At 45.4% G+C, this 543,487-nt stretch overlaps 1 protein-coding gene across 2 annotated transcripts; it reads right to left on the bottom strand.

Moving 5' to 3' along the window:
* Positions 1–149,841: 149,841 nt before the first annotated feature.
* DCP2 (decapping mRNA 2) lies at positions 149,842–480,074 on the bottom strand. Of its 2 annotated transcripts, XM_085632614.1 has the most exons (11): positions 479,877–480,074; positions 459,024–459,175; positions 440,658–440,785; positions 415,603–415,701; positions 378,136–378,288; positions 353,808–353,920; positions 353,559–353,666; positions 309,631–309,757; positions 276,864–276,986; positions 231,454–231,505; positions 149,842–151,197 (listed from the first exon to the last, which is right to left on the bottom strand). In XM_085632614.1, the coding sequence occupies exons 1-11, from the start codon at positions 479,930–479,932 to the stop codon at positions 151,034–151,036; spliced, it is 1,275 nt and encodes a 424-aa protein (XP_085488740.1). In that variant the 5' UTR covers positions 479,933–480,074; the 3' UTR covers positions 149,842–151,033. The 2 variants fall into 2 exon arrangements, with proteins under 2 accessions (XP_085488740.1, XP_085488741.1); XM_085632615.1 differs by lacking the exon at positions 276,864–276,986 and having other exon boundaries at positions 479,877–480,049.
* Between the last annotated feature and the right edge of the window lie 63,413 nt (positions 480,075–543,487).

The raw sequence follows: 543,487 nt of genomic DNA, 5'->3' as shown, positions 1-543,487 counted from the left end.
CCTTACATGAAGCAGTTTCGGTTGGAGGGGTCGTGGAGCTGTGTTCAGTTGATTGCAAGGACCGAATGAGAAGCCTGTAGCCCCCCGGCACACTAGAGCGTGAGCTGTGCAGTGGTGCTGCTGAGGGCCGCGGACGGGCCCGCTGTGGCTTAAGAAACACCGGGCTACCTGTACAGATGCTAAGGAGGAGTCAGGCGAACATTTAGTGTGAAGGTTCAGGTTCACAAGGAAGATGGTATAAATAGCTTCCCAACTTACAAATGATAAAAAAACTAATTGTGAAACATGTTCTTCTCTGTTAGTTGTATGTCCAGTAAAATCAGTTTGGAGGGCACTGAATTAATCCCATCCAGTCTTTATTTGACTGATAGAGCCTCAATGCCACACCTAAGTTTTTAAAAGTTTCTTCCAATAATACATCTGAAATTAGCTATTTTTTCAGCAGCAAAAAGTTGAATGGAAGGGTAAGTATTTGTTTTTATCGACTCGGGCTCAAAAGCATACAATCTAGCATAAAAATACATTTGCATTAATTTGTTCGTTTTGTAAGCCTGGCCCACTGTTGAAAACTATAATACTACAGTAAACAAAAATTATTTTGAAAGCTGAATCTTTCTGTTGGGTGACGTTTTGTTGAATCTAACAACCTTAACCAACTGTTAGGTGCATAACACATTATTTAATGCTACTCGTGGCTTGAACACTGCAATAAAAATGGAGTCCTTGCCATTCCAGAAAATTGAAATCAAAACATTTAATGTTTCTGCTGTTCAATCACTGTGGAAAATCAATGAATTAATGTCAACTGAGGTCTAAACTGTTCTGAAACGTTACACTGCTCTAGGTCTCACAAGGATTTGTTTATAGATCTCATACCAGGTCCCTGTATGAATTTGTCTCATGTCTGTACATTTGACATCTAGATCTGCGGTCTGACATGGACTAAAATGTCTTCAACTTGTGATCAGTTTAGGAGAGCTGTGAGGCACTGCCTGCCCTTCAGTCACCGGTGTATGTCAGTCTTAGATGAGCTACTTCTTGTGTGCTTGAATTCCCACTGATTTTGCAGTCTTTATACCGGGTCAAAAGTTGTCACTGTTTGAACTGAAAACACACTGAGCATGTTCCATTGGTTTGCCACATTTTTCAGCGGTGGTCTCTCAACGCGTATGATTTATCCACAGAACATTCTAATTTGAACCCTCAAACCATGGGACCTAATATTAACTTAATGAGAGACAAATATATTGCATCCGCACTGTTGGTTTGTTATTTTAGATCCAAAGAGGAGATGAGTATTGTTTACCATGTTTTAAAGATTTGTGTGGTACTTTTCTAAGGAGTCGGCCATTGTAGCTCCTCGTCGCGGTTGGAGGCTAGTGATATGCTTATTAGGAAGAAAATAGTCCAACCAAGGAAACCCTGCAAAGGTTGCTCAGTTCTGTTGTTTTTTCAACCACCTGAGGTCTTGTTCCTCAAACACCTTTGAGAGTAACCTGCTTAAGTAATTTAATTAGGCTCCTCAGAATATGCCAGAATCAATAAACAATCACTGTCATTTATTCTTCTGTTCGCTTGTAGTGGCATGGCTGCTGACGTACAGAAACGTCAGTGGCTTCCTCTTCTGCTGTCTTTTTTTAACTTGGAAAAATCCATTCTTCGTAATGGAAATATTTTACTTTGGTACTGTAGTCAGTGCCGGTGTGTTAATCGGGCAAGGTGCAGCTCCAGTAGCAGGGGGCACCATATTGCACATGAGAGATGCAAAAACTGCCATATTACGTGAGGCTTGGGAGGTGGGGGATGTGCAAAATCGGAAAAATTGCCTTTTGCCTCAGTCACCGAAATTTTTAACCATAGATTTTTTTTTTACTGAACTTATTCTAAACGTGTTCAGCAGGTTGAAAATGAGAAGTTTTTGGCTAGCTTCTCAAAAGACCACAACACATTGTATTAACAAAGAAAGCCACCCCAAAACAGTTTCCTACATGGTTCTGTTCTCCTAAGATGGCGGATTTCAGCCCTGAAATATGATTACATCAGATTTAAAATCGTGCACTTCCCCTTCACAGTACAGTTTAACTTCCTGCACACCACCTCTACACTTCTTGTACCTGACAAGATGCACAGGCAATCGGAGGCTATGTTTCTGTCACTGTTCTCAATAGAATTGTAACAGTGGCTGTAACCACCCAAGTCTTTCTCAAAAATTGTCTCCAGCTCAACCTTTTTAGCTTTCCCTAGATCCACAAATGCTGAAGGAGATATGTTGACTCATTAATAGGAACTGAACTTACCTATAACTGATTTCGAATAGATGATCCAGGCTGTGGATACTTAATACATGTAGGCCCAGATTTACAAACATTTTGCACTTTGTTTTCATCACAAAAGTGATGCAAACCAGTGCAAAATGTATTTTTTATTTACTTTGTAGCACAAAACTTGTTTTGCACTGGAAAGTTGCAGCACGTTACTTAGCGTCAGGGGGCGTTACGTGGATATTACATGCAACCACCCATGCCTTTTGACGCAAAACTTCAGTTACTGACAGTAGTAGACAGGGTTTCGCGCCAAAAAATAACACCGCTTTGAAGCAGGCGTTTAAACTGAGAAATGCTTTTATTTCTCCTAACACTTCCCACTTTGCATTTGTGCTGTACCGTACAGTACTAATCCAACGTGGGAAACTTTTTAAAGTTAGTCTATGCATAGTATTTTGTACTGGAAGGATACCATTCCAGTACAAAACCTATGCTAGACTCCTGCACACACGCTTACACATTGGTACTAAGGTGTGTGTGGTGCTCGGCAGCCTGAATGTGCACCGGTGCTAGGGAGAAGGGAGGAGAGTGCCATAGCTCTGTAAATATGGTGCTGTCCTCGCTCCCTCTCACACAACAGAGCGCTGCATTTTTGGATGCTGTGCAGCGTTGTGTGTACGTTTTGCGAATCTGGGCCGCAGTCAAGGGTGGTGTTTGCTACAGTCTGATGCAGCGAGAGTCTTGCAACCTTCTTGGACTCTGTTGAGTGACTCTTCACGCTAACAGTGTAAGATGCTGGCAGACCTGTGATGAGCCTCAATCTGATTGTTTTTCTGGATTAAAATTGGTGAATAGCCTTGTAAAACATGATTACATAACTCTAAATTGTTGGGTCCCACTCCAACACGGTGCTGAGATTTGTATTCCTATACTGTACTCCGAGGAGACACAAACCTCCAAATGAGAGGCCGGTGTGTGGTAGAAAGTTCGAAAATTGAGCCTCTGCCTCCCAAGTTACATTTTGGTAGTCCTGGAACATTTATCTCCATTTGGAGTCTATTTAACTATACTAAACAAAGGTCCTGGCATGAACGTTTACTCTTTATTTCCGGGGATTATCAATAAACTGGCACATGCATCAACCAAAAATCAACTCGCAAAAATACCGAATCGCAAAAATCACCCGTTAGCGAATGGCAAAAACCGATTCCCAATGCATCAACACCAATAGCGAAAAAACTAAGAATCGCTAAATATTTCCCCGCTAAAATAAAGAATCGCAAAATAATTGCCCGGTAAAATATAGAATCGCAAAATAAAAAATCAGTAATACCGAATTCACTAATAGCGCCTGGCATTAGCCAATCGCAAATAACGAATCGCAAATGAATGCATCAAAAGTCGCAAATACCGATTTCGGTAATACCGAACTCGCTAATTGCTAATCGGTATTTACGGGACTCGCTATTGTGGAATCGGTAATTATTAGCGATTTTTAAGGAATCGCTGAAAATTACCGATTCTGTTAATGCATTCCGAAAAGCGAATCCTTATTGCCGAATCGTTATTTTTCGCTATTAAGGATTCGCTTTTCGGAATGTTGATGCATGTGCACCAAAGTCCCCAATTTACAGCTTTTATGTTAAAACTGTGCAGACTTCAAATGGCCTTACTCAAGTAATTATTCGAATTATTAGAACATATGTCTATGTAAGCTATGGAATACATCCCTACAAGCCTGGGACAAAAAGACAGCAGGCTTCTGCTCATGTTATCACTTCTTTACTACAGTTTCAAGACGGCCACCGTTGTGCAAGCCCTCACCTCCCTCCGGGTAGGAAGAATTATCTGCCAGGTAGATTTTTAGAGAATACGTTTTCAAAGTCAAATGCTCCAAGCCCATTACTAATGTCTCAACATTACAGTAGAAGCAAAAACTACCAATTCAAGGCCCTCTCCGCCTTAGTGTGTTCGAGGGTGTTCACCAAAGCCATAGCAGTCACAACTGCTCACCAAAGGCATGTAGCTTTACACAATTAGCTTATACCTGCTCAGTCTCTGCGGATGGCGCTCTGGTGTCAGCAGGTAGTTGTTAACACCCTGTCAAGTAGACAACTAATATCCCATTTTCATCTTAACTGAGATGCTCCCAGTTTTTGAAGCACATGAGTACACATTTCTGTGACTACTTTCTCCTCCAGATCTGTATGAAATAACCTCACAGTTTCCTAGAGGGTTTCACAATCAGAAAGGCAATTGGTCTTATGATGTGTGCTATTAAGTTGCTTCTTTCAAGGAAGGGCAAAAGTGCAGATCCTTCATTACAGAGGAATAGTCAATCAGTCAGCCAAGTGATAGTGTCTGCTGATAGGGTCCATCATCCCACATGCCTAGATGTAAGTGTAAAGCGTCAGTGGTTGAGTGATCTCTTTAGAAGTGTGGCATGTGTAACGCACTAGCCGGGGAAGTTGTTCAACAACTCCTTTTGCTTCCTAATATGCTCAAGAAACTATAGATACCAAAGACAACGTAAACAAACATTGCTCCCGTAGTGGCCTTTCTGCGCATATAAGAGGACCCAAGCAGCTTCAGGCCATGAATAGGTAAATCAGTCATGGCCTCAAAAATCAACATCCTGCCCTTTCAAGAGCAGGAGCGATACATTCATCTTTAGTCTATCTTACATACTCTGCTACTCAACCTTCATTTTTACTTTGTCTCTATGCTCCTGAAGGCACTTTGAAGGAACAATTGAGCATTATAAATATTTCCACTTTGCTTTGGAACATTGCGCTATCCAATTCATTCTAAACCAAGAAGATGCATGCCGTCACCTGATGTGCCGGGAAGTAATAGTCCTTTAGAGCAGGCACCTGATTCCATCTTTGTCTATCAATCTAGAGAGAGAGAGAGAGATGTAAAAGCAACTTGGTGTAATTGTGGAGTTTTCCACACGGGTGGCTTCGTATCTACCTTTCCACTGGACTCCAATTCAATCTCTATTCAACTACAATGACTTCAAACTTTCTTCAGCATCTCTTTTGGGAAAAGAAAATGAAGAATCTGTGTTTGCGTCTTACATTTGCACACCATTGGTGCACAGTCAGTATCAAGTTCATTTTCCAGAATGAAATTAGGATCCTCATAGCCTTATCACATCCCCCGGATGTGGTTCTCAGTGTTTTTTCCAGCTCAAAACCATGAGTCTTGCTTTTTCTTTGTGCATATTTCAGGTGATGGGGAAGATACATTACTATAGTATACAATCCTTAGCATAGCAGAGCAAAATCTAGTACCAAAAGTATGTTAACGTTCAAATATGAAAGGGGCACCTTCTGCGGCATGGCAACATTACCTCAACTAATTGGAAGTCTTAGAACGCAGATATTAGCATCTGGGGTTTGCCTACTTACTATGTTCATTAAATGTGTTGAGTATTTGAGAATAAGGACACTTTGGCCTAGATTTACAAAAGCTTTGTTCAACCACAAAGTCACAAATATTGTGCAAAGCAACACAGTTTCGCAAGGGGATTTACTTTCCAGTGCAAAACGTATTTTGCACGTGGCGCTAGACCGCCTATAGTGTGTCAGCTTTCTTCCCTTTGCACAGTTTTGGTCGCTGCTCTGCGTTGTAATAAAAATATTAAATCTGACACTTCGAGCGTGTGTCTGTGTGTAAGGACGTGAGACTGAGAACAAGCGCTACTAATCATATTTCCCACATCCTCTTCGGCTATAAAGGCTGTTAATTGATTGTTAGATTGTTGTCATGTTCACTAAGCTGTTAATAAACTTAGCTAATCACAATCAAGGATAACTAACCTGATTAATAACATTGTCATTCTTAATCATAACTAAATTAGTGATGTCTACAAGCAAAAACGACATTCCTTCCTTTTGAGATGAGTTCAGCTGGCTATCTTTGACAACTATTCAGACGTAAATTATAATGAAAAGGGCTAATTTTATTGTAAGGGTTCCCTTAATCTCTCAATTTCTTTTCTGATTCTTTTGTAAACTTAGCAGTAATAGTCATTATAAAAAAAAACAATACTTTGGAGATTGCAGTGGCTGCTGTCTGCTAGAAGAACTGTGCTGAAGGATGGTCATGCACGGGGCGACATCACAAATGTCATGTTCATTTCCAGAAGGGTTAAAATGTCTTTATTAAAAGAAAAAAACCTTTACTATTCCCACCATCTCTTGCAAAGCTTCCATTTGAAAAGGTCTCCTCTGACACAATGAAATGTTTACTTTGAACTCAGGTTTTCTGCAAGTCTGGTTCCTCAATGGATATCAAACGAGCATACTATTGATGGGGACCTGTACTCACAGTTATCCCAACGCTTTTGAGTGGTTGACATACTGATCCCTGTTATTTTCAAGATAAGGAGCCAGCACTGCCCTCCCTTCTGTACCCTTTGTTCATGTTTATCGAGCGCTTAGCTTTGCCTTGGCTGCAGCTGGAGAAGGACGCTTGCTCTCAAGTTGTCACGCTTTTGGGTCAAAGGCTTCCATTGGGTAATATCTCAGACGGTTTACTGCTCATGAAAGTCCCGAGTGCTCTTGATGTAAAATTTCCCAATAGCACAGTTCTCCGAAGGATGCAGTTGGGGTAAGAGACGGGAATAGAACAGTTTATCCTCACTGTCCTTGGTAGTCTTTGAAAACATGGATGCGCAACATTGGCACCTTCTAATGACCTATAATTGATGACCCTTAAAAGCCATACAAGCTCAGAACATTGTAACAAGAATGCTCCCCATTTATGATGCATTTGCAAGGAGCCAGACCTACCATTGTTGGAGCATTACACCTCCTGAACGGCGTCTCGGAGGAGAAACTAGAGGCGTGCTGGCAGCGTGGTCAGAAGCTATGCTTAAAAATAGGGAAATTGCTTCTAATCTGCACATTTTGAATCTACTGTGCATAGTCACACCTGTCTCAATGACATCCAATTAAAATCACCGACAACAAGCGAATCCCAGAGAGATCCTGCATGCGTGGAGGGTGCCACAGCTGTCTGTGAAGCATCTGCACCCTTATCCACATGCCCGTCTCTGTAGCTGCAAGGGAAACGCAGGGGCAAAATGGCACCCACTCGTGGCCCAGGAAATCTAGATGATTGGATGGGATTCACAAGCCTATTTTTCACAAACCAGTTTGGTGAATTTCGAAGATACTAAGACTTGGTCTTTCAGTCAGCTGCCATGAAGCATAACATGAATCTGGAATGACTAACTGAATACCCCACTCAATACCTCCAAGAGATTACAGCTGACGAAAAGCAAGACTTGATCTCACTCACACAAATAGATGGTAATGATGCTGTAACATGCACAGGCAATGGCAGCAGCACTGCAGGTACCAGTAGCGTCCTTAGAAGCAGGATGCATTGGTACACGTCCAGTCTCTTAGCTGGTCCACAGAATGGCTCAGTGCACCGTCTGGGTTTCACACAGGAACAGGTTTTCTCATTATATTCCAGAATCCACTCAAAGTTCATTACAAAATCCACACCTTGGTGTATCTGTCTTGTCCCGTGGAAGTTTGGTCAGGTGTCTGGCATCGCATTTGTGGACCCCTCTGAATGGGAGTCCTTTCCTATTGCCTTTGTCCGATTTTAACACTGTGATGGCGAACCCTACCGGAAGTTCCCCTCAGATCTGTATTTTGTTCCCCCACTCGCCTCAGATTTGTGTTTCGCTCCTTTGAATTTTATTTACACTGCATGGATTTTTCAGTTTCACATTACGCTTTAAAACTCTGTCGTTATTATTGGAAAAGTATGAACCTGAGTCAAGTGGAATGTAATGTTGAAATTGCTGCAAAGTGCTCACACATTTGTTTTCTGTGTCTCTGTACGGGAAGTTTAATTTCTTGCTAAGAGTTGCAGCCTGACGCTGTAACATTCTTCTAGTTTGAGACACTCTTTTCATTGATTTGTTCCGTGTTTTCAGATACATTTGTTAGTTCTTTGGCTACTGTAAAATGAATGTTTTGTGTCCATTTGATATGGAACTGTAAAATAGACCCCCTTCATTTATTTATACAGAGACATTTATAATACTTTTATTTTGCAAATGTGCTTATATTCTGAATAAAAATGTTTAATGCCAAAACATCTTGAGTAGTGTAGTTATTACAGACTTTAAGACTCTTCCATTGCTTGAAAAAGTTCATATCAAAACTGTTCTTCAATGTAAAACCATAAAAAAACACGAGTGTTTGTTCTAATTTTTAAGGATTTAGGGCCTGGTTACAAGAGCAGGTCTAAATTCGGATCTCTGTACAAGCACCTGTTTTCACAGGGATCAGAATCACTAGTAGTTTGACTATTCTCCCACCCTTGAAGTTTTCTACTGATAAAGTCCAGCAGGTCAAACGTGACGAAATTTATCGGTAGAAAAGGCCAGTAAAACAGGCAAAACATGGGAATTCGGTATGTTAAATAGAGATTCCACATGTTATGCCTAATTCAAAGTTAAAAAGTCGGAATAGGAGGTATTTACCACACACGGTAAATTCCTTACTCTGAGGTCATGATGTGGTAAATACCTCCCCTATTCTGCCTATTGGAAGGTGGGATGTTATGTGGTAGGGCTGGGAAACCTTACCATGAAATATTCTCACAATACACGGAGATGAGCCTTGGATTCAACAACGATAATCCTTAGCCTAGTCCTGGTAGTGTGGCAAAGAGCAGTCGAGCATTCCTGGAGGAACATAAAGCATTTAACAGTACTATTATGGTGCATAAGTAATTGAGACGACTTGAAAGAAATCCAACACAAATCTATACAAAATAGAGTATATTTTTATATAAATATAGACACTATATATTTTTTTGATCATACATACAACCGGAGTATTTTTAAAGTGTTCAAAAATAAATACAGTAAAACTGTCAAACTGGTCCCATTGAAATGAATGGGGTAAAACACAGGTAAACACTTGGTCGCTTTCTGGGTGGGTTCAAACAAACCCTCTTGTGGAGAAGGTCATGCGGGTACCTAGACCTAGTTCCAACAGTTGTTACTTTGTTACCTTGCCCAGAGAGTATGGGTGCCGAGGTGACTTGGCTGTCATCGGTACCGAACGGGATCCGCAGGAGCTGTCAAATTTGCAGCACTTGACAAAACCACACATGGAGATGTAGTTCCACTCTTGTCACGGAGAATAGAGGACTCTGGGGTCCTAGGACTCGGGTTAAACAGCTGGATTTCTTCTACCTTGCTCGGCGGCTCTGGATGCAGAGGTACCTGGCGGCTGTCAATCAGCGGGGCAGGTCTCGCCAAAGATGCTTTACCAAACACTCGACGACTCCAACTTCAGGATGCAGGAACATAGCAGCGGGGTTGTTGCAGATGCCAATTGCTGTCGCTGTGAGTTGCTTTTAGGCTGGAGATGTCACTCAAGGGGTCGATCACCCGACTGGTGATCACCAAGCCTTGGCTGCGGCAAATGTACTCCATGGTTACTTCGGTGGTTGAAGGCCGACAGAGCGAAGTAGCGCCTTGCTCTTTGTGAAAGCTTAGCTACCACTCTGGGCTTGCAGGACACCACTTCTTTTTGGGCTCACTCTCGATAGGCCTAGCGGGTTGCAATTCTTGTCACACAGCACATCAATTTTCCTGCAGCTTGCAGGGGACTGATCCCACCAATCCAAGAGAGCCTTCTTCCGTTCCTGGTGTCCACTGGATTTCCTTTTGCTGGGAGCAGTGAGCTTTTGCCATTGACACACGTCGAACACACGGTTCCATTGTATGGTCTCTTCAAGGCACTTAAATGTCCTCTCTTTGCGCTGTAGCAGTGTCCAAAGTCCTGTTGTCAGTGACGACATCTCCTTTGTGCCTCTTCTCAAATTCAAAGTCAGAACTGAAGTTCTGGTGTCGGGGTGGGGCTTAAATCCTAGTTTAGGGGGCGTTAAGGGCATGAGGGACAGTAGCCAACGGGCTACTGGTCCCTGCGGCTAACCCATCCCTAAGGTGACAACACCCTGTGGGTATACATTACCTTTCTACCCAGTGTCCTCTAATGTAGGGTCTTCCAACATGGCAGAACCCTTCCTTGGCTGTACAGGCCTCTTAGCCCTCCCAAAGGTGTGGCTAGCCTTTTGGAGGTGTATGCCTCCTGAATAACAAATGTTCCCGCCTGTCAGGCTGGACAGGGTGTGAGGGCTTTGTCCTTGAGTGTGGGACAACTAATTACACATCAAGGCGGTGAAAGCCTTTTAGGCACCATGATGACTAACCACCAGCTGTCCCCGGAGGGAGGAGGTGTGACCTTCTTCCTGCCCAGGCCTTTGTCTCCATCCTGGGGAAGTACTAGCACATCCTCCCAGGAGAGCAGACTCATGTCTTGGCGGCAAACGACTAGGGTAAGCCCACCAAGGCACTGGGTCACTGTATGCTAGGGCGTCACCCACTCAGGGTGGCACCCTTGTGCATGCCAGGTCACCCTCGACACGAGAATTGTATTGGGGTTGAAAAAGCACAGCGTTTGGCACCAAACACGACACAATTTGGTCATTCCATAATGGAGCTGGCTATCCCGAGTTTTCTCAGTAGCCAGCCCATGTTACTCTATGGACCGCCTGTCACTTACAGTAAAACCTTGCTTTATAGGGTTACTGTGGGGATATATATGTATAAACACATATAGCCACACCTTTAATATAATGCACTCTACCTCCTGGGCTTATATGGAGAACCTTAAGAGTGACTTACTTGCATTAAGGCAGTGGTGTGGCTCTGCTGCTCATGGGGTGTGCAGAGTCACTCTCGAGCAGACAGGCAGCTTGTGCAGGGCTGCAATAGCAGACCTGCAGACACACTTTTACTTGGGTCACTCAGGGTAGCACCACTAGTGCTACAACCCTGGTGATCCCTGCACCACCCTTGCCCTGGGTACTACTAGTACCATATACTAGTGACTTATCAGGGGGAAAAGTACCTTGCCAATTGGTGTACCAATTCACATCTTTTTTAGGAGGAAAGCATGGCACTAGGGCCTAGTTAGCAGGTCCCAGTACACTATCAGAGTCAAAAACCAGCATCTAGCGGTCTAAAATGAGGCAACAAGTGGGGGACATCTGCAAAGAAACCTAGTTTCCAGCACGACCCCCTCCCAGCCAACACACCCAGGTGACTCAACCCACCCCTGGGAGAGTATACCTGGCTTGTTAGGTGCGGAAGCAGGATGGAAACTGGCTATTTTATTGCAGGGGCTTCTCTACCTCACATTCTCTCTGTAAGGTCGCTCCATCTGGGATGCTCACCCATCTCAACAGTGATAGGACCCATTTTAAAACTAACCTTTGCTATAGCTGTTATATTTTCCTTCTGCTTTTTTGCGTTGAATAGTGAGTTGCCCACCTCACTTATCCTTACCTTAGCTAAGGCGACACCTAGCCATTCTGTGCCTTGACTGAGGAGTCAACAAAGTTCACCCAAGTTTGGCCTGCTTCTTTTTGGTCTCTCTGAACTTTATTCTGCACTCCTCTGTGGTGAGTACAAACACCTCAATCAGTGTCTCCTTCATGTGTGAATAGGACTCAGCCACACTCTCATCAAGGGTCAGACGTCTACCCCTGCCCTTCACTGAGAATAACTCCCAAATTAGAGAGCCCCAGTGTTGGTGACCTAACTTCCCCATGCTGCAAGCTATCTTAAAAGCTGCAAACCCCTTGGTTATGTCATCTCCATCACTAAACTTTGGGACCATTCTTTTGGGGATATTGGGATCAAAAGACTCCTCTTTATCTGTGTTGCTGCCACCGTCCTTGGGTACTAGTCTCTACTAGGCCCTATCTAACCCTCTTTTGCTCCTGGGCTAGTCTCCTGCCTTCCAGTGTTTTTCTCCTCAAAGTAGAATTTATCAAGCTGGTCATGGAAGTTTCCTACCACCCTATCAGTGGGGGGGATTCTAGAGTGACCTCTGTCTCTTTCCACTGGTGAAGGGGGTCTGGGGAAGTCCTGTGATTAAGGATTATCAGCAGCTTGTCCTTCATCAACTTGGGCTGTGACCAACTCCTCATCCTCTTCTGCTTTGTGACCAACAGAGGAGCGGTCATCCCTATCTAGGTTTTCTACCTCATAGCTTGAGAGCCTTTTCGAGGTCTTCTCTCTAGTGGTTGCTCTAAAGCTAATGCCTCTGAGCTTGCATAATACCCTCAGATCATTGATCTTCAGGATGGCGAGAATGGGCTGATCGAGGCTCAGGACATGCTCCATTAGGCACTACTTGTTTAGAAGTTGTAGAAACTTGTTAAATGATTAAACAGCTTTTAAAACCTTTAGCCTAACCTACTAAACCACCTTTAATGTAATTTAAACAGGAATGTAACGCTGGGCCCTAACAAATCACAATTAAATCCTGTTATCATTACCGAATACTGATGCTAAAGTCAATTGAGGATTTCTCATGCACAATTAACCTATTACCAAGGTTCAGGATCTACACCACTGGGCGCCAATGTTACAAGGTGGAATATTATGTGGAATGGCTGGAAGCCCATACCATGAAATATTCTCACAATACACAGAGATGATCCTTGGATTCAACAACAATCCTTGGCTCAGTCCTGGTAGTGTGCCAAAGAGCAGTCAGGCATTACCTTTAGGAACATGTGTAAAGCATTTTACAGTACCATAATGGTGCATGATTAACTCAGTCACGTTCAGGGTGAGTTCAAACGAACCCTCTTGTGGAGGAGGTCATGCGGGTGCTTAGACCAAGTTCCAACAGTCATTACTTCATTACCTTGCCCAGGGAGTCCGGGTGCAGAGGTGACTTGGCTGTCGTTGTAACTGAACGGGGTCCACGGGAGCTGTCAAACTTGCAGCACTTGACAAAACCACACTTGGAGATGGAGTTCCACTCTACCCATGGAGAGTAGAGGCCTTCGGGGTCCTAGGACCCAGGTTCAACAGCTGGATTTCTTCTACCTTGCTTGGCGGCTCCAGATGCAGCGATAGCTTGCAGCTGTCAATCACCGGAGCAGGTCGTGCCAAAGATCCTTTACCACACACTCAATGGATGACTCCAACTTTAGGATGCAGGAGCACAGCAGTGGGGTCGTTGCCGATGTCAGTCGCTGGGTTCCTTTGGGCTTGAGATGTCACTCAAGGGATCGATCACCCGACTGGCGATCACCACGCCTTGGCTGCAGCAAATGTAGTCCACAGTTATTTTGGCGTCTTTAGGTCAACAGGAATGGAGTAGGGGCTTGAAACGTGGTAAAAGCTTAGCTACCACTCTGGGCTCGCAATTCTTGCCACGCAGCACGTTGATTTTACTGCAGCTTGCAGGGGACTGGTCCCTCCAATCCAAGGGAATCTGCTTCAATTTCTGACATCCATTGGAGTCCTTCTTTCTGGGAGCAACAAGCTTTTGCCACAAACACTTGTCAAACACATCGTTTGAGTATATGGTCTCTTCAGGGCACTTAAGTGTCCTCTCTTTGCACTGTGGCAGAGTCCAATGTTCTATTGTCTTTGATGGGGTCATCTTTGTGCCTCTTCTCAGATTCGAAGTCAAAACTGAGGTTCTGGTGTCAGGGCCCCCCTTAAATCCTAATTTAAGGGGTGTTAAGGTTGTCCGGGGCAGTGGCCAATGGGTTACTGGTCCCTTGGCTAACCCGCCCCTGAGGTGAAAACATCCTGTAGATTTACGTCACCTTTTTGCCCAGAGTAAACACTAGCCATCCTGGGAGGGAGTAGGTGTGACCTCCATCCTGCCCAGCGCTTTGTCTCTGTCCTGGGGAAGTTCTAGCACATGCCACCTGCAGTGCAGACTATTGTCTTGGTGGCAAAAGGCATGGGAAAGCCCACCAAGGCACTGGGTCACTAAATCCTAGGAGGGCACCCACTCAGGGTGGTACCCCTATGCTTGCCAGCTCACCCTCGACACGAGAATCATGTTGAAGGTGAAAAAGCACTGTGTTTGACACCAAATACTGCACAAGTTTGTCGTTCCAGAATGTAGCTGGCTGTATCGAATTTTCTTGGCAGCCAGCCTATGTTACTCTATCGACCGATGGTCACTTACAGTAAAACCTTGCTTTACAGGGTTACTGTAGGGAGATGTATATATATATTATATACTGGCGGTCGCCAGTAGATAGTTATAGTTAGGACCGAGTTCCCATAGGAAATCTGAAAATGCTATTTTTAATAACTTTGGTGCCGGTTGACGAATCCTCGCGAAATTTTCAAAACTAATGGGGCGCTCCGCTCAGCTCCTACCATGAAAGTTTCGGGGTGATTCGTCAAGCGGGGGCTGAGAAAAAAGGGGGTCCCAAAACGCGTTTTCCCCATGCATTTTCCCAAAGGACCTTTAGTCGAAGGTACAGCCCGAACGGCTGAACAGAATTACTTGAAATTTGGCAAAGAGGTAGTCCACAGGTCAGGCATGTGCCTTTTTCATATATGGTGTCAATCTGTTCAGTAGTTCCTGAGAAAATTGCAGTTAAAAGTACATAAATATCAATAGGCGCGCACCGTGCGCGCACGGTGCGCGCACGGAGCGCGCACCTTAACGTGCGCGAGCGTAATTCTGATTGGTGGTTACATGTCAGTCAACATTCGAATCGGTCGAAATCAGGAAGTGTCGGCCGCCATTTTCTGTGTGACAGTGAAAAAGAAAGGTGGAGAACGTGAAAAGGGGGCAGGGTAGAGAGTTCCTGACCCCCTAGCCTTTGTCAGGGGGTCCCTGAAGGACCCCGAAGGGTGAAAAAAACATTTTAGTTTTTTTTTCAAAAAATCGCGGGGTGCGCGCACCGTGAAAAAAACTTTAAAAAAAACCAAAAAACATTTTAAACTGTTTATAAGTCTATAGAAGATATTAACTATGCTGTTCAACTTTCTCCAAATTCAAAAAAAAGAGCAGAGCCATTCCATATTACAGGATACAGTCAACCTATAACTATATACATAGATAGTTTATTGTAAAATAAATATATAAAAAATATAATAATACATACATAAATTTGCATTTAAAAAACCTTACAAATTCACTTAAAAAACCATAGGTTTCACACACGTTATAGTTAGGAATTAGCATTTAAAAACCTTGCAAATTCACTTAAAAAACCATTGGTTTCACACATGTTATAGTTAGCTGGACATTTCACTCGTAAAAAAAACATTGAAATTCCCCCGTTATAGTTAGTTCAGATAACTATAACTTGCGCGACCGCCACTCTATCACAAGGATGATGTCATCAGTGATGTCATGAGTGATGTCACTGACCATGTCATGAGTGATGTAATATGTGACGTCATCAGCAGTGGATTGCGGTCGCGCAAGTTATAGTTATCTGAACTAACTATAACGGGGAATTTCAATGGTTTTTTACGAGTGAAATGTCCAGCTAACTATAACATGTGTGAAACCTATGGTTTTTTAAAGTGAATTATATATATATATATATATATATATATATATATATATATATATATATATATATATACACACACACACACACCATCAATTTTATCCACTCTGCCTCCATGGTGTGTGCAGTCTCTCTCAAGCAGACAGGCTTCTCATGCAGGGCTGCATTGGCAGACCTGCAGACACACTTTTACTTAGGTCCCACAGGTCGGCACAATCAGTGCTGCAGCCCTGGTGACCCCTTCACAACCCTTGCCCTGGGTACCACTGGTACTTAATGCAGGGGACTTATAAGGGGGAAAAGTACCTTGCCAATTGGGTGTACCAATACACATCACTTTTAGGGGAAAGAGCACTGGCACTGGGGCCTGCTAAGCAGGCCCCAGTGCACTATCAGAGTCAAAAGCCAGAATATAGCAGTCTAAAATGGGGCAAAACGTGTGGGGGCATCTGCAAAGAAGCTCAGTTTCCAACTCCTTCTACGTTGTGATGAGGGTCTAAGGAGTCTGAAATTAAACCAATGTTATTTAAGCTCAATTGTTGGCTACTTGTTCTCACACAGTCTTTTGATGTCTGCCGATCTTTTAACACTACTACTCTTGGGGAAGGGTACTCAAGAGCTCTAATCTTTTTAGCAAATGGTGGTTTTACAGTGCAGTAAGTTTCCATAGATTGCCATTCACACCCCTGCCATATGGCAGCCTTAATGCATGCATTCTGACGTTCCTCAGCCTCTACTCCACATTCCTGGAGTCTTTCAATAGCCACAGTCCCTCCTGTCCCAAGTGGAGTTTCTATCATCTCGTGTAATCCATCTAAATTTCAAAGAGTTTTTCTTACTGCATCTCTGATCAACACAACCATCTTCACAATCTGACTGTTAAGCATGTCCTGAAAGTGATGGCTGTGACTAACACTTGCCCGGAAGAGGATTCTGACTTGGCAAATACTCTTTAATTGAATTTACTGTGCTCCTTTCAGTTACTGCAACACACTGCTAGCTCAGCAACAAGCAGCTGCCCTACTGCTACCTGTACAACGATGATGAATATTGGCAGATGATTTGTCCTCTGATGTATGATTCTGGAAAAGATCTGAACTGGCCGGCACAGGTCAACGAGTACTTTATCTTGAGCTAAATCTAAGGAAAACAAAGATTATGCACTTTTGGTATAGCTGATATAATTTGAATGACAAAGAGTTGCTATGTCCTGGAAGTCACCCCTGACTCCCAAAATTAAGGACCGGTTGACATGGTACAGAAATAAACCAAAGCAGAAACTAAGGCACTAAAATCTCAGCAAAAGAGGGCCAGAAACAATGGTTGTTCAGATGCCTGGGATGTCTTAGACTCTCACTCTGAAGGTTAATGGTTCAAGTGCTGGTTTTGAAATGATTGTGTATTTTTTGATTTACTAGGATTTCACTTGTTAAACATTCATAGTAAAAGATCATTTAATTCTTTATAACATTAAAATGTTTGGGTCGGATGTCATAGATAGATCTTGACTCAACACTGTAAGTCACTTGTGGCAAAATGGTTAAGGTCTCAATCTCTCTCTCTGAATATTAAGGGTTCAGGTCTAGGAGGTTCAGTGGTCATGTTGTGACTCTAATATCTTTTAATTGTCAAACACATTTTTCTTTTCAATTTGTCCCAAAAAATCTCGTTTTAAGTATATCCATTCATCAAAGCCTAAAAAACCTTCTACCCCTCTCTCTCTTCACTCTCTCTCTTTAAACTTTTAATCCCTCTATCTCTCTCTCCATCCCATAATCGGATGGAAAAATTGCTAATGCAATGGTGTCTCCATATATGGACTTCAAATGTAAAAATAGCAAAATGTTTGGTTTGAATATTGTAGTTATATTTTGACATGGAGCTGTAATGAGTCACCTCTGGCCTAGTGGGTTACATTTTAGATTCTCACTCTGAAGGTTAATGGTCCAGTCACAGGTTTCTAAGTAAATGTGTATCTTTTTATTTACTAGGATTTCACTTATTAAACATTCACTAGTGAAAGACCATTTAATTCTTTATAACATCAAAATGTTTCGTTGGAATCTCATAGTTAGGTCCTTACTCACAGGGATAAGGAGGCGCTTCTGGCCCAGTTGTTGAGGTTTCAAGCTCTCGTTCCAGGGATTAAGAGTTCAAGTCTGGGAGTTTCAATGGTCATGGTGTGGCTCTAATTTCTTGACACCCTCAAATGTTTAAGTTACATAGTGAAAGGTGATCTCACACTTTTTATTTGGCAAAAACATTTTTTGTTTCATGTGGCCAAAAATATCTCATTTTAAGTATATCATTTATCAAAGCCCAAAAAAATTCTCTCTCTCTCGTTTCTCTCTTTTTGTCTATCTTTCTTAATCTCTCACTCTCTCTCTCCCATTCCATAATGAGATGGAAGAGAGAGAGAGAGAGAGAGAGATTGCTAATTCAATAGCCTCTCTATGTATGGACTTTAAAATGTGAAAATAGCAAGATGTTTTGTTTAGAATGTTATAGTTATGTTTTGACACACAGCTGTAAAGAGTCACCTCTGACCTACTGAGTTAGGTCTCAGAATCTCACTATGAAGGTTAATGGTTCAAATCCTGGTTTTTAAATGATTGTGTGTTTTGATTTATTAGGATTTCACTTGTTAAGTCTTCATAGTGAAAGATTATTTAATTCTTTATAACATCAAAATGTTTTGGTCGAATGTCATTGTTAGGTCTTGACTCATCAGAGTAAGGAGTCACTCGTGCCCTAGTGGTTAACTTCTCAGACTCTTACTGTAGAGACGGAGGGTTCAAGTCAAGGTGTCTCAGTGGTAATTTCTCTGCTCCAATGTCATCTTAACTTCAAATGTTTAAGTTACATACTGATAGGTGATCTCATTCTTTTTAATTGATAAATACGCTTATCTTTTAAATTTTTCCAAAAATATCTCATTTTGAATATATAATTTTTCAAAGCCTAAAAATCTTTCCTCTCTGTCTCTCTTTTTCTTTTTCTTTCACTTTCTACCCCCTCTTGCTATTTCTCTCAATCTCCTACTCTTCCATCCTCAAATGGGATAGAAGAGAGAGACCGACAGAGAGAGAGAGATTGATACTTCAGCCACTACGATGAGTGTATTCTAATTCTTGTCAGTCCCAACTTATGACTCTATCCTCAGTGGATTGGCATTGTAATTTCACTCCCAGTGTGGGTAGTTGTCATTGATACCCAAACCAGGTTTATGTTTTTTTTGTTGTATTTTTGCATCAAAGAGGGGGTAAAAAGCATCTGCCAATAGTTGTGTAAATATTTGTATATTGTGTATTATTGCATATGCATTTTACTTACACCTTTTTATCAACTTTTAACTATGTTTTTAATAGGATGTATTTTTAAACATTATGAACTCCCTCATTCACTTTTTGTATTGTGTCTTTAATGATTATGACAATCGAAATAAAGACTATATTGACTTGACTTGAGAGAGATTGATAATGCAATGGCCTCTCCATATATTGACTTCAAAATGTCAAAATAGCAAAACGATTTTTTTTCATGTTGTAGTTATGTTTTGACACAGAGCTGTAAAGAGTCCCTTCTGGCTCTAGTGGGTTAGGTCTTAGAATCTCCCTCTGAAAGGTAATAGTTCAAGTCCAGGCTTTTAAATGATTGTTTGTCTTTTGATTTACTATGATTTCACTTGTAAATCTTCATAGTAAAAGGGCATTTAATTATTTTTAACATCAAAACGTTTTGGTTGAATGTCATAGTTAGGACCCGACCCAACGGAGTAAGAAGTCACTTATGGCATAGTGGTTAAGTTCTCAGACTCTTACTGTAAAGACTGAGGGTTCCCTTCGATGGAAGTCAAGAGAAACATCTTGACAGAGGCCCTGCAGCCGGGTGTCTCCTCCTCGGAACCCCTCCTGCCGTTCAATGAGGAATTGACTGATGTCCTTCTGGGAAGCTGATCCAGGCCCAGAACAAGGGCTTCTGTGAATAGGACAATCGCCCGCTGCCAGCTGGATATCATGGCAACAAAATGTTTTCTTCCGTCAGCCTTGCGTTACGGTATGTGAGCAACACAAGCCTTTTGGGCATTACTTCCGCTCCATGTGGGAACCGGTTGCGCAAGTGCTGCCACATTTACCGGAGGAAGCCCGGGCCAGTCTCTCCCAGGCAGTATCATAGGGGAGAGATGCGGCAAAGTTCACCATTCGTTGTGGGCTTGACATGTCTGACTCACTTAGTAGAGCAATGTCATTGACGGTGGCTGTTCGACGCTACGTCTGGCTGAGAACTTCTGGCTTTTCTGGGGATGTCCAGGCTTCCCTTATGGACATTCCTTTTGATGGCACCCGTCTCTTCGGACACAAGGCAGACATGGCCCTGGAGCGCTATGATTCAAGGGCTATGGCCAAGTCCTTGGGTCTCTCAGTGGCCACCCGTTCACCATCTGCCTTTTGTGGCCACGGAAGGGGCTTTCAGCCCCGCCAGCCATTTCCCAGTAACAAGACCGTGCAAGTTCAGCAAGCTCTACGCAGCCATGGGCACGGCTCCTTTCACCCCCTGTGGGTCAGGCAGCCAGAGGTCGGGTCAGTCCACTCTACCTGCAGCCTCCAAACCTTCCTAGTCCGGCTCTTCAAAATCATGGGTGGCCAATTGGTGGCAGAATCAGCTATCACTTCCACCACTTGCAAAACATCATGTTGGACAAGTGGGTTCTTCAGATAGTCTGAAGGGGCTACTACCTTCCCTTTGCGACTACTCCTCCCTCATTACCTCCAACTTACGAAAGGCTGACGGAGGACCACCTGAACTTGCTTCAGGACGAAGTTAGGACTCTCTTGGCCAAGAGAGCCATAGAGAGGGTTCCGGCACCAGAAGTAAGCTGTGGTTGCTATTCCCGCTACTTTCTGGTCCCAAAAAAGGACAAGAGCATTCATCTTATCCTAGATCTGCCATCCCTCAATTACTTCCTCAAAACGGAAAAGTTGAAGATACTCACTCTGGCTTAGGTCTTGTCTGCCCTAGACCCCGGAGACTGGATGGTAGCGTTGGACTGCAGGACTCCTATTTTCACATTCCCGTCCTGCCTGCTCATTGGTGTACTTTCAGTTCACAGTGCCCCTCTTTGGCCTTACCAGTGCCCCTCGGGTGTTCACCAAGGTGATGATGGTGGTCACAGCTCATTTGCGCAGATCAGGGGTGGCAGTCTACTCTTATCTCGACGACTGGCTGTGGAAGGTGAGCTGCCCCAGGCTGTCCTCTCCCACCTCCAGACTACGTCGAACCAACGTCTTTCTCTTGGGTTCGCTATCAACGTGCCAAAGTCACATCTGACTCCTTCTCAGACGCTCCTTTTCATCTGAGCTGTTCTGGACACTGCAGTTTTGGGCCTAGCCTCCTGAGAGGCAAGTCAAGGATATTCAGACTATGGTACTGATGTTTCAGCCTCGATCCTGGATTTCGGTGAGTCTGACTCTGAGGCTGCTGGGTGTCATGGTCTCCAGCATCCTGCTAATGTCACATGCCAGATGGAATATGCGGGCTCTGCAGTGGGACCTGAAGTTCCAGTGAGCGCGGCATCAGGGAAATCTTTCCAACATGGTCTAGATCTCAGAGGGAACTGCACAGGACCTGCAGTGGTGGCTGACCAACTCCTCTCCCTTCCCAGACCAGATCACTAGTGACAGATGCGTCACTCCTGGGATGGGTTGGCTATATGGGAGAGGTGGAGATCAGAGGACTCTGGTCTTCAGTGGAATCTGGACTCCACATCAACTTGCTGGAGCTCAGAGCGATTCGCTTGGCGTTGAGAGCTTTTCTCCTTCCATCAACGGAAGGCTGGTTCAGGTGTTCATGGACAACACCACTGTCATGAGGTACTGCAACAAACAGACTTAGGTGGGGTCTTGGACCCTTTGTCAAGGGGCCCTGTGTCCTGGACATGGCTAGAACAGCAGGGCATATCCCTGGTGATTCAACACCTGGCAGGGTCCCTGAATGCCAGGGTAGATGAACTCTGCTGTCGATGCCTAGTGGATCACAAGTGGCATCTCTATCCGGAGGTGGAGTAAGGTCTCTTTCAGCGGTGGGGAGAACCTGGGTTAGATCTGTTTGCCTCTACTGAGAACATACAATATCAGCAGTTTTGCGCATTGGAGTTTCCAGGCAGCTGATGCTCGGAGATGCTTTTCATCTCGAGTGGAGCTCAGGCCTGCTATACACCTTTCCGCCCATCCCACTCCTGCCCAAAGTGCCCAAGAAGATCAGGAGTGCCTGAGCACAAATCATCCTTGTGTCTCCGAACTGGCCATGGAGAGTCTAGTATCCCTAACTTTTCCAATTGAGTATCGACATAGGTGATGCAGGTGTCACTTCTGGTGCGGACTATGCCGACGACGTCACACGGAGCCGAACGATGCCACTTACCGGCTTGCAAGGGTATTGCTCAAGGAAAGGTCTTCTGGAACCAGCCTGATGCCTGGGAAATTCAATGGTAAGGAATCTGCAGCTTGATCATGTTTCTACCAGATAAGGCATTATGGAAGGTAAGTAACTTGTCCATTTGTTCAAATGTCATAGTTATGTCTTGACTTAACAGAGTAAGAAGTCATATGTGGCCTAGTGGTTAAGTTCTCAAACTCTTATTGTAAAGATTGAGGGTTCAAGTCAAGGTGTCTCAGTGGTAATTTCTCTGCTCTAATTAGTTCTTAACTTGAAACGTTTATGTTATAATCTTATATGTATACTGTAGTTGGTATCTCCCGACACCCCTCCCCCAACCAGGAAGTGGTATGTTCCGAGGGAGCTCACCTTAGAATGTTCAGGTGAGCTCCAGTCAGTTTGAGAGCGGATGGTCACTAATAAAGACTACAAACTTCCACTGGTGTGAAGTAACTTTATTACAACACTGGCGACGAGCGACGGACTGCGAAGGGGGCAGGTGGCCATCTCCCCTCTGTTTCATTCTCTCAAGGAAGAAGAATTACGGAAAGTGCTCGAGTAGGAAGCATTCGGAGTGGTAGTGGTCAAGCTCCGCTTGGAAAGCGTGCCATCTTCCAACTCGCTGTTTCCCACATGTTGGTTGGAATTACAGCGACAGCTATCCTGTGGTGATTGGGCTAAGGAGCCGACTGCTCTGTACATTACGTGTTGTGGACCTTACTTCACCAGTGTCATTGGATGTCCGAGGTGCAGGGAATTATCGCAGTAGGCACTTACCTGATCTCGTGGATCCGCTCCAGGGTGTCGGTGTGGAGTCAGACACTTTTCTTCGTGAACGCTTCGTCGTGAAGGTTGCTGCAGGACCAGCGGTTTCAGCTGTCTGGTACCGGGAAGCGTGCTGTGTTTCCATATCACGGACAACTGGAGGTGTGGTGAGTTTATGAGGAGTCTCCCCGATCGGACGGACCTGGTGTGTGGTGGGCTCAGCGGGCGCTGTGTGTCAGCCTCGGGTTGCGGTTGTGCCCTGTATGCCTGCTTTCATCAGCTGGAGGTGGAGTGCGAGGTGGAACAGGCGTCTGACAACCTTTCGGTGACGACGTGTGGAGCGCAAGGCAGGGTGCTCGTCCTGGGTATCAGCGAGCGGACGTCCTGTGAAGCAAGATCCGCCCTCAGGAGCCGGCGCGCCAGCCGCATAGGACCGGTCCCTGTCAGTTTCAGTCAGCGCTGCCTGTGAAGCAAGATCCGCCCTCAGGAGCCGGCGCGCCAGCCGCATAGGACCGGTCCCTGTCAGTTTCAGTCAGCGCTGCCGGGATCCAGCCGCGTCAGTATCTAATTCCTCTATTTTGGGGGCAGGAAGCTGGCGGTAAGCGGCGCAAATTGTCCATTCTGTTCCTCTTCGAGACTGTCGTGAGTGCACCAAATTTTGTGGCATATGGGCATATCCTGTCCCTGTTTAACTATCAGGTACCCTGTACAGGGAGCCAGTGGCTCTTAAGCTGTAAGGGGTATCTCAGGCATCTTTTGTGAAAGAAGATTTTCCCGCATTTTACCCGGGTTTGATTGTTTATATTGGGGGGTTCAGTCAGCGTAGTCACAATGGGAACACCTGGCATGAGTCAACCCCCGTCCTTTTTGAACGACTGTGGGGACCCGGATATACACTGGAAAGATTGGGCCAAACTGTTTGAGTCATACCTCATTGCCATGGGAGGTGAAAGGTTTTCAGCTCTGAGGAAACAGCATATTTTACTGCACAATCTGGGTGTACATGGTCGGAAAGTTTACGAGACTCTTCCGGAACCTGAGCTGGAGGATGATGAGGGCATTGATGTTTTTGATGTGACACTGATGAAGCTGGAGTCACATTTTGGGGATAAAGTCAATGTTGTGTTGGAAAGACACAAGTTTTTCACCAGAGTTCAAGGGAAGTGTGAGTCGATCAGTAACTACATTGCAGCATTAAGGGGTCTAACGCAGTTGTGCGATTTTGGGGATCTCAATGATTCTCTCATACGCGACCAACTGGTCAGGTGCACAAACAATAGCAGGATTCAGGAGAAACTGTTAGCTAAAAATCCCACTTTGAAGGATGCGGTGGCCATTGCGCAATCTGTGGAACATACGGCGAAATGCGTAAAAGAAATGAAAGTCAAAGAAGAGGTTGTGGCACAAGTACAAGTGGATGAGCAAAGTGAAGGTGTTTGTAAAGTGTCTGACAAATGGAACACGAAGGAAACTCAAGCCACTAAAGCTAGTAGAGAAGGGCATAGTGCAAAATGTTATAGATGTGGTAGCAGTAACCATCTTGCAAATAACCCTATGTGCACGGCCAGAAGTGTCATGTGTAAAAAATGTAACAGGAGGGGACACCTAGCTAGAGTGTGCAGAGAAGGGTTCAATAACATGGTGAATGTGGTTAGTGGTAGTGAGGAAACTCATGCAAAATATGTATTCCAAGTGAGGAGCATGGCAGTGGGGGGAAAACAAAATTACCCTAAATGCATTGTGATGTTCAATAACAAACCCCTGGAAGTGTATGCAGATTCCTGTTCCCCCTTCACGTTAGTGAATGTGCATGATTTTGAAGAGTCATTGGCGGGGTCAAGAGAGAGTTTAGAGACTCCTGACATCAAACCTGAAGGGTACACGAGGGACCCCATACCCCTGGTGGGCATGCTGTTTAGCAACATTGATTTCAAAGGGAGGTCCACGAAGGGGACTGTGTACATAGTAGAGCATGGGGCTAATCTTCTGGGGTGGCAGCACCAAAGAGAATTGGGGATCAGGTTAGATCCCAATGGTGAGAATCAGGTGATTATGGTTGACAGAGGTAGTAACGAAGGGAGTCTACAGACGAAGTTCCCCAAACTTTTCACCGAGAAATTGGGTAAACTACGTGAGTTTCAGCATAGAATAAAACTCAGACTTGGAGCCAAACCTGTGGTACACAAGACTAGGTCAGTTCCTTTCCATTTGAGAGAAACACTTAAGGAGGAGTTAGATAAACTCTGTGAAATAGGGGTCATACAACCCGTTGAGGCCACCGAATGGCTTGCGCCCCTAGTTCTAGCATCCAAGGGTAATGGGAAAGGTATTCGCCTATGTGTGGACTTACGCTCGTTGAATGAAAACATTTGGGTGGAGAGATTCCCTCTTCCCAACATAAATGAGATGTTGAGCACCATGGGCAAGGCATGTTATTTTTCAGTTATCGATCTGTCCAGGGCTTATCACCAAGTAGAGCTGCATCCCGAGTCAAGACCATTGACGGCATTCACGTCACCGTTCGGGGCGTTTATGTTTGTGAGAATGCCTTTTGGTCTTGCCTCTGCAGCCTCAGTATTTCAGAAAATAATGCAGCAGGTACTGAGAGGGGTAAAGAACACCCTTTGTTTCCAAGACGACATTCTGATGTATGGGGACACTGAGGAAGCTCATGACGCCACCCTTCATGCAGTGTGTCACAGACTAAGTGAGGCAGGGTTAACTGTACAACTGGACAAGTGCAAGATAAAAGTAACATCTGTAGACTACCTGGGGCATACTATCAACAAAGAGGGGTTTAGGCCCAAGCATAGTTTAATCCAAGCTGTCAGTGAGGCCCCACACCCAACCAATAAGGAGGAGCTCAAATCCTTTTTGGGATTAGTGGAGTACATGTCCAAATTTGTCAGGAACTTTGCAGATTTGTGTGTGGGCCTTCGCGAGCTCCTGAAAAAAAATACGGCTTTTGTGTGGGAAGAAGAACACAGTAGGATGTTTGAAGTGATAAAAAGGTGCATTTTGGAATCTCCAGCATTGGGGTCTTTTGATCCAAACAAAAGAACCATTTTGACCACTGATGCCTCCAACAAAGGTTTGGGTGCCATGTTATCCCAAAAAAGTGATGGGGAGGAAAGAGTGATAGCGTTTGCCTCCCGCACCTTGTGTGATGCAGAACGCAATTACTCGGTCATCGAGAGGGAGGCATTAGCATGTTTCTGGGCAGTACATCACTTCAAATTCTTTTTGTGGGGTAACAAGTTCACCATTCACACAGACCACAAACCACTCACATTCATGTTTTCCCCCAAACAAGCACAAAGTATGTCACCTAGGATAAGCAAGTGGGTGCTGGGGCTGGAAAACTTTAGTTTCAAAATGGAGTACTTACCGGGGCAGAAGAATGTGATTGCAGATTGTTTGTCTAGGTTACCCGTAAAAGGTAATTACAGTGAGGAAGTGTTAGATGTCCCCATTTGCGCGGTGCATCTCCCCTCGCTGACTGATGCGGAGTGGAATAAGGGCATGGAGGAAGATAAGGCCATGGGTATGTTGAGAGAACTTATCGTCAAGGGTTGGCCTGACAAGTTATCGGAGGTCCCTGACATAGTTAAAGATTTCTGGGAAGTCAGATTTGAACTGTCCATCATAGCTGGCCGCCTGCAAAGGGGGGAGAAGATTGTCCCTCCAGAAGGGCTGAGAAAAAGGGTCATAGATCTGGCCCATGAAGGGCATCTGGGCAGGAGCCTTACTAAGAACAAAGTGAGGAGTTGCTTTTGGTTTCCTAGAATGGATTCGGAGGTGGAGAGAGCAGTAAAGGAGTGTGTTAGTTGTGCTAGAAGTGACAAAAGCAAAGTCATCCACTGTGCTCCTCTGGCTCCCATAAATGTACCCATATCTCCATGGACTAAACTAGCTATGGACATTGTGGGTCCTATGGACATACTGGGGACACAGAAAAGATTCATGTTTGTGTTGGTGGATTACACTTCCCATTGGGTGAATTGTAAATTTACAGCGTCCACCACAACTTCCAATCTCATTGCGTTTCTAAAAAACATCTTCGTGTATGAAGGAATCCCCCCGACCCTTGTAACGGACAATGGTGTGCAGTTCGTCTCTGATAACATGAGAGAGTTTTTGGAAGAACTCAACATAAAGCATGAGAGGACTGCTCTCTATTGTCCGAAAGCCAATGGGTTAGTGGAGAGGGTGAATCGGATGATTAAAGAGCAAATACAACTGGCCATCACCAATGGGTTGAATGTGGAAGAAGAGTTGAGAGAAGCTTTATGGGCATATCACACCACGCCCAATGGGGTAACAGGAATATCCCCGTTTGTGTTTCTCAGAGGAAGGGAACCCAGCACCAAGATGAACCCAAGGTGGTTGGGGGGAGGAAGAAGAGTTGTACCAGACTTAGGTTGTGTTGAGAAGCGTCTAGAGTCTCATCAACAGAAGTACAAAGATTGGTACGATGGGAAACATGGAGCTAAAGAGGTAGAGATAAAACCCAACTCCCAAGTATGGGTCAGGAAACCGGGTAGGGTGCAACCGGGAACGAGCAAATTCGGAGCACCTCAAACTGTGGTAAGCACAAGTAAGAGTGTAGTTCGCCTGGACAACGGACAAACATGGAGCAAAGACAGAGTTGTAAACACTGAATGAATTCTTGTTCAAAGGTTTTGTAATCCCTGCAAGGGGAGATGTGTTATAATCTTATATGTATATTGTAGTTGGTATCTCCCGACACCCCTCCCCCAACCAGGAAGTGGTATGTTCCGAGGGAGCTCACCTTAGAATGTTCAGGTGAGCTCCAGTCAGTTTGAGAGCGGATGGTCACTAATAAAGACTACAAACTTCCACTGGTGTGAAGTAACTTTATTACAACAGTTTATGTTACATACTGAGAGGTGAGGTCACTCTTTAATTGGCAAATACATTTTTCTTTTCAATTTGTCCTAAAATATCTCCTTTTGAGTATATCATTCTTCAAAGCCTAAAACCCCCTCCCTCTCGTTCTCTCCTCTCTCTCTTTTCTCCTTCTTGATTTAAACCTCTCTCACGCTTCCAATCTCCCTCTCTCTCTCTTTTCCATCCCATAATGGGATGGAAGAGAGGGATTGGGATAGAAGAAAGACGGAGAGATTACTAATGTAATGGTCTCTCCATATATGAAATTAAAATGTAAAAAAAGCTAAATGTTTTGTTTCGAATGTGGGAGTTTTGTTTTGACACAAAGCTGTGAAGGGTCTGATCCAGCAGATTCAACTCTGCGTTCTGGGCCTACTGGATGCTGAGGATTTACCTCCTTTACTGGATCCTTTACTCACACTTACTCACTTGCTAACTTGGTCCTCCAATGAACCTTTCTTTGTCGCACTGAGGAGAGTTAGCATTTCCTGTCTGATCAATAACCTTTATTTAGCAGTACAACCAACTGGCTTCACAATTAGGACCAGGAATCGTTAGCCAGTTTCATGGGTGTTTATTACAAGTTAACTATCAAGTTAAGGTATATCGCTCCTAAGACCATACTGTATAGGTAGAGGCTGGAAACAGGAAGGCCAAGCCTCCTAAAAAAGTTAAAACGGACAAGAAATGCAAAACAAAAACATTAATGTCTGATGCTCTGAATAGTCTCAAATTTTCCTTTCTATACATTAGCAATTTAAATAGTATAAGCTCAAACTCCGGTACAAGAATGCTTAGAGGCCAGAGTTCAAGCAAGTCGATAGAAAACAATAGAGATAAGGTACAGAAGTGTGAGCATCAACCACAGAAGCCTTTTAGAAGCTTGGTCAATAGTCTTCAATAGCAAAAAAGTCAATAGCTCACTGATATCCCTTCAGAGGCTGCAACGGGGATGTTTGAGGGCAAATTGGCAGTCCCGACCTCTAAACATACTACTGAGCTGCCCAATTGATGGTGGTGAATGAATGGGTATTTGGAGACCGGTAGGAACCAGCATATAGTGTCGATTGTGAGACCATGGGCGACTGGGGGTATCCCTCCATCGTGTATATAAGAGGAGCCCAGCGAGTACATTGCTGACCAATACACAAACAGTCGTCAAGATTTGGCATGAAGCCAACAGGCACCTGGGGTGGGAGAGTAAACTGACTGCCACGACTCCACTGTGAGCCAGCGAATACCTTGGGGAGGTTAAAAAACTGAGCGGCCTTATTGGATGGGGTTGTATAGGCATGGCCTCATTGGGGGATATCTGGAGGGGGGAGCAATTATGTTCTTTATGGACCTCCAAACGGAATATGACATGGAGGCAGGGGAGCAATTTAAATATTTACAATTGAGACATGCACTGCTGCCTCGTCTACCGGAGTCCCCGCCCCTGGAGGACAAGTTGCTACTGGACCCAATGCCTGGTAAGGCAGTCTCTTTAGTGTACCGGAAAATAATGAATAACTCGCCGGACCTGCTCCATTCCCTAAGGGAGGCATCGGAAGGGTTATATTGGGCTTATTGAAGACGATGAGTGGGCGGAGGCCATCTAAAGTCCCAGGGGAATAGCAGTTTCCATCTTATACAATTGTGCATACTGCATAGATCCTTTTACTCTAGATCCGTCCTACACGGCATGGGTCGATAAGACTCAGTCCTCTGTACCCAGAGGCTCAGTGCAGTCAGCTCCTCCTTTCATATCCTTTGGGAATGCCCCAAGATTCAGCACTATTGAAGGGAGGTCGCACTGGTTATGAATGCTGTCATGGGCCTCGAGGTACCACTGGATGCTAGATGGCTGGCACTGGCCATCTCTGGGGAAGAGGCCTGGCCCCGGTATCTCAAAATATGTCTGATGTTGCCGTCAGGGGTCGTTAAACGAAACACCATGAAAATGTGAGGGACAGGCAGTCCTTCGGAGATACAAGACTGTATGGACAACTTAGATTTGTCTCAACTGGCAGAAAGTGTTGTATAAATAAATGGCAGGTCTGGCGAACCGGTCCCCGATTGATGTGTGCACTATTCACATTGAAACGAATAAAATTTCTGTTCAAAAAGTTCCTACACCATAACCTTTCTTTAAATGAATGAATCAAAAGTTTCTGTTTTGATTAAATCGTGTATTTATTATCTTCTTTGATTTGTTTTTTACTGCATACATTCCATAGTTCATCGTAATTTCATCATTACCAATTTTTTAACCTGGCCCAATGCATTTCGGGTCTATGTTGACCCTTCGTCTGGAGTCTACAAATGATAAAAGACAAGAAACCAAATCAGTTCTTCTTTTGTTTAAACATATTTACACAACTGATAATGTACGATAATTTGGTTATCAAACCATTGGTACACGATGTTCTATTCATCTTCCTGTAACTATTGTCATTAACATGCATCCTGCATTTTTATCCGTTACCCATGAATAACACTAGTATCTCAAACATTACACTGCGATATGCCTTGCGCTGAAAAACAATGGTGTACCCACATAGACTTACTTGTTTAAATCCAAGAATACGCTTAAACCGATATCTGTGTGCTAATCGCGCCGCGCGCGCTTACACTTCCTGGTTGTGCATCGAGCGAAATGACGTATCGTCATGTGACTCTCAATTTAAAGGTATCTTGTGTGCGCTTGAGATTTAAGAAGACGCATTTGTGTCATGGATTCATTACGACCTGAAAACGTAGCAGGATTACAAAATTGCTCAATAAAGTTAAAAAAACGTATGCAATGACTGGGTTTAAAAAACGTAGATGCTAAGAAAAATAATATTAATCATGATAATCCCAGTCTTTTGTGTGTAATATGAACTAACTTCTAAGAAAGAGATTCTAGGGAAGCTATTACAAGGCGCAACGAACACCTGTGTGCTTTTATATTTAAGGTTCTAAAAATCCTTTTCATAGCGCAACTAAATGTTTTTTCATAAACAACATTGTAAAGAAATGTCTGAATAAAATAAAGCCAGGTCTAAAGTGAAAATTAGTATGTATTAACCTTGTCACGATCCCCTATGTGTAATGTGAAACAACAAATTAATAAGACTGATGATTACTCTCCTCCATTCAGACCAATTGTATCTACTTGTGGATCAATATCAGAACCAATAGGTCAATATTTGGATCATTTTTTTCAACCCATGGTACAAAAATGGGAGACGTACATTAAGGATACAACCTCGTTTTAGAACATGCTGAGATCTATAAAACAACAAGATATGACATGATGGTTGTGTACAATAGATGCCACTGCCCTATATACCTCTATCCCACACAACGAAGGATTGGAAGTGATTGAATGGTTTCTTTTAAACAATGAACGTGAAGGAGCCAATAAAATCTTTCTGTTGGAACTAATGCATTTTGCTTCATACCATAGTTATTTTCAGTGGCATGAAAGATTTTACTCTCAAAGCAATGGAACATCAATGAGATTTGCTGGGGCACCGTCATATGCGAATATATTCATGTCAAAATTTGAATATGATTACATCTTGAAAGATCCCACATGGAATGAGAACATAGACATCTTTAAGAGATACATAGATGATATATTCATCATATGGAAGGGAAATTTGAAAGTTTTACAAGAAAATATTCACAGATTAAATCAGTACCATGAGCAGATAGAATTCACGCATCATATTGAAAAAGAAAAAATTGAATTCCATGATGTTCTGGTACAGATTGTTGGAAATTAGATTAAGACTAATGTATACACTAAAACAGCGGACCGCAACAATTGCTTACATTTTAAAAGCTTTCATCAAGAATCATTAAAAAGACACCTTCCATGTTCACAATTCATTAGGTTAAAAAGAATAACATGCCACCCGCAGGAAACTGAATAAACTATCAAAAAATACGCCATAAATACATAAGAGGAAACCCGAAATCTTTAATTGATGAATCCATGAACAGAGTTAACACTATCAACAGACAAACCTTGTTGACACCTAAGGAATCTGTAAAGAGGCACCAATAGTATGTGTTTTAAAATATTCAACACAAGCGATGAGAATAAAAAATATCATCAATAAACATTGGATGATGATAAAAACAGAACCTGATTTAAAGTGTATATCTGGAGAAAAAAAGTGTTTTTTGCATATCAAGGATCCCGCAATTTGAGAGAACTATTATCCAACAAAAAGTCAGAGAGCAGAATGAAAACTTTGAAGGGCATGCAAAAGTGTGAAAACTGCATACACCGCAATAATGTCATCGTAGGGAATCAATTCACCCATCCATCACAAGGCACGAAGATAGCACTTCAACACTCAAGCACATATGATACTATGAATGCAGTGTACGTCATAAAATGCCCTTGTGGGAAAATATATGTGGGCATTACGGAGAGAAAAATCAAAGTGAGAATCTCTGAACATAAAAGCAGTATTTGATTAAAGAATGTGAAATCTACTGTAGCCATGCATTGGCTTGAAGCTGGACATAATATCTAACAACTTAGATTTACCATTCTTGAAGTGTTAAAACTAGACCGGACATTGATCCACATAAACAATTGCTTAGATCTGAATTTTATTGGATAAGAAGACTTAATTCTTTACAACCGAATGGGATGAATGATCGTATTGAGATGTCATGTTTTCTCTAGAATTGTCTAATTTTCAGGAATCATGTCAATGATCATGATGATAGATATCAATCATGAGGTAAGGTTATGAACGTGCAATCCTATGGTACACATAGATTCATCACGATAGAGTTTTCCTGATTAGTGCCTGGAATCACATAGGTTCATCTACTAGGAGGAGAGTAATCATCAGTCTTATTCATTTTTTCTTTCACATTACACATAAGAGATCGTGACAAGGTTAATACATACTAATTTTCATTTTAGACCTGTCTTTATTTTATTCAGACATTACTTTACAATGTTGTTTATGAAAAAACATTTAGTTGCGCAATGAACAGGTTTTTTAGAACCTTAAATATAAAAGCACACAGGTGTTTGTTGCGCCTTGTAATAGCTTCCCTAGAATCTCTTTCTTAGAAGTTATTTCATATTACACACAAAAGACTGGGAGTATCATGATTATTATTATTTTTCTTAGCATTTACGCTTTTTAAACCCAGTCATTGTATACGTTTTTTAAACTTTATTGAGCAATTTTGTAATCCTGCTATGTTTTTAGGTCGTTATGATTCCATGACGCAAATGCGTCTTCTTAAATCTCAAGCGCACACAAGATACCTTTAAATTGAGAGTCACATGACGATACTTCATTACGCTCGACGCACAACCAGGAAGTGTAAGCGATTAACACACAGATATCGGTTTAATTGTATTCTTGGATTTAAACAAGTAAGTCTATGTGGTTACACATTGTTTTTCAGCGCAAGGAATATTACAGTGTAATGTTTGAGATACTAGTGTAATTCATGGTTAACGGATAAAAATGCAGGATGCATGTTAATGACAATAGTTACAGGAAGATGAATAGAACATCGTGTACCAATGGTTTAATATCCAAATTATCGTACATTATTAGTTGTGTAAATATGTTTAAACAAAAGAAGGACTGATTTGGTTTCTTGTCTTTTATCATTTGTAGACCCCAGATGAAGGGTCAACATAGACCCGAAATGCATTGGGCCATGTTAAATAATTGGTAATGATGAAATTACGATGAACTATGGAATGTTTCCAGTAAAAAACGAATCAAAGATAATAAATACACGATTTAATCAAAACAGAAACTTTTGATTCATTCATTTAAAGAAAGATTATGGTGTAAGGAACTTTTTGAACAGAAACTTTATTATTTTCAATGTAAATAGTGCACACATCCATCGGGGACCGGTTCGCCAGACCTGACATTTATTTATTTTTGTATGAGGCACTGTTAGACACAGTGCAACGGATGGAGCAGCACAATATATAATTCAATTGAATGTTATTGAAAATTTGTGTTACTGAGTCCACTGAGAAACCTTATTGATTTCATTTAAGAGTGTCTACACCCCTCAAGGTGCACCAAACAGAATGTTGTTTGAAGATATTGCGTAAATTACAACAAATAAAGCAGAAACTTTAGTATACACTGCAGAAGCTGCAAGTGAAATATACGATTTAATTCAAGAAGCGAGATCATTCAGTCCACAAGTGAATACGGTCACACAACTTATAAAACAACTTGAATATATAAGTAATAAATAAATAAATCAAAGATTGCACGCCACATCTCTTATCCATTATCATAAGACTAAACGTATTCCAAGAGGTTTACGAATAGCATTAAAACCTATGCTATATGGAAATAACAAAGTTTTCGTGGCGAAATGGTATCAGATTTTGAATAAATGTTCCCTAGATCTAATTTTATAAATAGTGGAAGAATTATCAAACATTCTTAAAACTTTGGAAGAAGAGTTGTCAGGGATTAAAGAGGAACTGAGTAAACATGAAAATCTTCAAGAGACACTGGATGACATCAACCAAAAATTGAAAAGATAGGCGCAAGAAATTAATGATCGAAAAATCAATACGTATCGCAGAGATACAATTGATGATAAGCTGGAAGAAGTATATACATGGGCAGAAGTGTATAACCAAAGAAAATGGCAACAAAAAAACAATATTAGCTCGTCTCAAGAAAGCATGGTATCAGATTCAGATATTTCCCAAAACAGAACACCTGGGGGGGGCGTGGCCTGAGACCGGAGAAAATAGCTGCAGCCTAAGAGGGCTCCTGCGACTGTCGAGCTTGCCCCGATAATCCTGGCATATATCCTGACGTCTACGAGACACATTTGAAGGCGGAGGCGCCGTACTACCTTCGGCGGCCACTGCCGAAATCTGGGGGGAAAATAAGCTGTCGGAGCCGCCGGGGGCGGAGCAGCGGCCTGAACCCTGCGGCAAAGCCGGGGAACACAGTGATTGCCACAGCCACAAGCGGGAACGACGAGTACAGCGGCCGGCGCGGAGACCGTGAGCAGTGCCGCTCGCATTCTTCAGACGGCGATAATTCTGCAAGTGAGACCGACCAAACCACCACCACAGTGACGGTGTGACGCAAACTGGGATCCGGGCGGCTGCGGGCCCGTAGGCACACAGCGCTGCAGCACAGCAACGAGAGTGCCCTGAGAGAACCTCTAGCCCGGTCTCATAGAGCATAACGGATTTTGGCTGGCTGGGGCGGCCCTCCGCGATCTCCACCCCGTGAAGAGGAGGCGATCAGGGGAAAGAGCGCTGCCCCCAATATACTGATGCCTGGCACTATGTGGGCGTAACAGTGGAGGAGAAGGCAGAGTGGGATGCACGAGGAATACAGCATCAGCACTCCGACGGCTTGACAGGTTCCTGCTGAAGCGGTGGTAAGGCCTCCCGGCCCAGAGACTGAACACTTGCGATAAGGGATAACCGTCTGGTCGGGGGGAAGCAGGAGGCGCGGTCGCAGCTGCGCCGGGATACCACACTGAATAGCGCTAATCTGTCTGAGGCCCATAACCTTCTCTACGCACAGAGGATTGCGCCCTAACTAAAAAGACACAAACGCTAGATCGTGCAATACCACATTATACAGCCGTAAGGTAGCATCCCATCGATCCAGGACTGCAGCCAGATATCCGCAGTAAGAGTATACTGGCACCCGCCCCCCCCCCTGCTGATCTAGAGCTGCCTGTGGGTTGCTGACGCCACCTGCCCTGCGCCGGTTACACGGTGGTCACTCTCCTCAACACCTACAGCGCCATGAGTGGCAGGGGCCCAAGATCGGTACAAAGCAACCGCATAGATAAATATGCAGTCACTAATGACCAACAGGACGCGTCCAACACGGCTTCAAAGCACTCCAGCTGGTCAGCAAGCCGAACAGCACAATGAGATCACTCTCCATGATGTGATGGCTACTCTTCAACAAATGCAAGCTTCCATCGGTACCATATCTTGTGACGTGACGCTGCTTAGGGCTGATATCTCCAAAATGGGTACGAGGATGGTGGAGGTCGAGGCCGCAACGGCAGCCCTCTTAACAGACATGAAGACCCTGCAGCGGCAGGTACGCCATCTTGAACTAGCAAACAAGCAGATGGTGGAGAAACTTGACAACCAAGAAGGGCGCGCGAGGCGCAATAACGTTCGCTTGGTGGGTGTGCCGGAGAGTATTAAGGGGCCGGCGCTGGATCTTTTTGTGGAAGAGCTGATCTGAGAACAATTGCAGCCCTCAGACTCTCTAAATTCTTTTCAGTGGAGAGAGCCCACCGAGTACCGGGCGGGCGACCCAAACCAGGAGCTCCCCCACGGCCTATCCACGGCCTATTCTGGCGCGAATATTTAACTTCAGGGACAGAGACGCGATCCTACAAGCGGCTCGTGTGGGGTCACCTCTCTGGGTCGACAACAGTGTGATAACCCTTTACCCGGACTACACAGCCGAAGTCACTAAACAACGGTGCAATTTTATAGAAGTTAAGCGAGAACTCCGCAACAGAGAACAAACATATTTCATGCTCTATCCAGCAAAGCTAAGAGTTGAAGCAGAAGGCAAAAGTTGGTTCTTTGCGACTCCGGAAGAGGCACAGGACTGGCTGGAGGGCTGGCGACCAGCTAAAGGGAGTAATGAACAGGAGACGAGATGGCGGCGGCAACCCAAGCAAACAGCCCAACATGCAGGGAGAGAAGGAACGCCAGGACCGAACGCTGGGACGGAGACTGGAAGTGACGTGGAGTAACAATTTAAAAGTACCGCCTCAAGGCCCAGTGACATGGCATGAGCAATGTTGACTCGATGAGACCCGCCCCTACTCCATGTCAGAGCCAAGATATTGGTCCACATAGATGCTGCCGATCGGCGGACTAGGTACCTCGCCTGCAGATTATCGAGGCAGAGACTAAGATTGCCTCCACGAGGTGACGTATAAATACTACACCCCAGGTGAGAAAGACACTTTGTACAGTTCACACATCGTAGACTCAAAGAACCTTTATTGGGGATGCTCGATGGGTCGTGGGGAGACTCTCCCCCCTCACGCAAGTACACAGTTATGGGACTTAAGCACTCTGCTGAGTTGGGGAGGCGGGTAGTTTTACATCCGCTAGGCAGGGAGGCAGGGAGGGGGAAGGAGGAATGGGATCAGTTAATGTTAGGTTTCTTAGTTTTGGTAGAGACCTTTCTTTGCAAAGATGCGGCGAAGATTGTTAGAGACTGTAGCATGACAGACAGGTTTGGAGTTGCTCGAGACAGAGTTCTCGTTACAGATCATAATGGCAGGCACAAACCAGGACGAAAGAGATAACGTCTCGCGTACCCAAGACGGTCAACTGCAGGGACCCCACTGACTGTGATATCATGGAACGTGAATGGATTAGGAGACAAAATTAAAGGGGGACTGGTGTTACAGTATCTTCGACGGAAGAACCCAGCAGTGGCGCTCCTTCAGGAGTCGCACCTACAGGGGACGACAGTTAAAGCCCTGAATCGATGGGGCTTTCGAATGGCAGTACACTCCGAATTCACCTCTGGGTCTAGAGGGGTGGGGGTCCTTCTAAACAAACGCTTCCCTTTGGTTGTAACTACGACACACAGAAGATGATCAGGGCCGTTTTGCGGCAATCACGGGCCAATGGGATGGCAGAATATACAATATCGTGTCAGTATACATACCCCGTTGCTACACTGGACTGCCTTTTCAGATCTTGGGAAATTCCTACTCGCACTTCCCTGCGGAGAGCTCATTCTTGGTGGCGACTTTAATGCCGTCATGGATGCAGCTATAGATCGGCAGCCCCCCAGAGATTCATGTGGTACAACCTATAGACTACAGGAATTTGTAGATGCGCTCGGACTATTAGATATGTGGAGGACTAGACACCCAGAGTAAAAACAATACACATTCCACTCTGGGGTGCATCACAGTCTCTCCAGGCTAGACTACATCTTTACCTTCGCTACAGGGAAACTAGGTATGACGGGCATTAGACATTTGCCTAGAGGTATTTTGGACCACTCCCCGATTCTCATCACTTATGCCCCATTTACCCCGCAAACTCATAGACTGTTCTCCATCAGGCCAGGGTACCTTAAGAACCGTAAAATTAGGAAAGACCTCCTTAAGATGACGAAATGTTATTTTGAAGAAAATCTACGTTCAGTACCCTCTTCGATCACCATATGGGAGGCATACAAGACAGTGCTCCGAAGGAAATGCCATTTCGTTGATTGTGGGACAAAAGAAAGACCACCAGAAACACACTGACGACCTAGACTTGGAGATCACACTGGCGGAGGCGGCCCAGGTAGCAGACACTACAGACGAGACGACACATAAATTGCACTTGGCACAGCAGGAATATAGGGCATACTCGCGCGAAGAGGCCTCAGATAGACTGACTAAGAATCTACGAACATGGAGATAAAGCAGGCCGACTACTGGCCTGGTTGGGAAAGAAAGAAAGAGCGAGTAACTGGATAACTCAGATAAGGACAAAAGACGGAGATTTAGTGACAACACCGCAGCAAATTACTGAAGCACTGGCGCAACACTACAGGACAATCTATACACCAGTAGCCACTGCGACGGGGGAAGAGCACTTCGCATTCCTGCGCAATATACGCATTCCCTCACTTGACGGCGACGCCATAGCAGCACTCGAGGAGGACATTACACCAGAGGAACTCACATAAGCCATCAGGGCACTACACACGGGAAAGGCGTTAGGGCCCAATGGGATACCGGTAGAATTCTTCAAAATGGCTGCCCCTCAGCTGGTGTCCCACCTCCTGGCCATGTACACCGAGAGCTTAGACAAAGGGATCCTACCCAAAGATCAACGACTCGCCACCATAGTTGCAATATATAAGACCGGAAAGCCGGTGCACGAATATACATCTTACAGACCAATCTCCCTCCTTAATGCAGAGGCAAAAATACTTGCGAAGACACTGGCAACTAGGCTACAGCCACATCTCGCAACAATAATTCATCCAGACCAGTCTAGATTTATGCCCCACCGAAACACAGCGCTCAATATTAGAAGGTTGCACGGTGTAATAGAGCGCAGATCGACTATAGAAGAGGATGCAGCCATACTCTCACTAGATGCGAGAATGGCTTTTGACCTCGTGAAGTGGCCATTTCTCTTCGCAGTCCTTAAGCGTATGGGATTTGGACCAAAATCCTGTACATGGATCCGCCTACTATATACACAGCCAATGGCACAGGTTGTAGTTAATGGCCATTTATCGGCTGAGTTTCCGCTGGGCAGAGGGACATGGCAGGGTTGTCCGCTGTCGCCACTCCTCTTCGCAATAGTACTGGAGCCACTGGCGGCATGGATTAGACAAATTCTCACAATACAGGGGATGAGATGGGCCAGCGGCTGCGAGGATCGTATTTCGCTTTATGCGGATGATATTTTATTATATTTAACGTCCCCAGCATGATCCATCAACTGTCTTTTGGATATATGTTCAGCGTACGGGCGAATGTCACAGTACACTATCAAATGGGAAAAGTCACTGCTATATATCCTACACGGCCCCCCACCGCGGCTCCCAAGAGGGTGCGCACTTCAAATAGTCACGGACGGGTTTAAGTACCTAGGAATCTTCGTTACACACGACCACGCGCACTTCACGGAAAAAAACATGACCCAACCCCTGGCACGATTTAAAAAAGATGTAAAACATTGGCGCACACTACCTTTGACGCTCCTGGGACGAGCAGTCCTATTTAAAATAATGGCGCTCCCCCGGTTTCTGTACGCACTGCAGAAAATACCGTTCCCTGTCCCAGCTGCTTATTTCACAGCAGTCAATGCGGAGGTGACGACGTTGCTTTGGGATGGAAAAACACCCCGCATAGCACTACATACACTTACCAGAAGCTGGTATGATGGCGGGATCGCTCTTCCTGACATCAAAGTCTACTACTGGGCTTCCCAATTAGTCGCAATCAACCAATGGCTTCATGTCCCCCAAGAGGACCCTGCATTCAGATTAGATAGACACCACCTAGAGCCATTGGGGATCATAGGTGAACTATACAATAAAAGGAAACAACACAATATTACAGGGCCGACACTACACATGCTACGCATATGGTTTGCGGCACAACGAACACTGGGATGGGATGGTGTTGTCACACAGGCAACGCCATTGTGGGATACAAATCATCTTGGAATGCTGGGCAGGACCAAGGGGTTTCATAGTTGGGACCTAATAGGCATATCGAATGTTGGAGACTTATGGCAGAGGGGTGAAGTGGTTGCCTTTGCCCATCTCCAGGCCACTTATGGCATGGCCCAGACAGGATTCTTTCGATACATGCAGGTCAGGCATGCACTACAGTCCCTAATACCACCAGATACGAGGCCTGAAGAGTCCTCCCCGTTGGAGGATAGGCTCCTAACGGACCACCTCCACAAAAAGGCAATCTCACTGACATACAGGAAAATAGTCAATAATCGTAAACACCCCACGGTAACGCTGAAGGCTACGTGGGAGCGCGAACTGGGAGATATTGACGAGGCAGACTGGCAGGAGGCGTTAGCATCCCCCAGAGAAGCTGCAATCCCATCACGACTACGGCTAGTCCAATTAAAAATTCTACACTGCACATACTACACTAGGACACTCCTGCACAAGATACATCGGGCGGACACACCGCTCTGTCTTCGACAGTGCGGAGAGGATGGCACGTTCTATCACACTATCTGGCTCTGCCCCAAAATAGTGGATTACTGGATGGCGGTAATGCGGACGCTTTCCAGGTCACACATATTACCACACTCCCAAGCCCGAGGTGTTGCCTTCTCAATATCTGGGAACCAACAGATCTCAACACGGTTGCTCAGGATTGGGTAACTTTGGGCATGACAATAGCAAAATGCAACATTGCACAGCGCTGGGGATCCAGAACTAGCCCCACACTTGATCAATGGTGTTAAGACATTGACATGGCGATGATGGCGGAAAAGTGAGTGTATGTCCATCGGGGATGTCTGAAAAAATGGGAGAAGGTCTGGGGAGGTTGGAACACCTACCGGGGCAATATATGTGAACCCCCCCACTGGACGAATCGGAGTCTGATGTCAGTATATAAGCAGTCTAAGGTGGGCGCTCACTTAGTATGTATATCCAGTGGAGATATGTGGATGCTGGAAATGAAACTGGGGGGTATGTACTATGAGACATACGTGAATGATGATATGTATACAGAGGGAATAATGTCCTCATGTCATGCGAAGAGAATACCAATGTCAAGCTTTGCAAAATGTTTAATAAAAATTGTTTTTTTTAAAAAAACAGAACACCTGTGGTGAGTGTTGCAAGTACATCGTCACAACCATCGAGTGCTCCAACAAAACCAACTAAAGTGGCTTTTTTATCCACAAATCCGGCAGCAAACAACGCTCCCAGCTCAGAATAACCCGCAAGAGCAAAAGAAACAGATTCAGAAAAAGACAAGAGAACCTTGAGGAGCATGACAAAGATAACTTAGTCATCAATATATCAGACGTGAATTTGACAAAAGACCAATTGAGACTCTTAAACAAAGGGACTTCTTTCGTACCTGTGCAGCACAGTAATGCAGCAGAGACAGAAATCACCATTTTTAAATTTTTGCGATCATTGAGATTGAAATACTTTTTCAGCACCATACCAACGTCTATGGATACTCTAGAAGAATCAGAATACAAAGAATTTAAAGCTAAAAGCTCTTTTTGTTCACCGATCTCTCATAAAACTATTGATACTTTTGAACTCTTAGTAAAGTTGGAAGTCAATAAAATAATTTTCACCAACATCACTAACCAGAATTTTTCTAAGAAATAATGGAGCGTTTTACAAAGTCTATGTGAAGATCAACGTATCACAATTCAAAAAGCGGATAAGGATGGAGCATTAGTCGTGATGAATTTTGAGTTTTATGAGAATAGCGTTGAAGAGCACATACTGGATAGAAACGTGTATTTACAACTTGATAATGATCCCACCAATGAATTTCAAAAGACACTAAGATTAATCTTGGATACAGCCATAGATATGAAATGGATAAATGCAAGAACGTATCGTTTTCTAGACGGTGAATATCCTCGTCGTCCAGAATTTAATGTTATAAAAGGTACATAAGAACCTCAAAAAACCTCCATTCAGACCAATTGTATCTGCTTGTGGATCAATATCAGAACCAATAGGTCAATATTTGGATCAATTTTTTCAACCCATGGTACAAAAATGGGAGACGTACATTAAGGATACAACATCGTTTTTGAACATGCTGAGATCTATAAAACAACAAGATATGACATCATGGTGGTTGTGTACAATAGATGTCACTGCCCTATATACCTCAATCCCACACAACGAAGGATTGGAAGTGATTGAATGTTTTTTTTAAACAATGAATGTGAAGGAGCCAATAAAATCTTTCTGTTGGAACTAATGCATTTTGCTTTATACCATAGTTATTTTCAGTGGCATGAAAGATTTTACTCTCAAAGAAATGGAACATCAATGGGATTTGCTGGGGCACCGTCATATGCAAATATGTTCATGTCAAAATTTGAATATGATCACATCTTGAAAGACCCCACTTGGAATGAGAACATAGTCATCTTTTAGAGATACATAGATGATATATTCATCATATGGAAGGGAAGTTTGAAAGTGTTACAAGAAAATATTCACAGATTAAATCAGTAACATGAGCAGATAAAATTCAAGCAACAGATTGAAAAAGAAAAAATTGCATTCCTTGATGTTCTGGTACAGATTGTTGGAAATGAGATTAAGACTAATGTATACACTAAAACAACGGACCGCAACAATTGTTTAAATTTTAAAAGCTTTCATCAAGAATCATTAAAAAGATACCTTCCATTTTCACAATTCATTAGGTTAAAAAGAACACCATACCACCCGCAAGAAACTGAATAAACTATAAAAAAATACGCCATAAATAAATAAGAGGAAACACGAAATCTTTAATTGATGAATCCATTAACAGAGTTAACACTATCAACAGAAAAACCTTGTTGACACCAAAGGAATCTGTAAAAGAGGCACCAATAGTATGTGTTTTAAAATATTCAACACAAAAGATGAGAATAAAAAATATCATCAATAAACATTGGATGATGATAAAAACAGAACCTGATTTAAAGTCTATATCTGATTAAAAAAAAGTGTTTTTTGCATATCAATGATCCCGCAATTTGAGAGAACTATTATCCAACAAAAATCAGAGAGCAGAATGAAAACTTTTAAAGGCATGCAAAAGTGTGAAAACTGCATACACTGCAATAATGTCATCGTAGGAAATCAATTCACCCATCCATCACAAGGCACGAAGATAGCACTTCAACACTCAAGTACATGTGATACTATGAATGCAGTGTACGTCATAAAATGCCCTTATGGGAAAACATATGTGGGCATTACGGAGAGAAAAATCAAAGTGAGAATCACTAAACATAAAAGCAGTATTCGATTAGAGAATGTAAAATCTACTATAGCTATGCATTGGCTTGAAGCTGGACATAATATCTCACAACTTAGATTTACCATTCTTGAAGTGTTAAAAACTAGACCGGACATTGATCCACATAAACAATTGCTTGGATCTGAATGTTACTGGATAAGAAGACTTAATTCTTTGCAACCGAATGGGATGAATGATCGTGTTGAGATGTCATGTTTTCTCTAGAATTGTCTAATTTTCAGAAATCATGTCAATGATCATTATGATAGATATCAATCATGTGGTAAGGTTATTAACGTGCAATCATATGGTACACATAGATTCATCACAATATAGTTTTCCTGATTAATGCCTGGAATCACATAGGTTCATCTACTAGGAGGAGAGTAATCATCAGTCTTATTAATTTTTTCTTTCACATTACACATAAGAGATCGTGACAAGGTTAATACATACTAATTTTCATTTTAGACCTGTCTTTATTTTATTCAGACATTACTTTACAATGTTGTTTATGAAAAAACATTTAGTTGCGCAATGAACAGGTTTTTTAGAACCTTCAATATAAAAGCACACAGGTGTTCGTTGCGCCTTGTAATAGCTTCCCTAGAATCTCTTTCTTGGAAGTTATTTCATATTACACACAAAAGACTGGGATTATCATGATTATTATTATTTCTTTTTAGCATTTACGTTTTTTAAACCCAGTCATTATATACGTTTTATAAACTTTATTGAGCAATTTTGTAATCCTGCTACGTTTTCAGGTTGTAATGATTCCATGACGCAAATGCGTCTTGAAACCTTAAAACGAGATACCTTTAAATTGAGAATCACACGGCGATACATAATTTCGCTCGACGCACAACCAGGAAGTGTAAGCGCGCGCAGTGCGATTAACACATAGATATCGGTTTAAGTGTATTCTTGGATTTAAACAAGTAAGTCTATGTGGTTACACCGTTGTTTTTCAGCGCAAGGTATATCACAGTGTAATGTTTGAGATACTAGTGTTATTCATGGTTAACGGATAAAAATGCAGGATGCATGTTAATGACAATAGTTACAGGAAGATGAATAGAACATCGTGTACCAATGGTTTAATAACCAAATTATCGTGCATTATTAGTTGTGTAAATATGTTTAAACAAAGGAAGGACTGATTTGGTTTCTTGTCTTTTATCATTTGTAGACCCCAGATGAAGGGTCAACATAGACCCGAAATGCATTGGGCCATGTTAAAAAATTGGTAATGATGAAATTACAATGAACTATGGAATGTTTGCAGTAAAAAAAGAATCAAAGAAGATAATAAATACACGATTTGTTCAAAACAGAACCTTTTGATTCATTCATTTAAAGAAAGATTATGGTGTATGGAACTTTTTGAACAGAAACTTTATTAGTTTCAATGTGAATAGTGCACACATCCATCGGGGACCGGTTCGCCAGACCTGGCATTTATTTATTTAGTATGAGGCACTGCTAGACACAGTGCAATGGATGGAGCAGCACAATATATAATTCAGTTGAATGTTATTGAAAACTTGGGTTACTGAGTGCACTGAGAAACCTTATTGATTTCATTTAGAAAGTGTTGTATACCAGAGCCGGGCTGCCACTGTAAGTACGAGAAAATGTGGGGTAACTGTGTCCAATATAGAGGAGCTTGAGGTTGTTCAGGATGGATTGGGGAGCGGGAATTAGATGATTAATGACAGAAGTGTTAATTGTGGAATGACCTGTATCTTAACTGTTGAAACTGGGGCAGTCTACGCCATAAGTGTTTTCAATCCTGTACACGCTGATGTCTATTGTGAAACTGTTTAATGAAAAGGATAATTAAAAAAAGAGTCTTCAATAGTTCAGAATTAAGTATCAGTCCAAAGAGTTCATCAGGGGAAAGAATAGGGCATAAGGGAATGTCCTAAAAGTCTCACTAAAGGGTAATCGGATTAAGGAAAATTGTTTAGGTCGGAGTCCAAGGAAGGTTTTGTATAAGTTGCAGAAACGAATTTAGCACAGAAGTTCTGCAACAAAGTCTGAAATCGTCTTTCCCAGCGGTCTGAGACAACTGCCCCCTCTCTCCCTAGGAAACGATTAGTTATGATCGATAGAGTCCGTTGGCAACTCCCTTTTCGTTGCGTCATCTATAAGAGAGCATTGTATTTGTTGCGAACCTTTGCATAATTTCACATAGAGCACGTTGATATAGTCAGAAAAGATATTACACTGAGCATGGGAACTCCATCTTGGTCAGATACTCATATCAGAGCACAATGCTTTTTTCTTTGCCCACAGGTTTCCCATGTGCTTGCCGTTAACATTCCAATCCCAGGCACTGTATCTAACACTGTTACAAGAAAGTATAATTTCTAACTCTAAAAAGCATGAGAATCACCTGCAAAGAATCAAGTCAGCAGAAATAGCAATGCAACAAATTTTATGAAAATGCAGTAAATGGAAGTGTACGCCTTTAGAGCAACGGCTTACTTAAGACTTTAAATTCAATGATACAACTCAATATACATGTGTTTATTCAAACATGTATATGAATATAACATACTTTAATAATTTTAGTACATTTGGTACTAATACACATTAAGTAATCAAATTTCACAATGTTAGGTATGACTGTATACATGCTATAACTTATAGGCATACATTGGAGTAGTAATATCGTTTGACTTGCATTACAATGATACACCGAGATTACTAAAAACTAGTGAAGACATCTCTACAAGTTACACAGACTAATTTGCACACGGTTTTCATTTAATGATTCAGTGTTCATTAATAATGTGAAAAGGATAGTTGGAATAAACTACGGATCTCTAATATTCATCCTTGGAAAATAGCATGTTATAAAATTAAAATCTGTTAGTTGCAATGAAGCTTATATGTTTGTTTTTACATGTTGATCACTACAGTAGTCCATAGCACTTTATTATATCTAGACCATTCATATTAATACGTTTCTCTAGTTGAGGAGGGTTTTATGAAATAACATTCAAAAGCATTTCCTTTCAACTTTTAGTGAGCATTCTATGAGAAAAACCATACATTCAAAAGTAAAGACACTCTATATCGCTCAGTGTCGGGTGCAATATGTGCATCAATCATAGTGTCATGTAAAATCATGTGCAAGGTAAGCGTGTACTTTTATATGTCAGCTCACATTCTAGTAAGGCTTTATGTGAAGTGTAAAGAGTGGGCAACTTTTGTGCTGCACCAATTCTCCCTCTGATGTCGAATAAAGCGATCATATCAGATGTTCAGATTACAGTTTTGCTGTCTTCATCATTTTCCTTCTAGAATCCTCCAAAATGTTCATGTCCTCATAGAGCTGACTTTTTCTCTCTTCTATTTCTACATCTGCTCTATTTCTCTTCACTCCCCTTTTCACTTGTGCACGTCTGTACACCTTAATAATCACAAACAAGAGTAATCCACAAAGAGCAATTATCACCAGGGCTCTCAAGATGGTTCCAACAATTCCACTCCCTAAGTTTCCAAACCATTTGCCAATAGCAAACAATCCTCTCCCTATTGCTTCCCAGGCACCGGTTGTCTTTAATCTTTTCAAATCTTTCTTTAGGTCAGTAATATTGCTAATGTATTTCTTCAGGTTCTTACATCCCTCTGTGATGCAAGTATAACATTATTGGGCCTTTAACATCTGGTAGACTTCACCCTCTTTTACGAGAAGGACGTCTAGAGCAAATTGATTTTGTAGAGCCATCGATCTGATGGCACCCATTTCCGTGTCTACAACTAGAAATCCTCCAGCTGTACTAATGGCCAGAGTAGCAACTACAGTAGAAAGCTTTCTAATCTTCTGTGAGTTGAGTATCACTCATAACAGTTGGAATCAATACACCAAAAATATCACCTACTATTTCACTGGCACTACCTCTTCTCTTCGTTCTCACATGTTTCTTTCTGGTTGAGTCATCAATCTGATCCACATGGGAAATGTTTGGAAAAACGATTCCTAGGCAACATATGCCATGCCATCTCTTGGGTGACCTATCAAATGCATTATTTCCACAAATGTAATAAACTCCAGGAAACACAGGATCTCCTCCATCCAGGTATAATCCATCATTTTCTCAAACTAAAATGTGTGGTCACATTCACTCAAAATTTGTGTCAGTTGTGGTTTTTCTAATAGCAATACAGAATTTCCCTTTACAAAATTATGCTGTGATCAAGCTGGAGGCTTTAGCTGCAGTATGGGGAGCTCAGTATTTTCTTACATATCTGTATGGGTCATATTTTAAATTAAAAACCGCTAGTTAAAATGTTGAGTCCTGGAGGGTCAGACAAAGGTTCTTTACGCTTAATGCGTTTTGCCGCAAAGTTAAAAGATTACAAGTATAAAATTCAATATGTGCAAGCCGACTGTTTGTCCAGGTTGCCAATAAAGTAGAAGATCAAGAATTTGAAGTACAGGATGTGGTATGTATGGTTGGTAATGTTGAAGATGCACTGGAAGAGGGATTTTCTTTAGTTACTAAAGATGAATGGCAACTAGTGGCAGATGAAGATGATGTCGTCAAAGATCTAGTTAACATCGTGAGAGTGGTTGGAGACTAGAAGGTGATGTGAGACCTGCTTTAAGAAGTTATGTCAAATTACAAGATGAACTTTGCATTGGATCTACAGATGATTTAGGGTTGAGGGGTGAAAGATATGTTGCTCCAGTAGGTGTTAGGAAGAAACTGTTTTTGTTGGCGCATAAAGGCCACCTAGGACAGACTCTCACTAAAAAGAGTCTTAAGGACCAGTATTGGTGGCCTGGAATGGACAGCGGCGTTAAAGTATGGGCGGAGAAATGTTCATTATGTAGAGAAAGTGAGAAAAAGACTGAAGATTGGAGCACAAAGTATGGGTTCTTAAAGTGGAAGTGAAAATTGTAGCCCTTAGGAGAAGGTTTGTTTGGATTTTATTGATCCCATGGATTATTTGAGCAAGAATAAATGGTTTGCCATGGTGTGGGTAACTGTAGAGATTTAATTTTTTTATTTTTTATTAAACTTTTTATTACATTTTCACACCAACCAAAGACTGGTACATACAAAATCGAGTCACAGTAGGAAAAAGAAATCCCCTCCAATACATGCATACATTTGACATAGTGCCATTCACCCCATGGTGGAATGGGGGCCCCGTTAAGAAGTACTCGTTATACATTGCTAGGCAGTGAGGAGAGACCAAGTACCACATCAGGTACGAACAGACTGCAACTGGGAGCGGGGGATGGAGAGATATAGAAAGTCACCCCTAAGGGGGAGAAGCCAACACCTCCGCCGTCAGCTGGGCCATCAGCGCCCGTCCGTCCCTCCGGAGTTCCACCGTTGGGGAGATGCAGATGTCCCCTCTGTATCTATTCCATTTCCCCCACTTCTGGTCCCATTTTTTGGGGCAACCTCGACCTTTAAATACTGACTTTTCAGCCACCATGGCTGTATCCATGTCCTTTGCCCAGTCAACCATGCGTGGGACCGGAGCCACCCCCCAGTGTCGGGCAATATTTCGCATTGCTATAATGAAGCCCATAGAGGACCATGTCTGTTCAGCCTGTGTGAGGTCAGACGCCCCCAAATGTTAAGTAAGCATAATTGGGGAGACAGCTCAAGGGATCTACCTCCCGCCCTCTCAAGTTGGCAGGCGATGCTCGCCCAGTAGTCCTGAATATGTGGGCAGTCCCATAAAATGTGAAAAAAGGTACCCTCTTGAGTGCAGTGTCGGAGGCAGAGTGGGTCGGGGTGCCTACCTAGTCAGAACAGGAGTTTGGCATCGAAATATGCTCGGTGGAGGATCTTGAGCTGGAGCAGTCGCAGGCGCATAGGGATGGCTATTTCTCGGCGCGAAGCTAGAGCGTTCCGCCACATGTCTTCCTCCATATCTCCCAAATCTCTCTCCCACCCCACTCTAAGTTTCAACATCGGGTCGGGCGATTGTTAACCAGCTTCTTGTAGGTGAGCGAGATGGCTTTACGGTCCATGGGATCCAACAACAGGCGGTCCTCCAGAGGGGACGAGTCGGGGAGAGGACTATCTCTAGGTAGGGCTGAGGACACCGCGTGAGTGATCTGTAAGTACCTGAACGTCTCTGACGGAGCCAGGTGATACTTAGCTTGGAGTTCCGGGAATGATGCTAGCCTCCCCTTAACCGATATATCTCTGACTGTGGAGATTCCAATCAAATCCCACTTGTCGAACCTTGGACAAGCGCTGAGATGACCTAAAACATCGGGCTCCCACAGGGGAGTTGCCTTCGTCAGCCACCCCAATCGTCTGGTGACTTCATGCCAAATCTCGACCGTGCGTGCCGTGGGGCCTGTTAAATTAAGATTGCGGGGGTTGGTGTAAAGTGCCCTGTTGTAGCCACCTTGTCCCAGAAGCCAGTGATCCATGCGGAAATTAGGCTCGTCGTGAGGTTCAAACACCCAGCAATTGACTACCGCCAGCTGAGATGCCTGGTAATAGAGTCTGAGATCCGGTAAAGCGATGCCCCCGTCATACCAACCCATGGTAAGTGTGTTCATGGCGATGCGAGGCGTATGGCCCTCCCATAGCAGTCCCTGCAATAGTCCCTCGATCTGGGAAAAGTAAGAATCCGGGATCTGGATAGGGGTATTCTGTAGTGCATAGAGAAAGCGCTGGAGTGCTAACAATTTGAAAAGGGACGCACGTCAGAACTGTAGAGTTTTTGAAGAACATCACTATGGAGAATATTGTAATGAATTTGAGATGTATTTTCATGATAGAAGGTTGTCAAGGTGTATTAATATCTGACAATGGTACATAATCAACATCTTACATTATGCAGAATTTCTTGATGGGAAACAGTATAAAACATGTACGCATTTCTCTATACAATCGCCAGGGAAATGGAATGGTTGAATGCCTGAATAAAGGGTACTATACAAATGGGAGTACAAGGTAGACAAGATGTTAAGAAGAGTGTGGATAATGTTGTGGGGGGCGTACATCACTGCTGTAAATGGAGCTACAGGTGAGACTCCGTTCAAAAGGGTGGGAGGGAGAGAAGCAAAAATTAAGTTGTTAACAGAAAGTCAGAAGAACAGAGAGTCAGACATTAGTGGAAGTATGGGAAAGATAGAGGTGTGAGACTTAGTTGAGATTAAATTTGGAAGGAGAGAAGATGGTGTGAATACATTTTCCAGCCCTATGGAGGTGAAAGAAGTGCATGAGTGGTATGTTGTTTTGACAAATTGGCAGAAATGGAACAGAAGGAGGCTAGCACTATATTGTAAAAAAACAAAAAAAGGGAGTGAAGAAGTGGAATTTGGAAAGGAAGATGCAGAAGAGCGAGGGGACATGTTGATGGAAGATGTGGTTTTAATGGTAGGGAAGGTGATACAGGTAGAGTTTCAAGTAGAGTGAGGAGCTTGAGTGGTTAAAGGGAAGATGATGAGGAAATGAATGAAGATGAACGTTGTGTAAGATTTTCTGGCAAACAATATCAATGTCGTTTGACAGTTAAATTTGCTGACTATGTATTGAAATAGATGATATCTGGCAAACAACTTTGTCAATATCGTTTGCCTGTTAAATTTGCATACTGTGTAATGAGATAGATGTTATCTATGCAGTCATATCCTGTATCTTTGGTATAATATTTAGCACTGCATTGATGAGTATATCATACCTGCATTCTTCTATGCATAACGTTTTGTTTTATTTTATTTCTTGTTTTAGTTTTAGTTTATTGTTTGTGTAAAGAAAGAGGATATGTTGTGATATGTATTTTTATTGTGGTTGCTATGTTTGTACTGTGCCCTGCTCGTGGCTTTGACGCCGTGTGACATCCATGGAATGACACCAGTTTTTTCTGTGGTAGTTGGACGACAGTTGAATGCTTGGAGTTGGAAGACAAAGCAGGCAATACTTCTACTTCTTCTTTTTCCTGTTCCCCTTCCCCAAGTGTCCCGAGGGCCTCAAGTGGGAAGAGATCTCCGTGGAGTCTCGTTGGATGGTGTCGAATGCCAGACCGCAAGGATCTTCATAGCTCGATCCTGCAAGGCCATGGCCCAACAGTCTGAGCACGACTTCGAGTCGTGGTCATGCTCGAAACACCAAAGGAAGACGACGTGGGGATGGGTATTCGACATGGTGCGGTGACAGGCGCCACATGGTTTAAAACCTGTCTTCCTTGAAGACATCCCTCGACACATGATGCAAAAAGTCTTGAAGCCGACAAGCAGTCGAAAAAATCTGTCAAAAAAGTGACAGAGGGGTAGCTTTTCCCGGATCAGTGCTTAACTGGCGCGGAAAGAAAAGAACTGACGTCCGCACGCCCTGGTGGCACCTAAATTGGTGACCACAATGTCATAACCGATGCTAACAACATCATGGGGAGCCGAATGGAGCCACCTGATGGCACGCAGGGGTATTGCTCGAGCAAATGTTTCCGGATCCAGCCTGACGCCTTGGAAATTCTAAGGTAAGGAATCTGCAGCTAGAAGTCTCTATCAGATTTGTCTGATCACCAGTTGGCAACCCTACACCATCTTCCAGAGTATCAGTGATGACTGCCATGTTCAATGGCAGTGCAGTTTGGGGGGTCCGGAATAGGGGGAGAGCGCAAAGAAATATAATAAAACACTTACCTTGAGGCGCGATGTCCTCCTCCTCCAATCGTCTCTCTTCCAGGCAGGGAACTGCACTAACCAATCCTGGCGCTGCTCTCACCAGCAAGAGAGTAGCACCAGGATTGGAGGGAGCAGCCTCACTCAGCGCTCTCAAGAGCACTGGAGGCCTGCGCTTTCTCTAACCCAGCTGTCTAAGACAGCTAGGTTAGAGAAGTTTAAAATACACACGTCTTGCTGGCCACTACAAGACAGCTGGCCAAAGAGACGTGCACATTTTAAAGTGCACATTTCCCTACTGCCACTTCGCAACACTGGCCCGCCCCTTCCAGTCACAGTTCAGGACAGGTTGGTTGCTGCAAAATAAAATGGTAATAAAAAAACTTTATTACCATTTTATTTTTCAGCTCTGTCCTCTGGGGCGATACTCCACCGCTCAAATGTAGGAGCCACCCCTGCAGAGATACCATTTATGGAATGTATGCGGGAACTTAGGATAACATCCACCTCTTCAGGAGTCAGAGAAAAAGCATTCAGGTGACCATGCTCACTCTCCAGACATGAATGTGGGACTCTGGGGTGCAGCACCTTCCCCTCAAATTGTGAGATGAGGTCTACCTTGTTTGGAAGACAGAGCGAGGGGCACAAGGAAAAGTGCATCTGTTCCGCATACCATACGTGTTTCAGCAGTCCAATGTTATCAAGATGATTTGGGCCAGTCTAGGCTAATCCTCCTCAGTGCCTGAGAAATCAAGGGTATGGGACGAACTGCATAGTGAAGTGGAAAGACTCCACCTCAACTGAAACGCATCCTCCAAGGCTCCATGCAACAGATACTAGAGGACAAAGAATTCAGAGCAATGGGCATTGTTGGAAGTGAAAAAAGATAAGCCTCAGGTGTGTCCCAAAGGGAAAGATGTACTCAGCCACCTCTGAGTGGAGAAGCCACTTGTGGTCGGGAAGATGTTGCGGACTCAGGCTGTCAGCCTTGGCATGCAGAACATCAGCTAGATGGTTGCCATCCAACCAGTTCTGATTATAGTGCGCCCAGAACTAGAGTTGTATTGCTTCTTGACAGAGAAGATGTGACCTCACGTCTCCCTGTGATTTGACACACCACATCACCTTTGTGTTTGTCAAAAAATGGACGGACTCACCACAAAGGAATGCCAGGAAGGCCTGAGCACCAGTGGTATCATCACTCGCAGTTCCAGCAGATTGATGTACATTGATCTGCATTTCCTTCACATGTGATCCCCACCCTTGAGTGGAAGCATCCATTACCACAGTGGTCTCTGCAGGAGGAGGGTGGAAGGACATTCCTTAAACCAGGTTCTCCTCCACACTTAATGTCAAATCCGCTGCAGTATCCCTTGAGATCAAGACAGAATGTGACAGATATCCACTTTGTTGCAACCACTGTCTGTGAAGGTACCACTGGAGGGCCATCATGTGCCAGGATGCATGAATGAATATGAGGATAAAGGAAGCAAGCAGACTAGCAGGCATTGGACCATCAGGAATGGAACATGGGCTCCATTCTGAAACATTGGAATCATATTCTGAATATCCTCACACTCTGAGGAGGAGGAAAGGTTCAACTTGATGCATTGTCCAGGTGAGACTTGGGCCTTTTGAAGAAAAAACCTACTTCAAACACCAAAGACGACATCCTCTGCAGTTGGTGCAACACTATTTCTGGAGACTTGGCCTTGAGGGGCTAGTCATTCAAGTACAGAAATACTGAGATTCCCAAATGCCTGAGTGGGCTGCAAACACTGCCTTCATCTTCGTGTGACTCAAGAAGCTGATGTTAAGCTGGATGGAAGGACTGTGAATTGGTAGTATATAAAAATACACATCCTGCCAATCGATAGACACCATCCAGTCTTCTATTGCAAGCCACACCTAAGCCAGCTGCCGCACCTTGAACTTTGCATATTCTGGAACCAATTCAAGACCCTGAGGTCTAGGATCAGACGAAGAACACTGTCATTTTTTGGGACCAGGAAGTACTAGAAGTAGCATCCTTGGCTCAATTCCCAATCTGGCACCAATGCCACCACCCCTTTCAGAAGATCTCCACCCCCTGCTGAAGGACACATATGTGGTCTGTGGAAGGGAGGAAATGAGTGGTAGGGTGGGTGGGGGAACGTGTTAATAGGGTAGAACATACCACCTTTCCACGATTTGCAAAACCCCAATGGTCTGAAGCTTTGGCTTGTGGAAAAGAGGAAACCAGTAGTCCAACACGTGCCATTTGTTCTGACAACAAGGAACAAAAAACAAGGCCCCGCTTTTAGCTTTGCCACAGCCCCAGTATTGCTTGAACAATGGGTTTTGCTGTTGAGGCCGTTGTCTCGGTTGTCTGCCCTGAAAGGAAAAGCCTAACCTAAAGCCCCGAAATTTTCAGAACAGCCACTGCTGTGTTTGGAGACCTAGAAATGCATTGGCTTTCTTTATACCTCTCCAAGGCCCAATCTGCTTCATCACCAAACAGGGAGAAGTGATTACATGTAAGTTTCATTAAGGTAGTCTGGACATCTGTGGAAAATCCAGAGTTCCACAATCAGACATGAAGTTGAAGAGCAATAGATGTCCCTAGAGTCTACTATAGAATCCGTTGTGTGCAGGCCTAACTGGTTAACCTGCCTGCAGCATGTCTGTCTCTCACCAGCTCTGTGAAATGGATCCGTAGATATTCTGGCAAGTTTGGAATGAGTGCAACATGTCCCAAAGGGCATGGCAGCATTGACCAATCAGGCATTTGACTATGAATTAATTCAGTGGCATGCTGCTAGCCAAGAAGGACTTTTTGGCAAATTGTTCGATCTTTTGTCTCCCTATCAGATGGAGTGGTATGGAATAATTTTGATGAGAAAGATGCCTGAACGATCAGACTCACTTGTGAAGAATATGTTGACAAGAAGACTGGGTCACCTGGGGATGGTCTATACCTCCTGACAACTATGCGGCAAACAGTGAGGCAGATGTCGGTTTCTCCCAAGCTGCAATGACTGGTTCTGTCACAGCCATGTTGAAAGGAATCACATTTTCTAAGGAATGAGAAGCTGGATGTAAGAACTCTGTTATGTTATACTTCGTCTCTACAAAAGGGGAGTTAGATCTAGGATTCTGTACCTTTGCATATCAAGACATCATAGGAAGTGACCTCTGGAGGTGAAAGACCAATGAGAGAATATAATTCTCACTCAGGAGGTGTCAAGCTCACTAACATCTCATAGAGTGGTGAAGTCAAGGTCCATAGTGACAGATTGGCCATCTCTGTCATCAATGTCTGGGCTGGACTCCTCTGGAGGATCAGTCTCACCCAAAAATAGAACCTTCTTTTGTCCACTAGTCCCTGGGATTCTTACCTGGACCTATGCACCGGGGTGGGCAGATCCATTAAGGGTAATGGATCTGGCGCCTGTGTCGGTGCCAGCGGACTCAGGAGTGAAGTGGGACTGGTGAAGGACGGTCCAGCAACGATGAAGACCCGTCTGAATGTAGAAGTGACCGCAATTATCAATCTTTCCCTGCAGGAAGCGGTGGTTCCCCTGTCCTGGAAGGAGGCTAAGATTCGGCCTCTTCTTAAAAGCAATCATTAGACCCCCTTTGCCCAGGGAACTATAGGCCTATCTCCCTCCTCCCTGCATTAGCAAAGGTATGTGAAAAGGTTGTAAATAAACAGCTGACCGACTTTTTGGAGAAGGAGGCTCTTTTACATCCAGCGCAGTCTGGGTTCCGGTTGTCACATAGCACTGAAACAGTGCTGGTTGAGGTGGCAGTGGCTATACGGGACTGTCTAGACGCGGGCGGAAGGGCGTCGCTTATCTTGCTCGATCTCTCGGCCGCATTCGATACGGTCCCGCATCCATTGCTTCTGTCTTGTCTGGCCAGGATTGGGCTGTTAGGTGCTGTGTGGGAATGGCTCCACTCCTTTTTGGAAGCTCGGACCGAGCAGATCTGGATTTCACCCTTTTCCTCCTCCCCTCAGGGGGTTTCAACGGGTGTCCCACAGGGGTCTGCCCTTAGCCCCCTTCTATTCAACATCTATATGACTCCTCTGATATATTTAGCAGAGGAGTTGGGGGCTAAGGTGATGGCATATGCAGATGACACCCAGTTGCTCTTCACCTGGGATAAAGGGGCGGGCTCTGTATCTCAGGCCCCACATTGCCTAGTCTCAGTTTTTAACTGGATGGCGGATGCACAGCTCAAATGCAATGAAGGGAAATCGGAGATTCTGCTATTTGGCACTTTTCCTCCAAATTTGCAAGAGCAGCTCTGGCCTCCCAACTACCCATGTCCGACCTCCTTGGGGAAACCGGCAAAAAACCTTGGGGTCTGGTTTGATGAACAGCTTTCTTTTGCGGCACACTTTAAGAAGCTGGCTGGTGGCTGCTTCGGCCTGCTTAAATCCTTTAGAAGCTTTTTTCCCCTTCTGCCAGCAGCGGCGAGACAAACAATTACATGCGCGCTGATTATATCTTGGCTGGATTATACCAATGCCCTCTTTGCTGGCATCCCGGGCTATCTATTGCAGAAGCTACAGGTGGTTCAGAACACCGCAGCCAGACTGCTGTCGGGGCTGTCAGCCAGGGACAGTGTACAGAACCAGCTGCGTCTATATCACTGGCTGCCGTTAGCAGCCAGAGTGAAATTTAAATTATTGATTATGGCCCATCGCGCTCTTCACAGATGCGGGCCTCTTTACCTACAGAGGCGGGTATCTTTTTATGCCTCTGCGCGCTCTTTATCTCTATACCTTGCCCGAGTCCCACGCTTTAAGCGGCAGAGGATAGGGGGTGGCTCCTTTTCAGTGAAGGCAACTACTGCTTGGAATGCTCTCCCGCTGGCTCTGCGTACTATTCAGGATCCAGTGGCTTTTAAAAAAAAAAACCTGAAAACTCATCTTTTTATCTGAAGTCCACTATGGCACCCCACTAGACTCCCGCCGGGACACTCTTGAGTAGCTGTGCGTGTAATAAATTCCTGTAACATAACATAACATAACATGAAGGGTAAAAGAAGGCTGAATTGACCGTGGACACAGAGCCATTCAGAACTGATGCTCGAGTCGGAGCTGGAGAAATAGCAGGTAAGGAAAGGAAGTGGTAAAATGGGCTGGGGCATAACTGACAGGCACCAGTTCCACTTGAGGAAGGACAATACTTACTCTGAGGAAGAGTCCTGAGGCGTAGGACAGACCTTGGTTATTTAGCTTTCAACGATGGGCGTCAGTCAGAGTATTGATGCTGCTTTTTCTTGTGATTTCACTGGGAGGAAATAGGCGGCTCTGGCGACTTCGTCCTGGAAAGTGATTTCTTCTGGCCCTTTCAATGTCCTAAGCCCGGGCCATGGAGAGCTTGGCCACCCTTTCTTTATTGGTCTTGAGGTGCATGCCTCTGCATGAATCTCACAATTCTTAGCCATGTTCAGACTCGATGCACCACAAACAGATGTTATAAGGTTCTTCTGTGAAGGACATCTGCCCTTGAAGGGTATAAAACTTGTCAATTTGAGGTGTGGGGCATCCCTAAATCGCACTGAATATTTTTTTTAAAGAAGAGATTAGCAAATAAAAAGGGTGTGAAAATCTGAGATGAGCAATCCTTCAGAACCACGTCAACGCCTTGGAGAAAAGGAAACTGATGTCTGAGCAACGCACTTTATGGTTGCAATGATGTCAACGTGGTGATACTTCAAGCGCTGAGATAACGCCAGAACCCCCTGCAGAGAGCTACTTAAAGGTTTCTGGATCCAATTTAACACCTGGGATAGTAAAAGGCGAGGAATCCATCAGTATGTGTAGGATTGCGTTTTCCGTGCACCAATCTCGCCTGAAGCTAGACTGGTGGTCTGAGAGAAGTTGTTTTATTTCTAGGTAGTTTGTCAGCTGGTTGGATGCAATAGCTGTGATCATTTTGACCATGTACTGTTATGTAGGGAGGAAATGGGTCAGTAGTGTGCAGATATAGTAGTACCTGAACCAGTTGTTATCAAGTAAGGGGATATGTTTGTGAAGATATTTTTTCAAAATGCATCCCTCGCTGAAACGAGGCATTAATGAGCTGAGGAATGTCTTCTATTAGGTCGGTCCAAAATAAAAAACAATTTTTAGGTAAGGGGTCATAAAGTGAGCCCAAGAGGCAGAGCCAACGGTTGAGATGTATGTCAGTGGCTGATCTGAGATCAAAGTGATTGAGAGTAGGGAGTATATGCTTTGTTAGTTTGCAAGCTTGGTTGTTTCGTGATTGAAGTGGTGGCTAGCAGCTGTTGTTGATGTTTATGCTAGTATGTCATTTTTGGGGGAGTGAAGTACGAGAGGAAGTTATTGCATAACTCCTGGGATGGTGTAAACTGAATTTTTATTTGCAGTGCCACAAGTTCTTTTGACATTTGGAAACGTTATTTTGTAGAGCTCCTTGAGCTCTAGGTGCGCCCTTTTAGCTGGACAAATTTCCTTTTTAGGTCTCGCCTGGCGAACGCAGCGCGAAGCGCTGTCGCCAGCGAGATCTATTGTTGCTGACTTGCCTCGGAAGTGGGACAGGAGATGGGCACGCGCAGGCTTTTGTCGGATTTGAGTTGGTGTACGCGCTTACAGCCACGCGGCGTGCACATCTCCTGTCCCCCTTCCCTTGCAAGCCAGCATGCAGTTTCACTTTCGTCCTCACCAGCCTCCTGTAATTTTTTTTTTTAATGCGCTCGCGCGCTCCAAGCGCGGCGCGTCGCGCTTTAAATGTACAACATGCAATTTATCTGAAAGCTTCCATGTCAATTGCAAGCATAACAAAGCCGTGGCTGGTAACACGCTATCCTTTAAACTGCAATTGATTTAATTACAAGTGAGAGAATGACGCACGAAGGGAAAAAAAACGCGTGCAAATACTGAAAAGCAGCATACTCACTTTATAGTGCACCATACCACCCCCTGAGCTGCCAGACGCCACCTCGGCTACTACTGCTTTCGCCACCGCGCTCGTATGTTCAGTGTTTGTTGCCAGTCATCGCCTCAGCTACCGCTTTGCCAGCGTTCGCGCATGCGTAAGCCACTGCCTCACTCACACGTGCGGCTCTAAAGAGAAGGCGGAGGAGTAAATTGACAAACTAGACCACATACTACTAAATAGCCAAACAGGTGTGACGGCCATATTGGATGTAGCTTTACTTGTTTACGTTTCCAGCTGGAATATTTTCTGCGCACAAGCCATGAATTCCTCGGCTCCGCGGAGTTTGAAGCTTTGTGCTGAATTAGTAATGTTTTTTTTATAGCTTTTTCAAGAACAAAAATGTGTAGTGTGTTGTGTCGACATTTATCTCTGTGAATTGTCATGTGTACAATTACACAGGATGCATACGGGATGCGAGGTCCAGGTTGTGTGTTTGCTCTGGCAGGTATCGGGGATTTATAAATAGAGGGTGGTGAAATTACACAACACGCTGCCTTTTTGCAAACTGAAGAGGCCTTCGAATACTTTAAAATATGCGCCCACTGAGTCAGCCTTTCTCCTCTAAATGTGAAAGTCTCGGGGTTCACTGCAGCCAGTCGAAACTCCACCATTTTTAAATAAATCACACATGGAGATTGGAAACCGTTTTTTTTTTCAGCTCAACACACACATACGCACGGACACGCACACAATGGTGCAAACACGCGCGCACAGACACATACAGAGAAACACACTTGCACGCATATAGACACACACACATGCACACAATAGCATGCACACTCACATAAACGCAGGCATGTGCGAGCACACACACACACACGAACATACATGTTTTGCAAAAACACTCCCACAGAAAATGATAAACACCCACAGGCACCCATTCACACGGAAACAGTAACAAACACACACACGCACGCACCCACAGATTCACACAAACACTTCAACAAACATATGTCCCTTCAACATTTTCTAACAAAGACTGACTGAGACACACTGACCTTCCCAGAAGAAATGCACGTGAAAACGGATAGGCACGCACAAGGACACAACACACAGAGACACACTGCCAGGCACATAGGCTCAAGCGCACACGCACACACGCACACATGCCCAGCTGCCTCACCCCCGACTCCAGGAACAACTTATCCCTGGCTGTCATGTTTCCGACCCATCCTCTTGTTACTAGGAAGTGCATTTCTATCTACAACACATCCTGAAAGGTCCCTGTGACATGATGCAGCTGGCGTCACTGTTAGCATGTGTGGGTGTGTGTCAATGTCCTACCACTCATGCCTCCAGGGTCACCAGGTCATGTGTATGTTACCCACCTGTGAGCCACTGCTCTTATGTAATTAATGTCCAGCTCTGCTGGTACAAGGCTTCTAGACAATATACACAACCAAACACAAGGCACACACCACACCCCGGCCAGCTCTAGGCCAAACCGTGACATTGTGAACACACAGCTCTAAACCTCTCATTTCAAAGTGCTGCAGAACAGCACCACATATCTCTTTGTAGCGCCAAATGAACGTCCTCCGTTTAGTGAGCTGTTTGATCTGACGTGATTTATATATTTATATGTGTTTGTATTATTACACAGCTGCCCTCTCACCTTGCACCACACTTACAGTGCACGCTAACCTGTCACAGAGAAGAACGTGAAAGACCCTATTAATGATAGACTGGAAGATAATAGGATGAGCTGGGGGTGAGGAGTTCTGCAGTTACCTGCTCCCAAAGGAGAGCATAAAAGCCCCCCCACTAACACTACAAACCAGGACGCCGCTGGCGTAACGGACCTTGAGGGGGGGCCTCCCTGCAAGGCACCTGGGGGGGCTCCGGGCTCAACCAGGAGCCCTGCAGCCAGAGTGCTGTGCTGAGGGGGCCCCCCTGGAGCTTGGGGCCCCCCCGCACCGCGGGGGCTGCGGGGGCCTGTGTTACGCCCCTGCAGGACGCCCCTCCACACCCAATCTCGCAGAGTCTGGGTAGAAAGGGTCGCAGCCACTCGTGTAAAGGGGACATCACTTTAGCCCCCCTCGTCCTCAGAGCCATGTTTCTTCTGAGCTTTGAGTCCTTGAAAGTAGGAGAGACTGCAGTCTTCACTTGGATAACAAGTAGTTGCAATGCAATAGGTCTCGCATTTACGCGAGTTTGAGCTATTGACGTTGCAAATAACAATGCCTTTCATTTTTGTTTTCGTTTTTAAAACATAAATAAAACCCATTGTCATTTACAATGCCAAAAGCTTAAACTTGCGTAAATGCGAGACCTATTGCATTGCAAATGCTTGTTTTAGATGTAGCAGTGAAGTTTGCACAGTTGTTTATCAGCGGGTTGGATTTCTGTCATTCATGTTCTATGGCTTGACCTGCTAGTTTCAATGGCCGCAGTTTGTGAACCATGTGCTGTACTGGATTTTGTGTTGTGATAGTTTTCTGCTTTTCATTTTGGCAACGATGTTTAGGGTACATTTGGATTGGTTCACAGATCTTTACTTGGTTACACAAGTTGCCATAAAAGTACATACATACATAAAATAGTTAAAATGATTCAAACACATGTATACTCTAGATCATATCCATGCCGAGATAATAAAATCAGGCAATCTCTGTATCAAAATGCCACTGAAACTGAGCGCTAAAAAGCAGTAATTGTTTGTCGGGACCTCCCCACAGTTTTCAGAAACAGTCTGACATGAAAAATACATTTCCCGTTATTCAGCTGGAGTAAGATGTCATATGCTACTCTAAAATCTGTATTACAATGCCTACTAATTAATGCTAATAAAATGCTTTTAGTGTACAGTAAGTAAAAATCACAGAACAATGAAAAATGTAACATTGATTGGCCCGGCCTCCCGTTACACGGACGCGGGTGGGGGGGGGAGGGGGGGGGGGGAGGGAGTCTCAATTTGCTTAAAAGCCTCAGGGGAAGCTTAACAGATATTTGGCTGTACCTTCCCTAAAACGATACAGCAGACCATGCTCCCACTGCCCAATCGGTCTTGTCAGGTACCTTTGAATTGGGGCGCACCAATCAGGGATCATATTCAAATAAGCTACTTCTTCATTCTCTCCGTATGTGTAAATTCAAACGAGGCAGTACACAGCTGTCTTTTACTGATGGAGTGAGGGCCATCCGGATTCTCAAACAGCTGTTGATACCCTAGATTATGCATACGGGATTCCACACGCGCCAGCCACGGAATGTTTCTTCCTTTATCACAAGAGAGGCAGTCTATTATCATGTCTCTAGTGAGACCTACCTGCGTATTGTTCCAAATCGCTAACCATAGGAGCAGTGGGCGAGCACTAATGTAATCCTCGACATAGGGAATATTCAATTCACTGTGGTTTACAAGATTTGAGCTCGAAACAGTGCCCCCAAACTTTTTCTACTGAATCTATTCTCTTCCGATTGGATTTGGGGGCATTTATCATTACCCCAGACTTCAGCCACATATGGGCCTATAACACCTAGGCAGAGAGCGGTCCTCTTTTTAGGTCTCGGCTAGCGAAGGCTGCGCTTGCGCAGTCTCGCTCGCGAGATTTAATGACTTGGAGAAGAGGGGCTTGCACCCGCCCCTCTTCTCCCCTGTTCTCCGTTGGCAGGCCTCTTGAATGCTGGCCAGCCATTGGAGAAGAGGTCAGTCATTCCGATTAGGCCCCGTCCTTTTCGGATCGGGGGGCGTGTTTTTTGCAGAAAGTCTAATTATCTCCTCCAGCCAATGGCAAGAGGAGATAACAGCAAAACACGCCCCCGAATCCGAAAAGGACACTGCGTTTCTCCGAGGCATTTCTGCTCTGCCTCGGAGAAAGGCAGTGGTGTGCTTGTTCCCTCTTGTTTTTATTGCGTGAACTCGGGGGAAAAGCACTGGAGCGCTTTACATGAGAACCAGATTACGTTACACAAGGGCAGACACTTTTTGGACCCGGCGAGATTATGTGTTTTGCCCAGAATCACAGGATGTCGAAGCGATGGCCGATTTGGAACCTGGCGTTTTATTTTTGCAGTTTTATAAAGCACGAATTCGACCCGAAGGTAGTGGAGCTCTTTACATGAGCACCAGGACACGTTCATTGTTGCCATGAACCACACAGCTGTTGAGCCGACGTCCGAAACTCGAACCTGATTTCACGGTTCCAAAGTCACATTCCCTTTAATGCTGTGCTTTGGCTGTAATTGTTTGTATTCTGCTTCAAAAATTTCGTCGCTTCTGGTATTATTCCTGTCCGTCTATAACGTAAGTCCTTCATCTCTGTTTACTTTACGATTGAGTGTACTAGTCTTTCTTCGGATTTGTCCTGTGCTTTCTATGGAGTAGGACGTCATCCATGCGCCCAATGCAGTTGTTTACAAAAGTCTATCTTCTGTTTCAGCAGCAACGGTCTGTAAAATATAGTCCCTCTTCGATCGCAAGGTCCCCAGAATGGCCCCTGTGGTGCGCATGCGCGGGTCCCTGGCTGTAGTAGCTGTATCCCTGAGAACTGGGGGTCTGCTGCAGCCAAAGGCTGAGTCTGAGCAGGAAAGGGGGAGGGGGCAGCAGGGAGCAGGGGAGACGGACAGAACAGCAGCAGCTGCAGGAGCAATCCAGCACTCACACAAGTGCCCTATCACTTAGGGTATATGGGATGGAAGCAGGACCCTCCACAGCAGGTAAGGGTGTATATGTTTCCCTGAGAGCTACTCATCTCAAAGGTCCGTGGGGCACAGTCTGCAAGCGTGGGTGCCAGGGGCATCCAAAGGGCAGGGGAAACAGCCAACATTTCAATTTCCGGGCTTCGGGGGGTAGACTTAGGCTATGGGCCACAGACTCAGTGCTCTGGAGAGGCAGAAGGGGGGGGGGATCGCTGCTCTACCCCTGCCGTGAAGTGTGGAGTCACCGATGCAAACTAATTTCCTGTGAGTAAAATGCCGGTGTGCTTGCCAGCAAGACATTACATCCCTGATGCAACTCCAAACAAGCATTTACAATGCAACGGGCTTGGCATTGTTAAAGTTAGAGCTATTGGCATTGCTCATGACAATGCCGTTTCTTTAAAAGTTTTAAAAACAAAAACATAAATAAAAATAATGTCATGAGCAATGCCAATAGCTCTAACTTTAACAATGCCGAGACCATTGCATTGTAAATGCTTGTTAAAGATAGGCACAGTTATGGAGTTTGATCATGTATGAGGTGTGGGGGCAAGACTGTTAAAAACATTTAGTAATAAAGGTGCCCAGAAACCGGGGTTATGTTTTAAAAGATGTACGGGGACCCAGTCAGGGCCAGGAGCCTTGCCCCAGTGCTCTAATCAAATGCCACCTCAACTTCTTCTGTGGTTATTTGTATTAAGGCAAAGTTAGGCTCAGGTAACGTATCTGCATCCTGCTGACCCAGGGCATATACACGAGTGAAGTGTGCCTCCCAGTACTTGCTGGTAATGTTGCAGCTAACCTCTGTCTCTGTTATGCTCGATTGCTTCATTTCTTTAACTGCAATCCAGAAGAGTTTGCTGTTCTTATTGTTGGCTTCTGTAGCCAAGGAATCCCAGCTGATGGAACTAACGAATCCCGGATTGATGTTGCAGTAGTAGTATACTTGGGTTTTCAGAGAGCGATCTAGGTTTGCACGTCACTACTGTAGGTGGAATGTTTCCTTGTTTATATGTCTTTGTCAAGACTGGCCAGTAAACGTGGGTTTGTTTAGAGGGGGATGTTGAGTTTTCCCCGGTTTGTTGTTTGGACTTTGATCAGGGAGTGGCATCGCCAGGATATAGATGTGCTGTTGGTGTTGGAGTCTGAGAAGGTCAAAGTGAGGTTCGATGTAGCTTGCGTCCACATAGCTGGTTTGTATGGTGGGAAAAACTAAGGGCGTTTATGAGGTCACACTGATTATGTGTGAGGACCATATTTACATCATTGTGAATGATGAAACCTCCAAGAATCATGATGCTGTTGCAAGTTTTTGGAGGCCTTGCAATGTTCCTGAAATTCCTTTAGGTAGTTATTTTTTATATATATAAATGGCCAATATGATGTGTGAGTGATAGTATGTCATACATTGGACTATGAGATAATAAAAAAGGCACGATTTGACTGCTGGCGGTGGGCATTTGATACTATTTGAATGCAAGATAGCAACACCACTTCCTTTATCTGAGCAGCAGGCTCTGAGAATGAGAATGAGTGTGGAATGCTTTGGTTTAGAATCATGCCTGGCTGTTATTGAGCCATGCTTCAGTGATGGCAAAGAGGTGTACGTTATTTAGATGGTGTGTGTGTTTCTTTCTGCAGAGTGGGCATTGGGTAGCACAGTGTGCATGGAAGGTCCCTGGACTTAGGAGGGACTGAGAAGAAAAGTGAGCAGGAGTACAAGCAGGGCCGCAGCCAAGAATATTTATTTAGTGGGTCATGGCCCCCAGTATTGGCATCAAGTGAAGGTTCAATCTGAGTACACAAGGAAGTGAGGGTTTTGTTGCCTGACAGGTTTTGAAAACATGCTGCAGGTAACCTTACAATGCTAAAGTGCTCATTACATATTTGGTGGAAATCTTGATTCGGGCAAGAAAGGGAGGTTTTTCCCAAACTGGGATTAGGAGTTGCTTTATCTGTGCAGATATTTCAAGTAAAATAAATATTGTCTGTCAGTCTTTTGTATTTGTCACTGAATGTTTTGTCATATTTTTGCCAAACGTCATTAAAGGTAAAGCTACTTGGCCCACATCTATGTATACAAAAAATGATTGGCTGTAAAGAAAAATATTCTTTGGTAAAAAAAAAATCACACATTACCATAGTAGTCTCTGGTATTGAAGGGAACTACTGTTTGTGTGCAGATGGTCCCTGTGAAAAGTTGTGAAACTACAAGGGCAGTATGCAAGCATTTATCTTCTATAGGAAGCTAGTGGAACTCATCGAAGATTACCAGCGCAGCGTGATAGCCATGCCTATTGACTGAGCAACAGTACAGAGTCCAGGCTGCATGTCAAGATCTGTGGTCGGGCAAAATTATCACCATAAGGCTTGCCAATTCCACAAGGCATGAACATATCATTCAAAGACGCAGGTGGCATTAGCACTAGGGCTGCCCATACTGCTTGTAGCAATTTTTGGTCCACATAGTAAAGTTTCTTCAACTCTCTATTGGGAGGCACCATGGGAAAATATTCAGGTTTTGCTTGAACAAGAAAGTCTGGACAGACTTTGAGGTGATGGATGAGAGCACGTGTGGATGTGGAGCCCTTCTCCAGGTGGTCGGTTTCTGGAATGCTGGCATGATGGGGCAGATTTACAAGCCCCATACGCCACATTTGTGTCGCCGTTGCGTCACTTTTGTGATGTAGCGGCGGCGCAAAGCCAGCGCCATGCTGCGGGGTATATACAACGTGACGCATCTAGGGAGATGTGTCACGTTGTAAAGCTCTGCGCCACATGTGGGCGGTCTGGCGCAGGAACGCCTCGCCTCCTAAAAGTGGCTGAGTGAAATCTACAAGATTTCAATCAGTCACTTTTATGGCCATGCTGCGTCAAAACCCTGCGCCTGCTTGAAGCAGGCATAAGGCTTGACGCAGCATGTTAGGCATAGGGGCACCCCGAGCCTTGCTGGAGCTGCGATGCGCTTGCGACACGACTCCAGCAATGCGTCACCTTTACGGCAGCAGATGCATCACGCATCTGTCTATTCTTGCCCCATGGTGCGCCGCATTGTAAATGCGGCACATCCATGGTGGTGCAAGAGGTGTCTGACGTGACGCAAAATAACTGGCGCATCCCTACTGATATGCAGGGATGCGCCAGTTATTGTAAATCTGCCCCAATATATGCTTCTCTCGTGCAGCCATGACAGAATCCAAGGGGGCCTCACTAAATGAAAGCAAGGGCTCCACCACTGAGGAGTAGGGCTGTAAGGTGAACTCCAAGGCTTCAGCTGTTTCTCCTACCACAGTCATTAATGAAGAACCTTCCTCTGAATCACAGACAGTTAGGAAAGAGATGCCCCTCTCTGGCGAAAAGAGCCAGTATCATTATTATAGTGGGAAAGTAAGTTATCAGCCTCCGAATCATGATCCTTAGTCCGCCATATACTTGATAATGCACAGCGAAGCCATCCGAGCTGAAACTTTCCTCCACCTGGGCCAATCTTTGGGCGCTAGGGAGGTTGCTCCTCGTCATACAGATGTATTCTGTGAGTGGCGGTTTCCAGAGCTGCCTTTAGTCATGGTGTAGAGCACTTTGGCAGGCTGCGGGTTCATTTACGGTGCCAGGGCCAGAAACCATGCCGAAGCTTCAGGATGCATCATGGCCAGAGTTGCCAAGTCTGCACAAACTTTCTCCCCATTGGGGGTGCACCAAAGAATGCATAAGCTGACATGGTCAGATCCTGCATACCAAGCTGAAAGGCCTCAACCTGTGTCAGAATCTTCTCTGTTAACAAGGAAGATTTCGGTGACAGGGAGCATCATTGAGACCCCTAATGACCTTGGGGCGGGAACATTGTCTCGAGGAAGAAGAGGACTCCCCCTTTCCTTAGCACTCCTTGCCATTTTTGTGGAAAGTTCTTTTGGTAGATCGCTGCCTTACAAAAAATTTGCCAATGAATGAAGAATGCTTAGGCTTTAAAGTGAACCAAACCAGCTTAGACTGCAGTGTCGTCTTCCAATCTGAGGCACCACATGCAGTTTCTGTGTGGATTCAAAAGGGGCAACATGCAGCATCTCAACAAGGCTTGGGACCTGTGAATTTTGGAGGAGACAACTGACTTAATCACTGTTGAGGAAGTTTAATAAGGCACGAAAAAACAGAAACTGATGTTGGAACACTAATTGACACCCAATATACCTGGGTATCATCATATCCATGGGCGAGGTCAGAGCTGGAGCTGTAGTACAATACCTGGCAGTGTTGCAGAGCCACTACTGGGAGGAATGATTTCCAAACCAGTCTTAAACCTGCACAGATAATTGTTAAGGTGAAGAATCTGCAGGAGGAAGAGGTGTCATAATAAGCTGCTTGATTTCCAGGGGAGCTTTACCCAATAGCAGAGAAGCATTCAGCACCCTTTATAAATTCGGAGATCAAGTTAGAAATATTTGCCTCAATAAGAAGCTTTTCTCAAGCTTCATCAAATAAAGAAGACTTAAGACTCTTAACACCAGATCAAATCTAAACAGCATAAATAAGTGAACGACGTATGCTTTGATACTTTTGGATAGAAATAACCAGAGACTCCAAGGCAGTGATTATTCCTCAATAGGATTTATAGTTTTAAAGATTGAAAATGAAAAACATAGTGAGGGAGTCAAGGTAGACGCTTAGTACAGTCTCAGGAACAATCCCATTAACCCCTTCCGATCCATCCACATGTCCAAAGGCCAATAACAGAAGAAGACAGATGCTATTTAAAAATCACACTGCTTATTTTGAGGAGATTATGAAAGAAATCAGTAACCCATTTCAACATTGGGTTATCACAACCTGCCATGATAGGGTCCATGTCATCCTGGTTAAGGTAATACAATGCATTCTAGTACATTTTCATCCTCATTTAATTAAAAAACAAAGCCTCTTTATCTAGGGTACAGCAGTAGAAAATGATGGGTTAGTTCCTGCTCTGAAGAATAGGTTCCTGCTGGAGTTTGATAAGCAGCACAGATTATCCCCTATGGTGCTCTGTATTAAGCGTCCATCCTTCTTACCAGTTGAAGAATGTGGAATTGTAGTGATACCTATGTAATATCTACTAAGAGGAGCTTTGTAATTGTAAATTGAATTTCCATAGTGCTTAGTATACCTGACATGGTGTTGAACCACTACTCCGAAACCCAAGATTAGACGTAATTTTAGGAGTACTGTTTCCATCACCACATTTTTGTGTCCTTAGGGGCGTGGCTTGGATGGCAAGGAGGATGCTAGCCTGAGTTTGCTGCTCCGTCGGATCGGGGAGACAATCACTCATCCCAAGAGTTACAACAAGCATATACGGCGCAAAAAAACATATATGCGCATCGGAATGTTAGCTACAGCCATCGACACCGGCGCTGAGACTCCTGCACCCAGAAAAAGGACAGGAAGGTTGTGAAGAGCCCAGGACAGCGAGCACAGAGGAAGGGGGAGATGGCGGCCAAAACAAAACCGAAACCTGGAACCTAGTAAGCTCCGCTGCCGCCACCTCCCCAGCCTGCCCGCCTGCCTGCTGCCAGCACTGTGAAAGCCGTGAAAGCCAGGGACTGGTTTCATTGAACTAGATGGAGAGGGTGTGAGGGGTCCGGTAGAAGAAGACGCTAGGCGGTGGGACCGGCGTGAGGAGCATAAGAGTGGAAAAGTGAAAGAGAAAAAGGAGACTCGGTCATACGGGGGGAGAGCGCAACTGGCAAGTGGAGAAGCAGCGACCACAACAAGGCACTGCCGAGGCCGAACAAAAGTCTATGCGTGGTCCACAAGGACGAGGTCAGCAAGACGTAAACAGAGGGTGTACGCCAGTAAGCGGAACCCCCGGAAGGGTAAAACTGCCGCTATCCCGAACCAACACCGGCAGGCATTTGGGGAGGCTGCTATCAATGCTGCGGTGACACCAGGAAAAATAAGGGCAAGTACCGATGTGAGATCAACAAGACAAAGGGAAATGGTGGTCACAGCTAAACGGAAACCGAGCTCCAGATGACCAGCTAGGAAATAAACACCGCAGCTATCTTAGCCAGGGAGCCGAGAGCAGAGATCGGAGGGAGTGAGAAGGGTTACAGTCCAAGGGTGTGGAACCCGGTTAATTTAAATTTTAAATCAGGAAGGCAAAGAAACTAGTAGGCCCTCTCGCAGCCCAGCCAATTACCGAGAGCTCAAGCGTAGATGTACGCGGTAGTGAGAACAAAAGGCGATCTGCTGCAGTCGCATTGGGGGTGAGACGACAGCGCGAAGTGGTGCTTAGAGGTACACCGGAGCTCATAAACCACATGCTGGTCGAAAAGATCTGCCACAGAGCAAAGAGTGATGCTGAAAAATCCCGAAAAATCCCGGTAAGGAGAGAGGGATGAGAGGGATGAGAAGGGACTGATAACAAGAAGAAGAAGGGCCAAAAAGTTAAGCACCATGCACAGACCACAGTGCAAGATCCCACACAACCATTGCAAAGACACCACCAGCACAAGCACAGCAGGGGGTATAAAGTACGGACCCCGGAAGTTCCATAGCGCTGTAAGGAGCCCTACCAGAAGTGAGTGGTTCAGAAATCCCCATAGCGAAACCAGAGCCATGAGCACTACAAGAAGACAGACCGTGTACAACAGTGGAGCCCAAACATCCCCGGCAGGCCGAGAAACCAACACTAAACCACAGTGGCCCAGGCGCACGGAGAATTGGGTGAATTAGGCTAAACCAAGAAAACCGGATACTCACAAACATGGCGGGGAGTGAGGCAAGACTCCAGCAGCAGCTTAACAAGAACAAGGGTGAACCCGCAATATCTGATTCACCACTCAAACAGAAACCAGACCTCAATGGCACCCAAGAGATGATCCTAAAAAAGCTGGCGGATGTCCATGACCTGGCCAAGACAACAAAGCAAACCTCAGACACGATACAGTTAGAGATAGCAGCGGTCAGGGCGGACATGCATACAGTTAATAAAAGACTAACCGCAGCAGAACAAAGAATAAATGATATCAAAGACGCAGACCTAAACGTAAACAAAGAGCTGAAGTCTCTAACAAAAATCACAGTGACACTCCAGAAACAAACAGCGGAATTGGAAGACCGTAACCGGGGGGGAGCATCCAAATTCTAGGAGTCCAGGAGGGGGTAGAAGACGCGGTGGGCTCATGCCTGGCCTTCCTCGAAGATATGGTCCCCAAAATTACAAACCTAAAATTCAACCGTCAGTTTGAGCTTGATAGAGTCCCCACCTTCAGATCCACAAGAAGGAGTGCGGCCCGACCAATAATCTGCAAGCCTCTGAGGTCACAGCACACGGAAGCCATCTTCAACTTTGCACGTAAAAACCACCAGATCACATGGAATGTCCAGAAGATCATATTCACACAGGACTACTCTAAACCCACGGTGGACACTAGAAAGGGGTTCCTTGCCTTACGAGATAAAATGAGGAAGAAAAACATACAATTTTCTTTTATTGGCCCTGCCAAATTCAGGATAAGTGACAGCGGACGTTCCCACCTTTTCGATGACTCTAAGGAACTAGCCAAAGACCTGGACGGCCCGACAGCCCAAGAGATGGAGACCTCTCAAACCGGGTCCAGCAAAAGGAGAGCCTCGCCTGAGCTGGGGAACAAATGACTCAAAGCCTACACAAGAGACTCTCAACCAACACCTACCGCAACAACATCATCTACCTCTTTAGTTACCTCAGCAACTACCTCATTAACTAACTACCTCAAAGTACCTCAATGCACCTCAAGTACCTCAAGGCACACATGTAGTCTTGCCAAAGGACCTTTAGACCAAGTGAAATCAGCGTTGGTGGCAACTCGACCTCGACATCTGATGAAGGCTCCCAACCTAAGAGACAATCGGCATATCCTGTATCCCGTACAGAAGCCTGGACAATCTTCATAACCTTTTTTCCTATAATTACACAAGGGCAAGGGATAGGGTCGGGGGACCACTAACACAGAAATAGCACAACTAAAAAAAATAGATAATGGGGACGTGGAGACACAGAACTACAAACCAACTGCTGCCCGTGAGATGGGACGGCGACCCTGTCGTCGCACGTCCAGCATACAATCTTTCTATGATGGGGGAGGGGGGGTAGAGGGGTGGGGTCGCTAAGCTCTTTGCTTTCTTTTTTCTCTATCTTCCTTTCCACTTTCACCTCTTTTTTCTCGACAAGAAGGTTCAGCCAGGTACTGTTAACCGATATAAGAGTGAGACCTAGCACAGTTGCTAATACAAAGAAGACACCCGGTCCACAAGCCGTTCACAAGAGACCTGTAGCCGTACCGCGCAGGGGGAGAAGGGGAAGGGAGAGGAATGCACCACCCTCCAGACCATGGCCAGGCGATAATACAAGCGCGAGTTGGGGGCATAGAGTGGGATTACCAGACATGCCTCACCATAGATAATGGCCCTTAGTAATAGTCTAAACTTGGCTTCTGACCTAAATATAGTATCCCTCAATGTCAAAGGGCTCAACCACCCCATTAAACGCAGAAAGATCTTAGCGTACCTTGCTAAAACTAAAGGAGATGTGATCCTTTTACAAGAAGCCAAACTATCCCTGGAGGATGCTAGGCTAGTGAAAGGTAACTGGATCTCACAGATGGCTTGCTCACCTGCCGAAAGGAAGAAGCGAGGGGTCATTACACTGCTATCTAAAAGATCCACTCTAACTCTAGAATCGCAATACCATGATGAAGAAGGTAGACTCCTGATCACATATCTGAGATGGGGAGAGGAACTTATTCACGTAGCTAACATATACGGCCCAAACACAAACAACCCAACCTTTTGGGAGGGGTTGTCTCACAAGCTAGATAGCCTCCCACAGAACGACCTTATGGTGCTGGCAGGGGACTTTAATATTCCTCTTGATCAATATAATGGATAGGCAGTCATCCCAAAAGAGGGTAAGGACCTTTTGTCCCCCAAGAACTACAGACCCATATCCCTTATTAATGTGGATTGCAAAATATACGCAAAAATCTTAGCAGCCAGACTAAATTCCATCCTACCCAAACTAATAAGCAACTCCCAGGTGGGTTTCCTAAGTACCCGTATGTCTAACGACAACACCAGACTTCTCTGCCACATACTGGAGCATACGGCCACAAAAGCAGAGCCAGCAGTAGCTATTACCCTTGATGCCGAGAAGGCCTTTGAAAGAGTCGCATGGACCTTCCTAGAGCAATGCATGCAATCCTTCAATTTAGGAGAAGGATACATATGGAAGGTGATGGCCCTGTATGGGGACCCAAAAGCCCGTATTGTCATTAACAGGTCACTCTCTGAACCACTTACGCTACAACGCGGTACAAGACAGGGTTGCCCACTGTCCCCCTCGCTAATTTTGCTGGCATTGGAACCCCTGATTCGTGACATCAAGGTAAACACGAAAATAAATGGGTCGATATTAATGGCGTTGAAATAAAACTTGCCGCATACGCGGATGACATTCTAATTGTAACGGAGCAACCGAAGACCTCAATTGAGGCCCTGATGGTTTTTTAATTTATTCAGCGCACAGCTACTCGGAAGTGTCCCGGCGCTATAGACCGCTGGGGAACCCGTCCTGGCTATCCCTGTGAGATGGTCCCTTTCTGGGTATCTCCAAGGTGAAACCAGGCATCCCCGGCGTCTGTGGGGGGCCGTTGTAGAGATGAGGCAAGCTTAATGCCCAGAGTTGCCGAGTGTGTTCCTGGTTAGAGTAGGTACCGAGGCGAGAATTATCGAGTCCGTTTTGACCCTGGTCCACGACCCTGCCGCGTCGGGAATTGAACCCTGGTCCCTGGCCGATTCTCTGCTTACGCGTGTGCCGCCTCTAACCAGTGAGACACCATAGGGGAATACTCCGGACACTCAGGATACAAGCTCAACAGGGATAAATCGGAATGCAAGCCTTTGAACATCCACTGCACTAGGGACATCCTAGGGGGATCAGGCCTAACCTGGCAAACAGGGTTTATCAAAGGTATACATTTTGGGAGCGACCTTATGATCACACTAGGCCACAACGAGAAACTATTGCTAGAAAAGATGAAGAAACTCTTGGAGGCCTGGTCCCCAAAATTCATAACGTGGTGGGGCAGAATTGAAACTCTCAAAATTATGATCACCCCAATGATTAACTACCTGATCAGCATGCTCCCACTCCTACTCACAGATGACTTCCACCGGAAAGTAGACATCCTGATCACTAAATTCCTATCGCGAGGGAAGAAGGCACGAATAAGCATAAAAAACTAAGATTGGAGAAAAAACTTGGAGGGGTAAACCTAGCAGACTTCAGAATATTCCAAACAGCATTTCTGGCAAAGCAAGGGTCTTACTGGATATCACCTCCTAATGGATACACATCGGTATGGCTACAAGTCAAGAGAGCCATACTGAACAACCTAAAGCCAATGGCGCTGTTAACATCTAATAAGCATCTTCACGCCTCCAGGTCCATTTTTAAAAACACAAAAATTGCCTTACTAAGAATAGATAAGAAAATGGAGAGCAGCATAAAGGGCTCTAAGTTGGAGTCACTCTGGGCCAATAGCAAGATCCGTTATAAGGGTAAATGCCTAGCCTTTGACACATGGATAGAGAAAGGCATTTCCCACCCATACCAACTATTAGATGGGGGTAGCCTTCCACGTTTGCAGAATTGAAAGCTAGGCATAACCTAACAGATATTGATTATAACAACTTTTTGAAAATCAAAACGGCCCTATCCAAAACCAACTTCGCCCGCTAAACCGTCAATCTCACAGTACATGGCAAACATCAACAGAGTAGGTCACCAGGTCTCACACCTCTACAAACTCCTATGCCCGAATTCCACCAAACCTAACGATAATGATAGCAAGGAAAAGGGGGACCTAGCACATCATATCTACCAATGCCCAACACTCAAAACATTCTGGGAGAAAATCTTTGGTTTCATAAATAGAACACTGGGCTGCACGCTAACAACAGAATTTTCTTCACTCGCCACCGCATTTATGACCGCAGAACTAAGATCAGAGCACGACAAAGACCTACTAGACCTGCTGCTGACCGCGGTGGTAAAATGGTCCTAGCCAATTGGAAAAACACAAGCAAGACCTCATACAAAGGCTGGTTCAACTGGATTACGCACCTCAGAGGTGCGGATAACATTGCACTCCAGAACTCACCTTGGAGGTCAGCAGCCAGGGGGATGTGGAAGTCACTCAACACGTACCTAGACTTTTACGAACCCCCATGAAACCATTTCCTCGTGGCGACACACACCCTGTCCCCCCCACTTTTGTGCGGTAGGGCGAACGTGACGGAGCGCTACTACAATGGCCCTTCAGGGCGTTGGATGGGCGGACTTGGCTACCATGCTTACCACAAGCAAGCCAGTGGTGTGCGGCTTTGTCACGCGGCTATTAGTGTTATTAGTCTCATTACAACAGAACTTTCTTGTGTCCTCCTTTCACCCCTTTCTCTCCTGCTTCTCTCTATCACCCTTTTCCTAATTTTCAGCAAGTCAAGTCAGATGGGGTTAGCATATATTTCAAAAGTGCCTGTAAACACTGTTTATACAAACTACGTATGGCTAACCTTGTAATAGAATTCAGTGTCCTCAGAATATAATCTAGGTCATCTGAATTAAGTGGCAAATTGGTGCTCTTGCCATCTCAAAGATTTCAGTAATTGGAAGCTGCTGGTTTCAGTGTTCAAACACATTCAGGAGATCTGGTGCTCTCTGTTGATATGAGAAAAAGGATGGATCACACATAGAATCAGTTATAAAAAAGTAATCATATAGTCTATGATAAGCATGTAGTTCAGTGCATCAATTTCAATTTATTTTTTCTTCATCACAGGTGGTCAAATGTATGTTGTGTGAGAACAGTTGATTACATAAAATGATCAGGGCAGCTGACATGTTTCATCCTGTCAGATTCTTTCAAGGCTGAGAACAAACGGTAGTATACTAAGTAAAGTTAAAACAAAAATGTGCATTTTTTCCTGTACTACACAGTTATAGCAGTAGTTCACATATACGGTCCAAAAGTAAATATTTTGGTTGTCAACATTATATTAAATATATTATATTATGTTGCAGGTAGTAGAAGTTGAGAGGAGTATGAGTGAAAGTGATCCACGTTCAAAAGTAATAGGGTCAGTAAATAGCTGTTGATCCATATAGTGTCAGGTCATGATAGGTCATCTGAATATATAAATGTCGCTATACTAAATAAAATATACCTTAAGCAATATCAGGCCGAAAAGAAACAAACAGCCCAGAACAGGGCTGACTCCGACCATGTTTAATAATAAAAAAATAGATGACCCAAATATAGATGCTACCACACTTAAGGAGATTAAAATGCCCAGGAATTAAAGGAGAGTACTTAGAGAAACCCGTCCTCATGGCAAGAAGTTCATAAAGACATTCAAAGCCAAAAATGTAAGGCTGCATTAAAAAAGATCCTCCTTAAAGCCCTTCTGAAATGAACATAAGGGTGCAGTATAGGCAAGCGGACCACAAGGAGAAATACGCACAAACGGAGTTGAACATACTTAACTGTTTCTTTGTCAGCTTTGTCCAAGAGGAAACACACAAAAAGATCCACCACATGAAGTGGTTGACATTGATTCATGCAACCTTAATTTATCAAGGAATCCAGCTAATTGAATAGAAAATAGTTTTGACGTAAGCCAGTCCTATCCTAGATTTTGCCAATCATATTGATAATCACATTCCAAGTGAATGCATAAAATTTGAGTTTTCGTGGTATACTTCAAGAAAGAATGGTTTGGACAAAAAAAAACTATCCCTAAAACAAAAGAGATGTCATCTAACTCATGATGGACTACTACATTAGAGACATTCGTGATGGCAAAGCCTGTAAACTATCACTCCAACAAATTGGATATACAAACAGACCTTCTAAATACATTAGCATTTTTTGTTTCAGGCATGTTACAAAACTTGAACACCTGCATAAAATTACACTAAGGGCCAGGAGTGAGGTTGAAGTAAAATCAACTACTTGTCCTTGATCACCGATAATAGAGAAACTAAGCTCCCTCTCAATTGTATTGCAATCCTCAAATAAAAGAAATAAAGACTATATTAATTAAGGACAGTCACAACACAGCAAAAAACATGTCTGAAATCGAACAAAATTTAATACCCCAGATTATGCCCTACAAAATAAGTTTGAGGAATTAATCATATATTGTCTTATTGTGTCCTCCACCAGTCAATACAAATATACATCTACCAATATTTCTCCACAAAAATTTCTAACTAATTATCAGTTTGAGCTCTACCATGTACCTAACCATGAAGCTATACCCAGTTTGAATTTTCCTTTATGTTCAGAGATAACTCCTAATGATTATGACCAGCGGAAAAATAAAACAAAAACACTGTCAAAGAGAATAGAAAAGATTGAGAAAGTTGAGAAATAAATAAAAAGCTAGCTTATCTAACAAAGTTCAACAAAAACGTTCTCTATATTCCATAAAGACAAGCAACTCTGACTGGGATATCGAAAAAGGAAACCCAAAAATCATCTTACCCGACAAGTTTGGCAAATAAAGGGCAGAAAGAGGAAAGCTCTCTTAAAAAAGTTCCAGAGGCTCCAGCAAGTCCAACTAAATTGAAAATTCTCAGGAGGGTCCCTCAAGAGAACCGGTAGCTCAATGATGCTACAACAAATGAGTAGAATAGATGCAACCCAAAGCGGGTTGATGGTAACTACTAAGTCTAATAAAGTCCTACAGCAACCTGTCTCAAATGATTAATCCGAAGAATTGTAAAACTTCTCTCAAGCTAGGAACATCATATTATTTTCTCAGGCCAACCTCAAAATTATTTAGACAGACAATAATGCCTACGAGTAAAATGGTACAGTAACACGCTCACTTATTTGTAAATATGGGCAACACTCCACAAAATATTCAAACTGTGACATTTAACCATCTCGAGGAAAACATGGAAGATATCACAACAAAGTTGTTGATTATTCCTGAATATCAATCCAGAGGTGTTATGATGTCTTAAATCCTAACACCATTATTAAACTATTGAGAGTCATGGAAGCCTTGGTGCATTTTGATTCAAACCATTTAGTAGGCACCAATTTCTTTGTTTTAATTTTTTTATTTTATTTTAAGAGTTTTCTATTGGGTTGGCTAGACCTGAGGGTATTGAGCTTTACAACAGTCAAGATATCATCAGTCTTAAACAATACAGCATACTTATAGTAAGGAGTGTCAAGGCCAGTATAGAGTCCTTGGACAAAAACAAGGTAGAACAAGATAGTCATTCCAGAGTGAGTTAAATGTTATTTCCTGAATGACACAAAAATCGATTCCACCAGGTGAGATTATTCACACGTTTCTTTATTCTTCATGCTTTTTCTTCACAAGTAGCTACTTGTGAAGAAAAAGCACAAAGAACAAAGAAACGTGAATAATCTTACCTGGTGGAATTGATTTTTGTGTCATTAAATGTGGGCGGATCAAACCAATTTTGCAAATTTTTGATGTGAAATTTATTTTCACATATTGAGAAACTATGGGGTCTTGTTTCTCCTGATCATCGCACCATATGCAAATAACCCCCGAGACAAAAATAAGTGCGGTTTCATATCCAAGACCTCGTTTGTAAATCATTTTTTATTTCCTGGATGGTTGAGGTGCTGAATGAGCAAGAATTCTTTCAGTTGTCTTTTGAAGATCATGAAGGAAGGGTTAGTTCTGATTTGTACTGGGAAAGAGTTCCAGAATTTGGCGGCATTGCCTGAGAAACAGCGAGAGTGGGCTTTTTGTTTGTGTTTTTGGGGGGGGATGAGAAGTGTGTTGGAGCGTCTTAGATTTCTTGTTTGGTCCGCCAGTCTGCAGAACTTTGTGGGTGAGCCAGGCAGTCTTGAAGTAACAGCATGCTTTGATGGAAATGATTGTGCTGGCGAAGTCTAATTCCTTGAATTGGAAGGAAGAGGCGGAGAAAAAAAATTAAAATGTATAGATTAACCCCTCACAGCACTACAGGAAAGTCTCCTTTTGAACTATTAAGGAGAAGGTCTCCAACCACCATGGTAGAGCCCTTATGGGTGAGAAACTTGGAAGGGGTGGTGAAGAAGGATGAGTCTAAAAACAAAGTGCGATGGGTCATCAATAATTACAGGAGACACGTTGCGACCATAAGTATGGTTTATTCCATAGAAAGAGGATCCCATCCATCTCCCAACAGCATCACTGGGCAACTGCTGATTTCCTCTGAATAACAACAATTTATGCACTGTAATGACATAGATGCCATTCCAGCGACTCCCATTCTATTGGCACTTGAGGAATGACATCACTATCTACAGCCCAGATACCACAAAAGACTTCCAGATTTTGCCCTGAGAAACAACGAGAGAGGGCTTTTTGTTTATGTTTTTTTGGGAGTGATGAGAAGTGTGTTAGAACTTAGATTTCTTGTTTGGCCTGCCTTTGCGGGTTTGGACGGGAGGTATTCTGGTTTACCAGTGTGTAGACTTTGTGGGTGAGACATGCAGTCTTGCAGTAACAGCGTGCTTTGATTCGTAGCCACTTTAGACTAATAATTGCAGGGGAAATGTGGTTGTATTTCTTTGCTCCTTTGACCATCCTTGCCATCGCTGCATTAAGAGTGGTTCTAGGAGTGGCTAATTTGGGATGCCTGTGACGGTGGCATTTCCATACTCCAGTCTGGATAGGACCAGAGCTTGCGTGGTAGTTTTTAGGTCATTTGATGGGAGGAAAGGCTTAATCTTGTTAAGGAGTTAAAGGTTGTAAAAGGCGCCCTTTGCTATAGTCTTTCTGTGAGTGCTCATGTTCAGACTTGAGTCCAGGGTGATCCACAGAGATTTTACGGAGTCCCTTCCTGAAACTCGATTAATGTGAATCGAGTAGGTTGTTGGTTTCAATGTGTTGGTCAAGTTGGGAGAGAACCAACATCTCCAAAGTTTTTGCCAGGAAGGGGAGGTTAAAAACGGGCCTGAGGGGGCATGGTCTCGATGCGCATGGAGTGAGACACACGCTGTGGGAGCTCCGGATGACCGCTACTATTATAAGCATTTAACGCGGAGCTGGGGCTTCATCTGTGCTATTTCTTGGGACGCACGGGTGTCGGAGTGGATGGGGCATCCCTAGTCACGCAGGTGCCTGACGTACCCTGTCCGCAGCGGTGAACAAACTGCTTCCTACTCGCCTCCCGGCCTGAACCACTGCGGCCGCCATTTTGCTGCTTCCAGGTCCCGGGACCCCCCAGAAGGCGGACGCTGCTGTGCCTTGCCGCTGATTCGCCCGGCCGCCACGCTGTTCCCTCGGAGGGCACGGAGCTGGGTGCGGGAGAACCTGGTGCCCAGGGCATCAGTGACCGAGGGACAGGCCTTCTGGTCCTGCGGTTGACGGCCGCCATGTTCGGCTTCCTCGCCACCCCCGCAGACCCAGAACACCCGAGCCGGGCCTTTACCTGTGGGCCTACCTAGAGACATCGGACTCCACAGTGCCACCCGGGGCACCTACAGGGCTGATTGCTGACCGGGATCACCAATAGAGCTGCCGAGTGAGTAGGGGGAGCTGGCCTTTGATCGGCCAAGGTCCGGCCTACGCAGGAGGAACTCTCGAGGTTGGTGGGGCTGCGGCCGAGAGGGGGCACGGGGCTCCCGGGCTGGGTCCTCACCGGTGGTTCTGCCCAGCGAAGTCGGCTCCCATAGTGCCGCCCAAGACACAGGCAGGGACTGCGCGTGAAGCCGCCATGTGTGGGAGTAGACGGGACCCTGCTTTGCTGCGGCGTGGCCAACGCCTGGTGATCCCTCACGACTGGTGGGTCCGGGACTGGGCGGAGGCCCACCCCGTGCATCGCCTGCTCTTCCTCTCCACGCACCAGTATCCCTGTGGCGCCACTACCTGCACTTAGTGCCCTCTTGCATCTGGTGGGGCTGCGACTGGGTTTGGACGTAAGGCACCTGGGTCGGGCCTCCTGCCCGGGGTGCCTGCATGACTCGCGGCCTCTACTCACTCTCACATTGGGCCTCAAGGACGATCGCACATGGAGGAACCTTTGCACCCAGACAGCGATCCCTGCGCCCGGCCACACCTTCTGGACGCGTGTAAGGGGCCTGCCGCCACAGACGCCCTTTCCAGCTTGATCTCCGTCAGCCGGTACTCTTGCTCGGGCGCTGAGAGCCCCGTGCGGCCTGCCCTGCCGGCGGATTGACACACATGCCTCCTAGACATGCTTGGCGATTATTGGCCATTGGAAGGGTTGGCTGAGCCCCTGTGGAGCCAGGCCCCTAAGTAGCAGTTTTCCGGCCTGGCGGGCCTGCGGCTGGGCGCTAGCCTGCGTCCCTCCCTGCCGCATATGTGCCGCCTTTTGCTGGACTCCTGAGAAGCTGCCCCCCTGAGCAGGTGAGGTGTGGAGGCAGGAGTTTCCCTACATACTGTGGCCCCGACTGCTTGGCCTGCTGGATCTGGGCCCTGCGTCCCCCTCTCCAGACTGTGGAAATATGGATTTTTCTGGTCAGTTATGTCCCCTATCTTGGACCCCAACGGTTTCATGTATAAATCACAAGTACATGTATGTTTCCTCCAGTTCCAGTTATGAAGACGCAAACACATGTGCGTCCACCGCCAACATGTCCTCTTTCAGATCCGCCATGAATGGGCTGGATATTCCATTCCTAAGTATGAAAGGCCACCGCCTTTATATGGTTCACTTATGCCATTTTTACAGTCCAGGCAAGTAGGCCCTGATTCTGCCATCAAGCTTTTCCTGCCTCCTGCCTCTGAAAACTCCGGTCTGAGCTCGCATCTGTATCCATGAACTTTGTCCTATTCCCTGCGCGGCTAACGGTGCCTGACATCAGCCTGTTGCCTGCCAAAAACTGTATTTCACCTTCGAAATTATCTGCTCCGCTCCCTACCCAATGCATTCCTGTCTAGTAGTTTAAGTAAACATTCTTCCAGCTACCGAGCAAAAGGTCCGGCTTCTCTGTCATTTTGCAAGTGATTCATAGCCCTGTTACTATGGAAGATTTCGGCCCTCGCATCTAGTATAGACACTTAGACGCTTGTACACGCACTAACAGTCAGTATAGTCAGTATAGTCAGTATAGAATAAGATTCTACTCTAAGAGACCTCTCTTTTGGATAACATAGTTCTTTAAACATAGGATGTTAGATATGATTTGGGATTAGGTTGACTTGACCCTCCAGACTTCTGTCGCCACATGTAGAGCTAAATGTCAAGTCCCCTTCTCCCCCTAGTTGCACGTCAATCACACGTCATGCTGCTGCGCGCGCATTTCTGCCAAGTATTTCTGCTGACATTGCGAAATTCTTTCATGGAACCACCCTATTATGACATCATACCTGATGACGTTCTTTAGTTACGCCCAGTTACACCCACTCTAGCTACGCATGTATGTTTTATCTTTACTATCAATTGTTACGCCTCCTGCATTTGCTTCACTGTAATGCCTATTGTATAAAAATGATTACTTGTCAATAAAGTAACGTCTTCACTTCCTGAACCCTCGTGGTGATGGAATATGGAGCGCCAATTTAAATTGATTCTGGAATAAAGCCCGTCCCGAACCTCTAATACCACGGATTCTGCCTCTTATTTTACTGAGCTATTGTTATAGATTTTCCGCATCAAATTAAGTCCCGGTAATTAAATTATTTACCACATAAATGGCGCCCGAACAGGGACACTTTCTCATCTCACGCGCCGGCGGTGCGTTGCAGGCCCGGTCTCCTGTCACAGCTGGACGGACAACAACGCGTACCCACAGGATTTCCTGTATCTCCCTCCTGCCGAGCGGGGGTAACTGAGGCTGCGATCAACACCCAGACGAGGCGGTGAGAAGTGCGAAGTATCCCGACCAGAGCCTAGCTGAGAGAGCAAGATCCGAGGTATACAGAGGCCCACCAGTTTCCGAAGTTTCCGAAGTTCCGAGTCGAGTCCAGTCCGGTTCAAGTTCAGTTCAGTTCCGAGGCCTTCCGTTCCGAGCTACCCGGTGAGTACCATTATCGGGGAGGCGTTCTGACGTGCACATAGGTTGTGCCGGTCAAGACGGGTTTGGGTACACAAATCCGGTCTGCACTGTTTCAGCAGTGTATCTGTACTGTTTAGCAGTATATCAAGTATGTCTAGTATATAATTCAGATTTACCTAGTTAGTATCGAGTATTATGCTTAGTGACTAGTTCCCTAAATGACCATCATTGTTTATTCATTAAATGTTAAATGTTAAAATGTTTTAAATACGTTCTGTATATTGTGGTGTGAATGACTGTTCGTTATTGTGTTTTATGGTATTAAACGTGTTCAAAATTAGGTATCAGATCAGTTCTCAATATGCCGCTCTTTTCGAAATTAAGACAGATCAAAACCAGAAAAGGGGTACTCGAAGAAGCTGTTCCCATTCCTCCTAGGGACACTCCAGGGTACTTCATGTATCATAAACATGGCCTAGACGCCATATTATTTCTTGATCTATGGGTAGACTACACCAAGGAATTACCAGGAAGTCAGAGGTGGCCCGCAGCTGGGACCTGGGATGCAGAGTGCATTATGAAAGTAGAAGAAGAATTGTGGAAAAAGAAAGCTAGACAGTCACAGAAAGATGCCATTGAATTATGGCGTAAAGAATCATATAGACGTACAGAAAAAGCGCTCAGACAGGAAGAGAAAAGTAAGGAAAATTCAAATAAAGTTCGAGAAAGTGTATTAATTGAAGAAGGTACTCGAGTAAAGTCAGAACAAACAGACAGACACAGAAATGCCCTTGTGAATGGTATGTATCCTCTTCTGGCCGAAGGACTACCTAAGGCTACTCCGGAAATACCAAGAGACTTGCCACCCCCATTGTTTCCGATAAAAGCACATCCCAAAGGGCATCCCAGAACCGCAGAAGATGTTTTTCTTTCCTCTTATTTAGACGACGCAGCTCCTGCGTATGCTAATGCTGCGCCACATAGACCGCCTGCCGAGGGGGTTCAACGCCAAGACCCTCCTTCGTCTGTACCTCTGCAACAGCAAACTCCGACACAAGTTCCGGCAAGCACATCTGTTTCTACATCCGCATCCACACCTATGGTTGCTATATCCCGTTCAACGAATCCTTTCACATCCAGCACCCCAGGTGGTGCTACCGGAGGTACATCAAGCATTTTTTCTACGCCACCCAGAACAAATAAACTTTCCTTTCAAGAATTAGCCCACCAACGTACGCCCAAACTAGTAACTCCCAACACGCTCAAGGAACTTCTAATAGACTGTAGATATGACCCCGTGCCCGGAAAAGGGGACGAAATGATGCTGGCATCATTACGTATCCGACGAGCTGCAATATATTTAGGGAAGCTACCAGGAATGACTGCACATTTAGAAAATATATATCATTTTGTTCAATCAGGGCGAGATCCTGAGAGTATTAACAGAGCCATGGAGTACCAAAAGGTGGAAATACAGGGGGAATTGTTACGTTTCCTCATAAACTGTGTGATCAGAAATCAAGATCAACCAGGGGTAAATCCGGAAGAAATGCAGATTCTTACCACATGGGGTAAAAATATATCAGAGGGGAGACATGATAAACGATCATGCATAGTAGCTATGAGCCGAAAGATCCGCAAAGAAATAGAACGAATACACGAGGAAAGATTAGCAATAGACGAACCAGAACAAATCGAGGACGAGGAAGAATTAGAACTGCCCACAGGACAGTTAGAAACCATGGCCTATGTAGGTAGAGGAAGATCTTGCAATAATACTAGATGCTTCACTGATCCGATATGTCCGATACGTCCAGATAATAACAGAAAATTCCAAACTCCTATAATAAATATAAGGTCCCCCGAACATTCATTCCAAGCCGCTGACAAATTACTCCGAGAACGAAGGGGTAATCATATATTCGATTCTATGGACGAACAAGAATTAGCCAGGTCAGCCGTTCACTGGGTTGATAGTCCTGGAAAATATGGTGATGATACACTAGTACATACGTTTTTGAACCTCGCCCCAGATGAACAGCGTTTAGCTGGTATCTATATGATTCAACAACTCCTTATATTATATAAAAGCCAACACTCCGATCCTGGCCCCTTACCTGATATATTGACTGAATTACTCACGAATAAATGGAGAGGTTCCGGTACTAAGTTAATTAGAGAAATACTAGAATCCAGAAAGCAGTACATCCTTTTTGTATGTCCTGAACATGTCTCACTGCCCATCAAGGAAAGAACGACGCATTACATGGATAGACAGAATCCCTTACGCGAAGTGCACCCGATAAAGGGTGATGACAATGAGTTTAAACGTGTGTTTGTATACACACCCATATCTAAAATAGAACTATTAGAAATGAAGAAAGTGGTACCCAGTCATGATAAAGACCCAGCAGGTTTCCATCGTGAAATTAAAGATATGTTACTCATGGGAGAATATACCTACCCCGACATTATGACAATATTGAAGGTATTAATGCCTGCTGGCATTTACGAAAAACTCAAGGAAAAGGATTGGGAAGTGGGAGACCAGAAGATAGATTGGACAGCATTAGAAAACGAAGAAAAAGCTCGAGGTCCAGGTTCAGGGCTCGGGGACAAGATCAAAGCACTACCAGGTCTACTAGTACAGGTACTGCCACGTTTATTAACTACGAAAAAGGAAGACTGGGGTGCAATCTCAGCCTGTAAACAGAAATCAGATGAAGACACTAGTGATTTCTATTCCCGATTTGAGAAATGTTTTGGTATAAATAGTGGAATAAAAGCAAGTAGCGAGTCGTATCCACATCTGTTTGTGACAAAGTTAGTTGAAAATGCCTTGCCCCAAGTTAAGAATAGAGTATTGAAGTTCGAGAGTACCTGGCAAGGTAACACTCCGTCACAAATGTTACAAATGCTACAGTACCATCACAATAGAATTAGAGAAGAACAAGAACATGAACATAGACGCATGAAAGACACGAAAATGAAAATGCTAGTTTCCCAGACAGTGCCAGTTGACGGTCATAAGAAGGGTATAACACAGTCCGGTGTTTCAACAGGTCCTGTTAAAGGGACGTGCAACTATTGTAAACAGCCAGGTCATTATGTACACGATTGTCCCGTTTTAAAACATAATATCGCCATAGGTAACACAAAAGAAAGACCAAGACCACTTAGACAGGATAAGAATGAACAGGGAACTCCGCAGCATGCACAGTCCATGCCAGCTCCGCAACAGTCTATGCCAGCTCCACCACCGCAGCCTATTGCTGCCACACAAACAACGACCCGACAGATGTATCAGACCGCACAGTATGACTATCCTGATTATCAACGATACTCATGAAACAGCCTAGAGAGGGAAGTTGGCTTACCCCTTATTGAGGTCCCTGTAGATCAAGAAGGACCTTATGTACACAGTGAACTGTTAGGTCAAGATAGAAAATTCTTACTCGATACAGGGGCAAGCCGAACAACAATAAAACGTAGTGAAGTTCCAGGGGCACCCCTCTCAGGCACACAGAATATTTCCCTTGGTTTTTCAGGAAAACCTATCATTAACGAAGTAACACAGCCTCTTCCACTTACGATTGGTCCCTTGACACGAACTACAGATTTATTACTTACTAAATCATGTCCAGAAAACTTGTTAGGCATAAAAACTTTGAAAGCTCTAGGAGCTATTATATGTTGTTCTCCGGAAGGAGTAAGATTGTTTTTACGTGATTTCAAAGGGCACTACGTGTCCCGAGACATGGATCACCGACTACAGACTTTACCGACACATTTATGGGCACAAGGCCCTACAGATGTTGGTTGCATGAACATTACACCATATCGAGTCACACTAAAGGCAGGAGTGGTACTTCCACGAATGCGACAATACAAGTTACCCCCAGATGCTGTAGTGGCTTTACTACAAATCATTGACGAGCTTATTACCCAAGGAGTGGTTGTGGTAACTGACTCCAATATATGTAATTCACCGATAATTCCGATTCTTAAACGAACCGATCCAACAGCCCCGCCAGTATATCGATTGGTTATTGATCTGCGCGAATTAAATAAATGCATAGTACCACAATACCCCGTAGTCCCAGACATTTCTTCATTACTGACAGCCATTGATTCCGAAGCAACATTCTTTACTGTAATTGATCTCAAGAATGCCTTCTTCAGCGTCCCAATAGATCCGGAAAGCCAATACTTGTTCGGATTTAGTTTAAATGGACGAAGCTTTAAATTCACACGCGCACCTCAAGGATTTACAGAAAGCCCCAGCATTTATAGCCAAGCACTGAAACGAGAACTCGACAGTATCCACATGCCAGTCAACACTGCCCTGCTTCAATATGTCGATGATCTGCTGATCACCGCTAGAAGCGAACCTGAATGTGAGAAAGCCTCACTGACGGTATTACAATTTTTGGCCGAAAAGGGGCACAAGGTGTCCCCTTCTAAGCTGCAATTCTGTGTCCAGCGAGTTGTTTACCTTGGTCACTCGCTGTCCAAGGAGGGAAGGCAGCTTACACCAGATCGCATCCAGCTAATTGCAAATATGCCGATACCCAAGACACAAAAGGAGGTGCGGGCTTTCATAGGCCTCACTTCATATTGTAGGCAGTGGATCCCTCAGTATGCATTTCTAGCAAAACCCCTCATTCAATTGACAACACAGGAGGCAGCCACATCGACTGTTCTCCCTTGGACTCAGGAACATACACAAGTTTTTGAAAGCCTAAAGGAAGCCTTATGCCAAGCACCTGTTTTAGCAACACCATGTTACAATAAACAGTTTACACTCTTCGTTACAGAACGCGAAGGTACTGCCTTGTCAGTACTCACACAGGAACAAGCAGGATCACACAAACCATGTGCTTATTTTTCTAGTACATTAGATCCCGTAGCTCAGGCTTTGCCTGCGTGCCTGAAATCAGTGGCAGCAACAGCTTTAGCAATCAGACAAAGCGATGCCATAGTATTAGGACATCCATTGACAGTACAAGTACCACATGCAGTAGAGGTTCTCTTGAACCGCACACAAACACAACACTTGACTATAGCACGACTTACTGGTTACGAATTAACATTGTTTCAGCCACATATAGAAATCAGACGTTGTAGTACATTGAATCCTGCCACACTGTTACCTGTAAATGGAACAGACCCACTAGCACATGATTGTATTGAAGTTATCACTATCACGACGAAACCCAGACAAGATTTGACAGACGTCCCATTGTCAGACCCAGACCTGACGTTGTATGTAGATGGTTCATGTATGAGAACAGGTACAGGAGAGCTAGTGGCCGCTTACGCAGTCACAACAGACACTGAAATCATTGAAACAAATTGCATAAATACCTTGTCCGCTCAAGCAGCAGAGCTCATCGCTCTGACACAAGCCTGTATTCAAGCCACAAATAAAAAAGTCAACATATACACTGATTCACGTTATGCATTCGGAGTTGTACATGACTTCGGCGTGCTGTGGCGAGAGAGAGGTTATTTAACTTCTCACGGTGCCCACATTCAGCACGGACCCCTTATTCATGCCTTATTAGATGCAATACATCTACCCACTGCAATATCAATTATGAAATGTAAAGCTCATACGAAAGTTACTGATATCATTTCTCAAGGCAATGATCTAGCTGACAGAACAGCTAAACAGACTGCTCAAACTCAAACATCCGACATAACAAAGACAATAGTCCCGACACCAACACATTGCATGATGGTTAAGGATCCCGCTCTTGACGTAATCGACATACAGACACATGCTACACCAGACGAAATAAAGAAATGGACTGAATTAGGAGGGATCCCAACGGATCAAGGATGGATGACGAAGGAAAAATCTGTGTGGTTCCTTCCTGATTCAATGGTCCAAGTCGTTATTAACACTGTACATAGTCCAGCACATCTAGGAGAAAAAGCTATGCTAGACAGCATCCAACACATTTGGTTCAACAAACATTTACGAGCAGCAGCTAAACAAAAAGTCCGTACCTGTATGATCTGTTGTCAGTTTAACCCAGGTAAAAGCATTCCCGTAGAACAGGGTGGATTTCAGCCTCCTGATTACCCTTTTGAAGTCCTCCAGATGGATTATATCCAGATGGAACGATGTCGAGGATTCAAATATGTTCTCGTAGTTGTCTGTGCTCTTTCCCGTTGGACAGAGGCATACCCGGTTTCAGATTACACTGCCCCGACTACTGCCAAACAGTTAGTTCGAGAATTCTTCCCACGGTACGGTTTACCACGTGTTGTCTACTCAGATAACGGCCAGCCGTTCGCATCCGAATTAATGAAACACGTTTCACTTTTGTTAGGCTATCAGTGGAAATTTCACTGTGTCCGACACCCCGAGGCAGCAGGTCTCGTGGAAAGACATAACCAGACCCTGAAAATTAGATTGTCCAAAATATGCAGAGAGAAAGGTGTCGACTGGGTAGTAGCCTTACCCGTTGCACTTTTTTACATGAGAATGGTAGCACACTCTCGAACAGGGCTATCCCCTTATGAAGTGATCTTCGGTAGACCACCAAATATGTGGGGGACGCCTATACCACGCAAAATAACTGATATTGACTGTAATATGCTGACAGATTACTTGGCTTCCTTGATGTCTGCACTACAATCTTGTCGTTCACAGGTAGCTGCAGCTTTTCCCGATAACACCGAGGTGAAACCCCATGACGTAATTCCAGGGGATTTGGTTTTAGTAAGGAACTTTGACCGGAAGTCTCAGCTGGATCCTAGGTGGAAGTCGCCTCAACTCGTATTGCTAACGACGAGGACAGCCGTAAAGATCGAAGGACGAAAAGGCTGGATACATTCAAGTCATATCAAGAAATTTCATGGACTACCGTCAGACGTAAACGACACACCTTGCGTGTCTTCCCCGAGTGACTCAAAACTTCCTTTGGTTGAATTGAATAACCATGAACAATACAAACTAAAACTTAGGTCTAACAAGTCAGGCAATTTGATTGTTTAAGTCCTCTCCAAGGTGAATCGGTCGAATTTGTCTCTGACATGTATCCCTTAGACCTGTATAGAGAAAGAAACAGAAGGATAAAGTTGAAACGACATGCGTACTGTAAATCACTGCGTAGTCATTGCACAGTGACGTTATTAATTTTGTTTTTCCTAAGTCTTTTAATAATTACTGCAAGTATATTGTTGCACACATATTATCCTATTTCTAGACATGTTTACAATATTACTGTTGAACATTCTTTTAGTGAATTACCTCCGCATGAATTGTCTTATAGATTTGCGCTGCGCAATAACACTTTTATTAGTATGTTACATCATTCCCATCAGGTTAGCAATGCTACAAATTGTTGGATATGTGGTCGACTCCCTCCCTATCAGAACTATAAAGGAATTCTACCTCTCTTTCCATACCCGTTCACACACAACGGCTCCTGTGGAGCATGGTTTAGTTTAATTAATTCCCTAGATTCGAATTCTGCAGTTTACCAGAATAACTGGGTATGGGGAAATCTGAACTTAGTTTTACTCAAAGCCTGCCACCCCAACAAGGAGGGACTTCCCAAAAGAACAGGAACTGATCTAGAAAATGAAGTGTATGGATTAGGTAATTTTACGCTTAATCTCATGATCCTGAATGTCGAATCCGAAGCTACTCCAATTTTGCCCGCCATGTCAGTATTTCCAGTTAAAGGTGAATTATGTGTAAGAAAGAATGGTTCCATACATATGGGCCATAGTAGATGCACCACTGTAATAGAATTTAGTGATCAAGGCAAGTCTACATTTAGAGCTTCCCGCCATTCCTACTTCATATGTGGTCAGACGGCATACATACGTTTGCCACTAGATTGGGATGGTACCTGCTACATCGGATTCCTTTTGCCACCTGTTTTCCTAGCTCCTCCTGATTATCACAGAAATACTCATTTAGTACACAATAGAGAAAGGAGAGATCTCCCAATAGTCGATTACACTGAGACAGCATGGGAAAAATACACAGATTTCAATAAAGGTCTCTTTCCCTATATAGGTACAGTTACCAATAGTAAGCTGATACGTAGATTAACCAGAACCCTTGAAGCAGTAGTGAACGAAACTATTTCCGCCTTAGGCAATTTAACAGAAGAGCAGTCTGCTATGCGGATTGTTGTGCTTCAAAATCGTCTTGTCCTTGACGTCATCCTGGCCGATAGGGGCGGAGCTTGTAGGGTCATCGGATCAAGTTGTTGCATTTTCATACCAGAAAATTCGCCATCTGTATACAAAGCCATAACTCGCCTTCATAAGATTGTAAGCCAGATACACCAGAATCCAGGCACCTGGACTTGGTCCGGTTGGTTTTGGAGTGTATTATCTACCTTTGGATGGAAGGTCCTATCCTTCCTAGGTATTGGCTTCCTCATATTATTCAGTTGCTGTCTATGCCTACAATGTGGACCAGCGATCTGTGGTCTGTGTGCCACATCGTGTATTCCACCACCAAGATTTCATTCATCACGGAAGAAGAAAGAAGAACAAATGATGCTATATGAACAGATCGATGGATTAATGAAGATTGATATCTCTTGACGGGCAAGTAGGGGACAAGGAGGGAATGTGGAAATATGGATTTTTCTGGTCAGTTATGTCCCCTATCTTGGACCCCAACGGTTTCATGTATAAATCACAAGTACATGTATGTTTCCTCCAGTTCCAGTTATGAAGACGCAAACACATGTGCGTCCACCGCCAACATGTCCTCTTTCAGATCGCCATGAATGGGCTGGATATTCCATTCCTAAGTATGAAAGGCCACCGCCTTTATATGGTTCACTTATGCCATTTTTACAGTCCAGGCAAGTAGGCCCTGATTCTGCCATCAAGCTTTTCCTGCCTCCTGCCTCTGAAAACTCCGGTCTGAGCTCGCATCTGTATCCATGAACTTTGTCCTATTCCCTGCGCGGCTAACGGTGCCTGACATCAGCCTGTTGCCTGCCAAAAACTGTATTTCACCTTCGAAATTATCTGCTCCGCTCCCTACCCAATGCATTCCTGTCTAGTAGTTTAAGTAAACATTCTTCCAGCTACCGAGCAAAAGGTCCGGCTTCTCTGTCATTTTGCAAGTGATTCATAGCCCTGTTACTATGGAAGATTTCGGCCCTCGCATCTAGTATAGACACTTAGACGCTTGTACACGCACTAACAGTCAGTATAGTCAGTATAGTCAGTATAGAATAAGATTCTACTCTAAGAGACCTCTCTTTTGGATAACATAGTTCTTTAAACATAGGATGTTAGATATGATTTGGGATTAGGTTGACTTGACCCTCCAGACTTCTGTCGCCACATGTAGAGCTAAATGTCAAGTCCCCTTCTCCCCCTAGTTGCACGTCAATCACACGTCATGCTGCTGCGCGCGCATTTCTGCCAAGTATTTCTGCTGACATTGCGAAATTCTTTCATGGAACCACCCTATTATGACATCATACCTGATGACGTTCTTTAGTTACGCCCAGTTACACCCACTCTAGCTACGCATGTATGTTTTATCTTTACTATCAATTGTTACGCCTCCTGCATTTGCTTCACTGTAATGCCTATTGTATAAAAATGATTACTTGTCAATAAAGTAACGTCTTCACTTCCTGAACCCTCGTGGTGATGGAATATGGAGCGCCAATTTAAATTGATTCTGGAATAAAGCCCGTCCCGAACCTCTAATACCACGGATTCTGCCTCTTATTTTACTGAGCTATTGTTATAGATTTTCCGCATCAAATTAAGTCCCGGTAATTAAATTATTTACCACAAGACCCTGACGCTCTCTAGTTACACACATCGCCAGCGCGGTGGGACTGTCTGAGGCTTATGCAGGCCGTGCCCTGGACTCTCCTGTGGACCACTCTGCGGGCTCCTGTGGCACGACGCACGACAGCTCTGGCCTACATAATGTTAATGTTATGGGGAATTTGTAAAGCGCACGGCTACTCCAAGGAGTGTCCCGGCGCTAAGAGGTCCCCCTTTGAAAAGAGAGACAGTTTGCACTCATAATCCTGCAAAGCTATATTACTGAAGGAACAGCCAGGTCTTAAGTTGGCGTCTGAAGCTAAGAAGCTCTCGCTCTTGTCTGAGGGAGACAGGCAGCGAGTTCCATAGTCTTCCCACTCCCACCCGGAAGGAACGTCCCCACTTTCTGGTCCGGATGAATTTTGGCACCAATAACAGATGTTGAGCAGATGACCTCAACGTCCTGGCTGGAATATAGGGTGTAATTCTCTTTCTGATGTACTGAGCCCCGCTGTTATGGTGAGCCTTAAAGGCCAGCACCAGAGCCTTGAAGTCAATCCTATTTTTCACTGAAAGCCAGTGTAAGGTTTTTAAATGACTCGCCATGTGGGTCCTAGGCCCTACCAAAGACACCGCTCTGGCTGCCGCATTTTGAACAACCTGTAGGCGGCCCAATAAATTTTTTGGGATGCCCAGGTATAATACATTGGTATAATCCAGCCTTGACATAATCAAGGCTTGGACTACTGTCTTCCTATGGGACAATGGCAACAGTGGTAGGAAGTTCCTCATAATTTTTAAAAGTCTGAAGCACGTGCCAGCCACAGATTGAACCTGCGACTTCATGGAAAGATCCGATTCAAGCATGACTTCGAGATTCTTCACAGTGGTGAAAGGACTGGGTGGTGGAGGCTGGTCTTGAGGCCACCAATTCCGCCATTCATCACCAGGGGTGTGTCCGAAAAAGATAATTTCAGTTTTGGCGGAATTGCATGACAGTTGGTTTAGTCGAAACCAATCAAAAACTTTGGTCAGGCATCGATGTATTAAAATTTCATTTAGCGGCTCATCCTTTTCATACGTGAACAACAATTGGGAGTCATCGGCATAGGTTATAACTTTAGCCCCATGTTTCTCCGCTAGGGGTGCAAATGGTGCCATATAAATATTAAAAAGAGTTGGGCTCAAAACTGAGCCCTGAGGCACTCCAACATTCAGCGATGGAATATCCGCTGAGAAAGGTGCTGATGGCCTTCCCAAAAAGAAGAAAACCACCTGAGAACCGTGCCCCCAAAGCCACATAACTGGACCATACAGCGACTGGCCTCCTAGGCGACAGAGTCTCCAAGGTGCCATCAACCTCTGCCACGTGGCTGGTCCCTCCCTCCCCCCTCGCAGCCTTCAGACTGCTGAGTGTGGTGTCTCCTGTGACAACTAACGTATTTTCACTCAGAGTCCCCAGACACTCTTGAACGGTACCCATTTCCCCCTTGCCCGCCCCTACCGCCTTCTTGGGGATTGGAAGGCGTTCGGCCCCGAGGGAAGGTGACGCGCACTAAGGCGGGGAAGGATCCGGCGGCATCCCAGAACGACAACCCGGTTGCTGCACTCTGGAATAAATCGGGCCTAGCTGCTCCTGATGTAACGGCGTTGTCGAATGGGGAAGACTCAACGCTAATTACACAGTCTTTCATGGCAAACTTCATGACGGAGCTCAAGTCCGAAATTGGCTCCTTGCGCTCGGAAGTCCACTCCTGCATCCAGGAGCTTAGAAAAGAGGTCACCGACTTGGGTGAGAGAGTGGATGGCCTCGAAAAGACAGTGGACGCCCGGACGGAAGACCAAGAGCACCTCTGGCAGCGGCTGGCCATCCTAGAAGAGCAGCACATTGACCTGCAACTAAAGCAAGAAGATTTGGAAAACCGGAGCCACCGCAACAATCTCCGCATTAGGGGGATACCGGCTGGGGCTGAGGGGTCAGACATCATGACGTTTGTTACGCAGCTACTACATGAAATCTGGGGCGATGACGACGCCTCCCCTCCGGCTCTAGATCAGGAGCACTGAGTGTCGGGACCTCCCAGTCGAATGGGCCTCATACCAGGCATCCTGACCCGGGTTCACTTTTTTACTGAGAAGAAGGCAATTCTCAAAGCGGTACGCTCTAAGCCGGAACTCGCCTATAAAGGCGCCACCATACAGATCTTCCAGGACCTTGCCCCCACCACATTGCGTAGACCCCGGGACTTTAAACCCATCACGGACAAACTGTGAAGCCTGAACATCCAGTATCAATGGGGCCACCCCTTCATGCTTATTTTTCATTGGGAACATAAACGCCGGATGGTGCGGTCGTTCCAGGAAGCGGCTCATCTCCTACGCCTCTCCATCACACCGCCTCCTAGCCCAAGGCGCCTGCCCTCCCATGCCCGGGAACCTGCAAAGCCATCCTGGTCCAGGATACGCCGCCCCAGGTGGGCCTCACACCTGGGGGAGCAGTCTGCCTCACAAGCTAAACAGGATATTATCCAACATATCCGATCCATGGAAGAGAGTCGTTCACCAACTAGCTCTCTCTCCTCCACACCCTGATGGAACTGAAATGCACCCATGCTTGTCTCATTCTGGCATACAACCTGCACCTATTATTCTGAACTGATGGGTTGGTGCCCCAATCTGTGTATGGCGAATCCCCAGCTCCACCCATGCGGGTCAGGCGACGCGAGGCTGCCCTCCCTTCTGATACGCTCTGCGTTTGGAGGACCCGCCCCTCCCCCCCACTCCTGGAAGAGTTTCTTTTCCGGAATGACCTGTGCCCTTTGGCCGCGCTTGTCCCTGGACTGGAACAGGATACTGTGGCCCTGTTGGCCAATGTTGTATTTTTCATATCTTGACCTCTTATTCTCTTTTCTCTCTTTCCTCTCTCTTTCTTCTCTATCTCTTTCTATGGCGGGTGGGGGTACCCCCCACGACGGTCTCCCCCCCTTAACAGGAACGACATCCCTCGGCCCTTCTCACCTAGTGCACTACACCGCTCCCTACACTGGCATACCGGATTGCTTCTGACCCCGGCACAAACATGACTACTGTCCCCTGCCTGAAGATCCTGTCCCTTAATGTTAAGGGGCTTAACTCCCCCAACAAGCGACGCCCGATTTGGCGCTACCTCCTGCAGCAAAACCCTGACGTCATCCTCCTGGAGGAGACTCACTTGTTGAAGGCTGATGTCCCCCGAATGGCTCACCCACGCTACCCTCTCCAATTTGTGGCTACAGCCCCCACAAAAACGGCTGGAGTGGCGATACTTTGTAGACCTGGCATCAGACAGGGAGAATCCAAGGTAGTTCGAGGTCAGGATGGTCGCTTTATCAAAGTTGGGATCAAGATCGGGCATCGCTCTTTTACATTGTGCAATATCTATGCGCCCAACCAGGCGCAGGACTCATACCTACGGGCACTCTTGTGGGAACACATGCTCCAGGCGGACCCCTCATTGATTCACGTATCGATCATATTTTTATCTCTCATGTTGTGGTAAATATTTAAATTACCTGTACTATTTTTTATGCGGTAAAATCTAGTAAGAATAACTCAGTCAAAATAAGAGGCAGAATCCGTGGTATTAGAGGTTCTGAAAAGGGCTTTATTCCTTACAAAGGAATTATAGTTCGAACTAGGCAATCATATTCCATCACCACGAAGGTTCAGGAAGGGATCAGCCATACATTATTGACAAGTAACAATATTTATATGAAAAGTATTGCATTAAGACAGATGCAGGAGGCGTAACAGCTGATAATACAGATAAGAATACACATACGTAATGAAAAATAGGCGTAAATACAGGCGTATACTAGAAACGTCATTTAAAATGATGTCACAAGTGGGTGGATCCATAAGAGAATCCTGCAGTGTCAGCAGAAATATTTGGCAAAGGTGCGCGCGCAGCCGCATGACGTGTGATTGACGTGCAACTAGAGGGTGAAGGGAACTTGACATTTGGCCCTACATGTGGAGACAGAAGTCTGGGGTGTCAGGACAACCTAGTCCTAAATCATATCTAATATCTTGTGTTTAAGGAACTATATTATCTGGAAGGAAGGGTCTTCTCGGACAGATCCTATTCTATACTGACTGTTAGTGTGTGTACAAGCGTCTATGTGTCTACATGTGATGCGAGGGGGCAGGAATCTTCCATAGTAACAGGGGCTATGAATTACTTGCATAGAGATAGCGAGGCCGAGCCTTTTGCTCGGTAGCTGGAGGGATGTTTACCTAAACTACTAGACAGGAATGCATTGGATGAGGAGCGGAGCAGATAACTTGAAGGCTGAATACAGTTTTTGGCAGGCAACAGGCCGCGTCAGGCACCGTTAGCCGCGCAGGGAGTAAGACAAAGTTCATGGACACGGATGCAGGTCCAAGCTGGAGCATTTCTGAGGCAGAAGCAGAAAAAGGCTTGATGGCAGAATTCAGGGCCTACTCGCCTGAACTACAAAACTAGAAAAGTGAACCACATAAAGTCGGTGGCCTTTCATACTTAGGAATGGAATATTCGACCCATTCATGGCGGATCTGAAAGAGGGCATGTTGACGTTGGATGCACATGTATTTGCGTCTTTATAGCTGGAACTGGAGGGAACATACATGTACTTATAGCATGTACATAGAGCCGTTGGGGTCTAAGATAGGGGACACAATTGACCATAAAAATTCACATTTCCACATTCCCTCCTTGTCCCCTACGGACCCTCATGAAATATCCATCTTCATCAATCCATCAATCTGTTCATATAGCATCATTTGTTCTTCTTTCTTCTTCCGGGATCTCGAATGAAAATTTGAAGGTGGGATACACGATGTGGCACATAGACCACAAATCGCTGGCCCACATTGTAGACACAAGCAGCAACTGAATAGTATGAGAAAGCCAATACCTAGGAAGGATAGGATCCTCCATCCCCAGGCTGACAACACGCTCCAGAACCAACCGGACCAAGTCCAGGTGCCTGGATTCTGGTGTATCTGGCTTACAATCTTATGAAGTCGAGTTATGGCTTTATATACTGACGGCGCGTTTTCTGGTATGAAAACACAGCAACTTGATCCGATGACCCTACAAGCTCCGCCCCTATCGGCCAGAATGACGTCAAGGACAAGACGATTTTGGAGAACAACAATCCGCATCGCAGACTGCTCCTCTGCTAAGTTGCCCAGGGCGGAAGTAGTTTCATTCACTACTGCTTCAAGGGTTCTAGTTAATCTACGTATCAGCTTACTATTAGTGACTGTACCTATGTAGGGAAAGAAACCTTTATTGAAATCTGTGTATTTCTCCCATGCTGTTTCAGTGTAGTCGACAATCGGGAGATCTCTCTGCTGTCTATTGTGTACTAAATGGGTATTCCTATGGTAATCAGGCGGGGCTAGGAAAACAGGTGGCAGAAGGAATGCAATGTAACAGGTACCATCCCAATCTAGGGGTAGGCGTATGTATGCGGTGTGACCACAGATGAAGTAGGAGTGACGAGAAGCTCTAAATGTAGATTTGCCTTTATCACTGAATTCTATTACAGTGGTACATTTACTATGGCCCATGTGTATTGAACCATTCTTTCTTACACATAATTCGCCTCTAACTGGAAATACTGACATAGCGGGCAAGATCGGTGTAGCTTCGGATTCAATATTCAGGATCATAAGATTAAGTGTAAAGTTACCTAATCCATATACTTCATTTTCTAGATCAGTTCCTGTTCTTTTGGGAAGTCCCTCCTTGTTAGGGTAGCAGACTTTAAGTTAAACTAGGTTCAGGTTTCCCCATACCCAATTGTCTTGGTAAACTACTGTATTTGAATCTAGGGAATTAATCAAACTAAACCATGCTCCACAGGAGCCATTGTGTGTGAATGGATACGGAAAGAGGGGCAGAACTCCCTTGTATTTCTGATAGGGAGGGAGTCGGCCACATATCCAACAATTTGTAGCATTGCTGGTCTGATGAGAATGATGTAACATACTAATGAATGTGTTGTTGCGCAGTGCAAATCTATAGGACAACTCATGTGGGGGTAATTCGCTAAAAGAATGTTCGGCAGTAGCATTGAAAGCACGCTTGGAGATAGGGTAATACATGTGTAAAAATATACTGACACTAATAATCAGAAGACTTAGAAAAAACATAATCAATAATGTCACTATGCAGTGACTACGAAGTGATTTACAGTACGCCTGTTTCTTGAGCTGTTCCTGTCTATTTCTCTCTCTATTTCGGTCTAGAGGATACATGTCAGAGACAAATTCAACCGATTCACCTTGGGGAGGACTTAAACAATCAAATTGTCTGACTTGCTAGACCTTAGTTTCAGTTTATAGTTTTCACTCTTGGCCATTTCAACCAGAGGTAGTTTTGAATCAGTCTGTGAGGGAATGCAGGGCTGAGGGTTCACATCGGACGGTAGTCCATGAAATTTTTTGATGTGGCTCGAGTGCAACCACCCTTTACGTCCCTCAATCTTCACGGCTGTCCTTGTGGTCAATAAGACGAGCTTCGGCGACTGCCACCGAGGCTCCAGCTGGCTCCTCCTGTCAAAATTCCTCACAAACACGAGGTCCCCCGGAACCACGTCGTGGGGCTTCACCTCAGTGTTGTCGGGAAAAGCTGCAGCTACCTGTGAACGACAAGATTGTAGTGCAGACATCAAGGAAGCCAGGTAATCTGTCAGCATATTACAGTCAACATCAGTGATTTTACGAGGTATAGGCGTCCCCCACATATTTGGTGGTCTACCGAAGATCACCTCATACGGGGATAGCCCTGTTCGAGAATGTGCTACCATTCTCATGTAAAAGAGCGCAACTGGTAAGGCTACTATCCAGTCGACACCTTTTTCTCTACATACTTTGGACAGTCTAATTTTCAGAGTTTGATTATGTCGTTCTACTAGACCTGCTGCCTCGGGATGTCGGACACAGTGGAATTTCCATTGGTAGCCTAACAGAAGTGAAACATGTTTCATTAGCTCGGATGAGAACGGCTGGCCATTATCTGAGTACACGATGCGGGGCAAACCATACCGTGGGAAGAATTCTCGAACTAACTGTTTGGCAGTAGTCGGGGCAGTGTAATCTGAGACGGGATACGCCTCTGTCCACCGGGAAAGAGCGCATACAACTACGAGGACATATTTGAATCCTCGACAACGTTCCATCTGGATATAATCCATCTGGAGGACTTCAAAAGGGTGTTCAGGGGGTTGAAATCCACCCTGGTCTACAGGTACGCCTTTTCCTGGATTGAACTGACAACAAATCATACAGGTACGTACTTTCTGTTTAGCTGCTGCTCGTAAGTGTTTATTGAACCAAATGCGTTGAATACTGTCTAGCATAGCTTTCTCTCCTAGGTGCGCTGGACTATGTATTGTGTTAATGATGACCTGAACCATTGAGTCGGGGAGAAACCATATAGATTTTCCCTTCGTCATCCATCCTTGATCCGTTTGGATCCCTCCTAATTCAGTCCATCTCTTTATTTCTTCTGGTGTAGCATGTGTCTGTATGTCAATTACATCAAGGGCGGGATCCTTAACTGTCATGCAGTGTGTTGGTGTCGGAACTATTGTCTTTGTCGTGTCAGTTGGATGAGTCTGATTCTGAGCAGTCTGTTTAGCTGTTCTGTCAGCTAGGTCGTTACCCTGAGAAATAATGTCCGTCACTTTCGTATGGGCTTTGCACTTCATGATAGATATTGAAGTAGGCAGATGTATTGCATCTAACAGAGCTTGAATAAGGGGACCGTGCTGGATGTGGGCACCGTGAGACGTTAAATAACCTCTCTCTCGCCACAGCACGCCGAAGTCATGGACGACTCCGAATGCATAACGTGAATCTGTGTATATGTTGACTTTCTTATTTTTGGCTTGAATACAGGCTTGTGTCAGAGCGATGAGCTCTGCTGCTTGAGCTGACAAGGTATCGATACAATTTGTTTCAATAATTTCAGTGTCTGTTGTGACTGCATAAGCGGCCACTAATTCTCCTGTATTTGTTCTCATGCATGAACCATCTACATACAATGTCAGGTCTGGGTCTGATAATGGAATATCTGTCAAGTCTTGTCTGGGTTTCGTCGTAATAGTAATGACTTCAATACAATCATGTGCCAATGGGTCTGTTCCATTTAATGGCAAAAGTGTGGCAGGATTTAATGTACTACAGCGTCTGATTTCTATGTGTGGCTGGAACAATGTTAGTTCATAACCCGTCAGTCTTGCTATAGTCAAGTGTTGTGTTTGGGTCCGGTTCAAGAGAACCTCTACTGCGTGTGGTACTTGTACTGTCAATTGATGTCCTAACACTATGGCGTCGCTTTGTCTGATTGCTAAAGCTGTTGCTGCTACTGATTTCAGGCACGCAGGAAGAGCCTGAGCTACGGGATCTAATGTACTAGAAAAATAAGCACATGGCTTGTGTGATCCTGCTTGTTCCTGCGTGAGTACTGACAAAGCAGTACCTTCACGTTCTGTAACAAAAAGTGTAAAACGTTTGCTGTAACATGGCGTTGCTAAAACAGGTGCTTGGCATAAAGCTTTCTTTAAGCTTTCAAAAGCTTGTGTATGTTCCTGAGTCCAAGGGAGGACAGTCGGTGTCGCTGCCTCCTGTGTTGTTAACTGAATGAGTGGTTTAGCTAAAAATGCATATTGGGGGATCCACTGCCTACAGTACGAAGTGAGGCCTATGAAGGCCCGTACCTCCTTTTGTGTCTTGGGTGGTGGCATGTTTACAATTAACTGGATGCGATCAGGTGTGAGCTGTCTCCCCCATTTGGACAGCAAGTGCCCTAGGTACACAACTTGCTGGACACAGAATTGTAGTTTCGAAGGGGACACTTTGTGCCCCTTGTCGGCTAAGAAATGTAAAACCGTCAGTGATGCTTTTTCACATTCAGGTTCGCTTCGTGCGGTGATCAACAGATCATCGACGTATTGAAGCAGGGCAGTGTTAGCTGGCATGTGAATACTGTCAAGTTCTCTTTTCAGTGCTTGGCTATAGATGCTGGGGCTTTCTGTGAATCCTTGAGGTGCGCGTGTGAATTTAAAACTTCGTCCATTTAAACTGAATCCGAACAAATATTGGCTTTCCGGATCGATTGGGACGCTAAAGAAAGCGTTCTTGAGATCAATTACAGTAAAGAACGTTGCTTCTGAATCTATGGCCGTTAATAATGAAGAGATATCTGGGACCACGGGGTATTGTGGTACAATGCATTTATTTAATTCTCGCAGATCAATAACTAATCGATATACAGGTGGTGCTTTTGGATCGGTTCGTTTAAGAATCGGAATTATCGGGGAATTACATATATTGGTGTCGGTTTCTACAACCACTCCTTGTGCGATGAGCTCGTCAATGATTTGCAGTAAAGCCACAACAGCATCTGGCGGTAATTTGTATTGTCGCATTCGTGGTAGTACCACTCCTGTTTTGAGTGTGACTCGATATGGTGTAATGTGCATACAACCTACATCAGTGGGGCCTTGTGCCCATAAATGTGCAGGTAGATTCTGTAACCGGTGATCCATGTCTCTAGATACGTAGTGACCTTTAAAGTCACGCAAAAATAGTCGTACTCCCTCCGGAGAACAACATATTACAGCTCCTAGAGCCTTCAATGTTTTTATACCTAACAAGTTTTCTGGACATGATTTCGTAAGTAATAGATCTGTAGTCCGTGTTAATGGACCGACTGTAAATGCAAGTGGTTGCGATACTTCGTTAACAGTAGGCTTTCCTGAAAAACCAAGGGAGATATTTTGTGAGCCTGAGAGGGGTACCCCTGGGACTTCGCTGTGACGGATAGTGGTTCTGCTTGCCCCTGTATCGAGTAGAAACTTTCTATCTTTCCCTAATAACTGACTTTGTACATAAGGACCCTCTTGATCTACTGGAACCTCAATAAGGGGTAAGCCAACTTCCCTCTCTAGGCTATTTCATGTGTAGCGCTGATACTCTGGATAGTCATTTTGTGCATACTGGTACATCTGTTGTGTCGTGTTTTGTGTTGCAGCAATAGGCTGTGGCTGTTGTTGTAATTGTTGTTGTGGTTGTGGTGTGGTCTGTTGTACAGCTGGCATAGGCTGTATATTCTGAGGTACTTGTTGTTGGATCTGATCCTGTCTAGGCGGACGTGGTCTCTCTTTTGTTATACCCGTAGAGATATTATGTTTCAGAACTGCGCAATCGTGTATATAATGACCTGGCTGTTTACAATAGTTGCATGTCCCTCTAACGGGACCCGTTGAATCATTGGATTGTGTCGTACCCTTTTTATGACCGTCAGCTGGAACTGACTGAGCCACTAGCATTTTCATTTTCGTGTCTTTCATACGTCTTTGTTCATGTTCTTGTTCTTCTCTGATTCCTGTTCGGGCGCCAATTTATGTGGTAAATATTTAAATTACCTGTACTATTTTTTATGCGGTAAAATCTAGTAAGAATAACTCAGTCAAAATAAGAGGCAGAATCCGTGGTATTAGAGGTTCTGAAAAGGGCTTTATTCCTTACAAAGGAATTATAGTTCGAACTAGGCAATCATATTCCATCACCACGAAGGTTCAGGAAGGGATCAGCCATACATTATTGACAAGTAACAATATTTATATGAAAAGTATTGCATTAAGACAGATGCAGGAGGCGTAACAGCTGATAATACAGATAAGAATACACATACGTAATGAAAAATAGGCGTAAATACAGGCGTATACTAGAAACGTCATTTAAAATGATGTCACAAGTGGGTGGATCCATAAGAGAATCCTGCAGTGTCAGCAGAAATATTTGGCAAAGGTGCGCGCGCAGCCGCATGACGTGTGATTGACGTGCAACTAGAGGGTGAATGGAACTTGACATTTGGCCCTACATGTGGAGACAGAAGTCTGGGGTGTCAGGACAACCTAGTCCTAAATCATATCTAATATCTTGTGTTTAAGGAACTATATTATCTGGAAGGAAGGGTCTTCTCGGACAGATCCTATTCTATACTGACTGTTAGTGCGTGTACAAGCGTCTATGTGTCTACATGTGATGCGAGGGGGCAGGAATCTTCCATAGTAACAGGGGCTATGAATTACTTGCATAGAGATAGCGAGGCCGAGCCTTTTGCTCGGTAGCTGGAGGGATGTTTACCTAAACTACTAGACAGGAATGCATTGGATGAGGAGCGGAGCAGATAACTTGAAGGCTGAATACAGTTTTTGGCAGGCAACAGGCCGCGTCAGGCACCGTTAGCCGCGCAGGGAGTAAGACAAAGTTCATGGACACGGATGCAGGTCCAAGCTGGAGCATTTCTGAGGCAGAAGCAGAAAAAGGCTTGATGGCAGAATTCAGGGCCTACTCGCCTGAACTACAAAACTAGAAAAGTGAACCACATAAAGTCGGTGGCCTTTCATACTTAGGAATGGAATATTCGACCCATTCATGGCGGATCTGAAAGAGGGCATGTTGACGTTGGATGCACATGTATTTGCGTCTTTATAGCTGGAACTGGAGGGAACATACATGTACTTATAGCATGTACATAGAGCCTGATCGAGGAATCGCTCTCGGCCTCCATGTCTGACATATCGGTCACAGATCATGCTCATCTTGAACTTCTCCTGCACGGCCCGACTGCTTGTACCCCTCGGACCCCACTTTGGCGGCTACCCCTGCATATCCCTCGGGATCCAGTGGACATGGAAATCCTGCGAGCTGCCATTGAGTCCTACTTTGCAACCAATGACATCCCCGAAACCTCTTTCCCTATAGTGTGGTATGCATTTAAGGCCACGATCCGAGGCCACATAACATCACTCGCTATTGCACGGACACGAGAAGCGCGCCTCCTGGAAAGCAACCTATCTAGGGACATTAAGGCCCTTGAACGACAAGACCAGGCGCGCCCCTCACTTGCGCTTAAAAGGCGCCTGGCGAACCTTCGAGGCCAACTGCACTCCCTTCGTACTAACAAAGCCGAACGGGCTCTCTTGACGCTGAAGCAACACTATTTTGAAGGCGGAGACAAAGTGGGTACGGTCCTAGCCAGACACCTACGAGCGCGAGCTGCCAAAGCACACATCGCCAATGTTCAGACTGGCGATGGCACGCGGCCTACCACTGAAGCGGCTAAACGCGATCCCTTTTATACGTATTATTCGGCACTGTATGCCAAGGATACGCCACCTCTGGACAGGGTGCAAGCCATTTTGGACAACTGCCCCTGATCACCGATCAGTCGATACCACATTCAGCAGCTGGAAGAGCCCCTTACCCAAGAGGAACTTGCGAGTGCCTTGAAAGACCTACCCCTCGGGAAAACGCCGGGCCCAGACGGTCTTCCCCTGTCTTTCTACCGACTCTTTTTACCGCAGCTCCAGACGCACTTATTGCGTCTTTTTATTTCATTTACTGACACTGAGGGACCGTCCCTCTCCATGGGGCTAGCGTAGATTGCCCTCATCCCCAAACCTGGCAAGGACCCCACACTCCGTTCTTCGTTTCATCCCATAGCACTTCTGAATTCGGATCTTAAAATATACACTAAAATCTTTGCTAAACGTCTCGATCCTCTTTTACCCAGCCTTATTGAACCTGATCAAGTTGGCTTCATCCGACTTTGACAGGGAGCAGATAACGTGGCCGCATTGTGCATATCGTAGGGAAGGCCCATCACTGGAACATACCTGCATGTCTACTATTGCTCGACATGGAAAAGGCGTTCAACCGAGTGGATTGGACCTTCCTTCGAGCGGTGCTGCACAAAATCGGGCTGAGACCGCTCATGATAACCCGGATCATGGCTCCCTACATCTCCCCGCAGGCTCGAGTGCGGGTCAATGGTCAACTTACCAACCCCATATCTATTCACAGAGGCACGCAGCAAGGCTGCCCCCTCTCCCCCCTGTTGTTTGCGCTCGTGGTGGAACCTCTGGCCATGATGATCCGGCAACCCACCGACGTTCATGGCATCTCCCTTGGGGGTCAGCAGCACAAAGTGGCTCTTTTTGCCGACGACCTGATTCTTACGCTGTCTCTCCCGCACACCTCTCTCCCGGCATTACTCTCTTTATTGCGGTCCTTTGAATTGGCATCTGGCCTTAAAATTAACCACCAGAAGTCCTGGGCCCTGAACCGTACGATCCTAGGGGAGGAGATCCCCATGCTTCAATCCCTCGTTCCTTACAAATGGGCTACTAGCTCCATTCGCTACCTAGGACTCCTACTGACCCCCTCACTTGCAATGTGGTCCCAAGTCAATTGGCGGGAATGCAGGCGAGCGGTTTTGGAGGATCTACGCTCTTGGAAGCTTCTCACCCTATGTTGGCTGGGCCTCCTGAATGCCATCAAAATGTCAGTACTCCCGTTTCTCCAACAAAATCCTTATGCTCCCAAGGGATAGGGGCGGGCCTGAGTGTCCCAACTTATTAGAATACACTGGGCTCCCCACCTTCACTTTATCTCTCAGTGGATGGCGAGGGAGAGCGAAAAGGTATGGTTCCATATGGACAGGGCGGTAACTGGACAAACCATCTGGGACCTCCCCTCACGCTCCCCTAGCGCCTATATTGCCCTTCCCACCAGGACGGTACTGGACATCTGGGACAAAGTGGCTGTCACCAAGGGGCTCACTACCTTCCCATCCCCCCATACTCCCATCGCTGGAAATTTGCTTTTCCCGCCGGCTGTCAACTTCCAGGTGTTTTCTGCCTGGTTGGAGGGTGGATGCAGAATGATCCGGGATCTGTTTTTAGGCGACGTCTTCAAAACCTTTGAGCAATGCAAGGAAGAGTTCGGGCTATCGGAAGGAGCAAGACTCCAATACGTGCAACATCGTCACTGGGTACTCACGTCTCCCCTAACACAGGCTGCCACCTGCGCTTTCACTCCCTTTGAGCGCCTAGTGCGCTCCTTTGACGATTCCAAGGGGCTCATCTCTCGGACTTACCAGGTTCTACAACACCCCCCACTCGTGAATATTCACCCATACCAACGTCAATGGCAATCGACAACTCCCTCTGACATCACCCCTGCCCAATGGAACCGCCTGTGGCAGAACATCCTGAAGGTGTACCGCAGCATCTCTCAACGGGAAACTGCATATAAGATAATGACGCACTGGTATTACACTCCCCTTCAACTGCACAAGATGTTTCCCACTTCCTCTCCTCTGTGTTGGAGGTGATCGAGCTCCCCGGGAGATTTTATCCATGTCTGGTGGACCTGCCCGCACCTGACCCTATATTGGAAAGAGGTTCTTAGTCATATTAAGGAGGTGCTTGGTTTCCCCCTGCCTGACACTCCAGTCACAATTCTCCTAGGCCTCAAACCCGACAATCTGCACGTACTCACCCATAGTGATTGGCATATCGTCCTCCACATGCTCGGTGCCGCTAAACAGCTCATAGCCTTGTACTGGAAAAAACCTGAGCCCCCTCCCATTAACATCTGGTTCACGCGTATGTGGCACATAGTAACTATGGAACTACTTACTGCACGCTTGCAATCTCGCGACACACACTTCACCAAAATATGGCAGCCACTGGTCACTTATCTTTATAAAATGGAACACGCATGTCTCTACACCTCTTTGAAGACGCTGTCTACCCACCTGACTGACAGAATCCCTACGTAATCGGTCTGGTCCTGTCCCATGCCCGCCACAGCTTTCCCAGAGGGGCAAGCTTACTGCCCTACGCCTCTGTCCTCTCCCCCTCCCCCCCACCCCGCCGCCTTATCTTTCTTAGGTACTGTCTTGGACCACAACTCTTGGACTTCATGTTCATAATGGTCCCCAATCCTTGTTACCCTCTCTATTAACTCGACTCCCCCACAGTAACTCTCTTTCACTTTCTATTCTACATGTCCCCCCTCATTCCCTTCCCTGCCTATTCTCTCTTTTCTCTCTCTTTCTTCAGGTTTATCTCTCCCCTTTTCTGTCCATGTTGAAGTTGGGTCTTCTTGTTCTCTTTGCCTAGAGGCTTCCTTACATTTGAGCTCCTATGCAATGCCTCATATCATACGCGGCCGGCCCATCATGGGTTGTAGGCGACTTGCTGTGTAACGTCTGCAATAGTAATTAACGTCTGCACTTTATATACCTTCCCTATACTACGCGGCCGGCCCTCCAATGGGTTGTAGGCGTTGAGCTGTGTACAGGTGGACCCTCCCCCTGGTTTTCTCTTCAAAATAAAAACAGATTTAAATCCAAAACAGGGCCTGAAATTGTTGAGGTCATCCAGTATGCCTGGTTTTAAAAATTTTAACAGGGCCCTATTTAAGGCAGTCAGGCATAGTCCCATTAATCAGAGAGCTGTTTATTATCCTGGTTCAGTGAGGGATTATGGCGTGGTTGAGACTTTTAGCCAAGGATGCTGGAAGAAGATCTGCATAGTGCGAGAAGGGTTTGGATTTTGCAGTCACCTTATAGATGTCCTCTTCCATGAGTGGCTAGAAAGCCTTCCAACTCCTGGGTGCTGGAAGGACCTTGTGCTCTGCTTAATGCTGGTGGTCGAAGGTAGAGAAGCCACAGCTGGCGGGATTGAGGGGGAAGTAGAGGAGTTACTAACCTCTGTGGAGGGCTGGGAGGCAGATGGCCAGCAGATGTCCACGTGGGACAGTCTAAGGAAAGTTCAATCTTTGTAATTTTATGGTTGAAGAATTTGGCAAAGTTGTTGCAGCGTTCTTTGCAGACGAAAAAGGGCTTAGTTTGGAAGGTTTGTTGTTTGATGCTGTTATTAAGCTCTTTGGGGCATTTTTCTGCTTTATCAAGCGTACTGTGGTAGAAAGTTGCTTTCTCTTTTATTATGTGATTTATGTATTTCCGGCGTTCCTTTCTGAGCTGGTAGAGGCGGGTTAGCCACAGGTTGGCTCTCCACAGTCTTTATGGAGCTCTTAGTTGTCTTCTTTCCAAGTTGTCTTTGTTGAGCCAGGATCTCAAATGCGTGTCTCTAACCCTTTTTATTGTTTCAGGGGGGAGCTACCTGGTCTAGGACGGTTTTCATTGTCGAATTGTAGTGGGTTGTAAGCTTGTAAGTGGTAAGGTTGTCAGTGGCGGGGGAGAAGAGACATTGAATCTGTATTATTTACCTCCTCAAGGGCATTTCTAAATGAACCAACTATGGTGGCAAAGGCCAACTTAGACATGTCATCCCTGGTCTATTTAAGGAGAACATTCTTTAAAAATGGGAAAGCAAAATTATAAAATATTTGGGAAATGTTTACCCAACTAATATGGCGAACTCAACAGTAAAACATCATCCTCCCCACTGAGCTCTACCTTTGTCAAAGAATAAAAAACACCTCACAAATTAGCCTGAGAAAAGCCATTGGCAAAAATACAGTAGTAAAAAAACTAGGCCAGCAAATGTAATTATTTCTTATTCTTGATCACTTGAAAAGCAATGCACTGAAGACTAACAGGGATTAAATTAAGACTGGAGCTGGTGGTGTGCTAAACTAACAAATTCAAAAGCAATCTGAAAAATAACCCAGTCCCCAAGCTACATAAGCAAGTCTTCAAGTCATTAAATATTTGTGCATGGAACGTGAGCGGCCTAATGAATATAATCTACGACTAAGACACGATTGCATATTGGAAGCAATACCTATAATCGTCATCCAGGACATGTGGAGCCTGCAGTCTATTCTACTAATTGGATAATTTGAATTCCAAAATTGCACAAGAAAAGATAAGAGGTCGGCCAAAGGGGAGGTTTAGTATTATATATTTGCACAGAGTTACAGCTGTATGTTACTCCAATAATAATAAAAGAGCAGTGGGTTTTAGCCATAAACATAGAGAGGTGGCCATTTGATCAGCCAAGGCCCTTGATCATATTGAACATTTATATTAATCCATCCCTAAAAAAAAAACCATAGCATAGTGACCAAACTACATATGTTGGTCATGGACTTAAAAATACCATAACTATACCTTTATGTTACTTACAGGTAATTTTAATTAGAACCTCTTCTTTCTTGGCCAGGAAGATTGAATATTCCAGTTCAGGCGGCCCCAATATTCAAGTGACGTGATTAAGTAGGGGAGAAAATCATGACTCTGTTTAACTCCACCAACTTCCTTAATGGTAGATTTTGTGTAGATCAACCAACCCTCTGCACACGTATATTGACAAAGAATAAAACCATCACAGATTATACTGCGGTAAGCTTACCACTATTTCAGTACATCATTTATTATATAAAAGAGCCGGACAGAGAAAGTGATCACCTTCCACAAATCATAAAACTTTCAAGTAAGATCATTCCTTATCAAAAACCCAATATTTTACTGGTCCATCTACACTCATAAAATCAAAAGAGACTAAAACTAAATGCTTCCTTAGTACAAGACATAGAGTTTTCTGTGTCTTTTTGTTCGAAAATTGGAACAAGAAGGATGAGAATCTTCTACAAGAAAGAGACCAATTCATCAAGAATCTTTACATAAAATTCTCAAGTCCAACTCAAACAAGCATTTGCAATGCAATAGGTCTCGCATTTTTAAAGTTTGAGCTATTGGCATTGCTAATAATAATGCAACACCCTAGAAACCAACACTTCCAAAGTATCCATTACCATTCAAAAGAAAAAGCCCAGACACAACTGCCAGCCAGAAGAAGAAACTACAAACATGCAAAGCTTTGGGACTCAGGATTCTTAATGGCATGACAAGAAGGGGGTCACTCAGACAATACACATACAGCTCTCATTTAGGTAATATATAACAGAGTACAGAAATGATTTAAGATATGGTAGCATTCCGCCAGTCTGTTCTTCATAGTTTTAGTTCCTTACTGCTCTGGTGGAGTATATCAAAGGAAATTATTTCCACTGTAACAGCAGGAGCACCTACGTAAGAAAGCAATGCTGGATCAGCTACCATATCATGGTGGTTCGCTTGCCATTATTTTTGTTTCTCTGTATCAATCATTTTGCGCACAATGTGGGTGGAGGCCATGGAACACTTTTAATGGCGAGGAGTAGCAGGCTTGACATGGTGCTCCTGAGCTGAGAAAAAATCTGCATTTGAAATCCCATCTTAAATAGGGCTGGCCTTCTGAACTACTGATCTGATAGCTCTGTAGTGTCCGCCAGGTCAAACTTTTCTAAAAGCAGAGCCAGCAGAAGCTCCGGCAATAGCAAACCTAGTAGTTCAACCAACTGTAAATAAGGCGTGGAAACAGCAGGTCTAGAAAATCAGGAACCATGCTGATTTTCTGCAGGGCTCCTGCTCCACCACACCGTAATACACCCTCAGATGTGGTTAGTGACTTACCAACATATATCATCCAAGCTTTAACCAGAATCTCACAGACCCACATCTGAAACTACCATATACCATACAATACAGTCACAATGCAGAGAGAATGCTACAGGCCTCAAAGAATGTCACACAGACGACTAATGACAGCTGTCATGTGAGTGAACATGACTACATGAAGAGAGACCAAAAAAAAAGAAAACCCTGGGTCACATGCCTGCAAAAGGTCTCCATGCAGAACTATCACCGATGTGTAACTACAAACACAAAGTGATCCAATGCTAAGTACCAAACTAGTGGTGCTCACAACTGTCTCTACTTACTACTTAACTGTGATAAACAACATGCTAACACAGATTAAGTAAACCTGGGTAACAGAGCTGCAGTAGGTGGAATACATCTTGAAGCAAGGCAGCAGCAGTTATTGACGAGACAAGACTTGTTCTAACTTGTGAAAGAAGTTCTGCATTGATGCAAAGTGTTTTAGTGCTCACATCAGTTTCTTGCTAATATCATAAAACACCATGGCTAAAAAGTGCCCATATTTTCTTCCCTCACAACATGAGAGCTGAAAGAGCGGGAATGTTTTAAAGGGTGACTTAATCTCAACATTTATTTCTTATTCTAGTGTTGTTTAACTTCTCTCATTGAGCATTTTCTTTGCACTGTACAAGAAAGTAAGGGGCATATTATCAAGAAACGGCGTTCAAATTATCGCCGCTTTAGTGGCAGAAAACTGCAGCTAAAGCGGCGATAATGGGCTTGATAATATGCCCTAGAGAATTCCAATAGAAGCCCATGTTCTGGTATGAACATGGGCTTCTATTGGAATTCTCTGCGGCATATTATCAAGCCCATTATCGCCGCTTTAGCGGCAGTTTTCTGCCGCTAAAGCGGCGATATTTTAACGCCGTGCTTGATAATATGCCCCATAATGTGCAAAAAAAATCTAAACCCAACTAAGGGGCCAGCATTATTGATATAATTAAGACTGTCATGAACGTTTCTAACAATTCAGTCCAACTGTACGAGAAAGCAGACTGCACATGCAATACAAGGGAAGCTCACTACAATGCCAATTGCTCTCCACACTCCCCACTTCTACCCCTATGCCCATAAGAGTGGTGAAATAAAAATGTGCAAAGCCACTGCCCTGGTCTTTTTAACTTCTTTGCTAGGGTCCTACCTCCTACAAAAAAGAAGAGCACAGGGGCATAGTAATCCAAATCACAAGTAGTGGCTGATAGTGGAGAAACACAATTCGACATGGTGATTTGATACTTCTTGGGCAATGGAAAGAAAAAAGGCAACAAGGTAAGAAAAAATGAAGCAACTCTGCATCATATGGTTTGTATACAGACGTCAGTGTTGAATGCACAGAGCTTCCGCCAGCAATGTGATAAGAGAATTGTTTGCAGCCACACTGTTCAGAACCTTCATTAAACAAGCATTTGAAAACCCAACTGTTCTCGTCTTTGAGACCTATTTGCTTCTCCGGTACCTTCTAGCTGGGGGGTGGGGGGTGTCAGCAACACGGGGGGCCAGAGACAACACGGAGGGTGCAGGTGGGGGAGAGGGAACCAAGCAGGATAGGAGAGCAATGTAGAACGCAGATGGCAGGTGAGAAAAACAAACTGTTGACAGAAAGGGATCAATGTACAGCTGGGAGAAGGAGAAGCAGAAAAGTGACAAAGCAACGCAGGCGGGAGGGCATCAGAAGGTGAGAGCATGACAAAGGTAGGCAGGGGTAACTACACAGGCGGGAGAGCAGCAGAGAAAGAGGAAGAGAAGTACACTAGGTAGACAGCAGGGAAACAGATGCACGCTCGTGGAGTGCTTAAAAATTAAGAACGAGTTTAAGCTATAGGCTTTGTAAATGACAATGCCTTTTATTTAAGTTTTCAAAACCAATACGTAAATAAAAGGCATTGTCATTTACAATGCCAATGGCTCAAATTCTCACAAATGCGATACCTATTGCATTGTAATTGCTTGTTAGAGTCTTTAAGGCTGGAGACAAAAGAGCATGTGAAAACGGAGCAATACTGTGTCCCATGTGAAAGCTGGGTGAAGAATCAGTATTTTATACACCACTCTTGCCACAATTTTAGCATTAAGGCGCTTTACAGAGAACAATGATGCATATACAGGTATAATAATGCACAGAACATATGTCGCTTGACCAGGAGCAATGAAGAAAAATCACACACATAACAGCATAGTGATGTAACTGGGGAGAAGGGGAGGAAAGAGGAGAAATTGGGGCGTGTGGAGGCAAGAGGGAGAGGGTGCAGTAAGAAGGGGAAACATACTGTTAAATACCATGACTTAAGAGGAGTTCGTATGTAGTCGAAAATCTGCATTGCTTTGTGCAATGTTACTTGCGGGGGGGTAGGTTGAGTGACACCAGCAATACTTGGGGGGTGTTAATTGGATGTTGTGTGACGCCAGCTATACTTGCTGGGAGGGGTGGGGGTGTTGGAGTTTGAGTGGCACCAGCGGTTACTGGTGTGTGTGTGTGTGTGTGTGTGTGTGTGTGTGTGGGGGGGTTGTTGGAGGTTGAGTGACGCCAGCGATACTTGGTGTGGGTGTGTGTGGGGGGGTTTGGAGGTTGAGTGATGCCAGCGGTACTTGCGGGGTAAGGGAGGAGAGGGAAGGTTGGAGGTTTAGTGGCATCCAGGGTACTTGCTGGGTGGGGGGGTTGTTAGTTGAGTGACGCCTGCGGTACTTGCATGAACGGAAGGCATGCAGCAGATTCTCATTACTCTCTGCCCCGCATGACGTACCTGGTGGCTGGCCTGCGTCCCTCGAGCCTGCACCGTTGCCCGCCTGTCGTAGTAGCGAGAGATGGTTGGAAGAGAGGCTTCCTGTCCCCGGTACCGTGCTGACCAAACAGAAAGGACTATCACAGAAAGGACCCCACAATTATATTACACCCGTCACCTACTTCCGGGTAAACACTTGAGAGACGGACTCCAACCCATTCTACTGCGCAAGTCTCTTGAACACGATCATTATGCAGGTTTACTCTAATTTTCCTGAAATGCTGCCCAGTGCTGCTTTTCTACTTACACGCGGATCTGGAACGTAGGCCATAACTCAGAACCAGTGGTCCGCACGCACCACAAAGGAGCTGACGCCGGAATCGGAACCAGTGGTGTGTGTGCGCCACAAAGGAGCCGACGCCAGAATCGAAACCAGTGGTGTGCGCACACCACAGAGGAGCGGGGGCCAGGGAGCCTGTCGTCTGTGCCGCGCTGATGCACGTCCTAGACACCGATGGGAATGGACGGAGCAAAGGCGGGACATGCACCCGCCTTTGCCCAATTCTGTGCCTTTTTTTTTTTTTTTTTAAACGCTAAAGCCAATGGCAGCCCGCAAAAGCAAAACCACACGCACGAGCGTGTGGTCAGCTTCCAGAACCCCCTTCGAAGATGTCTCGCGCTACGCGAGCAGCGCCGCGCACTGCAACGTTAGGCGCGAGACCTAAAAAGCATACCCAATTAGCAACTTTAGCACTTTAAGGATCAAAATTCACGGACACCCTCAAAATATGAAACAGAGACTTAAATCAAAAACTACGAATCTTGCAAAAGAACCCTTCGGATACACTTCAGATTAAGTAAGTAAGGGAGTCAGTGAAAAAATACATAAAATAAGTTTGGGCAGTAAAGAAAAAACAATATCCTTTTTAGAACTCCAAGGAATTCTGAAGGATAGTCAACTAATTAGACAAGGGTAGCCTTTCAGTTAACAATGCTAATATTACGGAATCAATGTAGGTTAGATTCTTACAAGCACAACATAGCAAAAGCAAAACAATTTAACTGTTTCCCACAGGAACACCCAATAACAAATCCACTGTGCTGCATACAGTAGAAGGAAAGCCTGACGATACCTCTCCAGAAATTCTAGAATTAAATGAAAATCATCTAGTTGCCTAAAATGAGACACAGGTAATAACGATAATTACAAAAAGCAAAACAGATAGCGCACCTGGCTCCAATGGTCTTTTGCAAGCCCTATTTAAGATAAGGCCAGAGTTCTGGTCTTGTAAATTGTTTCCCCTTTATAATCATGACTTGCAACATGAGAAAATGTCAGAATTTTTGAGAGGGGCCATTACTAATCCTATTTTTGAAAGAAGTACCACGGAAAATTCAACAAATGATCACCTAATTACTCTGTTAGATTCGTTGGCGCTGGGCAGCTAAATTTAGCGCCAGCGCAGGGGGAAACGCAATGGTGCACCATATTGTTGTAAATATGGTGCAGGCCTGCATTTCAGAAGTGGCGGAGTACAGCATTAAGCCAAGGAGGGTAACGCCGCACTCCGCCACTTCTATTGTAAATATGACCCTCAGTTTGCTAAATATTTGTTACTAACGGAAAAGAAACTAGGAGGCTCCCCTCAAAAATGCTAACCATATTTGGGTATAACTTAGTTGAACCATAAAATGTTGACTATCTCTGTAATCTGTTTTAAATGTCTATTCTTTTTATTTCATGCTATGGTCCTAAAAAGGCTTGAATAACTTATGCACTTTATTTATTTAATTACTTCAAGGTAAATTTGGAATAGCTGGTATTATCCTTGTCTACAGACAGGAAAGCGATTCTAGCAGCTTTTGGTAATTGTTTTTTATTGTTTTACTTTGTAGTGTAATGATTGTTATCAACTTTAAGCAATAAAAAATGGACACATCCCACCACTACTATCTTTTCTATTAAGCGATCCTCACACATGTAAGCGGACTGCTTAAGTAAATGTGGGGTGGACCATGGGGAGTGGCTGGAAAAAGAGACATCCTACTAAATGGGAGGAGGCTATGGAGAAATAAGGAGGTGTTCAGGGAGGGTTAGAGAGAGGCTTATGAAGGAACATGCACCCACCCACAAAAGAGTACGCCCATTGTTATTCACAAGCAGCACTTCTAAAGTTACTACAGTCAAAACGGATTCAAAACAGTAGAGCACCGCACAAACCCGCCCATAGAAAATAACGGCGTGGTTGCTTAACATAAAACCCTATAGGGAATATTGTTATATTACAATACTGATTTAAATAAACTAGTTACCAATATAAATACATTTAATTTAATGTTGAAAATATCTAAGAGTAAAACATGTATTTTAAAATAAGTTAATAACTTTTCAAATTTTAAAATAAATATAACTTTAAAAAAATATTTATTTTTCATTAATTCATTAATAACATTATACTATTTAATACATAAGGCAAAAAGTTTATATTAGGTAATATAAAAAAACCTTACTTTAATATACTTAAATTAATGGGTGGGCGCAACTGCAGTGGCAAGGTCTGCGGGGCCACTAGAGACAGGAGAGGGCGTGCCCTACGTAACGGCGCTGGTACAGAGGCCGCTGGGATCTGGCCGTGGTGATCCGTGATGGTCTGAGGCGGCCCACTGGCCAGACAGTCGGAGGCCCCCTGCTCGGTGCTGCAAGGCATTATGACAACACCGAATGGGCGTGGGATGATGGCTTGCCCTTGGGGGGCTGCGGAGAGCTGCCTGTTCCTTGGGCCAGAGCTGAGGACTGACTATATTCTCGAAACGCGCTCCACTGTCTGGGGTACGCACAGAGATCCCAGAAGACGGACTGTGAGGTGGAAGATAGGCGGTGGAGGCTGGGGTTGCCTGTGCCAGCTCCATGGAGCAATTGGGAGTGTGAGCCTGGATGCAGGTGGCTGCTGCTGATGTGGTGAGGTGGCGGCTCATATGAAGGCTGTTAGGTGCTTCCTGGGTTCGGGTGCGGTGCCCCACCCCCGTACTGTTTTGGAACTGGAAAGCAAAAACTTTAGCCTGCAGTCCACTGTGGTGGCTGACGGAGCTCCAACATTGTGGTGGTTGCTCTGCAGCGGCCCTGGCCTGACTGTGGTTGCCTGAAACACTTGGCAGATAAATGGGATTCCATGCGGGTTTCCATTGCTGATCCACCTGAGGCCTGTGGTGGTGCTTGGAGGGGAGCTGCGAGGCATGGCGACTCATGATTCTGGAGCTGTGCATTTCCTGGGCTGGGGGCGTACTGCTGCTGGCCACCGCTGGACTGCGCTGCATTGGAACTGTTTGGACAGAAAGAGAGCACGAACAGAGGAGACACTGTCCTTGTTGGACATCCACAGTGAACCTGAAGATAAAATCCGCTTGGTAGGGCATGGTGGGTCAGTGATTGTCATCGTGCGTGGAGGGTAAACTTGACTTTACAGCAACGGGCCTTGAACGCGACCGGGGCACCATGGGAAGAGATAAGACTGCCAAGACTACATAATCCAACAAAATCAACAATTATACTCAGGTTGTTGCACCAGCGGAAGCACTGGCAAGGTGCACACCGAATCTGCAGAGCACTCACCTGTGACAGTCCAACCAAAGGAGCCCACATTATTTGACCTCATGGCGGCCATCCAGAGCACACGCAAGGACCTACTTACTAAGATGGACTCTGTGGCCATTGATGTTACCTTGCTGCGGGCGGACCTGTGGGGTGTTGCGGACCAAGTGACCACTGCGGAGGGAGCCGTGACCGACTTGCAGTCAGAGGTTGGGACCCTTCCCGAAACGGTGTCCTGCCTACAAAAGTTGACTATCCGCCTGGAAGACTGACTCGAAGATGTTGAGTGCCAGTCTCTGAGGCACAACCTCCGCTTAGTGGGATTTCCTGAGAAGGCAGAGGGGCAGTTGACGGAACTGTGCTTCAAGGATTGGGTTGGTAAGTTTATGCACCCACAGCTGGCTCAGCCTTCCCGTCCTGGGCCATTATCGCCTGGCTGTTTAATTACAGAGATAGGAATGCAATACTGCAGCATGTGCAGGTGAAGGGATCACCGAACTTTGCAGGCCACCCGATTTCTGTATTCCCAGACTACATCTTGAGCAGCAACAAACTTTTTTAGCAGTTGAAGATAGGCTCTGCGACCATAATTTACGCTAGTTTGATGTTCCCAGCAAAGCTACGGGTGCTATATTAGGGAAAGGTGCACTTCATAAATGCAGCGGCTGAAGCCTCAGACTTGGTGGATACGCTGCAAGAGCCCCATTCCCAGACTTCAGGGAGATAAAGACCACAAAACCTAACGACTAAACGCAAATCGTCACAACAGACAGCAGGCCGTGAAGAATGTGCGAACTGGCTTGCAAATTGGGTAGGTTTCGTATCGAGGTTTGCACAACTCCTGCGGGTCCTTACTAATGGAACCTGCTTTGCTACACCCCCCGACTCGCAGAAATCATTAGTATGCCTCTGTTGTTGCGGAACCCAGGGAGGCAGGTGGTTCTGGATCTGGGCCCTATGTCCTTCAGTTCCAAAGTTTGTATGTACGTTCTAGTAAGTGGAGGAATACATCCAGAAATGTCTTTTAGATAGCACTGTATTGTGGTGCACAGCTTTCAAATGCAGGGACCAGAGGTAGTTTGGCTGCGGCAAGGTAACAGGAGGGAGATTTTTTTTCCTTCTCATCTTTCCTTCCCCTGGTGCCGATTGTGGTGCACTGACCCCCAGCATTGCACAACAGTTATCTCAAGTTTTTGGTTTGATATACTGATAAGTACATAGTTAGGTATGTGGCGGGACCAGCAGTTTCTAGTGTTGCTTGTTGTTAGGTGCGACGGGTTGGTGGTACTGCCCAGGGGGTGGGTGGGGGGAGTTGTGGGTATGGGGAGTTCTTTTCTTGTTTTAAAAAGGTTGAGCGGGGGTAACTCAGGTAGATAGAAGGATAAGGAAGTGAGGAGGCGCTGCCTGGTGCTCTGTCCGAATATGGGCCAGCTCTTGCAGACAAGCTAGAATGGTAGATAAGACCTTTACATTCTTGACGTGGAATGTCAGGTGATTGGTCCATCCCAGGAAACATCAAAGAGTGCATGCATATCTTAAGAGATATCATATCCCAGTTGCCTTTCTACAGGAGATGCATGCCTGGGGGGACTGTCTCCCAGCACTGTGATGGAGGGGTCAATGATACGCAATGTCTTACTCAGGGTTTGCATGGGGTACCTTAATCTGAGTGGCTCCAGGGGTGCCGTTTCAACATAGAGGCCACGTAGTGGACACTGACAACTGTTTTGTGATCCTGTCTGGAGTACTGGATAGGCGGGATCTTTGTCTTATCTCGGTATATGCTCCGAAGGCAGATCACCCACAGTTCTTTGCTGAAGTGGCAACAGCAGTGGCTCCATACCTAACCAATGACATATTGCTTGCAGGCAACTGTGATGGTGTACTTGACCCAATGCTGGACCTCGAGCCGCCCAGAGCACACACAAACCCCTTCATGACATCACGGTTGCAGACAATTGATGCACTATTTGGGGTTAAAAGACATATGTAGGAAAAGGCAATAGTGTGCTAGATTATTATCTTGGTATATGCCGGCAGGAGGTACATATAGTAGACTAAACTACTGTCTCTCGACTCCAAGACTTGCAGCTTTGACTGGCGAGGTGACATATCTCGTGAGGTATCTTTCTGACCATTCCCCCTTGTTAATCTTCCTGGCAAGGGAACAACTGCGACCAGCGGTGCCAAATGGCACCAAGTGTGCGGAAACAACTGATCCGAGACCTGGAGTGAGACGAATACAAATTATTGGAGATTGAACAAATGCTCCCACCACAACCCCTCAAATTAGAAGAGTGGTACCGCTAACATAGCACTGTACTTGAACGGCGCAGAATGGAAAAATACACTTACACGGCCCACAGACAGAGACTCAATGCTGAGGGGGATAAGACGGGGGCTCGATTTGCAAGATTGGTGAGGGAGCAAGACTCCCGAGATCCCATCTTGGAGTTGCAGGACACAGTGGGGACACTAGTTACATGAAAGGAAGCTATGAATAAGCTGCTACAACTTTGTCTCACTGACATATATGCAGCAGAAATGACGCCAGACCCCTGTGGAATGGACTTTTTAACAGAACTAGAACTGCCCTGTCTGAGACCAGATGATAGGTCCACACTTGAGGTGGGCTTGACTAGGGAACAAATTCTTGCCTCGCTGAAAAAACAGCAAAACTGCTGGGGGCCGCGGCCTTCCTGCAGAATTTTATCATAAATTAAAGCTAGGCTGTTGGAGGTTTACGGCAAGGCATACAGATTGGGGGGGCTCCCGGATATTATGCAAGAAGCACTAGTAGTGTTAGTGCCCAAACCAGGCAAGCCGATAGATAAGGTGAAGTCTTACAGCCCTCTCTCGATGCTTAACATAGATGCAAAAATACTGAGTGGGCTACTGGGATCCCGAATGCTTTCCCACCTACCTGCACTTATACACGAAGATCAATGTGGGTTCATCACTAAGAGGAGCACCATGTTAAATCTTCGAAGGCTCTTTCACATCCTCCAGGCTCCAGAAATACAAGACAGCTCATACGCGCTACCATTCCTCGATATAGAACAAGCCTTCGATTTGGTAGTGTAGGCTTACATCTGGCAGGTCATGAGGAAAAGGGGGTTTGAGCCCAAATTTATTGCGTGGTTAAAACTATTGTATACTGCATTGACCACAAGAGACCGAACTGGTGCTTATGCGTTGGAGTCCTTCCCGCTTTGCCACGGCACGACACAAGGCTGTCCTCTATCGCGGCAATTATTTGCAGTGGCAATGGAACCACTCGCGGTGTTGCTACAATGTAGGCTTGTGCAATGGGGAATTAAGGCGGGGAGAACCATTCATATAATATCACTCTAAGCTGATGATGCCCTGGTGTATCTGCGGGAGCTTGCCGAGGCACTTCCAGTACTACTGAAGGCACTCTCTGAGTTTGCATCTGTCTCCGGCCTCTCAGTGAACGCCCAGAAGTCATGTCTCATGCTGCTTGGGATACTGGCTGATATAGACCCTGTGCAGCTCCCACAACTTCCATTGCCGTGGTGCCTGGATGGGGTACGTTACTTTTGTATTAGGATAGCCACAGCGAGGCAGATATTCCTGGATTTGAACATAAGAAGGGTCCTTACAGGACTACTTGGTCGGTCCAACTCTGAAAAGACCTTCCTCTAACACTGATGGGGAAATCAGGCCTAGTCAAGATGGTTGTATTGCCTCGCTGACTATGTCATGAAGGGCTCGTTAAATGAGATCCTTTGGATCTATTATGGTCCACGAAGTGGTAAAGAATTGTATTACGTTTGTTGCAGCAACACTGGGAAAGAGGGGAGCATTGAACTCCCCAAACTAGAGTTCTATTATATGGCAGCAATCCTCCAGCATGCAATCCATTGGTTTGATGAGGGGGACAACTGAGAGGAAAGGCTACTGGATAGCCTAGATGGTCGCTGAGGTCTACCAGAGATCCTCATGTGTGGGGCACATATCCCGGACACTTACCCATACTTGGTCAGACAGATGGGCAGCGTCTGGTAGCGAGGTGTCATGACAGTCCTTCATAGGGCCACATTTGCACGAGATCTGCCGATATGGGCGCTCAAGCCCTTTGTAGACATGGAGAACACCATGTTGATGGGAAATTAGGTGTTCAAGAATTTATACCTGGGGGGTCAATTTATTACCCGGGAGGACGCAATGCACTAATTTGCACTAAGCATGGGACAGTACCTGTAGTATAATAAGATGTCGGCCACTGCCTGTGAGCCATGGCCTGGCTTTCCGGAGGAGCCTGCCCCCTCTCAGACATTGAATAGATTGTTGGACATGGCTGGGGGTCGGAGACTTATTACACACTTATACAGAGCAATATGGGATGATGCACAGTGACCCCAAAAGCACACGCTCGATGAGAGGAGGGATTAGGGGAAGACATCACCCCATGAGATTGGCAGAGGGTCCACGAGGGAACTTGCATGATTAGCTCAAACGTTTGGTTTAAGCTCATACAATACAATTATGTTCAACAATTGTACCTCATCCCCAAGACCTTGCATGTTATCTACCCCGCGAGATCAGACGGGTGCCCGCGTTGCAGAGACACCGCAGCCGACTTTTCCATATGGTATGGTGCTGCACAGACATTGAGCTGTACTGGAGGGAGGTCCTGCTGACACTAAAATAGGCTGCTGTATGGGAGTTTGAAGGTAGTCCTCAAGAATTGTTGCTGGGCCTTTCACCCGGCCCCGGTTAAAAGGAAACTGAGCAGTAAATTCCAGAGTCTGGAACTGGTGCTTGCCAAGCGGCGAATTGCTATTATAGGGCTGAATGCATGCCCACCAAGTCATGGGGAGTAGATACGAGACATGTTGGAGTGGACGACTGAGTAAAAGGTTAGAATGAGGCATGTTAGGTGGGACTGGAAGCTAGTAGATGATCTAGGGGTGTGGAGACAGATAGCAAAGATACATGGCATATGCACTGTTCAGCACTATAATCTTGGGAAGCCTTGAGATGTGATGCCGCCTTGTTACATACAAATGTCTACACCAAAATGTTGCTAACATGTTATCACACCTGAGATCCACCTGGGGGCGAGGGAGGAACGCATTGGTACTGTCTGATCACACTAGATCAGCACATTGGTGCAAGTTGTATGATGTAACTGACCTTTGATGATGTAAAATTAATAAATGTTTATTAAAGAAAAAAGTGCCGGCGGGTTGTGCGTTTGGCAACCTATTTATTAATAATAGATTCATATATTTAATGCAGACTCAAGAATTAATTGGAATTGATGAGGGTCAATTATTGCACTATGTCAAAATAGCACATATGGTTAGCAATGTTTGGGTCACGTTTCCAGGACTGAATATACTACTATGCAGCACACTCTGCAATGGGGGGATATAGAAGACTTACTACCCATCTAGGTGCTGCATTGATATTGGATGGGGTAGAGCAAGCTTATTTTAGATCAGTAGAAGACTGCCCGGAAGAGTTACATGAGCAGAGTGGAAGAAAGCACGTGAACAGGTAATAGGCATTTCCTCGAATGCCTGCTTTAAATTAAATCAGTTTCACGTCCTGCATAGGACATATTTGACTTCAAAGAAATTGGCATGGATTTACTTAGATAGACCTTCGGAGTGTGGCAGGTGTGGTTGGGGTGCAGCAGGGTTCCTACATATGACCTGAGACTGTTGCAAAATAGCAGTCGTTTGGAAGGATGTCACTGAAAGTTCAACCAACATGACTGGGTTGAGGGAGAGTATGTTGGTGAAGCAGTGTTTACTGGGATTTTTTCAAACGATAAAGGGTCAAAAAATGGTTCTTGCAAAAAAGACGCAGCCATTCAATGAGCATCTCCATAAACTGCTAGTTAGCAGACGGACATACTGTAACGGCTATTAGCCGATGAACAAGATATTAAAAATGCACCATGGAATGAGAAACTTACAGAAGAGCTAGTTGAATGGGAGGAGATGTTGAATAGGATATTGGACCCCTAAAATAATAGACCACCTTAAATATTAATTGATTTGAATGATCATTCTGTATCACCAACACGTTTCACAAATATTACAAGACATAAGGTATATAAAGCAGGAGTTTGGAATATTTTTTAATACTTGTCTTGTTACAGTGATATTTAATGTCCTCTAGACAGGAGTAAGAATATGTTTTCGGGGGGGGGGGTAGGGGGGCGATATAGAGCCTACGGCAAAATGGCTGCACACTAGTGCAGCTCTGCCAGCCGAGTGAATTAATCCTTCAATTATCCTGGGCTATAGCTGACATCCCCACTTTACAAGCGAAGTTCCTAGGACCTGAACATATCAGGGGAATGGGCAGCTAAAAAAGAACGAGAAACTGCCCGTAAATAACGGAGTAACACGCCGCCGAAAAAGCGACACAAGATGGCGAATGACTAACCAAGACACCATGGTGACCGTGGCGAGACCGCAGTCCTGCTCGTGAAATAGACTGAAAACGTTGACGGCCGCTCTGGAATCCTCCCGCTGACACGAAGCAGAGAGCGGGGGAGATGGCGAGAGAGAGTCAGGACAAGAGCAGTAAGAACGGGAGCGCCTAAAAGACGCATCAGGGACGAGAAACCTGTGGCGCAAAACGGCGAGTGAGTAAACCAGACACCTCTGGGAAATCGGCGTGAGAGAAGGCTTGCTTGAGAGAGCTGACAACTGGAACCGATTGCAGCTTTGGAGCACGTCTGCAGGTACGCTGCTGTCAGCAGGTAAGGAAAAGGGAGAGAGCGCCGTGCACGTAGAGAACGTGAACGCCTGGGAAACCACACCGCTGGGCCGCACAGAGCGAGAGGAGGCCCAGGCTAGCGAAGGGCGAAGGCAGTGGCAGGGACCAGCTGCCAAAGAATAAGCGACACCGCTGAGCCACGAAAATTTGGCAGCGATCGGCACAGTGCTGGAATAGGTAGCAGGTGAGAGCCGGGAGAGTGAAAGGGAGCTGCTCCAAGAGCTGCTGAACAGCAGCGGTGGCCGGGCGGGGAGGAGGCCCGGCCACGATTGCAATCTAACACGTGGCACCAGGGAAGGCTGGCGACTCGGGCTGGACCAAGGTCAAGACTGATTTGCATATGGCCAGGTCTAAACTGGGGTGGCATGGTGAGCAAAAGAATGATGGATTTAACCCAGATCTCTTGACTGGGGGTGAATGTATTGATTTATTCTTCATTCCGTCCATCAATTGTGTGTCTTTTGCTTTCTAGCTCTAAGTGCGCCAGGTATGCCCAGACGTGGGTCCTGGGCTCACTGTGCCACAGGATTCAAGCTATCCTGGCTGAAGAGGAGTGAAACCCCGAAACCGGTCCTAGGATGCTTGTTTCCGGTCCAGGGAGGACCTGGCTTGGCAGGTCGGGCTGGACTGGGGTGGCATGGTAAGCAAAAGAATGATGGATTAAACCCAGATCTCTTGACTGGGGGTGAAGGTTTTTGATTTGTTCTGCATTCTGTCCATCAATTGTGTCTCTTTTCCTTTCTCGCCCTAAGTGCGCCAGGTATGCCCAGACGTGGGTCCTGAGCTCACTGTGCCACTGGAACCAAGCTATCTTGGCTGAAGAGGGGTGTAACTCCGAAACCGGTCCTAGGATGCTTTTTTTCGGTCCAGGGAGGACCTGGCTTGGCAGTTCGGGCTGGACTGTTCCCATGAGGCACAGAGTCCAGACTGATTTGCATATGGCCAGGTCTAAACTGGGGTGGCATGGTGAGCACAAGAATGATGGATTTAACCCAGATCTCTTGAGTGGGGGTGAATGTTTTGATTTGTTCTGCATTCCGTCCATCAATTGTGTCTCTTTTGCTTTCTCGCCCCCAGATAGAAGGAGAGCGCATGCTTTGGGTCCAGACGGTGGAGCCTCTCTTCTTCCTTTGAAGGATGCGGAGGCGGAAAGAAGGTGGGCAAAGTAATGGTCTGCCCGATGTGGAAGGCAGTGACCACCTTAGAAAGAAAGGATGGACGGGTCCTGAGATCCACCTTGTCCAGATGGACAGACAGGAAAGGAGATTTGGGGGAAAGGGCCTGGAGCTCACTCACCTTTCCAGCAGAAGTGATGGCTACCAGGAAAACAGTCTTGAGAGTCAAGAGACGTAAAGGACAGTTTTGAAGCGGCTCAAAGGGAGCGCACATCAAATAAGTCAGCACAAGATTCAAGTCCCACTGAGGCATAATGAATGGAATTGGAGGAAAAAGATACGTTAAGCCTTTCAAGAAACAGTTAACTACCGGGGACTTGAAAAGAGAAGGCTGAGCTGGCAGCCGAAGGAAAGCAGATATGGCAGAAAGGTAGCCTTGGCATGGTGAGCAAAAAAACGATGGATTTAGGCCCAGATCTCTGTACTGGGGTGAATGTATGACATTGTTCTGCATTCTGTCCATCAACTGTTGTTCTTGCATTAGCCCTTGATAGTGCCCAGAGCAGAGCCCTGCTGGGCTAAAGAGAGAAGGGACAAGAGTACTGTAGAAAGAGGGGCAGAAAGAGGATCCATAGCCTTTGCTGTGCACCATGCTACAAATGTGTTCCACCTGCAGGCGTATACCGTATTTGTGGAGGGACGCCTGGCTCCCAAGATTACATCACAAACTTCAGGAGGCAGGTCGAAAGACGTCAACTGACACTGCTCAATTTCCACGCAAGGAGGTGGAGACTGGAGAGGTTTGGGTGGAGGACCGTCCCCTGCTGCTGCGACAGAAGATCCTTCCGAAGAGGCAGTCTGAACGGAGGATCGATGGCCATGTTGAGCAGCTCGGGATACCAGACTCTTCCTGCCCAATCCGGAGCCACCAGAATGACTTGGGCCCGGTCGCGCCTGATCTTCTTCAGCACTCTGGGCAGAAGTGGTATAGGCGGAAAGGCGTACAACAGACAGCAACTCCACTCGTGACGAAAAGCATCCCCGAGCGAGTGCCGGCTTGGAAATTCCAACATGCAGAATTCGGTGGCGAATAGATCTAATCAAGGTTCTCCCCACTGTTGAAAGAGTGAAGACGCCATTCGTGATCCATCATGCACCTGCGGCTCAGTTCGTCCGCCCTGGCGTTCAGAGAACCTGCCAGGTGTTGAACCACCAAGGAAATGCCTTGATGTTCCAGCCATGTCCAGAGGTGGAGGGCCTCCTGACATAGGGTCCACGACCCCACCCGCCCTGTTTGTTGCAATACCACATGGAGGTGGTGTTGTCCGTGAACACCTGCACTACTCTTCCCTGGATAGAGGGAAGGAATACCTTCAGTGCAAGACGAATCGCCCGGAGCTCCCGAAGATTGATGTGAAGACTGGACTCCGCCGGAGACCAGAGGCCTCTGATCTCCGCCTCTCCCATGTGGCAGCCCATACCAGAAGGGAGGCATCCGTCACCACTGTGTATTCTGGTTGGGGAAGGGAGAGGGACCTGCCACTGACCCAATCTTGGTTTGTGAGCCACCACTGCAGTTGTCGAGCAGTGCCCTTCGAGATCTGGACGTAATCGGACAGATTTCCCTGATGCTGCGCCCACTGGAACTTCAGATCCCACTGCAGAGCCCGCATATGCCACCTGGAAAGATTGATCAGCAGGATGCAGGAGGCCATGAGGCCTAGCAGCCTCAGGGTCATTCTGACCGAAACCCAGGACAAGGGCTGAAAGATCGGAAATCGTAGCCCAAATGTCCCGGACTCGCTGTTCGGGAGGCTAGACCCGAAACTGCGTCGTGTCCAGAACCGCTCTGATAAAGAGGAGCTTCTGAAAGGGAATCAGGTGCGACTTCGGCCCATTGATGGGAAACCCCAGCTGATGCAGGAGGTCGGCCATAGTCTTGAGGTGGAAAATGACTGCCTGGGGAGAGCCCGCCTTCAACAGCCAGTCGTCGAGACAGGGGAAGACTGAAACCCCTGATCTGCGCAAATGAGCTGCAACCACCGCCATCACTTTCATGAACACCCGAGGGGCGCTGGTAAGGCCAAAGGGGAGCACTGTAAACTGAAAGTGCTCGTGGCCTACCGTGAAACGCAGGTATTGCCAGTAGGCCGGCTGGACGGGGATGTGAAAATAAGCATCCTGCAAGTCCAACGCTACCATCCAGTCTTGCGTGTCGAGGGCAGACAAGACCTGAGCAAGCGTCAACATCTTGAACTTCTCCTTCCGGAGGAAGTGATTGACGTCCCTGAGGTCCAAGATAGGACGCAGGCCCTTGTCCTTCTTGGGAACCAGAAAGTAGTAAGAGTAACAATCACTACCTACTTCTGGGACAGGAAAACACTTGATGGCTCCCTTGGCCAAGAGAGCTGTAATTTCCTGCTGGAGAAGAGCCAGATGATCCTCCAACATGCGGTGGTAACGAGGTGTCATAGCTGGAGGGGTAGTCTCGAAGGGGAGGGAGTAGCCCCTTCGAACTATCTGCAAAACCCACCTGTCCGAAGTGATGGTGCGCCAGTGGGGGAGGTGATGGTGAATCCTGCCACCCACTGGCATTTGATGGGCCTGAAAGGTCGGACTAGGAGGGTTTGAAGGCTGCTGCAGTGGACTGGCCCACCCGCTGCCCCCCTGAACCACGACGCTGGTTCCCACGTCCCCAGCTGCGCGATGGTTGAGTAACTTGCTGCGGCCCAGGGTGGGACATAGTTGGGCACCCCTTCCGTAGACATGAAAGGGGCGAAAAGCAGACTGTGCCGGATGGGAGAAGAGGCCCAAGGACTTGGCCATAGCCCATGAGTCCTTGAAGCTCTCTAGGGCGTTGTCTGCTTTGTCGCCAAAAAGGCAACGGCCATCAAAGGGCATGTTCATCAAGGTGTTCTGGACATCCCCCGAAAAGCAAGTAGAGCTCATCCAGGGGTAGCGACGGAGCACTACCGACATTGAAATGGTCCTGCCCAGAGAGTCGGCTGTGTCCAGCCCACAACAGATCGTAAACGTTGCTGCATCTATCACGGCAGTAACAGCCTGTGAGAGCACTGCCCGGGCCTCCTTCGGACACTGAAGCAGCACTTGCGCCACCGTATCCTACATGGAGTTCGAATAACGGCCCAAGAAACATGTGGTGTTTACTGACCGCAGTCCTAAGCTGGCGGAAGAGAAAAGTTTCTTCCCAAGATGGTCGAGCTTCTTGGATTCCCTTTCCGGTGGAGCGGTAGGGAAGGTGCTTTCGGAGGTGGAGGCTTGGACCACCAAGCTCTCCGGGGTGGGGTGTTGGGAGAGGAAAGTGGGGTCACCCGGGCGGTTGCATCAGGCGATCATCCTGTCCACGGGAGCCCCCGTGTTGGGCCTGGACCAGGTGCCTAAAAGGACGTCGGTCCGGGCCTCATTAAACAGAAGCAGGGGCTCCGAAGAGCTTGCCGCCGGTTGAAGCACCTCAGTCAGGAGGTTAGTCCTGACCGCCACCGTAGCTCGAGGTTGAGAGCCTCGGCTGCCCTACGCAACACCACAGCGTATGACGCTCCCTCCTCTGTAGCCACGGTAGGAGGAGACAACATGCCAAGGTCGGGTGAAGTGTCAAGACCACTGGCATCCCCCAGTTCCTCTCTCCAGTCCTGTTCAGACCTAGCTGGTCAGCTAAAGGGTCGCCTGATCCCTCCCAGTCCTCCTCATCATCATCATCCTCTGGGTACCACTGTTGTTGGAAAGGGGCTCCAGGAGTGAACAGGGGCATGAAAACCCCACCCAGCGCCGGATCAGGCGTCAACGCCGGTCCAGCGCCTTGTTCATGTCGGGAAAGAGGCTGGGGTCGACGCCGGCAGGGAAGCCGACCGGCGTCGGCACGGTAGTGGTGCCATTGGAAGCGGCACTGATGGAGGTGTAACGAGATCCGGATCCAGGCCTGGATCCAAGGGGGGCCTGCAGTGCCGGAGCTGCCGGCAGCAAAGACCTAGGCGCCCCAACCGAGTTCGCAGGGCCCGAAGGTGCACCGGCAGGGTCGGTCAGCCCAAAGATGGCATGCATCGCCTCCTAGAACGTACAAAGCTGGGCGGGGGTCGCTCTGGGGCCCGGAAAGGGAGGGAAGCTCGGAGTTGACCCTTCAGGCTCCGCGTGCGGAGCCACGGGAGTGGCACCGTCCGCGAGTCTCGTCGAGTCCGCCGACCGAAGAGGAGAAGGCGAAGAGCGACGATGCTTTGATTTACCCAACCCCGAGTGCGAACACTTCGATGACTTTGAGCCGGACTGATGGTGGCTCCGCGACTGGTCTCTCGACCTCTCGCTCGACATGGACCTTGAACGGTGCGGAGCCAACTGTCTTTGTTCAAACAGCTTTCGTGACCGCTCCCGCGAAACCTTCGGCGTCAACAACTGACAGTCGGAGCACGACTTGAGGTCGTGGTCGCGCTCCAGATAAAAAAGGCACACGCGGTGCGGATCCGTCACCGACATCAATTGGGTACAGGAACCACAGGCCTTAAAACCGGGCATCCCTCGTGCACCTGTTCGTAGCCAGAGACTCGAAACAACGCATCGACAAAAGTCAAGAAAAAACGTAGTCAAAAAATGACTGAGGCACCGCTCTTACCGGATCTGCGCTGGCTGGCGCAGAGAAAGAAAGAACCGATGTCAGCAAATGAGGGCGGCGTCTAAGTAGTTGCCGCGATTTCAATCCGGTGACCACGACGCCGACGATAAACGTGGAGCCGACCAACGCCACCTTCCGACTCTGCTTACTGCTGACGAAAAATATTTCCGGATCCAGTCTGACGCCTGGGGGTAAATTCTAAGTTGAGGAATCTATAACTAACGTGTTTCTTTCAGATACATGTAGACACAAAAATACTGGCAAAAATACTGGTTACGCGATTAAAACCACTTCTGCCCAACTTGGTTCTACCAGATCAGTCGGACTTTGTACCCACTCACTCAACGACCTATAACTTACGACTCCTGTTTTCCATCTTGCACTACCTAGATCTGCAGCTTAAGGTGGCGGCGGTGTTACTCGATGCCACCAAGGCATTCGACTCCATACAATGGGACTATATGTTCACGGTGCTACACCGTATGGGGATGCCGTTGACATTTCTACAGTGGATCTGCCTGTTATATAACAGCCCAGTGGCCCGAATATGCATCAATGGTGAAGTATCAGAACCATTCAGGATTTACAGGGGAACCAGACATGGGTGCCTCCAATCCCAATACTGTTTATGCTCACGCTGGAGCCATTGGCATGTGTGAAACGACAAAAACAAGCAGATGCCGCCCTATGGTTTCGGCTACGCCCTCTAGCCGTATCTATGTATGTGGATGATATGGTCCTGTACGTATGAGATTCGGAAACAAAACTGGAACCAGTGATTTATGAATATGTGCGATTTGAATGGTATGACAGATAGTGCATTAACTGGATTAAATCAGTGGTGCATCCCCTCACGAAAATCACGGCACAATACACCTTAGAATATCCCCTAGAATGGAGTCTTGAGCCCATCAGATATCTAGGAGTATGGGTACATAGAGACCCAGAGCAGGTTGTTAGGCAAAATTGTGGAAAGGCAATGGTCAAGCTGGAGGAACAGGTAGGCAGATGGATACGGCTGCCTCTCTCATTAGCCGATAGAACAGTGGTCATGAAACTTGTAGTGATACCCAGGTTTCTGTATCAACATCCCTGTACCACTGACAACTGTTCTTTTTTAAAACCCTAAAAACAAACATGATGCGATTGGCATGGGCTCGTAATCAACCCAGGTGCAGTTTGTCCATACTGACACGGTTGTACGAGCAGGAGGGAATGGGAGATCCAGATATGTGTATATATTATCTGTGCACAAGCACAATTTGCGCACCACTGGTATTTTCCCACACAATATCTGCCACATTTGGCGGTAGAACATGATGATGCACACCCAACGCCCCTTACGGTGATACTGCGGTGATACCAGATCAGACATCAATACTGTTCATAGCATATCAAAGGCCCGGCGCACGCTTTTCGCCAGGGCTAAGAAGTTGCCGATGTATGCAACAGCACTCCCACTGATGTCCCATCTGGACATATCTGCGACACAAGAACGGAAAGCACAGGAAATATTAGCGAAGGCAGGGCTAACCACAGTAGGAGATCTATACAAGGGTGGGTCATTTCTAACACTGGAGTAATTTGCGACACCACAGCCCCAGTCCCCATTGGTAGTGTTTACATACATTAGAGTCTGCATGGCAGTATGATCGCTCTACCCGCAGTTCCCAGGCAGACCTGACACACTAGATGCATTACAGCTGATGCTGACAAGTAGTTCACACAACCGCCTAGTGACACCTTGATACAATAATTTGCAAAGAGAAAGACTAGGGACAGTGGAGGGGCTACCCTGGCCAGGTGGAATGAGGTACTGGACACACCCTTGACACAGGAGACTTGGGAGATGGGAGACATGTGGCAGGCTTAGTGGGCAGTTCACGGTAAATTGCAATCTGAGGATAATCCATTTCAAATATCTTCAGCAGTTATATTACACACCAATGAAACTGAATAAAATTGGATTATGGACAGAGACCAGATGCAGGGCGGTGAAAGCTGACTTTGTGCACCTGGCCTGGTCCTATATATTTGAGTTTTGGGTACGGGTGGTACAGGTGCTGAGCGAAATGCTATGCATTGGGGGAGAGGGGCGGTTCCTAAGATAGAACTATGGATAAAAGCCATGGTGCATTGTAGAGACCAACTGAATGTGTATGCGGAAGCATCTCGACCAAAGGATGTGTGGGGCCCAGTCGTGGCCTATCTATTAGCAAAACAGGATGAGACTTCACAGCAGTGTTAAGAATGAACTAACTCTGTTCAGGGGGGAGAAGGAATAGATGGGTACACAAGGGAGGAGGGTGGGGGGGGGCGAGAATGAAGAAGGAACTCTAATGCTCAGTAATGAATGATGTACAGTTGATTACCCGCACTGTTCTAGAAGTTGTTCTGTAATGTGAATAAAAGTATAAATAAATTGGAAAAGAAATGCATTCTTTAATTGTCGATATGATGTTGTCACTTACTAGTGATGAAAACCAATACACAGAAGATTATTATTTAATTAATTCTGCTGTAGCATTTTTATTTTATATTTAAAATAAAGATGTAACTTGAATTTACACCAAGCGTGGATTTCCCTACGGTAAACTGTAGGGAAAATAAAAAAAGATTATTAAACTTGAACAATAGTAAAAATATTTTTTGTTAAAAATCAATGTAAATTAATGTTATATGTTTATTTTAAAGGTTTAACAATAGAAAGAGATGTTACACCATTTTCGAATACTTAATTAATTTAAAGATATTAAATTAACATGATATATAAGATTTTTTTTTTAATCCCACCTAAATAAAAATGTTTATATTTAATATGTATTAAAGATTACAAAGTTGAAGGCGTGGTCTGGCAGTGCAAGATAGTGGTCGCCATCTCCTAGTGCTTACACAGCGCACCTACAATCCTTCATCATCTGGGCGTGCTGGGATCCGTTGCCCACAAGTAGCGGTGCGTGGCCTTCGTGAGGGATGGTGGTTGCCGCCTGATGAGCAGCAATCATACAACACAGCCCCTGTGGCCAACAGAGGGTGCGTCCCAGCGGGGCCCACAAAGTCCAATATGGCGGCAGAGGAACTCCCGAGCTGAGATGACCAGCCCGGAGCGAGGCGAGTGTCCTGGGGAACAACCCCGACGCGGAGGCAAATCCAGCAGTAGCAGGCCTTCCTGACAGTGCAGGGGCCCCAGGGGAGTCAGGAAACAAAAGCCTCCACTGGAAGGACAGCCTAGCCTCGGGCTACAGCAGTGAGGCAAGGCGCGGAACCCAAGGCTGCGCAGGGACTGCGAGCAGCAGCTGAGGGAACCGGCTCCCTGTTTTGAAAAGGTTCTGAGGGGAGGTCCCCCTGCCTCACACCAGTGGGATAACTCTGAGGGGGGAGTAAAGAACACCTGTCTGGCTTATCTCCCATTGCTGCTATTGTAACTGTGGCTGCACGTGCTGCACAGGGGCTGGCGTCTTGAAGGTTTCCTGTTGGTGTCCGGTGGTGAAGGCCCCCCTACGCAGGGACTGCAGCGGCCGACTTGAGAGAAGGGCATACCTGGCATTGAGCAAAAACAGAGGTGACTGACTACCCGGTGGTGGGACCCAGCATCCAGAAGCCAATACACAACAGCTTGTGCTGCACAACCTTGAGAGGGCATAGGCGCTCTTCACCACACTGTTCTACGGTCGTACCCATGACACTGGTCACCATGGCCAAAGATAAAACCCCACCCCAAACAAGGGAAGCTCACTAAATTCACCAAGCCATTGGCACAGCCAATGCAGGGAGCCGACGCAGGGAGAGGACGTCGGACCTGCAGCTGTGGCAGCGGAGACATGTGGGAAGGCTCCCCACCTAGGGACAGATACAATACTGTGGGCGGTCGAGTCCTCTCGCCATGTGTTTGAGACCAAAATAGGGGCACTTGGAGCAGATGTGGCCCTACTCCAGCAAGACTTGAGGAAGACTGTGGGATGGGTGGCAGGAGCTGAAACGCGGCTGACAACACTGGAAGACATGGTGCAGGAACTGACCCAAACGCTCCAAAAACGTAGAGATCTCTCCGTGGAGCTGTCAGCCCACATGGAGGACGCCGAAGGATGCTAGAGGTACAATAACATATGATTCTTGGGGTTCCCAGAAGGAGCAGAGGGACTCAGACTGGAGTGGTTCTGTGGAGGCCTGGCTGTGACCTTTCCTCCCAGTGGACCAAATATCCCAATGTTTCCTCATCGAAAGGGGCACATAGAGCGCTGGTAAGGAAAATGCCACCCAGGTCCAACCCGAGACCAATGATAGCACGATTTCTGAACTACAGAGAAAGAGACCTGTTGCTTTGGACGGTCAGAGAACTGTGTGGGGTCAAGTATGAAAGAGGATCCTCATAATTCTAGACGTCATAAAACTGGTACAACAGCAAAGAAAAACATTTGAGTCAGTGAAGGAAAAACTGAGGGCCCTGAACATTAAATATATGATGCTCTACCCAGCTAAACTTAAAGTGCTCTTCCAAGGCAAAGCAGTCCTGTTTGACCATCCAGAGTGCACTTTGGAGTGGCTGGAGAAACAACCGCCCAGACAGCTGAGAGGCGTGACCGCCCACCAAGGAAAGACAGTGAAGAGATATCTGGGTAGGAGGGAAGCAAAAAGATCAGCACCGAACATGGCGAGGACGCCGGAGTCGGATGGCCTTGGAGGGACTGCCGGGAGGCTCCTCCCAACAAGGTGGGTCCTCAGCGGCCCGCTCATTAAACACAGACATTGGGGAAACTGCAAGGAATCCTTGGCTGCGTGCTAGTGGAGGCTTCTGACACAAACAATTTAGCAGCGCCAATCAAAGACCTACTGTATGCGGTGCCTGTGATGTTAGTGAGTGCAGAAGAAGTAGCTGGAAGGCGCGCTGACCCTTAGTTACGCAGGAGTGTTGGATGCGTTGTTGATGGGGAGGGAGGGGCGACAGACATTTTCCGAGCTGGGGAGATGGGTAGTTTTAAGTCCATGTCAGGAAACAAGCGGGATGAGAGACCAATTGGAGTTTACACGTTTAGATGCACAGGGTTAGCTAGCACAGTACACATGACCACATAGACACAATATGGTAAGAGCAACCAACTGCGACCTGGCAGGTAGCACAGCGAGAACCTACAAAATAGCTCAGCAGATGATGGCCCACAGTGACCCTATCACAGTCCGCTTGTGGAATGTGAATGGTATAGGCTGTAAAATAAAAAGAGGGGTCTTCACCCAGTACCTCCGTAGACACTCCCTAGATCTGGTACTCCTGCGGGAGAGACACCTGTCCAGAAATACTTGTAAATGCCTGCAAAGAGGTAAATACTCGGTACGAGCTCACGCTGGTACTCAAAAGTATGCTCCGCCCAAGGCTACAGAACAGAATGCTGGAGAAGCTAGGCCCTATCGTCATAGATACGCTAATCGACTTATATGCTATAGGAGGGGACTTCAACAAGGACTGGGGCTGATAATCAACCCGGCCAACACTCACCACCCCTCTCGCGGAGTTACAGTGCTTCACCCATGCGCTGTGTCTTAGCGATTCCTACACCCATGAGAGTGAATATGCTACTTACCAGTATGCATCTGTTCTTGGCATGTAGGGCTGCTGACATTCATATCTGTACATAGATCGCCGCCTAGTGTTGGGTCCGGATGTTTGCACGTTGTTGTCCTGGAAGAGTCTTCGAGGTATCCTGGGATAGGTGACTCCTCCCCTGGACTACAGTGCGCATGGGCATCCCCTCCATCCTCCGATTGTTTTTCGCCATTGTGGCAGTGATGGAGTAGATACAGAAAAGTGATGACCATGCTTACAGTAATTCTGAGAGCTGCAGCTGCTACAGGCGCCGGGGAGGAGGGAGGGCGATATGAATGTCAGCAGCCCTACATGCCAAGAACAGATGCATACTGGTAAGTAGCATATTCAGTTCGAGGCATGTGGGCTGCTGAATTCATATCTGTGCATAGAATGTATAGCAGTGCCCTCTATTAGCGGCGGCTACCAGTGCCAGCTGCAGCGGTCTGAAAAAGGGTTTTGAGAACAGCCTGTCCTACAGCTGCCTGCTGTTTTGATTGCACATCTACACAATAGTGTTTGGTAAATGTGTGTGTGATGGACCAGGTGGCTGCTCTACATATATCATGCAGGGGAATATTTCCTAGAAAAGCCATGGAGGCCCCTAACTTACGTGTTGAGTGGGCTCGTGGGGGAATAGTTAATGTGCGTTTTGCCTTTTGGAGTGCTCGTTCCGCGACAGTTTGTGGGTTTTGGAAGAAAACGGGCAGTTCAATAGTTTGATTCATGTGGAACTGCGAGATTACCTTGGGCATGAATTTGGGGTTGGTACGTAGTACGACCCTGTTGGCGTGAACCTGTATAAATGGCTCTTGAACTGTTAGTGCCTGGAGTTCACTAACCCTTCTTAAAGAAGTGATTGCTACCAGGAAAGCTACTTTCCAGGTGAGGAATTGAATCTCGCATGAGTGTAGAGGTTCAAAGGGTGGACCCATCAGGCGTGTGAGGACCAGGTTGAGGTTCCACATTGGAGCCGGTGGGTGGCTTGGTGGAATGACTCGTTTGAGTCCTTCCAAGAATGCTTTGATGGCAGGCACTCTGAATAGTGAGAGGTGCTGCCTGGTTTGCAGATAGGCTGATATTGCGGTCAAATGGACACGTATAGAGGTGTACGCCAGATTGCATCGGTATAGGTGTAAGAGGTAACAAATGATGTTTTGGATGGATGCGTCCAGCGGGTTAATGTCATTATTACTGCAATAAATGACGAACCTTTTCCATTTGGCTGCATAGCAAGCTCTTGTAGTGGGTCTCCTGGCCTCCTTGATGATGTCCATACAGTCAGGTGGCAGGTTGAGGTAGCCAAACTCTAGGACTTCAGGAGCCAGATTGCCAGGTTCAGCTGTTGCGGATCTCGGTGCTGAATCTCTCCATGGTTCTGCGTCAAATGCGCGAGTTTGATCCGCAGCCTTTGATGCGGCACCACGGAAAGTTCGAGGAAGGTGGTGTACCATGGCTGGCGTGCCCACGTAGGAGCAACTAGGACGAGTGTCAGGGAGTGTTGTCTGAGTTTGCGAGCCACCAGCGGTATCAACGGTGCTGGGGGAAAAGCGTACGCAAATCTGCCGGACCAGTTCATCCATATCGCATTGCCCTGCGACTGCGGATGTGGGAACCTGGCGGCAAAGCTTTGGCATTTTGCGTTTTCGCTTGTGGCGAAGAGGCCTATCTCTGGATGACCCCACTGCTGGAAGTACGGTTGGAGTACTGATGGGTGTAACTCCCACTCGTGCATCTGGTGGCTGTGTCTGCTGAGCAGATCCGCCATCTGGTTGTCCTTGCCCGGGAGGTGCTCTGCCATGAGGAACATGTTCCTCTGAATGGCCCACTTCCACATGCTCTGAGCCAGATGAGACAACTGTGGAGAGTGTGTTCCTCCCTGCTTCTGTATGTAGTACATGGCAGTCATGTTGTCCGTCCGGATCAACACGACTTTGTTGCACAGATGTACTTTGAATGCCTTCATGGCCAGGAAGATTGCCATCAGTTCCAGAAGGTTGATGTGCATCTTCTTCTGTTGTGTCGTCCATAGTCCCTGCACTGTGTAGTGGAGTACATGAGCTCCCCATCCCTGGAGAGACGCGTCCGCTGTCAGTACTATTTGTGGAACAGGCTCTTGGAACGGTCGGCCCTTGCAAAGGTTTTGAGGATTCCACCAATGCAGAGAGTTGTATGCCCGACCGCTCACCAACACTAGGTCTTTCAACTGTCCTTGAGCCTGATTCCACTGACGTGCTAAGCACTCCTGAAGCGGGCGCATATGTAATCTCGCGTGTGGGACTATGAAAATGCAGGAGGCCATCATGCCTATCAACTGCATGAACACTCGTGCTGGAAGTGAGTGTTGGGGTTTGAACCTGGAGATCAGCATTTGCATGCTGTTGATCCTCACTAAATTTGGCTGAGCTGTGGCCGCCAGAGTGTCTATAGTCGCACCTAGGTACTGTTGTACGTGTGCGGGCTGGAGATGGGATTTTGGGTAATTTAGTGAGAACCCCAGACTGTGAAGGAGGTGAATGGTGCGGGACATGTGGCTGGCACATTGCTGGGCTGACTTCGCTTGAACGAGCCAGTCGTCCAGGTAAGGGTAGACGTGTATGTGCTGCCTCCGTAGATGCGCCGCCACAGTAGCTAGGCACTTTGTAAACACCCTTGGTGCCGTTGTCACGCCGAAGGGAAGGACTCTGAATTGGTAGTGCTGTCCTTGAACAGTGAACCTGAGGTATTTTTTGTGTGATGGGTGAATGGGTATGTGGAAATACGCATCCTTGAGGTCCAGTGTGGCTAGAAAGTCTCCCTGCTTGAGCAGCGGGAGGACTTGCTGGAGAGTGAGCATGTGAAAATGCTCGGAAAGAATGTATCTGTTTAGGGGTCTCAGGTCTAATATAGGTCTGAGTGACCCGTCCTTCTTCGGTATTAAAAAGTACAGGGAGTACACCCCCGTACCTTGCTCGTGGACGGGTACGACCTCTATTGCGCCTTTTAGAAGCATGCTTTGCACCTCCTGCTGTAAGAGCGTTAAGTGCTCTGAGGACATAGGACGGTTTCTTGGAGGAATTGTGGGTGGAGTGGAGGTTAGCTCTAGACAGTAACCGTATTTGACAATATCTTTGACCCACCTGTCCGTGGTGATGGAGTTCCACGTGGACAGGAACCTTTGTAGCCTTCCCCCGACAGGTGTTATGTGGTCGGGAGGAAGGGAGAGGGCGTCACTGCTTGTTCTTGGGGGAGGACCTGGTGTTGCCGTAGCCGCGTCCTCTTTCCTTTGTACTGGAGCCACGATATCCACCCCGGGTGTTTTTATCGTAGGTGGTTTGTGTATTGCCCTTGTTGTATGTCTGCTGTGACCCCTGTCCTCTACCTGCTCCTCTATTTCCGGGGCGACGATAGGAGCTGCTCCGAAAGGACTGAGTCTGGAGAGCCCCCATGGACTTTGCGGTGTCCGTGTCCTTTTTTATTTTCTCAAGGGTGGTGTCAACCTCCGGTCCGAATAAATAGTCGGGGTTGACAGGCTGGTTGAGTATATTATTTTGCACCTCCGGTTTGAATCCGGAGATTCGCAACCAGGCATGTCGTCGCAGCATGACGCTTGTGTTAATGGCCCTGGCAGCCGTGTCTGCGGCATCTAGTGCACACTTGATGGAAGCATTTGTGAGTAGCTGTCCCTCTCTGATAAGAATTTCTGCACCTTCTTTGTACTGGTCAGGGAGATGTTGGAGTAGTTGTTCCAATGTGTCATAGTGCGCTCTATCGTAGCAAGCGAGGAGCGCTTGAGTGTTGGCTATGCGCCATATGTTGGCAGCCTGGGCGGCAACTCGCTTGCCGGAGGTCTCTAGCACCTTGGACTCTTTGTCCGGGGGAGGAGCGTCACCTGTCGTCTGCGAGTGTGCCCTCTTGCGAGCATTCGCCACGACAATGGAGTCTAGTGGTAATTGGCCTCTGATGTAAATAGGGTCCCCAGGCGCCGACCTGTATTTCTTATCGATCCTGGGGTTTATCACTCGTGCCCTGGTGGGTTCTTTGAAGATGTCCTTGGCTGGTCTGAGGACCCCTTTCAACATGGGCAGAGTTTTTACATGTCTTTCTGAGGATGCGAAGGTGTCCATAAGAAAGTCGTCCTCGATGGTGTCAGAGTGAAGCTGCACTCCATGATTATTTGCGGCACGTTCGATAAGAGCGTTGAACGCTGCAGTGTCCTCTGTGGGAGATGTTTTCGCCCCATAGAGTTGTGGGTCCTGTGCATCTAGAGGTGCACCTGGATCTACAGGGTCGCCCCAAGTTTGATCAGGGTCCTGTTGGTAATCAGGGTCCATGTCTCCGTGGTAGGGGACTTGGTCATCCATGTAATCCCCCAACACATCCGTGTCGGAGTGTGTGGGAGAGTATGATTGTGGATCCTGGTAGGGCGAGTGGTAAGATTCGCTTAGGAGAGGTTCTGAGTCCACAGGCAGCTTCCTTTTTAGCGGGATCCGGAAAGGGTCCAAAGGTGGCTCCGAAGTTATCCTCCGTTCGTGGATAACCATCCTGCCGGTGATGGCGTCGATGACATGTGACGGAGACGCCTCAGGAGGTGTAGTTGTGGTGTGGGCGACCCGTGTCCTGAGTTGGAATATTTTTGGGATCGTGGACGGAGGCAGGCCAAAAGTAATGTTGGCTGGCACCGAAGAGGCTGCTGGAGCTTTTATTGGGCCGGAGCCCGACGTGTCCTGGAGGACCGTTTTGGTTTTGCTGCTTTGTGCTGCACCAGGTCGGACTTGGAGCGTCTTTGAGGCTTTCGTGCCGACCAGGTCTGTCGAGGCGGTCGTCGACTTTTTCGGCGCCGGCGGGTCATCGAGTCGAGGGGCGGGAATGGCCGTCGACGTCCTCGATGCATGAGGCTTCGGTGTTGCCGTGGAAGCGATGTGAGACGCAGCCGGCAGTGTGACCTTTGGTGTCGGAGTCGATGGCATCGACGCCGGGAACCGATCAGGTTTGTTGGTACCGAAGGCCTTTTTCCGTATGCCGACTCCGACGTCGGCCGCTTCAAGTTCGGCACCGAAGTCTGGCTTGGTGCGCTCGGTGCCGACGCGCTTCGCTGGCGTCGAAGGTGTGGAAGGCCTCGATCCGACCAGCGCCACTTTTGGTTTCGGTTTCGATTGAACCAGTGCAGCTTTCGGTTTCGGTTTGGAAGAAGGCAAACCAGCCGGTTTAGGTAATAATGGCTGCCGCTGAACGTCCGAGGGCGGGGCCGAAGAACTGCGGGATAGGTCTCGGGTAAGGCCCGAAGGCGATCCCTCGACCGGAGCCATAGACTGTGGCACTGGGCTCTCTTCAGTCTGAACGGGTAGGCCTTGCTCGTCATTGGAGCTACTCTCTTCGGCCCCTAAGGCCTCATCGTAGTCTCCTACCTCGGTGTCGTCTTCATCTCTGCGAAAGAGTGATTCGTCGACGTCGTTCGATCCGGAGTCATGTTCGGAAACGGGACTGGAGGGTAGGATCTCCAATTCTTCGACATCTTCGGTCTCGGCGTTGAAGATGTCTGCCGGGGCCGGTGCCGCGTGCTGCGCTTCGAGTCTTGCCGCTCGTCGATTCCGTAGAGTCTTCTTGGAACGGAACCGGGCACAGGCCATGCATGTCGATTCGTCGTGATCCGGCGAAAGGCATTTGTTGCACACCGGATGGACGTCGATGTGGGGATATTTCGCATTGCATACCGGACATCTTTTGAACGGTGTCCTCGATTCCATCGTCGATGTCGTCGATGGGCAGGTAAGAAGCGAAAAGTCGGTGCTGAAAGTTGTTAAACTAACAAAGGAGTATCGAAACCGATCGAGAAAACAGTACCGACGCGAACTAAAGGCCTTTTGGCCTCGATAAAGTTTTTCCTAACTTGAGCTAAGATAGCACATCCGAACCCAGTGGCGGAAAAAAACAATCTGAGGATGGAGGGGATGCCCATGCGCACTGTAGTCCAGGGGAGGAGTCACCTATCCCAGGATACCTCGAAGACTCTTCCAGGACAACAACGTGCAAACATCCGGACCCAACACTAGGCGGCGATCTATGTACAGATATGAATTCAGCAGCCCACATGCCTCGAACACCGTATTACTTTTTCTCTGGGGCATATAGATCCCTGTCATGGCAGGACAACATCTTCATCTCAATGACAGAGATCCCATATGTGCCCGGGCAGAATATATGGCCAGGGGGATATCGGATCACTCCCCCTTCCTGATCAGCCTAGGTTATTCCCCTTCCCCTATGCACCCACCACTCCTGGAGGGTGCATCCCTGGGTCCTGAAAGATGCAGACAGAAAAGAAACCCTAAAAATTAACACCCAACTGTATTTTGAAGAAAATGATGGCACGGTACCCTAACCAGTGACCCTGTGGGAAGCCTATAAGGCGGTATTTCGAGATGAAGCACAGAATATAATCTGGATAAAGAAACAACACAAGGAGGAGGAGACGCTTTACCTGGAAAGGCGTCTCCTACAGCTGGAGAAAACTTGGGGAGCCACAGGAGACAAAGCCTCCCATATGCACCTGCAGGTGACACAGAACCGATACCACAGCCTTTTGATGCAGGCCGCGTGACAACACTACCTTGGGATCCAAAGACTTCTCTATGACACTGGAGACGAATTGGGTCGCGTTCTCAAATGGTTGGGCAGAAGAGAAGAGGTCAAGACAGACAACACACCTGTGACAATAATGTCACTGGACACGGAAAAAGCAATTGACTCTGTTGACTGGTGTTACCTATTCAAGATTTTGAAGCAATTCAGCTTTGGTCACAAGTTCTGTGACTGGGTGGCGCTCCTGTATAAGGCGCCCACCACAGCAGTGACAGTAAACTGCACGGTTTCCGAGCCATTCGCTATAGGACAGGGAATAAGACAAGGTTGGTTACCCATGGTCACCCCTCCTGTTCGCCCTCTGTCTGGAGCCACGGACATGCTGGGTATGCCACAGAGCAAACATATTGGGCTTTCCTGAGGTTTCAGAGGAACAAGGAGAACATATTCTATATGCGGATGATGCCCTGGTGTACTTGTCCAACCTGGAATTGTCGATCCTGGTGTTACTGTCAGTGTTCTATACAATCAAGACCTATTTGGGGTTCCGCATCAACGGAGACCACTCCATCAACCTTCAGATGGGCTGTTGAGAGGGCCTACACCACGCAGTGAGGGGCATCCATGTGATGAGGGCAGGCTTCAACTATTCAGGTATTTATAATAGCTTGGACCGCGAACAGTTTATGGACCAAACCTTAAAAGGGTTCTGTGCAAACTGCCCCAGGGGATCCTTGGCAGAGCCGCCCTAAACAAGATCATCACTCTGCCTAAGGTGCTCTACGTTCCGCAGAACACCACATACTATATCCCCAACACTTATTTTGACAACATAGACAAGTCACTCCGCATATAGGTTTGGAATGGCAACACTGTGTACAATGGAGGTCTGGCACTCACGGACACCAAAGCATACCACAGAGCTGCAGCAAAACTTGACATACTCAACGACTGGGGCCATAGCCCACACAGCAAACCAGCCTATGTAATAGAACATATGGCTATGGGGAGGGGGGTGTATGTCCACTAGGTCTATGAGGTAGGTCACCCCTGCCTGAACGGACCAAGACCACACTGAAAGCCTGGGACGACACCACAGGAGTACTGGGTTGGAAAGGTAGGATCACCCTGGACACCCTACTTTGGAAGGGTACCACACTGCCTGAAACCGGGTAACTGATCGCCTTCTGTAAAGGAGAACACATCGGGATCGAAACCCTAGGGGACATATTACAGGACGGGGACGTTAAGTCATTCGAGATACTACAGGACGAATATGTCCTCGCTGAAACCCAATAGTTTAAGTACTTGCAGCTTACACATGCCCTTAAAAGAGACAGAGTTCTAGATCTCCCAGAACACTCCCCACTAGAATGCTGGGTACTGGGTGAAGCACTTACCCTCAAGGTGGACTTTTGACTAGATCACACTATACAAAATAACACCCCTGATAATCCAGTGAAACTGCAGGAGAAACAGGAGATGGATATCGGAACCTTGGAGGAGGTGGCCTGGGTGCTGCCCTGATGCACACTAGAGAAGTGGACATTAAAGCCATTCTGCACCTGATCCAGTTCAATATCCTCCACAGGACATTCTACAACAGTTCCCATCATAAAATGGGGAGAGCTGAAACCCCAACATGCCTCCCCTGCCATACTGATAAGAGCACGTTCCACCACATGATCTGGGGCTGGCAGAGGGTGACAAAACTGAGAGGCAATAATTGACAAACTAGAAGCAATTATGGGGACCACTATTCCCAAAACACCCCACCTGATTGTCCTAAGCGTACCCAACGATGTGGATATTCCACGGAAACCACAAATATTTTGCATGTTGGGCTTCGTCATAGCCAAGGAAAATTTGGCCAAATTCTGGGGGGATTGAGGGAAGAACATGCCCACAAGAACCATGTGGCAGAAGGGAATGAACCAAAACATGGAGGCAGAAAGAGTTGCGTATGAAAGCCGGGGATGCCCTAGGAAATTCAAAAAGCATTGGGAGAAATGAAGGGCATACCATGGTCTGATGGAGGACTTTAATGACTTTCCAGGAAAAGAGACTCTACCATATGTGAAGACGGTCACGTAAGGGGGAGATCTGTGCCCGGGACGCCGCTAGGACTTTTCCCGAGATACCAGCCGCTAGGCAAGAGGAGGATGGTCTGCTAGGCATGTCATTTTGGGACCATGTCTGTGTGTGCGGGCTAACCGTGCTTGTGTTTTTCTACAGTTCTGTAAAAACAAAAATATTCAAAAAGATAAAATTACAGTAATGTATCAAACTATTTTAAAATAATTAAATTTTGTAAACATATTAGTTATATTTATTTTTGCTTTAAAAACATTCTTAAAAAAATAAAAAATATTCTATCATAAAGTAAAAAAAGTTACATTTAAAAAATAAATATTAACTTTAAATTAATCTTTATATATAGTTAAGAAGTCACAATCAATTAATTAAATATTTTTTCCCATAGGGGTTGGATGTTAAGTCCCTGCCTCCACTATTTGGAGTTGCAGAATTTGTGGTTGGCCATGTGCGGTGCTGGACTTACTACTGCTGGACTTTCTACTGCTCTTTTTTGGCAGTATTAACTAACATTCCAAAATTCGCCTCCCTTTTTAGATTTCGCCTCGGCAGCGCTTGTGCTGTCTCTTCGAGGCATGCTGTATCTAGAATATGGGCTTGGAAAAATGCCCATCTTTTTTATTGGTTCCGGTCTTTAGAAATGCTGGCTTTTCATTGGTGATCACACTTAGTAGTCCCTCCTTTTGGAATGTTTACATGTGTTCTTACTGTTCAGGTTATTTATACTTGGAGAGAACTCTTTTTTAGCCTGCTTCTGCTCGTTAACTGTTCGGTTTACTTGTGCAATTAAACTTTTGTTGAATCATTTGCTTCCTGTCACTTTATCTCCCTGTGCCTCCCCCTCACCCCTACCTAAACACTGCTTACAGGCCCCTACAATCCCTGGGGCCACTGCTGTTCTGCTTGTTTTTTTATTAGTTTTGTATAATTTGCAATCCAGTGCCCTCATTTAATATCCCTTTACCGTCTACCCCCAACCCCCTGCACGACATTGCTTGCCCACCCCCGAGATCGTTGCATTGAATTCCTTTGGTTATTTTACATTAAACGCCTTTATTCCTACAACGTGCCAAGCCATGGGCTCGAGGACATTAAACAATCAGCCCATTATCACAGGCAGCAGACTCGATCAAGGATTCCCAATTCACCAAGCTCACCAGTCAGCAGGTCTCACTGCTGCATCACATCCTTTGCTTTGCCATGTTTCAGAATGCAGTACCATATGTGGCCATACGAGGTCCCAAGAGACACCTAGTGACAGCCTGTGGTTCTGCACCCTCACAACACTGCTTGTTTTTTTGCAGTTGTAGCGCGAACCTCGAGCTGAAGGTATTGGAGTGCTTTACATAAGCACCAGTTCCTAAGTGGCAGCTCGCTGCGCCAACATTTTGCGACGAAGACATGTATTATAATCAGTGTGCCTGCTCTGTGCACTAATATGAAGCGGTGTTTAAATTCACTTTGTAATTGGGCATGCATGCACAGTTGGGAGCGCTTCGGTATCTACGCTTACTAACGGAGGCACTGCTTTCCTGTTAGTTTTTTTGCAGCTTTAGTGGTAACCCGACCGGACAGTATTTGAATGCTTTGCATGAGCAGCAGTTCTCCAGTTCCAAAGTGGCAGCTTGCCACGCTAACATTTTCCAACGAGGACATCTGATGCCATTAGGTTTGCTCCTTGGCTCACTGGATGAAAACCATGACTTCAACAAACGGTTCGTAACCTCTTTTCTCTCCTAGATTTGTTGCCCTGCGAAATGGATCCAAAAAAAGAAAAACACTGACTGCAAATGTGGTATTTTTCTGACATTTTTCTATTCCAAAGTCCCATCTTGGAATGGAGAAAAACAAAAAAAGGTTAAAAATACGAAAAGTGGCTAGATTGGTTTTATTCACAGCCAAACACATTAGTGCCACTTTACAAAGTTTGCCAGTGAGGCGCTACTTTCCTTTCTCTTCTTTCAACAAGTGTTCACTTCTACTGTTCTGGAGCTGCCCCAGCCCCTCTCTTTCTTCCTCCTATTCCTCCTCTTTCTGTCGGTCTTGCTCCTCCTCACTTGCTGAAAACTATTGCTTCAACAAATGATTCTTACTCTCCCTTTATTCGTTCCCCCGTGACATGGATTCAAAAAACAAAAAAAAAACTTTGGCTGCAAATGTTGTCTTTTGAAGACATTTTTCTATTAAAAAATGCAGCCTAGGGACGGAGAGAAAAATATGTAAAATAAAAAATAACACTAAATGAAGCGAGACAGAGTGGTTGCAAAGTGGCCAGATTGGTTTTTATTCACAACCACACATATTAGCGCCACTTTACAGAGTTTGCCAGTGAAGCGCTACTTTCGTTTCTTGTCTTTCTTTGAACAACATTGTTTTTCCCCGGTGGGGAAGTACACCATTCCTGGAGGTACTGCAATACCTTGTTGATGCATACAGTGGAAAATGTTTAATATGATCCTTATCAACGATTTTCCTTATTTTAGTTTATAAAATGTTTTCCACTGTGTACAGGGATGTGTTCTTTTTAAACCATACGGCTTACATTTTGTAAGGATATAAGAATGGACATTGAAACAGGTCCCTTCTACCCCTACAGTATTGTTCTTTAGCTTTCAGGCAAAAACACTCAATGATTTCCGAAGAAGTGTAAAAGCTTTGAGGTAACTATGTTGTTCCTGCTTACATTTCACATGCTTTATTTAATCTTGCATTCCCTCTGAGCATTTGCTATTTCCAGGTTGTTGTTACTTTGTGTTTTTCAGCCTGCATATTACTCTCATTTCACCTCCCTCATAACCCATTTTCCATTTTCTGGTTCTCCAGTGCAGTGAGGTCATACGAATGGCAATAGCGCTATGCAAATATCATCACTCCATTGCAAGCAAAGAAACAAAAGTAAAAAACATTGTTATTTTCAATGCCAAGAGCTCTAACTTTCACAAATGCGAAACTGATTTGCATTGCAAATGCTTGTTTATACGTACCCTCCACTCCAAACCAAAACACATGGGTAAAAGATATTGTCATTTACAACACCAATAGCTTTAACTCTTACAAATGCAAGACCTATGGCACTGCAAATGCTTGTTTGTTTCAGCCACGGAGACCTGTAAGTCTACCCTTGAGTAACTGTACACTTGTAAATGGTTAACAGCCAAAAGTAGCAAAGTTACTCAAACGTGTAAGAGTATACTTACATGTATAATTTACTCACAAGAGTAAGTTCCCTTTATAAATAGCCCCATTTGGATCTAACAGGCAGGCTGTTTTCGCCATCAGTTTTCGTTCAATTTTTAACAAAAACACTCTCTTCAGGAGTGGAATGACCTGCTTTTCCAAACAAATTAAAGGTGTGAGTTGTAAGATACTTGAAAAAATACAAGTCTTGCACAGATTCTCTCAGAACATCTTCTGGACAATTCATTTCTTTCATAAAACCTCATTTTCATATCATCAGCCACATTAGAAAAATAGGCTAAATGGGTTAAGTCTCAAACGGGCATCGACATTACCACTTTGGGACTCATTCTTCTAGAGGAGCCATGGCACCAAAAGCCTGTTGGGCAGGAACTAGACTAGAAAGAATTTGGAGAGTGGCTGACTGGCCAGCAGCATCTTTTTATTTTTAAAGGCTTTCAATTGTCTTGATATAAAATTGCACAGTATCCAGGTAGTAAAGGTGAAACAATCCACAAGTAGAACAAACAACAATAACCAGCAAGCCCTCAAGCTGGACTATAAATGCGGACTACTCAAGTGCATCATCATAAATATCCCCTTAAGTGTCTATTAGTCTTCCTTTCTGGATGCTGCAGGGTTTGTTCAGTCTATGTAGATCTAGGGAAAAGATGAAGAAAATGCAGACAAGGAACAGAGGAAAGGCTATGATTCTTTATCCGATATACACTGTAACAGTGTTGACTGGTGAACTACTGATGTGGAGCTGTCAACAGAGAATAAATAAATATAATGCAAGAAAAACAGGAAGGAACATATAATACCAATTATTATCATAATCCATTATGATAAAAGTCGAATAATACCTCTTTGTCTTTAATAAAGTTAAGACTTTCCATCGTTAACACTTGGAAAATCTGAATTTTATATCAAGACAATTGAAAGCCTTTAGCAAGAAAAACAGCATTATAATCACTTGTGTGTCTTTAATAAAATGAGGACTTTTCAGCACTAGCACGTGGAAAGTCCACAATGTACCACAAACAATGCCGACACGTCAGGACAACTGTATCTAATTGGATATGCTTACCAGAAGCCCATCACTTGGGTCAAATGGCAACAGCATCCCTGCCTTAAAATGCTGCATAGATTCTGCTCAAGTCACCGTCTGAAATATTGGGTCTAAGTTGACTAGGCTCTTTTGGAATAAATATACATGGAGCTCACTTAAGTGGGTGCTTCGTAAAAAAGAGGGAAACAAAATAGTTGCAACCAAAAGCTAATGAACGCTGCAACACAGGCAGTAACCATCTCACAAATGTCTAACAGAAGGCAGAAAATCTTGAATTAATCCAACTCATCCCATATATATGCCATTAAGTTGACTATGACGACTCCCACAACAGAACTTCAAACCATGGAAGGAAACCTACTAACATCCAACATGACACACTGGACAGAACTATCACGCACCCAACACAGCCCAAATATACCATAATTTTCCTATCACGGTACCCCAACAATACTTACCACACATCTCCATTTGCGAGGAAATGGAGGTCTTCCAATCCCGAAGATGCGTAAACGCCTTCTGGCCTTAACCCTGAAGTAAAAACAGCGGAGGCTCTTACTTTAGAGTGGCACTCTAGAGTGGCATCCACATCAAAATGAATAAAACATAGCCACCCAACTCAGATGAAGACAGCACAAAATACTCCTAACATCATCACAAGCAGAAATAGAATCCGGTTTGTGTTGCTAATCCCGGGAACGTATGGAAGCTTGCTAACTGCGGAAAGTGCTGTTAGGCCATATAAATGGCAGAAACTGTACAATAACATGCAATTCTTTGAATTCAAGCATAGCCCATTGCCAATTCACAGAAAGGCAATCATGCTAATTATGCTATAGTTATGACTAGGCCCCAAAATGGTTAGAAGATTCCTCTTCAAACGACAGCCATATTGACTTCTACATCAATGGTTGTACAAATTAAAAATACCCTAGCTTTTAATCTTGGTCACACATTGTGAACCCCTGAAAGTTCAAGTTTAGCTTCCAAGTGCTATTTTCTAATTTAATTTCTCTCATACCAGTCCCTAAATGCAGCTGACTGCAAATGGGTAGACGGCATTGGCTTCCTATTGGATTTTACAAAGGTTGCTTAAACAGCTGAAAAAGTCTGCAGATTTGGGGTCACAGTTATAGCCAAGTTTTCCAGCTTTCTAATCAGCCTGCACTTGAAAATACAGCCAAGGACAGTAAAAGATAATGGCAAGGTGACAAGACTAGTAATAAAGGTAATATAGTGTTGAAAGGCAAACTGTATTTTTCAATTGCACTACTCTTGAGAATGAGCAGTCTGTAAGGCAGAATACACTTCCATCACATAGAAAACTACTCCACAATCAAAGTGACATGTCACATCGCTTGGTCTGCTTTATTAGTTTATAAACTTAAGAATTCCAAAGGAACTAGGTATAATGGAAGCAATTCTTTCCAATATATATATATATATATATATATATATATATATATATATATATATATATATATATATATATATATATATATATATATATATATATATATATATATATATATATATAATGTTCCCTATTTTATATTAAAAAAAGTAAACTCTACAGAAATACATTCAACTTTCCACCCTGTCTCCTATAAAACATCAAGTGCAGAGTGGCTGTGCATAATTTAGAGGAGACGCATAGAGGGTGTCTCATTTTGTGGATACCACACAATATATTGCATGTATAAACTGAGATAAAGATTAGCATTATTCTCAAACCTGGTAAAAGTCGTCAACTTCAGGAATAACCATTAAAAGGTGCTATAGCATATCATGCCATCCTTCTGGCTAACACGGCACAGCCTCTTCGTTAGGCCTACCAAAAATGTACTTCTGAAACAACGCTAAAAAACGAACACTTTAACAATTATGATGCCAAATTTAAAAAAGGCTGATGTCCATAGAGTTCAATTGTTTACTTGAAATCTTGTTTGCCACTGTTAACAAAAATGAAAAATTAGAATCATCATTGAGAACAGCAACTGTTTTGTACAAGGCTGACAATGTTTTATAGTTCAGCTGCAGATGGAATTTTTCATTTAGACGACGTTCTTCCTTGATTTCCCCAAGAGAGCTTGCTTCCAATCTTTGTATACGATTGTGGGTGCATTGCGTACCAAAAAGCCAACAGGAGAGAAGCTCTACTATAATGAACGATAAAATTCTGCAGATCTTCAGGACACAACAGGAAGAGAAATTGCTAAATTATCATTTTTAAATGTCTATTTTGTACATTGTAACGTCAATTCAACAAAATTGTATTTCTTTACTTGTGTTCTTTTTTTTTTTTAACAGCAGAACGGATGTAAGAGGTGATGTTTTCCTGTTGATACTCACTGCAAATACTTTCTCACAAATGGATTCAAGGTCAGAAAATATGCTAATACACATTAAAAAACAATTAGCGTGCAGACAATACAGTGACTGTATACTGTGAAGGTAAAGGTCTCAAATAACAGCGCTGGCAGAACTTGAAAGACAAACTGTGCAAATTTCAAACTATGTAGGCATAAACAAAGTCCGGTTTCCAAAAGACCAATACAATGTTCAAGATTATATTTCTTTAGGAGACAGCCACAAACCCTACACCTTTTACTCCCATCGACATGTTTCTACAAGATTAGATAACAGAGTGAAAACAAATGTACATGTAGTACACAACAGAGCAAAATGTGGCGCAAATAAAAATATTGTAATTATCACTGTTGTGCCTAAATACTGAAGAAAAAAGCATCATAGTGATGTCTGAATATACATCCAGGGAGTAAACTTTTCATATGAGCGTAAAAAACAACAGTAGAAAAAAAAAAAGTACAAAGTTAAATAATCAAATTCATTGATAAAAAATGAATTGGTTTGTGATGCCTCATAAATAACAATTGAATCAAACACTGAAAGGTATGCATTTACAGTGCAATAAACATAAAAATATGAAGGTTCGCCACTTCTCTTGCATTGAGAGGGAACCCAACAAGAAATGAGGGTCATCCCTGAACATTTTTAAAACACCTGAGAAAGGTAAGGCGCAATTTAAAAACCCATTCTCAACTACTGCCAAAAGTCCTTGATCACTGTCCAGCGTCAAAATTGCTGTCATAGATCAAAACATTTCATAATGGCATCATGATCGAACTTGAAGCTTAAAAATGTTCTGGATGAGAAAGTGAATCGGCAGTGCCCACTGAATGCAACAGAATGTCCTTCAGGCTGGTCCAACACCTGGTCTTCATTGCTGCAGTACAAATCATACATTGTAGCTGGTGAAAAAGAAAAAAAGAAATCACTTAATTTGCACTACAATAAATTAGAAGTAAACAGTACTTAATAAGAAAAGCAAGCCTATTTTAAATATTTCTTGATTTGTACTCTTCTTTGGATGATCAGAAATGGAAGACAGTCTTAGGGGGGGACACACAATGAAACAAGAAACCCTTACCACTAAGGAGAATGAAGAGACATCATCCCCGACAAGAGTGAACAAAGCATAAGCAATTACTCAAGTCTGGGGCAGAAAGTGTATTAGAGCCGAGACTGACCAAAGTGCCCTTGCACGCACTGAAAATTCTTGGTACAGTAGTAAAGACTTTTATATGCAGATGGAAAAAGATATACATGATAGACTTTTGTATGGTGATAGGAAAAATATATAGAGGGCCCACCAGAGGAAAATAAAATCAGTATGACGATAGGAGTATTCTAGTAATTCAGAAATGATCTGTCTTACCTAAATTCAAAGAACATTTTAGATTCTTTTAAAAGGACTGACTTCTCAAGGAAGATGGGCCGCATGGGAATTAAAAAAATATACCAATACTGGAGAGGAAAACATTACTTAACTGTAACAAGTAGTTTACAGCTTGTAGTGCTGTAGATCATATTCTACATATACTTTGCCCTTCTAGTGATGCATTCGGAATTTTATGACTTGTTTATCTTCGAAAAAGGGCTTTTGGTTTCAAAGTGACTAACAATGCCTCCCCGGAAATCCCTAATGCACCAGGACATAGATTCCACCTCATTAGTTTGTGCACTATCCCCACAATAAGCGACTGAATGTATAAAGATGTAAAGCTTTTGAAGTCTGTGTACTAAAATCAATCAATCGGCATTTGTATAACGCAACACTGTCACCCCTAAGCTATCTGGGTGCTTAGGGTGCTGTGTCTCCGTCGAAAAGCCAGGTCTTAAACTTCTTTCTGAAGTCCACCAGGGAGGGTGCTGTGTGGAGGTGGAGGGGCTGGGCATTCCAGGTCTTGGTCGCAATGTAGAGATAGGAGCGGCCGCCGCTGCTGCTTGGAAGGATATGGGTGTGTGTGCGAGGTGTGTGGTACAGAAAAGTGTGTCAATGTTGCATCTGGGGAGGGAAGAAGGGCACATGTGAAACTACAGGCTGCGAAACAATTGTTGCAAGTAATGTTTTGATTTGAAGCATGTGTTGCTGTAGATCACATGCGTGTATAGACTGAAAACAGTCCTCAAAGTGTGAAGCAGTAGTCTAAGAATTACTAAAGAAGATGCCTGTAACATTGTTTTTAGCACTACGTGATCCACCCCCACTTCTTACCAGGCTTGAATATCCACATAACAGTGTTTATTAAAATTATGACATGAGGACCAGTAGCAATCTCACATATGTCTGTTGATGTTTATGTTTCTTAGGAACGCTCATGAGGCTCCCTTCTTGTGAGCACAATATACGCTATGGGTTCTATCCAGTGTGGGGCTTATTCACAAACCACATTTTGTAGTATGTTTAGTAGTGCTACACATGTACTACAAAATATAATTCACAAGGTACATGCAGAGATGTCCACCTCTCATCTTTTTTATGTGGAAAGCTCAGTCACAAATGTCAAGTTCTTAACACGCTTAGGTTTATATTTTGGTAGTAAATGTTAGAGGGACAGCAAGAGGTTTCCTGGAAAATGGGGAATCCTTATACCTAAATGGGAGGGGTTTAGGCAGGGACATGTAAAATCAAATCCTCGATCCACACAGGAGGAAGCTCACTGCTATTTACAAACTGCACTTCCAAAGGTACTATGGCCTAAAAAAGCCCCATAAATGTAGTAAATGTACTCCAGCACAGCCTTGGAGTAAGCCCAGCACCAGACATGACCACTCAAAAGTACTGCTATGGAAAACAATGGTGGCATGGAATGAAAATAACACTCCCTAGGAAATAGTATTTAAATAGATAATGGTGGCATGGACTGAAAATAACACTCCCTTGGAAATAACATTAAAATAAATAAAATGATATTGATTTATAAAATAAATGTATACATATTATTTATTTAAACGAGATAAATACAATTAATAGTTATTATATTTTAAAATAATTGAGTTACCTGAATATTAAAAGTGCACTAAATGTTAAATTATTAGTATTTAAAAAATATACATACCTTTTACTAAATTTTGATAAATATTCAAGCTACAAAAATGAATGAAGGTGGAATTTTGTTTTAATTAATTCTTTAGGGATTTTTTTAAATTAAATAAATATATTTGAAATAATTAATAATTTATTAGGCAATTAGGTTACTTTTCTCTAACATTTCATTTTTATTAATAAATATAAAAGTATTTCCACATAAAGCAGCCTATTACGATGTCAGGCGGACAGTCTTCGGGAACTAGTCTGACCAACCTCCGGGCAGCGGTCCCTACCTCCTCATTATCATGTGACCGCACATGTTGCGATCGCATTCTGACATCTTCCTATGTGAGCATGTGTTAATGCCATAAACTGCTCGTAGTACACGATACCATAGGTAAATAGGAGGTGGTGTTAATCCCTGCACCGTGGCAAGAACCTTAAGGTGCCTGCCACGTGGTGCAGGGATTAACAGGGGGGCACCATAGGTGCTCCCTCGGCCACCAACCGGTGGCTGCTAAGGAAAGGGGGCCCTGCTAGGGGCCCCCAAACACGCTTTCTGACAGGGTTACAATGTCGGAAAATCCAGCATGGAAACCCTGCCGGAAACTGTGCATAGTAATCCGCACTGCATAAATCGCAGTCTATTTGGATTAAGGGCCGGTTACGACTGGCCAACGGGCTCCTTGAGCCCACAGAAGCCAGCTGGAATGACCGGCCAGTTTCAATTCGGACTGGCTGAATCAAAATCAGTCGGTCGGAATTGAAACAGACTATGTCTGTCGTAAGGCCTCTGGCCTGACGCCTTACGACCAACATCCTAATAGGCCCCTAAGTGTACAATAAAAGATTTCTATATTTTTAAAACATAGAGGAAGATCTCTGCCCATGTGGCTGAGGCCCCGCCTCCATGTAGTAACTTCACACTTACAATTCCTGGTGCAGGAGGCTCCACCAGGAGTAGGTGACATGTACTGCACCTAGCAGTAACTTCTAAAAGGTGAATAGCAAAATAGTGTAAAGTTACTAATAAGTGCAGTAGTTCACTTAGGCATGAGTAAATTTACATGTGTAAAATTACCTCTGTGAATAGAGCCGATAGAGTTTACCTTTAGCATAACAGAGTTGAAGTCACCTGACAATCCACCTTGAAATATCCAGCTTTAACACTGGTTGCCAAGATGCAGTGGGGCAAAAGCAACAAATAGTTGCTTTGTTTTTTCGACCGCAAGTGGGTGGCCTACATAAAACATGGGAGTCCTTCTGGCATCTAAAATTTGAAAGACCTTACCTCGATTAAGGCTTTGGAAAAATATCATAAGTCAACAGACTAATTGACATAGAAAGTTGAGACCACCTTTAGTAAAAAAAAAAGAAGAGTGGTGCCTAGTACAACTGTATCCTTTTGAATCTGCAAGAGTGGCCCTTCACCTAACAGAGCCTGAAGTTCACTCATTCCGAGCTGGGAAGTGATGACAACTCTTTCCTTGAGAAGAACTGAAGAAGGAAAGAATGGAGAAGTTCAAATGGCTCACCTATTTATCTAGTAAAGACTACCCTGAAACCCACGTGGGAGCAAGAACTACACGGTTTAACCCTTCTATGAAAGCTTTTATGTCAGAGACTTAAAATAAATGACTGGTGTTCTGTTTTGAACATATGTAGAAATTGCAGATAAATGAACACGTGTGGACATATGCGCCAAACAGGCCGTTTGCAAGTGTAAAGTGCATTTAAGGGGATTGCCATTTTGGGCATTGCAGTAGCTCAAATAGCATTTCCATTTAGCTGTATAACATTCACTAGCATTTAGCAGTCTACTGTCCCTTAAAAGCTCCATACTTTCCTGTGAAGTTGCTTCTCAGGTGCCAGATTGCTAGAGTGAGGGACCTGGCATTTGCATCAAGGAGATGGCCTTGAGGCTGATCGAGCAAATCTGGAAACAAGGGCAGTCTTTAATGTGGATGTAGGGATACCTCCAAAAGTAGGGGTACCATGTTTGACATACCCACACTGCAGCGATGAGAATGAATGAGCTTTTGCCTCCTTTTGCACACCACATAAGGGACTGCAAAACTAGTGGGTGGTAGGCTCATTTTTGGTGGGTTGGCAAAGTCCAAGCAATATAGGTTCCTTTAAATTCTGTGTTTATCTTAACCCATTTGCCAGTGCTTCAAAGAAAGAGGTCACATGCCAACCTGTGTCTTCTGACAAATTGCTGTTCATTATTTTAACTTGGGGGATTGGTGTTTACTTTTCTTTCTCAGAAGGCAAAGTGAGAGGAGTTTTTAAAGTGAATTATGTGACAATGTTGCTGGACTACAGGGAGTATGAAAGGAAAGGTTTTAGGATGTTTGTTGTAACACACGACAAAATGTTAAAACCTGCATGCATTCATCAAGAAAGTTAGGAAAGGAAAAATGAAGCATATTTTTTTTTTGTAATTCTTTAGTGTGCTAGAAACAGATGTTTCCGAAGCAAAAAAAAATCAAGATATCTTATTTAGTGATGCACAAATGAAAATATTCACAAAAACCTGATTTCCACACATTATGATTATAGGTTATGGAAATGTGCTGTGTGTAAATGGCAATGCATCACTACAAGATGCTTTAGTTATATTGAAAAAATTGCTCCTCCTCGTATCCATTAAATGGTAGGTGACTCGGGAACGTTTAGCGTTCTAAAATGTTGGCCATAGTTCTAAAACGTTTGGGACCCACTGCTCTATATGTTTGATAATTGAAGCTATATATTACATAAATACCCTGTTTTACTCCTAAGATACGATCAAGTTCAATACGCTTTAAGAGAGTGGAATTTGGTGGCAACTGTAACTTCCATTTTCTACTTCTATTTGCATCCGAGAATATTGGATTTTCTCTAGGCACATAAAACACCCCGGATAGATACATAAATAATGGCAGTTCTGCCTTGGTAGTTCTTAGATATTGTTGGAGACTTTATATGTTTGATTGGAGGGTGTTAATATATATATATATACACATTTATTTTTTCGCTATACCCTTAAATTGCAATTATTGCGAATACACTTGAAGATGGGGGAATTTCATTGCCATTTCTTAAATCAATTTTCTATTTCCAGCTTTGAACACTAATCTACATTTTTCTGGGTTTAAAAACGCTAGTAGTAGGTATGTAAAAAATGGCTGTTTGAACTTGCTGCAGGATGGAACCTGCGACACCCAAATCTTTGACTCAGTTATGTATAGGTTGTTTGCATAGCAAATGTGCAGGGTGGTTAATTATTGAGGTTATGACTTAAGGAGACTAGGTTTTACTTCTGCATGATGTTACAATTTAAAGTATCCATGTTGAAGCTCTCTGGCGCTAGAGGAGCGTCATGTGACATTACATGATTAAATTAGTAATACAATATGTTTAAAATTCTGATTTTGCTTCAGGTGTTGAGTGGTAGAGATTGTTTACTTTCGGATGCACAGGTTAAGGATTTATACTGGATGTACAAATACGTGTCACTATACTATAGCAACCTCTTTGAACTACCTGTCCCAAGATAGCACTATTACGCCAAGAGCAGTACTTCTGTTTTTAGTGTTACCTTACTAACGATTTAATTTACATGGGTTAACTGTCACAATTTCAACAAGTTCATGGCAGAATATAGCAAAATATTAAGCAATTTATCGATTCACACGCATTGATTTTACCACCATTTATTTTCCAAGATGATACACTCTTTCTGGGTTTTTTTCTCCCATTGATCACAGTATTTCCATCCCTACTGTTAATACAAATCTATGATTGTATAGGAAATCATGGGCAGGACAGGGCCATATCCATTGTTAACCTATAAACGTTTTTGCTGTTATGGGACTGTTATAAACAGGCTTTTTGAGAATATTCATGGTAAGTGGTCAGAATAGGTTGGTTATCTTGGAATACTCCTTGTCAAAAGTACTATCATCAAAGGTGGATTACGAGAGGAGCGCAACAACTATTATGTTTGATTTAGAGGGACACAATACATCAGGATATAATACCAGTGCCAGAAAGGATTTAACTGGTGTTACATTTACATGAATCGTACTACGAGACATTGATGGAAAGAAAAATCATGTCTATTTATTATACTAGTTTTAAGAGCAAATTTACTTAGTCAATGGACTCAGTGATTAGGAGTACAGCAGTCTTCTTGAATTTGAAATGTCGTACAAATTTCAGACCAATAGAGAGTATAGAATCAATCTGCCATCATTTTGGGCCTCTTCAAGTAGGAGATCATATTATGCCTCTGGTGGGAGATACTTTCCTTTTTGAATGAATTATACCATACATAAAATGGTTTTTGAAACCATCTTGCCCGCTCTAGATTCATAGATCCTTATTTATTTGGTGATAAAATAAGAAGAGTTGTGATTACAAAACGAAAATGCTACTTACCAGTATGTATCTGTTCTTGGCATGTAGAGCTGCAGATTCACACACTGTGCATAGATCGCCATCTGGTGTTGGGCCCGGATGTTTGCACTTTGTTGTTGTATTGAAATAAGTCTTTGGAAGTCACAAGATAGGCGACTCCTCCTTTGGACAATAGCGCGCATGGGCATCGACTCCATCTTCAGATTGTGTTTTCGCCAAGAAGGGAAATTATGGAGTTTTGTAAGAAACAGAAATAGATGCCCATGTATGTTGTATCTAATTAAGATAATACTGGAACGGATAAAGGTAGCCGGTGAGGCGGGTGGGCATGTGTGAATCTGCAGCTCTACATGCCAAGAACAGATGCATACTGGTAAGTAGCATTTTCCGTTTGAGGCATATGAGCTGCAGATCACACACTGTGCATAGATTGCATAGCTGTACTCCTCCTTAGCGGCGACCACCAGTATCTGTTGCAGTAGTCTGAAATAGTGTTTTGAGTACAGCCTGGCCCACACTAGCTAGTTGTTTTGCCTGCACATCTACACAATAGCCTCTTTGCAGATATCATCTAAGGTAATATTCCCTAAAAATGCCATTGAAGCCCCTATTTTGTGGGTAGAGTGGGCTTTAGGGGGAATATAGTGCTCGTTTTGCTCTGTTATAGCAAATTTGTATACATTTCATAATCCACCTTGCAATCCCAGACTTTGATATGGGATTGCCTTTATGTGGTGGTGAGAAGGATACAAAAAGTTGTTTTGTTTTGCAAAAAGGTTTTGTTCTGTGAATATAGTAAAGGAGTGCTCTTTTTACGTCTAGTGTATGAAGAGCTCTTTCTGCTACCGTTTGTGGTTGCGAGAAGAACACTGGCAACTCAACAGATTGGTTGAGGTGAAAGGGAGAGAACTTTATGAAGGAATTTGGGATTTGTCCTGAGAACCACTTTGTTATGATGGAGTTGTAAAAATGGTTCTTGAATAGTTAGTGCCTGTAGCTCACTGACTCTTCTAAGAGATGTAATGGCCATAAGGAAAGCGGCTTTCCATGTAAGAAATAGTTGCACGCATTTATGCAGAGGTTTGAATGGAGGACCCATTAGTCTTGTGAGGACGATGTTTAGATTTCACACTGGCGAGGGTGGTACCCTGGGAGGAATTATTCTTTTGAGGCCTTCCATAAATGCTTTAATGGCAAGTACCCTGAACAATGACAGATGTTGTCTGTTTTGTAGGCAAGCTGCTATGGCAGCACAATGTAATCTAATTGATGTGTATGCTAGATTACATCTTTGAAGATGCAGCAGGTAACATATGATGTGTTGAGTGGAGGCATCTAAAGGATTGATGGTGGTGGTGTTACAGTATATAACAAATCTTTTCCACTTGGCTGCATAACAGGCTCCTGTGGTGGGGCGCCTAGCCTCTTTGATAACGTTCATACAATCAGGTGGAAGATTGAGGTAACCAAATTCTAGGACTTCAGGAGCCAGATCGCCAGGTTGAGCTGTGCTGGATCTGGATGTCTGATCTCTCCATGGTCCTGTGTTAAGAGCTGTGGGGAGAGGTGTAGTTTTTGGTGCGGGACTACTGATAGTTCGAGCAATGTTGTGTACCATGGTTGTCTGGCCCATGTTGGAGCAACTAGGATCAGTGTTAGTGACTGTTGTTGCAGCTTGCGCACCACTAATGGAATGAGTGGGAGAGGCGGAGAAGCGTACGCAAATCTGCCTGCCCAATTCATCCATATCGCATTGCCTTTGGACAATAGGTGTGGATATCTGGCGGTGAAGCTTGGGCATTTTGTGTTGTAATGTGTGACGAAGAGATCTATCTCTGGCTGCCCCCACATTTGGAAAAAACGGTTGAAGAACTTGTGGATGAAGTTCCCACTCGTGAATCTATTGTGTCTGATGACTTAACAGATCTGCCATGTGATTTTGAATTCCTGGAAGATGTTGGGCTAAAAGGAATATGTTTTGAGGAATAGCCCACCTCCATATGCTCTGTGCTAGTTGAGAGAGCTGCAGAGAGTGATTCACCAGTTTTTTGTAAATAGTACATTGCTGTCATATTGTCCGTGCGGACTAAAACAGCTTTGCATGATATCTGTTTCTGGAATGATTTTAATGCCAGAAAGATTGCTAGTAACTCCAAATGGTTGATGTGGAGAAGCTTTTGCTGAGGTGTCCATGTGCCCTGGATGGTGTGATGAAGTAGATGAGCTCCCCAGCCGGTGAGCGATGCGTCTGCTGTTAGCACAATCTATGGAACCGGCTCTATGAACGGTCGTGCTTTGGAAAGGTTTTGGGTGTTCCACCACTGCAGAGAGCAATGTGTGCAGCCGTCCACCAACACCAGATCTGTTAGCTGACCTTGAGCTTGGTTCCACTGACGTGCCAAGCATTCCAGTAAGGGGCGCATCTGGAGTTTTGCACGAGGTACTATGAATATACAAGAGGCCATCATCCCTATTAGTTGCATGAACACTCGAGCTGGAAGTAAATGTTGCGGCTGGAATTTTGTTATAAGGGTTTGCAGGCTTGCTATCCTGGCTGGACTGGGATACGCAAGGCCTTTTGAGGTGTCTATTGTGGCACCTAGATATTGTTGGATGTGGGACGGTTGGAGGTGAGACTTTGTGAGGTTTATGGTAAGCCCTAAGTTGTGAAGTAGTTGGATTGTGGTGAGTGTGTGTGATTTACACACTGGGTATGCAACTTGGCTTTTATGAGCCAGTCGTCCAAATATGGGAAGACATGAATTTGTTGTCTTCTTAAGTGGGCTGCTACCACTGCCAGACATTTTGTGGAGACTCTGGGTGCTGTGGTGACTCCAAATGGGAGAACCTTGAAGTGTTAATGCTGACCGTCTATTATAAACCGGAGATATTTCCTGTGAGCAGGGTGAATGGGAATGTGGAAGTAGGCGTCCTTGAGATCTACGGTGGCAAGGAAGTCGCCTAGTTTGAGTAGAGGAAGGACCTGTTGAAGAGTAATCATATGAAAGTGGTCTGATTGTATGTAGAGGTTTAATGGTCCGAGGTCCAAGATGGGTCTCAGGGTTCAGTCCTTCTTTGGAATGAGAAAGTACAGGGAGTAAACCCCTGTGTTTTGGTGATGCAGGGGAACTGGTTCTATTGCATGTTTTTGTAGGAGGGAAAGCACCTCCTGTTTTAAGAGCGTTAAGTGCTCTGTTAAACTTGGGCGCTGTTTGGGTGGTATGTTTGGGGGAGTTGAAGTGAGTTCTAGGCAATAACCGTATTGGATGATTTGTCTCACCCACCTGTCTGTGGTAATGGTGTTCCAGACAGGTAGGAACTGTAGCACTCTTGCCCCGACCGGAGTAGAGTGGCCTGAGGGTAGTGGAGGGAAGTCATTGTTTGGGTGTAGAGGCAGTACGAGTATTGGTAGTTTTGCCTCTACCCTTGATGTTATTGCCCCTGTAGCCTCCTCTGTAATAGCCTCTGGTAGATGAGGTCTGGGTGGGACTCTTGTAGGAAGTGGAGGGGTTGTAGTAATAAAGCCTCTAGAGGCGCCCCTATAAGAGGAGCGACGAAAGGAACTTCTGGGAGCTTGCGACTGTGAAGCTCCCATTGATTTGGCAGTGTCAGTATCTTTTTTTATCGTCTCCGAAGATGAATCTACACTGGGCCCAAATAAGTGTTCCTGGTCAAACGGTTGGTTTAATATGGTAGTTTGAACTTCGGGTCTGAAGCCCGAAATGCGTAGCAACGCATGTTTGCGTAAAAGGACACTGGTATTAATAGCTCGGGATGCTGTGTCTGCAGCATCCAGAGCGCAATGAATGGAGGTATTAGTTATGAGTTTGCCTTCCTGTATGAGATCACTGGCTGTTTTATATTGATCTGGAAGGTGTTGTAGTAGGGTCTCTAGCTTGTCATAGTGTGCCCTATCGTACCCAGCCAGGAAAGCCTGTGTGTTGGCAATTCTCCATATGTTGGCTGCTTGGGACGCTGTTCTTTTACCAGATGCGTTCAACAGTTTTGACTCCTTATCATTAGGTGGAGCATCGCCTGTGGTTTGGGAGTTAGCTCTTTTCGTGGCATTGGAGACTACTAAGGAATCCAAGGGTAGTTGCCATTTAATATAAACCGAGACAGCTGGGGCAGACTTGTACTTCTTTTCCACCCTGGGGTTATTGGCTCTGGCCCTTACAGGATCTTTAAACACTTCAGGAGCTTGATTGATTACCCCTTTTAACATTGGGAGAATGGAAGTGGATCTTTGAGATGGTGCAAAAGTGTCCATGAGGAAATCATCTTCTACAGGGTCTGGGTGCAAATTCACACGTGGTATTCTGCAGCTCTGTGTAGGAGCTGAGTGAACCCTTTTAGTGTCCTTTGGAGGGGATGGTCCAGATGGGTAGATATCATCTTGTGGTACATTAGGAACATAGGGTGTGCCATAATCTTCCCATGGGCCCTCTGGGGTGTTAGGGTGACTAGGTTCCCCTAAAGGGTCATTATCCCCTTTCTCCCCGGAGGTGTCCTCATCATCCTGTGGTGGTGGAGATTGTGAGGGTACTGGAGATGGGATAGGAGAGATGTGGTGTGTAGGAGGAGGTGGCAATGTCTCTCTTCTTTGGGAGTGGAGCTGGTACAGGTTTGTCCATTTACCTTTTCCTGGAAAGACTAAGTATAAGTTGACCTGCCTTTGGGTCTATTTCAAGAGTTTTTTGGGTTGGATCAGGCCGAAAAAGTTCCTCCTCAGGAGTGTGTCGTTTTGGTGCCGATTTATTCTGGTCCGATTGTTTGTGTGGCACAAGTTTTGTTTTGAGTGGTTTTCTGCTCCTTAGGCTTGGAATCGGGAGTTTTCCTAGGTTTTGTTGGGGTCTTCGGAACAGATTGTTTCTTTGGTTCCGTTGATTTTCTCGGATCCGTAGGTTGAGCGCCAGTGGTCTTCTGAGCCGGTTGCTTGTTTGGTTCCGATGTTTTTTTGGGGTAGGGAGATTGAGCATCAGTGGTCTTTGGAACCGGTTTTCTGGCTGGTTCCGACGATTTTTTCGGAGCTGAGACGTCCGAACCAGCGGATTTCGGTGCCGAAGGCGCCGATGTGGAACCAGGTGTCGGTGCGGATGAAGACAGTGGTTTCTTCTTTGGTGCCGGGGATGGGGTTTCGGTACCTACGGTAGGCTGACTCGATCCCGAGTGGCCTGAAGGCTTATGTATCGACTTCTTTGCCGAGCCTGAAGGCAGGGCGTGGGAAGTTTTGTCCCAGTGTGCATCTATGCCCGAAGGTGAAGGAGTGACCGAAGCCTTCTTGTGAATGGGTGTGGGGTAGGGGTCGACGTCAGTACTTACGACCAGCTGCCCTGGAGTGATGTCTTTGACGTCGGAGTCGTCGTCAGAGCTAATGTTGCCCTTTGCTCCGGTACATTGATGCCTTCTTGGAAGATATCGTCCGGTATCGATGTTGAAGATTGAGCCATGCTTCTTGGAACTAGACGATCCCGAATTGTTTTCTTGGAGCGGAAAGAGGCACAAGCTGGACAGTCTTTGCCCTTGTGCTCGGGTGAAAGGCAGAGGTTACACACCTCGTGAAGATCGGCGTGTGGAAACTTGGATCCACATTGAGGACACTTTTTGAAAGGAGACCTTTTCCTGAGCCAAAGGCCTAATGGCGCAGCTAGGCCCGAAGGCCTGCGTCGACGACCGGAATCGAAGAATTCACGTTTGGAGAGATGCGCATCGAATGGGAAACGCAATCAAAACAATACCGAAGAATGGGTGAAGGATTGCGCGTCGAAAGGTAGAACGGTAACGACACCGAACTGGAGTGCGACGAAAACATCCAAGCCCGATGGCGGAAAAAAACAATCTGAAGATGGAGTTGATGCCCATGCAAACTATTGTCCAAAGACTTATTCCAATACAACAACAAAGTGCAAACATCAGGGCCCAACACCAGATGGCGATCTATGCACAGTGTGTGATCTGCAGCTCATAAACCTCGAACAATGAGTATTACTGATTCCATTAATGGGGGTTCTTCAGCTTGGATTGGATAGAGGTAAATACAATTTATTGTCATTGTAAGTGTTGGATTTTCTTCATTCATGCACACTGATTGGGAAGTGTTGATACATAAGGAGTTTATTTACCTGATTTATTTCAAAGAGTATAGTATTTTTTAAAAAAGAGTTCAAACAGAGGGTAAGTGAATTAATGAATTGTTCATAGATTTTTTTTAATTGTTTATTATGATGGCTATATTGCTCAATACATTTGGGTAACTGTCAAATTTGAGATTAATATGCATTATACACAATGTTTTCAATGACGTAATATATTTGTTGATTTTCCTCTGCTGCTTCAGAACCAATGAAAGATGATGATCACATTGTTTTTAATAATGATGAAATACTTCACTTAGATTTCAGAGTGCTATATGTAATTAGCTAATATAAAAATTATTTTTATGTATTTGTGTATGTACATATGTAACATTTATTTTATATGCATTTGTGCAGCCCTGATGAAGTCCCATGTGGGACAAAACGCACTAGTTGGGCTGACTACATTTTTAAGATGCCCATATTTTAGAGTGTTTCATCCACTTCATATTTGACCAACAATATCATACAGGTTTTTTTTTCACCATAAATTTAAACAAGCATTTGCATAGCCAATAGGTCTCGCCTTTGGGACCTTATAAGTGTTTAGCCAGAGATATTGACTTTGCCTATGTCTTTAAGCTGTGCTGTACAGAAGTATGCAGCATGCTGAAAAGATATAGTAAAGAAGTGTCAGAAGCATTTTTGTTACCTTATATATGACCAAGGAAGCATTATGTACAACTGAACGAATATATTAAAAAAAGTATTAACAATAAATAATGTCTTGAGTTTTTTTTGTCCTTTCAATGCTGGCAACTTTTATCTGCCTGAGAAAGGATGTGAGAGGCACTTTTAGGAAGGGAACGATGGAAATGTGAGAGGGAAAGAGTATAAAAGAAAAGTACGTGTGAGGGGAAGGAGAGAAATGTTTTGGGGTTTGGAGAGAAAGCGTGCAAGGGTGTCAGGGGAACTGAATCAGGGAAAAGGTGGGAAGTGCAGGAGGACAAATGTAGCTAAGAGAATGGGGAGCACATGAATGAAAAGGGAGGCTGAGGCTGGAAAGGGAAATGAGGGTAAGTGAGTGAGAAAAAAGAACGAGGAACTTGGCACTGCACTATGGAGCTTGGCACGGCACGCTGCACTGCTGCATTTGGGGGCTGCTGGCCCTGCTGCACGGCTGCTCCGGCGGCACGGAAGGCGAGTGTGAGCCAGAGGGGGTGCATGTCAGTTCAGCCAAGTACTTTGATTTGCAGGGGAGGGATGTGTAGGAGGAGGGACAGGGGCCAGAAGGGTGAAAGGGAGGGATGGGGAAGAGGAGTGTTAGGCAGGAAGTGTGTGTGGGCCAGGGAATGTGGGAGAGTAAGTTTGATGAGTCAAAGGATGAGTATTGGGGCAGAAAAACAAAAGGGAAATAAAGCGGGAGTGAAGTGTGAGTGAAAATGAGAAGGCTGTTAGTGCAAGAAGTGCGCTGCTAGGGTTTGTATGAGAAGCATGTGTGAGAAAAGGTGTGAGGGGGAAAGTGAATGCGTGGGATCTGCGAAGGCTGTGTGTGAAAGGGAACTGATGACATAGGTCACAGGAGGATTTACCAGTGTCTGCTTGGGCAGTGAGTGAGTTAGTGATCTGGTAAGAGGACAGTGGGAATGAGTGTGAAGGATCTGTTATGAACATGAGGGAGAAGTAAGTCTCTAATGATGGGACACTAAATGATGGTACAGTGAGTGATCAGGTACAACGTCAGTAGGAACCTGGTAACCGGACTGCGAGAGTAAATGCGAGGTTCCCAGTGAGAGGAAAGCGAGTTTGAGTGTTTTTTTATGAACGGGTGGAGAGAGGGAGTCATGGTGACGAGACAGGTAGCGAGTGAGGAATCTGGCGATTGGCTGGGAAGATGCGAGGGATCTGGTAAGAGGACAACGAGATCAAGGGGTCTGTTATGAGAGCAGTAAATTAGAGTGATCTTCTATCTTGACATTGAAAGTTCGAGTTCGGGTGAGTGGGCACGAGTGCTTATTGTGATGTAAAAAATACAGTGAAAATGAGGAATCTCAGAGTACACTGAGTGAGAGATGTGGGAGTTGTGACGCGAAAACATTGAGCTATTTGGCAACCACAGTGACAGTGCTGAATTTAAACAAGCCCCGCTAGGGGCACTCAGCATCCTGTGGTTCTGGGCAAATAACTTCATCTGCCCGCGCCTAACAAATATGAATGTTCTCGTGTAAAGCGCTATAAAACCTTCAGGTCGAGCTTGCATTGTATAAATATGCAAAAACACAGAAAAGGTGTAGGCGACTTACATGAGCAGATCTGAGCACGCGCAGAGGAGGCGCATTTGTACAGAAGGGACATATTAATACAGCTGAGCAGAAGCGATGTGTACCAAATCGTGGAACACAGCACGAATCCCCCTGCGCAGGTATACCGAGGTGTCCTTCTAATAATCAGCACTAATAAAGATGATAAGAGAAAAAAGATAGGACTGTAAATCCCGCGAGTGGTGCGCGCACTTGCACTGCAAAGAATTTAAAGAATGCAGCAGCTGTGCTTGTGCTGGAATCCGCCTTGTGGGAGTGAGCAGCGGTGGTGCGAGAGACATATGTTGTCAATTACCACGCCCGCTGCTGCTTGCTCCCGCAAGGTGGATGCCAGCACAAGCACAAGTGTGGGGAAAAGGAGCAGACCGATGGCTAAAGGCCCTCCTAGAGCAGCGCATGCGTGCTGCCTAGGCAAGACCTAAAAAGACCTTGTACCAAAAATTAAGCATAGATAGGTCATGCAACAAAGGTCCTTGGGCAGGACCATCTGTGTAATATCCAACTCCTAACCCAAAATGTCTTCTCTGAGGCAGCCTCGATTTTTTTTTCTTGTTTTTTTTTTTAATGAGGCCCCTGTTCAACTGAGGGCGAGGAATTAAGTATCTAGCTCCTCATCTCATTTTTGGCCAGTTTCTGTTGCACACTGTTAGCAATCTGGGAGTCCCTTGATTATCTTGTGGGCCTTATCATAAAGCAGTTCACAAATAACACCCTAATAACAAATGTTTTTTAAAAAGTGGCATTTTGTTGGTTCAGTGTACCACAGGCTTTACCGTCTCCATAACCTTTTGTGATTTTGTCCTGTATGTTATCTACCTATGGGCCAAACATGTTCACCACCAAACAATAAAATGAGGAGATGCTGTTAAAACTCTGGAAAGTATACCGAAATGAGCCACCACGTGTTAAATGTTGGAAATTATGGTGCACTCCTGGAAAAATCAGGCAGATTGGCATGCTGTTGTTAAGAGGAAGAAGTTGCCTACAATGTCTCAGGCTTCAGCAGGGAAATACCAAATATAGACGCCACAGAGAACATGACTGGAGCTGAGTTACAGTGAATGACATTTCCGCCCATCGACATACTGAAGAGATAGATGTTATGCATGTTGCGTCTTTCTGTGTCCTCATGTAGACTGTCCTTTGGCTCAGCCATGGGGCGCGTTTATCTCACTCTGTCTATTCTACTGCCCACCCATGTCCCTACAGTGACCTTTCTTTCTCATACCAAAGACCAGGCCTTTTCTGTTCCTTTATTTATTGTGAATGTACTGTGTTACTTACCAGTCTCCACATCCCCACATTTCCCAAGGGTGCCGACTAATATGCATGCTTTCTACTTGGGCTTCCCTCCTATTCTCACCCACTTTTGATGGCCTTTACCCAAAATGATTACTCTGTATGCCATTGCTGACCTCCTAGACAGTTATCTTACGAGACTGGCCCACAATCTAGTTTTTTAAAATAGTTCCTGACAATCTGAGAAATGTTACATTCCCCCACAGTTCGCACGTAGGCATATGTGTATAACATCCCTGACCTCTGGTGCATCTCGCCTAGCCTCTAAACGTGTCAGTTATGTAAATCCTAGATTTTGTTGGCTGCTCGCCACAGACTGTGGTTCTTTCTTCACTCCATCAATTCTGTTCCCCCGCACTGACCAATAGTAGTTCTGACACATCCAGTCTGCTGGAGAGACGCTTGTTATACTAACTACCAGAATTCCCTTTTGGCATCCCAAAAGGTAAAAATGTCCCTTAGTGTCCAAGGCTTTGGCCCTTTCAATACCTTTCTTACACCACTACAATGCTTAACCTGCTTATTGACTTTATTTTTGATTGGATCACCTATATGAAACCTTTATTTTTGATTGGATCACCTATATGAAACCTGACGGTTTTACCTTAATTCTCACTGTAAAAAACCATACCCCTTTTAATGGGTATAGATCCAGTAGCGGCTGCTACCAGACGGGAGTGGTGGGCAGAAGAGGGGGTGGATTAATTAAGAAAGAAAAAAAAAAACCTCGGAACGGAAGACCGCCGACTACCATGCGTCCCCTACCTTTCTCCAGTCCGGCCGGAAGCAAGAAGCACCCGGTAAACAAGTTCCCCTGGGCCAATCACAACGCTGCAGTGCAGCGTTGCGATTGGTCTGAGCACCGTGGATTTGCGCTGAGACTGGAACAGGGAGCCTGTGTATGTTCCCCACCAGGCTGTGTAATGCAGCCTGGTAGGAACATGCAAAGAGCGCATGAACGGTTTGGTCGGCCCAACAGGGCCGGTCAAACAGTTCATGCGCACTTAGGGAGTGCACACCATTCCTCCCCTGCTCTAGCCGTCCCCACCCCACATTGAACAATGCCACTGACTGCATGCAATGGGAAAAATCAGACAATATTAACAACAGTTATTGTCCTTTTATTTTTCCTTTTTGCGCAGTGGGACAACACTCCTCAGCCTTGGGAGAGGAGCCGACACTGTATAGATCTTATGTCTGACACACTTAGAGCAGAATGTGTTTCAAGATAATTTCTACTCTACCTGTATGAATTCACCCTCCAATTACAGGCTGGTTATGAATCCTAACAAATCTTGATTGCATTTTTTGTCAGGTCAGTTATTGATAGTCTGAATCAGGAAAAAATATTTTAATATTTGTTTGGCTAAATTCTTGACACTTCAAACCTGAACTATTACCGCTTCTTACCTTCATTTGCACATAAAGAGATGCAAAACTCATTAGCAAACTACTGTATCAGATTGAGGGGGGGGGGGGGGGTTTAGCTGAGAATATCTTTATGAACTTCATATTAATTCAAGGTTGCCTTTTCATCTCCCTGAAGATCTTCTCCATAACCTGCTTCCTCTTTGTATTCTTAACTCCTCTTCTAAGTCAATCGTAACAAGGAGTGTCTGATCATCATTAGGAATTTGTTGAACATTCACCTACTCATCTCCGTGAATCCCTGGAGAAGGCTGCTATTTTCTACAGGTTTGAGCACATTTCACTATAGATTCATAAAACAGTCCTCTTTGTTGAAAAGCATGTATTACAGAGGTTGTCCTAGATAACAGACTAGATGATAGACCACAAGAAGATCGTCTAAAAGGTGCTAAATGGTTCTGTTCAAATGCTATAGCCATTTGTTGGGGATTCATCAATGAAATGATGGCACACGATCACCTTGGTAGGCAAGATCTTTATAGCAGGGGCCTAGAAATGTTACATGCTGTTAACAAACGAGATAACCATGCTCACGTTAATGACATGTTTGATAGTGGGTTTTTATGTTTCTTTTTATTATTTTCAGCTTGTAAAGGTAAACATTAACACGAACACATGGAATTCTCCACACAGCGTACAATATAGCACATGCAAGTAATGGCAGTGTAGTTGTATAAAGCAGGGCTTTGCCAAGTAATGGATACGTCCTTTCTATAACCAGGCGAGAAGAATACTCTGGTCCAAAGTTATGACAGAGACATCCTCATGTCAGTATCCTTGGGTGTCGAGCCAGGGCAGTATTCCCACCATTGTAGGTCTGAACAACCTCATGCAGCGTCTCTAAGTTCTTCCCATTGCCCCCTATCTGGAGAGTATTTTTGGGGGCAGCCCTGTGTCTAGTAGATCACTTCCTATGCGTGCATGTACCAGTCTATACTGCACGCCTTGCGGTTCACCACCGGGGTGGTGGGGTGGGGTAGGGTTGCTGTCCCACTATCCCAAAGAGCTGGACAATATGTCTTTTAGCTACTATCAGTGCAATACTGCAGTATAACGTACCATATTTAAGAAATGTTCGATCTTTCCATAGCCCAAGGACTACCAGTTATGGAGTGAGACTCAGAGACACTCCAAGGGTCTTGGATACCTGTTGGACTCCAGACCAAAGCCTCTTGATCTTCAGACATTCCCAGAGAGCATGGCCCAGGATCAGGGCAAATGTCAGCCTAACACACAGGTGTCTGTAGCCATCTTTTCCACACTGAACAGTTGCGTTCTAGTAAAATAGGCCCTGTATTTCTTTGTTGTATACGTCAAAAGCCCTCTCTAATAACTACCTTCCTGGAGTACTTAAAGGCCTCTTTCCAGTCCTCATTCTCTAGTGTTTTGAGGTCTACTTCCCACTTGCAATTAAGAGTCACCAAAGAGTTGTGGGTGTTCGTGATCAGCGTTCTGTATATTTCAGATATGGTGTGTTTTTTCAGTGGCACTGCCAAAACTCTGCTGTCCAAAGGGGATTCATCTTCAACCAAGTCCAGGAGGGACCTGTACTTAGTCAGTGAGTGTTTAAGTTGTATGTAACTGAAGATCATATTGTCGTTGGAGCTCGTCAAATGTTAATAGCCTCCCTGGGCCCCACACGTTCCCCAGTTTGACTATGCCCACTTCTGAACACCCACTAGAGTCAGTAGGTCTGGCATCAGGGCTGAGTCCTACAGGGTTTTTTTAAATGTGATTTTATCCTGCCACCCTAATGTCCAATAAGCCCCCTCTAGATCTTGATGACTGGCAGTCAGAATTGGCCTCCAACCCAGGACCTCACCACCATTTAGTTCCCAGGGATTCACCTACAGCGTCATGGCTCTCCTGTCCACTTGAACTAAGATTTCCTGCAAGCCAATGAATGCCTATTCATTAATAATGAGGTGAGAGGCTCAGTAATATAGTTCTAAATCTGGTAAGGCTATGCCTCCGTCATATGGGGATCTCGGTAGTGTATGTAGTGCTATTCTAGGGGTGCCTCTATCCCTTAGCAACAACCTTGTGACACTATTGGCTGTTTGGAAATATAAGCTTGGGACCTCATAGGTTGTATTCTGCAACATGTAGAAAAATTTGGGTAGGGAGATCATTTTATTTAGGGCAGCCCAATCCATTAGGAACATCAGGGACAATGTGAGTTACCTCCAGTGATCTATGCCCATGTTAAATTCCTCGAGTATCCTGCCTAGATTCGGATGCATAAAAACAGTTTGGCACCCAGTAACGTAGCCTCCTATGTTGCAGGGATTCTGCTCATGCACAGAACTATGCACAAGAAACCAGGACCTCAGTGAATTGCGGTGTACCAAAAACTCACCTCAGTACCCAGAACCCCTATCCGACTAGCATCAGTGTCTCATTCGCTCTCCCTATCATCTCGAAGCGACCAATGATTAGACAACCCAGAACACGCGACTTAGAGTACTCTCAGGAATGGTGGGAATTAGAAATACCTGTTCGTTATTATTCTCATATCAGTCCACAACAAGAGTAACCAGAGACACAGTAAAGGTTAAAACGTTTATTTTATAAACTACGTGTCCTAAGATGCAGTACTTTGGCTAACATAAGCAGAAAAATGATTAAAAACAAAACCATCAGCATTGTTACAACACCATAGAAAATGAAGGGAGAAATCATATTACAAATGATAGTGGAATACAACCACCCTCCCTTCACTAGTAAGCTAGTATTATTAGACTAATAGAAGGTCTCTAGGTTTGAATGGGGAACCCCATACCGTAAATATCAGCTTAGGTGAATCATATCACAGGATCAGCTTTGCTCTGTGTCTGGAAAAAGTCTTCTCCAAAGTGCTCCTCTCATGCATGCAAACTGCAATATTAAAGGCGCTCGAGTTTCAGATATTTGCAGCTGTGTGTGTGTTATGGCTAGAGCGTGGGCCGTTCAACCTGAATTCAAAAGCATACATTGTTTGTTGGCCCCGACTGTTTCTGCAGACAATGTTCAGACCAAGGTCGCGGTGCACGTCTAGGGATGTGAACAGACCGTTCCCATGTGAAGCAAAGACAAGCAAGCAGTTTTCATATAATAACATCTATTTGCAGTGTCGTGTGCAAAAGCAGCAAAAGTGGCAAGATGGCGTTTTAACTTCTAAGACGCTTATGCTAACATAGCAATGTGTGTACCTGAAACTCAGTCTTCACTACACCCTCCCTTGATCGGACCATGAACAGATAGGGATACAATTGAGGAACGCAGAGTTCAAGTTCGACAGAGACAGAACCAAGGGCCTGTATTGTAAATCCATATAAAGGGGAGTGAAAGTTCGAAAAACCTGCGTAAAAGATGGAGAGAAAAAAAAGGGAAAATATGTAACAACTTGCAAAGGCTCAGCCGAGCCTAAATGGCGAATCAAAAAACAACAAAAAAATGTGTTGTTCGTACATGGAAAGTTGGACGACATCCAAGTTAATCCATCAACGTGTAGGCACAATATGTAGCAACAGCCTCCAAGAGGAAGTCATTAGAATGTTCTGTAAAAGTTTCCGCCATCCAGTCTAGCAAGGTAAACGAACATACATGTTCCTCGATAACTGGAGCCTCTAGCACAATCAGGACAACTGGCGTGTTCTTCAAGATAACTTCTCGCCAAAAAGTCATGCGCTGCCGTACAGATGTCCCAATTCCCTAGGACTCAATGTGCTGCTCCACAGGCCATAATCCTGATACCAGAACAGTCCAACTCATGAGCCACTAAGGGACTCATGAGTCGATCATAATCCGGGGCAGGAGACATCGAGTTCGACAAGCACAAATCCAGAGCCCATTCGAAAGGACAATCAAGGCAATGAAAAACAGGTTGCACGCAAGTAAAGTAGGAAAACCGGAAGGACAATCCATAGGCTATGCTTAAGGTGGCTAGTGGTAACGTCCCATAGTATTCAAGCATCCGGTTACGAAGATGGAGCAGCCGGGACAGGCTGTCGTGAGACACAAATTGTGCAGCCATTGCGCAGTAGGCAGACCAACAGCAACACACCAGCCATGAGGGCGAGAATCAACGGGAGCCCGCCAAAGACGCTGGAAAAAATAGAATGAAAAAATGCCAGTATCACGCCAAAGATAGTTTGGAAGGAGGTCACGAGGCCGGAGCCCACAACTTTGAAAAAATGTGCCAAGCCAGTTGTTGACGAGGCATTAAATATAGTGTGAATCAGAGCACCGGAATGAAGGGGGAGATCAGTATTTAAACGCGCATGCACCTCGGTGCGGGTGTTTGCTACGTGAAGGACAAATGTTTCCCGGGAGGAAGTCAGAGCGACTTCTCTTTGAGACAATAGAGCCCTTATTCTGCTCATCTTGTTGAACTCTGCTTTCAAGGTTGGGATGGAAGGCCAGATGGATACATCCAGTCTCCCATGCGGGGGTGGGAAAAGGACATTTTTACAGCAGACTACTCGTTGTGATACAGTCACAATGTAGGGAATTCCCACTAGCATCCCGCAGCAAGCCTAGTTATTTAAAAGCAAATAACTACCGTTAGCTAACAACGTAAAAGAGGGCGTAATAGTTGGCACTGGAATCCCTTTCAGGACGCAAGCTAAATTCAGTGCTTGAACGTTGCATGCGCCATGCAATTGGATGTGCCTACAAACTACTGAGTGATCAGGTGTGGAAGTGCATTCTTCATCTTTCAAATAAACTTTTTTACCTTCTCTCATGCACCTGTATGTAAATGGGAGTGACCAAACTTCATGCAGGAAAGCAGCACCCAACGGTTCATATCTGCCTAGGGCAAAATGTTTCATGCACGAACTGAACTTAAACAAAGGAAATGGTAATGTGATTAACCCGTGGATAAGCCACACAGCAGAGTTCAATTCGGCCACAGAGAAAGGCAAAGGTTCTAATTTTTCAATATGCAGTAATGAATATGTTGCATCTTTCATGGACATGAACTGTTGTTTCCCAGTCAAATTAAATGGAAGGAATAAAGACGATGTATTCATGTAGTCCCAGGGAACTTTCCCAGCATTCAATGTCTGTAAAGTCCATGCAAACTGCATTATCGAACGCAATTGATTTTGACCATGATATAACACAGACAGATCATCCTGCACAATATCCACAACAGATGAAACAATATTATCTAATGTGTAAATTCTGTAAGAAAGGGTGTTTGTCAAGAATTCCTGTCATACAAGGGAAACACGCCCTTATGTAAACAGGAGAGCTGTTACATAACTCAAGGGAAACACGCCCTTATGTAAACAGGAGAGCTGTTACATAACTCAAGGGAAACACGCCCTTATGTAAACAGGAGAGCTGTTACATAACTCAAGGAAAACACGCCCTATAAAGGGAGGAACCGGGAGGTACAACACTGTCGGATATTGTGTTCACACCGACGTACCTGCTTCGTGAAGAGCAGTGTTCCGGAGTGGTGCTCCAGTAAGGCAAGAACGGAGGTAGGTCGAGTCGTTACTCCCTGGGCCGTGTCTTGCCCCATCGTCACCTGTGAAGGACCCGGAAGCTCTACCGGTCAACCATTGAGCTTCGCTTTTTGACTCGGCTGAGTCCAAGCGCAGTGGCGCTTTTGCTGGTTGGAGTCGTAACTCCCAGCCCGACCAGAGACACAGGGACTGCCAGCTGTAACGCACACCAGGAGGTGTTTGCCGCGTTACAGACTCGGAAGTCCACAGGATCGATCGAGCGGCTGCTCTCGGTTCAGTCTTCTTGCTTGTGATTGGGGTATCGGTGACGCATCACCAGGAGGTGACTCCGCGTCCCGGTGCAGTCTGAGGAAGAGGTTGAGCGGCTGCTCCCTTCAGGTAGAGACCCCGGCTGGGTGTTTCCCTGACTCCTCGATTCTCCCCAACACTCTTCGTGCCCCTCACAGCCTACCGATTGGCATTGTCGGCCATTTCATTTCTGCCCTCTGTTGGCATACGCCAGGATCGGCGTATATGCAGAGGACGGTTAGGACCATCCGTGCTGTGGGCTGGTAACGTACTTAGCCTGGAGGATTCCAGTGACTATAACTTTTGTTTGTTCTTTGTATTTTATTTGCCTTCATTAAAAGAACTAACCCTTCACAAGTGGTTGCGTCCTCATTGTCGTGTCTGTTAAACGATCCTGAGACGTTCAGGGCGTTACAGTGTTAATGCTATTATCGATAACAGCTAGTACTTTTTCCAAATTTGCTTGATCAATGGCTCTCAATCTGGAAGCAGCTTCAATTTGCGATAATTTCCAAACCTCGTTATAAATAGCATCCACCCACCTTTTGGACCTGCCACCCACAGGACCCTTAACAAAATCATTCAAATCTATCTTGTCATGCAATTTTGATAAATGAAGTTTAACAAACGCCAAGGTGGAGTGTTGCAGCCAGTTCTGACATAACTTCCCTACAGAGTAGGTAGAAACTGAATGAGAAGATTCAAAGCGAGGGTCCACTCGAACCTTGGTATACCCATGTTGTAGACCCAGAAACCGATGTTGACAGGAGTCGGAGCTCTTCTGCCATATCGGAAATGTTGAAGGATGTATTAGTAATGTACGACTGCAACAATACAACCCAAAACAGGTGGTTTGAAAAATAGTAGAATTCAAAAATAACATGTGGTTTGGGATAAGGCAAGCACAATGCAGAGCTTCAGTCCCTTGCACCTGCCATTTCTTAGAACCCCAAACAGATTAAGATCAATAGTATCTTTCCACAGCTTATAACCCCCCAATAGCCAATTCATCCATAAAGGACTAAAAATACAATAATTTAGTGTGGGTCAGCCTAACTTTCGAAGCTGACTCTCCCACCACTTTAAAATAAAAGGCCCCAGGCTTAGAAACACTGAAATCAGTAAAATATGTAAATATGTTCACTAATGTGCTGGAGCTACCTTCCATTGGTGCTGGACAATGTTCCCATTGCGTATAATTTACAAAATTTCTAAAGGTATTGGCTTTATGTAGGAAGTGATTGCCATAATGTTGGTAGCAAAATAGTTCCCCATAATTAGCAGTGTCTAAATACAAATCTTCAGCATCAAAGGCAGCATAATATTTTAAATCAGAAAATAGTGCCTCTATGGCGTGAACGTCCCAATCATCAGAGCGGATGTTTTGTTTCACAACATCACCCATAGAGACACACAGTACATTTGGGACATTAATAACCTCAGTGGGTCCATGAATTTGAAATTTTACAGCATCCCACACAATCCCATCCAACACAGGCCAGGCAGTAATATTCACAAAAGTCTGGTCCCTTTTCATGATGTGTGATGAGGAGTGGGAGGCCAAAGTTCCATCAATTAGTCTAATCGTAGATCTTTCGTTGAGATAGTGTCCATTTACAAGACGAAAAAATACCACCACAAATCCAATGGACATGAACAAAAAAATACTTATGAGCATTAGGCAAGCATAAGTCCAAGGGGGAACTAAAAAATGTCTTTTAAACCAGACAGCAAAAATAGAAATTTTCGACGGGGCATTCGAACTCAGAGTTAGTGTCAAATGAAAAACGTGACTGGTCAACTGCAGTTGATTGTAAACCAGGCAACGACACACTCAGTATCTTCAGGTGGCGGATAAGTACACTCAGTATCTTCAGGTGGACCACCCGCTGGTGGAGGCAACAAAGGGTTAGTAACTGTAAGCATCTCAATGTCAATATCAGGGCTGGTGGTAGAAGCCTGAGCCAAAACCGAAATCTCAGCATCGCTGGACAAGAGACCGCTGGAGTCATACGAAGAAGAATCGGCCACTCGCTGTATTTTAACACTGTCAATGGAGATGTACCAGTTATCCTTGCGACCAGGAAGTGGAGGTAAAATGACTGTTCTTGTATCCTGCACGCCAAGCACTGGCACCGGTGCACGATAAGAGGGGCCGAACTCCTTCTTGTTCTCCACCTTCTCACGGACCAGGTCACCAACTCGAGGTAGCCAGCCGACTACCGGGATCTGAAGCGCAGCATCAGTTGTGGAGGGCAAGTGTTCCTTTGCAAGACTGTCTCTGGTCTCTTGTAGATTCTGTAATACAGCACAGTGATCATCTACGTGAAAGGGTGCGGCTGACTCCGCCATGTCTAGACCATCAAGGTCCGGGACAAATTTTTTTATGCCAAACAGCATTTCGTATGGGGTCCGCCCACCCAGAGACCTTCTAGGGAGATTATTAAGTGCACATTGTACGTTATACAGATGGGCTAACCAGTTCCTGCCAGTGCCTAAAACCCTAGCTGTCAGGGATTGCTTTAAGTCACGGTTCATCCGTTCCACAACACTATTGCCCTCAGGCCGGTATGGAGACGAAAATTTTACTTGGACCCCCAAAGATCTCATGGCTTCTTTGTACACCTTAGAGGAGAATGCAGGACCTTGGTCAGAATGAAGGGTTCTTCCCACAAAGACACGCAAATCCCTGATGACAGTTCGAGCATCAGCACTCCTTTGTGGCCATACCCAAAGAAAACGTGTGCACGAATCCACTGCAACTAAGATGTACTTGTACGCAGTATCAAAGGAGAAAGGACCGCAGTGATCTAGATAAACACACCCAAGTGGTTTATTAGATATGTACAAATGAGTTTGTGTTGGGCGCGCAGCAGTCGAAGGTTTAATCTGCTGGCAAATGTCACAATCAAGAACATACGTACGGGTCTGTTTATACAACCCGCGCCACCAGTAACGTTGTTGTAAGAAAGTAACAGTCGCTGAAACGCCGGCATGTGCCGAGGCCATACCTTCGTGAGCCGCTGTTATCAAGGAAGGTCTGCAGTCCGCGTTGGGAATCAATCTGTCACCAACGTCGTTAATTCTCACATAGGGGACTTTATCAGGACTTAAATGATAAGAGTACAGAGAAGGGAAACCTTTAGGGTAATTATCTCCCTTCTCTGTTGCAGCAATAGCTGCCAAAATGTTATCATCAATTTTACTTTTGGATCTTGTAACTGATGCTACTAGATACGTTGCCACTGCTGTTTTTGCTGCTTGGTCAGCTAAGCTGTTCCCGACAGCATGGACACCAACTCGCTGATGCCCAAGAGTGTGAATTACATTCACGAGAGGCAGATTCTGTTTAAGTTCTGCCACCCGAACCCAAAGCATTTTATGCTTGATTGTGCAACCTTTTGAATCGCGATATTCATTCTGAGACCAAAAGAATAAATTGTCATTAAAAGACTGAACACAATAAAACGAGTCACTCACTATAAGAGTAGTAACACGAGGATCAGCAAACTCCAATGCAAGCACTAGAGCACGTAGCTCCGCCAATTGTGCGGTATAATCACCCAATGACTGCGTATGCACGACATCAGACTTGAATTCACCATTCACGAAAGTACCAGCTACAATTGCGCAGGCGGCTGAATAAGCATGCTTCGATCCTGTCGCTGGTTGCGCCGAACCGTCAGTGTAAATGACACAATGGTAATCTTCAAGCGGGCGCAAAGACAGAGGAGCTGGATGAACAAATTCATACTGCAAGTACTCCTGAGTCTGTAATGAAGCATCAAAGATATAGGTCACATCCGGTGATGTCAAGGAAGTGACCCATTGTATCCAACGTGGATGCAAAGCTTTAGAATTAGGTACACTGGCCTTCGTCACTGCCTCTAGAGCAGGATACGGTGTGACAACCAACATGCGTTTCCCTTGTGACAGTGCTCGCTCTTTAAGAATCGCCATTTGCACTGCAGTCAAAACTTTTTCGACCGTGGATAAACGCATTTCAGCCGAAGTGTACAGGTGTGATTTGTAAGCAATGGGGACAGTGTCGCCCTCATTGAACGTTAAGTAACCCACTGCGCCAGGCACAATTCTTTTCCTCAGGTTAGTGTGGTTATCACGTGTCAGTAAGTATTTTGAAGCAAGAAGATCAGCCTGCAAAGATTGCAAGATAGCTGAATGCTCTGGCAGCCAGCTCGTTTTGGAAAAATTAGGTTGTACCAAGGCATATAGCGGCTTGATATGCTGGGCATAATCGGGAATGCAAGTACGCCCGAAATTCAGAAAACCCAGTAAAGACTAATTTTTTCAGTGTTGTTGGAGCACGCAAGCATGCGCACTTCTCCAAGAAGTGAGGGGCTAAACCTCGACCTTCATTGTTGAGCTCGTAGCCCAAAAACAACACTGTATACTCTGCGATGTGTGACTTCGCAAAGTTGAATTTGTAACCGAAGTCCGCAAACATAACAATGATGTGATCAACGCGACACAGATGCGGCCATAATTTGTCTGTGAGATAGATATCGTCAACATACGAGTACGCATCAGGGTCAATGCGTGCGGCAAAGACGCAGGGCTGTTTTTATAGCCCATGGCCAATCTCTTAAACTGTTTTTGTTTGCTGCCAGAAGTAAACGCTGTCCACTGACTACTAAGAGAGGACAGATTATGGCTGAAAAAGCCATTGGATATGTCAAGTGTGGTTTTAAACCGTTTTCTCACAAGCCTATCAACGAAGGCCGAACTGTGGGTATTCTGTACAGCACAAGTCCGACAATGAGAGTTCAAATGCCGGTAATCCAAAACTATGCGGTACGACCCATCAGGTTTGGTTACAGTGAATAGAGGATTATTCATTGGTGACACACAGGTTTCAATAACACCTTGATATTTCAATTGCTCAAGCATTTCTGCGACGTGAGATCTAGCTTTGCGGCGCATGGGATATTGGGGCTGCAGCAGGGGCATAGACCGTAAAGGAATCTCATGGCTTGGCGACAATTTATCCCACCCAACTGGCGTACGGTACAAAGCCGGAGCAAGTACCTGGGCCCACTCTTCTGCAAATCTTTGAGCGTGATCCTTTGGTACTGTGTGCGCGAAGGACGGTAGGATCACCTCCTCCCCTCTAGGAGCAGCCAAAATGAAAGCTGGGGGCCAGTCCGCCTCTGCTAATATAATATCATATGTAGAGGTCAGATTATCCCACAAAAAATCCCTTGTATCGTACGTTGTATGTCACCTTCAGTCAAAAGGACTATGTCATATAGTCTGTCAGGGGGAGCCACTCTAGTATCTGCAGTTTCTACAGTAATGAACGGGTCAGTTGCTGTCGCCTCCAGATATGGACGCAGTGCTTGTCGCACTACTGTAACCTCTGCTGCGCTGTCGAGCAGCGTTAGAGCCCATGTCAGGTTCCGAAGCTGCTTTCTCACTATCTGTGGCATACCTCGCTGTTAGCGCAGCAACCTTCTTCTTTTGAAACGGTGGACGTTGACGTGCAAAGTCGTCCTGCTTGGTCTTACCGTAAGGCTGACTGGGTTGCTCACGTCCTTGTTGGGCATCCCGACCGTTGCCACGTTCTCCGCCACCGGACTGTGAGACCGATGTTTCCTGTGAAGAACGAGGAGAACGTTGTTCAGTAACCTGAAACCGGTCAGGTGAACTAATCCTAGTGAGATCACGCAAATCATATGTGCGTTCACTAGACGCCTGTATCGGTGACGCAGGACGAGACCCCTGTTTCTATTGCTGCTTACCTGGTTTCTTACTTCTCCAAGTTTGTTTAGGAAAAGTTGGACGATCGTCTTTGACAGACGAGCTCGCCTTAGGTTGCTGTTGTACATCTGGATTGACAATCGTAGGCTTAATCCCCAAACTACTGCGGCCAATCGTTCTATAAGCCTCCGCAATAATTTTAGGCAACTCTCGGGGCTTATCGAGTTCGTCAACGAGGGCTAAACCATTCGCCACTTGAAAGTGAACCGCATCTCCCTTGAGGTTACCAAGTATGAGAGTGGCAACGACGTCGAACACACCGACAAGCCTCATTTCCAACTCGACCGCCGCCTCCGGACCGTGTTGATCTTGAACACGTTTGATGATGGAGGAAAGCACGGCCATAGATGGGGTGCCGAAACACTTCAAGTAGACTGCTGCAAAAACTTTACCCCAGTTGTCACAATCGGCCACCTCTGGGACTAAGTCTTTCTGCAAACTAATGGCGAGTATCCTGTGTTTCTCCACAGGAGAAGAGTGCGGAAATACTGCTTCCAGCTGGTCAAATTTCTCAGCAAGCCAATAAGGCAAATCGTCCTTATTCTGGGGGCGCTTGCCCATTACCGAATTAACCATGACGGGACTAATGACAATCCCGGCCGGGCCAGCTGGCTGCCCTGCAACAACAGGCGCCCCCACCTGGACGTTGCGTGAAACGTATTACACTAAAGCCCGATGTACTGTAATCAGGGCTGTATGGAGGACACGTAACTCATCCATCGTAGCATTCAAATAACGAGGATGAGGTGTATATCCGGCCAGTGCCGGCCAAGTAGCCACTGGAATGGACAAAGGGCCCAAACGAACCTTGTGTAACCGTGTGGGGGAGGGCGCCATTAAACCAAATACGATGCTGCCAAGCCGAAATACGAATCTCCTGTGTCCTATATGGCGTATAATTCGCTGGGACCCACGTGATTGTATAGGAGTGAAACGTACTGTTGTCCGCATTCACTGCCGGCTTAGTAACCCAAGAGTAAAACAACTCGTAGGGATATGATGCATCGGCACTCACCACAAAAATAATAGCCATCCCATCGTCCGGTACCCCGAACTGCGTCAAATGACGCCGGAGAGGTGCTTAGCTATGCGCCGCAATATCGACCGCAGCCATAAGGACACAGAGAAGAAAAACAATCTATATTATAGTAGCACAAGAGTTCAAAAATATAAAAACCTTTTTAATTGACAAGCTTGACCAAACCTATTGAATTAACAGGTAGGTTAAAACCGTCACTCCCGCTATCCAGAAACAAGAGTGAGGGCATTGTGGACTAATATAAGCACTACTAAGGCATCTCAAATCGTAAGACCAAACGTTAGGTGCGCCATGTTGCAGGGATTCTGCTCATGCACAGAAATATTCGCAGGAAACCAGGACCTCAGTGAATTGCGGTGTACCAAAAACTCACCTCAGTACCCAGAACCCCTATCCGACTAGCATCAGTGTCTCATTCGCTCTCCCTATCATCTCGAAGCGACCAATGATTAGACAACCCAGAACACGCGACTTAGAGTACTCTCAGGAATGGTGGGAATTAGAAATACCTGTTCGTTATTATTCTCATATCAGTCCACAACAAGAGTATCCAGAGACACAGTAAAGTTTAAAACGTTTATTTTATAAACTACGTGTCCTAAGATGCAGTACTTTGGCTAACAGAAGCAGACAAATGATTAAAAACAAAACCATCAGCATTGTTACAATACCATAGAAAATGAAGGGAGAAATCATATTACAAATGATAGTGGAATACAACCACCCTCCCTTCACTAGTAAGCTAGTATTATTAGACTAATAGAAGGTCTCTAGGTTTGAATGGGGAACCCCATACCGTAAATATCAGCTTAGGTGAATCATATCACAGGATCAGCTTTGCTCTGTGTCTGGAAAAAGTCTTCTCCAAAGTGCTCCTCTCATGCATGCAAACTGCAATATTAAAGGCGCTCGAGTTTCAGATATTTGCAGCTGTGTGTGTGTTATGGCTAGAGCGTGGGCCGTTCAACCTGAATTCAAAAGCATACATTGTTTGTTGGCCCCGACTGTTTCTGCAGACAATGTTCAGACCAAGGTCGCGGTGCACGTCTAGGGATGTGAACAGACCGTTCCCATGTGAAGCAAAGACAAGCAAGCAGTTTTCATATAATAACATCTATTTGCAGTGTCGTGTGCAAAAGCAGCAAAAGTGGCAAGATGGCGTTTTAACTTCTAAGACGCTTATGCTAACATAGCAATGTGTGTACCTGAAACTCAGTCTTCACTACACCCTCCCTTGATCGGACCATGAACAGATAGGGATACAATTGAGGAACGCAGAGTTCAAGTTCGACAGAGACAGAACCAAGGGCCTGTATTGTAAATCCATATAAAGGGGAGTGAAAGTTCGAAAAACCTGCGTAAAAGATGGAGAGAAAAAAAAGGGAAAATATGTAACAACTTGCAAAGGCTCAGCCGAGCCTAAATGGCGAATCAAAAAACAACAAAAAAATGTGTTGTTCGTACATGGAAAGTTGGACGACATCCAAGTTAATCCATCAACGTGTAGGCACAATATGTAGCAACAGCCTCCAAGAGGAAGTCATTAGAATGTTCTGTAAAAGTTTCCGCCATCCAGTCTAGCAAGGTAAACGAACATACATGTTCCTCGATAACTGGAGCCTCTAGCACAATCAGGACAACTGGCGTGTTCTTCAAGATAACTTCTCGCCAAAAAGTCATGCGCTGCCGTACAGATGTCCCAATTCCCTAGGACTCAATGTGCTGCTCCACAGGCCATAATCCTGATACCAGAACAGTCCAACTCATGAGCCACTAAGGGACTCATGAGTCGATCATAATCCGGGGCAGGAGACATCGAGTTCGACAAGCACAAATCCAGAGCCCATTCGAAAGGACAATCAAGGCAATGAAAAACAGGTTGCACGCAAGTAAAGTAGGAAAACCGGAAGGACAATCCATAGGCTATGCTTAAGGTGGCTAGTGGTAACGTCCCATAGTATTCAAGCATCCGGTTACGAAGATGGAGCAGCCGGGACAGGCTGTCGTGAGACACAAATTGTGCAGCCATTGCGCAGTAGGCAGACCAACAGCAACACACCAGCCATGAGGGCGAGAATCAACGGGAGCCCGCCAAAGACGCTGGAAAAAATAGAATGAAAAAATGCCAGTATCACGCCAAAGATAGTTTGGAAGGAGGTCACGAGGCCGGAGCCCACAACTTTGAAAAAATGTGCCAAGCCAGTTGTTGACGAGGCATTAAATATAGTGTGAATCAGAGCACCGGAATGAAGGGGGAGATCAGTATTTAAACGCGCATGCACCTCGGTGCGGGTGTTTGCTACGTGAAGGACAAATGTTTCCCGGGAGGAAGTCAGAGCGACTTCTCTTTGAGACAATAGAGCCCTTATTCTGCTCATCTTGTTGAACTCTGCTTTCAAGGTTGGGATGGAAGGCCAGATGGATACATCCAGTCTCCCATGCGGGGGTGGGAAAAGGACATTTTTACAGCAGACTACTCGTTGTGATACAGTCACAATGTAGGGAATTCCCACTAGCATCCCGCAGCAAGCCTAGTTATTTAAAAGCAAATAACTACCGTTAGCTAACAACGTAAAAGAGGGCGTAATAGTTGGCACTGGAATCCCTTTCAGGACGCAAGCTAAATTCAGTGCTTGAACGTTGCATGCGCCATGCAATTGGATGTGCCTACAAACTACTGAGTGATCAGGTGTGGAAGTGCATTCTTCATCTTTCAAATAAACTTTTTTACCTTCTCTCATGCACCTGTATGTAAATGGGAGTGACCAAACTTCATGCAGGAAAGCAGCACCCAACGGTTCATATCTGCCTAGGGCAAAATGTTTCATGCACGAACTGAACTTAAACAAAGGAAATGGTAATGTGATTAACCCGTGGATAAGCCACACAGCAGAGTTCAATTCGGCCACAGAGAAAGGCAAAGGTTCTAATTTTTCAATATGCAGTAATGAATATGTTGCATCTTTCATGGACATGAACTGTTGTTTCCCAGTCAAATTAAATGGAAGGAATAAAGACGATGTATTCATGTAGTCCCAGGGAACTTTCCCAGCATTCAATGTCTGTAAAGTCCATGCAAACTGCATTATCGAACGCAATTGATTTTGACCATGATATAACACAGACAGATCATCCTGCACAATATCCACAACAGATGAAACAATATTATCTAATGTGTAAATTCTGTAAGAAAGGGTGTTTGTCAAGAATTCCTGTCATACAAGGGAAACACGCCCTTATGTAAACAGGAGAGCTGTTACATAACTCAAGGGAAACACGCCCTTATGTAAACAGGAGAGCTGTTACATAACTCAAGGGAAACACGCCCTTATGTAAACAGGAGAGCTGTTACATAACTCAAGGAAAACACGCCCTATAAAGGGAGGAACCGGGAGGTACAACACTGTCGGATATTGTGTTCACACCGACGTACCTGCTTCGTGAAGAGCAGTGTTCCGGAGTGGTGCTCCAGTAAGGCAAGAACGGAGGTAGGTCGAGTCGTTACTCCCTGGGCCGTGTCTTGCCCCATCGTCACCTGTGAAGGACCCGGAAGCTCTACCGGTCAACCATTGAGCTTCGCTTTTTGACTCGGCTGAGTCCAAGCGCAGTGGCGCTTTTGCTGGTTGGAGTCGTAACTCCCAGCCCGACCAGAGACACAGGGACTGCCAGCTGTAACGCACACCAGGAGGTGTTTGCCGCGTTACAGACTCGGAAGTCCACAGGATCGATCGAGCGGCTGCTCTCGGTTCAGTCTTCTTGCTTGTGATTGGGGTATCGGTGACGCATCACCAGGAGGTGACTCCGCGTCCCGGTGCAGTCTGAGGAAGAGGTTGAGCGGCTGCTCCCTTCAGGTAGAGACCCCGGCTGGGTGTTTCCCTGACTCCTCGATTCTCCCCAACACTCTTCGTGCCCCTCACAGCCTACCGATTGGCATTGTCGGCCATTTCATTTCTGCCCTCTGTTGGCATACGCCAGGATCGGCGTATATGCAGAGGACGGTTAGGACCATCCGTGCTGTGGGCTGGTAACGTACTTAGCCTGGAGGATTCCAGTGACTATAACTTTTGTTTGTTCTTTGTATTTTATTTGCCTTCATTAAAAGAACTAACCCTTCACAAGTGGTTGCGTCCTCATTGTCGTGTCTGTTAAACGATCCTGAGACGTTCAGGGCGTTACAGTGTTAATGCTATTATCGATAACAGCTAGTACTTTTTCCAAATTTGCTTGATCAATGGCTCTCAATCTGGAAGCAGCTTCAATTTGCGATAATTTCCAAACCTCGTTATAAATAGCATCCACCCACCTTTTGGACCTGCCACCCACAGGACCCTTAACAAAATCATTCAAATCTATCTTGTCATGCAATTTTGATAAATGAAGTTTAACAAACGCCAAGGTGGAGTGTTGCAGCCAGTTCTGACATAACTTCCCTACAGAGTAGGTAGAAACTGAATGAGAAGATTCAAAGCGAGGGTCCACTCGAACCTTGGTATACCCATGTTGTAGACCCAGAAACCGATGTTGACAGGAGTCGGAGCTCTTCTGCCATATCGGAAATGTTGAAGGATGTATTAGTAATGTACGACTGCAACAATACAACCCAAAACAGGTGGTTTGAAAAATAGTAGAATTCAAAAATAACATGTGGTTTGGGATAAGGCAAGCACAATGCAGAGCTTCAGTCCCTTGCACCTGCCATTTCTTAGAACCCCAAACAGATTAAGATCAATAGTATCTTTCCACAGCTTATAACCCCCCAATAGCCAATTCATCCATAAAGGACTAAAAATACAATAATTTAGTGTGGGTCAGCCTAACTTTCGAAGCTGACTCTCCCACCACTTTAAAATAAAAGGCCCCAGGCTTAGAAACACTGAAATCAGTAAAATATGTAAATATGTTCACTAATGTGCTGGAGCTACCTTCCATTGGTGCTGGACAATGTTCCCATTGCGTATAATTTACAAAATTTCTAAAGGTATTGGCTTTATGTAGGAAGTGATTGCCATAATGTTGGTAGCAAAATAGTTCCCCATAATTAGCAGTGTCTAAATACAAATCTTCAGCATCAAAGGCAGCATAATATTTTAAATCAGAAAATAGTGCCTCTATGGCGTGAACGTCCCAATCATCAGAGCGGATGTTTTGTTTCACAACATCACCCATAGAGACACACAGTACATTTGGGACATTAATAACCTCAGTGGGTCCATGAATTTGAAATTTTACAGCATCCCACACAATCCCATCCAACACAGGCCAGGCAGTAATATTCACAAAAGTCTGGTCCCTTTTCATGATGTGTGATGAGGAGTGGGAGGCCAAAGTTCCATCAATTAGTCTAATCGTAGATCTTTCGTTGAGATAGTGTCCATTTACAAGACGAAAAAATACCACCACAAATCCAATGGACATGAACAAAAAAATACTTATGAGCATTAGGCAAGCATAAGTCCAAGGGGGAACTAAAAAATGTCTTTTAAACCAGACAGCAAAAATAGAAATTTTCGACGGGGCATTCGAACTCAGAGTTAGTGTCAAATGAAAAACGTGACTGGTCAACTGCAGTTGATTGTAAACCAGGCAACGACACACTCAGTATCTTCAGGTGGCGGATAAGTACACTCAGTATCTTCAGGTGGACCACCCGCTGGTGGAGGCAACAAAGGGTTAGTAACTGTAAGCATCTCAATGTCAATATCAGGGCTGGTGGTAGAAGCCTGAGCCAAAACCGAAATCTCAGCATCGCTGGACAAGAGACCGCTGGAGTCATACGAAGAAGAATCGGCCACTCGCTGTATTTTAACACTGTCAATGGAGATGTACCAGTTATCCTTGCGACCAGGAAGTGGAGGTAAAATGACTGTTCTTGTATCCTGCACGCCAAGCACTGGCACCGGTGCACGATAAGAGGGGCCGAACTCCTTCTTGTTCTCCACCTTCTCACGGACCAGGTCACCAACTCGAGGTAGCCAGCCGACTACCGGGATCTGAAGCGCAGCATCAGTTGTGGAGGGCAAGTGTTCCTTTGCAAGACTGTCTCTGGTCTCTTGTAGATTCTGTAATACAGCACAGTGATCATCTACGTGAAAGGGTGCGGCTGACTCCGCCATGTCTAGACCATCAAGGTCCGGGACAAATTTTTTTATGCCAAACAGCATTTCGTATGGGGTCCGCCCACCCAGAGACCTTCTAGGGAGATTATTAAGTGCACATTGTACGTTATACAGATGGGCTAACCAGTTCCTGCCAGTGCCTAAAACCCTAGCTGTCAGGGATTGCTTTAAGTCACGGTTCATCCGTTCCACAACACTATTGCCCTCAGGCCGGTATGGAGACGAAAATTTTACTTGGACCCCCAAAGATCTCATGGCTTCTTTGTACACCTTAGAGGAGAATGCAGGACCTTGGTCAGAATGAAGGGTTCTTCCCACAAAGACACGCAAATCCCTGATGACAGTTCGAGCATCAGCACTCCTTTGTGGCCATACCCAAAGAAAACGTGTGCACGAATCCACTGCAACTAAGATGTACTTGTACGCAGTATCAAAGGAGAAAGGACCGCAGTGATCTAGATAAACACACCCAAGTGGTTTATTAGATATGTACAAATGAGTTTGTGTTGGGCGCGCAGCAGTCGAAGGTTTAATCTGCTGGCAAATGTCACAATCAAGAACATACGTACGGGTCTGTTTATACAACCCGCGCCACCAGTAACGTTGTTGTAAGAAAGTAACAGTCGCTGAAACGCCGGCATGTGCCGAGGCCATACCTTCGTGAGCCGCTGTTATCAAGGAAGGTCTGCAGTCCGCGTTGGGAATCAATCTGTCACCAACGTCGTTAATTCTCACATAGGGGACTTTATCAGGACTTAAATGATAAGAGTACAGAGAAGGGAAACCTTTAGGGTAATTATCTCCCTTCTCTGTTGCAGCAATAGCTGCCAAAATGTTATCATCAATTTTACTTTTGGATCTTGTAACTGATGCTACTAGATACGTTGCCACTGCTGTTTTTGCTGCTTGGTCAGCTAAGCTGTTCCCGACAGCATGGACACCAACTCGCTGATGCCCAAGAGTGTGAATTACATTCACGAGAGGCAGATTCTGTTTAAGTTCTGCCACCCGAACCCAAAGCATTTTATGCTTGATTGTGCAACCTTTTGAATCGCGATATTCATTCTGAGACCAAAAGAATAAATTGTCATTAAAAGACTGAACACAATAAAACGAGTCACTCACTATAAGAGTAGTAACACGAGGATCAGCAAACTCCAATGCAAGCACTAGAGCACGTAGCTCCGCCAATTGTGCGGTATAATCACCCAATGACTGCGTATGCACGACATCAGACTTGAATTCACCATTCACGAAAGTACCAGCTACAATTGCGCAGGCGGCTGAATAAGCATGCTTCGATCCTGTCGCTGGTTGCGCCGAACCGTCAGTGTAAATGACACAATGGTAATCTTCAAGCGGGCGCAAAGACAGAGGAGCTGGATGAACAAATTCATACTGCAAGTACTCCTGAGTCTGTAATGAAGCATCAAAGATATAGGTCACATCCGGTGATGTCAAGGAAGTGACCCATTGTATCCAACGTGGATGCAAAGCTTTAGAATTAGGTACACTGGCCTTCGTCACTGCCTCTAGAGCAGGATACGGTGTGACAACCAACATGCGTTTCCCTTGTGACAGTGCTCGCTCTTTAAGAATCGCCATTTGCACTGCAGTCAAAACTTTTTCGACCGTGGATAAACGCATTTCAGCCGAAGTGTACAGGTGTGATTTGTAAGCAATGGGGACAGTGTCGCCCTCATTGAACGTTAAGTAACCCACTGCGCCAGGCACAATTCTTTTCCTCAGGTTAGTGTGGTTATCACGTGTCAGTAAGTATTTTGAAGCAAGAAGATCAGCCTGCAAAGATTGCAAGATAGCTGAATGCTCTGGCAGCCAGCTCGTTTTGGAAAAATTAGGTTGTACCAAGGCATATAGCGGCTTGATATGCTGGGCATAATCGGGAATGCAAGTACGCCCGAAATTCAGAAAACCCAGTAAAGACTAATTTTTTCAGTGTTGTTGGAGCACGCAAGCATGCGCACTTCTCCAAGAAGTGAGGGGCTAAACCTCGACCTTCATTGTTGAGCTCGTAGCCCAAAAACAACACTGTATACTCTGCGATGTGTGACTTCGCAAAGTTGAATTTGTAACCGAAGTCCGCAAACATAACAATGATGTGATCAACGCGACACAGATGCGGCCATAATTTGTCTGTGAGATAGATATCGTCAACATACGAGTACGCATCAGGGTCAATGCGTGCGGCAAAGACGCAGGGCTGTTTTTATAGCCCATGGCCAATCTCTTAAACTGTTTTTGTTTGCTGCCAGAAGTAAACGCTGTCCACTGACTACTAAGAGAGGACAGATTATGGCTGAAAAAGCCATTGGATATGTCAAGTGTGGTTTTAAACCGTTTTCTCACAAGCCTATCAACGAAGGCCGAACTGTGGGTATTCTGTACAGCACAAGTCCGACAATGAGAGTTCAAATGCCGGTAATCCAAAACTATGCGGTACGACCCATCAGGTTTGGTTACAGTGAATAGAGGATTATTCATTGGTGACACACAGGTTTCAATAACACCTTGATATTTCAATTGCTCAAGCATTTCTGCGACGTGAGATCTAGCTTTGCGGCGCATGGGATATTGGGGCTGCAGCAGGGGCATAGACCGTAAAGGAATCTCATGGCTTGGCGACAATTTATCCCACCCAACTGGCGTACGGTACAAAGCCGGAGCAAGTACCTGGGCCCACTCTTCTGCAAATCTTTGAGCGTGATCCTTTGGTACTGTGTGCGCGAAGGACGGTAGGATCACCTCCTCCCCTCTAGGAGCAGCCAAAATGAAAGCTGGGGGCCAGTCCGCCTCTGCTAATATAATATCATATGTAGAGGTCAGATTATCCCACAAAAAATCCCTTGTATCGTACGTTGTATGTCACCTTCAGTCAAAAGGACTATGTCATATAGTCTGTCAGGGGGAGCCACTCTAGTATCTGCAGTTTCTACAGTAATGAACGGGTCAGTTGCTGTCGCCTCCAGATATGGACGCAGTGCTTGTCGCACTACTGTAACCTCTGCTGCGCTGTCGAGCAGCGTTAGAGCCCATGTCAGGTTCCGAAGCTGCTTTCTCACTATCTGTGGCATACCTCGCTGTTAGCGCAGCAACCTTCTTCTTTTGAAACGGTGGACGTTGACGTGCAAAGTCGTCCTGCTTGGTCTTACCGTAAGGCTGACTGGGTTGCTCACGTCCTTGTTGGGCATCCCGACCGTTGCCACGTTCTCCGCCACCGGACTGTGAGACCGATGTTTCCTGTGAAGAACGAGGAGAACGTTGTTCAGTAACCTGAAACCGGTCAGGTGAACTAATCCTAGTGAGATCACGCAAATCATATGTGCGTTCACTAGACGCCTGTATCGGTGACGCAGGACGAGACCCCTGTTTCTATTGCTGCTTACCTGGTTTCTTACTTCTCCAAGTTTGTTTAGGAAAAGTTGGACGATCGTCTTTGACAGACGAGCTCGCCTTAGGTTGCTGTTGTACATCTGGATTGACAATCGTAGGCTTAATCCCCAAACTACTGCGGCCAATCGTTCTATAAGCCTCCGCAATAATTTTAGGCAACTCTCGGGGCTTATCGAGTTCGTCAACGAGGGCTAAACCATTCGCCACTTGAAAGTGAACCGCATCTCCCTTGAGGTTACCAAGTATGAGAGTGGCAACGACGTCGAACACACCGACAAGCCTCATTTCCAACTCGACCGCCGCCTCCGGACCGTGTTGATCTTGAACACGTTTGATGATGGAGGAAAGCACGGCCATAGATGGGGTGCCGAAACACTTCAAGTAGACTGCTGCAAAAACTTTACCCCAGTTGTCACAATCGGCCACCTCTGGGACTAAGTCTTTCTGCAAACTAATGGCGAGTATCCTGTGTTTCTCCACAGGAGAAGAGTGCGGAAATACTGCTTCCAGCTGGTCAAATTTCTCAGCAAGCCAATAAGGCAAATCGTCCTTATTCTGGGGGCGCTTGCCCATTACCGAATTAACCATGACGGGACTAATGACAATCCCGGCCGGGCCAGCTGGCTGCCCTGCAACAACAGGCGCCCCCACCTGGACGTTGCGTGAAACGTATTACACTAAAGCCCGATGTACTGTAATCAGGGCTGTATGGAGGACACGTAACTCATCCATCGTAGCATTCAAATAACGAGGATGAGGTGTATATCCGGCCAGTGCCGGCCAAGTAGCCACTGGAATGGACAAAGGGCCCAAACGAACCTTGTGTAACCGTGTGGGGGAGGGCGCCATTAAACCAAATACGATGCTGCCAAGCCGAAATACGAATCTCCTGTGTCCTATATGGCGTATAATTCGCTGGGACCCACGTGATTGTATAGGAGTGAAACGTACTGTTGTCCGCATTCACTGCCGGCTTAGTAACCCAAGAGTAAAACAACTCGTAGGGATATGATGCATCGGCACTCACCACAAAAATAATAGCCATCCCATCGTCCGGTACCCCGAACTGCGTCAAATGACGCCGGAGAGGTGCTTAGCTATGCGCCGCAATATCGACCGCAGCCATAAGGACACAGAGAAGAAAAACAATCTATATTATAGTAGCACAAGAGTTCAAAAATATAAAAACCTTTTTAATTGACAAGCTTGACCAAACCTATTGAATTAACAGGTAGGTTAAAACCGTCACTCCCGCTATCCAGAAACAAGAGTGAGGGCATTGTGGACTAATATAAGCACTACTAAGGCATCTCAAATCGTAAGACCAAACGTTAGGTGCGCCATGTTGCAGGGATTCTGCTCATGCACAGAAATATTCGCAGGAAACCAGGACCTCAGTGAATTGCGGTGTACCAAAAACTCACCTCAGTACCCAGAACCCCTATCCGACTAGCATCAGTGTCTCATTCGCTCTCCCTATCATCTCGAAGCGACCAATGATTAGACAACCCAGAACACGCGACTTAGAGTACTCTCAGGAATGGTGGGAATTAGAAATACCTGTTCGTTATTATTCTCATATCAGTCCACAACAAGAGTATCCAGAGACACAGTAAAGTTTAAAACGTTTATTTTATAAACTACGTGTCCTAAGATGCAGTACTTTGGCTAACAGAAGCAGACAAATGATTAAAAACAAAACCATCAGCATTGTTACAATACCATAGAAAATGAAGGGAGAAATCATATTACAAATGATAGTGGAATACAACCACCCTCCCTTCACTAGTAAGCTAGTATTATTAGACTAATAGAAGGTCTCTAGGTTTGAATGGGGAACCCCATACCGTAAATATCAGTTTAGGTGAATCACATCACAGGATCAGCTTTGCTCTGTGTCTGGAAAAAGTCTTCTCCAAAGTGCGCCTCTCATGCATGCAAACTGCAATATTAAAGTCGCTCGAGTTTCAGATATTTGCAGCTGTGTGCGTGTTATGGCTAGAGCGTGGGCCGATCAACCTGAATTCAAAAGCATACATTGTTTGTTGGCCCTGACTGTTTCTGCACACAATATTCAGACCGAGGTCGCGTGCACGTCTAGGGATGTGAACAACAGATTGTTCCCATGTGAAGCAAAGACAAGCAAGCAGTTTTCATATAATAACATCTATCTGCAGTAAAGATACTCCATAGAGTGTACGTCACTGGTCCCCACCTGATGCGCATGGGTTTCTCCGTGGATGGGATGTATAAGCGTGGCTGTGGTTCGCTGGGTACTTTCCTTCACGTTATATGGGAATGCCCTGAGGTGGCGCTCTTGTGGCGTCGGGTGCATGCGGTAATGGAAGAAGTCACTCACGTTGCTCTGCTTCCAGAAGCTAGGAGATGCCTGCTGAACGTGTGGGAGCCAAACGATTATAATGTGGCACAGACGCGGTGGGCGACTTTGGGAAATATGGTGGCCAAACGTAATATTGCCCAGTTATGGGGTTCCCAGAGGCCGCCCACGGTCTCGGTGTGGAAGGAGAATATGGATTGGTGCATGTTTAGAGAAAAGACGGTGTATGTAGCGAGAGGCAAGCCGCGGAAATGGACTGGGGTGTGGGGTCCGTGGAACGCTTATCGCGGAGACATATGTGCCCCTCCACTGGCTGTTGTATTGGATGCCTCTTCGTCCCCCTAGCCGAGCATTCCTCGTCTGTTAAGTTGCGAGTGTGTTACAGTTTGCTTTTTCCTCTGTTTCCGTGCCCCCCTCCCTTCTCTGCCGCTGATCATTGATTCCCTACCCCGGGGAGCGCGTCCTGTCATTTACAATGCCTATTGCCTTGTTTGTGTGTAATGTTTCTTAGTTTTAAACTGAAAACTGGAATCGTATTTAATATTGTCACTCAACTATTGCTTCTGCCTTCACTGGGTGCGATGATGGACTGACAGGCTCCTCGGATTGACCAATTTGTATAACGGTGAATGATACGTCTCATGCTACTTAGCGGCCGGCCCAAAGGGTTGTGGGCCCATGTCTGTAACTCCGTGAAGTCAAATAAAGGTTTCTTTAAAAAAAAAAATAAAAAAAAACATCTATCTGCAGTGTCGTGTGCAAAAGCAGCAAAAGTGGCAAGATGGCGTTTTAACTTCTAAGACGCGTATGCTAACATAGCAATGTGTGTACATGAAACTCTGTCTTCACTACACCTAAATACGTAAGCCATTTAGTAGTCCATTGTAGGTGGCCACGCAGGAGGCGGCGTCAGTCAGCAGGAATGTCACCAATTTGTGCCAGTTTGTGCGGACTCCTGCATATGCTCCAAAGTTATTGAGCATGTTCAACAGCCTGTGGATGGAGTGTGCTGGATCTGTTACATAGAGAAGCAGGTCATCTGCATACAGGGAGGTGACATCGTCCCAGTCCCCGTCCCATTTGATACCACCCAGTTGGGCATCGCATCGCACCTAATTAGCCATGGGCTCTACAGCCAGGACATATAACGGGGAAAGAGGACATCCCTATCTAGTCCTTTGACGCAAACAGAAGTTGGCGTTGGGAGGTCTTGAACGAAAATCTGCAAATCTGACTGGGCACAACACACTCTGGACCGGTAAAGGCACGCTAAATGAGAGGCAAAGGCTGGGCAATGTCCAATCCTGACTCGTGGAGGTGGCCCTAGGTTGTCTCTATAACTCTGACCCCTGTTGCCCCTTCTCCTGAGTGGAAGACATACCAGCAGCTTGCACGCCTTGATGCCCAACTCATATAGGTTGTTTTGCTTAGCATGAAACAGCGCTTTAGCTTCCTCCTCTACCACATGCCTGTATTCCTCTCTAAGACGTTCTATGCAGTGGGACTGCTCTTTTTGTGGCTTTCAGATGTTGCTTGCCTTCTGTAGGACCAGACGGTGTTCTAGGTCTCTCACCTACCCTTTTTATCGCCACCTACCAGTTTGGATGGCAATAGGTTGTGTTCATGCTACCACTTTATAGGCTTCTCACAGGGCCACTCCAGACACCACCGACCACGAGTTGTCATAGAAGTTGCATTTGGTGGTTTGTCTCATTTGTGTCCTGAAATTCCAGTCCAGCAGAATCCAGGGGTCTAGTCACCATCACTTTTTTTTCTCCCAATAGTTCGTCATGTGCAGCTTGGTCAGGAGCGGGAAATGGTCTGAGATCCCACTGGGTAGAAAGAGTGTATTTCCGTATCTCCCACTCTGTGCAACTTGAGTAAAAAATTAGTAATTTCTAGAAAGGGAGTGCCTATTGGTGGATGCATACAATTATTCTCGTGGAATGGATTGGGTGACTCTCCAGAGATCCAGGAGGCTAAAAGCAGTCTCACCTCAGGGCCAGGTTGATGTGAGATTAATAGGCACTGTGCACAAATGCTTCCATTTTCACATGTTTAAAGTTGACATCATCCCAGAGGACAGGTGTCAAGTTGATGTCACCACCCATAATCGAGAGACCTGTAGGAGGCTGCATCATCCACTTTCTATTCAGTTTAACATGATTGATTGCAAGCCCAGCAGAAAATACAAGGGCACCACCGCCACTGTCTCTCCGTTCCATTCCCCCAGAACTGATGCATAGCAGCCTTTTCTGCCTGTCCAACCTCGATCAACTGAGAGAGGACGAAATCTACGGATAAGGATAACCACCCCTCGCAAGCCATAGGTTAACCCAGAATGAGCCAGGACTTTATACCTTCCTCTACCTATGAATCCAAAATTGTTTCCCACTAGGTGCATCTTTTGTAATAGCATTAGGTCTGGGTCTTGTCTGGTAAGGAGTCCAACAACAGATTCCTTCTTTATGATCTAGCCAGTTAACAATCATGTTTGGATTATACGACCCTGGTAGTACTGCGCCGCCATCTTGGTGCTGCTTCGTATGTTCACGAAGATGCCAACAATAACCCCTCAATCACCCCTCAGCTGTTATCCCCCCCCCATCCTACTACCTCAAGCTACAGGCTCAGAATAGCCTGCCATTCCAATTCACCATATATGCAAGTCGCCCTCACCAGTATAATATTTTACCATGTCAAACCAAAATAGATACAAAAGATAGTACAGCTTCAATCCCCCAAGTCCTCTCAAAACCCAGGAGATGGAGAGAGAAATAAAACTGGGCTCTGGGGGGGATGGCACATCGGGTTTGTGGCTCCACTATACGGGCTCTTCAACGTCTCTAGGGTGTCCTGGCTGTGTAGGAGCTAGCATAAAATATCTGGCTGCTCATGGATCAAGGATCCTCTTTGACCGTTGGTGGGTCCTCCTCCTGTTCTTGAGGTTGCATCGGTTCCTCTCTCAAACATGATTTTGCTGGGGATTCTTCTCTTATATGGTGCCTTGGGGAAGGTCCCCCTTGCTGCTTCTTGTTTTTCACAGGACGCAAGCATTCTAGTCATTCCCAGACCTCCTCCAGAGTGGCAAAGTGCCATGACTTGCCCTCTGAAAGGATATTTAATGTTGATGGGAACAGCATCATGTATTGGATGCTTAGGTATTGCAGTTCAGCTTTTACTATATCAAAGAATCGTTGTTTCGCCTGTACTTCACAGGTGTAGCTGGGAATAGCATAAATGCCCTATATTTGTAATGTAAAGGGCCACTGAGCAGTTCTGCTTTGAGGTTGGCATCACAATCCCTATAGTTAGGTACCATGGGAAAGATCAGCCAGGTCTTGTGAAGCCCCTGGCACCCTGTGTGCCCTTTCAATCACCAAGTGGTTAAACAGGGCGGTGAGGTGGTCCACAGTTCTGACAAAAATTCTCAAAAAAGCGCTTATGGTCTTCGCCTTCACATAACTGAGGAGGTCCATCACTCAGATAATATTGTGTCAGGATCTCCCCTTTGCATCCTCCTCTCTGACATGCAGTCACTGAGTGGTATCTTGCAGCTGCCGGACCTCCCTCTTCAGTGTTGCAATAGAATTAAGTGTTCTCCCACTGTTTGTTCCACGGTGGTGACCCTAGTCCAGAGGTGAATGCAGTCCAATCTGATTAGGTTGATATCATTTGCCACATTATACATTTTGTGTTCTGGTGTGGATTTGATGTCTTTGATTACTTGGAGCAGGTCTTTATGTGACGAATCTGAGCCACCCCTTGGCTCCTGCCCACCTTTCAAATTTGCAGCCTCAAGCCTGAAAGCATTTCTCTCCAGCTTGTTGAACTGTGCGGATTTGTGTCCCTTCTCTCGCCCAATACTGCGCCTGCTCTAGGATCAAGCAGTCTCCCAACAAAATGACACCACACCAGCGTTCAACAGAGATGCAACACTCCCACATGGAGAATTACTGCTCCTCGGGCCCACTGGGCAGTGTCCGTATGTACCTCACAGGTCTCTATGCACCAGGCACCACTAGTAGGTTCCTCTGCTCTAGAGGGATGCGAGAGACGGACACCATGTTACACCACATACAGGGGAGGATGCACTTCTTGGCTGGGCGGGGAATAGTGAACCCACACCCCCTCACCTCCGGGGGTCAGGTTGTAGTAAAGTTAATAGGTATTGTGCACAAACGCTTCAATTTTTACATGTTTACGTTAACGATGACATCTTTTTAGATGATAAATTTTAGCACATATTTACTAGCATGCCTTTTTGAGATAGTGTACACGGAAAAGGTTGCCTTACAAATCATTCGTTCATAGGCACGTTATCATATCATAGAACCTTCTGTCCAAGTCATCGGGTCTGCGCAAACTGCCCTTGTTTGTGGTCTGTTCAGCGACAGCTCTGGGTGGGTAGACTCAACAATGACAACTAGACCAGAGCTCAGGCACAGTACGAATGGGTTCAGTTTTATTATATAAACTGCACTAAACCTGTTAGACAGGAGTATTTTGATGGATTGTTGAGGTCGCCCGTGGCAGAATTCTAGCCCAGCTGAAACTTATCAGTATCCTGAGAGGGACGACGGCCTATTCTACACCAGACTGGCTATCAGATGACACACGCACGCAGGTAAATAAGGAGTTAGACCACTCTAAGCTATATGACAGAACTGCATCAACCCTATGCTCTCTAGGATAAGTAGTGCTAGGTAGGAGAACAATTCTATGTATTCATATAATCAATGCAACAATTATAATGGTTGAATTATTTATCTTCTCTTGTAATGCTGGTTGCATACTTTGTTTTCTTCTACTAATCATTGCAGCACACATCATTTACACAAGAATCTAATTGCTTCAATTAATAGAATCCCTTTGGGCATGCCTGAGTTAACAAAAGGGGGCATCTGTTTCCACTATTACTTTGGAGGAATGAGGGTTGTCATGTTCCGAGGTTGCAGACATCATCCGGTACCCTGAAAGGTTTAGGGGTCCAGATGGCACACTGTTAGCCAGCCAGGAACTAGGTCAACATATTCTGATGGTATAAGAAGACAGTCCACATAGTTTTGACGATAATGTTGCCCAAACGCAATGTCTTACTGAATTAGTAGGAACTGTACGACATGGCGCCACAACATTACAGGTCCTTATTCAATGGGTCTCCTGAGTAGTTTTCTTGTGTGTGCCATAGACCCTACTTACCTTTGAATAGAGACGTCGGGCTGTTAGAGAAAAATCCTCCTCAGGTAAATAAGAAATCCCTAGTTCTGCCTGTAGGTTGTTCAAGCTTGAAAAGTTTGAAAGGATCACCCCACTATAGTTTACCTTCCCTGAATTCCATATATTCAAATGGCTAAATCCAGTACAATTGGTCATACCACTAATATGCAGACATGTAGTAACACAGATGTTACAACACCATGGACTTGCTCTTATGCGAGATGCTACCTTTGTGGTAGAGGTCTATTAAGCACATAAAAACAGAGGTATTCTATTCATGGGTAACGTTTACAGCGGCAGATGCAAACACCGGAACATTTCACACATACACTCAAGCAGCAATTCATAACAATTATAGAGCTCACGAAGATTTAGAAATTGCACTATCAGTTCCGGAACACAAACTGATTCGAAGGCACTCTACCACATTCACAAGCAAAAGTCAGACTGGTACTCCTCAATAACGACGTGGCAACATGGCCAGTCTTAGCCGGCTACACACCATATCCACAAATAGCAGCACTCTCAGCAGCAGAGCTGCGTACACTTTACACAGGTCTAGTTAATTATACATACGTATGACAGTTTGTTATGCGAATAATAACAAACCCAGCGAGGACTGCTCAACGTGTACAATGGCATTTACAAGGCCAGCGATTAGTCCAGTCACCATTAATTCAATTATGGGAAAGGTTCCCACCAGACGAGAGGAGATTCTGTTCTGGATTGCACAAAAAACAAATCAACTTGAAGCAGTGTTTCTCCATACGGGACCTCAAGATAAATATAGAATTCTCACAACGTGCCAACCTTTAGAGATGGTTTCCCCAGTAGAAGAATGAGCCACATGGGACACGGTATTTGCTGCAATCTACACCATCACACAGGATACACCATCCATAACTGTTTTGCCTGATGTGCTTAAACAGATCCAAAATTAATATGGGGCAGCCCCTGCCCTGGACTAGGGGATGAAACTTATTGGCAATTATGCCATAGTATCCTCAATTATTTTAAGCAATATAGAGGGTGGTGCTTCATAGTATCCTCAATTATTTTAAGCAATATAGAGGGTGGTGCTTGCCTGGCCTTAAGATGGTCGCTGCTTAGTTGAGCTCCTGAAGCCGTCATCGCTATCCGGCAGGAATTGCCAACATCCTTGGAGGAAAGAGTCATTATGTAGCGGCGCCCTGCTGTGCTCTTCACCTGCTGTCGGACGAGACCCCCTCCTGAGTGCTTCTGTGGCTGAGTGCTGCATTGCTGGCCTGCGTGGCCTGATGCTTAGTGCGGCCTGGAGATTTGGAGAGACGGTCACTGGTCTTGACCCACGTGGCGAGTGCGGGGTGCAGCTCGCCTCGTCCCTGGGGCCTGGAGTGCGGCGCGGGCTTGGCCACGCGGGCTTTAGAATCATCCAGGTTGCTGCCCCCGCCCCCAAGGGGTGGAGAGGCGGTTGTTAGGTGGATCGTCTACAATCCCGAGAGTGCAGGGGTCGTAGGAGAGGCTCCCCGCCACCTCATTACCAGAGGGTGCGACTGGGTCTACCTATACAGCAGCAGAAAGCTGACTGAAGGAGCAGATACCACCGGCTGTGGCGGACTAGGCCCCATGGCAGTGAATCATCAGTTCCCATTGTAAATTATCTCTGCATGGCTGGGCAAAGCTAAGATAGCTACCCTGCCCAGCATATTGGATGGGCCTAAGTGAGCTACCAACTGCTGCCCATACAAATTTGTGCCCTGGGAGGATGGGGTGTATAGAGACAATTGGCCAGGAGGGGTAAACTGAGAGGCCTGCCGCATAGCACAAGAGAACAACATTGGAAGAAGCACCATCATCAAGATGCAAGACCTACATCGCAATGGGAAAGCCACATGAAAATCAGCCTAAGCTGCAATTTGAACAACACAAATCCGCCAGGACAAGACAGGATGACGTTGAGTCGACTGCAAATAAACAAGTGGCCCAAAGCATGGAATTGGGAGGGGACCTGCGATAAATATTGGTAACGATGCAGCAGAGCCTCACCACCATAGATGGTAAGATAGACTCTCATTCCTATTGCATGGATCTTATGTCAGAAAGCATCGATAAGCATTCAGAAAGGCTGGATATGGTGGAAAGGAGAGTGTCTGAGGCTGAAGATGTGAGGGTAGAGGCCACTGGGGTGCAGAAACAAATGGAGAAACTCATTGCGACCTTGCAGAACAAAGCAGAAGACCTTAAAGCCGGCACAACCTGGGCATAGTGGGTCTACCTGAACCACCACGACTGGGAATATGGAGCCCTTTGTAGAGCAGTACTCACCACCTTACTGGGCTGTAACACCTTCTCATCCGTATTTATAGTGGAATGCGCGCATTGCTCGCTGGCCCCTCCCCTGGCCAGCCCCTGGAGTGCCCACTCATAGCTCCGCTCCTTAACTACACAGACAGGCATTCAGCCCTGCAATGAGCCAGGAAGCTTCAATCACTTTGATACGAGGGCTCCAAACGCTCTCTCTAAACTGACTTTACCCATCAGGTACAAGAGGCGTGGATGCGGTTTGTGCCACTGAAACAGATATTGCGGGAGCTCAACATAGACTATGCCATGCTTTACCCAGCACGCCTAAGAGTGACGGTAGAGGGGATGTCGAAAATCTACATCAATCCCAATAGCTTGCAACAAATGCTCAAGAAATGCGAAAAGACTAAGGACCACAAACCAGCGCAGGGTCTTGCATCAGATGACAATGCTCCTCATAGAGGGCTAGATCAGCAAGACTGATGGGTCGAACACTACCATTGATTTTAACTTATATCTGTGAATATTACAGTCGTCATGCTGTTGGAGATGCTGTATGTGAGGGGCACAACAGGAGTACATATGGCCTACAGAAGCGATGTGGACTGGGCCATAGAACTCTGAAGAGTGACTCGAGGAGGTGGGGAGGATGAAAGGTAACTTGGCAGTTGCAGTCGAAGTCGAAGGCCTTACAGGGGGAAGACTTGTGGTGAAAGAAGCACGGTCCCTTTGCAAGGAGGCTGTTAGTTCGCTGAGGTTCTTTTCCAGTGCTGCAAGGCGATGCAAAATAGGGTCCAATTTGGTGCCCAGGGCTGACAATAGAGCTGCTTGAAGCATGTCTAGCTAGATCGCGTCCAAGTAAGATGATACCAGGTGTGCTGCTGGGGTTGACTGAGGACCAGCTTTCTTACTGGGTTTACATGGCACCCCCACCGAAGAGCGCTTCCTCTTTGCTCCTCCTGCACTCAGGCCATTGCCAGGGGGCTTTCCTGATCCAGACCCGGAAGCTGGGAATAGAACTGGGGAAAGTGCGGTGCGCCGTGTGATGACTATGGGGGAGAGAGGAACAATACCACGCACCTGAGATGGCGACTGCTCTACCCGATCTACCGCAAAAGACTGAGGTTGAGTTAAGGTGTCGGCCTGTAGGGTGGACGGGGAGATCAATGCAGGATGGTGAACAGGTGAACGGTATAAACGTCTGGTAGCCAGTTGAATCTCCTCATCCAGGACCCCGCTGCGTGCTGAAGAAAAGCGTCCATGGTGCTACCAAGGAGTACAGGCTCTTTGCTTGTAGCACCTGTAAGAGCAAGGGTAAAGGCGCTCAAAACGATGCTGCATACGTAGATATCAAATTATCAGTTAGGAAACAGTGAAAGCGGTGAAAGCAGTTCAAACCACAAGGTAAAATCAAATGTCCAGACTAACTTGACCTAAATGCTTCGGGAGACCAACTCCTTAACCAATAACCAGCTAGGAATCCATTCAAATAGTTAATGCATGAATAAGGAGCAATTAGGAATTGTAGTGAAAAAGGGGTTTGCTCCCTACCTGATCGTCCGCAGCTTGCATGAGGAGAGAATCTCTACTTGAGAGAAGTAGGCGGAGGATGATCCTGCTGAGGGAAACTAAGCCAAGAGAGTAGGGCCGGCCTGGCTTCCTCCGGTCTTGGACGGGTGCGCAGGTGCTCTGGCTAATATTTAAGCACCTCCTGGCGCAAGGATTTTTATTTTTTATTTATGCTTTTTTGAGACAGCAAGAACAGACTAATACAAATATAAGATACGAGTTACAGTCAGGTATATGGTCAATACAGTTCACATGGGGCATAGACCTGTGGAAATGTGAATTTTTATGGTCAATTGTGTCCCCTATCTTAGACCCCAACGGCTCTATGTACATGCTATAAGTACATGTATGTTCCCTCCAGTTCCAGCTATAAAGACGCAAATACATGTGCATCCAACGTCAACATGCCCTCTTTCAGATCCGCCATGAATGGGTCGAATATTCCATTACTAAGTATGAAAGGCCACCGACTTTATGTGGTTCACTTTTCTAGTTTTGTAGTTCAGGCGAGTAGGCCCTGAATTCTGCCATCAAGCCTTTTTCTGCTTCTGCCTCTGAAATGCTCCAGCTTGGACCTGCATCCGTGTCCATGAACTTTGTCTTACTCCCTGCGCGGCTAACGGTGCCTGACGCGGCCTGTTGCCTGCCAAAAACTGTATTCAGCCTTCAAGTTATCTGCTCCGCTCCTCATCCAATGCATTCCTGTCTAGTAGTTTAGGTAAACATCCCTCCAGCTACCGAGCAAAAGGCTCGGCCTCGCTATCTCTATGCAAGTAATTCATAGTCCCTGTTACTATGGAAGATTCCTGCCCCCTCGCATCACATGTAGACACATAGACGCTTGTACACGCACTAACAGTCAGTATAGAATAGGATCTGTCCGAGAAGACCCTTCCTTCCAGATAATATAGTTCCTTAAACACAAGATATTAGATATGATTTAGGACTAGGTTGTCCTGACACCCCAGACTTCTGTCTCCACATGTAGGGCCAAATGTCACGTTCCCTTCACGCTCTAGTTGCACGTCAATCACACGTCATGCGGCTGCGCGCGCACCTTTGCCAAATATTTCTGCTGACACTGCAGGATTCTCTTATGGATCCACCCACTTGTGACATCATTTTAAATGACGTTTTTAGTATACGCCTGTATTTACGCCTATTTTTCATTACGTATGTGTATTCTTATCTGTATTATCAGCTGTTACGCCTCCTGCATCTGTCTTAATGCAATACTTTTCATATAAATATTGTTACTTGTCAATAATGTATTGCTGATCCCTTCCTGAACCTTCGTGGTGATGGAATATGGTTGCCTAGTTCGAACTACAATTCCTTTGTAAGGAATAAAGCCCTTTTCAGAACCTCTAATACCACGGATTCTGCCTCTTATTTTGACTGAGTTATTCTTACTAGACTTTACCGCATAAAAAATAGTACAGGTAATTTAAATATTTACCACATAAATTGGCGCCCGAATAGGGACACTTTCTCATCTCACGCGCCGGAGGTGCGTTGCAGGCCCGGTCTCCTGCCACAGCCGGACGGACAACAACGCGTACCCGCAGGATTTCCTGTATCTCCCTCCGACCAAGCGGGGGTGACTGAGGCTGCGATCAACACCCAGACGAGGCGGTGAGAAGTGCGAAGTATCCCGACCAGAGCCTAGCTGAGAGAGCAAGATCCGAGGTATACAGAGGCCCACCAGGTTCCGAAGTTCCGAGTCGAGTCGAGTCCAGTCCGGTCCAGTTCAGTTCAGTTCCGAGGCCTTCCGTTCCGTGCTACCCGGTGAGTACCGTTGCTGGGGAGGCAGTTAGACGTGCACATTAATTTGTGCCGGTCCTGACGGGTTTGGGTACACAGATCCGGTCTGCACTGTTTTAGCAGTGTATCTGTACTGTTTAGCAGTATATCCAGTATGTTCATGTATATAATTCAGTATTATCTAGTATTAGTATTATGTCAGTAACCAGTTTTCTTCTAAATTATCATTGTTTGTTAAAAATTAAATGTTAAATGTTAAATGTTTTACTGTGTCCAAAAATTGTGGTATGAATGAGTGTTCAATATTGTGTTTATCGTATTAATTGTGTTCAAGTCCAGTTCAAGTAAGAACCAAGTAACAAGGTTTAAAGATGCCGTTCTTTTCAAAATTAAGACAGATCAAAACTAGAAAAGGAGTACTCGAAGAAGCTGTTCCCATTCCACCTAGGGACACTCCAGGGTATTTTATGTATCATAAACATGGCCTAGATGCCGTATTATATCTTGACTTATGGGTGGACTACACCAAGGATCTAGCAGAAAGTCAGAGGTGGCCCGCAGCTGGGACATGGGATGCAGATTGCATCATGAGAGTAGAAGAAGAATTATGGAAAAAGAAAGCCAGACAGTCACAGAAAGATGCTATTGAGTTATGGCGTAAAGAATCACATAGACAGACAGAATCCCTTACGCGAAGTGCACCCAGTCAGAGGTGAGGACAATATTTTTAAACGCGTGTTTGTGTACGCGCCCATAACTAAAATTGAATTATTAGAGATGAAGAAAGTAGTACCTAACCATGACAAAGACCCAGCAGGTTTCCACCGTGAGATAAAAGACATGTTACTCATGGGAGAGTATACTTACCCGGACCTTATGAAAAGATTAAAAGTCCTATTACCCGCCGGTATTTACGAGAAACTCAAAGAAAAGGAATGGGAGGTGGGAGACCAAAAGATAGATTGGACAGTATTAGAAAACGAAGAAAAGGCCCGAGCTGCAGGTTCAGGGCTTGGGGAAAGGACTACAGCATTACCAGGATTATTAGTGCAGGTACTACCACGTTTATTAACTACGAAAAAGGAAGACTGGGGTGCAATCTCAGCCTGTAAACAAAAACAAGATGAAGACACTAGTGATTTCTATTCCCGATTTGAAAAATGTTTTGGTATTAATAGTGGCATAAAAGCAAGCAGTGAATCGTATCCACATCTGTTTGTGACAAAATTAGTTGAGAATTCCCTGCCCCAAGTCAAGAGTAGAGTACTGAAATTCGAGAGTACCTGGCAAGGAAACACACCGTCACAGATGTTACAAATGTTACAATATCACCACAATAGAATTAGGGAAGAACAAGAACATGAACAAAGACGTATGAAAGACACGAAAATGAAAATGCTTGTTGCTCAGTCAGTTCCAGCTGACGGTCATAAAAAGGGTATGACACAGTCCAATGATTCAGTAGGTCCTGTTAGAGGGACATGCAACTATTGTAAACAGCCAGGTCATTATATACACGATTGCGCAGTTCTGAAACATAATATCTCTACGGGTATAACGAAAGAGAGACCACGTCCGCCTAGACAGGATCAGATCCAACAACAAGTACCTCAGAATATACAGCCTATGCCAGCTGTACAACAGACCGCACCACAACCACAACAACAATTACAACAGCCACAGCCTATTGCTGCAACACAAAACACGACACAACAGATGTACCAGTATGCACAAAATGACTACCCAGAGTATCAGCGCTACACATGAAATAGCCTAGAGAGGGAAGTTGGCTTACCCCTTATTGAGGTTCCAGTAGATCAAGAAGGTCCTTATGTACAGAGTCAGTTATTAGGGAAAGACAGAAAGTTTCTACTCGACACAGGGGCAAGCAGAACCACTATCCGTCACAGCGAAGTCCCAGGGGTACCCCTCTCAGGCTCACAAAATATCTCCCTTGGTTTTTCAGGAAAGCCTACTGTTAACGAAGTATCGCAACCACTTGCATTTACAGTCGGTCCATTAACACGGACTACAGATCTATTACTTACGAAATCATGTCCAGAAAACTTGTTAGGTATAAAAACATTGAAGGCTCTAGGAGCTGTAATATGTTGTTCTCCGGAAGGAGTACGACTATTTTTGCGTGACTTTAAAGGTCACTACGTGTATAGAGACATGGATCACCGGTTACAGAATCTACCTGCACATTTATGGGCACCAGGCCCCACTGATGTAGGTTGTATGCACATTACACCATATCGAGTCACACTCAAAACAGGAGTGGTACTACCACGAATGCGACAATACAAATTACCGCCAGATGCTGTTGTGGCTTTACTGCAAATCATTGACGAGCTCATCGCACAAGGAGTGGTTGTAGAAACCGATTCCAATATATGTAATTCCCCGATAATTCCGATTCTTAAACGAACCGATCCAAAAGCACCACCAGTATATCGATTAGTTATTGATCTGCGAGAATTAAATAAATGCATTGTACCACAATACCCCGTGGTCCCAGATATCTCTTCATTATTAACGGCCATAGATTCAGAAGCAACGTTCTTTACTGTAATTGATCTCAAGAACGCTTTCTTTAGCGTCCCGATCGATCCGGAAAGCCAATATTTGTTCGGATTCAGTTTAAATGGACGAAGTTTTAAATTCACACGCGCACCTCAAGGATTCACAGAAAGCCCCAGCATCTATAGCCAAGCACTGAAAAGAGAACTTGACAGTATTCACATGCCAGCTAACACTGCCCTGCTTCAATACGTCGATGATCTGCTGATCACCGCACGAAGCGAACCTGAATGTGAAAAAGCATCACTGACGGTTTTACATTTCTTAGCCGACAAGGGGCACAAAGTGTCCCCTTCGAAACTACAATTCTGTGTCCAGCAAGTTGTGTACCTAGGGCACTTGCTGTCCAAATGGGGGAGACAGCTCACACCTGATCGCATCCAGTTAATTGTAAACATGCCATCACCCAAGACACATATGCATTTTTAGCTAAACCACTCATTCAGTTAACAACACGGGAGGCAGCGACACCGACTGTCCTCCCTTGGACTCAGGAACATACACAAGCTTTTGAAAGCTTAAAGAAAGCTTTATGCCAAGCACCTGTTTTAGCAACGCCATGTTACAGCAAACGTATTACACTTTTTGTTACAGAACGTGAAGGTACTGCTTTGTCAGTACTCACGCAGGAACAAGCAGGATCACACAAGCCATGTGCTTATTTTTCTAGTACATTAGATCCCGTAGCTCAGGCTCTTCCTGCGTGCCTGAAATCAGTCGCAGCAACAGCTTTAGCAATCAGACAAAGCGATTCCATAGTGTTAGGACATCAATTGACAGTACAAGTACCACACGCAGTAGAGGTTCTCTTGAACCGGACCCAAACACAACACTTGACTATAGCAAGACTGACGGGTTATGAACTAACATTGTTCCAGCCACACATAGAAATCAGACGCTGTAGTACATTAAATCCTGCCACACTTTTGCCATTAAATGGAACAGACCCATTGGCACATGATTGTATTGAAGTCATTACTATTACGACGAAACCCAGACAAGACTTGACAGATATTCCATTATCAGACCCAGACCTGACATTGTATGTAGATGGTTCATGCATGAGAACAAATACAGGAGAATTAGTGGCCGCTTATGCAGTCACAACAGACACTGAAATTATTGAAACAAATTGTATCGATACCTTGTCAGCTCAAGCAGCAGAGCTCATCGCTCTGACACAAGCCTGTATTCAAGCCAAAAATAAGAAAGTCAACATATACACCGATTCACGTTATGCATTCGGAGTCGTCCATGACTTCGGCGTGCTGTGGCGAGAGAGAGGTTATTTAACGTCTCACGGTGCCCACATCCAGCACGGTCCCCTTATTCAAGCTCTGTTAGATGCAATACATCTGCCTACTTCAATATCTATCATGAAGTGCAAAGCCCATACGAAAGTGACGGACATTATTTCTCAGGGTAACGACCTAGCTGACAGAACAGCTAAACAGACTGCTCAGAATCAGACTCATCCAACTGACACGACAAAGACAATAGTTCCGACACCAACACACTGCATGACAGTTAAGGATCCCGCCCTTGATGTAATTGACATACAGACACATGCTACACCAGAAGAAATAAAGAGATGGACTGAATTAGGAGGGATCCAAACGGATCAAGGATGGATGACGAAGGGAAAATCTATATGGTTTCTCCCCGACTCAATGGTTCAGGTCATCATTAACACAATACATAGTCCAGCGCACCTAGGAGAGAAAGCTATGCTAGACAGTATTCAACGCATTTGGTTCAATAAACACTTACGAGCAGCAGCTAAACAGAAAGTACGTACCTGTATGATTTGTTGTCAGTTCAATCCAGGAAAAGGCGTACCTGTAGACCAGGGTGGATTTCAACCCCCCGATCACCCTTTTGAAGTCCTCCAGATGGATTATATCCAGATGGAACGTTGTCGAGGATTCAAATATGTCCTCGTAGTTGTATGCGCTCTTTCCCGGTGGACAGAGGCGTATCCCGTCTCAGATTACACTGCCCTGACTACTGCCAAACAGTTAGTTCGAGAATTCTTCCCACGGTATGGTTTGCCCCGCATCGTGTACTCAGATAATGGCCAGCCGTTCTCATCCGAGCTAATGAAACATGTTTCACTTCTGTTAGGCTACCAATGGAAATTCCAATGTGTCCGACATCCCGAGGCAGCAGGTCTAGTGGAACGACATAACCAAACTCTGAAAATTAGACTGTCCAAAGTATGTAGAGAAAAAGGTGTCGACTGGATAATAGCCTTACCAGTTGCGCTCTTTTACATGAGAATGGTAGCACATTCTCGAACAGGGCTATCCCCGTATGAGGTGATCTTCGGTAGACCACCAAATATGTGGGGGACGCCTATACCTCGTAAAATCACTGATGTTGACTGTAATATGCTGACAGATTACCTGGCTTCCTTGATGTCTGCACTACAATCTTGTCGTTCACAGGTAGCTGCAGCTTTTCCCGACAACACTGAGGTGAAGCCCCACGACGTGGTTCCGGGGGACCTCGTGTTTGTGAGGAATTTTGACAGGAGGAGCCAGCTGGAGCCTCGGTGGCAGTCGCCAAAGCTCGTCTTGTTGACCACAAGGACAGCCGTGAAGATTGAGGGACGTAAAGGGTGGTTGCACTCGAGCCACATCAAAAAATTTTATGGACTACCGTCCGACGTGAACCCTCAGCCCTGCATTCCCTCACAGACTGATTCAAAACTACCCCTGGTTGAAAAAACCAAGAGTGACCTATAAACTGAAACTAAGGTCTAGCAAGTCAGACAATTTGATTGTTTAAGTCCTCTCCAAGGTGAATCGGTTGAATTTGTCTCTGACATGTATCCTCTAGACCGAAATAGAGAGAAAAATGGACAGAAACAGCTCAGGACACATGCGTACTGTAAATCACTTCGTAGTCACTGCATAGTGACATTGTTAATTATGTTTTTTCTAAGTCTTCTGATTATTATCTCCGGTATATTATTACACATGTATTACCCTATCTCCAAGCATGCTTTCAATGCTACTGCCGAACATTCTTTTAGCGAATTACCCCCACATGAGTTGTCCTATAGATTTGCGCTGCGCAACAACACATTCATTAGTATGTTACATCATTCTCATCAGACTAGCAATGCTACAAATTGTTGGATATGTGGCCGACTCCCTCCCTATCAGAAATACAAGGGAGTTCTGCCCCTCTTTCCGTATCCATTCACACACAATGGCTTCTGTGGAGCATGGTTTAGTTTGATTAATTCCCTAGATTCAAATACAGTAGTTTACCAAGACAATTGGGTATGGGGAAACCTGAACCTAGTTTTACTTAAAGTCTGCTACCCTAACAAGGATGGACTTCCCAAAAGAACAGGAACTGATCTAGAAAATGAAGTATATGGATTAGGTAACTTTACACTTAATCTTATGATCCTGAATATTGAATCCGAAGCTACACTGATCTTGCCCGCTATGTCAGTATTTCCAGTTAGAGGCGAATTATGTGTAAGAAAGAATGGTTCAATACACATGGGCCATAGTAAATGTACCACTGTAATAGAATTCAGTGATAAAGGCAAATCTACATTTAGAGCTTCTCGTCACTCCTACTTCATCTGTGGTCACACCGCATACATACGCCTACCCCTAGATTGGGATGGTACCCGTTACATTGCATTCCTTCTGCCACCTGTTTTCCTAGCCCCGCCTGATTACCATAGGAATACCCATTTAGTACACAATAGACAGCAGAGAGATCTCCCGATTGTCGACTACACTGAAACAGCATGGGAGAAATACACAGATTTCAATAAAGGTTTCTTTCCCTACATAGGTACAGTCACTAATAGTAAGCTGATACGTAGATTAACTAGAACTCTTGAAGCAGTAGTGAATGAAACTACTTCCGCCCTGGGCAACTTAACAGAGGAGCAGTCTGCGATGCGGATTGTTGTTCTCCAAAATCGTCTTGTCCTTGACGTCATTCTGGCCGATAGGGGCGGAGCTTGTAGGGTCATCGGATCAAGTTGCTGTGTTTTCATACCAGAAAACGCGCCGTCAGTATATAAAGCCATAACTCGACTTCATAAGATTGTAAGCCAGATACATCAGAATCCAGGCACCTGGACTTGGTCCGGTTGGTTCTGGAGCGTGTTGTCAGCCTGGGGATGGAGGATCCTATCCTTCCTAGGTATTGGCTTTCTCATACTATTCAGTTGCTGCTTGTGTCTACAATGTGGGCCAGCGATTTGTGGTCTATGTGCCACATCGTGTATCCCACCTTCAAATTTTCATTCGAGATCCCGGAAGAAGAAAGAAGAACAAATGATGCTATATGAACAGATTGATGGATTGATGAAGATGGATATTTCATGAGGGTCCGTAGGGGACAAGGAGGGAATGTGGAAATGTGAATTTTTATGGTCAATTGTGTCCCCTATCTTAGACCCCAACGGCTCTATGTACATGCTATAAGTACATGTATGTTCCCTCCAGTTCCAGCTATAAAGACGCAAATACATGTGCATCCAACGTCAACATGCCCTCTTTCAGATCCGCCATGAATGGGTCGAATATTCCATTCCTAAGTATGAAAGGCCACCGACTTTATGTGGTTCACTTTTCTAGTTTTGTAGTTCAGGCGAGTAGGCCCTGAATTCTGCCATCAAGCCTTTTTCTGCTTCTGCCTCTGAAATGCTCCAGCTTGGACCTGCATCCGTGTCAATGAACTTTGTCTTACTCCCTGCGCGGCTAACGGTGCCTGACGCGGCCTGTTGCCTGCCAAAAACTGTATTCAGCCTTCAAGTTATCTGCTCCGCTCCTCATCCAATGCATTCCTGTCTAGTAGTTTAGGTAAACATCCCTCCAGCTACCGAGCAAAAGGCTCGGCCTCGCTATCTCTATGCAAGTAATTCATAGCCCCTGTTACTATGGAAGATTCCTGCCCCCTCGCATCACATGTAGACACATAGACGCTTGTACACGCACTAACAGTCAGTATAGAATAGGATCTGTCCGAGAAGACCCTTCCTTCCAGATAATATAGTTCCTTAAACACAAGATATTAGATATGATTTAGGACTAGGTTGTCCTGACACCCCAGACTTCTGTCTCCACATGTAGGGCCAAATGTCACGTTCCCTTCACCCCCTAGTTGCACGTCAATCACACGTCATGCGGCTGCGCGCGCACCTTTGCCAAATATTTCTGCTGACACTGCAGGATTCTCTTATGGATCCACCCACTTGTGACATCATTTTAAATGACGTTTTTAGTATACGCCTGTATTTACGCCTATTTTTCATTACGTATGTGTATTCTTATCTGTATTATCAGCTGTTACGCCTCCTGCATCTGTCTTAATGCAATACTTTTCATATAAATATTGTTACTTGTCAATAATGTATTGCTGATCCCTTCCTGAACCTTCGTGGTGATGGAATATGGTTGCCTAGTTCGAACTACAATTCCTTTGTAAGGAATAAAGCCCTTTTCAGAACCTCTAATACCACGGATTCTGCCTCTTATTTTGACTGAGTTATTCTTACTAGACTTTACCGCATAAAAAATAGTACAGGTAATTTAAATATTTACCACAGACCGTACAGAATTATGCATATGCATCTGATGACACTGAGAGACATGTATGCATTATGTATACAGTAGGATGATGAACATAATATCCGGAAAGCACAAAAAGACCATATCATACGAGGCATGCTTTGGACTATACCTCAGGTTCAAGTTCAAATAAACATAGCCAACTGCTGCTAAAGCAATTCATGAAGTAAAAAACATACTTAATCTGAGGTCCTAACGGAAAGGGGTTCAACAGAAGTGTGTTTGGCGTTCAGTGGAAACTAGTGTAGTATCACTGGCCCGTAGCCAAACGTTAAAAGGCTCCCAGATGTCTATAGGTCTGGACGCCAAGGGCATAAGGTCCCAGTAGAGTGTCAATTGTTCCTGACAATATGCAATATCACATAGCCAATCTTTGACTTTCGGGCCCCTTGTAGCTCCCCAGTGCATGGCGAGGCAACGTCTCGCAAGAAAAAGCATCATAGCTGTTAAACAACGGGATTCGGGTGTGTCTGTTCCACATACCCCAGAAGCATCACTAGGGGAGACCGGACTATGGGCTGGCCAGTGACTGCTTGAATAATTTCAGAATAGTCGGGAACTACAGGGCATTCCCAGGCGACATGTAGGAAGGCAGCGCCCTCGCGTCTACACTTCCAACAGTTTGAATTGTCTCCGAGTTTTATTTTAAATAATTGTAGGGGGGTTCTATAAAATCTGTGGAGGAACTTAAAATGAATAAGACGCAATTTATAGTTTGGAGATAAATATTGTGTCTGGGAACAACAATGAGCCCATTTCTCATCAGTCAGATTGTCGCCTAGGTCTAGGCGCCACGATGCCAGCGCCCCGGGCTCCGGCCAAGGTGTATGCAGTTGTGTAACGGTATATAATCTGGTAACTAGTTTGCGCAGTGACGACGTGGTTGATAAATTATCCAGAGTGTAGCGTTACTGGAGGAGATGGGAAAGTGGGGTGTATTGCCCTGCATGTTGTCTTGAGTTGGTGCAAGAGGAGCCGCTCCAAGATAAGCAGCGACTCAACCGCTCAGTCAGTAAGGCGGGTCAAAAAGACGCCATTTGGATAAAGATCCCCCATCGTGGTGAGACCCATGGTTTTTGCTCTGCCAATAGATAACTCAAAGTCTGGGGCGCCAAGGCCCCCTTTACTAAGTGGGCGCAACAACAAATCCCAGTTGATCCTTGGTTGTTTGCCAGCCCAGACCATCGAGATAGTCGCCAAGCGCAGGGTTTTGAAGAAGGCCTGCGTCTAAGGAATAGGAATGTTGACGAAAAGGTATAGGAATTTGGGGAGGACAATCATTTTTAGGACGGCTATTCTACCTGCCAGCGATAAGGGAAGCATCAACCAGAATTAGTTTTTTTCCACTAGCCAAGGGTACAGTTTGCCGAAGTTGAGGATCCATAGGAGTTGCAGATCTCTGCTAAGCCACACTCCCAAGTATTTGACCTCCTCCTCCGCCCATATCAAGGAGAATTCTAGAATTCTATCCATAGGAGCATCAGTCAGGGGCAGAATGTATGATTTTCCCCAGTTGACATTGACCCCGGACAGACCCTCGAATCGTAACAGCTCTCTAAGCTGCGCGTTCAGATTCTCATCCGGGTTTCTGAAGTATAAAGTCATGTCGTCCACGTACATGGAGATCGTGAGATTGCGATCAGTAAAGATCAACCCGTGAGAAGAGTGGTGTTGGCGGATTCTAGCTGCTAAGGGTTCCATCGTGGTCGCGAACAGTAGCGGGGAGAGGGGGCATCCCTGGCGAGTGCCCCTCGAAATCGGGAAGGCCTCTGAGATGAGACCATTGGCTAGGAGTCTGGCAGTGGGTTTCGCAAATAGCAGATTAATGACGTTGGAACTAAACCCTAGACGCGGCAGAAGGGTGAAAAGGTAAGGCCATTCCAGGGAATAGAACGCTTTGGTTGCGTTCCAAAAAACTGCCACTGCAGGAAGTTTAGGCTCAATTTGGTGCAGGACAGAGAAAAAGGTGCGTAGGTTTTGGGCCGTCGACCTGCCTGGGAGGAACCCAGATTGGTCTGGCCGAGCCAGGAGAGGTAATAGGGTTTGTAACCGATTAGCGATTAATTTAGCGAGGATTTTGGTATCTATGTTTATTAAAGACAGGGGTCTATAGGAGTCGCAGAGTGTTGGGGATTTGTCCGGCTTCAACAGGGTGACAATTACGGCTTCTCGCATGGCTTGGGGTAACATTCCGGATTCTAGTGATTCCTGGTAAACGTCTAGGAGTCTGGGGGCTAGGGTGTCAGCATAAGTTTTATAGAAAAGGGTAGTTAGCCCTTCCAGTCCTGGAGCCCTGCCAGTGGGGAGAGCTCTGATCACTTGGGTGATGTCTTCAATCGTGAAAGGGAGGTCTAAATATTCCCTATGCCCCGTGCTCAGCCATAATAGTTGTAAGGAGTCTAGGTAGGCGATCAGATCTGGAGGGGCCGCGTGTTGTTTAGCTTCATAAAGGGATTGATAGAATTTGGTGAGGTGGTCATGTGTGGCCGATTGACCACGGATGGGACTGGAATCATTATCGAGTAGTTCCGCTGTGTATGTGGGAGCAGGCTGTGTATGTGGGAGCAGGTGTCTGTCGTAATAGATTAGCTAGGGTTTTGCCCGCTCTGGCCCCCTCACCATAGCCAGGGGCCCTGGCCTCCCTGCCCATGAATCTAGTCTCCCTTTCCGCCTCCAGTATGAATTCCGTGATGAGAGTGAGTATAGATGCTAGAATTGTAACGTCACCGGTTGCATAAAACTGGGCTGCCAGTTCTTTGACCTCCTGCTCCAACTTAGTAAGTGTAGTGCGGATGGATTTTAAACACCAGATTGTTTAGAGATACAAGCCCCCCGTATAACAACCTTGAAGGCTTCCCACAAGGTGGATGGGGAATCCACCGAGCCCTCGTTCGTAGAGAAATAATGCTGAATTTCAAGGGCTATTTCAGCCTTAAAGGCAGAGTCTAAGAGGGCGTGTAGGGGAAGTCTCCACGTGAATGCACGTGGACGCGTATTAGGAATTTGCCATTGGAGAAGCAATGGGGCATGATCCGATAGAGTGCGGGGAAAATGTTGTCTAACGCCCATGTTATCATATTTGCAGATACTAACCAATAATCAAGGCGTGACCTGTGGAAAGAGGCGACACAGGTGCCGTCTCGTGTACGTGGGTGGAAGTGGTGCCAGGCATCATAGAGATTGTTCTCCAGGATAATGGAATTTAGGAGTGTCGTGGCATTTCGATGTGGGTTGTGAGCCGTGCCCTCACTGTCCAATGTGTTGGCAAGTGCGACATTATAGTCACCTCTCCATATCACCGTGTCACAACCCGTCGATATTATCTTGGCCCACACTATCTAATAAAACTGAGGGTCGTCAGTATTTGGTCCATATAAAGCTGCCAGTGTAACTCGGGTGGATACAAGTTGCCCACTAAGTATAACAAAGCGCCCATTGGGATCTATCATAGTGTGATGAGTACACCAGCCCAGGCCACGTCTGATAAGAATTGTTACTCCTCTGGCATAATTAGAAAAGGTGGCGGAGTGGACCACTCTCCACGATCTATGAAATAGTTTGGAGTCTGCAGGATTGCATAGATACGTTTCTTGTAGAAAACATATCAATATGGTGTCTACGCTGATAGGAATGCACCAGTCTGGCCTTTTTGTGGTCATCGAGGCCACGAATAAACCACGTGAGGAAGTTTGTGTCAGACATATTGAGGAAGAGAAGTGTTTTGTGAAGTAAGTCGTGGCGTCGCACATATCAGATGCCTCCCAGCGTCCCAACCGGTGTGCATAACAATCTTGCCCAGTGAACGAACACCGCATGTAACAAACAGTGTGATCATAACTAACTGTTTCCAACAAAAGTGATGGCTGTCTCTTAGAACATGGTCCCCATTAAACCTCCCCCTCCTACTCCAACCTCCCAATCAGGTTGAAAACATATACCTCCCACCCACCCTTGACAACCCCTCGAATATATTGTTGGGAACAAACCCATGGGAGATCTCCCTGTGGGGCACGGCATGGCAGTGATCACCTGCCATGAGACAGGGTGGCCGAGCCAGAGGTAAGTTAAACCTTAAGTCAATAACACAACATTAGCAAAGGAGGATGTTCAGGCCTAGTAATCAAGTAAACACAGTCAACTATTACAGGCATGCTATCTGCGTCTATGATGTGGGCATCTTCAACTCTATCAAAGCAACAAGAAAACTGTTAGAAGCATCACGTGGATGTGAAGATGAGTGAGTAAACATATAGTAAACAGGAACAAGCCATTTCAGTCATTATCGCTGAGGTTCGTTGATTGAGAGGAGTTCGGCGGGGATTTCTGAGTTGACTTGCGAGGATAAATGTGCTTGCCGAATTTCAATGGTGATTTGGCGTCAGTGAAAAAATGTGGTTGATTATCATGGGTGATTTTCAATTTTGCTGGGAATAGCATAGCAAAGGGGATGGAAGCCTCGTGGAGCAGTTTCTTAGCAGGTGCAAATTCTCGACGTGCCGCTTGTACAAACGGTGTATAGTCTGGAAAAAAAGAGAGCCTGTTGCCATCGTGCGTTATGGGACTCTTTGCCCGGGCCTCCCTCAGGATCGCGTCTCTGCATAGTTAAGGAGGCGCGCAAAGATGGGGCGCGGGGGAGCACCCGGGATAGGCGCGGGACCCAAGGAGCAATGGGCACGCTCCACCGTCATCACTGGAGATAGCACCGAGCCGAAAAGGATTCGCAGAAGGTTGTCGATGTAGGGCTCCATTTTTGAGATGGCTGTTGACTCTGGAAGCCCTATAATGTGGAGGTTGTTCCTCCTAGAGCACGCTTCCAAGTCCTCATTCTTCATTTTTATCACCCTAAGCTCCTTTTCCAGAGTTAAGATTTGAGATCTGGACTCAGAGTGATTGTCCTGAGAGTCCGATAGCCTGTTCTCAAGTGTGTCCAGTCGCGTTTCATGCTTCTTCACTTTCTTCTTGACCGCGTCGAGGCACGAGTTGAGAGCGTCAATTTTACCGTCAATTATTTTGAGGCTGGACTATACCTCACCTCTAGGAGGATGGAGCGCACATCTTCAACGGGATTGTTGTCGTTTTCGGCTGTACCCTGCGATATGCCTTGATCCGCTGACAGTTCCATAGTCCGAGTGTGGCGTTTGCTTTCGAACGGGATTTTAGTCTGTTTGTGGTCAGTTTTGCCCATATTGTAGGCACACTATGACTTGCCGCAACACAACAAACGGCACCACAAACCCGGACCCAGAGACCAAAAGTGTCCGGCACAGGTATACTGGCAGTTAGTTAAGTGGCGCAGTTGAGCAGCAGGCCGCGCACTGGAGAAAGGGGCCGGACAGAAAAGCCCACAGAAGCTATGGAACACAGTGCGAAGGGGTGGCAGGGCCGCCAGTGCGATCGCGGCTCCAGCGTCGCATGAAGGCTCACAGGTACTAGGAGCGTCTTGCTGCCAGAGGAAACAAAGGTTTCAGGGCATATGCAACAGAGTGCTCCTCAGAAAACTTCAGGCCGACAAACCAGACACTGGTGCCCCCCGCAGTGCAGGGGAGGCGGCGGTCTCAGCTTCTCAAGCCAGGATATCCGGATATGTCCAAAACCTGGTTTAAGCTTAGCAGACGGGTGGGCAGGACAGGGGCCGAGGCCTATGCCGAGCTCGCAGGGACGCAGCTAACCGCACCAAATATCGGCGCGGGACTCCTGGCCCCCCACAGGGCGGCAGTAACTCAAACCTACCCCCCCACCGCACCTTATGAATCCAGCATCCGTGTTGGAGGAGCAGGCGCTCACGGCACTCCCAGAGGGTGAGGAACACCACTCCTGCCAGCTCAAACCAGGCCCCGGCAGGCAGAAAGACTGTCGCAACCGCAGCTCCGCCACGCAAGTCAGTCCCACCTGGACTAAAAAGCGCCAGTAACCCGCTTACCTCGACTGCTGTCGACTCCAGGCGAGGTGTTCACCCCCAGCCCTCCCACAGTAGCTCTCGATATCACAGGCTACAATCCACGTTCGCCACCGCACATCGCCAAGCAGAACGCGCTTGGTCCGCCCGCACATTGCCTCCAAGAACCGCTCCCCGCGGAGCAACGGCAGTCCACCTCTGCAGCACAATCACAGTGTACGATGTAGTAGAGAGTTACACATCGTCGTCCCGTCTCTCCTTCCCGGACACACCGATGCGCAGCCAGAATGTACACAGCGAGCGAGGCCCAAGCTACGCCACACTCACCACGCGCACAGCCGCCATTTGAGACTCCGGTCCGCTCAGCACACTACATTCGAAAAGGTTCGGCATACCGCATGGAATACTAGTGAAAACTCGACGATCCCTTCCTGACTGGTTCAGCGCCCAGGATCTGCTTTTTAGCCTGGAAGATCACGGCATTTCAGTGGTATTTTTCAGGTATTCGAGGCTTGGCCAGCAGAGTCTCCACATTAGGCGGCCATTCTGCAGCGCGACTTAGCCTCAACCCCTCCTGGCGCAAGGATTGATCTTTGGCGGTGTGTGCGCCGCGTGGCACCCTGAGGGTTGTGATCCCTGGCTCCCCCGGTCTCTCAGGCAGTACAGGCAGGTCTCGTAACAAAAAGTATGGCTCCCCTGACTATCACAGGAATGGAAGAAGGTGAAGGTCTTAGAGGTCACAAAGAAGTTACATCTTGAGCCTCGGTGGTTACACAAGAGTAGTCCTGTTTGTACTTGTCCTTGTTAATAAGGGCAAAAAGACGGCAAACAGAAAGCGGGTCCTGTGCTGCAGCACCTCCTGGTGCAGAACAATGACGCTGGCGGCTGCACGCCGCAAAGGAAGCTGGTGCCTGTTGTCCCCTGGTCTCTGGATCAGCAGCGGTAATAAAGGCAAACAGACGGCAGACAGAAAGTGGGTCCCGCGCTGCGGGAGCCGGTGGCCGATTATGAAGTGCCTCCTGGAGCAGAACAATGACGCTGGCGGCTGCACGACGCAAAGGAAGCTGGTGCCTTATGTCCCCCGGTCTCTGGATCAGCGGCGGTAATAAGGGCAAACAGACGGCAGACAGAAAGCGGGTCACTTGGACTCAACCCCTGGTAGCTTTGGCACAGAGTAGACATGCTTAACTAAGGACAATTTGTTAGTCAAAAAAAGCTGCAAGAGTCTGGCTATGGTCGTTGGCCTGAAGCCTTGTTTTCCTGGTCAGCCTAGTGAATGGCACAGTAGCTGCTCGAGTCCACAGGTGACATTTGACTTTCAGTGTCATTGGTCTGTTTTCTAACACCATATACTGTGGCCTTACTGGAAAGTTAAGTATTTCAGTTGAAGATTGTCAGACCCCTTTCAGAGGGCCAGGGGCTAAGCAGGAGCCATTGGGCTCAACTGTGGTAGAGGAGATCTTTTACTCCTGAGGTATCAGGGTCCTATTTTCTATGGTCTCTAAGCTTTGGGCCAAGTACACTTTCAGAACTTGACTCTCAGTGGTAGCACGGGCCGATCAGCCCAAGACTACATGGGGGGGAGGGGAGGTAGGTGAACACAGGTTCACAACTCAAAATACATCCATCAATCCCCAAACGATTGTCCAGTCAAATACTTTGTTTTATATAAAAGGCAGTATCTATATACAATCACAAATATAATACACACACCACAAATAATACACAAAGACTTCTGAAGGCAGGCCCACTAGCATTCCCCGGGTCAGCTTCTCAGTTCCGACCTTCACTTCTAAGGTCTGTTGTTATTTCCAAGTACAAGAGGTAACAATCAAGCTAGGCCCCACTAGTGAATTTGAGGCTTAGATGTTCCACAGTGACTTGGCCAAAGTCAAAGTGTCCCCGCGCAATAGTGTGTAAGTCAGTGCAAGTTCCCCCCAAAGTCCGATGGCCCGGTATTCTGTCTTTCAAGAGAAGCAAGGCAACCCCCTAAAACACAAATAACTTAGAGGTCAGGGAAAATGGGGAAAGAAGCAGAAAATTATGAATAAATAATTTCCCATCTGAGGGTTGCGTCCCTCACCCCAATGGTCTCATCTGTGCATGTAGTCTGGTTCTGGGGCGGGTAGTATGGATGTATAGCGTGAAAGTGAGATGGATGTAGAGTGAGAAGAGGTGTGAAAGAGTATGGGGGTTTGTGATCTTGGATATTCTAATTATTTGCTAATATCCAGGTGTGGTTTCAATTGACATACATTTTGTATTATGTTTTGTATATTTTCTGCTTTTCAAAAAACAGCATATTTGTAAATGTGGTCACATTTTTCATATTGTATGGTTTTTGTATATAATAATATCCAAAAAAAAAGAAATGAATAATCTAAAAAATGATGAAAAAGAAATAAAAATTGGGAAAAATAAGAAACTGGTTATGTGTACACAAGAGTGTTTTTTGCGCCCCAGATATGAGCTCATAAGAGCCTTACGGAAAGAAATATAGGTCTAGAGGGACATTATTTATTCATAATTTTCCGGTATTCTATCTTACCTGCTCTCGCTGGAGTGTCGGGATGGAGTGTCCAAGCGTATGTCTGAGGCCCCGCGAAGAGCAGAGATCTGGGTACTGCAGTCGGTATGGCGGCTTTCACGGCACTCCTCTGGTCACACAGTAAGTTTTTCTGATCCGGCAACAGGTCTTGGCTACTCATGGATTCTGCTAGTTAAATCATTGATCTTTTTCCACGAGTCACAGCTCCTGCCTTCTTTACAGCTGCATGCTGCCTCTGGGCATTGGACCTTTCACTTGTGTCACACATAGCAGTGCACACGACAATGGACCCTTCAGGTCACAGCACTGCACAGGTCGACAGCCCTTTTCTCGTCACAGCGATGCACCAGGGCGATGACCCTACATCTTTTCCCCAGTCCCCACCTGGCATACAGGTGTTGCAAGCACTACCAATAAGGCTACAGCCCTCCTCCAGTCATGGCGGGACAAAGGGCAATTACCCTTCACTTGTCACAGTGCAGCACCAAGGGCGATGGATCTTATTCTTCACCGCAGCCCCCTGATCGGCATACAGGGTTTGTGAGCAGTACAAATAAGGTGACTGCCCTCCTCAGGCCACAGCACTGCACATGGTGACGGCCCTTCTCTCATCACAGTGCGGCACCATGAACGATGACACTGATTCTTCACTGCAGCCATCAACTGGCATACAATGGTCATGACTGCACACACTGGGAGAAAGCCCGATCCGTGAGGTGGTCCAGATGGACCTGAATCTCACACTCCGCTCCCGGGATCCACTTGGCATGATCCCCACGGGATCACAAGGTCCTCTGCCCATGCAGAATCTGGTGCTCAAAGCAAGTTTATTGTTTCTCCTGGGTGATGTCCCCTCACCCAGCAAGGAAGGCTGGCAAACCTTTAGTCCTTGGTCCTAGTCACAACAGGCAGAACTTGTGCTGAGCTTCTCCTTGTTGATGTACAGCTTTAGTTTGACAATTTGGGAGTTTCTGGCTCCCCTTTTTATAACCAATTTCCAAACACAAATGCGATTTAGTCTATCATTGAAGTTCCTGTTCTGTGGGTCGACCACTTTGAAGTACTCACACCTCTCTTGTGCTCTTTCTTCAGAGAGCAGTCTATGACAGCAGGACAGTGTCCAATTTTGATAGTCCTAAGCACAGGTCAGAGGAGTGCATGACACCCATTAGTATCTAGTAGCCACACTAGCCATCCCTCTGGAGTAGAATGTGAAGCATTGTATATACTATTCTGTACAATGATATTGAGCTGTCCTCTGTGTTATTTGTAAATTGCTGCCAATCTTTCGTTCCCCAAACAGATTTTAAATCAACATTGCCTTTTCAAAAGCCATGACCTTTTATTGACAGCTGAAAAAAAATAAAAGGAGCAGAATAAATTAATTTTGTTACGGTCAGCATATTTGTCTTTACCATGGGAGGGAGAATTTTAAAATAATAAGACACTCGATCCAAGGGTTATTGCCAGTAAAGTATGCAAGGTTTTGTCTGTGCATTCTTGAGCTTCCCAATGGTGGTGTCAGACAATGTTTCCATTGTGTGTAATTAAATACTGAACGTGGATTACTTTCTCTGTGTAAGTAATGGTGTGCATAATGGTGATAACAAAACATTTCGTCATAATAAGATGCATCACTATACATAGCTTCACTCTCAAATAAAGTAGAATATTCCAGCTCAGAGAGCCTAGATCTTACAGTGCTAATATCCCAATAATCAGACCTGCTTCCAGGGGTGATCCCTTCATTAAGAGGTCATTTAAATACATACGAATTTGCAGTCTCTGTAAGACCAAAAATATTAAATGGCACCTTATCACAAACAATGCAATCCGGAACTGGGACTGCAGAAATGTTCACGAGGGACAGGTCTCTTCGTACTTTGTGTGATTAAGAATGAAACTTCCAAACCTTGGTTACCAGTTCAGTAGCAGAGTGTTCTGGGAGATAGTATCCATTTAGAAGCAAAAAGATCACCGTCACAAAACCAATCCATATAAAAAAAGAAAAGCAGCAAAATGGAAATCCAAACATATATCCAAGGTTGAACAAAGTATATCTTTTAAGCAAGATTCTAAATGCACAAGTTCCATGCAACGGTAGGTCTGACGAATCTCAAGAAAAGTAATCAATATCTGTGAAATAGCCAGAGGCAGTCTGTGCAAAAACACGCAGCGGTGTAGAACTGGTAATTAAATCCAATAGTGGTTCCTAATAAACAACTTCGTTGTTGGCATGTGCTGTTGACTACTGTAAATTCATATACAGTGTTTGTATGGTGTTGGTAGACATAACAGGAATAGCAAACCTTCACTGTCAGATATCCCCCTCCAGGGAACAGATACCTCTGTATTGGTTAACGCTTGTAAAGGTATTTTCTGGAATGAGAGGAGGCAGGTAACTACAAAGGAGCCCTTGATGTCTACCGTTCAGGACTGGCCACATGGTGTGGTTTGATCAGGTCAATCGCCACAAATAGTTTGATTTTACAACCAGCAAGGGGCAATAAAGTACAGTTCTGGTACTTTCAACTGCCAGGACCAGCACCGGCGCTCTGTAAAAATGGGCCAATACCTTCTCCAGTTTCTGCAACAGATCTCTAATGGTGGAGCACTCCTGCATGTTTCGAAATAGTTATGCATCAGGTATAGGCCTTAAATGCCTCCCAAATAGTGGCCATCGAGGACACACTCCCTAGGTTATTGTGGAAGTAGTCGTCTATCGCTCGCGCAAGTTCCTCGCAGAATACGGTGTCTAAAAGCGAATATTGCAGGAACCGCCAGGTAAAGGTCCTGGGTTGCATATCCCCAATTGTCAAGGTCAATCTGACGGGTGAGTGATCGGAGGATGTATGCGTTAGATGCTCGCATTGACATATAAAAGGCAATAGGTCACGTGAGGCTAACCAGTAATCTATGTCTTAAACAGATGAATAATTAGTGTATTCCCTGCGGGAAGCAAAAGCACCAGACACCTACCAACCCATCTGCTTCAGCTATTGCAGCTATAGCTGCCGCCAATTGTCTTCTGGGGGGGGCCTTAGATCGATCCAGCTCAGGAGACTGTACACAATTAAAATTCCCACTCCAGAGTTGTGGTATATTCCCCATAAGTAGCAAGCTTACTATGTAAGGAGCTGTAAAACTGAGGGTCATCTTAGTTAGGACCGTAAATGCCTACCAAAAGTGCATCAAAGTTATCTTTGCAGCAGCATACCACTACATGTCTTCCCCCAGAATCAACACATACCTTGTGAATTTGTATACCTGCCCCAAGACGTGCCCACACTAGGACCCCTCGTGTATGTCGTAAATCCTGCAGGAATGCATGTGCCTCTTATTCTGCTTTGTGAAAGCAACCCATGCGTGTCTTGCAATATGGCGATGTCCATGTGATGACACTGTATGTACAGTACTACCTTAAGAATTTTTGCGATGATCATTCAACCCCCTGACATTCCAATACAGAAAACATAGTGAAGCACCACCTGTAACTGGTGGTGCAGTGCAATCACTTTCTCCCTTCATCACACAACTCTCCCATTACTAGATCTACGATGTTACCCCAAATTTTCCTACAACCTCCCTCTTGGCTGCTTCATGCAAATAATTGTGTATATCAAATCACCCCACCCCCCTCCAACACCATATCCCCCAGATTATGACACAGCATAATGTTCCCCACCCACAGATTCAACCCCCTTACAAACAGGGATTCCCTCCCAATACTGTGTGGAATAGACAGGACAGTGGTGAATACCCGTGAGCTATTCTCCAGCTCAAGTTACTGTAGAACTGTCAGATATTCTGTTCATCACAACCAAGGAATCTGAAAACAATTATTTCAGCATGAAAGTGGGCGTGAGCTTAGTCATCAGTCAGCAAGTGTCACATACCTCTTTACTTAGTGCACCCTAAAATAGACATTTCTTGTGTGTGTTGCCAGGATACCTTTTACCCTCCCCACCTCCTTGAGTCACTCGTCAAAGTTCTATGGCCCAGTCCACATCGCTTCTATACTCCTGTTGTGCCCCTCACATATGGCATCTCCAACAGCATGACGACTGTAATATTCACAGATATAAGTTAAAATCAATGGTAGTGTTCGACCCATTAGTCTTGCTGATCTAGCTCTCTATGAGGAGCATTGTCATCTGACAGTGGCTTGGGGGCAGGAAACGCGGTGGTGTCTACTGTTGCTCAGTAGTCAAACATCGTGGCAGCTGTCACCTCAGTACCAACCATGATCAGACCCGGGCCCAAGCCACCTGATCGCTCTAACACCTGTGGCGGGGACATTATTTCGAACTCGGTCTCCTTTCCAACTCACCAACCCCAGAGAGTTAATGTTGGCGGTTTGCATCGTTACGCTGACAGGCAAGAAGGGCCTGATGTTACACCCCCTTCCCATATTGTGGGCTCTGTCCACCTCCCTCCCGAGTCCACCCCTCTTGTCGTGGTGTTAGCCAAAGTACCGCATCTTGAACCCAATAACAAGGAAAACTTTTGCAAGAGCTAAACAACAAGGTGGTGCGTTGGCTCAATTCTAACATTGCCCCTGGTCCTAGGGTGGAAAACCAAATTCTTATGGTGCGACGGACCGAGCGTGTTGGTGGCACCAAAAAATCTTGGCAAGGGGACTGTATCATTGTTAACTTTAATAACCCAATCATTGTAAAGCATATTTTAAGCTCAGTAGTGCAATCGGAATATAGGGGTTGAAACTCTGCAATTTTGGCACTCCCGCTGGGTTTCTTTTACAGACTAGGTAATTTTCATCCGGGTTCTGACCGCGAGCGGATCTCCGAGGGGGGCCTGTATGGAGGGGATCTTAGGGGTAAGCACCGTAAATGGGTTTGCCCCATTGAGCAAGCTGGAAGACTGTGATTGATGCTGTGCGGGTTCATTGGACTCCACGGTCCATGCATCACAGGGGAACATTCCACCCCCGGAACAGGTATTGTGTAAGAAAGGAGGGTGTAAGTTCCTTTCCTGGAATATTGCGGGGCTGGCAAATAAGATAGACAACCCTGGGTGGCTGGCCCTTGTGAAAACATTTGACGTGATTTGTCTTCAGGAAACCTGGGCTCCTGAGAGTAATTATCACCTGGATGGCTATAAAACTCTTTTCGTCCCAGCAACTCCGTCCTTGTCCGGGAGAGCAAAGGGGGGCTTATTACATTTGTCTCGTTAGCTGTCCTTGATATTGCAGTATCTGTACTTCATGCCTCGCCCAATGTACAAGTGATGTTGCTGTCTAGTGGCAAGAGTAAACTCCTTTTGGTAAATATTTACAATGCAGAAGCTATATTCGAGGGTGAGGGTAACATAACGCAGTTGGGGTTAGTATTACGGGGTTGTATCCCGAATGTTCAGAACTGTCATAATTTCTTCTTAACAGGGGACTTTAATATCCACATGTGTGGAGATATAAGAAAAGGAGGAGTGGAAGCCATCGGTTGTGCACGACAATCAGGCCTGCACATGGAGCATACCCCTCAGGGTACTGAGTTTAACTCTTTTCTGCTTGAATTCGACTTAACATTAGTCATGAATAAGTTACCCCCAGGAAATACTGACATCACCCCCACTTTTATTGGTAGAGGATGTGAGACTTTTATAGATTTTACTTTTGTATCCACCCCCTTCTTTTCTTTGGTCACATATTTTTCAGTTCAGACAAGTGAATTCAGCGACCATAATCCTATTTGTATAACAACAGGCTGGTCCAGAGTATATGGATGTCCCGTGGTGGGCGGGGGAAGAGTCATTCTCAAAGTGGCCGAGGCAGGGAGGAGTCTAAAATGTGAGTGTATAGCACCAGTCATTTCATGAGTCCCTCCCAAACCAGTGTAGTAGGGAGTTTGCTACTTGTCTCGATGGCGAGGCTGGTGTCTTGGACATCTTGGGTGCTTTCGGTACTGTGTCCGTCATACGGAGGCTACTACGTGCCCCGGACGGGGCAGGGAGCCTGCAGGCCCAAGATGGTTTGATTCTGCATTTTCCCAGGCTTCTAGGAAGCTGAGACAGGCATTGAGCGACAAGCCCCGTGATATGGTGGCGCTTAAAGTTCTTCACAGAGCATTTAAGGCCGCGTTAGCAAAGCGTAAGTTCACCTTGAAGGATGAGGCCTGGTCGGACCTAGTGGAGGCAAGAACATTGGGAAATAGCTCTAGGTTTTGGGCTATTAATAGCCCATTTCTCTCAGAAGAGAGCGTTCACTTATTGGACGCTCACATCACGGAGGATGATTGGGTTAATTTCTTCGAGGGCATCTTTCAGCCAGACTTCACGCCTATCGGGAGGCAGAATAGGGTGGATGGTAAGGCGGATCTCGTCTTCTCCGAATTAGAGGTAAGAGCGGGCATACTAGGCCTGACAAAGAGAAAAGCCCTGGGATCAGACGGGATTCCGCCTGATCTCTATATCGCCCATGTAGACACCTGGGCGCCTGTCCTTACTGCTGTTATTAATGCCTCGGTCCGGGCTGGCCGCCCTGATTCTTGGGCTTTATCGACCATAGTCCTGATATTTAAAAAGGGCGATCGAGACAGCACCTCATGTTATAGGCCCATTTCCCTACTGGACTCCGTGTTGAAGGTGGTGGGCCACATGATTCTTGATAAGATTGGCATCTTGGCTGGATGAAAGTAATTTCTTATCTGAGATTCAATATGTGTTTCGTCCCGGTTGATCCACTGTGGAGCAGTGACTTAATTTGTATCTTGTTTTGGCCAAGTATACTGTGGCTCGTGCCTGCCCTATATACCTAGCCTTCATGGACCTGTCCTCGGCCTTTGACTGTGTGAACAGGTCCAAGTTATGGCAGCTGATGTCATATGTCGGCATTGACAATAACATCATCTGGTTTTTGAGGGCTCTTCATCGAGATTCCAGGGCAGTAGTACGTTACTCAAAAAACTTTAAAGTGTCCCGCCAATTTAACATAAAGAGGGGTGGTCCTTTTCAATTTATATATCAATTCTCTAGAGAAGGTTCTCCTAGATACTAAAGCAGACACTCCTCAGGTAGGCAAGCACAGTCTGTCGGCTCTCTTATATGCGGACAACGCAGTCCTCCTGGCGAGGACTGCAAGGGGCTAACAACTTCTTCTCAACTCTTTTGCCTCTTTTATGGAGGAGCTGGACATATCAGTGAATCATTCTAAGTCATACATCATGCAAGTGGGCCCTGGTAAGGCGAAGGCAAAGCAGCCCATTTTTAAATTAGGATGTTCGCCAATACCTAAAACAAATGTTTTCTCCTACCTGGGAGTAGTGTTTGATGACGCCCTGAGTTGGTGCCCCTTGATTAACCACAAGAAAGGGGACCTAGTGAAAGCCTCTGCAGCCGTCTTTAACTTTGCCAGTAGAGTGGGAGGAAAACCAACAAGCGCCCTCCTGAAGATTTACCAAGTAAAATGTATCTCTAAGGTTAGGTATGGGAATGAGATATGGGGTCATATTGAGCTTGGGGCTGTGCAGAACACTGAGAATTCATTCCTGCAAAGAGTACTATCAGTTCCGCAATGTACTCCATCTTATGTTGTTCACAAGGAATTGGGGATGTCTTTCCTTACTGATGATCTAGCTTTCCGCTCTTTGTCCTTGTGGCTCAAAATGTGGTCAAAGCAGGAGAATACACTTAGTAAAGACATCATACGGGATTGTCTCTCTCTTGATCATGCATCGATTATACGCTGGCTCCAGTACATAAGAGTTGGCCTCGCCAGGCTAGGAAGAGTAGATCTTTACACAAACCCAGAGGGTATTTTTAAAAGGGACCTTGTCTGGACAAGGAGGGTTTTTTAAGAAATTGTCATCGTGTTTGAGAGGATAAAGAGCTGTGTAAACCAAGTATGCGAAAGTATGTCATATTGAAAACTGTGCCTAGTGCCTTATCTTCTAGGGCTCAAAAGTATTTATGACCGTTTTCTATTGACGAGGTTCCGGCTCGACCTCTTTCATTATCTATTGGCATACCCCCAAGGTTCCCATAGAGGTCAGCGCCTTATGCCCTGTGGCTGCGACAGAGAGTCTCCTCAGGACATGATGCACTTTTTAATGTTTTGTACTTTTCATGTTGTACCCAGAAAGTTATTTACTATTCCAATTTTTTAAAAAAAATGGGTTTTAGGAGGGTGAGACCAGCTTTTATCTTTTTACAACTTCTTTCTAGTGATACTGTTTTGCACACTCTTAGTTTTTTACGCAATACCATTAGACTTAGGAAAAGCTGCCATTAATTTTTTGCATTGCAAATCATGTACTTTTATCTTGTGTTTTGATTACCCGGAATTTATTACATTTGCAAATTTGTTAACATGTATGATGGTACTTTGCAGGCTGCTTGACTTTTATTATTTTTATTATTGAAGCCGAATAAAGAAGAAAAAAAAAGAGTCCAGGTTTAAATTATTAAAACCGTGTTTGACCAGACAGGATTTTGGGATTACTTGGGTAAGACTCCCATCTTCCCCAACTAATATTTCATTTTCTTACATGGGTGTTGTTCAATGGTGGGATCCAGAAGTTGTGTCAAGATTGAAACTCCCTTTATACAACTGACAGAAAAAAATTGTTTTTAATTACATATGGTCTTGTTTGGGTCATTTATTTTTTACAAATTTATTTTTGCACCTTAAGTTCAAAGTTGGGGGAAAATTGAGTTGAAGCTGGCTACCATGACAGGAGATGTGAGGACCCTGTGCAAGTAGAAGCGGCAGAGAATAACCAGTCACAGGATGGACTCTCCACTGCACCTTCCAAAGCTGGGAGCGAGGGCACCCACAACCTGTCCTCAGAATGGGCAGTTTGCCAGCTGGAGCTCAACGACAAGCAGTCACCGAGGGGCTTTTGATGGGCTGTATAATTTATTTATGAAAGAACACATCTTGGGTAATTGATTTTCAGAGTTGCAATGATAAGTACCATCCTGTGGCGATGCTCACCTAGGAGTGGGACAGGCTGTCTGGGCAAAACTAGTTAGCCGTTAGCCCTGCCATCCCACAAGAATGTGTTGGGCAACAATCTACACATTTCTGCTTGAATTAAAATTTAAAGTAGGACCTATGCTGGAATGCTGGGCCTGTCGGAATGGGTGTGTGACCACAAAGCCCATATCACCAGTAAGGGAAGTCATGGTAGCCTGGAGTCTGGAAACATGGACCCGGACCCTGCAGTCAAAAGAAGGGCAGTGGGCGTAGAAGGACCTAACAGTTTGTCTCACCCATAAGGAATCTAACTAAGAACAGACCTGGAGCCTAAGAAAATAGACCAGTGGCATAGAAAGTCGTGACTAGGTGTGCAGCAAGTTCCAGGGGCAAAGATTTTGGCATGTTGGATTTTACTGTAAATGGCGAACTGTGGGATAGTTTGCAGTGAGGCAAACTGGATGTGCCGCAAAAGTGGAAAGGTCTGACCTTGGGGACTTTTTGCATATTGGTCAGGCAGTGTCCAGGAGTCATCCCCATCCACTGAATAAAAAAACCTGAACAAAAGTGGCGCCTTACCCACAGCTACTCAAAAAACTTTCTGGACCTGTGCATAACAGACAATGACTGACCCTTCTGCCTGTAACCTGTGAGGAGACCTGAAGGGCTAGACCTGCCACCACTTGTACGCAGGACCAAGAAGTGGACTACAAGGGTCAGTTGGCTGATCTCCTTTGTTGCTACAAGGACATACCAAGCTCCAAGATACCTTTTTCCTGGTGTAACCAGTGGACCATTTACAAAAAGAACTGGACGAGACATGGCTGGTGTCCTCTGCTGGAGGCCCCCTCAGAAAAGTTCCTGAGGTCCTGGCAGCCTTAAAAGTGGCTAAGAGGAACTACTCCATAAAGTCTGAAAAGTTGGGACTTGCAAGAACTCCAGAAGGACTTCACGGCAAAGATCCACTTCAGGCTTGCCCCACTGGAAGATTTTGAACTCCATAAAAAAGACTAGGCCTGAAGGCAAAAATCTTGATTGGGTGAAGGCAAGAAAAGTACCCGCATGAAGAGAAGACTTCAGCAGCCATAACATTTGAATCTGGTTTCTCCAATTGGATTTATGTCCTTTTGGTGTCATTGTTCTCATTGGATTGTTCTTAATTCCTAGAAATGTACTGTGGGATTTTTATTGAATTGTGATTTGACTTTTTGAATATTTTAGTGTTGCTAAATATATGACATATTTTCCTCTGTTTAACCTATCTGTTCTGTGCCATAGCTACCAGGGGTTGAGCCCAGCTAAAAATTATTGAAACTGTGCGTTTTACCTGCAGGAATCTGGGACTTATTACTTGGCTAAGGCTCACATCCTCCCCAACAAATAATTCATTGTTTTACACCTAATATCACAGTTCTTCATGTGACAACTTTATACGATCAAACTATTCTTTTCATACAATCACAAACAGGAACTCAAAATAAATTGCACACAAATCAAGATTCATGCAAGGACAGAATACAATGAAGAAAATACCCAAAATAGGCTACATGACAAATTCTTCCTTAAATAACAAAATAGGCATTAAATGCATACAGGGCTACAACATAACTCTCTGAATAAGACATAAAACTTGGGAAAACATGCATTCATTTATGCCATCAATGTTGCAAACACAAGGCCGGGCACAAGGGACTTCACTTGAAATATATTTCAAGGTGAAGTATGTTTTAACTTTCTCTTTAGTATTAAACAAAGGGTAAAATTATGTACTTGCCCATTTCAAAAGTATCCTGAAGCCTTTTCGGGACAAATTTTCTATCGGATTTCTAAATTGAAAAAAAGATACATTTAACAAATTTCGCCAAATACATTCACTTATACGTAAACAATAGCTGATAAGCACTAGTTAGTCTGCGCCAATACAGCACCACTACCTTTGTGTAGTTATTTATGTAAATGTGGAAGGTGATCACCCTTTGTAATCATCACTCGTTTTTTTCGTACCAGAGTATAACTTTGCTGAAAACCAAAAATATTCAGACGTTGGTCTGTTAAGGACAGCAGTCACCAACAATGCATTTGCCCATGCAGCATTGCAAAAGTAACTTTTGATTAAAGATAGGCAAATAACTCCACTTTTTGGAACACCTAATAAACCGAAGCCTGCAGTTAATGATCTGTTGGCAGGAAGGATATTAGAATGTGCAAATAAAATTAGATTTTTTTTCACATACTAATCCACTGATGATTAACAACTATTGTGCAGAACTGAACGGTGTGGATGTAGACTACAGAAGAGGGAAACTGACTGAAAAACGGGGATTCCAAGCAAGTGAGAATAAAAATAGAAATCAGCAAAAGAGACTGCAGCAACATACGAAATTGAAAAGCTGATTTACAACCTCATAAACTGCTTTGATAGGAAAGGACAGGATACCCTCACGGGTGAAAGTGCTCTTTACAAATACCCATAACATAACAAAGTGATGCATGCCATTTTGAATCTAGTAATTTACTACGAAGATACAGCAATAAAAGCGACCACCAGAAAATACGGAGAGAATATTGGGCTTTGTAGATAAGAATGATGTCTTTAGTACAGTCCAGCCTGTGGAGGCTGCAAATGAGGCACAATGGAAGATAGCTTTACAAGGTGGGACCCAACTACATTACATTAGAGAGGAATTGAAATCCACGGAAAATACCAGAATGTTTGTCAGCATTGAATGAGAAAATATAAGTATCCAGAGGCTGAAAGAAGCAGACTAACTACAAACTCTACCGTCCTTCTGGTTTTTAGACCAGGCCATAAGGGAGGAGGTTGTAGAGCACCAGTGTGAGGTTGCTATTCGGGCAGGCATTGGTATAGTTAAAGGTGCTGCCCTGTGTGTATTATACCTGGACGAAGATTATATATTCAAAAAAGATGATTTAGGAAAAGAAATGCATTACATACCTTTAAGGAAAATGCTACTTACCCAGTATGCATCTGTAATTGTCATATAGAGCTGTAGAGTCATATGCTGTGCATAGATCGCCATCTAGTGTTGGGTCCGGATGTTTGCACTTTGTTTTTCTTCGAAGAAGTCTTTCCAGTCACGAGGAAGGGGACTCCTCCTTTCGGTGATAGTGCGCATGGGCATCGACTCCATTGTTAGATTGTTTTCCCGCAGAGGGTGATAATGGAGTTAGTAAGAGTAGTAAAAGGAGACGTCCATGAATGCATGTATCTAAGTAAGATGTTGCTGCAACAGATATAGGTACCCGCGGAGGCGGGTGGGAGCATATGACTCTACAGCTGTATATATGTCAAGAACAGATGCATGCTGGGTAAGTAGCATTTTCCGTTCGAGGTATACGAGCTGTAGATATGCTGTGCATAGACTATATAGCAGTTATCTCCCAAAGCGAAGGCTAACCTGTATCTGTTGCAGTGGTTTTAAATAGTGTACGTAAAACTGTCTGGTCCACTCTAGATTTTTGTCTTGCTAACACATCTACACTATAGTGTTTTGTGAATGTGTGAGGTGGAGACCATGTTGCAGCTTTGCATATGTTGAGTATGGGTATATTTCCTAAGAATGCCATAGAAGCCCCCAGTTTGTGTGTAGTGTGTTCTGGGGGGGAACTGTTAACGTTAGTTTTGATTTTGCATAGCATATTTGAATGCACTCCACTATCCACCTCTAATACCTGATTTTGATATGGGATTGCCTTTGTGTGGTGGAGCAAAAGCAACAAAAAGTTGATTTGTGTTACGGAAAGGTTTTGTCCTTTCTATGTAATAAAATAATGCTCTCTTGCAGGGCACATTCTGCCACTGAATCTGGTTGAGGGAAGAACACGGGTAACTCAACAGATTGATATGAAAAGCAGAAATGACTTTAGGAAGGAATTTAGGATTAGTCCGAAGAACAACCTTATTTTGGTGCATTTGTAAAAAGGGTTCTTCTATAGTTAATGCCTGAAGCTCACCCACTCTTCCGAGTGATGTGATCGCCACGAGAAAAGCAACTTTCCACGTGAGACTTTGCAGTTCACATTTGTGCAATGGCTCAAAGGGTGGACCCATTAGTCTGGTGAGAACAATGTTGAGATTCCATACTGGAGCAGGTGGACGTCTCGGAGGAATGAATCTTTTGAGTCCCTCCATAAAGGGTTTGATAACAGGCACTCTAAAAAGAGATAGACGTTGTCTATTCTGGAGGTATGCAGCTATTGCAGCAAGATGTAAGCATATGGAGCAATGTTTTGTACAGAAGCATCAAGAGGGTTAATGTGGTTGTTATTAAAGTATATTACAAACCGCTTACACTTTGCTGCATAGCAAGCACTTGTAGTAGGACGTCTAGCCTCTTTGATAATATTCATGCAGCATGGCGGTAGATTATGATAACCAAACTCTAAGACTTCAGGAGCCATATTGCCAAATTGAGTTGACTGGGGTCCGGATGTCTTATGTCTCCATGGCTCTGTTTGAGAAGATTGGGTGTAAGACGTAGTTTTTGGTGAGGAACTACTGAGAGTTCCAATAGGGTTGTGAACCAAGGTTGCCGTGCCCATGTGGAAGCAACTAGGATTAGTGTCAGGGACGCTTGTTTGAGTTTCTGAACCACTAATGGAATGAGTGGGAGAGGCAGAAAAGCGCAAGCAAATATCCCTGACCAATTCATCCATAGTGCATTGCCTTTGGATAATGGGTGTGGATACCTGGACGCGAAGTTTGGGCATTTTGGTATGTGGCGAACAGGTCTATGTGAGGGACTCCCCAACTTTGAAAGTATGGAAGGAGGACCTGATGGTGTAGTTCCCATTTGTGTATTTGCTGTCTCTGCCTGCTGAGTGGATCAGCAATCTGGTTGTTGACTCCTAGGAGATGTTCCTCTAGGAGATAAAGCTTGTGCTGAATGGCCCAGCTCCAGATGTCTTGGGCCAAGCAGGACAGTTGGAGAGTGTGTGTGCCACCCTGTTTTCATATGTAATACATGGCTAGCATGTTGTCAGAACAAATTAGGACAGCTTTGCCCTCTAGGTGAGTTTGAAACACCTTGAGTGCTAGGAATCACCTTGAGTGCTAGGAATATTGCAAGCAGCTCCAAGTGATTGATGTGGAGCAACTTCTGTTGTTGGCTCCACAAGCCTTGCACTGTGTGCTGTTGTAGACTAGCTCCCCAGCCAGTGAGGGACGCGTCCGCTGTCAGTACTATTTGTGGAACCAGGTCTATGAACGGCCGTCATTTTGTTAAATTTTGTGTGTTCTACCACTGCAGAGAGCGAGGAGTACGGCTGCTTACCAAAACTAGATCGGTTAATAGACCTTGAGACTGGTTCCACTGACTGGCTAAGCATTCTTGAAGTGGACGCATGTGCAGTCTGGCATTGGGAACGATCATCATGCACAATGACATCATTACCAGTAGCTGCATGTAAGTTTGAGCTGGAATCCAATGGTTGGGTTGAAAGCGGAGTACTAAGGCCTGAATATTTCGAATTCTGGTTGAGCTGGGAAAAACGAGAGTGTTTTGAGTAACTTTTGTGGCTCCTAGGTAGTCCTTTGTATTGGTTGGTTGGAGATGTGACTTTGGCACATTGATTGTGAACCCTAGTTGATGCAGTAGCCAAATTGTTTTGAAAGTGTGCTGCAAACACCGCTGGTACGTGTTGGCTTTGTATGGGAAGACGTGGATGCTTTGTCTCCTTAGGTGAGCAGCTACTACGCCAGACACTTTGTGAAGACTCTGGGGCCGGTGGTGACACCAAATGGGAGTACCCTGAACTGATAGTGTTGACCCGCTACCACAAACCTGAGGAATTTGCGATGAGCAGGGTGAACTGGTATATGAAAGTAGGCGTCTTTTAGATCTAGAGTAGATAGAAAGTTGCCTTTCTTTAGTAGAGGAAGTACCTGTTGAACTGTCACCATGTGGAAATAGTCTGACAATCTACCGGTTGAGTTCTCGAAGATCTGAAATTGGTCTGAGAGAACCGTTTTTTGGGTGGAATCAGGAAATAAAAGTAGTATACGCCCAACCCGTGATGTTGGGGCGGCACAGGCTCTATAGCCCTTTTTAGAAGTAGAGACTGAACCTCCTGTTTGAGGAGGTATAGATGGTCTGGTGATAGTTTGTGGGGCTTTGATAGAATATTTGGGGACGTGTTCATAAATTCCAGGCAGTAACCAGAACAGATAATGTGGAGTACCCAATTGTCTGTTACAGACAGTCTTACCCCGACAGGTGTTGAGTGGTCGGGGGAAGTGAAGGCAAGTCATTGTTTTGTGTTGGCGGGGGAGTTGTGTGTGTTTGAACCTTGTCCCCTTCCCTTACCGTTGTTACTCCTGTAGCCTCCCCTGAAATAACCCTTAGATGGAGAGTGTTGGTTGTTGCCCTTATAGGTGGAGGTGGCTTCTGATGAGGTATTTTTGGAGCCACCTCGGTAAAAAGAGCGTCGAAAGGAAGCACGACCCTGTGTGCACTGATGGGCTCCCATAGATTTGCTACCTCAGTATCTTTTTTCATTTTCTCAAGTGAAGAATCTACCACTGGGCCAAATAGATGTTCCTTATTGAATGGGGTACTTATAATGGAGGAGAACATCAGGTTTAAAACCAGATACACTGAGCCAGACATGCCTCCTTAAGAGGACACTAGTGTTTATAGCTCTAGCAGAAGTGTTTGCAGCATCAATAGAACATATTATTTGATTGTTAGCAAAATGTTGCCCTTCATGAACCAGATCTTGTTCTTTTGATTTGTGTTCCAGGGGTAAATATTGGATCATTTGTTCCATTTCATCCCAGTGTCTACGGTCGTATCGCGCTAATAGTGCCTGAGTGTTGGAGACACGCCAGAAATTGGCTGCTTGAGAAGCTACCCTTTTCCCCGAAGAGTCAATAAGTTTTGATTCCTTATCAGGAGCTGGAGCCTCTCCTGTTGTCTGTGATTTGGCTCTTTTTCTTGCATTGGACACAACCAGTGAGTCTAGTGGCAATTGTCTACTTATATATACCGGGTCCTATGGTGCTGGCTTGTACTTTTTGTCCACTCTAGGGGTAAGAATACGAGCTCTGACTGGGTCATTTAAAATGTCATCTACATGCCTGACCATCCCTTTAAGCACGGGTAGTGCATGTGATGACTTCTGTGTGGTACTGAGGGTTTCAAAGAAGAAATCCTCTTCTAATGACTCCTTATGTTGCTGTACCACATGGTAGTTGGCAGCTCTACCCAGTAACTCAATGTAGCCTACACTATCATCTGGTGGAGAGAGTTTGGTAGGGTACAGGTTGGGACCATAGCCCGTGAGCGAATTGGTGTTATAATCGTCCCAAGGGTCTTGTAATGGCTGATCATCATCTTTATCCTGATCATCCCCATCATCCGGATTGCCAGTTGTATGTGGTGGTGAATGTTCAGGTGAAAGTGGTTGAAGATGAGGGGAAGGTGGTGAAGAAGGAAGAATAGGTGGAGGAAGAGGAGGAGGGGAAGGGTTAGTTCCAACAGATCTCTTCTTTAAAGGGATGTGATATTCTTCTTCTACATCAGCCTTTCTTTTCACAGTCACTTTTGAGGTGATATGGCCAGTCTGTGGATGGATATGCAAAAGCCTTTGTTTCAGATCCGGTTTTTCAACTGGGGCATCGAAACTAGGCTTTGTAGTTGTTTTCTGCACTTCTGTCTGTTTCGACGCCAAAACTTTCGGTGCCGGAGTCAAAAACGTTGTTGTCTTCGGATCAGACGATTTTTTCGGAGCTGAATGGTGGGGTTCAGTGCCGGACTTGTGTTTAGACTCCGAAGGCTTGGGCTCTGAACTTGGTTTGGAGAGAATCTTTTCGGAGCCGGAAGGCTTTTTTGGTAGGCTTTGGTGCCGAGCCAGAAGCGTGATCTCGGTGCCAACCAGGGCCCAAGGGCGCGGGTTGGACCAGAGCCTTCTTTTGAATTGAAATGGTATCTTGGGATGAGGGGGTGAGCTTTACTCACGGTACGTTGACCATGTGGGATGTCCTCCTCCTGGTCGTATTTGAAATATGAGATGACGACCGGCTCCTGCTCCTCCTCTGTTCCCATGGTCTCGCCGGCCTCTTCGTCCGACTGTTGACCGAAGATGTCCGGAATGAAGCTGGTGTTCTGGCTTTGCATGTCGCGCAGTCGAGCCCGACGGTCGCAAAATGTTTTCTTGGAGTGGAAAGCCTGGCACGTATCGCAGTCTTGTTCTCAGTGTTCAGGGGACAAACACAGGTTATTTATACACTTTGTGTGAGTCGGTGCATGGGTATTTCGCGTGACACACGAGGGCAGAATTTAAAGGGAGTTCGTTCCATCGACTGCAGGTCGACCTGACGCGGGTAGGCCCAAAGGCCTTCCACGAACTTTCCGTTTGAAAGATTATTTTAAGTAATTACGATACGTGATAGAAAGAGAGACGCAATCGAAAACCCATCGAGGATGAGTATCTTGCGCACCGAGGAAAACTGATGGAACAGTGTCGAACCGGAGCGCAACGATATACATCCAAACCCGATGGCGGAAAAAAACAATCTAACAATGGAGTGATGCCCATGCGCACTATCACCGAAAGGAGGAGTCACCTACGTCGTGACTGGAAAGACTTCTTCGAATAAAAACAAAGTGCAAACATTCGGACCCAACACTAGATGACGATCTATGCACAGCATATGATCTACGGCTCATATGCCTCGAACCAATAGTTTTGCAGCTTTAACCTCCTCTAGATCACATGCTGTGCATTCTTCTGCCATGTAGTTTTGGGGCAAAGAAACTGTTCATAAAGCTAAGCATTTTTTGTTTCTGGCATCAATTACAGGTAAAGTCGAAAGGACCTCCCTATGGCATCGAGCACAAGTCCACAATGCCCCATCATGCAGTCAACATATCAATGTTGTTATTGTTACCTTGGATACAAATGTTCCCTTTGCTCTTTTAAGCATGTGCTACAACAATTCCTGACTTGTTCTTATTTCGTTTAGTTTGTTTTAAGTAATACATAACTGCCCTTCTAGCGTAGAGTGAGGAGCTATTTTAGTTTGTAGCGTTGATTTCTGAAAAAAGGCAGGAAAATGATTAAAGTGAACCACTAAAACATTTCTAAGTTTAAAATTACGAAAAGTCCTCATTATCACCCTATCTTTATGGATTTGTAAGCATGGCTTCTGGCTAGGTGATGCCTGAATCACTTACCTTGCTATACCGAAAGCTATCTATAATGTAAGCTATTTTAACATAGCTTTGTGCAATGGTCCAAAGGTGGTTTCATTAATCTTGTTAAAACAAGGTTAACATTCTAGACTGAAGATGGTACAGTTGTAGATGGGTTTACTATTGTTGCGCCATGTATGATTTTTTGATTACGGATATTTTGAACAGATTGGTGCCCTTTACTCATTAAGCGTATGCTGCAATTTCAGATAAATGAACTTTTAGTGAGACTTATGATGGATTTGCCTGTTATAAGTATGTAATATATCTCACAATGACTACTTTGTTTCCCTACCTTGCATATTTTCTTAACTGCGCAAGTTAAATATTTCCCACTTTGAAGCATACATTTTTTGTGGGTGATTTCCTTGCTTTCTTGATAATTTCCATCTCTTTTGCAGGCTAAGTTAGGTGACCAAACTCTGCATACACAGAAGCTATGCTGCTCGATTGAGGCTGGAAGGATCTAGATTGCAGAATCTTCCCTGATTTAAGTAAGTGTACCCCGTTTGGCATATTTGCTATCTAGATGTGTGTCAGTGCCAGCAGATGTGAGTTCACCTGTCTCTCATGCCCATTGCAGCCCTATAAGAACCATTGCCATCTTTGTTGATCGCATTTAGAATGAGTGGCATTGGTGGAAAAGCGTAAGCAAATATCTCTGATTAGTTCATTGACAGTGCATTGCAACTGGACTGTGAATACCCGGATGTGAAGTTAGGTCATTTTGTGTTTTACCTTATTGCAGATGGATCTGTGTCTCATATACTCAAGTCATTGAAAACATGTTTACTGTCTCTTCGTTTAGTTTCCACTTGTGTGAGAAGCCCCTCTTATCTATTAGTTTATCCACCTCAGTGATTTGCTCTCCTGAAATTCATATTTCTTGAGGTTGTTTTGAAATTGTGTATTTTTTACATCCCCACCCCTTGTTTGCTGACATATATGTAGGGTTGCCTATCTGTATTGAAACAGTCTTCCCCCCCTGTTTATGAGAGAATGGCCTTCAGGCTAGAAAGATGTCTAGGAGTTCTACAAGGCTGATGTGCTTTACTGCCTCTTGTAGTCTCTACTGTGCTCTGATGATCAGGTTCTGGATGTAAGTACCCCAACCTGTGTGTATTGTGTATGTGGCGATTGACACAATAGGGATTGGTTCCTTAAGGAGTCCGTTCACTGACATGTTTTCTTGTGAAAACCATTTCAATTCCTTTTGCCTCTGCTGCGTAACAACTACTAAATTGTTCCAATCCCCCGCTGACTGTAACCAGAGATTCGCAATTCTCTCTTATAGGAAGCCAGTGGGCAGTCTTGGCAATGGTATTAATGGGTTATGGGATTTATTTATGTATTTAAGAGTTTTATATAGCGCTGGCCAGACCCGAAGGTATCAGAGAGCTTTACAACATTTGTCATGCGATAGTCGCGTACAAAGAATAACAGTAGTAAACACATTGAATCATGACGGGTCTTGTGGGTGGGGGGGAGACACACACACACATAGGAGCGCGTCAAGAGGTAGATGCCGTAAAATGTTAATCTTATCACAGTGACTGGATGCTCAGATGGGCGCGATTACGCCTTGTGGGTCAACTATCACTTCGTAAGAGTTCGATTGATGAAGAGGACTTTGAGCTGGCTTTTGAATTTTTTGAAGGAAGGGTTCGTCCTGATATGTACTGGGATGGCGTTCCAAATTTTCGAGCATGATAAGGTTTTTTCTTTGCGAATTTTTGGATGGATGAGAAATAAAGTTTTGGTGCTCCTGAGATTTCTTGTCTGTCCAGCTCTGTTGAGTTTGGAGGCCAGATAGGCAGGTTTGCCAGTGTGTAGACCTTTGTGAGTGAGGCAAGCAGTTCTGAAGTTGGCACGCATTTAGATTGGGAGCCAGTTTAACTCTCTGAGAGCAGGGGAGATGTGTTCGTATTTCTTTACTCCAGTCACCATGCATTTAGAGTTGATCAGAGAGGAGCAAGGTGAGATTTTGCCGTGCCTGTGAGGGTGGCCTTCCTGTAATCCAATCTGGATAGCACAAGGGATTGCGTGGGTGGCTTAAGGTCCTTTGGAGCGATGAAGGGTTGGATTTTGTTAAGTAGTTTTAGGTTGAAGAAAGCACTCTTTGCGGTATTCTTGATGTGTTTGACCATGTCTAGGTTAGGGTCCAGAGTGATTCCCAGTGATTTCACGGAGCCGGCCAGGATGAGAGAGCAGTTGAGGGTATCAATAGATTTTAGCCAATCTGTGATTTTGGGGTCTGCTCTTTGTTAGCTATGAGGAGGATTTCAGTTTTATCCTGGCTGAGTTTCAGGTGATTTTGGGATAGCCATTGTTGGACTTCTATTAAGGTGACATTAAGTCTTTGCATGTCAGCCATGGAAGAAGTTTCTAGGTAGATCTGGGTGTCGTCAGCATAGAGGTGGAAGGGAATATTGGCTTTTTTTAGTATGGTGGAGAGGGACTACATGTAGATGTTGAACAAAGAGGGTAAGAGAACTGATCCTTGTGGGACGACCCTGCTTATGGGGCATAGGTCAGACGTGAAGTTTCTGATTTTTATTCTTTGTGAGCGGATCTGCAGGAAGGAGGTGAACCACTGTAGGACCACCTCATCTGCTCCACCCTTTCACAAAGTACATTGATGAGCAGTTTGTGGTCAACCGTGTCGAAGGCCGCCGATAGGTCCAGGAGTATAAGTAGACAGCAGAGGCCCTTGTCGAGTGAATTGTAGACGTCATCAATGACATTCTGGATAGCTGTCTCTGTGCTGCAGCCTTTTCTGAAACCAGACTGGTGAGGGTCTAGCAGATTGTTGTTGTCCATGTGATGGGTAAGTTAACTAAGAACACATTTTTCTGGTAATTTGGCTAAGAATGGGAGATTGGAGACGGGCCTGAAGTTATTGAGATCATTTGGGTCAGAGCCCGCTTTTTTTTTTTAGTAATGGTGTGACTTGGCCATTTTGAGTCATTCTGGCATGTTTCCTGTTTTTAGGGAGCTATTTATGATCTTTATCCAGAGCAGGGCTAAGGAGAGTTTGAGCTTTTTGGCCAGGTGGGCAGGGATGGGGTCTTCAATGTCTGACGAGGGCTTGGTTCCGGTAGTCAATTCCACAATTTCTGTTTCGGAGATGGGTTTGAATGATTTCACGTTGTTGGGGGCTACCTGGGTGGGTTATTTACTTCTTTGTAGGCGGGTGGGCTTTCGTTGGGTGTGCGGCGGTGGTCCTCCAGTGAGAGCTCAATCTTTGAGATTTTTTCGTTAAAGAAATTGGCAAAGTTGTCACATATGTCTTTGGACGCCGGCATTGCGGAAGGGGGGTTGGGGGGGGGGTTGGAGGTTTGCTGTCTGATGAGATTAAAGAGTTCTTTGGGGCGATTTTTGGCGTTTAGTGCACCACAGAAGGAGGAGGATTTTTCATTTTTTATGTGCTTTTTATATTTCCTGCGTTCCGATTTAAGTTGATCAAGCTGGATTGTCGAAGGGTTGTTACGCCAGAGTCTTTCTGCAGCTCTTAGTGGTCTTCTTTCTTTAGGTCTGTGTTGAACCACTATCTAGTTGGAATGTTCTTGAATTTGTTTTGTTTCAGGGGAGCTATTTGGTCAAGTATGGTGGTCATTGTTGCATTGTAATGTGAGGTAAGTTCTGTTGAGGAACTATCGCAAGGGGTGGGGGGGGGGAGTGCACTTATCTTTTCTTCTAGTTCGGCGAGGGAGATCTGGCTTAGGTGTTGTGTCTTTTGATTGATGTGAAACAGAATGATATGGTGGTCCGGTCAGTCGACAGGGAGGAGAAGGTCAATGGTGATTGAGTCTTGGTATGCTATGATGGTATCCAGGATTGAACCTTTGTTGTGGGTTTGTTCTGTGCAGTGTTGGGTCAAATTATCGTTGCGAAGAAGCTCATTCATGGATTGGATTAGAGGGTTGTTTTCCTCATTCGCAAAGTATTAGGTTGTTCGCGTACGAGAGTGAGCAGTGTGTTATCAGGTCGGAAAAGTGTTCTCCAAATGCAGGGGTGTTGCCTGGTGGATGGTAGAGGAGGTGGCAATGAAGCGTTTTGTTGTCCGACGTCTTGATGGTGACGGTTAGGTATTAAAATGTGTTGTAATTGAAGGAGACCGTTTGCGTTATGGAGATGTTACTTTTGTGGATGATTGCGGTACCGCCGCCTCGCAAGTTCTTTCTGTCTTTATTGATGATTGAGAACCCCGGGGATACAAGCATGTCGATGATGGGGGTGATGATTCATTCAACCAGGTTTATGTGATGAACGTGATGTCTATGTCATGGGTGAGGATGGTTTCTAGATTTTTTAAGAAAGAAGGCTACCAGTAGTTCCTCAGGGAGAGGAAAGAAGTGGAGATGAATCGGTGAATTAGCCTAGAAGGACTACATGTATACTATGTGTAAAGTGGGTAATCCTTTTGTTGGATTTTAATGCCCTCACACACCCTTTCAGGTGTCATGCTTCATCATCTGGGCTGCTCATCGTCGGGCCGGCGGTGCAATGCCTAACGGGCTCCCTAAAAAGGGGCACTTTATCGGAGTTCTTTTAATCCAACAGCCGTCAGGTGAAGTGCGGGTGTGTGGGCCTGAGTATTGTAGATACAAAAAGTGAATTAAAACAGGGTCGAAAGTACCAGTGTGGAAAATCAATTTATTTTAATGGTCTCCTTCCCTGATTAAAAAGGTGTATATAGCACTAGGTAGAGTGTAATGACTCTAGTTGTAGTGCATGGGATTGGTGGTCAACATGTTTCTCGCAGTGAGCTCGTGCGCTCGCGATTCGTCAGGACCTATCAAGATATCTACAATGGTAACAGGGGACTATCTATGGTATAGTGGTCTCCTAATCATAGTCGGTCATGTGAATAAAAAACTTAATCCTAAAATACCTGTTGAGGTCTGGTGCTACCTGCAGAAAAAACAGTACATTAAGTAGGTCAATGTAGAGACATATAGCCACAGGTATCAGGAATTATAAATCAAACAAAAAAGGCTTACAAGGTGATTCATCTCCAACATAGTTAAAAATGTAACAGTGGTGACTGCTGGTGCTCGAGCGTCAACAACTGCTCCTAAAAAGTGGTGTACCAACATGGTGAACTATAGTGGCTAAACACCTATGTGGAACATGTAAAAACAATCAAAGCGGCAGAAAACATCGTTGGACTCACCCTAATCAGTAGGACTGTAGGCCACAACAGTTCTCGGTGGATTCAGCGTGCGGCGAAGGACCTCTAAAAGTAGGTCTGAACTAGAAGGTGATAACGAGCTTAAATAATGCAGTAATCACAGCTGGAACATATGGGGACTTTTAGCGCTATAAAACTTGGTAGAAATACGAATACGCTGATTGATTAACCCCACGAACAGGCTGCGTTCCCAAAGGATGTGAGATGATGTCAGAGTAAGGAAAATAGCATGTTACTTGCTACTCGTAATGATGTTGTAGAATCTAGATCAATGGGGTCCCAATTCTATGACAATAATTCTCCTAGAGCTCCTTAATTTGGGGAATTATAATAAGGAATAGTGAATCGGCCAGAGCATAGTTCTGATAACCGATGCAGACAGCCTAATGTCAGCGTCAAGGCAACTTGCTAGTGCTTGCATCACGGGAGTAACACAAGCGCTCGGGGAAGGGGAGGAGTGATGGCTAGTTAAAAAGAAAGAAAACACGGATTCCGTGTAAAGGTACTTACATCTGCCCCGCTCACGCTCTGACACTTGACCTACCCGGCCCACCGAGTCTGGGAGGTGGTGACCTGGGCGCTCGCTCGAGGTTAAATACTTCCGGTCATGTCATGTGACGAGGTCACGTGATCGCGATTCTAACTCGCGCGAGTAGCTAGGATTATATTTATGCGGGCTGGGTTAATGTATAATCACGATGTGCGTGCGCAGTGTTTTACATACACAGAATGGACAGAATACTTCGGATGAGTCAAACTCTACAAATGTGAGTGAATTATTTGAAAAAAGCAAAAAAGGACAATATCGTCAGCCATCTTGGTTTGGGAGGCGAGGTGTCAATAAAGTTTAGTCTCGATTGGATTCAAAGTAAAGGCAGGGTGCCAAGAAAACCTTGATAAGATATATCAAAGGGTTGTGGATGAAAGTGTGAGCCTTGGTAAATACTGGAACGCATACTTAAATGTTAATACATTTAGAACATAAGGGAAAAATAAGGTGGAAGAGTGAACCAGTTGCCAAGAGTATGTCACGTTATAGCTTAAGGGCTCCCCAGGGAATATCATCATTAAGCCCAGTGACATTAGAAGACAGACGGTGTATCCATCTTTGTTCCTTCTTAAAAAGACTGTGTTGTGACAATTGAGGGTGGGTTTCTAGAACCAGCCATTTGACAGAGTCTGGGGAATGTTGTTTCTCAAGAAAATGGGCACTGATTTTGGTGTTCTGTTTTTTACACCGAAAATTGCTGCGATGTTCAGAGATTCGCAATTTAATTGGTCTGGTCGTCATCCCTACGTAAGGATGGTTTCTGCCAGTTCTGTTGCGTGTTTGGTAGCAGATCTGCAGTTTATGAGCATGCAGTTGGTCCCCCTCTTGTTGTTGCGTTTCTCATTTAGGGGAGCCATGGGGATATTAGTGAGGTGAGCAGGAGGTCTCAACTTTCTAGGTACGATGTGGTCTCTTCCAAATTCAGTGATAACCTGGATCTCGCCTCTTTCATGGACATTGCAGCGCTTGTTCTTTTGTGTCTCTGAGGCTGGTTCCTGAAGGGGATTGTGTTCCATCAGAGCCTTTGGGCCTTGTGGGGACTAGTGTGTTTATTGAAAGTGGCTCTGGGGAGTGGGCGTTGGGTAGGCTCCTTGGGTTTGGTGCAGTTGGATAAGATTTTATTAATACCCTGTATTACGATCTCAAGCTAGTTTTCCAGCTGTGCCAGTCTTTGGGTTATATTCATAGAGGGTGTAGGGGAGTTTGTTAACAGGATGTCCTGAGCAGGGCAATCTATGGATGGGGGGAGCTTGTTGGTGGAGGAGTAGCTCATAGTGTTGTTGATGCCTATGTTGTTCATATAGATAGTCGTGGGGGTGTGTTGTGACAGATTGCTTCGAGAATTGGGCGGCAGCTTCACTGGTTTTAGTGCATGGAGAGAGTTTGTGGGTCGGTTTCCTTTGTTGCTTGATGGGAGTAATGTTGAGTAGGGGGAGAGGAGGAGGCTGGGAGAGGACTGTAGTGTCTCATACGGGGCATACCTCATGTTTGCAGTGGCTGAAATTAATGTATTGTGCGCGTTGGGGGGAGTAGTTGGAGGAGGAGGGGAGGGTGGCGCTGGGGGGTATAGGTTGGTGGGTTGGGGTCGTGGGGTTGTTTTGAGAGTTTTCCAGGAGGGTCAGTTGGTTCAAGGATAGGGTTTTGTTTGAGTGGGAGTGGTGTGAATGAGTGAAGGCGTTGCGTAGTGTGGGGAAGAGGGCGTCAAATGCGCCCAGGCTATCATTGTTGGCTTGTATCAGGACTGTGCCATTGCTATAGATGGTCGCAAAGGTGTTGCCATTGCGTGTATGGTGGTTTGAGATTAGGAACGTTAGTTTGCAGCTGAGAGGGGTGCTAGTGGTTTTACAAATGTGGACGTGGGATCTAAGAATGATGTTCCATTTCGCAGGGTTCGGGTGAGGAAAATGAGATCCACTCTCTGCTGGCCTTTAGAGGAGCAGTGATATATGTCTGCGAATAGTGTTTTCTGGTGTTGTCTTATCAGCCTATGTTTGGCGGAGTTCGAGCCATGGGGTTTTAAGCCGTTCGCTGTATAGGGTCGGAGGGAAGTTAGATTGACCGGTGTCATTTTGACTCTGTTCTGTGGGTGCATTATTGTTTTATTAAGATGGGAAGCTATCAATTGTATCATTGTCAAAGACTGTGACTTGTGATAAAGGAGAACTTGTTCCTCGAGTGCCAGAATCCTCTTCAAAATGGGAAAAGCCACTGCTCTCCAACAGGGCTATTCATAAAGGTGAGTTATGCTTGCAATTTACAAGTATACATTTACTCTTACACTTTCCAACTTTTCGCTATTCACATAATTTGAGTGTAAAGTTGCTCAAATGTATAGACTTACACCTCTCCAACCCCGTGAAACGAGGGAGGAGCTTAACGTTCAAGTATAAGTTACTACTAAAACAAGCATTGGCATAGCCAATAGGTCTCGCCTTTGGGACCTTATAAGTGTTTGGTTTTCCAGCACAATATCCTTGGTGCAACAACATCAACTGTTGCATGGCTAAACACTTATAAGATCCCAAAGGCGAGATCTATTGGCTATGCCAATGCTTGTTTTTTTTTTAGTAACCAGAGATTGGTTTCACAGATAAGTGGCTCTCCTAGAAATGGCTAGAGACCTTCTGGGAGGTAATCCTAAGGTTAAAGAGCTGAAAATGGCCGCCTGGGGTGTGGATGATCATCAGAAGAACACCACACATGAAGAACTATAATAAAACTTGAAATAAGAATAAATAACCTCCACATTAACACGGGTGTTCAGTGTAATGTAACACATTGTTCTATTTATGAATTTGCAGATATGCTTGTGCAATCAGTTGCTGTCTGCAAGAACTTCAAGCACTGTCCACATCTAATGATATTCACTCATCTTGCAGTTGCACGCGCACCAGCAGATGTTTAACTTGCAGTTTCAACCCCCATCTTTACCCACAACATTCTATAGTTTTTTTCCTGCGTCCCAGGCTCCCAGCCAGTTCGTGTGAGGATCCGGGAATTTATGGAGAACGGACAGTGCATGCGCCCTGAAAACCGGGCCGGAGCACAGTAAAGAGCCAGTTCCTGCACGAGGCCCAGCGACTGACAGCAGATGGTCTGTCTGAGGCTCCAATGACAGCGCACGCCGGTTCTATTGGTTTTCACCTGCGTCCCAGGCTCCCAGCCCGTTCGTGTGAGGATCCGGGCATTTATGGAGAGCGGACAGTGTATGCGCCCTGAAACCCGCGCCGGAACACAGTAAAGCGCCAGTTCCTGCGCGAGGCCCAGTGACTGACAGCAGAAGGTCTGTCTGAGGCTGCAATGACAGCGCACGCCGGTAGCGCCCCACTCCCATGCTCCCAAGTCAAGGGTGAAACAGCAGCTGTTCACACCGAGAGCTTCCTGGAGTAGGCAGGCCTAAGCACGGACAGGGAAGTCAACTCATGCGCTCGACAAAATGCGAAAAACGGGCTTCTAAAACCAATGGCTTTTCCATATTTGGCATCACATTAGTAGGCGGAAATCCAAGAAACATTATTCAACCAAGAGAATCTGCCAGTGTAGCACAAGAGCTTTCAAAACAAGCGTGGCCCCGCGGCAGCGAAAGTTAATGAGTACTCGTGCATGCAGAGCGTTTGCCTTGCGGGAGCGAGCAGCGGCAGGCGCTATAATTACAAACAGATGGCGCCACTGCTCGCTCCCGCAAGGCAAACGCTCTGCATGCAAGAGTACTCATTGGAAACCGTGCAAAACATGCAAGAGTTTCCAAGAAAGTACAGAGCGATTCCAAGAGGTCCCTCCTAAGCAGCGCTTGCGCGCTGCGTAGGCGAGACCCAAAATTAATAGTGGCATGTCTAACACGTCTAACTCCAGGTAGTGCAACACCCTTCCATACCAAATAATGGAGGCTGGGACTTCTAGGTAAACCTCGCATGAAATAATGGCGATTGAAATACAATTAATTAAAATATATAAAAATATAAATAAGAGTGATTTAATGTTATGCCAACATATAAAGATTTTTATTTAATTATACATTATTTTAATGACTGTTTATGCATTTTACAATACTGCAATAAGTTTCATTAAAAAATTATAAATTACTGTTCATTAGATCCATTTGTCAATTTTAATAATTATTAATGCATAATTAAAAAACATGATTTTTTAAAATCTAGAATTAATTTTTTTATTTAAACTTGCGAAAAATATTTCATGTAATTTCATATATTTACATTAAAGAGTTTTTAAATGTAGTAGAAATGTAGAAAACATGCAGTAACATTTTTTCTACATTTAAAATAAAGATATAACATTAAAGATATAACATTAATTAACAAAAATTCTTTTACACATTTTTTCCAACTTTTTTTGTTTTTTCCCTTATACTTTACCATGCGCAGATCTCCACCCAGACTACAGTCTCCCTATGACAGTGTTTCCAAAACTGTGAGTTGAAGACACAATGGTGGGTTGCGAGACAATTTTTGGTGGGTCTGGAAAGTCCTGGTATATATCAAATTTAAAGCTTCTGTGTGACTTGTAACTCAATCCTCCCCAGTGCTAATCATCAAAACACAATAAAAGCAACATCCGTCCGGTAAATAGGTGCATTTGTGTTCCCAGTGACGTGTGTGTTTGTGACATTGTTAGGAAACACTGAATTTAGTCCTGGGTTAAATAATGAATATATCAAGCATGGCTAAACAATGAATGCAACATGATTAGAGCTGTTTTTAACAAAAAAAGTGGTCAAAAAAATTGTAAAGCTTTGCGAAACCCTAGAATTAAATAAGGTACCAGCAGGAGCTTCTCTCCCTTTAAAAAATATATTTTGATTTGTACTTCACTCCCGAAATCTTCAAAATGCTAAATTCTAGGCAGCAAGATAAGAAATCCTGCTTTCAGCATTCCTGGTAAAAAGAACTGCACATCATGCTGAATTGGAACAATGAGAGGACATCTTCATATGAACAATGTTGTATCCCATGTAGGGAGAGACTATGCTTAAAAAACTCTACAGATGGCATTACACTCCAGAGCGTCTGGCATGGATGGGGCATGGGAAACGTCTGAGATGTTGGAGGGGCTGTGAAGATCATGGGACACTAACACATAACCTCTGGTATTGCCCCTGGATAAAGTCAGTCTGGGCTTCAGTGCTAGCAACGAAAAGAAGAAATCACAAGTTCAGAGCAAGCGCAATGTCCGAATGTTGTTAGGGCAACCAGCTACAGACATATTCTCCCTTTTCGACACAAAGGTGCAGTTCATCTTCCAACTGCTGTTGGTGGCAAAACAAACAGTCTTATCTCTGTGGGGTCGACAGTTGGCCTCCACAGTGTAAAAGTCGATTATAAGACCTTGGTGACTACTTGGAATGGAGAAACTATTGAAGCTGGCCAAAAAGTGAAAGGAAAAGACTTTGCAAGCAGGGGTGGGGCTGCTAGACTACTTTAGCAAAGATTATAAAGAAATGTACTGCCCCAAAAGACTTCAAGTACTAAAGATATTGGATAACTCCAAAACAGGTTGACCAGTGTCTGAGCAGTGGTGGGCCGCACTTTCCAATACCATGAATAACCCACTCAAACAGACACCGGGACTCTTACTTCAAAGGGCAGGGTCTCAAAGTTTGGCCTTCAGGGTACGGAGTAAGGGAAGACTTAAGTTACGGGGAGGGAGGGCTTTGTTGTTTGGTCATATTATGACCATCTGTGGTGAATTTATTGACCAAAATGCCAATAAACTCCTGCCAATAAAAATGTATTCAAACTTAAATGTGACCTTTTCTGACTCAGGCCTACTGGCCTTCAAGCGGGACTGGCCTGCAAGGAATTACATTAGGTTGTCTACATAGCCTGCTCCCCCTCGGGCCATAAAGAGAGGTGCAGGCAGCTGACAAGACCAAGACACTGCAGACTGCAGCCCCAAACTTGGGCCAAGGGAACTGATTTGCAAAAACAACTGAAAAGCAGATGCTGCAAATTTGTAAAGGTCAGGAATATCCATGTTATCTTCTCTAAAAGCAGCTTGTTTTTATGTTCCGTGGAAACAGGGGTCAGAAGCAAACTATTAGTGTCTGTAACACAAGATGAAGAAAGCCCATGGGCTCAAAAATCTGATTATGTTCTACCTGACCATACATGTTCTACCAGACTGTACATGATAATACCATAGCACAATTGCTTGACAATGTACACAGCTGTCCCATGCACTAGCCAGTAGGGGATCGTCATTGCATGGAGAAGATTTTGTTGTTAACTGTAAACAAAATACCCCTGCCTCATGTCAATTAAAGGTAGGTGAGTCACAAAAGTTGGATGCTCTGAAAATTGTGTCATGCTTCTCAAAGGTTTGGGAAACATTGCACTACGGTAAAGTATAGGGAAAGGTAAAAAGGTTTATTCAACTTAATATAAATACATTTTCAATATTTATTTAGAATGAACAAAAGAGAAAATGCTACAGAACTATTAACTACATTTTTTATGAAAAAGTAAATTATTTTAAGTATAACTTACATTAAAAAAAAAATCAAGTTTAAACTAAATATATATTCTCACCTAAAGTAAACAAAAAAAAGGTTTTATTATGAATTAGTAGTACGTATTCCCCATTTTCCAGCCACTTCCCTCTGTCCCTCCTGCATTTACAACTAAAATATATGCTTATGTGTGCAAAAACTCGGCACTATGGGTGGAGATCTCCTTGCAAAAAAAGATAGAACAGTTGGAGGCGTAAACTACGGGTGGAGATCTCCTCGCAAAAAAAGATAGAAAAGTTGGAGGCGTAAACTTTGCACATAGGTTTGTGCATAGTATTTTGTAGCACGTTTGAAACGTACTAGAAAAGGCAGTTTGTGAACAGGCCTTTAAGAGTCTGATTAAGAGTGGCTCGTAATAGTTGGACCCATGCGTAAACTCCTGCTTACACATGAGTCAGAGTTATGAGTTTGGAGGTATTTAACACATCCAATAATTATCGGGTGCGTTAAATACCTCAACCTTCGTTAAACTTCAGCAGGTCAAACTTAAAATTTATCAGGGGAAAATATCGTGAACTTTGGAGTGTAATTGCTGATTAACTCGTAAGAGGTATTATTTATTGCACCCGATAAATAACTTGTTCTGTGGTACAATTATTTATCAGGGGCGATAAATAACGGCCCCACTAGTAATCAGGTGTTAAGTGTCTAATTCTGCTCCCAGCCATCTCTTTGAGAGGGGCAAAAATACATTTTTTCCAAAATTGACTGTGAATCCTAGTGTATATGGTGTGATACCTTGCTTATACGTTTCTAGCACTGTTGAATTAAAAAAACGTTATGAGACAGTCAGCAAAATATGGATACACACGAATCACATGGCATGTGTGATGTGCCACCACCACTCCTAACCAGGTTGTGAATTCTGTTGGTGCAGATTATCTTTCTAGAGGAATATCTGGCATTTTTATCATCAATTCTATCCAGTATCCATGCTTTATTGTATTGAGTACCCACTTATCTGTGGTGATGTTCTACTATTTGTGTATTTGTGTTTAAAACCACTTAATCTCCCTCCCACTTGGGTAGGTGTCATCAGGTGGGCTCTCTATAGTCACTTACTGTTTTGGCCTGTGTCTATGTGGACGTTTCCACTTTCTCTGCAGTCCAGATTGTTTTGTTTGCTTCCTGACTCAAAAAAGGCACTTGCTGAAAAGGTTATCTTCCTTGTTTACTCCTGTGTTCAATTGTTTCCCATCCTAAAGGGAGTCTTTGTTTGTAAGGCTCCCATTGATTTTGCCATTGAACTGTTTTTTTTCAGACTCTCCAATGACTAATCAACAACACTTCCAAACAGACTATCCCATGTAAACTGTGTATTTATGATATTTGCTTACACCTCAGCCATGCATGTCTCCCACGTGAAGTATCTGTACACGTCTGTCTGCTACATCTAGGGCAGATTTTAAGCATGTATTTGCTATTGCCTTCCCCTCTTGAATAACATTTTCACTATTTTCTTGTATTCCTGTAAGAGCACCATTAACTCCTCAATCTCATCCCACTGTTGGGCCATACCTATTGAGAAGTATTCAAAATTGCAATTTTCCATTGTGTGATCTATCCATCATCCTCCCTACTGCATCTAACCTCTTACTGTCTTTATTGAGAGAAGCACCTGTAGATGCTGGTGCATTTTCGCTCTTTCTAGCTGTAGAAACAACAACATATTTGGCTGGTACATTTCCCTTTATATATAAAGGGACTTGTGGAGAAGGCCTATGGAAAATGCTACTTACCCTGTTAGCATCACTTCGTAGCGTGTAGTGTACTGTTATAGATCCACATGCTCTGCATATATTTCTTTCATCTTCGTTGGTCTCAGACATTTGCAACTTTTTTTTCTTTAAGAAATTCTCTTGAGTCACAAGTTATATGGCAATTCTTCATGTGTCTGTTGCGCATGGGCACTGACTATTTTAGATTGTGTTAGTCCAGCAGTTGACAGTGGTATGGAGTGTTAGAAGAAGGTGGTGTACATGTGCAATGCTAACTAAGTATATAATAGAAAGAAGGAAACTTTTGCTGCCAGAGCAACTTGAGTCCAGGAAGGAGGTTGGGTGCGTGTGAATCTCCAGCACTACATACTATGAACAGATGCTTACAGGGTACGTAACATTTGTAGCTTGTGTTGCTGTAGATGCACATGCTCTACCTAGACTGTAAATCAGCCCCTCCGTTTAAGAGGTGGCTAGAATGTGGAAAGAGAACATGTATGAAATATGGTACTTAACTACCGCTTGGCCAACTAGAGCTTGCTGTCTAGTAAAGGTATCCACACACTAGTGTTTGGTACATGTGTGTGTGGTTGACCAAAGTAGCTGCTTTACAAATATCAGCTGACGGGGTGTGTCTTGGAAAGCCATGGAAGCAGACTTTTTTCATGTGGAGTGTACCCTGGTGGCGACAGGGAGTACTCGCTTGCCTTTAAGATAGCAGGTTTGAATACACCCAACTGTCCAGCTAGTAATTTCCACTTTTGAGGTAGGCTTTTTTGGGGAGGGGGGGAGGGGGGGGGGACATTATTCTCTGCAGTGTTAATCTTCTCCAAAACTCTGCAGAGAATAATGGTGGATGTAAAATCCGCAAAAAGAGAGGTATTTTGGATTTTTGTTCTAAATACATTCCATTGTGGGTTGAATAATGAGCTACCATGGGAAAATGCAATCTGAGATATTTGCTGTCACATAAAGAAAAGCTGACTTTTAAACCCTAGGTTTTGTCTTGAGACGATAATTATAGAAATTAAAAATTATCGTCTATATGAAACACAATGCATATTTGAATTGCACATTTCTTACATATCAAAATGAAGAGGGTAAAATATACATCTGTCCATGTCTTTGTTGAGATAATGTGTAAAATAATGCTGAAATAAAACACCTTAGACTATAGAAGTGGAACAATAAAGCTTTTTCTAGAACAAAAAAAGAACCACCCACTTCAGCCATACGTGAAGCTTTCCTCTAACGTTATACGTATGCATATGTAATGTGCGCCTTATACGTCTTTTCCGTCAATGGTTCTACGTATTAGGCTCAACGCGTAGAATCACATGACTAGTTCACGTACGCGCGTTTACGTTTAAATTTTAAACTTGGCGCGGTAAAAATCGTTTCGAGGAAGTTTCCCACAAGTCAAACGAGGACGCGGAGGCGCCTTTCAAAGTCTTGGTCATTCATCAACAGGTCAGTATCTAAAATCGCGGATTACTGCTAACGCATTAGAAGCTCTTTCATTCGCGGCTAATATTACGATACAATTGATCGCTTAGATTGTTCGAGTCTGAAAGAGGACGATATCACTAAATTTAAAAAAGGGAAAAAAAAAAAAAAAAGAAAAAAATCGACATTCTTGTCCTCATAAACATACCTTTGTCTCCTCCTTTCTCATATATTATATGTAGAAATAGGGATTACTTAGACTCATAGAGATAGTATATGTAATGTGCATATACATAAATAATATAGTTAAACCTATATATATATATATGTACATTTATATAAATATGGTTTCTCTTGTTTGATAATTTACAGACTAAGACTAAAGATAAGAAATAAAATCCTTGTTTCAACAAAAAGGATATAAATATTGAATCTACTATCTATGTCACATCCATTGACATTTTAGTCAGGTAGGTAATGCTATCTTTTCTCTCTAGTTCAGACCTTATGGACTAGACATAAACCTTTAGGATGACTATTAATATAAATTATAAATACTGATTTATTAATATGTTAACATATTTTTTTTCCCTTAGACGATATTTGTCTTTTTGGCCTCTTCATCTTCCTCTACAATATAAGCCTTATACGCCTGTGACGATCGTCTAATGAATACATTATTATAAGGTATCTTTCCTTTTATTTTGAGGCCCGAGTCGTTTCAACATAATAGACCTACAAATCCATAATTCATCAGTTCATCTATTTTGGACTTTCTTTTTTCTTTTTTCAGTTATTACACATATCTTCAATAGAACCCCTTACATTAAAAAGATTTTCATCTTTCAGCTATAAGTAAGCCAATTTACCCTTCGTTTCATCTTCTTTTAATTTTTTCTCTTCTCTTTTATTAAATATCACAGATAGAAAGACTTTCTGGGTATCTCTATTTTTCCATTCTTAATTTTATACCTTGGTGGTAGCGTTTTTCTATTAATCACTCAGTATAAAAAAAATTTTTTATACTTACTGGTTATATAATGTTAATTGCACAGGTTATGACAAATTTTCAACTTTTCTTGTTTCTTTACTTTATCACCTTTGTACATTAATACATTTTATTGGGTTTACTCTTTGAAGAGCTAATTTTAATTTGCATTTACTGTGTTGTTTGTTATAAATTTCGAAATTGTGAAAATAAATTCAGTGTACCTCTCAATTGGTTTTAGGAAAATTGTGTGGCTGTCCTGATGAAGGCGCTAGTGCGCCGAAACGCACATCAAAGCTGATCTTTTGCCGCAATTTTTAAAAAAAACGTTTTTATTGTGTCTTTGTGAATTGATTTGTATTCATATTGTGTGTATATATATATATATATATATATATATATATATATATATATATATATATATATATATATATATATATATATATTATCATCTACTGGCGGTCGCCAGTAGATAGTTATAGTTAGGACCCTGTTTCCATAGGAAATCCGCAACATTCTATTTGGAATAACTTTGGCGCCGGTCGACGAATGCGCGAAATTTTCAAAACTAATGGGGCGCTACGCTCCGCTCCTACCCTGAAAGTCTCGGGGGGATTCGTCAAGCGGGGGCTGAGAAAAAAGGGGGGTCCCAAAACGCGTTTTCCCCATGCATTTTTCCATAGGACCTTTAGACACAGCTACAGCCCGAACGGCTGAACGGAATTACTTGAAATTTGGCAGAGAGGTAGTCCTCAGGTCAAGGAAGTGCCTTTTGTAGGTCTGGTGTAAATCTGTTCAGTATTTCCTGAGAAAATAGCATTTAAATCAATATATATATATCTGTGGGCGCGCTCCGTGCGCTTACCGTAAGCTTACCGTACGCGCACGGTGCTGTGCGCGAGCGCGATTCTGATTGGTTGTTAGATCTTAGTAAACATTCGAATCGGTCGAAATCAGGAAGTGTCGGCCGCCATTTTGTCTCTCGCAGTCTGAGGGGGTGTAAAACAAAGGTGGATAACGTGAAAAGGGGGCAGGCTGGACAGTTCCTGACCCCCTAGCCTTTGTCAGGGGGTCTTAGAAGGACCCCCAAGGGGAAAAAATTAATTTAATTTAAAAAAAAAAAATAAAAATAAAAAAAAAAAATAAAAAAAATCGCCGAATGCGCGCAGCGTACGCGCACGGCGTAAACGGAGAAATTCAGCGAAATTCGCGTAATTACGCGTACCGTGCGCGCACGGTAAAAAATATTTTTCAAAAAGGAACGTGCTGGTCTATCTTATTGTTAATAAGGGGAACACTGGTCTCCCCAAAAACAATAAGACCACAACACGTTATACACCTCATTACAACCCTCCCAAATCGAGGGTTAACGTCCAGAGGAGCAGAAGAAGGTGATGCTCCCACCTCAGAGGAAGGGCTCAGCTGAGCTGCCGATGATGTACTCGGCTGAGCTTCTGAGGCTGGGCTCCGGTGACTTACTGAAGAGTTTTCTCCAGTATGTCGATCAAAGGTCCTGGGATGTTTATCTCTAAGGTGTCTCATCATAGAGTGATTTCCAAAGGAATACTTTTTCCTAGGATTTCCTCTTGATAAAACACGGTCACAAAGTGTGCAAGTGACCAGTGGAGCATTGACCTTTTTCTCCCCCTCTGGAAAAGTAAAATACTCCCATACAAAAGAAGTCTTCTGTTTCCTCCTTCTCTGGATGATGGTGGTGCTGCTAGCCTCACTCTCAGAAGAGGTCTGCTGTTCTGCCATTGTATCCCAAAGACAATTCAGCTCCTGCTCCTAGAGAATCACAAGCATTAATGAGGGGAATGGGTGTGGTGTGGGAAGTTTCTGGAACTGAAAGTAGTTTCAACCAATGAAAAGTGTTCTTTCAAGCAGTAATGAGGGGAATGGGTGTGGTGTGGGAAGTTTCTGGAACTGAATTATATATATATATTATAAATATATTATATATATATATATATTACAAATATTTATTTTTTATAAACACACATATGTCATCAGTGATGTAATATCTGACATCATCAGCAGAGGATTGCGGTCGCGGGAGTTATAGTTGCCTGCACTAACTATAACGCGGGAATTTCATTGGTTTTTTACGAGTGAAATGTACAGCTAACTATAACATGTGTGAAACCTATGGTTTTTTCACTGAATTTGCAAGGTTTTTTAAATGCTAATTCCTAACTATAACGTGTGTGAAACCCATGGTTTTTTCAGTGAATATATTATATATATATATATATATATATATATATATATATATATATATATATATATATATATATATATATATATATATATATATATATATATATATATATTTATTCACTTAAAAAACCATAGGTTTCACACATGTTATAGTTAGCTGTACATTTCACTCTTTCACTCGTAAAAAACCAATGAAATTCCACATTATAGTTAGATCAGGTAACTATAACTTGCGCGCCCACAATAAACTGCTGATGACGTCACATATTACATCACTCATGACATGGTCAGTGACATCACTCATCACATCAATGATGACATCTGAAATGACACATTGTGGATTGCGGTCGCGCAAGTTATAGTTACCTGATCTAACTATAACGTGGAATTTCATTGTTTTTTTTACGAGTGAAATGTACAGCTAACTACAACATGTGTGAAACCTATGGTTTTTTAAGTGAATTTGCAAGGTTTTGTAAATGATAATTCCTAACTATAACGTGTGTGAAACCTATGGTTTTTTCAGTGAATTTGTACGTTTTTTTAAATGCTAAGTTATGTATTTATTTTTTATTTTTTTTTCTGGTTTTTCACTATCCACAGGAACACCATCCGTCTCACGACCAGCACCGACAACACCCTGACCAGCGCCGAACACCTGCATTTCCAGATCCACACCAACCCGAACACCACCCTCAGAGGCACCCTGATCTACCGACCCCCTGGACCACGCACACAATTCAGCGAGGACATCGCCGACTTCGTCAGCCCGCATGCCCTCCCCTCCGCCGACTACATCCTCCTGGGAGACCTCAACTTCCATCTGGAGAACAACAACGACCGCAACACCAGCACCCTGCTCGACAACCTCGCCAACCTGGGACTCAAGCAACTGGTGTCCACCCCCACCCACCTCGCCGGACACACACTCGACGCAGTCTTCTCATCCAGCACAGACATAGACTTCAGCCACGCCACAGAGCTTCAATGGACGGACCACAGCTGCGTCCACTTCACCTTCAAGAGAACGACGACCCACCAACACCAGCAACAGGCAGCCCGCAGAAGCTGGAACAAGATCACAGCAGACCAGCTCGCCACCTCCCTGAACCAGCACCCTCCTGCCAGCTCAGCGAACCCCAGCCAAGCCGCCGACAACCTCACGAAGTGGATCAGCAACTGCGCGGACGAACTCGCCCCACTGAGGACCCCGCCTAGCAGACCCGGCAGCAAGAAGGCCCCATGGTTCACCGACGAACTCAAGAGCTCCAAGAAGAACTGCCGAGCCCTCGAGAAAGTCTGGAGAAGGGAACCGACACCAGACAACAGGACCTCCTTCAAACTTGCCACCCGGAAACACCACCAGCTGATCCGCGCCGCCAAGAAAACAGCATTCAAAGACCGGTTGGACAACAACGCACACAACTGCAAGGAACTCTTCAACATCGTGAAAGAGCTTTCCAACCCCAGCGCAGGAAACAACGACATCACCCCATCGCAAGACCTCTGCAACTCCCTCGCTTCATACTTCCACAACAAGATCGCGGACATACATAACAGCTTCAAAAACCAACCAACGCACACCATGACCGAACAACCACCCCCCACCACCACCCTCCACGCCTGGACCCCGATCAGCACCGAAGACACCATCCGCACGATGAACTCCATCCACTCCGGATCACCGACCGACCCCTGCCCTCACCACGTCTTCAACAAGGCCGACGCTGTCATAGCACCCCACCTGCGAGACATCATCAACACTTCCTTCGACACCACCATCTTCCCTGAGAGCTGGAAGCACGCCGAACTCAGCGCCCTACTAAAGAAACCTACAGCGGACCCCACCGACCTCAAGAATTACCGCCCCATCTCGCTCCTCCCGTTTCCAGCCAAAGTCATCGAGAAGACCGTCAACAAGCAGATGGCCGCCTTCCTCGAGACAAACGGATCCCTCGACCCCTCACAGTCCGGCTTCCGAGCCAATCACAGCACCGAGACCGCCCTCATCGCCGCCACCGATGACATCCGAGCCCTGATGGACAATGGAGAAACAGCGGCCCTCATCCTCCTAGACCTCTCTGCGGCATTCGACACGGTCTGCCACCGCACCCTAGTACGGCGCCTCAGCAACATCGGAATCCAGGACAAGGCGCTGGACTGGATCATCTCCTTCCTCGACGGAAGAACACAGAGAGTCCGCCTACCACCGTACAAGTCAGAGGCCTCCGAAGTCACCTGCGGCGTCCCTCAAGGATCATCTCTGAGCCCCACCCTCTTCAACGTCTACATGAGCCCCCTCGCGGCCATCGTACGCAAACACAACCTCAGCATAATCTCCTACGCCGACGACACCCAACTGATCCTCTCCCTGACCAACGACCCCGCCGCCGCCAGATCCAACCTGCACGAAGGGATGAAAGAGGTAGCCGAGTGGATGACGACCAGCCGCCTGAAACTGAACTCGGACAAGACGGAGGTCCTCATCCTGGGCTCCTCACCCTCCGCCTGGGACGACTCCTGGTGGCCTCCCGCCCTGGGCACCGCACCCAAACCGACAGACCATGCACGCAACCTGGGCTTCCTCCTGGACTCCTCCCTCTCCATGACCAGGCAAGTCAACAACGTCTCCTCGGCGTGCTTCAACATCCTACGCATGCTACGGAAGATCTTCTGGTGGATCCCCACCGAGACCAGGAAGACCGTCACCCAGGCCCTCGTCACCAGCCGACTGGACTACGGCAACGCCCTCTACGCCGGTACCACCGCCAAGCTCCAGAAGAGACTCCAGCGGATCCAGAACGCCTCAGCCAGACTCATCCTCGACATCCCACGAACCAGCCACATCTCCGGACATCTGAGAGACCTTCACTGGCTCCCCGTCAACAAAAGAATCACCTTCCGCCTCCTCACCCACGCACACAAAGCCCTACACGACCAAGGCCCGAGCTACCTCAACAGCCGAGTCAACTTCCACGCTCCCAAACGCCACCTCCGATCAGCCAACCACGCCCTCGCCGCCGTCCCCCGCATCCGAAGAGCGACTACAGGAGGAAGGTCCTTCTCCTACCTGGCCGCCAAGACCTGGAACTCCCTCCCGACCGACCTGCGCCTGACCCAAGACCACCTCTCCTTCAGGAAGAAGCTGAAGACCTGGCTGTTCGAGCAGTAGCGGCACCCCCCCCCTCCCCCCCCCCCAGCGCCTTGTAGCGCGCTTTACAAGTGTCACTGATTGATTGATTGATACCGTGCGCGCACTGTGGGCGCTCGGTGCGCTTCGCGCACCGAGCGCCCACGTTGCGCAGTCCATGCCGTGCGCGCCTCGCCTTTTTTTACACAGTAACATTTGTTTTTTTCTCCCTTGTGGGTCCTTTAATTTATTTAATAAATGTGATTGTTACTTCTTTATTTTTTTTGCTGTGCGCGTACGGTAAGCTTACCGTACGCGCACTCCGCGATTTTTTTTAAAAATTATTAAATGTATTTTTCGTACTTTTGGGTCCTTCTTGGACCCCCTGACAAACACTAGGGGGTCTGCAACTCTCTTCGTTGCCCCCTTTTCACGTTCCCCACCTTTGTTTCTCATTGCGAGAGACAGAAAATGGCAGCCGACACTTCCTGATTTCGACCGATTCGAATGTTTACAGTCATGTAACCACCAATCAGAATTGAGCTCGCGCACGGCACCGTACGCGTACGGTAAGCTTACGGTAAGCGCACGGAGCGCGCTTACAGATATATATATTGGCGACCGCCAGTAGATATATATATATATATATATATATTATCTTTCATTGTCATTATATTATACCTCCATGATGTATTTTTCGATAAATTTGCAACATGACCAATGATAATAGATTTTTATAATTGCTGTATTAAAATATTTTCCTCTTTATTTTATGGATGTTATTGACCCTATATTTCCACAAAAAGATTATATGTCTTTTGCAATAAAGAAAAAAAGCTTTTTTATAATTATGATTTGGTACACTGTGTTTTATTAAATAATTTACTGTTTGCTTGTTTTGTAAAACACATTTATTGTTGCATTTATCCTTATTTGATAGTGATAAAAACTATAAACAGCAGGTTCACCTAACGAAAGGACTTGGTCCTATGAATGCAGTACATGAGATGAGAGCCTTTCTGACAGCTAAAATGTGGAGGGCTTGCCGTCACTGACTGTGGTTGCGGAAATAAGATGTAGTCCTATGACCTGTTTGAGATGAAAATGAGAAATAATCTAGGGCAGAAATGTAGGATTGGTCTGTACTACTACCATATAGGTGCAGCTCATTAATGCACCTAAGTGAGGGGATAGCCATTAGGAATGCAACGTTCCATGAGAGGAATTGCAGGAGGCAGGTATGCATTGCTTCAAAAGAGGGACCCATGAGTCTGTTGAGGACTATGTTCAGGTTCCACTGAGGGGCTTCTGGAACCCTTAGAGGAATGGCTCTTTTGAGGCCATCCATGAAATCCTTCATGACAAGTATATGGAACAAGGAAAGATGTTGTCTGTTCTGCATGTAAGTGGCTATGGCAGTTAAATGATGCCTAATGGAAGTGTGCTAATACTGATTGTTGTAGGTGAAGGAGGCAGCATATCATATGCTAAGCCGCAGGGTTTAGTGGATCTATATGCATTGGGATAAATAGCAGACAACCATCTTCCATTTTGCTGCAAAGCAAGCTCAAGTAGTTGGTCTACATGCTTCCTTGAGCCTGTCCAAGTAATTCTGTGAGAGGCATAGGTAACCAAACTCTAGGACCTTGGGTGACAGATCCCTAGGTTGAGCTGTTTGAGGTCTGGATGTCTAATTTGTCTCCAGTTTTTGGTAAGAAGGTCTGCTCTGTTGGGGAGCTTCTTGTGGGGACTGATGGACATTTTCTGCTAGGGTGGAGTACCAGGCCTGTTTGGCGCACGTGTGAGCTACAAGGGTGAGTGTCTGAGACATTTGCTGCATCTTCTGCATCACCAGTAAAAGGTGTGGGAGAGGTGGAAAAGCGCAAGCACATATTCTTGACCAGTTCCTCCACAGTGCATTCATTGCCCATGGAACCTGGAGACAAAGTTTGGACATTTTGCGTTCCCCGGGGTGGCAAATTTAGGTTTATCTGTGGAGTTCCCCAGCATTTGAAGTGGCGGTTTAGTACTTGGGGATTGAGTTCTCACTTGTGGACTTCTTGGTGTGATCTGCTGAATAGATCTGCTAGATCGTTGTTGACGTCTTAAAGGCACTCCACTATTAAGTGGATACTGACGAAGGCCTAAATCCAGACTATCTGAGCTATGAGGAAAAACAGAGTAGGTGCCACCCTGCTTCTGTAGGTAGTACACTGCTGTTAAGTTGTACGTATGGACTAGTCCTACCTTGCTTGAGGGAGGAAGGCTTTGAGGGCTAGTTAGATTGCAAGGAGCTTGAGATAGTGTATGTAGTCAGCCTGCTGTTCCGAGGTCCACAACGCTTGAACTGCTGAGTGATTGAGATGGCCCCCCACATCCTGCTTATGATGAGTCCATGGAGATCTATGGTAAAGGGCCTTTAAAAAGGTGGCCCTGCAAAAGGTTTTTGCTGTTCCACCACTGCATAGAGCAATGAATTAACACTGGCATTTACCAACAATAAATCCTCCACCTTACCCTCCGCTTGGGATCACTGTGCTGCAAGGCAATGTTGAAGAGGACGCATGAGCAGCCTGGCATGGGACACTATGGAAATGACACCATCATGCAGAGAAATCCCCTAATTGTACTGACTGGTTGATAATGATTTTGCTGTAAGAGATGGACAAGCTGTTGGACCTTAGAAAGGTCTGCAGAGAGATGTGATATGACTTTGTGATGTTGATGGTAAAGACTAAGATGTGTAGTAGAGATATAACAGTTTGCGTATGGGTGCGGCATTGCTGTCCACTTGAGTTCTTGATCAGCCAATCATTCAAATAAGGGACAATGTGAATGCCCCTTCATCTTAAATGTGCAGCAACCACCACTAAGCAATTGGTAAAGACCCTTGGAGCAGTAGTTACGCTGAATGGTAAGTCATTGAATTGGTAATGCTGACCACTTACCATGAAGCACAGGTAGCGTTGGTGGACTGAGTGGATGGGATTGTGGAAATATGCATTCTTCTGGTGCAATGCTTCAATGAAGTCTGCTTGCTGCAGCAGAAATATGAAGTCCATGTGAAAATGTTCCGACACCAGATTGAGAGGGCTGAGATCGAGAATCGGTCTGAAGGACTAGTTTTTCGGTAGGAGAAAGTAAACCCCCTTCCCTTGATGATGTGAGGGGACAGATTTGATGGCCCCTTTTTGTAGGATGGCTTGTAATTTATCCTCTAGGTGTATGTGGTCCTCGCTGAGGATTGAGATGTGAGGCTGTATGTTGGGGGAGGAAGAACAGGGGGTATAAGTGAAACTCTAGACAGTAACTGTGTTGAGCTATGGCTAGAACCAATTTGTCTGAGGTGATCCTTTGCCCCTAACAGCCATTATGTGGTTCGGAGGGAGTTGTATGGAGTCAGTGTGTTTTTTTTAGTGGTGGAGGTTTCCTTACTGGAAACCCCTTTGGATCTTCCTTTGTTAATGTTACTTTTACAGCCCCCTTGTGTGTAACCTTTAGAGATATAAGGTTGATAGGGTTGCTGTTGCTGCTATTGCCTTTGCTAAGAGCTTGCATCTGGGGAGGTGGTTTTAGAACCGGCAAAATATTGTTGACTGTACAAGGGCCCCTTTTAACTAGTGGTTTGAGGAACCCAAAGGGCCTTAGCCGTATCAGTATCCTTTTGAAGTTTCTCTAACATTTGGTCAACTTTTGGGCCGAACAAATAATCTCCATCAAAGGGAAGATTAAGTAGGTGTTGTTGCACGTCGGCATTCCCAGATACAATGTGATGCGTGCCAGCGAATGCGAATACTTGGGAATAATGTATTGTTGAGTTCAAGATAGTTTTGCCCTCTGTGACCAATTCCCCTTTGACTGTATTCAGGCGGCAGGTGTTGAAGTAACTCCTCCATTTTGTCTCACAGGGCTCTATCATACCTTGCCAGTAGGCCAACCAAATTGGCAATGCGCCAGTTGTTATCTGTCTCTGATGGCTATCCAGCTTCTTACTCTTCTTGTCAGGAGACAGGGCGATGACAAAGGAGTCTTGTTCAACATGTCTTCTGAAGTATGGTGGATAAGAAGGTGAGGCCTTGTACTTCCACTCTACCTTCTGGGTTACTACCCTGGATTTGGCCTGGTCCTTAAGGGGCTCTGTAGCTAGTTTTAGCATGCTTTAACATGGGTAAAAACTGGATAGTACACTCTAACATAGAGAGGGTCCCAACTAAGAAGTCACACTTCTGCTGAACTAAATGGAGGTCCATCTTATGGTATTGGCCCCCCCATTGTATTTCCTCGTGATATTAAGTTGTATCATATACGGGGGAGTAGCCCCTTTGAACAATCTGCAAAACCCACCAGTTCGATGTTCTGGAATGTCAATGGGACAGATGATGGCAAATCCTGAGGCCAACTGGGTGCCCATGGTGGTAAGGGGAAACTAAAGACACACAAATTATGAACGGAATGCGGAACAAAGCAAACATTCACCCCAAGTCAGTAGAACTGGGTTAAATCCATTGTTCTTTTGCTCACAATGCCACCCCAGTTTAGACCCTGGCATATGCAAATCAGCCTTGACTGCTTCTCATGGGAACAGTCCAGCCTCGAACTGTCAAGCCAGGTCCCTCTTTTTGCATGGTGGTAAGGGGAAGGCTAGGAGGGTATGGAGGTGGTTGCAGCAGGAGGGGTTGCGGACCTGACCCACGAGGCCTGTGGTTACCGCATCCTCGTCCAAGCAGACGCTAGGGAGCCTGCACGTTGCGGTGGCTGTACTGAAACTGGCACGGGTGGAAGCTCCGTCTGTAGACACAAATGGAGCAAAAGGCAGATTGGGGCGGATGTGGGGCCGCTGAGAGACCTTAGGACCTGGCTGTAGCACGAAAATCCTTTAAGAACTCGAGCGCCCAATCTGCCTTGTCACTGGAGAGACGGGTGCCATCGAAAAGCCTTTCTAGGAGGGAAGCCTGGACAAGCCAGTCGTTCTCAGCCAGCCACTCTGCCCAGCGAGCTGGTCATGTCAAGTCTGCAGTGAAACATGAGCTTTGCTCGTCAGTAACAGCCTGGGCCTCCTGCGGGACCTGTGGCAGCACTTGTGCAACCATATCCTACAGAAGGCTTGCAGTGTTCACGGACCGCATAGCCAGGCTGGTGGAAGAAAACATGTTCTCAAATGAGTCCAGCCTCTTGGATTCCGTATCCGAAGGAGCAGTGGGGAAAGTGCCTTGGGAAGTGGAGGCTTGGACCACAAAGCTATCCGGGGTAGGGTGAGGAAGCTTAGATCCCCAGGTGCGGGGCGATGGCGGCGGACAATTCTCCTATTCACAGGAACCCTTGTGTTGGCTTTAGACCAGGTACCCAAGCATCTGGAGAAGTATCTAGGCAGCTGGCACCCCCAGGTCCTCACTTCAATTCACATTCAGTTTATCATAGGGCTGGTATTCCAAAGGGTCCAGCGACCCCTCCCAGTCTCCCTTCCAAGGCCTAGCTGATGAAAATAAGGCTCTGGCTCCAATCCTGGCGGCAGGGCTCCCATCAGCATTGAAGTCTGCATAGGGTAGTGCCACTCCAGCTCTGTGTCGGAGTCAGAGAGAACGATGGGGATGGTACCGGAAGCATCGGTGTTGGGACCGGTGCTGGGGAACGTCAAGATGGCTCGACAGGTCCCGATCTGAATCTAGGATTGGATCTGTGGGGCCCCACAACAGTCAAAGCCACAAGCGTGGAACCAGAGGGGGGCCCCCTCTGACCCTGTGGGCCCGAATGTGCATCATCGGACGACTCAAAAATAAGGCACATGGTCTCATAAAATTCTTTTAACTGGGCGGGGGTCACTCCTACCTTCGGATATTCGGGAAAGTGCTGAGTCGGCCCAGGCGCAGGTTCCGGGAAACGAGTCTCATAAAACTGAGGCATCTGCGTCTCATCAGCCAACGGACAAAGAGAAGTTGAAGAACATTTTGACTTCTCACTCTTCTTTCTAGGCTTCCTAACTGAATGTTCAAATGACATTGTGTGGGATGAAGAAGACTGCGGGCTTCACGAACGATCCTGGGACCAGCTGTGGAGTTTTATGCTGGGCAGCTAGCCGTTTCAAAGATTGCTCCGTATAGCCTTCAGAGCCATGGCCTGGCAATTGGAGCACGCCTCGGTGTCGTGGTCGCGCTCCAAACACCAAAGGCAAACAATGTGCAGGTACATGGTTGACATCAGCTGGTGACAGGTGCTGTAGGGCATAAAACCTGACATCCTCGGCATAACCGGAAGTGAACCTCAAAAGAAGTCGGCAAAACATAAAAAAAGGCATGTCAAAAAGTGACAGAGGGGCAGCTCTTCTCTGGATAAGCGCTGGCTAGCGCGGAAGGAAAATAACGGATGTTAGTGCACCTGGGTGGCACCTATATAGGTACCTCAATGTAACTTCTGGCGCAGAAGACACCAACGTTGGACTCCGAGCCGATCGGCGACACCTACTGGCACGCAGGGGTACTGCTCACAAAAAATCTTTTGGATCCAGGCTGACACCTGGGTAAATTCTAAGGTAAGGAGTCCGCGGCTAGAAGTCTTTATCAGATACCAAAATACTTGGGAAAACATTTACAGGCAGCTACGAGAAGGCCAAGCGGATATCTGAGTAGTCTTTTGACTCTGGGCCTTAGCAAAAATTTGCCGCTTTCAGACTACAGACTGATACGGAGGCAGGAAAACAGGTTAGATAGCGGCGACATGAACCTGCGCCATCGACCCTCTTACTATAAATGTGACAATAAATACTACTGGGTGATATCAAAAGCGTGCAGTCACAGTTCTTAATCGGTGGCTTTGATTTTGTGAACGAGGTTGCAAGGAGCAGACTAAACAGCACTGAAAATGTAATTAACACGAAAGGGGTAATTTCCAACCAATGTCTTCAGTATTTTGTTATGCAAGGCTACAGTAAACAGCCATCAGTAATGTTCAAATTATGAACAGTAGGTGGCGGTGAAATGTGTAATTTGACACTGAGAGGAGGCTCGAATCATATGACCAACACATGAAGGACACAGACAACTGATCAACATATGGAGACACACGCACCTAGAAGAGCTGGAGTATTTCTATTCCTCGTCATTGCAACAACTACATAGCAGACATCCCAAGATCACCATAGAAACTCACAGAATATTTAGACCGCACTCAGACTATGGTCCACTTAAATTAAAGATCGGTTTGGGAGTGCGATCATGGCGACTACATGTGGTGGTGCAGTTGAATGCTGCTTAAAAATAAGTCATCAAGAAAGTCATGACTCACTATTTTAAGGAAAATGAGAATTCTCCCTACAAAACTTAGGTAGAGTGGGATGCAAGTTTGTCATACAAGGCATCTGTATTAAAACGACTTATGGTGTGAAGCTCACCCTTCGGGATGAACTGATGCATAAAGAAACACCTACCAAAACACATGAAGCTTAGAGATGAATTGATACAAGAAATAAATGCTCAGAATTAACCGGGAGAATAATCAATAAGCGAGAAGTCAAGTGAGGGAGATAGGCCAGGCATGATGCTGGCATGGCTCCTTCGATCAGAAGTCCCTAGAACTCCCATCCGCTCGATAATGACAAATGACGGAACAATCTGTTATACACAGACCGAGATTAACCCAACATTTGCTGATTTCTACTCGAGGTTATATGACGGAGAGGTCATACAGTTATATACAAGCATACCTAGACAGGTTACACATGAAGATTCTTACAGCAGAACAACCTCAAACACTTGAAGCATCACTGTTGGAAACAGATCTAACCTTAGCATAGAGCAGCTGGCAAGTTGTAGGACCCTGGTGGCGATTGGCTTCCTGATAGAATGGTATGCCTGCTACAAACCTAGCTGGTTCCTAAACTAATGAAAGTGTATAAGGCAGCGGAACAACAGGTAGTCTTATAGCAATCAATAAGGGAAGCTATTATTACGGTGTTACCCAAGGCTTGGCAGGATTTGATGGAGGTCTGTTCGATTGACTGCTGTCCTTACTAAACCTTGATTATCACATCCTAGAAATAATAAATCGAGAACATACTGACACATGGTTGCTGATGTAGTACATCATGATCAGAATGGGTTTACTCCTGGCCACAATACATTTATCACCTTACAAAATCTGTTTCATATCATGGATAGGCTCTATAATGCCGGCCAGAATAATAGGGTGGAATCGCTAGATCTAAAAATGGCCTTCATCACTCTACACTGGCATTACTTGATGTCAGTGCTGGAAAGGATGGGAAGGGGCCTGCACTGCTTAAGTGGATCAGATTACTATTAACAGCATGTGTGAAGACAGGCCAGGTGGTCTATGCATTTTGGGAAGTGAAATCTGGAACTAGAATGGGCTACCCCAAACTGATCGTATTAGCAATGGAACCACTGGCCCACATGGTGCAACAGAGGAGACAGGAGTGGGGGATAGATATAAACAGCAAATGGCATGCAACATCTCTATATGCAGATGATGCGTTACTATACTTAAGAGGTGTTGATCCCAAGCTGGGTCCTGCAAGGCATTGCTGAATGAGTTTGAAGCAATATCTGGCCTCAAGGTCAACCGATCAAAGGCTTCCCTTTTCTGCTTACAACCGAAACCCATAGAGAAGCACTAGCAGTGCTTCCACATCAGATTGGAATTCAGATTCTATACAATTGTTTTTTGTATTTGGGTGTTCGGGTGTACTACCACTCTTCCAAATAACTTATAGATAGCAATCTACATACAGTGGTTGCAGCAACCATGCGATATATAATTTTTGGATCAAACTTCCACGGTGCCCAATTTTTAGAGTGGCAGTGGCCGAGATGCTTGTGCTACCCAGGTTGCTATATTATTTTGTAGCGCTGACCGCAGTGCTGAATGCAGGTTTCTTCAGGGACCTACGTGGAATGTTATCAGGCCTGATCTGGGGCTCAGCCAGACATCTAGAGGTTATAAATAAGACACAAAAATCCACTCAAAAAGGAGGCATAGGTGCCCTCCACTATGAAGTTTATTATTTGGCAGGTCGACTGCAGTGGGTGGTCAGATGGTTCGAGGACAGTGTCCAAACATCTGAAACAGAAAATGTGTAGGCAACACTCCCACATGGTGGTCTTTCAGGGTAGATGTTAAATCTCGGGAGGAGGTGTGTCCATTTAACACTCCAAGACACAAAGTCAACCATAGGCCTAGAAAATGGCATCTAAATAGCATGCCGTTAGTCCAATCCTTATTGCTTATCGTGACATAATAAAGCACTCTGTGGAGAGTGACCACACCACCCGCACACCACTGGAAGAGGCCACTCCTTGAAGACCTGATGGTTGATGCTGTGTCTTGGAGTGTTGAAAAGACACACCTCTTCGCAAGCAGTGAGCCTATATCTCATTTGGGGTAAGAACCATTAACATAAAAACTCCAGATTATAAACATTGTTGTAACGTGCAGGTTTGTTCTAACAGATATTGAAATATGCTGGATGTGACTATTGTGGGTGATTGTGTACTTACACACAGTGTGGTTAGTACTAGCTTTCTCATTCAGTGTGTGTTGTGTCACAGATAACCTACAGACATAGACTGAGTTCACTCTTTGCTTCTACCATAGGTGAACTAGTCTGATAATGGAGGTTCTGATGAGACTCAACATTTTCTTCAGGTCGAAACGTCGACATCCCATCCCTTGAATATTTTGGAGAAATTATTTTATACATACAGATACTATCCCCTTACAACGTTTGTTTAGATTGATTTGCCAACCTTGGGTTTTGTACAGTGTTGTTTTATGTTTGCATTTATGTTCACTTCATCGTCTGCATATTTTTACACTGTACGAATCGCACTGTGTTTCTCAAAAGTAAGGAATATGCTACTTACCAGTATGCATCTGTTCTAGGCATGTAGAGCTGCAGAGCTACACACTATGCTTTGATCGCCATCTAGTGTTGGGCCCGGTGTTTGCACTTGTTTTTGTCCTGGAAAATCTTTGGAAGTCACGAGATAGGTGACTCCTCCTTTGGATCATAGTGCGCATGGGCATCGGCTCCATCCTCAGATTGTTTTTCGCCAGCAGGGAAATGATGGAGCTTTGTAAGAGACAGGAAATATGCCCATGTATGCTGTATCTAATTAAGATAATACTGGAACAGATAAAGGTAGCCGGGGAGGCGGGTGGGCATGTGTAGATCTGCAGCTCTACATGCCAAGAACAGATGCATACTGGAAAGTAGCATATTCCGTTCGAGGCATATGAGCTGCAGATTACACACTATGCATAGACTGTATAGCAGTATCTCCTCCTAGCGGCGACCACCAGTATCTGTTGCAGTACTTTGAAATAGTGTTTGGAGTACAGCTTGGCCCACACTAGCTTGTTGTTTAGTTTGCACATCTACACAATAGTGTTTTGTGAATGTGTGCGGTGTTGACCATGTAGCTGCTCTGCAGATATCATCTAAGGCAATGTTCCCTAAAAATGCCATTGAAGCCCCTATCTTTCGTGTAGAGTGGGCTTTAGGAGGAACAGATAATGTACGTTTTGCTTTGTGGTAGCAAATTTGTATGCATTTGACAATCCACCTAGCTATCCCAGATTTTGATATGGGGTTGCTTTTGTGTGGTGGTGAGAAAGACACGAAAAGTTGTTTGGTCTTACGAAAGGGTTGTGTTCTCTCGATGTAGTAAAGCAATGCTCTTTTGACATCTAAGGTATGAAGAGCTCTTTCTGCGACTGTTTGTGGCTGCGAGAAGAATACGGGCAGCTCCACAGATTGATTGAGGTGGAAGGGAGAAATAACTTTAAGAAGGAATTTAGGATTAGTTCGGAGAACAACCTTATTATGATGCATCTGCAGAAAGGGTTCCTGAATGGTTAGTGCTTGTAGTTCGCTAACTCTTCGTAAAGAAGTAATGGCTACTAGGAAAGCAACTTTCCATGTTAAGAATTGTAGCTCACGTTTATGTAGAGGTTCAAATGGAGGACCCATTAGTCTTGTGAGAACGATGTTTAAATTCCATACAGGTAAAGGTGGTACTCTGGGGGAATTATTCTTTTGAGGCCCTCCATAAAGGCTTTTATCGCAGGTACTCTGAAAAGTGATAGATGTTGTCTATTTTGTAGATATGCTGCTATGGCAGCAAGATGCAGTCTAATAGACGTGCAGGCTAATTTGCATCTTTGGAGGTGTAGTAAGTAGCCGATGATGTGTTGGATGGACACATCTAGGGGATTGGTGTTGTTGTTATGACAATATATTACAAAACGTTTTCACTTGGCTGCATAGCATGCTCTAATGGTAGGCCGTCTAGCTTCTTTAATGACGTTCATACACTCAGGGGGAAGATTAAGGTAACCGAATTCTAGGACCTCAGGAGGCAGATCGCAAGGTTGAGAGGAGCTGGGTCCGGGTGTCTGATCTCTCCATGGTTCTGGGTTAAGAGGCGTGGAGAGAGGTGTAACTTCTGGTGCGGAACTACGGAGAGTTCCAGCAATGTGGTGTACCACGGTTGTCTGACCCAAGTTGGAGCACTTAGGATGAGAGTTAAGGAATGTTGCTGTAGTTTGCGCACCACTAGTGGAATGAGTGGGAGAGGTGGAAAAGCGTACGCAAATCTGCCTGTCCAGTTCATCCATTTCGCATTGCCTTTGGACAATGGGTGTGGATATCTGGCGGCGAAGCTTGGGCAGTTGGTGTTTTCGTGGGTGGCGAAGAGGTCTATCTGTGGTTGCCCCCACATTTGAAAAAACGGTTGAAGAACTTGCGGATGAAGTTCCCACTCGTGGATCTGTTGTGTTTGACGGCTCAACAGATCGGCTATGGTGTTTTGGACTCCTGGGACATGTTGGGCTAGGAGAAATGTTCTGAGGTATAGCCCACCTCCATATGTTCTGTGCTTGCTGAGAGAGCTGCAGAGAGTGTGTCCCGCCTTGTTTTTGAATGTAGTACATGGCTGTCATGTTGTCTGTACAGACTAAGACAGCCTTGCCTGATATTTGTTTTTGAAATGCTTTTAAGGCTAGGAATATGGCTAGTAACTCCAGGTGGTTGACGTGGAGTAACTTTTGTTGAGGTGTCCACCTGCCCTGCATGGTGTGATGTAGTAGGTAAGCTCCCCACCCGGAGAGCGATGTGTCCGTTGTCATAACTATTTGAGGAACCGGCTCTAGGAACGGTCGCCCTTTGGAAAGGTTCTTGGTGTTCCACCACTGCAGAGAGCGATGAGTACGACCATCTACCAACACCTGATCTGTTAAATGACCTTGAGCCTGGTTCCATTGGCGTGCTAAGCATTCTTGGAGAGGACGCATCTGGAGTCTTGCATGAGGCACTATGAATATGCAAGAGGCCATCATCCCTATAAGTTGCATGAACACTCGAGCTGGAAGAGAGTGTTGCGGTTGGAATTTGGTGAGAAGTACCTTTATGCTTGCTATCCTGGCGGGACTGTGATAGGCTAACTCCTTTGAGGTGTGTATTGTGGCACCGAGGTATTGTTGTGTGTGGGACGGTTGCAGATGGGACTCGGTGTGGTTTACTGTGAACCCCAGGTCGTGGAGTAGTTGGATAGTGGCGTGAGTGTGTTGTACACACTGGTTGTATGAGCTGGCTTTTATGAGCCAGTCATCCAGATATGGGAAGACGTGAATGTGCTGTCTTCTTAGGTGTGCTGCCACCACTGGTAGGCCCTTGGTAAACACTCTTGGTGTTGTTGTGAATCCAAATGGGAGTACTTTGAATTGATAGTGCTGACTGTCCACAACTAATCTGAGATACTTCCTGTGAGCGGCGTGAATGGAAATGTGGAAATAGGCGTCCTTGAAGTCTAGGGTAGCAAGGAAGTCGCTCTGTGAAAGCAGAGGAAGGACCTGCTGGAGTGTGATCATGTGGAAATGGTCTGAGTGTATGTATAGGTTTAGGGGTCTGAGGTCTAGAATAGGCCTTAGAGAGCTGTCCTTCTTAGGTATGAAAAAATACGGGGAGTAAACTCCCTTGTTTTGTTGGTGCAGGGGAACTGGTTCTATTGCACTTTTTTGTAGGAGGGAGATTACCTCCTGTAGATGTTAGTTCGAGACAGTAACCTGATTAAATTATCTGTTGCACCCACCTGTCTGAGGTGATGTTGGTCCAGACAGGAAGGAATTGTTGGAGTCTTCCCCCCGACTAGAGTGGAATGGTCTGGAGGAAGTGGAGGGAAGTCATTGGGTGGGGGTGGAGGCAGAGCGGGAGTTGTTGGTTTTGCCTCTGGCTTTGTTGTTGTTCCCCCTGTAACCAGCTCTTAGGTAACCTCTAGTACAGGTGGATTGGTTGGGAGCTTTGTAAGAAGTGGAGGGGCTATCCGAGGAGTAGCCTCTGGGGGTGCTCCTGAAGGATGAGCGACGAAAGGAATGTCTGGGAGCTTGCGACTGCAAGGCTCCCATAGATTTAGCTGTGTCGGTATCCTTCTTCATTTTTTCAAGGGATACGTCAACATTAGGGCCAAATAGGTGTTGCTCATCGAATGGTTGATTGAGAATAGAACTCTGGACTTCAGGTTTGAAACCTGAAATGCGTAGCCAGGCATGCCTATGCAAAAGGACACTGGTGTTTATTGCCCTTGCGGCGGTATCTGCTACATCTAGGGCACAACGGATGGAGGTGTTAGTAATGGTTTTACCTTCTTGTATGAGTTCATTGGCCCTATTTTTATACCTGCCTGGGAGGTGCTGTATTATGGACTCAAGCTCATCATATTGTGCCCTGTCATACCTAGTTAACAGCGCTGGAGTATTGGCAATGCGCCATATGATTGCCACCTGTGACGCCGTTCGTTTGCCAGAGGCATCCAGGAGTTTAGACTCCTTATCTGGTGGTGGTGCGTCACCTGATGATTGGGAATTGGCTCTTTTTCGTGCATTGGAGACTACAAGGGAGTCTAGTGGTGCGGGGCTTTAATGTAGGCTGGATCATTAGGGGCGGCCTTATACTTTTTTTCCATCCTAGGGTTGATGACTCGAGCCCTGACTGGGTCTTTAAAGACCTCTGGTGCATGCTTAATGACCCCCTTAAGCATGGGTAAAATTGAGGTGGACCTTTGTGTGGTGTCAAAAGTGTCCATGAGACAACCCTCCTCTACGGGGCCTGTGTGCAGGTCAACCCCGTGGTACTGGGCAGCTCTGTGGAGGAGCTGGTTAAAGCGTATAGTGTCTTCTGGGGGGGGGGGCGGGGGGGGAAGGCCTGGAGGGGTAGATGTCCTCTTGTGGGATATTAGGGATGCTATAATCATCCCAGGGGTCTGGGGAGCCAGTAGGACTAGGGTCCCCTAGTGGTTGATCATCGCACCTCCCCCTGCATCATCTGAGGTGTTGTTATCATCATCATCTACTGGAGTAGGGGATGGTGTAGGAGAGCGGTGTGGTGGAGGAGGAGGAGGCGGAGGAAGAGGAGAAGGGATCCTTAATGGAGAGGTAGCAATCTCTCTCTGTTTAGATGGTGGAGCCGGTGCAGGCGTATCTAGTGGTCGTTTCTTGGAGCTAAGAATCAAGTGACCAGTCTTAGGTTCCTTTACAAGAGTTTTTTGGGTAGGATCTGGTCGAAACAGTTCTTCTGTGGGAGGCAGATTCTTCGGTGCCGATGGTTTTGGTTCCGTAGGCTTTTTCGGCGCCGAGTGGGTAGCGGTTCTGGGTTTGGAACCATGCGGTTTTGCAGTGTCTTTGGCTGATGGAACCTGTTTCCTCGGTTCCGAGGTCTTTTTCAGCTTCGAAGCATGGGAGCCAGGGCCCTTTGGTGGCAGTTTTTTGGTCGGCTCCGAGTGTGTTGTCGGTGTCGAGGACCCGGTGCGAGTCTTCAGCGCAGAGTGCTTGGATGTCGAAGCAGCGGTCGGCGTGGATGAGGACGGCTTATTTTTCGGTGCCTGTGGATGTTTTTCGGCACCAAGGGTAGGCTGACTCGAGCCAGAGTCACCTGAAGGCTTAGTAGGCTTCTTTACTGGGTCCGGAGGCGGGGCATGGGAAGCAGTCTCTCGGTGTGCACCTGGGCCCGATGGTGAAGGTGTGACCGAAGCCTTTTTAGATGGTGTCGAGGGGGGGTCGGGGTCGACGTCTGTACTTACAACCCTCTGTGCCGGAGTGATGTCCTCGACGTCGGAGTCATCGGCTTCGGAGGCACTGACGAGGCCTTCTTCGACCCGCCCTTGCTCTGGCACATCGACGCCCTCTTGGAAGAGGTCGTCAGGGATTGAAGACGACGAGCGAGCCATGGTTCTTCTAGCTAGTCGGTCCCGAATCGTCTTCTTGGAGCGGAAAGAGGCGCAAGCTGGACAGTCTCTGGCCTCGTGCTCCGGTGAGAGGCAGAGGTTGCACACCTCATGCAGATCGGTGTGCGGAATCTTCGACCCACATCGAGGACACTTTTTGAATGGCGTCCTTTCCATGAGCCAGATGATAAGGCCCAAGTAGGCCTGAAGGCCTTCGTCGACGACCGGAATCGAAGACTTCGAAGTTCTTGAGAGTCGCGTCGATTGGGAAAACGCGATCGAGACAATACCGTTGAAAAGGGAAGGATTGTGCGTCGAAAGAAAAAAACGGTAACGGTTCGAACTGGAGCGCGAGAAACACATCCGAGCCTGATGGCGGAAAAAAACAATCTGAGGATGGAGCTGATGCCCATGTGCACTATGATCCAAAGGAAGAGCCACCTATCTTGTGACTTCTAAAGACTTTCCAGGACAAAAACAAGTGCAAACATCCGGGCCCAACACCAGATGGCAATCTATGCATAGTGTGTAATCTGCAGCTCATATGCCTCGAACATAACTATTTTTGGAAACAAAAACAAAAGTGTCCTGTACTTTTTCTATTGTAGTGCTATCAGACATTAATGGGATTTTGGTGTATGAAGTGTAGAGTTGAGTTACATGCCTCAGAAATATACAAGGGGTACTGTTAGACGAGAGTCCCACTGAAAAATTGTTGCAATTAAATCTAGGTAAAAATACAGCAGGTTTGTTTTAAATCTGATGAGTCAATATTTCTTATCCACTTCATAGGAATAGGAACAAACGTAAATGGACATGAATGGATCCTTTTGGAATCTGTTTAGATTGAGTGCTTGCACAAGAAATAATTTTTCATTAACATATGTTAGGGATGCAATGTGTTACTGTTTCTTACTTTCATGCATATCTATTTTTCTGATTTAAACTTTGCATGACACATAATTACCAAAATTTGATTCGGTTGCTTCACTGGGTGACTGTGGATTCCATTTGCTTTCTTCTTTTGATTAGGAGACTCTTGGTTTAACTTTTTACCATTAGTCTTCAGGTTTTGAGTTTGCAACCCCACCTATCCAACACAAAATTATACCAGTCACATTATGAACTTAACCTATAATCAAGAAGCATTCTACCACACAATAAAGAGGCTATATTTAAAGCAGGTCTGTTTTAGAAATAAACAATTTTGCATATTCACACAGTCTACCAGAGATCATTTGCTCATGATTCTGCAAAGCAAACTAGATCAGCTTCGTTAAAGTCTCTACATAATCCTCTTGGGAACTGAACTCTGCAAAACTGGAAAAAACGCCCCCACCTCCCTGCCATTTGATTTAGCTCCAGTGAATTCAGCTATCATGCAAGCCCACTAGAAGTGCTTCATGTTTGACTTTAGCGTGCTCTGATGACTACGGACATGAAAAGTGTATCCTCTTTCAGGATGGGGATGGCTACTGGCACCTCAATCCAGACTGTGCTGAACGATGGAAAGGCACAATCCCTTGGGCTGATAAATGCTGCCACTACTATCTGTAGCCCTTTTGGCAAAACACCCCCTGGGTCTGTCATTTATGTGTTCCAATTGTGCATGTTTTATTTGGGGGAGTGAATGGTGGTGTTCATTTGGAACCAAAGCATTGTGGCACTAGATGGAATATGCTACTTACCAGTATGCATCTGTTCTTGGCATGTAGAGCTGCAGATCTACACACTATGCATAGATCACCATCTGGTGTTGGGCCCGGATGTTTGCACTTGGTTTTGTCTTGGAAAGTCTTTGGAAGTCACGAGGTAGGTGACTCCTCCATTGGATCGTAGTGCGCATGGGCATCTGTTCCATCCTCAGATTATTTTTCGTCAGCAGGGAAATGATGGGAGTTTTTGTAAGAAACAGGAAAGATGCCCATGTATGCTGTATCTAAATGAGATAATACTGGAACAGATAAAGGTAGCCGTGGAGGCGGGTGGGCGTGTGTAGATCTGCAGCTCTACATGCCAAGAACAGATGCATGCTGGTAAGTAGAATATTCCATTCGAGGCATATGAGCTGCAGATTACACACTATGCATAGATTGTATAGCAATATCCCGTACTAGCGGCGACCACCAGTATCTGTTGCAGTAGTTTGAAATAGTGTTTTGAGTACAGCCTGGCCCACACTAGCTTGTTGTTTAGTTTGCACATCTACATCTGCAGATATCGTCTAAGGGAATGTTTCCTAAAAATGCCATTGAAGCCCCTATCTTTCGTGTAGAGTGGGCTTTAGGAGGAACAGATAATGTACGTTTTGCTTTGTGGTAACAAATCTGTATGCATTTGACAATCCACCTAGCTATACCAGATTTTGATATGGGGTTGCCCTTGTGTGGTGGTGAGAAAGACACGAATAGTTGTTTGGTCTTACGAAAAGTTTGTGTTCTCTCGATGTAGTAGAGCAGTGCTCTTTTGACATCTAAGGTGTGAAGAGCTCTTTCTGCGACTGTTTGTGGCTGCGAGAAGAATACAGGCAGCTCCACAGATTGATTGAGGTGGAAGGGAGAAATGACTTTAGGGAGGAATTTATGTTTAAATTCCACACAGGTGAAGGTGGTACTCTGGGGGGAATTATTCTTTTGAGTCCCTCCATAAAGGCCTTTATGGCAGGTACTCTGAAAAGTGATAGATGTTGTCTATTTTGTAGATATGCTGCTATGGCAGCAAGATGCAGTCTGATACACGTGTAGGCTAAGTTGCATCTTTGGAGGTGTAGTAAGTAGCCTATGATTTGTTGGATAGGCACATCTCGGGGATCAGTGTTGTTATTACAAACCGTTTCCATTTGGCTGCATAGCATGCTCTAGTGGTAGGCCGTCTAGCTTCTTTAATGACGTTCATACAGTCAGGAGGAAGGTTAAGGTAACCGAATTCTAGGACTTCAGGAGCCAGATCGCTAAGTTGAGCTGAGCTGGATCTGGGTGTTGGATCTCTCCATGGTTCTGGGTTAAGAGGGGTGGAGAGAGGTGTAATTTGTGGTGCGGAACTACTGAGTGTTCCAGCAATGTGGTGTACCATGGTTGTCTGGCCCAAGTTGGAGCAACTAGTATGTGTGTTAAGGAGTGTTGCTGTAGTTTGCACACCACTAGTGGAATGAGTGGGAGAGGCGGAAAAGCGTACGCAAATCTGCCTGACCAGTTCATCCACATCTCATTGCCTTTGGACAATGGGTGAGGATACCTGGCGGCGAAGCTTGGGCATTTGGCGTTTTCTTGGGTGGCGAAGAGGTCTATCTGTGGTTGCCCCCATGTGAGAAAGTGGCTCTGTTTATACTATTCTTTAATAGGTACAGGGTGTACAGAGTCCACAGTCCCCCAGGGTTGACAGAGGGTAAAGTTAGATATAACCTTACTCTCTAAAGTGGTAGCTTGGTCGAGCAGTAAGGCAGTATCAGAGGACAGTGTAAAGCATTTGTTGTACACACTCAGTCAGCAAATGGTCTCACACACTCAATAACTGAACTCTAGGCCAATGGTTTATATATAAAAAACATATATGCTTGTTTTATTTTAGAACCAACAATTGGATTTAAAATATATTTTCTCAGAATGAGATGCTTTATATAAATACTTTTGCAATATGCAATTGACTTTTGTAAACAGTTACAAGTGGTTGCAATAGGCAACTCTATTTTAAACACAACAATGGATTGAGCTCAATGAAAATTTCAAGTTATTTGCAACAGATTACTTTTAGGATTACTTTTGGAATTCCAGGACTGGATCCTAGATTCAGTCCTGGGTCAGTACTTAGAATCAAGTGATGAAAGTCGACTTAATTACTGTGATGATTTTTAAACAATATTTAGCTATTTTAAAAGTTGACACTTAGAAAATATTTCAAAGAAAACAGTCAATGATTCCCTATGGAAGAAAATTCAAGTTGCAGGTACAGTATGTTCTTGTTACTTTTGTAATCCAGTACTGGGTGCCTAGACTCAGTACTGGGACCTTTATCCAAAACAGGTAAGTAATTACGTTTTCAGATATTATACGATTTTTAAAGAATATTTCAAGATTGCAGAAATTGACACTTGGAAGAAATTTCACAGAAAAACAGTCAATGATTTCCTATGGGAGAAAATTGGGTTACTGGTAAGTACAGTTGTAAGTATTTTTCAGAGTCAGTGCTGGGCACCAAGATCCAGCACTGGGAGCTCACCTAAGAGCACGTGAGTATTTTCGTTTGTTACTCGGCTGATTTTTGGTGAATATTTTAAGATTCGAAAAGTCCACACGTAGAAATTTCAGGAAAAAGCCAGTCAATGTTACCCTATGAAGAAAATAGAGTTATCGGTTTAAAGGTAAGTACTCGACTGGCAGAGTTGAGGTTCTGGGCATAGACTCAGGCGTCCCCCAGGGTCAGGTAGGTACAGTTGGTTCACCCTCAGCGACTCTAGGGCGGCCGGGTGCAGAGAGAGTTAGGCCCAATGTTATCCTATGAGGGATAGGGGGGCCTTGGTTGGTGGCTGCTGACTAGCAAGCCACGCGTTTGTGGGAGCTGGGCTCCTGGTCACTTACTCAGGGCAAGTGCGGAAGTAGGTAGGTGTAGAGGTTGCACTGCCAGGGCCACTCGGGCGGCTGGGTGCAGGGTGCTTTTGAGCCTTCGGGCGCTCAATTGATTTCAATGGGAAATCTCCGGTTTAGAAAAAGACTGCAAGCTCGGGGACGAGGATTCTTCAGGTGCCACCACCACTTCGAGAGGTAAGTTGGGTAGTTGGAGGATAGGTAGGTACCCCGGGATTGGGCACAGGGGGCCGCGGGGTGCCGCGTGCAGGGGTGCCTTTTGGTGTCGGGAAAGCTTACCCTCTGTTGATCGCGGCAGGGGGGCACCTTGTTCTGAGGCTGCAGGCTTCTTCAGGAGGGTCGAAGGAGGTCCTTGGGTGCCGGACTCGGGGTCACAGTCGCCGTGGGGTCGTCCTCGTGGTCTTTGTTCACTCCGGCACTGGCCAGGCTTGGCTGGTGCAGAGTGTGCTGGGTTCGCGGTTCCGGGCTGCTGCCAGGGATTAGAGGTAGGTTTTGAGTAGAGCCTCTACTCATGGGAGTCCCAGGGGCATAGAGCCAAAAGGTAGCCAGGTCCTCCGGGGTTTGTGAGGTTGCTGGCCACAAGAGATGCCGGGTTGGAGCAGGTTTGAGGGTCGACAGACCGGTAGGGCTGGGGCCAAAGAAGTTGGTGTCTTCCTCTTCTTAGCAGCTGCAGGGCAGGTCTTCTTTCTTCTTGCTCTTCTTTGTATTTTGGAATCTGGGGAAGGAAGGTTCAGGGTGCCCCTAAATACTAGATTTAGGGGCGTTACAGGTAGGTGAAGGGCAGGGACCAATGGGTCCCTGTCCTGGGGTGGGTACACCCCTATCCTGCCTCTCTCCTGTGGGAGGGGGCAGTAGCCTAGTCCTGATAGGGTAGGGCTTCCCATCTTCAAGATGGCGAGAGCCCGGAGATGTGCTTCACCTCGCCTCCCCCACCTGAGGGGTGGGGTTGACAGGCTGGCACATCCCCTGTCCTTATTTGGGGTTTCCGGCCAAGCTTCCCGCCAGAGTGGGGGGTTACAGTGGCCTGGGGAAGCTCACAGAGGCGGCATGCCTTTGAAGCTTCCCCCTGCCCATCCTGGGGGAGGAGATTTAGCACCTCGCCCAGGATGTGCATTGTTGCAGGCCCAGGAGAGCAGGGGCTCTCCCACCCAGGGGTCCAGAAACATGTCTGCTGTGTGGCAGCCTAGGCAGCCTCAGAGCAGACGTGGATTGTAGGTTAGGTTTAAGGGGGCATCTCTAAGATGCTCTCTGGGGTGCTTGGTAAATTAAATCCCACACTGGCATCAGTGTGGGTTTAATGTGCTGAGAAGTTTGATACCAAACTTCTCAGTCTTCAGTGTTGCCATTATGGTGCTGTGGAGTTCGTGTTTGACGAGCTCTCAGCACCATGTACTCTTAAATGGCAGCACTGCACTTACAGTGCTCAGGAATGGACCTGGGTACTGTAGGGGCACAGGGCTCCTGCTCCTGTGCCCACACCATTGGCATAAGGCACCCAGCTAGAGGAGTGGCTGATGTATGCCATGGCAGTGTAGGTGATGGGCATGGCACACAGGGATGTGTGCCATGTCGACTTTGTTTTGTCTTGCACCCAGACACCCAGCCTGCAAAGGCAGTGTGTGTAAGGGTACAGGGCCTCCAAGGGTGGCACAAGGAGTGCTGCAGCCCTTAGAGGCCTTCCCTGGTCACAAGGCCCTGGGTAGGCAAAAAGTGGGGGCATACCATGCAAGAAAGATGGCACTTTCTCACGCAACCCCCCCCCCCAACCCCCCCCCCCAAACGAAAGGTGATGAGACTAACCTTGCCCTATGGAGTCTTCATTGTCTAAGTGGAAGAACCTGGAAAGTCCATCTGCATTGGCATGGGCAGTCCCTGGTCTGTGTTCCACTTCAAAGTCCATTCCATGTAGGGAGATGGACCACCTTAGTAGTTTTGGATTTTCCCCTTTCATCTGCATTAGCCATCTGAGAGGTCTGTGGTCAGTTTGAACTAGGAAGTGAGTACCAAACAAGTATGGCCTCAACTTCTTCAGGGACCAAACCACAGCAAAGGCCTCCCTCTCAATGGTACTCCAACGCTGCTCTCTGGGGAGTAGCCTCCTGCTTATAAAAGCAACAGGTTGGTCTTGGCCTTCATCATTGGTCTGGGATAGGACCGCTCCTATCCCTAGATCAGAGGCATCAGTCTGCACTATGAACTGCTTGGCATAATCTGGAGCTTTTAGAATTGGTGCTGAGCACATTGCCTCTTTTAGGGTGTCAAAAGCCTTTTGGCAACTAACTATCCAGTTAACCTTCTTGGGCATCTTCTTGGAGGTGACTTCTGTGAGGGGGATCACAATGGACCCATGCCCCTTCACAAACCTCCTGTAGTCCCCAGTCAAGCCAAGGAATGCCCTGACTTGGGTCTGGGTTGTTGGAGCTATCCAGTCCATGATGTCCTGGATCTTGGGTTGTAAGGGTTGTACCTGGCCTCCACCTACAAGGTGGCCCAAGTACACCACAGTGCCCTGACTTATCTGGCATTTGGATGCCTTGATAGTGAGACCTGCATTTTGCAGAGCCTCTAAAACTTTTCCAAGGTGATCCTGCCAGGTGGAGCTAAAGACAGCAATATCATCAAGATAAGCTGCACTAAAGGACTCCAGCCCAGCCAGGACATGGTTCACCAGCCTCTGGAAAGTGGCAGGGGCATTCTTTAACCCAAAGGGCATCACAGTAAACTGATAATGCCCATCAGGGGTGGAGAATGCTGTCTTTTCTTTTGCTCCTGGGGCCATGCCAATCTGCCAGTACCCTGCAGTTAAGTCAAAGGTACTGAGGAATTGGGCAGCCCCTAATTAATCTATCAGTTCATCTGCCCTTGGGATAGGGTGAGCATCTGTCTTGGTGACAGAGTTGAGCCCTCTATAGTCCACACAGAACCTCATCTATCTATTTTCACCTTGTTGATTAGATTTGGGGACCAGAACCACTGGGCTGGCCCAGGGGCTCTCAGAGGGTTCAATGACCCCTAACTCCAGCATCTTGCTGACCTCAGCTTTGATGCTTTCCTTAACTTGGTCTGACTGTAGATAGATTTTTTTTCTGACAGGAGCACTGTCACCAGTGTCCACATCATGGGTACACCAGTTTGTCAGACCAGGGGTCAGGGAAAAGAGGCTAGCATACTGTTGCAAGACTTGCTTGCAGTCAGTCTGCTGTTGGGCAGAGAGGGTGTCTGAGAAGATCACACCATCTACTGACCCATCTTTTGGGCTGTAGGAGAGGAGGTCAGGGAGAGGTTCACTCTCTGCTTCCTGTTCCTCATCAGTCACCATCAGCATGGTGATGTCAGCACTGTCATTGTAGAGCTTAAAGCGGTTCACATAGATGACACTTTTGGGTGTCCTGCTAGTGCCCAGGTCAACTAAATAGGTGACCTCACTCTTTCTTTCTAGGATAGGGTAAGGGCCACTCAATTTATCTTGGAGAGCACTTGGTGCCACTGGCTCCAAAACCCACACCTGTTACCCAGGTTGAAATTCAACCAGTGCAGCTTTTTGGTCATACCAGTGCTCCTGGAGCTCCTGGCTGGCCTCAAGGTTCTTGGATGCTTTTTCCATGTACTCAGCCATTCTGGACCTTAGGCCAAGCACATAGTCCACTATGTCTTGTTTGGGCTCTTGAAGAGGCCTCTCCCAGCCCTCTTTTACAAGACAAAGTGGTCCCCTTACAGGATGACCAAACAGAAGTTCAAAGGGTGAGAAACCTACTCCCTTCTGTGGTACTTCCCTGTAAGCGAAAAGCAGGCATGGTAACAGGACATCCCATCTCTTTTTGAGTTTTTCAGGGAGACCCATGATCATACCTTTCAATGTCTTGTTGAATCTCTCAACAAGGCCATTGGTTTGTGGGTGGTAGGGTGTAGTAAACTTGTACTGCACTCCACACTCCTTCCACATGTGTTAGGTAAGCAGACATGAAGTTGGAACCTCTGTCTGAAACCACCTCCTTAGGAAACCCTACCCTGGTGAAGACACCCAGGAGGGCCTTGGCTACTGCAGGAGCTGTAGTAGTCCTAAGTGGAATTGCTTCAGGGTACTTAGTAGCATGATCCACTACCACTAGAATGCATTTGTTCCCTGAGGCTGTGGGAGGTTCAAGTGGACCCACAATGTCCACTCCTACCCTTTCAAAGGGAACCCCCACCATTGGTAGTGGGATGAGGGGGGCCTTTGGGTGGCCACCTGTCTTGCCACTGGCTTGACAGGTAACACAGGAGCTGACAAACTCCTTCATCTTTTGGTGCATCAGGGGCCAATGAAAGTGACTCACTAGCCTTTCCCACCATTGCCCCAGATGTCCAGCTAGGGGGATGTCATGAGCCAAAGTTAGGAGGAACTTCCTGTACTTCTGTGGCACTACCACCCTCCTGGTGGCTCCAGAAATGTGGTGTTTCTTGCCTCAGCATACAGTAATCCCTCTTCCCAATAAGCTCTGTGGGTACCACTGATACCTCCCCTTGCTTCTGAAACAGCTCGCTGCCTCAAGCTCTCAAGAGTGGGACAGTCTCGCTGACCCTGGCACAGCTCTTCCCTAGAGGGTCCCCCTGGGCCCAAGAGTTCAACCTGGTAAGGGTCAAGCTCCATGGACTCAGTTCCCTCTGGGGTATCCAAATCCTCTCCCTGTGGAGAGGGGTCCTGAATGGTTTGCTGTGTAGAAGCTGGTTCCCCAGTCTTCTTACCTTTTCTCTTGGTTGGTTAGGCCATTATTTCAGGCTCCAGACCTACTTTTTCACCCTTCCTCTTGCTCTGGTTTGCACACACACCAATTCAGGGATGCCCAGCATGGCTGCATGGGCCTTTAGCTCAACCTCAGCCCAGGCTGAGGTTTCCAGATCATTTCCAAGCAGACATGCAGCTGGCAACTTTGGAGAGACCACTACCTGTTTCAGGCCAGTAACCCCCCCCCCCCCCCCCCCCGTCTAATGTCACCATGGCCATGGGATGACTAGTGGTGACACTGTCAGCGTTGGTGACTGGGTAAGACTTCCCAATCAAGTATTGCTCAGGGGAAACCAGTGTGTTTCACCATAGTGACACTGGCACCTGTATCCCTCAGAGCTTCTACCCTAGTTCCATTCACCCAGGGGTACTGTAAGTATTTCTTTAAGTTGGGGGGCCACACAGCTACAGTGGCAAACTCCACTTCTCCCAAGGAGACTAGACTTGCTTCAGTGTGCTCCCAGATTTGCTCAGGGTACACCTCTGATCCCATTTGTATACTTGCTGCCCCAGGAGTAGCTGTACTGGGTGCCTTAGGGGCTTTGTTGTGGGGGCAAGATTTGTCTACAGTTAGGTGTCCTGACCTCTTACAGTTATTACACCAGGCCTTTAAAGGATCATAGTTCTTCCCCCTATAGGGTTGAGGCACATAGGGAGTAGTTTGGGTCCCACCCACCTGAAAAGATTTTTGGGGCCCTTTGGAAGACTCAGACTTTTTATCTTGGAGATTCTCACCACCTATCCCCTGGGGAGGTTTTGTGACCACTTTCTTTTGGTCACCCCCAGTGGCTGTCCTTGTCACCCTAGTCTTGACCCAGTGGTCTGCCTTCTTTCCCATTTCTTGGGGAGAAATTAGACCTAGGTCTACCAAATGCTGATGCAACTTTTCATTTGTGCAGTTACTTAATATATGTTCCTTCATGAATAAATTGTACAATCTAGTAAAATCCTGCACACCATGTCCAGCTAACCAACCATCCAGTGTCTTCACTGAGAAATCTACAAAATCAATCCAGGACTGGGTCTGGGTTTTGTGAGCCCCCCTGAATCTAATTCTATACTCCTCAGTGGTGAATCCAAATCCCTCAATCAGAGCTTTCTTCATGAGCTCATAGGATCCTGCTTCTGGCCCAGAGAGGGTCAGAAGCCGGTCTCTGCAGTTACCAGAGAACAGTTCCCACAGGAGTGCCCCCCAGAGAGGTTTCTTTACTTTTCTGATATCACAAGCCCTCTCAAAGGCTGTGAACCATTTGATGATACCATCACCTTCCTCAAATTTAGGGACAATCCCTTTGGGGATTTTAAGGTCAGAAGTTTCCTCCCTATCCTTATTTTTATTATTGCTGCCACCATTGATGGGTGCTAAACCCATCTCTCACCTTTCTTTTTCCAGAGCCAGGAGCCTGGACTCTAGCTCTAATCTTCTGGCCAGCCTCACAAGGCTGTCCTCTTCACTGGTGGGTCCCCCAGTGATCTCTCTGGTACCAGAGTCACCTGTGTGATCTCTAGGTGCCCAGATGCTAATTCTTGGATTGAAGGGTATGGGTGCCCTCTCCTCCCTAGGGGATAGTATGGGGGGTTATTGTCAACCTCCTCTGCTTCCCCTTCCTCATCTGACTGGCCATCACCATGTTCAGATGGGTGGTCCTTAGCATACTCAGCCAAGAGCTCCTGGAGCCCTAGTTTGGTTGGATGCAGGCCCATTGGTAAATTTTTAAGTTTGCATAGGGACCTCAATTCCTTGAAAGACAAGTGTAAGTAAGGTGTGAGGTCGAGCTCCTCCACCAGGATATCCCACCTCCATATGCTCTGTGCGAGCTGCAGAGAGTGTGTCCTGCCTTGTTTTTGTATATAATACATGGCTGTCATGTTGTCTGTGCGGAGTAATACAGCTTTGCCTGATGTGTGTGTTTGAAATGCTTTTAAGGCTAGGATGGCTAGTAACTCCAGGTGGTTGATGTGGAGTAACTTCTGTTGAGGTGTCCACCTGCCCTGCATGGTATGATGTAGTAGGTGAGCTCACCAAGCCGGAGAGCGATGAGTCCGCTGTCATAACTATTTGAGGAATTGGCTCTAGGAACGGTCGCCCTTTGGAAAGGTCCTTGGTGTTCCACCACTGCAGAGAGTGATGGTTACGACCGTCTACCATCACCAGATCTGTTAGCTGACCTTGAGCCTGGTTCCATTGGCGTGCTAAGCACTCTTGGAGAGGACGCATCTGGAGTCTTGCATGGGGTACTATGAATATGCAAGAGGCCATAATTCCTATTAGCTGCATGAACACTCGAGCTGGAAGAGAGAGAGTTGCGGTTGGAATTTGGTGAGAAGAGCTTGTATGCTTGCTATCCTGGTGCGACTGGGATAGGCTAGCGCCCTTGAGGTGTCTATTGTGGCACCGAGGTATTGTTGCGTGTGGGACGGTTGCAGGTTGGACTTGGCGTGGTTTATTGTGAACCCCAGGTCATGAAGTTGTTGAATAGTGGCGTGAGTGTGTTGTACACACTGAGTGTATGAGCTGGCTTTTATGAGCCAGTCGTCTAGATATGGGAAGATGTGTGCCGCCACCACCGCTAGGCACTTGGTAAACACTCTTGGTGCTGTGGTGACTCCGAATGGGAGTACTTTGAATTGATAGTGCTGACCGTCCACTACAAATGTGAATAGGAATGTGGAAATAGGGATCCTTGAGGTCTAGGGTAGCAAGGACCTTTCCAAAGGGCGACCGTTCCTAGAGCAGATTCCTCAAATAGTTATGACAGCGGACGCATCGCTCTCCGGCTTGGAGAGCTCACCTACTACATCACACCATGCAGGGCAGGTGGACACCTCAACAGAAGTTACTCCACATCAACCACCTGGAGTTACTAGCCATATTCCTAGCCTTAAAAGCATTTCAAACACACATATCAGGCAAAGCTGTACTGGTCCGCACAGACAACATGACAGCCATGTATTAGATACAAAAACAAGGCAGGACACACTCTCTGCAGCTCGCACAGAGCATATGGAGGTGGGATATACCTCAGAACATATTTCTCCTAGCCTATCATGTCCCAGGAGTCCAAAACACAATAGCCGATCTGTTGAGCCATCAGTCACAACAGATCCACGAGTGGGAACTTCATCCGCAAGTTATTCAACCGTTTTTTCAAACTCTCAGTAGTTCCGCACCAAAAATTACACCTCTCTCCACCCCTCTTAACCCAGAACCATGGAGAGATCCAACACCCAGATCCAGCTCAGCTCAACTTAGCGATCTGGCTCCTGAAGTCCTAGAATTCGGTTACCTTAACCTTCCTCCTGACTGTATGACGGTCATTAAAGAAGCTAGACGGCCTACCACTAGAGCATGCTATGCAGCCAAGTGGAAACGGTTTGTAATAACAACACTGATCCCAGAGATGTGCCTATCCAACAAATCATAGGCTACTTACTACACCTCCAAAGATGCAACTTAGCCTACACGTCTATCAGACTGCATATTGCTGCCATAGCAGCATATCTACAAAATAGACAACATCTATCACTTTTCAGAGTACCTGTCTGAGGTCTAGAATAGGTCTTAGAGAGCCGTCCTTTTTTTGGTATGAGAAAATAGAGGGAGTAGACTCCCTTGTTTTGTTGGTGCAGGGGAACTGGTTCTATTGAACTTTTTTGTAGGAGGGAGATTACCTTCTGCTTTAGCAGTAACAGATGTTCTTGTGACATTGGACGCGGTTTGGGTGGTATGTTTGGGGGGGTAGATGTTAGTTCGAGACAATAGCCTGTCTGAATTATCTGTTGCACCCACTTGTTTGAAGTGATGTTTTCCCAGGCAGGGAGGAATTGGTGGAGTCTTCCCCCGACTGGAGTAGAATGGTCTGGGGGAAGTGGAGGGAAGTCATGGGGTGGGGGTGGGGGTGGAGGCAGAGTAGGAGTTGTTGTTTTTGCCTCTGCCATTGCTGTTGTTCCCCCTGTAACCACCCCTTTGGTAACCTCTATTAAAGGTGGATTGGGTGGGAGCCTTGTAAGAAATGGAGGGGCTATCAGAGGAGTAGCCTCTGTGGGTGCTTCTGAAAGATGAAAGATGAGCGATGAAAAGACCGTCTGGGAGCTTGTGACTGCAAGGCTCCCATAGATTTGGCTGTGTCTGTATCCTTTTTCATTTTCTCAAGTGATACGTCCACATTAGGGCCAAATAGGTGTTGCTCATCAAATGGCTGATTCAGTATGGTACCCTGGACTTCCGGTTTAAACCCCGAGATGCGTAACCAGGCATACCTATGCAGAAGGACACGGATGTTTATTGCCCTTGAGGCGGTATCTGCGACATCTAAGGCACAGCGTATGGAGGTGTTATTGATGGTTTTACCTTCTTGTATGAGATTATTGGCCCTGTTTTTATACCGGTCTTGGAGGTGTTGCATTATGGACTCAAGCTCATCATAATGTGTCCTGTCATACCTAGCTAACAGCGCTTGTGTATTGGCAATGCGCCATATGTTTGCTGCCTGTGACGCACTGCACTTGGGTCTGTATGATGGGCCACCCCGTGGCACTGGGCAGCTCTGTGGAGGAGCTGGTTGAAGCCGATATTGTCCTATGGAGGGGAAGGCCTGGAGGGATAGATGTCGTCGTGTGGGGTGTAAGGGACGTCTAAGACACTGTAATCATCCCAGAGGTCTGTGGAGCTGGTAGGGGTAGGGTCCCCTAGGGGTTGATCGTCCGCACCTCCCCCTGTATCATCTGAGGTTTTGTTATCATCATTATCTACTGGAGTAGGTGATGGTGTAGGAGAGCGGTGTGGTGGGGGGAGGAGGAGGAGGAAGAAGAGAAGGGATCCTTAATGGAGAGGTAGCAAAGTCTCTCTTTTTCGGTGGTGGAACCGGTGCAGGCGTTTCTAGGGGTCTTTTGTTGATGCTAAGCATTAAGTGACCAGTCTTAGGATCATTCACAAGAGTCTTTTGGGTAGAATCTGGGTGAAACAGTTCTTCTGTGTGAGGCAGATCCTTCGGAGTCGACGGCTTCGGTGCCGTATGCTTTTTCGGCGCCGACTCGGTAGCGTTTCTGGGTTTGGCACCGTGCAGATTTGCAGTGTCTTTGTCCGATGGAACCTGTTGTTTTTTTGGGTTCCGAGGTCTTCGGCTTCAAAGAATGGGAGTCGGGGCCCTTCGGTGGCCGTTTTTTGGTCGGCTCCGAAGGTGTTGTCGATGCCGAGGAACCGGTGCTAACCTTCGCGCCGAGTGCTTAGATGTCGAAGCAGTGGTCGGTGTGGATGAAGTAGAGGACGTCTTCTTTTTCGGTGCCTGTGCATGTTTTTCGCCACTGGGGTAGGCTGACTCGAGCCAGAGTCACCTAAAGGCTTAGCAGGCTTCTTTACAGGGCCCGTAGGCGGGGCATGGCAAGCAGTGTCTCGGTGTGCACCTGGCCCCGAAGGTGAGGGTGGTACCGAAGCCTTTTTTGATAGCGTCGAGGGGGTGTTGGGGTCGACGACTGTACTCACGGCCCTCTGAGCTGGAGTGATGTCCTTGACGTCTGAGTCATCTGCTTCGGAGGCGCTGATAATGCCTTGTTCAACCCGATCTTGCTCTGGAACATCGACGCCTTCTTGGAAGATGTTGTCGGGGATCGAAGATGACGAGTGAGCCATTGTTCTTCTAGCTCGTCGGTCCCGGATCGTCTTCTTGGAGCAGAAGGAGGTGCAAGCTAGACAGTCTCTGGCCTCGTGCTCCGGTGAGAGGCAGAGGTTGCACACCTCATGCAGGTCGGTGTGGGGAAACTTCGACCCACATCGAGGACACTTTTTAAATGGCGTCCTTTCCAGGAGCCGGAGATGAGGCCCAGGTAGGCCCAAAGGCCTTCGTCGATGACCGGAATCGAAGACTTCGAAGTTGAAGAGTCGCGTGGATTGGGAAAATGCGATCGAAACAATACCGTCAAGAAGGGAAGGAATGCGCGTTGAAAGAGCAAACCATTAACGGTTCTGAACTGGAACATGAGAACACATCCGAGCCCGATGGAGGAAAAAACCAATCTGAGGATGGAACAGATGCCGATGCGCACTATGATCCAAGGGAGGAGTCACCTACCTCATGACTTCCAAAGACTTTCCAAGACAAAAACAAGTGCAAACATCCGGGCCCAACACCAGATAGCGATCTATGCATAGTGTGTAATCTGCAGCTCATATGCCTCGAACATAAGTATTCCTGCCACTTTTCCTTTGCAGGGTATGACAGATGGCCTTCTCCTGAGATCCTGTTCCGGAAACCAGTCTAACCTGCTGGGAAGGGGGAAGTATGTCTTTTGGTTTCTGGGTGAACAGCTGGCAATGCACCACTGCGGCCACCATCAATAGAGGCCCTGGTACAGCTTTACCTGTGACCAGTGTCGCACAGTTAGCAAAACAAGCAGGCCAGTGGAGTTTGCACCTTGGGCAGCAGAAGTAGCAGCAGCCGCCAATAGTGGGGCTGGGTCCTACAGATCGGAGACAGTTGCTGAGGCTCGGACCTCGAGACCTTTGCTTGCTGAATAAAACACAGAAAGATTGCTCCGCCCCTGTCCTTACACTGAACAAAGAGTCAAGATGTGAGGGGCTGACTCTGATAAATGGTTTGGTTTCTCCCAGGCTGTCCGCTTTCGAACTGTTCTACTGTATATGATGGGGAGGCCATCGATACTAGTTACAACAACCCGAGGAACTGGGACCAGTAGAGAGATTGTCAGCAATGATGCACAGTGGTTAGATCAGAAAGAGAGGCAAGAGTGCCACTGGGAGCATTAGTAAGTTCACTGTCAGTCGTGAGCCAGCATTTATGTTTCACAGGTGAGGAAGGCATAATATTGGTATGGTGCCCAAGGAAACACGGAGTGACAGCACATTTCAGAAGGCATTGCCCCTGTGCTGGGTGGGTCAGGTAATCTTTGCCCGGCTCTTTTGATGTTTCCCAAAGAAAACAAACAAGGGTTACAGAGGGACAAACAACAATTGTTCATCTCATGAGACTCCTCAAAAGGGTGAGAAAAGGGATGAAGTTTCTGATGTAGCCGACTCAAGTGAATCCATGATGTTAGCTATGATGAAGGAGCTGCAGAAATTCCACCAGAAGACATAATTCAAAATGTGTGAGGTGGCGAACATAACTGAAGACATTAAAGATCTCATCAATGGAGGAGGAAAGATATGTGTCACCTGAACAATCCAACGCAAAGGTGGAAGCAATTGTTTAAGAACTAGCGACTGAACAGCAGAGGCTTGGGATGCTGGATTAGGGCATTGTCGTCTAAATATTAAGGACTGATAACAAAGTGAATTACTTGGCAACGTCTGCACATTCTGGGAATGAAGATTGCCCAAGACACAATTAACATATCCTGGACACAAGGTTTTTCTAAATTCAGAGCTACTGGTGGGGAATCAGAAAGGGGCTGGGAAGGTCCTGGCACCCACCCTACTTTCTCTATACATCAATGGAGTTGTATAGTATCTTGATGGTTGCATTAATGATTCGCCTAAATTGACCGACAAAAAGATTCCATTACTTTTTGCCGATGATACTCTATTTCTATCCAGAAATCATTTGGGTCTACATAACCTCTTAAACAAGTTTAACGAGTTCTTCAATCATACAGTGCTGGATATAAATACCCAAAAGACTAAATACATGGTATAAAATCCACATAATGTCAGGCAGGGAAAACGCAGTTTGGGCAAAACTTTAATTGAATCTGTTCCGACTTTTGATTATTTGCGCCAATGATTGTCCAATTCATTAACATGGGGACCCCAAATACAGAAGAGCAGTCTTTTAGTACAACACAGGGTGGCAGCGATTCTTAAAATGCAGAGATACACGTAATCTAGAGCAGTGTCTACAGCTCTTCAAAAAAGTTCAAGAAAGAATCTGCTGCTTTATGTGGAACAGATAAATGGGTAATCGCCAATGTGAATAACTTTACAATAAAGGAGAATTATTCTCCTAAATCTTTATTAAATCTTCCCCATAGTTCGCCAAATTTACCTTTGATCTTTGACACTGGGTAAAAAAAGCATTGACCATCTAGCTGATATGAAACCTCTTCTTTATTAAGTAAGTTTGTGGTCCCAACATGAACTGGATCCTCACAGAGCCGAACTAGACGAGATCATTGGACTTGATTTCCATCTAAATGTAATGAAGCTATCTTATGTGAAATATTGTCTCTTTAGACTGGGCCTCTAAGTCCTTCGTTCATAAGAAAACTGCTAAAAAGTATTTTAACAAACACGCGTTGGAACTTTGTGATTGAACAGTAGCATCAATCCGCGAAAATTGGAAACCTTACCAATCAGTCCCTGAGCCACAAGCCTACCCCTAAAGTTGAAGACTTTTCAGTTGAGATTTATCCACCCCTTGCAAACAAAAACCTCTACCATCAAATTCAGATTTGGTACTTTACCTGTAAATGCCTTTTCCTTTATTTGGCACATTACTTCTGGTGATTCTTCTACTTCTAACTATTGTACTAATACAGTTGAAAATATTGAGTATTTTTGTTCTTTTGCCCTCGTATTTCAGACCATGATGCAAATGGATTTGTCCTTTATGCTTGAATCTTGGCTAAAAGAAAATATGTAGTTGCACTCAGGATTTTTAGATCTGATACTAGTACACTTATATTTGGGCTGAGCAAATATTTGTTTTCTGTGTGGATCTTCAGAAAGAGTGCTGCCCTGTTAGATTTTTAGACTAAGGCAATGCACTGGTTTATGAATTGATTTATTCCCTGTCCTGAACTTTTATCTTCATTTACCTGGTTTTTAATTTTTTTGAAGCACGGATTGGGGAAACTACTTTATGCTGAAGACAGTATTTAGCTTTCCTTTTGAACTCTCAAAAAAAATCTATGTTTTTATGTTAATGTGTATACAAGTTTAATAATTGTTTTTATCTACATTGTGAATAATGAACTGAATATTTAGTTATGTGTTTTATTGGGTTGTACCCTGAAATAAAATTAGTTCGACAGGCGTGGGATGGTAATAAGAATTACTATTAATGCTCCACTTGGCAGTCACTGGGGAGGGAAGGTGGACAATTAGGGAGGAAGAATACTCTCACTGGAGCCTGCTGATCCCCAACAGTGAGAAGCAGTTGCAAGAGCTGGAATGGGACTGGGGAACCTATCCACGAGTAAGGGAAAATCCATACATTTCAAGATCTTCATTCCATCACACAGTTAAAGCATCTGAACTGCAGCCTCTTAGAAAAAAGCTTGTTGATTCTGCATGCAAGGCCTATCTGTGGTTTCCTGCAAAGCAGAGGGTGAAGAAGGATGGGGGTCAAGCTTTCACATTACCTGCTGTGGTTCAGGAATTTCTTGATCTACAGCAGAAACCCCACTGACAATGAGATTCCGGCCTCTCTGTTGGTTTTACCTTTTCTCAGAGTAATATTTTCGAGTGTATTAGCTATGCTACCTGATATATGTTCCCTTTATTATTTTTTTTTCGAACACTGTAATTACGAGTTCTACTGTGTGAAGTATTTCTCAAGTTCTGTTTTTGTATTTTTAGGCACGGCCATGTTGTTTCCTTATTTCATCACCACTCATAAATACTTGGACACAAACCTCTATATCCCCATGTTCTCTTGTGGCATATACGTAATGCTGAGTTACTAGATCTATAGGATCTACAGATGTGCCAGTATAGTTCTATAGTGTGTGCAAGTTCTTTTTGTACGTTTATGTCCTTTGTTACTGGAGTGCTTGATATAGACTATATAAATTTAAAAAGAGTGGGTTTTTCTGTGCCTCAGTAACACTCACCCTTCACCATCTTCCTACGTTACTGTTGATCACAAGGGGATGAGGTGTTCAATTGCCTTAATTTCCTGGTTAGTGCAAACTATCCTTAAACCAACAATGGGTTCTTCATGCAATGTCTATGGTACATCGCTGTTGACTTACTTCAGCAATGCTGCCGGGATACAGGCCATGTCTAGGTCCCCTTTGATGATAAGAAATTGTAAAAAAACAAAATCTGAACACTTTTGCGGGTTCAGTTTGGATCCTTGACAAGACCAGGAACCCTGAACATGTGCAAACTGCATACTTGACCAGGGATATGGAATACATCTGATACCCACCAGACCTGTACACCATCAGCACTGTGGGCAGGACCTTCTTCTAGTTCGGTGGTGATTAATTTTGGGACTGACACTTGCTTGGGAGATTTCTGTATTTCTGGCTGACTGTGGATGGGAATTCTTGTGAGGGGTAATTGCACAAGAGCATGGGACATATGAAGAATTGCTCATAGATCCTCATCTATTGTATTCCTAGCACAACTGTGTCACTTTCTAAGAAAAACTTCACTAGGTAGAGTTTCACAAGTTCCAAAGACCCAGAGTACATCCAAGTGCAGCCCAGTGGATATCACTGGACCTATAAATCTCTTCGGGGTTATATCTGCAAGCTATAAAGTGTGAGCACATCCTAGTTAAAGTGTATATTTTATTTTTAAAAGCTCAGTTTTTAATCTGAATTAAGTTACATTAAAAACTAAATTTCCACACCCTGCTGTACTCCTGTGATACCTGGCTGAGTTGGCAGCCATGGAGGCTACGACCCTAGTACTAGAAAGCCAGAGCTCAGATGGCCTAATATCTCGGATGTACAAGTCAACAACTACGGCACAGAAGCGGAACCCCTGCAGCGCCTGGCACAGTTGGGAGGTTGAGCTAGTTCTGCCGTAGACTGATGAACAATGGATGTTCTGCTGTGCACAAACTAAAAAAATTTCGCTGAATAGCCGGCATAGATTAATACACATTAAATTCAAATTTTTTTACCACACAGTGGCCTAGTTACAGTGGCAGACTATGTCAAATGCAGGTATGGTGGAGCAGACTTCATTCAACTGGCAAGGGGATGCCCAGGGCTCTGTGTCTATTGGGATTGGAAAAGGCCTGGAGGGTTAGGTCATGCTGCAGATAGAAGTCTGGATATTGAGGCAAGGGGGGGAAACGGGGACTTCCGTCAGAAGTTGAAAGTGCCAGAATAAGGATCTATTTAGCTGGGTGGGCAGGTTCCTGAGAATATGGAACGGAGCTTAGCAAGCATCTAGTGGTGTTGTACGAACAGTATCTTGGGAGGATGCACAAATTTGTTTTAAAAAATATATTTTTATTAAACAAGCTCAGAATAACACACGGAGTCACCACATCCAAATTATTTGTACAGAGCATATCATTGTTATTGACAGCACACCCACAATCACAACCCTCTCTTCGAGTCCCTAGTAAACTCTGAGTGTTCTAGTCTAATCTGTAATAGCCCCCCCACCCCCATCCCCATCCCCTTACTCTATCTAATACCCATGGTATTTCTGCCATTATCCCCAGATTTTACCCCATTTGTGTGGACAGCCTCTGGCTTTGTAAATCACTTTCTCCGCCCTGGCGCACCTATCCATGTCAGATTTCCAGGGTCTCACTTCCGATATCTGTCTTGCCCCCCATTTTTTAGCTATATTTCGTTTTGCCACCATCGCAGCCACTTTCAGCCAAATGGTTGTGTATTTCGGTCATTTCTCTTCCCCAGTTACACACAAAAGCATCCAGCGTGAGTCAACTGGAATGGTTATCCCCGTGACTTTTGACATGACTTTTGCCACTCCCTTCCAGTATTCCAGTATATATTCACACTCCCACAAAATATGAAAAAAAGGTACCAATTACTCCACATTCCCGAACACAGAATTCAGACAACCTGTATCTCAGTTTATGTATCAGTGATCTAGAGGCATATGATCTATGTAATATGCGCAACTGTACCAGACGGAACCGTGCTCTAATTGCCACTTCCCTGGGGCTTTGTACCGCCTCTTCCCAGTCATCATCCTCAAGTAGCCCCAATTCCGTCTCCCATGTCGCCCAGAGAGGGTCTATCGGATTCGGGGATTTATACAGCAGCTTTTTGTATGTCTGGGAGTTGGCCTTGATCTCCATTGGGTCCATCAGCAATCTATCTTCCGGGGGGGGAATGGTGGGGAAGGGTGTCGCCCTCCCTTATGTGCTGGTATTGCGCATGTCTGAGTTGTAGGTATTTATATTGCTCCGTTTCCGCCGACTCATACTCCCCTTGGAGTTCCGTAAATGTGAGCGGTTTCTGGCCCCTCCATATATCCTCTAATTTCTCAATCTACACCACTTCCCATTTCTTAAAAGTCCCCCTGAGGGCCCTCAGTTCCGTCAATTGTTCGCTGTGCCACAGTGGCGTCCTCCCTGTTAACTTACCCTTCCACCCCATGTGTTTTGTCGCCTCTTTCCAGACTCGGATAACTGTTCGCGTAGGCAAGTACTTATCTGTGTGCCCTCCGTACAAAGCTGCCATGTATACCCTAGTCCCCATCGCCATGCGATGTGCCCTGAATGCGGTGTCGATGCGATCTCCATAAAGTCCAGTCATTGACTACAATCAATTGTGAGGCCCAGTAGTACTTGATGATATCTGGGACAGCCAATCCCCCTTCATATACTCCCCTCTGTAGCTTCCCTAGGGCTATTCTGGTGCTATCACCGTCCCAGAGGAGTCTGAGCACCTCACTGTTTATATCTCAGATTACTTTCATTGGGATCACGTGAGGGGTATTTTTCCCTCCTCATCAACGACACCAGCAGTTTCCTCCAATGTTCTACGTCCTCTCTTAACCTCTGTATCTGTGGATATACATTTTCCACAAGAAAGTCTGCCTCATTTGTGGAGATATGCATGCCCAGGTATGTAAATTTAGTTTTAATTTGCAGGGGATTTCACCGGCCAGCGAGATTTTGTCCAGGTAATTGTGTACCCAGTGTAAGTGCCGAACAACTGAAACACCTGTAGGACCCGATGAACCGATTTATATGGGTTAGTTAGAAACAGAAGGATGTCGTCGGCATATAGAGATATTCTGTCCTCCCAGTCCCCTTCCCCCGATATCCCCTGTAGTACCGCGTCATTACGTATCCATATTGCCAGATGCTCCAAAGCCAGGGCATAAATAATCGGCGACAGTGGGCATCCCCGTCGCGTAACTTTACTAAGAGAGAATGAGCGAGACACCTCTCCATTTACTCACACTCCGGCCTGTGAGTTTTGATATAAAAGCTTCACCCAGGAGCAAAACTCCAGACCGAAGCCCCGTCTGTCCAGGGTGGTGAATATAAACTGTCCCTCTACAAATCTTTGTTGCCAGCCGGCATCCTAATACGGACTGCACAGAGTTTGCCTCATTAGGCTACAACAATCGTGCTGAGGTCCTCCCAGAGATGGCTGGTGAGTGGATGTGTGAGAGGCGCTGGCTGTGGCCTACACCCTCTTGTCAGGTGGCTGGGCCTGAAGCTCTGTGCCTTGCGCCAAAACCCCAGGCCCCTGCCATCCAACACCAACCCACTGGAAGACCCGGGCATGCAGGTTCACTGGCGGGACTGCAGGGAGAAGTGACAGCGGGGTCCGCGTTGTCGGAGACTAAGACCCGAGAAAGCCCCAGTCGCCACCTGAGCACAGGTGAGGGACCCGCGGGCTGTACTGAATCACTGGCTCACTGAAGGCGGTAGCTGGGGCTGGGCCCGGGGGCCAACTCAAGTCTAGACCAGCCCGCATACACCAACGCCTGCTCTACTATGTGCGGCGGTGTTTGTGAGAGGCAGTGCATCACAGCGGGAGTGGGCCTAGGGTGGACAGCTGTGGGGCTTGTGTCGGGCCCAGGCCAATATGGATAGGACTGCACCCCGGGCCTACGTAAGAGGTGTAGCGCACTTCTTTCCCCCTCCCGAGAGGGATACTCACAAGCGGCGCAGGAGCACCATCTTCAGAGACTATTGTGTGGGCCCAGGTTGGTCAGAGAGGTGGTGCAGTGCCCTGAGGGAGGGCTCGCGGGCAGTGTTGCCAGATTGGGCTATTTCCCACACAAATGGGCGACATTTTACCCATTTGTGTGAGAAAAACCCCAAATTGTGGGCGGCTTCTTTTTGGGCGTTTATTCGAACATTGTGTGCATTTTTATAAGGTGGGGTGGCGCCTCAGCAATGTCGGCATCAACACGACAATATATCACCATTGGCTGCCAGCGAATGGACACGAAATGTGTGCTCGCGCAGCATGACTGAGCCGGATTGGCCAGTGTCTGCGCACTGCATGCACCATCTGAGGATGCAAAAAGTGTACCTTCATGTTTGGGTGCCAGTGCCATCAATCTGGTAGCGCGCAAAAGCCCAACCAATAACGGCCCTGCAAACACTATCATACAGAGCCCGCCCCTAGTAAAGCTGTGCTGTCATTTAGCGTGCATCACGCACATGCATGCCCTCAGAGACTGACAATTTCAACAGGCCAACACAAGCTCGGGAACTGAACCAACTCCCAGTCTCGGCCATGAGTGAGTGACTTGCTTCACTTGTCACTCTGACTGAGTCGGCTGGGCCTCGGGCCTCGGGCTCAGGGCCAGGGTGGGTCGTATGAGAGTAAGTCATTGACTCTCCTTTTGGTGGTGCGTGCTGATCGTTGGGAGATTGAAGCAACAACAAGTACGTTTTCTCTGTAGTTTGTACACTGTTTTTGGAGGCACTTCTGAAAAGAATAAGATGCGCATCACTCTGGGGGTGAGGTTAGGGAAAGGTGGGCACGGCACAGAAGAGAAGTGCTTTCTCTGTTATGTGTAGAGGGTGTGGGTTGCAGGCTCTGGCCTTGGACACAGGGACAAACCGGTACAGTAACAGGGGCAGTGTTTTAAATGGGCCTGCACTTCTAAATATTATTCTTTTTAGTAATGGAACTTTTATTTCACAGTTTTGTAGCAGTACAGAGGTGTTAAAAGTACTACAAAGTTCCTTGTATATTGAGCAGTTTTCAGGCAACACACAAAGTGTCAAATAAACTCTGGTGATTGATTTACCTGCTGGAGAGAGATGGGAGTTTCGTCTAGTGGCAGGTTTCATTTGTGTAAGGTAGCCCAGAGGGTTAATATCATAGCTGCCAAGTATTTGCATTTCTAATATGACATTTCCATTTTTGCAGTGACTTATGAATGACATTCCACAGCGAAATGTGACACCTCAAAAACATTTTATACTGTGTTAAAATAATGAGTTACATATTCAGTCATAGGCTGGGACCTCGTAGCACTATAAATACAGAAGTTGTTAACCACCACTCCGTATCCCCCTGCTAACTAGGAATCTTTTCTTTTACTGTCTGGTTACACTCAACTGTAGGGACTGAATTAATCAATAAAAGTTCATAATGCAAATTAATGCATTTCCTACCAATTACTTTAACTTGGATTTATCTTTAAACATACAGTGCTCCTTTATTTTACATGCGGTTACCTGAAGGTGAAGACAATCAAACCTAGTTACTGAATAAACATATTTTGTCCTTTCAGCTATGTTTTTAACTTCCTGCCCTTCCCCCTCATACGGCCTGGTACTGCCCCAAATGCAGCACTCAAGTTAGTCTAGTGATCAAGTGCGCTGGACTCACCTGTAGTATCCTGAAGGTGCTGCCAGGGGAAGCCTGCAGAGAGCGTGGTCAAACCCAGTGTGGTGGACCGGGCTGCAGACATTGCTGAGGTTACCTACAGGCCCAAGGCCTGCCAGACAAGGCTGCTCTTTGACCTTCTTAGTCACTGTCTCTTACTGTTACACTAGTTGCTCCTAAGTGCTAGTTAGCAGTGCCACCTTTAAACTGCACCCGCCACCGCCCACTGGATGGTCTACAGGGACCCCTCCATGATCGAAGGCCAGGCGCAGGTGAGGGCTAAATTGCTTGCTATTTTTAGGCCGAACTGTTCATGGGGCAGAATCCTGTCTGTGCAAAATCCCACCACACTGTTCCAGTGCCAGCTGCCTGCCACAAGCACAATCATAGAGAGCACGCTCGGAGAGTCACACAATGCCGTTTGTGTGGTAAGCATGATAGTAAGAAAACAAATCAAAATTCAGCCACTGGCTGGGATAATCATTGCAGGCTTTCTGTTGTTGGTACATAAGTGCCGGATCCTGCCTATTGTTTATGTTCTGCAGTGACACCTGAGAACCAGGTGGAGGGCTGGGCCTGGTGCAAATGCATTTAAGCTGCAGGGCAGAAGTCATATGTGTGTTTAAGAGACGTTTTGACACTACAGGTGACAACGCTGCTCCCTAATAGCCCGAGCGGAGTCAGTTATAAGCTCCTAATTGCGGCGCTGGACAACCAGTAGCGCAGAAGGTGCTAGCAGTGGCTGCTTTTGTTATAATATGAAGAAATATGTTGTGATTCTCCCAGGAGCTATAGTATGCATGACTAACACATTTTAGTGCGTTGATACAGACATCAGTACTAAAATGCGTTAGTACAACCCCAGATGCGTGGTACTTGGCAGGGCTGTAGTATGCCTGCTGCAAAGGACCTGTTCCATGCATATCAAAGAACAATATTTTATGTGCACACCTCAGTGGGTTACTGCTTTTGTCACAGAGATTCTGTTGTTACTGTGCAGTTCAGAAATGACATTCCTAATCTAGAACAGTGAGCTATGAACTGCCATCTAAGAGCTGCATGTTACAGGTTAGAAAGTTATATTTTTTCCCAGTGTTTCGATCCAGATGTTGCTAAGAAAGGTTTGCTTGGGTGGAAATAAATTCTTATTAAAGTCGACCCTAACCACTGTGCTATGAATCCTGAGTTTGTCCTTCTCCAGACCAAGCACTCTAAAAAAGTGCATACGAGTCTCACGCGGGAAGCGTGAGACTCGTTAAGCGTACTCGTGCTCACGCGAGAAGCGTGAGAAACGGCATGGCACTTTAAAAACCTTGCCCAGAGCATCACAAAGGCGCTACGGAGTGCCCAGAAACCCTAAGAAGCTGATTTTAAGTAGAACTGTGCCATTTTAAAACCTGTGGACTGCCCTTAAGCATTTAAAGAGTAACTGGATTAAGATTCACCAAGAGAACTGGATTTGTGCAACCTGAGTGAAAGAAACCTTTTATATAAAGACTTCTATTTTTGATAAATACAGCCTTGTGTCTTTTGTGTGGTGGGGTGGTGATTATTGTGTGGGACCTCTTGAACGCTTAACCTAATGCCCTCTGGAAATCTAGCCTGACTGCTCGCGCCACGTTACCTAGAGGGTGAGCAGGGGTTATTTTTAAAGAGGTGATCCTTTGCCCTGGCTTGGAGGAAAGGGTCCCTGCTTGTCGCAAGTGCATACCTGCGCCAACCAGAGACCCCGGATTCTAACAATCTGCATTTGCAAAGCAAGCATTCATGCCTTTGGGCATTCTGGCTGTTAGATAAGATGTTTGTTGCTGATGAGGCATGTTTCGCACAAGATTCCCTATTAGGCACACTATGTTATACCGCCTCTAATTCTAATCTGCTTTTGAGGCACAATGTTTGTTGAAGAGACTAACCGTGGTGGGGCACACATGCAAAGAAGGTGGGACTGTGTCTGACAAAGGGTAGGGTGTTGAAAATGCATTGGAGAAAGTTAAATATCATACATTTCCAATGAATGCATGATGATGCATAAAGCACAATAATGTATGAGATTCCATACATACTAGATGGTACCTCTGCTGTGAGAGAACTCATGTAGAGGCATGCACCATATTCTGTACACACATACACAACACTCCACAATGATGTCCCATTCGGTTTCCATTTTCTTTGTCTCAGGGCAGTAATAGTTAGGGATGTCTCTCAGCCTTGCCAATTGCATTATCCCATACATACTAGATGGTACCTCTACCTTTACATTGTTATGTAGAGGCATACTCCCATTCTACTTGAACCTTCTTTCTCCACGGGTAGCAGCAGGCAGGAGTGTCTCAGAGCTTAGCCAGTAGCATTATTCCATGCACACTAAATGATACCCTTGGTTTGAGAGATCTCAGGTAGAACATGCTCCATACGTAGCATGCACACACACTACTCCCTAGTGCCGACCCCATTCTGCTTTTCCTATCTTACTCCCAGTACAGTAGCAGGCAGGGGTGTCTCTGAGCTTAGCAAGTAGTATTCTTCCATATATACTAAGTGATAGAGATCTCATGTAAAACATGCACCATAAGCAGTGTGCAACTCTATACTCCCCAGAGCTGCCTCCATTCTGTTTCCATGTGAACAGAACAAGGAGAACCCTATAAGCCACCAAGAAGCAGTTTAATTGTATTACATTCCAACAATAGTCCTGTGGGACTTATTTATATTCTACTTCAATCTTATTTTAAAACAAATGTGTGTGTAGACTCAATTCTGTTAGTCAGAAGAAAGGTACAGGACACCTTATTTGAATTGAAGTTAATTTGTTGTCTCGGAACAATATAGCTCATAAATCAAAAAACTGAAAATACTCTTATGTAACGAAAGATGTAATGAAGATGAACTATAAACATGTGCGTCATTGACGCAGTGCTCTGTACTGTAAACAGGAACTGCATTGCTGGCATAGATTACCTTCTTGCCAAGATTGGGGCCTTTAGTCTAGCCTTTGCTAAAACACAACGGCAATGACGTAGGTTATGTTTAACTTTTAGTGTCACAGTTGATGGTCATGGTAAAAGACTTTGAAGTGGGGGGCAGGCAGTAATAAGAATAAGTGACTCTCCTATTTGGCCTTTGTACAATTTAACAGGGAGGAGGGGGCCTCTAATCTCAGCTTGCCAAACAAGTTGTTCTGAAATTGCTTTAATGCCAGGGTTTATATGTGCATCGTTGCGTGTTGTTAATCCATGAAATGCATTAAATGTCCTGTTTGAGGAGCTACAAGACAGAGTTTCAACTTTCCAGCATTTTGACTTCACTAAAATGGGTAACACTCTGCTCTTGCAAAGTTTGTTCATCAATGCCAGGTTCAGGTTTGGATTTGTGGTGAACAAAGTAACAGGTCCTAATGGGGACCGATCCTCAAAATCAGTAGTTACTAATCAAATTGGGATATGATTGCAGAAGGGCATAGGTGCCCACTGAACCTCCTCCCACTATATGTATATTGAATAGAAATTAGGATTGGGCGTAAAATATTTTCTGAAGGCTGATTTTGAATGAATTGAGGGTGGCAACTTTGGGCTGGTTTTTGGGCTGAAACCAGTCTACGTTGGGCTGAATTTGGGCTTGGACAGCATTGGGCTTTGGACAGGTATGAAAATCTGGCAACACTGCCCGTGGGTTCAGGAATCTGCGGTGCCCGAGAGGGGACTGGAGGCACGGGCCTTAGTTTGGCCGCTCAGCGCGAATTGGACATCCGTTCTGGGCGGGCACTGCTACTGGGTTGCAGGGAATAAAGCTGGTGAGGTTGCTGTGGGGCTCAGAGGTCGCACCGGGCCTAGGCCTTGCGGCGCTTGTTGCCCTTGCTGGATACCACCGCCTGCTCGTAATGGAACAGCAGTGAGGGGCTGTGTGGTCTACTAACACCCCCCCAACCCCCCTCTCCCGAAGAGCATACTGAGCGAGACTTCTGGAGTTCAGATCAGGCATGGGTTTGTTCAAACACAGTTCATTCCTGAGAGACCTGGCAGCATGTGAGACTGACCCATCAGTAAGGATTGTGAGCGTGCACATGGGCACGGGTGAGCTTTCATGGGGTGAGGGGGCAGGCTACGGTGGGGTCTGTGGGTCATCTTGGGCCTAGGCTTCACTGAAATTATTAATTTAAAATGGACAACAAAACAGACCTCCCCCTCATTTAGTTGCCTAGACATCACCGTCTTGTGGTATCTGGCTGCGGTAAACACCTATAGCATGACCACGATATTACACAATAGGCTGGGACAATGATCACTAGAAAGGTTGCTATGCCGCATGCTCACGCTTGACACAAACAGCTGGCTGGGGGATACCGTTATGGCTCTTCCCCACCTGTGTTTTAGACGTCAGTGCATGCATATCTGGGTACCCCAACACATGCTCTGCACTACACATGCTACATATGGAGTCTTCAGGAAGGAAAGGTGCAGCAAAGCACTAAAAAAATGAAACAGACAGGAGGTGGGGCGTTGTTTCACAAAATTGTGCTGGCACTACATCATCAGAGGCGGATCAGCTGTGAGCTCACAGTTCGACGCGCCATGGGACGTCTACGCTCGATGAATCTGAACACTCCTACCCGTGGCATCATGGTCTCTAACATATCGCATGGAGATGCCTCAATACCTGGTACTCCGGGCTTATCAGCAGCAATGGAAAGCAAGTCCAATGCTCTTCTGGCTGCTAAAGAAAACTCCAGGACCTCTCTAGAATCCAGGCTTGATAGCACTGTCACAGACCTGACACTGCTGAGAGCAGATCACCGCAAGTTTGCGGGTAAGGTTGCTTCGACAGAGCAGATCGTTGAAGATCTACAACCCACAACTGGAACATAGACTTTTCGCTGAAGTTGCTGTCAGATAGTGAGTGCACATTGGAGCAGAGTGCCAAGGATGCTGAGGGAAGATCCAGGAGGAGTAATATCCTTGTAGTGATACCAGAGGAAACAGAAGGCAGAGATGCCACTGCATATGTAGAGGGCTGGATACGCCCAATATTGCACAACATGTCACGCAATCCACGTGACATGTTGTGCAATATTGGGCGTACCCACTAGCCTGTCTATTCTAACATACAGAGGATGCAGTGCAGAGTAAAAGGAATATTATAGATTATATGGGCACCACTCACTCGGACTATAATCCGCAATATGTGCAATCCCCCTATACCAACTTGGCAGCTGCAGTTAGCGGCATTGGAGGATCCTCCTTTCCGCTCTTCGGTAACCACAGCCATTACAGGTTATTTTGAAGCTAACCCAACACAACTACGGGAACGCTCTTCCTGGAATGGGATGCATTTAAAGTTATGCTGCGGGAAGTATGCCTAGGCCTGCACTGGAATACCCACAAATTGTTAGATACTGATCTGACACACGTAGAGTGAATTGCTGCGGTTGGTAACTGCGGCAGCGGATAGTTCTACTGGAAGGCAGAGGCGCACTGCACTCAAAGAGGTTGTCACAATTACACAGCCCAGTCAGCCAAAATGCGGTGGTGGGCAGCGCGGGCTCTCTTCTAGCCTGTCTGATTCATCAGGATTGCCCTAGCGGACCCATCAGAGGACTGCGCTCCGCTGATAGTGTTGGTCTCTACTCACAGAGCGACATACACGAAGAACTGGCCTACCACTATTCATCCCTCTTTCGCTCACTAACACACCTAGTTCATAACTGCTGTGACATTACCCAAGCTCACATCAGAACAGAAGCAGGAACTAGATGAGCCAATCACCCTTTAAAATATACAAAGCAATAAGCGCACTAGCCACTGGAAGAACTCCGGACCCAGACCACGTGCCTGCAGAGTTCTATAAGGCCTATGCCCCGTTGTTGGTGCCCCATCTACAAGCTATAAATGCTGAGGTATTAGAAACCCCCTGTCTCCTGGTTTCCTAGCATGAAGCGATATTAATTTCGCTGCCAAAGCCTGGTAGAGATCTGGAAGCTCTAAGCTCATATGGGCCGCTAGCCCTTCTAAACACAAATTATGACATTTTGGAGAAAGTACTTGCGGATAGGCTCTCCCTGCTGAAACCAGCGTTAATACACCCAAGCCAAAATGGGTTTGTTCCGACCCGCAACACCTCCTTTAATTAGAGGTGTTTCTTTCATATACCGAAGTATGGCCCAACTGCTTGGCTTCACTCTGGGTGACAGGTGCTGGATCTGGAACGAGCTTCTGACTCACAAGAGTGGCCTTACCTGCTGGTGGTGTAACCTCACTATAGCTTTGGAGACCGGTCTCTCAGATATGTCCGGCTGCTACACACACTACCGCTGGCTAGACTGAATATGGGATCCCTCATATTCCAACCCATTCACACAGAATGCGGTACAAGGCAGGCATGTCTTCTTTCACAACTGCTCTTTTCCCTGGTCGTGGAACCTCTGGCAGCTCACCTTTGTGCTTGCAGACCCGAATGGGGCATACTGTTAGGTAACGGTCACATGCTGTCTCTTTATTCTTTATATGCAGACTATCTGCTCATATATTTAAGAGATGTCACCACTGTACCCGCAGCTGTTGTGCACTTACTTCAACAGTTTGCAGCTCTTTCTGGATTGCGGGTCAGCATGTTTCGTTATTTGGGGGTGCAAATATACCATTCACTACTGGACCTCTTTGAAGGCAATTTGAGGTGTGAAGTCACGTCATTGCAGGCCCAGATGGCGTTCTGGAGAACATTCCATTTATCGGTTATGGGCTGTGTGGCGTTACTTAAGATGGTAGCACTCCCCAGTTTCCTATATTATTTTTCAAACTTGCCCCTGCATGTCAACACATCATTTTTCCTGTCATTCGAGGGTGTGATGCAGAAAGTTATCTGGAAAGAATCTAGATTTAATGTGGCACTAGAAAAGTTATATCAGCCGATAGATCCTGGCGGCCTTGCGGTACCCAACTTCGAATACTATCTAGCGGCACAGCTGCAATGGGTGGAACGTTGGCTTGCTACTTTGCAACTGCTAGACACAGCCACGCTAAAACCAGCATGGAGCCAATCTGAATTATTGCAGCTTTTTCACACTTGTGCTCGGCCCCCACTGCCACAACCCATACTCGTACAGGTTACCTATCGCTGCTATAAGTGGAACCTTTATATAACACGTCACACTTCCCTATATGCCCCAGTGCTAGCGATACTTGGCACACCGCGGGGAAACATATTCACTATCAGAGCGGAACTAACAGACTGGGATGCTGCTGGCATCCAGACAGTGGGTGACCTCTACAGAGATGGTACACTCTTACCCTATGGCACCCTGATGAAGGAGGATGGACTCCCTCCAGGACAGTTTTTGGTATATGCTTCCCTCATTGGGGCACTAAGACACAGCTGAGGAGATATAGCCAACGAATTGCCTACACACCTAACCATACAGTACCTACACATCTTAGGACAAGGTAAACACTTAATCCGTTGGTTGGCGGGATCTCTGCGCTCCCATACAGCACTAGCCCTCATGCCACTACGTAGCAAATGGGAGGCAGTGCTGGGCCATCCCTTTACTGATAAGGAATGGGATGCTGTGTTGGAGGCCCCTGTCACTGTCCTTTGGAATGCCGGGTTCCGTTTGAATCAACTGTATATTACACATTGGGTCTATCTTACCACCAAGAAAATAAATCGCCGCTTGCCCCCGCTGTCAGCTGACAAACCCATATTTTCTGACTCCAGCTAAAACAAAATTGGAAAGCTGTAACAGGTGGTTTGTTACATTGTATAGAAAGCGTTCTCGTGCTCACATGGAAGGTATGCCTTTTAGGGAGGTACAGCAGGGGTAAGAAACACAAAGTCACATCTCGATTCATTGACCTAGGGCTAATCTTGGCCAAATGCCCAATTACCTGGAAATCTCCTGATTCCTACCCCCATGCTGCGGCCTGGCAGCGCACATTTATAAACTGGGTGTAAGCAGAGAGTACGGCTCTGCATAGGGAGGACAATTTAGGTCTCAGGAGACATCCAACTGCAAAACATTGGGACGCTTTAATGGCGAACATGCACACTGCAATACTCTTGGCCCCATTGCCTCACTAATTCCATTCTGATGGAGATGACGTAATGGGGAATAGGGACCGTGACCTGCCTCCTGACAACGGGGACATCCTTTCGCACACTATTCTTTGTTGTACTGAACCATGCATTGATGCTTAGAATAGTGGTAGTATCCACTGCTATGGGAGCCTGTACTCACTTACACGAGCGCGCATAATGCACATAGCATTATTAGAGACATGACTGGTGCTTGGAACAAGATGTTTTCTTTGGTAGCTGTATAAAATGTGTATGTTGTATTATGTTGCTTTGCAGTCAACATTGTTTAAATCTGTAATCAAAACTCATCGAAGCTTGGAGCATTTGTCAGTGTTCACTAAAGGCAATTATTGCACACATACTAGCATTGTACTATTATACTCTACCTCATGATAAAACATGAGAAATTCAAGAGATATGGAAAAGCCCATATAATTTGTCATGCAGGTAAACCAGAATTAAAACCCAAGTATGAAGGGCTTTATAGCTACCAATTTAAGCGATGTACTGGAAATGGAAAAAAAGCCCTTAACAACCCTCCTCATCCCATTGCAACAACCAGTCTCCCACGCTACATTTTACATCTAAAGCGCAGTTAAATTTGCATGGCTAATATTTAAAGTCATTAATGTAAGATTAGAGACACAATGTAAATATACCATTGCACAATATCAAATACAACCACAGTGTCAAAAGGCAGATTTTTTGATCTTCTAAAAAAATTAAAACTGACTCTAAACAGAATGTTAGTACAACCAAATTCTAGAAACCGCATGTGTCCGTAGGTGATGTTACAATGGGCTGTGGTACTTTGATTAATATCCTGTACTGAATCTTACCTTTACTTTCAATATCTCAGTTGTATCAGAAGCATTTGATTGACCGTAAACTTTCTGCTTGTGCTTTGCCCAAGGATCTCCTGGAGATGCTTCTGTCATTGGTTGCGGGTTACATCGAAGCTTGGCTCTAAAAAAGAAAAGAAAAAAAACAACATGCTTTGAAGACAACATTTTTGATTAAATGCATTTTTTTTTCAGCAGGAGGTGCACTTGTGGTTCTACAGTTAAGGTGGACACCTCACTCCAAAGGAAATCATGTGTTATTCTCCGTTAAATAACTTTGCCTCCCCCTTACCAAATAACTCAACATTTTTGGGATAATTGCCTTCCAACTTCAACTTACGAGTGTGCCATAGTTGGTGCAGAGCGGTCAAAGGGATACACTGATGTTAAGGGGAATTGCAAAACTAGTAACTCTCATTTAGCATGGAGTCGCCAAAAGAGACTTTCATCCTGAGCAACTTAAAAAACGCTGAATAAAAGTCAACCAAATACTGCAGAAATGTAGAATAATTTGATGCCTGTTTTTTGTCTGATGACCCATCGTCCATCCATTTTTGGGTTATTAAGCAGAAACAGAATGTCCAACATAAATGTGAACAATGGATAATCTTTCATGACCATAAAAGCACAGGCAAATGTTCATCTGTCAAGTCAGCGCATGCACATGTCCACAAATATTCCTACACACACTTGTCCTCAACATCTCAGTCAAGAACATGCTGAAACTCGGCGTTTGGAGGGAATAATTATCACACCTTTCAAATACTCAGACAGTTCACCACTTACATAGAGTACACAAAACCAGGTCTACTACAATGTTTGCAAACAATAAACTAAACATGTCAACAAACTTGGCAAACTACATTGTCTATACATGTGAGGAGTATATGTAAGGTCGCTATATCACACTATTTCCTGTACGTTGGACTACAGCCTGTCTAGTGGAGATGCTTTCGCTCATGACAGAAAACTAGCACTGAAGAAATTCCATCACAAAGAAGAAACGAAACATGGATGTTTTTATCTTTATTGAATGAAGACCAAATGAAGACTTTTGAACAGATTACTAAACAGATTATGTGACTTTTTATTACAATCGTTTATGGCACTCACTGATTGGTGGCGCTCCAAATAATCAAATTAAACTGTTATTCTGTATTTAAAGGCAGCAGTACCTGTTGTAGATGGGTACTGAATTGGAGACACACCAAGGAACAATAAAGGACTGACCACGGAAGTGCTGTTTGTGTTGACACAGCTGCTACTGTGAATTGACTGATGGGGAGATCCCTCGTCCTATCTTGCCATTGCACTTACCACATCCACATACAGGTCACCAACCAATGTCAGATCTAAAACCCAATATAGGTTCTAAGAAAAAAATGAAGAGGGCCAGAAAACTGGGCTGCAATATCCAATACTGAAGTATACAAAGATGGAGAGTGTGTAATAATGTTTAGTTCAACCTTCTTTGTCTGGTACAGTAAGGGGATTGATACCAACTTTGTCTCGGCATTATCCTTCTGCTTATGAACTGAAAAAGTAACTCCCAAAAGAAAGATCTGGCAACGCTCTGGGCACCCTTTTTTTTATTCAAAGGAAGTAGAGAGAGATCCCTTCAAAAACCAAGGGAATAGGATACTTTTACAAGTGTCAACTAGCAGTCAAAGCAGAGGATATAATTCCAGAAATATATATGATTTGAACAAGAACAAAGATAAAAAACCATTTGATACTATCAGTAATATAAACAGAACAAATTATTACATTACAAACACCTCGTTATGAACCAGCATAACTGAGAAAACACACATACAACAGACAGTACACTTTGTCATAAATTCACACATCCAAAAACAATACTGGGCTTTGACTGCTTGTGGGATGTTTTGGGTTCTTTATCCCTATAAGCATGTATCCGTTTCTTTGGATTGTGTGTTTCTCATAAGCGTCGACGCGTTTCGATAGGCTATTTTTAATGCCACTATCTTCCTCAAGACCATAGATAGTTGTTTTCTTTCAGTATTCTGTGCTTCTTTCGTCGTTGATGTCGTTTCTATGCCCACATCAGTCTTGTGATAAAATCTCTGTCCGTCTCTATAACTCAAATGGTATCAGGGATCGAGCCTGTGTGAAATCCTTCGTATGCCTTCCACCCCGTGTCCTTTCTTGTACTACACTGATGTTCTACCGCATTGTCCGTAATATATAAATACATTTTCTTCGACTGCAACAGCGGAAGGCTTATAGATGAGACGAGACCGTTTATGGATAAATCGTCCTTCGTATTATCGACCCATAGGGGGTCGATAATACGAAGGACGATTTATCCATAAACGGTCTCGTCTCATCTATAAGCCTTCCGCTGTTGCAGTCGAAGAAAATGTATTTATATATTACGGACAATGCGGTAGAACATCAGTGTAGTACAAGAAAGGACACGGGGTGGAAGGCATACGAAGGATTTCACACAGGCTCGATCCCTGATACCATTTGAGTTATAGAGACGGACAGAGATTTTATCACAAGACTGATGTGGGCATAGAAACGACATCAACGACGAAAGAAGCACAGAATACTGAAAGAAAACAACTATCTATGGTCTTGAGGAAGATAGTGGCATTAAAAATAGCCTATCGAAACGCGTCGACGCTTATGAGAAACACACAATCCAAAGAAACGGATACATGCTTATAGGGATAAAGAACCCAAAACATCCCACAAGCAGTCAAAGCCCAGTATTGTTTTTGGATGTGTGAATTTATGACAAAGTGTACTGTCTGTTGTATGTGTGTTTTCTCAGTTATGCTGGTTCATAACGAGGTGTTTGTAATGTAATAATTTGTTCTGTTTATATTACTGATAGTATCAAATGGTTTTTTATCTTTGTTCTTGTTCAAATCATATATATTTCTGGAATTATATCCTCTGCTTTGATCAATGTTAAGTAGGGACTAGAATAGATTGGGTTTTTAATGGTGATGCATTACATGTTTTATAAACAATAAATGGTCATCAAAATTTTTTTTTAAAAACGTGAGTGTGTGAATACTATGTTTTTGAAGTACATTGGTGTGTATATTTAGTCAAGGGACTGCTAGTTGACACCCTTTTTTTTAACCTGACCTTCACTCCACTGGAGTACAACATACATAGGGCAGGGTAGGCTGTTTTCTTGGATTGACTTCTAACGGGAGGGATTTGGAAGAAAAGGAGGTTTGGCTCTACGACCCCATGGTGTTCAATCCTGTTCAGTGTCATTATGAGGCAAAAGAACACCTTTGATACCCAATCTGGTTTGAAAAGGCTCTCAAGTACCTTAGTTACAGATCAGGTTTCAAAATGTCTTCCAGAATACCAGGATTACAAATACGCTCAGTACTTTCCTTCCATGGTTAACTCACATAAAGATGCACTAGAGTGTTCCCTTCCGAAATTGGTAGGGGCCCATTATGGTGGGGGATAGCTTCTCATCAGTACTGGCCGGCATTACTAGCCCAGTGACTGCAATTTGCAGCAAAACCAGTCAAGTTACAAAGACCAAGGCTGTACAGGTCTCTTTTTCGAAGAAGATAAGTTCTCAGAAAGTGTGAGCAAGTTCCAGCGCAAGAACTGATTTTTTCCTGAAAATGACACACATTTGTTGTGTGGGTTAATCACTCTCTGCATCCAGCCATCAAGAGACTACAGATATTGTGAGGCAAAGGTTTTTTTGCAAACAACAATAAAGATTTAAAAAAATTAAACCTCTTCGGGAAGAACCACCACACCCCAAAAACCGAAAGCGCCACAGAGAGGAAGGACACAGGCAAGGAGGAAAGATGACAGATAGGAATTGACAGAGCCCATGCACACAGTGAGACCTGCACAAGGGAAGACAAAAAAGTGATCACATTCTTTTTAGGTCTTGCCTGACCCAGCGCATGCGCTGGTCTGGCGAGACTTATTGAGAGGGCTCCAAAAAGTGCTACCAGGCCAGCCTGGAGCTACAGTGCATGTGCGCGGGCACGCGCGCCGCGCTTTACCACGATTACTTTCACTTTAGCGGCCGCTTTGATGTTTGATCGTGATCACTTTTACGGCCGCACGCCCGCTTTGCATAGCCAACAGGTCTCGCTTTTGGGACCTTATAAGTATTTAGTTATGCAACTGTTGCATGGCTAAACACTTATAAGGTCTCAAAGGCGAGACCTATTGGCTATGCCAATGCTTGTTAGAGTATCTTGCCAGTGCTGCCTGCAGTGCGAAGGGAATTTTTAACTATTTGAGCATGAGGGAGGGCATCAAGACAGAATAACACAGAAAGCTAGTGTCTGAAGATCAGGGTCAGAAAGAAGAACCGTTCTGGCATCTCCCCGCATACTTTGCTACTTAGAAATTCACAAATCTTTTGTCCCTTTTTTTTTTTTTTGCAGAGTTTTATATAGCGCGAACTTGACCGGAATCCGAATAGGGCATTAGAGCGCTTTTCATAGCACCAGTTACGTTACATGAGGACACACATTCATTTTTTGTTAGGTACGGAGAGATTAAGTGATTTGCCCAGAATCGCAGGATGTTCAGCGTCATTACCGAGACTCGAATCCAGTTCCCCAGGTCCGAAGTTGAACGCCCTAGCCGTTAGGCCAACTCCTCTCCCCTCCTCATCTGCTGGTATGATTTACTCCTGGAAGGTCTAGAGTAAGTCACAGAAATATATTTGTGGATTTGGTGCTTAATCCTTATTCAGGAGGTTCTGCAGAGCCATATTACACCTTTAGAATAGAAACACTGCCAAAAAAACATAAGACTTATAAAAAATGGCATATAAAACACTAAGAAGGAAAACAAAAGCACTGTAATAAGGAGGTGGGTCTAGCACACCAGGGAAGTAGCCGTGTCTTCTCGGCTCACTCCAAAACGGCCAGTGACTGAAGAGCATGATGTTGTGGAATTGGGGGAACACCCATGCCATTAATTATATAATACCTAACCATTCTGAAACCAATCTCTTTCATTTTTCGAGAGGTTAAGATCCAACTGGGAGCTAATGAAGAGGGTTAAAGAAAGGGGCACCAAAGACCAGGATCAACATCAATTCAAGATATATCACACCTTGGTTACTGGTTACATCACAAAAGTGCTCAATAAAACCTTGAACCACAATGGTCCTCTTATCTAGCTAATTTATCCCTTAATATCCGGCAATTCAATATGGGAACCCCAGAAATATGATTGTATTTGCAAATATGCACTTTGGTATGAAATCAAGAGGAGACAAGCAATTTCTAATAAAATACAATTTGTTAACCAGTGAAAATTCTGTACTACATAATTTTCTACCTTAACCAGTCCACTTGTGGAATCCTTTAAAGCCTAAGACAATATGCTTATACAGCTGCATTAAATTTCCCCAGAAGTAAATCTGCCGATATTCGTGTTGCTGAACCGCCCTTCACAGACTGAATAAGTGTCAGTCTAGTGTGCACAATACTATCTCAGAATAGATGGTGATTACTGTTACAAGATTATGCATTGGTTATATACCTTATTTTCTCGTGTACTCATTACCTAGTTGGGGGTTTTCAATTCTTTCAGACCCTACAAGATCACAAATAGCTACATTGTCCACAAGAGAAATTATTTCTAAGAAAGATGAATCAGACTTAAAGGCATACACTTTCAATTGCGAGACATGCTATTCGTATCTTTCTGGTGTTATACGCCTGTGGCATCTCCTAGGCCTTGACCTAGTATGGAGTCTACATCGATGAGCTGAGCCGTGAATGGCAACATTTCCCTTTCTAAAGGTTTTGGAACCTCAGATCCAAGGCCGCTGAAGTGGTGGAGGCACTGCTGTAGTCTGTGGTTATAAAGGGAAAACCACAATAGGGTAATCTAGCGTGGTGATGGGAGAGGGTCATTGTTGGATTTGGCCCTCTCTGCAGTCACCCCTAAACCTTTTGCCTTTACCCTCCACTTTTTTGCTGGAATTCGAGTTTGTTGGCTCCAGGACCCTATACAATTTACTACTGCTAACCAGTGCTTGTGCCCTCTCCCTGAAACATGATAAAACTGGCTTCCACCGGATTGGTATATTAATTTACTTATACGTACCTTGTATATAGGTATATCATATACCCAGGGCCTGAAAATGTAATGCTACTAGTGGGCCTGCAGCACTCATTGTGCCACCCACTTAAGTAGCCCCTTAAAACACGCCCCAGGTCTGCCATTGCAGCCTATCTGCAGTATTAAACTGCTATTTTGACTTGGCAATATAACCCCCTTGCCACACTTTAAACTCTCCTTTTACAGTACACAAGTCATCCCTAAAGTAGACCCAAGGTAGTCCATAGGGCATGCACTTTTAGGTTTTAAATTTCCTGGTAGTTAATAACTCCTAAATTTGTGTATTAGTACTGTGAGGCCAACCACTCCTAGTGTAAAACATTGGGCTGCTTCATTACATTAAACAAGTGCTAATGTTTATTTGGGTACAGGAAAGCAGTTCATGTTTGGGGTCTGAGAAAATGTAATTGAAAAACCTTTTTAATGGAATGATACAGTCAGATTTTAAGTTACAACTTTTCAAATGACACAAAGTTTGCATTGTCCTGCCTCAACTATTATGGTGCCTGTAGCCTGTTACTGGGCCACATGACTGGGTGTAGTTAGCAACTGGACTTTGTTTATTCCTCCCAGGTGGCCACACAATAGAGGGATTGGGTGTGCCTGGATGGGGCATCAACTGGCAGGATGGGACGGAGCTGGAAACAGTCCCACTTACAACTGAATAGGCTGTGCTCTGCCTTCACACAAAGGACTTGTCACCTCTGCATTGTTCATGCAGTCAGCTTGGAGCCAGAGTAGAGGAGTCAGGAAACTTCAAGTCAAGCACTTCTTTTTTATTTTTTTTTATTTCAATAGAATTTTATTGAGATTTTGTCAAAAACGAAAGCCATACAAAACAAATACAAATAAACTTAAAACATAAAACAATGCACTTGTATCGCATGATGTTACAGGGCAGCTCATGTAGGTTGTACTAGTTGAGGTACAATTTTTTGTTTCCGTTTTAGGCTGCCCCCCACCCTCTGATCACGTAAAAAGTCACAGGAAGCACAGATAGGGACAAGGAAGAAGAGACCAAAGCGTAGAGAGAAGAAGCCTACTCGCCATTGTCTAAAAGGGTTGGTATCCAGGTCGTTATACTAGACAACTTCAGGGTGGTTCATAGGGGTCTAAGTATTTGTCCAGGGATGTCCACATTTTCCTGGTGGGCCGTCTCCACGGTGAGTCTCGTAGGGCCACCGTATCTGCACCTCTAAAGTACGTCACCCAGTTGTGCCATCCCTTAAACGATGCCTTGGAGGTGTCTTTCCATTTATTTAGAACCATTTTTACACCTGCTGTTAGTAGGAGATCAAGTAAGTCGCTATCTTGTTGTGGGACTGCCTCTGTACTAATAGGGGCTGTTACCAGGGTGGCAAACTCAGTTATAAGGGAACATCCTAACATGTAGTTTATAAAGGCAAAGATCTTCTCCCAGTATGATTTGACTTTGGGACAGTGATATATGAGGTCCCCCCTTCCGCTATTACAATTCCAGCATTGGCCATTGGTGCTCAAGCCTAGGTTAGCCAGGCACGCTGGGGTCCAGTGTAGTTTGTGTAGTGTCCGGAATTTTGTCTGAGCTAATACCAGGGTTATCTTATTTTGTGTGGGGGAGGACCATAGTGCCTGGGTTTCTTTCTCGCTCAGTGTAACTCCCAGCTGCGACTCCCAGTATTTACGTGTCTTCTCGTTAAGTTTAGATGTGTTCGGCCGTAGGAGTCTATAAATGTGTGAAACCTGGTGACCTATTTTATTGAGGTTCGACATATACTGGATGATTGACGGCTTGGTAGCAGAAAGTCTCGATTTGGACAGAGCCGTTTTGATTTTTAGGAAGTTATAAAGTTCAAGGTCTGGTAATTTGTGCTTGGTTTTTAACGTCCTGAAAGTGGTGGAATTCCCTCCCTCTTCGAGTTGAATAGGGTGGGAGATCCCTGTTTTACTCCACTTATTCATAGAGGGCGGTTTGCCTTTGTATTTTATCTTATTGTTTGTCCATAATGATCGAGTTTTTATGCAATGTTCGATCTTCTGGTCTATCTTCAGTAGGGCGCTTCTGGTATTTTTGAGTATTGGGTTTACTACCATTTTATGTTTACTGGCTGTTAGTAGTGCTAATGGTTCGAGGTCGTTTAGTATAGCTCTCTCTACTCTCAGCCAAGCTGGTGTGTATTCCTGGTCTGGTAGAATCCAGTAGCTACCCTGTTTTTCCAAAAAGGCCGTTTGGAAAGTCTTAAAATCTGCCAGGTTTAATCCTCCTAGTTTTTTGCCCAGTCTTAGTTTTATAAGGCTTATCCTTGTTTTTTTGTCTCGCCAGATGAAGTTATTTAGCATGTTATCTATTTTTGCGATGGAAGTCGTCAGTAAGAGATAGAGGGAGCATATTTGCCAGGTAGTTGACCATTGGGGTAACCATCATTTTTATTGTCTCAATCCTTCCCCACCACATAATGAATTTAGGCGACCAGCCCTCCAGCAGCTTCTTTATTTTGTCCAGCATTATTTTTTCATTTTATTCCAGTGTGTTTTTAAGGTCGTTGCCAAAGTAAAAGCACAGATATTTTACGAAACTTGTTTGCCAAGCGAGACCCGAATCCCCCAATATGTCTCTAGTGGTGTGTATGTTGAGTGGTTTGCATTCTGACTTGTCTTTGTTAAGTTTATAAACAGAGTGGGCTGAATACTTGTTTATGGATTCCATGAGTGCCTTGATAGAGGCTTTAGGGCTTTCTGTGACAACAAGGATGTCATCCGCATACGCTGCTAGTTTGATTGTGACATCATTGATGGAGAACCCTTTCATCTCTTCATTGTTCTCGATGTCTTTAATCAGAGGCTCTAGTGCTAGTAAGAATAGTGAGGGGGACAGGGTGGCAACCTTGCCTTGTCCCTCTTTGCAGAGTGAAGGGCTCAGAGACAGCCCCATTGACCACAATGCGAGCCATAGGTTTATCGTATAGTGCCATAACTTTCCTTGTGAAGGAGTTTCCCAAGTTGAAAACCTGCATGCACTGTTCTAGGAAATGCCACGATAGCCTATCAAACGCCTTCTCTGCGTCTAGTGTGATGGTCACAGCAGGTTTGATCGACTTGGCCGCTCTATCGAGGATATGGCATAGAAGTCTGATGTTGTCGTGTGACATGCGTGCCTTGAGGAAGCCAACTTGTGTGTTGCTTATAAGTTGTGGAAGAACCTTATTAAGCCTTGATGCCAGGATTTTTGCATATATCTTGCAATCTACGTTAATTAAAGAGATAGGCCTGTAGTTTTGGGGGAACTGGGTACTTTTGCCTTCTTTGGGGATAACTGTAATATTCGCTTCGGACATGGTATTTGAGACCACCCCTGCCCCCTCGCAATGGCTAAATACTTTTCTCATAGTTGGTTGTAGCTGAGTTATGAAAGTCTTATAGAAAGTGGCTGTGTAACCATCTGGCCCGGGTGCCTGGTTAGCTTTGAGGGACTTAACTGCCATCTCAATTTCAGCTGAACTAATCTCTTTTCCTAGGGTGAGAGCGTCTTCTGGTGTTATTTTTGGGAGGTTTAGTCTGTTAAGGTATTCGGTGCAGCCCTTTTCGTCCAGCGTTTGGTCTTTATTGTAGAGCTCCTGATAAAATACACTAAATGTGCGTAGAATTTATGTTGTGTGTGTGTGTGATGTTTTGTGAGTCTGTGATTGTGGAGATGGTATGCCGTCTTTGTTTGTGTTTTTAGGTAGGATGCCAGGATTTTCCCAGCTTTGTTGGCCTCGCATAAGTTTATTGCTTTAAATTTGTTTATCCACAGACCCGCTCTTTCGCTCAGAATTCTGTTGAATTCGTATTTCTTCTTTGTGAGTTCTGTAGGTACCCCTGCGTTCCTGGAGTCTGAGATATGGGTTGCCTCTAGTCTTTGGATATCAGTTTCTAGTAGATCCAACTGTGCCTTTGCGTTCTTGTTCATCTTGCCTTTAATGTCCATAATTGTCCCCCTAATTGTGGCTTTCAAAGCGTCCCACATGGTTTTTGGGTCTATATCTGTAGTTTTGTTAAAGTTAATATATTCTTTTATGGCCATCTCTATTTTGGGTCTGTTGCTCTGGTCTGTCACCACATCGCTGTTGAATCTCCATCTTCGTGGATGGTCCTCATTGTGGCGTCCGCACAGTAGGAGACTGATACAGGAGTGGTCTGAGACAGTTCTTGTGGCTATGTCTGGATGCTCTATTAAGTAGGTGTGTGTACCCGTGATCAGTATGTAATCTATTCTGCTGTATGAATTGTGTGGGTTTGAGTAAAATGTGTAGTCTCTCGTGTCTGGATGTTGAAGTCGCCACGTGTCTTTAAGATTAAATCTGTTCCATAAAGTTTTCAGTATGATGTGTGCCCCCGGGGGTAGTGTATGGCACTGTGATTGTCTGTCTATAGTGTAGTCTAACGCCATGTTGAAGTCACCTGCCATCACTGTTGGGTCATTTTGTGGGAGTGACTCCAGCCTTTCCGAGATGCCGTCCCAGAAACCGGAGTCATCCGTGTTTGGTCCGTAGATGTTGAGTACATGAATGTTTTCTTCCCCCCTTTTCAGCGGTGTTAATAGAATTCTCCCCTCTACATCGCATTGTTGATCTTCTATAATTATATTGGAGTTCCTATTTATCAAATTGATCACACCCAGTTTCTTACCTACCGCCGGATGGCAGGCCATCTGACCAACCCATCTTGCCCTAATCCGTTCTGCATCGTCCCGGGATAGCCTAGTCTCCTGTAGGAGTAAGATGTTTGCCTTAGTTTTAGCAAAATAGTCAAGTATTTTTTTCCTTTTAACTGGGTGATTGAGACCTTTAACATTTAGGGAGACTATCTTTGAGTTGGACGTTAATGTTTTCATAGAGTTAGATGTCATTTTATTATGCTAGGTAATGGTTGTTTGATCAAAGCCATTTTCCTTCTCCGCACAGTATTACTCCTACTCTCACTGAGACTTTGTGTGTGTGCTTTCTGTGTCAACCCTCTCTGGGCCCACGTCCCCACTCCCTACCGTGGCCTGCTGTCGTTCTCTACATTGCATGCAGAAGTGTAGATGGAAAGATTTAAAGAGGAAAAGGTACAGTGGGTGGAGACAAAGCATGAGTGCCTGACATACATTACTAACATGACATAAAAAAAGACTTAAACCCCCCCCCCCAAAAATCCCTCCCTCCCACCCCCCTGCAACCTACACATAGAATTCTGGATGTGTGACAGCAAAGATCCAGCTCCACTTCCCCTGGGATAGTATGTGTCCGTATGTGCATGCATCTGTGGCGTTAATCACCCTGGACTCAAAGTTAAGCGCATCTTGTCTAGCATGCTATGTTCCCCTCTTGCGGAGTACGGGCGTTCCCACACTGTTAATACAAATACAAAACACATTTGTACAGTACTGTAGTATTGATCTTAGAAAGGATATAGTGTTTATGTTGTTCTCTTATCAGCCTTATTTTCTCAGCATTGTTTTATTTATTGGCGCGCTCTCTTAGTGTTCCAAAACCGATGTGGCGGTTTTAAGATCCATGTGTAGGTCCTTCCTGAGGTAGATAGGTGTGAGAAAGTATCGGCCTGTCTGAGGTAGATCGTGAGGTAGATCGTGAATGTTTGAGTAGTAGTGAAGATTGACCGCAAAGTCAGAATTATGAGATGACATACATTTATACATTTCCCCCCCCACCCCCTAGATCTGGCTAGGCTCTCCTCTTGTTCGCGCTTGCTTGGGAAAATTCAATTTCTTGCAGCGTTGGACCTTGTAGATAACTGGACAGGTCATTTGGGTCTTCGAAGATGTGCGTTCTGCCTTTGTCGTTGATTCTGAACTTCGTGGGGCCAATGAATGAGAAGAGGATGTTTTCCTTCCTAAATCTATCTCTTTGGGCTAGAAATCCTTTCCTTACGTCCACTGTGTGTTTGGAGTAGTCTTGGGTGAGGATGATTTTTTGGCCGTTCCACTGCAGATTCTATTTTTTCCTGGCCACTGCAAAGATGGCTTCGGTGTGTTGTAATCGAAGAGGCTTGCATATTATGGGGTGTGGTGTAGTCATATTTGAAACTCTTGAAACTTCTCCTACTTCAAAGAAGACACCAGGTATAAAAATGAGACCATCAGATCCACTCTTCAGTGCACTTGCAGAAGGACTCTCAGAGGACTGCCAGTTGCTATTGCCTGCTGTGTAGTCCAGAAAACTGCTTTGCTGTACCTGGAACGATGGCTCTGCTGCCTGGAGCCCTCAGAGGCCTGCCCTGCTGCTTGAACCTTTTAATCACTTGGACTCAGGACTACCAGTCACTCCTAAGGCTAGATGGCTGGCCTCCCTACCAGAGTCTAAAGGACAGATAAGGCTCCAACCATATTGAACCCGCATCGGGACCTAGCCCAAGTGAGTCCTAACCACTCCCCCCCCCCCCCCTCCCCAAAGTGGTACCCCTCCAGTCTTGGACCCTTGGTGGTGGTGCTAAAGGTGCCGGAGAGCCAAAGTCATAAACTTGGAACTTAAATGTTTTGGCTAACAATTGCTCTTTGAACTGAGAAAAAACACTGACCGATCTGCTCATCTATCAGCCAAGGTGCATCGCGGATAGGCCGGACTTCGCAGCAGCTTCTGTTACGTTCTTCTCCGCAGGAGTAAAACCTGTTCAGCAGTCCTTCGCCAAAGGAGTATCTGGCCTCGTGGAACTTTCATTGGCTTCAGCCTCCAGCCACGTACAGCTGGAGATCTTTCACTTCCAAACAAGAGACTAAGTCCAAACTTAGTAGTCTTCACCATACCTTCGTCGAGCGGCTCCCAGACGACGGCGCTCCCTGCTCAGACACCACCTACAGCCTTGCCCCACTAAACTTTACACTTTTCTTCACAATTTAGTATAAGTCTGAAGGTAAGCGCCACCAGGCCAAATTCACTTTTTGTATCCAACTCTATCTCGGACACATTTTTCAATTCTGACCCTGGCTCGCACGACTAGATGGCCGCAGTCAGCACTTTGATTTTTTTAAGCACTCGTTTTTACCTTAAACTTTAAAAATTCTCCACTCTGGTTCTACATATTAGATTTTGGTGATTTTAGTATCAAAAAATTTATTAAAATTAACTATATTTTTCTAATTGGTGTGGGATTTTTCTTGTGTTGTGTTTTCATTTTATTACTGTTTGACTTGCTGCATAAATACTTTACACACTGACTCCAAGTTAAGCCTGACTGCTTTGTGCTAAGCTACCAGAGGGTTAAGCACAGGTTAACCTGGGGTTTAGTTGTGACTTCACACTGACAGGAATTGTGGATTCTGCTCGAGTAGGGTTTCACCCCCCTTACTCAGTGACCCAATATCCAACAGTCATCTTACTTATGAGGCAGAGAATGGCAATATGGATCCTCTCATGAATATTCTCTGATGGTGGACACACAGCCTCCTTCATTTAGGCTCAACCTAGAAGCACTACTTGAGGTCAAACCTTAGGTAAAAAAAAGCCTCAGTATGGACTGTTCCCTTTGGACTATTCCCAATGGAGCAGGGTCAAGACTAATTTGCATATGGCTGTTTCCAAACGGTGGTATTATGGTGTCCAAAATAACAACCGAAGGGGGTGCGGCACGAGTAATTATCAGTGGCTGAGATGAATTCAAGCCTTCCATCCATCACTTTTTTGTATACTTAAGTGGTTCGCTCTGAGTGGGATGGATATGCCCAGACGTCGGTCCTGTTCACAGTGTCACTTGAACCAAGCTATATCTGGCTGATGAGCCCTAACTAGGGAAAACCGGTCAGAGGTTGCTTGGCTGTTCATGCTGGACAGTGCACACTGGAGCAAGGACATGACCGATTTGCAATTGGCGTGGTCCAAACTAAGATGGCACGGTGTGCAAAAAAATTATGGCCTCTGATACGGGCGAGTAATTACCAGTGGCGGGGAAACATCCGGAACTACACGGCCAGAGCGACGAGTTCCGGAAGCCCGCAAGCATAACCACGCTTGCCCAAACAACGAATTTGCCTTTACCACGCATATGCGTAGTTAAAACCACACATATGCGTAGTTAAGGCAAATGCGGTCTAGTGTTCGGAATGGGCGGGGACTCGAAAGGAGCATCAGGAAGCGGACACAGACAGGTATGTGGGGCTGGGACAGGGTCAGGGAGGTTGTGGTAGTTTTCAGGGGTGGGGGTTTCAGGGTAGTTTTCAGGGGTGGTGGGGTTTGGGTAGATTTCTCAGGTGGGGGGTTCAGGGTAGTTTTCAGGGGTGGTGAGGGTTTTGGGTAGTTTTTAGGGGTGGGGGTTTGGGGTAGTTTTAAGGGGTCATGGGGGTTTGGGGTCATTTTCAGGTGTGGGGTTCAGGTAGCTTTCAGGGGTGGTGGGAGTTCGGAGTTCAAGGTAGTTTTCAGGGCTGGGGGTTTGTAGTAGTTTACAGGGGTGTGGGGGTTCATTTTCAGGGGTGGGGGTTTCGGGGTAGCTTTAGGGGGGTTTGGGGTCGTTTTCAGGGGTAGTATTTAGGGCTCAGGGAGCTCCGGTAGTTTTGAGGGGTGGGCTGGGTCGTTTGTAGGGCTCGGGGGAGGTCAGGGTAGTATTTAGGACTGGAGGCAGGGACATTTGTAGGGCTGGGGGGGGGTTGGTTTTCAGGAGGGGGTGTTGGTTTTCATGAGGAAGGGGGTCGTTTTAGGACTCAGGGTGGGGGAAGGGGTTGGGGGGTCTAGTTATAACCAGGGAAATGTGTTTACCATACATGCTTTGACAACGCATAAATCTTTCTAAAAGCATGCGTGGTAAAGACATATTCGTGGTTAAGACTTGCGTTGTACAGACTATGTGGAAACGGCATGAATGGTAAACGCATGTGTGGTTCTATCAAACACCCCCAGTGGCCGATATTAATTGAAGCTTTCCATCCATCACTTCTTTTTGTAAATTTCAGTATGGAGCAGGTCACCGGCAAAGTTCTCAAAGTCAAAAATGATGCCACTATATGGACTAAAGTGGAACATATGACAAAATAAAGGTGATGGCAAGGTTTCTCTAAGAAGGGTATAGGAACAGGAAGACAAAAATCCATGCCCTATTGGAAGTGTGGGACCAGAGGTAAAGGCATCTTCTCTGTACTTTGAAAGTCCCAGCTTAGCTCTCAGGTGGGCTCTGACTTAGTCCTGCAATGTCCTACATGACATGGCATATCCTGAAATAAATTATGGTGGAGATGAGGCCTACCGGCACAAGCACCGCCTTCGGTACCTGAGGAACGAGGTTTGAATCCCAGCCTCTGTGCTAGACTCAACATTGTTTGATTCTTGGCAAATCACTTAATCTTGCTGTGCCTAAATGTGTGCAAAATGTATTTGCATAATCACTACTTGATATATACAAGCTTGTAGATCTGCTCCCAAAACCTCACATAATATACTGCGCTGTTCTTCACAGCGAGGTTTGCACCACATAAAATACCAATACATGCATATATAGAAACACACATACATAAGTCTCACTTTTCCATGGTGCAAGAGTCTAGACAACAAATCACACACATTATGTGTTTGGCCTCCAAAGACTTTACACCATAGAACTTCTATAAGGAAGAGACTCTCTTCTATACAAAAAGTATTCTCAACCTCCAAAAATTGAGCAAATTAGATAACTGACATCATAAGAAATTGAGAAAAGTAAACCAAAAAAAGGAATCATCTATAATAGGTTAAAATGACTCTAAAATAAGCAAAATAAACATGACAGCTTTCTGAAACCCTGCTCTGAAATAAGGAAAACTAATTGCCTGCCGGACACTGTTTTGCATGCCAAGACAGTGAAACTCATGGATTCCTTAAAGGAGGTTATTCAAAAGGCTTAAACTAAGTGATGGATTAGCCCAAATGTTTAAATGTAATTGAATTTCTTTAAAACACAAAGACCGAAATGTAGTTTTTAACAGAGAATTGTGGCTAGATGTGTGTGTCAAAATGTCAACATTGTGCCTCCAAGTTAGGAAGTAAATAAGTTACTTACCTGTAGCTGTGGATATCCAGTATTGGAACCTTGGGTACCTTATAATAGCAATGCAATGTTAAACATAGACTAGAAAGGCCCTAGGCCTTTCAGTTTTGTAACATATCCTAGTCATTTTTTAAAAAGAGCCCAAACGTAGGTTTGAACTAATCATCATGATCTGCAGAACATTCCTGCGAGAAGCTCCAGTCCCTCAGATTTTAAAAGCCTGAGTGAAGGAGATATACACCCAAAGAGAAAGCAGTGGAGCAGGGTGGGTCGCATGTGAATCTATGAAAGACTCCAATACTGGAGAACTACAGTTACAGGTAAGTAACTTATTTTCTTACTCCAGTATTGGAACTTTTATAAATTCACATGCTTGCATCGGATTACATAGCATCGATGAACACGAACACACACACGAACACACACACGAACACACACACACATGAACACACACACACACACACACACGCACACACACGCACACAAACACACACACACACAAACACACACAAACACACACAAACACACACAAACACACACAAACACACAAACACACACACACACACACACGAACACACGAACACACACACACGAACACACACACGAACACACACACGAACACACACACACGAACACACACACACGAACACACACACACGAACACACACACACACACACACACACACGAACACACACACGAACACACACACACGAACACACACACGAACACACACACACACACACACACACACACGAACACACACACACACACACACACAATCAGTGATGTACGTAATCACACAAATATATTTACTCGAATCTACAAGTACCATGAGAAAATAACAAGTAAGGGGATGGTGGGAAGGAGGAGATAGCTCACCTTCACTCAAAAAGATGTCTTAGCACTGCTTGAACCACTGCTGCGTCGCGGTGAACTGCAGATTCTAAGCAGTAATGCTGTATAAAGGTGTGCCTATTTTTCCAGGTAGCCTCAAGCAAATTTCTTGAAGTGGCACACCAGCAAATAAAATAGCGCTGTTCAAGTAGACATAGTTCTATTAGAGTGGGCGTTCACTGATGTCTGTAATGGTTTGCCTACTACTTGATGGCAGAAGTGAATTGTGCTGGCTATCCAACTAGCAATGCTCTGTTTCGAAAAAGGATACCCTTTCCGTGGATCACTGTAAGCCACAAACAGAAGATTAGACTTGCAAAAATGTTTGGTTTTGTCTAAATAGAACTTCACGCACCTCTTGATGTTTAAAGAGTGCAGTGCCCTTTTGGATGGCGTTGAAGGGTCTGGAAAAAATGTTTTTAGGATGGCAGGTTCATTGGGATGAATGTCTGAAGAGGACTTTAAAAATAAACTTAGGGTTTGTGCGAAGGATCACCCTATTGTCCCTAATTTGCAAGAAAGGCTCCAGATGGCGAGTACTTGGATCTTGTTGACACGTCTGGCAGAGGTCAAAGCTACAAGGAGAGCCACTTTCCAGGAAAGGAATTTAATATTCGCTCAGGGAATGAGTTTAAACAGATGCTTCTAAAGCGGTGAGAGCACAACATATAGTTGCCAGAGTGGAGGCGGAGGCCTAACTGGTGGCAAACCTCCAAATAAGGAATTGTTTCACTATTATGGCAGACCATAATAACTGTTAAGTGGGTGATCTCCTGAAATGGGAGATGGCCACCAAATGGACCTTAATGGGTGCGTGAACCAATCCTGAGCGCGCTAACTGCAGAAGATATGGAAGGATCTCTTCAGGCAAAGAAGAAAGTGGATGTATGTTGGCCTGTTGGCACCATATGCAAATTAGTTTCCACTTAAGGGGATAGGTTTTGTTTGTACTTTCTCCATTGTACTCAGGAGCCAGGCCGATAAGTGAAGAAACCCGGACTCTGGATGCAGCACTTGTCCCTGGTTCATTGTTAGTAGAGAGGGTATTGTCCTCAACTGGAAGCAAGTTTCTACCATGAGAAGCAAATCAATCAATCAATCAATCAATCAATCAATCATATCATTTGTAAAGCGCACTACATACCCACGAGCATCTCAAGGTGCTTGGGGGGGGGTGGGGGGGGGGGGGGAGCTGCTACTGTTCGAAGAGCCAGGTCTTGAGAAGTCTTCTGAAGGTCAGAAGGCCTGCCGTAGGCGGATGGGGAGGGTGTTCCATGTCTTGGCGGCGAGGTGGGAGAATGATCTGCTGCCGGCGGTCACTCTACGGGATGCGGGGGATGGTGGCGAGGGTGCGATCTGCGGAGCGGAGCTGGCGGGTGGGGGTGTAGAGGATGAGTCGGCTGTTGAGGTACGTTGGTCCGTTGTTGTAGAGTGCCTTGTGTGCGTGGGTGAGGAGTTTGAAGGTTATCCTCTTGTTGACAGGGAGCCAGTGCAGGTCTCTCAGGTGGGGTGTGATGTGGCTGCGGCGAGGGATGTTGAGGATCAGGCGTGCGGAGGCGTTCTGGATGCGTTGAAGCCATTTTAGGAGTTTGGTAGGGGCTCCTGCGTAGAGTACGTTTCCATAGTCCAGTCTACTGCTGACGAGGGCCTGGGTGAACGTTCTTCTTGTTTCGGTGGGATTCCACTTGAAGATCCTGCGAAGCATGCGGAGGGTGTTGAAGCAGGAGGAGGAGACGGCGTTGACCTGCGTCGTCATGGAGAGGGTAGAGTCGAGGATGACCCCTAGGTTGCGTGCATGGTCGGTGGGTGTTGGGGGTGTTCCTAGTGCAGTCGGCAACCAAGAGTCGTCCCAGGCCGAGGGGGTGGATCAGAGGATGAGGACCTCCGTCTTGTCCGAGTTCAGCTTCAGTCGGCTGTTCCTCATCCATTCCTTCGTGGAGGTTGGTTTTGGCGGTTTGGGGGTCCTTGGTGAGGGAAGAGGATCAGCTGGGTGTCGTCGGCATAGGAGATTATGTTGAGGTCGTGCCGTCGTGGGCGAGCTGTGCCATGTAGACGTTGAACAACGTTGGGCTGAGGAATGAGCCTTGGGGTACGCCGCAGATGATCCCGGTGGCTTCGCAGCGGAAGGAGGGGGGGGGGGGACGAGAAATCGGGGGAGGCAGACGCTCTGTGTTCTGCCGGAAAAGGAAGGAGGAGGTCCAGCCCAGGACCTTCCTTTGGATTCCGGCTTCGTAGAGGCGGGTCCTGATGTCATCGGTGGCAGCGATGAGGGCGGTTTCGGTGCTGTGGTTGCTGTGGTTGCTGCGGAACCCAGACTGGGACGGGTCCAGGATGCTGTTCTCCTCGAGGAATCTGGTCTGTCTGTTTGATGATCTTCGCCGGGAACAGGAGCAGGAGCAGGGAGATGGGTCGGAGGTTCTTGAGGTCCTTGGGGTCCGCCTTGGGTTTCTTGAGTAAGGCGTTGATCTCTGCGTGCTTCCAGCTCTCCGGGAAGGTCGCTGTCTCGAAGCAGATGTTGATGGTTTTCCAGAGATGGGGTGCAATGGTGCTGATGGCTTTGTTTTTAGATGTGGTGTGGGCAGGGGGTCTTCCGGGGATCCGGAGTGGACGGTGTTCATGATCTTGATGGTGTCGTCGTCGTTGATGTTGGTCCAGGCGAGCAGGCGGTTGGTGCAAGTGGTGGTCGCGGGAGGTCTCAGTGGTTGCCGGGGTGGTGACGGCGTTGAAACAGTCATGGATGTCTGCGATCTTGCGATGGAAGAAGGTGGCCAGCGAGTCGCACAGGTCTTGTGAAGGTGGGATGTCGTTGGTGTTGGAGCTGGGGTTGGAGAGTTCCTTCACGATGTTGAAGAGCTCTTTGCTGTTGTGTGCGTTGTTGTCTAGGCGGTCTTTGAAGGAGGTCCTTTTGGCGGATCCGATGAGGTGGTGGTGTCTGCGGGTGGTGTTCTTGTGGGCTGTGTAGCTTTCCGGTGTTCGTTCATGGATCCAGTTTTTTCCGAGTTTTCGGCAGGTTTGCTTGGAGGCCTGGAGGTCTTCGGTGAACCAGCTGGCTTTCTTGCTGGTGTGGGTGTATGAGGGCTTCTTGAGCGGGGCAAGGGTGTTGACGCAGTCATTGATCCACTGTCTGAGGTTGCGAGCGGCGGTGTCGGGATTGGTCGGATCTGCTGGTGGGCTCCGGGCGAGGGTGGTGGAAAGCTGGTCTTCGGTGACTTTGCTCCAGCAGCGTCGCGGCATCTGTTGGGTGCGGTGGTGTGTGGTGGGTTTCCGGAAGGTGAAGTGGGTGCAGCGGTGATCGGTCCAGTGGAGCTCGGTGGTGTGGTTGAAGGAGACGTGGGAGCTTGCGGAAAAGATGGGGTCAAGCGTGTAGCCAGCGGAGTGGGTGGGTGTAGTGACGAGTTGTATGAGTCCGAGTTTGGCGATCAGGGTGGAGGAGTTGGTGTCGTCGTCGTTCTCGAGGTGGAAGTTCAGGTCCCCGAGGAGGATGTAGTCCGTGGAGGCCAGGGCGTGTGTGCTGACGAGGTCGGTGATGGAGTCGCTGAACTGTGCTCAGGGTTCGGGGGGTCTGTAGACGAGGGTTCCTCTGAGGGTGGTGTTGGGATCGGTGTGGATCTGGAAGTGCAGGTGTTCGGCGGTGCGGAGGGTGTCGTCGGAGTTGGTTGAGACTTTGAGAGTGTTCCTGTGGACGATGGCGATTCCTCCTCCTACTCCATTGGTGCGGTCCCTGCGGGTGATCTTATAGCCTTCCGGGATGGCTATGGCGATGTCAGGTGCCAAGGAGGGGCTCAGCCAGGTCTCTGTCAGGAAGGCGACGTCTGGGGTGTTGGAGTCCAGTAGGTCCCAGAGTTCCACGGCATGTTTGAGTGTGGAGCGGGTGCTGAGAAGGATGCATCTTAGGTGGTTAGGTTCTTTGGTAGGTGGGCTGGCAGGCTGGATGCTGGTGAAGCTGCAGTTCCGGCAGGAGAAGGGTCCTTGGGTGCGCTTCGGGGCGGCCAGGCAGCAGGTGCGTGATCGTCCGGCGTTGAGTGCGCTGGAGTCATAGCAGAGGCGGGCGTCATGGCGCTCGCGGGGGCCAGAGGTCCTGGTGCTGAGCGCGGTCCGGGCGCGGACTGGCTTGCCTTAGGGGCGCCTTCGGCGCGACCTCACAGCGGCCGCCATATATGGGGAGGTGGGAGGGAGGAGCAACTGGACGGCGGGAGGCGGGGGCAGCGAATGGGCAGTCAAGGGGGCAGGGCCGCAGGGGACGCAGCGGCGGGAACGAGAGCGGTGAACGGCACGGAAGGCAAGGGCACAGAATCACGGGGCTCACAGAAGGAAAATAGGCACAGAATCACGGGGGTCACAGAAGTAAAACCGGGCACAGAATCACGGGGGTCACAGAAGGAAAACAGGCACAGAATCACGGGGCTCACAGAAAGAAAAACAGGCACAGATCACGGGGGTGACGATGGGAACAGAAGGAAAGAAGAGTACAGTAGAAAATACAGGCACAGGGGGAAGACAGACAACAGCAGTCACAGACAACAAAAAGAAAACTATAAAGGCAGTACAATGAATGACACCGACAATAGGACAGACCTAAGGCCTACCACTGGCCACAAGGGATGAGGCGCAGGTGGTAGCCTGCGGGTGGAGGAGGGCCTCAACTTTCCCAGCAGCGGCAGCGACAGGACGCACAGGCGGCGCTGTGCTGAGGGGGAGCGACCTACCTAACGAGGTCAAGGGTCGCTCTCCTCACCGCGCAGCGGCCGCCATATATGGGGAGGTGGGAGGGAGGAGCAGCTGGGCGGCGGGAGGTAGGGGCAGCGAATAGGCAGTCAGGGGGGCGGGGCCGCAGTGGCGGGAGCGGTGAACAGCACGGAAGGCAAGGGCACAGAATCACGGGGGTCACAGAAGGAAAACGGGCACAGAATCACGGGGGTCACAGAAGGAAAACGGGCACAGAATCACGGGGTCACAGAAGGAAAAACGGGCATAGAATCACGGGGGTCACAGAAGGAAAACGGGCACAGAATCACGGGGGGTCACAGAAGGAAAATCGGGCACAGAATCAAGGGGGTCACAGAGGGAAAACGGGCACAGATCACGGGGTGACGATGGGAACAGAAGGAAAGAAGGGTACAGGAGAAAATACAGGCACAGGGGGAAGACAGACAACAGCAGTCACAGACAACAAAAAAGAAAACGATAAGGGCAGTACAATGAATGACACCGACAATAGGACAGACCTAAGGCCTACCACTGGCCACCAGGGATGAGGCGCAGGTTGTAGCCTGCGGGTGGAGGAGGGCCTCAACTTTTCTCAGCAGCGGCAGCTGGGGCAGGGACAGGACGCACAGGCGGTGCTGTGCGGAGGGGGAGCGACCTACCGAACAAGGTCGGTAAACCAGTGCTGGTGTGGCCACTTAGGGACTATGAGAATTATCCTGCATGTTTCGAACTTCATTTTCATTGAGGACTCTCGGAAGGAGAGATATGGGAGGAAAGGTGTAAGCAAAGATTCCGGGATATGCAATCGAAAATACATTCGTCAGTGATCCCTGAAGATGATGCCAGCTTGCGAAAAACCCACATTTTTGGTTCCGAGGGGCTGCAAAGAGATCGAGTTCCAGTTTGCCCAACAGAGAAGATGTTGAGTATTTCCTGATCCAGCTCCCACTTGTGGCAAGAGGTTCTCAGCTTGCTGAGAGTGTCAGCTATTGTGTTCTGCTTTACCGGGACATGTTCTGCTCAGAGATGCACCCCATGGAGGTTTGACCATTCCCAGATGCGTTGCACCTCATGAGACAGAAGATGTGATATTGCACTTCCCTGCTTGTTGATGTAGTGCATCGTTGTCATATTGTCCGTTCGGGTAAGCACTGCACAGTTTTTATCCTTGGGAGGAAAGCCTGCAAGGCTAGGTGCACTGCCTTGAGCTCGAGCAGATTGATATGGAATTGCCAATGAGACATTTACCACCTGCCACTGACCTGCAAGTCTTAAAGGTATGCTCCCCATCCGTCTAGGGAAGTATCTGTTGTGATGACTAGCGAAGAAGCTGGACTTGGGAAAGAAAATCTGACTGACAGATTTGCTTGTCGCGTCCACCAAGATAGGGCTTTGACCATGGACGGAGACTTTAATGAGGTCGTCGAAAGACCCCATTGCCTGTATCCATTGTCTGTCCAGTTCTTCCTGTAGCCGTCACATTCAAAGACAGCAGAATGGAACTAGAAGGATGCATGATGACATCATCCCTAGGAGGCGAACTGAAAGAGACTCCTTTCTTTGTACCAATTTTGCTAGAGACATCAGCTTTAATGGCCTCTCTGGTGTACGAATTGCTGGGTGTAGTCTTGAGCATTGCTCCCAAGAACGATGTTTCTTATTGGGTAAAGTACTAATGTTTACGGATTCAGTGCGAGGTCCAGCTCGCTGAATAGAGTTGTGTAGGTGGCTGTCGAACTCTATGCAACCTGACTGGAAGGTGCCTTGACTAATCAATCATTTAAATACGGGAACATCTGGTGTTTGTGTTTCTTCAAGAAGGCTGCCACCGGTGCTAGACACTTTGAGAATATTCGAGGGGCAGACTTCAGGCCGAAAAGAAGAACCCTGAACTGGTAATGGCCGTCGGTTACTTTGAATCTTAGGATTTTCCTGTGCAATGGGTGGATGGGGATGTGAAAATATGCATCCTGGAAGTCGAGTGTTGACATGATCTCCCTTGTTTAGGAGTAACAGAATATCCTGCAATGTTACCATGCAGAATGGCTGTTTCTTTAGATAGGTGTTGAGACTTCTCAGGTCTAGAATGAGTCACCACTCCTTCAACTTCTTGCAGACCAAAAAGAAACGGGAATAGAACCCCTTTCCTTGTTGTGATGCAGGAACTCTTCCTATTGCCCCTTTTTTGAGCATGGTTTTGACCTCCAACTTGAGAAGATATAGATGCTTCGGAATGAAGGTCTGAGGTGGGGTTGGTGGTGGGGTCTGGATGAATTACAATATATGGCCAAATTGAATATGGTTTAAGACCCAATGGTCTGTTATGTCTTGCTAGCCTTGAATATAGTTGGATACTCTTCCTCCTAGCCTGAAAGGGGAGAAAAGAGGAGTAGACGGAGCCTGAAACTAGTCATTGACATTGCCCAGTGTCCTTTCCCTGACGTCCCACTCTACTTCTTGGTGCTGACCTATTGTAGGCTGCTTGTGGTGGTTGCCATTGTGAGTTCTGGGGACGAAACTGTTGAGAGGCAGATGAATATGAGTAGTAACGATATTGTTGGAACCCTCCACTGTAGAAGCGAAGTCCTCTTCCCCTAGCACCTTGCAAGGGCAATTTCCGATACTGAAGTATGCCCAACGATTTTGCTGTGTCTGTTTTTATAGCTTGTAAGGCTTCATGAATATGCTTGCCGAAAAGGGCTTCGCCAATGAAGGACAAATCCAAGATCTTGTTTTGGACCTCCAGCTTAAAACAGGCATCTTTGAGCCAGCCCTGCCACCTTATCACAGTAGCTCTTGCAAGTTGTCTGAATGCAGTAGTGGCAATGTCCATGGCACAATCTATCACCTGAGATGATGTGCGCTCTCCTTCCTGTAGAACTTTTTTGGCCTCTGCTTTGATGTCCCCCAAGAGCTGGTCCAAATATGGAGCAATATCGGACAAGATTTGGTGATACTAATGCCCAAGAACCGCCAGGGAATTTGCCACCCTTACCGTAAGCGCCGATCCTGAATGAAAAGCATGTACCAATATTATCAAGGCACCTAGCCTCCTTGTCTGGAGGTGCTGAGATTGGCCCGGAGGGATTCTATGATCTGCGCAGAGCTGCCTACATGATAACTGAATCAGGCTTTGGGTCACCTTTGTAGGTCGTCAGGATCTGTCTTTCTGGTGGCAGGGGCTCCCCGAATACTGAATTAACGGTTCGATCCCCAGTGCCAGCAGCAGGTTAGCCCAGCACCTTGTGACTCTGGGCAATAGCTCGCTAAATCTTCCCGACGACCCTCAGCGCCGAGACACCTCGCCTGAGGTAGCTGCGCGCTTTACAAATGCCGGTATTATTATTATTATTATTATGTACTGACCCTTCGGTTTACTTCATCACCTATATGGCCACTTCCTGTGGGAAGTGGGCATAACCCTGTCCTAGTCCCAAGTATTATTACAAGTATGATAACTTGAGTGCACTGTGCACTGTTCACTGGGTTGTAACCAAGCCCATAAATCTAGTCCAAATGCGTCATTCTAAAGCGATACTCAACACCGATAGTCATTCATACATGAATGAAATTCTTATTTGTCACATCTTACTTATCGTCATAACCACAACAAAAACAAACATTCAATACATGATTCAATTTTTTGTTGTTATGTTAACAATTCAGCTATTAGCTTTATAGCTCATGAGAGACTGTAGTGCAAAATTCATTTAAATTCCTGATGCATTTTGGGACGTTTCAGTCCCTTCCTCGGGATGTTTGAGTCCCTTCCTCAGGGGCCAATCTACAAAGAAAAATGATACACTTATAAACTTATCAACAATGTATCAAAAATGTATTGTCGGTACATAGACAATATTTTCATTATTTGGACAGACACCAAGGAAGAGCTAATAAAAATGATTGACACGTTGAATACCATCAATCCCAGGATACGATTCACTTATTACCATTTCTTGGATGTACTTGTGAGCAAATCATCCTCAGACATATACTTTGACACTCAAATCTACAGTAAACCCACAGACCATAACAATACATTGGCGTACACTAGTTTTCATCCCAGGAGTCTGATTAAGAACTTGCCTTACTCACAATTCATCAGGATCAAAAGGATTTGCTTGGATGCCAACATCTGTACACAGAAACTACTTGAATACAAACAACGGTACCAAGAACATGGTTATCCGGAAGAAATATTGCAAGATTGGTTAAGACGTGTTCAGAACAAGGAACGCCAAGATTTATTTACTAAGCAGAACAGACCTGACGAAAGGAGAATTGTTTTTGTGCCTAAATTTTCAACCTCCTCAAACGCAATCAAAAAGATCATTAACAAAAGATGGGAATTATTGGAGAATGAAACAGACTTCAATGGTATCTTTCGGCACAAACCCTTATATGCGTATACCAGGGGCAGAAACTTACGTACAATTTTATCTATTCCCGAACAACCAGTTAATAAAGAGGAAACTCAAAGTCAGGGAAGACGGAGTGCAAAATTAAGGTTCGGATGACAGAACACAAAAGTAAGATTAGAACCAGAAGTACTACATCAAGTTTAGCACTCCATTGGGAGGAGGCTAAACACACCATATCACAACTTAGGTTCCAAATCATAGAAAAAGTGACATTTCAACCAGGGACTGACAACACCAAGAAATTACTTCAAAGAGAAATTTATTGGATTAAGCACCTGGACACCATGATACCCACAGGTTTAAATGGCAGTTTAGACACGAGTTGTTTTCTATAAACTGAACAAACTACTGGGATAGACTTTATAATGAAGTTTGGATCAAACAGTACAACGGCGCAGACAGACAAATCATCACATCACTCAACTAGTACACACATCAACACTCATGGCGGCGGGATACACATCTAAGGGGGCACAGGTTGGACACACTTTCCCATGTTCTTCCTTTTTTTAGAATTTCCTTTTTTTTTTTTAGAATTTCTTTTTTTTTTTTAGAATATCAGTTTTCAGGACGCAAGTCCTATATTTACTTTTAGTTTGTTTGAACACAGGTCATCAACAGCGTATGACCCCGTAATTCCTAGTACAATGTATTCTTTCCAAAAGGCTTGCATTTCATGCCTTCGCCACTCTAAGATTTATCGAGTTGTTGTAGTCGATCAAAGGCTGACATTGCAGCTTCGTGATTTGTTTAACATTTGGCAGTTGCTTAGCGCGCCTTTTTATTGCTAAAAGATTATCTTTTTTACGTTATTAATACATTTGCCAGCAAAGCACATCCTTGTATTTCACAACAGTTTTTTTCTGCCATTTGTTTTCATCTCTCTGTCTCAGTTTTACTCATGACACCCACTTTTAGATATCAGGTGGACTTCTTAGGTACAACATTGGCGTTTTATTCGCACAGTATTCATATTCTCAACAACATACTACCAATCAGAGGCTCTAAATTCCCCACGTTAAGATGGCGGCCCTAGTTAGGTTAGCTTAGTCCTATTTTTATCTCCATGACGACAGAGGGTAAATAACCCGGCATGCACCTCGGCATTCGACGAACGTAGGAGTAAGGTATTAGCAAGCTACAACGCAGTGGCGGTCTCGTCGGTAAGAGATTATACGGTGGTGATCTTTGCTTTACAAAATTCGGATGCCGGTATCATATTTCAAGTCAGTGTTGTTTCCTTTAAAGGACCTTTTCTTCTTAACCGGCTCTTTTTAATATCACGCAAGGCATCTACAAACCTGTGAGGTAAGCGCGTGTTTAGCGCACCGATATAACACCAGTATTTCTTGTCTTCATTGCCGCTAGTTAAGTTGAGTTTTTCCTTTTCTTGTTCTAGCCTCCGATATTTGGTGTCCTAATGGCGTCTTGCTAAGGAGTCCATGCCTTTAACCTTTTAGGTGAGCTATCGTATGCTATTGCATACTTTGCACATATCAGCGTTCCAGGGCACTGTAGTAAATACGGATTTTCTTCTTTACATAGGGCAGGCCAAACGTGTATGACGTTAGAGCATCAGAGAGTTTATCCACAAGGTATTTCATCATCTATCAGACCTTCTTGAGGTTCTATTAGCACATCGGGTGTACAGGCACTACATTACTTACCACTCTTTGATACTAGGTTTTTATCAACCCACATTCACTTTTGACATGCTGGGCGAGTCATGTGGTTTGTACTCTTGGACACAAGAGTGTCTCACGAGTTGTAGCAATGATTCAAAACACGAGTGACTGGGCAATGCTGCTGATGTCAAATCATAGAATTTTTGTTGATGTATCTTTGTTGATGAGTTTATAAGTGTATCATTTTCCTTTGTAGATTGGCCCCTGAGGAAGGGACTGAAACGTCCCGAAATGCATCGGGCATTTAAATGAATGTTGCACTACAGTCTCTCATGACCTATGAATCTAATAGTAGAATTGTTAACATAACAAAAAATTGAATCATGTATTGAAAGTTTATTTATGTTTATGTTTTTGTTGTGGTTATGACGATAATTGACCCGTTGACCGCAGCGCGAATTCCGCCGCGGTGCGGGCGAATTAATGAGTGGGCGGAGTTCGGACGGCCCCCGGCCGTCCTCCGCACAGCCCACTGTGACATTGGACGGCCGGGGGCCGTCCGACGCATACAATGGTTTAAGACATGACAAATAAGAATTTCATTCATGTATATATGACTATCAGTGTTGAGTATTGCTTTAGAATGACACATTTGGACTAGATTTATGGGTTTGGTTACAACCCAGTGAACAGTGCACTCAAGTTATCATACTTGTAATAGCACCTCTTTTGATCAAACACTTGGACTGACAACAAGTGTAGCACGGTAGGACCACTAAGCAATTAGTTTGTGTTTAAATATTTTGAGAAAGAAAGTATAAATAGGAGTGCTCCTCCAACCCTTTATCTCTAGTCCTAAGTATGCCATCACAAAGATGGCTACTTTTGAAAAGTTGTCTCTCTCTCAGTTTAGCCCACCTTATGGCTGGTACTAGCCTGGGAGTCGCACCCCCGCCCCCCGACTAGCTAATTTTCCTACCTGTCCAGGTGCTAAAAGGGCTCTGGACAAAGGGGGTTGGCTTGCTGTCCTGTGAGGGGAGCTACATTTGCATTTCAAAGAGGAAGCTCTCTGAAGCTGGCCAGTTTAGGAAGGCTAAACAGCAGGTCATCATGTGGGAGGGGGTGCAACATCCTCTTCCCAGACAGGCTTTTGTTCTGGGTCTCCTGAGAGCAGAAGGCTCTCGCCCTGGGAGGTCAGAACAGTGTCTGGGGCGGCAGGCCGGAAGAAACTAGTCAGTGAGCACACCAGAGGCTGGTAGGTTTTCAGGGGGCACCTCTAAGGTGAACTCTGTGTGCATGTATTTGTAAATCCAGCACTGGAATCAGTGTGGGTTTATCAATGTGAGATGATTGATACCAAACATCCCTATCTTCAGTGAAGCCATTATGTAGCTGGGGAATTCATTTTCACCAGTGTCCAGCAAATGTGTTACAATAGCTTTCCGGGTCACTTATACAGGCAGTAATAAGAATGTCCAGCACAGGGGCGTATCTGCTCATACAGGTATGCCCTCCCATGTAATATTCAGCATCCTGCCTTAGGGCTGCTATGCCTGCTGTAGGGGTGACTTACAAATATAACATGCATTGTTAGGGGACTTGGCACACAGGGATGTGTGACATGCTGTGTTTTCACTTTTGTCTACACCAAGACACAACCTGCAATGGCAACCTTGCATGTGCATGGTGAGGGGTCCCTTAGGGTGGCACAATTTGTGCTGCAGCCCATTGGGACCCCTCTTTAGTACCCCAGACCTTAGATATTAGAGGTACCACTTACTAGGGACTAACAGAGGGTGCTAAAGAGTTTGCCAATTGGGGGAAACTATTGTACACTTTTGGGAAAGAGCTCTGGCACTGGGGACCTGGTTAGCAGGAACCCAGTGCACTTCCAGTCAAAATCACATCATTTACCAGGCAAAACGTGGGGGTGACCATGTCAAAATGGAAAACTTTCCTACATCCACACAACGAAAAAAAACCATGGGAATAAAATGTTACTGAAACTTCCTACAAAGTGTCACACCCTTGAGAAGAGGCTTCCGACACAAATCATTCCTGAAGATTATGGGGAAGAAAGAAAGAACCTGCGACTCAAAGAAAAGGCAGAAGAAAATTAACCTTGCCTCCTGAAAAAAAACGTTCTCATACTGAATGCAAATAATGAAAACGTCAAATGAAGCAAGAAAGTGCTTACAGAATCATTTTAGCCCCAAACTAAAGCTGAAAAGCCTGGAGTTGATGCGCTAACTGGAAATAATAACTGAGTGACTGTCACTGTGTTGTATGGTGAGACCTTGGTTAGTCTTGGCTGCCTTAAAGCATCAGTGCAGTTTATGCCCTAAAAATACTTTTATGCCCAATGGAAAAGTTTTCTATAATTTATTCTAGAATAAATTAAAAAAAATAAAAACTGCTGCTTATACATAGGCATTAATTACTAACTGCTCGAGATATTTGTGTTGCCCTGTTGAAGAAGTTTTGTAGGATCTTACGTGTGGGAAGAGAGATCTTAACGTGTCTGAAGATTAATTAATATCCCTTACCAGATGTGCTTCATTTAGCCTGTTAGATGCGTGTGATGGAATTTTTGAGCACAGAAATTCATTGTGTACTACTTTTTTCATTAATATTTTATGAATATATATATTTATGTTTTATTTTATTTTCCATGTCGCAATGTCAGATATGTATAATGTGCATTTTAATTAATGAAAATACATACATTTTTTATATGTGCCTCAGTGCCATAATTAATCTACCTCACAGGTTATCCACTATTTAAGGGTGGTTCACCTGATAACATTCAGAATACTGGATCTTCCTTCCAATTGGCAGAACGTTTATTTGGTGTTTGAGACACTATTCTCCGACAAGAGGCAGGATTCCTACTCCCTGAAATGAGATGTGCATTTAGAAATAGAGGATTGCAGAAGCCCACCATCTTTGCAGTTCTATAGTGCCATTATTAAAGCCAATTTCCCATTAAGACACAATATATACAATTCCTACAAATTGCCACTTGGCAGAAAAGATATTCAGGAGCATACAGTAATCTCCAACATCTACTACCCAGGTGCCCACATTTGTCATCTGCAAGTTGTTCTTCTCTGACAACATCCACTATGTGAAGAATTAGCAAATGAGAGGAAAGTCGGTAGCCCTTCAATGCTTTACTGTCGCAAAACATGGACACATTCTTGCAATTGCTAGGTGGGGTGTCTCTTTACCGTCGTGATTTGAACAATAGTGAGATGGTGGCTTGCACAGACATTTGTAACTCGCCGTGTCTAATTGATACATTGAAATGTGGTTTTTGACCCTCACAAAGCCTGCCGACTTATGTGGGTTACATTGGGTCTGCTGTCTTTAGTTATTTCAAAAATAGTCTCTATTAAAATGGGAACATAAGCATAGGCGGTGCAATTCCAATGTTTATAACCATAAAACAATATCCCGTGTTGGACAACTGTAGAGTTTGCAGCGTCGTGCCAGAGGACAGACAGAATTACCCACAGTCAAGGTATCTCAGATGAAAAAGTTGGCAAAGGTCCATCAGAGTTCACATGACTCGAAGTTCCCAGGACCGCCCAGGAAAGCGTTCTTAGGACCAGCAAGTGAGAAAGGGGTTCACAGGCTTTACTACACGGGGATCCAGCACCACACCAGCATGAAATGAACAGGGGGAGCATGTTCCAGAACAGCAAAAAACAAAGTTAAATTCAATTCATTTCAATTCAAAATATCTTTATTTCGGCCTTTCTGGTCATAAAAGTACATTTAAAAATACAACACATTTCATACAGTTTAGTTATGCAAAATGAAATAAAGTGCTGCACAGTGCAATATTTAAAAGGTCTCAGAAAAAGCTTCAGTGTAAATAAATTACTCAATTATTATACAATAAAAAGTTAAAAAGATCAGATTAAACCAGGCTAGATTTTAATACAGTTAGACACACCACATAGAGAATAAGTTTCGGGAAACTGAATACACAATAGGGAGGCTGGTATCATATTTTAATATCCTATAAGCCTCCACACAAAAAGTTGTCCCGAGATTCCAGCAGACCTGTTGAAGCCATCGGTGTCTAATCTTCTTGTATACCGGACAAACAAACAGTATATGTTGGTCCGTTTCTGGAGTGTTATCACAAACCGGACACCCCTTGGACTGTGCACCCTCCCAGTTATTTGTAAAGGCACGGAGTGGTAGTACACCGTGCCTAAATTGCAAATAAAGTTTTTTTGCTGGGGGGGTGGGGGGGGGGGGAATGGGGGGGCTGAATTGCATCAAGAAGAGGTTCTAACATGTATTGGTCCTTCACTTCTAAAAATTGTACAGTCAGTGTGCCAGTGATGGAATTCCCCTTGATCTGATTTACCTTATATTCTCTGAAGAGCTTTGAAAGAGCCTTCCTGGGAATTGTCGTGCAGGATACTTCAGTGTTAGCTCATAGGTCACCCATCCTTAGAGCAACTAAGGTATTTTTAATATAGGCTAACCATGGGATTTTACCTGCCCCCTGCAAGTTTAAGGCCTCTTTCATCTCATCCTTGAAAGCCACTAACTCTGGTGTGCACCACAGACGTCGCCAGTGGAGAAGGGGCCTGAGGGCAGCTTCCTCAGCAATTGGACCGACCCCTAGATCCATACGAAGTGGCATCAATGGTGTACTTTTCGGGAGGCCTAGAATTTGTCTAATAAAGAAATTTTCATTCCTAGAGATCAGATGGTTGCTGGCCCCATATTTCTGCCCCATATAGGGGAGCCCCCCTTGCTTGCGTCTTATAGATTTCCATAACCGGGCCAACCATTTTATGAGTGCTTTTCTTAAGCTTCGTAGCCAGCCCCCCCGAGGTTTGAGCCAGTCTTAAGCTGGCCTTCCTAATTTGCGCGTGCCACTGCATTTTATCAGTGAGGGTTACTCCTAGATAATCGAAAACTAACTTTTTCCAGTGGTTTCCCATCTAAGCAGGGATTTGTGAGTGTGGAGTCACCTGCATTAATAAACATATATTTGGTCTTTAAAGAGTTTATCTCCAAACCTCTACTTTTGCAGAATGACTGGAAAATATATAGGGCACGCTGAATTCCCATCGGGGATTTGGATAGTAGCAAGGTGTCGTCGGCGAACATCAGGGCCGGAATCCTGTGGTTCGCCAACCTGGGGGCATCTACATCCCTCCCACCAGTCAAGTCCTCAACAAGGCCGTTAATAAATAGACAGAAAAGGGTTGGGGCCAAAACACACCCCTGCCTTACCCCTCTATCCATAGCTATAGGATCTGTGAGTTCACCGTTTTTCCCATATCTGACTTGCGCATAGTTAGATTCGTGAAGCCGCTTCATTTGATGACAGAGGTACGGATGGACCCCCATACTTGTTAAGATGGACCACAATTTGGCCCCAAGGACCAGGTCAAATGCTGATTTTAGGTCCACAAAGATCAGATAAAGGCTGCCACCCTCCATATGAATGTCAGCAGCCCTACATGCCAAGAACAGATGCATACTGGTAAGTAGCATATTCAGTTCGAGGCATGTGGGCTGCTGAATTCATATCTGTGCATAGAATGTATAGCAGTGCCCTCTATTAGCGGCGGCTACCCGTGCCAGCTGCAGCGGTCTGAAAAAGATTTTTTAGAACAGCCTGTCCTACAGCTGCCTGCTGTTTTGACTGCACATCTACACAATAGTGTTTAGTAAAAGTGTGTGTAGTGGACCATGTGGCTGCTCTGCATATATCATGCAGGGGAATATTTCCTAGAAAAGCCATGGAAGCCCCTAACTTACGTGTTGAGTGGGCTCGTGGTGGAATAGTTAATGTGCGTTTTGCCTTTTGATAACAGATTTGAATACACTTAACTATCCATCTGGCTATCCCTGCTTTGGAGATGGCGTTACCTTTGTGGTGCGGGGCAAAGGCAACGAACAGTTGTTTTGTCTTCCTGAAGGGTTTAGTCCTGTCGATGTAGTACATGAGGGCCCTCCGTACATCTAGTGTATGGAGTGCCCTTTCTGCGACAGTTTGCGGGTTTTGGAAGAAAACGGGCAGTTCGATAGTCTGATTCATGTGGAACTGCGATATTACTTTGGGCATGAATTTTGGGTTGGTACGTAGTACGACCCTGTTGGCATGAACCTGTATAAATGGCTCTTGAACGGTTAGTGCCTGGAGTTCACTAACTCTTCTTAAGGAAGTGATCGCTACCAGGAAAGCTACTTTCCAGGTGAGGAATTGAATCTCGCATGAGTGTAGAGGTTCAAAGGGTGGACCCATTAGGCGTGTGAGGACCAGGTTGAGGTTCCACATTGGAGCCGGTGGGTGACTAGGTGGAATGACTCGTTTGAGTCCTTCCAAGAATGCTTTGATGGCAGGCACTCTGAATAGAGAGAGGTGCTGCCTGGTTTGCAGATAGGCTGATATTGCGGTCAAATGGACACGTATAGAGGTGTACGCCAGATTGCATCGGTATAGGTGTAATAGGTAGCAAATGATGTTTTGGATGGATGCGTCCAGCGGGTTAATGTCATTATTACTGCAATAAATGACGAACCTTTTCCATTTGGCTGCATAGCAAGCTCTTGTAGTGGGTCTTCTGGCCTCCTTGATGATGTCCATACAGTCAGGTGGCAGGTTGAGATAGCCAAACTCTAGGACTTCAGGAGCCAGATTGCCAGGTTCAGCTGTTGCGGATCTGGGTGCTGAATCTCTCCATGGTTCTGCGTCAAATGAGCGGGTTTGATCCGCAGCCTTTGATGCGGCACCACGGAAAGTTCGAGGAAGGTGGTGTACCATGGCTGGCGTGCCCACGTAGGAGCAACTAGGACGAGTGTCAGGGAGTGTTGTCTGAGTTTGCGAGCCACCAGCGGTATCAACGGCGCTGGGGGAAAAGCGTTCGCAAATCTGCCGGACCAGTTCATCCATATCGCATTGCCCTGCGACTGCGGATGTGGGAACCTGGCGGCAAAGCTTTGGCATTTTGCGTTTTCGCTTGTGGCGAACAGGTCTATCTCCGGATGACCCCACTGCTGGAAGTACGGCTGGAGTACTGATGGGTGTAACTCCCACTCGTGCATCTGGTGGCTGTGTCTGCTGAGCAGATCCGCCATCTGGTTGTCCTTGCCGGGGAGGTGTTCCGCCATGAGGAACATGTTCCTTTGAATGGCCCACTTCCACATGCTCTGAGCCAGATGAGACAACTGTGGAGAGTGTGTTCCTCCCTGTTTCTGTATGTAGTACATTGCGGTCATGTTGTCCGTCCGGATCAACACGACCTTGTTGCACAGATGTACTTTGAATGCCTTCATGGCCAGGAAGATTGCCATCAGTTCCAGAAGGTTGATGTGCATCTTCTTCTGTTGTGTCGTCCATAGTCCCTGCACTGTGTAGTGGAGTACATGAGCTCCCCATCCCTGGAGAGACGCGTCCGCTGTCAGTACTATTTGTGGAACAGGCTCTTGGAACGGTCGGCCCTTGCAAAGGTTTTGTGGAGTCCACCAATGCAGAGAGTTGTATGCCCGACCGCTCACCAACACTAGGTCTTTTAGCTGTCCTTGAGCCTGATTCCACTGACGTGCTAGGCACTCCTGAAGCGGGCGCATATGTAATCTCGCGTGTGGGACTATGAAGATGCAGGAGGCCATCATGCCTATCAACTGCATGAACACTCGCGCTTGAAGTGAGTGTTTGGGTTTGAACTTGGAGATCAGCAGTTGCATGCTGTTGATCCTCACTAAATTTGGCTGAGCTGTGGCCGCCAGAGTGTCTATAGTCGCACCTAGGTACTGTTGTACGTGTGCGGGCTGGAGATGGGACTTTGGGTAATTTAGTGAGAATCCCAGACTGTGAAGAAGGTGAATGGTGCGGGACATGTGGCTGGCACATTGCTGGGCTGACTTCGCTTGAACGAGCCAGTCGTCCAGGTAGGGGTAGACGTGTATGTGCTGCCTCCGTAGATGTGCTGCCACCGTAGCTAGGCACTTCGTGAAAACCCTGGGCGCTGTTGTCACGCCGAAGGGAAGGACTTTGAACTGGTAATGCTGACCCTGAACAGTAAACCTGAGGTATTTTTTGTGTGAGGGGTGAATGGGGATGTGGAAATACGCATCCTTGAGGTCCAGCGTGGCTAGGAAGTCTCCCTGCTTGAGAAGCGGAAGGACTTGCTGGAGAGTGAGCATGTGAAAGTGCTCTGAAAGAATGTACCGGTTCAGGGGTCTTAGGTCTAATATAGGTCTGAGTGACCCGTCCTTTTTTGGTATTAAGAAGTAGAGGGAGTACACTCCCGTACCCTGCTCGTGGACGGGTACGACCTCTATAGCGCCTTTTAGAAGCATACTTTGCACCTCCTGCTGTAAGAGCGTTAAGTGCTCTGAGGACATTGGACGGTTTCTTGGCGGTATTATGGGTGGAGTGGAGGTTAACTCTAGACAGTAACCGTATTTGACAATATCTTTGACCCACCTGTCCGTGGTGATGGAGTTCCACGTGGACAGGAACCTTTGTAGCCTTCCCCCGACAGGTGTTATGTGGTCGGGAGGAAGGGAGAGGGCGTCACTGCTTGTTTTTGGGGGAGGACCTGGTGTTGCCGTAGCCGCGTCCTCTGCCCTTTGTACTGGAGCCACGATATCCACCTCGGGTGTTTTTATCGTAGGTGGTCTGTGTATTGCCTTTGTTATACGTTTGTTGTGACCCCTGTCCTCTACTTGCTCCCTTGTTTCCGGGGCGACGAAAGGAGCCGCTCCGAAAGGACTGAGTTTGGAGGGCGCCCATGGACTTTGCAGTGTCCGTGTCCTTTTTGATCTTTTCAAGGGTGGTGTCAACCTCCGGCCCGAATAAATAGTCGGGGTTGACAGGCTGGTTGAGTATATTATTTTGTACCTCAGGCTTGAATCCAGAGATTCGTAACCAGGCATGTCGTCGCAGCATGACGCTTGTGTTTATGGCCCTGGCAGCTGTGTCAGCGGCATCTAGTGCACACTTGATGGAAGCATTCGTGAGTAGCTGTCCTTCTCTGATGAGAATTTCTGCGCCTTCTTTGAACTGGTCAGGGAGATGTTGGAATAGTTGCTCCAGTGTGTCATAGTGCGCTCTATCATAGCGAGCAAGGAGCGCTTGAGTGTTGGCTATGCGCCATATGTTGGCAGCTTGGGCGGCAACTCGCTTGCCAGAGGTCTCTAACACCTTGGACTCTTTGTCCGGGGGAGGAGCGTCACCTGTCGTTTGCGAGTGTGCCCTCTTGCGAGCATTCGCTACGACAATGGAGTCTAGTGGTAATTGGCCTCTGATGTAAGTAGGGTCCCCAGGTGCTGATCGGTATTTCTTATCAATCCTGGGGTTTATCACTCGTGCCCTGGTGGGTTCCTTGAAAATGTCCTTGGCTGGTTTGAGGACTCCTTTCAACATGGGCAGAGTCTTTACATGCCGTTCTGAGGATGCGAAAGTGTCCATAAGAAAGTCATCTTCGATGGTGTCAGAGTGAAGCTGCACCCCATGGTTATTCGCAGCACGTTCAATAAGAGCATTGAAGGCTGCAGTATCCTCTGTGGGAGATGTTTTTGCCCCATAGAGTTGTGGGTCCTGTGCATCGAGAGGTGCACCTGGGTCTACAGGGTCGCCCCAAGTGTGATCAGGGTCCTGCTGGTCATCAGGGTCTATGTCTCCACGGTAGGGGATTTGGTCCTCCATGTAGTCCTCCAACGCATCCGTGTCGGAGTGCGTGCGAGAGAATAATTGTGGTTCCTGGTAGGATGAGTGGAAAGGTTCATAAAGGACAGGTTCTGATTCTACAGGCAGCTTCCTTTTTGGTGGGATCCTGAAAGGGTCCAACGGTGGTTCCGAAGTTATTCTCCGCTCGTGGAGAATCATTCTGCCAGTGTTGGCGTCGATGACATGTGCCGGAGACGTCTCGGCAGGTGTAATCGTGGACTGGGTGACCCGTGTCCTGAGTTGGAATATTTTCGGGATTGTGGACGGAGGCAAGCCAAAGGTAATGTTGGCTGGCACCGAAGAGGCTGCCGGAGCGTCGATCGGTCCGGAACCCGACGGGTCCTGGAGGGAAGTCTTGGTTTTGCTGCTTTGTGCCGCAAAGGGTCGCGTTTGGAGCGCCTTTGAGGCTTTTGCACCGACCAGGTTCGTAGAGGCGGCCGTGGACTTTTTCGGCGCCGGTGGTTCATCGAGTCGAGGTGTGGAAATGACCGTCGACGTTTTCGATGCGGGAGGCTTTGGTGTTGTCGAGGGAGCGATGCGAGACGTAGCAGGCAGTGCGGTCCTCGGTGTCGGTGGCGTCGGCGCCGGGAGTTGAGCAGGTTTGTTGGCGCCGAAGGCCTTTTTCCGTACGTCGACTCCGACGTCGCCCGCTTCAAGTTCGGCACCAAAGTCTCTCTTGGTGCGCTCGGTGCCGACGCGTTTCACTGGCGTCGAAGGCGTGGGAGGCCTCGATCCGACTAGCGCCACTTTCGGTTTCGGTTTCGTTTGAACCGGTGCAGCTTTCGGTTTCGGTTTTGTAGAAGTGAAACCAGCCGGTTTAGGCAGTAATGGCTGCCGCTTAATGTCCGAGGCCGGGCCCGAGGGCGGGGCCGAAGAACTGCGGGATGGGTCTCGGGTAAGGCCCGAAGGCGATCCCTCGACCGGAGCCATAGACTGTGGCACTGGGCTTTCTTCGGTCTGAACAGGTAGGCCTTGTTCATCATTGGAGCTACTCTCTTCGGCCCCTAAGGCCTCCTCGTCGTCTCCTACCTCGGTGTCGTCTTCACCTCTGTGGAAGAGTGATTCGTCGACTTCGTCCGATCCGGAGTCGTGTTCGGAAACGGGACTGGAGGGTAGGACTTCCAATTCTTCGACATCTTCGGCCTCGTTGAAGATGTCCGCTGGTGCCGGTGCCGCGTGCTGCGCTTCGAGTCTCGCCGCTCGTCGATTCCGTAGAGTCTTTTTGGAACGGAACCGGGCACAGGCCATGCATGTCGATTCGTCGTGGTCCGGCGAAAGGCATTTGTTGCACACCGGATGGACGTCGATGTGGGGGTACTTCGCATTGCACACCGGACACCTCTTGAATGGCGTCCTCGATTCCATCGTCGAAGTAGTCGATGGACAGGTAAATGCGAAAAAAGTCGGTCCTGAAAGTTAGTAAACTAACAAGGTGGTATCGAAAACCGATCGATAAACAGTACCGACGCGAACTAAAGGCCTTTTGGCCTCGACAAAATTTTTTCCTAACTTGAGCTAAGATAGCACATCCGAACCCAATGGCGGAAAAAAACAATCTGAGGATGGAGGGGATGCCCATGCGCACTGTAGTCCAGGGGAGGAGTCACCTATCCAAGGATACTTCGAAGACTCTTCCAGGACAACAACGTGCAAACATCCGGACCCAACACTAGGCGGCGATCTATGCACAGATATGAATTCAGCAGCCCACATGCCTCGAACAGTAGGTTTGTTCCTAAAAACATCACCTGGGATCTTGTCTAGGCCTGGCGCTTTAGCAGGAGCTACTCTGTTCAATGCATCCATTATCTCTTTTAAGGAGATTTCTGGGGCATTGAGGAAAGACTGCTGTAAGCTAATTAGAAAGCCCATAGCTTTTCCTACTTCTTCCTCTCCCCCTGCATATAGCGACTTGAAGTGGGCCCTCCAGATGTCTGCCCCAAGATTTGGCTCTATTGCCGATTTACCCTCTTTGCAGCCGGTATTAACTTGGTTCCAGAAGGTCCGCATATCCCTAGAACATAGAGCAGCCCTCATGCTGTCCCATTTGTCACCCTCCCACTGTTTTTTTGCTGCATTGATTATGTTTTTATAAGCTATCCGCTTATCTCTTATCATTGGTTTATCCTTCACTGTGATCGTTAGGATCAATGATTGCTTGGCCCTTCGACAATCACCATTATACCAGGAGTGGCCCATAGACACTTTTTGTTTGAATTTTACAACAGGGAAGAAGATGTTAGCCAGATCACATACTAGGTCTTTATGATTTCTCCCCATTTCTGCTAGGGCTGTATTATAGACTGGTATATAACTAAATTGATTGGCGACCTTAGGGTATGGAGTAACAATTTTATAGAGGGAGGTCAACTTATTTTGGGAGTTGCAGATGGCCCCCCATTTCACTCGCCTCCTACAACTAGTCAAAGTTAACCTGGGCCCATTTAAATGATTACCTGCTTGAACACCCTTAGAGCAAGGTGATGCCATCTCTAGGATCAAGGCGTTGTGGTCGCTATCATATCTAGGTATGACCTTATAAACAAACATCCAACACCAGGATTTACTATCCATCAGGATGTAATTTAAAATGGATGAGCTTCCGGGTCTATTATAAGTATGGTTTGCTGGGGAATCAGATTTAGTTCGACCATTACAAGCCCTAAAGGAATGGGTCAATGTAAGAGTGTTCATTTGAAGCACCAGAGGGGTCAAGGCTCGAGTTGGTGGAGCATTCAGTTCTGGAATAGACCAGTACTGGTCTTCCTCATCAATATCGCCCCCAATTAGGCCCTTCAGTGGTTCATACTGTCAATTAAAGTCGCCAGCAAGTACCACCAGAGTGCGATAAGGGATGGTGTGTAAAAAGGTTGACAAATGCTCAAGAGTTGATGACTCCTGGCCGTAGCTAACCCGATGAGAATAGACATTAATTATGGCCATTCTAATCTTGGTGGGGAAACTCAGGATGACACAAAGTATGTCACGTGAAGATGTGTAGATCTGTTTTGCAGTGCAGCCCAAGTGCACAGCAACCCAGACACAAAGTCCTCCCGCAGGTCTTGCCCTTCCCCCACTCGTGGCTGTTTAGCAAAAAGTTGCGTAACCCAATCTATGGGTGTCTTCTCTGGCCCAAGTCTCCTGGAACATGCAGATGGCATTTGCATCAATAAGGGATCCCCACTCCGAGTTGCCCTGTTTAGAAATCAAGCCCGCAATATTCCAGGATAGAACATGAAACTTGGGCTTGTTGTTTAGAGATTGATTTATATTGCCATAAACTACTGTAGTTGGGTTGGTACTAGTCCCGATGGCAGAATAAACAGAATTAGTAGTTGCAAATACTGGGGTCAGCTGCCGATGGCCTATGGGAGTTTGTACTATCGTTAATGATGTACCTGATACAGTGTGATGTAGGGGGGGGCCTCTCCATTCCTTCACTATAGACAGCTTCTACTCCCTCAGCCCTCCTTGCTGTCTGTTCTATTTTCCTTGATTCCGAATTTGATTGCTGTATAGATTTTAGTCAGTCAACGGAATCCAAGGGAGCAAATCTATTTGCAAGTGGAAGGTTAAAAGAAAGTAGATTTGTGTACTCTTGCCCCCTGGTAAAGTTTTGCTCATACAGACGTCTGGGCCCTACTCCACAGACTGCCCATGGGTTGTTATCTGATGCCGATCTCGGGGGGTAGAAGTACCCCAATGGAAGGGGCCTAATGCCCCCTTCATGCCTGTGGTGGGTTCGCATTAAGAGTGTCCTAACAACCTGTGGATTTCTAAAATTAATCACAATGGTATCGCCATCTAAATTTTTTACTCTTTGGCCTATCCACCTCACCCTGCGCAGGAATAGAATCTCACTCGCATCCTTATAGGAAAATTGGAGTTGTTTTGACAACCAGAAAATACATTTATTTTTTGGCTCATAATGCAATTCCCTTTGCCCCTTTTTAGGTTCTGGCACATTTGTTAGAATCAGGACATATGGTTTGGAGTCAGGGGGAAGATTGATACATGGTAAGTCTGAGCTACCCTCTAATACCATATTTCTCAGATCTTGCCCCTCTCTAATTCTGCACTTTGTACCCAAGTCTTGCATATTTGTTCCTGCTTGGGGTTCTTCTACTGGGGATCTTTGTTTTCTACCAGCCTCCCACCTTTGTCTTAATTCCTGACTTTTTGGACTGGTAATAGTATTGATTGGTTTACTAGATGTATTCAGACAAACAACCACATCTTCCCTATTGCTATGAACTTGTGGAGTCGGATTACAAATGGTTTCTAAAACATGTTTTTTTCTTAGGTGGGCTGGGTGAGCTGGGGACTTGATCTGTTGGTAGGGATCTTTCTCCCTAGGTCTTGCCTTACTAAAATAAACATCTAATAAAGATGCAAAATTATCTACCCTAGTGGTCAGAGAGGTCAACCCCTCCTTAATTATAGTTCTTATTTCCAGATGTAAATCCCTGACCAGATTTGACACCCACAGTGGTTCTTCTGGGCCTTCATTAACTTACCTCTCCAACCCTACATTCCCTGCAGCCCCATCTTCTGCGAGTTCCTTGGCTCCCTTCTTCCGGGTTTTCCCAGCTTTCGCAGCAGTTTTAACATTCCCTCTTTGTCGTACATCCAGAGGAGTATCCCCAGTGTGCAAGTCCAGAGCTGGCATGTCATGTACTAAAGCACCTGTTCTAAATTGGGCCCTTGGGGGGTCTGGATTGGTAGTTGACAGAGCAGATTGTTGTTCAGTATTAAACATGGACTGGGCTAAGTCTGGTTTTATTGATAAACGTCTTTCAGTCAGTTCAATCTCATTTGAAACCACCCCTATAGCCCTCTGTAGCATCTTGACAATGGCCCTGGGCAGGTACTCCTCCCTATTTTAGTTGGCCAACAGAAACGTGTTCAACCGTACCAATCTCCTTTTGGATCAATTTGGCTGGTCAATTTGGAGAGGGAACTAAAGTCCAGTCACAATATAATATGTTCTGCTGGAGGGTTCTCACAGAAGGCGAAGTTGAAACAGGTTATAAAACTATAAGTCATTGAAAAGATTGTTCTGGCAATATGTGGATTAGTTGTACAGTGAAGACACCCACCTTATGGAACATTTCCTGCACGAGTCCAGAAACAGCAGGATGATCACACTGCAAAATCAAAGGGTACAGCCCAGCCCGGTCTACTTCGGGTTCTGATGGGCGCAGACGGGCACGCCCTTGACCCGGGCTGTGCCCGGGCAGCGGCCCGGTCACACCCACACGTGTCCCGCGCCGCGGAAGTGCAGCGCGGCTCTTAACGCGCCTCCTGGCATGGTTCCGGCATCACTGGGTGCGCGAGGCTCAGGGGATTCTGGGGGTTGTGGTCCCCCAGGCAACCGTTCCGCTCACGATGATGGATTGGCGGACTGGTGGTGGATGGCCGTTCCCCTCACTGCAGCAGGTAGGCAAAGGTGGCAGTTCCCCTCACGGCAGCGGTGGATACTGCAGACTGGCTTCCCGCGCCACGGAAGTGCAGCGGGCTCTTACCGCACCTCCTGGCACAGTTGCAGCGTCACTGGGTGTGCGAGGCTCAGGGGATTCTGGGGGTTGTTGTCCCCCGGGCAGCCGTTCCCCTCACGACGATGGATTGGAGGACTGGCGGTGGATGGCCGTTCCCCTCACAGCAGCAGTGGATACTGCAGACTGGCTTCCCCCTATATTGAATGTCACACTAGAGCAAAGCCTTTACTCACGTCACACTTTCACATTCTTGATGAATGTATAGAATCTTTCTTTTCTTTGTCTCCCGTCAAACTCGGCGAGGAAGGCAAGCGGCTTATTGTCTGTGGCTCCAGGAGCTGCTCTGCACACACGCCTAGGAAGCTTGTTTCTGGTCCAGGGAAGACATGGCTTGGCAGTTTGGGCTGGACTGTTCCCATGAGGCACAGGATCAGACTGATTTGCATATGGCCATGTCTGAACTGGGGTGGCAGAGTGGGCTAAAGAACGGTGATGGATTAAACCCAGATCAGTTGACTGGGGGTGAGTGCTTGCCATGTTCAACACTCCGTCCATCATTTCCTTTGGTTTTTGCTGCACACACGCCCGACAGGGGCTGCCTCCACGGTGCACTCAACCAATCCAACCACCTCGCTCAGCGGCCAAGCGAACCAAGTGTTCGACACAGTATTTCAGCTCAGTGGAAAAACTGAAATTACACGTGATACTGTATGCAGTGGGAGATAATAGGAGCGAGCGTTTGCGCCACACATTTTGACTATATAGTCAAGAATCAAAAATAAGTCTACAAATCTACAACAAATGCGAAACAACCAGGACAAACGCGCGTACTAAATATGGACGGGCTCGTCTATATTTAGCTTACATGGAGTGCAACCAACAGACACCCATTACGTGTGGCAGAGAATCAAGGCTAGCATAAAAACAACCAAAAGTTTCCTAAGAAAGGAATTATCAGTTAAAAGAGTCAATATTATTCAACTGCCTTACTTGATCTTTTCTGCGTTAGGCTTGGAGGGAGTGCTGCCATTAGACACCTGGCCATTGTCGCTGTCCGAGGAGTCTCCAAACCTTCTGTTAATCCAGTCTCGTAAGGGTCTACGAAAAAGTTAAACTAAAATGTAATTAATTAATTAATTAATTAATTAAATGGAGTGCTCAAAGGATGTGTGTCTGGTAGAGGCAGGCAAGAGTAGTCCTTGGCTGTGTAAATTCGGCAGCTTGCTTTGAACTACATACCTGATAAAGGGAATGGCCATGAAAAACTTATTCGGCGCCAAACCAAGCTTCGACCTTGGGGTCATGTCATTTCTGTGACACGGTAATTTTTCGATTGGAAACCATTCAATGTTCTGAAAAGCAACATTGGAAACAAAATTAACCCTAGAAGCATATTGCATGCATTACAATCAGCATAAATCGGCACATATTAATCTGCACGGTTTACGAACATCAAAATGTTGGTGTGCTAGGCCAACACACAGACTTAAGTCAACCTTAGATTGTCATTCCATATTCAGAGACAAGGTAGATCCAGTATTTGAAATTGAAGGTAGAATGGCCTGAAAAAATATTCTGTATATCGGACGGCATGGACCAATAACATACATGTAACTTTTGATACAGGGGAGTTCATTGCACTTTATACTGTTGCAAATATAACTTGATTACCTCACATTCATCACAGGGCGATACCAAAGCTAATAATTTCATATCTCTAAACAGCCTTCCTTGTTCTTCTCGTTTTCCTAACTTATTTCAATGAAACATCATTTGCTCTGGGTGCCATATCGATTATATATATATTTCTGCTATTGCAACGAGATCTTTGAAATAAGCCATTGAAATATGCCACAGAACTAGTAGTAATATGATTGCTGTTATAAGTTGCTGCAACATTGAACTCAACTCCTCTTCTCATTCTTCCATATTGGAAAGAATGTCTTCTAAAGGTAAAATAATTGGTAGGGACTGAGCTAGCGGGTCTAAATTAAGACAGGGCTATTTCGGCTCTTAATACCCTTGATATAACCATTTCAATATATCATTTTTAGGTCTCGCCTTGCTATCGCGTAAGCGATAGCAAAGCGAGACTATTGTAAGGGGCTTTTAAAAGTGCTCCCAAAAAGCGGATTGCATGGTTAGCACGCGCACAATCACGCGCATCGTGCCGCCATGCAATCCGCTTTTTGGGAGCACTTCAAAGGGTCCGCTCCCCCACCTGGAATGCGCTTCCCCGCCCCCAAGCGCACGCGCGCCACGCTCTGCCAGCCTTGTCTTTTTTTTTTCTTTTTTTTTTAACTTTAAGCGCGAGGCGCGCGTGCGGCCAATGCTTGTTGTTAGTGTGCTAGGCTAGCTAGGTAAAGTCGTAGTGTTTGGCCTAAATAAATCCAAGCATGACAATTTATAAATGCAGCAAATTTTAGAACGGAACCCAAGTCCATGCATGCATAATGCATTCAAGCACAAAGGATGTCACCCGTCTTCCCTTTTAAAAAAAAAAACACGTCGTACTCAAGCTGGTGCATTTAGCAGCACTGGAAGGCGAGTGGCTCACGCTCAAGTCTGGTCATAAATAAATGCAGCGTTTTAAATAGCATAGAGCGGAGTCCAATTCTGTGCCAGGCTGACCTGACCACGGATGACCCCCCTCCCCCCAGGCTGAAGAGAAACATTCCCCCGTGCTTCGGCAGCGCTGTCTTGGAAGGTGCGCGGCGCGAGCGTCGCGCTCAAGTCTTTTCACTTTGCTTTTTCTTCCTTCATAATGTTTACAAAAAGCAAACAAATCACCATGGACAAGAAACACATCGTAGTGTTGGCAGAAATTCGATCTCTCTCCTTTGTATACTCATCCAAAACAAAGCAGAGAGTTCATGGGTCACCGATCTCTATTTCCAATTGCAGCGTGAGCACTATTTGGAAGACGGCTGCTCACAATTGTCACTTTGATATAGGCACTTGTAGAGTGGCCTTACTATAGTGCAAGCCTCAGAACAAGCGTCACCCGTCTTCCCTCATAAAAAAAAACACGCCGTACTCAAGCTGGTGCATTTAGCAGCACTGGAAGGCGAGTGGCTCGCGCTCAAGTCTGGTCATAATTAAATGCAGCGTTTTAAATAGCACTAGAGCGGAGTCCACGTCTGTGCCAGGCTGACCAGACCACGGATGACCCCCCTCCCCCCAGGCTGAAGAGAAACATTCCCCCGTGCTTCGGCGGCGCTGTCTTGGAAGGTGTGCGGCGCGAGCATCGCGCTCAAGTCTGGTCATAAATAAATGCAGCGTTTTAAATGGCACTGGACGCCCCACTCTTCTCATCCACCCACCGCTTCCAGCTGCCTCCCCCCCCTTTCTCATTTCCCATGGATTTGTAATTTAGCTTCGAGAGCGATGGTTCTCACGTGATAGAGCCCTCCCGGAGACGGTCGCGGCCACGTGGGGCGGGCGCTGCTTATCTCTGACTGGATGTGACATTCTGTCCAAAGGTGAGGGGGCGGGGGCTGTCGCCACTTTGTCCTTTACGAGCGGACACACCGCAGCTTCAAAGGGACCTCCCTTCCTGCATCAGTCAAACCTTTCCCCACTGAGTGCTTTTCCAAGACCAAAGCTGCGTCTGGGCCGCTGACTTCACGTTTCCCCGCCATGGGAAATGGGGTGTCACAGCAGGAGGTGCCTTCTCGCCTGCAACTAGTTAATGGGAAGGGGCGGGACCCAGGGTGCAGTTCACTGTAATGGTACCCAGGGTAGGCTGTTCTTTTAATTGCCCCCACCCCTTGATATGTGCAGCGTTTACAACCCTTCCCAGACTCGAATGCATTTTGTTCTTCATTCCTTGCTACACGTTGTGTGTGTGTAATGTGCAAAAAGTGCGTGCAATGTAAAAAGAAATGTGGTCTGCATTTAATAGCGGTTTCGTTGCTTTAATTCCTCGTAAATTAAAAAACACAACTTTATTCTACAGAGGGGACATTGGATAGACCGCAGGTTTTATTACTAACAGTATAATATGGTGTGACCCCCCGGCAATTGATTATTTTTTGTGCTTTTTTATAGCGCGAACTTGAACCGAGATCCTCGCAGCGCTTTACAGGAGGACATAGGCAGTTTAAGTGATTTGCCCAGAATCACAGGATGCGGAGTGAAGGCCGGCGCTGGAGCACTTGTCGCTAGGCCGCATGCCCTCCGTCAATACGCAGTGCCGGATTTTAACACAGGCTGATTACATTAACTGTTTATAGTGACTCATTTACTTCCAGGTGAAGCAGTTCACATCAGCGCCTCAGGTTCTTCCTTTGCACCACCTCATAGGACACTCGTTCCTCCCGGGTCAGAGTGCACTTCTTCTCTGACCTGGTCCCAGGCCAGTCTTAGGGTTGTTCAGATCCCTCGGCTGTCCAGGCAGAGACTGGCGTCCTGCTAGCAGCCCCGATTGCGTGGCACTTCAGAGGATACTGTGCCATACCGGTCTTTCTATTCTTGCTGGGGCTATGGCCATTATTGAGTTTGAAGAGCCCTGTAACACTAAAAAGATTATTTAGAATAAGTCCCGCTTAAGAGGGCCCAAAAGAAAGGGCTGGCAGTGGCTTTACAAATTTGCCGAACCATGCCCTCTTTTCCTTGTATCGTCACCACAAAAGGAGCAGGAAGTCCTGGAGTAATGCTGCCACCCTCAACCATTCAGGGAGGAGAGTCACCATTGTGGCTGTAGCGCCCCCCCCCCCGCCCCCCAATATGTCCCAGTAGTGAGGACTGAGGCAGAGTAATTGTGTTCTACTGTATTCAGCTCATTCTGTCGCCATCTTTCCTGCATGAGGCCTTGACTAATGTGTTGTTTTGACAGTGCATCGCTTTCTGTATATATAGAGGAGGCGTTGGGTCCGCTCCTCCAATCACTGACTTTCTTCAACCAAACAGTTTCAGCCACTGGCCAGAGTCTTGGTCAAATCAACTCCTGCCTTGGCCCCGTGGCCTATCCATCTCTCACCTAATGGTATTGCCTCTTTAGATATATCCTTCTGCCTCTACTTGAGTCCTTCCATTGATCTTCAAGTGGGACTATTTTACAGCTATAACCTTCTGTATCTGCCGGCTCCCTTGTGCGTCTTGCACTAATGTTTTAATGCAGCATTAGTTTAGCACATTAAACAGAGAACTATTGGGTTTGCCAGTGCTTTTTCAAGTGAAAATACAGTGCTGTGTGCTTGTAATGGGCGAGGCAAAGGACTTATTGCAGACCTCTGCAGCCCCAGCAGTCAAAGATCTATGAATATCTATGCGATATGGAGTTCTCCTCACCACATTCAGCAGGGTCCCCTAATTATTTCACGTTACACTGCTGTTGGGCAGGGCTCAAAGACATACTTGGCAGAAGGAAAGAGGTCCTGAGTCAAAGCACCAGTGCTTAATTTGAGCCGGGGGGGGTTTCCGGGGCTCAGCACCGGCACTTACTCATCAACACCAGTGCTTGAGCACCAGTTAAGGACACATTCATTTGTCCTTAGGCACAGGGAGATTAAGTGATTCACCCAGAATCACAGGATGTTGAGCCAACGCCAAGTACCGAACCTGGGTCCCGAGCTCGGAGCTCGGCAGCTCTGGCCACTGCGCCACATCCCCTCCCACTTGTAGTTTTGTTGGTTCTGTGTTAGGCCAGAGCTAACAGGAAAAATAGACTGGTGTAAGCTGCCTCCTGACGTGAGCCACAGCACTTATTTTTTATTACAAATTAACCACTGCAAAGCACCGCACCCCCAAGCATTTGCAATGCAATAGATCTCGCATTTGCCAAAGTTGGAGCCATTGGCATTGTAAATGACAATGCCTATTATTTTCTGTTTTAAAAAACAACACATAAATAAAAGGCATTGTCATTTACAATGCCAATAGCTCAAACTCTTGCAAATGCGAGACCTATTGCATTGCAAATGCTTGTTAACTGAAGGATCTAATAACCATCCCTGAAAATCCATTTTATATATTAAAAGTAGAACATGCACATAAGGAACAGAGTATGCAACTTACTGAGTTAAGGGTTCATACAGCACATAGTAAACTGGATGGATAACACAGAACTTTACATGGATGCTTATCGCTATACCAAAGTCGGCAGACTAGACTTTAAGTACATTATAAACTATGCAACAATCACACAGCAACAGAATGTTTCTCAACATACTATGGAGTGGGAAAAATCGACATATAGGATTACTGGAAGGCAACCCAGAGTTCTCACACATTGTCACCCATCAAGCGAGTTAAGTATCGGTCAAAAAGATAATTCGAGGCCATAGTGTCTTTGCAGTAAAAGGACTAAGACTTCCTTTTGAACAGGTCATAAAAGGGTTTTGTGCCAAATGATCTGCGGGATAAAATCATAATATACCTTATTTCTCTCTCCCTAAAATATTCATTAAGAGCTTGTTTTTCTTGAAGATAGGTATTTCCTGCAGTTCGTAGAGAGCGGATTCCTCCAGATATGATTAATTTATGTCTAAGATACTCGGGTAATTCATTGTGTGGACACTTATGCACTATGAATAAGCTTAAATTTGCTTTAGGCTTCGATGGGAAAACACTTGAGGAAAGTCAGTATATGAGTGCTGAATCTTTCTGTTCCTGCTATTAACTTTGCAGGAGACTGGAGGGCCACATTCAGGGGTGCCTGATAATATAGTGTTTCCATAATCAATCACAGAAAGAACGAAGTATTTTACCACTGATTTAAAGCTTGATTCGGGATGAAAGTTCTCAACAAGGCTGAATTAAGAGTCTGATCCGACAAGGTGCACCTTTGGCTATGGAATTTATGTGTGTGAATGTTTAGGTTTTTGTCTAGGGTAAATCCCAGCGAATTGTCGCAAACGGTGATAAGAAGCTTGCAGTGCAATACGTTGAGACTGCTGACCCAGGTTCAAATCGGAGTAGAACACTGTGTAGTGGAGAGAAATTCTGTTTTTACAGGCTTCAGTTTCAGATTTTGATCACACATCCAAAACTGGTGAGAATCTTGGAAACGCAAGCAACGTCTTCAGGAAGGAGATCTTCATAAACAGAAGAGTGTAATCAGCACATACATGAAAGTAAGAGAACGAACATTTCAAGAAGAGTCTCCCTAGGTTCAAAGTGCAAGTTGGATAGATTGGGGGATATGACAGAACCTTGTGGAACTCCCTAGAAGAGAGGGAGGATGGGTGAGGGGAATTCAGATTTGTTGTGTTTTTTAGGCAGAGGGCAAACATCCTGAGAACTGCCCTTTTCACTCCCATTCGTTCTTCCAGTCCATTTAGGAGGGAATAGTGATATTTTGTGTCAAACATAGCTGACAGATCATGAAGTATTCATTAAGTATGTGTGCAGCACGTGTGTGTGCAGCATGTCATGGAATTAATGGAGGATTGCCGATACTTGATACATCCCATCCTTAAGCCGAATTAAAATGTATTAAGGGGGTCATATACCTACAGCTGTGTTCCCACACAGATTGTTTTTAGGGGAGGGAAGACTTTGCACATTTTTAAGCAGTATGATACTTCCCCTAAGGTTAAGGAGACATTGATCAGGTTGGTATGGTATTTTGAGTTGTGTCATCATGATTCGAAGACGGGGACTTCTGAGCTTTTTCATTTTTTTCCAACACCATGGAGAATTTTTCACATTTATCACTTGTGCAAGCTGGTATCGGCGGAGGGGTTGCATTTTATTGACATTTTCAAATAATTTCCTTGAACTTTTTCGCAGAACCAATTTCTCCTCTAAAATTAAGATGCTTGAGGTAGAATTTTATTTCTTTACCATGACTTCTAATAAGTTGTTCTCTAAAGAGGTGTCTATCTTCCAAAAGGACATTTGGAGTGTTTCATGCCGGGAGACTTCAATTTCTCTGATAGAAATTAGCCGGATGGAAAACTGCTCACAACTTAAGCTCTTGCACTGGGTCGAGTTCAAGTAAAAGGATGCCACTCCACCACCTAATTTACCTGTCCTGGCATGTTATCGCGAGGTTGGTGGGAGGAGAAGGTTTATTATCATCTGAGAGCATTCAATTAGTTAGGTTTACGGTAGAAAAGGGTAAGTTACTTACCTGTAATCCTAGTTCTCTTCCAGGGGTATCCTCATCAAAGTCATAAGCACTGAATATTCCCGCCCATGTGCGGGGACCACGGAAATAATAAAATTATATATGTAAAAAACATACATATATACAGCTCTGTATATGTATAAACATATATCATTTTTTCCAAGCAAATGCAGCTTCCATAAAAGGCTAGGCAATGTAAATATACACATCCAATAACACATATATATATATATATATATATGTATATATAAAGGTATAACAATACACCTAAATCTCTTTTTTTTTTTTAATGAGGTAAACACTCATGAGAAAGCAAAAAATAAAGAGAACAAACTGTGGAAAAACACAGATGCACAACACATTGCCAGCCTGCAGGCTGCATTGCAATATAATACCATAGAGACTAAAAAGCCCTGTACAGGTAAAAACTGGCACCGTGCCTTTAAGGCAGCCCTGACTTCCATATCCCATCATGCCTCAGGGGTGACAGTTAGGTCAGTTGTTCTTTGCGGGACCGTAGTCCTAAACACAAAGATATATCCTTTCCATAATGAATAATACACTTCTTCTCATTTGCCTGGGGAGGTGGGTGGGTTGCTTATGACTTTGATGAGGATACCCCTGGAAGAGAACTAGGATTACAGGTAAGTAACTTACCCTTCTCTTCCAGGGGATCCTCATCAATAGTCATAAGCACTGAATAGAGTAGCAAGCTCCCCTTCCACCTGCAGGCAAATGAAACAAAGGTTGTACCACCCATGGAGAAAGAGAATCATGAAAATGATTATGCATGGAACAGATTCCTCAAGGAGGCTTGTCCTACTTGAGTGTCTGCTCTGGTGTCCGAATCCAGACAATAGTGCCTGGTAAAAGTGTGGACAGATCTCCAAGTGGCTGCCTTGCAGATCTCGGAGAGTGGGACATTATTGAGAAAAGCCGCGGTAGCCGCTTTTCCTCTTGTCGAATGCGCTTTAGGGCGCGCCCCCAATGGTTTCTGAGCCAGTTGGTAGGCCAATGTAATACTTGAAACAATCCACCTAGCAATGGAACGTTTGGAAGCCGCAAAGCCCATACGGACAACCCCATAGTTCACAAACAATTGATCAGATTTCCTGACATTCTTAGTCCTATCTAGGTAGAATTTCAGGACCCTTTTGACATCTAGAGAATGCAACGCCCTCTCTGCTGGAGAGGAGGGGTTGGGAAAAAAGGTTGGTAAGGAGATGGCTTGGTTTACATGAAACCCCGATACCACCTTGGGTAGGAACGAAGGATGAGTTCTCATCACCACCCTATTCAGATGAAAAATAGTGTAGGGCTCTTTAGAACAGAGGGCCTGTATCTCACTGACCCTCCGTGCTGAAGTGATGGCTATTAAAAATGCTGTCTTCCATGTGAGGTGCTGTAGGGTAGCCTTATGAATAGGCTCAAAAGGAGAACCCATGAGCTTCGACAGAACCAAGTTTAGCTCCCAGGAAGGAGAGGGAGGTCTAACAGGGGGATAGACTTTCTTGAGTCCTTGCAAGAAATCCTTCACTACCTGCACTTTAAAAAATGACTGCTGTGAAGGCGAACGCCTGTATGCTGTTATGGCTGCTAGGTGAACCTTTAAGGATGAAAATTTCAACCCTGCCCTCGCTAAATGTAGAAGATAGGGCAAAATTACATCCTCCTGGCATTTAGTGGGATCATAATGATGCTGAGCACACCATATATAAAACCTTTTCCACTTACAGAAGTAGGAGTGTCTTGTCGAAGGCCTCCTGGCTTCCTTCAGTATGGACATACACTCCTGGGGAAGGTTCAGATGGCCATACTGGAGGACTTCAGGAGCCATGCTGTTAAGCTCAGCGAGGGAAGGCTGGGATGGTAAATCTTCCCCCGCATCTTGGACAACAAGTCCGGCCTGCACGGCAGCCGCTTGTGGGGGCGGATCGACATGTGTAGGAGATCCGTGTACCACCACTGCCTCGGCCAGTCCGGTGCTATGAGGATCATCTTGGCAGATGAATTCTGCAACTTGGTCACCACCTTGGGGATTAGTGGGAGAGGCGGAAAAGCGTACACAAATGTCATTGACCAATTGATCAAAAGGGCATTCCCTAGGGATCCTGGTCGATGGTATCTTGAGGCGAAGCCTTGGCATTTTGTGTTTTGCTCGTCCGCGAAGAGGTCCACTTGCGGACGCCCCCATTCCCCAAAGATGTCTTCTAACACCTCGTCGTTGATTACCCAGTCCTCTGGCTCTTGAAAATGCCGACTGAGCAAGTCCGCTTGCACGTTGAGTTCTCCTGGTAGGTGCACCGCTTTCAATGAGATGTTCCTTACTAGGATCCAGTGCCACAGGGACTGAGCTTCCAGCGAGAGCGTTCTGGATCGAGTACCCCCCTGCTTGTTCAGGTAGTACATTGTGGTGGTATTGTCCGTCTGCACTAGAATGGTACTCGTCGTTATCGCAGGTAGGAACGCTTTGAGGGCTAGGTGGACTGCCCTGAGCTCCAGCATGTTGATGTGGTACAACCGCTCGCTGCTGGACCACTGTCCCTGAGTTTGCAGGGACCCAAAATGCGCACCCCATCCCTGAAGGGATGCGTCGGTGATTAAGGTCTGAGTTGGAGGCTCCTGATGAAAGGGGATCCCCACTTGTAGATTCCTTAGCTTCAGCCACCACTTGACTGACTGTTTGGCTGCAGAGGAGAGACAAACCTTTTCTTCCCACAGGGAGTTCCTTTGATCCCATTTGTCCTCGAGATCTTGCTGGAGAGGACGCATCCTTAGCCTGGCATTGGGCACTAGGAAGATGCAGGATGCCATGGCCCCTAGCAGAGAAGAGATTTGCCTTGCCGACGACAGATTGTTGGTTATAATCTGCCTGCCTTTTAGCATAATGGATGACTGTCTTTCCTCCGAAGGAAACACTTTTCCTACTACTGAGTCTATAGTTGCGCCCAGGTAGTGGATCCTCTGTGTTGGTGAAAAATTGGACTTTTTGGCATTCACTCTGAGACCCAACTTGCAACATAAGTTTAGGCATAGCGACAGCTGTGACCGCACATTCTGTGGTGATGAGCCCTTTATTAGCCAGTCGTCTAGGTAGGGATAGACGAAGACTCCTGCGCGCCTCAGAGCAGCCGCTACTACTGCCACGCATTTTGTGAATACTCGAGGAGCTGACTTCAGGCCAAATGGGAGGACTTTGAACTGATAGTGAGAGTTGCCTACCACAAACCTGAGAAATTTTCGATGATTCCTTAGGATGGGAATATGGAAATATGCATCCTGAAGGTCCAGTGAACACATCCAATCGCCCATCCGGAGAAGAGGATATATTTGGTGGAGCGCCAGCATGCGAAACTTTTCCTTCCTTATGTGTTTGTTCAGTATCCGTAGGTCTAAAATGGGTCTGAACTCTACCTTCACACTCCTCTTTTGAATGAGAAAGTATCTGGAGTAAACTCCTTTTCCCCTTTGGTTTATGGGTACTTTCTCTATTGCAGATTTGAGTACAAGCGTCGCTACCTCTTCTCTGAGCTGCTTTAGATGCTGGGATGAATTGACAGGAGGAATCGATGGGGGGTGACTTCTGAAACGAAGCGAGTACCCATGACGCAGTATATTCAGTACCCACTTGTCCTTTGTGATGGACTGCCACTCTGGAAGATGATGTGCAACACTTCCTCCCACCGGAGCGGTGGACAGCATCGGAGGAAGCGGCTTCTCATTGCTTCCCCGGAGCTTTGTTTCCAGCATTAGACTGCCTGTTGTTACCCCGTCCCCTGGATGGCTTGCGGGACTGGTATTGCTGCTTCTTTTGACCTTGCTGGTCCTGGTTCTTTTGCCAATGAGGGGTTTGAACCCTCTGTTGGTAACTGCGCCTGTCATTTCCCTTGCGGCGTCGAAACTCTTTTCTCTTTTCAAGCCCGACAGCTTTCATGGTCTCCAGCTCTGCCTTCATACGGGCCATTTCTTCGTCTGCATGGGACCCAAAAAGAGAACTACCGGAGAAATGCAGATTTAATATTCTTGCCTGCGCTTCCGGTTTCAAGGCCGTCAATCTAAGCCAGGATGATCTTCTGGCTGTGACTCAGTGTGCATATTCATGCGCTGCCAGTGTTGCCCCGTCCGCCGCTGCACTTATGATCTGGTTAGAAACCAGACTTCCCTCATGCAAAATTTCTTCAAAGTCCCGTCTGTCCTCTGATGGAACTTTGTCAATGAACCTCTGAAGAGAGTCCCATAATGACCTATCATAGCGCCCCAGAAGCGCCGAGGCACTGGCCACCTTTAAGCTTGAGGATGCTGAGCCGCAAACTTTTCTCCCCCAGGAGTCTTGTGTCTTACTGTCCTTATCTGGTGGCACCGTTGAAGACCCAGCTACTGCATGTGTCTTCCTGGCAGCGGCGGTGATGAGAGTCCGGTGGAGGATCTGATTTTAGGAATAGAGGATCCTCCGGAGCTGGACGGTACTTTTTTAGAATTCTCGCCGGCGCCGTTTTGGTGGTTGCTGGTGTGAGAAAAATATCCATTACTGGTTGCAACAAACCAGGGACTAATGGCAATAACGGGCGTGACACTGTGCGTTCATGAAGAGTTTCAAAGATTATGGATGAAGTGGTCTCCTGAACCGGCATAGGGATATTTAATTTTGTAGCTCCTCTACACAACACTTCCTGAAACGTAGAAATATCATCTACCGGAGATACCCGAGAGGGTGGCGTCTCCGAGAGTGTCGGTGAATAATCCCTTTTGGATGATCTGGAAGAAGGGGAGGTAGAAGGGGTTCTACGGCGCCTTTTCTCTGATCTGGTCGACTCTCTTCTGCGGGAGGAAGACCTGGATCGCCTTCTTGGTACTCGAGAGGGACCTCGGGATTCTCTTCCCCGAGATCTTGGTCTGATCGGTGTCACTGGGAATTCCATGCCCCTTAATCTGGTTAGCGATGCCTTTATTGCGTTGGGCATAGCAGAGTCCTGAGGCATTTCCCTTACGGGACTTTGAGGTACCGCATTGTCCTCCTCCTGCGAACTTTCTCTTGCAGGTACTGGAGATTGATGCACAAGCTCTGGTGATTCGGATCTTGAACCTGAGCCCTCTGATCCTGAAGGCGAGATAGATATGAGACGCGGTGACTCAGGAGTTGTATATATCAGTCTATGAGGAGATTTTCGCCTTGAGACTGGTCGAATCGTGAGGCGAACATGTGACACCTCCTGCGTACCCTCAGCAGAGGTCTGCCTCGACGGTGATAGGCCTATCACCGGAGATCTTTGACTCGAATCCTCGAGGCTCAGAGCTTCTTGTCTCGACGTCGAGATTATCTTCGACGGAGGCTTTATGTAACTCTCCAAAGCCTTGGAGACCTGTGAGGACGGAGGCACCTGCCTCGACGTCGACTCCGACGGAGGCCTCTGCCTCGACGTCGGTCTTGACGGAGGCGCTTGCCTCGACGTCGACTCCGACGGAGGCTCCTGCCTAGACGTCGGCCTTGACGGAGGCGTCTGCCTCGACGTCGTTCTTGACGGAGACTTCTGTCTCGACGTCGAATGCTCCGACGACGACGAAAGCCTCTTCGCCGACGAACGATGTTTCCTCGACGGCGATCTTGATCTTGACGGCGATCTTGGTCTCGACGTCGACTGTGGTGGAGATCGCCTACGTACTTCTTGCGACGTCGACTGATGTCTCGCCGACCTCGACCGATGTCTTTCCTTCGACGACGAACGATATCTCTGTGCAGACGTCGATCGATCTTCTCTTGACGTCGACAGATGCTTTATCGACGTTGAACTGTGGCGCCGAGTCCTCGACGCCGAGCCTTTAGACGCAGTCGACTTCGAACGCATCCGCTTCGACGCTGAATCTAAAGTCGACGACGATTTTCTCTTTGCAGCATGACTTCCCCTTGACTCCTCACCTCTCAGCGACGATCCCGCCGCTGGAGTCTTCGACGCCGAGCCCGACGTCGATGGGGAGCAAACAGGGACCAACTGCTTCGACGTCGACCGTTCTGCTAGGCCGTACAGCCTAATCCTCTCTCTCTCCTTTAAAGTCCTTTTGGAAAGGTCTTCACAATGTTGGCATGTTGCTGGAGAGTGAGAGTCCGGCAGACAGATAATACACACCTCATGTGTGTCTGAAGCAGCCTTCTTTTTTCCACAAGATGGACATGGAACAAATAAAGAAGGCATTTTTCTGACAAAATAGCAACAAAAAAATCAGTCAGAAAAACACAGGATACTAACTTCCTCTCAGATGTTATAAGAAGAAGTCCAAAAAATCTTAAAGTTGTAATAATTCTTGACTAAAGAGTCAAAAATGAAGAGAGCTGAATTCCAGGGTCCTGACTGAAGGAGCCGGAAAGAACAAATGGCCTAACTGTCACCCCTGAGGCATGATGGGATATGGAAGTCAGGGCTGCCTTAAAGGCACGGTGCCAGTTTTTACCTGTACAGGGCTTTTTAGTCTCTATGGTATTATATTGCAATGCAGCCTGCAGGCTGGCAATGTGTTGTGCATCTGTGTTTTTCCACAGTTTGTTCTCTTTATTTTTTGCTTTCTCATGAGTGTTTACCTCATTAAAAAAAAAAAAGATTTAGGTGTATTCTTATACCTTTATATATACATTACCTACTGGCGGTCGCCAGTAGGTAGTTATAGTTAGGACCCTGTTTCCATAGGAAATCCGCAACATTCTATTTTGAATAACTTTGGCGCCGGTCGACGAATCCTCGCGAATTTCTCAAAATAGGTGGGGCGCTACGCTCCGCTCCTACCCTGAAAGTCTCGGAGGGATTCGTCAAGCGGGGGCTGAGATAAAAGGGGGGTCCCAAAACGCGTTTTTCCCATGCATTTTTCCATAGGACCTTTAGACAGGGCTACAGCCCGAACGGCTGAACAGAATTACTAGAAATTTGGCAGAGAGGTAGTCCTCAGGTCAAGGAAGTGCCTTTTGTAGGTTTGGTGTAAATCTGTTCAGTAGATTCTGAGAAAATAGCCTTTAAATCAATATATATATCTGAGCCAGCTTACGGTACGCTTACCGTAAGCTTACCGTACGCGTACGGTGGCGTGCGCGAGCGCGATTCTGATTGGCTGTTACATCTAAGTAAACATTCGAATCGGTCGAAACCAGGAAGCGGCGGCCGCCATTTTCTCTCTCGCACTCTGAGGGGGGGGCTGTAAACAAAGGCAAAAAACATATAAAGGGGCTGTTTAGACAGCGCCCATGCACATAGCCATGTTAGTTGAGTCCTCAAAGATCCCCCAAGGCCAAAAACGGTAAATTTTTATTTTTTGAAAATTTCGCCGATTACGCTTACTGTACGCGTACGGTGCGCTTACGCTAAAAATTTTAATAAAAAAAAAAAAACACTCTCTGTGCATGGCATATTATTGTCATCACTTACAAATTAAATTTAACAGATTACCTATCACAAGGAAGCCCATAATATGTCCTCCATGTGCGCACGGTGCGTAACGTGGGCACGCGGTGCGCGTAGCGCACTGCGTGCCCACCTTGCGTGTACGGCACTAACTGCGTAAAGTGGGCGCGCGGTGCGCGAAGCGCACCGTGCGCGCACGGAACGAACTGCGTTAAGTGGGCGTGCACGCCACGAATGGCATAAAGTAACTTAGCATTTAAAAAAACGTACAAATTCACTGAAAAAACCTTAGGTTTCACACACGTTATAGTTAGGAATTAGCATTTAAAAAACCTTGCAAATTCACTGAAAAAACCATAGGTTTCAGACATGTTATAGTTAGCGGAAATTTTACTGATAAAAAACCAATGAAATTCCCTCCCCCGTTATAGTTAGTGCAGGCAACTATAACTCACGCGACCGCAATCTTCTGCTGATGACATATGTGTCTTTATGAAAAAAAAATATTTGTAATATATGTATAGCTAAAAATTTATGGAAGAAGACATGGGCACATAAGTGTCTAAATACAGTATTAGCATCAGCAGAGGATTGCGGTCGCGTGAGTTATAGTTGCCTGCACTAACTATAACGGGGGAATTTCATTGGTTTTTTATCAGTAAAATTTCCGCTAACTATAACATGTCTGAAACCTATGGTTTTTTCAGTGAATATATATATATATGTGTTATTGGATGTGTATATTTACATTGCCTAGCCTTTTATGGGAGCTGCATTTGCTTGGAAAAAATGATATATGTTTATACATATACAGAGCTGTATATATGTATGTTTTTTACATATATAATTTTATTATTTCCGGGGTCCCCGCACATGGGCGGGAATATTCAGTGCTTATGACTATTGATGAGGATCCCCTGGAAGAGAACGTAGGTCAAGACTTATCGATGATCAAGTTTGTAATTTCCTGGTGATGATTTGAGGCAGAGTGGCAGTTGTATGAAAGACACCCAAAAGAGGCAAGCATGGTTGCAGAGGTATGTGTCAAAGAGACTGTTTTCGGAATTAGATTAGAAGTACATGTGCCACTGCTGGTGGGGTTGGACGATCCCAGGCTTCTGGTATTTTCTATAATATGTATTAAGGGAGCTCTTCTGGTGTTTGCTGTGAATGGATGGAGAGTACGTGTGATTCATTTATGAATACTCAAGTAGCCGCACTTAAATGACCCCAGGCGATAGTGCAAAGCAGGAAGCTCTGTGTTACTTTGAGGTACGGTTCATATGTAATGCATCAGCCCATGTACACGGGGGGCATAGAAGGTAAGAATTTATCACTTTTTGGGAGTGTTTAAAGAGGTGCTAATGGGTTTACGTACAGGTTTACATACAGGGTTTTCATATCCTATAAGAGAATGCCAAGTTTTTCTGAAACAGATTTAGAAACAGATCAACAAATTCTAAAGAGCTTTTTCAAGATCCTTGAGGCGCACTGTGTGCTTGCTAAGGTGTGAAGGACCACTTTGTGGGAAAACGGTGGGTGTCATTACGGATGGGTATTGTTTGGCATTGCTGTAGTGGTTTCCTACACTTGGTGCATGTGGGATATATCCTATGTGGTGACTACAAGTTTCCTAGCTCCATGATGGAGTACCCTAAGATGTTTGGTACTAAACATCTCGTCTTAATGTATCCTCACTGATACCAGTGTTGGATTTGTTAATAAATGTACACAGGAGACCCTTTTCAAGGGTCCCTTGAAAACCTATGATGCACTGGTGTGGTCTATGACTAATCTTAGCCAGCTTGCCACCACCAGACATGTTTCAGACCTCATGGGATGAGAGTCGGCACTCTCAGAGGCCAGGAAGAAAGCCTGCTCTGGGCAGAGGTGCTTCACACCTCCTCCAGGCCAGGAAGGCCTGCCAGGGCGGGAAGCTTCAAAGGCGATGCAGCCTTTGAAATGCAACCTCGGCATCTCCAGAGAGTGGAGGATGAAAACCCTCCTTTCCTACTCCTCTTTTGGTGGGATGACAGGTGGGAAATTTAGTTAGGTTAGGAGGTGTGTCCACATTCAGCCAGCACCACCCCTAAGGTGGGGCAGGCAATGCGGACACTGCTTTTACAATTCCTCTTTCTTGTGATGGTAGGAAATCAACCTATTATTGCCCGGGTAGAGGCCCTTCCCACAGGAAGTGGTCACTTGGCGGTTGTTGACACCCTAAACGTGGGTAGCCTTTTGGCTACTACCCATCCCCCCTCCTTTAACGCCCCTAAATTTAGCATTTTGTTGGCCTCGGACCCTGAAATTAGAATAGACTGACCTAAGAAGAGCAACGGACAAAGAAGAGCTGCTGACCTGAGAGCTGAAGAACTGCTGCAGAAAATTGGCACCAAACCCTGCCGGCTGCTTTCAGGTCTTAACAATAGTGGTGTGCTGTCTCGTCCTGCAACTGTGTGGCCTCAAAGAATCCCAGAGCACCTCCAGCCTTAGACCAATTGTCGAGAACCTCCCTTGGAGTAGAGGAGCTACTCCCCTGCAGCCACCAAACCACAAAGTCCAGTTTACCGATCTGCTGCTCGCAGGCGACTGAGGCGAAGCACCCAAGCCAGAAGAGGTGCATCAACTTCGGAGGGTCAGACTGTCCTCCCTATTAAGTGAAAAGACACCATGGTCTACCATAGTCGTGTCAATACCCAGGGTGCTGGACGCCCTACACCAAAGACCGAGAAGAAAGAGTCCAATCTGGACTCCAACTACCCAGGACGCAGACACCCGTCGAGGGACTTCGAGACCCCCGAGACCGCTCCGTAAGTGGCCCAACTGTCCCGGAACCATCCCTGCAACCTGCCTGCCCCTGACCGCGAGGACCATCTCGACGCACAATGCCTGGCTGCCCTATCTGCTCTGCATCCATTGCCGGGCCTGGGTAACGATGAACCAGCTATGTTTGCATGGTCCTGAGGCCTTTGCGACCTGCTCCCTTGAGTAAGACCCCACCAGACTTAACTTTAAGTCCCTCTGTGAAGCGTGTTTTCAGGTGGCCCCCTTCTTCGTAGTGCGCCAGCTACCAACTACCTTAGCACCCTGCTCCCGATCTTCCACCACTGAAGCACTGGACCTGGCCCGGCTACTTACCTAAATCCAGAAGGTGAACCTCGAGAACCCATGGTGTGATTTTTATATGCTTTTTCTTCTTTTCTCCCATTGACTTCTATTGGGCACAACAGTAATTTATTAGGTGAACTTTTAAAAATCATAACTTAAAAAGTACTTACCTTAGAACAAAGTCCTGGGTCTGAAAAATGAAATAAAAATCGCTGTTATTTTTACAAATTGGTCTCAGATTTATTCTTGAGTGTGTTTCTCATTTATTGCTTCTGTGAGTACAACAAATGCTTAGCCCTACCATCTGATAAGCCTAACTGCTCGCCCACACTACCAGAAAAAGAGCATTAGTATTATCCACTTTTGCCACTGTATACTATTAAGGGATCCACTGGACTCTGCATAGTGTACATCGTTTTATGACACGATATAGAGAGCCAGCCTCCCCTTTTTCTGGTGTCACCGGTAGCGCATCAAGGGTTTTCAATTTGGTCTGATCAGCAGAGTTGAACCTTCTGGTATTGGGCTGGTTTCCAAGTATTGTTTTTTTCTTGATAAGCTGCATTTGAAAATGAGCATTTAGAAGTTTCAAATGAAAACCAGATGCTAGGATCATGAATGGTTTTACTGTTATTTTACATTTAGATAGACATCTCTGCCTTGAGTGAGAGGGAGGCTGATATGATAGGCATCTTTCTACATGTTATAATTGAGTTACAAGACCTTCAATGCATGTGAGAGGTTTCACAGGTGAAGAAAAGACAGTATGTGCTGACCTTTCTGACAAGCAAAGTGTGTCTTTGTAGATTATTTGACAGTTCCTTGTTTGAAGATCTTTGCTGTATTCTTAGACACATTTTGCAGGCAAAAGATTTGGAAAGAGTGAATCCCCTTTTTCAAAAGTAGGGTACAGCGTGGACTGTTCTCAAAGTATGGTTTTGTAGGCAAAAAGAGTACGTTTGGGTGTAAATAAGGTGCACAGTCCAGACATCCTGCCCGTTTCTCCACGAAAGAAAAGAACCAGAGAACATTCAAAACAATCAAAATGCACAAATTCTCTCAACACACACCTACCAATCCCAGTAAACTCATACCAATCATCACCAACCAAACAATATGCAGCTCATCAAAAATCTCCTACATAGCCCTGTACCCCTCCAGCCACACCAGGAGCCCTTCACTTCCACACAAATCACAAGTTTGGCCTAAGCACCAATTCAAAACGACTATACCCACAATGCCTGTACACCCATACAGTACATATCCATACTCTGTTCGATCTCACACAGTTTCTCCCTTTTCACACTAAACTCTTCGACTAACCTCTGCCAACTCAAAATATTGCCAACACCAACCCTCTTTCACACCCTTCCACTACACGGCCTATCTCTTTGTGCCACCCAAAGCCCAGGACACACTCATTCAACACTTCTCTTAAACTTACCTCCTCCCCACACTCATCCACAAATGAAACCACCTAAGCCTTATATATCCATTTTTCAACTTTCCTTATACTCTCCTTTAACACATAATCCTACAAATTCACGGCCACTGCTTTACCTTTGAGTAAGCATAGAGTGGCCATGATGTGGGGTGGCATATGTGCTCCGAAATTTCATGTTTGATTAACGGATATGTCACTATGTGAGGACTGGTCCGGGACATATGCCTGCAACCCTCTGGTATTTTTGGAACCCTATGCATTCCTATTTATTGTAGTTACATCCAGATTAATGACCATCTTCTTTTTGCACTGTTATCGCACTATTGGTTACCACTTGACATTGTAAATTACTTGCCCTGCTTAAATATATGGTGGTCATAAATGTATTGTGGTACCATGACATTCTGGAAAGCTTTTTTGTATCTGTATTACTCTTCTGTAATGCTATTGTGATGTATGTGTACCGACAGACTAATCTTGCCAATTATCTCTCTCATATATCATGCCACGTGCTGTCTTGCTGAACTGATGTTTGTATGAGTAATGTGTTGTTAAGTCGATGAATAAATAAATTTAAATAAAATAATACCCAATCCTATCCCCTATATTTCAAGCTCCACAACACCAAAATCCTTCACATTCCAACAAGACATCTCAAGGTGATACACCAATATCACACCATATTAAACAAAAACCCAACCACCCGCACAACCGATCCCTGCAAAACAACTCAAACACTCCCAAACTGCCAGCCATTACAAAATACCACTTCACACCCACTAGGCAACTAATGCCAACACAAACAACACACATTCTCAACCATCTCTAACTCAGTTTCCATACAACAGAGACACCAACCACTCAATCTAGAAATATACAACTGACTCAACTGTCTAGGACCATCACATAAAACCAGGCCCTCATGTTCCACAACCACCTCTCACCCATATCCCTTCCACCCTCAACTTATGCAAAAGAAAGGCACACCACCCCAATCTTCAAAACTTCGCTTCCAGTTGTCTATCACACAACGCTACAATTCTAAGACAACTACAGAGCTCACTGCCACAACTTTAGCTAGCCACAACCCACACACCTTGACACAGTAAGTCTGTTTGGCGAGCATAACCACGACCAAAAACCAATTACCTTATGTCATGCTACAGCAAAAGCATTCAGCAACACACCATCTTCATTCTCCAAGGACCAATCTCACTCTGCCTAAGCACAAAAAAAAATATACCACCACATCCAAAACACCTTCCTTAAACAGGTTACAAATAAAGTCCCATGCTATGTCCAAAAACAAGTACCACATATTCAATCTATGGATGGACAACCTGACTTACTTTTCATAACTAAACCACCATGGCTTGGGGGAGACATGGTCCCAATACAGCCTGAAGCTATTCTACAAGGCAATCAAACGGTTACATAAAATAGCATAGATAAAAGAGAAGATGATTAGTAGTCACATTTAAGGAAATAACTCCTACCAAAGCTGAAGATTTTTCCTTACAAGGTTGTGAGACCCTCCTTCTCAGATGCAACCATACAACAACCTTTTCCTCCAACGTTCTCGTTCTTTACAGACCACCACCTAGCATTTGAATATTCTAGGTACCTTTCTAGATTCAGTTTCAAACCTACGTGCAAAAAATGAAAACCTATGCACCTTTGATGACCTGAACATATGGTATGGCAATATGCACCACTCCAGAACGATCCTCACTGGCCTAGACACGCTCAACTTACAACAGTTCTTTTCCAGACTCCCGCACATTGCAGGATGCAGCTTATACGCCATTTTTGGCAACCCAGACCTAGTTACCTCCTAAAGTGTCATCCCAGTCACATGGCCAGACCACTACCTGGTTGCCTTTCAACACTAGACAGCACAAACCACTCAGCCAAACTCAGTTTACCCTCAACTACACATCAACCTTGGAACAAACTGATTTTGTAGGACATAGAATCCCAGCTTTCCTCCAACAGAAATCTGGACACAATAAACTCAGTTAAAAAAAATCTTATCATTGGCCCCATTGATAGGTTATTACCACACACAAATAGTGAAACATAACAAAACAAAATAGGCTCCTTGGATTAATGTAGATTTAAGAAAGCAATTAAAAATATAAAAAAGTTTGAAAGAGAAAAAAAAAGAAAAAGCTTCAACACACCTGGCTTAAAACTAAAAACTCTCAAGACAAAGGACACAGACACAACAGATTGTACACGTCAACTATTAAAAAAAGCATACTACTCAAGTAGAATCAAGAATGCTAAATGCATCAATAAAGGATTTGATAAAATACTAACAGAATTTTGCAAACCCAAAAGCACCGTTAAAACAACACTAAACCTTTTCAACAAACCTCTCCACTGGAAGATTGAAACAGTCTCTGCACTTCTTTAAAGACCTTTCGCCAGCTGACTTTCTGGATCTTGTCAAATCCAGCAGGTTCCCCCTCTCGCATTTGTCCCCACAAATCTTCAAAACATTCTGCTAACAACCTCAGCTGTCTATCTAGTCAGAACACTGATCAACAACTCCTTAACAACAAACATTTTTCATGAAGACTTTAAAAGGCATAATAGACGGTCATCTCACCACTCTCCTCTCCAACAGCTACAGGAAATCATTACCACTGATAGATGTTTTTGAGTTCGCTTACTATATAACTACGCAAACGACTCATATAGTTCTTACATTTAAACACCGGAAGCACATTAAAAAATGCAAAATCTTCAGCTGCCACCGGGTTGTTGACCAGTGGATGACATTGACCTACCTCAACTTAAATGCCTCCAAAACTAAAATCCTCACCTATGGCAACTAGGAAACTAAGGACTTAATCCTGGCCTGATAATCTTGGACCACCTCCAAAAATATTCAAGGAAGTAAGAAATCTTGAAGTTTTCATGAACTTCAAGCTGTCCATGAACGCCTAAGTCAGTAAGAGATCGAGATTACGCTTATTTACTTTGAAAACACTGCTATGCGTCTTCTGCACATAGGATTCCCCCACCAAGTCCAACAACAATCACTTTTGTCCTATTAAAACTAGCTTACACTAATGGCCTATATAACGATTCACCTTCATGAGAATATTACAGAGAATTCAGAACTCTGTTTCCATACTACTGTTATATGTACCGCCACATACTCATATCTCCCCACCTTAAGAGCATTCCACTGGTTACCAGTTGCCAGAACATCCTCATTTAAGCTGCTTTGTATCACCCACAAAGCAATACATGGTAAAGGACTGATTTCCAACAGGAAGAAAATCATAAAATACAACCAACAAAGAAACCTAGGCTCTACATTTGTAACCAATCTTAAAATCCCAGTTAACAAGAGAAAACCCTGGCTGGAACATCTTTTTCTATTCAAGCAGCTAAACTATGGAATTCCTTAGCCCCAAAATAAGATCACTGAGAACCATCCCAGCTTCAGAAGATTAGGCAAGAGTTGGCTTCTACCTACATGCTTAAAATACTCATAAAAGAACAATGTACAGCATGAGTATCAACATGACATCAAAACAATATGTTATGTAGATTTGTAGAGCGTACTATCATCCAGACCGTATCCTGGGGCTGTGCAGGTGTGACTTTGGGCACACCTCGGGCCTAGTGCGGATACTCAAAAAGTCAGGTCTTCAGCTTCCTGCAGAATTCAAGAAGCAATGAGGAGGCTCTTATGTGTAGCGGAAGGTTGTTCTACACTTTAGGAGCATTGTAGGATCTTGTTTTCCATATGCATGGAATGTGTGCAAATAGGAGTCCGGATAAGCAGAGGTGTCTGCAAGGTTTGTGAAAGCAGATGCGATTGTTGAGGTATGTTGGGCGTTATGTAGTGCCTTGAAAGAGTGGATGGGGAGTTTGAATTATGCTCATTTGTGAATGGGGGGCCAGTAGAGCTCCTTCAGGTGTGGTGTGATGCAAATGAGGCGTTTAACAATACATTATTTAAAAAAACCTGTGTAAATCAATGTAAATCATTTTAAGACCACAAGATTTGAAAAGAGATTTTGTCTCCCTGTCAGTCATGGTGACAGTTGATGACACTTGACTGTCCAGTAAACGGACCTCGCTGGCCCAGAGATTTTAACAATTTCACTAAAAACAACTCACAGTAGTTATGTGCTGAAGATCGAGCTGGTTAAAATCCAGGGGAGATCAAGAAAGTAATAAATTTAAGGTTTACCTATACGTCAGAGCAGAGCTCTGTCAGGGGACTTCCTCACACATGACACAGGGTAGAAATCTGAGCTATGGTGGCCTTTATGGGGATGCCTGATGCGTGGTGCAACCTCATAAGGCACAACTGTGTGAGTACTTAAGTGGTCATACTGGGCGTTGGTCCTACCATGAAGCGGTGTAGCATGTCAGGGATCTCATGGAGGCCCCTGCTGTGCAGCATCCAATTGTGTCCAGCGGAACTGGAGGATGATAGGAAAGGATCGCTATCGCAAGTCTACATCAGCCTTGTTTTGTGGGGGGGGGGTCGCATCCGGATCTACATCCCTAGTTGCAGATTGTTATCACTGTCTACTGGTCACACGTGTAGGCCAGAAATTAAATGTTGTTCCTGCCCTCTTCCTTACATATTTGGTTATTTAGGCCAATTGATTAAGTGATTTCTGGGGCACTTTGCAGGCTTAATCTTGCGTTTGTATCCAGGGCTAAAAGGCTCCTCAGGGACGACCCTCTTGTTGACTTTCGTAACAATCCTATGGTAGTTAAAATTATTGTGTGCCAAATTTACCATTTTAAATACTTCTTTCATATCTCAATACATTAAACGTTATGGAGAGGCAAGGTGTTTTCCTCCTACAGGCACTTATATCTTTCGTAAAGATAATATTCTTATTGGTGCTGCTCGGTTTCCCAGATGACATCGGGTAAACTAAATCCACAAAGTCAAGGTTGCAGTGCCCAGCTGCTCTATGTTGAAAACACACGGGAAAAATTAAAAATACATACATGGTGAAAGAGTGCACCGAATAAGGAAGGCAGCTCCCATAATGCACCATGCCATTTCGTATTTTGCATCTAAATGTAATCACCCAGTATGAACATACTAGGAATGAGTAAGTGTCTTCAAGCTTCAAAACTATTTTCATCTGTAGCCCATATCGAACACTGCCCTATTCAATAAACAGATCCACATACTCAGTAACAAAATCTTGCATACATCCACCACACTATGAGGGCTTTTGCAGAATTGAATGTACTTCAAAAGTTAATCTTTTATCACAGCCATTTTAAAATAACGAAAAAAGAGAATTCCAAACGTTTAAACACTGAAACTATGCAGTTTTGAGCTAACACATGAATAACTTTTGCAGCCCTGCAGCCATCCTAATTTCTACATGTTATACTATTCACTGAAGCCCGTGCATTGGTATTAATCTACAATTTGTCCCTTTTCTGCTGTAAATCTTTCTCGACCTTTACTGAACAATCCATTCGTTGCTCCTATGAGTAGAGCGTTCTATTAAACACATTTTCCATTTAAATAGCTAGATTAGTAAAGAAACCCATTACCCGGATTTCACGTCTTGTTTTTGGGTTAAATTTCGTATTCTTTGGAACTCCTGGAATGATGTACAACCGTGCTAACTGATCATTAATTTTTAGTTCAATGTAGTCCGTGTCACACATACGATCTTTGATATCAAAGCCAGTTTCTTCAAACACCTAGAAGCCAAAGAAAGAAGTTACTTGTTAAAATCGTCAATGTACTGAATTAACTGATTTATCAACCTATAAAGTGCTCTTATACAAGAAATATAAAACAGTTAAGACATTGTGAAGCCAGAATAAAAAAAAAACTGTCAATGCATGCAAATGTTAATTAGGGCCACAACCAAATAAGTCACGGGTCCTAATGTGTTACTTTATTGATTTTCGAGGAAAAACACTATTTTGGCTCAGAGCACTAGGCAGAAAATAAAAAGCGGGGGAAAAAAAAAAAACAAGAGTAACAGCATATGTCATGACTTAAAGCATACACCCATCCTATCAACACATTCTAAGGATAAACCATAAGTTAACTATCCATGGCATTTCACTTGAAAGGAATCACCCAAGTACAACACAGAATGAAAGAACACCATGCCCCCTGTGTCCCATTTAAAAAAATATTTCCACAGTTATCCACCCCAGCAGAATGGGCTGGGAAACTATGCCTGTTTAGTGGAGACAACAGATACCACTTTGTACTGAAGAATAAGTTACTTACCTTCGTTAACACCTTATCTAGTAGAGAACATCTAGCCACAGATTTAGAATATTCCCCAGGCATCAGACTGGATCCAGATGTTTTTGAGCAGTAGCCCTGTGCAGCGGTAGGTGGCACTTTTGTGATCCGTGTTGGCCATGCCAGAAATTACGTCCACGGTACCTATATAGGAGCCACCCCAACGCACTGACATCAGTTATTTTCGTCCCACAATGAAGACTAACAACTGGTGTGAAATTCAAAGGCCCTTAGAAGGGTGGCCCTTACCCTGTTATCAGCTCGCAGACCGGTGAGGATGGGAGGGCCGATAAGGAATCTGCAGCTAAATAGAAACATATGATGCAAACCTTTCAGGAACCTAGTCGCAACAGGTGACTTAAACAAAGATGGTTGTTCCGGCAACCGCAAAAAAGCTGAAATGGGTAATAAACTTTAACCATGCCCAAACAGAATCCCTTCTAGACCAAAGTTAGAGCAAACAGAAGAACCTGAGAAAGAGTTGCAGAGAGAGGATCGATGTTCCTAAAAGCACTCCATGCTACAAATTTATCCCAGCAGTCTGGCGTATACCGATTTGGTGGCGGGACACCTGGCTGTCGGAATTTAACATCACAGACTTTGGGAGGAAGGTCAAAAGCCGTCAACGTTTGCTGCCCAATATCCACACATGGAGGTGAATTGTGGGCAGGATTCGGTACAGGACCCTACCCTGTTTCTGCGACAGAAGATCCTCTCGAAGAGGCAGCCTGATTGGGGGACCGAAGGTCATGCTCAACAGCTCAGAATACCAGACTCTCCTTGCCTAATCAGGAGCCACAGAAATAACTTGACCCAATCGTTCCTGAATTTTATTAAGAAATCTGGGCAGCAGTGGTACTTGTGGAAAGGTGTGAAGGGGGCCAGAGCGCCACTCGAGAAGAAAAGCATTTGCGAGCGAGAGCTGCATTGGAAACTCTAAAGTGCCTAATTGCTGACATTGCGCGTTTTCAGCTGTGGCAGTCAAGTTGAGAGACGCAGAGCCTCTTGGCAAAAGGTTCACAACCATACTGTCTGTGCAGTACCATATGGCAGTGGTGCTGTCTGTGAACATCTGCACCAGCCTTCCCTTGATCGAAGAAAAAAAGGCTTTCATGGCAAACGGATGGCTGGAATATCCATTAGGTTGATGTGGAGCCCGGACTCATGTTGATCTCCACCTCTCCAGTTGGCTGCCCCATCCAAGGTGGGACCCATCTGTCACTACAGTCAGTTCTGGTTGGGGAAGGGACAGGGTCTGCCACTGACCCAATAGCAGCTTGTCGGCCATTACTGCAGTTCTTTTGTAGTTTCCTCCGAGATCTGGACCATGTTGGAGAGATTTATCTGATGCTGTGCCCACTGGGACTTCAGGTCCCACTACAGAGTCTGCATATGCCAATGGGTATGGGTTACAAGCACAATGCATGAAGACATGAGGCCCAACAACCTTAGGGTCATTTTCACAGAAATCCAAGTTAGAGACTGAAACACCAGTAACATAGTCTGAATATCATCTGAGAACAGCTCAGATGAAAAGAAGCATCTGAGAGGGTATCCAGTGTGACTTCGGAACATAGATAGTGAACCCCAGCGAGTGCAGAAGGTTCGCCATAGTCTGCAGGTAGGAGACGACTTCCTGTGGCAGGTCCGCCTTCAACAGCAAATCTTCGCGCTAGGGAAAGAGTGGAACCCCTGACCTCAGCAGACGAGTTGCAGCCGCAACCATCACCTTGGTGAACACCCACAGAGCACTGGTAAGGCCGATGGGGAGCACGACAAACAGAGCACTTCAAGAATCTCTGGGCAGACAGAACAGCGATGTGGAAATAGTCCAGTGCTACCATTCAGACTCCTGGGTACAGGGCAGACAGACTTGGACGAGCATGAGCATTTTGAGATTCTCTTTTTTCAGGAAGAGTTTGAGAAGTCATAGGCCTTGGATAAAGGCCTTCGTCCCTTTTGGGCACCTGAAAGTAGTGGGAATAACAACCATGGCCTACCTTTGATGCCGGCACCCTCTTGATGGCCTCCTTGGACAAGAGAGCCAGTGCTGTCTGGTGGAGCAAGAAGAGTGTTCCTCCATCAGCCAGTCGTAAGTGGGTGGCATGGTGATGGGTTAGTCACAAAGGGAATGGAGTAGCCCCTTTGGACGATCTGTCAAACCCAACAGTCTGATGTTACTGAGGGTTTGGAGGCTTGAGGCTGCTGGGGCGGGGGTGCAAAGACCTGGCAACTCTGCTGTCGTTAAAGCGCTCCAGCACGGAGTCTGCCTTCTCAACCAAGGGAAGAAAGACATCTAAGGGCATGCTCATAAGCAAGGCTTGGACATCCCCTGAAAAGCCAGTGGTTCTCAGCCAGGCATGGCGCTGAAGAGCCACCGACTATTATATCACTCTACCCAGCAAGTCAGTTGTGTCCAGTCAACATCATATGGTGACCATTTCTGCATCTCTCTCATCAGCAGTAGCTTGGAGGAGGACCAAGCCATACTCTATGGAGACCATTGGCAGCACTTGTGCAACCGAATCCCAGATCGTATGGGAATATCAGCCCAAAAGGAATGCAGTGTTCAGCCACCTCAGTTCAAGGCTGGCCGCAGAGAACATCCTCTTGACAAAAGTATCCAGCCTCTTGGATTCCCTATCCAGTGGAGTGGTAGGGAACGCGCCAGAGATGACCCTAGAGGTGGAGGTTCGAACCACCAAGCTCTTCGGAGTGACGTGCTAGTAAGGAAACTGGCATCCTAGCATTGGGGAGATGCTGGCAAGCAATAGTCACATTTTTGGACCAGGCCCGAGAAGGACATCATAAGGGCTTTATTAAAGGGATTAAGGGTTCAGAAGCAGTGAATCCTGGCTGAGGCACCTCTGTCAAGATAGTCGTCAATATATATATATAAGGTTCAAAACCTCAGCCACCCTACGCACCACCATAGCGAATGAGGCTTCCTCCTCCATAGCCACGGTAGGAGGAGGGACCAATCCAGTGAGGTGTCTAACCCACTGGCCTCTGCCAGTTCCTCATACCAGTTGTCCTCAGTATCATCTAGGCAATGCTGGCATCCATAAGGGTCCTCAGACCTCTCCCATTCATCTCCCTCTCCGGGCCCCTCAAAGGCAAAAGGCACTGGCTCTGATCTGGACGGCATGGTCCCGGACGGTGCTGCGCTAGAGTCGTCAATGATGATGGGGAAGATGCCACCATGGAGTGTTGGTGACGTCAGCACTGGAGCGGGCGCCGATGATAGTTCTCGATCTCGCAGGCGGCTGCTCCCCTTTGGCTCCAAAACCAGGTCCATGGGGCCGACTGGCGCAATGAGCGAACCCGTAGATGAGGATCCAGTGGGGTCCCCTCCCGAGCCCATGTGGCCCGAAAGCGCTCCAAATTGTGCATGGCCTCAAAATTATTTTAGCTGGGCTGGTGTCGCTACGGCAAAGTCAGGGAAGTACAGAGTGGACCCAGACTCAGGCTCTGCTAACAGTGAGGCCTGGAGTGCCAACACTTCCATGCCTCGTCAGATGACTTTGAAGAGTGCAGCATAGTTAAAGACCTCTTCGACTTCTTAGATTTCTTTTTACAGTGGGACTTCTCAACGACCTTGAATATGGCGATTAACAAATGTGGCTCAACGAACAATCTCGAGATCTTCCACACAATCCGGATCTAGAAAACTACGGGGCTGTCCAACGTCAGGCAGCAAGGAGCCTGAGGGAGTGCATCCTCATCGCCTTCGGGTACATTACACAGTAGTCCTTGCACATCTAGGAGTTGTGATCCTTCTCCAAGCACCACAGACCAACAAAATGTGGGTCTGTCAAAGACATATCCCTGTGACAAGCACCACATGGATTGAAACCAGCTGTTTTTTGGGGGGACATCCTGCCACACCAGGAGAGAAGGTGAAACAAAAGTCAAGAAAAAGCCAGTCAAAAAAGGACTGAGGGTAGCTCTTCACAGTCAGCTCTAACTGGCGCAGAAAGGAAAGAACGGACATCAGCGAGCCAGGGTGGCGCCAAATAGGTATCACGCACATCATTCCGACATCGATGCCTCTGAGCCGAATGACGCCACATGCACAGTTAAGAGGCCTGAAAACTTCCAGATCCAGTCTGTCACATGGGGAATGTTCTAAGATAAGGAAGCTGTCTCTATGCAATAATAGTGTTTCTCAGGTAACTTGTTGGGGCTTAACTGATTGACCCTAGTTTAAACCCCAGCTTTCAGTTGCCTTAATGGTGTCAAATTTCCATATTTACAATCACCTTACACTGTGTATAATACCAGTATGCACTGGTAACAGCATATACTGTAAATAGCACATTACCCAAATAAGAATAGTTCCACTGCTGCGCAATGAGCATGGTAGAACACTGAAAGGATAAACACAACTGGCCTATGGTTTCGTATAGTATTTGTTCTCCAAGTAGCTCTGAAGTATTTGAGATCAACACAACTCTAGACTTCTGGTTTACTTCTGTGTGATGTAAATTTACTGTACATGGTATGGGCTATCCATAAGGAGAAGTTTTCTTGATTAGCATACCACCTTTGAAAGAAGGGGAAAGAAGTGGAAGCACTGAAGAGAAAGAATTAAAAGTCCAATAAGTGTCTCCAATAACAAGATTAATAAAGGATAAAGTTAGAATTATGGTGGCTCCATTACTCTTAATCCAAAGACCCTTTCCTATCCTCAGTTTGTGGATCTGGAGACTAATTCCACAGCATTACAAATTCAGATTTTGGCATGCTTGTGCCATATGCTATACATGGCATGATACTATATATTATATATCTATATATCCGTGTCCACATCAGATCCTTTTAGCAGAGGGAAGTAAGAAAGGAAAAAATAAAAAGAAAGCAGCATCAAACAGCTAAGGCCTAGACAAAAACGTTCCACAGAATCCCCTTGCTACATCTAGTGTTGTAGTGGGAAAGCCTTTAGAGCATAGTGTAAGCAGATACATAAGGCAACCTACGTCGCTACCCTGAATAAATATCTCGAACAGGCAATGCCAACTTAAGCTGGAGTCTTGGCTCCATAGGCAGGGCAGGCAATGCTGACCTCTAAAGATCATAAAAAGTTAGTCTGAACAGCAGACTTTATGCAATCCAAATAAAGATGTTATGTGGACTTCATATCCAAGTTACTTATAGAGGCTCTCCTTGGTATGGGGGTTAAAGAAAAAGGCCATCCGCACAAGAACTTTTTTTAGGTAGACACCTACAGTATTCACATAATGCAGAATTGGGAAGTACAAATCACTACCTTGTCCCAGTGAAATATTGGAAATAGCATGAAGCGTTATAGGCTTAAAGTTCACTTATGCACCTATGCTGGCTACGAATGGGGTTTTCTATGAGAGTAGTCCTAGTCTGCAAGATGGCATCAGCTTAAAAGCATGGTCCATCAGCTTCACGAGTACCAGATTAAAGTCTTAGGAGGCAGCTGGATGCCTTACCTGGAAAGAGTAAATGCCCCAGGCGGGTCTCTCGAGGTCTGCATTGCCCATGAGGAAGATGACATGCAAAGGACATTACATTGTCAGCTGAACACGTACTCATATGGATATCTTTTCCCTATGTCCTGAAACAGCATCCTTGCCATTTGCCCATTCTGGCTTCATAGGATGACTTGCTAGCAGCCAATTGGACATTTAGTTTACTAGAGGAGAAATCCAGGTGATGGAAAAACAGTACCTCGGAAACCAAGGGATCAAGCTGAGTAATGCAGAAGATCCTTTTTATTTGTGATCTTCTCTCACTTTTTCAAGCCAGGGTATCGATTCTCCTCAGTAGGATTGCAGTAATTGTAATGGGAGAGTGATTATCGAGATATTCAGTAGGACAGATACAATGGCCGAAGTGACCAATCAGGGCTCAAAAAATCCACTCACATTGTTGAGCAAGAGTTATTGAGGATGAGCTATCTTTAGGGACTACTTGCCCTTTCTGGGGAGTTGAAAATCCTCTACCTTCATTCACAGAACAAAAAATTAATTTTAGGAAGACTAACTTTTGACCTCTGTCTCTGGAAGCAGAGCAAATGTGACAAGATAACAAGATTTAAAGGCATCTTCATTGCTCACAAAGTGAAAGAGCAATAAAAATGCCTCTAAATCTTCCCTTGTCACATTTGCTGGCTTTCAGAGATAGAGGTCAATAGTCAGTTTGTCTTTCAACATTTATTTTTCTTTCTGTGACATAAGTTAGAGGATTTTGTAAAATGAATTGTGTGACAATTGAACTGTGCAAAGGTTATAAGATGTCAGACCTTTTTCTAACACAACACTGAAATAGCTACGTGAACTGTTCACTAGTTATGAAGACCCATATTCGTAATTCTGTGGTGAAAAACATTTTTATAGGATCAAAACAAATTAGAACACATTAGTTGGTGATGTGCAAATTTTAAATATTTTTGCTGAAGCCCAATTTCCAAACATAGTTTATGCGCTATTATCACTAAAACTGCATGTTAGTGAGAAGGTTTTGTGGCCATTGCAATGGAAAATATGCTATCTGTAAATGGCAGTGCACTACCACATCATGCTTTGGTAATATACTTATGAAAAGTGAGTTTTTAAACATGAACTGGGAATTATTACTGCTCCTGCCCAGATGACAATGCTGTTGGTGAACTAAAAGGCAAACCAGAGATCATGTACACCGTATATATGGACTCGATTCTTGTTATACATGGAGCAGACATTTAGTCTAGTAAATAAAGAGTTTTTTTGTAACACAAAAATAGTGAACTTACATATTTGAAGGTGCTCTCTCATGTGATAATAAAGAAAAAGGCGGCTTCATAAGACAAATATTTGCCCTGGATCACACAATTCGAGACCAGATCATGGGTCAAGTACATTAGTTAGGTCGAGTAGCTTATTAAAGTTACTAGATCTGCAGGTTTAGCAACATTTTTATGACTTTTTGAGCCCTGCCAATGGGTAATAAATAAACCTCAGCAGGACAAAATACCTTTAATAGGATAGATCCACATCAAACTGCGAACCTGTAATTTAGGTCTACAATACTTACTCTACTTTTTTTCCCCCCTAATTTCAAGAAGATTGACCTTACAATCGAAAGAGTCTCTGTCACGTCGGTCTTTGCCCAATGCTCTGGCTGTTTAGCTTAGATTTAATGTTTCCCGGCTGCCAATTAAATAGGTTTGCGGGAGGCAGACAGGTAGAGTGCAGGGAGTGACTTACCAAGGCTTTGCTACAATAGAGTGGGCTACTTCTGTGTAGACTATAAGACAAAGTGGTAATAGCAGGGCTTGAGCAGTTACAAAACCTCAGCAACATGAATGGAGCTTAGTGTCGAGAACAAGCAACTCTCCCCCGGTGCCCGAACGAATGGCTATAAATGATGCAGCACATGTGGCACTTAGATAAGTAGATAAGAGGAACTCTGACACAATGGAGCAACACACTGAGCCTACTCCAAACCCTCAGAGTTCAAATTCACCATATGCCTTACCCCAGTAGAGATGGAAGTGTACCCCTACGCTGTAAGCTTAGGGAATGTACAAAGGATTCTGTACACGAGATTGCTGTGGATTAATGACAGCAAGAGTACCTGCACCCTGAGTGTTTGAGGAGGGCAGGCCATATATGGGAGCTGGGAAGGAGGTGCCCTATGTTTATCACAGCCCAAGTGTGAATAAGTAAAGTGCCTGTTCCAAGTGAGCCATAAAGTGAGGTGCTGCCACGTCCAATAGTGCGGGCCTAATCAACAGAAGTACATAGCTCGGTAGTTCTAAGATATTGATACAGAGGTCACTGTTTCCATACTAGAAGCCTACCAACCCTCTATGCTGACAGAAATCTCACCCGATTGATTTAGTAGGAATGACTTCTAAAGGGGCAGCAGATCACTGTAATGCAGAACTAAAAAGTTGTAAAACATGATTCCTGATTCTTGGGCCTCTGCTCAGCAAACTGTCACAGGGTATTTGGAACTAATCCATTGGCCATTCAATTCCCAAATTCAGTGTGGAACGTAAAATATTGTGACACAGAAAAGCTTAATAATCACAAAACCTTCCAAGAGCAAAAAACAGTGTCCCTCAAGCCTTGCAGCTATATTACAAACTAGATACTCAACTTCAATGCAGAGCAATGCAAAATCCAAGATGGCATGCATCAGAGGCCAATCGATTACCGAAGTGTGGTCATGAAGACCCTCTCTCAGATTCTATGGGGCATTAACAATGAAAGATCGTCCCTAAAAACCGATTTGTCCATATCTAATACAAACACAAATATTTTGTCTGTCAAGAACAAAGTCGCTCATCTGGACTTTGTATCAATGGAAGAGGCTCACTAGCAAGACAAGATCTGCACAAACATCCATAAAATTGAGATGCCACAGACTCAGCAAATATTCCACAAGAAACAAACTCCGTATAAGGTATGCACACGATTTAAAGTGCAGGACCTTAAGAAACTAGCTCTTGGAACAGGGATATTTCCCTGTGTAAAATTCATCAAGTAGTACCTGCTGTTCGAACTTGTATTTATGGTTCATTAATGCAACGCCTTTATCATCAGAGTGAGCATTCTAATGAAGTGCAAGTTCTGACTGCACTACTGACAGCGGTTCCGGTATAAACAAACAAGTTATTAGATCTGCAGGTTTCAGGAACGATCTATCTGTAAGAGACATAGATAAGTTATAGATTCCTTACCTTAGAATTACCCCCAGGCGTTAGACTGGATCCGGAAAGTTTTTTCGTCAGCAGTCCCCTGCGTGTCGAAAGGTGACGTCGTTCGGCTCCACGTTCATCGTCGGCGTTGTGGTCGCCGGGATGACGTCGCGGCAGCTACTTAGACGCCGCCCTCGTGCGCGGACGTCAGTTCTGTACACGACTTTCCATGCCAGAAGCGCAGACCCATGCAAGACACTGACCACTAGTGCACAGAACTAGGGCCCTGAAAGAAAGTCCTTAACTCAAGAAATCAGTTCTTCGAACGGGGAAGATGGGTGTGGCGGTAAGGAATCTTTAACTAATCTAGGTCTCTTACAGATGTATCATTACCGAAGGTAAGTAACTTATTCATCTGAAAGAGACAATTAGTTATAGATTCCTTAACTAAGAATAGATACCCAAGCAATACCAACCCCGTAGGTGGGTCTGTGAACAAAGCTCACACCGAAAGTCCTGGAGAACAGAACGGTCAAAGAAGCCATCTCTCCGGACTTGGCTGGCCAGGCAGTAATGTTTTGTGAACGTGTGCAGCAATTCCCACGTAGGTGCCTGACAGATGTCAGTAAGGGGAACTCCATGTCCCAAAGCAGTGGTGGCTGCTGTCGAACTAGTGGAATGGGCGCGTAACCCCACTGGAGGCTCCTTCTTTGCCAAGGAATAGCAAGCTTTGATGCACAAAACAACCGATCTAGAAATGGTCCGTTAGTGCACGGCTGACCTTTTTTGGAGCCCACTTAGCCAACAAAGAGCTGGTCATCCAACTGGAATTGCTTTGTGCGATCCAAATAAAATAAAAATGCATGTTTTGGATCCAGACGGTGGACCCTCTCTTCCTCTTTGGAAGGAGGCGGAGGTGGAAAGAAGGTGGGCAAAGTGATGGTCTGTCCAATGTGGAAAGAAGTAACCACTTTGGGAAGGAAGGAAGGAAGGACGAGATTGAAGGACAACCTTGCCCGGATGAACAGTCAGAAAAGGAGGTTTAGAAGAAAGAGCTTGGAGCTCACTCACCCTGCACGCAGAGGTGATGACCACCAGAAATGCAGTTTTTAAAGTCCGAAGCCTGAGAGGACAGTTATGTAGCGGCTCAGAGGGAGCACACTTAAGATACGCAAGAACCAAGTTCAAGTCCCACTGGGGCATTACGAAGGGAACAGGAGGAAAAAGAGGAGTAATGCCCTTAAGGAAGCGATTTACAACAGGGGACTTGAAAAGAGAAGACTGTTCAGGAAGCCTAAGAAAGGCTGAAAAGGCCAAGGGGTAACCCTTGAGAGTGCCCAGAGCAGAACTCGGAGGTCCCAGGATGCTTGTTTCCGATCCAGGGAAGACATGGCTTGGCAGTTCGGGCTGGACTGTTCCCATGAGGCACAGGGTCAGACTGATTTGCATATGTCTGAACTGGGGTGGCGGAGTGAGCTAAAGAATGATGATGGATTAAACCCAGATCAGTTGACTGGAGGGGAGTGCTTGCAATGTTCAACACTCCGTCCATCATCCCCTTTTGGTTTTGCATAGAGTCCACGACCCCACCCCGCCAAGTTTGTTGCAGTACCACATGGCGGTAGTGTTGTCCGTGAACACCTGCACTACTCTTCCACGGACAGAGGGAAGGAATGCTTTGAGTTCAAGACAGATCGCCCGAAGCTCCAGAAGGTTGATGTGGAGCAAGGACTCCGCTGGAGACCAGAGGCCCCTGATCTCCGCCTCCCCCATGTGGCCTCCCCATACTAGAAGTAAGGCATTGGTCACCACTGTGAACTCTGGTTGGGGAAGGAATAGGGATCTGCCACCGATCGAATCCTGGTTTGTTAGCCACCACTGCAATTGGTGGGGAGTGCCCTCCGAGATCTGGACACAATTGGACAGGTTCCCCTGATGTTGTGCCCACTGGAACTTCAGGTCCCACTGCAGAGCCCACATATGCCATCTGGCATGGTCCACCAGCAGGATGCAGGAGGCCATCAGGCCCAGTAGCCTGAGGGTCATCCTGACCGAAACCCGGGATAGAGGCTGAAAGATCGGAATCATAACCCGAATATCCCGAACTCGCTGTTCGGGAGGATAGATCCAAAACTGCGTAGTGTCCAGAACCGCTCCGATGAGGAGGAGCTTCTGAGAGGGAGTCAGGTGTGACTTCGGCACGTTGATGGAGAACCCCAGCGAATGCAGGAGGTCGGCAGTAGTCTGGAGGTGGGAGACGACAGCCTGGGGCGAACCCACCTGCAACAGCCAGTCGTCGAGATAGGGGGGAAGACTGGAACCCCTGATCTGCACAGATGAGCTGCGACCACCGCCATTACTTTCGTGAACACCTGAGGGGCGCTGTAAAGCCGAAGGGGAGCACGGTAAACTGAAAATGCTCGCGGCCTACTGTGAACCGCAGGCAACGCCTGTGGGCTGGCAGGATGGGGATGTGAAAATAGACGTCCTGCAAGTCCAACGCTACCATCCAGTCTCGAGGGTCGAGGGCAGACAGGACCTGAGCTAGCGTCAACATTTTGAACTTCTCCTTCCGGAGGAAGCGGTTGACGTTCCTGAGAGCCAAGATAGGACGCAGGCCTTTGTCCTTCTTGGGCACCAGAAAGTAGTAGGAGGAGTAGTAACCACAACCTACTTCTAGGTCAGGAACTTGTTTGATGGCTCCCTTGGCTAAGAGAGCCATAACTTCCAGTTGGAGAAGGGCCAGATGATCCTTCGACATGCGATGGTACTGAGGTTGCATGGCTGGGGGGGTGGGGAGGGGGTAGTCTCGTAGGGGAGGGAGTAGCCCCTTCGGACTATCTGCAAAACCCACCTATCCGACGTGATGGTGTGCCAGTGGGGGAGGTGATGGTAAATCCTGCCGCCCACTGGCAATTGGTGGCCCTGGAGGGTCGGACTAGGAGTGTTTGTAGGCTCCTGTAGAGGGGGCGGTGGTGGACTGGCCTGCTCGCTGGCCCCCAGACCCACCACGGTGGTTCCCACGTTCCGGGCCGCACAGGGGGTGAACAGCCTGCCCTGGGTGGAACGTGGTGGTGTACCCCTTACGTAGCCACGAAAGGGGGCGAAAAGCAGACTACGCACGGTGAATGGTGGAGAGGCCCAAGGACTTGGCCGTAGCCCGTGATTCCTTGAAGCGCTCTAGTGCACTGTATGCCTTGTCGCTGAACAGGTGGCGGCCATCAAAAAGCATGTCCATAAGGGTAGCTTGGACATCCCCAGAAAAGCCAGTCGATCTCAGCCAGGCGTAGCGTCGAAGTGCTACTGACGTTGAAATCGTTCAACTCAGCGAGTCGGCAGTGCCCAGTCCACAGCGTATGGTAAACTTCGCTGCGTCTCTCCGCTCAGCAACTGCACGGGAGAGTACGACCCGGTCTTTCTCCGGGCACTGGGGCAGCACCTGGGCCACCGTATCCAACACAGAGTGGGTATAAAGGCCAAACAGACATGCAGTGTTTACCGATTGCATTTCCAAGCTGGAGGAAGAAAACCTCTTCTTTCCAAGATGATCCAGCTTTTTGGATTCCCCATCAGATGGTGCGTTAGGGAATGTGCATTTGCATGTGGAAGCTTGGACCACCAAGCTCTCAGGGGTGGGGTGTTAGGAAAGGAAAGTGGGGTCACCCGGGGCGGGCAGTGGCGTCGGGCAATCATCCTATCCACAGGAGCCCCTGTGTTGGGCCTGGACCAGGTGCCCAAAAGAATGTCGGTTAGGGCTTCATTAAATGGAAGCAGGGGCTCCGAAGAGCTCGCTGCTGGTTGATGTACCTCTGTCAGGAGGTTAGTCCTGACCCAGACCGCCACCGTAGGTAGCTCGAGGTTGAGAACCTCGGCCGCCCTACGCAACACCACTGCATAAGACACTCCCTCCTCCATAGCCACGGTAGGAGGAGACAACATGCCCAGGTCTGGTGAAGTATCCAGACCACTGGCTTCCCCCAGTTCCTCTCTCCAGTCCAGTTCGTAACCAAACTGGTCAGTCAAAGGGTCTCCAGACCCCTCCCTGTCCTCCTCTGGTTGCCAATCTTGCCAAAAGGAACCAGGGTAGAACAGGGGCACAAAAGTACCTGTCGACGCCAGATTCGGCATCGGTCCAGCTCCGTGTACTTCGGGGTGCAGGCCGGGGTCGACGCCGGCTGGGGACACAACCGGCGTCGGACGTGGTGCCGGTGGAATGGGCGCTGAGGGAAGTGTAATCAGGTCGACCGGAGCCGATCCGGATCCAGGCCTGGATCCAAGGGGACCCTGCGGCGCCGGGGCAGGAGCCGCCGGCGTCGAAGGCCCAGGACCCCCAGTCGAGTCCAGGGGACCCGAAGGCGCTCCGGCTGAGTCGGGCTCCCCAAAGATGGCATACATCGCTTTGTAAAAGGTGCAAAGCTGGGTAGGGGTCGCTCCGGGTCCCGGGAAGGGAGCGAAACTCTGAGGCGACCCTTCCGGCTCAGCGCGCAGAGTTGCGGGAGGGGCGCTAATGGGAACAGTCCAGCCCGAACTGCCAGGCCAGGTCCTCCCTGGACTGGAAAAAGACATCCTAGGACCAGTTTCGGGGTTTCACCCCTCAACAGCCAGGATATGCCCAGACGTGGGTCCCGGGCTCACTGTGCCACTGGATTCAAGCATGAGGCACAGGGTCAAGACTGATTTGGATATGACCAGGTATGAACTGGGGTGGCATGGGAAGTAAAATAATGATGGATTTAACCCAAATCTCTTGACTGGGGGTGAATATTTTGATTTGCTCTGCATTCCGTCCCTCAAGTGTGTCTTTAGCTTTCTCGCCCAGAGGGGTCAGCCCGCCCAAAAATGAGGTTCATGGCCTCGTAAATTTTTTGAAGATGGGTGGGGGTTGCTCTGGGTCTGGGAAACTCTGGGAGGCATGGAGCAGACTCACACTCCGCAGCTGACGTGTGGGAGTGGTGCCAAGATTTGTGGCATTGTTCCCGCACCCCAACGCTGCGTCATAGTGAATTTCTTAAACTTCTTGTGGGCCGTATCAGAGGATGAATAGGAGTCTGATGACAACCAGCAGGAAGAACTTCAAGAGCAGGCCTACAACCTTCCTCGCGACCAGCACCTCGGGCAGTGCAGAGTCAGGCGACCAGGAGCTTCAGGGCACTCTCTTGAACCACCTTCAGATTCATTGTTCGACAGTGTGGACAGACCTTGGAGTCATGTCACGGCTCCAGGCATCACAAGCAGACCATGTGGTAGGTCTGTCACAGACATTTACTTGTAACATGGTTTTTTAGGGGACATCCTTACTCAGTGAAAGTGTAGCTCAAAAAGAATGTCATTGTTAAGTCAACAAAGGTAGTCAAAAAAAGGACTAAGGTTGCTCTCTCCGGATCTGTGCTGATGGTGCTGAAAGCAAAGAAATGATAGAGTGCTGGGGTGCAGCCCATATAGGCATCGCAAATGTCTCTTTCGGCGTGGACGTTGCCGATGATAAGCCGATCCATGCCACGTACCTGTGCAGAGGTAATGCTCAAGATTTTCCAGATACAAACGGATGCCTGGGGAATATTATACGGTAAGGAATCCGCAGCTAGAAGTCTCTATCAAATAAAAGTGTTACGATGAGGCCAGGGCTGGTCGCAACACAGCGCTTTTTTTTTTTTTTAAATACTTTGAGCGATGCTGCAAAGCTGCCACACTGCTGTGCAACCTGTATAAAAGTTTTAACAAAGGCAATAGTTCACATAAATAAAACCTATTGGCTTTGTCAGTCCCTGTTTAGAAACCAAACACTATTATGACAAAGGCAACAAAGGTGGTGCGATTTTATCATCGTTGCCCAAAACTGAAATTACACCAGGATGATGGGAACTCAGCACGTAAACGTCAAAAATCTTGCACAGCAAATTTAGCCAGGAATTCACATGGACTAGGTACAAAGTTTTCAAACATGTAAAAACTGTGATATCAACCTTATTAGCCCCCTTCTAATGTTTTACAACACAGCAGCTGTCTTAGATACGTTTTACAAAGATCTCTACATGATGAAAAAATAAAACCATCTTGGCTAGGAAACGTTTTTTTAATTTTAGTTATAAATTTTCAAATATAATCATCAATGTAACAGTACATGGTCATATTTGAACAGAATACATAGCAGCAATGAATAAACCATTACAGAGGTACAAGGTATTATTAGAACAGGGATTCATCTAAAAGCAGACAAGATATTCTTTATCCACATACTGATTGTCAACAGTACAGATTAGCATATAGGCAGTAAATGGACCCCAAATGTCTCGTGGTCTGGAAGCACTTCTCCGCGCAACAGGTGAGTTGATCACGACTGTAGGCCACATCTTGTAACCAGTGTGCCAACTTGGGCGCCGGTCTACCGTCCCAATTAAGTGAAACCCTACGTTTTGCCAGCTGTAGTGCTATTGCCACAAATTTCCGATTGGTAGACTTTAACCCCAGTACATTACCCAGTAAACAAACTTTCACATCACATTCGATTGACTCACCCACCATTTTCATTAAGGCCATCACAACTTTTCCACAGAAATCTGCCACTTTTGGACATGCCCACGCTAAGTGTAGAAAATCAGCATTATCCGCACTGCATCTCCTACAACAGTTCGAGTCTCTCAGACCATACCTGTAGAGTTGTACTGGCGTGTAGTACATTTGATGAACATATTTATAGTGTATAAGCTTGAGATTGCCGTTGGCCGCAAATTGACCCGTTAATTTACAACACACCTCCCACTCCTCTTCCGTTAGTGGCTGAGGCAAAATAGCATTCCATTTGTCCATAGGACCTGTTGCACTATTTACTTCGCCCCGCTGTGAGGTGGTGTACAAGCGTGAAACTAATTTGTTTCTAGTTTGTGTGGTGTAGATAAGTTGTAGAGCCCCCAAGACCGACGGCTCATCAGGAAAACAGGGGTACAAGGCCCGCATCGCAGCTCTCAGCCTGCTTTAAATGAATGTTAACATAGCAGCCTTCTCCCCTTCCCGCATAAAATCCTGCAGGCTTATGAACTTCCCATTAGGATATACATGACCCGAAACACTAGCCCAGGGGGTGGAAAGATGGCGGTCGACTGAGACCGTAGTGCGGCAGACCGGTGCTGAGCGTGGAGTAACAATGCAGAAGGGGGAATTATTGATGCCACGAGAAATACAAGAAGTAATCTACTGAATGCCTAAAAACGAATATATCCGCTAAAAAAAAAAAACTTCCCTGATGGTACTGCAAATTACTAGAGCGTTAAGCACCAGCTCAAATGGGCAAACAGGAGCTTACCTAAAGACACTTGCAACACTCATCGGCCTTTCCATTATTCGCTTCCTTTGTCGTGAGCAGCTGCTGCTGGTCTCAGGGGGGGCCGAAGGAGCTCTGTGGTGCCCGAGCTAAAGCAATCACTGCAGCCGCAGGGCAGCCTTCTCAATACGACGATAAACAGGCGAATTTAGCGATGCCCCCAAAATATGCTGGCCCCACCGCCGCTGCTAAGGCAAGGGCTGCAGCGGCAGCAGTGGCAAGACAGGCACAGCGGGAGGATGCCGCGAATGGAAAGCGAGCCGTTAAGGAAACAGACGCGGGTCTCAGCGTCGGTGCCAAGGCTCTAACGAGGCATGGAGCTGTATCGATGGGAAAGGGGAGCGCGACCGCTCCGACAGTAGCTGACCTCCTTCTTCGCCGTGTCCCGAGTGGAGTGCTTCCAGGTCAACCGAGGCAGAGTTTGCCTGGGAGCGCGGAGGTTGTGCCTCAGAACTCTGAGGTGAGTTCGGAAACTCTTGGAGCTACAGGTAACGAACCAAGCGTAACAAGCTTTGATCAAGCTGTGGGGGATAATCCTTTTTTTAGAGCTAATGACTTACCAAACGCTAATAAACCTTTTCAAAATGCCCCCCCTATTCCGACTCCAAATCAGGCAATTCAGACAAACTCAGGCATAAGCAGGGACCTGGAGGAACTGTCTCAAAATGCCTCCTCTATGCCTACTCTGCAACATTTGAGCTCAGTTAAAATCAAGGATAAAACTAAGGGATGTGGGCCAACTCCTGTAGCAGCTTCCGAGGTATCACCCAAAGAGGCTGCTGCCGGCTCCGTTGGTAGTAATGTGACTGTGCAAAAGCAAACAGATAACACATCCAGTTTGGAGGGATCGAGCCATTTAGTTGGTGTCCAGGATGTAATTATAGATAAAGCAGATTGTGCCGCTGGGACAAACAATAGGAAAACTGCAGACACAGATGCAGAAAAGGATCCTAGCGACTTCTACTCGTTTTCAGATGATTACGAAACGTCAAACGGGACGAGCTCCATATCTACTTGCAGTGATAATGAGGATGACTCTGGAGCTCAAAAAACAGTAGTCAGAAAAAGAAAAGGCCATCATGGTGCAACCGACTTGGTATGGGATTACACTCCTACTATACATCCTACGCCGCAACAAACTACAGACTATACCCAGACTATACCCAGACTAGTGCCTTGTGCCCCCCTCATCAATCGGCTCCTCCTAGCTCTATGGATCTGCCCTCAGGATCAGCGGCGACTCTGAATACAGTAATGGAGACTGTTCTGCAAGCTATCGCAGCACATAGGGAAAAGACAGCACAGGATGGACGCAAGGCCCAAAATACTCTTCGTAAAGTACAAGGGGTCGTACGGTGATTAAATAAAACTGTTAGTATATTTGGAAATCGGCTGACTGATTTAGAGTCTCGCATAATGACCAATGAAACTGAGACAGCTACAAATCGCGAATTAACAGAGGCACATGAAGCAGAGCTCTCTGACGTCAGATGGAAGTTAGAGGACTTCGAACAATCGCCTACGCAGAAATAATCTTCGTGTTCTTGGAATCCCAGTCTTTAGAAGGGGAGGATGTTCGGACTTTCATTATCAGATTATTTTGGGACTCCCTACCAGAACTGTCCTCATGGAATTGGGATATTGAAATACAACGGGCGCACCGGGTGCCTATGTTTCTAAAAGAACCTACACGCCCCAGGGGGTATCCTCGAGCAATTCTGGTATACTTTGGTAACTTTCTCCTGAGGCAGGCAATTTCAGAGAAAGCAAGGCCAGAGGCAAAGCGTGTTAGTGGCAATATTTCCTACTTTGTGCGTCCTGATTTTTGCCACGCCACAGTGGAAAGAAGGTGGCGTCTTCGCCAGCTGATCAAACCTTTCCAGGAGAAAAATGTGGTGGCCTATCTGAATAATCCAGCTCGCCTCAAAGTAATTAATAAGGGGGTAACAACATTTTTTACATCTGAGATCAAGGCCAAGGAATATTTGGATGGCTTATGATCTATATATCTTTCTTTTTAAGATTAGCTTATGTTCTCTATTAAAGTTTCTATTAAAGCCAAACAAAATCTTTGTGACATTGGACACATCCATTGTCGCAAAGAAATTTAAAATTAAGCTTTAAGCTGTAAGTTGTAAGGTGTAAGGTATGCACTTTAGCCACTTCAGCCATTTTTTCTAAGTATTATTAAATGGCTGAGTATTAGGATTTCTTTAAACATAATGAGATATTGTTAACATGTCGACGTGAAACTCCAGCACCGGTCCTTGGAACGCACATCCATCACATAGACTCTTATTGAGTCTAATAGCCTCACCGAGGGTGTGGGGGGGGGAGGGGGGGTTGGATCAAGGGGGTGGTAGGGGGGGGCTAAGCTGGAAGGGTGGAATAAGCAGGGGGAAAAAAAGACAACTTCTTACGTATAGTGCTTTCTAAAGTAATAAAGAATATGCTATCTTTCTTTTATTATGAAGAGTGAATCTCCGAAATTAAGTGTTTGATGCTATGGGGAAGTTAAAAATATGCTCTTGGAATGTGGCTGGCCTAAACGACAGGGTTAAAAGAGCCAATATTTATGAATTAATTAAGCAAACGCCCTATGATATTCTTTGCTTTCAAGAAACCCATATTACATGGAAAGACAGAGACTTACTAAGAATTCCTGGGTACAATTTGCTAGCAAACACTTCACAGACCTCTAAAACATGTGGTGTGGCTATTTTTGCTAGAGGCTTCTTGGGGCAAGTTAAACGTAAGTTAGTAGATGCTTCTGGAAGGTGGGTCCTCATTGAACTATATCCAGGAATTACAATTTGTTCAGTTTATGCTCCTAACTTAGATGATCCGCAGATATTTGAAGATTTAGAGCTTGAGCTTGCTTCTTGGCCCAAGCTATTGATACTGTGTGGCGATCTCAATATTTCTTTTAAACACGTAGGAATGGCACATAATCAGTATATGTCCACCTATACAGGAAGAAAACCTAAAGCTTATAGAGCGTTCTCCCAACTCAAGGAAAGTTTGGATTTAATAGATATTTGGGCTCTTAAACATCAATCGGATCCTGGATACACGTATTTTTCATTTCCACACAATAAATACGTACAAATTGATTATATGTGGGTGGTCAGTGATCAGTCATCTGGTGCCGAAATTGAGAAAAGTCCTAAGGTACTCTCTGACCACAATATGCTCACTCTAACTATCAATCTGACTAATCTGTATAGGCCCAGATTCAATTGGACATTTGACAGAAAACTTCTGGAAAATAAAGAATATACTGATCACATTAAGATGTGGCTACAGGGATATTTTGACTGTAACCGCTATAGTACATCGAGGATCATGGTTTGGGACTGTTTCAAGGCTGCTCTCAGGGGGGAAACTATGAGCTTTGTGGCTAAACTAAAGAAAGAGGCAGCCCTAGTTAACCAGCAGCAGATGTTGGAACTAGCCAAAGCATAGCACGAACACACAACCACTATAACTAACGGTGATAACGGCCAAGTCACATTACGCAAACTGATAATTCTGAAAACTGCGATTAACAGCAAGATCAATCAGAAAGCCGCAGAAACCTTCCAAACTAACCGAAATAAACTATACGAGGACGGTGAGAGGGTTGGAAAGCAATTAGCTCTTCGTACCCGACAAAAACAATCATTCAACAAAATCAATATTATCCATGCAAATGGTATGACATATAGAGAACCTGCTAAAATATTAGACGTCTTTAAGGGATACTACGAAAACCTTTATAAGAATGAAGACTCTCTCGAGTTGGATGAGTTGCAAGAATCACTACGGGATTGGTGAGGGAGTAATATTCTTGACGCAAATACTAGAGAAGAATTAGATAAGGACATTACCCTTGCGGAGGTACAAGAGGCGCTAATGGGTCTTGCAGTTGGTAAGGCCGCCGGCCCAGATAAGATCCCCATAGACCTTTATAAAATTCTGGGATCAGTAATTATACCATTTATGTTAGATCTCTGCATAGGGATACAGGGGAATGGAATTACGCCTCCGTCTTGGAAGGAGACTAATATAATGATATTTCTCAAGAAGGGTAAGTCTCCGGAACATCCTACCTCGTATCGCCATATCTCCTTAATTAATTCAGATGCAAAAATATATGCAAAGGTCTTGGCTAATCGGCTCAGGAGGGTGGTTGAGCATCTGGTCTCCCCATGGCAGCATGGATTTATTCCTCATAAGGGAACCACAGATCATACCCGTAGGGTTATTTCACTATTTGATATCATGGCTGCGACGGGGGACCGGATGTCCATGATCCTCCTTGATGCCGAGAAGGCCTTTGACCGAGTGTCTTGGAGATATCTATGGGCAATAATGGACTTTAATAACTTTGGGCCTGGCTATGTTAAAGCAATTCAAGCCATGTATCAAGAACTGATTGCGAAAGTTATGACGATGGGCCTAGAATCAAGATCATTTAAAATTCAAAAGGGCACACGACAGGGGTGCCCCTGCTCCCCAATATTATTTGCCCTATATATAAATCCTCTGATTAAGAAATTATTGGCAAGTACTGATATAACATCAATTAAAACAGGCATGTACGAAACCAAGATATTGGCCTATGCCGATGATGTGGCGGTTGTAACACCTAACCCCATGGAGGCAATAGAAGAAATTGGGAAAATAACTCGGTCTTTTGGAGTCATATCCGGATACTCTTTGAATAGTGAAAAAACGGTTGTTATCTGTACCAATAACATCTTATTCAATGATCCCAGGAAGGCAACCAATGCAGTTTATTTGGGTGTCTGTATATCCCCACAGATCGAAAACATTAACAAACTTAATTACGACCCCATGCTTGCAAACATAAAAAAGGACCTTCTGAGGGTCAACAGCCTCAATCTCTCAATTATCGGTAGGACCAATTTTGTCAAAATGAACATTTTCCCGAGGATACTATACTTCTTCCGCGCGATCCCTATTTTGGTCGAGGATAAGATGATTAAAGCTCTAGAAATACAAATCTTTAAATTCATCTGGGGCTACGGTAAAATTAGGAGATCCTCAAAATTCTTATCTCTTCCGCAGGAGAGAGGGGGGGTCTCGGGCTTCCGAACGTAACTCTATATTTTTGGACTAGCCTTCTCCAAGGGATGTTTCTCTTATTTAACATAAATCCATTATACTATAACACGGCTAGGACACGGATCCCCTCTATATATATGAGTTAGCTGTAGGGGAGAAAGCAAAAGGGCTATTATTGAGACAAATTGAACCATCGTACTACAAGAAGGTTATACAAAATTATAGACAACGCTTGGAGGGTATGGAAGAAAATTGTCAAACATTTTGATATCTCTAAAATCAATAGATATACACCATTATGGCACTCTTTCCTTCTCTCTAGGCAACTCAATGACGATATTGCTAAAAGGTGGGAGGCCCTCGGGCTGGTGTCAGTGGGTGACTTTCTAGACGCTCCGCCCAGCACGAGGTTCTCCAATCTACAACTTAAATGTAATACCCCGACTTCCGATCTATTCAAATATATCCAAATAAATTCTATTCTCTCCGCGAAGCTTTCAAACATTTCAATGGAGAATGTTTCTATTTTTGAATTTATTGGGGGAAAGAAAAATCTAGTATAAGTATACTTTATCAGATGCTGTTGGAACACCACCAAGACGACTTGGAGAGAACGGAATCACGCTGGGCATCCAAATTGAACAATCCAAATGTCGATTTGGATAAGATCCTCTCCCTCGCTGATAAGGTTTTTCTAACAGCAACTCTTAAAGCACAATTTTATAAGACCATATACAACTTATATTTTACACCGGCAAAACTGTTCTCATGGGGAAAACGAATAGATGATAAATGTCGTAGGTGTGGTATAGGCCCGGCCCATTTAATACATATGTTCACTGAATGTAGTAAATTAACTATTCTCAAAGTTAAAATATCAGACTTTTGGGAAGAGGTTTTCGGGCATAAAGTTCAAATGTCTCAGACTCTTTTTTTGTTAGGGTATGATAACACCCTTGGTCATAGCAAGGAGGAAGAGGTATGTTTGTTTCTGGGTATGGCAGTATATAGATTAATACTGGCTACTCGATGGAAAGACATAGACCCCCCTAACTTCCAAGTTTGGATAACCCGGTTCTTGGGAACAGCTAATCAAGAAATGGCAATCTATGCAGCCAAGGGTAAGAAGGCTAGACAACGTGGTGCTCTAATTTGGTCGCCAATTACCTCTTGGAAAGACAGGTTATAGCTTATATTATTCTGATTTTTCTTTCTGTTGTCCTGATTAAACGAAATGTAATATGTATCTGTGAGATACTTAAGCCACGTATTATTATTTAGCTCTTTCATCCCTTAGCAAGGACTTATCATGTACTTCCTAATGTATTCTAAGAAAATGGAAACTGTATTTTATATATATTGTACGTAATGAAGTTGCCTAATAAAAAATTTTTTTAAAAAGGATATACGTGACCCATAGTCTGTGCCCCAACACTATGCAGTGCCTTAAGGGAACCCGTCTTGCCCGTTACAGATAGAGCTATATGATGTAACGGCATCGCGGGTGCATATAGCGGGAGTTGCTGAGCACGCCCCTCCCCCCCTAGTCCCGCCAGGCTCGAGATCTACACTGCACCGTGTCAATTTTGTCCCGCTCAAAAACAGTATGTTTGTTGACAATCATCACCTTTAATGGTATTGGGTGTACCGCCCCCACCTCAACCGCAACATGCAGCGTAAATGGTGGTGCGTTTTGCCAATAAAAGGCATACTGTGCTTGTGCACATAAGTAATACAATTGCATATCGGGCACTGTGAAGCCTCCCATCTCATACGGTCGTGTTAAAGTCTCCCACTTAACCTTCAGTTTTTTACCTCCCCAGGTTAGCGTAATCAGTAAGGACCGCAGTGAAGTGAAAAAATGCTGAGTGAGATGAATAGGAACATTGACAAATAAATACAAACATTTTGGCAGTACCACCATTTTAATAAATGCCACCCTGTCAGCAAACGCCAGCGGCAATCTAAGCCAACGGGAGACCTGTTCCTCAAGCCTGGAGATCGCCGTACCATAATTGGAACATTTGACAACCTGCGGATCTCTATAAACCCAGATATTTTACTGGTTCTGCAGTCCATTCTAGGGGGTAACCCAGTTCAATTTGCATAGTACTCTCTCTCAGCGATAGCACGACTGATTTACTCCAATTGATTTCAAGGCCTGAGTAAAACTCAAACCGGATATACTCTCCGATTAGTTGTTCCAGGTATACCGCAGGCTCCCGCACGTACAAGACCATATCGTCTGCATACATGGACACCGCTAGTGGACGCTGGATGAAACGCAATGCCACCTTCGAGTGTCTCTGTCTCAACACACATGCAAGCGGTTCCAATACTACTGCGAACAGAAGGTTTGAGAGTGGGCATCCCTGCCTTGTGCCGCACCTGATTGGAAATATGCTTGACGTCTGTCCATTTACACGCACACGGGCCAGTATAAAGTAATTTAATCCAATTAGTGTAGAAATACGGCACCCCCATACTATGCAACACCGCAAACATTTCTCCAGGCAATGGAGTCAAACGCCTCTGCGGCATGCAATAGGACCGCAGCTGCTGGCAACTTAGGATCCAAAAGTTGCATTACCGCAAATAAAGTTAGAAATTATGTGCTGTGGAACGTGTCGGAATAAACCCCAATTGATCCGGCAAATCCATAACCGGTATTATTAATATTAACCGGGTTGCCAGAACCTTCGTCAGTATCTTCACATCTGTGTTCATTAGCGACAAGGGCCTGTAAGAGTCACATCGATCCGGTGCTTTTCCCGGCTTTAATAGCGTTATAATTAAGGCCTCCCTAAGAGTGTCTGGCAGCTGTTGCTGCTCATATGCTTCGTCATACATGGCCTGAATGTGCGGCACTAAAATATCTATGTACTCTTTATAGAACTCTGCTGGGAGTCCATCTGTTCCTGTAGCTTTACCATTGGGCAGGGCAGTAATAGCATCTCTAATTTCATCAGCCGTTAGTGGGTGCATCAGGAAATCCTGCTGCCCTTTTGACAGCCAAACTAAAGCTATATCTGTTAAGTATTGTGCTATGTCGTCCTCGTCAGCTGTTGGCCTACTACTATACATAGCTTTGTAATGTGTTACAAACAGTTCAAGAATACCTGCTGTGTCGCAACAAACTCTATCACCCTCTGTGATCGACTGTACTGTGCAATTCCTTGCCCACGGCTCCATAACCTTAGTGGCTAGAGCTCGCCCCGGCCTGCCGCCCTCCCCATAGTATCTAGTCTTCCAGCGTCGCGACATGTGCCTCACCTTCTGTTCTGCCAGCTCATTATATTCAGTGATTGAGAACGTATTGTGGCCAATGTAGCATTGTCTGGCGTGTCTTCATATTGACACTCTAAACGCAATAGGTCGTTCTCAATCCTTTTCATTGAATCCTGCAGTGACCTAAGCACTCCTGCTTGCAAGCCTATACACACCCCATGTATTGTCACCTTAAAAGCCTCCCAAAACGTGACCAGGCACTGCACCGATCCAACATTGTCAGTGAAGTAATTGTCTACTGCCTCATGTACCCCTTCCCTAAAAACTTGATCTTGCAACGCCGAAGGTTGTAGTCTCCACTGAAATTGAGCCGGTGTATATGTTGGTAGCAACATAGTAAGCAATACTGAGGAGTGGTTGGACAGTGTACGCGGCAAATGCACCACCCTAGTGACCCATGTGCTAACATCATTTGTAGTTAACCAATAGTGAAGGCGCGACCATGTGTTGTGAATGTACGAGTAACATGTGCCCTCCTGTGTCACGGGGTGTCTCAACCTCCAAACATCTATAAGAAACAGGGCCTGCATATTATTCCTAACCGCCTGTGCAGCTTTTTTTTTTTTTTTTAGAACAGGCTCTACATTAGAGTGACGGTGTAGTGTAGGGTTCAACACAACGTTACACCCCCCCCCCCCCCCACCGCAAATAATTGCAGATGGCGGTAACCTGTATATTTTGTTCCACAATGTCTAAAAAAACTCTGGGTCATCTATATTTGGCCCATATACATTGACTATCATAATCAAAGTACCACACAATTTGCCCTGCACTATTACGTATCGGCCACTATCATCAATGTCCTCGTGTGTACTGACAAAAGGGATATTTTTCTTAATTAAAACCATAACCCCCCGCGCATACGAGGAGTAGGAAGAGGCAAAACGAGCTCCAGCCCATTTCGTGGCAATTGCTGTTGCCACATCCCTGGTAAGATGTGTTTCTTGTAACAGTGCCACCTGCACATTATGCCGATCAAGGTATGCCAACACCTGCCTAGTTTTTTTTTGGATTATTAAGACCTCTGACATTCCAAGTTATCAAATTTAATTTACCCTCCTCTGTTGACATTTACTTTACTGAGTGTAGCTTATGTAACATTAGTGTCCCATTGCTGCTTACATATGCAGACTGTATACCAGCCATGTACTCTGTATGTCACAATGTTATATCCAAACACCCCAGTAGATAACACCCCAGCCCACCCCAGCATCCCAATCACGCTGAGGAACCACAATGTGCACAACATAAGACTCAGAACGAACCCCCCATCCTGCTGCGAGCGGCTAATTCGCACACAGTACACTATCCCAATCAATAACAGTGTGGGGGGTACCCTCATGGAGGACACCAGTAGCCCACCGACCCCCTTGATGTAGTAAGGGGGGGGGTCAGGGCAATCTCTAGCATCTTTCCACAGCCCATCCCTTCACAACAGAATCACAAGTGTCTCATCCCAAAAAAAAGGATCTCTTTGACATAGCACAGCGAATCTCGTTCAACCCCCATAATGAGACCAACAGTGCAGTCAAGTTCAACATTATGTAACTGCACAAATTAGACTAGTTACGGTCTAGTGCACTATAAGAATGTCCATAATGCACTAGACCGTAACTAGTCTAATTTGTGCACACAGAGTAATTTTTTAACAAACTCGAACCCAGTTTAATAAAAGTTACATTCTGGTTTTACGAGTTTTTTTAATACCTTAAATATTTTTCACTACACAGCACTTCACTACACATTGACACTCTCCTTTTTTCCACGATCACTACTGAAATAACCAGTGGGATGAAAACCTCCGGGTGGAGGAAGCATTCATTAACCCAATGATGATGCTGGGGGGCGCTAGAGGGCGCAAAGCGGAATGGCTGCCTTGTGAGACAGCTCCGCCGGACGGGGACGAAAAAACGGCATAAATGAGCATGTAGGGAGCTGCAAAACAGCGGAAAATTGCTGTCTCGATGATCGGACGCCGGCGTCCACGCGTGGCTGGGGCGCAGGACAGAATGCCGGCACTGTGGCCTCGGAAATGAGCTGTTGACCCACTTGCCACGGTCGCAGATAACGGAACACAAGATGGCGCCGCCCGGAGAGACAGAGGGCTGCTGTGGCGGGGAGCCGACAAAATCATCGCTACGGGACACCTGTGCATGGGGTTTGTGAGACTGCCACGGCCTCTTGGCGCTGGGATTGCGCTCGTGATCTAAGTGCTTTCTGGAGAAATCTGCGCTGGTGCATGGAACGGCGCGAAATGGCGGCGACGCCCTGCTCAAACTTTCTCTCCGGGTGAGAGTGTCATCGGCTGCGGTCTGATGCATCGAAAAGTGGCGACGCCGACACCACGAACGATCCTGCCACACACTGCATAAACGGGAGCGGAGAGGGTGAGCGCTGCCCGCGTGGAAGTCGTGTCCTCGCCAGCCCCGGAGGCCCTGACTGCCTGCTGTGATATCGGGGGACTGAGGGCTACCTGGCGCGACTGCGAGAAGCGGGGCTGCCGCGAGGGTGAATCGCGGATCGCTGGTCTCGGCGGCCGCCACTGCACAGAATGAGATGGAGGGCGGCGATCTGACCCGAGGCGCATACAACGCTGACCACTAGTGAATGTGAGTGCACCAGACTGGCTTCTGCGCTTATTCCCTGTACCTGAGCCGTGCGTGGTGACTGGAGGTCGCCTGGATTGCTGGCTGTCGTGAATTAGTGGTGCACACCTGTTGTGCGGCCTCCTTGATAGTGAGTGAGTCTGGAGGGCGCTGTGTGATCTTGCCGCCATCGGGGCTCACGCGGCTGTGGGAGGCGAGGAGCGCGTGGGCTACACGAAGTGCGCTGGTGCGGGCGCGGACGTCTGGGGCGCTGCACGAACATCGGAGACCTGTGTGCTGCTCGGCCGGGGTCCATAGAGTTTGCGAGCGGAGGGCTGCGACACCCCAACCGGGGAGACTTACAACTTGATCTTCCTGGTGGCTGACGGTGGATGAAAGGGACATGGGGAAACCAGATAAAACCCAATCTAAACTCCCCTTTGAATCTCAACGACAAGCGAAAGGCGCCGCAACGCTATCGGACGCTGCCCTTGACGCTGGAGAGGCGATGTCCACGGGTATGGAGCGGGTGTTGCAGGCCATCCAGCAGAGCCTGCAGGACATAAATGGCAAACTGGACACTATCACGTTACGAGTTGACAACATGGCGGCAAAGCTGGATGGCCATGGGGAGAGACTGGTGGAGGCGGAAAATCGCATTGGAGCGGTGGAGGATGTCTCACAGGCCACGGCCCAAAAATGTGCGGAGGTAGAGCAGCTGCTGGACGTGCTAAAAAATAAGGCGGAGGATTTGGAGGCGCAGTCGCGGCGCAATAACGCAAGAATCACAGGGGGTTCCAGAATCCACCAAAGTTGGACGGATGGAAACGTATGTGGAGGAGCGGATTCGCAGCATCTTTGGCGCGGAACACCTCTCCCCGATGTTCTTGATTGAGAGAGCGCATCGATCGCTGGCGCCGCGGCCGAAGCCTGGAGCGCTCCCGCATCCTATAGTTGCCAGAGTCCTTAACTATAGAGACCGAGATGTCATCTTACCGCTGGCGAGAGAAAAGCGGCAGATCACACACCAGGGCAATGCACTGGAATTCTATCCGGACTTCACAATCGCTGTCCCGTTGGCGCGGAAGGAATTCAATCCAGTTAAGAAAAAGCTGTGTGACCTTGGCATGGATTATGCCATGCTATATCCAGCCAGGCTTCGAGTGACGCAACAATATGTCACACGCCTAAGGCGGCACAAGATCTCGTCAAACAAATTGGTGCCAAACGCAAAGAGCGGCAGAGAAATGATCAGAACCCAGACGCAGACTAGCGGGCAGAAGAAGAGAAGACTTCAGAAAGCGGCAATGCAAGGCGTGCGAGGCTGACGGGATGAACGCACACGGTAAGGTGACGGTCATAAGCTAGTTCCAGAACCTCGGGGAGAATGCATCACTGCCTTGCACTGGCTGTGGGACTTTTCTGGTCCGCTGCAGACTGTCAATATGAGCGGCATGAACTATGTTGCCCTCGCGCACGATCTGCTGAACTGTGGTACTTTAAAGTGCGTACAGACAAGATGGAACTGAGATTGTTGCTTGCTGATGATTGATAAGGGGGTAACGAACTACTAACTCGGAGCCGCACTGTTGGCACACACTGTTGGCCTGTTTGTGGCTGGAATGGGCCTGGGGAACTGAAAGTTGATGGGCCAGATGTCGGGGGTCGGGATCTGCTCATTGGTGGTGGTCCTCTGGTACATGTGAGATCACAGGGCTGGCTGCAAGTTGTTGTTGAGGAGCTGGGTCGCTGTCCACCGAGCGGCGGATGTGCACTACTGTGGGGCGGTCGGAAACCATTGGTAACATGGTCACTGTGAGATATGCTATAGACAGTAAGCTACCTGTACTGTTATGGTAAACTCTAGGCTCCAACTTATATTGTATACCCGTCCACATCCATTTAGTTGGATGGAGATGTGTGCTCTGGGCGATCCCCCAAAGCGGGTGATCCCCGAACTCCGTTAATTTATGCTAGTTTATTTTTGTGGGGTATATCTTTGGCATGATTGGGGTGCTGAAGTGGGTGGGGGGAGGAGGAAAGGGGTTGGAAAGTTGTTTTGTTGGTCGCAGTGCATGAGACGCATCGCTGAAATCCAAGTACTTATGCTGGGGAAAAATGAGGTCACTTTGCGCTCAGATATTCATTGGAACACATTAACCGAACGCTTGTGTTGGGTATGCCTTACTAGCACTATTGGAAAATGGCGGATGCACGAGTAGGGGCTGGGTGCCTCAAATTGCTAACGTGGAATGTGCGGGGGCTTAATAACCCCCAAAAAAATCAGACACTAGCATACTTAGATAGACTGCACATAGATATTGCACTAATACAGGAGACGCACTGTGCGCAGACTCATCAGTCTAGTATAGGGCGAAGGTGGGCTGAGATGGTGCATCACTCGTACTCATCCTATGCAAGAGGGGTGTTAAAACTGGTTAAAAGGGGACTACAGTTTAGGATAGAGAGTACTGTGGCAGATGACTTGGGGCGATTTGTTATTGTTACAGGTATACTGCGGGGGCAGAGACTGGCTATTGCGAGTACGTACGGGCCAAATGTGGATGATCCGCAATTCTATCATTCCTTATGGGGTAAGCTGAGGGACCTACAAGCTCCGCACTTGATCTGGGGAGGAGACTTCAATATCGCATTATATGATGACCTAGACAGATCTGGATCGACGACTGAACCCCACAGACGGGCGCAACATGTGTTGAAGGATATAATGGTGGACAGGGGACTTACTGATATTTGGAGGAGTAGGAATCCTGAGGGGAAAGAGGCCACGCACGCCTCGGCAGCACACGGTAGTTGGTCCCGCATCGACAACTGGTTAGTATCTGGGGACATTGCCTTATGGACACGGGAGGTTGGGCATCTGCCCAGAACACTGTCTGATTATAACCCAGTGCTCCTCTCCCTGGAATTCCCACACTATGCACCACCTCCCATCAGTTGGAGATTTAACGCAAAAGCTCTACTAGATGCCATGTATGTAGAAACTATTGGGCAGGCGATACAGGAATTTTTTGATCACAATGCCCCTACTATGAAAGACCCCGGCGTGCTATGGGATGCTTTTAAAGCAACGATCCGCGGCGTCTGTATTAGCACGAACGCTGGTATTCTAAAAGACATAAGACAACAGCTAACGGTGAGGGAAGACAAACTGCGAATTCTGGAGAGGGAATATGAGAGAACACAAGATACCAAAATCTTAGGAGACATTAGAACTATACTATCCGAGTATCAAAACTATGCGGAAGATGAAATCAAATATACGGCGAAAAGACAGATAGCGAGGGCTTACGGGGAGGGGGGTAGATCGGGCAGACATTTGGCGGCAAAAATATGTGAAGGTCACGTACAACAGAACATTCATATGGTACGCAATAAGCAGGGGGATAAGAGATTTGGCGCACAGGAAATTTTAAGCGAGTTTGTGACTACATATGGAGCAATCTATGCCTCCAGACCCACGGCAGCCTCGGCCGAAATAATGGAGTATCTAGATGATGTGGCGATAGCGTGGCTGTCGGACACGCATCGGGAATACCTGTCTCTGCCTGTCACGGTGGAAGAGGTCACGGAGGGGATTACAACATTGCCAAATGGTAAAGCTCCGGGCCCAGATGGGTTTACATGCGAATTTTACAAGGCTTTTGTGGATCAGCTAACCCCTCGCCTGGTGGAGATGTATGGTAATGCCCATGAGCAGCAGAGCCTGCCTCCGACCCTACGTGAGGCACTGCTACTGGCGCTGCTCAAACCGCAAAAAGATCCAGAGCTCTGTGACTCCTACAGACCCTTGTCTCTTATAAATGTGGACAATAAGATTCTGGCCAAACTGCTTGCTGCTCGGCTGAACCCTTTAATGTCTAAGCTGATCTTGCCTGATCAATCTGGGTTCATCCCATCGCTTTCCACCGCGCATAATACACAGACTCTATTTGCATTGTCGCACTATCGGACACCCACGACCAAGGCTGCGGCGGTGTTTCTAGACGCGGCCAAGGCCTTTGATTCGCTGGAGTGGACATATCTAAATACAGTGCTGCGGAGGATGGGCTTTCCGCTCATGTTTCTCCAATGGATACAACTGCTATATGATGCACCAGTGGCGCGAGTCCGGGTGAATAAATATATTTCAGAGCCCATTGATATTCGTAGGGGGACTAGACAGGGGTGTCCTTTGTCCCCGCTATTGTTTGCTTTAGCGCTAGAACCACTAGCATGTAAAATTCGGCAGGGACATCATTACTCGGCTCTTCAATTTCCGCAAAAACCACTGCACATATCATTGTATGCCGATGATATGTTATTATATGTGAGGGACCCAGGGGAAAATCTGAACCCGCTACTGAGGGAATATATTAAATTCGCACATCACTCAGGTATAAATATAAACTGGGCTAAATCCTTGATTATTCCCTTGACGGACAGCACACAACGCACCCCATGGAGTACCCTTTGGAATGGAAGATTGAACCGGTAAAATACCTGGGTGTGTGGTATCACCGTGACCCTGAAATCGTTATTAGGACCAACTATGGGAGGGCAATCGATACCTTGGAAGGGAAAGTGCGGAGATGGATACAACTGCCGCTTGTCTTTGGCGGACCGCATCGCCATTGTAAAAATGGTGATATTGCCTAAACTATTGTACATTTTCAATAACATACCCATCCAGCCCCCAACAGAGGTTTTTCGCCGAATCACCTCGATGGTCCTCCAACTAATCTGGGCGGGAAAAACGGCCAGGGTTGATTTGCAGACACTTACACTACCTTACTGCCAGGGGGGGGTTTGGAGTTCCCGACTTTTTGCTGTATTACCTTTGCGCGCAAGCGCAATATGCGCATTTTTGGTATCACAAAGTCCCATACCTCACACATACTGCAATTGAGGAAGGGGACGCCCTACCGATCCCGTTGGAAGCGGTTATAACCCATCATAGGCCGCCATTACATAAGAATGATATTAACACGATCGATGCCACAAACAAAGCCTGGCATATCATGGGCAGAAAGGCTAACAAACTGCCATTATACGCTCCGGCTCCACTGGCATCCGGAGATTTCGGTCACCCAAGAAGCGGTGGGGGTAGGATTGCTGCGACAGGTCGGTATCGACACTATGGGGGATCTTTATGAAGATGGGAGTTTCAAAACGCTTGAAAATCTGACATTCATCAGCAATAAGACATTATTGTTCCGATTTAACTATCACAGGCTACAAAATACCATAAAAAAAAACTTTATCCGACGTACCCGGCTGAACCGCCGGTACTGTCCGCTCTACAGTGGATAATTACCACGCCTAAGGCTAAAAGCTTAGTATGCACGCTTTATACTAAAATCCAATGCGACATTGCGGCGAATACAAATAAAGCCATGGAAAAATGGAATAGCTGCCTAGAAGTTCCATTAACTGAGGAAGACTGGGCTATGGCTTGCACACTGACTGGTATGTTAACACCTAATGGAAATCTACGCATTCTCCACTTCAAGTACCTACATCAGACATATTACACAGCTGCTAGATTGCACAGATATGGGTTACGCTCGGATTCTAGGTGTGGCAGCTGCAATGAGGAAGGGGCGGATTTTGTCCATCTAGCATGGTCTTGTGGGGTGGTTATGGAATACTGGACGCAGGTGACGCAGATGCTGGGGGCTATGGTGGGCGGTGAGGTGGGCTGCACTGTTAGCACCTGTTTGCTGGGCCTACTGCCTGGGGTGAAGGCCCAAAAGCGCAAATTCTGTGTGATTTCATTACTCCTGGCCAAACGGAGGGTATCGCTCTGCTGGAATGGCAAGAAGATTCCAAAACTTAAAGACTGGATTGCTGACTTAACGTATTGTAAGGATACACTAAAGACATATGAAGAAGAGCTACCTACCAGGTCGAAACCAAGAGATTATTGGAAATACTTGACCCAATACTTGCAGCTGTATCAAGTGAACTAAATGCTTATTCTAAATGCAGTGATGTTCGGAGGGGTGTGGCGGGCCTTTGATTAGGAATGCAAAACGGATGCTGTTGTACTATGACCAAAAATGTTATGGTTGTATTTGACTTGTATACATTTCAAATGCTAATAAAAAAAAATAAAAAAATTAAAAAAAAATTTAAAAAAACAATGATGATGCTGTCACGTTGTTAACCACAGAGCGGAGAATCGAAACATACCGCTTCAATCCAACTGCAAAAACGTGAATGAGGGTTTCTTAACAGTACTCTGTACTGATATCGAATTCTTAACCTAGCCGGGTAAAGCATAGCGTACTGTATTTTCAATGTTTGCAATTTCTTTTTGACCGGCTGAAATTCCCGTTGGGCCTGCTGTACCGCGGTGGGGAAATCTGGAAATAGTGCGACTTCCATTCCTTGAAACTTAGTAGTACCTATTTCTCTTGCTAGTCGGAGAGCCGTGTCCCTAACCCGATAATTAAGGAGTTTAGCAATTATCGGTCGAGGTGGTGCCCCCGGGATCGGGCGCGGCGCAAGAGATCGATGCGCCCTCTCCACCACCAGCAGGTTAGAAAAGTGTTCCGCTCCCAACATCGTTTTGAGCATCTCTTCAACACAGAGCTCCATCTTCCCTATATTGGTGAACTCCGGTATCCCTGTGATACGGAAGTTATTCCACCACGACCTGGCTTCTAAGTCCTCGTTCTTTGCTTGTATCATCGCCAGTAGCTTTTCCATGTGCGTGCAGGATTCAGTAACGGATTCCACTTTATCCTCCGAGTTGGAGATACGTTGCTCCGTCTCGGCTATGCGTACATCGTGCTTGTCCAGCTTTGAGGCCATGTTATCCATGCGAAAATTAAGAGTGTCGATTTTGCAGTCTATTGTGTGCAAACTTTACTGCATGGCCATCATCATACGCTCCAGTTTGCTACTACCTCCTGCTTCCATGTCTGTCTCAGTGTCCAACGCTGCCTTTGTGGCCGTCTTTTTAAGACGCTTGGATTCAAAGGACAGCTTGGTCTGCAACTGCTTGTCCGGCTTGCCCATCCTACCTTTGATCTCACACTTGTAAGTGTCACATTAGAGTCCGATGCGCCAACGCGAGTGTGAAGATTCTCAGCACCCCTGTCTCACCACCACAGGAGTCTGCGTGTCAGCAGTGGGTATCTATGTAAGCTGCTATATGTAAAGCCACCCGAGCAGCCCACACCGTGAACCTAATCACATGCACCAGTAAATTTAACAGCCCACGGGAGATCGAATCACAGCTTGTCTCTGCGCAGCGGAAGCCAGTACCTCCGTCCTCACCACACAGCACTTGAATCCTCCGCTACAGCGCACTGCAGGCAAAATGGCCATCTATTGATCTCCGGGACTAGCACTTCCCCGGTGGATAGTATTACAGTCCTTCAATGCCCCAGCTTGTATATAGGTCTCTCTTTCTTATGACCGATATTACTAGAACGCTCCTTCCTCACTCGCCTGTAGCAGTCCCAAGTACACGTGCCAGGCAGCCACAATCTCTATAATACACAAAATGGCGGTCCAAAACAGATCTCCAGACTTCGCCCTGTCTGGCACACAGCAAAGGACGACTCAGTTCCCAATGCCGACAGCAGTACAACCTCGTCAGCACTCCCAATCGCAGCGCCACCACACAAACGTCCCAAGCACTATTGCTGGCTCACCCAGCAATCGGCGTGTCACGATCCCGCCTCCTCAATGCTCAGTCTTACCGGAGCCGCAATGTCGTCATGCCGCCGCCTCCAACAGAGTGTAGGGCCGCTGGCGGGGCACCTACCACAGTGGGCGAATGCGATCAGCAGTGTCCCGATATCCGTCTGCGTTCCGCGTGAGGGGTCAGCCGTAGTACTCGCTAACCCCCGCTTCCAACCTGTTCACGCTGTCCGCATCAATATCACCGCATACTGCAGCGGCCACAGTGCGCTCCAGTAGCTTGACTCTCCGCCGCCAATTGGTGCGGATATCGTGCTGGCGCATCAACGACCAGAGACCGCTTCCAGCACTCGTGGCAGTTAGAGCACGGGCGCCGCCATCTTGCCAGTTGTAAATGAAAAATTGAGTTTACCATCTAAATCGGGCACTGAGGGCTGTCACGATGTTATCAGTCTGGTGCAGATGATCAGAGGGTCCAGATACGTTGCAATAGGTCCACGGATGGCCAGGAGAGATACAGGATTATTGGTGGATTATGGCTTCGACCAGCAGAGCTGCACTAATGTGCGGCCTTCTTGCTTCGGGCTCGCTAGTGCCCCCCTTGGCTAGGAAAAGTTAACACAAGTGCAACACCTGTATTCAAATTTTCACAAGCATACAAATCACCAAAACAAACACACAATGTACTTAGTCAGTATTTGCGGGGGGAAGCAGATACAGGTTTCCAGGCCGATCCACGCAGTTACATACCAGCTGCAAACCTGAAATCAACGAAGACATGCGCATTAGCAAAGCCAAAAGGCATTAACTGCCACCCTTTTGGCTTTGTAAATGCTTGCTTTGGTTTGCCTTGGGTTTTGCTAAACTTTATTGCAAGAAATAGCCACCCACAAAAAAATTGGCTAATTTTTTTTTATCTTTTTGTCTTAAAAACCACACATCGCCATTATAACCTTGGCACAGAAGGGAACTACTTTGTGTGCAGATGTGCTCTTTTGTGAAAGAAAAGAACACCGGCACTTACAGTGAAGTTAGTCAGTGGCTAAAGTGTGCTGAGACATCATACTCATACATGCTATGCATACGGACCCATTTGGTCTCCATGTTTGCATCTCTTTAGTAGGATCCTATTTAGAGGTCCAGGAGGGTAAGTAGGCAAATGGACCTTTTAATCAAACTTTCATCAAAGGTTTCTTCCCGGCCATGAACTTATTTTGTTCCTCCTTTCCACGATCTTGAAGAGGACGGTATGTATGGCAAATACAAGTATGGTAAATGGATGTTTCACAACTGAATGCACACAAATAGGATACTAACGGGATCCTTCTGAAGTCCTGACAAAAGCCAACTAGGCTGTGTGGCATTGGCGTAATGGTTGAACATGTTGACCCAGGGATACAGAGGTTACTAATTTCCTTCGTGCATTCGCATCGGGTTTTAACTCAGTCAAAGTGACCTTTGAAAATAAAATTAACCCTCAGGATATCCTAGACTAAATTGGATTGGAGCTCCCACCCAATACCCAAAGAGCTCCCTTGGCTACCAAGGTTATGACTATTCAGATGCACTAGGAATCTGGACGAGGACTCTATGATGAAGCATATCACTTGGAATCCCAGTGGAGAGAGTCCTTTTAACACTATATGGAGATCCTCTTGTACAGGTACGGAGAAATAGACTAAGCACGGTAGGGGCTCCCTCCTGTGGTTTCTAAAAAAAAAGAGTAAGATGTGTGATACAAATTATGAGTAAAATTAAGTAAATGCATCCGTGAGAAACAAAATCACTTGGCACAAAAGGATATGCTTTCCATTCATTAAATACACCACATCATCCAGAGCAAAACTTGTTCAGTGTAGTGGCTCCTGAGCTTCCCCTTTACTTTACTTTACTGTGAGTGCATGTGAGAGAAGTGTAGCGTTGCATGTTGGCACAAAAGGCAGTTTCGGGCATGAAAGAACTTCTGCCTCCATCATGTATGTTTTTATTGCTCAAGTCCTGCTTGAGTTATGCTTGTTTCTTGAATACGAATGTAAGCCAGGTAACACGCCAATTCACAGATAAGTGCATTTCTCGGTACCTCAACATGCGTCAAATATGTTGAATCACTGCCAATAATTGCATGTGTTATTGTCTTTAGAAATAATGGGGGGGGGGGTGGGGAAGTGGTTTGCCTTACTTCTCGTGCAGCACAATCATTTGGAGCTTCCTCTTTATTCACTTTTCCTTTAGGGAACCCCCAGCCAGATTTTGCTAGATATCCTTGAACCAAGAGTACCTGTCAATATAGAAAGTTATTTAACATCAAAATCAACATAATTTTGTTAGAAAGATGTAAACTTTTTTTTTTTTTTATTAGGTATATTTTTGTATCGTGGACCTATCCACGAGTAAAAAAAAAAGCACTTCACATGAAGCAAAAATGTCATTAAAGCGTTAAATAAAAAACAAGATACTTCCCTGTACACCGTGGTTCTCCAGTATTTAATATCATCCACAGATCCACATGCTTGAATATTCCCCCTCCTCATAGTGGGAGTCCCACTATAATAATCACAAGTAGTACATAGAGAAGCATTGAGAGCAATACTAAAAATCAAGTGACATTGTTAACCAATTCACATTGTTTTATTAGAACGAAAACTCAGCCAATAAGAATAAAGCGAGAAATGGCCCTCCATATTGCTCTGTTGTCTTTGAATTGTAAATAAGAATCCTTGATTGAAAAGGCTTGAATTTCACATATTCTTCTGGCTGAAGTACGAGCTAGCAAAAGAGCCATTTTCCAAGACAGATATTTCAATTATGCATTATGGATAGGTTTGAATGGGCTTTTCATCAATTAAGATAAAACAGTGTTCAACTGTCATGTGTTCGCTGGTTTCTTATTCGGAGTAAAAACCCTGAAGAGACCTTTCACCACTCCTTTAGAAGTCTGTTAGACCAAAGGGAGCCAATATTTCTCCCTCTACGGAACCTTCATAATGCTGCCAAACAGGCTTTAATGGAAATATGGGCAGAACTTGATTGTGCTAGATGTAGTAAATAAGGTAGGATTTGCTCTAGAGTAGATTGAAAAGGAAGTAGGTTGTTACATGAATACCAATTACAAACTTTAGTCCATTTTACTTTTATTTCATTTGTTTGTAGAGATTGCTCTGGCTGGTTTTAAAATCTCTGTACGCTCTTTATCAATATTCAGGGAGGCAAATGCACTGTTGTGAGGAGCCATACTTATAAATTGGATGACCGTATCATTTGATGTACCACTTGTCCCTGGTTGATTGTTCATTGTTAAGAGAGATGGTGCCAGTATGAACTCAATGTGTGGCTGTTCGGAAAGGAGAAGAAGCTCTGTGAACCAATAATGTCTTGGCCACACCAAAGCTATTAGAGTCAGATGACACGGCTCTGGTTTCATTTTGTACAGGACTCTGAGAACCAAAAGAAACGGAGGGAAAGCATAGGCAAATATTTCTGTCCAAAATATTTGGAACGTGTCTCCCCGCCCACACCAAGAGTGCTTCTGAGGAATCCTGCTTACGAACTATCAACATTTTCTGTTCTGAGCTGTTGAAAACAGATACATATTCAGGGTACGCCATTTGTGGAAAAATTCCCATAATTGTGACTGGTTTAATTCCCATTTGTGGCATTCCTTTGATGTTCTGCTTAGGGAATCTGCCCATTTGTTTTCTACCCCTGGAACATGTTGAACCCAGACATTTTGTGAAGGGCCCATTTCCCAATTTGCTGTGCTTGCTTTTTGTCACAAGGATTTTCGACTTTGGTCCACCTTACTTGTTGAGGCAAAACATGGCGGTGGTGTGGTCTTTGCATACTAGTACTCCTGAATTCTTTATTCTGGGAAGAAAAGACTGAAATCCTAGAAACACTGCTTTCAACTCCAAAAGGTTGATGTGCAGATTTGCTTCCTGAAGGGACCATCCAATGTGGATTTCCAGGTCTTGCAAATGTGCTCCCCATCTTCTAATGAAGCATCGGTTGTCATAGTAAAATGAGGGCGAGAGCGAATGAAACATAGGCCTAGAGAAATGTTGGCTTCTCTCTTCCACTGTGCCATTGCTATCTTCATGGATGATGTAATTTGAATTATGTGCTCGAAAGACCCTTTCACCTGAACCAACTGACAGTTTAATTGTTCTTGCAGCAGTCTCATTTGTAGCCGGCAGTTTGGGATTCATGGAGTACACAAAGACATCAGTCCCAGCATGGACGTGAACATCTGGACATGGGTGAACTTTTTTCTGTAAGGGATGAAACCAGATGTATTATAAAAGGTGTATCCTTTTCTTCGTAGGGTATGCTTTGCATGTCTCTGTATTCAGGTTGCCCCCAGGAATGTTATCCACTTGCCTGGAATCAGTTACGACTTTTCCTTGTTTAACCACAGTCCTACTTCTTTGAAGTGTTTCATACAAGCCTGATGACCAACCGCTTCTTCTTAGAAACGCTGCTACTGGAGCCATAGACTTGGCGAAAATTCTGGGAGCAACCCGAATGGGAGAACTTTGAATTGATAATGGCACCCTGCCACTTGGAACCTCAAATATTTTCTGTGTTTTACATGAATGGTGATGTGAAAATAAGCATCAAGAAGATCTAGGGAAGTCATAAAATCTTCAGAGTTTAGTGGTTGTAAGATCTGGAGTGAAAGCATCCTGAATGATTGCTTTTGTAATGAATTTCTTCAAAAGTCACAGTTATCGAGAAGGAAATCGCCATGACAGAGCGGCGTCTTTCTCGGGAACATCTTGCTGACAAACGGTCATCGCTGGGTCCGCTGGCTTTAGTGCCATCCCCAGTACGTCCACTTGATCCCTTGGTGGCTGCTACACCCACTTTAGATCATCCACGGGTTGCAGCTCTAAGGGCCAGCTTGGACAGGCTGGAGAATTTAACAGCTATAGTACAGCTTAACGATGATAATGCTGCACCAGACCCACTCCCTAGTGAGACCCTAGTCCCCATGCTCCCTCTTGTTATTCCCTCTAGCAATGGGGTTTCCCTCCCTCAGCCAGTATTGGCAACGTTGGCAGTAAACAATCCAGCCCTTAGCAAAAGAAAAAGAACTGCTAGCCCACGCAAAGGAAGTCATGCCAAACCCTAAAAGAAGCCTAGGAGGTCAGGTGCTAGGGGGGTGGGGGACCCTTAAGAGAGTAGGGCAGGGTGTTAATTGCCGCCAGGGGGAGAAGGTGTTATAGCAGAGAATACCTTTGTTGACCTGACAGCTGGTTCTGTTGAGGCTCCATCCCACGAATCCCTCTCCATTGCCAATCTAGAGAAAATTATGAATTCATTATTGATTCCGGTTCTGGAGAGAGTTAAGGGGCTCACAGAGCAGCTGAATAGGTTTGAACAGGTAACCCTGGACAATTTTTTCTCCATAAAATCCCTTATTAAACTACATTCAAGAATTAGGGAAGATGGTCTAGGGGGGGAATCTGTACCCCGGGCGACACCTACATTTCTACAAGGCCCCACCACTGTCGCCGTATCAGTACCCGGGGTGGTCGTGGAAAATATTCCCGTTGTACATCCTGTGGCTTCCTCTGGGGCCGCCCGGAAGTCAGGGTTGGCCAAAACGGATGGCATAGTGTGACCCAAGATACCTAAGGCTAGTACCATCCCTACTAAAAGGACCGCACGGTCAAAGGACTCTGGTAGCAGTTGTCCAGCCAATTCAAAGAATTCTGGAAATAGTAATGGCCCTGAGACGAATAACGCTAGTATAGACAATCTGATGATAATCCCTACCCCACAGCCAGGAATGGATTCGGACGCAGGGCCGGCCCTTACGGTCAATTTACCCCCTGACTGCCAGCCTTTTGAGGCAGTTCTTACCGGGGTGCCAGTCCTTAAACCAGGCAAATATGAGACTTATGCCGAACTTAAGAACAAAACAGTATTCTGGCTAAAGGAAAATAGACCCTTGCCTAGCTCGATGGGTGGCCGGGTCATCCACGTAAGGAGGGTCAGCTGGATTGGCACTAGGCCGAAAGATATAAGGGGGGACTGCATTATAATTAACTTTGATGATCCTAGGGTTGCCAGCTATGTGTGTAGTCTTTCCACTAGAGAGGGCAGTTTAATTGGAGGTAGCGGAGATATTGGCATATATGACCTCAGCTACTTTAATCCCCGAAAAACCTTTGCTAGGCCAGTCAGAACCCCCATTTGGGAGGGATGGGCCGGTAGACAAGCCCACCTAAACCTGTCACAATTTAGCCTGTTTTGTAATAATCCATGTCCACCGCCCAATTGGTCATGGCATGGCTATTGACACGCTGTCTGCCAATCGACAGCGAAGCCATTTGCAGTGCTTGGGGAGGACGATTGTGGTAGTTTAGCCACAAGAATGGAAGTAGTGAGGCCATTTATTTACCATCCTTCACCTCCTGTTACCAATGTCGGCCTTTCAGAATGGGAGTGTACTGAACATCCTGAGCCTGCTACGCCCATCTTGGTGGTCCCTAGCGGGGAGGGCCTAGTTACAGGTGTGACATTTAACTCTGGCCCTCGGGATAGCTCTTTTGCAAAAGGGTCTTCACCGGGGCAGGCTGTAGATGGCAACAGGGCCTTGAAAGTTGTCAGCTGGAACATAGCTGGTTTGGCTCGCAACATCGACATACCCGAATGGAACTCATTTATTGAATCATTCGGGATATGTATGTTCCAGGAAACCTGGTGCTTGGAGCCCCGACACAAAGTGGGCTATATTAGTTACTTTGTACCGGCTATCCCATCGCCCGGAGGGAGAGGTCGCCCTTCCGGCGGCCTACTAACCTGGGTAAACATTTCCTTGGGCTATTCTATTCGGTGCATAGATACTAAGTCCCTGGACTTACAGAGACTAACAGTTAGAGGGCCACATGGGGGGGAGGTCGCTTGAGATTCTTAACATTTATGTTAGAGGTACTAGGGGTGGTATGCCGACATTGTCCCATAAGGGCGTTGATGACGAGCTTAGATCTTGTGGTCCTGACTCGTTCGTCATGCTCGCTGGGGACTTTAATTGTACCTTTGAACCCCTAGCAGCGGAAGATATACTGGGCACCCAGGAGGACGACGCTAGGAGAGGCATCCCCCATCTCTCAGTATCACCAATTAAGAGATGGACTCAAAGCGCCATTGATCTTAATGCCCTCTCCTTGGAACACGATGTAAGGGCTGCAAATTGCAGGACAAAGTCAGATTCTTGCGGGGCACATACGTTCAACAGGGTAGGTCAATCCTCCAGAATTGATTATATCCTGTTGAACTATAAACTTTGGGGGCACTTGATGGATATGGTGGTTCTCCCCTCTACTGATAGCGACCACAATCCCCTGTCCTTGTCACTGTCCCTTTTGTGGTCGGCAGGGACTAATGAACAAACTCCATATGATTGGAAGTCAACACGCGAAGTATGTCCTTCAAATTGTGGGAGGCGGCTAAAATGGAGGAATATTGTTGGCAATGAGGACAAGATGCTGGAAGCAAGATCAACCATGGCAAACGTCCAGTCCAGTTTGGACCTTGCCACAATTAGCGCCCACGAGATCTCCACGTTGTTTGTCCAAACTACCAAAGCCCTAGACAACCTCTTTTCAGTTCGCAATGCAAGCACTAGGGCCAACAACAGATGTCGCCCTAAGGGGAATCCTGGTTGGTATTCGCCTGCCTGTCGTATCGCTAAAAGGGACCTAATCAATGCAGTTAAACTTAAGGACGGTGGTTTGATTAGTACTGCTAGGAAAAGTTATAGAGGTGTCATCTCTAGGGCAAAGCTAGAGTGGGAGAACCAGTTTTGGTGTGATCTGAAACTGGCAAGCTCCGCTAGGGACTCGAAGGGCCTTTGGGAACTGATTAGAGCTAGAGACAAACCTGTGGACTCGCTCATAACATGCAATATCCCTGAGGCCTTGTGGTTCGACGACTTTTCCCATCTATATAATGTGGTAACGGGTAATGGGGAAGTTTCTATTGATGCCCCTTCATTAGACCACCTTGAACTGAGTATAGACTCTTTGTTTACGGTCAAGGAAGTGGTGGACGCAATTAAGTGTCTTGTCCCCAACAAAGCTGCGGGGCCGGATGGCCTACCAGGGGACCTGTTGCGCATCAGCCCGATAGAATGGGGGAAACTCATTGCCTCATTATTAAATGCTAGTTTTGCAGACGCAGCTCTCCCAGAATCTTGGAGGGGTGGGGAGGTCGTCCCGATTTTCAAGAAAGGGTGTCGGGACGACCCCACAAATTATCGCCCTATAAGTTTACTAGACTCCACGCAGAAGGTGGCAGGAAAGGTGGTCCTGGTAAGGGTTTTGCAGTGGGTAGAGGAGAAGGGTATCCTGTCCGATTTCCAGGCAGGTTTTAGAACAGGTACTGGGACCATTGAGCAAATATTCCGGTTGATGATGCTCTACTGGAAAGTGGTTGTTCTGGGCAAAGGCAGTCTGTACCTTGCATTTATAGACTTGCGGACTACCTTTGACCTGGTTCCCCGTAGCCATCTCTGGAGGGTGTTATCTGGGCTGGGCTTGCCCCCATATTTATTGTCCCTGTTAATCAAGTTGCACGCGGAAAACTTTGCGCAGATCAGGTGGGGAAACCAGGGTCAAAAGTCATCACGAATACCTGTAAACAGAGGTGTCCGTCAGGGATGCGTTTTAGCCCCCACTCTGTTTTCATTGTATGTTAACGGAGTGGTGGACCACCTTTTACAAACCCCTTCAGATGCCCCATCGTTGGCAGGCAGGAGGGTACCCACCCTTCTGTTTGCAGACGATACCCTCCTGATTTCCAAGACCCCGGAAGGGCTACAGAGCCTTTTAACTAGCATCCATTCTTTCTGTGACTCGAGGGGATTGAAAATTAATACTGGAAAGACCAAGTATTTGGTCCTGAATCCCCCAAAGAAGATTGGTAGGCCACCCATATTTAAATCAGTCCCCCTAGAAAGGGTCAAAGAATTTGACTATCTAGGAATTCGCCTCTGTGACACCATGAGATGGAATTGCCACCTCCACAAGGTGTTGTTGAGCCATAAGAGGGTGGCGGGGGCACTACTTAAAGAACAACGGGCCTCCTCCCTTAAACCAATTGCTCCGGTACTTGATATTTATAGGGCAAGAGGCGCGAGTGCGGAGCTTTATGGGGCGGAACTTTGGGGTGCGCAAAATGTGGACCAGCTGTCTTGCTCAGAAAATAAATTTCTCAAGGACTTAATGGGGCTCCCATACAGCACTCCAACCTTACCACTACTGCTTGACATGGGTAGTTGTCCCATTAGTGATCAGGCAAGGTTGCGTCCTCTCCTTCTTTGGGCTCGCATTTGGAGAGTCCCCGAACTGGCCAGCTACGCAGACGGTTTGAAAGAGGTCCTATCGATGCCTGGTTGGCCCAAAATTAGCTGGCTGAGGGAAGTCAAGCGACTACTGGTAGAATTGGGTCTAGAAGAAGCTTGGCAGTTAAGAACTGCTCCCCCCAAGTCTGTCTTGAAAAAACTGTACTGGTGATGGGTGTTAGACAGGCGAAACACTAATCCCAAACAATGTAGGTCCACTGCTGAATTTCATTTAGTGAAGGCGGTCCCATTTTGCGAGCCCTACCTTGATATTATATCAATACCCAGAGACAGGGCATTGTATTTTAAATTTAGAGTAGGAACACTTCCCGTGGGTGATCTAACTGCTAGGTGGAAGGCCCTGGCCCAGACGATTCCTTTTTGTCCGCATTGTATGACAAGGATAGAGTCAGTTCCCCATTTCCTATTCGAATGCCCTGCTTATGAAGCTCCACGTCGCAGGTGGTTGAAACCTCTTTGTAGAGAGCTAGGCACCAGACACCATAGGGAGGCCTTGCGAATTTTGAAAACGGATTCACGGCCCCTTTTTGCCTGTGGCTTGGCGAAGTTTTTAAGCTGGGCTTGGCTGATCAGATCAAATAGGCTTTTGTATCATGTTTAATCCTGGTTTTACAATGTATCTTTTTATGTAATTTATTGGCGCCTTCGTACTATGAATTGTATGCATTTTTTGCTATGAACTGGCTCCTTTTATCTTTAAAAAATAAAAAAAAAGTGTGTATATGTATTGCTTTTTAAGACATGCTCTTTGTCGAAATAAAGCCTCTTTGGATTGGATTGGTTAAGAATTGTAACTGGCAATTATGTAGTGGCTCAAACGGTGGCTTAAACAGATGAGTTAAGACAATGTTTAGATTTCAAGCTGGTATTAGTGTAAATGGTGGAATTATTTTTAATCCTTTCATGAAGGCTTTGATTACAGGAATGCGGAAAAGTGACTGGTGTTTTTTCTTTTGTAAATATACTCCAATAGCTGATAAATGTAGGCGTACTGAGGTGTATGCTAACTGTGACTTTTGTTAAGTGTAACAAGTAACATATTAATTGTTGTTCTGTTGGGGAAGATGGATTAATGTGCGCTGTCTTCCTGCTTCTTTGAGAATATTCATACATTCGTTAGGTAGATTGAGGTATCCAAATTCTATGAACTCATGAGCCAGATTGCAAGACTGAGCTGCTGTGGATTGAGGTGTCTCACCAAGCCTTTTTGTGGGTTAGAAGATTTGGATAATTAGGTAACTTCTCGTGAGGTTGTAGGGAGAGCTCCAATAGTGTTGCGTACCATGGTTGACGAGCCCAGGTGGGTGGGATCAGAATTATAGTCATTGAAGCCTCAGTTGCATGACCACAGAAGGTATGAGTGGGGGAAGAGGAAAAGCATACACAAATATCCCTGATCAGTTCATCCATAGAGAATTGCCGTTAGATTGTGGGTGTGGATGTCTGGATGCAAAGCTTTGGCATTTTGAGTTTTCTTTTGCTGCGAATAGGTCTATTGTGGGGGTTTCCCACCACTGGAAGTATGTTTGTAATAATGTACTTTGTATTTACCACTTGTGGACCTGGTGTGTTCTGCTGAGGAGGTCCTCAATTGTGTTGTCCTCCCCTGGTATGTATTGTGCTAGGAGGTGGATGTTGTGACTGTTCGCCCATTTCCATGTTTTTTGTGCCAATTGGGAAAATTGAATGGAATGGGTTCCCCCCCCATTTCCTAATGTAATACATTGCAGTCATATTGTCTGTGCGTAGAAGGACGGTTTTCCCTGCTATGTTTGTGAGGAACGCTTTGAGAGCCATTGCAATGGCCTGTAGTTCTAACAGGTTGATGTATAGAACCTGTTGTGCTGTCCTGTGTCCCTGAACCACAATGTCCTTCATATGAACTCCCCATCCCAGAAGTGAAGCATCAGTTGTGATTGTTATCTGTGTGATTGGATCTCTGAAGGTTCTCTCATCTAATATGTTTGGAGTGTATCACCACAATGGAGCCTCATTAACCTTGGGTGAAACCAACACTAAATCTTCCGTGTTACCTCCCGCTTGTGCAAGTCACAAGCGGGAGGGAACATGGAAGATCTAGTGTCGCTTAACACTCCTGTAGGGGCCTCATGTGTAGACAAGCATGAGGCAATATTGCTATGCAAGATGCCATCAATCAATCAAATCAATTAATCAATCAATCAGGGGTTCATGAAGCACTCTACTCACCCGTGAGGGTCTCAAGGCGCCGGGGGCAGGGGAAGGGGGGGCGGCAGCTCCGGATCAGTCGAAGAGCCAGGTCTTGAGGCTTTTCCTGAAGGTGTGCAGAGTAAGGGAGCGTCTGATGTTGACTGGGAGCTCGTTCCAGGTCTTTGCTGAGACGTAGGAGAAGGCTCTTCCTCCTGCTCTGGTTCTGCGCAGGCGTTGGGTCTCTCCTAGGGCGAGGTCGGCGGAGCGGAGGTTCCTTTTGGGTACGTGGAATGAGACTCTTTTGTTGAGGTATTTGGGTCTGACGTTGTGGAGGGATTTGTAGGCGTGGGTGAGTAGCCTGAAAGTCACTCTCTTCTCGACGGGGAGCCAGTGGAGGTCTCGCAGGTGCTAGGTCATCATGTTCTCATGTCGTGGGGTTCCGAGGACGAGTCTGGCTGCGGTGTTCTGGAGTTTGTGTAGCAGGGATTTGTTGATTCCAGCATAGAGGGCGTTCCCGTAGTCCAGTCTGCTGGTTATGAGTGCGTGTGTGACGGTCTTTCTGACTTCCGGGGGCATCCACTTGAAGGTCTTGCGGAAGGAGTTGAAGCAGGTGGAAGTGACGGCGTTGATCTGACGAGTCATGGTGAGGTAGGAGTCTAGAATTATGCCAAGGTTCCGGGCATTGTTCATCGGGGTGGGTGGGTGTCCGAGGGCGGAGGGCCACAAGGTGTTGTCCCAGGCGGTGGGAGAGGGTCAGAGAATGAGGAACTCTGTCTTCTCAGAGTTGAGCTTTAGGCAACTGTTGTTCATCCAGGCTGCGACATCTTTCGATCCTTCCTGGAAGCGGAGTCTGGTGTCTTCAGGGTTCTTCATGAAGGAGAGGATGAGCTGGGTGTCGTCGGCGTAGGATACTATATTGAGCCCATGCTGTCTGACGATGGCGGCGAGGGGGGCCATATAGATGTTGAAGAGCGTGGGGCTGAGTGAAAATCCTTTGGGTACTCTGCAGTTGTTCTCTGTGGGTTCGGAGAGGAAGTGTGGTAGTCTGATCCCTTGGGTTCTGCCCGCGAGAAAGTAGCAAATCCAGTCGAGGGCGGTTCCCCGTATGGCAGCATCGTGGAGTCTGGCTGCAAGAGTGCGGTGGGAGACTGTGTCGAAGGCTGCAGAGAGGTTTAGCAGGATTGGGGCCGCGGTGTGGCCCTGGTCGAGTAGCACGCAGATGTTGTCGATGACGGAAAGGAGGACGGTCTCAGTGCTTTGGTTGATGCGGAACCCAGACTGGGAGGAGTCGAGCATGGCGTTCTCTTCGATGACGGTGGTCAGCTGGGCGTTGACAAATTTGTCAGTGACTTGGGCTGCAAAAGGAAGGAGCGAGTTGGGTCAGTAGTTTTTTAGGTCGTCTGGGTCAGCCGTGGGGTTTCTTGAGGAGGGGCTTAACCTCTTCCTGCTTCCAATCGTCTGGGAAAATGCCGGTTCGAAGTAGGCGTTGATGGTGCAGTGTAGTTCGGGTGCCATGGTGGCGACGGCTCTGTGGAAGATGTGCGGCGGGCAGGGGTCCGTGGGTGCTCCTGAGTGGGTGCTCTTCATGGTCGTGGTGGTACCTTCGGTGGTGACTGGTGTCCAGGTGGAGATGGTGGTATGGCTGTCATTGCTGGGGGAAGGGGGAGTTCTGGAGTCTGTTCGCTGAAGTTGTCATAGAAGGCCTTGATTTTCAGGTGTAAGTAAGAGCCAAGCTTGTTGCAGAGGTCCTGGGACGGCGTGACGTCTGTGGCTTCGCTGGGGGTTTGGTAAACTGCTGGATGATGTTGAAGAGTACCTTTGAGTTGCTGGCATTGGCGAGTATTTTGTTTTGGATGAAGGTCTTCTTGGTGGTTCTGATGAGTTGATGGTATTCTGTCATGGCGTTCTTGTAGGTGTTCTGGTCCTTGGTAGTTTTGCTGTTTCTCCAGCGTTTTGAGAGACGTCTGCAGGAGCGTCTGGCTTCTTGAAGGTCGGTGGTGAACCAGGCGGCCTTCCATGGGCATGGTCTTTTCAGTGTGGCTGAGAGGTGCGAGTTTGTCTGCACAGCTGGTGATCCAGCGGGTAGTTCTTTGGCTGCGGAGTTGGCGTCGGTCGTGGCGGAGGGGGGGGCCGTGAATGAGGGTGGAGTGGAGGTGCTCCTCTGTGACCTTGCTCCAGTTCCTTCGTGGCAGGCGTGGGACAGGCTTGTGTGCAGTAGTGGTGTTGAAGAAGTGTACGCAATGGTGGTCTGTCCAGAGGGGCTGCGAGGTGTGGCTGAAGTGGACGATGGTCCCTCCTGCAAAGATGGGGTCGAGGATGTGTCCAGCTTTGTAGGTGGGGGTGGTGACGAGCTGCTTCAATCGAGGTTGGCGAGGTTGTCCAGAAGGGCTGTGGAGTCGGGGTCGCTGCTGTTGTCGAGGTGGAAATTCAGGTCTCCGATAAGTATGTAGTCCGTGGAGGCGATGGTGTGGGGTTCAAGGAGGTCGGCAATGGTGGTGGCGAAAGAGGCGCAAGGTCCTGGGGGTCTGTAAGCGAGGGTGCCACGAAGTGTGGTTCTGGGGCTGGTCTGGATCTGGAAGTGGAGGTGGAGGTGTTGGAGAGGGAGTTGCTCGTGCTGCAGGTGGAGAGTCGGAGGGAGCTTGCGTGCGATGGCGAGTCCCCCTCCTGGGTGGTGGGGGCTGTCCTTCCTCTGGATCTTGTATCTGTCGGGAATGGCGGTGGCGACGTTTGTCCAAGTTTCCGTGAAGAAGACAACATCTGGCAAGAGGGTGTCGAGGAGGTCCCAGATCTCTACTTCGTGCCTGTGTACGGAGCACACTTTGAGGATGCACTTAAGTGCTTCGGTGGTGCGGGCGTCCGGCGTGGGTGCGGCGGTCGTAGGGGTGCTGTGGATGGTACGAGTGTGAAAGATGTTTGCCTAAGTTCGGAACCAGAAACGGAAGGAGACTAAGAGGCAGAAAAGAGTAGGTAAATATTCCTGATAAATTCATCAATAGAGCACTGCCATTGGATAGTGGGTGTGGGAATCTGGAGGCAAAGTTTGAGCATTTTGCGTTGTCTGTGGATGCGAACAGATCTATGTGGGTAAATCTCCACTTATGGAAGTAAGGGAGGAGAACTTGTGGGTGGGGTTCGCATTCGTGAACTTGTTTCCGCATCCTGCTGAGGTCGGCAAAATCGTCGTCTCATACCGGAAGGTGTTCCGCTAATAAATGTTGTGATGTACCACACAGTGCCAAATGGTCTGAGACAGGCGTTAAAGCTGTGGCAAGTGTACCCACATACTTCCCCCCCCTGTTTTTAGGTCTAGCCTAGTGACGCAGCGCATGCACTGCTCGCTTGTGAGATCTATTGTTGTCGGTTTTGCCTTGGAAGCGGGGTGGAAGCTCCACCCATGCTTTGCATTGGTGCGCATCAAAAATGCGCACTTTTGATTGGAAGGGAGGCATGTTTGTTCCCTCTCTGTCTCCTGTTTGCCGTGCCTCCCCAGACAGGAGATGTGCACGCGTACGGCACGCAGCATGTTCCCTCCCTGTCTCCTGCTTGCCGTGCCTCCCCAGACAGGAGATGTGCACGCGTACAGCTCGCGGCATTTCAGCACAACGCGCACATGGCTCGCTTTCACTTTCTTTTGACTTTTCATTTTATGAATTTGCCCCAGTTCTTTACTAGGTGAACTCGAAGAGCTTCTCTAGACTTTTGAATTCGCTCGAGTTCTGCACAGCCGGCGTCACCACGCTTGTGTACACACTACATGGATTTACCTCCGTCTTGCCCTCCATTAATTCACAGCAATCGTACCCCCACCTGTGTAGTCATCAGCGTGTTTACCAGTCAGGAGGTCAGTGCGTGACGAACGCTGAGCTGTACAAAAACATGCAACATAAGACAGAGTGTCCCACTGTCTCAGTCTCAAAGCGCTTAGAAGCGCTTTAGTCGGAACACTTTAAAAGTGCCAGTACAGCTGCATGCCCATGTGACGCAGTGTGTGTATTCGACGTTAGAATGTACACAAAGGAACGGTGCGTGTGCACGCCTGGTAATCCACTCCGGTATTTTACAAAGGAAGAGAAAAGAAACAAACTTGTGTGATCTGATAAACAGCTGTTGAACTTGGGTGGACCCAGAAATATAATGTTTGTTTTGAGCGAACAAGCACTGTGCACTTAAATGTTTCCAGTCCCTGCGGAGGGCGTGAACAGCTGTTATACCCTCTAAATAAGCACCATCTCCAACGAGCAGCAAAAGGGCTAATAACAACCATTAATACCCTGCAGCATCTGGGCATGGAGGCCTCTCCGATCTCCTGCAGGTAGGCAGACAGAGTGTCTGTTTCCATCAATGCCCTGTCTGGCTTCAGACTCGCAGTGCATACACCCGGATGCGGAGGGCTGTGTGCAGCGTGAATACAAGCAGGGTCGGTTTTCCCTTCATCCTTGTGAGGTAGATGAAGAGAGTACTGCTGGGTGTGGTCACGGTTACATGTACTAGCAGTGCCTCAGAGAGTTTCCGAGACTGAACCTAAAATCAGTGCAATATTTAGAGGGGAGACAGTAGGTTTCATTACTGTGAAACCAGAAATATTTTGGGACACAGGACCGGGCAAAATCCGTGGGTAGTGAGGGATTTCTTTTTGAGGGATCACATCAACGTGGTGACGGTGGGGGGGCGGGGATCCAGACATTATTTTTGATTGTCAGGTCTGCTGTTCCTTTTGCTGCAAGTTGGGGAGTAAATATAGCATACAATTGGGATCAACGGGCCCCTCTGGGATTTGGGCCCCGGTGCCTCTGAAAATTGAGGCTTACAAAACAGAATGTACTAATGTATCTCAGACACATTTTGCGAGTCCCAGTGGGGTCGCAAATGACCTGCCTCATCAATATTCATGAGACAGGCCGCAATTGCTACCCTTTGGGAATGGGCTACAATCATAAGGATAATGGCCTGCTGGGGACAGCACACTACTGTGTCTTTGATTGCTTTTTAATTACAGCAATGTTTTCTTAAAACGCAGCCTGTTTTCCTCCAAGGAAAATGGGATGCGTTTAAAATAAAAAGAAAGAAAAGTTTTCATTTTTTTAATGGGAGGCAGTGGTCCATGGGACCACTGTCTACTCTTGAAAAATATTTTCGCATACATTCATAAAGGGGAAGGGTCTTGTGGGCACTTCTCATTTGAGACTGGCTTACCACCCTACTTGTAGTAGGTGGTAACTGGGATTGTTTTGCGACTGCATTTGTAGCCGCAATACAATAGTACATCCCGCTGCAACTCGCTATTAGGTAGGTACGCCCTTGGCATGCCTTTTCCTAATAGAGACTCGCAAACCCAATTATGCTAGTCGATAATAGGTAAACAACTCGCAAAATAGGGTTTGTACATACTACAACCCTTTTTAGGTCGAGCCTATAGCAGCGCGCATGCGCTGCAATAGGAAAACGACCACTTTCAGCTGACCAGCACTTTTCACAAGCTCGTGCTGGTGGCTGTTCTTCTTGCAATATTTCTTAAAAGACAGCACGCAATTGGGTAAAGGCGGGCACATATCCCGCCTTTCCCAGCCAATGTAACCGCCCACGGCCTAAGGCTTGCGGTTACGCCCATGGGCACCATCTGTTTTAAATTATCATGCCCAGAAGCAGGCGCGATAATTGAAAAACGATTGCCTGGTGCTCGCTCTCGCGCGCACCACTCGTGGGCTTATTCTTGTTTCACCTTCCTGCTGCCAAGGACTTTTGTTCACAGACTTTGCAGATTTAACCTTTAATGTTCTGTTCCAATTTTTTCAAGAAACTCATCTCCCTGCCGTCTGCCTCAGCATCCCTCCCCCTCCTTACATCCAGGCAGCTGCCTCCTCCCCCGCCCTTTAGAATCAGATTCTCTGTCTTCATTTCTCCCATGCGGTCTGTCCCGCGTGGCACTCAAAGTATACGCATAATACAAATCACAGGAACCACTGACGGTCTACAGTGGTGAGGCCGGGGACACATAATGCCCCAAACTGATCCCCGAGCACATAGTCCGTACTGTAATCCGTCTTATACTCTGCTTGCTTGGGGCTGCAACATGCGTGCTTTTCATCACACCAATTTTAGGGAGACACATCGTACAGCGCACACTGGGTGTCCCAGGGGCGGGACTGGGGGCAGGGCCTCGTAGTCAAGACTAGAGACCAGAGGTGAAGCCATGTGACACGTCAGTCACCAGTCACTGCCTGTGAACCCCAGGAGTCTAAAACCACCTCTATCTCACCACCACGGACACACGGTGCTTTACCAGTGGTTGAAAGGAGGCGCTCGAGGAGGAAATTAGGAGTCCCTTCACAACTGAAAATCTGGAGTAACCTGTTGTGCCAGGATCCTCCCAGTAGCCTCTCACATGGCCTCCAACCGGCACACTTTACCCTACATTAATATCCTTCTGCCTTCAGGGCGGTTCTCGCAGGGGTCTGCATGAGGAAGTGCTTCAGAACTACGCACCGCTATCTGCTCCTCCTGGCTTCCTCCACTGACAGAGGAGGGAGCCAGGCACAGAGGGCCTCTGCGCCTCACACTACTGTGCAAGGCGACGTACGCTAGTGCAGTAACCCCAGCCCTACTGGCGTGTGCGCTTTTGAAGAAAGACATCAGAGTTTAGAAGGAAACCAATCGCACTGAGTTTGATTACAACTGAAGCTGCTAATTGATTTGTATTTTTAATGTATAGTGAGATTTAGAATAACTGTTTTTAATTACTGTTTTTATATTGTACTTTTATGGTTTTTATCTTTTTATGAAAACCGAATAAAGATGGTTGATTGATTGATTACAACCAGGATTGATGAGCAAGGTCATAAGGTTTGACGTCATGATTCCTAAAGCGCCTCATGTGACACATGCAGCGCTGTTCGGGGAGCGGCATCTTGGCGCTCAGAGGTGCTTTGATGGACACCATCATGTGAACACAGGATGAAACTGGCCCGAATACACATTTGAACGCAGAAGTGTGAAACACGGAAAGAAACAGACAAGTTTTATTCTTCAATTACAAGAACGGGGCGGGGCTTCCACGCTCAGTGACACTGTACAGGTTTTACACAAATTGCTCTACTGGAAAGGGCAGTGCTACAGAATCGTCGATTTTTATTGAATAACATTACAACCAGGATATAAAGGATGTGTATACTGTATTATTTAAACACAGCTACTGTTTTCTGCAGCAGGGCGCTCCCTTTTTACCAGCCTATCAGTCTCTACAACACAGCTTAAAAACATTGGCAAAGCCAATAACTCTGGCTAAACACTTATAAGGTCCCAAAGGCGCGCCCTACTGGCTATGCCAATGCTTGTTATCTTTCGAGAACGGCCCGATTTTCCGTTTGTGACCGCTAAAAACGGTCATACATCTGGCCTTTGATGCCACAGACGGTAGCAGGGTTGGGAGAGGGACAATGCATCACGCAGTCATCTTACGCCATACACCCAATGAAAACGATTGCTTCTGATACAAGCAGGTCTATGTTTGCACATCAGAGGCGTAGGGCAGTTACAGAGGCGACCAATCAGGGGCGCAGCTGTCAATGTTAAAGTAGATGCTCCAACAACTTTAGGGGCCCATGGCATCCCAAATACAGATGCATTTTAATACCGAAACAGCAAATGGGTGGAATGGGGGGGCTTAGACACATTTTCCTGGCTTGCACCAGGGCCCTAGCACCCACCCTTACTACGCCACTGTGAGCAATAATATAAAAAGAAATGTTCTTGTTTTTTTCTGGAGGCGGGATAAGACCCTGAGGAGTTTTATAGAGCTTGTGTAGCAAGGCACTTCAATTTATATACAATTTATTGAACATCAACATTATCCCAAGAGTGAAAGTTTGTAGGTTGTCTTGCGGTCTCATTTTTCTTATGCAGCTTTATTTACACTCCACATGGCACTAACGGTGACACAGATTTTACCATCTATCAGGGAGACATAAATAATGCATACTTCATTTACATAGGGGCATCTACTACCATGTTTCAACTCCTTTGCAGATTTAGTGGTGGGGTCTTCCTCAGGATGGGACCTATAAGGTAAATTGATGTATCCAGTAAGTACTGGTGGGTCTGTAAATAAAGGTGGTGCGTCTATTAGAAAGTTGGAGGTACTCTTCTCAGGGAGTGGAAACAGGTTCAACAACATCTGATACCGCATTGAAACCTCCGATAAGGTTTGCAAGATTAAGCATGGCCCCAGTAACAAACCAAGGGAACTGTCTGTTTTTTATATCGCAGCAAAGGATAATGATTTAAACATGAAAAATAAAAGCAAAATATTTCCTATGCATTTTTGTTCTTGAGTGCACAATATTCCCTCCTATGATGCAATTTGACCATTTTGGGTGATTTCAATGTTCATGCCCTACTTCCACTTTAGCAACCCAGCGTGTTCAAACTTTGGCTGGTTTTAATCTAATCCAACGGCCCACCGGGCTGGCCACATGCTTGACCTGATCTTTACCAATGTATCTAGTCTGCAGGTCAATAATCCAGAACAATTGGTATGGTCCCATCATTTTAGTATACATTTTGTGATTTCCCATCCTCCAATAGAGACTAGGAGAGCCCCTATCCAGGATGTGAAAAGAAAGTGGTAGCATCTATCAGAGGAATCCCTGGCTCAGTCATCAGCTCCTCTCTTCCCACTTTATCAGGAGCAGTTGAATCTGACATCCTGCTGTTTCATAATTGGATTTCTACCTGGTTAGATTGCCTTGCTCCATTTAAAAAGTTTGTGGCAAAAAGTTTGAGGCCATCCTCACGTTGGTTTTCCCCACTCCTAAGAACTGAAAAAATGTTGTGCAAAAAACTCGAGAGTAATTGGAGGAAATCGTATGACTCCAATGGAACGACTCTCTATAAAGCAGCGCTTAAGAGCTTCCGCAAAAGAAATCGTATTGCTATGCAAGAATATTTTGCACACCACATGAAGTCAGCAGCTAATTCGCATAAGGAAGTATTTAAACAAGCATTTGCAATGCAATAGGTCACATGAGTTTCAGCTATTGACATTGCAAATAACAATGCCTTTTATTTTTGTTTTCATTTTTAAAACATATATAACAGGCATTGTCATTTACTATACCAACAGCTTAAACTCGCTTAAGTGAGAGACCTATTGCATTGCAAATGCTTGTTGTATATAGGACATGGCTGTCATTGTCCATTCGCACTAGGAAAACCTTGTTCATCAGGTGAGGTAGGAACACTTTCAATGCTAGGTGAACAGCTTGAAGCTCTAGCCAGTTGATGGGATAGTCTTGTGCTTGGCATCCCAGAGACCCTGTACTATGAGATCCTGTAAGGGTGCACCCCAGCCTGTTAGTTATGTGTCCATTGTCAGAATGATGAGGTGGGGGTGGAAGGCTGCCCCTTTAAGAGGCTGTTGGTGTTCCACCACTGCAGAGAGTGATGTGTGCAGCTGTTTACCAACACTACATCTTCTAACTGAACCTGAGACTGAGTCCATTGTTGTGCTAGGCATTCCTGTAACGGCTGCATGTGTAGTCGAGCATAGGTACTATGTCAATGCAGGAGGTCATCATGCCTAGGAGTCGCATGACTGTTCCTACAGCGAGTTGTAGATTGATTTAAAAAAGGGGTATCAACGTCTGAAAAGTTTGAAATCGTGCAGTATTGGGATAGGCTAATCCAATTTGTGTGTTTAGGATAGTTCCTAGATACGGTTGAAATTTGAGAGGTTGAAGGTGAGATTTGGCGATATAAATACTGAAGCCTATGTGATGGAAAAGATCTATGGTGGCTTGCGCATGTTGCTGGCATTGATGATAAATTCTGACTTTGATAAACCAGTAATCCAGATTAGGGAATATATGGACGTTTTGTCTGCATAGATGTGCTGCCACTACTGCAAAGCTTTTGGTGAATATCCGAGGTGCAGTAGTTATACGGAAAGGGAGGACTATGAATTGGTAATGTTTTCCTACTATCACAAAGTATTTGCAATGAGCTGGGTGTATTGGAAGGTGAAATTCGATGTCCTTTAGATCGAGTGCTGACAGAAAGTCGCCTTGTTAGAGAAGTGGGATCACGTCTCGGAGCCTGACAAAATGAAAGTGCTCTGACAGGATGTAGTGGATTATGGGCCTCAGGTCTAGAATGGGCCGAAAAGATCCATCCTTTTTGGGGATTAGGAAGTATAGGAAGTATACTCATGGCCCTTGGCGACGTAGAGGGGTGGGTTCTATAGCTCCTTTGAGAAGAAGAGCTTGAACTTCCTGTTTGTGTAGTGTTTAATATTTCAGTGTTAACCTGTGGGTGCGAGGTGGAATACTGGGAGGCGTGGTGATGAGCTCCAGACAATAGCAATGTTGCAAAATGTCTCACACTCACTGGTCTGATGTTATTGATTGCTATGTAGGTAGAAAGCCCTGCAAACAACTCCCGAAAGATGGTGTCTGGTCAGAGGGGGCTGTCTGGTGGTGGGTGTTTTACCGCATGGGGAAGCACCCTTGCCTCCACCTTTGCCATTGTTGCCCTTGTCGGAGCCTCTAAAGTAACCTCTCAGAGAGGAGGTTTGGTTGCACTATGTTGGTATGAGGTGGAGCTGTCTGAAGTGGACCCTCCACTATAGTTGGAGTGAAAAAAGGAGCCACGGAGAGTAGCTATTTGAAGGGCTCCCACTGATTTCACAGTCTCCGTGTCTTTTCAATTTTTTTCTAGGGCAGCGTCAACTTGGGAACCAATGAGATGCTCTTTGTATGGTCTGAACCCAGAAATACACAGCCATGCGTGGCATCGAAGCAAGATGCTTGTATTGATGCCTCTAGATGCTGTGTCAGCAGAGTCTAGGGCACAACGGATGGAATTATTTGATATTAATTTGCCCTCTGACACAAGTTCTTGTCCTATTTAATCTGAGCTCATCTAGGAGATGTTGGAGGAGCTCCTCCCTTTTGTCTCAGTTTGCACGGTCACAGCAAGCCAGTAAACCCATTAAATTGGCAAAATGCCAATGATTTGGGGATTGCACCACAACCCTTTTACCCGCTGCATCAATGCAGTTGCTCTCTTTGTCAGGTGGTGGGGTGTCTCCGATAGCTTATGAATTTGCATGCTTACGAGCAATGGTGATCACTATGGAGTCTGGTGATACTTGTCCCCAAATATATATGGGATCTAATGGAGAGGCGTTATATTTTTTTATCAGCATTGGGTGTTATTATTCTAGCACAAGAGGGTCTTTCAAAATATCCTCAGTATGGCATAACATGCCTTTTAGCATCGGTAAGTACTGAGTGGCCCTATGGATAGATGAAAGGGTCTCAAGGAGGAAATACTCTTCTAAGGGTTCCTTATGGAGCTGGACATCATGAAAGGTAGCAGCCCTACCTATTAGCTCCTCATAAGTAGAGGGAATCATCAGGTGGGGATGGGCAGGTGGGCTACAAATCAGGGTCGGTGTCCCCTGGAGGGTCTGTATCATGAGCGTACCTAAGGTGTGATCCCCAGCATCATGCCTACCAATAACATTATCAGGGGATCCCTGAGGTGAGATATCTAGGAGATCTTCAACACACTATGGTGGAGATGACGAGTCTGGTGGTGATGTTGGATGAGGTGGAGGGAGTGAGGGTGGTGGAAGAGGCAAAGGACTAGTGGCTTTCTCCCTTTTAGGTGGTGTGAGTGCCTCTTGGAAAGACAGCTGTCTTTTTGATAGTGGAAGAATGGGAGCTGAAGGCTTTGTTCAGATCCATCCAGTGTGAGGCTGAATGTGGCTGCTTCTGCCGACCGTCACGCTTTTCTTGTAATGTATGGAGGATATGTTCCACTGATTCGCTGGTATGTGGTTTCGAAACTATCTGACCGAGCCGTGCTAGTGTTTCGGCGCCACTCGGTGCCCACGTTGTGGATGTCGACAGCCGGGTCGGCGGTGGTGGGTGTTAGGGTGGTTGCCGGCTTCTGTTGGTGTTTCGGCACTGAGCCGGAGCATCCGAAACAGTCGCTCAGTGAGGGCCATGGCCAGGTGGCAGTGGTGGTACAAGGGCCTCTTGATCAAGAGGGCCATGTGTTATTTAGAATGTTCAACACAGGGTTGAGGGGCACCATATACACGGACTGTGGAGCCGGTGTCACTTCGGATTCAGAGTCGGAACACCTTCTTCGGCTAAGGAAGCTTCAGGGTCTTGTTCTTCCTCTTCGCCGACGTGGTCATGGCCAATGATGTTGGGAGTGCCCTCGGTGCTTCCCGCCGCATTCCAGCGGGCGTGCTCCAGGGTCTCGGAGTGTTTTCTTGAAGCAGAAGGATCAACAAGCCTCACAATCTGCTGATCTGTGTTCCGGTGACAAACAAGATAACAGACCTTATGCAAGTCGGTCCATGGGTATTTCGCGTGGCTGCGAGGGCAGAAACGAAGGGCGTCCGTTCCATCGTCAGCATGGCATTCTCTGGAGAACCTGGTGGAGAGTGAATATGATGGCCCCAAAGGGAGAACCCCTATAGGGGCCGCGGTGGAAGTGCATTGAAACAACGAGCAATGACGCTTTCCTCGATGCGCACAGTGGTAACAATAGAGGTTAGAGTGTAAAAGTAAGCGAAAGGAGCCTCGTAACAGTCTTCACCAGAGCACAAGCACACACGTCCAAACCAGATGGCAAAAAAAAACATTCTAACAAAGTCGATGCCCATGCGGACTATCTTCAGGAGAAGGAGTCACTCAAACTCGTGGCTCAAAAGACTTCTTCAGAGAAAAAACAGCTTGCACGCATCCGAATCCAACACTAGATGGCAGGAGTATGCAAAGCATGGGTATCTACAGCTACACATGCCTCAAACAAAAGGTTTACATGCAGAGATGAGAGACACGCCAAACAATTTTAAATCCTACCTCCCAGAGGACATTTCCACAATAAAGCAGAAGTTAAATACTGAGAAAAGGCCAGAAATAAATGCTCTAGGAAAGTATTCTGAGAGTAGAAAGTTGGTAAGAACACATAGCTCTGTTCAGAGATCCTACTCCGAGTGCACACAGAACTGAGAGACCAACTGCCACTGGGCTGTATATTGGGATTCCTAGCACAGACTTCAAACAACAATGCAGTCTTTTCTCTTCATTTCTATGGAAACTATATTTCCTCTCACCCTTTTCTCGTTGGAAGAGCAGAACGTTAATATAAGTTTAGTCATCAAAGTTGCTTTATGTTTTAAACCCATTTTAAATTTCTAAATGGGTCCATATAATAGTACTTTTGTTAAAAAATAAAAACAGATTTCCCTTTGCCTAGGCATTATTTTGTATTAATTTGAGAGACGTTGTACAAAGAATGTGGCATTAACATATTTAAGTGGACTCAGAACTAAATACAACTCTGCTATGAACTGTAATCGCACTACTGCCTTCACAAACGTTATCCCAAAAAAGTAGTCAATTTTCATTTACTACACCAACACCATGCTTCAGGTTATTACAAAGTCCATCCTACTACTTTATCTGTTACTGCTTTCATGCCCATTCATGTTCTCCACTCACCACTCATTCATGTGTTCCTCCCTTGCACACTTACCCTGCCCATTCTTCGCTATGTGATCATCCAGGTAAACGACAAGCCACCCACCAATCTATTTCCATGCTTAAACACAAAAACAATTGCACAAATCAAAATTGAGCCATCCCCGATATCTTTTAGACAATGGTATTTCCTGATCTATTCACAACAAAAATAATATGTAACAGACCACTATAAATTACGCCCCTCCTTCACCCTGGGCACATTCACTGCCATCACAGATCCAGAAAAGCCACTGTCACACTGGCAGATTCTTCCACATTACTCACATCAAACACATCAGCTACATAACAGGCCTCCTACTGGATTTGAACTTAACAAGACCCTTGAAACTTACCTCAGTATTAAGTCTCACTCCCTCATCCTTTGAGTAACAGTCTATCACTACCATCACCCAATCAATGTCTACATTGTGGCCCTCTACCACCTGCCTTGAGACATGGATCCTTTCTTTCGATCTTGATAATGTTTTTGAATCTTTACCAGCATCTACAAAACTCGTCAACCTCAATCATACTAACCATCAACTTAAGTTACTACTCAGCCAATTTCTCTCTGGCCATCACTAAAACACTCACTCCTGCGCCACATACTCACATTGCAACTTACCAGATCCAATTATGGTTTCAAAAGCACTCATGTAATCCACCATCCTGACCATGTAATCTTTTGATTAACCAACTCAACTCTTCACATATATAGAAAACATGGGCTACAAAATTATACAAATCACCGAGTTCTTTAATGAGAAGAATTAACCTGTGAAACTTTGTCTACAATAATAGACTCAATTATTGATCATACCACTTATTTTGTATATAGGACTTGTATCTTATAATCACAAAATTATTCTTCCTAATCCGTATACTAATTGTGTAGATATTGTAGTAAAAAAAACTCACTAAATGCTAACTCATCAGCAAGACTTCTATTACTTGAGAAATTTAGTATTTGCCATTTTATGGAACTCATATTAAAAAAGTCAGTCTTCAAACTGTCCTTGTTAATTTCGCAATTCAGTCAATAAGACTTCCAGTCCTATAATTTGAACAGGTTTGGTCACAAGTCTGTGTTGCACCAATCAATCCTTCCTGCGCTTAATAGTGACCTCTAACAAATGTCCTCTTTACACATTCATGGCTGACTCCACAATACACATTGGCAACACATTCCAGATATCTGGCCTGCTCGTGACTCAAGAGGGTAGTGTGTAAACACCAGACTAGATACACAGTCATAAATCAACTGCCAAGTGGCTCGGACAGCACCAGGACGCCCACAGTCAACACAATCAATTAGATGCACATCGCACAAACTCAGCAACAAGTCTGCTTGCACCCCTAGTGACAAACCGTTTTTGGGTGGAACACAAACACCATGCAAGTGAAAAACCGGCATCTCAATGCAGGGTTGCATCGCAGGTCTTGCCATTCCTCTGTGCCTGGTCCTGCAGGTGTCTGAACTTGAGTCTTGCCATGTCCTTAAAGGATTCTGAGTGTGACAACCTGCCACGCCCACTAATTATTTTCCCACTTACCAGTCATTAGTTTGTGCTTTCCCTTTTAAGAAATAGAGATTATTATTTTGCCATATCCTCTCCCAGATAGAAGGGGTTTCTAATATTTTTTTATTCCGATTGGATTTGCATTCCTCTACTGAACGTACAGTCCACAATGAGATTTCAAGCTTGGGATCATCATCATGCCCTCCCCTTCTAAGTTTGCTAGATGTGTCCAGAGCTCCGAAATTATATTTAGAAAGGAAAGCATCTTTCAGGGATTCTGATCACATCACAAAATACGCCGAACACATGCCTCGAGAGAGACTTGCACAGTGTGTTCCAAAACGATCGTAAGTTGACAGGATGTTTTTCAAGAGTGGCTTATTTTCTCCTGGCTGTGGACACAAGCAATTCACAACCAATTGGGAATGAGTGGTAGCAAAGGGTAGCAAGCAAACTGAGTAAAAATGGATAAAGCTGAAGTCACTTGTTTAAGATTCTGAAATCGGATTAAGCACACACGTTTGCAGAGACATTTCATGTAACCGTTCAAAACAGAAGCTCTGCAATATACGATCTAGTACAAATGGTGGCCACCAAGTAATAACAAGTGTATTATTTGTAGAAGGTTTTCACTTACATTTTCAAGCGTTTCATCGAGAATGATTGCTCCATATGTTGGAACACCCATTTTGTACTCCTTCCATTCATCTAAAACTCTTTGTACATCTTCTCCATTAGGTAATAAAAACGGGCAATGATTGAAGAGTAAATAAAAAGTTAAGGAATTTAAACACACGATGATGCACATTAAACTGAAGGAGACAACATTATAGTTGAATCAAAGCAACATATCATTAGGTTCCGTGTTCAAAACAATTGCCCCTCACCCACCCCTCCCACCATTGCTCCCAACCCACAACAATCCCATAGTAGTCTTGTCGGAAGCTTGTAGCCTACACACAATCTGGGAAGAAGGTGTTTTGCAAGCCTCCAAAAATTCACTTTTTTCTTTTTCACAAGAAAAGGCAGGTGTACCGGTCAGTGTCTGTACAGGAGCTCACTATGCAAACCCTGTAACAAAAATAAATCGTCTCTGTCTGCTGCCTGCTATCACAGACCTCAAAACCAGAGGAGGGGCTTTTGCACACGCAGAACACCTGCAGTGACTACTCTCCACTGCCCCAGCTACTGGGCTCTCAGCTGGGACCTGAGAGCAGCAAGTAACAGAAACACGTCTTCCACCATCTTACTGGCCCATGTGACTCCCCAAATCTAACTCCCCAGTCAGTAGAGTAAGATCAATAAAACTCTGCCATCCCCAAGTTCTCCCAGAGTGTCCGAGTACAAGAAAGGTTTATAAAGAAAGAGAAAATTTGCCCCATCTCGTCCAAGGCGCCGCAGAGGTCCAACACCAACTGCCTAACTAGTGAAAAGTGCATTTCATGGGATACACACAGATTGACACCAACATAAAATCACAACAATAATTAAAAGCAGCCTTCAGCCAAGAGGCTGGATTTATATTCAGAGGAGACTGAATGCACTATATTGTTCACTGGTGTGTCACGTTTTTCCAGTTCTTTCCAAAGGTTTTATGGGCATGTAGGTTATGTTTGCTTACTGACGTTGATCCTGCCAGTATTAAGAATATTTGAGAATACATAATTATTGCCTCAGTTCCCATAACAGAAGTGAAACATTTCTTCACAAGTCAGATTCCCCCCTCCTTTTGATTTATCACTCAGTTTCCATTTGTCTCTTTAGAAATAGCTCATCTTTTGAGAAACAGGGTTATAATCAGTTTGGAATCAGGTTTCTCCTTTAGCCTAGATATCCTATTATCATAAGAGTTTGACCCTTCTTTACAGAGCTTTAAACCATTCCTCCGGGGACATGCTTCTGTTTATATTCCATCCTTTCCCAAGGTTGAAGGGTGCAGCATCTATTTATTTAGAAGCTCTCATGTTTTCCCCATATTTTGTATCTATTGCCTCCCCTAGAAATCTTCCGAACTCTTTCTATTAATTGAAACTTAATGTGGTTAAAGTTGTGGTTGCTTTTTTCACCAAATGTATCACTGTTGGCGACTTTTAGTTTCAATCAAAAAACATCTTTTATATATTTTTTAATTTCTTTTGCATACAAAAAGTGACTTCATTTTAAAACTCTTTTCTAATTCTTTATCCATTATTATTAGTTTTCAATTTTGCTTGATAATGTTCCTCTTGCAATTGCTTTGTAGACCAGTACACAAGATATAACTGCTGTGTTGAAAATGGGGAAATCAAAAGTAACTGAGAAAAAAATGTATATAACATCTGATAAAACTTTTCATCCTTAATATGCCAGGCAACACAAACGAACAAGAAATTGTGTGAACCAATATCATGGCATGAGCTGGGTTCTGTCCTCGGAAGATTTAAATCTCTGAACATTTACTTTGAGTCTTAAAAAGTCAGAAGATCTAAAAAGCACAAAAATTAATTGTAGACTGAAATCAATTATTACAACAACAAAACAAACAATAATAATAACCACATCAGATTATTATACATACTGTAAGGTACTTACTCTTCTTACACATCTGCACTAAAAACGAGAGATTTATAGTGTTAAGGTTCCACTTCCCCTAAATTAGAGAATCAGAATAAGTCCGATTTTACGATCATAACATGCACCTACAAGGCATGTATTGTGGATTGTCCTTTGTAAACTTATTCCGAAGAAAGATTCTGCTTCTAGCTAGTGTGAAAATGTGTAGGGAATATCAGAAGTGTTCAAAGAACATAAGTAAAAAAAAAACAAAGTGTACAAAGTCACATTTCTGCCTTCTTTCTTAGGCGGATTATCTGAGTGATTTAGAAGAGGTGGGACGTACGAGTACTGAAAATCTATCATTATCATAGGTTTTAAGGAGCACTTCTTGACATTTTTGCGAATCTCAATTACATAAAAGGCAGATGTCTAATCCAAACATGAAAGAACAGTATAACTGTGAATGTTTTCAAAAGGGCTTTGTGAACTAGATCAAAGATTCTTGCACAATGACTTGATAACCTTGGCCCAACCTGAAGAAAACCAAAGACATCAGATTTCGTTAGGAACAATCAAACAAGAGAGGTTCATGTAATTACAAATAATTTAAATACAGTGAACAAAAAATAATTTTAAATATTATTTTTAGAGGCTGAAATAGCCGGGCTGGCCACCATGAATGAATATAAGTTGAGTAACTTTGATAGCCCTACCATCTAAATTAAAAATTACCATCTCTCCCCCCCCCCCCCCCCCCGTTTCTGTGTATGTTTTTTTCGAATTTTTGCAATCACTAGTTTACAAGCAAACGTCGCAAAGACCACTGCTGCAGCCGGGACCCTTGCATACAGCTGCTACACTGTAGCCATGGTAGCAATCTCGGTACGAATCGCCTCCTATGATCATTACAGTAGACCCACCTCGAAAGATCAAAGGACCATAGGCTAAAGCAAAAGATGTACCCCTTGATATACAAATCCTACAAAACATAATGGCGTGGCGCTACTATTCCACTCCTCACTAAAATTCCAACCAGAGGGCTATAAAACAGAAAAAGAGGGGAGGGTGGTCCTGGTAAAAGGTCGTATCCGAGGGAAAATGTGCACTGTTGCGGCAGCCTACGCACCAATCAGGTGTCATATATAACAGCTCTATTAACACTACTGGGAGGCTTCACGGAGTGGGATATAAGTCTCATGGGGGACTTTAAACTTACATGGCAATCTGGCATTGACAGTACCCATCCCCACTGAGCACCCACGAGTAGCTTCACGAAAAGCTTAAAACAGACAGTGCGTGACCTGGGTTTACTTGATGCCTGGAGGGAGAATCACCTTGAGGACAGAGATTACACTTTTTTCTCTCACATCCACCATACTTGCTCCAGACAATTCTACGTGCTCCTCAGCCAGGCCCTGGCCAAGATGTTAGAGAGGTGACGATTTACTCAATAACCATCTCCGACCATGCTCCAGTGGTAGTTTCCCTAGAATAACCCCCCCACCTAAATAGAATCACTGGTTCTTCCTCCATGCCCTGGTTCAGGATAGACTGCTCGGGGAGAGGATGTAGCCTTACGGCTAGAGCGGTCGACCTTGAAGCTGGAGAACCGGGTTCAAGTCTCTGCAACAATGCTCAACATCCTGTGATTTGGGGCAAATCACTTAATCTCCCCGTGCCTAACAAAAATGAATGTGTCCTTCTGTAACGAAACTGGTGCTTATGTAAAGCGCTCTGATACCCGATGTCTTGGGTCTAGTTCACGCCATATATGACACTAAAAAAAGAAAGAAAAAAAATGCTATGGGGTGATTTACGGAAGGCCACTAGAGAATTCTTTTCAGCTGAATAACCACCCCCAAGACACATCGCCTACCAATTACTGTGTCGCATTTAAGGTGGTGTTGAGGGGCCAATAAGTTGCATTAATTTCGGCACTTAATAAACAGAGGACCAGGGAACGACCGACGTTGGAAGGAGAATTACGCACCCTGGAACAGGCCGATAAAATGACCTGTACACTAACCCTCCAACGAAAAGTGATGGAGGTGAAAGGGAAACTCAATGCGATCTATAATAACAGGGCAGAACTGACACTCCTCCGCCTAAAGCAAACGTCCTATATACATGGCAATAAGGTGGGGGCACACTTAGCGCAGCAGCTAAGGATGCGTAGGAAAAAGGAGTATATTGAAGACATATGTTGCCCCTCGGGAGAAGTGGAAACATCAGACCAGCGAAAGGCAGGAGTCTTTGGGCAGTTCAATAAAGCACTATATACAGCAGACTGTGTCGACTCTAAACCACCACTTGAATATCTGCATTCGGTGAAACTTCCACAGGTACCACCAACCCAAAACAAGCAACTGGGGGAACCAATCAGTGAGGAAGAGGTACACTAGGCTATAGGCTCCCTGAAGCTATACAAATCCCCTGGTCCAAATGTACTATCGGCACGATTTTACAAAACATTTGGCGCGGAACTCATCTCCCACCTGACTTCTCTTTTTTTGATCATATAGCAGAAACTGGAAGTGTTACCCCTACAATGAGAAAGACCATAATCACGGTCATACCGAAAGGAGGAAAGGACCCAGAAATGTGTGGCTCATACCGCTCCATAGCACTCCTCAACCTCGACGCAAAGTTATACTCTGAAATCTTAGCCTTGCGACTGGAGGATCTGATGTGGACTTGATCTATCTGGATCAGTCGGGCTTCATCAAAGGCAGGCAGACTCACGATAATGTACGGAGTGTGAGCCATCTGAGTAAGAAGGCTATCAAAAAGAATATTCCAGCAGTGATGCTAGGCCTGGATGCCGAGAAGGCGTTTGACTGGGTGGATTGGACATTTTTGTTTCATGCCCTGAAGCAATTTGGCTTCTGCAAGGCCTTTATAGCAATGGTTCAGGCTAACTCCGCCGTGCCATGCTCTAGAGTAATAGCTAAATGGGGTTAGCTCAGAGTTATTTCCCCTGGGGAGGGGAGACAAGACAGGGATGCCTGCTTTCCACACTCCTCTTGGGTCTCAGTATAGAACTCCTAGGAGCTAACATAAGGGTAGCCAGCTGATCAGGGGTATCAGTTTCAGATCAGTGGACCATAAGATCTCAATGTTTGCCGATGACATTCTACTAACGCTCACAGCTCCTTAACAACTCTTCAAGTGAGCTTTGACTTTTTGAAGAGGTGGTGGGCCTGCGTATTAACTTGTCCAAGTCTTTCCTTCTTAATTTGATGCAGGCTGATGCAGAGATGGGGGCGCTGGTGGCTTCGACCGCCTTTCAATGGGCAAAGAAGGAACTCGCCTACCTTGGCATCAAAATAACTCCTAAGAACTCTAATTTATTTCTGGGCAACTACCTGCCACTTCTTTGACAATTAAAGGTTGACCTTAAAAGGTGGGCTCCTATTTATAGGTCATGGCTCGGCAGAATACATGCGATTAAGATGGTAGTTTTGCCAAAGTCCTTTGACCTCTTCCAAAGCCTGCCGGTTAACCTCGAGAAGCATCATCTGCCCAAGCTTTGAACGCTGCTAGCTACATTTATTTGGCATTACAAAAGAGCCCGTCTCCCCTCCAATTTGATTAGATGACCGAAGGATGAAAGGGGCCTAGCACTTCCAGATTTCTATCTCTATTATAAAGCCGCACAATTATGAGTCATTACTGAATGGTCCCTGTGAGAGTCAGATAAGCACTGGCTCCATATGGACAGGGCAAAAGCGGAAGGAGTCATTTGGTACATACTCTGGAAACCGAAAATAGCCTGCACCCCAAATGCTTACATAAGCACTCCTACAAGAACAACCGTAAAATTCTGGGACGAGGCTGTCAAGGTGGCCACCCCAATGACGTTTCCCCTCCCCATTCACCCAAATCCAGCTTTCCCGCCGGCTGCACAACCAGGCCCATGTGATGCGTGGAGGGAGGGGGAATGCCTCACACTATCCTACCCTTTTCATAATTGGGACAATCTAAACTTTGAGCATTGTCAACAGGACTTTCAACTCTCGAGCGCAGAACAGTTACACTATCTCCAACTGTGTCACTGGGTGCTGCACCGAGAGATTTGGGAGGCAGTGACTAGGGAGCTCACACCACTGGAGCGCTTTGTGAAGGGGGCTGGGGCAACTAAAGGTACCATTTTCTTCCTGTATTCCTTGCTACTCCACACACTGCCCTCCCAGCAACCATGTCTCGTTTTTGGGAAGGAACTTTGGGACACAACATTTAATAGGCACTGGATGACACTCTGGAAAGACATAGCCCAATGCAATCGCCCCTAAGGCCTACGAGAAGCTCATGACAAGGTACTTTGTGATTGGTACTTATACCCTACCAAACTAAAAAAAAATATTTTTCACAACACATCAGACTTGTGCTGGAGGGGCTGTAGCCTCCTAGGCGATTTTAGCCACATCTGGTGGGACTGCCTGGCAATCGGTCCCTTTTGGTCTGAAATCCTAGCCCACATTAAAGACATGTTGGGATACCCAACTCCAGATACCCCCGATTTCGCACTCCTGGGTTTACGGGATAACTGTATGAAATACCAAAATAAATTGACCAAGACCTAATGTGGCTTTGTCTGGGAGCAGCGAACACTGCAATAGACGCAGCCTGGAAGAAGAAGAAAGATCCTGCACTGACGCACTTTCTATAAGGAAGGATAAGCCTTTCTTTTCAGTGCACCTCTCCGTATCTTCGAGGTATTGAATTATCTCTGATGGTGTACTCCTTCCATTGTTTGTTTAATCTGTTCCAGGGGACTAGGAGTACCCCTAGCACATAAATACCCTTTCTCTCATATTGTTTTTCTAGCAATGGCATGCCCGCCAGGGTGTCATAATTGAAAAAATGAGCAACATCTTTAGAGATTACTTTAAAAACTTTGAATACTCCTGGGGCCCCTTAATTAGCTACCTCTTCTGAGGAATCCCTCTCGAGGCCTTCCCCTCACAGCAACACCATGAACAGAGAGAACTTCCTGTACAACGTACGTTACCCTTAGCTCCGCCTGAGTAATATGCTATGTTTATTTTCATTTATTTCTGCTTTTAGTTCACAAGGGAAGGGAGGGGGATGTAGCATTGGGGGGGGGGGGGGGGTTATTTGCGGAGGGCAAATCATGAATGTTTGGTTTCTAGACCTGGAAGTACATTACCAAGAATCTGTGTAGAGGAGTACCTTAAGAGACGAAAGAACGTTCATTACCTAAATGGCTACTGGACAGCTTATTCTGGTTTCTCAATTTGAATGTTTGATATCCATTGTGTTATAAAAATCAATAAAAAGATGCTTGACAAACAAATTAACATCTTTCACATAATATTGATCTTTTTTGCCACACTCCTCATGATTCTTGTTTATTTTTATTGATCTTTGCTCATATAGTATAAACAAGGAATTGGCAATGCCAATAGGTCTAGCTTATAAATGAAAGTGCCTTTTGCGTCATTGATGGGTTTAGACATTTAATAACACATTATGCATGCATGCATGTATCCATCCATTCATCCATCTATCCACTCACATTCTTGCATTCACCCTCTGACACAACCGTAATAAAACACACAAACTCAACAACAGGTGAAAGTTAAATAAAAAAGTAGTAAAAAGACATCATGCTGCTGTCTAAACACCGCACCCATATGCTTGCGACAACAAAACTAAACATAGCAGCAGGTGTCCGTCTTGTAGAGGTATTAGTAATAGTCTATCATTGTTTTGAAGTTCCTGTACAACTCCAACATTTAGAACCAACTTGTAAGCCATCTTGGATTGGTAAAACAATAATACACTATGGACAATAGCATCCATAACCGTCTCCTGGTTTAGAAGAAGTGGCTATGTGGGCTGTGGCGCAATGCAGTTGAAATGAGTGTCAAGCAAGTGATCTGTTAGCAATGCCAAGAGAGCTGTAGTGTCCTCTTAAGAAACATTAAAGAGCAACAATAAGAAACAATACACAGACTGTTTCCTGTAGAGCCGTCTGTTGGAAGTGTGGAAGGGCCTCCTGTTACAGTGGCGGTACTGGTGTGCTTCCTGTCTAGGCAGCACAGGGGCACAAATGTTGCTGCTGATGATGATTTAAAAACTAGCAAATAGTATAATAAAGGGCAAAAATGTCAATGCGAAAGTTGGTAGGAATAATAATTAATAATATTATTAAACAATCACAGCAGCTTGTGGCGGAGGAGTTTGTCCCTCAGCCGGGGTGGACAGGACGCGCCTCGTAAGGAAAGCTGCAAGGTCCAGCGCCTTGGTGCTTCTGTCAGGGAGCTTTATAATCCAGCTTATGGCGGTGGGGTCTGTCCCTCGGACGGGGTGGAGAGGACGCGCCTGGTAAGAAAAGCTACGAGGTCCAGTGAGTTCACAAATGCTAACATCGGAAACCTGGGCATCTGTGTGTGAAATTTGTTTATTAAGACAATCGAGAGAACCTCGTGGGTGTGATGGAGGGGGCACATGCAGTGGGGTGAAGGAAGCACGCACCACAGCTGTGCACTGTGCAGTGGGGTGAAAGGAAGCACGCACCACAGCTGCGCAGAGATGTGAAAGGAAGCACGCACCACGGTGCTGAAAAAACGCGAATGTTAAAAGGTGCGGTCTATTTTGAAGCTGTGTAATGGGGGGGGGGGGGGGGGGACAGGAAGCATGCACCACAGCTGTGCATTGTGCAGGGATCTCAAAGGTAGCACGCACCACAGCTGCGCAGAGGTGTGAAAGGAAGCACGCACCACGGTGCTGAAAAAACTCGAATGTTAAAAGGTGCAGATCATTTTAAGCTGTGTACTGTGCAATGGGGGAAAGGAAGCAGGCACCACAGCTGTGCACTGTGCACAGATGTGAAAGGTGGTACGCACCACAGCTGCGCTGAGGCATTATTTAGCAGCCGGTGCCAGCAAGCATGCACAAAAAGCAATTGCTAATAATTAAGTGCCCATGTGCGCACGGCAGACACCAGCTCAAATTAAGCCCCCAGCAAGGGCCTGCGTTACGCCTCCAGATCGAGGGAGCACCAAAAGCAATGCAGGGAAAGGAAGCACACACCACAGCTGTGCACTATGTAGAGATGTCCACGGTAGCACGCACAACAGCTGCGCAGAGGTGTAAAAGGAAGCACGTACCACAGTGATGAAAAAACGCTAATGTTAAAAGGTGCGGTCAATTTTTAAGATGGTACCGAAAAAGAGGCGACTATAGAGGCCAACTACAGAGTACAGCAAATGTCTTGACAATAACATACTAATACAAAGATAACGATGCAGGAAAAGAGTGCTGACATAGATGAAATGCGAGTGCTGGAAAAAGAAGCGCACACTCTTGTGGCGGTGGGGTCTGTCCCTTGGCCGGGGTGGAGGGGACGCGCCTTGTAAGAACAGCTGCAAGGTCTTTGAATGAAACATGATCCACAACAGATGGCACGCTGTGCGCCGCTGCTCGCTCCGGACAGCTAAACGCTGTGGGAGTAAACATTTTCACAAAAAGTGGGACATGCACCCGCCTTTGGCCAATTGCGTGCTTTCATTTTTGAAAGCCACACGCAAAGCCAATAACATGTGTGGAAAATCGAACACCACACGCACAAGTTTGCAGAAAGTCTGAAGTGATTCCAAGAGGCCTTATCCTAGAACAGCGCATGTGCGCTGCGCTAGGCTCGACCTAAAAAAAGACCTTTCTTTTAAAGAATTTGGAAGGCTCGCCATACTAGAGCCAGTTTTGGGGGTTTTTTTATGGAAAAAGCATGGACAATGATTATACAGTTTTGTCCAATGTTTAAGCAGTCAGAGAATGGAGTGGGTGGTTTTTAACTTCAATGAAGATTGCTATGATGCAGGACCTCATCTACAGTTATGCAATCTTTTCTTCTGCATCGTTGGTTCTTCATTGACAGACAAGCACACTTGAATAGAGTAGCAAGCTAATTAGTCAAATGTTGCAGCTGTTGGGCAGTAAAGTGCATATTATGTATGTCTTCAAATGTTAATTTCTTCAATGCAAAGACGTGAGAAGGTAAAAGATACATTATTTAAAATATGTACATGTCATGGCTCTACAAGTGTCAAAGGCAGGGGTATTTCTTATTCATGCTGCATTACCTACTTTCATTCTTGTGGAGGTTAGGGTTTTCCTTGTAGTCATGGATTTGAAAACCGGTGACAAAGTAATTTGAGCCACTATCCATTCCACAATGGATTGTTTGGAAGTAGTCAGCCCTTGTCTAATGTGGCCATAATTTACAAACAACTGTTTTGTTTTCCTAATATCTTTGTCTCCTCTAGATAAAACTGTAGCACGCTTTTAATGTCTAAAGAGGAGGGAGCGGTCTCTGTCAGTATAGTATAATTAATGTTGAAATCAGACATAACTTAAGTGAGAATGAAGGATGAGTTCTTAAAACAAACATCTTGGATTAGAAGATGGTAATGGTTCTACTGCTGATAAGGCGTAACTCGCCGACTCTTCTAGCCGAGGTGACTAATTAGTTTAAAAGTACAAGATGCAAAGCTCCTTGTGTGGCCAGCAGTTTTCAGGCAGCAAATAAAAGTGTTATGATAACGCAAGTTATTAATGTTCTTTCTGGAAAGAGAGCAGAGTTTTGTCTACTGGCAGTTTTGGCTCATCCTTAAGTAGAGCAGACGGTTAATGTGCCTGCTGCAACGTACTATGCAGATCACAGAACTAGGAGTATCACTATAAAAATTGAAATGTATGTCAGAGAGGTGCTATGGAGAGATGAAGGGGTCTGTTGGAGGGTGGTAGTGAGGGAATTAGAGGAGAAAGAGGTCAGTGGTGGTCGCCAAAGAGATTGTTGCACTGGGCGCCAGAAGCGAAATGGATAAACATCCCTCTGCCAAGTACCAAGGAGTGAACAACACTACACTGTGTTAGCTGTATGACACACTGGGACATGAACCCTTAGATGGCACAACATAATCCCGTGCACCCTAGAGGTAAGGTACTTGGGTATCAATCCGGCATGCTACAAATCCAACATAAGTAACCGATGCTTCATGCCAGGTTGACAATGCACGAGTTGCAAGAAATAATTAAAGCAATGTCTAATACTGGAGTGTCTAATGAAGTGACTGCAGTTTTATGGGGGTATTTCATAGGCATATTGATATGCTTGGCCATGTATCACAGAGCAATGCCCGGGAGTTCCTGTGGTCTCACACACGTTGCTCTGTCTCTGAGCCAGCTTAGTTTGGGTAGTGGCTGCCCTATTTGCATATGATTAAAGAATATGGTTCAGCACTTTCTTCTTTTTTTTTTCTTTTCACTGTCCATAGCCGTCTAAATCAGCAGGTAAAACAACAAAAGTAAGGGGAAAAAAACAAAACTCCAACAACATACCTCCCTTGGAGTTATACTTGTGTCGCATCATCCAACACGCCAACCTATTAAACTGGGCTGCAGCATTTGAAAACAAGATGGCCAGCGCTGTTTTGGAACACATATTAACTGTGCATTCCAAAGGAGCACCAGCTATTTTAAATGCTTATCTTAGGAGAGGATGTGTTGTTTAGGATAGAGCTAACAACTTTGCCGCTAGGGCTCGAGCAGTCTGTGTATGTGTGGAAGGCTCATCACTCTCTGTGGGTAAATATGCAACTGGTGTTTGTGTATGGGCTACGATACCTTGTTGTGGAGTGCGTGCTACGTTAAATTATCCTTTTTTATTACATAAATCACAAATACGTGACCACGGGAAGACTAGCTGGGTGGATGTGGGGGCGCAGTAGCTCCCGTTCCGTGAACACGTTGGGGAATTGAAATGACATCAGCTGAGAATGTTTGGATGGAAACACATAACATCCAGAACGAAAAGCACGTAAGGGAGATGCTTTACACTGAAGTGTGGCGGCCGTGAATCGGGTGGCGCGCCAAGTGTGAAGTGCTCTGTGTCAATATAAATAATAAAGTTCCAAAGACAGGATATACAATAGCAAAGGGGAAGAGGACAAGTCCTGGGGGCGATCCATGGGAGTCAACACTCGAGAAAAAAGGTGGGACAAGCAGGAACCTTTATCCAATTAGAAGCAACGTTTTTTAAAGGACACTGACAAAAGCCAGTCAGATCTAAAGCCCATAGAGTGTTTACAACATGTCAAGAGACAGCACATGCACTGCCTCGACCTAAAAAGGAAGTTTTCCATGAGGGATGCTGCAATGCTGCTCTATGAATAGGCTCAAAAGCAGAGTTAAACAGTCTTGATAGTGCTACGTTAAGCTGTATGACGGAGATTTTTCAAGGGAGGGGAAACCTTTTTAAACCCCTCCACAAAACCTTTAATTACTGGGATTTTATAGAAAGAATCATGCTGTGCTGATTCTCTAAATGCCGTAATAGCAGCCAGGTGGAGTTTACTGTGGCACCAAACGCAGAATCTCTTCTATTATAGTGTATAGCATGACCTCATTAAGGGACGTTTTGCCCCCTTAAGTATCTCCATACATTTCTGAGAACGATTCATATGTCCGTAAGGCCTGACTTTAGGAGCCGTACAGCCAAATTCAAGGCCTGCAGGCTTGGGAGTCAGAACTGGGCCTGGCACCCAGTCAGAAGATGTGATCTGCAAAGTAGTCTTCTGTGTAGTGTGACTGACAGGTCTAGAAGGTCCAGGTATTACTACAGTCTCAGCCAATAGGTGAGGCTAGGATAATTTTTATTTTTGACTTGTTTAGCTTCACAATCACCAATGGTATGACTGGGGACGGAGGAAAGGCTTTGACAAATGGCGTCAACCAAGTGACCAAAAGGGCAATGCCCACTGAGTTCTATTCTGGTGACCTGAATGTGAAGTCTCTGCACTTGTTTTTTGCCATAGCTAAAAGGTCTAATGCCTGAAACTCCCATTTTATGAAGACGTACTGTCATACTTCATCATTCAGGACTCTTCAGTGGTTTTCCTCGTGATGTTGACGGAGTAAAAATTCTTCTGAGTTCCTGGGATGTGTACTGCTATCAACATATTCCCTATAGCCAAGAACCAGTGCCCCATGGTTTGTGATTGAAGAGACAAATGTGTTGATCTTGTTATGCCTTGCTTGTTGGTGAAATGCAGGTTTGTATTGTTATCAGTCTGAATCATGATGTTTTTTGATTCCAGAGAGGGTAGAAAGCTTTTGAGGGCAAGGTGTATTGCCTTCAGTTCTAATAGGTTCATATTGTATGTCTTCTCCTTGGCTGACCAAATACCTTGGTCTGTCAGTTGATTCAGATAGTGACAGTGAAGTATCAGTCACTATGGTCCATTTTGGAATTTTCTTTTGGAAGAAGACCCCTTTCCCAAGATCACTGTACCACCACGCTAGCGATTCTGCAGCCTGGGTTGTGAGGATCAGATAGTCCCCCCAATTGTCTTTTTTCTGTGACCACTAATCCTGAAGACACTGTTGCAGGGGTCGCATAAACAGTCTTGCATTTGGGGATAAGTAAATGCAGGGTGCCATGGATCCTAGGGGCAGTGCAACCTGTAAAGCCATAGAATTCGTGTTTCTCCTCAATTACAAGCATTTCTTCAGAATTGATGTAACTCTCTTCCTTGCAGGAATACCCCTTTTCTCTTTTTGTATCTCTTTTTTGCTCCCAAGTGCGTTAGGCATTGGACTGGAGTTGGGATTGACTAGTCCACATTGATATTAAAGCTTGGTCTATTTAGCAGTCTAGCAGTGGTTTCTAAGTCTTGAACTGCTTCTTGTTGCGAGTCTGCCTTTATGAGCCAATATGGGTAAACTAATATTTTCCTTCTTACATTAGATGCAACAACTGCCATGTACTCAGAGAATGTCCTGGGAGCAGATTTTAGTCTGAATAGAAGGACGGACTAATGACAAGGAACATCTTCTACAAGAGATCTCTGGTATTTTCTGTGTAGATCAACGTGGAACGTGGAAATGTGCATTTTGCAGATCTATGGAACTGAACCAATTGTTCATTTTGATGTGTGGAAAAAAAGGGACACAGGGCCATCATCCGGAATTTCACCCTGAAACTGAACTTGTTGAGAAATCGGGGATCTAATATTGGACGATGTTGGTTTGTTTGATCTTTTTCCATTACTAAGAAGTATCTGGAGTACACTTATTTCTTTGTTTTACTGTAGCAATAGTACCTTTCTACTGCTCGTGCAGCTAATAGAAGCCAAGATTCCACTTTCAGTGCAGGTAAGAGAAGATTCGCAGTTAATTTTGGTAGCATAGGTAGTGTAATTGCCTTGAGGTGAATCAAGTGCCCCTGTTTTATGGTGTTCAATACCCGTCTGTCTGTGGCCATAGTCTTCCAATTTTCCTGGCGAGAAACCACCGACCTTCCTAAAGCAGTGATTAACTGGAGGAAGGGATTTGAAACATCACTGCAGATTACCAAAGGAATTCCTTTCCCTGTACAGTGATGTCTTCAGTGGAGTCACTTTTTGTTTCTGGCATCTCCTTTGATACTAATGGCTTTTGGCCTTGCATTTATTGGTGCTGCACCTGATTAGTCTCGAGGTCTGAAACCTCTGATGGAAGTACTATTGCTTTTTAGGCCTGTAATGTCTGAAGAACTTCCTTTGTTTCTCGACTACAACTGCCTTCAGGGTTCCTGCTTCATTCTTCATGCAAAACATCTCTTCATCTATATGCTGCCTGAAGAGAGTTTTTCCAGAAAAGGGCAGGTTGACATCTGGCATCATGCTTTAGGGAGGACAGTCTCAGTCAGGGAGATGCCATGACAGTATTCTGCAGTAGCAAGTTCAGTGGAGTCCACTGCAACACTAACAATATGGGTTGAAGCAAAGGAGCCTTGTTTCAGCATCAGTAAGAAATTCTGATCGCTGTGTTTTTGTAAATCTGTCACAAAGGATTTCGATTCATCCCAGATTTCCCTGTGATACCTTCCGAGCATTGCTGCTGCACTGTAATCCTTTGAATGTGTAGATCCTGTACCACACATCTTTTTCCCAGCTGAGTCAAGTCTTTCACTTCCTCTTTCAGGTGGGGCACCCGATTCTGGAGTCAATGCATGCTTATACCTCACTGCCGTTATAATAATCGAGTCTGGCTTAGGATCCACCTAAGGAACTCTGGGGCCTTTTGAGGTGGTCTGTATTTTTCTGTTAGCATGTTGTCATTTCCTTTCCAGTGGCCAGAGTCATGATTTTCTTCCATTATTTCTAGCGGACCGGGCACTAGAGGTAATAAAGGTTTGGGAGCTTCATGCATGTACCTCATGGAAAGTTTGGGTATCATCCATTGGCGAGATTCCAGAGGAGATTGTGCTGGAAAAGTGGAGTGTATGAAGAGTGGAAAATTTCAAATACGAAAAAAAGAGCGAGACCGGGTGTATGGGCTGCATTCTCTGCTAATATGGTATTTTAGCAATTCCACTCCATGAGATTTTTATAGAGAGGGTTTTTTTCTGCTTTATTTTGAGAGACACAGAAGTTGTGTTTGAGGTCATCCTAGGTGGGGGAAGAATTAGGAGCCTCAAAGGTGCTTGTTCTGGATCTTCAAAATGGATTAGTGACCTAACAGGGCAATAAAGCAAAGGTGCAGGGTCCTGCGATAATGCTATCTTCAACCGGACAAAAGGGATGCAGCTAGCCTCTTCCCTTTGGAGAGACCATTCCAGCACGTGAAAATGCTAAATGGATAGAGTGAACAGCTTAAGGTGGTATTGACCACACATTTAATATTTGTAATGGTGAATGAGTTATTTTTTATTCCACGTCAATGTGGTCCACAGCAAACTGTGCCTTTTCCATGTTGTCCGAGTTAACAGCGATCTTGAGTGTGAGGACATTAACTGTTGTTTTTTCAATGGAGATAAAAGTCCTTTCAATATTAACTTTAAATAGCCTGACAGTAATGGCACGTTAAGTTCCTTGCGCCATAGGTGTGCAGCCGTTGAGCCATCTTTAAATGGAGAGCAGGTCGGTCCCTAGGATCTTGATGGCAATGTAGATGGCTTCAATGCTCGCCTACGGTGGTGCCAGGAATGATGATGGACTTTTTACAAGCCACTTGATCTTCTCTCCATAGACCTCAGCTGTGGTGGTCTCTCTCAGGAGGTGGTAAGGTTTTTGAGGCAGACTAGGAGACTGCCTTTCTAGACTCCGCTTCTTTTTCTCCTATTTTGCTATTCTGTTTTCTGACATGTTTCTTAGTCTGATGTCTCTTAGTTTGATCTCCCACATGAGGGAAGTTAGAGAAAAAGGATGGCATATTGACTGAAAAATAAAGTCAGACACTAAGAAAAAAATGTTACACTTGACAGCTGATGGCAAAACGTATTAAGTGATGCAACATTATACATTTATCTCCCGATTTAACCGGTTGAGTGCTCATGACGAGCTCAGCTCGCCATGAGTCACAGTGGAGCTGTGCTCATAACGAGATGAGCTCGTCATAACGCCCCCGACCCGCCCACGCGCGATTAATTCCCCGCCTGTGCAGGAGAATTAATGAGTGGGTGGGGTCGTGACGGGCTCAGCTCGTGACGAGCACAGCTCCACTGTGAGTCATGACGAGCTGAGCTCGTCACGAGCACAGCGGCGCCGCAGCCCCCTCCCCCCGCACCGCGGGGGAATTACCCCCGCGGGGAAGGGGTTAATATAGCAAGCAAATGCGTGCATTCCCTATATCCCCATAATGATGCTTGTCACTTTTTTCATTTTTGTACACCTGGTTCCCTCCTACAATAGTTGGCCGAAATTTACGCCCATTATGGAATGCAACCTGTAGATCAATCTCACTGCAACAGAAATATGGTCAGATGTTTAAGTGCATACTCAAATTAGCAGCAGAAATGGAGACATAAAGCAACCCTTTTGGAGTATTTGGCTGCAAACCATTTTAAAAAGCACGAAACAGCTTCAGTATGTAGGACTTGTGTGAAGAGTTATCTGGTTGGTAGGGGTATATTTATCTGCAAAAATTAGCACGAGTTTTGTATACTTTTTTTATTAGCTAAATATAAAACAAAAAACTGCAAAAAAGGCTGACATTTATTAAGCCTACAAAACATGTTCTATTTTAATTGTTAATAGTTGTCTCTAACAAACAATGGACTCATTTTGATTTATCGAGTCAGCTCTGCACTATGATTAAGGAAATGTGATGAAAAAGGGATGTATGAACCAGGTTTTGGTTTTGCTTTGTGGTCCTATGTGAAAGCAGATACTTTTTCAAAAAGAATTGTTAGTCCCAATCAATTTAATTACAAAAACGATATATGTCAAAGGACCTAGTCACTGTTCTGCTAGGCGCTGAAGGTAAAGGATAGAAAGGCTTGTTTGTTAATTTCCCCAGTGAGAAAAACTAATCACTAAATAGCATCATACATCACCCTTGCACAAAGATGAAAATTGCAAGATTGGTCATCACAAAATCAATGGTGGCTCATGATGACCTTGAAAAACAAAACTGCATGTGTTAAGAAGGACATGAACATACCTCTGGCAATGTGGTCATACTACTTGAACTATATTCACAATTAAAGCAATTAGATAACCAAAACTGACTGGCACTTGGGGGGGTGAGGGAGGGAGGGAGTTGGAGGGGGGGGGGGGAGGGTTCTACATCATTTAATGTGCCCTTGTTATGCATGGTTGATTTGGCAAAACAAAAGTCGATTGCTTTCATGGTTAAGTATGGTCTAATTCGGCAGATGCCTCTGGTGTGCAGAGCTCTGCACTATATATGCAAATTGACTAATAAAATATGTTTTTTAAAAAACGAACTGCCATTTAAAAATTTGAATACTTACCTGACCCTCTCATTTTGATTACATTCAGATCTCATGAGTACTATAAACTGTTATTAACATGCTGCATTAATCAACTACTATACATACCAGTTATGTATGTTAATTTAGTAACATGATAAAATGAATAAAAATTTTTTTTTAAAGTCAATTCATCTACCTTTCTGCTTTTTCAGTAGCACATAAAAATAAACATCAACAGGAAATCTGCACAACTATTTTGTGTGTTTATTTCTGCCATTTCGTAGAGTGTCATACTCTACATTATGTGGCAGAGTAAACCGGTTAAGCGTGTCTGCTATTCCAACACACAAATCATAAATGCTGGTACGGTCATCACTTCCCCAGAAAAAACATTGATCCATATATAATATTTGCCAGGTTCACCAATCACAATTTTTCAACTATAATTTACCAGAATGTTCTTGATTTTAGAACAGAAAACACAATTGCCCTGTTCCTAGCACTCTTAAGTTGGACATTCATTTACTTTTAAGATTGATGTGCAATCCTGTTTAAACCATCACTACCATTTGTGTTTTCATTACTTCCAAAAGGGACTTGACAAAAAGGAATGGCAAAGTCTCATTTCAAGTAGGCATTTAATAAGTGCAGGGTCATGCGTATATATTTGTTGTTATGCTTTACGCAGCCACTACATTTGGAGAATTGTGTCTTTTTCGATCAAAACAATATGTAAAAGGATATCAGCTGTTGCAAAATCTCTTATACCACATTGTGGTAATCCTGCTATATTTTTCATGTAGAAATCCAAGTAAAACCAATGGGCGAGTTCAATTTGAAAGCACACTCTGATAGCATTGTCTCTTTCCTCGCTAGGAATGTGCAAAATGAAACGACTGTTGGAGACATGAGAAGAATAAAGAAATGTTAAAAGGCATTTTTTGTAAACTACCCTCAATCAATTAATCAAATAAACAGAATAACAACTCAGGGTTTAAATACAGCATATAAACATAACAATTTTTAAAACATGTCCTTGATTACAAAATAGTACAGTTTTGACCAGATTCAGTGCCGCAATAATGATTATTTTATAAGGCAAAGTTTGGCCATTCATGTGTTTTAACATTACCATTTTAGTTTTGAATTGAGACAATCTTTGAACTAAAAGGAAAAGTTACAATGTTAAAGAAAATATTTTGCTTCATTAATCAATATGTAATTCTAAAGTTGTGAGGAGAACAAGGCACATGGCTTAACCACAGAACAGCTACAATAAACTCAAGTAATTTGATGGTGAATATTTTCCTATAGTATTAGACAGCAGGACAACTTGCTAAAATAGTTCAAGGAAACAAGAGAGGGCAAAGAATGAAATGTAACTTTCAAATTATAGTCTTCCTAACAAAACCAACACATTCTCTGATCAACAGGTATCAAGTGCCAAAATCCTTCTAACTTTTAACAGGGTCATTAACTGTAATCTAATTATAAACGTATCCTGAGTAAATATTAAAGAGTTTCCAACATTTGTCTTTGAACTACACATTCCCAACTATACTTAAAAAATCCTAAATAACTATTTTTAGCTCATTCACTAGTACTGATGCAGAGATTTTGAAACTGTTCAATGTTTTTCAAATTGACAGCGGCCTACAGTTGGTTTCTCATAGATCAATACTGAAAATGTCAGCAGTATCCTGAACATTGTGACAAAAAATTGATTATTCTTACTTCATATCCTTAAAAACACAAAATAGAAGTGAGTTATCAGGATTGTTAATGAAAGTAAGGCCATTTCTAGGATCAAGGCCATGGCTTTGCATTCAGTGAAGTCTGATATAGTTCTAGCCTAATAGAGCCCAAATTAGCATTACAACTTCTCCTCACCAGTCTTTCAGATCTTCAGTTTCTATCTGTACCAGAATTCATGGCTGAACAGGACTGTGAGAAAACTTTAGCATTACAAAATTTGCAAAGGCTTGACTGACAACCTACCACATTGGTATTCACATTATTTATAAGAACATTTATCACACATATGGAATTTCTTCCACTCTCTCTGCGTGGTGGATATGAAGATACCATGTATTGGCCTTATTTAAACTTTTTGCGGACCTAAGGAAAAATGTGACATCTGAGGGTGCAAATTGTGAAGAGATTTACATCTGCATATGAAACCTCATCCTACAAAAAATGCCACAATGGCAGATTTTCCACAGTAGTAGCTTTAAAGCATGAATGCACTACATAGCTACAGGCGCATAAGTTTGTAGGTATTCACATACATTTTGTATGTCATTTCTGAACCTAAATAACAAATGTAAAACTACTCATGTAAAAGAGAACAGCAACTGTTCTTTCAGGGTGGTAAAGTAAAGGGAATAATGTCAAAGTTAATGGGGGTTGTAGAAGAAAGGGTTTCACCAAACTTTACCCAGACGTGATGTCAACGCAGCAGACAAACTGAAAGGCTTATGTGCAGAGAAGTTGAAGTATGTATCATATGTAATACTGGGAATTTTTGTAAATCCCCAAAAGTCGAAAATATGCCAAATTGTGGGTGCCTCCAGTCTTCAGAATTCCATGACAGGCGTTAAGGATCTAAGATATCCCACAACGTTCGTTAACAACAGAACTGAAAATCAAGTGGACAAAGCAGACCTAAGGCAAGTAGGTTCAACGGGGTCATTTTGTCAATGTGTGGAAGTGTAGATATTATCCTTAGGGTGCTGTAAAAAACATAATTTGTGTTTGTTTCTATGGTGAGACACTCTATGTGCTCAAGGTAAACTCACTCCAGGATCTTGCCTAAAAGGTGGAGATGACCGACTTTGCAGTTGGCAAGCTCATCTGGCTCAAATGAGAGGTTTTAAAAAAGACTACGGTATTGCAAGTTTAAAGGGAAGATGATGCTGTGAGAGGTCTTATTGAAATCCAAATGTCGAAGTACCGAGTGAGAGAAGTTTGTGGTATTTAATAGGAAGGGAATTATGCCACTGCTCTCTGTGGCTGTTTTGAATGATGTCAGTATGCCATGTCATCCGTAGTAAGATGATGAAAAGCATCCTATGTGAGAATGCAGCATGGAGAGATGCTAGGAATTTTGTTAAGGGGGTTTGATTTGCAGATGTGGAGTTGTATTGAGATTTTTTAGATAAGGAACTACAGGAAGTTGGTGAAATGTATCAGGGCACATAATAGAAGTAGGTACATGCAGTGACTGACTGCAATGAAAGGTGTTTTACTTTTGTTATCAGAAGTGATTTCAGTAGTCCCCAAAGATTCACCTCTCCGATGAAATCTTGTTCTTCTCATAGGTACTTCTTACCTGGTATGCAATGTACATAACTATAAGAAGAGAATGGGGTTATCTCTCATTTAGGGCCTTATGTAGGTAAATTACATTTACCACTTCATACATATCGAATTTTACCGATTCGGTATTTATGAATCGGTAAATGTAATGTAGGTGAAAAAATACCGATTCGGTAAGTGTCGGTATTTTAGAATCGGTATTTACCGATTCGGTAATGGTAACCTGTATCTCATTGAATCCTATGGGCCAGGAGGCCCATAGGAATCAATGGGAAGCCAGTTACCATTACCGAATCGGTAAATACCGAATCGGTAATGGGGGGAGCTCAATCAAGGGTGGCAGGGTGTCACATTGACACCCTGTTGCACCCCTGATTCCTGCATGTGTGCACATGTGGCACACATACATGCCCTGAGGGCATGTGTGTCTGCCACACTGCACACTGCACAAAAATGCTTTTTCACACCTATTCGTCATTTACCACCAACTATTAGTTGGTCGTAAATAACGAATCCACACAACACCCACACACTCCCCCTACATCTCATTTCATGATTCGGTATTTACCGAATCGGTAAAATTACCTACCGATTCGGTAAATTACCGAATCATGAAATTGTCCCCCTACATAGCAAAAGCCTAAATACCGGTCGGTAACGGTATGTTTACCGAAAATCGGCCGTTACCGACCAGTATTAGGCTACCTACATGAGGCCCTTAGACTTTTTCATAAAGTACATACATATAATGGATGAGACATACTGTGTGCTTATGGGGAATAACACGCTGTGTAATATAACTGAAGCTCTGGGAATAAATGTAATGACTGCTTGTATTAAAATCGAACTTCCCAACCTTTATAGGAGTGAACACTGTTTTGTGTATCCCCTCACATTTGTTATCAGCATTAGAAAAGCTCATTTTGTAGTAGTCTTTGTGGAAGAAGGGGTTTTTGGGGAAGAGCATGTAGATCGTGAACTAAGAAGCCTTAGCGTGAATACATGATACATAAAGTGTTCCTGAGTTTTCTTACTAGATATTTTCTAGCATTAAGGTCTTGGGTATGCCAGGCAGTACATGGTTTTAGTTTGACATTCATGGTGCAGATGGATACGCAGGACTCAGTCAAGAACTGGAGGATGAGGCTAATGCAACAGGAATAAGTCAACATTTTCTGTTGCTCTTGAGGTAGATCAGTTAAAAGATGTTGAAGGATTTGGGTGTGGAAGTATATAAAGGATCAAGGGGTGATTGTCACTAGTGTAGACTGACCTGTGTGTGTGGAGTTTTTAACAGCAAAACAAATGCATGGACAGGCCAATTTGGTCAGTCAGGTCTGGAGAGAAAAGTAGCAAGCATAGTGTTTAGGTTTTCATAATGTTGTGGTTAGATGTGGCTTTATAGAAGGTGTGGTGATGTGAGGAGAAGAGTTCCAGTATAGATTCTCTCATGAATTTGCAGTAAAGCGGATCACTGGGGAAAGAAGTCACCATAGTAAATGTGGTCAATTTAAAAGAAGAATATTGAGGGGTGGCTAGATAAGTGGACAAATGGGGGGGGGGTCTGTCATAGTCAGGGTGTCTAGAGAAGTGGTCAAATGGGGGTGGTTGTCATAGTCAGAGGGATGAAGAATAAGATGACAGGTAAAAACAAGAGAAAAGAGGAAAGCAGAGAAGCAAAGTGTCAATACACAAGTTGGCTAAAGACAGTGTAGGATTGTGAAAAATGCTTTGTGTGGATAGGGTTGAGTGATGAAGTTAAAGCCACCTGGCGCAAGATCATCAATGATAAGCATAGATGAGGTGGTAAATCAAGCATGAATGAAAAAGAGGGCATCAAAGTAATAGTGAGATGTGGAATTTTATTTGTATGCAAAATGAGTATTTATGGGTATTTCAATGGATGAGTGGTAAGGTGTAGGAGGCTGCATCAGAAATATTGCTGTTCACAAGGCTAGAAGGCATCGAACTGCATAGTAAACAGGTGAGGGGCTCATTTTTTTTTTTTTAAAGATGGATCATTGTGGGTGTAGAAGGGGATTGGTTGGTAGATAGTGGGCCCAGGGTAAATTAGCAAGATTACCAGGTGTGAAGGTTCAGACTTCCGCCATTTCCTGGGACTCACATATCCAACAAAGGGAGTAGCCCAAAGAGTAGGGCTTTCCTGGGTCTTTTGCTGAGATGCCAAAGATGAATTATTATTTTTCTTGCACTGTACTAGAAATTATTTAGAAAAATGACTTTTCAAATGAAACATTAGACGACTGCAATTTCTCATCCCCCTTAGTTCAACTTCAACGTTTAGGCATTTTTAAAAAATCATCTCATTTACAATCTGAATGTCCATGTGTGATAGACGCGCTGATGTTGGGTGACCCACAAAGTTGTTCAGCTCAAACCCTCCAAATTATATGTTGTAACTTCCATCCATCATTTTCAGGAGCTGCATCCCTCATTTAGTAGGAGCAAACTCAGGAAAGCAGGAACAAACATTACAATCATTGCTGTAACACGGTTATTAGGGTGCTTCCACTTAAGTAGTTCCCAAAGATGCCGATCTCCTTTTGTAGAGTAGCAGGAAGATAAATACTGAAACCGTTAAACTCTATCATAAGCAATCAGTTAGAAACTTAGGGCCTTATTCAGATTTTAGTAGACAGAGTACTTGATAAATGCAGCCATATTACAAATGCTTTATTGCCAACTGCAAATATGGCAGAAAGGACGTCCGCCACGTTTTGAAGAAGTACAGTGAGTGCCAAATCCTAAATAAGGTTGTTACAAATTATACCGTGTCATGTAAATATTTTTTGCCCACCAGAATTTCAAGAGAACACATCACACTTGAGGCCTGGGGTAGAGTCAGTCTATGCATGAATCCAATTGATGAACTTTGTTCGGCACAGACCACGATATATTTATTCACATTAAATAAAAACATTTTTGATACTCAGATTTCTCTAATTAGAGGCACTGCATTGTGTTATGCGGTAGTAGTCCCGAAAACCATGCACAGAGATGGACACAGTTTTTCTAGCTCTCAGTATCTAAGTTTTCAGGCCAACAACAGAATCATCATCCATGTAACGCAGCTCCTACTTCTGCCTACAAGTTCTACTACAATAGGTGTCTAAATACAATTTATGCTTTCACACTTCATTCATAAAAATCTATCTGGTTTATTTTCAATATATAATTCCATCCAAATCGGTGATTCCGGCACGCTCCTTCTTCCGAGAGCTGGACACTCTCCTCAGAACTCTTATCTGGGGCTCGGGCCGTAGGCGAATTGCCCCTGCTAAGCCACAGCTACCCATGGATCAGGGAAGGCTGGGCGCTGCCTCCTTTGAGGCCTATTTCCTCACGGCCCAGCTTCAGTGGGTGTCGAGATGGACAGCGGGCTGTGCGCTAGGGGAAGCAACCACAGCTACCGGGTTAAATCCGACCCCAACCATTCTCCGCATGCTGTTGCCTGGGGGAGCCACTACGTGAAAGGCCCCTCCAAATGAAGGTAGCGCGCGCCTGTCTGACACGTGTCCACAGAATGAATCGCGAAGCGCCCATGTATTCCCCCGTCCTACCGTTGGTGGCGTTCCCTAGAGGCCGGGCACATTACACTGAGCAGGCGCTCCACTAATAGACAGCGCACGCAGTCACGGAGGCAGGATCTCTATATTTGAACGGGCAATTGCAGACGTTTGCGGAATTGGCAGCGGATATGGAACATACCAGGGGGCAATTTCTCCTACAACGGCAACTGCTGGAAGACTGTCGTAGAATGTGGCACACAGTAGAGCCTGAAACCCCCACGCATCCGGTGATACACACATTGCTGCAGATGGGCCCGGGGCGTCACCTGGTCACACAAAGCGGTGCGAGCTCTAAAACCAATCACCCTCGCGGCCCTCAGGGAGAAATGGGAAGCTGAGTTTCGGAGGAATGGGACCGTGCATTAGAGTTCCCTAAAAAAGTGTCCCGCAACTATCGTTTCAAAAGCATACACCTTCACGTATTATACCGCGCCTACTTGACGCCCGAGAAGCTCCAACAGTATTACCCGGACACACCCTTCACATGCCCAACGCATTCTTTCTGCACATGTTCTGGGAGCGTCCAACGCTCCACGCTTACTGGGGACTTACTGACATTCACACATGGGAGGCCTGGGCGCTGGGCATACACAAACCCCGTAATAATCAGAAAGTAGAGACGCGTTTTGCGTCTCTGGCACTGCTTCTAGCTAAACTGTGCACAGCAATGCACTGGAGGGTGCTGGGGGACCCCCCGCTAGCGGCTTGGCTGGGGGCGGTCAACAAATGGGGCGCTGCGGAGGAGGAGGTGCTTCGCTTTGAAGAAATTAAAGGTTTCCGCAAACACCCCATCTCCATGCCGTGGGCTATCCTACTGCACTCTTTCAAGCAGGAAACGACGGAGAAGCCATTGTCCCGGAGCACCCACTCCCCCACAGCAAGTGCACAACCCGAGGTTGCCCACTGCAGTCCCTTCGCGGAATAGGCACCTAGTGAGTTGGAGATAGAAGCCGAGGGCATATAGTACATATACCACTCTCAGCATGACACGCACAATCCGTTGCTCAGTTAGGATGCATTAGCCCACGGGTCCCTATCACGCAACATCAACTTAGACATAGTGTACCCCATTTCTATTCCCCCAGTTTGAAGAGTTCGGATTATCTTCAGCATAGCAACAAATAAATTGCAGGGTTAGCGTTAAGAGCTAACGCCTAGCTTCCAGTACAGGCCATAGACAACCTCCCATAGACTCATGCTCTGTACCCATACATCTCCCCACATCAGCCATGCTACTTAATAAAACGATGTATGGGTCATGCACTGCGACACAGCTTTAAATAACGACACGATGTACAATTGGCATGATGTCTGTTTCTGAGGTAATTGATAACTAAGAACAGTACTATACAAGAAATGCTAATAAAAACGGTAAAAAAAAAAAAATTTAAAAAAAGAATTCCATCCAAATGCTGAATTAAATTCTTTGATCACAAAACAACGTACACTATATCAATCATTAAGTTTATAAAAGAAACCCTAAATAAACGTAGGGCTAACTTCATCATTTCAGCAACTGACCCACTGTACATTTGAATATCACAACGTTTATGTCCTATGACTTTTAATAGATCAACTGCATATATAAAACTGACCCTACAAAGTGGGATTCTTTCCAAGTCCATTGAAAGTTTGAATAAAATATAGCATTTGTGAATTACTAACAAAATCCAGATTTTCAGATAAATTTCTATTTTTCCCTCCAAAGAGAAGCTAGCTTGGACATTAAATTTTTATCCTTATTAGGTCTCGCTGAGCCAGCGCATGCGCTGACCTGCGAGACATTTAGTAGGTGGGTTTTGAAAGTGCTACCCCACGCTTTGGCTGGCCTAGCGCTTGAATTCACGCAAGCATGCGCGCGCAGTCGCCATCTGTCTTTCACGGGTCATTAAGCGTGTGGACACTGCAGCTGCTTTCTCTTTTGCAGCCGCGCGCCCACTCGCTCCGCCCTGTCCGTGTCCACGTTGAAGACCGCTTGTTCTGTATGCACATCTGACACTACATGATCGCTGAGGGCTGCTGCAAAAACATCAAGTTGTTGACTGCAGCAGTACCGCGAGTGGATGTTTTTACAACGAGTAAGTGTTTACAGCAACAATTCTTCACAGCAACTCAACCGTTCGCCATGGAAGAGTAAAAGTTTTTCAGAATGGGAATGTACAACGCACGTCTTCCTAGTGGTTTACGGATTGCAGAATTTATTTTAAGCGACTCCGCCTCTTCTCCATGATATTCGTCACGACAGAAAAAAATATATATTTATATGTTGGAATGTCACATGCAGCGTTATTAAAAGGGCGTGATCTGCCTCTGGTCTGGGTCCATTGACCAACTAAATCAATATGTGTCTTTTTTGAATACCAACATGTATAATGTCAAATTCACCATGATGTATCATAATGAACGCATCAATTTTCTAGATATTCAATTCTATATTAAACAAGGAAAGATACATAGCACGCTATACAGGAAGGAGACTGCATGTAACGCTGTGTTACATGCAACTAGTGCACACCCCCATTCTGTCAAGAATAATATCCCTTTTGGCGAAATGGTAAGGGTTAGGCGGAATTGCAGCGAGGAGGAGATGTTCCATACACATATCAGTGACACTAAGAACAGATTCCTTAAAAGGGGATATGATCAGACTATTTTGGACAGAGCTGAACTAAGGATTAATAAGATGAGTAGGAACACCACACTCCAGGAGAAACAGAAAAGGCCTGTCACTAATACTAAAGCCAGGTTTATAACTCAGTATACTTCCCACAGTAACACTATTTTTAACATTTTCAGAAAACATTGGCACCTTCTAATGGGAGTCCCAGGCTTGAGAGATGTTATTGATAAGAACCCGTCTATTACATATAGAAAGGGTACCTCTTTAAAAAGAACACTATGTCCTAGCTACATAACTACTCCACAAAAAACGCAAACTCGGTTACCAAACAAACCTAAAGGCTTGTTCACCTGCGGGATGTGTAATGTCTGTCCCTTGGGGAAAAATAAAACTCTTGTCTTCTGTTTCAACAGTTCGAGACAGTTTACGATTGAGAATTTCATAAACTGTAATACGACCTATGTGGTGTACGTTTTGGGATGTAGATGCGGCATAATTTACGTTGGCAGTACCATCCGTAGCCTGAAACTCAGAATTCAGGAACATAGAAGGGCAATAAAAACTAATGACATCATATACCCGATTACCAACCACTATGCCAGGGAACATCCCGAGGTTATAAGCTTTTGGTTTCATGCTATCGAACATGTTCCGACACCCAAGAGAGGTGGCAACAGGGATCTGCTGCTAAGACAGAAAGAATCGAAATGGATCTGTCGTTTGAGAGCAACCAGCTTGGGACATAACACGGACGGGGAAATGCATTATTTCCTATAGGTGATGATACCTGGGGGTTATAATGATCAATACACTGGGTCCCCTTGTAAATTACTGGTATATCTTGTTTCAAATTTCGTAACTTATAACACAGTTGCAACTAATGCACTATACATCTAGGGCAATGTAATATATACTATCTGTATGGTTTTGTTACCACATTGTGCCATACGTTGGCCAATATGAATTTCTTCACATCCACTTGTATCATTGGACTGTCTGTCTGACTCACTAACTTGTTTATGTTGTCATATGGCCTGTCCAAAGAAGACTTTGAATGGATGATCACATGCCTTTGCATATTCCGTTTGTTTCTCTATGCTTTGGTTGATATTTGATTTTATTGTTTCTGTTTTTTCCCATTCCCCCCTTTTTTAAGTGGTGGTCTTCCACTGATTGTAAAAGGAGAATACATGGATATATAAACATTATGTACCGAACCCGGCTGGGTTTGGTAGTAATGTTTTTAGATGGTAGATGACTATTTAGATAAACGATGCGCATTATCTCTCCCATATTTTATCTTACAACGAATAATTCCTATATCGAACACACAATTATTATTTTTTATGATTTTGATTTCTTTTAATTAAGACCGAGTCGTACCAGGCATGAAACTATATCGACATCACTGATTATATGGTGTCTTTTGCTCGTAAAGGTCGCTCGTTTATTATGAGAGGCATCCATGTTATTCTTTTTGAATTAATCTTACCTCTTACACCCTTTGTAATTAAATAAAAAATGGGCCTCACCTTTAACTGAGATAAAACGGCATGCCCATTTGGTTATTAGAAAACTCTATCGGTTTACCTACCCCGTAAACCATTCAAAAATGGCGCATATATGTTTGGGAACTCCATTTTTATATTGTAACATCCTTCTATATACTTCCAAGGCATCCACAATATTCCTCTCGAAATAATCTTACCCCATACACTTTTGATATATAAAAAATATATAAAAAATGGACATTCCCTTTAGCCTAGAGACGACGTTACGATCATTTGGTTTTTACAAAGCCATTTCGGTTTACCAAACCCGTGTACCATTCCAAAATGGCGCCCATATGTCTCAGTATTGTAACATCATTTTAAAATATTTTCAAGGCATCCACAATATTCCTCTCGAAATAACCACGCCCCATATACTCTCTATAAATAATAAATAATATAAAAAAATGGGCATTTCTTTTAAGCCTAGACAAAACGTTACGTTTAATTGGTTTTATAAAGCTCTATCGGTTTATCAACCCCATACACCATTCCAAAATGTCGCCCAGATGTTCGTGAAGTCTGTTCAAGTATTGTAAAATCGTTCCAAGTTCTTCCGGGCTCCCTCACGTGATATGAGGGGTGGGCCTACTTAAGAGGCTCGACCAATGAGGCATGGTTTCGTCGCAAACTTGAGGAAGCGCTCGTTCTAAGGTGAGATGAGAATGAGGCAGGTTGCTCAGAAAATAACAAAACAAAGTGATTATTTTGGGACTATGTTAACGGCCGTGATAGGTATTCGGTTTAGATTATTGGGATCATGTCTCTTTACGCGACTAGTACCACCTACAGATATATATATTATTTGGAGTCTTTGGCGGGAATTAGATGAGGTCTTGGCGTTAATATGGGGTGATTTTATCTTCATTCAATGTACACTTTTGATAATAGTAACTCAGCTTGGCTATATAATTACCATTAGGAATAATCGACGCCCCCCCCCCCCTCTCCTTTTTTTTTTCCTTCCTCTAAATATAATTGGGAGGAAGCTTACAAAGATGGATAATGCGAATAGGAATACTTAGAAAATAATAAGCTAAAGTGACAATTTTGGGACTATATTAACGGCTGTGATAGGTGTTCTATTTAGATTATGGGGTCATGTCTCTTTACACGACTAGTTCCGCTTAAGCTTACAAAGATGGAAAATGCGAATAGGAATACTTATAGTTTATAATATGTTGCGCACTATCGCTTTGTTAAAAAATATTAGGAATAGGGTTTTGTCTTTATCGTTTCCAATAGACAAATATATCATAAAATAGCATTGTGTTTTTTAGGCTGTGGATAATCACATGGTGGGATAAATAGGCTGTCGCAACCAATAGCCCCCATCGAATTTTAATTTTACTTTTTATTTTATAAATATGTAGTACCTGACTACTGTCACATGGTTAGTCTGTTAATAGTGGGTCAGAAAACCTATGTTAGGATATGAGATTAAGAATGGGTGTTTGAGATATGATATGGGATTAAGAATAGGTGTTTATGATATCCTTCGTTTCGTTTCTAGAATAATGGAGCCTACACATTGGTCTTAAATATACAACAACAGTGTTGTTTCTACTCCACTCACGCAATCTATGGACTAAACTAAGAGTCCGATTTCTATTTGAAAAAAACGGTGGTTTACATGGGATCTTAACCATATATACACCTTTCAGCTACCTGGAGAGGTAAGGTGATTCTCGTTTTTCTATGGAAACATTTTGTTATCCGCGGTCTTTCCTTTTATTACAATTTATCATACCAAAAAGAGGCTATAATAATTTTATAATTTACTCTTACCAGGTCACATTATATTTTTTGTGAAAAAGCATACCAATTGAGAGTCGATCACCTTTGAATTTCCTGAAGGTGGATGTTTTAAAAAACAATCTATGGTAAGAATGGACATATAAAATCTTTCTTAATACGGGTGTTAACTATATTACTCTGAGATATCCAGTATCTATAAAAGATTTGGTTCATTTTAAATTTAATAGCTCTTTTATAGATGAGGTTCCTAAACATATTAATATTAAACTGAACTTACTGCCTAGGGTATCGGACTACATATATACTTAGGCAGGATATACATTTGGCTTTTTGAAAGTTTTAACTCTTGTTATGTATGTAAACTTGACTAAAGATGTCGAAATATTGAATATTGTCTGTAATGTATTTATATGTAAAATTCATGTTATATGTTCTACGTTGTCTTCTTTTCAGTTTTTATTACTCGTATAGAAATATACAGTAATGTCAATTCTTGTGTAATGGAAACAATGTAGTATGTTGTGTTTAATGTTATACATAATGTGTTTTATACATATATATGTTTGTATTTGTATTTATTCACAGCCCTGACGAAGTTCATAAAGAACTAAACGCGTTGGCTGAGTCTGATATCTCTAAAAGTTGAAAAAGAATAAAAGAACAACAATTGGAATATTTGAAAAGACTTCTTTTTGGTGCACCGTCCTTTTGTAAAAAAGATTAAAAGGGCGTGCGTTTGTGTACCGAGGCAGTGAAGAATTCTGCTCCTGTTTGCATTAATCACCCAACTTATTTTTTCTGAGCCAAGAAGTAGCTAATGAAAAAATCAGCGCAGCTGTGATTGTGTAGAGTGTACTGAGGTATAAGAGTATGCCGAAAGTGTTTCACACAGTGAGCACACATATTGGCGTTGCAGATCAAATAAAACACATGCTGCATCCTACAGTTTGTGATATTGTGTTTCACTTTGTGTCGTGCTATGAAGACACACACACACACACACACACACACACACCCTCCCCCCGCAATTTCAAAAGTATAATCACTCAATTAAATTTAGTATCATAAAAACAACAATTTCATCAAAGGTTTCTTCACTGATTTGTGTTGTATTCTCTGTCGTGATTTTGTTCCACTCAGCAACAGCCAAGGTTTCAGCATTGTAGTTTTTGTTCGTTCTTCACTGACTTGTGTTGTAGTCTCTGTCGTGATTTTGTTCAAGCAACAGCCAATGTTTCGCCCACTGCGGCTCGCAGATATGGAGCTTTTTCAAGGCAGGATGGTCATGGGAGGTTGTTCCCTGTAGGCATGTGAATACTGGAGGCCTCACTCTGTAAGCTGGGGGTGTCACAATTAGATTGTTTTACTAAACGGATAAAGTTCTCCAGGAAAAGGTGCATATGCTGTTGATTAGTGGAAAAGCAGCAGTGAAGGCCTTCCTATTTAAATTGCCTCACAAGCTCTACTTCTCAAACTGACCGCAATCCACTAAGCCCAGACCTCAAAATGCGCCCATATTTTCTGATACTTTTCAACCTTCACTGCTGCCCTTCCACTCCTCAACCGCATATGTACCTTTTCTTAGTTACCTTTATCAAAGTCACCATCGAAAAACCGCTGAATGAATTGTTGTTTGTATGATATTGAATGTAATCTACTGGAGTGATTATCACAACTGAAATTCTGGTTGCTGCATTGTTTTCTTACCTGTGTAGGTTATTTCTGGGGAAGGGGCCATTACCCATCGTGAATTGGAATGGATGTTGACACCCACCAGACTTACCGTCAAGCTAATTTAACATTATAGGGGGTTATCACGTTTTTGGGGCCCCAAAACCCCTCACTTATTTTTTTTATATTTATCATCATAATTAGTATCTATCAGCATAGCCAATAGGTCTCGTCTTTGGTCCCTTATAAGTGTTTAGCCATGCAACAGTTGATGTTGTTGCACCAAGGATATTGTGCTGCATAACTAAATACGTATAAGGTCCCAAAGGCGAGACCTATTGGCTATGGCAATGCTTGTTTTTGTTTTATTTTACAGTACTTGCCAATAATAACAGTAGTACATGCAATGTATGTGCCAATGGTACAGACCCTTTCCAAACAACGCTAGTTCCTTACACCAGTGTTTATCCACGGGATTGATGGGCTTTAACCCCTCAACAGGTGCCCCCTCCCTTGTAATGCGTAGCCCCTTTCTGGCTATGTAGGGTAGCTCACACTTAGGGCTCTATAACGTTTCCTCCACATAAGGTATCCATGCTAAATTTGCATCCTTTTTTCCCCACAACATCCTGGGGATTTGTGGATTTCCATAGAGATTTGGGGGGAAAATTGGAAAATAATGCTCTGCAACAGTGCCTGTCTTTTTCCTAAAAATGGCATCAACGAAAGGTTTGTAGTGCTAAAGCCACTATCTTCCCAGCTTTTGGGAACAAGCAAAGCTGAATAAAACAACCTAATTTTTTTACCACCGTTTTGGCATGTTAAGGAGCGCCTGTGCAATATAAGTGAAAGAAACACACTTCAACTGAGATAATTGTTTGATTGAAAGGGGCAAGTTTAGTTGTTTTTTTATTGCAGATTTCTCTCAATAAGATTTATTTTGCAGTGCACTTTTTTTATTATTCGATAAAACGTAAAAATGTATATAAAATCTGAAACAATAATGAGCATATAGTAAATATTTGCACTTGCATTGTCATTGTGTTACTTATGGTTTACAATTTTTCTTTATCTAAACAGTACACCGTGGAATTTTTAATTATTGTGTTATATACTTTGAAGTTTGTATGTTGTAACAAATACTGTAATTTTTTTCCCCAAGGCATTTGTTATAAGTCCTGCCACTGCATCTGCTGCACCATTGAAATCATGACCTTAGTGCCTGCTAGATAACTGCACTTTGCCTATTTTAAGAATGTGCAGTTGGTGTTCTTTATATTATATAACAAAAATAAAGAAGGCTGTTTAAATTACTTTGGAGAACTCAAACCCTTTTTAGCAATTATTAAGCTAAAATACCGCAGGTTAAAAGTATGCAAATAAATATGAATGCATTTTACATTCACGGAAAAATGAACGGCAATATACTCCCTATTAGGAAATAACTCCTGCTTTCGTTTACAGAGTATCGCTGAATTACCACATTGCTTATTCATATGGCCAACAGAAAATACAGCAATCGATGTAACATGTTTTACAATCTGCACAGTAAAGGCCAGTCTGGAAAAAAAGCCAGTCTCACTATCTACCTGCTTACTAAACAAAACACTTGGGGGTCTATTATGATGTAGGGCGGATTGCTACGGCTCATATGGCGGTGGCGAGCCGCCCTACATCATACCACGCCTGCCACCCATTTCCCCACCGCCATATTAGTATGGCGGGGGGACCCCAGCGGACGGAAAGACCATCTGCGGGTTTTCCGCCGGTCGGCCAGTGGACCGGGCGGAAAAGGGGCTGGATATGGTGGCAGTGTCTGCTAGACACCGCCATCCATATTAGCATAGGCAGAGGTGCTTGGCTTTCCATGGAAAGCCAGGCGGATTTTGCTTTCGGGTGCCCGCTGCGGGCCCCCGGGTTATTGGGGGTGTGGGGGTGCAAATGGGATTGTCACGGACAAGGTGGCAGGCACCGCGCGGTGCCTGTCACCTTGTGCATGACAATGCACAACGTGCATTCCCAGCATTGTGGCAGGCGGTGCTGTGAGCACCGCCCGCCACAATGTTGGGAAGAGGATGTGGCATCCAAATTGCCTGTGCGGGACCACCGCACCACTGGCGGCCGGTCCCAGCACCGCTAGGGTGCGCCATCCTAATCGGCCCCTTGGTGTTAAAAAAGTAGAAAATTCACACCAAAGAAGAAAAATACTTCTTTTGTTTTATTTAAAAGTATTCCAAAATAATAGATAACTTCCGAAAAAAGAACAGCAGCACAAATCCCATACAGTCACAAACTACGCTTGCTGAGAAAGACAAGCTTTGACGCAATGTGACAACAATGCCCAGCAGCTGGAATTTTCTAATTCACTGCTCTTGAAACTATACAACCTCCCTTCCCGGACAGCAGAAGGAACAGAAGGCAATCACAAAACTTGAGGAATACTTTTAGAACAGGCACAGGACCGTGTTTACAATCCAAGACTGCGGCAGTTGTCTGGCACTGTAATGTTATGCAGAAACTGTCCCACCTCTTTCCCTCTCTCCTTCTTGGTCACCCCCCCCCCTGCTCCTATCCTCTATCACCTGAATCTCTCTCCGCTTGCCTGCTTCTCTTCCTTACATCTATGTTTTTAACGCATGTAACTTCGCTCCAGTAACTCATGTAACTTGTAACTATGCTCTGAAACAATGTTTGTTCTCATGTAAAGCGCTCTGATACCTCCGGGTCTAGCCAGCGCTATATAAAACTTTTCAAAGAAATAAACAAATAAAATAAACGGATAAAGGACATTAAAACATCCCTTCAGAGCACCAGGAAGCGCGCTTATTTAAAGCACTGCCAACACTTTGTTCGGGTTTACACTATATAACGTGCCAACAATAAACACATGACATTAAAAAAAAAAAAAAGATTTGCGTTAAACACTACACAGAAAAAAACGCAACATTATTAGTGAAACAATAGGGTAAAGAATGTGAAATCTAGTTAAATGTTCCACCCACAAAAGTAGAGTAAAACAAGCATGTTTTAAATGCGTGCAGCCAGGGGAAGATAAGTATCGGTAAACAGTTAACACTGTGCAGCCTTAACGTAAGGAAAAAAGTTCCACATCTTTTGGGCCCAGTGCCACTGCATCTGCTGCACCATTCAAATCATGACCCTAGTGTCTGCAAGGTAACTGCACTTTTAACTGCCTGCCTGTTTAGTTGTAAAATATAGCAACAATGAGTGTTTACTGAGGTGCCTAGAGCTTCTGGTCTCGGTGCCACTGCACTTGCTGCACCATTCAAATCACGACCCCGTTCTAAGGGCTTTTTCATTCTGCAGACAAAAGCCATTCCGAAGCACATCAATTGAGGACAATAATACTGTCTGGGAAAAGCTTTCAATTCATTAGCACTACCTTGATACCTATCAACGAATCAATTAGGTCTAAACTTTGCAAAATCTTTGGCAAGTATCTGTCACCATGCTGCATGTTAAAAGGAAAGAATGGGCGCAGGCATGGTCTTGTATAGATGATATGATGATTTATTCTTCAGTCCAAATCATTAGTTACATGTTACAGGAAGATGTTCTATTCCTTCTTAATGCCCCACCAGGAGCAGCGTCCTCCCTGCTCAGCCCCTTCTCACCAACTGATCACACTAGAATCCCAACCACCCTCAACATTCTATCATACCTCATCCAAGGCTGAGCAGGCAGGCAGAGAGCCAGAGTAGGGAGAGTGTAAAGATAATAAGCACATCACAACACATCTCCCCCCTTATAATATTTGAAAACAATCAACATGTGTTAAGATGATACAACACTCACTGAGCATAGGAGGATGCATTAATAACAACTAATTAAACATCACCCCCCCAGCGATAACGATCATAAACAGAAAAATGCATGAAAATAAATTTAACACACATTTAGTAGAAAAGAAAGATGAATAACCAAAACATTAAACACCATCCTTCCCCTGATAATGATCAAAAACAAAACTGCAAAACTAGCATGAAAACTCAGACTACAACTATGGGTACAAGACACTACACTACACCCCACAACGTACCCATTGTGCCTCATAAAAGACACAAGACAGGCAGAACAGGGATCTACAACCCTAAACTGCACAACTAAGACAAAAACAGATCTACCAATAAGACAGATCTAAGACCAAATCCCTTAACCCTAACCAACATAGGGTACCTTTAAACCCAAAATACTTTATGGGTAACTATAACAGACAAATCAGGGTATCCCTTAACCCTAAAACACTTTTGCGATAACTATGAGTAACAATAACTCATGACAAATTTAGGGTATCCCTTAACCCTAAAGCACACTCACAAAACAGTATGGATATACATAACCCATGACAAATTTTAGGGTATCCCTTAACCCAAGACACACCCAAAAGGTGACTCTAGACCATCTAGGGTATCCTTTAACCCTATACAAACACAGGTTAACCTTCAACCCCATACAATTCAGGGCAACATAGCAAAACCAGTATGTCCTTGAACCCAAAATATACTGGCCAAACCACCATAAAATTAACTGGCAAAACACCAACAAATAATACAAGGGAAACTAAAGACATCATGGGTAACTAAAGACTAAAGACATGATGGGTAACTTTGAACCCAAGAAAAACTGGCCACAAGAAAACAAAACACAGTTTCATAGGCATGAGAAACAATCACAGCAATAGAAAAAAACAAATTGCAATAATAAATTAACACAAAAGTGACCAGTGAGCGACTTCTCACCCGAGGGCCACCTCTGTCCCACAGTGTCTTAGAAAAACAGATGCTTGCTACAGTTAAAAGTCCACTTCTTGGCAAGCAAAGACGAAAAGAATCTTCAAAATGTCTCTGTTTGCTCACCCGTAACTGTGGATAAAGTCACCACCACTCTGACACAGCCTTGAAACCAGAACCTCCAATATTACCGCTGTACAACACATAAACTTTAATGACTTCACTGTTTGTACAACGTTGTCCCCCGACTCCATCTGGTTTTGAAAAATACTTTATTCCGGCAGACAAAACACACGAAAAACGTGGTTGGCAAACAGGAACTCCAGTCAGCCAAACTCAAAATGGCAGCACGCTTCATGACGCCACGCCGGGTGGCTACCGGCGCGTATCTGCATACAGGCGTCACTGGGCAGCATCACTGTGAATGAGAGGAGCAGTGCGTCACTCTGACGATTCCGTGAGTGACGAGAAGGCTGCACGCGATAGACCTACTCACAGGTAAGCGTGCGCATTACTTGTAACGTGACTTTTTTTCATTTGAAAATGACAGCGTCCATAATGTAACGCAGCAACCACCAGGCTCCAGCGTAATTCCACCGTAAAAAGTCAACAAATGTCCCTCCTGACGTGAGCTTCTGTTCTCTTGCCAAATAAACGCCAATAACGCTCTCTGTTTCCGCCAGAGACACACCAGCTGCCGGACAAAATCAAATGGGCAGTGCTGGTCCTCCACAGCAACTTACGTAAAACTCAGTCTCAGGAGGCTCAAACAAGCTCCCTTCGGTTGCACTGTCAAAAAAAAACGAATTACAAATCCGAACACAGATTAAGCCAAAAAGTCTGGTGACAGCAGTTACCAATTAAAGTAGCGATCTCACTCTCATTCCAAATCAGTAGTCTGTACGCTAAACAGATGATGATCTCCCAATGCAGATTGTACTAAGTTAATCAGTGCAATGCAAGGATCATGTAGCAAGAGCTGGCTTCACCGTAAAAACATGCAGAAATCGGCAGGCCCAGGCTAGAGCTGACCGTTCCCAGATAGTCAGAAATGTCCAAAACCACCGTCAATCGGGTCTTTTGGGGAAACACTCAGCCAAGTTCATCATCTGGCACATCCACGACAGGGCTGACCGGTCATATGGTCACTGGTGGGGCTTGTGGAGTGCAAGGTTACTTCTTTTTTTTTTTTTAAGCGCTTCTTCAGTTCCAAGTTCATCCAAAGTAGGCCCTTCAGTTTCATAAGTCCAAACTCCTTGAAGGTACACGCAGGTTCTTTAACTCGTCGCCAGTGTTAAAAGGAAAGAATGGGCGCAGGCATGGTCTTGTATAGATGATATGATGATTTATTCTTCAGTCCAAATCATTAGTTACATGTTACAGGAAGATGTTCTATTCCTTCTTAATGCCCCACCAGGAGCAGCGTCCTCCCTGCTCAGCCCCTTCTCACCAACTGATCACACTAGAATCCCAACCACCCTCAACATTCTATCATACCTCATCCAAGGCTGAGCAGGCAGGCAGAGAGCCAGAGTAGGGAGAGTGTAAAGATAATAAGCACATCACAACACTGCACCACCTTTCTTATGATCTAGGGGGGGAAAAGTACCGCTTCTACAGTCGGTTCTCAATTAACAAGCTTCATTACTTTCAGGGGCGTACCACAAAGCGAAACTCATTCAGGACCTTCTAAGCTAAATACTTTTTTCACCTGTTTTCTAGCTGGTAGTAGCACGGGTAGTGACAGAGTTCACATAAAGATGATAGGCTCTGAGCAACAAAGGCGAAAGTAACTGATGGGGGAGTAGCTACCATTGGTGCAGTGGCACCAGGGCTACAAGCTCTGCGAGGCCATTGAACCTAGAAAATTGCTTATTTTACTACCACAAGAGCATTCAAAGGGTACGTTTCGCTTGTTTGCACCAGGGCCAATGGCATCTTGGCTACGCTAAATGGATCATAAATCATTAAGTAAGTATTTTATCGATTACATTTTCAAGAATTGGTCTTAGGCTCTCAGACCTCAAATGGGTCACGCGAAACTAAATGGGCGCAGGATCATATAGTAAGTTATAAAAGTGGGGGTTAAAGCCACTCCAGAACGAGAAAGTGAAATGTACGCAACGAAGACAAAGACGGGTTTTCAAGAAGATGATTTTGAAGTTACAGATTAAGTAAAATCCATCGATCTCTTACTGACAAGCATTAGTTGTGAGCTCGTTATTTAGATCGCAGAACATTTTCAATTGTTGATTCCTGGTGTCTTCCCCCCCGCGCGAGACCGGTCGTTTAATGACGTCATTGTTGACGCCAACAGCTACCCACTGTGCGCGCCTCACCTGCAGAGGTCGTCCAGCACACCTCCCGGTATGGGCTCCGCTCGCTTTGTTTCCATGTTGATCGCCAGGACATCCCGAGTTGGGTGGGTGAAAATCCAGGACAACCCGGGATCTTCAGACGTCCTACTGTACACACGAAGCACTGGAAGGGGCGGGGACAGGGAAGGACTGGCCGTTCTCTGCCGAATAAGAGTTGACATGTTTAACCGACCCTTTTATTAAGAGCCTATCAAGCGCAGAGAAGGTAAATATTGCTGCCAATCAGAGAGCACAAATACACAACTATTTGCCAATCCATGGATTGGTTTTGCTTTACGAGTAGCCAATCAAATAGAAGCGAGGAGGCAACACTGTGGCGTCTGTGCTAGTATCGCGGCACGCAGCCTATCACGAGAAGCTACTGTAGAGGTTTTTCTCTGGATGTCCTTCATCCGGCTTTTTGCATCCTTTGTTTTGCAGAAAGTGTGCTTATGGTGCACATTGTGCTAATACAAATGTCAATGATGCGATGGACAATTAAACGTATTTTCTAATTATAACGTTTCCTTTCGTTGGAGTATAGGTAGGTAACTTTATTATTAGTGCTTCAACAGATTACAGTGGGGTTAGAGGCAGGGCAAACGTCCTAAACAAGCATTTGCAAATCAATAGATCTCGCATTTGTGAGAGTTAGAGCTAGTGGCGTTGTAAATGTAGTAGACCTTTGTACTTACTACCACTCCTATGTGATTTTAGAGTTTTTAGGTCGAGCCTGACCCAGCGCTTGCGCTGGTCTGGCGGAGACCTTAAGTAAGGAGGGCTTCAAAAAATGCTACCGCCGGCTACAGCATGCAGTGCATGTGCGCGGGCGCGCGCTTGCATTGAAGGCTGTGGCTGGCGGTAGCATTCCCCCCCCCAGCTTCTTAGGTCTCGCCTGACCCAGCGCATGCGCTGGTCTGGCGAGACTTATTGAGAGGGCTCCAAAAAGTGCTACCAGGCCAGCCTAGAGCTACAGTGCATGTGCGCGCGCGCTGCACTTGACCGCAATTACTTTCACTTTCGTGGCCACTTTGATGTTTGATCGCGATTACTTTCTCGGCCGCTTGGCATAGCCAATAGGTCTCACTTTTGGGACCTTATAAGTATTTAGTTATGCAACTGTTGCATGGCTAAACACTTATAAGGTCCCAAAGGCGAGACCTATTGGCTATGCCAATGCTTGTTTCTTTGTAAAAAAATAGATGCTTGTTTCTATTTCTTTACCTTTGGTATAATCGCGGCACCGGCACTTTACTTTTAATGTTAAAAATAAAGCGCCGGTGCCGCGATTATAGCAAAAGTAAAGAAATAGAAACAAGCATCTATTTCTTTACAAAGAACAAGCATTGCCATAGCCAATAGGTCTCGCTTTTGGGACCTTATAAGTATTTATTTATACAGCACAATTTCTTTGGTGCAACAAGAACTGTTGCATGGCTAAACACTTACATGGTCCCAAAGGCGAGACCTATTGGCTATGCCAATCTTGTTCTGTTTGTATCTCTTCCTTGAGTGACTTTACAACATGTACATGTGTAATTTTTTCCTGTTCTTATCTCTTCCTTGAGTGACTTTACACCTTGTACATTTGCACATTTTTTTCTGTTTGTATCTCTCATGCAACTCATGTAATCCAAAGTCCTTATGTAACGCAACTGGTTCTTTTGTAAAGCGCTCTGACACTTTCGGGTAATGTTCGCGCTATATAAAATCGCATTAAATAAATAAATGACAACGGTCTTTTACCCAGGGCTTTAAGTTGTATGAAAAACTGGGGGGGGTCTCTAAAAGGGGCGTGGCAAACCTGGTAACAGGGCGTGACCAATATAATTAGGGGCATGGCCTAAATCAGGATAACTAGACTCATGTGCTTTAAAAATTCATAAAGTTGCATTCAGCAAAGGGTAAGACAATAGCAAAAAGGTATATTTATTTGAACTGGCAGCCATACTGGAGTGCCTGTTCTCTTTGATCAGAGAGAGCTAAACCACTACTGGATTTCGAGGACCATGGTTTCTCACAACCCTACTCAAATGGGTTGTGTAGTGCCTATTATGCTTTAATTATAAGTAGATCTCTATGCTTTTTGTCTGTATTTGCCTTTTTTTGCTTTAAGTTGGTAGAGCCCTAGAACGGTAGCAGCACTTTTCCTAAAAGCAATGAAAGTCATATTAAAATGCACAGGGCGCTCCAAAATAGCGCTCTCAGAGAGGAATTGCTCATTACCAGAAAGAACCCCCCCCCCTTGAGAAACTGATTTGTGTCACCACCTTTGGCATCCATACAAATAAGATTTGTAATTTGATTTTAAAAAACTGGCATCTGATTAGAAGCATTGATCCCACTAAAGAAGCTACTTTGCTTGCGTGCAAATTCGGCAAAAACATTAAGGACCATCTGGTGCATTCTTCTATACAATGTAACACGGGTCATATATCTAGGACCCTAGAAACAGCTTGGGGCCTCCCCCAAGTAAAAGGTCATTTTCGATGTGGGAACTGTGTTGCTTGATCGTTTCCCTTTGATACAAAAGTTTATGAACATGAAAATATCAGACAAGATCTGAATTTTTTCTCAACTGTAATTCACGCAATGTAGTTTACTGTATACTGTGTCCATGTAGATTATCATATATTGGGCAAACATCACAACCCATCAAGACACGCATCTGCCAACATCGCTGCAGAATAAGAAGCGACGTAGTGAATGCACCTTTGGTCACTCATTTCACTGAAATGAACCATACAGCAGATGACCTAAAATGTCAAGTAATTGACATAGCTACCATTCCTGAAAGAGGAGGAGATGTATCACAGATTCTACAAAGAATGGAATGGCGTTGGATAGAACGGGGTGACTCAATCACCTCTGAACTCAACATAGCTGAAGAATGGCGTGGCTTTGTAGCTGCATTGTTGAATTGACGTGACAATTTTCTTGAACTGTACCACTGAGAAGCAGTAGAATGTGATGCTACCTGTGAGATATATTACAAAAAAATTAGTCCATCTTTCGAATTTATCTCAGAAATTTGTGTAATAATGTATATATTAATCCCTCTTTTTTCATATGTATATACATATATTTATGAGTGACTCAAGACTTTCTCTCTGAATAATCCTTTATTCTTCTCTTCTTTTTCTCTTCCTCTTATACTGTCATATATACAAATTCCTAAAAATAGAAAACATTCTAAAGAAATCGGTGCCCAAGAGCAGCACGATTCACTTACGCTCTGTTCTGTCTTTAGTAATGCCTGCCACATCACATCCCTAGAGGTCCTGCAGGCGCTGCTCTCTGCTATTCACAGAAGGAGGCTGACCTTTGGCGGTGATCCAGCGGGTTACCAACCTCAGATACTCACTTACTAGACATTTACTTGGGCCCATAAACACACTTATTCATATAGGCTAGTAAATACAGCTGGGGTACATTTTATTGTGCTAATACCTATAAGATGAATTTTATCTGATTAAATCTTACCAAACACCTTGATCCAATGTATTTTTCCTCTGGTCAATGGACCATTTAGTTAGCTGAATAGGTGAAACATTACATATAATTACCTAAAATGACCACAGACTCAGGAGAGTTTAAAATGTTTATCTAATAAAATTCATGTGAACCAAGAACCATAATACAGTTAGAACATCGTCTTTGACAAGGAGAGGAAGAGAAAAATAATTAATTCAGCATAATCGTTAAACAAAATTATTACGATGACAGAGCCTGTGTAGGGGGAAAAAGAGAGAGCAATACATTGGCATACTACACATAGTTATATTTACCTAGTATGGTGTGGAAACCAACCCCTTGGTGAAGGAATTGGGATGAGCCCCCTGGGACAGATCAGGCGACCAAGCTCAGGACAGGACAGATGACCTCTTCTAGATACGGCACCCCTCTCTGATGCTATTTCCTCCTCGATTCTTCCGCGATGTTCTCTAATTAGGAGCCTCCTTGATTCTTCCGCGATGTTCTATAAATATTTTGGCTCAAAAGTTCTAAGTCTGGATTTGGATCTTCTTCAGTAATTTCTCAAATTTCGGACAGCATCTCAGTCTCTCAGCATTCTCCGTCTCTCTGTGTGTGCTAATCTAACTAAATTACCTCTATTATACCTTTCTAATGGCATGTACCACCCCTGAATGTTTCAAATTTACGAAACTCCTAACTCTGTTTGGACAAGGAAAGGGGAGATGATCATCACACCATGCTAAGTTTAATACTTTCTTTAAGCTCATTGTTCTATGTTACATCCCCTTAATTCACTTTCGCATGCTTTATTTCCCACCCGTATTCCTAAATTAGTCAATAGTATACAGTTTTATTAAAATTTCTTACGTTCTCAAGACATTAGGCTTGTTCTCAGGAAATGTTTCTTTTCTCTCCTTTTGGATGACGTTCAAAGCTTTGCACCATGGCTCTTAGGTCATTTCGACTGCGCATGCGGAGTGGTCATGTGATGCGCGAGTTTCAGTCCTGCACGGAGGCCCAATTACGAACTAATAGAGAGGCCAAAGACAAAGAATATTAAAATAAAAAATAAATGATTTCACTGTATACCACTTATCACTACTCCCGTTTACCTATATAAATCTTATGCATTAGCATTTTAGTAAACTTACATGGTTTAGTTTCAGCAAAGCATACGTATTATCATTTGAGTTTCAAGCGGACATTTTAAGAGCAACTGCGCAGCTGCAAAGTTTTCCCTCCAAGCGATAGTACGTCGTACTGCGTAGATGCAGTAGACGCATTCGCAAACCAGAATCCCACGTTTAGCGGCCATTTGAGAGACACACAGGTTACTTGTTAGTAATACACATATGCAAGCTTCCCCTAGATTTTGTGTGCGGATTTTCTGGTGTGTTATTAGTATTTACGAACACAATTATTACGGTATTATAAGTTATTTGAGAGGATTGCTTCCAAGCAAGTCTCTTTTATACAAGTCCTTGCTCCATCAATCCCCTCTCTGATGGCATTTTATGCCATCACAAAATTACCATCACTAAATCAGATGCCAACTTTAGCACATCTCAATTTCTTCTTCAACTTTCTCATTGTCTTTCTTTGCATTTCTGTACTGTAGACCCTTCATCCTTTTATATATATTTCCTTTCAGTTCTTCAAGTTGTATCTCTTCATACTTTCTTTTCTTACTCCTTTCATTTATTTCATACCCTTTTCTTTTCTTACAACATTTGAACCATGTCATTATTGCTAGGACTAATAGTGTTATCCCTAAAATGGGCAATATGATTTGCCCTATTATACTCTTACCTATGTTGGAAAACCAGCTCCCTACTGTAGAAATACTATTTGTTAGTTTCTTCCATACACTATCAACTTCCAGTGGTTTTAATTCCTTTTCCAATATCGTTATGTTTTTAATATATCTCCCAATTTCAACACTTTTATCAGGTATATAAGTGCAACAATGTTGCGCCTTCAGCATTTTACAGACTCCGTCCTCTTTTGCCAATAATATATCAAGAGCAAGTCCATTTTGCAAAACCATAAATCTGATAGCAACCATTTCCGTATTGATCACCAAGAACCCACCAGCAGTGTCAGTAGATAACCGATCCACTACTGTAGACAGCTGACAAATTTTCCTGGAATTCAGAATTACTCCCACTGAAGGTATCAATGCACTGAAAATGCCACCTACTATTTCAGAAAAACAAGCTCTTTTTATACGTGTTAGCTCCTTTGCGTCTTCATTGCTTCCAGTGATTCTTTTCACATGGTGCACCTTTGGGAATACTATTCAAAAATAGCAACTCCCGTACCAATGATCAGGCAATCTAAAATAAGCTTTATTGCCACATACATAATAAATTCCAGGAAATACTGGATCTGTTCCACCTTTTAGTCCCCACCCTCCGATAATCAATAAAATTATGTTCGCATTCACTGGAACCAATAAACACATTGTTATATTCAGTCTTTAATCTATGGAGGCAGATCTTCCCTTTCTTTTCAAAGTCCAGAGACATAGCAGCAAGAGTCTTGCCAGTTTTATATACTTCATCTTTCTCAGCCCACTGTGGTTTCGGTTCAGAAGCCCTTCTCTGGAAGTCCTGTCTCCTTTGCGCAACTAAATTCAAAAATATCTTTTCTTCTTCGTGTAATTTACATGTTAAATTGTGCTTGTGTGCTTCGGCTATATCTATTGTCTTCTTTGGTACAAAATATTCTCCCATAAACTGTGCGTCTTTAGTACTAAGATCTGGGTTCATGTTTTTCGCATAGGAACCTTGGAAAAAATCGCATCTACATTAGAATAATAATATTGTAGTTTTCCTGTTCTATAAAACAAACTTGCTAACACACTACAAGATATACCATATGTTAATGGAATATGATGATATGTCACACCTTCTGCTACTGATGCTGGTAATTTCATACGCACATAACAGTCACTAACTTCCATAGTGTCCACATACTGCACTAATAACTTTGTAAATACATTTAAAGTAGTGTCATTGTCTGTCACAGTGTGCGATATGTCTAACTCATCTGGTGCTTCTAAATCTACTTTGTCTCGTTTTGTTTTATTCTCATCTGGTGCTTCTACTGTTACCTTATTTACTTTAATGCTAGCTACTTTCTCGTTTATCTCGGTGTTATTCTTTTCTTTTGTAACCATCAAATAAGGAATAGCTACTGTATATACTAACCAAACTATGAATACTAAAAATATACTACATATACATATTCTACAGCATTTTTGTACACAATTTCGTTTCGGTTTTCCAGCAGCCCTATCATCAGCCATTCTGAGTCAAAAAAACTTCTCTTCTATATCTTCGATTTTCTTGTGGAATTTAAAAATTCCTTTGAGAAATTTTCAGGTTGGCCTCACTTCTTCGATATTTTGTTCGGTAATTATTTCTTCATCAGTTCCTTCATTTAAGTCAAGATTCTCGAATTCTTCAAGAATTACGTACGTCCATTCAGGACCCTTGAATTTATTATTCAAGATTCTCAGTCTTTGACTTTGTCGTCTGGGCTGTTCGGCAGATGTTCCCGACTGACTAGAAATTTCGTTTACTTGGTCAGGTTCTTGATTAACTGTTCTGAAATGATACTTTAACCTCTTCACAACACTCGGCCAGTTGTCACATCTTCTTACCCTTTTTGCTTGCACTGCACTGTCACTTTCTTCAAGTGTTCTTTTGTTTTTGTTATGTCGTGGCACAACTTGGTTATCTTCGTCTTCAGATTTCCTCTCTATCTGACCTTGTCCAGGGCTTACCCTTGTACCATCCTGTTCTGCCTGGATGCGTTCTTCTTCCCTAGACTGACCCTGTTCAGGTTTTATCTTGATTTTCTCTTCTTCTTCTTCCTGAACTTGTTTTTCTTTTCCTAACTGGTCCTGCTATGGTCTTATTGCACTTTAGGTTTCTGCAGCCCGAACGCGTTCTTCTAGACCTATCTGTCTCGCCTCAGACTCATGTATTGTTGCATCCTCTTCCGTCTGAGTAGATTGTTCTCTCCTTATCTGTTCCAGCTCATGTTCTCCAATAACTGTATCACCTTTTTATTGAGCTGGTTCTTCTATGCCTGTCTGATCCTTACTGCTCTCCTGTCTTTCTAGACGGATTTGGCTTCTTGTTTTCACACTTACTTCAGGTATGTCAACCACTGGTATCCAGTCATCCTGACTTCTGCTTGGTTGTTTTCGATCAGCTATTACAGGGTTTGTTACTCCAGATCCTTCAGCTGTACAACCTTCCGCAGCCTCAATTCCTTGTGTATGTTGAGAACCTTCTGTGTCAGGTGCTGGTACCCTCTTGGTATGGCTTTCATGAATCCAATTAGGTAAGCCTGCACATTTCACTGCTGTGGTTGTAACCAATATAACTTGCTGTGTGTTTTCCCACCTGGGTGCTAGACACGACTCTCAAGCGTGTTCTTTCACCACCACCCAATCACCAGGATTCAGATTATGTGCTTGATTCTGCTGCCTGGCAACTGCGTCTTCTCCAACCTGGTGATAGATAGAACGCACTAGGTCAGCCAGTTCTTTGCAATATTCCAAAACCAAATCATCAGATATATTCAACAGTTTGTCTCCTGGTAAACATGCCTGCCTCATTGCTCTTCCCATGAGTATTTCATGGGGACTCAACCCTGTATTCCTATCAGGAATACTTCTGAGCCCCATCAGAACAAGAGGTAAAGCATCAGGCCAATCCAGTGGGGTAGATGCACATATCTTTCCCAATCTTGATTTTATTGTGCCATTCAGTTGTTCTACCACTCCAGAAGCCTCCGGGCGGTATGCACAGTGCACTTTTTGTTCAATTTTAAATGCTTCACATATCATTCGGATTACTTCATTATTAAAATGAGACCCTCTATCTGATTCCAAAGTTACTCGAAAACCGAATCGAGGAATCAGTTCCCTCAACAAAAGTTTGGCAACCGTTATGCTGTCATTTCTTTGCGTAGGGTATGCCTCCACCCACTGTGAAAACAAACAGACTATTACAAGTATGTACTTCAATCCTCTGCAAGGGGGCAATTGAATAACGTCAATATGTAGTGTTATAAATGGGCCTTCTGCCTTTCTAATTGTTCCCATACAGACTACTGTCTTTTGTCCTGGATTCATCTGTTGACAAATTAAACATCTTTGGCATAGACTCTCTTCTACACTTCTGAACGTTTTATTGAAACAATCTTGTTTAAAGAGTCTGATCATGGCATCCCTGCCTATGTGAGTGTCTCCATGATACATTCTTGCCAATTGTGAGAACATGCAGTCTGGCATTACTGGTCTGCCATCTGGGCAAATCCAGACATCACCTTCCAACCTCCTTTGACACCCAGCCTTTACCCATTCTTCTTTTTCTTTCATGTCTGCCTCATTCTGTAATTGTCTTACTTCTTCCCATGTCTCTAATCCTGAAAGTAGCATAAGTTGGCAGCTGACTCCATTTGTTTCAATTTTCTTGTTCACTGCTAATTTATATTTGGCACAGTGTTAGGCAACCTGGTCAGCATACCTGTTACCAGCTGTCACATAGTCATTTCCTGACTGATATGCGGCACACTTGACCACTGCCACTTCTTTTGGTAAATGTATTGCTTCAAGCAATTCCTTCACAAAATTTCCATTTTTGATTGGGGTTCCTGAAGAAGTCAAGAAATCCCTCTGCATCCAAAGTTGGCCAAAATCGTGCACAACCCCGTAACCATATTGACCATCAGTATAAATGGTTACTTTCTAATTTTTCCCAATTTTGCATGCTTTAATCAAAGCCACCAATTCGGCTACTTGTGCAGATTTGACTCCTGGCAAATAGGATGCTTCAACGATTCCAGCCAATGTACATACAGCATAAGCAGCACTCAGCCCTCCCTCCTCATGGCGCATACACGAGCCCTCTACAAACAACTCATGTTCTGCACTTTTCAGGGGTTCTTCCTGTATATCTGGACGGGGCTTAGTACAAAGTTCCGTCACGTCCAGACAATCGCGTTCGACTTCATCCTTCACTTCTTCTCCATATGCGTCTGGTAACAAAGTTGCAGGGTTTAACACTGTACATCTGACTATTTCCACATTCTCAGCATCTAAGATTATTCTCTCGTATTTCAACATTCGACTAGGAGTGAGTTATTAAGTTTGAGTTCTTGTTAATAGAATCTCCACTGAATGTGGGACGTGCACTTTTACTGGATGTCCCATCACAATTGACTCACTTTGTTCTAGGCTAGTACAGGTGGCGGCTACTGCTTTTAAACAACCAGGTAAAGCTGACGCTACAGGGTCTAGAGTAGCGGAGAAATATGGCGGAGTCGCATCAGACCATGTCTTTGAGTTAAAACCGAGAGTGCACAATTATTCCTCTCACAAGAGAACAATGCAAATTCCTTTGAATAATCTGGCATTTCTAATGCTGGGACTTCACATAGATATTTTTGTAATTTCACAGATGCTTCCATACTTTCATAATCCCATTCTATTGTGTCTTTTGCTCGTTTCTTGGTCATTTGTATTAGGGGTTTGGCCAATAAGGAAAACCCTACAATCCACTGCCTACAGTATCCTACGACTCCAAGGAACATTCTGATTTCTCTCTGGGTTTGCGGGAATTTCATTTGTCTTATTATTTCTATTCTTTCAGACGTCACTCTCCTTATTCCATGTTCTATTTGGTGTCCACGATATTTGACACTGGTTTGGCAAAAATGTAATTTTTCTGGGGACACTTTATGCCCACCTTCAGCCAAATGATTCAATAAGGCAATTGAATCGGTAACACAGTCATCCCTCGTTTTGGATGCGACTTGTAAGTCGTCAATATACTGCACTAATACTGACTCTCTGGGTAATACTAAGGTTTCTAGGCACTTTTTCAGTATCTGATTGAAAATTGAAGGACTTTCAGTGTACCCTTGAGGAACGCGATTCCTAAGTAAAATACGATCCTCAAACTTAAATGAGAAAATATATTTGCTGTCTGGGTGTAATGGGGTAGAGAAAAAGGCGTGGCACCATCCTGCCTTCCAGGGTATCTGGTACAAAATCACAACTGGGTTGGGCACTACGGGACAAAAAGGCACAACAATTTTATTAATCTTTCTCAGGTCCTGAACAATCCTATAATTTCCGTTAGGCTTCTTTATGCCAATTATAGGTGAATTACAGGGACTGCTCATTATTTCTTTTAAAATGCCTTGTTCGATCATTCGATCTATTTCTGCTGCAACATCAGCCTTAACTTCAGGACTCATCTTGTATTGTCGAGTGTTTGGGTAATCTGCACCTTCCTTTACAGTTACTTTTACTGGGTCTACATTTGCCATTAATCCTACATCTTTTCTTGAAAAATCCCACACATTTGGATTTACTGTTGTTTTAACCTCATCTAGTAAGTCATCTTCAGTCATCATAGAATACATCTCATCTATCTCTGTACCTTGTTTAGCTAACATAAATTTATAGACTCCGTCTTCATCTGGGGTTTGAAATGCAACACCGTCCGGTGTGCAGAATATTGTGCAGTTCATTTTGCACAGTAAATCTCTTCCTAATAAATTTACATGACTGGAGTCACACACTACGAATCTGTGCATTTCCTTAAAATTACCAATGCGTACCTCCATGGGTTCTGTGATAGGTGTCCTAATCTGTTTATTGGAAACGCCCACTATTTCGATCGCTTCTCCCGAGAGGGGTAGGTTTGGAAGGTCTGCTGTTCTCGCAGTAAAACGGGTAGCACCAGTGTCCAATAAGAAAGTAATATCCTTCCCTTCTACTTTACCATCAACATATGGACTTGACTGATCTACCGGTAAGGATGCGCCAAGTATGTACTCCTTTTCCTCCCCTCTCAGGCACCGTCATTGGTCGCTGTCATAGAAATAAGAGTCCTGTAAAAGAAATTGCGAGGTTACAGAATTTATCTTACCACTTCCTCCTTGAAATCTGGTGTCCGCACTGTACTTGGACTGGTTCACAAAATTTGGCATAGGGGCAGGTGGAAACTGACTCTGTAGATTTACAACCTGCTGCGGTTGATTCATTATCCCCTCATTCTGCGCCTGTGGATTTAAATTTTGATTTGGGCCATTATCGTTCTGTATAATTTTACACTTGTTTTCCAATGCCCCAATTTTCCAAACCCATGACAAGGAAACTTTTTCTTTGCTACCTCTCTACTCATTCGTCCCTTCTGTTTACCCCCATTATTTTCATTTTGACCTTGCCCTTTTCCTTGATTTCCTGTCTGGTTATTTAGTTCCTGCTGTTCTGCTAATTTTTCTTGTGCCCACATTACTTTTTCTTCCAATTTCTTTCGTTTATTGTCAATCTCATCTCCGCAATACTTTGCGTATTTGAGAATATTATCTATGGGCCTTGCTTGCCAACACAACATGTGTTGCCGAATCATGTCTCCTATTTCTGGTTTTAATCCTGTCACAAATCGGTATACAAAATGTCCCATGTCTTTGTCTCCAATGTTCTCAAACCCACTATACTGCTTAAATACTTGCAGTAAGCGTTCATAATAGGTATGTACGGACTAATTTCTGTCCTGGCTTGTTCTGTCTATTTTTAGCCAATCTGATTCTTTCGGAGGAATTTCCCTTTCAAGAAAGTGATCACCTGGTGATATTTCTTCATTACCTCTTCTGAAGGAGCTCCTGTTTTCTCATCTCTCGGATATTCATCACTAGGCCAATCAACAGTAATCTTACACTCTGTCCATAAATCAGTAGACACCACAATGTCAAACCATCCATCCAAATCCTTCAACAATACTTTAGAAACTTTCACAAATCTTTCAATTTGCTGATACCACTCAACTGGCTTTTCTCTTAACTTCGGAAAATTATTCATAAAGGATAAAATATCCTGTCTAGTCCATGGTACATGCACATATCCTCCTCTTGGTACCTCCCTTGTAGGACATAATCTTTCTACCTTTCCTGTTTCTCTCATTACAAATTCAGAAGTGGTTCGATTAGCACGTGCTTCTTCTCTTTTTCACATCCATCTACCTTTCAATTTGTCTAAGTCACCCCATTTTGTAAAATGGTCATCAACTCTTTAACCTGTAACTCTCTTCCAGATATATTCACATTTTCTAGGTCTTTATCACTGAATTCTGCTCTGTATGGTTTCTATAATACTTTGGATTTGCTTATTTCAACTCCCATTTCAGAAGCTAAGTCTGTCAATTTCTCATGCAATATTTTTGTATTTCGGGTTATACTTCTGCAGATAAACAATAAATCCTTCTTCATTGTAAGTGTTCAACCTGTCTAACCCTACATTTCCAGCTATCATTTCCTCTAGTTCCACTTTCAATTTGTAGATATCTAAGATTTTCATTGGACGTTTTGGCTTGTCTATTCCCTGTGCCCATCTCTCTATTTCTTCTGGGGTTACCACTGTGGCATTCTTAACTCCTGTGGCTGATTCTATTTGTACCTCCTTCGAACAACTAGGTGTAACTCTTCTCAGGGTTTCATTTATCTGACCTCTTATCGGTAAATCCATTAATGATATTACCGACTCACATTCACTACCTTGATCATCAATGATTAATTTCTCTTTTCTGGGTTCAATTGTAGGTGTGGACATGGCTGGGGGTTTGTGAGTAATTGTCTTATCCCCATACAATGGAACCACTGGACCTATAGTCACAGGTATAGTTAGGGCTTCAGGGTGAGTACTCAGTTGGGTTAGTTTCTGTATCAATTCCTCTCTATTCTTGTTTATTGCCTCTCTTCCTTTTTCTTGCAGCACTCTTCCATTTGTTGTGTCATGCATAATTTGGGGAACTATTGGTGTTCCTAAAACCAGAGCACTAGGAGTAGTTCTGTTCTGTTCCTCATGGTAAGGCAGAGGGTGTTTCAGTAAAATGTCCTCCAAGAAATCATCTTTTGATTCTCCACTACCTGTCATTGTTAAATGTTTGGTCTTCTCTGTGCATTTACCTCCTGAATGTTCCTCTGACATTAGTACAGGATATAATCCTTCAGCTACCATTGCTTGTCTCCACTGTTTCATCTGACTATCTCGAGTTTCACGCTTCAACCTGGGATAATATCCACTAAGGTTCCTGCTACTTCTGGATCTGTCGCACTCAAATGCTTCAGTCTCACATTCCTCTAAAGCTTCATATTGGGTTAATCTTGGTCGGGGCTCTAATTCATTCATTTTTAATCTCAGGTTATGCAGAATCCTCCCATTAAATGTACCATGTTCTGGGAAAGCTAGCCCTCCATCTTCTTTTGTATATTCTATCGAATTTTCTAACCATACACACGTATGATAGCCTCTCTCCATCATCATGTATGATGCGGGCGTTTTCGGGGGAGGAATAAGAATTCCCTCTCTAGTCTTAAGAGGTTTATCCTTTTAAAAAGAATTTTAAATTTTCTGCATAAACGTCATCTTTCTCTTCTCTCCGTACATTTTTGGTATCCATCCTTTTATATATTGTTCTCTGACATAACCTAAATACCTTCTATCAGGTCGATTCCCTATCAAGTTGGATCGTGTTTCCACATACAAATCCCACTGTCTATTATTATTGTAGAGTTTATTTTGCTAGCCAATCAAATCTTCGCTTTTACTTTATTGACCAACCTATACTAGAATAGCTTTTATTCTTTTGACCAATCAGATTCTTTTTACCCTATGCGCTTAGCCAATACTAGCGCGGCTTTCATGTAACATCAATATCACTCCTTACTACTGACCCCTCCTTTACAATTTCACGTCAGTCACACGCCCGCTGTTCCAACCAATCACAGTGCGGCTCTTTGTGACGTCAGTGCAGCACCCTCAACTGACTCCTCCTTTGCAAGGTAACACAAAACTTATTTCCCTTTCAATTTTTCATACAGTTCACTAGTTGACAACGTAAAAACATTTGCTACTCTGTTTGCTTAACTTAAATCAGAAAAATCGATTCACATTTACTACAAGTAAACTATTCCACTTACTCTTCACACACTAAGGGTAAAACCCTTCCGCTTGCTCTTCACTCAAGCACCGATGAACCTGCTACTCCTTCGGTACTACCCTTTCTAGGTGATATAAGACCAAAGTTTCACCAGCGAACTTCTTTGCTATCAATCACTCTAACTTTTATACTGAAATAGTTCCTAATTCAACACTGTCAGCCTTGCATAGCCCTTCAGTGCTACCTTCTGCAAACGAGCAACCTCACTGCAGTGTGGTTTCCATTCACCACCCGCTATTCAATATTCCCGGGAATTTCCAGACAACATAAAACAAGTACAAACGGGTACGTTAATACATAAGCAAAAATTTTAATTCGACATTTCACCTAACTAGCTAATAATTTAAACCATAGCTCTGCTATCAAGAAAAACTGATCCAGCGGGTTACCAACCTCAGATACTCACTTACTAGAAATTTCCTTGGGCCCATAAACACACTTATTCATATAGGCTAGTAAATACCGCTGGGGTCAATTTTATTGTGCTAATACCAATAAGATGAATTTTATCTGATTAAATCTTACCAAACCCCTTGATTCAATGTATTTTTCCTCTGGTCAATGGACCATTTAGTTAGCTGAATAGGTGACACATTACATATAATTACCTTTATTAAATGACCACAGACTCAGGAAAGTTTAAAATGTTTATCTAATAAAGTTCATGTGAACCAAGAACCATAATACAGTTAGAACACCGTCTTTGACAAGGAGAAGAAGAGAAAAATTATTCATTCTGAATAATCGTTGAATAAAATTATTACGATGACAGAGCCTGTGTAGCAAGGAAAAAGAGAGAGCAATACATTGACATACTACACAGAGTTATATGTACCTAGTTTGGTGTGGAAACCAACCCCTTGGCCAAGGAATTGAGATGAGTGTTGAGGCCTCAGACGGCAGGTACAGAAAGTGCCAAAATCCACAGGAGCGAAGTAAGTGCCTTCCCTCTCCTCCGAGATAGCTCACTCCTTGGTTATGTAAACACAAAGAAGGGGGCAGTATCTCTAGGGAGCGGAGAGACAGCGAGTCATCACCAGTGAGGGTTAGTATGAAATTTTCAGGGAGGCAGGGAGTGGCAGTGATGGGAACCTGCAGCAATGAGAGAAGGAAAAGAGGGACAGGTTAATTTCCCCGCTATTTCAATATGAACCCCTAACTCTTTGCTAGACGTATGTCTTGTGTACCCCCACACACTTACAATGAGACCAGCAGCATAGCCTTGTACTCAGAATCCTCCAGAAGGTAGGTACACCAGAGTATTTCTTTTTTACCATGCAAAGGGCTCCAGGTAAACTAGCACCATCAGAGGAAGTCTTTGATTTAGCAAGTAGAGTTGCAATGAACCAGGGCTTCACTACTCGTTAGCGTGAAGAGGAAGGGATGCGTAAGGATACAGGAAGCCCCAAAGTCACACACCCATTAATATTCACGAGCTCACTTACTTTGTCTTGTGCTGGCGGTCAGAGGAAATGTGAGCGTGTTTTTCTGTGTTCGTAAGAATGCTCCCAATCAGGTTACCAATGAAAACGGGGGGGAATCTCCAAGTACTTCCACTCCCCAGGTTCAGGAAGCTAGCGCATAGCTGTTTGTGTCGGTGACGCCGCGAGGCGTAGTCTGTGTTAATAAAACAAACAAACAACAACAAAAAAAAAAAACGTTCAACACGTCCTCCGCGCGTTTTAAAGGTACAGCGTACCTAAATGTCCATAGCGCTTCTTCACGCCGCGGCTCTCCGCCGTAACAGAAAAAAGGGTCCCAGATCAAATGGAGTCGGGGAATACGGGTCTTCTAGCAATGCTTCCGCGCGCTGCTTCACCCAGGTACTGCCACAGAACTCTGAAGTGCGATCTCACTCACGTTCGTTATCCTCGAGGCGGGGAGGGGGAAACACCACTTTGCACGTCCTCGCGCTACAGCCCCAGGGAGTCTCCTCAACTCGCACAGTGGCTATGGGTGTTCCAAGAGTCCAGAAACAAGTTGAGCAGAATACACAACAGAGCTTCAGGAGGAGTTGTCCCGAAGCAGGGGAATTTGCACAGGAACAGGGCGTGGCTCCAACAGGAAATAAAAGCCAAGCACCTGTGAGCGGGTGCTGCCGGCTTATAAGCTGTGCTAGTCAGCTGATCTCCACATTGCAGTCTGAGAAGGCACACAAGGTGAACGCTACTCTAGTGCATTGTGGGAAACGTAGTGTAAGAGTGTGCCAAAGGGAATGTCTACCTGTAACAATGAGCCCCCTGGGACAGATCAGGCAACCAAAGCTCAGGACAGGATTCAGGACAGGACAGATGACCTCTTCTAGATACGGCGCCTGCGCTGCACCCCTCTCTGACACTATTTCCTCGTCAATTCTTCCGCGATGATCTCTAATATGTGCCTCCTCGATTCTTCCGCGATGTTCTCTAATTAGGAGCCTCCTCGATTCTTCCACGATGCTCTCTAATTAATTTGGCTCAAAAGTTCTAAGTTCGGATTTGGATCTTCTTCAGTATTTTCTCAAATTTCGGACGGTATCTCAGTCTCTCAGCATTCTCCATCTCTCTATGTGTGCTAATCTAACTAAACTACCTCTATTATACCTTTCTAATGGCATGTACCACCCCTGAATGTTTCGAATTTATGAAACTCCTAAATCTGATTGGACAAGGAAAGGGGAGATGATCATCACACCATGCTAAGTTTAATACTTTTCTTTAAGCTCATTGTTCTATGTTCCCTCCCCTTAATTCACTTTCCCATGCTTTATTTCCCACCCGTATTCATAAATTAATCAATACAAAGTATACAGTTTTATTAAAATTTCTTTCGTTCTCAGGACATTATGCTTGGTCTCAGGACATGTTTCTTTTCTCTCCTTTTGGATGACGTTCAAGGCTTTGCACCACGGCTCTTGGGTCATTTCGACTGCGCATGCGGAGTGGTCATGTGATGCGCGAGTTTCAGTCCTGCACGGAGGCCCAATTACAAACTAATAGAGAGGTCAAAAACAAAGAATATTAAAATCAAAAATAAATGATTTCACTGTATACCACTTATCTCTACTCTATTCCGTTTACTTATATAAATCTTATGCATTAGCATTTTAGTAAACTTACATGGTTTAGTTTCAGCAAAGCATGCGTATCATCACGTGAGTTTCAAGCGGCCATTTTAAGAGCAACTGCGGAGCTGCAAAGTTTTCCCTCCAAGTGATAGTACGTCATACTGCGTAGATGCGGTAGACCCATGCGCAAAGCAGAATCCCATGTTTAGCGGCCATTTTAGAGACACACGGGTTACTTGTTAGTAATACACATATGCAAGCTTCCCCTAGATTTTGTATGCGGATTTTCTGGTGTGTTATTAGTATTTATGAATACAATTATTACGGTATTATAAGTTATTTGAGAGGATTGCTTCCGAGCAAGTCTTTTTTATACGAGTCCTTGCTCCATCAGCGATCATGGGGGAGAAGGGTTGATCGCTTCCCTGACACTGGCTGACTTCGGCGGCCGCGTTTAATACCATCACAAGAGGATCCTTTTTTCATTTGCACGCATTGGGTGAGTACGTTTGAATACTGTAGCCGGCTCGTTAACTGAGCCTCTCCCTTAGATGGCCAGCGTTTCACGGTGCGGTTTGTTTTCAAATTGACACCATATAATTATGTGTTTACTTTTAGATGGTAATCAGACCTTGGCGGTCTTTGACTAAAAGGGTTGATCGTTTCCCGGATACTGGCTGACTACTGTGGCTGTGATTAAACACCAATATGAGATCATTTTTCTCTTGGTCCTATACCTCGGGTGAGTAAAAGTGGAATGCTCCAGCTGGCTCGATAATTGATCTTTTCCTCCAGACGGCTAGCATGTCACGGTACAACATGTCTTCAATGTTCCTCCTTACAATTATATCTTTACTCTTAGATGGTAATCTACACTACGGATTGTTGTGGATTTATGTAATCATTTGTAATATGGACGTATATTTTAAACATGCCATGAGGACTGCTTTCACAATGGGGTGAGTAGTGGACCTGTTTGACAATCCAAGTTACTCTCCATGCATCTAATTAAGCACTATATCTAATTTTCAACTCCTTTTTCCTTGCCAGTGCCCGGCTGGGCCCCATGTGAGTACACTCTCCCTCAATATTTTGTCTTGAGCCACATTTTTATTGGTGTGCACATTTTCACACTGACAGACGATTGTTATCCCTTCAGGTAAATCCCCCAGCCTTCATAATTCCTATTCAGAGTTTCTCTCTGTTCTAGCAGATTCAGTCATTATTTTTGTTATTTTGTTGCAGGTGTCCCTCATTGATAAGTCCTGATGAGACCCCTATTTCCTGTGGGGTTGAAACGTCGTCGACACGTACCTTAAACGAACCACTTTCCAGCCCCTAGTATTGTGTTAGAAGGCTGTTAATACCTAATGTATACGTATTTGTGGTCGTTTTGTGTAAGTTGAAACCTATTGTATGTCACAAATTGTCACCTTTGAATTATAGGTTCTAAGTTCACTTTGGACACTGACACCTTTTGGATTAATCTTACCAAGTAATTTACATAAACAGTAAATACTCTTGAAGTCCTTGTTGTGTATGATTTTGATTCTCCCTTTGACACTCTTTACCCAGGAGTATTGCCATTGAGCTTAACAATTATCATATATTGTGTACATTGTTTGCAGGAACCACTGTTACTTGTACTACCAAAGTTACTCTAGCCACTTTACTCGAAACGAGCAGAGAAAGGTGGCATAGCTGCTCCAATAGTGCCCTGGGCAAAAAGAAATGTGCAGCACTCGCTACCAATGTTCCCTCTTATTTTTTTCCTCTATGTGTGGCAGTGTAAGGTCTGTGTGTGATGCAACCAAAGCTATATGCGCCGGGAACCAGACTGCGTGTGTGCGCTGCAATTAACATGAATACTCCAGCCCTGCCCAGTAGCACGCATTAGGCGTGGTCCGCAAGACCGCACTAAAATGCATTAATCACGCATTTTTAGCACCTTGACAGTGCCTGTGCAATAGGAGTCAGTGATCGTGAGTGTTGGGGCTGAATTTACAGCAGTGCGGCAATTGTTGGGGATACGGTGCTGTAGGTGGGACACTGGAGAATGGAACGAGGGGCTTCCTGCTTGCGTCATTGTTTCAAGTAAGCATTTTACATGCTGTCCGATTACTCAGCTCCGATGTTGTGAGGCCGAGCGTGGGAAGTGCTGTTCTGTGCATGTCTGCCTTGGAGAGGGTTCTTGGTGAACGCTGCCTGCACTCACAGGTAAAAGCATGTGACTTGCACACGAGCCCCCGGTAGCCCTGTCTGGCATCAGGCACTGACAGGTGTGTGGTGACAGGTCCAACGTGAGAAATGGGGATGGTGCGGCTCGTGCCCAGAGGCCGTGCACCGGCAGCAGCTCTGGTGTGAACAGGTAACCTCGGAAAGCAGGCTTCCACCTGTGAGGGGCCAATGTAAGGGCTCCTGCATGCACAGGAACGATGAGAAGATTGCAAGTTTGTAAAGAAAGGTTGTACTTTAAATACAACAATATGTGCATGCAGAGGAACGTCTGAATGTCGGGGTTCGTCTATGCACAGTATAATGCCATAGCAGACCGGGGAGAGGGATACACAGCAGAACTGAAGCAGTGCACGTGTGCAGCTTGTTTGTTGCTGTGTGTCTTCTTTATGCTGAAGGCCCATAGCTGCCCTGCTCAGCGATGCTGCATGTGACTCCTCACTATGGCCGAGGCCGTTAGCAATACCGAAGTGTGGCAGTGCGACAATAGGAATTTATCAGATTAAAGCAGAGGAGCTGAGGGTGAGGCTTGATGTCTCATGCTCCCACCCACAGTTCCCAGAGGAGGCGCTTTCAGCCTGCCACTCCACTGTACTTGTGTGGTGTGTGTGTCTGTCAGTGCTGTGCGTCCTCCCCACCCTCTTTTGGCTGGGCATTCTTCGGTACCTTGTCTCGCCAGTATGCATAGTCACAGATGACGCCGAGATCTGCACGAGAAGGTGTGCTGGGGCCCCAATGTAAAGAGTAAAATAACACCAACAACTGGCACTGTGCCCTTCCCAGCCCTGTGTGCTGGTGTCACTGCACCTGTTGCACCTCTGGTAGCGCCCCACCGACATGAATACAGTAAATGTTCCCATTTCCGGAACACCTATGCACTGCCTGCACTTCGAGGAGCTATCCTTCTCTGGCAGGTAAGACCAGCCTCTCTCTGAGACCTCCCTGTCCAGAGCTGACAGGGACTCCGAGCTATCACAGAGTTGTTCTTTTCTGGTGAAGGAGGGGGCTGCACAGGACTATTTCATAGGCCCACAATCAGCCCCACAGCTGTGCACTATTAATAAAAGATCTGCAGAGTCTCAAACATGACGTGTGCTTTCAGAGTCTGAAAGCAGACGTCCTGCTTTAGATTTGCTGCATTCCTTTTCTTAATAGTGCATAGCTGCGGGGCTGGTTGAGGGCCTTTGAGATAGTATTCATGTTAATTGCAGCGCATGACGGCGCTGCGATTTACACGAATACTTTCACAAAGGTCCACATTCAGCCATGCAGCTACGCACTATTAAGAAAAGTAATTGAGCAAGTGCCAAATCCACTTGCTGGTGAATGGGAGCCCTTCCGAACCCCACAGACACTTGCCGCTCCCGAGATGTGCTGTGTGCGCGCAAATTATTGGTCTCTGCACGCTCAGGATGACACCAGTGCGCAGGCGCGCGCAGACATTAAGGGGAACAGTGCTCGCTACTATTGGTGAAAAAAAAAACAAGGCACTATTCTCTTTTCACAGATCAGCCTTTTCCTGGCTACATCAAGGCAGTGACTTGCCTCTGCACACACATCTCCTCACCTCCCCCAGCTCCCCTTAATCACCCACAACTTACCTCCCTCAGACGGGTTCCAAGTAGTTTGTTGGGGAGGAGAAGGGGTGTTGATATGTGGAGGCAGGGAGTGAGAGGTAGATGGGAGAGCAAGGTAGGGAGCTAATATGGTGCTAAAAAGCAGTGACTACAGAACATTAAAAACGATTAAAAGTAATTTAAATGGAATCACTGGAGCCAAGCTAGGGGGCCTTGCTGTATGCAGACAGTTCTTTTTGCCTCTCTGATGACTGGTACCCTAGACCTGGGCCCAGCTCGCCTATGCCAACTGCCTGCCCTGCTGCCTGGGAAGCCTTTTAAACACCAAATGTAGTGTTACGTGTGGCTCACTTAGTTCTGTGTGAGCCAAGTTTGTTTGCCGGCTCTACAGTTTTCTTTGCCAGGACCGGGTATAAAAAGGCCAAGGCATCGAAACAGAGCCCAATAGGGACCCATTTATATGCCCCCTTTTGAAAACTGCCAGTGCTTAGCACCAGCAGGACCCAGCCCACTTAAAGCCTGCTTTTACCTATGTGTTTTGGTTTGGAGTGTAGTGGATGTATAAACAGAGACACAGCTGCAGCACTTTCTAGAGACTGAGAATGGGGAATTATCGATGGGACCGGAGAAGCAGCTGCAGCACTGTCTAGGGAACTAATAATGAGGAATTACCACTGGGAACTGAGACACAACTGCAGCACTGCCTAGAGGACATAGAATGGGGAAGTTACAGACAGGACCAGAGAGCAGCTGCAGCACTGTCTAGAGGACTTAGAATAAGGAATTACCAACAGGACCAGAGAAGCAGCAAGCAGCACTGCCTAGAGGACTAACAATTAGATTAGGAATTACTACTGTGACCAGAGAGACAGCTGCAGCACTACCTAGAGGACTTCGAATGAGGGAGTTACTGACAGGACACGAAAATAAGCTAGCAGCACTGCCCAGAGGACTAAGAAAGAGGAATTACCACTGAGAACAGTGACACAGCTACAGCACTGCCTAAAGGACCTAGAATCGGGGGGGGGGGGGTTCTGATGGGACCAGAGAGGCAGCTAACAGCACTGCCTAGAGGACTAAGAATGAGGCATTACCACTGTGACCAGAGAAACAGCTGCAGCATTGCCTAGAGGACTTAGAATGGGGGAGTTACTAACCGGACCAGAGACGCAGCTAGCAGCACTGTCTAGAGGACTAAGAATGAGGAATTAACAATGAGACCAGAGAAGCAGCTGCAGTACTGGCTAGAGGACTTAGAATGAGGAATTACCAATGGGACCAGAGAAACAGCACTGTCTAGAGAACTTTGAATGAGAAATTTCCAAAGGTACCAGAGTAACAATTAGCAGCACTGTGTGGAAGACTTAGAATAGGGAATTACTGACGGGACCTGAGTTTCAGGAAGCTGCACTGTTTGGAAGACTTAGAATGAGGAATTACAGATGGGACCAGGTTTGTAGCTACCAGCACTGTCTTGAGAACTTAAGAATGAGGAATTAGAGACAGGACCAGAGAAGCAGCTATCAGCACTGCCTTGAAGACTAAGAATTAGATTAGGAATTACCACTGTGACCAGAGAGACAGCTGCAGCACTACCTAGAGGACTTCGAATGAGGGAGTTACTGACGGGACCCAAGAAGAAGCTAGAAGCACTGTCCAGAGAACTAAGTCTGAGGAATTACCACTGAAAACAGAGACACAGCTACAGCACTGCCTAGAGGACTTAGAATCGGGACGTACTGATGGGGCCAGAGAAGTAGCTAGCAGCACTGCCTAGAGGACTGAGAATGAGGCATTACCACTGTGACGAGAGAACAGCTGCAGCACTGCCTAGAGGACTTAGAATGGAGGAGTTACTGACTGGACCAGAGAAGCAGCTAGCAGCACTGTCTAGAGGATTAAGAATGAGGAATTACCACGGGGAACGGGAAAGCAGCTGCAGTCCTGGCTAGAGGACTTAGAATGAGGAATTACCAATGAGTCCAGAGAAGCAGCTTGCAGCACTGTCTAGAGAACTTAGATTGAGAAATGTCCAACGGGACCAGAGTAACAGCTAGCACACTGTCTAGAGGACTTAGAATGAGGAATTACTGACTGGACCAGAGTAGCAGGAAGCTGTACTGTTTGGAAGACTTAGAATGAGGAATTACCGACGGGACTAGAGTAGCAGCTAGCAGCACTGTCTAGAGGACTTAGAATAAGGAATTACCACTGGGACCAGAGAAGCAGCTAGCAGCACTGCCTAGAGGAGTTAGAATGAGGAATTACCAACTGGACCAGAGAAGCAGCAGGCCCTGTCTAGAAGACTTAGAAATAGGAATTACAGACGGGACCAGAGAAGCAGTTAGTAGCACTGCCCAGAAGACTAAGAATGAGGAACTACCACTGGGATGAGAGAAGCGGCTGCAGCGCTGTCTAGAGGACTAAGAATGAGGAATTACCAGTGAGACCAGAGAAGTAGCTGCAGCACTGTCCAGAGGATTGAGAATGAGAAATTACCACTAGGAACAGAGACGCAGCTGAGGCACTGCCTAGAGGACTAAGAATGGAGAATTACCACTGAGAACAGTAATACAGCTGTAGCACTGCCTAGAGGACTTAGAATGGAGGAGTTACTAACAGTACCAGAGAAGTAGCTTGCGGCACTGTCTGGAGGACTCAGAATGAGGAATTACCACTGGGATCAGAGAAGCAGCAAGTAGCACTATCTAGAGGACATAAAATGTGAGAATTACAGATGAGACCAAAGAAGCAGCAAACAGCACTGTCTGGGGGACTTAGAATGAGATATTACCACTGGAAACAGAGACAAGACATCAGCACTGCCTAGAGGGCTTAGAATGGGGGAGTCATTGACGGGACAGGAGAAGCAGCTTGCAGTACCGTCTAGAGGACTTAGAATGAGGAATTACTGAGAGGACCAAAGAAGAAGCTGCAGCACTGCCTAGAGGAGTTAAAATGTGGAATTTACTGACGGGACCAGAGAAGCAACTGCAGCACCATCCAGAGGACTTACAGATGAGACCAGAGAAGAAATCTAGCAGCATTGTCTAGAGGACTTAAAATGAGGAATTACTGACGGGACCAGAGAAGCAGGTAACAGCACTACCTAGAGGATTAAGAATGAGGAATTACCAATGTCACCAGAGACACCGCTGCAGCACTGCCTAGAGGATTTAGAATCGTGGAGTTTCTGACGGAACCAGAGAAGCAGCTAGCAGCACAGCCAGAGGACTAAGTAAGAGGAAATACAGACGGGACCAGAAAAGCAGCTGGCAGCACTGCCTAGAGGACTGAGAACGAGGAATTACAACTTGGACCAGAGACGCAGCTAGCAGCACTGCCTAGAAGACTTAGAATGAGGAATTACTGAAGGGACCAGAGAAGCAGCTTGCAGCACTGCCTAGAGGACTTAGAATGTAGAATTACCCACGGGACCTGAGAAGCAGCTAACAGCACTGTGTAAGGAACTTAGAATGAGGAATTACTGATAGGACCAGAGAAGCAGCTAGCAGCACTGTCTAGAGGGATAAGAATGATACATTATCACTTTGAAAAGAGATGCAGCAGCAGCACTGCCAAGAGGATTAAGAATGGGGAATTTCCACATGTAGGAAAGTGGGTTTATGTTGCAGGAGCCCCCCCTACCTTTTCCCAGATTTCTGATGCACTTTGACGTGATGTGCCCTGGGTCCCAGCCAATCAGGTTCCCAAAGCCTGTGTTCTTTCCCCAAACTGTACATTTGTACCCACAGTTGGCACCTCTCTGGCCACATGTAAGTCCCTTGTAAAAAAGGACCATGGGTACGAAGGGCACTGTGACCAAGGAAGGCCTTTAAGGACTGCAGCACATATTGTGCCACCCATAGAGGTCCTGTACCTTAACACACACACACTGCCATTGCAGGCTGCGTGTTTTGGTGCAGAGAAAAGTGAAGAGTCGACATGGCACTCATACCTGTGTGCCTTGCCTGCAACCCACTGCCTATTTTTAGGTAAGTCACTGTTAGACTTGGGGGTCTCTAGTTGGCACAGGTATGCACTTGTGACAAATAGTGACCCTCTTCTCTAGTCAGGGTAAGGGGGTACACTCCTAAAATAACCCCTGCTCACCCCCTTGGGAGCTTGGCACGAGCAGACAGGCTTATCTCAGAGGCAGTGTGTAAAGCACTTGTGAACACATACAGTAACCAAGTGACAACACTACAAATGGACACCACACAGGTTTTATATTAAAAATAAGTATTCTTTATATAGATTTACCACAAGACCATTAAACGACAAAAACACACAATACTGTTACTTTAGATGGTAGAAGTTTGCTTAGTTCTCTTTAGTTCTTAAATGCGACACTTTAAGTCAATGTACCTTTTAGATGCGACACGCAGGGCAACAAAAGTGTTACAACGATGTTGATGCGATGAAGTTTTTGGTGCAAAGAAATAAAGACGTGAAGATCTTCCAGATGCGGTACGCTTCTCCGATGAAGACTCGACTCGATGCATCAGCTGCAGCGGCGACACCTTTTACGCGATGCAACGACAGCGGCCTTGGCAGCGACACTCTTCTCCGACGTTTGCGAGACGCTTCCGCTGCATGCGATGTTGCAGCGGCGACACCCCTTTACGCGATGCTCCGACAGCAGCTCCGACGGCGGCACGCTTCTCCGTGGATGCGTGGTGCTTTTCTTGATGCGGTGCAATGCGACAGCTACGATGGCTGCGATGGCGACACGCTTCTTCCTCGATGCGAGACTCTTCTCTTGATGCGGTGCAATGCGTCAGCTACGATGGCTGCGATGGCGACACGCTTCTTCGGTGTTGCAAGACACTTCCTGGATGATACGAGACGCTTCCGCTCGATGCGATGCTGCAGCGGCGACACACTTTACGAGATGCGACGACAACAGCTCCGACGGCAGCACGCTTCTCCTTCTTGAGTCGCGCTTCCAGCTCCTTGCGACACGCAGTCCCTCAGAAGGCCCAACAACAGCAGCAGGCACTTCCAAAGAACTCTGGGGAGCTGGGGGGTGAAGTCTGTTGTTCCTGAGACTTCAGCAGGAGGCAAGCTCTATTCCAAGCCATTGGAGATCCTTCACAAGTTGAGCAAAAGTACACACAAAGTTCCTTTCTCCTCTCTTTGGCAGTAAGGCAACCACTGCAGGCCAATCCCCCAGGTTCAGGGATAGTTTCCTCCTCAGCTTCTTCTGGTTCCTTCCTCAGCAGAGGTTCTTCTTGTTTTCCCAAAGTGATCTAAGTTCTTGGGATCAGGGTCCCAATATTTATACCCAGAAATCCTTTGTCCTCTGAAGGCAGAGGGGCCTTTGCCCAGTCCAAACCAGTTCCTGAGCACTCTGTTTACTAGACCTCTCCTTTCCTTTCACAGAGCAGGGCAGAAACATTAGACGCCCCACAGGAGGTGGAGCCAGCATTGTGGAAGGCAAGTACAGCACCGGAGCACTTTGTTGACAGGATTCCTTCTCTTCATTCACTGTGCAGGGCAGAGACAGCCGCTCCCCAGGGGGTGGAGCCAGCATTGTGGAAGGCAGGCACTGCCCTATTCATCTCCCAGGTGCAACTCCTCCCACCCATCTGGATGCAGATCTCTCTATTCACCACTGGGACACCTCACCCTGTCTCCTGGAATTCCCCAGGCCTGTCAATCAAACTCCAGACAAAGGAATACACACAGCCTAGCAGAGGCAGGATTAAATGGTTAGACAAGAAAATGCCTACTTTCTAAAAGTGGCATTTTCAAACACAGAATGTTAAAACCAACTTTACTAAAAGATGTATTTTATCATCCTGAATTCAGGCATACTAAATTTGATTTTCTACCATGTTCCCTGAGTCAGTTAGGATTATAAGATGTAATAACCAAACTGCCCATTCTGGCCTATGGAGAACAGGTAGCCTTGCAATAGTGAAAAACAAAAATGGCTGTAATTCACTATTAGAACATGCCACACACACCAGGGCATGTCCTACCTTATCCTTACAATGCACACTGCCCTTGGGCCTACCATAGGAGTGTCTGGTATGAAGAAAAGGGAAGGTTTAGGGACTGGCAAGTGGGTGCACTTGCCCAGTCAGCATGACAGTACCAGACTGCACGCAGGCTCTGCAATAGCAGACCTTAGACACATGTTTACAGGCTGCTTCTGTGGGTGGCACAACCAATGCTGCAAGCCCACCAGCAGTATTTGGATTACAAGCCCTGGGCACTCCTGGTACACTGTACTAGGGTCTGACAAGTAAACCAGACCAACCAATCATGGAATCACAAATCATACATCAATTTACAACAGGGAGCACTTGCACTGTGGCACTGGACAGCAGTGGCACAGTGCCCTGAGCAGCTAACACCAGCAAAAACAAACATGAGGCACAACTAAAAAAATGGAAGGGAGACTCACGCCAATGTGCCAGGTCTAACAGTCACCCCTCTAGCTGGGTGCAGTATACCACTGGTGAGGGTACAGTTGCATGAGCACTGTACCCCTACAGTGTCTAAGTCCATTCTTAGACATTGTAAGTGCAGTAAAGCCATGAAGAATATATGGTCTGAGAGTTTGTCATTACGAACTCCACAGCACCATAATGACTTTACTGAATTCTGGGAAGTTTGATAGCAAACTTCTTATTATAATAAACCTACACTGATGCCTGTGTGGGATTTATTATACAGTGCCCCCAGAGGGCATCTTAGAGATGCCACATGAAAAGCAACCAGCCTCTTGTGGGTTCCCTGGCTGGTAAACACAAGCCTGCCACCACAAGACAAGTTTCTGGACTGCTGGAGTGGAAGCCTTCTCTTCCTGGGCCCAGAAACAAAGCCTATCCTGGCCGGAGATGTTCACACGTCCCAGGTCAGGAAGGGCCATCTGTGGCAGGGGAGCTTCAAAGGCCTTGCAACCATTGCAACGCGACCCCCAGTCTCTCCTGCTTCCCCTTCCTGTCTCACCCTCTTTCGGCAGGATTCTTGTCTCACCTTCATTTTGGCAGGAAGACATGCGGGAAAAATGAGAACAGCCCAGAAGGTGTGCCCACCTCTGCCAACCCTACACCTCAGGTGGGGGAGGCGAGGTAAAGCTCACTCATCAGTGCTCGCCACCTTGCAGATGGCAGGCACTCTCCAATCAGGATTAGGTATTGTGCCCACTCCCCCACGTGGGGTGAGCACATAGTCACCCTAAGGTTAGTAGCCTATTGGCTACTACCTCAAGACCCCTAAAAATGCCCCTAAATACAGTACTTAGGGACAGCCCTGAACCCAGAAAGGAGATTCCTGCAACCTATGAAGAAGAAGGGCAGAAGAAGTCGCACAGCAAAGGAGACTACAGTGAAGAACTGACTTGGCCACAGCCCTAACTGCCCGTCTGCAGTTTCCGGAGATCCTGCGCCAAAAGCAGACTTGTCCTGCAGACAGCGACCTCCAGAATCCCTGGGAGGACTGACTGCCTGCAACAAGACCAGACCAGCAGCTCTGTTCAAAAGAATTTACAAAGAAAAGCTCAGAGCCTGCTGAGGACAAAGATACTTGAGGCCTGGAACCACCACTGTACCTGTCGCCTACGGCATGAGTCCAAGTGGCCCAGCGAGGTCCCACTGTGCTAAAGAGCCCAAGTCCACCGTTGGATGACCCCTCCAGGACTCTCCGATGTCGCCCGCAGCCTGTGCACAGAGACCCCCCCCCCACCCGCGAGTGTCCCGGTAAGGTGAAATCTGACCTCAAAAGGCACCCCTGAATCCGGCGCCCTGCGCCCTGGAGAAGAGGACCTGAGGTGCACCTACATTCCGAGTCCTACAACTTACCTGCCCTGCTGGTGGTCCCTCCTGCAAGACTTCCTGAACCAAGCCTGCAGCCAAAATCCAAAACCGGCAACCTCCATAGGATTGCATTGGGATTCCAACCCCTCCTAAGCCCCCAGCACCAGGCCGCCCCTGCGCCGCTGGTGGTGGGTGCTTGGTGCTGACCTGAGACCACTTTGCCCAGACCTTAACCTTAGGAGCTAGGCTCCTGGGACTGAGTGGCCTGCTAGTGAGCAGCCCCCAACCGAGGTGCCCTTTAGCCCCATTTGCTAACATTGGGCCCTTGCACTATGCACCCGGCCGACCCAGTGCCGCTGGTGGGGCAACTCAAGTGCTTGCCTAAATCCTGGGGAACCTTGGTCCTAACCCCAAAAACTCCCACTCGTAAGATGTTTACTTACTTGTGAAACCGATAACCATTTGTCTCCCATAGGGATCAATGTTCTTTGTTTTTGACCCTAAAATGTTTCTAATTGTTAAACTGATGTTTGTATGGGGAAAAAATAACTAAACTGCAAAGTATAAGAGAAACAGCTAGCAGCACTACTTAGAATGAGGAATTACCAATGCGCCAGAGAAGCAGCTAGCAGCACTGTCCAGAGGACTAAGAATGAGGAATTGGTAACCACTTCTAGACTGCTTCACTAAGGGAAGGGGGTTATTATTGAATGTCATGATTATATTATTGGTTGTCTCCAAAACCTGTATGTATATTCTGCCAGTAGAGGTGTTAACTAAATGTCAAGACTGCTGCACTGCTGTGAAATTGGTTTTCAATAAAAAGTTATATTAAAAAAAAAAAAAGAATGAGGAATTACCACTGGAACCAGAGAAGCTGCTAAAGCACTACCTAGAGGTCTTAGAGCGGAGGAATTAAAGATGAGACCAGAGAAGCAGCTAGCAGCACTGCCTAGAGGACGAAGAATGAGGAATAAGCACTGGGACCAGAGTGTCACGATCCGTCCACGGTCCAGTACTCCTCAGGATTCGAGCGATGCCATATGGGATCCACCTCTTGATATCCCCAACTCCTGCACTAAAGGCACGGAGGTATAGAGCGATCAAGTGAGGGAAGGGAAGGAAGGGAACAGCGGGGAGTAGAACCTGTAACGAAAAAATACACAAAGCAATACCTATATCTCTGTAATGCTACTCTCATTCCTTCTCGCTAACCTCAGACCCATTCTGTGGGCTAACCCTCTGGAAAGACACCGCCTTTCCGCCTATGCCAGCATTAGATTACTATCACACATCTTTTTTCTTTTCATGAAAGCATAGGTATATTCTGAGGATATAGTTTGAACCTGAGCGTTAACAAGCAGTCCACAACATGAGGAAATAGCAGAGGCAAGAGCTTAAACGTTATTAACTAATACACCTTCTCTCGAAAAGGAGGAGCCTAGCGCGCAACCAAGATGGCCGCGTAGGTGCGAGGCTCCCGAGGACCTCCGCGACCTCCTGAATTAATCCTGGCGATATCCTGTCCTTGTTGAGGGGACTGTGTCGGGGAACCCGAGCTGAGGCGCCACCCGTTTTTCGGGCTCGAATCGGACCCCGGACACCGGTGGGAGCACCGATCGAAGGTTGCGGCCTTCTCCTCGCCGGCCCCCCGGATTGGAGTAGTGGGGCGATCCGGGGACACAGTGAACAACAGCGGCGGGCAGGGCTGGGCGACTCGCGTACCCCGCACTTTCACTTTCGCTTTTGCGCCCTCCTTGCACTCAAGCGAGGTTGGGTTGCGGAGCCGGGTGCGGTAGTGTGGTCTTGTCCAGGAGCCCGGCTGACCCGCCGGCGGTGGGTTGACCTGCGGTTCGGTGGTCGCCCCCGCCCCCCCCCGGAGCCCGTGAATTGGTATAGTGGCCCGTTCGAGGAGATTGGCACGACGGTGGGAGAGCAAGCATGTCCACCAAACAAGATGGCGACCGGGCGAAGGTGAAGACAACCCGCCGTGGCACGGCGCACCAAGCTAACAGTATGGACCGCTACACGCTCCAGAAGGGTTCTCCGGAGACATCGCGCGCATCCCCGGTGGGCCCGACGGAGGCATCTGCTCATCCGGTGGATCTGACCCTCCGGGACGTCATGGGCGCCATTGCAGAGATGAAGGCCTCGGTGGACCAGCGTTTCGACACCCTAGCGCAAAAAATAGACTCGGTCCTGGTGGATGTGAGCCTTGTGAGGGCAGACTTGTCCAAAACGAACGACCGGGTCGATTCCCTGGCCCACACCACAACGAGCCTCACGACGGACGTGGTGGCCCTCCAGAAGGAGGTGCGCCGGCTTGGCCAGGCGAGCGCCCTGATGGACCGGCGACTGGAGGATTCCGAGGGTCGGGCCCGGAGGAATAATGTCCGTATTGTGGGGGTGCCGGAGGGACGAGAGGCGGAGGCGGCGGATCTTTTTGTGGAAGAATTGATCCTGACCCATCTCCAGCCCCGGGGGCTGAGTAAGCTTTTTGCGGTGGAGCGTGCTCACCGGGTCCCTGGGGGCAGACCTAAGACCGGTGCCCCGCCGCGGCCTCTCATTGCCCGGATTTTTAATTTTCGGGACAGAGATGCTATCCTCCAGACCTCCAGGCAACAGGGACCGGTCAAGCTTGACAACATGGATGTGCATTTTTACCCAGACTTTACTCCGGCGGTTCAGAAGCAGAGACAGAGTTTTCTTGGTGTTAAACGTCGCCTACGGGACCTGAACCTCAAGTACTCAATGCTTTTTCCAGCTAAGCTGAGGGTGGAGGTGGATGGTCGCACGCACTTCTTCGACCGGCCCGAGGCGGCTGGGGACTGGTTGGACACTCTGCCTGGAGATCGGGGCCGGGGGGGCGGGGGGGGCGCGGCTGGCGAGGAGGGCCCGCCGGATCAGAATTGTGGGGTGACTGAATAGGCCTTGCTCTGGACGATGTTCCTTCACCATTTATTGATTGCATATGTTCCCCTCCTATGGAGGTCGTGCGGGGTCTGTTGGGGGCTTCCCTCCTCCTCTGGGGGACTAGTTAGTTTTAGCTATGGGGCGACAGGCACACTGCACTTTGGGGGGGCTGTCTGGGCTCATGCAGGGGTGCAGGGAGGGGGGAGTTCTGTTGGGATGGGGGGGTGGGGGGGGTGTGTTGTTTGTTTGCACCGCAAGGCAAACCCGCTACTGTGTTGTTGTTTTCAAGATGCTCGGTGGGGGACGACCGATTGTTTCGACGTATGATGGGGGGTAGGGATTTGACTGTGTTGTCATGGAATGTTAACGGCCTGGGGGATAGGATTAAGCGTGGTGTGGTCCTGCAGTACTTAAAACGTATTTCACCAGATGTTGTCTTCCTGCAGGAGACGCACCTTATAGGTAACTCCTTTCATGCAATGAATCGGCGGGGATATCGTTTGGCGGCCCATTCTGGCTTCACTTCGGGCTCGCGGGGGGTGGGCATTATGATCAAGAACTCGCTCCCGTTGGAGATTGATGAGGTGCGCCATGATGAGAGGGGACGCTACACTGTTCTGGTGGGAAGAATGGAGGGTAGAGTGTTTATTTTTATATCAGTGTACGTCCCGTCTGGGTTACAAGCCACCACATTTGCGGATCTGGGGCACCTCCTTCTGGACCTTCCGAGTGGCCTGCTGGTGGTTGGAGGGGACTTTAATGCGGTAGCTTCTGGGTCTATGGATCGCCATCCCCCTAGGGACCTCCCCCGGGCACAGGCGTGGCTGCCCGGCCTTTTAGACACGCTGGGCCTGGTGGATTGCTGGCGATTAAAGCATCCCGCACAGCGGCAGTACACCTTCCACTCGGGTGCCCATGGTAGCCTCTCGCGGCTTGATTACATCCTTGTCCCGGCGGCCCATGCAGGGAGGGTGGGGGAGGTGCGCCATCTGGCGCGGGGTATCTCAGACCACTCCCCATTGCTGTTACATTTCGATGTCTTCCCGAGGGGGGATGGCAGGGTGGCTCCAATCAATGCATGGTATTTGCGCGACCCCACCATTCGTGCCGATTTGATCAAATCCTTACAGCGATATTTCGACGAGAATGTGGGGTCGGTCCCTTCGGCCATCTCCCTGTGGGAGGCTTTCAAGGTAGTTCTTAGAGGGGAGGCCCTCTCCTTTATCTCCCATGCCCGGCGGCGCGAGCGGGAGGAGGTGACCCGGGTAGAGGCCGAGATTGCAGAACTGGAGGGTGACCTGGGGAGCGGGGTAACAGACGCCAAGCTGCATGTTCTACACCTAAAGCAGGCGGCCTATCGGGCCCTCGTCACGGAGGCGGCCAGGGGCCTCAGTAGAGAGCAGCAGGGGCGATTGTATGATGTGGGTGATAAGGCTGGCAAATTGATTGCGTGGTTGGATAAGAGGGAGAGAGCGAGCCGCGTGGTTCCTTTGATTGAGAGTGTGGATGGTGCGTGTGTCACCGAGCCGGAAGCCATTGTCTCCTGCTTTGCGGATTATTTCCGCGAAGTCTACTCCCCGGTTTCCCCCTGCTCGGAGGAAGATTCCCATGCCCTGCTTCGGGACATCGCACTGCCCTCCCTTACGGTGGAGGACAGGGATTCGCTGGACGCTCCTCCCACCTCGGACGAAATTGCCTTGGCTATTCGCTCGGTTGCATCCGGCAAGGCCATGGGCCCCAATGGTATTCCCATTGAGCTATACAAGCTACGCCCGGATGTGTTGGCGCCCCACCTGCGCGCGATGTTCCTGGCGGCCCACTCGCAGGGTTCCCTCCCGCCGGACCAGCGTCTGGCCACAATTGTGGTGATCCACAAGGAGGGGAAGCCCCGTGAACGGGTCACATCCTATAGGCCGATCTCGCTCTTGAACGCGGAGCCCAAAATCCTCGCCAAGGTGTTGGCCAACCGGTTGGTTGGCGTGGTGGGCGATTTGGTCCACCAAGACCAATCTGGCTTTATACCACACCGCAACACGGCGCTCAATCTGCGGCGCTTGCACGGGGTGCTCGCTCGTGTCCCATTTGTGCGGGAGCCGGCCATCTTGGCGTCCTTGGACGCCACCATGGCGTTTGACACGCTGGAGTGGCCATACATCTGGGCGATGCTGGCGAAATTTGGATTTGGACCGGGCTTTATCAGCTGGGTCAAATTGTTGTACTCGGGCCCATTGGCGCAGGTGGTGGTGAATGGGCGAGTCTCGGTCCCATTCGCGCTGGGGCGGGGCACGCGACAGGGTTGCCCCTTGTCACCTCTCCTGTTTGCACTGGCCCTGGAGCCCCTGGCGGAGTGGCTGCGGTGGCACCCTTCCATCCGTGGTCTCCGCTGGACCCCCGAGCATGAGGACCGTGTGTCCCTCTATGCTGATGATATCCTCCTGTATCTCGCCTCCCCGCGTAAATCACTGATCGTCCTGGTTGATGTTTTGCGCTCATTCGGTCGCAACTCAGGACTTGTCATCAACTGGGCGAAATCCTGTGTATACGTGCTTTCCGGGGAGGCTCCGGTCCTGCCACGGGACTGTCCGATCCAGATTGCCTCCCAGGGGTTTCGGTACCTGGGTATATATATCACTCTTGACCCGGAGGCCCGCTATGAGCGGAATTTGCTGCCCCCCCTCCAGCGCTTGAAGGAGGACGTGGTGCGCTGGCGGCGTCTGCCGCTTTCGCCGCTCGGCCGAGCGGCCTTGTTTAAAATGATGTCCTTGCCGCGCTTCCTCTACGCCCTCCAGAATACTATGGACTTGGTTCCGGCACGCTATTTCCGTGAGGTGGAGGGCCTCCAGCGGCGCCTGTTCTGGGACGGGAGGCCGCGCATTGCTCTAGCTAAACTGACGCTCCCGTGGTACGATGGGGGGGTCGCCCTCCCGGACATTAAACGGTATTACTGGGCCTCCCAACTGGCTGCAATTAATCATGGCCTTTACGGGCCCGCCTTGAACCCGGCGTTTGAGATGGACAAGATGCTCCTGCCCGGTGGCGACTACAATCGAGCGCTCTACTCTGCCGCGCCCGACTCCCGTCTGACGGGACCGACGCGTGTCATGGTGCGTGTCTGGCACGCGGCTAATGCAGCCATGGGGTGGAAGGACCGTTTGACCCGAGCGTCACCGCTGTACGCGTCTGAGAGGTTGGGCTCCCTGTGGACGTCGAAGGGCTTCGAGAAGTGGGACACGATCGGAATCAGCACGGTGGGAGATCTCTGGACGAGGGGGGGATTCAAGACTTTTGCGGCGCTGCAGACGGAGTTTCAGCTGCAGGGCAGTGAGTACTTTCGGTACCTACAAGTCCGCCATGCGCTGGGCTCCGTCTTCCCGGATGTCGCGTCCATTCCGGAGTCTTCCCCCCTGGAGGACAGAGTGCTGGATGGCCATGTCCCAGACAGCACGATCTCCCTCATATATAAAAAACTGATCAACGACAGATCGTGCCTGCTGACTAGTCTCCGCGAGGCCTGGGTCGCCGACGGGCTAGAGCTGGACGACGAGGATTGGATTTCCGCGGTGGCCTCTCCAAAAGAGGTGGCCATCCCGGCTCGCCTTCGTTTCGTCCAGCTTAAGATCCTTCACCGGGTTTACGTGACGGGGCCAAGGCTTCTACGTATGGGCTTTGCTGGTGACGGAATGTGTAAGCGTGGCTGTGGTGCGTTGGCAACTTTCATGCATATACTGTGGGAGTGCCCAAAGGTGGAGCGATTCTGGCGTGGTGTGCATGAGGTCCTGCGTGTGGTTACGCGTGTCGCGCTGTTGCCTGAAGCGAGGAGATGCCTGCTGAATGTGTGGGAACCAAATGACTATTCGGTCCCGCAGACGCGGTGGGTGACTCTGGGATACATGATAGCTAAGCGTGATATTGCTCAATTGTGGGGATCCCAGAGGCCCCCTGCGGTGTTGGCCTGGAAAGAACACATGGATTGGTGTATGTTTCGTGAAAAGGTGGTGTATGTGGCGAGGGGTAAGCCTGGGGCGTGGGTGAAAATCTGGGGCCCCTGGAACGCTTACCGCGGGGGTATTTGTGAGCCGCCACTGCTACCGGCTGCCTCGCCTGCTCCATCTCCCTAGATGGCCCCCCTCCCTCGGCCGTGGGCACGCGGTCCCCCAGTCCCTGATCTACTCCCATTCCCCTCTTCAGAGTTCTGCTGCTGGTTTGGATCCCCCACTTATGGAGCACGTGCTGTCACTTTGGATCGCGGGTTGCCTTGCGGGTGTGGTTTTTCGTGTTGTTTTGTTTTGAGAAAAGGGAACCGTACTGTGGGCATGGAGCTATGCGGCCTGCAACATTGATTTCTCCTGTTTCGCTACTCTGCACTGCCAAGAGACTCTTACTGTATGTATGCAATATGCTTTTGTCACTCTAGCGGCCGGCCGGGTGGTTGTAGGCCCATACCTGTAACTTTTACAAACTGCAATAAACGGTTTCAAAAAAAAAAAAAAAAAAAAAAAAAAAATACACCTTCTCTCGTCCGGAAAGAGGGCCCCCTCTATACGTTCCTTTAGAGACTCAACATGACAAAATACTAAATCTGAACTGCTCCCTGTACTGACCAGAGAGTAAGTTACGAAGTCTCGTAGTGAGTAGTACCTCACTGGTGTCAAAAGTCTCGCCACCCCACCTTTCCTTTCGAAATTCCTATTTACTGCCGGAAACAAAGGGAATCGTGGGAGAGTAAGGTGTAAGGTGTGGGTCTGCAAAGTACGACTTTAAACACCTCTAACACTCTCGTTCTTGGGCCCGGGACGGACTCTTAGGGTCTGACTCGGTTCTCTCCTGTCCAGGAGAATGTTGCACTTATCTGTACTCTGGGAGCCTCCTCCGAACGGCGTCTTCCTTCGACGGAGAACCCGCGGCCCTGTCTCCGACTCGCTCGTTTCTTCTCCGCGACTTCTATCGGATGCAGGTTCCACGCCTTCTGTTTCGTCTTCTCCGGGATAACGCGAAGGCGAGGACGCTTCTCCCACTGGCTCAACGACGGACGTGCTTCCTTGAATTACGCACAGCGTCCATGGGGCGTCTCTTCGGTTTTGTAGGCGTGACTCCTCCCCTCCCGCACCGGGGGCAGGCTGGGACTTGTAGGCAATGCAGGCGCGCGATTCCAGCGCTTGTGCTCTCGGCTTCCTGACAGTAGGTCCCCCTGCCCAGCGCCTCCTAGAACCGGGCTTGTCAGGGTGCCGTAGATAGAAAGACCTAATCCTGGCCGGGGCATGGACGTCACGACACTGCACCCACGAATCCTCTTCAGCAGTGTATCCGGCCCAGGAGACCAGGAACCAAAGACTCCCACCTCGGAATTTGGCATCCAATATGCGCCGTACCTCGTACTCCTGTCCTTCTGCAGAGATCGCCGGAGGAGCTTTCTTTACCCCCCCTTTTGCCGGCTTCAGGAGATTGCAGTGGAATACTGGGTGGATCCGAAGAGAGCCTGGAAGGCGCAATTTGTAAGCCACCGGGTTAATCCGTTTTATCACTTGATATGGACCGATATATCGGGGGTGGAAAACACTCCTCAGTTTGAAACGGATATTCTTAGTGGATAACCATACCATGTCTCCTTCCTGATACTGAGGTCCTGCCACACGATGTTTGTCTGCCCATTTTTTGTATGTCAGTTTCGCTTTTCCCAACTGCTTCCGTACTAGCACGTGTCCTTCGCGCAACAACCTCATTCGGTCGTGAACCGATGGTTGATTACTCGCCCCTCTGGGCACGATTATGGGTAGGACGTTGGCGTGGAAGCCGTAATTGGCTGAAAAGGGAGATGTTCCTATGGAACTGTGCGTTGTGTTGTTATAGGACAGTTCGGCCATCCACAGCAAGGAAACCCAAGAGTCCTGTGCCTCCTTAGCATAGCATCTCAGATATTTCTTTAATGTTTGATTAAGTCGTTCCGTTTGCCCGTCTGTCTGCGGGTGGAAGCTTGTGGAAACTGCTGAGTCTATGCGCAGGGAATGGCACCATCCTTTCCAGAAACTGGCGATGAACTGAGGGCCTCTGTTGGACACTATGACTCGCGGGATGCCGTGAATCCGCACCACATGTTGCAACAATAACTGGGCTGTTTGACTAGCCGTGGGTAAGTTTTTGCACGGGATGAAATGCCCCATCTTGGTCAGGCTATCTACCACCACCAGGATGGCTGAGCACCCTTGATCCACCGGGAGTCCTGTTACAAAATCCATGCTAATGTTCTGCCACGGTGAACGTGGCGTGGGCATGGGACAGAGCAGTCCCCTAGCTGAGGCGCTGTTCGATTTCCCTCGGGCGCAGTCCTCACATCGGGATACCCATTCCGTGACGTCTGAGACCATCGAATCCCACCAAAACGATCTTTTCATCAAAAGGATGGTCTTCTGAACGCCCTGATGTCCTGCTAACAGCGATTTATGACACCACTCAAAGGCCTTTTTCTGAAGAGACCGTGAGGGTACAAACAGACCATTCTGTTGAAAAGGCAGACCCTGCCGGATCAGCCGATCCGGTCTTTGTTCAGCCCATCGGCCCCAGGCCTCGGGGCTCTTGTAGTTTCGTATGTCATCCAGATAATTCTCTGCCTTGATGGTGCAGAGGACCTTGGCTGGAGGTATGATTGCCTCTTCGGGTGCCTCCAAGGCCCCTTCTGTGGTCCACACCCTAGATAGCGAATCCGCTTTCCGGTTATCCACCCCCGGTCTGAAGGTGATAACAAAGTTGTACTCCTCAAAAAAAAGCATCCACCTCATCTGTCGGGGAGACAGGTGTCTCGCAGCCTTTAGGTATTGTAAATTCCGATGATCGGAATATACGGTGACCGGAAATCTGGCACCCCACAAATAGGGACGCCACTCCTGAAAAGCCTTCTTAATGGACAACAACTCCTTTTCGGCTATATTATAGTTCTTTTCCGCGGGGAGCAATTTCCTGGATAGGTAGGCTACCGGGTGCAGCTGCCCAGTGTCTTTGTCTCTCTGGGAGAGAATGGCCCCAATGGCCTCATTGGAGGCATCGGCTTCCACTATGAATGGGGTATCGAGCTGAGGGTGACGCAACACCGGAGCCGTAGTAAATGCTCCCTTGAGATACCCGAAAGCCTGGTCTGCTTCGGGGGTCCAAACAAACGGCACTCCTTTTCTGAGTAGCCGGGTAATCGGGAGGGCAATACTGGAAAACCCATGAATGAAGCGTCTATAGTAATTAGCGAAGCCCAGGAAACACTGGACTTCCCTCACATTACCTGGCACTGGCCACTCCTGCACCGCTTGGATTTTCCGTTCTGCCATACACATACCCTCAGGACGCAGTATAACTCCCAAGAACTCGACTTCCGACACCCCAAACTCGCATTTACTCAGCTTGCAAAACAGCCTATGTTTCCTCAAAACCTGTAACACTTGTTTCACGTGTTCCTGATGACAGCTCTTGGCCTCTGAGTAAACCAAGATATCGTCTATGTACACTATAACAGTTCTGTCTATGTACTCTCGCAAGACGTCATTTAGAAAGTACTGGAATGCCGCCGGGGCGTTACACAACCCGAACGGCATCACCAGGTACTCAAAAAGCCCATACCGGGTTTTAAACGCCGTCTTCCACTCATCCCCTTTGCGAATGCGCACCAAGTGATAAGCCCCCCTGAGATCTAGTCGGGTATATATCTTGGCCTCACGCACTTGATCCAACAAGACGGGGATGAGTGGCAACGGGTATCTGTTGCGAACGGTGTTCTTGTTCAGCATGCGATAATCACAGCAGGCTCTCAATTCCCCATTCGCCTTATTTATGAAAAATAACGGTGACGCCGCCGGGGACCGGGAAGGACGAATAAACCCTATCTCTAGGAAGTGATCCAGGTAATCTCTGAGGTGTTTCGTCTCAGGTTCCGAGAGAGCATACACCCGACAGGTGGGCATGCTGGCTCCCTCCACCAGATCTATCTGGCAATCATAAGATCTATGAGGTGGAAGTGATTCGGCCTGAGATTTGCTGAAAACATCAGCGTAAGTAGCGTATTCCCTAGGTAGACTCACTTCTTTTTCTGCTGCTGTAGCGGCGACAAAAGGGCAAGCTAAAGCAGCAGCCCCGGAGTCCTTCCCCTGAATGCAAAGGTCGTTACAGAATTCTGACCTGAAGAACACTGTCTTCTCTTTCCAGTCTATCGTTGGGTTATGAAGACAGAACCACGGCATACCCTTCTTCCGTTCTGGTTGTTAGGATTAGGTCCTCTGTTTGTTCAATGAGTAAACCTGAAGTAAGCGGCTTTCCGTCTACCGCCAATACTTCTTCTGGAATCTCCCTAGCCACCTTAGTAATACCCAAATGTTCCACCAACCCGGAATGTATGAAATTACCCGTCGCTCCTGAGTCCAACATGGCTTTCACCTGAGAAAGGCTACGGCCGTTGTCCAACCACATAACCAACTCTATGTGTCTTTCGGTTTGTCCCTGTTGCGTGGTAGCCAACGAAGGGATTCTCCAGGGTTTGCCCTCCGACGTCTCTGGAGCTTCCTCGGCCGCGGAGCCCCCTTCAGGACTGGTGACTACTGCTATATTTTTTCTATAGCGATTGTTTCCCCCTGGTTTCTTGGGCCTAGCCGGGCATTCTCGAACATAATGTCCTTTCTTCCCGCAATACATACAGAGCCCCTGAGTTCTCCTGCTCTCTCTTTCCGTACGAGACAATGAGGCACGAATGGCACCCACCTCCATGGGTTCTGGTGCCAGGTCGGTACCTGCCGTCTCTTTCTTGCCTTTTTCTCCCCTAAACCTATCTCCACCTCTATCTGATATGCGCCCATCTAACCTTAGAGCCAAGCTGACCAGAGCGGCACATGTACGAGGTTGAGGGTCTATGCGGGCTATGACGTGTTTTAACTCATTACAAAGCCCTTGGTAGAAGAGTGACATCCTTTTTTCTTCAGGCCAATCGGCTTCTGCCACCAGCCGATTGAATGAGGTCAAGTACGTCACCAATTCATTCCGTCCCTGTCTTAGTTCTAACAACTCCCTGTCTGCACTGAATGTCGTCGTGCGTCTGTCGAAAACTCCTTCCAGAGCGACCCTAAACTCGTCCCAATCGGACAATATCGGATCGTTGTTCCTGACCAATGGCACTGCCCAATTGGCTGCATCTCCCGCCAAATAAGAGATGGCAAACGCCACTCTTGAGTGGTTGTTCGGAAAAGAGGATGGTCTACAGGAAAAATGCATCAAGATCTGCGTTAGAAATACCTGAATTTTCTGGGGGTCTCCTGTATATCGTTCAGGGTTGGCTAATGGTATGGGTGAGGGCACATTTACATGTATAGGATTAGATCCTGTGCTGACATTGAAGGGGTTTCTAGACAACCTGTCTACTTGATCTCTTAATGCGGCGGTTTCTACTCTGGAGGCTGACAGTTCCTGCTGAACTGCTGCTAGTGCCTGCAAAACTTCCTCCATACTGTGGCCCTATATTCACCCCCCGAACCGGGAGGAGTATTAATACGTGGGTGCGTAATTCTGTCACGATCCGTCCACGGTCCAGTAGTCCTCAGGATTCGAGCGATGCCATATGGGATCCACCTCTTGATATCCCCAACTCCTGCACTAAAGGCACGGAGGTATAGAGCGATCAAGTGAGGGAAGGGAAGGAAGGGAACAGCGGGGAGTAGAACCTGTAACGAAAAAATACACAAAGCAATACCTATATCTCTGTAATGCTACTCTCATTCCTTCTCGCTAACCTCAGACCCATTCTGTGGGCTAACCCTCTGGAAAGACACCGCCTTTCCGCCTATGCCAACATTAGATTACTATCACACATCTTTTTTCTTTTCATGAAAGCATAGGTATATTCTGAGGATATAGTTTGAACCTGAGCGTTAACAAGCAGTCCACAACATGAGGAAATAGCAGAGGCAAGAGCTTAAACGTTATTAACTAATACACCTTCTCCCGTCCGGAAAGAGGGCCCCCTCTATCCGTTCCTTTAGAGACTCAACATGACAAAATACTAAATCTGAACTGCTCCCTGTACTGACCAGAGAGTAAGTTACGAAGTCTCGTAGTGAGTAGTACCTCACTGGTGTCAAAAGTCTCGCCACCCCACCTTTCCTTTCGAAATTCCTATTTACTGCCGGAAACAAAGGGAATCGTGGGAGAGTAAGGTGTAAGGTGTGGGTCTGCAAAGTACGACTTTAAACACCTCTAACACTCTCGTTCTTGGGCCCGGGACGGACTCTTAGGGTCTGACTCGGTTCTCTCCTGTCCAGGAGAATGTTGCACTTATCTGTACTCTGGGAGCCTCCTCCGAACGGCGTCTTCCTTCGACGGAGAACCCGCGGCCCTGTCTCCGACTCGCTCGTTTCTTCTCTGCGACTTCTATCGGATGCAGGTTCCACGCCTTCTGTTTCGTCTTCTCCGGGATAACGCGAAGGCGAGGACGCTTCTCCCACTGGCTCAACGACGGACGTGCTTCCTTGAATTACGCACAGCGTCCATGGGGCGTCTCTTCGGTTTTGTAGGCGTGACTCCTCCCCTCCCGCACCGGGGGCAGGCTGGGACTTGTAGGCAATGCAGGCGCGCGATTCCAGCGCTTGTGCTCTCGGCTTCCTGACACAGAGAAGCAGCTGCAGCACTGATTGGAGAACTTAGAAAGAAGGAGTTACTGACAGGACCAGAGAAGATGCTTTTAGCACTGTCTGGAGGACTTACAATGGTGAAATTACAGATGAGACCAGAGAAGCAGCTACAGCACTGGATTCGGAATGGCTCAATTTAAATGTCTGCACGCTATCTGTTTTACATAGAATAGATGTGGAACATGAACTCAAGCAAGAACGATCCATGTTTGAGGAGACAGACTAATCTGGAGCTATACAACCCGATATGGAACCAGTGTCCCCTCCTATGCCACTAGATTAAATTGAGACAACCTCGTTAGAACGGTGTACCCGTCCACTAACTTCCTAAAGACACTGGGCTAATCAGGACACATTCCCTACGGTTCATACATCCCCAAATCTTCTACCTTCACTTCTACACGTCACATCAGGCCGTGTAACACTCCCATTGAGGACTTCACGTAATAAGTGGCCAACCCGCCCTTTTTATACCTGACTCACAGAGGATTGCCACTTTTGGCCTCCTTCCCCTCCCACTAGGAACTTAATGCGGACCTTTGGTCCCCATTTGACCCCCTTTGCTGGGTTGGAATTATCACCGGCCTCGCGACACCGCAATGATTTTCTGCACCACCACACAGCCCTGAAGAAGTCACGGGTTACTTCCCTTATGTGACGAAACATGTGTTGGCTGGTTGTTTTTCTTTGTTGCATTATTAAATACATTTGCATATTATACTGGTGTTGACCACAGATATTCGTACAATACGAGACACTTCAACCATTGTTATAACCTTATTACGTGTGCCCAGGACTGTGCTTTCATTATTCGTGTGGGTTTTCGACACACATATTCACGGGGGTTACTGGGTATTTCCTCCAACCTGGCAGCACCGTGCACACTCTGAGCACAGTAGACACCATGCGAACTAGTCTGAGCGCCAATCTTCCTGTCTTTACTAAAAACCCTACACCGATATAGCAACCCGACACTCTCATTGGATACCAGGGAGAAGGAGGAGGGCTGAGAAGGATGGGAGAGAGGGATGGAGGAGAAAGTGGGAAGCTGCTGCTAGGGAGAATTCTGCAGGCAACAGCAGGCCACCGGGTCTTCCCTCTCTGTGTTTATATCTGGAGATGCCAGTGTCTGCACAGCCAGGGCCCAGCTGTGACTGCCCCAGGGCATTGCTTTACATGTAGGCTGGTGCCAGTGCTATGGAATATTATATTTTAGCCCTGTGCCCTCCCCCTTACATGCTTTTTTACTCTGTAACTTCAACTGGCAAGCAGCGAGCTGGGAGGGTTGCTGGGGGCGGGTTGCGGAGACGGGTGAAGGTGCTACGCTGGCAACGGAGTGCAACTGCAAACACAAAAGAAGCCACAAAAAATAAACAGAGCAGCTGGTAAGCCACGAAAAAAGAAATAATGCTCACAGAGTATCATAAATACCTGTAAAGAGAAGAGTACACGTAAAAGGGGCAATCCCTATGAGAGGTTACAAAAGCCTAAAAGGAGGGACTAGTAAGCTGTTTAACTGTTATCAGAAGACGACATTTACGAGGGACTGAAAGAGGAACCAATTGCAGTGCTCCAAGCCCATATTTTAGATACAGTATGCATTGCAGAGTAGCGCATGCGCTGCCTAGGCTTAACCTAAAAATGAAGTAGAGGCACTAAGTTAGATGGTGTGCAAGAGAACTCATGGCATATGACATCACGCGTGTGACATCACTGAGATTTACATCTCATGTGGCATCACAGAAAGTGACATCACAGGAAGTGGCATCTCAACCAATTACCACATAGGAACTAGGAAGTAACATCACAAGACACGACATCAGATCTTAAGCGCTCACATAACTGTTTAGCAAGTCTATCATGAGTACATTAGAGAGCATTCCAAGATTTAACAAATGAAAGCTCATCAGTTCTTCAGCCTGGGACTTTAATTCCTTGACAGAAGGTATTAACAACCCAAATGTGGGTGAAGTTTGATGTCTGACTAACTACACTAGACAAGCCACTAAGTTCTACAAGCTGGGCATATTAACTTTGGCACCAGGAGCAAAGCACAGTTCATGCATTGCATTAAAAATGCTAGAAACTAAATTGTGAATATCAAACCTATAAAAATGTATTAACATACCAAGCACACCAACATTATTTACAGTGAAACTTTTAGCACACTTTGCCCATTATTAAAAAAATGTAAATTGCACACCTTATTTGGTATTCTGTGCATGGCAAACAATAATCCCTATGAAAGATAAAGGTATAACTGGATATTCTGCACATATAATACATCAGACATTATGGACATGCTATATTGTCACATGATGTTTAACCACAAGAAATGAGTAATTAGTGAGACCTTTTACATGACTAAATTCCTAACATGTGGGTAAAACAATTACTTTAAAAAATCCCATGTATCTGGTATTATATATATGTATATGTATATATATATATATATATATATATATATATATATATATTATCTACTGGCGGTCGCCAGTAGATAGTTATAGTTAGGACCCTGTTTCCATAGGAAATCCGCAACATTCTATTTGGAATAACTTTGGCGCCGGTCGATGAATCCTCGCGAAATTTTCAAAATAGGTGGGGCGCTACGCTCCGCTCCTACCCTGAAAGTCTCGGGGGGATTCGTCAAGCGGGGGCTGAGAAAAAAGGGGGGTCCCAAAACACGTTTTTCCCATGCATTTTTCCATAGGACCTTTAGACACAGCTACAGCCCGAACGGCTGAACAGAGTTACTTGAAATTTGGCAGAGAGGTAGTCCTCAGGTCAAGGAAGTGCCTTTTGTAGGTCTGGTGTAAATCTGTTCAGTAGTTCCTGAGAAAATAGCATTTAAATCAATATATATATGTGGGCGGAGCCTAACCACACATCTCATCCTGAGATCTGATTGGCTGTCAGCACTTCATCCAAGAAGTGTTGGCAGCCATCTTGGGACCAATATACATGATAGCACCTCATTAAAAAGCATTGCAGTTAATAGAAGATTTTAAGACTTTAGTTACATTATAAATCATTTGTTGATGGTACCATACTCATTTTAGGAATTGTGGTATGTTCTAAGGTGATTTCACCATGTGAAAAAGCCTTCTGCTGGGATATCATGATTGAGAGAAAAATATTTTCTCATGCTTTTACCACAGAGGTTTGGAAGGTGATCTATAAGCTAAACTGAGAGCTTATTTTCTGTAAATTCACATTATCTTTCTCAGTCATGTGAGAATGAAGTCTGACATTCTCAGTAAAACATGTACATCCAACAAGGGCAGAGACTGTCAGTTGATTCCTTTGTGTTCTACTGCAGCTTTCCAGAGTGTTCCAAAGAACTACTAGAGCGCTAACCGTCCTACTTATGATAAATGTATGGCACACCTGAAGCCATCTTGCTTGGATTAAAGTGGTAACTCTTAAAACATTTAATTTAAAAAGGAACAAAATGAGGTGGTTCATTTTTCCATAAAAAGTATGATTAGTGCTGCATAAAGAAAAATTAGGGCACATTTTGAGTGACTTCTCAAATCCTGGCATGCAGACTGAAACATGCACTTTCAATACCAGCAGCAGTTTTCCCTGGTGAGCAGTAGCTTTACTACAGTGATCTAATGAGCAAAAAGAGTGCTAACATTCTGATTTTATGGCAAATGTGTGACACATTTGAATGCCTTCTTGGTGGAATCAAAGTAAAAAACTGAAAGTATTTCCTACTGAGGAGACTGCAGTAAATGAGGAAATTAGGAAACTTCATAACAAATAAGTCTCCCAAGATGGCCACCAGAGACAAAAGAGCCCAAATGTAGCCCAAATATCACCCAGATGTAGCCCAAGTATAGCCCAATGACAGAATGTCCAAGAATGTTCTTAAAAACAACTAGAGCACTTACTGTCTTCATTATGACAAAAGTATGGCACACCTGAAGCCATCTTGATTGGAATAAACTGGTAACACTTAAAACATTTAATTTAAAAAGGAACACAATGAGGGGGTTCATTTTGCCATAGAAATTATGATTAATGCTGAAGAAAGAAAATGAGGGCACATTTTGAGTGACTTCTCAAATCCTCTTCTATTTCATTAAAAAATTCTGACATGCAGACTGAAACATGCACTTTTAATACCAGGAGCAGACTTCCATGGTGAGCAGTAGTTTTACTACAGTGATCTAATGAGCAACTAGAGTGCTAACATTCAGAATTCATGGCAAATGTGTGACATATCTGAATACCTTCATGATGGAATCAAAGTAAAAAACTGAAAGCATTTCCGACTGAGGAGACTGCAGTACATGAGGAAATTAGGAAACTTCATAACAAATAAATCTCCCAAGATGGCCACCGGAGACAAAAGAGCCCAAATGTAGCCCAAAATCACCCAGATATAGCCCAAATATAGCCCAATGACAGAAGTGTGCAAAACACTTATTATTTTGTGTTTTTGCAATGTTATATAGTGCAGACTTGTCAGGTATTGGAGTGCTTTACATGAGCATTGGTTACATCACACAGGAACAAATTCATTTTGGTTGTAGACATGGGGAGACTAAGTGATTTGACCAGAATCACAGAATGTCGAGCTGAAGCAGAAACTTCAATCTGGTTCCCCAGTTGCAAAGTCTGCAGTTCTGGAAGTAACACCACATCCTCTCCCCTAAGTGCAACATTTAATCAAGTTGTCAACTAGATAAAAAAACATAAAGATAACAAATAATTTAAAAGTGCTTTGTCGCTATTTGAAAACTCAGAAAATATGTCCTTATTTTAGTCTTTTAGAGCACTAACCATAATTTTGATGCCAATAAGACCCTCTCATATATGTAATTTCTAAAGGAATGCTCTAGGTATTACAGTTTTGATTACATCAAGATGATGTCAGGCGCTCCACACTTTTGTAATAAATATAGAATGTTAGCAATCTAGTTGTTCATTAGGATACTGTTGAGAGGCAGAGGCCAGGGGCACGGACTCTGAAAATTGAAGGCAGGTAGGAGGGTGCAAAGGCAACAATTTAACCACACTGAGCAGGCAGGAAGGGCCGTGGAAGCACAACAGACTATGGAGGGCAGTGGAAAGGGGGGCAGGGGCAACAAACCAACAATACAGGACTTGCAAGAGAGGCTGTTGGAGGGAAGATCTATTACGGGTCAAGGAAGCTAGGGGCGGTCCCCAGAGCCCCGGGAGCCACCACAGAACTGAGCAGGAGAGTGAGTCAGGGACAAAAGGGGCACCTTAATTTGAGCCGGGGTGCCTAGGAACGCTTGCTCCAAAAATGAAGAAAACAGACATATGAGACATGGAATTGGAGGCAGAATACAATGGCAGTTTAATGAGAAGATGCAACTTCAAAGAAACCGCAGAATAGAGACCTAAAGTACAAAATACAGAATCCAGATAATCATACAGCTGTCATGATATTCTCTGTATCTCAATTAATGGACTGACAGAGAGAGAGAGAAAACACATCTATAAATGCATCATGAGAAACAAGTTACACCAAGGAAAATGTTACCTAGGGACACTCACATTTACTCTTAGAGCAAGCATTCCTGCAATTACAATACAACATCTTTTAAATGCAAAAGTAAAGAGAACAATGGTTAAACATAACATGACATTTCATATAGGTAAAATAGAATAAGATACTTCAAGCAAAGCCGAGCAAGACATTTTAAGCAAAGGAAGACAAGAGCTCCCAGTTCTTGGGGAAAACCTGCACAGCCTGTTAACCTACATACAGACGGCGAGGTTGTCTGTCGATATCTGTGGGTGCTCCCTTTTTATATCATTTTGTGGGCTCCTTTGCACGCTACATCTACCTACGTATGCTACCCAAAAGCTTCGTCTGCAGATTTTACCAGACATTTCGTCATTTACCCACTTAATGCTGACAATGGACTGGGTGAAAAGGTCAGTCTCTCAGGCCAATCGCTTATCGGAAGTTCCATAGAGCAAGCAGAAAATAATGGGTATTGTACAGGAATTCAATATATTCATGTATAAAATCTCCTCAGTTCTCCTAACTTGACGCTCTGCGGTTGCCACTTCCTTAAAAGCGGGAAACCTGCCCAGGAAGCAAGTACCAGTCCAGGATGCAGCCTACTGTATGTCGACAGCTTCAGGGGGATGTTGAACTTTGATACCGAGCACGGAGCACTCGGGTAGGGTGGGGGCTACTAGTTTGGAGCAGAAGGCCTCGCAGACCTGCCTTCAGACTGCTATACACTAAAATTGCAGAGCTATGGTCAATTTAACAAAGAGGCCTACATATTGAACAGAAGGGCCTACACAGAGGTTTTATGCTGGCTGAGTGGTAAGGATGTCTCAGGATAATTATATAGCAACACAGGACCCGCTGGTCAATTTAATACGGCCTACAAATGCGGCTGGCAGGGCAAGGACAAGGGTCTCATACTTCAGGTGTGGACAGAACGGGCCAGGGGCCCCCTGTGATACAAAATCTACCCTCCTTCAAGGCTGTGGCAATGTAATAGACCATTGTGGGCAGAAGGAAGAGGCAATGGTAGTACAACCATACATGCCAACAGACCTGATTCAGCCAGGAAACGTCCAATGTTTTTAAGCTCAAATGGGCTTTATTTGATCTGTCTCCTGTCTACAATATCCTCTTTTTCAATGTAACTCAAAGGGGAAAATCAATACCCCAGTTTTTTTTCAAAATCTCCCTCTTACCAAGTTCAAAATGTTCGCAAGTATGGTACATTGGATCATGGAAGGAAATGGGATAGGGACATGGACTTGGATAACAGAGGACAGGAGAGACATGGAGAGGTGCACCAAACTGACCCTGCAGGGCAGGCATCAGGGTTTGCAGCAGCACAATACACCACACAGGGCATGCAGGACGGGAGTGCAGCACAACAATCCATAGAAAGCAAGAGGGAGGGGACAGGACCATGCACATGGACAACAGAGAACAGAGGGGCAAGAGGCAATGGTAGCTAGCTGACCATAATGGACAGACAGGAGAGAAGGCTGCAGCATAACAGACCATAAAGGGCAGGAGGGACGGATCAGGGGCATTACAATGGAACAGACAAGCCAGGAGGGAGGGAGTAGGGGTCTGCACATGTAAACAGAGGGCTGGGGGCAAGGGGGCAGGGCAGGAGCAGCAAGATGGCCATGGAGGTCAGGCAGGATGGGCACTAGAAGCAAGACACAACATGAAGAGCAACAGTGAGACTGTGATGGCATACACACAGACCATGGAGGGAAGGTGGGAGGGGGTCAGGGGCAGCTAACTGACCACACAGGGAAGGTGGGAGGGGCCATGGCAGCACAGAAGACCATGCATGGCAAGTGGGAGGGTTAGTGGCAGCACAATGGCTATGATGGGCAAGAAGGAGGGTGCAGGGGCATGCACAAAGGACGATGGAGGATAGAAGGGAGGGTCAGGACCTGTGCACAGACAAGAAAGTTCAGGGGAAGGGGCCTCACAACAGACCACACGGGGCAGGCAGGAGGAGCAGTTGCAGCACAACAGACCAGGGAGGGCAGAAGGGTGTGGCAGTACAATGGACCATGTAGGACAGGAGGAAGAGGATAGAGGCATGGCATGTGGACAGGCAGGGTGGAGGTGGCAGGGACAGGTTACAGTCATCTGACAATGCTAGGCAGGTGGGAGGGGAGTGGCAGCTCAACAGAACACTCAGAGTAGATAGGAGTGGCAGGTCCATGGGACATGGTGGGCAAAAAGGATGGAGCAGGGGCATGCACAAAGACATCGGAGGGCAGGGGGAAGGAGAATAGGGGCAGCAAGCTAAGCACAGAGTTTAAGCAGGAGGTCAATGATGGGGCATAGAATTGGGCAATGGAGGGCAGGAGGAGTGGACTGGTACATCATACTAAATTGAGGGCAGTGGCAGCACATCAGACCATGCATGGCAGGAGGGAGGAGGCTAGTCCATGGATTCACACAACAGAGGATAGGGAGGAGGGGGATGGGGCAGCAAGCTAACTGTTCAGAGAAGGCGGGTATTAGAAACTTTATTGTTTTTAAAACATTTTGTCTGTGCAAACTACTTAAAATATGAACAAGTATGCAGCATAATCTCACTTTTATTCAGGAAGAAGAAGACGTTAGTGACTGTGACTCCGGGCTCACTTGGCAAAAACACCCCCTGACCCTCCACCCCCTATCGCAAAATGTAATGCCCGTGAAAAGGGTAGGTGAACACAGTGTTATATAGAACATAGTCCTGAGAGCACGATTGAAAATGAAAACTAGATATAGTGTATGGTATAAACTATGCACCAAAAAGTGTGATATAAAATGAACCAGGCGTGAAATATAATATGCAATACATTGTGCGCAATGACAGATTCATTGGAGAGCGCGAGATAGCACAGGCACTAGCGTGTGCTATGCGATATGCGCCTTGGAGTGTAATATGCACAGGGCAGTGTTGTGTAACCTAACTAGTCTCTAAAGTTGTAATATAAAATATGTGCTGGGGAGTGTAACGTTGCATATGCACTGTGACAAAGATATGGATCCCAAATTGTAATATGTATGGCATAGCACTGTGCGTTATAACATAGGCATCGAGGAAGGCACGTTAGATGGGGCAATATAACCCGTGCGAAGACAAGTGTGGCATGACATTTTCACGGGGTGGTGTTACAGTGCACATGGGCTAGAGAGTGTCATAGCATATGCACTAGCTAGTGGAATACAATACAGAGGTGTGTGGCACTCGGCAGGCAATGGTGGGTGTAACACAGCATTGGGCTCTGTCAGGAGCGCGCTGTGACTCGCAAGTGATGTTCGTCCCCTTTCCAGAGAGTAAAATAAAAAGTATTACACATCCGGCAGTGGATGTGTGTTTTATTAACTGTGAGGGGGGTTTCTTGCATAGTTTTGGTCGAATTTTTGTCGAATCCCCTTTGAATGGCTTGGTGTGCATGTGTATTAAATGTGCCCGTCAATAGCTACCCATGTTTGTATAAATAAACGACAAGGGTGTCTACCGGGATTCGGCACGGTAGAGCATCAGACATGTCAGAGCTTCACTAGTGGTGTAAATACATTCCACGTGGATTAATTGCATGCATAGTCGCCTTTTAATGAATATCACGCAAATCGTCATGGTGATAGGTACGTACGGTTTGTCCAGCATGTCCTAGGTGTGTCTATAAATATATCTTTTTTAAAAATAATAAAAAACAGTGGCCGGCCCTGGGGATTGGGGTCAAAAAAATATAATTAGGAGACAGGCCCTGGGGGATGGGGTCATCAGGGCCAATACATTAGAATAAGAAGGGGAACCACACAGCCCCCCTTCTTAAAAAAATAAAATAAATAAAAGACTGGCATCGTGCCGGAGGCCATGCCCCCTCCATGCAGCACTCTGCAAACGCGCCCCCAACAGGCATCTCCAGTATGCGCCAGGGAGCTGCGCTGCAGACAGGTGTTCTGAGGCCAAGCCCCTTTTTACACCTCTCTGCAACGCAGCTCTGTGGCGCTTACTGGAGGTACCTAGTGGTCTAGTGTGACCCTAGGGACCCTTAGGATTCAAGGGGACTTAATCTCTCAACTTAGAACAGCCACAGGGCGCGTTTACACAGTGGTGAAGGGAGGGGACGGGGCCTGAGGTGACGTGTGCAAACACGCACCATGGCACGTTTTAAATTGGGGATATAATTTCCCTTCAATACTGAGGGCCCCTGGGGGCTAACTAGCCCACCAAGTGCTTCCAGTAAGCGCCACTGAGCTGCATTGCAGAGAGGTGGTCCAGGCCGTGCCACTATTTACACCTCTCTGCAACGCAGCTCTGTGGCACTTACTGGAGGTACCTATTGGGCTAGTTGGACCCTAGGGACCCTCAGGACTCAAATGAACTTAATCTCCCAACTAGGGCGTGTTTACACAATGGTGAAAGGAGGGGACGGGGCCTGAGTTAACGTGTGCAAAAACGCCCTGTGGCCTGTTTTAAGAGGTAGTTTTAATCCCCATGCCCTATTATATACTAGGGGCTTATAGAGGAGGTAAGGCTAATCACAGGGGGACCCCAACGCATAATGTTCCCTAGTGTATGTAGGTGTTTTCACTGTATTCTAAGTGTCTTTTAACATAGCACTGGCTCTAGGACTGGTTAGTCAGACTCAGTTACCACCAGTATCCGTCTGAAAAAGTTGAGGGTACAGGATGATTGTGCAACAAGGCTTCTTTCTGCTCTTCTTTTTGTTCTTTCTGCACGTTATCCTTCTTCCTGCACTTATCTTCGTATTTGAGGACTTCTGTTGCTTCTTTCTGCACTTCTTTTGTTTCTTTCTGTGCATTTTTTCTTCTTTCTTCACATGTCCTATCTCTGTAGGCATAGTTAGAAATTAGCATTTAAAAAACCTTTGAAATTAACAGAAAAAACCATAGGTTTCAGGCACGTTATAGTTAGGAATTAGCATTTAAAAAACCTCAGAAATTCACTGAAAAAACCATAGGTTTCAGGGGTGTTATAGTTAGCTGGACTTTTCACTTGTACAAAACCATTGAAATTCCCCCGTTATAGTTAGTTCAGCTAACTATAACTCGCGCGCCCGCAATGCACTGCTGATGACGTCACATATTACATCACTCATGACATGGTCAGTGACATCACTCATGACATCACTGATGACATCTCAAATGACATCACTGATGACATCACTGATGACATCATCCTTGTGATAGAGTGGCAGACCTCCTCTCACCCTAATATAACCTTTGATACACACATTCAAAAATAGAGACTAAAATTTTCAAAACAATGGACATACCAATACCAGTTACAACAACCTCTTCAGTAATTCTAAGATCCACATACACATCCACTCATTCACCAACAGTCCAATACAGCCACTCATACATGTACTCACTCATCATATGTACTCATACACCTATACATCCTGTTACACAATGCCACTCATCCATAGTTACTCACGCACATAGTCACTCATGCTAATAAAGAATCAAACATACATTTACTTGCATATACAGTTATACACACACCACCACACTTACTTCTACGGAAACTTACACATACTTAGTCTTTTAAACAATCACTTATAGAAACACATACTTATTCATACAGGAACTCTTTCAATCTCTCACTCTCACATATACTCACATATATACACCAATAGTCACATATACTAGTTTAAAACATATGTAGTTACTCATAAAGACACTATTGAGACAGTCATTCACTCACTAACACACCCATACACACACTCATCCACCCATACAGTCCTGCACACATACTGTGTTCAACACATATAAACAGTGAGTCACTCATTCATGCACCTATGCACTACGTAATACCCCCACCGAACCATGCAGACACTCAGACTGATACTCAAAAAACCAACTAATAACCTATATAGACACCCATGTAGCTACTCACCAACCCATGCAGCCACTTATACACAAAGTGAGAGACTGATACAGATATTTACATATTTAAACATTACTCACTAAGCCATGTATTCACTATGATACACTTAATCAGTCAGTTACACAATCAATTTTTCAAAAACAAATCATCCATTTAGACACTTATATACCCATTTATTCTTCCATCGACCTTGAGATATACATATATAAAACATATTTAATTTTCAGAATAACACACATTCACTGGATGATGTCATCAGTGATGTCATCAGTGATGTCATTTGAGATGTCATCAGTGATGTCATGAGTGATGTCACTGACCATGTCATGAGTGATGTAATATGTGACGTCATCAGCAGTGCATTGCGGGCGCGCGAGTTATAGTTAGCTGAACTAACTATAACGGGGGAATTTCAATGGTTTTGTACAAGTGAAAAGTCCAGCTAACTATAACACCCCTGAAACCTATGGTTTTTTCAGTGAATATATATATATATATATATATATATATATATATATATATATATATATATATTGAATTTCTGAATTCGCCCTTGCCGTCCTTATGCGTGACGGTCCCAGAACAGAGCACAAACTCCTCCTGTCTTGCGATGTATTATTTATTTACCCATACCATAATGCCATAACGTTTCGGTCACCCTGTGCATATATATATTCACTGAAAAAAAAACAGGTTTCAGGGATGTTATAGTTAGGCTGACATTTCACTCGTAAAAAAACAGAGAAACTTGGCCGTTATAGTTAGCTGAGATAAATATAACTCCTGCCCCTGCAATGCACTGCTGATGATTTCACATATTACATCACTCATGACATGGCCAGTTACATCACTGATGACAATCGCAGATGACATCACTCATGACATCATCCAGTAAGTGTCAGTGTTTCAAAAAAGTTTAACAATCATGTATATATATATAAATATATATATGTATATATATATTCACTGAAAAAACCATAGGTTTCAGGGGTGTTATAGTTAGCTGGACTTTTCACTTGTACAAAACCATTGAAATTCCCCCGTTATAGTTAGTTCAGCTAACTATAACTCGCGCGCCCGCAATGCACTGCTGATGACGTCACATATTACATCACTCATGACATGGTCAGTGACATCACTCATGACATCACTGATGACATCTCAAATGACATCACTGATGACATCACTGATGACATCATCCAGTGAATGTGTGTTATTCTGAAAATTAAATATGTTTTATATATGTATATCTCAAGGTCGATGGAAGAATAAATGGGTATATAAGTGTCTAAATGGATGATTTGTTTTTGAAAAATTGATTGTGTAACTGACTGATTAAGTGTATCATAGTGAATACATGGCTTAGTGAGTAATGTTTAAATATGTAAATATCTGTATCAGTCTCTCACTTTGTGTATAAGTGGCTGCATGGGTTGGTGAGTAGCTACATGGGTGTCTATATAGGTTATTAGTTGGTTTTTTGAGTATCAGTCTGAGTGTCTGCATGGTTCGGTGGGGGTATTACGTAGTGCATAGGTGCAAGAATGAGTGACTCACTGTTGGTATGTGTTGAACACAGTATGTGTGCAGGACTGTATGGGTGGATGAGTGTGTGTATGGGTGTGTTAGTGAGTGAATGACTGTCTCAATAGTGTCTTTATGAGTAACTACATATGTTTTAAACTAGTATATGTGACTATTGGTGTATATATGTGAGTATATGTGAGAGTGAGGGATTGAAAGAGTTCCTGTATGAATAAGTATGTGTTTCTATAAGTGATTGTTTAAAAGACTAAGTATGTGTAAGTTTCCGTAGAAGTAAGTGTAGTGGTGTGTGTATAACTGTATATGCAAGTAAATGTATGTTTGATTCTTTATTAGCATGAGTGACTATGTGTGTGAGTAACTCTATGGATGAGTGGCATTGTGTAACAGGATGTATAGGTGTATGAGTACCTATGATGAGTGAGTACATGTATGAGTGACTGTATTGGACAGTTGGTGAATGAGTGGATGTGTATGTGGATCTTAGAATTACTGAAGAGGTTGTTGTAACTGGTATTGGTATGTCCATTGTTTTGAAAATTTTAGTCTCTATTTTTGAATGTGTGTATCAAAGGTTATATTAGGGTGAGAGGAGGTCTGCCACTCTATCACAAGGATGATGTCATCAGTGATGTCATCAGTGATGTCATTTGAGATGCCATCAGTGATGTCATGAGTGATGTCACTGACCATGTCATGAGTGATGTAATATGTGACGTCATCAGCAGTGCATTGCGGGCGCGCGAGTTATAGTTAGCTGAACTAACTATAACGGGGGAATTTCAATGGTTTTGTACAAGTGAAAAGTCCAGCTAACTATAACACCCCTGAAACCTATGGTTTTTTCAGTGAATTTCTGAGGTTTTTTAAATGCTAATTCCTAACTATAACGTGCCTGAAACCTATGGTTTTTTCTGTTAATTTCAAAGGTTTTTTAAATGCTAATTTCTAACTATACCTACAGAGATAGGACATGTGAAGAAAGAAGAAAAAATGCACAGAAAGAAACAAAAGAAGTGCAGAAAGAAGCAACAGAAGTCCTCAAATACGAAGATAAGTGCAGGAAGAAGGATAACGTGCAGAAAGAACAAAAAGAAGAGCAGAAAGAAGCCTTGTTGCAAAATCATCCTGTACCCTAAACTTTTTCAGACGGATACTGGTGGTAACTGAGTCTGACTAACCAGTCCTAGAGCCAGTGCTATGTTAAAAGACACTTAGAATACAGTGAAAACACCTACATACACTAGGGAACATTATGCGTTGGGGTCCCCCTGTGATTAGCCTTACCTCCTCTATAAGCCCCTAGTATATATTAGGGCATGGGGATTAAAACTACCTCTTAAAACAGGCCACAGGGCGTTTTTGCACACGTTAACTCAGGCCCCGTCCCCTCCTTTCACCATTGTGTAAACACGCCCTGTGTCCGTTTTTAGTTGGGAGATTAAGTTCATTTGAGTCCTGAGGGTCCCTAGGGTCCAACTAGCCCACTAGGTACCTCCAGTAAGTGCCACAGAGCTGCGTTGCAGAGAGGTGTAAAAAGTGGCACGGCCTGGACCACCTCTCTGCAATGCAGCTCAGTGGCGCTTACTGGAAGCACTTGGTGGGCTAGTTAGCCCCCAGGGGCCCTCAGTATTGAAGGGAAATTATATCCCCAATTTAAAACGTGCCATGGTGCGTGTTTGCACACGTCACCTCAGGCCCCGTCCCCTCCCTTCACCACTGTGTAAACGCGCCCTGTGGCTGTTCTAAGTTGAGAGATTAAGTCCCCTTGAATCCTAAGGGTCCCTAGGGTCACACTAGACCACTAGGTACCTCCAGTAAGCGCCACAGAGCTGCGTTGCAGAGAGGTGTAAAAAGGGGCTTGGCCTCAGAACACCTGTCTGCAGCGCAGCTCCCTGGCGCATACTGGAGATGCCTGTTGGGGGCGCGTTTGCAGAGTGCTGCATGGAGGGGGCATGGCCTCCGGCACGATGCCAGTCTTTTATTTATTTTATTTTTTTAAGAAGGGGGGCTGTGTGGTTCCCCTTCTTATTCTAATTTATTGGCCCTGATGACCCCATCCCCCAGGGCCTGTCTCCTAATTATATTTTTTTGACCCCAATCCCCAGGGCCGGCCACTGTTTTTTATTATTTTTAAAAAATATATATTTATAGACACGCCTAGGACATGCTGGACAAACCGTACGTACCTATCACCATGACGATTTGCGTGATATTCATTAAAAGGCGACTATGCATGCAATTAATCCACGTGGAATGTATTTACACCACTAGTGAAGCTCTGACATGTCTGATGCTCTACCGTGCCTAATCCCGGTAGACACCCTTGTCGTTTATTTATACAAACATGGGTAGCTATTGACGGGCACATTTAATACACATGCACACCAAGCCATTCAAAGGGGATTCGACAAAAATTCGACCAAAACTATGCAAGAAACCCCCCTCACAGTTAATAAAACACACATCCACTGCCGGATGTGTAATACTTTTTATTTTACTCTCTGGAAAGGGGACGAACATCACTTGCGAGTCACAGCGCGCTCCTGACAGAGCCCAATGCTGTGTTACACCCACCATTGCCTGCCGAGTGCCACACACCTCTGTATTGTATTCCACTAGCTAGTGCATATGCTATGACACTCTCTAGCCCATGTGCACTGTAACACCACCCCGTGAAAATGTCATGCCACACTTGTCTTCGCACGGGTTATATTGCCCCATCTAACGTGCCTTCCTCGATGCCTATGTTATAACGCACAGTGCTATGCCATACATATTACAATTTGGGATCCATATCTTTGTCACAGTGCATATGCAACGTTACACTCCCCAGCACATATTTTATATTACAACTTTAGAGACTAGTTAGGTTACACAACACTGCCCTGTGCATATTACACTCCAAGGCGCATATCGCATAGCACGCGCTAGTGCCTGTGCTATCTCGCGCTCTCCAATGAATCTGTCATTGCGCACAATGTATTGCATATTATATTTCACGCCTGGTTCATCTTATATCACACTTTTTGGTGCATAGTTTATACCATACACTATATCTAGTTTTCATTTTCAATCGTGCTCTCAGGACTATGTTCTATATAACACTGTGTTCACCTACCCTTTTCACGGGCATTACATTTTGCGATAGGGGGTGGAGGGTCAGGGGGTGTTTTTGCCAAGTGAGCCCGGAGTCACAGTCACTAACGTCTTCTTCTTCCTGAATAAAAGTGAGATTATGCTGCATACTTGTTCATATTTTAAGTAGTTTGCACAGACAAAATGTTTTAAAAACAATAAAGTTTCTAATACCCGCCTTCTCTGAACAGTTAGCTTGCTGCCCCGTCCCCCTCCTCCCTATCCTCTGTTGTGTGAATCCATGGACTAGCCTCCTCCCTCCTGCCATGCATGGTCTGATGTGCTGCCACTGCCCTCAATTTAGTATGATGTACCAGTCCACTCCTCCTGCCCTCCATTGCCCAATTCTATGCCCCATCATTGACCTCCTGCTTAAACTCTGTGCTTAGCTTGCTGCCCCTATTCTCCTTCCCCCTGCCCTCCGATGTCTTTGTGCATGCCCCTGCTCCATCCTTTTTGCCCACCATGTCCCATGGACCTGCCACTCCTATCTACTCTGAGTGTTCTGTTGAGCTGCCACTCCCCTCCCACCTGCCTAGCATTGTCAGATGACTGTAACCTGTCCCTGCCACCTCCACCCTGCCTGTCCACATGCCATGCCTCTATCCTCTTCCTCCTGTCCTACATGGTCCATTGTACTGCCACACCCTTCTGCCCTCCCTGGTCTGTTGTGCTGCAACTGCTCCTCCTGCCTGCCCCGTGTGGTCTGTTGTGAGGCCCCTTCCCCTGAACTTTCTTGTCTGTGCACAGGTCCTGACCCTCCCTTCTATCCTCCATCGTCCTTTGTGCATGCCCCTGCACCCTCCTTCTTGCCCATCATAGCCATTGTGCTGCCACTAACCCTCCCACTTGCCATGCATGGTCTTCTGTGCTGCCATGGCCCCTCCCACCTTCCCTGTGTGGTCTGTTAGCTGCCCCTGACCCCCTCCCACCTTCCCTCCATGGTCTGTGTGTATGCCATCACAGTCTCACTGTTGCTCTTCATGTTGTGTCTTGCTTCTAGTGCCCATCCTGCCTGACCTCCATGGCCATCTTGCTGCTCCTGCCCTGCCCCCTTGCCCCCAGCCCTCTGTTTACATGTGCAGACCCCTACTCCCTCCCTCCTGGCTTGTCTGTTCCATTGTAATGCCCCTGATCCGTCCCTCCTGCCCTTTATGGTCTGTTATGCTGCAGCCTTCTCTCCTGTCTGTCCATTATGGTCAGCTAGCTACCATTGCCTCTTGCCCCTCTGTTCTCTGTTGTCCATGTGCATGGTCCTGTCCCCTCCCTCTTGCTTTCTATGGATTGTTGTGCTGCACTCCCGTCCTGCATGCCCTGTGTGGTGTATTGTGCTGCTGCAAACCCTGATGCCTGCCCTGCAGGGTCAGTTTGGTGCACCTCTCCATGTCTCTCCTGTCCTCTGTTATCCAAGTCCATGTCCCTATCCCATTTCCTTCCATGATCCAATGTACCATACTTGCGAACATTTTGAACTTGGTAAGAGGGAGATTTTGAAAAAAAACTGGGGTATTGATTTTCCCCTTTGAGTTACATTGAAAAAGAGGATATTGTAGACAGGAGACAGATCAAATAAAGCCCATTTGAGCTTAAAAACATTGGACGTTTCCTGGCTGAATCGGGTCTGTTGGCATGTATGGTTGTACTACCATTGCCTCTTCCTTCTGCCCACAATGGTCTATTACATTGCCACAGCCTTGAAGGAGGGTAGATTTTGTATCACAGGGGGCCCCTGGCCCGTTCTGTCCACACCTGAAGTATGAGACCCTTGTCCTTGCCCTGCCAGCCGCATTTGTAGGCCGTATTAAATTGACCAGCGGGTCCTGTGTTGCTATATAATTATCCTGAGACATCCTTACCACTCAGCCAGCATAAAACCCCTGTGTAGGCCCTTCTATTCAATATGTAGGCCTCTTTGTTAAATTGACCATAGCTCTGCAATTTTAGTGTATAGCAGTCTGAAGGCAGGTCTGCGAGGCCTTCTGCTCCAAACTAGTAGCCCCCACCCTACCCGAGTGCTCCGTGCTCGGTATCAAAGTTCAACATCCCCCTGAAGCTGTCGACATACAGTAGGCTGCATCCTGGACTGGTACTTGCTTCCTGGGCAGGTTTCCCGCTTTTAAGGAAGTGGCAACCGCAGAGCGTCAAGTTAGGAGAACTGAGGAGATTTTATACATGAATATATTGAATTCCTGTACAATACCCATTATTTTCTGCTTGCTCTATGGAACTTACGATAAGCGATTGGCCTGAGAGACTGACCTTTTCACCCAGTCCATTGTCAGCATTAAGTGGGTAAATGACGAAATGTCTGGTAAAATCTGCAGACGAAGCTTTTGGGTAGCATACGTAGGTAGATGTAGCGTGCAAAGGAGCACATAAAATGATATAAAAAGGGAGCACCCACAGATATCAACGGACAACCTCGCCGTCTGTATGTAGGTTAACAGGCTGTGCAGGTTTTCCCCAAGAACTGGGAGCTCTTGTCTTCCTTTGCTTAAAATGTCTTGCTCTGCTTTGCTTGAAGTATCTTATTCTATTTTACCTATATGAAATGTCATGTTATGTTTAACCATTGTTCTCTTTACTTTTGCATTTAAAAGATGTTGTATTGTAATTGCAGGAATGCTTGCTCTAAGAGTAAATGTGAGTGTCCCTAGGTAACATTTTCCTTGGTGTAACTTGTTTCTCATGATGCATTTATAGATGTGTTTTCTCTCTCTCTCTGTCAGTCCATTAATTGAGATACAGAGAATATCATGACAGCTGTATGATTATCTGGATTCTGTATTTTGTACTTTATGTCTCTATTCTGCGGTTTCTTTGAAGTTGCATCTTCTCATTAAACTGCCATTGTATTCTGCCTCCAATTCCATGTCTCATATGTCTGTTTTCTTCATTTTTGGAGCAAGCGTTCCTAGGCACCCCGGCTCAAATTAAGGTGCCCCTTTTGTCCCTGACTCACTCTCCTGCTCAGTTCTGTGGTGGCTCCCGGGGCTCTGGGGACCGCCCCTAGCTTCCTTGACCCGTAATAGATCTTCCCTCCAACAGCCTCTCTTGCAAGTCCTGTATTGTTGGTTTGTTGCCCCTGCCCCCCTTTCCACTGCCCTCCATAGTCTGTTGTGCTTCCACGGCCCTTCCTGCCTGCTCAGTGTGGTTAAATTGTTGCCTTTGCACCCTCCTACCTGCCTTCAATTTTCAGAGTCCGTGCCCCTGGCCTCTGCCTCTCAACAGTATCCTAATGAACAACTAGATTGCTAACATTCTATATTTATTACAAAAGTGTGGAACGCCTGACATCATCTTGATGTAATCAAAACTGTAATACCTAGAGCATTCCTTTAGAAATTACATATATGAGAGGGTCTTATTGGCATCAAAATTATGGTTAGTGCTCTAAAAGACTAAAATAAGGACATATTTTCTGAGTTTTCAAATAGCGACAAAGCACTTTTAAATTATTTGTTATCTTTATGTTTTTTTATCTAGTTGACAACTTGATTAAATGTTGCACTTAGGGGAGAGGATGTGGTGTTACTTCCAGAACTGCAGACTTTGCAACTGGGGAACCAGGTTGAAGTTTCTGCTTCAGCTCGACATTCTGTGATTCTGGTCAAATCACTTAGTCTCCCCATGTCTACAACCAAAATTAATTTGTTCTTGTGTGATGTAACCAATGCTCATGTAAAGCACTCCAATACCTGACAAGTCTGCACTATATAACACTGCAAAAACACAAAATAATAAGTGTTTTGCACACTTCTGTCATTGGGCTATATTTGGGCTATATCTGGGTGATTTTGGGCTACATTTGGGCTCTTTTGTCTCCGGTGGCCATCTTGGGAGATTTATTTGTTATGAAGTTTCCTAATTTCCTCATGTACTGCAGTCTCCTCAGTCGGAAATGCTTTCAGTTTTTTACTTTGATTCCATCATGAAGGTATTCAGATATGTCACACATTTGCCATGAATTCTGAATGTTAGCACTCTAGTTGCTCATTAGATCACTGTAGTAAAACTACTGTTCACCATGGAAGTCTGCTCCTGGTATTAAAAGTGCATGTTTCAGTCTGCATGTCAGAATTTTTTAATGAAATAGAAGAGGATTTGAGAAGTCACTCAAAATGTGCCCTCATTTTCTTTCTTCAGCATTAATCATAATTTCTATGGCAAAATGAACCCCCTCATTGTGTTCCTTTTTAAATTAAATGTTTTAAGTGTTACCAGTTTATTCCAATCAAGATGGCTTCAGGTGTGCCATACTTTTGTCATAATGAAGACAGTAAGTGCTCTAGTTGTTTTTAAGAACATTATTGGACATTCTGTCATTGGGCTATACTTGGGCTACATCTGGGTGATATTTGGGCTACATTTGGGCTCTTTTGTCTCTGGTGGCCATCTTGGGAGACTTATTTGGTATGAAGTTTCCTAATTTCCTCATTTACTGCAGTCTCCTCAGTAGGAAATACTTTCAGTTTTTTACTTTGATTCCATCAAGAAGGCATTCAAATGTGTCACACATTTGCCATAAAATCAGAATGTTAGCACTCTTTTTGCTCATTAGATCACTGTAGTAAAGCTACTGCTCACCAGGGAAAACTGCTGCTGGTATTGAAAGTGCATGTTTCAGTCTGCATGCCAGGATTTGAGAAGTCACTCAAAATGTGCCCTAATTTTTCTTTCTGCAGCACTAATCATACTTTTTATGGAAAAATGAACCCCCTCATTTTGTTCCTTTTTAAATTAAATGTTTTAAGAGTTACCACTTTAATCCAAGCAAGATGGCTTCAGGTGTGCCATACATTTATCATAAGTAGG

Source organism: Triturus cristatus, chromosome 2_1 (assembly GCF_964204655.1).
Source record: "Triturus cristatus chromosome 2_1, aTriCri1.1, whole genome shotgun sequence".
Lineage (NCBI taxonomy): Eukaryota > Metazoa > Chordata > Amphibia > Caudata > Salamandridae > Triturus > Triturus cristatus.
This window is presented reverse-complemented; position numbering and strand designations above follow the sequence as displayed.

What these genes read in the sequence shown, in the direction of transcription:
- DCP2 (XM_085632614.1), bottom strand. Translation starts at nt 479,932, where the DNA reads ATGGAAACAAAGCGAGCGGAGCCCATACCGGGAGGTGTGCTGGACGAC. An exon ending in ATGGCCATTCCCTTTATCAG is followed by an intron (nt 353,667 to 353,807) that starts GTATGTAGTTCA and finishes ACTTTTTCGTAG; the next exon opens with ACCCTTACGAGACTGGATTA. An exon ending in TCAGGATACTTTTGAAATGG is followed by an intron (nt 151,198 to 231,453) that starts GCAAGTACATAA and finishes CTTTTTCACCAG; the next exon opens with CTACAATGTATGATTTGTAC.